The sequence below is a fragment of the Nyctereutes procyonoides genome, unplaced genomic scaffold (assembly GCF_905146905.1).
Source record: "Nyctereutes procyonoides isolate TBG_1078 unplaced genomic scaffold, NYPRO_anot_genome, whole genome shotgun sequence".
Lineage (NCBI taxonomy): Eukaryota > Metazoa > Chordata > Mammalia > Carnivora > Canidae > Nyctereutes > Nyctereutes procyonoides.
This window is the reverse complement of record NW_026575117.1, coordinates 22,922,746-23,490,145: the sequence shown is the minus strand read 5'-3', so window position 1 is coordinate 23,490,145 and position 567,400 is coordinate 22,922,746. Positions and strand designations below refer to the sequence as shown.

General features: G+C 49.7%; 10 protein-coding genes, 3 long non-coding RNA genes, 2 other non-coding genes and 2 pseudogenes across 43 annotated transcripts; 7 read left to right on the top strand and 10 right to left on the bottom strand.

Moving 5' to 3' along the window:
- Positions 1-42,735: 42,735 nt before the first annotated feature.
- LOC129515114 (uncharacterized) lies at positions 42,736-62,625 on the bottom strand. The gene is made up of 3 exons (XR_008665526.1): positions 62,395-62,625; positions 57,939-58,112; positions 42,736-42,982 (listed from the first exon to the last, which is right to left on the bottom strand). It is a non-coding gene; the product is annotated as an uncharacterized LOC129515114 (long non-coding RNA).
- A 20,679-nt stretch (positions 62,626-83,304) lies between these two features.
- On the top strand, positions 83,305-132,871 carry SOX13 (SRY-box transcription factor 13). Of its 4 annotated transcripts, none has more exons than XM_055333838.1 (14): positions 83,305-83,505; positions 118,944-119,142; positions 120,262-120,373; positions 120,663-120,749; positions 121,947-122,119; positions 122,438-122,506; positions 122,850-122,964; positions 125,530-125,615; positions 125,829-125,991; positions 126,388-126,497; positions 126,654-126,750; positions 127,003-127,146; positions 128,163-128,379; positions 129,112-132,871. In XM_055333838.1, the coding sequence occupies exons 2-14, from the start codon at positions 118,945-118,947 to the stop codon at positions 129,386-129,388; spliced, it is 1,848 nt and encodes a 615-aa protein (XP_055189813.1). In that variant the 5' UTR covers positions 83,305-83,505; position 118,944; the 3' UTR covers positions 129,389-132,871. The 4 variants fall into 4 exon arrangements, with proteins under 4 accessions (XP_055189813.1, XP_055189815.1, XP_055189814.1 ...); XM_055333840.1 differs by lacking the exon at positions 83,305-83,505 and adding an exon at positions 84,883-85,197; XM_055333839.1 differs by lacking the exon at positions 83,305-83,505 and adding an exon at positions 89,177-89,195.
- Positions 132,872-133,686: 815 nt separating this feature from the next.
- On the bottom strand, positions 133,687-151,793 carry ETNK2 (ethanolamine kinase 2). 2 transcript variants are annotated; one of them, XM_055333842.1, is made up of 8 exons: positions 151,379-151,793; positions 149,568-149,827; positions 146,269-146,391; positions 141,740-141,882; positions 141,063-141,146; positions 138,048-138,193; positions 136,458-136,531; positions 133,687-134,907 (listed from the first exon to the last, which is right to left on the bottom strand). In XM_055333842.1, the coding sequence occupies exons 1-8, from the start codon at positions 151,634-151,636 to the stop codon at positions 134,835-134,837; spliced, it is 1,161 nt and encodes a 386-aa protein (XP_055189817.1). In that variant the 5' UTR covers positions 151,637-151,793; the 3' UTR covers positions 133,687-134,834. The 2 variants fall into 2 exon arrangements, with proteins under 2 accessions (XP_055189817.1, XP_055189818.1); XM_055333843.1 differs by having other exon boundaries at positions 151,391-151,793.
- Positions 151,794-155,747: 3,954 nt separating this feature from the next.
- Positions 155,748-166,177, bottom strand: REN (renin). 4 transcript variants are annotated; one of them, XM_055334207.1, is made up of 9 exons: positions 166,076-166,177; positions 162,596-162,746; positions 161,907-162,030; positions 161,201-161,319; positions 160,056-160,252; positions 157,770-157,889; positions 157,202-157,406; positions 156,941-157,039; positions 155,748-155,926 (listed from the first exon to the last, which is right to left on the bottom strand). In XM_055334207.1, the coding sequence occupies exons 1-9, from the start codon at positions 166,168-166,170 to the stop codon at positions 155,765-155,767; spliced, it is 1,272 nt and encodes a 423-aa protein (XP_055190182.1). In that variant the 5' UTR covers positions 166,171-166,177; the 3' UTR covers positions 155,748-155,764. The 4 variants fall into 4 exon arrangements, with proteins under 4 accessions (XP_055190182.1, XP_055190183.1, XP_055190181.1 ...); XM_055334208.1 differs by having other exon boundaries at positions 157,262-157,406; XM_055334209.1 differs by lacking the exon at positions 155,748-155,926 and adding an exon at positions 156,217-156,294 and having other exon boundaries at positions 157,262-157,406.
- On the top strand, positions 156,196-157,706 carry LOC129515343 (uncharacterized). The gene is made up of 4 exons (XR_008665571.1): positions 156,196-156,325; positions 156,420-156,605; positions 156,707-156,962; positions 157,604-157,706. It is a non-coding gene; the product is annotated as an uncharacterized LOC129515343 (long non-coding RNA).
- Positions 158,206-164,563, top strand: LOC129515342 (uncharacterized). The gene is made up of 4 exons (XR_008665570.1): positions 158,206-158,839; positions 161,242-161,342; positions 161,567-161,652; positions 163,731-164,563. It is a non-coding gene; the product is annotated as an uncharacterized LOC129515342 (long non-coding RNA).
- Positions 166,178-179,879: 13,702 nt separating the features above from the next.
- Positions 179,880-183,889, bottom strand: KISS1 (KiSS-1 metastasis suppressor). Its single transcript, XM_055333967.1, is given in 4 exon segments — positions 179,880-179,997; positions 180,000-180,159; positions 181,882-182,022; positions 182,289-183,889. Coding segments are annotated over 3 exon segments (381 nt in total). The 5' UTR covers positions 181,985-182,022; positions 182,289-183,889.
- A 268-nt stretch (positions 183,890-184,157) lies between these two features.
- On the bottom strand, positions 184,158-209,918 carry GOLT1A (golgi transport 1A). The gene is made up of 7 exons (XM_055333966.1): positions 209,789-209,918; positions 201,432-201,742; positions 201,130-201,247; positions 190,001-190,092; positions 188,596-188,774; positions 186,592-186,655; positions 184,158-185,942 (listed from the first exon to the last, which is right to left on the bottom strand). The coding sequence occupies exons 1-7, from the start codon at positions 209,916-209,918 to the stop codon at positions 185,904-185,906; spliced, it is 933 nt and encodes a 310-aa protein (XP_055189941.1). The 3' UTR covers positions 184,158-185,903.
- PLEKHA6 (pleckstrin homology domain containing A6) lies at positions 207,562-348,020 on the bottom strand. Of its 16 annotated transcripts, XM_055334198.1 has the most exons (29): positions 347,913-348,014; positions 346,939-347,158; positions 341,895-341,971; positions 335,169-335,226; positions 250,593-250,673; positions 249,763-249,877; positions 244,453-244,557; positions 243,700-243,772; positions 241,283-241,383; positions 237,753-237,955; positions 235,730-236,212; positions 233,854-234,376; positions 233,295-233,381; positions 228,036-228,116; positions 227,079-227,147; positions 225,707-225,787; positions 225,277-225,426; positions 224,277-224,372; positions 222,637-222,748; positions 221,899-222,038; positions 220,776-220,925; positions 219,422-219,551; positions 219,104-219,210; positions 217,849-218,025; positions 216,645-216,812; positions 216,422-216,555; positions 215,759-215,904; positions 210,772-210,895; positions 207,562-210,098 (listed from the first exon to the last, which is right to left on the bottom strand). In XM_055334198.1, the coding sequence occupies exons 4-28, from the start codon at positions 335,204-335,206 to the stop codon at positions 210,780-210,782; spliced, it is 3,666 nt and encodes a 1,221-aa protein (XP_055190173.1). In that variant the 5' UTR covers positions 335,207-335,226; positions 341,895-341,971; positions 346,939-347,158; positions 347,913-348,014; the 3' UTR covers positions 207,562-210,098; positions 210,772-210,779. The 16 variants fall into 16 exon arrangements, with proteins under 16 accessions (XP_055190173.1, XP_055190164.1, XP_055190165.1 ...); XM_055334189.1 differs by lacking the exon at positions 346,939-347,158 and having other exon boundaries at positions 347,913-348,020; XM_055334190.1 differs by lacking the exon at positions 346,939-347,158 and having other exon boundaries at positions 217,849-218,022; positions 347,913-348,020.
- A 24,610-nt stretch (positions 348,021-372,630) lies between these two features.
- PPP1R15B (protein phosphatase 1 regulatory subunit 15B) lies at positions 372,631-381,532 on the bottom strand. The gene is made up of 2 exons (XM_055334226.1): positions 378,975-381,532; positions 372,631-375,263 (listed from the first exon to the last, which is right to left on the bottom strand). Exons 1-2 carry the CDS (start codon positions 380,979-380,981, stop codon positions 375,042-375,044), a joined length of 2,229 nt encoding a protein of 742 aa, XP_055190201.1. The 5' UTR covers positions 380,982-381,532; the 3' UTR covers positions 372,631-375,041.
- A 9,816-nt stretch (positions 381,533-391,348) lies between these two features.
- PIK3C2B (phosphatidylinositol-4-phosphate 3-kinase catalytic subunit type 2 beta) lies at positions 391,349-458,128 on the bottom strand. Of its 4 annotated transcripts, none has more exons than XM_055334115.1 (33): positions 457,776-458,128; positions 432,755-433,884; positions 429,405-429,505; positions 428,636-428,790; positions 428,218-428,338; positions 425,118-425,229; positions 424,884-424,963; positions 424,468-424,531; positions 423,486-423,632; positions 422,831-422,864; positions 421,749-421,944; positions 420,582-420,704; positions 417,058-417,225; positions 416,361-416,472; positions 414,548-414,690; positions 412,864-413,052; positions 410,946-411,039; positions 410,698-410,792; positions 410,133-410,313; positions 409,234-409,341; positions 408,520-408,612; positions 407,612-407,741; positions 406,021-406,157; positions 401,783-401,952; positions 401,166-401,322; positions 400,725-400,834; positions 399,614-399,815; positions 399,051-399,175; positions 397,959-398,076; positions 395,778-395,859; positions 395,243-395,349; positions 393,883-394,011; positions 391,349-393,417 (listed from the first exon to the last, which is right to left on the bottom strand). In XM_055334115.1, the coding sequence occupies exons 2-33, from the start codon at positions 433,688-433,690 to the stop codon at positions 393,229-393,231; spliced, it is 4,908 nt and encodes a 1,635-aa protein (XP_055190090.1). In that variant the 5' UTR covers positions 433,691-433,884; positions 457,776-458,128; the 3' UTR covers positions 391,349-393,228. The 4 variants fall into 4 exon arrangements, with proteins under 4 accessions (XP_055190090.1, XP_055190089.1, XP_055190092.1 ...); XM_055334114.1 differs by having other exon boundaries at positions 432,755-433,778; XM_055334117.1 differs by lacking the exon at positions 457,776-458,128 and having other exon boundaries at positions 428,636-428,827; positions 432,755-432,794.
- Positions 458,129-467,294: 9,166 nt separating this feature from the next.
- TRNAK-UUU (transfer RNA lysine (anticodon UUU)) lies at positions 467,295-467,367 on the top strand. The gene has a single exon. It is a non-coding gene; the product is annotated as a tRNA-Lys (tRNA).
- Positions 467,368-467,653: 286 nt separating this feature from the next.
- On the bottom strand, positions 467,654-467,726 carry TRNAK-UUU (transfer RNA lysine (anticodon UUU)). The gene has a single exon. It is a non-coding gene; the product is annotated as a tRNA-Lys (tRNA).
- A 6,799-nt stretch (positions 467,727-474,525) lies between these two features.
- MDM4 (MDM4 regulator of p53) lies at positions 474,526-522,460 on the top strand. 4 transcript variants are annotated; one of them, XM_055334143.1, is made up of 12 exons: positions 474,526-474,639; positions 491,411-491,523; positions 492,957-493,031; positions 498,729-498,862; positions 500,202-500,257; positions 505,001-505,068; positions 505,807-505,906; positions 508,082-508,242; positions 509,699-509,848; positions 512,214-512,294; positions 514,857-514,906; positions 520,052-522,460. In XM_055334143.1, exons 2-12 carry the CDS (start codon positions 491,446-491,448, stop codon positions 520,059-520,061), a joined length of 963 nt encoding a protein of 320 aa, XP_055190118.1. In that variant the 5' UTR covers positions 474,526-474,639; positions 491,411-491,445; the 3' UTR covers positions 520,062-522,460. The 4 variants fall into 4 exon arrangements, with proteins under 4 accessions (XP_055190118.1, XP_055190115.1, XP_055190119.1 ...); XM_055334140.1 differs by having other exon boundaries at positions 514,857-522,460; XM_055334144.1 differs by lacking the exons at positions 505,001-505,068; positions 509,699-509,848; positions 512,214-512,294; positions 514,857-514,906; positions 520,052-522,460 and having other exon boundaries at positions 508,082-508,215.
- Positions 494,959-495,076, top strand: LOC129515455 (U4 spliceosomal RNA; annotated as a pseudogene).
- LOC129515444 (U6 spliceosomal RNA) lies at positions 502,004-502,101 on the bottom strand (annotated as a pseudogene).
- Positions 522,461-554,069: 31,609 nt separating the features above from the next.
- Positions 554,070-554,494, top strand: LOC129515301 (60S ribosomal protein L31-like). The gene has a single exon (XM_055334145.1). It carries the CDS (start codon positions 554,088-554,090, stop codon positions 554,463-554,465), a length of 378 nt encoding a protein of 125 aa, XP_055190120.1. The 5' UTR covers positions 554,070-554,087; the 3' UTR covers positions 554,466-554,494.
- The last annotated feature ends 12,906 nt before the right edge of the window (positions 554,495-567,400 follow it).

Sequence of the window (567,400 nt, the reverse complement as noted above, 5' to 3'; positions counted from 1 at the left end):
TATTCATGTATAGGTGAAAATTTATGAAATATCTAAAGAAACTGAAGTGTGTCTCACCAAACGGACTAAAGAGTAGATTTCATCAGGCAGAAGAAAGAATCAGAGAACATAGAGAAAGGTCAATTGAGATTACCCATTTTGAAGAATTGAAACTTTAAAAAAAAAAATAAGAAAAAAATAGTAAAAAAAAATGAAGAAAATGAACTGAGCCTGGAGTCATATGGAACACCATCAAGTGAACCAACAGAAGCATAACTGAAGTCTCAGAAAGAGAGGAGGGGGGAAATGGGCAAAAGGAATATTCAAAAGAATAACAGTCAGAAAGTGATGAAAAGTATTAGTTGACAAATCCAAGAAGCTCAATGGACTCTCAGGAAACTAAATCGCATCCACACCTTGGTATGTCAGAAAAACTATCAAAAGACCAAGAATTTTGAAAGCAGAAAGAGAAACATGATTCATCACATACAAGAGGTCCTCAGTGAGAAACAGCTGGTTTCTCATCAGAAACAATGGAAGCCAAAATGCTATTGTCACCCAAAAGTTCTATATCCAGCACAATTATCCTTCAAAAGATGACCAAGAAATTAAGACATTTCCATATAAAAAAAAAAACCGATATAATTCAGGGATGCCGGGCAGCCCTGGTGGCACAGCAGTTTAGCCGCGCCTACAGCCCGGGGTGTGATCCTGGAGACCCAGGATCAAGTCCCACATCGGGTCCCCTGCATGGAGCCTGCTTGCCTGCTTCTCCCTCTGCCTGTGTCTCTGTCTCTGTCTCCCTCTCTCTCTCTGTATCTCTATGAATAAATAAATAAAATCTTTAAAAAAAAATAAAAATTCAGGGATGCCTGGTGGCTCACTCAGTTAAACATCTGACTTCAGATCAGGTCATGATCTTAGCTCATGGTCCAAAGATCAAGCCCCATGTCTGGCTCCCTACTCAGCAGGGAATCTGCTTGTCCCTCTCCCTCAGCTTCTCTCCCTGCTCATACTCTTTCTACCTCTCAAATATCTAAAATCTAAAAATCTTGAAAGAAAGAAAGAAAGAGAACAAATGAACCACGGAATGTGAGAAAATATTTGCAACTCATTTATCTGATAAAAGACTTATATCAAGAATACATAAAGAATTCTTACACAACACCAATAAAAGACAATCCAATTTTAAAATGGCAAAGGATTGGGGCACCTGGCTGGCTCAGTTGGTAGACCATGTGACTCTTTTGTTTTTGTTTTTGTTTTTGTTTTTGAGCATGTGACTCTTACTCTCAGAGTCATGAACTCAAACTCTACATTGAGCATAGAGCTTACTTTAAAAATGGCAAAGGAAAAATAAAATAAAATAAAATAAAATAAAATAAAATAAAATAAAAATGGCAAAGGATGGGAATAGACATTTCTCCAAAGAAGATATATGAATGGCTATTAAACACAGGAAAAGATGCTTAACATCACTATAGTCATTGAGGAAATAGAAATTAAAACCACAATAAGATAACACTACATAGCCATTAGGATGGCTATAACCAAAATGAGGACAATAACAAGTGTTGCTGGGGGTGTGTGGAAATTAGAACCCTCATATATGGCTGTTGAAAATGTAAAATGATACAATTGCTTTGGATAACAGCCAGGTAAAGGGTTAAGCATCTGCCTTCAGCTCGGGTCATGATCTCAGGGTCGTGGTCCCTGCTCAGTGGGGAGTCTGCTTCAACCTCTCCCTCTGCCCCTCTCCTCCCATCTCCCTGCTTGTGATCTCTGCTTGCTCTCTGTCATACTCTTTCTCTCAAATAAATAACAAAATCTTTAAAGAAAGAAAGAAAAAAAAAGAAAACAGCCAGGCAAATCTTTAAAAATTTAAAAATAGAGGAGCCATATACCTTCACCAAGGTATATGCCAAGAAATTTGAAAACATATGTCCACACAAACACTTATACATGAATGTTTATAGCATCACTCTTTATAATATCCAAAAAATAGATGTAACCCAAATGTCTATGATAAATGGTGTATCTGTACAGTGGAATATTATTCTGCTATAAAAAGTTATAAAGTCCTGATACATATTACCAAGGAAAGGGTCATTCCATAATGATAAAGATGTCAATTTAGTGAGAGGACATAATAATCTTAAATGTTTAAGCACATTATTGCAGAGCATTTTTTTTAAGTTTTTTTTTAATTAATTTATTTATTTATGATAGTCACACAGAGAGAGAGAGAGAGAGGCAGAGACACAGGCAGAGGGAGAAGCAGGTTCCATGCACCGGGAGCCCGATGTGGGACTCGATCCCAGGTCTCCAGGATCGTGCCCTGGGCCAAAGGCAGGCGCCGAACCGCTGCGCCCCCCAGGGATCCCCTATTGCAGAGCATTTTTTAACGAAAAAAAACAAGAGAACTATAAGTGTAAATAGACAAAGCCACAGTTACAACTGAAGATTTTAATACCTGTCTCACAATGATTGATATAAATAGACAGAAAATAAGTAAATATATAGAAAACTTGGCCCACACTATTAACCAATTTCACCTAGTTGACACTTATAGAATGCCCATAACAATGACAGAATTGTGTAGTAAAGAATTTGGTCTTGTTCAAAGAGAACTCTGGCCTTTGTCCTTGGCTTCTGGGAGGTAATCAGACACACCTGATAGGAGTATTAGGAACTGGCCACATTAGATCTTATGATGGGTACAGAAACATACAATAATCTTAGTGTAGGGGCTTTGGGTCATTCACTATCAATCAGCCTACAGACTGAATTCAACCATGTGGGCAGTCATTCATTCCCACGCAATGATGCCCCAACAAAAACCCTGGACACTGAAGCTCAGGTGAACGTCTGTGGTTGGCAGTACTTCTTTGTGGACTGTCACACACTAACGTCAGAAAAACAATGCATTCTGATTCTACAGGGAGAGGAAAATTGGAGCTCCGAATTTGGTACATACAGATTCTGCCCATTGCGTTTCATTTGGCTGAGTTTAGTCTGTATAATTTTCCTGTGATAAACTATAACTATGAATATACTTTCAATGAGTTCTAACAAATTATCAAAACTCAGGGTCATTTTGGGAACACCATGAACTTACAGTTGGTGTCAGAGGTGAGATGTTGAGTACTGTGACTTATATGTAGTTGACCCAAACTCTTGCAAGAATATTCTTTTTTAATACACATGGAACCGGGAATCCCTGGGTGGCTCAGCGGTTTAGCACCTGCCTTTGGCCCAGGGCGTGATCCTGGAGTCCCGGGATCAAGTCCCACATCAGGCTCCCTGCATGGAGCCTGCTTCTCCCTCTGCCTGTGTCTCTGCCTCTCTCTCTGTGTGTCTTTCATGAATAAATAAATAAAGTCTTTAAAATAATAAAATAATAATAATAATACACATGGAACCATATACCACAGACCATATTCTGGACAATAAAACAAATCTCAGTAAACAAGGAGTGTGGGCTTTTGCTGTAGGGTCAAGTGTGAAGTGAAAATAAGCAGTAGGACTATATGGTACAATGTCCATTGAGCTTTTGATTTAGAACCCCCAAACCGGTTCTGATCTTTCATGCTTACATAGAAAGATTTATAATTATTGAGGAGTTCAAAGATAGAAAGATTTTGAACAGAGTTCTTTAAGTTACAGAAAGCAGTCCCTACAGACTATTCAGGGTAAGAACTCCGGTATTTCTGCCCTTATCAGAACATATAAAGGAAAAGCCAATCCTGAAACATTAGAAATCCAGTGTCTATAGTATATTGTGAGACTGAGAAATCCTTGACATTATCATTTGGTAATTAGGTGGAGGCAAGTTCTGAATAGCTTCAAATATGTGAGGAGAAAGAGACTTTCCACTTTGTATTATGTCATGGCCTAAATATGCACTTATTATTTTTTAAAGATTTTATTTATTTATTCATGAGAGATACAGAGAGAGAGGCAGAGACACAGGCAGAGGGAGAAGCAGGCTCCATGCAGGGAGCCCGATGTGGGACTTGATCCCGGGACTCCAGAATCATGCCCTGGGCTGAAGGTAGGCACTAAACTGCTTGAGCCACCCAGGGATCCCTAAATATGCACTTAGATCTGAAAAAATTGGAGTTTATTCTTAGATATGTTGTGTCCCTTGTACATCAACACTGTCTGCAAATGGAGGGAATCAATTTTGCAAGGCTCTCCACTGGGAGAATATTATCATATTGTGTAAGAATGGATTCCTGAGGAAATTGGATATGTCTAAGATTATGGTTGAATATTTGGAAAAAATATGCTCTTGGGGCATAATTGTTCTTGTGTATTGTTAGTTTCCCCAATGAATACAAATAAATACATTGTTTGGTTGCAAGTGTTCTAAAGAATATGAAGTATAGATCTACCACTGGAGTAAGAAGCTGTCTCAGGGATAAAGGATAAAATGGAACTGGGGTTGGGGGTTCCAGGGAAGTGAAGAAACACAACTAAGTTAGTGGCGTACTAACTTACATAGCGGCATACGTATCTTGTACAAATTGGCTACTGAGCCTGTTGGCCTTTTTGATGGGCTAGTACAAGGAATAATGTGTCTTTCTGGTGGTATACAGAATATTATGGTCTTAAGACCTTCAATATCCTTATTTTTGTAGTAGGTTATGGGTCAATTTTGGAAGAACATAGTTGGATGGATTGAAACCTTTCAGAATTCAGCCTCCTCTATGTGTCCCACATCTGAATTATCTTTGGCCTAGATGCTATCAGGGTTTGGTTCAAGGTCTGACATGTTAGTGGAGGAGGCATTAGGCGGTGGAAAATTATCTGTGCCATCATAGAATTATTGGCCAAATTATGGTATTCTAATTTCAGCAAATTCACTGGAGTGAAATTACTAAGCAGAAAAGCATGTTGACTAATGAGAAGGCCCAAAGACACAGTAAGTGACAGACAAAGGCAGAGTCAAAGGTGTATTTGAGTCTCCTACCACTGAAAGCTTTCTGTTACTCCAGGAAGGGAATTATAGAAAGATTATAGGGTTTATGGTAGAAATAAAACATCCTGGGGATCCCTGGGTGGCTCAGTGGTTTAGTGCCTGCCTTCAGCCCACAGTGTGGTCCTGGAGGCCTGCCTCTCTCTCTCTCTCTCTCTCTCTCTCTCAATCTCTGTATGTCTTTCATGAATAAATAAATAAAATCTTAAAAAAAAAAAAAAGAAAAGAAAAGAAAACATCCTGTTTTTGCAACTACTTGGAAATCTCTCTTTTGCATTAAGGGCAATTGGGGGCAGACCAGAGCAGCTACTTCAACAGAGAGGTGTCATTTTGTCAGCCAAACTTTGTCCTTTGTCTGTTAGACCTTATCTTCCAAGCTAAAGCAGAGCAGTTGTCCTTCCGATGACCTCTTTTCTTACAGTACTGACAAGTGTCTTTGTCTAGACTAGACATAGAGGTGTCCTTGTTCTAGCTCTATCTAGTTACCTAATCTAAAGAGTTATGTATATATAACTTTTCCCCCACCTCAAGTCAAAGTATCTTCATGGGGGCCTGAAAAATTTTGTCATTTAGAGTGGGGGCATGCTATCTTCTGTTTTTTTTCTTTTTTCTTTTAATTTTTATTTATTTATGATAGTCACACAGAATGAGAGAGGGAGGCAGAGACATAGGCAGAGGGAGAAGCAGGCTCCATGCACTGGGAGCCCGACGTGGGATTCGATCCCGGGTCTCCAGGATCGCACCCTGGGCCAAAGGCAGGTGCCAAACCACTGCGCCACCCAGGGATCCCTTCTGTTTCTTTTCTTTTCTTTTCTTTTTTCTTTTTTCTTTTTTCTTTCTTTCTTTCGTTCTTTCGTTCTTTCTTTTTCTTTTCTTTCTTTTTTCTTTTTCTTCTTCTTCTTCTTCTTCTTCTTCTTTTTAAGTAAACTCTAACCCTAATATGGGGCTGAAACTCATCACTTTGAGATCAAGAGCCACATACTCTACCAACTAAGCCAGCGAGGCTCCTCCTCCTCCTCCTCCACCACCACTTCCTTCTCCTCCTCCTTCTTCTTCTTCTCCTCCTCCTCCAACTTCTCCTTTTTTTTTCTCCTTTTTTTTAAAGATTTTATTTCCTTCCTTCCTTCCTTCCTTCCTTCCTTCCTTCCTTCCTTCCATGCTACCTTCCTTCCTTTCTTTAGAGGAACATACATGTCAGTGAGAAAAGGGGCAGAGGGAGAGTGAGAGAGAGAGAATCTCAAGCAGACTCTGCACTGAGCATGGAGCCTGACTTGGGATTCAATCACATGACCCCAAGATCATGACCTGAGCCAAAATCAAAAGTCTATCCAGACACCCTTCTGTCTTCGATTTTTTTTTAAAGATTTTTATTTATTTATTCATGAAAGATACAGAGACAGGGAGAGGCAGAGACACAGGCAGATGGCGAAGCAGGCTCCATGCAGGGAGCCTGATGTGGGACTCGATCCCAGGACTCCAGGTCACGCCCTGGGCCGAAGGCAGGCGCTAAACCACTGAGCCACCCAGGGATCCCCCATCTTCGATTTTTTAACTAAATCTGCCACCTTATCTAAAGCCATCAACAAAATGATTTCATAAGGCAGCTGTGATATCATTAACCTTAACAGGACTAGAGCATTCCTGGAAAGTGATGGTTAAATGGTGTCTGAAATTAGGATGGATTTATTCTTTTTCCAGTTACAAACTTGATTTTTTAGCACCTTTTTTTACTTTACCCTTTTACAGGAAAGACTTCATGGAAAACTACTAGGATAGGGGTACTGGCTGGCTTAGTTGGTAGGGCATGCAACTCTTGATGTTGGGGTTGTGAGTTCAAGCCCTACATTGGGTGTAGAGAGAGATTACTTGGAAATAAAAATCTTAAAAAAAAGAAAGAAAGAAAGGAAAAGAGAGGCACCTGGGTGGCTTAGTCTATTGGGCTTCTGACTCTTCAGCTCAGGTCGTGGTCTGGGGTTGTGAGTTAAGCTTCATATTGAGTTCTGCACTCAACATAGAATCTGCTTGTCCCTCTCCCCTCTCTCTTTCTCCTTCAAATAAATAAAATCTTTTTTTAAAGAAAACTAAGATATTTTGTCTTATTTTTATACTTTTAAATAACCATCTTTGCTTAAATTTTGGTGTATATAGTATTCAACATAATTTAATTTGGTGGTACATCCCACCTGCATTTTCTATACAAGTTTTGCATCTCTAGGTCCCAGAAAGATATGAATTAACCAAGCTATAAATTTTTAGAACAGCCCTAACATCTTTGGTGAATTTTAATCTTTTGTGTGTGTGTGTGTGTGTGTGTGTGTGTGTGTGTGTGAAAATTACTCAAGTCTTTGACTATGTTATGGAAATTTGATTTTGGTGGAGGTTTAAATGTATAAGTCTATTGATATAGAAGGTAATTTTTATTCACCCTTTATTATAAGCCATCAAGAGGAGATATTGTCAGTGATAGGAATGTGTTTAGAAAAGAGCAGTGAGGGGATCCCTGGGTGGTGCAGCGGTTTGGCCCAGGGCGTGATCCTGGAGATCCAGGATCAAATCCCACGTCAGGCTCCGGTGCATGGAGCCTGCTTCTCCCTCTGCCTGTGTCTCTGCCTCTCTCTCTCTCTCTCTCTCTCTCTCTCTCTCTGTATGACTATCATAAATAAAAATTAAAAAAAGAAAAGAAAAGAAAAGAAAAGAAAAGAGCAGTGAGGGCAGCCCAGGTGGCTCAGCAGTTTAGCGCCGCCTTCAGCCCAGGGCCTGATCCTGGAGACCCAGGATCGAGTCCCATGTCAGGCTCCCTGCATGGGGCCTGCTTCTCCCTCTGCCTGTGTCTCTGCCTCTCTCTCTCTCTCTCTCTCTCTGTGTGTGTCTCTCATGAATAAATAAATTTAAAAATCTTAAAAAAAAAAAAAGAACAGTGAAGGGAAGAGAAGAGGTCTCAGTGATGGTACAAAAGGAGGGCCAGGAAGGCAGAGCAAAGAGGTAAAGGTACAAGGAGATCAGAGGAAAGGCCCATTCATAGTGGGTGAGAGCAGTTTGGATTAAGTCTCTATAACTTAATAATTTTAAAAGCAATTTAAAACTTTTTCTGCTTTTCAGAGGCCTTTTTACAACAATCAAAGAATATAGATCATCAAATCATTTGGAATTTTTGAATCCTTTGATTCTGAAGCACTAGGTAAAATAAGTTTCTTTACATATCAAATCCCCAGAGTGGTCACTGAAATTTTAAAGTGTGATTGAATCCTGTCAGAGCTTCATAGATTTGGTGCTATTGGCACTATAATATAGGTACATATAAGAATTAGGATAATGAAAAAATAAATAAATAAATAAATAAATAAATAAATAAATAAATAAATAAATAGAATTAGGACAATGACCTGGAAGTTCATTGAATAACTTATTGCCCATATTCAGATGATGAGCACAGACAGGAGACAGTAATCAGCCCAGAGAATCTCAGTAGTATACCAACTTCGTCTGCAAGAGCCCTGAATGATGGCAGAACAATTCAAATCAAGAAGCTTATACCAAGGACAATAAAGACTTAGGTGATGCTCAAGAGAAGAGAGTGGTGCAGGTATCAGGCACAGGACGTACTCAGCTGTGCAGTCACTGAGACTCCCAGGAGGAGAGACAGCAGAAGTTACTTCTTTACTGACTAGGCTGAGCAGCAGACGGTTCAGGTCACAGCTCCAGAAACTGGAAGACCAGCCGGAACACTGTACAACCCCAGACTTCATTCATGATGCTGCAGCCCGAGGACCATTCCAAAAAGGATGTTCTGTCTTGAGAAAGAAACTTGGGGATTTTGTAAAGATTTAGCCTTAAGAAGTGAGCCTGAAGTTCAACTAGTTTTGAGAATAGTTGGTCAAAAGTACTTCTTGGAAGGGGGAGGTATTGCTTTTGCATTTTTGTAGCCATTGGCTGACACTACCAGCCAAAAGATACTAACATGTTTAGATAGCAGGCCACCAACTATGATCTGAAGAGAATGGGACAACGTATAGCCTCTCAGAGGACGGAATTTTTGGCAATTTAATTGTTGACCAGGAAACTCAAAACCAATCTCTAATTAAGGAAACAAATACTTGACCTAAGACTATTCCTGTTACCTTTAACCTAAATATCCCCGTCCAGCAGGACCTGCCATATGCTTGACTGGTGACCCATGTCTGAAACTCTCCTGGAAGTTTCCTTCATTCTCCTTTTCTTAGAGGAGCTCTTTATTGTCACTGTGCTGTTTTTCTCCAATTCTATAAAGCAGGACTGGTTAATGCAAGTGGTTAATTTGACCACTTAATCCATTGGGAGTCCTGGTTCTACAGTGTTCTAACTGTGTGACCCACTTTCATGGTTATGCTTGACCCACAGATGAAATTTTAAACTTTGTGTTTCAGTGTATATGTATGTTTATGTCTATAATTCAGGAAACTCTTTACCTCCCTGTGTGAATGTGTAATATTTTCCTGCCTTCAGATGGCATTACCAAATTAGATTATAAAAATCTGTTAGAGTGCTATTTTGATTGGCTTAGAGATAAATAAGCACTTATATAAATTAAACATTCTTAAAATTCCCAGAAATTAAGAAAATTGAACTTCTAATACTTTTAATGTGAAAAAAAGGCATTTTGGGATACCTAGGTGGCTAGGAGTTGAATGCCTGCCTTTGGCTCAGGGTGTGCTTCTGGAGTTCTGGGACTGAGTCCCACAATGGGCTCCCTGCATGGAGCCTGCTTCTCACCCTGCCTGTGTCTCTGCCTCTCTCTCTCTGTGTCTCTCATGACTAAAGAAGTAAAATCTTAAAAAAAAAAAAAATTACAAAGAGGGGAGAGTTTTTATAGAAAACCAACTCAAACATTGTAACATTTAAAGTTAACATAGTTTAGGGTGGCTAAACTTGGGTGGCTCAGGTTTAGCGCTGCCTTCAGCCCAGGGCCTGATCCTGGAGACCCGGGATCAAGTCCCACATCAGGCTCCCTGCATGGAGCCTGCTTCTCCCTCTGCCTGTGTCTCTGCCTCTGTTTCTCTCTCTCTGTGTCTCATTTGAATAAATAAATAAAATCTTTAAAAATTTTTAAAAAATAAATAAAGTTAGCATAATTTAGATAAATCTCTGACAAACAAAACTAGTTTAATAATTTTGGTTTGAGGGCAGCCCAGGTGGCTCGGTGGTTTAGTGCTGACTTCAGCCCAGGGAGTAATCCTGGAGACCCAGGATCGAGTCCCGTGTCGGGCTCCCTGTGTGGAGCCTGCTTCTCCCTCTGCCTGTGCTTCTGCCTCTCTCTTTGTGTGTGTCTCTCATGAATCAACGAATAAAATCTTTAAAAAAATTTTTTTGGTTTGATAAGAATAGCTTTTTTCTCTGAATTATAGATATTAAGTAAAATATTAGTATAAATTTTTATTCTACTTAGATATGTTCTTAAACTTAATTGGTTTACTGACTGAATAAGCTAGCGTTACTTCTACTTAATGTTTAGAATTACAAAAAGTGTAAATTTGTGTTTAACCAAATAGAATAATTACTCAAAAAATGTTTATTTTAACAATAATTAATTTGAAGTTAGTTTCTTTTTTTTTTTAATTTTTTTTTATTTATTTATGATAGTCATACAGAGAGAGAGAGGCAGAGACACAGGCAGAGGGAGAAGCAGGCTCCATGCACCGGGAGCCTGACGTGGGATTCGATCCCGGGTCTCCAGGATCACGCCCTGGGCCAAAGGCAGGCGCCAAACCGCTGCACCACCCAGGGATCCCAGTTAGTTTCTTTTTTTTAATCCAATTTGAAGTTAGTTTTCAAGATCTTCGGGTAATTAAAACCCTGAACAGTAAATTGAGTTATTTAATAGATATTCATTAGACATCTAGATCATTTCCAAGATAAAACACTAAAATGCTGATTGGTATAATTTAAGTTCTTTTTTTAAATATTTTATTTATTTATTCATGAGAGAGAGAGAGAGAAAGGCAGAGACACAAGCAAAGGGAGAAGCAGGCTCCATGCAGGGAGCCCAACGTGGCACTCGAACCTGGGACCCCAGGATCACACCCTGGGCTGCAGGCAGCGCTAAACCGCTGAGCCATCCAGGCTGCCCAGTATAATTTAAGTTCTTATGCTTCTTATTTTTATATGCTACAGAAAGACTCTATCTTTGGGTTTGGTTTTTAAAATTTTTTATTTATTTATTTATTTTAGAGAGAGTGTGTGTGTGTGTGTGTGCACACACGCATGGGGGAATGGGACAGAGGAAGAGAATCCTAGGCAGACTCCCACTGCAGAACATGGAGTCTGAGAGGAGCCCATGGGCTGAGATTAGGGCCTGAGCCAAAATCAGGAGTCAGCTACTTAACCTGCTAAGCCACTGAGGCCCCCCATGTATCTTTGGGTTTCGTGTTTTTTTTTTTTTTTTAATCTTTGGGTTTCATGTATGCACTTTAAAAATGTGTAAATGCTGCTGTGTGACTGACAGTACGTAATTATCCACCTCTTATGTTTCTCTGTGAAATAGAAATTACCTTGGTTAATTGTCCTGTGGAGGCTGAGAAAATTAAGGCCATTCCACCTTAAGTTCAGCATTAGCTCAAGTACAGCCATCTCAGGCCCCTGTGAATAAGAGCTGAACTTTACCTTACTTCAGCTAAGCTCCATAGTAGAATGAGAACAGAGCTCAAGCCAGTGGCAGGAAGCCCCATACTAGAATGAGAACAGAGCTCAATGCCCTTGGCAGAAAGTCCTAAATCAGAATGAGAACAGAGCTTAATGCCCTTGAAGCTCCCATATCAGAATGTAAACAGAACTTGAGAAATTCCTCCACCCCTTCTGGAGGTCCCCTAGACCAGCCCATACAAGTAAGCTGGAACCCACCTTGGGGTCCAAGTCCCTGCTCTGCTGTGTCGGGTGTACTTGGACTCAAGCTTGAGCTTATAAATAAACCCTCGTGTACTTGCATCGGTGTTTGTGCTCCTTGGTGGTTTCTCGGATTCGCAATCTTGGGCACAAAAGTCCAGGGTATTTTATTCTTCACACTCCAAAATATCTAATATCTCCTTTTTTTTTTTTAAAGATTTTATTTATTTATTCATGAGAGACACACAGAGAGAATGAGAGAGAGGCAGAGACACAGACAGAGGGAGAAGCAGGCTCCACGCAGGAAGCCTGACGTGGGACTCGATCCTGGGTCTCCAGGATCATGCCCTGGGCTGCAGGCGGCGCTAAACCCTGAGCCACCAGGGCTGCCCTATCTAATATCTCCTGAATCCATTCATGTGTTTTCATTTCTATCATCACACTTGCTTAAGCTGTGATAATTTTTCACCTGGACCATTGAGCTGGTTTTTAAATTATCCCTATAATTCATGGTACTATTTATAAAATTGAAATCAGAATATAATATTCACTGCTCTATAACCGTTAGTGCCTGTTCATTGTATGGTCTGACCTCATCCTGTCTTTTCAGCTTCCTCTTCCATTCATTTTCTACTCATTCTCACTACTCCAGCCACATAGGCTTCCTGTGGTCATCCTTCCCAATCCAGCACCTTGGTGCTTGCTGTTGTGTCTACCTGAATGTTCTTTGCATGACTGGCTCCCTTGCATCATCTAGCTCTAATGAAATCTTACCTTCTCCCAGAAGTCTTTCCTGCCTATCCCCAGCCCCAGCACATTTCCACTTTTATTTTCTCCTTAGTGCCTACTAAGTACCTTGATCTGAAATTATCTTAGATATTTTTCACTTGATTATTTTGTTGCCCCAACCAGAACATAAAGCTCCATGAAAAGAGAGACCTTACATCAATCACCATTGTTTCCTCAAGGCCAAGAATTGTCTGATACAGAAAAGGAGCTCAATAAATATTTGTTTATGGATGAAGGAATGTCTGTAACATTGCTGGGTCTTGCCACGTGAACTTCCATCCCTACTGTGCTGAAAAATCAGGCCTCAGCCAGGACTGCTGGTCTTCTATTTCTTAGCATCTCCAATTGTTTTCTCCTTAATGGCCTTAGCCTCCAGGCATTGACCCAAAACAAAGAGGTAGAAAGGAGTTTGCAATGAACCTATCTTCTCTAATCGCCCAAGGAATGTTGCCCATGCTCCCCAACTGCATTCCATTTTTAGCCTTGGAATGAGAGCCCTCTTTCAGCGAAGGCATGCAGGAGAAGCGGCTATTTGGGGGCCAGGGTCAGGGTTCCAGGAATGCCTGATGCTTTCCCCATATTCCCAGGGATTTCAGGATTCCACACTTTCCCAAGCAAGTGTATCCTCCTGTCCCAGAGAAAAAGGAGCAGCAAATCGGAGAGCATTTGGTTGGGTGCATTTGCACCTGGTGAGTAATTGATGTATTGATTTGAATTTCAGAATCTGATTTGTGGTTCTGCTTTTCATTTCTGCTTCCAGCTTGGCCACCCACAACTGGAATTTGTCTTATTGCATCCATCTACTCTGATTAGCCTAACATTCATTCAACAGATACCTACTGAGTGTCCACTATGTGCCACTGTTGTAAGCACTTGGAATGCACTAGGACACATAACAGACGCAAGTTCCTTGCCCTAGAGGAGTTTCCACCCCCGTGGTAAGGATGGTGGATGGGCTCACAATATAAATAATTAAATCGTATAGGATATTGGAACATGATAAGTAAGTACTTTGAAGAAAAAAGGTAAAAGTCAATGGGAGTACAGAGAAGGGGAGGTGTAGGTTTCAGTTTTAAACAGAGAAACCTCCTTTAGCTTGTGACATTGGAACAAAAGTTGAAGGAGGGAAATTAGATATTCAGTCATGTGAATATCTAGAAGCAGGGAATTCCTGGCAAAGGAAGCAAAATTCTTCTAAGGTCTTAAGGCAGGAACCTGCATGGCATCTTATGAAAAGCTGTGTGGCTGGAGCAGGGTGACTGGGAGTGGTAGGAGATAAAGCCATGTTGTGCCCAAGATTGCGAATCCGAGAAACCACCAAGGAGCCGACACCAGTGCAAGTGCACGAGGGTTTATTTGCAAGCTCGAGCTTGGGTCCAAGTACACTCCACACAGTAGAGCAGGGGCTTGCACCCCGAAGTGGGTTACAGCTGGTTTTTTATGGGCTGGTCTAGGGGATTTTCAGAACGGGTGGAGGAAAAATTTTTTTTTTCTTTCCAATATGGGGAAAGGGTGGGGGAGTTTCTTAAGATCTGATATGGGATTCTCTGCCGAGGGCATTCTAGGCTTTATTGGCTTTCCGATATGGGATTCCCTGCCTAGGACATTCTGCAGTTTTTCCTGTAAAGTTCAGCTCTTATTCCCAGGGACCTAAGATGGCTGTACTTGTGCTGATGCTAAACTTGAGGTGGGATGGCCTTGATTTTTCTCGGCCTCCACAGCCAGAGGTGTGATAGGGGTCAGAATATGCAGAGCCTTTCTAAACCATTGTAAGGACTTTGGTTTTTACTCTGAGTGACATAAGGAGTCATGCCTGTATTTGTTTTTAAAGATTCATTCATTCATTCATTCATTCATGAGAGACACAGAGAGAGGCAGAGACACAGGCAGAGGGAGAAGCAGGCTTCCCACAGGGAGTCCAATGTGGGACTCGATCCTGGATCCTGTGAACCGAAGGCAGTCGCTCAACCGCTGAGCCACCCAGGTGTCCCATAAATAAAATCTTAAAAAAAAAAAAAAAAGTTGCCAAGTCAGGAAGCAGGCAGCAGGCAGAAACCAATCTGAGGGCACTCTGTGTGTCTGCCTCCTCCTCATCAACCAGCGTGCCTCCTCTCCCAGGACTCCATCCACAATCCTACAAAAGACAGGGTCCCGCTACAGGTAATCTGACAGGTTAAGTTTGGGCTAAACAAGATGTGAGTCAAGGAAAAAAACATGAGGGAAAAATCATGAGTTAATAATTCAAAATAGTGTCTTACAACTTATATTATACCCAAAAGTGTTCCAGTGACGTTTTATGGAATATTCAGTGCGAAAGTGTAAGATAAAATCTTGATGCCCATACAAATATAAAGTGAGCACATCAAAGATTTTATTTAACTCATTAATTAATGAAGGGATAAATAAGATGTTTCAACCACTTCAAAAGAGAATTCAAAGACTGTGCAAATATGTAGTCATAAAATGAATCTACATATAGATGTAAAACTAGTTGTTGTTGTTTGGCGGAGGGTGGGAGGGCAGAGAAAGAAGTTATCCCTTTACGGACTACATAGGATTCATTTTCACTTGTATAAAACTGAATTATTTGTATTGCTATATTCTCTACAATTTACCGTGTTGTAAAATAGCTCAAAAAGATGAAAAGTGAAACTCCCATAGAACTAGGGAATTTAGAATGGTGTGCTCTAGATAATGCATAGATTTCCATTACAAACATCCGATAATTTTTTGACCCATTTCAAAATCTTTCACAATTTTTCCTGATAACGGAAAAAACCTGAGTTGTTGGTAAGCATATTTCTTTATGATTCTCTCACTATCCAATATTTTTATGTGCTCAGTGTTTTGTCCCTTTTCATTTTTTAAAATGAGGTTTCATATTTAATTATTTAAAGTTATATGGCACTCAGTCATAATCATGCATAATAAAGCACCAGATATCTGGGTTCCTTGGTAAATGTGTGTAAGTTTTATTTCTTTTTTTTTTTTAAGATTTATTTATTTATTTATTTATTTATTTATTTATTTATTTATTTATTTGAGAGAGGGAGAGAGCATGTGTGCATGTCCTGGAGTGGCAGAGCAGAGGGAGAAGGAGAGAGAGAATCCCAAGCAGATTCCTCACTGAGTGTAGAGTCCAATGTGGGGCTTGATCTCAAGACCCATGAGATCACAATCTGAGCTAAAATCAAGTCAGATTTTTAACTCACTGAACCACTCATGTGCCCCTGCATAAGTTTTATTTCTTTGAGCCCCAAAGTCTATCATCTCAACCATTTTGGTTTTTAAGTAGGCTTCATGCTGAGCATGGAGCAGAACACAGGGCTTGAACTCACGACCTTGAGATCAAGAGTCAAATGCTTAACCAACTGAGCCACCCAGGCACCCCAACCATCTTGCTTTTCCTAAACCATGTTAGTTCTCTACTTCTTATAAAAGAAAACAAGGAGGACTATTAATGGTCTGAGCAAATGTTCCTGTAAAAGATCAAAATATGCCACCTCCCAACATACCACTTTGAATTTTTTTTTTAATTTTTATTTATTTATGATAGTCACACAGAGAGAGAGAGAGAGAGAGGCAGAGACACAGGCAGAGGGAGAAGCAGGCTCCATGCACCGGGAGCCCGACGTGGGATTCGATCCCGGGTCTCCAGGATCGCGCCCTGGGCCAAAGGCAGGCGCCAAACCGCTGCGCCACCCAGGGATCCCCCAACATACCACTTTGGCAGTAGAATGATTTTGAGCTACAGTAAATGAGAATCAGCAGTTGTAGAAAGAAGCCTCCTCAGAGCCTTCCCTGTCGAACCGAAAGCGGAAACTTCTGGGAAATGAGGACTGTCATAAATCTCCTGGGGACATTTTATGACAACGAAGAAGAGGGAAAGTCAACACTGCTGCAAATAAACCTTACTGAAATAACCCTTTTCTTCTTCTTCTTCTTCTTCTTCTTCTTCTTCTTCTTCTTCTTCTTCTTCTTCTTCTTCTTCTTTTTAGATTTTATTTACTTATTCATGAAAGACACAGAGAAAGAGGGAGAGAGAGAAGCAGGCTCCATGCAAGGAGCCTGATGTGGGACTCGATCCTGGACCCTGTGAGCCGAAGGCAGACGCTCAACTGCTGAGCTACCCAAGCATCCCTAACCCTTATCTTCTATTAGTTTACTTCCTCTATATTCACCTTCCCTGTTTGCCACCCCTAAAAGCTTAAACTCATTTTATCTTGTCACTTCTCTGCAATTTTATTATTCTCTGTTAAGATGCTATATAAGCTCTGGATACCTGGGTTGCTCCATCAGTTAAGTGTCTAACTCTTGTTTTTGGCATAGATCATGATCTTGGGGTTGTGAGACTGAGCCCCCATTGGGCCCCGTGTTGGGCGTGGAGGCTGCTTAGGATTCTCTTTCTCCCTCTTCCTCTGCTCCTTCCCCTACTCTTAAATTTAAAAAGATGCTATATAAGCTCCAAATTCTAACCATCCCTTTGAGTTACTCATCCTTGGGTGCCCTCCCCGTGTGTGTATGCATTCTATCTTTTGCCAGTTTAATTCCGCCCCAGCCAGAGAATTTTTTTTTCGCTTCTCTACATTCACAATATTAATATTCGACTTAAAAAAGCAGGATACAAATGAGTTTGTTCTGTTTGGTAGATTGTATTACTTTTCCCAAATTGTTCATGCCCTTTTCTGAAAAAAATTCTACATATGCCTTCCCATTGCCATTGTGATTTTCAGGACACATCCCATTGATGGCAGGCCTAGCCACCTGACATGTTTTGTGAGTCAAAAACTATTTGCCACTTCCTAACTGATGCTTTAAGAGCCATGGTGTTCTTTGGTTCTTCTTTGGTTCTTCTCATGGTTTTCTTTTCCCTCTGCCAGGAAAAGACCTTCTTCCTAAGAGAAGCTTTTGCTTCCACTTAAATCCCAGAATAAAGAAGACATATAGAGCAGAATCTTAGTCAACCTGCAGCTGAGCTGACATAAGCAAGAAATATAACCCCTTTGGGATTATAAACTTTTGGGATTTGAGGATGTTATTTGTCACGGTAGCATCACCTACCTATGTACTTCCTTTTTACAAAATTTTACCTGTGCTGTATGTAAAACCTGCTGAACTCTGCATCCCACATTTCTTCTTTCCAGGATTCACTTTTCTTCTTTTGAAACAGTTCTCTTGGTGAAAGTCTATGATTACTAAAACTTTTGAGTTCTTGCATACCTGAATATGTCTTTATTTTACCCTTACTCTGGAATAATAGTCTCACCAGGCATAGAAATTTACCATTATTTTATTTCATTATATTGAAGATTTTATCCCGCTGTCTTTTAGCATCTGCTGTTACATAAGAGAAAGTTTGGTATCAATCGGATTCTTGTTTCTTGGTACATAATCCATCTTCCTTCTTTGATAGCTTTTAATATTTCCCTTTATTGTTTTCAAGTGTGGCTATGAGTTTTTAAATCTATTTTCTCCCTCATTTCATGTATTCAGAGATGGAGGAGGAGGTTTTAGCATCTGTTCCACCTGCTGTCTTGATGCAGAACGTGGCTTCTGTATTACTAGGAGAGGACTTGCTTTAATGACATGTACTCATCATTTTGAATTGTCCATTTTTGTATAATGCTGCAAAAGCCTGATGCCCCTCAGGCATCTGATGAAGCTTACAGAACTATTTGGATTTACCTTAAGCATTATTATTATTTTTTAAATATTTTATTTAAAAAATAGACACACACACACACAGAGGCGGAGACACAGGCAGAGGGAGAAGCAGGCTCCATGCAGGGAGCCTGACATGGGACTCGATCCTGGGTCTCCAGAATCACACCCGGGGCTGCAGGCGGTGCCAAACCTCTGTGCCACTGGAGCTGCCCTATCTTAAGTAATATTAATAAACTATGTTTTTGTAGTTCTGTGTCTTTTTTTAGGGTTTCCCCCTCCCGCTTCTTTTCTTTCAGGCTATCAGCTGCCATTTCATCCTAATGCCCATATGCCCATCCATAGCAATCTACTGCATGTTGCTTGGCCTCGTCCCTGCTCCCCAGCTACCTCAGATTTATTCCTTCTGCTTTGTTGTGCAGAGCATTGTGTTCTCTCCAGCTCCTGCCTCCAAACTCAGCTTGCAGCTCCACTTTGAAAACCCATAGGATTATTCATGTGCTCTAGTACACAGTGGGGGATATCTTCTGACTCCTTTTCTTTTTTCTACCAGTTCAGCAAACAGAAAGAAATGGTATAGAAATTTATTTATTGATATAAATCATGCTACTGTATTAGTGAACATTGTGTCTGACTCCTAGTAATAAAGACCCAAGTAAAAGGGCTTAATCTAATAAAGCTTTTTTTACTCCACAGTAAATAAACTTGAGGGGTTAAGCTTCATAGGAAGTTTGAGGCTAGTATTGTGGCTCCTTAGTCTTCAAGGATCCAAGCACTTTCTATTTTTCTGTTTGGCCTTCCTTAACATAAAGCTTTCAAACTCCTTGTCCTTTCATGTTCACAAAATTGTTGCTAGATTGCCAGCCATCACAACCACATTCCAGCCAAGACCAAGAAAAAGATGAGAAGGGCCAAAAGGTATGCTCCCTACCTGAGTCAACCCCCTCTTAGAAGTTCCTAGACAGGGGATGCCTGGGTGGCTCAGCGGTTGAGCATCTGCCTTCAGCCCAGGGCGTGATCCTGGAGACCCAGGATCGAGTCCCACATCAGGCTCCCTGCATGGAGCCTGCTTCTCCCTCTGCCTATGTCTCTGCCTGCCTCTTTCTGTGTCTCTCATAAATAAATAAATAAAATCTTTAAAAAAAAAAAAAAAGAAGTTCCTAGACACCCTACATCTTCTATTTGTATTTCATTGGCCATCCCTAGCTATAATCTAAATAGAATATATTGCCTTTGTGCCATCCCCTTTGGTTGCTCTATGGTGTACATTAGCTTTCTTCCTCATTGTCAATTATATTCTAGTTAGATGGACTATGATTCAATATTTAAAATAAATATTTATCGGGGATCCCTGGGTGGCTCAGCGGTTTGGCGCCTGCCTTTGGCCCAGGGCATGATCCTGGAGTCCTGGGATCAAGTCCCACGTCGGGCTCCCTGCATGGAGCCTGCTTCTCCCTCTGCCTATGTCTCTGCCTCTCTGTCTATCATGAATGAATAAATATATATATATATATCTTTTGACTTTCATGGCCCTTGGCTATTTTCAAAGATCAAATCAATAGCTATACAATAGATAAAACATTAAGTGTCAAAATCGATGACTGTACCAACCTTGAAATACCACCCAGAGAGCACTGTAAAACTGGCAAAATTAGCTCACACAATTGCTGGTTAATTCAGTTCCATGTTTACTGAGTGGCTTTAGAGCTGACTAGGTGCCAGTTACCTGTGGTGGGTACAGGGACATTCAACATGGCCCTGTCTTTGGGGAGTTCCAATTTCACTGACTCACAGGTGCCTGAAGGCCCCTAAGGGGAAGCCACCAAATCATTTTACACAGAGGAGAGATGTGATCACATCTGTATTTCTGAAAGATAGCCCAGGCTAGGTAGGAAGAATAGGAAAAGACAAGACGCTTGAGGCAGGGGATTTCACTCTGGAGGCCAAATATTATTTTGTATTGCTGTGCCTGTTTTCTTTTTTTCTTAAGATTTTTATTTTTTTGAAGTAATCTCTACTCCCAACATAGGGTTCAAACCCACAACCTTGAGATCAAATGTTGCATGCTCAACTGACTGAGCCAGACAGGCACCACTACATTGCTGTGCATTTTCTCCTCTAATAATCACACCTCGCCTTCTCCACCATATGTCTGGTCTATCCCAAAATCCTCACTATCCCCCATCTTTAGTTTTTTCTCATCTTAAACTTTCAATTCCAGGCCTACTGTCCTGGAAGTCCAGGGATAGTCAATGTGATTTTCTGGGATCAAGAGTCAACACTGCCTTCCTTCATTTATTCCTCACACATTTCCGGAGCTTGTGCTACGCTCTGGCCTTGGGACTAGGGTTGTAAAGGTGGATCAGACTCAATTGTTGCTTCCAAGGCAGGGACAAATTATTTCAGCTTCTCTTTATTCTTAAGAGCATTAGGAATCTAGAGCTAATTTTAGCTGGAAAAGGGGGTTAGGTGAGAAGGGCAGAGCAAGAATCAGAACAAAAATGAGTAGTCTGAGACAGAGAGCAGTGAAATCAGGAGGACAAATTTGCCCTCGGGGCCTAGTGGTAGTTTCTCCTAACCCCAGACTGCCTCCTCCCCATCCTTTTCCCCTTCCTCCTCCTCTTCCTCCTCCTCCTGTCTCCTCACAGCCAAGCTTGGCTTCCATTCAAACTTTCCGGAAATCCCCTACCCAATTTCCAGCTTTTGAAACAATGAGTCTCTGGAGACTATTCCCATTGTCCTTGGAACTAGAACAATGAGAGAGTAGAGCCTCCTCCTTGGCTTCAGGCTACATCCCAGCTCCCAGCCTTCCCCACCAAAGTAAAAGCTTCCTCAACTCTCCAATCACTGTTTCCATCTGTCTAAAGGCAGGAAGTTGGGGGAGGAAGGCGGAAAAAGCACTTTCTATTAACTGCTTCTGAAACCCAAAATGAGGCCCAGCTTCTAAGTACTACTTGTGGTCTGCCCTCTAGAGCTGGCACTAAGAAGGAACCTCTCCACAGGACTGCAGTAGGACACCTGAATGTGCTGGAGGTGGGCAGTAAAGCCCAGGGCTTGGTTCCTGTATTTTGCAAATCTCTTTTGATGCCTTGGTTTCCCCCCTGCCATTGAGGTGAGGGGACCAGAGGACATTCTAACAGGACTGGCGGTCTGCTTTTTGGTCACTGCATGGCTCCTCTTCCACTCCCAACTCTGACCCTAGGAGACCCCTGTCCCCTTCCTTGCCCAATTCTGCCAAAAGGGCTGTTAAATGGGGGAGGGTGTGCAGGCGGGCTTTTTCTTGCACCACCCTGGCGCCTGACTGGATCGGGTTACTGGAGGCAGTCTGGATTTGAATGTGCAAATAAACAGAAGTGGCTTTGATCCGCCAGGCTGAGAGGGAGGGAGAAGAAAATGGAGTGCCCTGGTCAGAGAGGTGCATGCTGGGCACTTGCAAGAGGGTTTGGGGGATGTGGAGTGTGAGTTGTCCTTATTCTTTTGACTGGAGAAACCCTATTTTAAAGAAAAAAAAGGAGATCTAGAAAGAGGCAGGAACGTACTTCAGGCATCTCAGACTTCCTCTGCGGTCCAAATATTCCATTGGCCCTTTCTTGCTGTGCTGGAAGGGGAGTCGTGGCTCGGACCCCACCCTCCCTTAGGGCTGTCCTGCCTCTGGGACATGTTGGGTGCTCTTGGGAGAAGGAGAGAAGGAATGAATGGCACTGTGGTTGTGGAGGTTCAGGGTGGGACCGTAGGTTGAGAGGGGGTAGGGCCTATTGTCTCCCTGGGCACTAATCCACAGCCACAGGCAGGCTTCAAGAGGGAGAGACAAAGGAGGGAATGGGAGAGCACAAAGGGAGCGAGGAATGAAATGGTAAGTAAAGGCAAACAAAAGTGAACCGGGGGAGACAAAAGCTGGGAACAATATTCCCCAGGCAATAGGCTCAGGAACAATAGGGACACTGACAGCCCCACAAAGACACCAGTGTCTCCAAGTAGACGTTATCTCAGGCAGTGGTTGGCAGCCCCGCTCTGGCTGTAGCTATTTTCAGTGCTGCTTTTGTGCCATGCTGAACAATATTCCTTGCATGGCTGCTGATAGAAAGATGAGGAGGTTTCTGTTTGATTCTCCTCTTCCTTCCCTCCCCCTTCCCCCCTTTCCAACCCCCACCAGCTCCAGCCATTCTGAGCTCAAGTCACTGGCCTGTTAGGGTTGTGTGTGTGTGTGTGTGTGTGTGCATTTTGGAAGGGGACCAAGGGACCAAGCAGGGAGGGTCTCTATCAGGCCTTCCAGAGGCCCCCAATCTTACTAGGACCTCCATGGAGGGAAGAAAGACGAGGTTAGGACTGGGGAAGTAGGGATTAGAAAACTAGGTGTTGAGGAGGATTGTTTAAGGGAAGTGGAGTCGGCCTTCACCAAGAGTCACAAGACTAGCCTGAGCTATTCATTGTAAAAAGGCTCAGAAGTGTTCTGCCTGTTGTGGGTGGCTCTTCGTTTAATAGCCAAGGCCATAAGGGATCCTACCCAGCCTTCTGTCCCCCTCCTTCAAGAGCCATTGCTTTCTTCCATTTAGATACATAGTTTTAGCAGGTTCTTGACTAGCCCCCACCCCCCACCTCCGGGCCACCTCTGCCACTCCAAGTTGAACCTAAAGATCAGAATAACTAGTCTTAGCTTGGGAAAAGACGGGTAGCACAGGCCTTTTTTATAAACCCAATGGCCATTCCCATCAGGGCACCCTTGACCCCAGTGGTAGCCATTCCCCACTAAGCATCTCCACTATTTTCCTTCCTAGAAGGACTCTGACCTTAAAACTATTGGGTCAGAGCTGTCCTTTCTCAGGGCCACTTTGTGTATGACACTGTTGCGCGCTTGGTTTTCTCAGGGTTGTAACCCACTACAGCTGTCCCCATGCGCTTAGGAAGAACAAACCCTACACTTTCTGAATTAACTGATCTTTTTGTTATTGTTCATATTCTTCTATTTAGATTTTTTTTTTTTTTAAGGTGGCTGAACTACTACATTTCAGGTCTCTGGCTTCTACAAAAAAATGGAGACCAAACTTCTTGGTAAGGTATTGATATTAAAACTTCAGGGAGGGGATCCCTGGATAGCTCAGTGGTTTAGCGCCTGCCTTCAGCCCAGAGAGTGGTGCTGGAGTCCCGGCATCAAGTCCCACATCAGGCTCCCTGCATGGAGCCTGCTTCTCTCTCTGCCTATGTCTCTGCGACTCTCTCTGTGTGTCTCTCATGAATAAATAAATAAAATCTTTTAAAAAAACAAAAAACAAAACTTCAGTGAGAATGCCTTCTTAAGAAACTAGACACAAAGAGGTTGACCCAGGAGGTTGAGCCATCGCTTAACTTGTGGGACTTGTGGCTGTTTGTCCATCGTTCTCAATGTAAGTTGGCTCATTAAAGGATGGAAACACATTTCATACGTCTATGGGCTACCTTATGGCATCATGGCATATAATTGGTTTTCAATGAACACTCGCTGAATTGGACCAAATTTAGAGACTCAGAAGGGACATTAAAGCTCATCTAGGGGATGCCTGGGGGCTTAGCAGTTGAGCATCTGCCTTCACATCGGGGTGTAATCCTGGAATTCTGGGATCGAGTCCCACATCGGGCTCCTTGTGAGGAGCCTGCTTCTCCCTCTGCCTATGTCTCTGCCTGCTCTCTGTGTCTCTCATGAATAAATAAATAAAATCTTTTAAAAATAAAAATAAAATACAATAAAGCTCATCTAGTTACTACCTTGCTACTCAAAGTGTAGTCCCTGGACCAACAGCATTCGCATCACCTGGGAGTTTGTTAGAAATGCAAAATCTCAGGCTCTGCCTCAAGTTACTGAATCAGAATCTGCATTTTAACAAGTTCCCAAATAATTCATATACTCCTTGAGAAGCTTGGACCTACTATAGCTTCTCCCTCTCTGCCTCCCCATACTCCTGCCCATACTCCTGCCATTCATAGCCTAGATTCTGGGAGCTAGACCAGGCCATTCAGTGGGCATCTACAATAAAATCTCTGTAGAGATGAGCTCACCACATGTGGTACCAATCTCAGGGGCAGCCTGGGTGGCTCAGAGGTTTAGCGCTTTTATTTTTTAAAGATTTCTATTTATTCATGAGAGACACAGAGAGAGGCAGAGACACAGGCAGAGGGAGAAGCAGGCTCCATGCAGGGAAGCCTGACCTGGGACTAGATCCTGGGTCTCCTGGATCAGGCCCTGGGCTGAAGGCGGTGCTAAACCACTGAGCCACTGGGGCTGCCCCAGGAAAAAGGCTTAAATCACTTGCTGTAACCTCCCTGGATGATCGCTGTGATGCGTAATTGTATGGGTTGACTGGGCCAAGGATACCCAGACATTTGTTCAGGCATTCTTCTGGATGTGTCTGTGAGAGTATTTCTGAATGAGATTAACATTTGAATTGTAGACTCAGTAAAGCCGCAAGCTGCTGGGTCTAATGTTGGGCGAGCCTCATCCAATCAGCTGAAGACCTGAATGAAACAAAAAAGGCTGGCTAGGAGGGAGTTTTGCCTGCCTGATTGATGAGCTGAGACATTGGTCTTCTGTCTTTGGAGGCAAACTGAAACATCAGTTCTTCTCGGGTCTAAGGACTTTTGGACTGAGATTTACATCATTGGCTGCCACAGTTCTCAGTCCTTCGGACATGGATTGGTTCTATGTCATCAGCTCTCTGGGTCTCCAGCTTGCTGACTGTGGATCTTGGGACTTGTAATCATATGTACCAATGCCTTGCGATGAATCTCTTTGTATTTGTGATTCTGTTTCTCTAGAGAATGCTAATACAGATTTTGGTACCAAGAAGTGGGAATGCTGCTCTAACAAATACCCAAATATGTGGAAGTGGCTTTAAAACCGGGCACTGGGCAGAGGCTGGCAGATTTTTGACATGCATGCGAGAAATATGGATGTTAAGGGTCATTCTGATGAGGTTTCAGATAGAAATGAGGAACATGTTATTAGAAACTGGAGGAGGGACACCTGGATGGCTCAGTCACTTGGGCATTCAACTCTTGGTTTCAGCTCAGGTCATGATCTCAGTGTCCTGAGATGGATCCTAGCAATGGGCTCCTCACTCAGCAGGGAACGTGTTTCAGAATCTCTCCTTCCCACACTTGTGCTCTCTCTCTTTCTCTCAAATAAATAAAAGTCTTGAAAAAAAAAAAAACTGGAGGGAAAGTGATCCTCATTATAAAGTCGAAAGAATTTGGCTAAACTATGTTCTAGTGTTTTGTGGAAGGTAGAACTTTTAAGCAATGAAACTGGATATTTAGCTGAGATTTCCAAGCAAAGTAGCAAAGGAATGACTTGGTTCTTCCTGACTCTTATAGAGATGGATTGAAGAAGGAATTATTTTTTATTTTATTTTTATTTATGAGAGTCACAGAGAGAGAGAGAGAGAGGCAGAGACACAGGCAGAGGGAGAAGCAGGCTCCATGCACCGAGAGCCCGACGTGGGACTCGATCCCGGGTCTCCAGGATCGCACCCCCGGCCAAAGGCAGGCACCAAACCGCTGCGCCACCCAGGGATCCCTGAAGAAGGGATTATTAAGCAAAAAGGGACCAGAGCGGGACGCCTGAGTGGCTCAGAGGTTGAACGCCTGCCTTTGGCTCAGAGCATGATCCTGGATTCCCGGGTTCGAATCCCACATCAGGCTCCTTGCATGGAGCCTGCTTCTTCCTCGCCTATGTCTCTGTCTTTCTCTCTGTGTCTCTCGTGAATAAATAAATAAAATCTTTTTAAAAAATAAAATAAATGAAATAAATTTTTAAAAAAGGAACCAGAGCTTAAAGGATTGGGAAAATTATCAGCCTACCCAGACTGTAAAAAATGAGAAAGTTTGTTCTGCAGAGAACAGTAAGAGTGTGGCTAAACAACAATTTGATGAAGAGATTCTGGGTGTAACTCATGGATATAATCAGCCACCTCAGCAGCAGCCAGGCATAGAGATGTGATTATATAAGCAAAGACACTGCCAGTGTTTGAACTAAAACAAGACAAAATGAAGGAAGAGTGTTGGGCTTTTTTAGATCCTATAGAATAGGACCATAGGGCTATTTATCAGATGTGTGATATTCTTTTTTTTTTAAGATTTTATTTATTTATTCATGAGACACACACACACAGAGAGAGAGAGAGAGAGAGAGAGAGAGAGAGAGAGAGGCAGAGACACAGGCAGAGGGAGAAGCAGGCCCCATGCAGGAAGCCCGACGTGGGACTTGATCCCGGGTCTCCAGGATCAAGTCCTGGGCTGAAGGCAGCGCTAAACTGCTGAGCCACCCGGGCTGCCCTATTCTTTTTTTTTTTTTTTTAAGATTTTATTTATTTATTCATGAGAGACACAGAGAAAGGCAGAGACATAGACAGAGGGAGAAGCAGTCTCCATGCAGGGAACCCGATGTGGGACTTGATCCCAGAACTCCAGGATCATACCCTGAGCCAAAGACAGATGCCAACCGCGGAGCCACCCAGTCCCAAATGTGTGATATTCTTAAAGAAAAGGAAAAAATTGGGACATCTCACTGGCTCAGTCTGTAGAACACAGGACTCTTGATCTGGGGGTCATAAGTTTGAGCCCCATGATGGTGGAGCCTAATTACAAAATCAATTTTTTAAAAGAGAAAAAGATATAATGGGAATGTCTATCCTATGCTTGTCCACCATTGTATTTTGGAAGTACATAATTTGTCTGATTTACAGATTAACAGCTGAAGAGGCATTTTCTTTCAGAAGGAATACCTTGGGACGCCTGGGTGGCTCAGTGGTTTAGCGCCTGCCTTTGACCTAGGGCGTGATCCTGGAGTCCCGAAATCGAGTCCCACATCAGGTTCTCTGCAGGGGGCCTGCTTCTCCCTCTAACTATGTCTCTGCCTCTGTGTGTGTGTGTGTGTGTCTTTCATGAATAAATAAAGAAAATCTTTAAAAAATAAATAAACTTATTTTAAAAAAAAGAAGAAAAAAAAAGGAATGTACCTCGAGTCATGCATACCTGATTTGATGTTTATTTTTTTCTGATTTAAATATTTAAATGAGACTTTAGGCTTTAGGTTTTTGGGTGGTTTTTTTTTTAAGATTTTATTTATTTATTTATTTATTTATTTATTTATTTATTTATTTATTTATGAGAGACACAGAGAGAGAGAGGCAGAGACACAGGCGGAGGGAGAAGCAGGCTCCATGCAGGGAGCCTGATACAGGACTTGATCCCGGGTCTCCAGGATCTCACCCTGGGCTGAAGGCGGGCGCTAAACTGCTGAGCCACCTGGGCTGCCCTAGACTTTAGGTTTAATATTAGAATGAGTTAAGACTTTGGGGGCCGTTGAGATGGAAACAATGTGTTTTGCATGCAATAAGTCATGAATTTGGGTGGGGGACAAGGGTGGAATGCTATGGACCAAATTGTATCCACTCCCCAAATTAATATGCTGAAGCCCTAACTCCCAACGTGACAGTTTTTGGAGTAGGGACGTAATCAAGGTTAAATAAAGTCATAGTAGTGAGGCCCTGATAGGTTAAGGGTCCTCTAAGAGGAGGTACCAGAGAGCTCTCTTTGTCCCCACCACATGAGGAAAGAGAGCGGGAAGGCAGCCATCTATAAGGTAGGAAGAGAGCTCTTACTGGAAACTGACCCTGCTGGACCTTGATCTGGGACATCTCAGCTTCTAGAACTGTGAAAAATAAATTTCTACCATTGAAGCCACCCAGTCTATGGTATTTTGTTATGGCAGCCTGAGGCTGGCTAACACATTCTATAATGATAGGAGAGAAGGAGAGGTCTCTAGGCCTGTACAGGGTGGAATGAAGGGTTCCGGAAGGGCCTCAGAGCACAGGACATAGAATTTCATTATTTTTTCAAAGTATAGATGGTAACATCTCCTCCTCCTTCCTGATGTCCTTGGTGCAAATGGGGTTTCGGGGGGTGGGGGGCTGCTGCTGCCTGCCCTACAACTCTAAGTCATTCCCAGGTAGGGATGGGCATTCAAGGCTATTACGGTTATACCAATTCAAAACTCTTTTCTTGGACTGAAAGATTTTGCTGCTGTTGTTTATTTTATTTTTTTAAAAAAGATTTTATTTATTTATTCATGAGAGACACAGAGAGAGAGAGAGAGAGGCAGAGACAGACTCAGGCTCCATGCAGAGAGCCCGATGTGGGACCCGATCCCAGGTCTCCAGGATCACGCCCTGGGCTGAAGGCAGGTGCTAAACCGCTGAGCCACTCGGGCTGCCCTGCTGCTGTTGTTTAGACAATGGTGCTATCTTCCCAATTGTAGGGGGGAAAGTGATAAATGAATAGAATCAAAATTTTACAATTACAATGAAATATTTCTTTCTCCAGAGGTTAAAAAAAAAAAGTACATTTGTTGGTGCTAACTTCTAAAAAGCTTTCTTCGTGTGGTTGTTTTAATCATAATATGTTCAATTTCATCATCTTCTATAAAGACCATCATGACTCCCAAGTACTCAACCAATGTATACAAATTTATAAACCAGGGACGCCTGGGTGGCTCAGTGGTTGAGTGTCTGCCTTTGGCTCAGGGCATGATCCTGGGGTCCCAGGATCAAGTTCAGCATCAGGCCCCCGCAGGGAGCCTGCTTCTCCCTCTGCCTGTGTCTGTGCCTCTCTCTGTGTCTCTCATGAATAAATAAATAAAATCTTTAAAAAAATGTATAAACCATTGCAGGGTTTATTTGACCCCTCCCTTGTCAGACCAGTCCATTTCCTCCGGTGAAATGAATAGCAGTGTAATTTCTGATCTGTGGGCAATGTCTTGGATGAGGGGAGAGTATCTGGGGCTGGCAACCTACTGGCCAGCCGATCTGGAAAATCAGCTTTTCAAAAGTTTCTTTCCAACTCCTCCCAGACCCATTTATCTCAGATTATCCTCCACCTCCACCCCCCAGATTAGGGGAGAGCAGAGGAGAGAAAAAATATTAAGGTTTGGGACGGCATACCGTTGAGCATATTTGTAATTAGTTCTGAGTTCTCAGCAACAGAGCACAACACTCAGCAAGCAGCCGCCGCCACAACAGCAGCTGTGCTCTTAGCTCTCCTAAGACGGGGATAACAAGAGCCTTACATGATCTTCCACCACTTCCGCACGTTCCTGGGTCTCCTGACATGACCTGATCATCCTCCACCAGCTGCCTCTCTGGCCAGTACATAGCAGGGTGTGGGCAGAAAGGATGACGCCATTTTCCAAAGTCAAAGGATAAGCTATAGGGTCCAGGCAGCCAGTATTGGGCAATGGCTCAGAGTTCCCAAGGAAGTTCAACAAAGTAGAAATTAGGTTACTTCAGACATATCCTGGGATGGAGAATTGAAGAGCCTACTCACAGGGTGTTAATGAAGGGCAGCAAAATACGCAAGCCCAGAATATGCCACTATCTCGACCTGAAGGCAATTGAGAAGAAGCAGATACAAGAATAGCTCTCTGACTTCCTGCCTAAAAGCAGGACATAAATTTGTAAAGGTGTCCCCCCTCCCTGCTCTACCAGGAAGAACAAAGATCAATCATTGGAGACAACTCTAGACCCTTATCAGCCCAGAGATGGCAACAGAGAAATCTCCTTAACAAACTTTACTGAAGTAACCATATCAGCCATTAGTTCTCATATATTTACCTTCCCATCAATTGCTTCCATAGAAACTCAAAGTCCGGGCAGCCCGGTGGGGCAGCGGTTTAACACTACCTTCAGCCCAGGGCATGATCCTAGAGACCCGGGATCGAGTCCCAAGTCCAGCTCCCTGCATGGAGCCTGCTTCTCCCTCTGCCCGTGTCTCTGCCCACCCCACCCCCTACCCCGTGTCTCTCATGAATAAATAAATAAAATCTTAAAAAAAACAAAACAAAACCAAAAACTCAAAGTCCTTTCTCCTGTCACTTCTCTAAAAATTTATTGTTAAGATGCTATATAAGTCCAAGTTCTAACCACCTGTGAGTTACTCATCACTGGGTACACCTATGTGTATGCACAACATACATGTTAGTGAACTTCTATTTTTCTCTTGCTAATCTGTCTTTTATCAGTCTAATTTACAGAGGCAACTAGTGAACCTATATGTGGAGAGAAAACAGTTTTTCTTCCTCTATTTGGGGAAATGCAAGGGCCTCTGGACTTCTTGGAAAGATGAGAGGAGGGAGGGTGACCCTCTGAAAAAGAGCCTTCTGGGTTGTGGAAGTTGAAGAAGGGATTTCAGCTTTTGCTGATGAATATGAAAGGCACATGTAAAATAAAATAACTGTAAACTTGAGCTCTTCTTTTAGAGTCAATAATGCAGGGTTTTGATTGTTTGTCCTACCATAGACCCTAATTAGCATTGTGCATTATCTGCACCACTCCCTGCCCTCATCTACTTCCCCTCCCTGAGGCATACTTGGAAGCGAGTAGATTGTCAATCTCTCTTTTAAAGACTCAATTCCAGGTGGCAGACAGAAAGTTCACAGAGGGGTACCTGGCTGGCTCGGTCAGAAGAGCATGTGACTCTTGATCTCAGGGTTGTGAGTGTGAGCCCCACGTTGGGTGTAGAGAATACTTAAATAGACTTGAAAGAAAGAAAGTTAGTTCACTGAGACTGCATCTGAATGATGCCTCTGGAATGAGCAAGGATGTGGCCCCACCCATTTATTTTGTTTTTTTTATTTTTATTTTTTTTGGCCCCACCCATTTTTGCCTATTAAGTCTGTGCCCCATCAGTGAGGCACCAAAGTCATCCCACTTCCTTTCCCATTGCCTAACCTTCGGTACCTAGATCACTGTCATCACCCGCTCTGTGTCTCTGCCTGCTATCTTTGGAGGGAAAAATGTAATTTCAACCTATCCTTTACCTTTCAGGAGGCATTAATTTATGCTGTGCTAGTGGACTAGGTGTCCAAAATCAAGGACTACTTTCCTTCTAGCTTAGACATTTTAAGTTCTGAGTCAAGAGACACCTGGATGGCTCAGTGGTTAGTGTCTGCCTCTGGCTCAGGGCATGATCCCGGAGTCCTGGGATCGAGTCCCACATTGGGGTCCCTGCATGGAGCCTCCTTTTCCTTCTGCCTGTGTCTCTCATGAATAAATAAATAAAATCTTAAAAAAAAAATTCTGAGTCAAAATCACCCTTTGTTTTTTCAAAATTCTGTTGAAAAGTCAGGCATTCTAGGATTAAGTTCCTGATCATCCAGCTAGGCTGTGGTCATTGAACACTGCCCCTTTCTTGGGATTCATTACCTACTTAGCATATTCATCTTTGCTCTCAGGCTTTGGTTTCCCTTACTCATTCTTGGTCTGAGTTTTCTCCATAAGCGACCCTCCTGCTTTCATTAGGCATCAAGCTATAAGACGAAAAAGGCCTCATGCCGCCCCTGCCCGGGGATCAAGTCAGCAAGGGTTTTTCAATATCCATTGTATGCAAGACACAGTTCTAGGATGAGAACTGGAAGATGAGCAAGAAGATGCAGTGAGTTGGAGGCTACACCTGCCCTCCAGTAGTTAACAGCTAGCTGGAGAAAAAGACATAATCATAGGTAGAGTGACTTGTTAGGAGATTTCAAGATGACGTTAAAATAAAATTGAGAAGGAAGCACAAGTTAAAAGAAGATAAAGTCAATACCGGTAATAAAAGAGTCAAGGAAAATAATCCTTGAAGTAAAGGTGGAATTGGTCAGGCAGGGATCCCTGGGTGGCGCAGCGGTTTGGCGCCTGCCTTTGGCCCAGGGCACGATCCTGGAGACCCGGGATCGAATCCCACGTCGGGCTCCCGGTGCATGGAGCCTGCTTCTCCCTCTGCCTGTGTCTCTGTGCCTCTCTCTCTCTCTGTGACTATCATAAATAAAAAAATAAAAATAAAAAAAAAAAAAAAGGAATTGGTCAGGCAAAAAAGGAGAAGGAATGACCTCAGAAAATGATATAAACAAAGATACAGTTGGTTATGCTGTGAGGCTTGTTTTGAAAACATGAATTTGTTCCAATTTGATTCATATATTAGGGAGCAATTTGAACATAATGTGATTTTTGCATTTTCGTATTGCTTGATTTTGCCCTGGAAAACATTAGGTGGAGGAAATGCACCCGGCAGAACTATGCAGGGTAGGAATACACAAAATGTACGTAAAGCACACGGCTCAAATGTTTACCCCCACCTGAGTTCACAGTGTTATATTTTAGTCTATGTTCTGCTGAAGTGAGCACAGTTCACAGTGTTGGAAACCATACCCATTTATATCTGGTGTTATAATTTTCTTTCCAGTCCCAGATAAACCCCCCACCACCACCGCCACTTCACAGTAACTCAAAAGTTGTGCCCCTTCCAACATCCACTTCCATATGCAAAGTTCAAGTCTGTTCTGGGGTATGGTGCTATGTTTATTATAGTACTTACATATTTCTCAACTATTTAAAGTGAATAAACTGTGCTACTATTTTATTAGGCTCCTGTCTTTTGTTGTTAACTAACAAGGTGTTTGAGTATTGTGATCTCTGACCCCATTTTCCCCATAAGCCCCTGGTTTTCATCATAAGGCTTTTGCATAGTGTGGTTATTTTTAGTAGCATATGTTACTTTATAGCAGAACTGACTGTATAGGTTTTGGTAATAAAAGTACTACTTGGGGGTAGCCCGGGCGGCTCAGTGGTTTAGTGCCACCTTCAGTCCAGGGTGTGATCCCGGAGACCCAGGATCGAGTCCCATGTCCGGCTTCCTGCATGGAGCCTGCTGTCCCTCTGCCTGTGTCTCTGCATCTCTCTCTGTCTCTATCTCTCATAAATAAATAAATAAATAAAATATTAATAAATAAATAAATAGATAAATAGATAAATAAATAAATAAATAAATAAATAAATAAATAAATAGGGACGCCTGGGTGGCTCATCAGTTGAGCATCTGCCTTTGGCTCAGGGCATGATCCCTGGATTCCAGGATCAAGTCCCACATCGGGCTTCCTGCATGGAGCCTGCTTCTCCCTCTGCCTGTGTCTCTGCTTCTCTCTCTGTGTCTCTCATGAATAAATAAATAAAATCTTAAAAAAATAAATAAATAAAATAAAATAAAAATACCACTTGGAAAACTGTGAACAAATGATTAGGATTATGGCTGCATTTATGTAGGAGAATTTCAGACATAAAGTTGATGTCAGATTAATTTATTCTTTATGCATTCAGTTGACAAATATTTGTTCCGTGCATATTGTATACCAGGCTCTGTTCTAAGTGTTGAAGTTACAGCAGTGAAGAAAAGGGACAAAAATCCCTGCCTGCCAGGAGATTATATCCTAGTTGAGGAGAGATACAAACACAAGATAAATAAATAAAATATATAGTATGTTAGATAGCAATCAATGCTAAAAAGAAAAAAATAAAACAAGAAAGTTGATATAATATCTCAGGGGCTGGGTTTGGATATGGTGTCAATATTATTTACTGCTGTATAACAAACTATCTTCAACTTTAACATCTGAAGGCAACAAATATTTCCTATCTCGGGCAACCCTGTCAGGACCCCTCTCACTTCTGAGAGCTTTCTCTGTATCTTTAGTCAATACACTTCTATCCCTTTACTCAAAACAAAAACAAAACAAAAATATTTACTATCTCACACAGATTCTGAGGTTAAGAAAGACAAGAGTAGATTAACTAGAGTGGTTCTGGCTCAGGATCTTTCATGAAATCACAGCTAAGGTATGGGTTACCAGCTTCCATGCTCAAGTCATACCTTGAAGCCTCAGTTCCTTGCCCTTTTCCATACAACAGCTTGTGACATGGTAACTTGCTTTACCTAGAGAGAATGATTCAAGAGAGAGATTGCATGCCCAAGGTGGAAGTCATAGGCTTTTATAACCTAACCTCAGAAGTGACCCATCATCACTTCAGCTGCCACGCAAACTAACCCTAGTACAATGTGGGAGGGGACAACAGAAAAACACAAGAGTATGAGTATCAAGATACAATTGGTCATGAGGGGCTATTTTTGTTTTGTTGTTGTTGTTGTTGTTAGATTTATTTATTTATTTATTTATTTATTTATTTATTTATTTATGGGGAGGAGGAGTGCAGAGACACAGGCAGAGGGAGAAGCAGGCTCCATGCAGGGAGCCTGAGGTGGGACTTGATCCCAGGACCCCAGGTTCACGCTCTGAGCCAAGGCAGACACTCAACCACTGAGCCCCCAGGTGCCCCCCCTCCTTTTTTAAGATTCATTAGGGGCTATTTTGGAGGCTGACTATCATAGTGACCAAGAAAGTCCTCATTAAGGGCAGCCCGGGTGGCTCAGCGGTTTAGTGCCGCCTACAGCCCAGGGCGTGATCCTGGAGACCTGGAATTGAGTCCCACCTCGGGCTCCCTGCATGGAGCCTGCTTCTCCCTCTGCCTGTGCCTCATGTCTCTCTCTCTCTCTCTCTCTGAGTATGTGTCTCTCATGAATAAATAAATTTAAAAATCTTTTTTTAAAAAAACTATAAAAAAAAGAAAGTCTTCATTAAGAAAATGACCTTTGGATTAAGCCTTGAAGGAAATAAGGGAGGTAGCCATTAGAATATCTGGGGGAAAGTCATTCTATGTAGGTGAAACAGCATGAACAAATGCACATGCCTTGTGTGTTGGAAGTACATCATGCAGCAGCAGAATGGATGAGAGGGAGAGGAAGAGAAGATATCAAAGAGGTGACAGGAAAGGGGAATGCTTCCTTCTTTACCCTAAGTGAAATACGAGTTTTAGTAGGAGTGATATGATCTGACTCAGGATTTAACAGAGTTTATCTGGTTGCCGTTTTGAGAATAGGCCAAAGGGGATGCCTGGGTGGCTCAGTGGTTGAGCATCTGCCTTAGGCTTAGGGCATGATCCTGGGGTCCTGGGATTGAGTCCTGGATCAGACTCCCCAAGGGAGCCCACTTCTCCCTCTGCCTCTCTCTCTGTGTGTCTCATGAATAAATAAATAAAATATTTAAAAAGAAACAGAAGGAATAGACCAAAGGGAAGCAAGAGCAGGAGCAAGAAGTTAAGTTAGGAGGTGAGAGATGGTGGTAAGAGGTGATGGTTAGGAGGTGAGAGGTGATGATGGTCTAATTTTGGTTGAATACTCAGGATTTGCTAATGGGTAGGCTGTGGGATGTCAGGAGGAAGAGGAGGAAGGAAAGGAAGGGAAAAAAAGGAAGACTTAGAAGATGCTCTTTAGGGCAGCCCCAGTAGCTCAGCAGTTTAGCGCTGCCTTCAGCCCAGGGCCTGATCCTGGAGACCAGGGATCAAGCCCCACGTCCGGCTCCCTGCATGGAGCCTGCTTCTCTCTCTCTCTCTCTCTCTCTCTCTCTCTCTGTGTGTCTCTCATAAATAAATAAATAAATAAATAAATAAATAAATAAATAAATAAATAAACTTAAAAAAAGAAGAAGAAGAAGAAGAAGATGCTCTTTATCAAAAGCTACTGAGAGGATGAGAAATGTCCCCTGGATATGGCCTGTAGAGTTCTTCTGCTCCCATGACGGAGCAGTTCTGGTGGAGTGGTGGAGGCAAAACCCTCACTGGAGTGCGTTGAAGATAGTTTGAAAGGAGATAAATGAGAGGCTGAGTTTTCTTTCTTTCCTTCTTTCTTTTTCTTTCTTTCTTTCTTTCTTTCTTTCTTTCTTTCTTTCTTTCTTCTTTCTTCTTTCTTTCTAGATTTTATTTATTTATACATGAGAGATGCAGAGAGAGAAAGGCAGAGACATCGTCAGAGAGAGAAGCAGGTTCCTGCAGGAAGCCCGATGCAGGACTCGATCCCGACACCCTGGGATCACGCCCTGAGCCAAAGGCAGACGCCCAACCACTGAGCCCCCCAGGTGTCCCGAGACTGAGTATTCTTTCAAATAATTTTGTGTGTAGGGAGGAAGTAAGTTGGAGTCTTAACTGAAGGGGAAAATGGAGTCAAGAGATGTTTTTTTTAAGATTTGTTTATTTGAGAGAGAGAGAGCAAGGGGAGAGGCAGAGGGAGAGAATCTTCAAATGGACTCCCTACTGATGGGAGAACCTGATGCAGGGCTTCATGTCAGCACCCTGAGATCCTAACCTGAGCTGAAACCAAGAGTTGGGTGCTTAACCGACTGAGCCACCCAGGCACCTCAAGAGAGGGTTTTTATTTATTTGTTTGTTTGTTTATTTATTTATTTATTATTTTTCAAAGATTTATTTATTTATTTATGATAGACATAGAGAGAGAGAGAGGCAGAGACAAAAGAGGAGGGAGAAGCAGGCTCCATGCCGGGAGCCCGACGTGGGACTCCCGGGACTCCAGGATCGCGCCCTGGGCCAAAGGCAGGCGCCACTGAGCCGCCCAGGGATCCCCAAGAGAGGGTTTTTAGAAGATGGGAGATACAGCCCCATGTTTGTGTGCCGACAAGTGATGAGAAGGGAGACCTGAATGAAAGAGGTAGGACAGTAGAACTGCTGGGGCAGAATCCTGAGGGGGTGAGAGTTGCTGAGAGCTGGTGTAGGAGCAGGTTGTCCTCATCAAAGAGCACAGACACTGTACCCACGAGCAGGGCCAGTGGCAGAGGGCCTGGGCCCAGGAGCAGGGGAGTGGGTGGGTGGAGTAAAACCTTCGACTCAGTGTGAGGATGTGTTGGAGTTTGAGAGGGAGAAGGCAGGAGAGTAGGAAATAGGGCATGTCTGCTACGCAGCCTAAGAGTCCTGCGTGACAAATGCCCATGGATGTTCAGTTAACCAGTCAGCATCGCTGTGTATTGTTCTCAGCCATGTTCAGCTGCGTAGGAGCAGGTGCAGTGCGGAAGGAGAGACTGGGTTTAAACGAAGTTGAGGTTAGACAAAGAGAAAGAGCTGCTATGGCTCCCCTGGCTTATGTTCTTGTGGTTCTGAGGAACACAAGCGCTGGTCTGCCCAGGGTGCTGCTACCTTATGCCGGTTTCCCAAGGTGATTAGTAATAGTGCTCCCTTTCACTTTCAAAACTGTTTTCATTTGGGTAACAAATGAAATGATCATTCTACACAGAGTAACATGGAGCCACTGGGGCTTTCTCAAGAGCATGCATCATTGTTTGACTTTTTTTTTTTTTTTTAAGATTGTATTTATTCATGAGAGACAGAGAGGCAAAGACACAGGCAGAGAGAGAAGGCTCCCTGTGGGGAGCCCCGTGCAGGATTCAATCCCTGGACCCTGGGAAGACCTGAACCAAAGGCAGACACTCAACTGCTGAGCCACCCAGGTGCCCCGTTGTTAAAAAAAAACAGTAAATAGGGACGCCTGAGTGGCTCAGGGGTTGAGCGCCTGTCTTTGGCCCAAGGCGTGATCCCGGAGTCCCAGGATAGAGTCCTGCATCGGGCTCCCCGCGTGGAGCCTGCTTTTCCCTCTGCCTATGTCTCTGCCCCCCACCCCTCTCTCTGTGTGTCTCTCATGGATAAATAAATAAAATCTTAAAAAAGAAAACCAAACCACCAAATAGATTGTAAATTCCTCGAGGTCACCGTCATGTTTCATGCCTTGTGTCCCTCACAGCTAGCATAACTTTCATCTGTCTCTCAGTTAACCCAGCAAAAACATAGATGACTCAGGACTGGAAGAGCCACTGAGGATGATTCCAATTTTAGGCAAATTCTCCTTGCTCTCAAAACAAAAGAAAGGGTTGGAGGCAATTGATACACCTTTCATAATCCTGCTCATGAAGATTATGGGGGCAAAGTAGGTAAGAGTAGAAAGGAGACCAGTCAAGACTAAGAACAAGGCAAGAGGTAGGCTGACCTAAGGAAGAATTTCAAGCTCAAATGAGGTTATCTGTTGCTGCATAATGAATCACCCTAAAATTTAACGACTTAAGACATCAGCAATAGTTTCACTATCTCTCACTGTTTCCGTGGGGCAGGAATTTGCAAGGGATTGGTTGCGCGGTTGTGGTTTGGGATCTCTTATATGATTGTAGTCAACCAGCTGGAGCTGGAACAGTGCGGGATCTGAAGAGGTTGGGGGCTGGTGAGATGTTTTACTCTTCATATTGTCACAGGGCCTTTCCTTGTGGTCTGCTGCCTGGCTGATTTCATTTAGCTCCAAGGATTGTGTCCTCAGGGTAATCAGACTTCTTCCAAGGTGGCTGAAAACTTCTAGGATGAATGTCCTGGTGATTTAGCTTAGAAGTCAAAGTGTTGGGGCACCTGGGTAGCTCAGTGGTTGAGCATCTGCCTTTAGCTTGTGGTCCCAGGTCCAGGGATCGAGTCCCGCATGGGGCACCCAGCAGGGAGCCTGCTTCTCCCCCTGCCTGTATCTCTGCCTCTCTCTGTGTCTCTAATGAATAGATAAATAAAATCTTTAGATTAAAAAGAGAAGAAGTCACAGTGTTACTTCTGTCCTAAATCTGCTCGGTGTCAAAGGAAGAGGACATAGAAATTACTTCTTAACAGGAGGAGTGTCAAAGTCACTTTATTTTTTTTTTTAAGATTTATTTACTTATTTATTTATTCAGAGACAGAGAGAGGCAGAGACACAGGCAGAGGGAGAAGCAGGCTCCATGCAGGGAGCCCGATGTGGGACTCGATCCCAGGTCTCCAGGATCACACCGGGGCTGCAGGCGGGGCTAAACCGCTGCGTCACCGGGGCTGCCCTCAAAGTCACTTTATACGATCACATGGAATGGGCAATATTGTTTTGCTTTGGGAACTATAATTGTGACACTAAGGTTGGTTTCTTCTACCTTACTTCCTTCCAAGGGGTCTTGTTGGGTTTTTTTTTTGTTGTTGTTACCTTTAACCATTTTTATGTTGATTTTAGGTAAATTTAGGTAAATCACCCTAAATTTAGGTAAATTTTAGGGTGATTCATCCCCAGGGGCTCCATGGTGGCTCAGTGGGTTAAGCGTCTGCCTTTGGCTCACGTTGTCATCTGGTGATCCTGGGATCTAGCCCCATGTCGAGCTCACTGCTCAGCGGCGAGTCTGCTTTTCCCTCTCCCTCTCTCCTTTCCTCTGCCCCCTCCTTATTTGTGCTCTCTCCCTCTCAAATAAATAAAATTAAAAATTGAAAAAATAAATATCCTTCCCCAAATGGAACTTCTTGCCTAGCTTCCCTTCCTGATGCGTGGTGATGTGCGTAAAGGATTTGCTCAATGTCCAAAGTGTTTAGAGGAGGATGGAGATCGTAGGAAAGAAGCTTGACATTATGATGTGAATTGCCCCATTTCAGCAGTTCAAAAAAATTATCAATATGACTTCACATGACACCTTAGGTTTTATTGATGCAGAACAAGTTTAGTGGCTTAAAATAACACACAGTTGTTAGCCCACAGTTTCCCTGGGTCAGGAGTCCGGCATGTTTTAGATGGCCCTCTGCTCCTGGTGTCACAGGGCAGAAACCGAAGTGTCAGCTGGTTTGTTTTCATCTGGAGGCTCATCTACAGAAAGGTCCATTTGCAAGCTCACTCAGGTTGTTGGCAGAGTTCATTTCCTTGCATTTGTATGCCTGGAGTCGTCATTGTCCTTGCTAGCTGTTAGCTGGGGGCTCCTGTCAGCAAGTAGATCTAAGGCCCTTGGCCTTATAGCCTTCACAGGCCATTTAAACCTAGTAGCCTAACCCAGGAACACAGAGCTGCAAACTGGTGATTGCCAGAGGGGAGAGGGTGGGGGAAGGAAGGATAAATTAGAGGAAGGGGAGGGACCCCTGGGTAGATCAGCAGTTGAGCGTCTGCCTTTGGCTCAGGTCGTGATCCTGGGGTCCTGGGATCGAGTGCCACATCGGGCTCCCCACATGGAGCCTGCTTCTCCCTCTGCCTATGCCTCTTCCTCTCTCTCTGTGTCTCTTATGAATAAATAAATAAATAAAATCTAAAAAAAAAAATTAGAGGAAGGGGAGTAGGAGGTACAGGCTTCGGTTTATGGCATTTTTAAGTCCACAAGGGATGAAAGGCACGGCACGGGGGATCTAGTTGATGGGACCGTCCTACATTGTGTGGTAACAGATGGTAGCTGCACTTGTGGTGAGCACAGCAAGAGGTATAGAGTCGTGGAATCAGCATGTTGTACACCTGAAACTAATGTAATACTGTGTGCCAACTATACTCCTATATATGCCAATAAAAAATATTTAGGTTAATGGTGGCACACTCTAAAAGTCCAATAAATGTCAGGTATCATTAAAAAAGGGGAAAAAAGAAAACAGAGCCACAATCAGCAAACAAACACAGCACCTACCTCTCCAAGGCCAGCAGCAGAATCTGTCACACATCCCATCTCTGACTTCAGGGCAGACCCTGTCTCTTTTAAGGGCTCACTTAATTAGGTTGGCCCCATCCAGAATAATCTCCATTTCAAGGAACTCAGAGTCAACTAATCTGGAACCTTAAATATATCTGCAGAATCCCTCACATTGTCAGATAACATAACCTAATCTTGGGAGTGAAATCCATCTGATGCAGGATCCCACCACACTCAAGCACAGAGAACAGATTATATGGTCCTGTACTCTGGGGGATGGGACTCTCAGAGGCCATCACACTTGGTCTGGGCGGAACTCCTGATGGTGGGTTTCCTATGTTAATCAGGTTAAACTTTTTGGAACCAGGAAGGGACATCCCCACATGGTATCCTTAACGGGACCTGGAAAGCTGAAGGAGAGGGAAGCCTCCTTAACTTCTGACATGGGTCACATATAGTGGAGCTCACCCCAGAAACTGTGTTTATGAATCCCAGTTAATAAACTAACAGAAAAGAAGTTATTTTTTAAAACACAATATAAAGAAAAAAATAAAAATAAATGGAAAATTGAAACTGTAATAAACCCAAGATCTAAAAAAGGGCAACCGTAAAGTTAAAAGTGATAAAGAGAAACAAAAAATATCATTGAGAACAAGCACTTTAAATGAAATTAAAGAGGGGATCCCTGGGTGGCTCAGTGGTTTAGTGCTGCCTTCAGCCCAGGGTGTGATCCTGGGGTCCTGGGATCGAGTCCCACGTCAGGCTCCCTGCATGGAGCCTGCTTCTCCCTCCTTCTGTCTCTGCCTCTCTCTCTCTCTCTCTCTCTCTCTGTGTCAATCATGGATAAATAAATAAAATCTTTTTTTAAGAAATGAAATAAAAGAAAATGTATAAAATACTAAGAAAAGGCAAAACACATTAAGAACAATTAAACTGGGGGTGCCTGGGTGGCTCAGTCTGCTAAGCATCTGCCTTAGGCTCAGGTTGTGATCTCGGAGCCCTGGGATCAAGCCCTGCATCTGGCTCTTTGCTCTCTGCTCAACAGTGAGTTTGCTTCTCCCTCTCCGTCTGTGATCTCTCTTGCTCTTGGTTTCTCTCAAATAAATAAATAAATAAATAAATAAATAAATAAATAAATAAATAATAGTTTTTTAAAAGAACGATTAAACTGTGCCACATCAGTTCAAATTGAAGATCGAATGATTAAAAGGGCCAAGTGACTTTTAAAAGCTAAAATAATAAGATTAAATAAAATGTAAGAACCAAGGAAGTAAGGAGCCATAGTAAATGTGTTTAAATATGGAGCAACAAATTCAAAAGCTTAGCAACCTCACATTCAGTTGGCCAGAATTCCTCAAGCTGAAGAAACCCCAAAATCCAACACACATATGTGAGTGTCTTTCTCAACCAGGGTTCCCCATCCAAACGACAGAACACTGAAAATTATTTGAGTGAATATTTTCTCAATGCTCCCCCCAAGTGCTACAGAGCTAGTACCATTTACATTTAAACGCACAGAAAAGTCAATTCATGGTACACATGCGATGCCTGGAGCATTAGGGCTTCATTCTCTCACCAAACTAGCTGATCTATGTCAAAAAGTATGCAATTGAGAAAGGATTGGTCAATTTGGCGCACAGTTCTCTGATGTTTCTGAGAGACAAATTTTAGGTAAGAAGTAGAAACTGAAGGAAGATTCCCGGGACACTGTCCTCTTCAATAGTTGCATGGTCAGGTGATAACTGACTGAAACACATAAGTCACTTTGGATCATTTACAGAAAATAATAAGGTCATCAACAGTTGTCAGCTTCACCCAGATGAATTCAGAGAGGTAGCAGAGAACATTTATGTATTTGATTTTACTCATAAGCCTCCTGGCCAAAGGCCCAGGGAGGACTTGTGATTGGTGCCTTCTTAAAAAAAATAAGACTTTTCCAAATTCACATTGGGATGGGCCAAAACTATCTTATAAGGGAGAACTGATGCCAGAGCAGCTCCCAGATGCTCCTTTCTTTTCTTCCCCTCCAGCATTACATAAGTGAAAAAGACAAATGACTGCCAGCTTCACACAGCTGTACTCCTCCTGGCCAAGGGACTCCTACAATCCCATAGGACTCAGCACACTCTAGAAGGTAACTATGGGCACCGCCTGCTAAATTCTGCGGGACTTCTGAGCTGCATTGACATGGATTATGCTTTCCTTAAAACATTTATTTCCTTGTTGTATTAGTTATCCATTGCGTAACAAATTACACCAAAATTTTAGTCACCTAAAACAAATATTTATTTCAAGGTTTCTGCAGGTCAAGAATTCCAAAAGCATCTCAGCTGGGTGGTTTTGTTCAGAGTCTTTCGCGTAGTTAGAGTTGGGATGTTGGCTGAGGCTCTTGTCATCTGAAGGCTTGCATAGTGCTGGGCATTTACCAGGATGGCTCGTTCACATGGCTTTTGGCAGGTAGCCCCAGTTCCTCTCTGGTTCTCAGCTGGAAGCCTCAGCCACTCCTCATGTGGATGTCTCCATAGGCAGCTTGTGTGTCCTCACAAATGGCATAACTTCCTCTGGAAAGAAAGGGGAAGAATGTGTAGTCCTTTGATGACCTAGTCTCCAAATTCACACATTGCCAATTTTTGTTTGAATCTATTTCTGGGGCAGCCCCGGTGGCACAGCGGTTTAGCGCCGCCTGCAGCCCGGGGTGTGATCCTGGAGTCCCGGGATCGAGTCCCACGTCAGGCTCCCTGCATGGAGCCTGCTTCTCCCTCTGCCTCTCTCTCTCTCTCTCTCTCTCTCTCTCTCTCTCTGCATCTCTATGAATAAATAAATAAAATCTTAAAAAAATTTTTAATCTATTTCTGATAAGTGAGTCGTTAAGTCTATCCCACCATCAAAGGTAGGAGAATTAGACTTCATCTTTTATTTTTTTTAAAGATTATTTATTTTAGAGAAAGAGAGAGCACAAACAGAAGGAGAGGAGCAGAGGGAGAGAATCTCAAGCAGATTCCCTGCTGAGCTGAGAATCTTGATGCAGGGCCCCATACCAAGACCCTGAGGTCATAACCAAAGCCGGAATCAAGAGTTGGACACCCAACCCCCTGAGCCACTGAAGCATCCTTAGACTCTACCTTTTAAAGGGAGAAATATTGGAGAGGACGTAAAAAAAAATAAAAAAATAAAAAAATAAAAAGACAACTTTCCCCTCTCCCCTCTTAGGTTCATTTCCTGGGGCCCTGCAAATTAGACTGACAAAAGGCAGATTAACAGGAGAAAAACAGTTTATTTACCCACATAGAGCTCATAAATGAGGGAGAAACAGTGAAAAGTGATGAATCATTCAAAGGACTGGTTACAATTTAGGCTTCTAGCATCTTAACAAAACCCAGTACTTTGTAGAGAAATGGCAAGCCAAAGGAAAGGGTTTTAGGCTTCGAAGAGTGGCAAACTGTGAGAAGGAAAATATATGGGGAAAGCTAAGGGAAGATAAGGGTTATTTCAGTGAGTTTTGTCATGCAGATTCCTCTCTGGGCTGTCTCTGGGCTGATAAGAGTCTCTGGTTATTAAGAGCCTAAGCCTGCTTCTAGGTAAATAGTGGGGGAGGGCAGAGTCCTTTCTTTTCCTTCTTTCCTTCTTTCCTTCTTTCCTTCTTTCCTTCCTTCCTTCCTTCCTTCCTTCCTTCCTTCCTTCCTTCCTTCCTTTTTTCCTTCTGATGTTTGCTGTTTTTCAGTTGTCTTCAACTCAAAATAACCCTTATGCCAAAGTGGCTTGTTTTGGGGTGGCATATTCTGACCCCCCACAGAAGCAAATAACCTGTGGACATATTTTAAAGCTGCCACACTTGTCTTCTATAGCAAGAAGAACAACACAGCTCTCCTGGTTGTCTCCCTATGTCTCTAGCCACTCACTCTCGATGTCCATCTATGGCTCTCTGCATTACTCCTGTTTCTTGAATCCTGGCTTTCTTGGGCCTCTGTTCTTCTCCTTCCACATGTTTGCTCTGGGCCACCCTACGCTTTCTATGTACCACCTTTGGGCTGCTGATTCTCCAACCCAGGGATTGGCATATGCCTTATGATAGGGCCAAAGGGCTTACTAGACCAAACCTTCTCTATTGCAAATATCCAAGTTGGTTGCTGTAGTGCAAAAGCACCCATGAACAGTGCATGAATGAATGGGCCTGACTGTGTTCCAATAATACTTTATTTGTACAACTGGCTGCCAGTCTGTCGTTCATAATTTGCTGATCCCTTTTCTAACTTCTATGGTCCTTGCAGACCCTTCTCCTGGGCTCCAGATAAAAGCTCACCTGCCCTCACTCAGGGAATTTCTTCTTAGATGCCTGAGAGGTAGCTCAAACTCCTCTCCTCCTGTACCGTACTTCCTGTAGTGAACACAGTTTTCTTTTGTGTTCTCTGTCCGTAAATGATATTGCCATTTGGTTAGTTGCTGGAGCCTGAGAGCTAGAAGCAATTCCTGCTTATCTCACCTTCCTCATCTCCTGCATCCAGTCAGTCGACATTTAGTGTACTTCCTAAAGTTTCCCTTGGCTCTGTTTCCGCTGCTAGTATCCAGCTTAAGCTATCACTGTGTCCTTCCCCGAGTACCATAATAGCCTAGGTGCTAGACAGAACAATATCCCGCAAAGATGTCCACATCCCAATCCTCAGACCCTGTGACTATTCCACCTTACATGGTATAAGGGACTTTGCACGTGTGATTAAATTAAGGCTCTTGAGATGGGAAGGTTATCCTGGATTATTCAAATTGGCCTGATATAATCACAGGGCTCCTTATAAGAGAAGGGCCAGATATGGGAGGGAATGTGCCAATGGAAGCAGAGATTTGCAAGGTGCCCTTTGAAGGTGGAAGGGGCTATGACTCCAAGAATGCAGGTGGCTTCTGGAAGCTGGAAAAGACAAGGAAATGGTTTTTCCACTCCAACCTCCAGAAGGTACAAGTGTGGCCAGCATTTTAGTTTTAGTCTGACTTTGGTCTTCTGGCCTCCAGAACTAGAAGATAATATAATTGTGTTGTTTAGGCCATTAAACGTGTGATCATTTGTTATGGCAGCAATAGAAAATGAATACACCTCTTAACCCTTCCTCTAATCTTGCTCTATTCTCCACCCCACCCCAAACACAAATATGATCTGTGACATCTCCATTCAAAACACTTTCATGACTTCCCTGTATCCTTAGGATAAATTCCAAGCTCCTTGCAAGACTCTATCATCGGTCTCCAGCAGCTTATGTGCCATAAATTCATACAATGAATTTCACTTCATGTTGTCGTGTCATTAGACTAAATATTTTGTCTGTTTAGGACCTGTTTATCTTCTCACTCCCGGCTGACTAACTCCTGCAAGTCATTTAGACATCACTTCCTCAGTGATGGTCCCTGCCGCCATTCTGAGTTCAGGTCCCCGGTAGAGACATTAAAGCAAGTTCCCTATCGCACCCCTGACTCACTTTATTGCTATGATTTGTGAGCTCAGAGACTGCACAGCTGCCTCGTTCACCACCCTGCACCGAGCACCTTCCATGATGGCTGGCACACACCAGCGTTCAGCGACGACATAAATGGATGAGAGGTGGGTCTAGGGAGACTTGGTGGAGGTAGTGCGAGGGGCTCCAGCACTGGGTCATCTCCCCTTGAGAAAACTGGGGAAGAGGAGCCCACCGGGGAGAGAGACCCGGAGCCGACTCCGGAGCAGGTGGGAGTCTGAATTGCCCTCATTTCCCTTCCTGTTCGGCCTGGTGGGGAAGATGCCGGGAAGGGGAATGGGGCGTCACTGCCCTCCTGCTACAATTAGCTGAGCCTTTTATTCTTCTTCTACAAAGAGGAGAGAGCAAATCAAAGGGAGATAAAAGTGCATGTCCCACAAAAGACATCGAGATGAGGGGGAAGGAAGGGAGGGTGGTGGGACAGGGAGGCAGAGTCAGAGAGAAAGCCCTACGGCCCAAACAAAAGCCCAAAGCCAGCTGATCCCAAGGATCAGACGGTGGAGACACAAGGACAGGAAGAGAGCAGACTGCGTGGGGATCAGCAGCCCTGTTAGCCAAGGAGGAGAGGGAATGAAGGAAGATAAAACACTGATGTGAATGGCCAGGGAAGAGGGTGGAGAGGGACCCCAAATGGAGTTGGGACAAAGGCATGAAAAGACAAGATTGCCACCATCCCATGAGTACTCCACCCAGGGAAAGCAAAGAGGGGCTGGAGACAAAGGCTGAGAGAGGAAGGCAGGAAGGGAGGGAGCACAGCAAACTGGTCCTGTGCTGGTGACAGGGCCGTGAGCACGGGGGTGCTCAGCAGTACATTCTCCACGGGGCTCAGCCGAGGCTCCAAGGCGGAAGAGGTAACCAGAGTACTGGCCTATATTTGAGGAGAGAATCCTACCTGAGCAGCTTTCTTGTATTTGAACTTCCTATAAATAGAATTTAAGAGATGAACACACAGAAATAATGTGGTCATGAGCCTTCCAACACATATGCTTTTGTGTCAGGCTTCTTTCTGTCAACATGATGCTGCATATAGTGTAGATAAGTCATTGTCATTGCTGTATAATATTCCATGACGTAAATAGATACTTACATATATAGCCATTCTTATACCTAGTGGAGAATCTTCATCAGGTCTACAAACTCTTATCTGAAATCTTGGGGCCAGACGTGTTTCAGGATTTTAGAAAGATGGTAAACAGAGATGTGACGCGCACGTGCTGTTATTACACAACTCCGTAGGCTGGGTGTGCAGAAGGCCCCTGTAACCAGATGCATGCGTGTTTCTGCAAGGAAATGTATGAATGCTCATCCTAGAAATAGCTTCCCTTCAGGTCAGGTTTTTCCACCAAATGAGTTCAGGCCAGATTGGGTCATGCCTCCAAATAAAAGATGACTTGTTTGGTCTTCAGGGCTTTTGTTGTTTCAGAATTCAGAACTTGGCATTGTAGACCTATAGTATGCTAGTTCCCAATCAGATTTGCTTCGGAAAACCCTGGCAGAAAGAGGGGGTGACTATCATGGTATGGGCATCAGCAAAAATCAGAAACAAAGGTCCAGCACTGTTTGAGCAATGAGATCCAGTCCGGAAGGGGTGTTGGAGTTGGCTAAGTCAGACTCAAAAGGGTTTGAGTCTTAGGTTTGAGTCATAGGTTTGATCCTATGTGAGAAGAGAAGACTCCTGTGTGCAGCTGGTTGCTTAGCTCCCTGATTGCCCTGTCCCATCTGACCATTATAAACCTTCTTTGTTTTTATAACCTCAGCTCCTGGACTTATAAATTGTTGATTAAATTTTTTATATAATTTTAAAGCTCATTTCTTTCTCTTATCCTTTTAATCTGTTGGTCCTTGAGTTCTGTTTTACTTCTCTTGATTATTCCTTATTTCTATTTTGTCCCTTGTAATTTTATATTACATTCTTTTATCTTGTCTTATCTTTCTGTTTTTATTGTTATTGTGCTATTTTGTAGTAGCCGAGAAAAGACCCTGTGGTTTGGAGGAGCAAGCAGTGATCATTTACCCCCACCCCTCCCTCAGAGCCGGATTGCTCTGTACTTGGGAGAGTTTCTCTCCCTGAGGAGATTTCTGGGTGGTGGGGAGCCCTCACAATTTAAGCTCAAGACTTTTTTTTTTTTTTTTTTACTTGAGAGAAGAGAGAGAGAGAGAGAGAGCACACATGAGTGAGGGGGAGGGCCAGAGGGAGCAGGAGAAGCAGGCTCTGCTGAGCACGAAGTCTGCAGACCAGCTGCTGTGGGGCTCGATCCCAGGACCCTGATCATGACCTGAGCTGAAGGCAGACGCTCAACACTTAACCACCTGAGCCACCCAGGTGCCCCTTCAGCTCAAGGCTTGACCAAGAATTAATTGGTCCTCAGGTTTTTGAAGCCTTTGGAAACACCCAGTCTCAAACAGGACTAAGTGTTCCCTAAGTGGCAGGGATTTATTTCTGGTTAAATATTTCTTTGCCCTCAGGGTCCTTAACCCGGCATAGATGCCCTTCCCTGTCCCCACTTGCAGGTAGGTGCTCTTCATCCTTTTATGTGCTCAGGAATACTCCAGGGTGAGGATGCAGTGGCGCGTGTTTCAGCTTTCCACCAGGTGCAGAGATGTCCTTTCCTGGGGATGGAGAAGGCCTTGTTCCCTCAGGTCCAAGAGGAGTGAGGATGTGGCTCTATGCTAGTGTTGCTCCATGGCGCACAGAGCATGCAGCCAGAGATAAGGCCAGGTAGTCTACTCTCCCCGGCCTGGCAGAGAGGCCTGTAGCAGCCAGACCGCATAACCTTAGACCCAGAGCGGGGAGCGCATTTCTCCAGGGGGAAGAACCCTGACTTTGGGAAATGCACCGATGGGGAGAGGGGCTGGTTAAACACCCTCCTCAGAGCGAGGCTGAGTCCTAGACTTGTGTCCTAAGGGTGGTTGCACATTCTGTCAATTGTCCTAGGAAGGGGCAGACCCCCAGAGAGAATGGAGGCCTGGGAGAAGTAGGCTTGAGAGTGCTTCTTGGGGCCCTGGAGACTCCCTGGAAACAGGCTTCTTTGAGGAAGAGAAAGGCAGGCCTGGGAAGCAGGAAGCAGGTGAGAATGAGGCCGTGGGGGACTCAAAGGTTGGAGTTCGTTCCAAGTTCGGTGTTTCCACATCCCAGTGCCCGCCCCCCCCCCAAGGGTCTCAAGCCTTCCCACAGGTTTTGTCGGAACAGGGCCACCGGATGAGCAGGGAGGTAGCACAAAGCACAAATGCAGGGCCCGCCTCCCCGGCTTGGCTGGCCTCTCAGGTCAGTGGAGCAGGGACACCAGGGTCCCCTCTGCCCCTTCAGGGACCAGTGTCTGTGCTTGGCAACCTCAGGGCTGTGTGGCTGCAGGAGAGCTGTGGGCTGAGCTGAGGCTTATTTTAGTCCTTTTCATCAGTTAGCTGCACACTGCTTTTTATATCATTTTAATTATCTTTTTATTTCTTTTAATTTACTTTATCTTTTTTTATGGGCGGCTATATATATATTCTTCTCTTCCCATTTGCTATTTCTTCACCTTAATAAACTGGGTCCTGGGGGCCCGGGCTCAGGGGAGAGCCCTGAGGCAGCCCAAGCAGAAAAGGCTGGACCCTGCCCTCTCTGACTGGACTCTGACATCCCCTTGCCAGTCATGTCTCGTCCCCAGTGACCCTCTGGACTCTTAAAAACTCCTGTCTGTGGAACAGGAGCCTCCAGGCCAGAATTCTCCCCCAGGGTCATGATGCATTTACCTCTACTGATAATACATCTGAACTAGGAGATGGTGGTAACGCTATTTTCATAATTAGAAAGGTAATATATGGGATCCCTGGGTGGCTCAGCGGTTTGGCGCCTGCCTTTGGCCCAGGGCGCGATCCTGGAGTCCTGGGATCGAGTCCCGTGTCAGGGCTCCCGGCATGGAGCCTGCTTCTCCCTCTGCCTGTCTCTCTCTCTCTCTGTGTCTATCATAAATAAATAAATAAATCTTTAAAAAAAAAAAGAAAGGTAATGTACGCTCATCAACAAGAAAGGCAAACACAGAGGTGCGTGAAGTAAGAAGCACCGATCCCTCTATTGCCCCAGTTCCTGCTCCAGCCTCGGAGTAGCCTTGTTAACATAATAAGTGTGTGGAAATATTATATGTAGCATCTCACACGCACATTTGAAGTCTGGTAGGTAGGACCAAATTGTCTACCGGCACACTAAGCCAATTCGCACCCCTACCAACGGCTCCTAAGAGGGCCCTCTCCCCCTTTGCCTACACTCTCACCAGCACAGCAGACGGTCTAAGCCTTTCGAAACTCTTCCTGTATCAGCCTGCCCCTGCCCTGCACCCCTCCCCTGTTCCAGGCCTGTGTGGATTCAGGAAATGGGGTTGATGCGAGTGACCTCTGTCCGTTAATCACTAGGAGATGCAATGTTCTTGCGGGACCAAGCCCTGCTCTAGCTCTGCCTCCAGACCTGCTGGGTGATGTCACTGTGAGGGCCCAGCTTCTGCAGCTTGTGCCGAGGAGCTCCCGTTGGTAGCTCAGCAGGAGCAGCCGGAGACCCCCGGGCGCTCTTGGCAATGGGCAGGTGCCTATCTTCCTATTCATGTGGGCAGACACCCACTGAGCACCAAGTGTGAGTCACGCCTGAAGGTCCGTCTGGATTTTTCCCCAATCCTGGTCCTCTCCCAGAGGCAGTAGGGAGAGCCTTGCCTTCCACACACTCCCACCACATCTAATAGCTTCCATCGCTCTGGGGAGTCCTGCCAGGATCATGTGTGTGCCCGGCAAGAGGCTGCGGTTAGGAAGGCGAGTCTCCCTGCCAGCCTGCAGCAGTGGGGTGGGCAGTCTGTGGGTGGGCAGGGAGGAGGTGGGTGTCAACATAGCTTCAGAGATAGTCCATCAGCAGGTGAGAGAGATGAATGGGGGAAGGCCCTAACTCCGAGTAAACAACCCAGACCAGGTGTAAACGAGTCTGGGGTGCAGGCAGCAGGAAAGAGGCAGAGCTGACTGCGAGGCGTGTACTCCCTCATGTCCTCCCGGCCTGGGTGCCAACTGTCTTACCAAGGCCTAGCAGCTGGTTAGATGGTGGGAACTAGTCACCATCCCAGACAGTTGGTTTGACTTCTTCCTCTCTGAGTCAACTGAAGTCAACTTTGACCTAAAAAATAACAGCCCTAAGTTTTAGGACTTGGAGGTCAAGACAGACATCTCCTCCTTCTCTTTCAGTGGTGGTTCTAGAAGATAGGAACCCCACCTCCACCCTGAGAAGGAGGCATGAGTGGGATGCATCATCTGGTGTCGAGTGCCTGGCCGCATGATGCCTGGCTAGTGGTGGGTATGGGGTCCCTTATACTCTAGCTGCCCTCAAATGGAACAAAACATCTCCTTTAGGAGAAGCAAGTTGAGTCAACAAGCATTCCGTTCTTATAGAACAGCTCACCCCACACCCATCCCAAACCTCTCTTCCTCCCTGGAAAAACTAAAACCACACTCTTTGTCTTCTGTAGCTGTAGGTGACTTTTGACAATGTCCTGGCTAATTAGACATAAGCAAAAACCTGTTTGGCTTTTTTTTTTTAAGATTTTATTTATTTATTCATGATAGACATGGGACGGGGGGCAGAGACACAGGCAGAGGGAGAAGCAGGCTCCATGCAGGGAGCCCGACGCGAAACTCGATCCCGGAACTCCAGGATCACGCCCAGGGCCAAAGGCAGGCGCCAAACCGCTGAGCTACCCAGGGATCCCCTGTTTGGCTTTCGAGAGACCCTTGTTTCTTTAATGGCTGGGAGAGATGTATCTGGCACCATCCCGCCTCCTGTTGCCCACCTGGAATGGGGATATGATACCTGGAGCTGTGGCATCCATAGTGTGACTCTGGGAGAAAGGTCAAGGAAAATATAAGATGCTATCGCTAATATTACAGTGCCCTAAACCAACTCCAGCTACGGACAACCTCCAGGCTTCTTGTTTTTTCTTTTCTTTTCTTTTCTTTTTTTTCTCCAGGCTTCTTGTTATGGAAGAAGAATAAATCCCAATTCGTGTAAGCCCTTGTTAGTTGGCTTTTCTGTTTCTTATCATTGGAAAGCATTCCTAAGTGATAAACTTGTTTGTGGATGTTTTCAAAGCCAGAAAGCTTAAAGGGGCCCCTTTAGCCTTTCCAGTTGAACAGTGAGATGCATCACTAAGGCCCTCTGTTTAGGGATGGAAGTATCTGGAATGACCTCTCCCCTTCTCCAGCATGGCCTGGACTTCCCATCTCTGTGTGCATTGCCCCACTTTGGCCTCATCTGGTCCCCAAAAGAAGCGCAAAGCATTGTTCACTCAGCTCAGGATAAATCTAGGCCCCTGGGCAGAGTGCCAAAGAAGTAAAAAAGACAGCTGTGCTTTGATGTCCCTCTGCTCCTCTATTCTCTAAGGATCCCAAAGGGTGCTCCTGAGACACAAGCCCGGCCTTGGGCCTCACTCCCAGGATGATGGTACAGCAGCTGCCGAGGCATGCTTTGTCTGCTCTTCCCCCATCCTTCTTCCCTGGGATCCTGGGAGCTGTAACACCCCATCTCCTGAGGTTTTCCAGACGAACTCTCCTGATTCAAACAACACAGAAAATAAAGAGCAGACCCCAGGGAATAAGCAAAAGGGAACTAGAGTCTTCACTATGTTATCACTTTACCACCTCGTAAGGGGATGCTAATCCCCTTGCTAATCCTTGCTAAGTGCTCCTTCTCTCTCCTTCAAGGGCTCCTCTCTTTTCCTCCTTGGCCTGACCTCCAGGCATCCTCTATCCCCCACCTCTTCTCCGTCTCATTCTTCATTCATTTTTATAACTTCCCTATCCCCTGAAACCCTGTTCTCTTTCCCCTGCCCAGACCTCTCCCTCCTGGTCTCCAGCCTCAAATACCCAGCTATTCATTCCTTGCACATCTGCACCTGGGCTCTAAAAGATTAACATGTCTCTAGCATAAATCATTTCCCCCCAATCTTTTCCTACTCCTTCATACCTTCATGGTGGCAATTGGAAGGTGGCACTAATACCCACTCTGGTAGTTTCCCATTGCTGCTAAAACAAATTACCACCCAGTGGCTTATAACATCACAAATTTATTATCTTACAGTTCTGGAGACCAGAAATCCAAAACAGCTCTTATTAGGCTAAACTCAAGATGTTGGCAGAGCTGTATTCCATCTGGAAGCTCTAGGGAAAATCCATTTACTTGTCTTTTCCCACCTCCCAAGGCCACCTGCATGCCTTGGCTCATGGCCCCTTGTGGCCAGCAATCACTTCCCCCAAACTTTGTAGTTTGTAGTCCTCACATCTCCTTCTTTTTTTAAAAAAATATTTTATTTATTTATTCATGAGAGACGCAGAGAGGCAGAGACACAGGCAGAGGGAGAAGCAGGCGCCATGCAGGGAGCCCAACGTGGGACTCAATCCTGGGACTCCGGGGTCACGCCCTTAGCTGAAGGCAGACGCTTAACCATTGAGCCACCCAGGCGTCCCCTCACATCTCCTTCTCTAAACATCCTGCCCCCTTCTTTCTTTTCTCTCTTTTAAATGTATTTATTTACTTAAGTGATTCTATGCCCAATGTGGGGCTTGAAAACATGACCCTGAGATCAAGAGTCACATGCTCTTCTGATTGAGCCAGCCAGGCACCCTCCTCCTTCTTTCACTTATAAGAATTCTTATGATTTACATTGGGCCTACCTGGATACTCCAAGATTCTCTTCCCATCTCAAGATCCTTACTTTAGTCACATCTGCAAAGTCCCTTTTGCCATGTTGGAAACCTGTCCATAGTTTCCAGGGAGTAGGACGTGAACATCCTTAGGGGCCATTGTTCTACATACCACACCTCCCTTTAGTAATAATTGCTACCGTTACTGAACATGTTTTATAAACTTTTTTTTAAATTTATTTATTTATTTATGATAGTCACAGAGAGAGAGAGAGAGAGAGAGAGAGAGAGAGAGGCAGAGACACAGGCAGAGGGAGAAGCAGGCTCCATGCACCGGGAGCCCGATGTGGGATTCGATCCAGGGTCTCCAGGATCGCGCCCTGGGTCAAAGGCAGGCGCCAAACCGCTGCGCCACCCAGGGATCCCCTGAACATGTTTTATTGTCTAGGCTCTGGGCTGATGTTTTTTTCCCTAAGTGTTTTCGTGCACTATTGAGACAATACAAAATTGAAAAGAACCCTCTGGACTCTCAAAATTCTATTGGCAGGAGGCAAGCTGAGAAAACACAGGCTAACTTTCATGGAAACAGAGGGATGACACAGAGGTCAGAACCAAGAGTTCAGAGGGGAGAGCCGAGAGCTATGGAGAGTTATTCCATCTGCCTGGTTAGATTTCAGAACTGTTATGGACCACCTTCCCCCTTTAGAACAAGAATGTATTTAGCAGCTATATCATGCCTCTCCTACATTGTATAGAGGGTGTGGTGGGAGCAGATAACTCATCTCTTTGTTTAGCTGGTCAAGAGGAGCCTTTCATGGGAGTCCTTTTAAGAAACTACACCTGTTGGTGCCGGGGTGGTGCAGTCTGTCAAGCGTCTGACTCTTGGTTTTGGCTCAAGTCATAATCTCAGGGTCATGGGATCAAGCCCCAAGCTGGGCCCATGCTCCCTGCCTAATTTGCTTGAGATTCCCTCTCTTTCTCTCTCTCTCTCTCTGTTCTTCCTGCTTTTGCACTCTCTCTCTCTAAAATGAATAAATCGGGATCCCTGGGTGGTGCAGCGCTTTAGCACCTGCCTTTGGCCCAGGGCACGATCCTGGAGACCCGGGATCGAGTCCCACATCGGGCTCCCGGTGCATGGAGCCTGCTTCTCCCTCTGCCTGTGTCTCTGCCTCTCTCTCTCTCTCTCTCTCTGACTATCATAAATAAATAAAAATTAAAAAAAATAAAATGAATAAATCTTAAAAAAAAAAGAGAAAAAATAAAGAAACTACACCCAAGGAGCCTTATCTGCACCTGCAGCTGATTTAGATGATGAGTTATAGCTGGTGCTGCCATGAAGCGAGACTTTTGAGGGTTTTTTGGGGTGGGGGACGGAGCATATTTTTGTCTGCCAGAGGGATGTAAACATTAGGGGTCAGAGGGCAGAACTAGCCAGCTTCCAGTTTGGCCCCCACAGCTCACGACTTCTGAGAATCACACCTCTGCATAGTCCCTTGCATGCCGCACCGGGAGCACACAGCAACAGTGATGCTGCACCACTTCTGAGGCAGCTCATCAAAGACTATGGCCACTTGTTGGGGTATGTTGTCTCTCTGTCTCTTCCTGTGGGAGAAGCAAGCAGTGGTGCTGTGAGTGACCCTGTGGAGAAGCCCACGTGGTAGAGAAACACCCTGTGGAGCCGCTTCCAGAATCCTGATCCTCAGAAACTTTGTAGGTATGTTTGTTGTTGGAAGTGACTGACTTTTGGGGTCATTTGTTATGCAGCAATATCTATTACAAGAGGGTGGAAAGAATGACTGATGACATCTCTTAAAGCAATCTCACACGTCCTTAAACAGCCCTGCCGCCTGGAGCCTTTTCTGTAGCTGTTCTCTCTGCCTGACTTCCTTACCCAGCTCTCCAGCAGGTTTCTTCTGGCTGCCCAACCCAAAGTAGTGCCTCTGTCACTTATTTTCACATCTTCCTGCAGTAATTCTCTGCTCAGCATCTCTCGCTCTGATATGTTGGTTGGGTTTTTGTTATCTGTCTCCCCACTAGAATAGGAGCTCCAAGAAAGAGGGAGCTTGGCATAAATAAAGGAGCCCAGAGAGCTCTTATGTCCTGCTGGTACTTCTTTATAGCTGTCGTTCCTGTCTTCCCAAACTTCTTGAAGTTGTTTTTCAGGCATCCTGTTTCACATATTGTTCTTTCTCCTAGAATGCTCTTTCCCCTTCTTCTTTTGGTGAAGACCAATACATTCTTTTTTTTTTTAAGATTGATTTATTGATTTAAAGATGTTATTTATTTCTTCATGAAAGACACACAGATAGAGGCAGAGACAAAGGCAGAGGGGGGAAGCAGGCTCCCTGCAGGGAGCCCAATGAAGGACCTGATCCCAGGACCCTGGAATCATGACCTGAGCCAAGGCAGATGCTCAACCACTAAGCCACCCAGGCGCCCCAAGACTTATTTATTTGAGAAAGAGAGAGAGGTCACATGGGTGAGTTCATGATGGGGGGCCATGGCAGAGGAAGAGAGAGAATCCCAAGCAGACTCCCCACTGGGCCTGGAGCCCGATGTGGGGTTCCATCTCACAACCCTGACATCATGACCTGAGCTGAAATCCAGATGCTCAACCAACTGAGCCATCCAGATGCTCCAAGACTTATATATCTTTTTTTTTTAAGATTTTATTTATTTATTCATGAGGGACACAGAGAGAGGAAGAGACACAGGCAGAGGGAGAAGCAGGCTCCCTGCAGGGGGCCCAACGTGGGACCTGATCCCAGGTCTCCAGGATCAGGCCCTGGGCTGAAGGCAGACACTTAACCGCTGAGCCACCCGGGCGTCCCTACTTATTTATCTTTTAAGAGCTTCTCCCACCATAACATTTGCCATCCATTGGTGTGATCGATCATCTAAGTGTCATTCCCTGCCAGCTGCTGGACTCTGGAGGTCCCGGGCTATGATTCCTTCACTGTTGCATCTCCAAAGACCTGACAGAGCTCTGGCCCTGTGGCCTCAATAAGATGAGTCACAAGACAGGGAAAGGCCCTGTGACAGGTGCCTGGGATTGGCCTGGAGCCACACTGCATCCTTAGCCCTAGGGCCCGGCTCCCTGCTAGCTGAGGAAGGGGTGGGATTCATTCTGTACCCCATGTACATTAGTTTGCACCTAAGTAAAACCCAATGTGTGAACTGATTCCTGAGAGAGGCTGGTGAATTGTTGGCACCTGGAAATTGTCTTTTTACTTTTATTATTATTTTTTAAGATTTTATTTATTTATTCATGAGAGACACAGGGAGAGGGAGAGAGAGAGGCAGAGACACAGGCAGAGAGAGAAGCAGGCTCCATGCAGGGAGCCCGACGTGGGACTCAATCCCGGGACTCCAGGATCAGGCCCTGAGCCAAAGGCAGGCACTAAACCACTGAGCCATTCAGGGATCCCCTGGAAATTGTCTTGAGGGTGGAAGGAGGGACCTCAGCTGTCAAGCACTTAAACCCTAGAACAACTTTCTGTTCATCTCAAGGGGGAACACTGAAGCAGATGAGTTCTGTAGAGCTTCCCGTGGTCCTGGGACCTCTGGTCCCCTTTGTCATGTAACGCAGGCTGACAAACTACATCACCGTCTGCCTTTTTTTTTTTTTTAAAGATTTATTTATTTTTATTTATGATAGACACAGAGAGAAAGAGAGAGGCAGAGACACAGGAGGAGGGAGAAGCAGGCTCCATGCCGAGAGCCTGACGCGGGACTCGATCCCGGGACTCGATCCCGGGACTCCAGGATCACGCCCTGGGCCAAAGGCAGGCGCCAAACCGCTGCGCCCCCCAGGGATCCCCATCACCGTCTGCCTTATTCTCCTACCACATAGTGGCTGGAAGGCCAGGTTGCTGGGGTAGGAGGATGGCATCGGTGACAGGGGCGGAATATGTGAATTAGGAGGCAGAAACAAAGTGGAGGAGAAGAGAAGGAAGAGAGGCGACTGCTGGCTTGTATGATGTAAGACTCTCCTACTTTGAAACTCCCAACACAGCCCCCTCGATGCACAACGTCCCTCTACCCCTAACATAAAAAGCCCTTTCTCAGAACAAAAGCCCTGTCACCGAAAGCACGCATTTAACAACAATAACAGCAAAATACACTAGGTACAAAATCATTTTTCTCAAAAATTTTTCTACTTCAACAAATATTTATTTTCCTGAAAAAGCAGGGATATATAAAGAAATAGAAACGTGGATTTTTTTGTTTGTTTTTGATTGAAAAGACTCTCGGCACAACCGGGAGAACGGCATTGCCCCAGTGAGCCGAAGCACAATGGGAAAGCATTTTTAAAATAGAAAAGAACACGAATATATAAATATACCAAGGTGGCTTTAAAACACGGTAGTACCTCAGTGCCGGAGAGGGGGTGGGCCTCATGCTCACTGGCACCTCGCGTTCTGTCCTCCCCTCCCGGTGGGCTGCTCTGGGCACGTGGTTGATCCAGGCTGAGCCCCATCATCATGTTATGAGCCATATGACCCCGGGGCACACGGTGAACTATCATCGATGAAGGTAGGCCCAGCTGGCGAAAGAGAATGTGAAAATTCATTTAGAAGGCGGGGATCCCTGGGTGGCGCAGCGGTTTGGCGCCTGCCTCTGGCCCAGGGCGCGATCCTGGAGACCCGGGATCGAATCCCACGTCGGGCTCCCGGTGCGTGGAGCCTGCTTCTCCCTCTGCCTGTGTCTCTGCCTCTCTCTGTTTCTCTCTCTCTCTGTGACTATCATAAATAAATAAAAATTAAAAAAAAAAAAAGGCGGCGAATGGGCGTCCGGAGAGCCAGAGCCAGCCTTGCACGGAGAAGGAGCCCTCACTTTCCCCGTCTGTAAAACAGGTTGGATGGCTTCTGCTGCTCTCTCGGGCGCTAATAAGCTGGGATTCCAAAGGGCCAGTCAGGATCGGGGGACAAACATGGTGGAAGAGAAGTGCGGGTCACATGAGGGTCCTTACGGGTACCTGGGGGGCTTGGGGGGTGGGCATCTGCCTTCAGCTCCGTGGTGGTCCTGGGGTCCCTGGGCTCCCCGCAGGGGGCCTGCTCTCCCTCGGCCTGTGTCTCTGCCTCTCTCTGTGTCTCTCCTGAAGAAATAAATAAAATCTTAAACAAAGAAACCAAGAACCAGGCCAGAGGAGTCGCAACCCCAGAGCCCCTCCAGGGAACGCCAGCGGGCCCGCCCGTCCCAGCACAGCAGAGCTGCAGCCGGGGCCACGACTGTGCCCGTGTCCGTCCTGGGCGAGACGGGGCCTTGGCGCCGCTGCAGGTGTGCACGCGTGTCGGGGTGCGACATGGCACCAACAGGGGACAGCCTGTTGCCAGGCAGAACTTTGTCAGGCTGGTGTCAGAGAGAGACAGCCGAGCCCTGAGGGCGACGTGGCAGGGCGAGCGGGAAACAAGGGCAGGTGCTTTCCGGACTCTGCAGCCTCCAGTGCCACAGTCACGCTGGCCTGCTTAGGGTGGTTTTGCGTTTAGGCCTTCAAAGATACTGCACGTGACTCCAGTGTGTGCGAGGGTGCCACGGGCACGGGAGGGAACCCCTGGGCGAGAACGGCCCTCGGGGGCAGCTTCCTCCTGTGTCCGCCTTCGGGGGCCCAGGATGCGTCTCGGGGCACACTCCGGCTTCCTTCCTCCTCGACCACCGAGCTCTTGCGGCCTCCCTTCCTCTGCCCCGGTTCTCGGTCCCCACCCCGTGCCCAACCCACACAGATGCGCCCAGGGGGGACCTGCCACGTCCCCTGCCCCCTGCCCCACGCCCATAGACGCTTCCTTGGTGAAGGCCATTCCCTGGCTTAATTATTTGCAGATCTTCCTTCCCTTTTGGGTTTCCCAAAGTCCAAAGACTCTTCAGATAATTAAACCTGGAGCGACGAGGGACGGGCAGAAAGAGACCCACCCCCTGGGCCTTTGGAATCGGGCTGGGCGATTGGGTCATAATTGATCTTTATTGTTGCAGCTGAAGATTATTTATCCCGTTCCCAGGGGAGCCCGGGTCAGCGCCTGCCCCACCCCCAGCTTGCTGAAGCTTTGGCTGGCCTGCCCTGGAGCCCGGAGTCCAGCCTTCAGCCTCATCCAAGGTGGACCTGGGGACCCTGACTGAGCAGGTGACTCCCTTTTCTTTTTGGGGGCCTTGACAGTTGTGTCTCCCCTCCCCATCCAACCAACGGCTTTATTGCATTTCTCACCCTCCTTGTCACTGCCACACCTTTTGTCTCTCTGGGCCATCTCAGTCCCTGGGCCTCCCTAGACTGGGAACAGCTTTCCTGAGGACCAAAGCCCAGGGTCAGAGAAGAGAAGTGCTCAGGCACGTCCCCACAGCAGCCCTCACTCCCAGGTTCTGGGAGCTTTCCCAGGCATGCCCTGGAAAGGAAACCGGAGCGGGAGGAATGAGGTTCCCTAAAAATATATTTAGATTTCCCAGTGGAGGGACGAGTGGGAGGGTGGAAGGCAGGACTGTGACTACACTGGACATTCAGCCCCACTCTGTCCCCAAGGCACAGAGGCTCCTGCTGGAAAAACAAAACAAAACAAAAAACAACCCCCCTGGAAAAGAATGGGAAAAAGAAAATTCTTCAACCCACACATAAATCTCCCAGGGCTGTCCTAGGCCATGGAGATTAATTATATTATTATTTGTGATAATAATACATTTTATAGCAATACTCTAAAACATTTTTTACCGATTTCATTTTGCTCATCAGCATGACCTCATTTGTCCAGAGCGATGAGGGAGGGCAGAGATGAGCAACATGTCATAAAAAAGAGCTGAGGACAAGTCAAAACCAGACCCCGAGTGCTCTGCCTTTCCACCTCAGATCAATTACGCATTTCCTTGTGACAATATGGGGTCTCCTCGGGGAGGCTGTGATTTTCGCTTGCTGAGTTGAAATCCCCTAGTGAGACTGTGGGGTGATGCCCGGCTACCCCAAACCCCAACAGGGGATTCAAGGTCTCCTACGTCTTTTAAGTGGCAGGTCCCTCCTGGGCCCTCCAGTGTCCTGTTTTAGGGAGCAGTACCCCGTGGAGTGAAGGGCCGAGCACAGCTACCACTATTCCACGCCTGCTGTGTGCCACGGTCTGTGCTGAGAGTTTACACCAACTCCCCCATTTCATTCCCTCAAGTCTGAGCTGAGGGCTCTCTAATCAGTCTGCTCTCTTGGAGGAGGTGGCAGGATTGGAGAAGAACCTGCCCTAAGGTCACACACCTAGTGAGAGGCCAGAGCCAAGATTTAAGCCCCGGACCTCCTGGACTCTGAAACAAATGCCTTAACTCGAAAGACACCCTAGGGCACAAGTCGCTATTCACTGAAAGGAAAAGTCTGTGCTTACATGCCACCCACTTAGAGACAGAGAGAGAAAAAAAAAAAATAAGGGCAGGGCAGCCCTGGTGGCTCAGAGGTTTAGCGCCACCTTCACCCAGGGGCGTGATCCTGGAGACCCGGGATCGAGTCCCACGTTGGGCTCCCTGCATGGAGCCTGCTTCTCCCTCGCCTGCTCTGCCTCTTTCTCTCTCTCTCTGTGTCTCCAATCAATCAATAGATAAAATCTTTAAAAAAAAAAAAAAAGAAGAGAAAAGAAACGAAAGGGCAGCAGAGATGGATTCAGGATCAGAGGATGTGAGTAGGATCAGGATGCGGGTAGTCAGAGCCCCTCCTGGTGGCCTGCAGGCAAGGAAAGGGAGCCCCCAGGGACTGGGTGATGTGCCCTGGACCAAATGGCAGAGCCAGAACCGGAGCCCGGGTATCTTGGCTTGCAGGCCCTGAGCTGTCCCCTCGACCTGCCCCAGGCCATCGGCAGCTTCCTTCCCCCACTTCATAGCTTTACTCTGCACTGCCTGCCGTGGTCAGAGGCCGTGGGCAGAGTCCATGGTCGTCTATTTTCAGCCACTAAAGAAACTTCTTGGGTTAAAATTAGGCCCCCAAACACAAGGGAACAAACAAGTTCCTAAATAATTAAGGAGATCTCAGTCATGCTCCTGTAAGTTCCTCATAGATGCCTGAGATGTCCAGCTCCTGTGGTCTCCATCCCCACCTCTGTTGTGTCTGAACTAGGGCACAGAAACACCGGAGCAGCAGCAGGCCTCATCACCCAGCTGGAGCTTTGGTTTGGCTTCCAGACCCTGAGATCTCGGTACATGGGACAGGAGAGACGGCTGTCCTAGCTGTGGCACTGGAGTCCAGAACCCTCCATCTCACTAGTCGCCCCTGCCCCACGGCTGCCTGCCCTGGCCCGCTTTTCTTACCCTCTCAGGCCCCCAGGCTCTGGGGCCGGGTGTGTGGGTGTGAAAGGGGGGTAGTCTGTGTCCCAGAGCAAACGAGCTGCATCTGCTTGGTGAGATCGGGGTGGGGAGTTGAGCAGGGTCACAGCAGCACCGAGTGAGCCTTCCACACACTCGGGCTAGAAAACTAGCTCTTAAGAAAGAAATAAAGGCCCTGGCTTGTAGAGACTGCTAATTTTTATGGTGTAAAGACTCCTACCGTGGCTGATTGCAGCTACCAATGGATTTGACATTCCTGAACATTTAGTGTTTGGCTCTCGTGAGCTGGCCTGAGCTGGCTCCAGCGTAGCATCGCCCCTCCTATGCTGCCCAGTTTTGGCTCCCAGACGTCCTTGACGCAGGGGCAGTTTTTAATTTTGTCTCAGCCCCTGGCAGGTGTCTGACAAACAGTCTAGGAAAACCAAGCCTCAGACAGTACATCTCCCCAAGCTCCCAGGTTCTAGCCACAAGGGAAAGAAGCAAACAGTGTAAAGCCTTGATGTCTAAAAGGGTTTCTCTTCCAAGAAGTTCAAAGCAGTTGCTGTGTCTGATCTTACCTTAGCCTCTCAACACCCCGGGAAAGTGGGAAGACGGCAGGAATGATTTGGGTGTCCCTTCCTGAAAGATGGGGATGCTGAGGCCCAGAAAGCTTTGACAGTTTGGTCAAGGTCACCAGCAGTTTGGAGCCGAAGCTGCCATAGGAAGCTCAATCGTGCCTTCCATTCTCAATGTCTTGGCCCCTTCCCCCACTCTGCCCTGTCATGACCCAGAAGAGGCAGATCAGGATGGAGAAGCATCAGATCTCGCTGTGGTTTTCCCAGACAGATCCCAGGCCTTATTACTTCCCAGCTCTCCCAGTCTCAGACCACACACCCTTAGCGCCTCCAGGGGAGCTGGCCCGACAGGCTTCCCTTGGGGCTGTGCCAGCTCTGTCTCCGCTCATTAGCAGGTCTGTTTCCAGGTGGATCCACCGTGGGGTCATTAAAGCAATAAACAAGTTCCCGATTGCCGGTGGGCTGGACCTGGCACCCACCGTTCCCTGCATTGTGCAGAGTTCCAGCGGGCCCACACAACCCCCGAAACAATGCCTCACTTCCTCCCAGGAAGCCGCAAACCCGAGCCAGTCTCCTGGGCTCGCCCACGTGCTCTGGCCAAGCCATTGTGTCCAAGACGGCCGGGTCCAGCCATTCCCATGACCAGGGAAATTGCATCCTCTCCGCCCTCCAAGAGTAGGAGGGTAGGGGGCCGAGGGCCAGAGAACCATAGTTCCCCATAGCTCCCAACCTTCATCATTCCTGGCCAGAGGGCCCGAGGTCGCCTATGACCATTTGGATCCCATACCTCAGCCTCTCTCTGGGTCAGGGGTACAAAGAGGACCCTAGAAACAAATGCAGGCTGGAGCCCTAACCAAACTTCTCAGGCCTCCTGGCACCCCTTTCTCTTTATGTTAGGGGTGGAGTGGTGGCGCCAAACAGGGCCCATCAATAATGTGAACAGCAAGGTCACCCAGCATTGCAAAGAGTCATTGGCCTGCTGGGGAGGAACACTGGCCACCCAGGGTGCCCTTTCTCAAGGGGGTTTGGTGGGGCCTCAGGGGGCCTCTGCCACAATTACTGCCAATTCAGATTTCTTCCTTTTAAATGACTCTGTTTGGGAATGAAGGCTTAGGATATCACTTGGAATGATGTCCTAGGGACAGCAAAGGACCTGGGACAGAGGGAACTAGGAGATATCTGAAAGGAAGATGAGACCTGGGGACAACATATCAAGAAGGTCAGGTCTTCTGGAATTTCAGGTGCAGACCAGAGAGCCTGGCTCTGGGGGAAGAAGTGTGGAGGTCTGATGGCCAAGGTACCAGAGGCTCTGTGTGCAGTCACTCGCCCTTGCCAAGACCCGGCAAGAGCTGGTGAGGCCGATGTGTTGAGTTGAGGGCCAACTCCACATCAGCTGAACACAATCTGCTCAGGCTGCTCGGCTTTGGCCCAAAGCCCCTCCCTGGGGAAGCACTGACAGCTCATTCTTAGACCCAGCTGGTCTCTGGTCCAGGAGGCTCTGGATGGTGAAGGCTGATGAAGAAAGGTCTTGGCTGGGGGTGGCAGGTGGGAAGGACATGCTGGGAAAGAAACATGTCACAGAGAAAGGAGGCCCTGCTGGAGGGTGGCTCTGGGGTAGAGATGTTGGAAATATGTTAAAGGGGTGGGAAGATGAAGACACTGTAGCACACAGCAATGTAGCCTTTTTGTTTTCTTTTTTAAATTTATTGAGATATGACTTACTTAAAATACACCACTTTTAAGGGTAGATTTCAATGGAGGTTTAACAAATATTTAAACCTATGTAACCACCACCACCATCAAGATCTAGAACATTTTCATCACCCCCAAAAAGCTCCCCTGTGGCCCTTCGTAGCCAGTCTCCCGCCAGCCGTTGGTTCCCGGCAACCATTGCCCTGGTTTCTGTCACTGTAGGATAGCTTTGCACATTCAAGATTTTCATATAAACAGAACTGTAGAGTATGGATTCTTCACCCAGTTGTTCCCTGCATGTCGTCACTGCATGGTATTCCACTGGGGGAGCTTTACCACACTTTTTTGATCCATTCTTTTTTTTTTTTTTTTTTTTAAGATTTTATTTATTTATTCATGAGAGACACAGAGAGAGGCAGAGACACAGGCAAAGGGAGAAGCAGGCTCCCCCTGGGGAGCCTGATATGGGACTGGATCCCATGACCCTGGGATCACGCCCTGAGCCAAAGGCAGACAGACGCTCAACCACTGAGCCACCCAGGCACCCCAATCCATTCACTTATTAATGACATTTGGATTATTTCCATTTGGGGGCTGTTAGGAGTAAGACTTTGGTTAACATAAAAGTCTTTATTGATATATTTTTTCATTTCTCTTGAGTGTTTTATTTAGTAGGGGTATTGTTGGGTTATATACAGGTGTCTATGTTAACCAGCAATACAGAATTCTGGTTGTTTTGCATCCTTGTTCACACTTGTACTGTCCATCTTTGTTCCTTTTAGCTATTCTGATAGGAGCGTGGTAATATCTCCTTGTGGTTTTAATTTGCATTTCCTTGATAACTAACGAAGTCAAACATGTCTATTGGCCATTTATATGTTCTTTTTTTTTTTTTAAGATTTTATTTATTTATTCATGAGAGACTTAGAAGCAGAGACACAGGCAGAGAGAGAAGCAGGCTCCATGCAGGGAGCCCGACATGGGACTTGATCCCAGGCTGCCCTATATGTTCTTTTGGTGAAGTGATTGTTCAAATCTTTTGTCCATTAAAAAAAATATATTGGTTTGTCTTCTTATTATTGAATTATAAGAATATATCGATTATATTTTAATTATATATTCCTGAATGACTCAGTCAGTGGAGCATGTGACTCTTGATCTCAAGGTTGCGGGTTCAAGCCCCACATTGGGTGTGGAGATTACTTAGAAATCAAATATTTTAAAAATTATATATTCTGAATATAAGTCCTTTGTCAGGTGTATGTCTGCAAATACCTTCTCTTAGGCCATAACTTGTGACTTCCTGTTTTGTTTTCCAAAAGTGTCCTTTGAAGAGAAGTTTGCAGGCAGCCCAGGTGGCTCAGTGGTTTGGCACTGCCTTCAGCCCAGGGCGTGATCCTGGAGTCCCGGGATCGAGTCCCACGTCAGGGTCCCTGCACGGAGCTTGCTTCTTCCTCTGCCTTGTCTCTGCCTCTGAGTGTTTGTGTGTGTGTCTGTCATGAATAAATAAAATCTATTAAAAATAGTTTTAAAAAAATGAAGGGAAGGTTGTAATTACAGTGGAGTGAAATGTATTGTTTCTTTTTTTGTTTTTTTTTTAAAGTTTTTTTTTAATTTTTTTTTAATCTTTATTTTATTTACGATAGTCACACACAGAGAGAGAGAGGCAGAGACACAGGCAGAGGGAGAAGCAGGCTCCATGCACCGGGAGCCCGATGTGGGATTCGATCCCGGGTCTCCAGGATCGCGCCCTGGGCCAAAGGCAGGCGCCAAACCGCTGCGCCACCCAGGGATCCCTATTGTTTCTTTTTTGGTGTTTTTAGAAATCTTTCTTATCCCGGATTTTCTCCTATGTTTTCTTTTAGAATTTTATCATTTAGCTGTTATGTTTAGGTCTATGATCCATTTCCAGTTTATTTTTGTATGTATTATGAGGTTGGGGTCAAGGTATATTTTTTTCTACAAGACTGTACAGTGGTTCTAGCACCATTTGTTGAAAAGATACCTCTCCTCTTTAAATTACTGTTGCACCCTTGTCAACAGTCAATTGACAAAACACTTGTAGGTCTATTTCTGGACTCCCTATTTTGTTTCTCTGATGTATATGTTCATCCTAACACCAAGGCCACACAGACTCAATTACTATAGCTTTATAGTAGGTTTTGAAGTCAAATAATATAAATCCTACCTTGCTCTTTTTTTTTTTTCAAGATTGCTTTGGATAGTCTAGGTCCTTTAAATTTCCATATATTAGAGCAATTTTGTCAAATTTTGCAAAAACTATCGGATGATTGTCTTAATATGTTTGGGCTGCTATTACAGAATTCCATAGACTTACTGTTGGCTTAAACAACAGAAATTTATTTCTCATAGTTCTGGAGGCTGGGAAGTCCAAGATTAGGGGTCTGGCAAATTTGGAGACTGGTAAGAGCCCACTTCCTGGTTCATAGATGGCTATCTTCTTGCTGTGTCCTCACAAGGCAGAAGATGTAAGGAATCTTTCCGGGGAATTTTTTTTTATAAGGATACTAATCCCATTTGTGAGGGCTCTGTCTCCATGACCTAATCACCCTCTAAAAGCCTCATTTCATTTTTCTTTTTCTTTCCTTTTTTTTTTTTTTTTTTTTTTTTGGGAGAGAGAGAGCATGCAAGTGGGTGGTGGGGTGGGGTTAGGGTTAGGGTGGGGAGTAGAGTGGGCTGGTGGTAGGGGAAGAGAGAAAGAATCTTTTTTTAATTTTTTTTTAATTTATTTATGAGAGAGAGAGAGAGAGAGAGAGAGAGAGAGGCAGAGACACAGGCAGAGGGAGAAGCAGGCTCCATGCACCGGGAGCCCGATGTGGGACTCGATCCCGGGACTCCAGGATCACACCCTGGGCCGGAGGCAGGTGCCAAACCGTTGCGCCACCCAGGGATCCCAGAGAGAAAGAATCTTAAAGCAGGCTCCCAGCACAGAGCATGATACGGGGTTCTATACAGGGGTTGATCTTGCAACCCTGAGATCATGACCTGAGCTGAAATCAAGTGTTGGGCTCTTAACTGACTGAGCCATCCAGGTGCCCCAAAGGCCCCATTTCCTAATATAATCACACTGGGATTAGGGTTTCAGCATATGAATTTGGAGGTGGGGGGTGGGACACAAATATTCGGTGTAGAGTAGAGATTATGATTTGGATTACATTGAATCTGTAGATCAATTTGGGGAAAACTAACATTTTAACAATATTGAGAATTCTCATCCATGAACATGGCATATCTCTTCATTCATTTAGGTCTTTAATTTCTCTCAGCAATATTTTACACTTTTCCATGTAAATGTCTTACATATCTTTCATTAAACTGATCTCTAAGTGTTTCATGTTTGTTGATGCAACTGTAAATGACACCTTTTCATTCCATTTTCCAATAGTTTGTTACAAGGTTATACAGATACTGGTGATTTTGTTTTTGTTTTTGTTTTGTAAATTGCTTAGAGCTTTCTACATATATATATCATTATAACTGTGAATAAAGACCATTTAATTTCTTCCTTTACTATCTGTATGCACTGCATTCCTGAATTACCCCACTTTGCATATTATTGAGTTCTATTAGCAAAGATTTTGTTAAGGCTTTGTGTCTACTGCTCAGGAGGGATATTAACCTGTAGGGTTGTTTTTTTTTTTTAAGATTTTATTTATTTTTATTTATTCATGAGAGACACAGAGAGAGAGGCAGAGACACAGGAAGAGGGAGAAGCAGGCTCCATGCGGGGAACCTCATGCAGGACTCAACCCTGGGACCACGCCCCGAGCCACAGACAGACGCTCAACCTCTGAGCCACCCAGAAATCCCTAATCTGTAGGTTTTTTTTTTTCCTTATAACATCTTTGGCTGTGGCATCTGGACAAAGCTGGACTCAAAAGGAGTTGGGAAATATCCCTTCTGTGTTCTGAAACAATTAATGTATGGTTAGTATTATTTCATCCTTAAATGATAGAATCTCATCAATTTGTTAAAAAAATGAATTCATGTCTTAATAGAGAGCTATTCAGATTTTCTATTTCTTCTTGAGCTCGTTTTTCTAATATGTTTTTTAATTAATTTGTCCATTTCATGTAAGTTGCCAAATTTATTCTATAAAGTTGTAAATAATACTCCCTTCTTATCCTTTTAATGTGTAGGATCTGAAATAATCCTCCCTCCCTTTTATTCTCAATATTGGTAATTTGTGTCTTTTCTCTTTCGTTGTTGATCAATCTAGCTAGAGGTTTATCAATTTTATTGATCTTTACAAAGAACCAGTCTTTGCTTTCATTGATTTTCTTCATTGTTGGTCTGTTTCCTATTTCACTGATTTCTAGTCTTTTCTTTATTATTTTCTTCCTAACATTGCTTTTTGAGGTTGTAGAAGGGCATAGGTTCCCACTCCCACCTTCAATCATAAAGCTTGGAAGGTCTGAGTGGAAAGGGGTCTTAGAAGTAATCTTGTCTAACCCCTTCATTTTATAAGTGAACAGAAATCCAAGGGAGAGTATCTTTTCCTCAGGCTGCTTAGTTTTCTTTCTTTTTCTTTCTTTCTTCTTTCTTTCTTTCTTTCTTCTTTCTTTCTTTCTTTCTTTCTTTCTCTTTTTTTTCTTAGTTTTCTTTTAAAGCCAACTCATTTATTAACTTATTTATTCCTTCCTCCATTAATACAGTCTTATTCATTTATGTAAGGCATATTTGTTGAATTTATATTATGAGCCAGAGACTGTGTTCTGTTCTAAGAACCAAGTCATAGTCTCTGCCTTTAAAAATTTCCCAGCCTAATAAGGGAGATAACAAGTAATCAGATCATTACAATGCAGTGCCAAATGTCATGACAGAGGTGTCCTCCGGGTGCCATGAATGCACTGAGGAAAGAATGACAAACTCTAGTCACTGGTATGAGGATGGGAGTGGAGGCTGGTCATGGAAGACATCAGAAAAAAACTTTTAAAATGGATTCAGCAGACAAAAAAAACTCTTCACTCCAGAAAGAGCTTTGTGAATCTACTAAATATTTGTTTAAATAAGGCAAATAGAAAGCAATGCAAGTTTCAATAAGAAGATATCAATTAATCAATTAGCTAATTTTGTGTCCAGCATCATGCTAAGAGGTTTGGGAGAATACAGATTATGCAGATGATTCAATCATGCTTTCTAGAGAATAAATATTCTCTCAGGTTCCCACTTACTAATTTTCTTTTTTGCAGATGGCTGATCCTATCCATAAAAGGCAAATATATTTAGAAGCTGTAGAGTTATCTAATTGATATTGACATCCTAATCTATTATCTGCTTACCTATTGATGCATAACAAATTACCTCCAAATGTAGCCAACTTAAACAATAAGCATTATCATCTCACACAGTTTCTGAGGGTTGAGGATCCAAGAGTAGCTTAGCTGAGTGTTTCTGGCTTAGGGTCTCTTAGGTCTCTCAGGAAGTCAGTGGCTGGGCTACTGAAGACTTGACCAGGGCTGGAGGGTCTGCTTCTAAGCTCACTTACCAGGCTGTGGGCAGGAGGCCTCACCATGTGGGCCCTTCCACAGACATTGCCTGAAATGCAAGGGTCATCCCCAAGAGCAAATTATCCAAATGCCACTCTGCCTTTTATGAACTGGTCTCCAAATCACACAGTGTCACAGTGTCACTTGGGGTGCCTGGCTGGCTCAGTCGGTAAGAGTATGCAACTGTTGATCTTGGGGTCATAAGTTTGACCCCATGTTGGGTGTAGAGATTACTTAAAATCCTTTTTTTTTTTTTTGTAAATATTATTTATTTATTTATTTGAGAGAGAGAGAACGTGAGTGAGGGGAGGAGCAGAAGGAGAGGGAGAAGCAGACTCCCCACTAAGCAGGGAGTCCAATGCAGGGCTTGATTCTAGGACACTAGGATCACTGCCTAAGCTGAAGGCAGACACTTTTTTTGTTTGTTTTAATTTTTTTAAAAAATATTTTATTTATTCATGAGAGACACAGAGAGAGAGGGGCAGAGACATAGGCAGAGGGAGAAGCAGGCTCCATGCAGGGAGCACGATGTGGGACTGGATCCTGGGACTCCAGGATTACGCCCTGGGCCAAAGGCAGATGCTTAATTGCTGAGCCACCGAGGCTTCCCCCGAAGGCAAACACTTAACCAACTGAACCATCCAGGTGCCCCAAAATAAAATCTTAAAAAAAAGTGTCACTAAGTCTGGGGGTGCCTAGCTCATTCAGCCAGAAGAACATGCAACACCTGATCTTGGGGTCATGAGTTTAAGCTCCATATTGGGTGTAGAGATTACTTTAAGAAATAATTTTATTTTTTATTTTTGAAAGATTTTATTTTATTTTTTTTTAAAGATTTATTTATTAGAGACACACAGAGAGAGAGAGATAGAGAGAGGCAGAGACACAGGCAGAGGGAGAAGCAGGCTCCATGCAGGAAGCCTGACGTGGGACTTGATCCCGGGTCTCCAGGATCAGGCCCTGGGCTGAAGTTGGCGCCAAACCACTGAACCACCCAGGCTGCCCTAAAAAGTAATTTAAAAAAAAAAAGAAATGTCACTAAGTCTTGCCCATACTCAGTGGGAAGAGATTACATCAAGGCAAGGGCATGCACACCAAAAAGTGGGGATCATTTGGGGCCATCTTGGAGACTTACTCCTACAGATATGCTTATACACTGACTACAATATTAACAATCTGGAAGCTTAATGGCACTGAAATTGAGATGGCCAATTTACCTGTGCCTCATTTTCCACGTGGAACTTTAAAGATTTACTTATTTATCTGAGAGAGGGAGAAAAAGCTCATGTTCATGGAGAGAGGGGCAGAAGGAGAGAATCTCAAGAAGACTCAATCATGGAGCTTGATCCCACAACCCTGAAATCATGACCTGAGCCGAAACCAGGAGTCAAGTGCTCAACTGATGGAGCCACTCAGGTGCCCTCCACATGGAACGTTAAAGAAAAGGTCCTAATTCTTAGACATGAAATTATTTTGTAGAATCTAGTCCTCTTTCTATAGATATTATACTATTATATTCCCAAATTAAATGTTATAGTTTTCCTGAGAAATGTATCTAGCCCCATGCTGAGAGAAATACTTTCGATATCAGGAGGCAACTTCTAGAAATCTTCTAGGATATAGTCATTATCCTTTGGCAGTTTAGAATTACACAGATTATGAATTTATTTATTCTAGGTGCTGAGGATGCAGCAGTTAATAAGACCGAAGGGAGTGGGGATGATGTTACAGATTGAATGTTTGTGTACCTCCAAAATTCATGTTTAAGCCTAAATCCCCAGTGTGATGGTTTTTGGAGATGGGGCTATTGGTAGTTGATTGGATGAAGTTATAAGGGTGGGGACCTCATGATTGAGATCAGTTTTTTACAAGAAGAGGAAGAGGGATGTGAGCTCTCTTTTTTCACCAAGTGAGGACACAGGGAGAAGGTGGCCTAAAGCTATGAGAGTTGCTATAAGGTAAGCTATAAAGAATTGTCATCAGGAACCCAAATGGCTGGCACTTTGGTCTTGGACTTCCAGCCTCTATAGCTGTGGGAAATGAATTCCTGTTGTGTAAGATACCCAATATGTGGCTGATTTGTGATAGCAGCTTGAGCAGACTAACATAAGGAGCTACTGTGACTCGACTGAGTAGAAGCAAGGCTAAATTCACAGTGTTTGGCTACTACCGGGTGTTCAGTGGTAGGGGAATCTAGAGGTTTCACCACAGTATCTGTCTGCAGTGGGGCAGGGCTGATGGAAGGGAACTCAGCTGAAGAAGTTACTGAAAATGTGACCAGGGACCATGGAAACAAACATTTAGAGGGTGGACTTGGAGAGATAAGCCAATAGTAGACTATCTGGAGAGGAATCGCACCATTGGAGGGAGGGTAGAATCACTGGTCATTGTATAGATTGCACTGATGAAATAATTGTTTTTAACAGAATGTTCTTCTGTTTACATATAATTTGTCATGAAAGATATTTAAAGTGGGAACAAACAAAAAAATAATAATAAAGTGGGAACAAGTGCTAAGACCTAGTTTACTTTTCTGAGACTCAAGAGAGTTTTGTATAGAGGCTTGAATAGAATCAGAGTCCAGCCACAAAATACAACAGATTGCTCACCTTCGTGTACCCTGGTGACAAGAAAGGGCTTTCTCTCTCTTGCGTACAAGAGTAACCCTGCTGGGATATATCTAATTCTTTTCTAAAAGTGCTTGGAAAGAGATGATTCTAGGCTTGAGTCAAAATCAGGGAAAGTTTGGGAGAGACCTACATGCTAAAGAGAACTGGTTCAGCTGCCATAACAACGGCCAATGTCACCATGGCTTATACCAGATAGACTTTGCTAGTGTCTCCTGTAATTGTCCAAGAATAGGCAGTACATTTTGTTTTCCTTAAAGGAGTTGATGTGGTGTTGGAAAAATGGAAAATGTATCCTAACACCTGTGCCTGTTGGTCATCTTCCATAGTTTCTGTCGGTTGCAAAAGCTTTCGAGGGCCTCTGTGTGTTGTATGTTGTCCATAAAGTGGGAGACTTGAGATGTTGGTCTCTTGTCCTTCTAAGATAAGGGCTCAGACTGGAGTGGATGTTGTAAAAGTTGAAATGTATATTTGTAGAGCAAATAACAAAATTGTTTTAAAATTAAAAAAAAAAAAGAATAGGCAGTACAGAACTTTATGGGGGCTCCATGGTATCAGAGACCCATAATCCTTTTTCAATGCCCTTCATTCATCTCATGGCCTTCCAGGCCACCCCATAACTATAAGAACTCCTGCCACCATACCCACATTCCAGCCAGCAGAAGGGAGAAAGGGAGAATAGAAAGAATATGCACTCTTCATTGTTAAGGATATGACCAGGAAGTGGCGTATACCCAGGAAGGTCCTGTGGGGGCAGAACCAGGAAGTTGTACGTTTCACTTTTGCTTAGATTGTCTCTGGCAGAACCTAGGCGCATGGCTATATTTCACGGCAAGGGAGCCTGGGAAATGCAGTCTTTGGAGTGGCAGTCATTTTCTCAGCTCAGATGTGGATTAGGGGGACACCTGGGTGGCTCAGCAGTTGAGGGTCTGCCTCTGGCTCAGGGCATGATCCCAGGGTCTCAGGATCAAATACCATATTGGACTCCCTGCAGGGAACCTGCTTCTCCTTCTGCCTGTGTCTCTGCCTCTCTCTCTCTCTCTGTGTCTCTCATGAATAAATAAAAATCCTTAAAAACATGTAAAAAAAACCCAAAATGTGTATTACTCTAGAAGGGAGAAACATACTGGGGCAGTCTCAGATGTTACCTCCCACAGTCTTGTCTGCAAGGGAGGCAAATCAGATCAGTCATTGCCGGGTAATATATCTTTTTACAGGATTATAAACCGTACAACAGCAAGGATGCTCGCTCTTTTTGCTCTTCACTTTATCCTCATTTCCTAGCGTAATTCCTGGTACATAGTAACTTCTTAATACAACTTTATCAAATGAGGGACACCTGGGTGGCTCAGCGGGTGAGCGTCCGCCTTTGGCTCAGGTCGTGATCTCAAGGGTCCTGGGATTGAGTCCCACATCGGGCTTCCTGCAGGGAGCCTGCTTCTCCCTCTGCCTGTGTCTGTTTCTCTCTGTGTGTCTCTCATGAATAAACAAATAAAATCTTTTAAAAAAATTGTCGAATGAATGAACAAGAGGCAGCTAGATGTAAGAATTCTAGAAGACCCTTCACTGTGCCTTTTCCCAAGGACTTCTGTGGCAAAGATCAAGACCACTTGGTTTCTTGTTAAAATTAAACCTGAGGAGGTCTGTTGAGAGTCTTTCACAAAGTAAAATTTCCTACTCACCATACCTGCCCTGCCAAGTGGTGTGGTTTCCTTTACCCTTGGTCTGATGTCTACCGATGGTGAATCTGAAACGATACAGTGCTCGGAGAGCAGTGGGGTGGCATATAATATGAGAAGGCTGGGCTCTGCCAAGCTCTGATGTGTTATTACTATAAGCAAACCTGGTATCTTCCTGAGAGAATTTTATCCCAAGGTCTCCTATATTACACAGATTAATTATTACAGATAGGAGGGGCCCACTTTGGAGCAAATGGGGCATCTGTTGGGAGTTGCTGGGTGGGCCGGATCCAGGAGGCAGAGCATCCAGCCTCCTCAGCTTAGGGCCTGGGTTAGCCTTGCAGCTCTCCCCTGAGGGCTGTGTTTCCAGCCTCCGCATTTAATAAGCTGAGAGAATTGAAAACAGTAAAATATGGAAGATAATACACCAGTCAATAAAAAGATAAAGTAAACTAAGAAGAAATAAAAAGATGGTAAAAACAGTAAAAAAAAAAAAAAAAAGCAGCCGGCAAAGTGATAATATGAACTAAAAATAAACCAAATAAACTAAAAAGAAATGAAAGGATAGAACAAAGACACGATAAGGCAAAGGTTAGAAATAAAAGATGGAGAATAAAAAGATAATACAATAACAATAAATTGAGAAGATAAGATGAGATAAAAGCAAATCGTACAAAATAGCTGGAACAAAGACGAAACAGAGATTAAAAATGACAGAGATAAGTAAAATCATTAAAACCAGAAAAATAAAAGACTAAAGGGATTAAAACAATAAAATGTGTTAGACCAATACAAGAAGAAATAAAAAATTTAAAAGACCAGGCAATGGGGGAAGAGAGTAATAGATCAATTTTGTTTCAAATTAAAATAATACAGCACCACTAGTACAAAAGCCTACCCCCTTATGCAGCCCCAGGGTTGTACAGACCTCCCAACCTCTAAGCATCCCTATTCATTTTCTAGAGCACAAATGTAACTTCTCACAGGTCTGGAGGCTCTAAGCCCAGGAAGGGAGGCTTCTTTCGGGGGCCCTGAGGGCAGGATCTGTCCCAGGCCTCTTTCCTTGGCTTGCAGACGGCCATCTCCTCCCTGTGGGTCTTTGCATCATCTTTCCTCCGTGTCTGTGTAAAAATGTCTTTTTCTGATAAGGACCCCGGTCATGGTGGATGATGGCCCATCCTGATGACTTCATTTTAATGAAATTACCTTTGTAAAGACCTTGTCTCCATGTATAGTCAACTTCTGAATTACTGGGGGTTAGGACATATGAACTTGGAGACACAGTTCAGCCCATAACAGCATCCCAGCAAGGAGTCCCTAGCAGGATACCCTCCAGGCAGAGAGCAGGATTTTTGACCTCTTGCCTGGTTTAGGGCCTCTGACAAATTATTTTTTTCCTCCTTGATTTCAGTTTCTTTTTTTATTTTTTATTTTTTATTTTTTTTATTTCAGTTTCTTTTCTTCTTTCTTTCTTTTCTTTCTTTCTTCTTTTTTTCTTTTTTAAAGATTTTATTTATTCATGAGAAACACAGAGAGAGGCAGAGACACAGGCAGAGGGAGAAGCAGGCTCCATGCAGGGAGCCCAACGTGGGACTCAATCCCAGGACTCCAGGATCACTTCCTGGACCTAAGGGAGGTGCTCAACCACTGCACCACCTAGGCCTCCCCTGATTTCAGTTTCTGAGTAATAGTCTTCCTTTCACTGGGCCCCACAGGGTGATAAGGCTGAGTCCTAGAAAGATAAAGTTCTGGAGTCCCTAGCCCAGATTCCCTCAGGATGTTAGGGTCACTGGGAGCAAGAAATGTCCTGGCAGACCGTCTCCTATGGCTAATGGAGAGGCCCACCGACCGGCGAGGTGGGGCCGGGGTTCCTGGCCTCTCATGCCAAGAAACTTCTGCTCTGGCTAAAAGCACTCGTGAGGTGGCAGGTACCCTCCAATTTCCCTCAAACCAGCAGCACGGTCTCAAGCAGGGTTTGAGAGCTTATATTTCTTTGCCTTCTGCCTTTTCCCAACATGGAAGCCTGGGAGAGCTGGACCAGAGCACTTGGGAACAGGTTTTCTGTACTTGGTTTCTCCTTTGCTCAGAGGTAGAAGTCAAGAACTGTGAGCAGTAGAGAGAAGCCTTGAAGATCCTTCTCCTCTTCTCCTGGAGAAGAGGAAACACAAACCCATAGAAGAGACCACGGTCATCTAGTTCAATATCCTTGGTAATAGTTGAGGAAATAGAAATCCAAGTAAAGATTTGCCCAGAAGTGTTCTCTCTCTCTCCCTCTCTCTCTCTCATACACATGCACAGGCATGCCTGTTGGCCTGCACGCTGACCAGGCAAACAGAGCCCAGGCTCCCAGCTGCCTTCTGTCTGTGCTGGCTTCACGGGCTCTCAGCCTGTGCAGTGGCATAGGCCACTGTGCTCAGAAGGGCCCTGTGCTTGATTTAATGCTCTGCTACCACCATCTTGAATTCTTAATAACATTGCAACAAGGGGTGCTGCGTACCATTTTGCAGTGGGCCCTGCAAGTTGTGGAGGCCATCCTACCCCCTGACTCTGATCAGGAAGGAAACACCAGGCACTCAAGCTCTTTTTGACCACAAGCTGTCCAGAGCAGAGGCTTGCTTACAGTTCTTGGCACAAGATAAGCCCTTCAGAAAAGAAGAAGGAAGGGGAGGATGTCTTCGCTTCAGGCCCTGAGGCACTCTCTCTAGCCTTGATTCCCCAGTGAGTTCTCGGCTAGGGCGTGAACCTTACAGTCACCCACCTTGAATCTCCAGCCTGCAGACTGGGCCTGTCCCAGTCCTGTGTTCTTCAAGATCCCCTGTCTCCCTGGCAGAAACCCAAGGGGGCGGTACAGGGGAGGGATGAAAGGAAAGTGAAAGTATGGGCCTCTCTGGATGGCCTCTCCTCCTCCTCCTCCTCCTCCTCCTCCTCCTCCTCCTCCTCCTCCTCCCTCCCCCCTGTTGCCATGGAGACCAGAACAAAGCCTCTCTTTCCCCTCTTTTCTGGATTGTTAATTGTCTTTACTCCATAGCGTCTTTGTTAATTGTTGCCAGTCCCTCCCAGGATGAGGATCTAGGTCTCCTCAAGACAGGAAAGAGGGTTAAAAAAAGTTAGGTGGTGGGGGTGGGGCAGTATAAATCAGGTGGGGGGTGGTGGAGGGGAATGAGGAGGCCACCTCAGGATTTCCTAAATTCCTGGGGCTGCTGGGAAGGGAACAACCCCCTTCACTTCTTTCTCTCCCTCCCATCATCAGCTGCCAGTTCAGGTGGGGCCCAAGGCCCCCCTCTGTGGGAAGGACGGGAGAGAAGGAAGGAGGAGAGAAGAAAACACCTATTGTGCAAGGCCAGTACTGTGTGTGGGCGCCCTCAGAGAAAGGTAACACTGCCTTTGCACCCATTCCAAATTGATCAGTAAGACATGGAGCCTGATTTTTGTCCCCAGGGCTTCGGACTACAAATAGTTAAATTTGTAGGGCGAGAATGTTTGCTAGCTCTGGAGGTGAGAAGTGATACTGGAGCCCTCTTCCCCACTTGGGAAGAATGGAGAAGAAGTCTTGGAAGATTGTACATGTGTCTGTGTAGAAAGGACTCACGTCACTGGCATTAGGGGAATATGCACACTGAGTGAGGTCCCTGTGTGTGCATGCAAGTGTGTTGGGGGTGGGATATGGGTTGAGTGAGTGTCTCCTTGAGAGACAGTCCTGAAGAAGTTGGGGGACAGGAGGCCAATTGTCACATAAGAAGCAGAGAACTGGGGACCCCTGGATGGCTCAGCGGTTAAGCTCTGTCTTTGGCTCAGGGTGTGATCCTGGAGTTCAGGGATTGAGTCCCACATCTGGCTCCCTGCGTGGAGCCTGCTTCTCCCTCTCCCTTTGCCTCTGTCTCTGTGTCTCTCATGAATAAATAAATAAAATCTTAAAAAAAAGAGCAGAGAACTGGTTCTTTCTTTCTTTTCTTTCTCTTTTTCTTTCTTTCTCTTTTTCTTTCTTTCTTTCTTTCTTTCTTTCTTTCTTTCTTTCTTTCTTTCTTTCTTCTTTCTTTCCTTCCTTCCTTCCTTCCTTCCTTCCTTCCTTCCTTCCTTCCTTCCTTCCTTCCTTCCTTCCTTCCTTTCTTTCTAGTGGGCTCCATGCTGGGCGTGATGTATGACCCTGAGATCAAGACCCAAGTGGAGACCAAGAGTCAGACGCCCAACCAACTGAGCCACCAAGGCGCCCCTGAGCTGATTCTAGTTCTAGGGCCTAGGCTAGAATTGAGGCTGTTGAATAATATTCCAGTGCTAATTTATACGGTTCGGAGTCTAAGGACCATAAAACCCCCTAAGAAACGAGACAAGATGGCATAGCAGAAAAAGTATGGATTTGAAGGCCAGAAAACCTGGTTCAAATGCCAGCCTTTACCCCTTCACCATGTCGTCTTGGTCTTGGAAACTTTTCTTCCCACCTTGGAGTGTGGTTATCCTCCACTGTAAAATGGAACAGTCCTCATCCTCACATAACTGTTGATAGATAAAAAGAGATCATGTGTGTTAAGAGTCAGTCTTGGGCAAGATCCCTCTCCTTTCTGTGCACAAAGAGAGGAGATGGAGATGGAGGAGATGGTTCTGGAAGGCTGATTCCTTCCAGATTTTATATTTTCAGATTCTTTTTTTTTTCTTTTAATATTTTATTTATTCATGAGAGACACAGGCAGATGGGAGAAGCAGGCTCCATGCGAGGAGCTTGATGTGGGACTCGATTCTGGAACTCTGGGATCGTGCCCTGAGTCAAAGGCAGTTGCTCAACTGCGGAGCCACCCAGGCATCCCATATTTTCAGATTCTGATAGGCAAATGAAAAACATTCTGTGAATTAACCTGTTATTTTCTTGATTTGCTTCCATACCCAAGTGGGACTCTCTCGGGAGAAATTCAAATAGAACTGAGTAGAGGCCCACGAGCTCAGCCCAAAGGGAATGTCCGACTCTGAAAGGTGGATCCTGTGGCATCCACGCGGTGTAAGGCCATCTGAGCTCAGCAGTTCTAACTGGAGAGTCTGGCTGTAGATATGTAAAAAAAGCACTTGCTCAGTCCTGAGGATGAAGAGTTAGTACCCAGAGAAGCTCCACTAGGTTAGGCCTACCCGGACCTGACCCAACCAAGTACCCTTCTCTTGGTCTCATAGGGAAAATGGTCCTTTGTTAGGTCCCTCAGGAAAAGCAGGAAAGGCAAAGCACAGCAGGGATTTCACTGCTCTTTCCTTCTCCCAGTTCCTCAGCTCACTTTCTGGAGATTTCTTCCTCTCACCTGCTCCTATAACACTGAGGAAAGCAATTCACACCGTTCTGTGAATTTAATCCTTGTGCTACTTCTCCCACTTGCCCCTTTGCCTCTAACCTTGGAGGTTAAAGGGAGAGTGGGGAACTCCAGCAGCCCTGGGCTCCGCAGTCCCCACCGGGATCTCAGAAACAGGCAGCCAGCTTGGGTGTGTTGGAGATCACACTCACCAGAGCCAAAGTCATTCTTTCAGCAGATATTTTTTGAGCATCTACAAGGGGCTCTGGAAATTAAATGGCAAATAGAGCAGACAAGGTTCTTTCCTCACAGAGCTCATAGTCTAAAGGGGAAGCAGGAAAAAAAAAAAAACAAAAACACAAGAAAACAGAAGACAGATAAAGTAAGTACCAATGGTGGCGAGTGCTATGAAGCAAGAGAGTAAGGTGTGGAGGATGATCTCAGGGAGGAGAAGATAAAGAAAGGAACATTTATGTTGAGACCAGAGGATGAAAGGGAGCCTGCCCCAGGGAAGAGCAGAGTTTGGGGAAGTGCTTTCCAGGTAAAGAGGTATTTATAGGCTTTGAAGTCTGGTTAAAGGCAGATCTTTCAATATGGAGATAGTTGGGATTGAGCAGTCTGTAAGATAACAGTTCAGGATTGGAGAATATAGCAAAGGAAGGGTCTTGAAAAAGAAACAATTGTTTGATAGACTAGGGGTTTGCCAGGTTAAGCAAACTATTGTCCCAAGAAGGGGGCTGTTTGAGTAGTCTATTGTTCAGATAAATTGATTTTCAGTTAGTTCCTGGAGCAAAATAATGAAATTATTTACTAGTTTATGGGCCTATCCTCCTGGGCAATAAATTTCTGGAACAAATATTAAAGTCACGTTGATGTAAGCAGCCCTAGTGAAATTCAGGTGGTCTCAGTTCTCCGAAGCAGTAAGGCTGTGGTGGTCCAGCTGACAGATGATGATGACCTGGGCCAGGGTGGGGACAGTGGGGATAGAGAAGAAGAGGACTGGGACTTACTTGTGGAGATAGAAAGGAAGATAGGAAGAATCAAGGATGACTTCTAGGTTTTAGGCTCCAGCCTCCAGGTAGTACCATTTTCTGTGACGGGAAAGATGGTACAAGCTGTACATGGGCATGGGGAGGGAGGAGTGTTTACAATTTTTTTTTTTTTTTAATGATAGTCACACACAGAGAGAGAGAGAGGCAGAGACATAGGCAGAGCGAGAAGCAGGCTCCATGCACGGGGAGCCCGACGTGGGATTCGATCCCGGGTCTCCAGGATCGCGCCCTGGGCCAAAGGCAGGCGCCAAACCACTGCGCCACCCAGGGATCCCAAGGGAGGAGTGTTTAAAGATCCATCTCAGAACACGTTAAATTTAGGATGTCTGTGTATATGATCGGATACATGACTCTGAGGTGCACTAAGTAGTTTGGGAGATTTACATTAAAAACTGGGAGAATCAGGGCGTCTGGGTGGCTCAGTTGGTTAAGTATCTGTCTTCAGCTCAGGGTCCTGGGATCGAGCCCCGCATAGGGCTCCCTGCTCAGCGGGGAGCTTGCTTCTCCTTCTCCCTCTGCCAGCCCCCGCCCCCACCTCCACTAGTGCTCTCTGGTTCTCTCTGTCAAATAAATAAATCTTAAAAAAAAAAAACAACCCAACAAAAACAACAAATAACTGGGAGAATCATTAGCACATAGTTGGTATTTATTTATTTGAGATAGCCGGCTGGCTGGGGAGGGGCAGAGGGAGAGAGTCTTAAGTAGACTCCCCATGGAGCCTAATGGGTGGGGGCTGGATCTCGCAACTCTGAGATCATGACCTGAGCCAAAATCAAGTGTCAGACAATTAACCGACTGTGTCATCCCGGGGCCCCAATAGTTGGTATTTAAAGCTATGGAAACATAAAATTTAATCTACAGAGAGAAGGGAGAGAGATAGGAAAATGGGATGCAGAAGGGAATCCACTGGAAACACCGACCTGCAGACAAGGTGGAGGAAGGAGGAAGGAATATAAATAAGGGAGGCTAAGAAAGGATGACCACTGAAGTCAGAAGAAACCCGGGGCTGGGGGTGGGGGGATATGGGGCCATGAAGTGAGCATTTTGACGAGGGAGTGGCCCACTAGGTTAAATAGTGTCATTCTGCTGGGTGTTCCCAGGAAATGGTGTGGTGGTACAGAAAGAATCTTCCTAGATTCTTCCTAGGAATCTTCCAACAAACAGCTTCCTCTCTCTCTGTGTGTGTCTCTCATGAATAAATAAATAAAATCTTAAAAAAAAAAAAAGGCAGTTGGTTAAGAGTTAATATTGACTTGTCCCTCCTCAATCCCCCTGCTCCCTTTTCATCCTCCCTGTCCCTAGCTTACTTAGCTGAGGTCTGTATCATTTCTTTCTTTCTTTCTTTTTTTTTTTTTAAGATTTTATTTCTTTATTCATGAAAGACACACACAGAGAGGGAGAGAGAGAGAGAGAGGCAGAGACACGGGCAGAGGGAGAAGCAGGCTCCATGCTGGGAGCCCAATGTGGGACTTGATCCAGGGACTCCAGGATCATGCCCTGAGCCGAAGGCGGGCGCTAAACTGCTGAGCCACCCAGGGATCCCCTATCTGTATCATTTCTACCTGGTGACTGCCATTGTCTGGTCACTGGCCTCCCTGCCTCGGCTAGCCTGATCTCACCAGAAGCCCTCTTTAGAATCCCCTCAGTGACTTCCCATTCCTTTCAACTAACAAATACTTATTAAGGGCCTGCTCTTTGCCAAGCCCTCACTAGGCACAAGGGATGTAACAGTGAGCCAGAGCGATGTCCCTGCTCTCCAGGAGCTTGAAGTCCAGTGAGGGGAGCCACACAGATAAGTACAAGGTGTGGGACAGGGTGGCGTGTGTGTGTGTGTGTGTGTGTGTGTGTGTGTGTGCGCGCGCGTGTGTGTGTGTAGGGAGCCCCTACATAGATGGGGCACCTGACCCAGATTGGGCTGCTGAAACATGTTTCTGGAAGAACTGATATCTAGGCTGAGACCTAAAAGATGAATGAGAGGAGTCGGGTAAGGAAGGCCTTGAGGAATGATGAACTCCAAAGCCCTCAGAAGGTTTTAGGAGCCTGGCTGGCCGTCCCCTGCTGAGGAGACACTGGCCACCTGCCCTGTGGGCACATTATTCGCAGTTTCACGGCTGCCACTCCCTTGACCTGCTCTACTTTCTGAGACCCAGTTCAGATCCCACCTCCCCCAAGAAGACTGATCCCTGCCCCCAGGCCCGAGCGCCCTTGGCAGCCCCAGCCCCCTATATGGGTCTGGTCTCGGCACTCCCCCAGCTCCCTGTAAGGACACGATCGCTCATCTGTCTCCTTCCCAAAGTGGGACTCTAGGAAGGGCAGGGCACCGTCTCATTCATCCTGGTGCCCCCGGCGCCCTGTTGGGCCAGGCGTACTATAGGCGTTTCGTAAATACCCTGAATTCAAGGAATCCAGCCCTTTAAACAGAAGCGGCTCAGGAAAGCAGAAGCAAGCACTGGAGGGAGCGCCAACTGCCAGGGCTGGAGCGTGGTCGCCGGCACCCGGGGCGCCCGGGGCGGCTGCAGGTGGGTGAGGCTCCCCAGGGAGGTTCTGGGCCAGGGGCTGCACCTCGGCATCGCGGCCGCGCGGACGGCCAGCGGGCCGGGGGCTGCACGGGCAACTTCTGGGGTCTTGCCCTAAGCCGGGGGGGGGGGGTCTGGGAGCGACCCTCGCACCTGCGCAACGCGAGCGGCCAGACCCGCGTCCTCCGCGGCAGCGCAGTTCCCGGCGGCGGAGGCCGGGGTGGGCCCGGCTGCGGGGAGGAGGAGGGAGCTCTGCGTCCCTCCCTCCTCGGCGTCTCCCCACCCTCCCCCCTCCCCCTCCCCCTCCCCCCTCCCTCCTCCCCTGCCCGCTCTCCGTCTCTCCCTCCCTCTTTCTCCTCCGAGGCCGTGGAGTCGCCTGGCGGCTGCGGGCTGCGGGCTGCGGGCTGCGGGCTGCGCGCGCCCTGCCCCGGGTCCCGGCTGCGACGGGCTGCGCGAGTGGCGGGCCCTGGAGCCCCGGCCCGGCGGCGGCGAGCCCAGGTCTGAGCCGCGGCCCCGCGGGGAGCGGGGGGCGCGGGGCGCGGGGCGCGGGCGCAGCGCGGGAGCGGCCCGGCTCGGCGGAGGGCGCCGCCCGGCGGGGAGCAGCTCGCTGCGGGGACGGCGAGGACCCAGGGCGGCCCCGGGCCCCGCCAGCCCCGGGCGCCGCCAGCCCCGGGCGCCGCCAGCCCCGCCGCCGGGCATGTGAGCGGGGAGCCCGGGCTGGCAGCGCGAGGACCGAGCGGAGCGGCCGGAGCGCGGAGCCGCGGGCGCCGACTAGTAAGTGTCCCCGGGACCCCCCCCCCCGCCCCGCCAAGTTTGACACTCGCGCCCCCGCGGCCCTGGGCGCGCGCCGCTCTCCGTTTCCGCGAGTTTCCGTCCTTTGCAAAGTTTCTCGAGGCGCCGCGGAGCGGACCCCCACGGCCCCCACCCCCCGCGCCGGCCCCGGACGCTCCCCGCGGGCCGACCCGGGCTCCTGTGCCGGGGGGCGGCGGCCTGGCGCGGGGGGTGGGGGTGGGGGTGGGGCTCGGGTGTCCGCGCGCCCCCCCCCCCGCCGGGCGTCCGGGGCTCGAGGGGGCTCGAGGGGGCTCGAGGGCCGCCGCCCCGCCGCCCCGCCGCCCCGCCGCCCCGCCGCCCCGCTCCGGGGGTTCCCAGCGGGAAGCCGCTGCGACCTGTGCGCGCCCCGCGCGGGGCTCGGGTCTGGGCGCCCAGAAGCGGACCGACCCGGGGACCCGCCACGCAGCCGCTCCCGCCCCTCCAGGGTCGCACCGCGGCGGACCCGCCGGGCGCAGCATCCTGTTTGCTTTCTGCTCCAGCCGCTCCGGCCTCGCCCCCTCTCGCCTCCCCCCTCCCCCTCCCCCTCCCCCTCCCCCTCCCGCCTTCGCAGTCGGGGGTGAATCTCTGCAGCATCTCGATTGCGCCGCGAAGCAAGTCTTGCCCCGGGGTGGGGGGGCGGGGGGCGGGGGGGCGGGGAGGGGAGGGGAGGGGAGGGGGCCCGCCGCTGCGCTCCCAGCCGCTCGCCATTGTTTTCCCACCCGCGCGCTCCGAGCGTGAACACACACACGCGCGGACACACACACGCGCGCCCACGCCCACGCCCACGCCGGCTGCCGCGGGTCCCCGGACGCGCAGGGGTCGCCCGCGGGATGGGACGGGGCGGCCGGCGCCGCGGGGAGCCCCGGGCGGGACGTGGGTGTCGGGCTCGGGCCCCGGACCTTTCCGGGCGGGCCCGGAGCGCGCGAGCGGCGCCCGCCCCCGAGGGCCCACGGCAGCTGCGAGGACTCCAGCGGCGACTTGGCAGCGGCCCCGGCGGCGGGGCACGGAGGAAGCGAAGGACTTTTCCCGGGAAGTTCGCCGCGACTCTGCGGGAATGGCCCGGCCCAGGCCTGGGGCGATGCTGTACTGTAGCTCGGGGCGGAGTTTGGGGATCCGGGCCGGGAGCAGCGCCCCACATTCCGGGGTGCGGGGTGCGACACACTTCGGTTCTTTTTTTATTTGTTTTATTTGTTTGTTTATGAGAGAGACAGAGAGAGAGAGAGAGAGAGAGAGAGAGAGAGGCAGAGACACAGGCAGAGGGAGAAGCAGGCTCCACGCACCGGGAGCCCGACGTGGGACTCGATCCCGGGTCTCCAGGACCATCGCGCCCTGGGCCAAAGGCAGGCGCCCGACCGCTGCGCCCCCCAGGGGTCCCCCACACCTTGGTTCCAGTTCCCCTCCAGTGGGCACCGTGAGCTCCGGCTAACCCTGGACTCTTCCAGATTTCCCCCCTATGCACAGGGGGCAGAAGAATGACGCACACATCTCTGAGACCGGAATCGAAACATCAGTCGAGGGATAATGGTCTGGGGAAGGCATGAACTCCAGGAGGATGGGGCCCCCCGAGTGGGACCCCGGAAAGCCTCTGGTGCTGAAGAGTCAGGGCAACGGAAGTAGGTGCTAGATCCTGCCCCCGGGGACATGATCTTGAGCAAGGTAACCTCATTGCCGTGTGCCACGGTTGGCTCATCTGGTTCACAGAACAGTGCCTGGCACATAGTAAGTGCTGGAGAAATGCTCGCTGGTTTTGCCCTTATTACTCGGCTGACCTTGACTTTCTCAGAACCGAGAAGGGCACTTTGGGATCGTGCTCCTTTAATCGGTTATAACAACTGTCCACTTCTGGGAAGGAAAGAAACCTCACACTTCCTACCCTTTCCTGATTTGGGCTCCTCAGATTCCCACTACTCCTTGTCCAGGTCCACCTTGTGAAGTCTTTCATCATCCCCCCCTTTTGCCCCCCCCCCCCTTTATTTCACAGTTTTTGTGAGAGGCACTTCATTCCTTCCTTTCCCTCATTCTTAAAAAAATCGATCTTGGCCCAGGCCCACCTGCAGTCTTTTCTCAGTGGAAATCAGGCCCCAGGAAGGAAGTGTCTCCACGAGGGTGTCCCCTGAGTATCCTGGCTTGGGCTGCTGGCTCAGGATTGGATGTGGTTTGTGTCTCTGGGGCTGGATGAATTTCCAGAGAGAGGAGCCCAGGTGTCTGGGGCCCTGGGGGGGGGGGTGGGGGCTGGGGAGGGGTGTCTGGTGGGATGAGCTGAGGCTGCTCCTCAGGGTAAGCTCTGCTCCCTGTGTAGCATCAGTGTCACCTGCTGTTGGAGCTCACTTGGGAACCTGGAATATCCCAGCTGCCTGGGTAGGCTGGATGCCTGGTAGACCTTCAACTTTCCACATACACTTAGAGTATTTTATAGGAAATCAGGTTTTTCACAAGCTCCTTGTCTGATTCTGGACTCTGCACATGCACAGCACCAGTAAGGGATGAGCTGGATGATAAGGAGGGAGGAGCAGGTGGATGCTGCCCGGACAATGGGCTGCTCTTTCCTCTCTCTGATTCTCTAGGCCCCAGCCCGGGGCATGGAGGGGGGGGGGCAGCCAGGAGATTGGTGCTTGGTGCTCAGAGATCCTGCTGGTGGGCTGTGGGTTGTTTTCAGTGATGAGAACCAACATCACGCTCCTCCTATTCGTGCCTTTAACAGAAATGTATCAAATGCTTACGTGCAGGCAGTGCGGCTTCAGGGGTGAACCGGACAGGCAGCGTGCCCGCCCTCATAGAGCATCCTTTCTAGTGGACTAAATAACTTGAAATAAGTAACCAAGGCAACATTAGACTCTACGTGGTGGGGAAGAGCTACGGCAGGCATGGTGATGTGGTACAGATTGCGTGCATGCAGGCCGGCAGGGGTGGCCGTACGTGGAGGCCAGTGAACGCTGCTGTCGGGGGGAGGATGGCTGAGCCGAGGCCTGAAGGATGAGAAGGAGCCAGCTGCACAAAGACTGAAGAAAGGATTCCAGGCCGAGGGAATGAAAAATCCCTGAGGCCAGATCAGGGTTTGCAAACAGCAGTGTGGCTGGAGGAAATCAGGGGAGGGCGAGAGCCTGGTCCCACGGGACCTGGTAGGACGGGTTAGGAGCTTGGATTTTATGGCCATTGTGATGGGAAGCCGTGGGAGAGTTTTAAGGAGGGGAATGACGTGATCTGATAGATGATTTTAAAAGATTATGGAGTATATAAGAAACAGGTAATCAGAGTTGCCCCCTGGGGAGGGAAACCGCGGGTGAGGGATAGGACGGGATGGAGGAAAGATGGTATTTTTACTCTGGGACCCTTTCGTCCTGCCTGAATGTAGTGCCATGTACCTAGATCAACTATGCCAAAAAATTCAAACCCCAAAAAGCGTAGGTAAAGAAAGAATAGCTTATAATCTGGAAAATGTATATAATAAAATGGGTTTTAAAAAAAAGCCCTATATGAAACTATCTGGTATAGTACTAATTTTGTGCAGATAATTGTATCTATGGGCACACCCATCCTGCATAAGGCTGCCTCGAAATGTTTATAGAGCTAATTCCAGGTGCTGGACAATGGGTGACAATGGTCATGAATTACTTTAGTAAGTGGGGAAAATGTGAAAAAGAGAGGTCACTTTGGCTGCTAATAGAGTGGAGTTTGAAGGAGAGCGCAACAGAGGAGTCTAGCTAGGAGGCCGATTCGATTCGGAATGGAGGGCAAATTGTTCTGGAGATGGAGCCAGTGGGTTTCATTAGCCACTCTTTGCTCTTGCCTAGAGAAGGCATTCTTTTTTTTTTTTTTTTAGATTTTATTTATTCATTCATGAGAGACACAGGCAGAGAGAAAGTTAGAGACACAGGCAGAGGGAGCAGCAGGCTCCATGCAGGGAGCCTGACATGGGACTCGATCCTGGATCCCCAGGATCATACTCTGGGCTGAAGGCGGCGTTAAACCGCTGAGCCACCTGGGCTGCCCTAGAGAAGGCAACTCAGATCCCCAACTCAGATTTTGTGATCAAGAGTGTTGGGGTCAGTACCGGTGAAGGCGATTTCCAATACTGCCTGGACTCTGAAAGCATCTCCCTGGCCAGCTTCCTCCTTAGCCCCTCTTTCCTTAGTGGGGGAGATCCCCACCCTGAACATTTTGCTGCTCTGATAATTAGCAGATTCAGGACAACATGATGTATCCAGTAAGAATTTAGAGCTGGGAGAGATGTCCATCACTTAACAGCTCTGAGACTCTGTTTTCCCGTCACGTCCCAGGAAATGGGACAGTAACAGCAACAGTACTTAAACTCTTACAGCTCTGGAGGCTCATATCCATTAAGGCTGCAGTGGTGCCCCATGTCAGACAAGTGTTGGCTTGAGAGGCCTGCGCCCGTAGAGGATCTAATGTTCCTCCCTTGGGGATGATCCCTGGGTGGCTCAGCGGTGTAGCGCCTGCCTTCGGGGCAGGGCGTGATCCTGGAGTCCCCGGATCGAGTCCCACGTCCGGCTCCCTGCATGGAGCCTGCTTCTCCCTCTGCCTGTGTCTCTGCCTCTCTCTCTCTCTCTCATGAATAAATAAATAAAATCTTAAAAAAAAAAATAATGTTCCTGCCCTTGAGGAGCTGACACTCTACACTAGTTTACTCCTCCCTCAGGGGCGCTTTGAGATTGTCCTTTATTGGGTAGTTCCCAATAGGTTGCCAGGAAGCCTCTGGAAAAAGTGGAATTCAAATCACTGGGCCTGCCTGCCCCTCCCCCGGCCACATTCAGAGGTGAAGGGGGAGCCTTTGAATAAGACTCTGTGCCGAGAAGGCCCAGCCAGGCCCACAGTAAATCGTGCTTTGAATGGGAATTATTTTTGTGCTCGGTGTTTGCTTAAGAGGGTTCGCTCCTGTCCAAACGCGCTGCAGTCCTCACCCTTTGCTAGTCTCCTTTCTGGAACCTGGATACGTTAGCCAGGAAGGCTGTCACAGTGCCCTTCGCCAGGCAAGGAACCAGGACCCATGGGAGATCGCTTTTACCTCTCCTGTCCTCTCTCTGTCTCCCTGCTCCCAAGCAGGAGGGCATGCCCTAGACGGGGTCTTTGCTTGGGTCACCTTCATTTTGGCTGCCTCTTCCTTGGAGTCCTCCTTCCAGCTCCTTGGGAAGCCTTGATCAGGAAATCTGTTGCAGGCCAGCTCAGCAGGACCATCTTCGACCTCTGCTTGCTTCTCAGGTCAGTCAGGTGTGACTCTGTTCCTTTACAAAATCCAAATACTCTCTGAACAGCAGTAACATGGTGGTCTCCTCCTAAGAGTGGGTGGAGTGGGAGAGGGGGTCTAGTTGGGCCTGAGTGCTTGTTCTATCCCATGGACCTAGCCAGAGACCCCCGAGGCCTTTCCTGCTCAGGCCTCAAGGTGAAGGCCCCCCAGGACTCTGGCCCGGCCCGCAGCATAGAACCTGGCAGTTGCCACCTGCTGCTCCGGGCATGTTCTTGGCTCTTCCGCCCTGCTTCTGTGGCCTGCCTCATCTGGGAGCAGCCAAGGGGCCCTGTGGCCCTGGCCTTGCCCAGTCTTCCCCCCGCCCCCCACTAGGTGCTGTCTTGAAGGATCTGGATGGACCCAGACCCAGACCCAGACAGGACAGTGGTCAGACCTCCAAGAGGCTGTGAAGGTGAGGAGGAAGTGGCTGGGGTTTCCCCACCTCCTCCCAAGGTCATCTGCAGGCGAGTCCAAGGCCTGGGCCTGGCCCAGGATGCCCTGTGTCTGTGTGTGGCCTGGCATGTCAGCACCAAGAGCACATGGGGACGGGCCGGGGGAGCCAGCAGCTGCTGAGATGTGTACTCAAAGGTTGAGGTGCCCGGGAATGTGTTTTTGAGGGTAGAGGTGTGTATGGGGTGATAGAGGAAGAAGTGGGAACAGTAGCTCCAGCTTCCACCTTTTCTCCTAAATAGACCCTTTACCCTGCCCTTTCTGTCACTCTGGGAAGCCTGACACAGGCCTTCAAACCTGAACTCCGTTCCAACATTCAGACTTCCCGGCCCACCCCCCCACCCCCCGCCCACTGCAGAACCTTAGCATTTATTTTAAATATTTATTTTTTTGTAAGATTTTATTCATCCATTCATGAAAGACACACACACACACACACACACACACACAGGCAGAGGGAGAAGCAGGCTCCATGCAGGGACTCGATCTGGGGCCTCCAAGATCAGGCCCCGGGCTGAAGGCAGCGCTAAACCGCTGAGCCACCTGGGCTGCCCAGAACCTTAGCATTTAAGTGGCCTTGACCCAAAGCCCCATAAAGCATCCCTGGGGATTGTGGCCAGGTTGGAAGTGGGGGGAGGTTTAGCGTTACCCCCACATTGTCCCCTGTCTTCCAGGGACATGTCCAAGATAGGGTTTTGGTGTTTTGGTCTGTGGAGAGGAGGAAGGGAAGGGGCCACAGACTGGGCCGGACTCCTGGGGCTCCCTCCCGGCCTGGTGGTTTAGGGCTGATCCCTTCAGGGCCTCGAGCTCTCTGGGGGATCCGCCCCCAGGAGACCAGACTGTTACCTCCCCCAGTCCCCGCCCCCTGCTTGACTCAGAATGGAATGTGCAGCCTGTGGAACTGGGTAGGGTGAGAACTAGTTCCCAGAGGGCCTTGGTCCAGGCCTTCTCCCTTACCCCCACAAAGGGAGTGGGGCACCTTGGGGCTGGGTGCTGCTCCTTGGCACTCTGGACACACCCCGCTGCCAATTCCTGGGGGTCTGTGTCCCCCCATTAGCCTTAATTGTAAGTCCAAGATGAGGGCAGGTGGCCACTTGGAGGCCAGCCGGGTAGCAGGCCAGACAGACCCATCCCCAGCTCTAGTAGCTGGCGGGGTTGGGGAGCCACCGTAGACCACCCTTTGGTGACTTCTTTTTTTAAAATTATGGCTCGTATTTCTGTTATTTCTGCGTTTCCCTAGTTCCCAAAGGTAGTACCATGATTCGCATTACTCTTGTAATCAGAATGGGAAGGGTTTAAAATGTTATCTAGAACCGACACACACAGAGATGCAGAAAAGTGGTGTTTCTTCTTTGGAAGACAGAAAGTTGGGACCCACACTCGATTATTCTCCAGAAAGAGGGGTGGGAAAAGGACGGAAAAGAGTGGGAATAAGAGAAGAATCCTATAACCCTTTCAGCATGACAGTTGATTGGGCCCATGCCCCCTGGCTCACACCCTCCTGGTGGCCCTGGCACCTGGCAGGAGGCAGCTAAGGGAGTAAATCCTGCCTTCAGGTGCCCTCGCCCTGACTCAAAAGAGTTAATTCTTGCCTGGCTGCACTGGCTAAGCAAGGCAGGCCCTGTACACTCCTCGGTGTGGAGGGAGCAGAGGTCTCTGCCCGTGGGGTGTGAAGCTCTTGAAACCACCTCCAGCCCTATTGGAAGAGCTGAAGTCCTTCCTTCATCCCTGTGAGGCTTTGGTTCCTGCCAGTCTCTGGAGGGGTGGGTTGGGTAAGGAAGGAAGGGCAGAGAGGGCCAAGTGAAAGGTTATTGGGGAGGGGCTGGAAGGAGGCCTGGGTACTGGTACGGCGGCTTGCAGAGGCAGGTGGGGTGGGAGGAGTAGAGAATTAATAGGGAGGTATTGCAAGCAGAGGGAGTGGCCTTGCCAGCCCCTGCACTTTCTCTGGACGGCCTGGCTCCCCTCTTGCTGGCTGGTTGGCAAAGGCATGCCGGGGTGCTTACGTGTATGTGTGTGTGTGCGCGTGCGCACACGCGCGCTGGGGGGGGCTGCATTCTAGAGACCTTGGTCAGCCCCTCTGGCCTCTGAGAGCCCCACGGAGACTGGGGACATTCACCCAACGTCTTGAAGGAAAGGAAAGTGGACTAGGAGGCCCAGGAGAGCCAGACAGAGGCCTTCCTCTCATCCCTCCTCCATAGCCTTCAATTCTCCAGACCAAGTGCCTGACGAGATTGGGCTTTCAAGTCCATTCTACCCAGGGAGGGGCAGGGCAGCGGGCGGTGACCCTCCCTCCCTCCTTTTCCTGCGGTGTCACCCGGAGCATGGATCTGCAGCCATACCCTTTCACCAGGAGTGATTGGTGTTGGGGAGTCTGGCCAGGGTAGGGGGCTGGAGAGAGCAGAGTGGTGGAGTGGTGGAGTCATGGGCATGGCATCCCCAAGTGGGGCTAGTGGGGAAGGGGGAGGGAGGCCTCTCGTCATTGTTGGGGTAAAGGGCTGAGCCATCACTCAAGGTACCAGGAGGAGTCCAGGAAATGGGTCAAAGGACGGAGGAGGGGGAATCTGTGTCACTTCCTGCCTAGAATAGAGGTGAGTAGCAGGAAAACCTCCTTGGTGTGTGAGGAAGTCATGGGATGAACTTCGCAGCCATCTAAGTTGTGATGAGTATACAGGTCTGGATGGATGAGGCTCTTAGTGTTGTGCAGTGCAGTCTGCACAGCTGTACATCCTGACCCTGTTGGAACTGGCTCAGAACGTTACGGACCTAAGGTTTCTTTTTCTTTCTTTCCTTCTTTTTTTTTTTTTTTTTTAAAGATTTTATTTATTCATGAGGGACACACAGAGAGAGAGGCAGAGACCTAGGCAGAGGGAGAAAGAAGCAGGCTCCACGCAAGGAGCCCGACGTGGGACTTGATCCCGAGTCTCCAGGATCAGGCACTGGGCCGAAGGCAGGCGCTAAACCGCTGCGCCACTGGGCTGCCCATGACCTGTGGTTTCTATAATGTAAATTCCCTTCTCTCTAGCAGCTCTGCCTAGCCTTAGGTCCGTTCTCCTCAAAATGACGCCCCAAATTTGGAGGTGATTGGGGTGGAAGCTGTCTGTTACCCCTTTTTGGGCATCGATGGACTTGGGAGACTGGGGAAACAGAATTGAGGGGAGGCCCTGCGGGTGAGCGTGTCTGTGCATGTGGTGGGCAGTTTAGTGAGGGTCTGTGGAGCTGGACTAACACCACCTGAGTCCTATTGGGACAGTTGGCCCTAGGAGCCAGGTGGCCGCAGGAGTGAGGGACCTCCTGATGGGTATAGCACCTTGGGAAGACTGACAGGTGTGTGGGGGTGCATAGGGGGAAGATTCGAGTTCCTTCCCGGCCTGACGGCAGCCTCTGCCTCAGACCCTTTTGCCGGCCTCCAACCCACAAGGTCTTCCTTGCGCCCCTGCCTTCCTTTCTCCCTCCTTCATGCACAAAATTCACCCATTGTTGTCCTTCAAGGTCCTGTACTTTGATCTTGGAGGAGAGGACCGGCTAAGTGGATTTACCAATCTAGGTTCATGTGCTGGTGGGTCGTTCTCGAAGCCTTTCCACCAGCCATGGGGCCCTATTCATTCAGGAGGTGACTGTCAGAGTGGGAACTCGGGGTGGAGGTGGAGGGGACGTTTGTTCAGGCCACTCACGCAGCCTGTGGATCTGCAGGGAGCGCTGCCTCGCAGCGGTGCCTCGCTGTGCTGGGGCTAAGAGACCAGCACAGCCTCACGTGGTAGTGAGGAGAAGGTAAAGAGAAGTAAGTCATGAGTTTCTGACAAGTGGAGTGGGGAAGTGCAGGCCGCAGTGCTTCAGGAGGACAGAGGAGTTGGGCAGTCAGGGAAGGCTCCCTGGAAGAGGAAACCCAAAGACCCGGAGGCTGAGGAGGAGATCGCTCGGCAAGAACAAGCCAGAAAGGAGAGAAGATTGTAAGGACAGATCCCTCCGGGTCTCCCAGGAGCCCTGCCTGGGTCTCCAAGGGCATGTCAGTCAGGTGGCCCTAACCCACCCCAAGGCCCGAGAGGACATCATGATGCTGGAGGGAGGGGGTGTGGTAGGCCCTTGAAGACAGGGTAGCTCGGGGCTCCCAGCAACCTGGGGCCTTGTTTGGCCCTGAGTCGGGTGTGCTAGCACCCGGGCAAGCCGGGAGGTGGGGGGTGGCGCCAACACGCCCGGGGTGTGTGCAGGGCTGCCTGTGGTATGTGGCCCGGGTGGCCCAGGTCAGGAGCCCCAGCCTCTCCAGGCAGCTGGGGCTGGAGGCCTGCGGGATTGCTAGGACCAACTGCAAATTAGCCAGGCTGGTGTCAGATGCCTTTGCTGCTTCTCCTCCTCTCCCCTTCCTCCCTGCCCTCCTGAAAATCAACAACTGTGTCAACAGCAGGGTGATTGTGCTTGGCCTCTGGCCCCCGGGGCTGCCAGGACCGGGCAGGTGCTGGCAGGGGCTGCTGGAGCCCCACACTGGGAGCAGGCTGGGCCTGGCTGCCAGGGCTGCAGGGTAAACAAGGCTGCACACAGGCCCGCCAGGAGGGAGGGAGGCCACAGGCAGGCAGGAGGGAGAACAGGTGTCTCAGGAGCTCTGCAGACACAAAGGGCCTCTTGTCTCCTCCTCTCTGGCCCCGGGGAGCAGCCCCCCTCTCCTTGGCTCTCAGGCCTAGCCGGAGACCAGTGACCAGGTCAGCCAGCGGGTGCTGGCATCGAGGAGAGGGCAGGTGCTGACCTCCCAACAGCACCCCTCCCCCCAACTTGGTGCTTGTTTTTTCTTGCTTGAGGCAGAGGTAAGACCAGTTTGGGTGAGGCACCTTAGGCAGGAGACCCGCCCCATAGGCAGAAGACCTGCCTCTGAGCAGATCCATGGGCCAGGAGGCCACTGTGGTCTCAGGTTCCCACTGGAAAGACAGCAAGACCCCCTGCCTCTGCTAGTGGTGCTCAGGGAAGAATTAGAAAAAGCCCTGGGACGTTTTTGGAAGAAAGAAGCACTGAATGTCAGGAGTGATGGCCCAGAAGCAGGGAGACCCGGACCAAAGAATTCTGGATAGGGGCGTGCCTGGGGGGGCTCAGTTGGTTGGGCTTGGGAGTCTTTTTTTTTTTTTTTAATTTTTATTTATTTATGAGAGAGAGAGAGAGAGAGAGAGAGGCAGAGACACAGGCAGAGGGAGAAGCAGGCTCCATGCACCGGGAGCCTGATGTGGGATTCAATCCCGGGTCTCCAGGATCGCGCCCTGGGCCAAAGGCAGGTGCCAAACCGCTGCGCCACCCAGGGATCCCATGGGCTTGGGAGTCTTGATTTCAGCTCAGCTCATGATCTCGGGGTTGTAGGATTGAGCCCTACGTCGGGCTCCTCGCTGGGGGCAGAGCCTGGTTGGGCCTCTCTCCCTCTGCCCCTCGCCTCCCATCCCGCATGCTCACGCTGTCTCAAAAAAAAAAAAAAAAAAAATTCCAGGTGAGATTGGGGGCTGGAGGTGGGTGAGGTGAGACAACACCCTCCTCCGTCCATACCTTTTTATAAAACAAACCTTTACTGAGTGCCAGGCCCCACACTAGGGATGGGGAGGCGAGCAAGAGTAATTCAGGAGCAGCATGGGCAGGCCAACTCAAGAGCCGGACTGCCTGTGTGGTCTGGTGCCGTACACGTAACCTAGCCTGTCTGAGGCTCAGTTTCCTGATCTGTAAGGTGGGGGTGATAATTGTCACTGCCTCATGGGGCTGTGTGATGGTCAAGTGTGTGAGGAAATGTCTGGTGTGCTATCTGTTGTCTAGCAAGGGCTGTATTAGAGAAGGCTCTTACTGTCCATGTCCCTGGGGCCCAAATCTAGCCGGAGCCTGAGGAATACACAGGAAAACGAATACTTGGTTGGAGTCTAGTCAAGTACCAGAGACCAGGGATGTCAAAAGCCTCTGGCATGTCCTGGAGGAGCAATCAGCTCTTTGAGGATTATCAGGGAGTGATTTTTAATTTTGTTTTACTTTTAATTTTTTTAAGATTTTATTTATTTATTTGAGAGAGAGTGAGCACAGAATGATAAGGAGAAGCAGACTCCCCAATGAGCAGGGAGCCCAACTTGGGGCTTGATCTTAGGGCTTGGGACCATGATGACCTGAGCCAAAGGCAGACACTTAACTCACTGAGCCACCCAGGTGCCCCAGGGAGTGATTTTTTTTTTTAAATAATATCTTTTTTTAAAATTTTTTTATTTATTTATGATAGTCACACACACAGAGAGAGAGAGAGAGAGGCAGAGACACAGGCAGAGGGAGAAGCAGGCTCCATGCACCGGGGCACCAGGAGCCCAACGTGGGATTTGATCCCGGGTCTCCAGGATCGCGCCCTGGGCCAAAGGCAGGCACTAAACCGCTGCGCCACCCAGGGATCCCCAGGGAGTGATTTTTAAAGAAAGGGCCATATTGGCACTGGGCTTTGAGTGAGATGTAGGAGTTTTCCGGTCAAGGATGTAGGAAGGGTCTTCTAGCCAGAGCCCAGCAGTGTGAAAGTGCATGTCTGCCTGCCTTGCAGGCATTTGAGGATGACAGCTGGGGGTGGGGGGTGGAGTGGGGTGGACAGACTGAGAAGGGCCAGCATGGCGGTGAGGGAGTTCAGGCTCATCCCTAGCTTATGCCAGGATCAGGTGCCAATTTTGGTTATCATTTTGGTTTTTTCTTCCACCTCCTCCCCACACCAAGACATTGTGAATAACTCAGTCTCCTTCTGGAATATTCTTCAATTTATTATTTATTAATTTATTTTTTTAAAAAAATTATTTATTTATTCATGAGAGACACACACAGAGAGAGGCAGAGACACAGGCAGAGGGAGAAGCAGGCTCCATGCAGGGAGCCGGATGCAAGACTCGATTCCGGAACTTGGGATCACCCCCTGACCTGAAGGCAGACGCTCAGCCGCTGAGTCACCCAGGCGTCCCAGTATTCTTAAGTTTAGAAGCAGGATAGTTCAGTGAAAATGCCATGGTGTTGTATAGTCAGAAAGTTCCAGATTGGAAGCGTTGGGATTTTGTCACGATATATTGGGCCATTTGCCTGATTTCTTTGAGTTGCATTTTTCTTATCTGTAAAATGAGGTAGTGGCATCTCCCCTATGGCAACATACTGTGAAGATTCTAGGAGAAGTTGTGCCGTGTCCTGATGCACAGCAATTGCACAACAAAGGGAACTGTTGGGATTACCCTCTGTCTTGTCCAAGTCATAAACCTTTTTGGACTTTGGTTTCTGTATCTGTGATGTGGAAATGGCAGTCTGTCTTCCTTCCATGATCGTCAGGTTGGAAATGGGCCAGGCTGTCCATTCACAGGCATATCAGTGACCCCTGGAGGCTCGGGAGGCCTGGGTCCCAAAGGACTGGTGGTAGGTCGCCCTCCCTGGGGCACCATCCAGGCCTGTCCGACTGTAGGGGGACCTGGCGGCACAGGCTGTGGCTCCCAGTCTTTCAGGCAGTGGGGGCCCTGTCCTGCCTTTGCCATGGGGACAAGCCCCCCAGGGGCCCGCTCACCTCTTCCTCTGGATGCCATGCTGGTGTTTGAGGGTTGGTGGGCAGCCGGGGCCAAGGCCCTGCTCCAGCTCCTGTGCCCTCAGGCCTATCTCTTCATCTCTTGGAAGCTCACTCCTCCCGTCTGCAACATGGGAAGGACTGTTTTGACTTGACTCCTCCTAGGAGAAGGCGAGAAGGAGTCAGATGAGGACAATGACAGCCACCCGGGTGATGTTTGTTGCAGTTTTGAAATCCAGATGTGGAGTCAGACACTTTGTCACGGCCGGTCGTCTGCACACTGCTCTCTCCACGGTGCCTCTCCTTCCGGGTGGCTTACCTTCGGGTGCCTGAGAAAACCCAGGGAAGTGGGGAGGCCAGAGAGTGTCTAACTCTTTTTGTGGATGAGAAATTTGAACTTTAGGGATGCAAGTTGTGGGGCTTCCTAATCTTACGCTGACTGTGGATCTGCAGGGATGAGGCTGGTCTCCTCTGACAGTCACAGGGAGCCCGTCCCAAGACCAGATCTGGAAGGATGTTCACCTCGGTGGAGGCTACTATTCTCCACCTCTCCTCTCTCACCTGCCACCTTGGCTGTGCCCAGTGGGGGCTTTTGCCCCATTGTCTCTCCTCCTTCTCTACATTCCAGTTTCTCAGGTGGCTGCAAGGTTCGAGGGAAGTGCTGGGAGATGGGGCTGGGGACCAAGGCCTGGGATTCCCTGGTGAGGTGGTCAGGTAGCTTGGTCAGGGAGCCTGGAGGCTGCCTGAGTCTGAGCAGGGCAGAAGGAGCAGCAGTGACATGTGGATTTGTCCAAGGGCCATGTACATATTTACATGCAATTTGCATATAACCTATATCCTGAACACAGTTTTGTAATCTTTTTTTTTTTAATTTTTATTTATTTATGATAGTCACAGAGAGCGAGAGGAGAGAGAGAGAGAGAGAGGCAGAGACACAGGCAGAGGGAGAAGCAGGCTCCATGCACCGGGAGCCCGACGTGGGATTTGATCCCGGGTCTCCAGGATCGCGCCCTGGGCCAAAGGCAGGCGCCAAACCGCTGTGCCACCCAGGGATCCCCCAGTTTTGTAATCTGTCCCTGCGAACTTTCAGATTTGTCTTTTACTATTGTTCTTTCCAAAGATGGTAGTTTCTGGCTTTTGCTCATTTTTGCCTCCCCACTCCTGTCCCCTTCCCCGCAGATGGCTCTCATGCAGGGCAGGTGATTGTGAACAGAGTCAGCCTCCAGTCAGGCTCCGTAGTCTGGCTATGGGCCCTCCCTGGGGTGAGCCCAGAGGGCTGGGTCAGCCTCAAAACCACTGCCCAGCTTCCTCTGCCCCCCACTGCTCCCCAGCGGGCCCCCCCTCATCTGTGAATGGGGGTTGGGGCACCTTCCTACCTGTGCTGGGCACTTAGCAGGTATTCACCTAATCCGGGGATAAAGTGAAGTTAGAAAGGAGAGAGGACTTTGGGAAACAAAGACATTCCCAGAACAGGCTCCTGTAGGCCTGGCTTTTGTGCTCGTGATGGCCGAGGCTGGTGAGGAGACTGATCTCCTGGGGGTCCTGGGGACGGGAGGAATTGATTCCCACTCTGTGGCCAAAGGAGACATTTCTTTCTCTTCTTGGCCTTGCAGGAAACTGTGTTGAGGATGAGAGGAGCAGAAAGGAAGGGTCAGGCTTTCTATTATTTTGTTTTTCAGATTGAGAATCTGTTATTAGCAATTTATGACACCAGCTCTCCAGCCAAGCACATTCTGTTCTCCAGTGTTAGGGAAGACTCTTATGGCTACAGCAAGAGTCTGGACAGGAAGGGGGAGCAGGTCAGCAATTTACGATGGACTGTGTGGTGTCCTGGCCTGCACTTGGGGATAACTTTACATCGGGCCGACCTGAGCCCCATCCTGTGTGGGGAGGAGCCCTTCCGGACGGCGTGGAGCCACATGGCTGAGCCCACATGGGTGGGTGAGCCCACATGGCTCATATGAGCTGGGTGAGTGGGCTCCCCTCCCACACGCATGCTCACTGGGCCCCTGGCTCCAGATTTCTCTATGAAGTGGGGTCAGGGCCGTGATGCTCAGAACAGAGCCACCGTAGAGTTTCTCAAGAGAGGAGGTCTGAGGGATCCCTGGGTGGCGCAGCGGTTTGGCGCCTGCCTTTGGCCCAGGGCGCGATCCTGGAGACCCGGGATCGAGTCCCACGTCGGGCCCCCGGTGCATGGAGCCTGCTTCTCCCTCTGCCTGTGTCTCTGCCTCTCTCTCTCTCTCTCTCTCTCTGCGACTATCATAAATTAAAAAAAAAAAATAAAAAAAAAAAAAAAAAAAGAGAGGAGGTCTGAGAAGACACCAACAAGGAAAGGGAAATAGAACAGTGTGCAAGAGGACCCCGGAAGAGGGGGCGTGGGCAAGATGACCCGTGGAAAGAGTGGTATGCAAGCAAAACAACCCACCCTTTCTGCAAAAGTGCTGAGCTGATGGAATTGAGCTTGGTGGCCATGAGATTGGGCCATAGATAGAGCTCTGTGGGTGCCTGGGCTTTGTGGTACAGGGGTCCCGGAAGATGATGCAAAGGGTAGGAGTGGCACCTGTAGCGCCATCTCCCCCAGTCTGTCCTCCACGCCGCTCTGGACTCATCGCTGGGCCCCATTCCTGGAAGCAGGTTCCCTTCCTCCACCCAAGCACGTAAGTTGGTCCTAGTCTTCCATTGAGTTCGTCTTATTCTTCCCCCAACTATTGGGCTTGGATGAGAAGTAGCTTCATTAGCTGTTCTTCAGAGAGTTGGTGTCCCCCAAGGGTCCCTCATGCCAAAGGGCAGGGAACTGGGCGGTGGCAGGGGAGCTTCTCAGCATTAGGGACTGTGGTGCCCCATCTCCTGGCCTCTGCCTCATGACTGGGAGGGGCCCAGGCCACTTTGGGGAGAGCGAACCACTCACAAGGGATTACTTGGCATCCTGGCCAGGTGCTTGATTAGTGGTGCTTGATTAGTGCCGTTGGATGGTTGGTAAAGGGCAGATTTGTTGGAAGGATAGAAGCTTCTGTGGCATCCTGGGAAGAGCCCAGGCTAGGACCATGTGCACTGGGCATTGAGAGAACGGGCCTGGTTTCCAGCTGTGAGGTTTGGACTATTATCTGATTATTTTCCACAGCTGACGGCCAGACCATTGGTCCCAAGACAGGTTACTTGTCCTCTGTTTTCTGAGCTGCTATCCTCCTGTCCAGCCAGCTCAAGGCTCTTTCCAGGGGTTCATCAAAGGATGAGCTGCAGGATTGGATTTTGCACAGTTAAGTTCAGTAACTGTGTAGGGAGCATATAGTCTGGGCCCAGCACCAGACCTGGGGTCCAGGGCCACCGCCGTGTCCTGCTAAGATGACTTTTGGATTGTAAAGAACAGCGGTGGCTGAGCCACCCACCAGGAGCCTTGCAGGGTGGAAAAGACTTAGATGGCAGTCAGGCAGGGCCCGCCACGGTCGGAGCAGGTCAAGGAGCTAGGACTGTGTTGACAATGAGGACCCAGAGGATGTTTCAGAGACTTTTCCAATGGCTAGCTCATTCATTCAGACTGGGACTTCTGTTTCATTGTTCTGTGAAAAATTCTAACAGAACCCTGTTCTTTTTCTTCCCATTCAAAGACATTTTTGCTGCCTCAAATCATGCTGAATCATCTGGTAATCGAGACAACGTTCCTTTCCATGCGAGGAGGCTAGTGGGCTCCCAGGGTGTGGGGCTAAGGCTGGCGGCTCTGGGGGGTGCCTTTTCCCTGCCTGCTTCTTCGGTCCTGCCCCGGGCCCAAGTAAATAAGTGTGGCCAGCTTTCTTGGGAAAGACAGCATGTGCCATTTCTTAACAAATGGGGCAAATTTACATGGTTCAGGATTGAGAATTGTTTTTTTAAAGATTTTATCTATTTATTTGAGAGAATGGGAGATTAGGAGAGAGAGAGGGAAAGAGAAAAAGAGAGAGGAGTGCCCAAGCGGGTGGGTGGAGAGGGAGAGGGAGTATAGACTCCCCACTGAGCAGGGAGCCCAATGCTAGACTTGATCCCAGGATCTTGGGACCATGACCTGAGCCGAAGGCAGATGCTTAACTGACTGAGCCACCCAGGCGCCCCAGGGTTGAGAATCATTAATCTCTAGACGTCATTTTAAAAGGCAGTGGTCTGATACAATTTTTTGAGTAAATGTGATCCTCAGGGAATGGATAAGCATTACCAAGCCGTCCCGTGTGAAGGAATTGGGTGAGCTGGGGGAAGAGGAGACTAGACCCTGCCCACAGGGAAGCTGAAATGTGTTTGGGGAGGTGACGCAGAGAATCCTAGGAAACCGAGTGGCACTGTGGGAATAATGCATTTCAGCCGAGTTAGCCAGAGTGCCAGGACTGATGGAGCCGTTTCCACCTCCACAGCCTTGGGTTGGAAGGCTGCAAGGTGGAGTCAGATAGACCCAGGGTTTGTTTGTTTGTTTGTTTATTTATTTATTCATTTATTTATTTTTATTTAAAGATTTTATTTGTTCATGAGAGACCCAGGGAGAGAGGCAGAGACACAGGCAGAAGGAGGAGCAGGCTCCCTCTGGGGAGCCCGATGCGGGACTCGATCCCGGGACCCCAGGATCACGCCCTGAGCCAAAGGCAGAGACGCTCAGCCACTGAGCCCCTTGGGTGCCCCTGGAGAAACCGAGGTTTGAGTGCCGACTCTTTCTTCTGAGCTGTGTGATTTCCAGCAAATATTAGAACTTTCTTAGAGCCTAGTTTTCTCATCTACAAAGCAAGACGAGAATAAAATACCTATTTCACAAGGTTAAAAGGATTCAGTCACGTAATGTACCCATTACAGGGCTTGGTACAGGGGTGGGAGTGCAGAAGCCTCCAGTAAGTGAGAGCCAGTACTAGGATCTTGGCCATTGTGGCTTTTGGGGGCTCAGTGCTGGGGTGGCCAAGATGTGCAGCTGGATGTGCCGACAGCCCTCCCTTGGGTCTTGAGCGTGGGATCTGGGATCTGGGAGATGGGGAGAGCAGCTCTTCGCAGTGTGGTGGGGACACCTCCCTCCACCTCCCGGTTTTCCTTCTTTACTTGCCACCCGACCCGCAGATGCGCCTTCCGTACAGCCGTGGCCAAGTCACTTAGCCTCTCTGTGCTTCGGCTTCCGCAGCTGTAACCGGCTGCTTGCGGTCCTGCCCTGCGTGTTGGAAGGACCCGGTGGAAGGGAGCAGCACCCGGCCCCTGCGGGAGTCTTACCCTGGTGCTGGCTGCTCTCGTGGCTGTGGTTATTCTGCTGCTAGCGGGACCCGTTCACTCGGAGAAGTAAGGGTGACAACCGCTGCCCCAGGTGTTCCAGAAGCTTGGGGCAGGGGTGGGGGCGTGGGGCGGTGGCGGGCTGGGGTGTGGACCCCACCGTGCCGGTGCGGAGGAGCAGCCCTGGGAAGGGTATGGACTGTCCCGCACTGGCTCAGGAGGGGCGGCGCCAGGGGTCACAGAAGTGACCACCCGGCTCAGAGCAAACCGCTCTTTGTCCTTTGCACGGGGTCACCCCTTAGACTGGTCACTACAGGGGGAACAATTCTGCGCCAAGTAGGATAGATTTTTGTTCGATCTCTGAAATGCGCCTGCAGTTGGGATCGCCTCGAGGCATGAGACCCGCACGTCCACAAAACCCAGCTGCCAGGGAAGGTGTGATGATTCACAGTAATAAAGAGCCTTTGACTAACCTTTGGACTCTGGGCAGCCCAGGCGCTGCCTAGAAGGACCGGCCGGAAGTGGAGCTGCCCCCTCGGCGCCCAGCCCTCCTGCTGGGGACGGTCGGCTGGCCCAGCCTGCCTCTGCGCCGCCGCCTCCTCTCCAGGTTTCCGTGGTTTGGGACTTGGGAGTCCAGCGGATTTTTTTTTTAAGGTTTTTATTTATTCATTAGAGACACAGAGAGAAGCAGAGACACAGGCAGAGGGAGAAGCAGGCCCCCTGCGGGGAGGCCGATGCAGGACGCGGGACTCAATCCCGGGTCCCCAGGATCACGCCCCGGGCTGACGGCAGGCGCCCCGCCGCTGAGCCACCCTGGCGCCCCTCCAGCGGATCTAAGAAGGATTCTGCCTCCACCCCTTGGCTTCAGGTGCCTCGTCTATAAAATGGGGCTTGCTGCCGCTGAAGATATCTGAAGTGCTGAGCTTGTTGTGATCACTCTGTGATTATCTTTCTGCTGATCTGGGCTGCAGCCGGCAAGTGGAAACCAGGCACTTAGCCGCACCAAAGACCTTGGAGCCCTCCCCCACTTAAAATTTATCTCTGGGAGAAGTAATAATTGACCCCATGTGCAAATGGAAGAACTGAGACCTTGGGAAGTTGGATGGTGGGTCCAGGCCCCACGGTGAATTAAAAGCATCAGGCTCCTTTGCCCTAGTTCGATGAGGCTTCGTGAACCATCGTTTTTAGAAAGTCGCTGTGCTGAGGTCCCCAGCAATCTGGTGGTGGGAATTTTGCCTCCCAATTTCCAGCTAGGCAAACAGACTTAGACAATTAGGACTTGCCCAGGATTGCATTTTCTGAGTTTGCATCAGAGCTAGTGCTCTACCTCAGACCCTCAGCCTCCAAATTCAGTGCTGTTTGCACTGTGCACTCAGAAGTCTCACCTGGGCCTGTCTGGAGCCCGTCTACGATTATATTTCCCTCCATACAATTAGGTCTGTGTGTGTGGATAGTCATGAGCCTGGAAGGAGAGGGTTAAATTCTTCTTAAGCACCAGAGCTGGTGCCTCCAGTGATCCCATCATTGACCCCGCCTCCTGGGTCAGGGCAGTGACTGTGGGGATGGAAAACAATGGCTCTGATGGTCCAATGGGGGCAGAGGGAGGGCCTGGGGACACAAGGGCCAGGAGGGGAACTCCTCCCTCTTTCCCCTTTGGACAAAGATGCTGGGTGGCCTTTTGGTTTCCATAGGAAGTCCCCAAGGGTCCCTTGTGGTGGATTGCCCTCAGCGTGGCCACAGAGCACAGGCAGCTCTTAGAGACACTGGGACCCTGTGATGTGTACTTGGTTAAGTGGGAACTGAAATATTTTTACCAGGAAAGGCACCAGTAACAGAAAATGGAAATAGCAGATCAGTCTTAGGGCTGGATGGGACTTTGGTCCCAGTCTGTCACTCATCCAGCAGGAAAGGGTGATGCGGGTGGCCCTCAAACCAGTGTCTGTGGGATAAGGAGATGAGACCCTGCTCGTTTCCCTTTCCCATGTCTGTCTGTGCCATCCGTCCCCCATCCTCTGCCTCTGTCAGCTCAGACCTCCTGGTATAGAGCTTCTGTTGGGACCAGTGTCTCTGTGTCCTCTCCATATGATGCTGCGAGAGGCCCATTGCAAGGAGGATGACTGGCCCAGGTGTGTAGGGCAAGTGGAGCCAGATCTGTTCCAGAAACCAGTTGTCGGCCCAGTGCTTTCCTTGAAACTGCCACCCTGAGAGGGACACTGGAGGAAAGGATTTCTGGGAAGGCCAGGGACCCAACTTGAAGGGAACCTAATCTCTTCCTCTCCCCCTCTTCCTGCCCCCAGATCCTTTCCCTCCCTGCTGAGGAAGGGCCCTCAATACACCTGTCTCTGCCTGGCAGGTGGAAATCTCTGAAGGTTCCTGGAGGCACGGAAGGCATGGAGTGGAAGGCCATCTAGCTGGCGGGGCAGGTCTGGCACTGTCTGGCTCTGGCCTTTTCTAGACACTTGAATTAGTGATGTTAATTATGGCTTTGTGAGCATGGGGTTCTCCGAAGGCAGCCGGTCTCCAGCCCCGCTGCTCCCCCGACACCCAGTCTGACATGAGTCCCCAGTCTCTAAAGCTGTGTTTATGCTCTTCCCTCTGCCCATCTGCAAGATTAAAGGTTCCGTGAAAGTGTAAATTATTAGCACCTTCATCTTCTCCATCTTTTTTTTTTTTCGTGGCAAAATATGCAATAACAAAATTGATCATTTTAACCATTTCTAATCGTACAGGGGTGGGAAGGACATTCACGTTGTACGGCCATCCTCCTGTCCCTCTCCAGAATTTTGCATCATCCCAAACCGAAATTCTGTCCTCATTAAACAACTCCCCCTACCCACCTCTCCCTGCCCCTGCTAACCTCTGTTCTACTTTCCGTCTCTGTGAATTTAACTATTCCAAGTACCTCATATAAGCAGAATCAAATATTAGTCCTTTCGTGTCCCGCTTATTTCTCTTACCATCATGTTTTCCAGGTTCATCCTCATTGTAGCATGTGTCAGAATTCGCTTCCTTTCAAGGCTGATAACAGCCCTACGTATACGTACCTCTACGTACAATATATATTCTCTATACACACGCGCCACATTTTTTCTGTTTGTGCTTCCATAGACACTTGGATTATTTCTATCCTTCGGCTGTTGTGAATCATGCTTATGATGTCCAGTATTTCCTCAAGATCCTGCTTTCAAATCTTTTGGGTATATTCCAGAAGTGGAATAGCTGGATGATACAGTTATTTTATATCTAATTCTGGGGGGACCTGCTATATTGTTTCCTGTGGTGGTTACATCATTTTATTTTATTTTTTTAATTTTTTTTAAAAAAATTTTTATTTATTTACGATAGTCACAGAGAGACAGAGAGAGAGAGAGGCAGAGACACAGGCAGAGGGAGAAGCAGGCTCCATGCACCGGGAGCCCGACGTGGAATTCGATCCCGGGTCTCCAGGATCGCGCCCTGGGCCAAAGGCAGGCGCCAAACCGCTGCGCCACCCAGGGATCCCGGTTACATCATTTTATATCCCCACCAGCAACTGTCCACATCCTTGCCAATTCTTCTTTAAAAAAAAAAAAAAATCCGTCATATAGTGGATGTGAAGAGGTATCTCATTGTAGTTCTCCCGTCTTTTTTAAGGGGAAGTCAAAGCCCTGAGAAATGCTGAGACAGGCCCTCCCTGTAGTAGAAGCGGTCGGGCCCTGGTCCCAAACTTCCGGGCACCCCGTCTTGGCCTCTGCTTCCATATTGCACTTCCTTTGCTGCTCTATCCCCTGCCCATCAAAGAGGAGGCAGATGAGGTCCTTCTGTTGCCTTGCTCTGTCTGCTGTCAGGGGACTTTCCTTCCCATCTGTGGCAGGAGCAGAATGGCTGTGACCCACCAGAGGTGTCTGGAGGGTAAATGTATGACCTTGTGGATGAAGGGAAGGTTTCAGTAATGACATTTTCTCAAGAGTTGAACCATTTCAACCCTGGGCATTGGGTACAAAGATGGTGCTGCCATAGAGGGGAAGATGTGCAAGCATGACAGCTGATCTTATAGTTTCCAATAATTTCAGGTGTTTAGAAACCTGAAAACTCCCTCTAATAAACATTTTTTTAAAAGATTTATTTGAGAAAGAGGGTGAGCAAGCGACTGAGCACAAGCAAGGGGGAAGGGCAGAGGGAGAGGGAGAAATAGGCTCCCCACTGAGCAGGGAGCCTGATGCGATGTGGGATCATGACCTGAGCTGAAGGCAGACTTAGTGGACTGAGCCACCCAAGTGCCCACCCCCTTCTGATAGACTATCAAATGGGGAGAAAAGTAATATAAAACTTGCTTATGAGCTCGATAGTGGAAAAGGAAACTATGTCTAGAAAAAAGATTTGATGGAGATGTGCCACATTCTGATCAGTGGCCTCACCGCCAGGTTGATGGGAAATGGGTGACTCTCACGTTTCTCTATTTTATCCTAAGTTTTGCAGATTTCCTACAATGAGCATACATCCCTTTTACATTCAGGGCAAAAAAAATGATAAGAAAATAAGAATGAGTACAACCATTCATTAGGTGCATGTGTTACAAGGGACCACGGAGCACAAGGTTCAGCTCGATGCCATGGAGGTCAGGCATGAATGGAAAGCAAAGGGAGCAGGCTTGGAGGCCCGGGGGGGGGGTAGGTGGCATGGAAAGAGGCCCAGCAAACAAAGAAGCGGTACCTATAAGGGAGCTCAGGCGCTGGAGCAGCCGTGCGCCTTCCAGAGTGCCGCCGCTCGTTCCCTCAGAAGAAACTGTGGTAGGATGCTGGCTTTGAATCGTTTTATCTCTGCAAGTGGTGTGGGCAGGCTACGTTAGCGTCCCCTGTGCTTTGACCTGGTCTCCTGCTGCAGCTGGCAGGAGTGAGTGAGGCCTGCAAACCCGTGAAACCAGGGCTTTGTCAGCCCAAGTTTGCCTGTGACTTCTCACATGTGGGTCCCTTGACCCCCATCATGGAAACAGTGGAAGTTGGGGGGTGGAAGACAGACATTTCTGCCTCCAGGAGTTGACTTTCAGTGGCTCTTGAAACCTCAGATCTGTAGCAGAGAAGACCCTAAAATCCGGTCCCTAGAGGAAGGGCTCTGGGTTCAGTGTCTTGGTCACCACTCATTGGCTGTGACCTTGGGCAGGTGCTTAGACCTCCTCAAGCCTCCATCCCCTCATCAGTAAAACAGATGATAATAGTAACTAATTCACGGACTGTTGAAAGAATTAAAAAGGCTCATTCCCAAGGCTGACACTTACACATTGTGTGCTCGGTTCCTGTTGTCTGATTGAGAGCTGGGTTCCAACACTGGGCTGCTGGGCTCAAATCACCTCTGTGCCTTGGTTTCTCCATGTGTAAAATGGGTGTACCTCAGGTGGTTATTATGAAAACTGAATAAATTAATGTAAGTGACAGTGACTCTGGCAGTGCTGGCACATAGCAAAGGCTCATTAAATGTTAGCTCTGATCAAGGGGGATGCCTAGTTGATCCATACCAGAGTGTCAGCCAGTGATTGTGGCTGGCATCTACCGACTCATTGTCCGTGGAGTCCCATCTGGTGGTCAGTGCTCATCACTGATCAGATATTTTGAATATTCTCCTTGTTATTTTATTATTAGCATTGTGGGCTCCAGCTGCCAGGATCCTTCCCAGAATCATACCTCATTCCACCACTCTGCCAGATAGGATTCTTTGGTTGAAGTGGTCCTGCGTCCATTTCCAGGAAGGAAGGGTGCTGGTGCTGCCAGGTGGGGTCCCGGGCAGACTGGGGTGCAGGCTACCATGTGGGGGATCGCTTGATGAGCATTTTGGATGAAATCAGACACTATCATACTTCACTCCTCCCCTTTCTTCCCTGCCCTTTTGAAAAGGAGCCAAAGCCAAGAAGGAACAGCCACCCATAAATAAAGGGGACCACGAAAATAACAAAAAGAAAGAAAAAAATCTTGCTTTTGTGGCAGGCTTGGCTGCCGATGGGGTAGATAATGGGAGAGGAAACACGGTCTTTGCAGAGAAAAAGAACGGAACACTTTGTTCGCCTGCAGAATGAATGCTGTTTAAGCAGGAGCTGCTGAATTGGGGTTTCCGATGAGTGAGCTCGTCTTGGGGGAGATGGTGGTGATTAGATTTATACCAGGCACAGGTGGTGTCCCACCCAAAGCCCTGGGGTGGGGGCAGGGGAGGCGATGGGGGAAGCCGCAGACCTGAGCCAGTGCCCAGAGGTGAGGCTGGTGTATCCAGGTCCAGCCCGCAGGCCCACACCCCCACCCCTGCAGTGCTGCGGGCACCTTGCTTCCTCATCATCTGCTCAAGCTGGAAGCTAGATTCTTTTTTTTTTTTTTTTAATGATAGACATAGGGAGAGACGGAGAGAGGCAGAGACACAGGCAGAGGGATAAACGGGCTCCACACCCGGAGCCTGATGTGGGACTCGATCCCGGGACTCCAGTATCGCACCCTGGGCCAAAGGCAGGCGCTAAACCACTGAGCCACCCAGGGATCCCCCTGGAAGCTAGATTCTTGAACTGCTCAGAAAGCCCCCAGACCTTCTCTCAAGGTGTATCTTGTGTGGAGCCTTTGGAGGAACACACATCCCCATTGGGGGAGGGGGGAGCATGAGGCCAAAGTGGATTTGCTGATTATTTGCTTGCCAGCCTTCTGGGTTCAAGGCTCTCTTCCTGTCAACGCTGCATGGTGGCCTTCTTGGTGACCGGCGTTTATGTAATCTTCAGTCTTGTACCAACTACCCATCTCATTCAATGGGCCCATTTCCCTGACCCTGCAGTGAGTGGCCAAGGCAGGAAGAGGGAAGAGAATTATACCTTTCCGGAGCCCCGAGGGCTCCCAGGAGGCAGTGTGCAGGTGCCCGCTCTGAGAGGGGGCTGTGGGCTTATAGATGGTGAAGGCTGATGTTTGAGATGACTTTAAGAAGGGCGTTTGAGACCTATCCTGGTTTGGGCTGAGCAGAGGTTCCCTGGAGGCTCACTGGTTCATTCGTTCATTCAACCGCAACAAGAGGAAGCTCCCGTCTACCAGGCATCCTGCTGAGTGTTCCATATATGCTACTTATTTTTTAAGATTTTACTTTTTAAGTCATCTCTACACCCAACGTGGGGCTCAAACTCACGACCCCAAGATCAAAAGTTGCACGCTCTTCAATTGAGCCAGCCAGATGCCGCTCATGTACACTACTTAGTAATTCTCCAACAACCATGAGAGTTGGGTCTTCTTGACACCCTTTACAGAGGAAGAATCTGAGATGTAAAGAGGTTAAATTAAGCCTCAGGCACTTGCTGGGTCCCTTCGTGGAGCGATGTGGAACTGGGTGGCTCCCCAGTCATCTGCCTCTCACCCCCCAGCTGCAGCTTCTGCTGAGGACACCCATGGCCGTGGTTCGACTCAGTACTTGCAGGCACCGGGCCTGTCCTCTGTCGCCTCCTCACTCCCTGCCAGCGCGCTATTGGCTGTAAGTAAGCAAAGTTGTGGGCTTCGAGAGTGCAGGGATTGGCCTGTCCGTGCCACTAGCCAGAGGGATGCTAGGGTTTGGACCAACTGCATGAATCTCCAGAGCCTCCGTGTCACCGAATGCCATGAGGGCTTCGACCACATGGCTTAAACTTGACCTTAGGGTAGAGCTGAGTGCTGTCCAGCCTGGTGGGTAAACACGGGTGTGTTCGGGCTGTTCCCGCTTGCTCCTGTCCCCTCCTGGAGCTGGCAGGGGACTGCAGGAGTTGATAGGAACAACACTTCACTTGCCCTGGGCTCCAGAGGAAATGAGGGAGCTCCTCAATGCTGCAGAGCTTTGTGTCACGGGCTGGGGAAGGGAGGGCATGGTGGCTTGGCCAGATAAGCAGTGGCTCTGAGTACATGGGGTTTCCTTGGCAAATTCGGGGTTCTTTTCGGCCTGTCCGCACCGTGTGGGGCCTGAGTGTCTGATTTGGTGTGGGCGGGCCCTGACCAGGTGAGATTCCAGGGGGGGGCCAGGGACAGCGCAGAAGACTGGGACAGCCTACGTGGGGTGGTGACACATGACCCAAGGGACGAGGCCTATAAGTAGATGACAGAAGGAAGAGGGTGACCTGCCTCATTGTGGGTCTTCTGTGTGTTCAGCCCCGCAGGGGTTGGGGGAGGCTTCCTCAAAGGGTGTTGGGGAGTATTCAGGGAGCAAACTTTTTCTGCTTTTTACAAACATCACATTGGGTCTTCTGAATAATTCTATGAGACAGTTATTATTTGTTCCAGTTTAGAGATGGAGAAATGGAAACCTGCCTGTGGCCCCACAGCTAGTAGCATGTGGTTGGAGCCAGGCTTCAAACACAGGGCCGGTGGCCGCAGAGACAACCTTTTGGCTTCGCCAGGACACTTCCCAGCAATGCTGGAGGGTCACCCCTGGCCTCCTGTCTCCATGGAGAGCTGGGCACCCGGGAGCCTGGGACCTGCCAGGTGTGCTCGGGAGGAGGGGCATCCCCCTCCTGCCTTTGCTGAGCTGCTCTTCTGGGCCAGGTCCTCTGAGTTTTTGCTACCTTCTAATCACAAAGTAGATGCTGGGATCTCCATTTACACATAAAGAAATGGAGTTTTTGAGAGGTCAGGTCTTTTTTCCAAGCTCTCAAAGCAGCCTAGGTTTCTTTTTTTTTTTTTTTTTTAATTTTTATTTATTTATGATAGTCACACACACAGAGAGAGAGGCAGAGACATAGGCAGAGGGAGAAGCAGGCTCCATGCACCGGGAGCCCGATGTGGGATTCGATCCTGGGTCCCCAGGATCACGCCCTGGGCCAAAGGCAGGCGCCAAACCACTGCGCCACCCAGGGATCCCGCAGCCTAGGTTTCTTTTGACTGATTCTTCCTTGGCTGTGACTCAAGTCAAAAACAACCAGAATTAAAAAAAAAAAAACAACAACAACCAGAATTTGGGCGCCTGGGTGGCTCAGTGGCTCAACCTGCCTTGGTTCAGGTCCTGGGATCGAGTCCCACATCGGGCTCCCCACAGGGAGCCTGCTTCTTCCTCTGCCTGTGTCTCTGCCTTTCTCTGTGTCTCTCATGAATAAATAAATAAAAATCTTAAAAAAAAGAAAAAAAAAAAAAAGCTCCAAACCAGAATCCTGTGAACAGTGAAGACTGTGGCAGACCTCTCTGTCTGTGCTGGACCGGATCCTACTACTGGATCCTACTATGGGATGGTGTAGAGGGGAAGTGATGGTGTATCAGCCCACGGGAAAAGACCTGGCTTCAGGTGCCCTTGCCTTGGGGCCTCGGGGAAGATGCAGAAACATGTGGCCAGGCCAGCCCCTTGCCTGTTTTGCCTGCCAGCCAAGCGAGTACTCTGCCTGCAGTGCTCTTTTGGCCTCCCCTTGGCCTTCGTTCACATTCGAGGCTGTCCCCACAGGGAGGCCTTTGACAAGCCCATCAGCCCTGGATGCACCATCTGCTGTGTGCTGGCCCTGGGCAGGCATGGCTGGCGAGAAGACCAGACACACTCCCCTGCCCAGGACGTGGGCTTAGACCTGGTCACTGAGAGACCAGAAGAGAACTGCAAGGGCCCCCTAGCATTCTGGGGGGCTGGAGACAGCATCCAGTCCTATAGGCAGGAGGGGCCCCAGAGAAGGGGCTCCAGGAAACACCTGGTCAGCTCTCAGTTTTCCCCAGAACGGTGGGGCAGGTGTGCATCCCACTGGGAACCGCAATAGCACTTGCAAGCTATGGGCCCCATCTTTTCCTGGACTCTCCTCCCGGCCCGGGAGAAGACTCGGGTGCCTTCGAGAGCTAGGACAGCCAGATGGGGCCAGGGATGGGACCATCACAAGTACGGTCTCTCCCTGGCTCCTTCGATCGGGCTGTGCCCTTGGGTGAGGGTTCAGCTCAAACCGGTAGTTCGTGAAGCTTAGGCTGGAACTGGGCTTCTGGGCCAGAGGTTCCAGGGGAGGCTTGCTGGCTCTTGGAGGCTGGAGGCAGGAGCTCAGGAGCTCATGGGGTTTCCACTGGCCGATATCAGCTGCTTTGTCCTGCGAATGCCACCTTGGCCTGCCCTGAACAGCCCCCGGACTGGGGGTATTGGCTGTAGCCCTCTCCTGAGCTGGGCTAGACTAGACCAGCACACGCCCTGGATCTGGTACCCTTGGGGTCCTCGGAGGCTGGAGAGGGTGAGCGGGGCCTCTCAGGAAAGTTTTTCCCCAAGCCTGCAGCCAGCTCAGCTCCCAGCTCTGAATAAACATCAGAGATAGGATCGGGCGTAGCCAGGAAGGGTGGCAGGGTGCGGCCTGGGAGAAGAATGGCAGGATGTGGCACCGGGGCACAGTTCTGGGCACCCACGCCTTGGGCTATTGTTCAGGGCTGCCTGAGGCTCTCGGCTCTCTGGGGCTTTGAGAGGAAGTGATATTCCCCTGGGACTCAGGCCCTGCCCCACCCCTGCCGTGTGGATCTCTCCTTGGCAGTGCCCTTTGGCACCACCCACCCGGTGAGCTTGGGAGTGGGAGCCCACAGTAGAGTCTGTAGGTCTGGTGTGTGCCCAGTGGGAAGTGTGGTCATGGCCCTCCTCGGGGGGTCTGCCTGTTTGCTCAGGCTGTCTTCCTGTACCCCTGGGTCTGAGTCACCCGTCATGCTCCGATGACTGGAAGTTATCTCTATCTTTATCTGCATCTAGATATTTGGGGGGGAGGGGGCTGCCGTTATAGAGGGAGGAAGGGCTAAGGGTGAAACTCCTTTGATTCCAATCCAGCTGGGCCAAGTCGGGGCTGATTGGGAGAGGAAGCGGCTGGTGATTTGTTTTGGGTAGAAAAGGGCTCTCCTGCGCGTGCGCCTGTGGGTGGGGGTCGGAGGGCCCAGGAGAGGGTTGGTGTGGGGAGAGAAGGGAGAGGACCAGCGCCTGCTAGCAGCTTTGTCCTATAAGAGCTGCGTTCTGAGCCACTGGCCCCTTGGAGCGCAGGTGCTTCTCTATGCCTTGTGCTGGGCCCTGGGTTCAGGGGCCCAGGGTCTCTCCGCCACCATCAGCTCCCAGACTCAAGACTGCCCCATCAGGGATGAGGATGGCCTGAACCGCCTCCCCGCAGAGGCCTTCGCCTCTTTCGGATGCTCAGGTGAGATAAGGCCAAGAAGGAAGGCAGCGGAGGGCCTGGGGAGTGGGTGGGCAGAGCAGGGGTGCTGATCTGTATCCCAGCTGGTTCTGTGTCCCTGTTCTCTGCCTCTAGCCCGGAAACAGTCTTGCTGAAACAAGCCACGTGACTTGGTCCTCGCTGGGCCTCAGTTCTCCATTTATAAAATAGGAGTAAGGCTGGGCAAGAGGGAGGAGACCAGGTTCCCAGGAGCAGTGCCACCCAGCTGGGAGGCTGGCCGTAGTGTCCCCTGGGCTTGCGGCTTCTAACCAGGAGGGGGGGGAGCCCGGTAATTCAACAGCTCCTGTGCATCGAGGGTCCTCTGGCTTCTAGACCTCTGGAGAGAGGAGCAGGTGTGGCTGCTGACCTCAAAACCTCCTGAGAAATCTTGTGGGTAATGGAAGCATGGAGTGTGTTTTTTGAGAAAGTTAGGATAAAGGAATTGGAGGGGTTGTTTTGGTTTCTGGAAAAGAAGAGACTTCAGGGAAGACTCCAATAGGGTCCAAAAGGTGTGGGAAGTGTTTACCTGTCGCAAGGTAAACGCAAAGGGACGCGGGGGAGAGGGGGGTAGGGGCAGGGGGGAGGCTGGTGAGCCCTGTACTGCAGAGCGCAGCTTCTGCATAATAACACGGTGGGTCTGACTGATGATGGTTCAACTTACGGTTTTTTTTTCAAGATTATGATGGTCAGAAAGCGATATGCTCTCAGTGGAAACCATACTTCTGAGTTTTGATCTTTTCCCAGGCTGGCCGTTAAGCCGTCTGATGCTTCTTCGTGATGCTGGGTGGCAGCGGCAGCGCTCCCGGGCCTCCAGGAGACACCCTTACAACGACTCTGTGCCTGTTGCTTTTCATTTTCAGTACAGTTTTCAGTAAATTACGTGAGATATTCAAGACTTGATGACACAATAGGCTTTGTTCAGGTGGTTTTTGCCCAACGGCAGGCTCGTGTAAGTGTTCACATTTAAGGTGGGCTAGGTTAAGCCCACGATGTTGGTCGTGATTAGCTGGAGTAAATGCATGTTTGATATTTAATGATATTTTCAACTCACAGTGGGTTTATTGGGACATATCCCCATCATAAGTTGGAAAATTTGTGGTAGCTGCTGCTCATTATGTGTCCAGGTCTGCCTTGTGCTGTTTTGCCGAGCTGTGTTACACTCTGTGATTTTTGTATGACTATTTGTTGAGCACCTACTCTGCTCCAGGCACTCTGCTAGACTCTAGGGCTATGATGATGAGCAAAACCAGCTTTGCTTCCACAGTGCCCTGGGGTGGGGGTGTTGGGTGGGTTCTCAGGCTGCTGAGCTAGGCAGAAATTAAGGGTCTAAAGGGATATTTAACAACTGTGATAAGTCCCCCAATGGCCAAGTTTAGAGTGTCCTAAGAATGCAAAACAGGCACATATTATAAAGTCTGGAGTGTTAATGGAATGCTCACCCCTTCACATTGGGTCTTATTTTACTGAGGACGAAATTAGTTCAGATAGGTTAAGTCACTTGCTCAAGATTGCACAGCAATTGTTTGGGCAGGGTTGGCTTTCAAACGTACCCAGGTCTGTCTGACGCCTGGCAACTTTTCTCTCAACCACCTGGCTCTAGGAGCATCCTGGGCTATATGACAACTTAGATGGGTACCTTCTATTACTTGATCTTCGCGGGCCCTGTAAGACAGGGATTCTTTTTTTAAGATTTATTTATTTAGGGGATCCCTGGGTGGCGCAGCGGTCTGGCGCCTGCCTTTGGCCCAGGGCACGATCCTGGAGACCCGGGATCGAATCCCACGTCGGGCTCCCGGTGCGTGGAGCCTGCTTCTCCCTCTGCCTGTGTCTCTGCCTCTCTCTCTCTCTGTGTGTGACTATCATAAATAAATAAAAATTTTTAAAAAAGATTTATTTATTTATTTATGGTAGACATAGAGAGAGAGAGAGGCAGAGACACAGGAGGAGGGAGAAGCAGGCTCCAGGCCGGGAGCCCGAGGCGGGACTCGATCCCGGGACTCCAGGATCGCGCCCTGGGCCAAGGGCAGGCGCCAGACCGCTGAGCCACCCAGGGATCCCCAAGGCAGGGATTCTTATACCCATTGTACAAATGAGGAGTAAGCTGAGTTAACTAACTCGCCTAAGGCCACAAGAGTCAGCTGGTGGCAGAGCAGGAATTTGAAACCTGGTTGAGGAACCCGAAAGCCTGTACTGTTGACCACCCCCCATCCCCCAGGTACCCTTGTCTTACAGACAAGAGCCTGCAGAGGCGAAGCTGCCTGTGCAGGGACCACCTGTCAGCTCCATACTCACCACCTGGTTCTCCTTTCTGTCCTCATTTAGATTATCACATGCAGCTTTTGCTCTTCACTCTGAGAAAAAAGAGCGGACGCTTAGGGTCCAGAGCTTGGCACTGGACCCTCTTCAGAGGACTCTCCTCTCTGTGGGCAGGGGAATGGCCTGCTCTTTGAGCAGGCTGTGCTCCCAGAACTCGAGAGGGAAGGAAGGAGGTGCCCAAGGGCCCTCTCCCCGCAAACTGCGTGGTACCTGAGAGGAACCCACCAGGTCCGGGCCGTTGCTTCTCCATCAACAAGGGGGTCCTAAGGGACCAACCAAGAGCCAGTGCCCACAGTAGAGGCAGACGCCTGCGGAAATGGAAGGGGCAAGATCTGGCAGGGTTGTCCGGTGGGCAGCACGCCCTGGTGAAGCCACAGACACCTCCAGGCCAGCTTGGCTGGCCACTAGGAGTCCTTTGCTTTGTCGGGGGTGGGGGTGCGCGGGGGCTGTGCCAGGGGCTGGGAGGAATGATTGGGAGCCCCAGGAGGCAAGCTTCCCGATATACACAGGTAATTCCCAGTGCCCGGCTGGAGGCACTCTTGGGGCGTCAAGTGTGGGTAAAGGCCGTCGGAGCTCCAAGGGAGATAGATGCCCTAGCGCGGCCCTTTCCGACAGAAACACAACGTGAGCCTCATGCGTGACGCTAAATTCTCCCGTAACCAGATTAAGAGGCGCAAAAAGAGACCAGTGAAAACAGCATTTTATTTAACTCCTTGCATCCGAAACATCATTTCAGCATCTAATCCATAAGCACTTATCAACGAGCTAGGTCACGTTCTGGTGCTCACCCTCAGCCTTGGAACCCGGCGCCGTGGATACTTGCATTTGCGGGGGACCTGGCGAGGTCGCGGGCGGAGTGGGCCGTGAGCTCCCAGAGTGACTTAGGCTGTGCATCGCCCCTGCCTTCACCCTTAGCCCCGGGGTAGGGGTGCAGGTGCCGAGCTGGTCAGCCTGGCCCTTGGGGAGGCCCTTCCGCCAACCCAGGAGAAAGGCTCGGCGGTCGGAGCCGGGGCCGGGGTGGAGGTGAGAAGCCCCTCGACCCGAGTGGGCAGCGCAGAGGCGACCTGGTGGCCTGGCCGGGCCCGCGGAGCTGTGGGTGTGGGACGAGGTGGCGCAGAGCGGTGGGGATCCCGAGCCGCAGGCCCGCATTGTTCGCCTGTCACACTTCCTTTGGCTTTATTGCCTTTGTCCAACACCCTATTGTCTGGTTTCCTTTTGTCCCCTTTTCAGCCGAGCCGCCTTTTATTTTCCAGCCAGCCTGGTTGTTTTCATTTCTTTTGTCTGAAGTTCCTGAGAGGAAGGTTTTATTTTCAGCGGTTTGATTAATTCACAGCTTGAGCCCCGGGTTTGTTTGTTATGTAATTGCTGCCCTCAGCTTCGGGATAATACCCCCTCCCCGCCCCTCGCCCCCTGCGCCCCTCCTGCCCCTCCTGCCCCTCCTGCCCCTCCTGCCCGGGGCCTGCGTGGCCGCGCCTCCCCGTGCCGGATGGGCCCAGCCGCTGGCTTCCTGGACACGGTCCAGGCCCCCTGCACGGTGATGGGGGACCCGGGGGCTGGACCCCGAGCCCTGGGGCCAGCCCATCCAGGGTCGCGTCTGTCCTGCCATGCGCGGTCCCGGGTCCCCTGCCAGCTCCCCCCCACCCCTGGGTCCCCCGCCCTTTGAGAGTGGCAGGAGAAGTCTGCTCTGGTCTAGGTGGCATCGAATCCAATGCACCTTATTCAACTGTAATGTCCGTTCAGTTCGACATGAACACGTCGCCTCACTCCTAGGTCATGAGAAACATTTTGTTGTACAGAGTTGACACAATATTATACCTGCAGTTCAGTTTTTCTTTTTAAGATTTTATTTATTCATGAGAGAGAGAGAGAGAGAGAGAGAGAGAGAGAGGCAGAGACACAGGCAGAGGGAGAAGCAGGCTCCATGCAGGGAGCCCGACGTGGGACTCGATCCAGGGTCTCCAGGATCATGCCCTGGGCTGCAGGCGGCGCCAAACCGCTGCGCCACCGGGGCTGCCCTGCAATTCAGTTTTAAGGGATGTTTTACTCTATATCTGATTTTTGGGCCTTACATTTCCCTCTTAAAAATGTAATGCCCGTGCAGATATATCAAAATGTTTACTCATCAGTGCTTCTCAAACTAGTGTGTGTCAGAATTACCTATGGGGTTTGTTAAAATAGATTCCTGCCCCACCCACAGAGTATCTGAGGTGAGGGTGACGCGTGACTGACTCCCATGCTTAGACTGTGGGTCCCTTTTAGGGAATGCATTTTAGCCAGCAGTGCTTTACCTTTAACTAGTGCGTACTAGTGCCGCACACTGTGGAAAACCCATTTTAGCAATCCCTAGACCTCACGAATGCCCATTTTACAGATGAGGAAACAGGTGTGGAGAGGCTCAGTAACTCACCCAAGGTTACGTAGCGGGTGCAGGACCTTATAGATACCAGAAAACCACTGCTGGGTGTCCCCACTGGTCTTGTCACAGTGGCTTTGGATGGGGAGCAGGTGAGCTCTGGGCCTTTGCTGCTTTGGCTTTGAGCCTGCCTGGCATGACCATCAGCACTCGGTCTCCAGGATCCTTCAATCGCTCAGCTCCTCCAGCTGTCCCGGGCAGTGGTGACGGGGGAGTGATGGGAACAGTGGGTGCAGAGTCTGCATCCCCTAGGGATTGCAGATGCCTACAGGGGCCAATGAGAGAGAGAGTCTAAATGAGAGATTCTAGCTACCTAGAGGAAAATATTTTTCTTCAAGCCCTACATCTCTCAGCCTGTTATTTATTTTCCCACTTCTGGTAGATAAGGGGATATAAATAACAATTTGCTTTTATCTTGTCTCTAGGAGAAAAACAAGAGAATAAATGTCTATTCAGGGTCGTTGACCCTTGATTCCCCCTCTGGGGGGCAGCAGGAAGTGGTAGGGACTAAGGAAAACTGGCCTGTCCATAAGGAGTCCCGGCTCCTTAATTCCAGCCAGTTGTCCCAGATCAACCTCAAGAGAAGTTCAAATCCAGATTAGATTATGAGATGTCTCATGATTTTAAAATTTTGTTAGCTAATTACAAATATATATAATTTTGACTTTACTGGGCTCAGAAACTGCCAGTTGACCATCTCTGCCCTCCTTGGGTGGACCATTCAGCCAACCAGCCCTAACATTGCAATAGGAAGGGCCTGCTGAAGGTCGGGCCCAGTTGGCTGTGGACCTTCCTCTTTATTTAAGATTTTATTTATTAGAGAGAGAGAGACGGGGAGAGAGAGAGAGAGAGAGAGAGAGAATGAGCAGTGGGGAGGGGCAAAGGGAGAAGCAAACCCCCTGCTGAGCAAGGAGCTGGACCCTGGGCTGGATCCCAGGACTCTAGGACCCTGGGATCATGACCTGAGCTGAAGGCAGATGCTTAACTGCCTGAGCCACCCAGGAGCCCCTAGACCTTCCTACTTAAGAAAAAAAAAAAAAAAAGAATGCAGGACAGAAGAATCTTTTCTGATTTTTTTTTTTCACTGTGGGTTCCCAATGGAAGTTTGCATTGTTGTGAGGGTGGAGATGCTGTGTCCATCATCGGTTTCACTCTACTCGTCCTCCTCCCCCAGGATGTCCATGAGGAGCCCTGGCTCTGCCCTGCTGGCCCCAGATGGCGTTGGCACCATGGTGAACTGCACTGTCAAGTCAGAAGGGAAGAAGGAGCCCTGCCATGAGGCCCTCCAGGGCTCAGCCGCTGGAGCTGAATCCCAGCTCGGAGACCCAGCCCGGGCTCCCCAGGATGGCGCTGACCCCCAAGCTCCAGCCCAGGTGCCCAGCACTTTCCCCGGGGCTCCTGGGTCAGTGTCCCCACTTTGCCTCCATAGCCTACACCCACATGCCATCCCCCAGCCTCTCCTTGAGGATCCTAGCTGGGCAGACAGACAGGAGGCAGAAACCTTGGTTTCTAGGGCAAGACTTGGGGGCGGGGCTGCCGACCTTAGGCCGACTATCTGAGCACTGTATGGTCTCACTCCCGCGCTTGCTCGCCTGATAACTGCTCACCCATGTGTGACCGGGCCTACTTCAGAGGACTAGCTGGAGAGGCAGGACACATCTGCTCAAAGTTGAACTCCTGTAGGATTGGAGAAAATCAGCCTTGTTACCTGAGGCTGAGATCAATTGATGCTAAAGATCATGCAGTCCCTCACCCTTAAAGTGAAGGAGTTCTGAATGAACGACACAAGCCATAAGGATTCTTGTAGTTCTTAAAAACCCTGATTCCATGCAGGAGATGTTAAAAGGGGACTATGTAATTAAAAGCCAAGTGAATGAAAATGAGACCTGGAAGGGTCTGTGGGAGGTGTTAGGGGTTTGGGGTAGTGATGGGGAAGACTTCCTGGAGGATAAGGCCTCAAGGTAGGTCTTAAAGAATGGAGAGGACTCAGGTGAGGAGGGGTGGGTGTTGTCCTAAAGAGCAGTGAGGTGGGGGGGGGGTCCTAGGTGTCATACCCACTTGCTGCCCGTGTGGCTGTGTGCATGGGAGTAATTGTTAATAGCTCACATGCCGCCTGACCCTACAGCAGTGAACCTCATTCACGTGCATTCACTTCTTTGGTCCCAGCAACAATCCTGACAGGAGAGGCATTGATATTTCCATTTTTCAGAAGAGGGAAGTAAGTCAGGTTCAGAGAAGTTCAGAGTCTTTTAGGTGATCAAGGGCCTCATGAGTCACTGAGCCAGGCCTGAAATCCAGGTTTCTTGTCTGCAAACCTTTTGTGCTTTTGCTATATCCAGCAAAGTCAGAACAAAAGTTGGGAAGGTGGGGAGGGAGGGCCCTACCCTGGAGGGTGTGGGGGGCGCCTGGTGCACATCCCCAGGCTACTCGTTTTCCTCTGTGGTCTGCTCTCTTCTCTTGAGGGTGACAATGACATCCGGTGTGTGTTATAGGACTGCAGCTCCCCAGAGAGCAATGGGTCCCCAGAACCCAAGAGACCAGGAGGTTCTGAGGCTGCTTCTGGAAGCCAGGAGAAGCTAGACTTCAACCAAAATTTAAAAGAAGGTAAGATGTCTTGGGGTGTCTGGGTGGCTCAGTCAGTTAAGCGCCTGCCTTCAGCTCAGGTCATAATCTTGGGGGTCGTGGGATCAGGCCCCACATCGGGTTCCTTGCTCAGTGGGGAGCCTGCTTCTCCCTCTCCCTCTGCCCCTCACCCTGCTTGTGCTTGTTCTCTCCCCCACTCCTTCTCAAATCTTGGGGAAAAAATTAAAAATAACGTAAGATGTCTGCCCTGGTGGGTGTAGGGCGGGAGGTGCTGGGACTGCTGCTCCTTCATCGCTTTGGTATCTTCCAGTTGTGCCTGCCATCGAGAAGCTGCTGTCCGGTGACTGGAAGGAGAGGTTTCTGGGAAGGAGCTCTGTGGAAGCCAAAGATGTCAAAGGTGAAGGCCCATGTGGGTAGGCAGGGGAGGATAGGATGTCTGAACCCCATTCCCTTCTCCCAGCCTGGCCATGCAGTCTGGGTCTCTAGGGCAATTTTGGAGGCTGTTGGTCCCCTTCTACCTGGCCTGTGCCCCTCTGGCTCCACCCGGCCCTGGGGGTCGGTACCACCCCTCACCTGGCAACTGAGCATTCTGTGTGGCTCATTCTCATGCAGGGGAGACCTGGTAGAATCATGTTCCATGAGTATGGATTTGGACTCTTCCCAGGGACCCTTGAGACCTCAGGCTTGTCACTGCCACTTCCCAGATCTAACTGGATCTAACTATATCAAATGAGCTGGATGTGCTCTTTTGGTGCTGAAAATTAATTCTAGGCCACCAGGACCCCACTAATGAATTTAAGGGCTGCTGTCTGGTTCCTGAGAGTGCCCATTTTTCCATTGTGGTTGGTCGCACCCACAAGGGGAGCTTTAAAACTGTGCCAGTGCCCAGGTTCCCCTCCAGCTGCTGAGTGAGAACTCCGGGGTAGGGGGGGGTGGGGTGGCCTATGTGTGGGTATTTTTTGAAGGCTCCTGGAGGGATTGAGGCAAGTGGTCTGCAGCCTGGCCCAGTTGCATCCAACATGAGCTCAGCTAGAGGGCAGGGAAGTGCTGGCCCTTGCTGGGTGAGGACCATGTGCCAGATCCTGGACTCCACTTTACCATTATCTTACCCTCACAGCACCCCTGTGAACCGACCGTTCTTAGGCTCATCTATAGAGTAAAAAAAACCCGAAGTGCAGAGCAGTCGGTTACTTATCTGACAGCTCCCGGAGAGGATGGGCTGAAGTGGGAATTTGAACCCAGATCTGTCTCGCTCCTGGTCCCTTCTATGGGATGGTTATCCATGCTGACCCTGCAGCTCGGGGCGGCGCTTGAGGACACCCGAGACTGAGCTGTTACACGGTTGGCATTTCCAGGGGCTGGAAGCGGTGGCTGCTGGGGCAGAGCTTCTAGGGCAGCTACTTGTCAGACAGCAAGCCGGCCCCCTCCAGGGCAAGGATCATGTCTCCACCCTCCCTGTTCCCTCTGCCTCTAACGGGGTGAGGGGGTGGGTGTCTGGGAAGTAGCAGTTCAGCAAACACCTGATGGGTGGGTGGGTAGGTGGAGGGGCAGAAACCCAACAATTCTCACCAGTGGCTGTTTCACCATGGAGCAGGGACCCAGGAGAGCCTGGCAGAGAAGGAGCTCCAGCTCCTGGTCATGATCCACCAACTGTCCACGCTGCGGGATCAGCTCCTGACCGCGCACTCAGAGCAGAAGAACATGGCCGCCATGCTGTTTGAGAAGCAGCAGCAGCAGATGGAGCTGGCCCGCCAGCAGCAGGAGCAGGTAGGCCCAGCGTCCTGGGAGGAGGGACTCGTCGGCGCTTAGGGGGCAGGCCTGGCTATGTGGGCCGAGGCTGGGGCCAGGTCATGGAGGGGCTGCTGGGCTCTGCGTGAGAGCAGCGGGCGGCTTCCTGCACTAACTCCAGCCATGGCCTCTGACGGAGGACGGAGCCCCCTGCAAAGAAAGGGAGGGAGCGTTCTGAGGGTGGACGGTCCCGCTGCTCCCCGCGCCCAGGCCGGCGTTCGCTGATGGGAGGGCAGGGTGTGGCGGGGGCTGCGCACAGGCTAATGCCCATGCCCCCCTGCTTTTTCCTGCGGCCAGATCGCCAAACAGCAACAGCAGCTGATTCAGCAGCAACATAAGATCAACCTCCTCCAGCAGCAGATCCAGGTACAAAGGAGGGTGGCCAGGGGCCGAGGAGGTGATGCCAGCCTGGACATGCCAGGGAAAGGGAGGGATGGATGCAGATTAAGCAGAATCACTTGGCCGTGGCCCTGAGGTGGGGGGTGGGGGGAGGGGGGTGGGGGGGATGACTCATTCCTGCTTGACCCTTGTACCTCCATCTTCCAGAGTATCTTCACCCCCAGCTGGGGCTGAGAGCAAGGAGAGGCAGGTGATGTGGGGTCAGATGGAGCCTCTCAAAGAGTAGCCTCACGCCGGTGTCTGTTCCTTCGTGTCTGGGTCCGTGCTGTGTGGGTCCCCAGGGACTCACACAGGGTTTCTCTGCTCTTAGCAGGTCAACATGCCTTATGTCATGATCCCAGCCTTCCCTCCGAGCCACCAGCCTCTGCCTGTCACCCCTGATTCCCAGCTGGCCTTGCCTATCCAGCCCATCCCCTGTAAACCAGGTGAGTGTGGGTTGGGGGCGCAGCCACAAGCTGAGGCTGTTCTGAGGCCCAGGAAGGAGCCTGGGACACGCTCACGCAGTCTTTTGCCATGTGGCCTTTCTGGCCCTTGCTTTTGGATCTGTCCAGTGGAAGAAGGAACCCTTTTTTCTGAACTTCACTGGGAGAATGAAAAGCAAAGGCACTTGAAAACCATCAAGTACTCTTTCCAGATGTAAGTGGATATGGCCGATCCGGATCCAGTGTCCCAGCTCTGGTACCTTTGCTGGACCAGAAAAGTCAGATCTTGGACATTAGCTGAGGTTTGATGCATTTCCCAAACTCACACTCTGTCCTACCCCAGCCGTGCCCATTCTGCCCTGCCACTGAAATTCAGTGAACACAGACTGAGCACCAGCCACCTTTCAGAGGCTGTGTTGTCAGGTGGCCACGGGGGTGGGGAGCGGGGAGCGGGGAGCAGGGGGAGATAAACATGAACTTTGAGCTCCAAGGAATTTACGGTCTGGGGAGGGAGACAGGATGACATTAACTAGGGAACCTGGGAAGGCTTTCTGAGGAGGTCAGAAATGAGTCGGGTCCCAGAAAGTGGACTGCAGGAGTGAAGCTGGGAGCTGGGGGTTGGGGGGCAATGGAGTCAGAGGCCCGGAAGCCTGAGGCCAGAAGCTGTAGGGTTTTGGAATTGAGGGGAGAGCTTGATGGGGGGGTGATGGGACAGGGTGGCGAAGGAATTTGTTTTGTAGGACGCAGGCATGCTCGCATGAATGAACGGAGGGTGTGTTGTCATAACGACTGGGTGGTTGGGAACAGAGAGGGTCGGTGGGGAGGGTACTGGCCAGCGCGTGGGCAGAGGTGATGGGACAGAGGCAGAGATGGGATTCGCAGGCCACAATCATGGGTTCCTTGTGAAAGGTCATGGGACAGGGCAGGGATATTGCCCATGGTTGCCCCAGGGACTGGAGCTGCTTTTAGGTGGGGCCCCTCTGGTCTGCCCCTCCTGTGTGGTGCGCGGGAGCAGGCAGATGAGCTCCTGTGGGCCTGGCGCCAAGGCCTGTGGGCTCCGGGCACAGTTCCGGGGGTCAGCAGCACCGACTCTCTCCCTGCCTGTGTCTACGCCGGGCGCTCTGGGGTGGGGACTCCACGAGGAGTCCACAAAGGACTGACACAGTGAGGCTCTACCCTCGAGGAAGTTTCCAACGGAGGAGGTAGGGCGAGCAGGCCAGCAGCACAAACCCATCGCAACTCCAGGTGACTAGAGCTGCCAGAGTGAGGAGGGCAGGGCCTGGGGGGGTTGGAGTACATCTGACCCCATGCTTTCTGGACAAGGGAGGCAGGAAGTGAACTGTGGGAAGCCCTGAACTGGCCAGACTGCCACCTGGTTTGTGGGCTCCAGAATCCTAATAAGCAGGGTGCCCGTGGGCTTCCAGGTGACCCTTCCCCAAGCTGAGTGCATGATGCCTTTCCTTAGTTCATGAGCCCCGGACGTGCCCTGTTGCCTACAGCGTGAAGTCCACAAGATCCCAGGGTTGCCCATCACAGGCTGGGCTCCCTTCCCACACCTCGGCTCTCACCTGCTGCTTCCCCTCCACCTTCCCGCCTGCAGCCACTAGCCCACCTCTCACCGCTCCCCCCAAGAACCCTGCTCCAGCCATGCCACCTGGAACAGAGTTCTCTGGTGTGCTACCCATGCGGCCTGTGTCACTACCGGCCACGTGGTCAGTGATTTGTATCTACGGCTTATCTCTCCACCTGAACTGCCCACTCTTTGATGCTGGGCTGGGTTGCAGGTGAGTGGGCTAGGCCAGGTAGAATGGAAAGGGTGCCAGGTAAAGAGGAAAGGATGGACTATGGAGTCTAGAGACTTGGGTTCACATGTCCGTGTTCCCATTTCTGAGCTATGTGGGCAACCCATTTTTCATCTCCCGGTCTCAGTTTCTCTGTAAAATGGGATGCTGTACTGAGCACCTGGTCTGTGCCACACACTAGGGAGATACTGCATGAGACAGGCCAATACATGGGGAGCAGCTTTTTTTTTTTTTAAATTTTACTTTATTTACGATAGTCACACAGAGAGAGAGAGAGAGAGAGAGAGGCAGAGACACAGGCAGAGGGAGAAGCAGGCTCCATGCACCGGGAGCCCGACGTGGGATTCGATCCCGGGTCTCCAGGATCGCGCCCTGGGCCAAAGGCAGGCGCCAAACCGCTGCGCCACCCAGGGATCCCCATGGGGAGCAGCTTTTGTACCCCGCACGTGGTAGGTACGACACATAAGTCTGAGTAGAGTGAGCAGATGGTAACAGTCTCATTTCACCGTTTGGTCGGAACCTGTGTGTGGCTCAGTGGGTTGGGAAGGGCAGTGAAGGGAGGAGAAGCTGCGGATCGCTGGGCAGGGCAGCAGGGGATGAGGCCACTGGAGGCCTTCAGCACTCTAGGGCCAGGGAAAGCCTTGGCTGGAAGCAAACCTGGCCAGCTGGGAGCCCCTGTCCCCTGGTGCTGCTGGGACGTCATCAAGCAGGCTGTCTGCTGTTCTGTGCTCATCCAGGACTTTTCTCCTTGCTGCCTTTTCCATAGTGGAGTACCCCCTGCCGCTGCTGCACAGCCCCCCTGCCCCTGTGGTGAAGAGGCCCGGGGCCATGGCTGCACACCCCCCTCTGCAGGTACTGCCCCGCCTGCCGGCCTGGGGCTGCCAGTCCAGGGGGTGGTGGGACCCCTGTTCTGGTCCACCTGTCCCTGCTGTCTCCTCATCTGTTCCCAGTAGGTTTGTCTTCCTCTCTGTTACCACGGGTCCCCTCTGTCCCTCCGTGGGGGGGGGGGGGAGGCGTCACCTTTGGTGTCTGTCTCTTGGCCTCTGATCTCTGGGTCTCCCTCAGGAGCCCTCCCAGCCTCTGAACCTCACGGCCAAGCCCAAGGCCCCGGAGCTGCCCAATGCCTCCAGCTCCCCCAGCCTGAAGATGAATAACTGTGGAACCCGCCCCCCCAGCCACGGGGCCCCCACGCGGGACCTGCAGGCCAGCCCGCCCAGCCTGCCCCTAGGTAAGCTTTCTGCCACGAGGGCATCCTAGGATGTTCAGCATGTCTTTCCCTTCCGTGGGTTTACGGTTCTGTAAGACAAGGGCTGAGACCCGCTGTCTCTGGCCTCTTTGAGTTTCCACACTTAGAGTCTCAGGATATTCCCCTCCCTCCTCTCCCCTGACCAGACCTGACGGCACCCCACATCAGGGACCCTGCCGCTTCAGGGAGCCCATCCTCCATTCTAGTCTGTTGGCCACTGAGTGACGCCAAGGCGAACAGCGGCCCCTTGGGGATGTGCCACGCAGCCGCCGGGAGCGGCGGGAGGGGAAGCCAACCCAGGTGAAGGACTCTCAGGGGGTGGCTTGGTGTGAACCGGATTGACCCCCTCTGCTACCCCTGCCCCCCCTTCTCCCATAGGCTTCCTTGGTGAAGGGGATGCTGTCACCAAAGCAATTCAAGATGCTCGGCAGCTGCTGCATGGCCACGGCGGCGCCTTAGAGAGCTCCCCCAACGCCCCCTTCCGCAAGGTACGGCCCCCACTCCCCTGCACCGGGGCACAGGGAACCGCTGGGGCAGCTGGGGTGGAAGACTCCGTCTGAGGCCAGCAGAGGGAGGGGCGAGGGAGGGGAATGGGGCGTTGCAGAGCAGAGGAGCCGACTACAGATTTCCTCCCTCAACCCCAGGACCTCATCAGCCTGGACACGTCCCCGGCCAAGGAGCGGCTGGAGGAGGGTTGTGTGCATCCCCTCGAAGAAGCCATGTTGGGCTGCGACATGGATGGTGAGCGCCCTGGGTGCTGGGCTGGTGGGCAGAGGGGCCCGCCTCTGCCTCCCACAGGGGGCCAGGGTGGGTCAGCTTGTGTCTCTCCCAGATGTGTCTGTCTCTGGGTCCTGGGCTGGGCCTCTGCTGAGGGCTCCTGATGGTGTCCATGCGGCTGTGGGTGCCTCTCGCCATCGCACCCTCGTGGTCAAGTAGGGGATGAACTGTCAGCCCTGGAGGCCTCTCCTTCCTGACCCCACCCTTGTCCCCCAGGCTCCCGCCACTTTCCTGAGTCCCGCAACAGCAGCCACATCAAGAGGCCCATGAATGCCTTCATGGTGTGGGCCAAGGACGAGCGAAGGAAGATCCTCCAGGCTTTCCCAGACATGCACAACTCTAGCATCAGCAAGATCCTTGGTAAGGGCCAGTGGGTGGGGTCTCCGGGGGGCTTTCAGGGCTCCAGGAGCCATGCTAGGAGGACCTGGTTGCAGGAGATAGCTGCCTCCTTGCTGGGTGACAGCCCCCAGCATCCCGAGCTTCAGAGGAGTCTGGTAGGGTGCGGGTCAGGTAGGATGTGTGCAGGCGAGGTTCTGGGGTCTTGGATTGTTGTAGGGCTCTTCACACCTGCACCCGAGAACTCAGGGATGTGGGTGTGTGCATGTGTACAGGTGTGAGCACACATTCTTTAGTCCCTGACCTATTCCACTGTTTGCCCAGATCCTTGGAACTCTGGCTCTGGCAGGAAACAGGAAAAATTGTTCTTCAGCTATCATTGGAAAGTTTATATAAATTTTATTTAATCTCTATACCCGACATAGGGCTCAGACTCCCAACCAAGAGTCAGATGCTCTTCTGACTGCGCCAGCCATTGCCCCAGTAGAAAGGTTTTTTGTTTTGTTTTTTTAGAAAGTTTTTTTTTTTGTTTTTGTTTTTTGTTTTTGTTTTTGTTTTTTTTTTTAAATAAATCATAGGTCCTGATTGAAGGCCAAGGAGGGACATAGGGCAGCCCGGTGTGGCTAGAAGTTGGCAGTTGTCCTTAGACTGAGGACCCTCTGTGTCTTGTCAATGGTCTCAGTTGACAAGGTATTTTGCCCCAAGTAGGGGGACCTGTCTGTTGTTGGGGGCCTGGGGTTGACTGTTCTTTTGTTTATGCAAATCATGCTGACCAGAGGCCTTTCAGAAGTTGCTGGGTAGTTTGGGATTTGGTTGCTCTTTGTATAGACGCCCAGATACGTGCCAGCTTCATTCATCCATTTGCTTAGCTGACATCCAAAGGGCACCCAGTTTGGGTCAGGTCCTCACTACATCTTGCGCATGTACCACCTTGTTGACTCACCTGGGGATCAAAATCTTGGGGCCTGCAGGGGGCTGGGGGCTGGGGGCGGGGTTGGCAGAGCCTGGCACTGAATGCCTGCCCCTGGGGGTTGGGCCAGGCTCCCGCTGGAAGTCCATGACCAACCAGGAGAAGCAGCCCTACTACGAGGAGCAGGCGAGGCTGAGCCGGCAGCATCTGGAGAAGTATCCCGACTATAAGTACAAGCCGAGGCCCAAGCGCACCTGCATTGTGGAAGGCAAGCGGCTGCGGGTGGGCGAGTACAAAGCCCTGATGAGGACCCGGCGCCAGGATGCCCGCCAGAGCTATGTGACCCCGTGAGTAGGGCCTCCTGAGGCGGCTGAGACCGTGTGTGTGAACTGTGCTGCTCACGTAGCTCTTGGGGGGGGGGAGGCTGCTGTGCATGGTGAACCTGTGTGTGCGCCTCGGGGGTGCCGTCTGTTGGCTGGGAGCACGTACGCGTGTGGGCGTTCAGGGCCACCTAAAAATGAAGGTGCCTATTATAGGGGGGGGATTCCTGGCTTGACCTGGTGGGTTCTTTTATTTTTTTTTTTTTTTTAAGATTTTATTTATTTATTCATGAGAGACAGAGAGAGAGAAGCAGAGACACAGGCACAGGGAGAAGCAGGCCCCATATAGGGAGCCTGACGCGGGACTCAATCCCGGGATCACGTCCTGGGCCAAAGGCAGGGGCCAAACCGCGGAGCCACCCAGGCATCCCCTGGTGGATTCTTTTAAACAGGAAAGCCCCTGGGCCATTTAAATCAATCAGGTAACTTCCAAACTCTGGACTCACACATGATCCTCCAGGAATATCTGTTGAACACACACATGGCCCACGTGTTGTGCAGAGCCAGCGGACAAGGAATGTGGCCATCAGCAGGCAGGCCAGGGAGGGGACAGTGTTTGTGCCCCAGAGCCAAAAGTGTTGTGGTGGCACGGGGGAGCACGCCCGAAAGTGGCTTGGAGGTGGGGTGGGCAGAGGAAGCTATACTGGGGTGCAGAGTGACGGTCCATCTGTAACTCTGTGCCTCTTCTCTGCCCCATAGCCCACAGGCTGGCCAGCTGCAAATGAGCTCCTCTGACGTCCTGTACCCTCGGGTGGCAGGCATGCCCCTGGCCCAGCCCCTGGTGGAGCACTACGTGCCCCGGAGCCTGGACCCCAACATGCCTGTCATCGTCAACACTTGTAGCCTCAGGGAGGAGGGGGAGGCCACAGAAGATAGGCACTCGGTGGCGGAGGGCGAGCTGTACCGCTACAGCGAGGACGAGGACTCAGAGGGCGAGGAGAAGAGCGACGGGGAGCTGGTGGTGCTCACAGACTGAGCCTAGCTGGGTGGGCCCAGCCTCCTTCCCGGGAAGACCCGGCCCTGAGCCGATGGGCGCAGCCAGCCGGCCTGGACTATGTTGGTACTTGGACTTGGGCATGCCCGGGAGAGGGGCACAGCTGTGTACTTGTAGATACCCTCCTGAGGGGAGATGCCCCCCAGCCCTGTGGCCACCCCCAGGGAGCTGCGGGCCTAGCTGGGCAGGACTTGCAGAGCGGTCGGGGCTGAGCGCCTTGGCCCTTGGGCCTCATGGCCAGCAGACACTGTGTGACCTTCCCCTCCTGCAGGTCTGCTCACCCCAGGGATGTGGCAGCTCCAGACCTGCCCCCCTGGGGCTACACGCTTTGTTTTCATTCTTGTCCTGGCTGGACCAGCCTCTGTAGGACCAACGCCCACCCCCCTCCCAGGTCGCTCCTCTATCACAGGATCACCTTGTACTTTGTGCAGAACGGTCTGGCTGTCCCTCGCTGTCCTCATCTTCTGCCAAGCCTGCTGTGCCTCTGGCTGCTGTGTGTAGGTGTGTGCACGTGTACAGGTATGTGTACGCACATGCACACGTGTGTTCCCATCTGTTCATTCGTTGCACAAGATATTTATTGAGCGCCTGCTGTGTGCCAGGCACTGTTGCTACGTTCCCATGGGTGTGTCTCTTGAGGCCACTCTTGCTTCTCTGGGGGCCTCGTTCAGTGCTTCATTGTCCCAAATTGCTACCTCTGTCAGTCTGGGTGTCTCAGGTTCCGTGTGTCCTCGTGTGTTTCTGTCCTTGTTTCTCTGTGGGGGTGTTCTTCTATCGCCCTTTTTCGGTGTCTGCCTCTGCCCTTTGGACACCGCTGGACCATCTGAGTTTCTAGAAGGCCCCTGCGCCCACCAGCTGCCCTGACCTCCCCTGCCCATTCCTTTACTCCCTCCCTGATGCTCTCTCCCCTGTCGGTCTGTTCCCATAGAGCCACTTTTAGCTCTGAGCAATATGGAATGTGCTCAGCTTCCTAGGGGCTCTGTCTTGGGCCCCAGGCCCTGGGCCCAACCTGTGTGCCAGGAGCTGGGGACAGGAGGATTGATGGTGCCTGCCTTCCGGGCAGTGACAGAAGCCCTGGAGAGCCAGGGCTTCCCCCCACCTCCACCCCACACTCACCCCGGGGAATCTGTCTCAGCTCCTGCTCCCATGGACAAGTTATTTCCCTAAGAAATCCCACTGGCACCTGACTCCAAAGATCCAGAACAGCCCTTGCAAACCCCACAGGGGCAGATGTGGCATCCGTGCCTACCCCCCCCCAAATCTTCTCTCCTTCCTCTGTCCCCCCCCCCCCATTCCCTCAACCCCAACTTCTCTCCAGGCTGTTTTTTTTTATGACTGTAAACATAGATAGTGCTTTATTTTGTTAATAATAAGATAATGATGAGTAACTTAACCAGCACCTTTCTCCTGTTTACACTTGGGGAATTTTTTTGTTTCCTGTTGGCATAATAAAGACAGACCATTTCAGAATCTGGTCCTCGAGGGGAGGGGGGGGGGAGGCAGCACGAAGCAAGGAGGCTGGCCTAAGGCCAGAATTTCAAAATGTGTCGCCAGCGCAGGCACCACTGACCTCTTGTGGCAACTCTGGGGAGCTTCGGGCAGGGGATCTGGGAGGCAATCTCTGCGGCTAGAGGGGCGCAGGCCCCAGGCCCCAGGCCGAGCCTTTGGGGAGACAGGTGCCACCCAGAGAGCCTTCCCCCTGAAGACGACACTGCCCCTGCCTCCAGGAGATAAGCTTGACCTCACCACACATTGTCTACCCAAGTCCTAAGGAAGAGGGCAGCAGTGAGAGCAGTAAGCAGTCAGGATGCCAGAACTAGCCCCGTGGCCTTGGCTGGGGCTGAGTCAGAGCCCCCCTCTGGGCTTCATCATCTGAAAACACCGAGCTTAAGTCTTATCCATAGTCCTCATCTGCTTTAGGAGAAGGAGCCCAGTGAAAATCTAATGAGAACTGTGGGCCTCTTCCCAGGATGCCCAGAGCCCGTTTAGGAGCCCTCCGGGATGAGTGAGGAAGCAAGGTCGCTAAGGATGTGCTTCAGGGCTCTGTGACCTTTGGTTTGAATGGGGATTTCCAACACCTAACACACACTTAGAGAAGTAACACCCCGTTAGACTTAAAAGGGCTGATGACAAACTAAAACTCTCAAAGTGCTTGTTAACAGTGATCAATAAAAAGACCAACTCTTATAAAAAAAAAAAAAATCCCATTGTATGGAATGGGGCAGCAAAGCTGAAGGGTAATTCTAGTGGAAGGCTGAGCCTTGGATCGGATTAATAGAGGTCCTGTGTCCACAGCCAAGGAGGTGGGAGAAAGGTGGTGGTAAGAGAAGGGAGTTAGGTGTGGTTCGTGGCAGGGCCTCTAACTTGGGTGAAGACTCCCCCAGGAATTAGGTCCTGGCCTTTTGAGCTGGGGAGCATCCTGGCTGCTGGCCTTTGCTGGTTTTTCCCAGCCTGCCCTCCCAGAGCTTTGGGCCTCCTCATCTTGTCCTCCCCACCCCATTTCCAGTGGGTACAAACACATCCCAGGGAAAGACACAGGTGGTCCTTGGGAAGAGCAGCGAGGCTGCCTGTGGCGCCCACCGTCTAGTGGTCGGGGGCGAATTGCTGTCTTAACCTGCCCTGTCCGTCTCCCCGACGGTGGGGACTCCCCACCTCCTGCACTGCGTTCCTAACCAAATCAGGCCAGGCCGTCAGGACCCTTCCAGCCATCCTCCTCCGCTCCTGCCAGTCCTGAGTTCCTCTTACTTCCTTGTGCCCCAGTCCTCTGTGGCCTCAGGGGAGCGAGCCTGAGGCCAGTACTGTCCTCCTCCTAATCCAGGAGCCCTTGGCCTGCCCTGCCCTGGGAGAGGCAGGATAGGGTCACGTGGGCAGTGAGGCCAGGAACACAAGGTCCTGGTCATTACCAGGAAGGCTGGGGCATTCTCTGCCCTCTCTGTGCCTCCTGCAAAGGCCGAGGGTCAGAGCCCAGCAGAGATGAACCTCTGCCCTGGTGTGCTTTGCCCGGAGCTCCTGTTACGTGTCCAGCGAAGGTCTGAGAAAGAGGAGCCTGGGCCCGCCCCACCCCCAGGAGTCCCCAAGCCCTGGTGCTGGAAGCCAGGGGGCAGGGGTGCTGGCTAGTCTGGGGTGGCAGTGAAAGGACAGACGGGACTCCAGGCTTCGAGGGGGAGGGGTGGCCTAAGCTATCCTCCCCCCATGCTCCCCTCACTACCCCACCCCCCACCCAGAGCACTGGAGGAACGAGTGTGTTTTCTCAAAGGCAGTGGGATGGTGCCTGCAGGTTCACTCCCTTGGTGCAGGTGGTGGCTGGGGCCGTAGGGGCACAGGATGGTACCTGGGGGGCCCTGTCCCAGCCATTCCCTGCTCACCACTGCAACACCGTCTCCAACGCTGTGACATCAAGGCCCCAGGAGGCTGGAAACGAAGTTGCCTTCACAGTGGTTATTTCTGCCCTCAGCTCCAGAGGTGGATCTGAGAGGAACAAGGAGGGTGGGCACTGCCCTTTAGTTGACGAGCACCTGACCCCACGGTACCCCTCGGGGGCCCTACCTGCCCGGCCCCAGGTAGGCCAGGGCCCACCTTTCCCGCACGTCCTCCCCACCTACTCTTCCTGGGCCTGGTGCTGCTACCCCTGGGGGCCTGGCCACACTGGATCACTGTGACCTTGAAGGCCCCAGCGGCTGCTCCAGCGGTTGCCATGGCAGCCGGTACTTTTGCCGGCAAAAGCCAAACAGCCGGAGTCTACCTGGCAGGCAGCCACTGCTCTCCCCGCTCTGCCGGGCACTGGGTCCCTCCCGGGGGGCCCTGGAGGCAGCGGAGCTATACTGCCCGGGCTGCTGAGGGGGTACCCCTGGCTCTCCCTTCCCTCTGACCTTCTGAGAAAGACGGGCTGCAGAAGTCCTCCTTGACTGCTCCCCAGCGGAGCAGCACCCCGTCCCCCTCAACAGCTAGTAGCCAGAGCCGGCCCAGGAGGAAGTCCTGAGTGCTTCCCACCCGGCCAGGCCACAGCCTAGCTCCCTTCCCTGGTAGCACACGCTCTTGGGCTCATCTTCTGGGAAGATGGTCAAAGGCAGAGAGGCTGAAAGCGCTAGCCCTGCCCAAGCCTATCCCAAACCAGAAGCCGCAGGCCCCGTGAGGCAGGTGCACAGAGGGCGTGGGAGGAAGTGTGCAGCCCCCGGAGCCTAGAGAAGAGTTGTAGCGCCCCTCCCCCCACCCCACGGGAAAACTAATCAATCATATCTGCTATGTCAAGTCCTCACCATAGGCACTCACACACAGAGTGGTCCAGAAATGGCCATTTTAATGCAGAAAACCATGATAATTTACAAATGGATCACTTTTTGGGCCAGAGCCAGGAGGCTGTAAGGGCAGAAAGGAGGTGGAGGCCGTTGAGTCTGGGGCCGTGAGCTCAGCACCTTCACGACCAATCCTACCCAGGCTCTCGTAGGCCGGGCAAGCCCCAGAGGACCCTAGTCCCTGCCCCTGGACTCCCACTACGCATTTCCTAGTGGGAAGTTCTTGGGTCAGCTTCAGGACAGAAGGTGGAGAGGGAGAGACGAATCCTTGGAATGAGGGCCTGGAGGGCACAGGAGGGAACAAGGCAGGAAGCTGCTGGTAGCTGTTGGCCACCTCGCTCTTGGCTACATCGCCCTCTGGCCGAGCATGAAGCAGAGCTTCCCCCTCCGGAGGCCCAGGACATCACCATTCCCTTGCCTTCCCTCCCAGCAAGTGGCAGAAAGACTGAACACAAGCACAGAGCAAAAAGGGCATGGATGGGAGGGGAGGGCAGAGGTCTTTGGGCTGAGGTTTGGGAAGGGGTTGTTGGACTGGATCTGGCTTGGAGAAAGGGAGGGATCTCAGATGAGGTGGCTTTGGGGGGGAGCCGTTGAACCCAGTTCTAGACCATCCCCCCAAGATATGTACATCCATCTGTCAGTTGGTATGATGCTGGTTTGGGTTCATCAGCACCTCCCACGTGGGGCATGCAGGGGGAGATGGGCTGGAGGCTCAGGGCACTGGAGGTAGAAAGGAGCCCTCCCACCTCCCCCTTTCCCCAAAGCCAGGAAGGTCAAAGACACATCTAAGGCCGCCCAGATTCCAGCATGGCCTGAGGCCAGGAATACTGGGCTTCCCAGGGGTGGTGTGGTCCAGGCTCTGGCTGACTACAGGCACTTCCCCATCCCCACCCCCTACCACCCCCCCTCAAGTCTGGCAAGGTGAGGGGCACCCCCAGAGCTGGGTCCCTCCAAACAAAAGAATGTGGTCTCCAGCAGCATCTGCTCGGGGCTGGTGGCAGGGGTAGAGCCTTCTCCTTGGACACCCACCTGTCCCCTCTCCCACCTTGTCCAAGAGTGTGGACCCCAGAGCAGAACCGAGCCCTGGAGAACAGGTCTGGCCAGGCAGATGGGTAAGGGAGAGATGGGGAAGCTGGTCACTTTGGCATCTCCAAGGCGGACACCTGAGGCTTCACCTTGAAGTACTGGTGGAATCGGATCACTGCATACCTGCCAGAAGACCAGAAAGGTGGGAGCCCAGGTGAGAAGGAAAGCCAGGTGGGTCCTACTGGGGGAACTCGCACCATGAGGAAGACTCACCAGCTCAACCCCAGGGCAGGTGGATGTTTGTTTTTTTACTTCAGTTATTTTATTTTTCTTCTTAGACTGGAGCAGCCCTCCCCCCCCCCCATTTTTTTTTTTTTTAACAGTTCAGCAGTGTTAAGTACATTTATATTGTTATACAACAGATCTCTAAGATTTTTTTTCAATTCGCAAAACAAACTGTACCCATTAAAGAGCAACTTTCCCTATCTCCCTCCCCCCAGTGCTTGGCAAAAACTACTGTTTATTTTTTTAAGTAAACACCCAAACGTGGGGCTCGAACTCATGATCCTGAGGTCAACAGGTCCGTGCTCCACTGACTGGGCCAGCCAGGTCACCCCCCTCCCCTGTTTCTACGAACTTGACTAATTCAGTTATGTAAGTAGGATCCTAAGCATTGGTCTTTTTGTGACTGGCTTATCTCACCCCGCATGTCGGCAGAGTTCACGTGCTGTAATGGGACAGGATCTTCTCCCTTTAAAAGGCTAATATTCCATCGTATGTGTAGACCACATTCTGTTTGCCCATTCAGCCGTCCATAGACATTGGATTGTCTTCACTCCTTGGCTGTTGTAAAAGATGCTACCAACATGGGCGTGCAAATCTCTCTCTACACCCTGCTTTCGATTCTGGCGACACCCAGCAGTAAGAATGCTGGATCGCCCAGGAATTCTATTTTTGACTTTCGGGAGGGAGCACAGTATTGTTTTCCCCCAGGAGCTACGACCATTTTATGTTCCCACCGGCAGTGCCCAAGGGTTCCAATTTTCTACATCCTCCCCAAAGCTTGTTTTCTGTTTATTTGATAATAGCCATCCTGGGTGTGAGGTGAGATCTCACTGTGCCTTTGACTTGCCTTTCTCCAATCACTGTGAACACTTGGAAGCCAGAGTACTGATTCCTTTCCAGCCGAGAGTGGGTGGGGAGGAAAAGGCAAGACTAGACCAGAGTGGAGGACAAAACTATCCCTAGTTCTTAAGGACACACATGATGGAGCCAGCAGCCGATACTCAAGCATGGTCTCGGTATAGGCCCTGGTACCTCACCGAAGGAGGAGCTGGGTCCAATACCCCCACACAGTAAGTGCTAAGCCGCCTGAGTGACCTCAGTGAGTCACTTCCACTCTCTGGGACTCTGTCCCCTCTGCTATAAAATGAGCATTTCCATTCGCCACCAGGCCCCATGGCTAAGAGCATTGGCAGCAGAGCAGGGGCAGTGGAGTAGGTCATCGGTGCAGTATGGAAAACACATCTACTCAAGAACTTCTGAGTACCATCCAGAGCCTCGCCGGTGCTTCCCCCCCAGAAGCATGTGCTTCCCCTAGAGTGGTGACCCCACTGGATATGGGGTGGCTGGAATGGGGACAAGTCAGCAGAGCAGAAGAAGGGACTTTGGATATTCTCTCTGAGCTGAGCTTTGCCCACTTCCCACCACCCCAACTTGTCCCCTGCACTCACCTGAGGAAATCAAACTCGATGGTGGAGAACTGGTTCTGGATGAGGGCCCACAGTGCCCAGAAAAAGTGAGATGCCTGGAAAGAGGCCAGAGTGAGTCAGCAAGGCAACCACTCGTGCCTGTCATGAACCCCATGGAGCCAGGGAAAACGGTCCCTCTGGAAGACACAACTAGGATGCTGGCAGGCATGACAGGGTCTCCCCAGCACAAGTTGTGGAAATGGTGGATGTCAAGTCACTGGACAGCATTTGGGGGCTTTACTCCCTTAAGAAAAAAGTAGAGTTCTACTTGCCTCAGGTGGGGAATCTGCAGGGTGGTGCTTCCAGGGCTTTCAGCTTATTCTGCAGCCTAAGCACAGGCCCTTCCCTGGTTTCTCCCTCACCCAGGGGAGTCTCCCGGGGCTTTCAAGGCCAACATACCAGGATGAAATGAATCACTGCACTAGACCCGGTCCTGCGGTCATCAGGGACACCCCCTCAACTAACCTCCGCCCCTTTCCCTCTTCTGTCAGGAGGTGGGTTGGGTTGGGAGAGGAGGATAGATGTGGGTGAGCAAGAAGCCCTGAGCGAGGGCTCTAACTAAGCATTCAACTGCTCTCCCCTCTGGCCAGAGGTGCCCTCAGGGCCAGGCCACCCCAGGCTCAGGAAGGCAGCACCTGCTCCCCGTTGCCCCTGGCTGAACCGCAGTGACATCATTACTATCCCAGGTCGGGCCCCCCCTCATGTCCTGCTCGCTCTGGGGTTGGCTGCATAGCACCTTCCTCTACTTTTCAGGACTTCATAGGGGAATAGATCAATTAGCCAAGTATAAAGGGTTGCATCAAAAGATTTAGCAAGAGGAAGGCATAGATGGAACAGTTAAGAGGAAGAAACCTGACGGAGAAGCAGTTTTGTGCCAATGAGGAAAATAGGAGAGGTGATCCAGAATGACGGGTACGTACGGATTCTACTTAAGCTCCATGATGTATTGTGAGATTCAGGGCACTGGACTTGTCTTCGTGCTTCTACACGGCTGACATTAATAAGACTAGTTAGCAATCCCCTGGGCACACCCCAGCGGAGACCTGGCACAAACAAGGTGCCCCGGATAAACGGCAAAGTCCAGAACTGACGGCTCAGTAATTTGAGGAGGAAGAGCCTGATGGGAGAAGCTTACGTGGAGTTCTGAGTCCGTGGAGGTAGCTAACAGGGAGGCACAGAGCTGACATTCTGTGTCCTCCAAAGGCTTAAAAAAATAAGACCACTACGTTTAACTGCAGCATGAAAGGCTAAAGTCAGACACTAAGAGAACTACTTGTCCAAATGGGAGAATTGCTAAGATACGAAACTGGGATCTTTCTTGGAAGTCTTTCCCTAGGAAGAGGGAAGAGACTTGATGAGGTAGGGAAAAACAGGGAACAGGGCACCTCGGTATTACGGGGATGCCCACGAGGGCTCTTCCCAGAACGCACCCTAGGTTTGGCTTCAGGAGCAGAGGCCGCGGTCCCAGGACCTCACACCTAACCCTGGGCTCTGCCTCTTCCGGGAGGAGCCGGGGTGGGCCCCTCCTCCCGCCCCTCTGGCCCCTGCCCTCTGCCAGGCGCGGGCACTTACCAGGGCAAACTTGTTGACTTGCACGTAGAGCCTCTCCACCTCCCTGGGGGTCACGGCCATCCCCTTTTGTGCCTGCAGGTAGTAGCGCAGCCACTGCAGCTGGGTCTCCCGCCCGGGGTACCAGCAGTAGTCCACCTCGTTCACACCTGATGGGGAAGCGGCCATGCGGCAGATGCTGAGAGGTGGACCCATGGGGGGGGGGGCACTTCTCCAGCTCAGCAGGTGTTCCCTGACCCCCTCAAAATCTTCGGGTCCTTTGCCCTGTGGGGCTGTGCCTGGAATACAACCTCTTGACCACCAAACCTACCCCACGTGTGGTGCGGCGGGGCGCTGCTTTCCATGGGCTGGAGGAAAGCACAGAGGCAGACTGGTTGAAGGGGAAGGCACAGTCTTGGGTGTGACAGGGACACCTCCCCCCCGCCAGCCAGATAGCATCACCGTCCCCTCCGTGCCCTGTATCAGGGAACTCCTCTCTGCTTGGCTGCTAACTGGTTAACACTGCACAAAGCCTTCCCTCCCACTTCGGGAGTCTCTCACTTAGAAGTGTGGGTCTCCAACCTTGTCTCCCCGGCCAGTGCTGAGCTGGCTACTTAAAAACATCACCTGGAGGGCTTAGTGAAAACACAGGTTCCCAGGCACCTCTACCCCACCAACCAATTCTCCAGATGATTCAGAAATGCAGCCAGGTTCAGAGGCCCGGGACCAATGGCTTCAATTCCCTCCGGTCCTGCCCTCCCTTGAGTCCTCAAGCTGCCAGCCCAGTACGACCCAGACACATCCCTAGCACAGTGGCAGAGGCTTGGCTTAGAGTGCGGATGGCAAGCAGCCATTCGTTGAGGACAAGACCGGGACCAGGCCACCTTGCCCACTGTCTCTTCCTCCCTACCCTTCCCAGGCTTCCCTCAGACTCCTGAAGAAAGACACTCAAGTCTCCTGGGGCCCCCAGAGGAGGGTTGGAAAACAATCTCTTTGTGCAGTTGTTGAAACCAAGGCCCAGAGAGAAGAAACTTGCCCAAGGTCAGCCCGCTGGAGGTGAGTCTGGGGTTGGAACTCTTATCTCCTGCCTCCCAGTACTGGGCCTTCCTGCTCCCAAGAACCCAGGAGTGTTACTTCCCCAGCTCCCAGTCTCCTTCCCTGCGCCCTCCTTCATTCTCAGCCTGGGGGCAGGATGCAATCTGCCCCTTTGGAGAAATTCTAACTGGACTTGGCTGTGTGTGAAGAGGGTTTAAGATGCCTATGAATTACTCCTTCTGGAAAGGCCAGTGGGTCCGGCAGCCTCTGCTCCGCGCCACACCCCACAGCAAAGCTGCCCTGCCCAGCTGTGGCCCCATCGTCCCTCGGGTTCTTAGATGCAGCTGGTAGCCACCCTGGGGAGTCGTACCCTCAGGTACAGTGAGTGCTTGACAGACCTGGTCACCTGGGGTTCTGGAAGGGACACGATTGGCCTGGAGGGGCTGAGGAGTGGTTGGGGCTGGGCCAGGCAGCAGCCTCACAGCTGCCCCCCTGTGCCTCCCCAATCCTAAGCCGCCGAGGCTGGCGAGGTCACACTGAGCACCTGCACCACCTGCCGATGTCCCTCCAGCCTGTGCCCAGCTCCTCCATGAGCTGCCTCTCCAGTCCCATCAAATTGTCTAACATTTAAGCCCTCAAGCTGGAAAAACCTGCCCCGCTTCTCTTATACAAATGATTCTATTGTACAGACTGGCTTTACTGAACAACTGGCTGCCCCTACAAAGCACCCCTCATCTAGCCTTCTCCATTCCTCCGCCAGTCTCCTTTGGTTACAGAAGGCTTCCCTGCCTAGTACTGGCAAACACCAACACGATGCTTAGTACACTTGAGTATCTCATGCTGATACTATGACGTGTAGGCACTATTGATATCTCCACTTTACAGAGGCCCAGAGAAGGTAAGTAACCTGCCTGAGGGTCACACAGCCAGTAAGCAACAAAGCCAGGATTTGAACTTGGACAGCCAAGGTGCAAAGTATACTTTTAACTAGTTCTACCTAGATTATTCTCATCAGGCCACCGGCTCGCTCTGCCCCTTCTCTGCACGGAGGACCCTTATTCATAATCATGCAGGTTATGCTGGGCAGAAAGCAGCCTGCGCCAAGGGGCACACAGAGGCTATGCCTGTCCTGCTGTGTTGGCCTGCCTGCTAGGGGCTGTGTCTGCCCCTCTAGAGAAAGGGGCTTTTTCCATTTTTTTAGATTTTTAAAAGATTTTATTTATTTATTCATGAGACACAGAAAGAGAGGCAGAGACACAGGCAGAGGGAGAAGCAGGCTCCATGCAAAGAGCCCAATGTCGGACTCAATCCCAGGACTCCAGGATCACGCCCTGGGCCGGAGGCAATCGCTGAGCCACCCAAGCGTCCCAGGTTTTTTAGTTTTCTAAAGCAAGCTCCACCTGATGTGGGGCTTGAACTCCCCACTCCGAGATCAAGAGCTCCATGCTCCACCAACTGAACCAGCCAGGCACCCCAGGGTCTTTTTCCACAACTCACATACCAACCCGAGTATCCTTAGGGATCCCATAGACGGCACATTCTCCTGATTTGTACCAAACTGCCATATGGGCTGGCAGGGGTCTGCTCTGTGTATGTGGGTCCAGCCTCCCCCATGAGACTTGGAGCTCCCTCAAGGCAGGCTATACCTCCCCTCCATGAGTTGTGAGATTTTATTTTATTTTTTTAAGATTTTATTTATTCATTCACGAGAGACACAGAGAGAAAGAGAGGCAGACACACAGGCAGAGGGAGAAGCAGGCTCCATGCCGGGACCCCGACGTGGGACTCGATCCCGGGCCTCCAGGATCACGCCCTGGGCTGGAGGCAGGCGCTAAACCGCTGAGCCACCCAGGGATCCCCGAGTTGTGAGATTTTAGAGGACAGGGGCTCTCAAGCCCCCAACCCAGCGAGGACAGAACCCCCTCTTAATCCTCACCCTGGACCTGGCCATCCATTGTAAGGGAAACATCTTAGGCAAAGACCAAATAGTAATTTCCTTCTCACCTGCAAACTCATTGAAATGGTTGCCAATGTCAAAAGCTTGGTAGTTGTAGCCGGCATATTCATAGTCAATGAACCGTACGTGGCCTGTGAGGTAGAAGACAGGCAGTGAGGGTCGGTCCCAGCAGATCTGGACAAGGCCTGGTCAAGTTTGCTTGGACCTCTGGAGTGTACCCGCTGACCCTGGGTGGCTTCTGGGGCGACCCAGCCCAAACCACCCTCCTCAGTGGCCACCTTCGAAGCTGTTTGTCCATCTGCCCTCCAGCTGTCCTCCTGGAGGGACTCTGCTCACAGAAAGGCATCTGTCCTCAGCATGGCTAAGGACCAAAGATAAAGGTCTGTGCTCCCTGGGGGTGGAGCTCTCATTAGGCACACAGAACAGTTCTGTCTCTGTGAGGGCCTGGGCCACCCAAGATGTCCTCAGAAGCCCACAGTAGCGTCAGGGAAAATGGTCCTAACATCGAGGACCCCCACAAACCACGATTGTGAGTTCTTTTCTCAGGGTAGATTTTTTTTTTTTAAGTGGAAATTTCTTTTTCCCTTTCTCTCTTAAATTAACTTGAGATCCAAACTACAAGGTCTCCTTTGGCTTGGCCAAGTACCAGTTTGAGGGATGGAGCCCCGGAGGCAGCTGATCACTCGGGCCCAGCCCTACTGCTGCCCAGCCAGAGAAGCCGTACCTTTGGTGCTGTCGTAGATGATATTCTTGCAGAGCAGATCATTGTGACAGAACACCACAGGGGAGTCCAACTGGGACAGGTGCTCCTTGAGCCAGGCCAGCTCCTGTTCCAATACTTCCACCTTGGGGACATCTGCAGAGAGGCTGGGCAGTGGCAAGAATGGCAGCCGGTGAGGGGAGGCTGACAGTAGACAGGTGGATGCTTGGCCTCTAGAGCCCTGAGCTCCGGGCCTGTTGTCACCTGCTCCTGCAAAGGGCCTCTGGACAAACGGCCCGCCCTGCAGACCCTACTTTGCATCATTTGGTACTAAGGCTTCCTGATGTCCTGGCTTCCTGCCGTCACTCAAAGCAGCTTTATTAAAACAGGGGCACAAAAGCACTTTGCAAAGTAGTATGTCCCTGATCCCATGGCATCCCTGATACTTCGGGAAAGGGACAGGAAGGTAAGGGAGGAGGCACCGAGAAAGAATGGGAGGTGAAAATGCGTGTCCACGCTCAGTTATTCCAGACTAAGAACAAGGGCAGAGGGGAGAGTCGCAAACAGACCCACTCTTGGGGCACTGGTGAAGACTCCTAGGGGAGGGTGTGCTCTCAAATAAAACCAGAGTCTCTGGGGAGGCATCACAGTGTCCCGTGGAGCAGCTGCAGCACCAACAGTCCTGAGGAGGCAGAGGTATGTCGCTTCTCTGCTTTAGCAGCTTGTGTCACAGGTGGAAAGGACCAGAAAGCTCATAAAGCCTCACATCTCATCTCACGGAGAAACCACTCAATCCCACTTAACAAATGGCTTCTTGGGCTCACTCCTACAAGACCAAGGGAACAGGAGCTTGTGTGTGTGTGTGTCCTTGTCCCAGATCCAGGTCAGACCAGGCACGCATGGACAACTTTAGGGCAGGAACAAAGATAACAGAGGCCACCCCTCTTTCTGCCCTGCCCCATCCCGCAGCACATCCCCCATCAGCAGCATCGCTGCCGGAGAATGGATAGATGGGTCAGTCGGTGCTGGTCGCAGAGGCCATGTGGAAGGCGGTGACGGCACACTGTGCTGGGATGCCCTGAACTTTGGTCTCCAGGAAGCACACAGGTCTGTGTACACTGAAGAGCCAAATAGTTAGCACAGCCCTTAAAACCCCAGAGCTACCAATGGGTGGAGGGGAGGAGGCTGGGGTTTGATCTCCTATTCTGCTCCGAGTATCTCCTGTTTGCTCTCTTATCCAGGGCAGCCAGAGTACGTAAGAATGAGATATGTCCTCCCAATCTTCCCAGAGGATGCCCCTGTCACCCCCTCACCTGGCCCAGTGGCCAAAACACAGCAACCCCCTTGTCCCGCTGGGAAAGGACGAGCGGGCTCCCTCCCAGGCTTTGAGAAGATCAAAGCTGAAGAGGATCTTTGGCCTCTAGTCCAACTCTTTGAGGAAATGGAAGCTCAAGGAAGGGCAGAGGCCTTCCTGCTTTCAGAAATTTCTTGTACAGCTGGACCCTCTTCCCCCTCACTCAAGGGAAACAGTCCTCAGACTGTCCACGGACCCACAGTCAAGCCGAACCCCTAACCACGAGAGCCTCGGGCAGCCTCCGGGGCTCTGCACAGTGGACTCTGAGTTGGGGAGAGTCTATCGGGGGGTGACCTGGGGGAGGCCTTTATCCTCACTGGCGTTCATCTGTGCCAGCCAGTCTGCATAAACGCATCTCGGTCTTGGCTCTGTAAGAAGATACCTTTCAAGATTCTTTTTTTCCCCTTGGCCCGAGACCATCTAAAGATAAGAATTAGGAGGCCTCCTTTGGTTTGCCCAGGTCTCAGCCTGAAAAACATGACGTTGACATCTGAGATACCTACTGCTCAGGCCCTGACCTCCGCCTGACCCCCACCTTACCCCCGCCCACCAAGGCCACGCAGATAGTTACTGTGGGAGCCATCCAGGCCTTCTATCTCCCTGGGCAGCCTCCCTCGGCTGCCCTGCTTCCCTCCCCTGAGCGCTTGAAACGCCGCCAGCTTTGCTACCTTCAGCCCTGACGCCACTAGACTTTCTCAAGGTTGTGGCGTTGAGAGAACAGTAACCACCACCGCACTGCAGCAATGGTCACACCCCAGGCACCTGCTCCTCCTACTTCTCTATCCCTTAGAGGCAGCAGGAGGGGGATGCAGGGGCTGGGCCCCCCTCCCAAGGAAGCCTGGGGGTTCCTCCTGATGAAAAGACTGTTGCCTGCCAAGTGCTCACTCAGCTGTCCAGAGCTGAGCCGGGGAAAGCACCTTCTCCCACAGTGGACTTGGTGTTGGATTTTCCTGGCTCACGACCTTTGCCCTTCTACCACTCAACCCACCCGCATCTCCTCCTAATGCCTCCGAAGCAGCGATCACCCCTCACTCTCCCAACCACCTTGGACATTTCTCTGCACAACCAAACAACAAGGCCACCAAATCTATTTCCACAGGGTCCCTGACTCTTCCCCTACTCTCCATCCTCTCCCCCACCAAAAGCTGCCCATGGATCCTGCCCGTTCAGTTACTGACTGATCCGCCCTACCTCCAATCCCTACCCCCACCTCCCCAAATCCCACCTGACTCTGTCCTTTACAATGGCAGAGAGCTTTCTTCCTCAATCACAGTCGTGGTCCCTGGCTCGGATGCCTCCACAATGACTTCCCACTGTCGGCTAAATGAAATTTTGGCTCCTTAACCTGGCAGGGAAGGGTCCTCCCAGTCTAGCTCCCACCCACCTCTGCAGCTCTATCTCCCAGAGCCCTTCTCAATCCCTCTTGAAGGCCGGGTCCAGCCACCCTTATCCACTCACCACCCATGAGCCAAGCGTTCCCACCATCTCTGCCAGCCTGAGTGCCAGAGCTCTGCCCCACTACCTCGGCCAGGAGGACCTGCCCTGCTTCTCCCACCTCCGCACGCATGATACACCGTCTTCCTTTGTCACTATGCACGGGCACGTCCTATTTATTCAGGTGGTTCCTAAGCTCCTTGAGGGCAGGGCCAATGTCCTATCCATATTTTTTATGGTTTTAAATCCCAGTCAATGTTTGTGACATACAGATTGACTAAACCAGGATTATTAGGCTGTGACCAGAGCTCAAGAGTTTTATCTCATCTAGGTGACTGCTCATCACTGCCACTGCCTGGGGCAGGTTATGCAGTTTGGGACAGGCCTCTACCTCTGAAGAGGCTCCAAGAAGTTAAACAGCTTGACTTGCCCAAGGTCAAAGGTATGACAAGAGCCAAGGTAGTTTGGTCAGCTCTTCTCTGGGGACCATTCTGCTCCCAACAAGGTCACCCTGAAGGTTACACAGTGATAGTACAGTCAAAGGAGGCTAAAGTGGCAAGGGTCATGCCTGAGCATCAGGGCTTGACTCTAGCCCTTGAGCTGCCACTGACCTTGGAAAGTCCCACCCCCTCTCTGGACCAGTTTTTCCATCTGCCAAATGAAAGTGGTAAGCTGCACGATCCGAGGCTCCGCTGATTCAGACACCCCAGGATCCTGCTCACCGTGTGCTGCCTTAGCCCTCAGGGGATAGGCAGTCCTTGTCCCAGAGATAACATTTGGCATCGAAGGTCTGAATGTGGGCCATCCTGGACAAACAGTCCTAAAGCAGTGCTTGATAATCATTAAGTGGGAGGATCCAGATAAAGTCATGCTTGTGTGTGTGTGACAGAGACACATGATTGGAACAGAGTTAATTATTGTCTCGTCATCCTAGAGGGAAGGAGATACCCTCCGCCTCCCAAACCTCTTCTGTACCCTACTCCCATGAACCTTTGGAACAAGGGTGATGTTCAACCCAGCAGGGAACATGGAGGGATCAGAGACTCACTACTGCCTTTTCCTGGAGGAGGCAGGGGTCACGCAGCCTTCTCTCCAACTCTGCAAGCCTCCTCTAGCACTCAAGGTTTTGCTTTGCTGGGGAGCCAGGTGGCAGATGGCTACAAGGACTTACGGGTTGCCGGCCAGAGAGCCTAGCTGCCTGGTACCCCCGAAGGGCAATGTCAGGATGAGTGGAGTACCCCCCTTCCTTGGAAAGAGCAGTGAGGAAATAGTAAGCTGTCAGTCTGGACAAGGTGGGGAGCGGGGTCCCCAGGAGCACGTGGGGGCATGAGAGGTATCCAGGCAAATATCAGGAGTCTTGACGTCCCAAGGGCTTGTCAGCTGACCATGAACTCCTAGCCCATTCTCAGGGGTCAGGCTCTCCCTTCTGGTTGCTCAGAAGGCAGCTTAGGAAGAAATGGCCCTGGGCTAGGACACAGACCCCTGCCTCTGACGAGCCTTCCCGACACTGGGAAAAGCTTACTCTCCGAGCCTCAGTCTCCTTTAAGTAAGGGATGAGATGCAGTCCCCAACCCTAGCCTCCACCACAACCAGAAGACTCCATGAGAAATCAACACATAGGCATAAAGCTGTGGATCTGACTTCCTGAGACTTAGTCAATCGGAGACAGAGGCTCAGAAGTCAGGACTGACGCCCCTCAACCTCTGTGTGGGATGGGACAGGGCGTCACATTAAGGTGGCATCAAACCCTCCCAGATCTTTGTACCTGGGGTTGATCTCATTCTTCACAAGGGTGAAATAATTGTGCATCTTGTGCCAGAGGGTAGGCTTGGGCAGGCTGCCATTGGCATGGATGGTGTGAATCTTTGCCATTTCTAAGGCGATTAGCCTACAACAGAAAACATGAAGGACAGAGTATCAATGTGCGGCAGGCCCATCCCAGCTCAGCCCCTCCTACCCAGAAAGGGGTCCTACAGGGTTAGGACTGGGGGCTAGCCAGAGGGCCGAGTGTGGGACTATTCCAGATACTTTAGGAGCTCTAGCTCCTGCAGGAGGAAGGTCTCGGCAGGGGACACCTGGGTGGCTCAGTGGTTGGTCGTCCGCCTTTGGCTCAGGTTGTGATCCCAGAGTCCTGAGATCGAGTCCCACATCGGGCTCCCTGCATGGAGCCTGCTCCTCCCTCTGCCTATGTCTCTGCCCCCCTCTCTCTCTCTCTCTGTGTCTCTCAGGAATAAATAAATAAATCTTAAAAAAAAAGGGGGGGGAGGGTCTCGGCAGAAGGCATGAAAATGACGTAAGGCTTTTAGCCCAGCAGCGACCTTTGCAGAACCGGAGCTGGGGCTGCTTCGGGGAGCAGGAAGGTGAAGCAGCAGGCCACTGGCCACAGGTCAATGACCCTGCCCCACCCCAAGGTTGTGTGCCCACAGCAACCGCTGAGGACAGAGGGGTCACCTGGAGATGGGGGCAGGGCCCCCCTCCCTCCAGGACTCTGATCCATGCCCTAGGTGGTGAATGCAGGGTACCAAGGGACCAGGGGGTGATGAAGCCAGACTGCAGAGAAATGCCGGCCCCTTATCAGCCTGGCCAAGGTGGGGAGGGAAACAGGCAGGCCCAGGGCAGCCCCTTCCTCTGCAGCAGGGAGTTGATGCTGGCGGCTGGGTGCCAAGGACGCAAAACAAACCGGCGTTCTATTTTCAAGTTCTCCTGTGGCCATTATCCAAGGTCCCGAGAGAGGAGGAGGGGGCGGTGGGGAAGGGGGCTGGGACAGGGCGGGGGCGGATGGAGGACTGACCGGTCAGAGCGGGAGGGCCTTGATAAGGACTGAGGCCCTAGTCCCAGCCAGGCTCCCCCAGTGCTCCGCCAGCTCTCCCTTCTGGAGCCCCACCCCCAACCCGGCTGCCAAGCCTCCAACATTCAAGCTTCCTTCGCCTCTGCCTCTGCCTGTTGCTCGAATAATAATCACTGGGAAAGACAACAAAGGCACTGGCTGTTTGAAACCTTGTTACTGAGCTGTTCGAGGGACACCCCTCCCCTTGCCAGGTCCTGGGAAGGGGCAGGCCATCACCCTGTAGGATCACAGGGCAGTCTAGGGGCTCTTCTGGAAGCCCTTAAGGCTCCCACCGCCGGAGGGTGGAGGGGGCAGGGGGCGTGACAGCCACCGAGCGAGCGGGTGAGAGATGAAGTCTGTGCTTTCAGAGGCTAGAGGCCCCAGGGCAGGAGGAAGCCTGGCAGGGCTCAGGAGAGGCAGGGAAACAGACCTGAGACCCAGGCCTTCCCTTCCCAAAAGAAGATTCCGACTAGCATGAACAGAGCGTCTCCTTGAACATCAATAGGGCTGTTGTCTGGAAAAGCAATGGAAGTAACCTCAACACTCAGCATTTTTATGCTGCAAAGCCTCAGCAGGCAGAGGTTGGGAGGTGGGGTTCAGGGGGGCACAGGACGTGGCTCCCCAGGGCTTCCTCTGTGCCTTTGCCTCAGAGACCCATCTTCACCCGAGAAACATGATGGTCTATCCTTGGAGAATCATCAGGGAAGAGCCTACCTCCTACGCCTATCCGTTTCGGGCTCTACCCCAGATGTAAAATCATTATCGAACCTGCATCCATCTTCAACCTTCCTGACAGTGGTAACAACTGTTTCCCCTAGAGAACGAGGGACAGTGCCACATTCACAGAGGTGGCTGGAGACTGGGAATGACCTGGTGAGGACCTGCCAATATTTGAGCTTATTTACACAAGACTGAAGGGGAGCTGGGAGCACAGCATGGGAGAAGCCTGGCCAGGGTTCCTGTGGCCCCCACCCTGTTCTGACCTCCGATCTCCAGGCTACGTGCCCAGCGGGCGCCTGAGAAGACCCCTGAACAGGTTTGTATGTCCCCCGCCGACAGACAGACACACAGATACAACACTGGACTCAACGTAAATATCCTAGGGCCTAAGGACCAGCCCCAGAGGCAATGCTCTGGTTTACTCTTCCACTAGAGTGGAAGGCATCCGACTGCCTTCTAAATCCCTCAAGGACCTGCCAGGGGTGCCTCTGCAAATAGGGCCAGGTGCACTTACTTGGGGTTAACTGGGTAGCAGGTGAGGAAGCAAAGAAACTTCTTGGTCTGTTCCCTAGATGGGCTTTTACTGTTTCTTCTCGGTATCTGGAAAGCTTCTTCCCCGTGGGTGGGATGGGACTGATCCCAAGGATCCCAGGCCAACCCTTGTGCTGGTGTCCTCAGCCTGCCTGGGACCTCGCTATAGTCTGAGCGCTCTGCATGCAGGTGTGGCACACGAGGAAGGAAGGTGGATACTATCTGACATCCGGCCCAGAATGGTTAGAAGAGAGAAAAGGCACTCTGGGCCTCTCTCTAGCTCCCCCCACTTCCAGACCCCACAGAGGCATCCACGGTGCTTAAATGTTATGTCTACTTCCTGGGTCCTTCACATCCAGGCATTTAAAGGGAGAGGCTCCCAGGGGATCATGGGTTCTTGTGAACCTCTGGAAGGAAGCCTTGGCAGCTTCCCAAACCTGGGCTGCCACTTTGTCAGGGAACCTGGAAGGAGCTCAGACTGGGGGAGGGATGATGTCTCTCTGGGTTGCTAAAACCAGGCTCACCCTGGTTGGGCCCATTCTAGCATGTCTGAGCTCCTGGCGGGAGGGGAGGGGCAGGAAATCCTGGGCACTCTGGGATTGGCTCAGATTTCATTTCCAAGGCTCTATGATGTTTCCAGGTCAAACATGGGGTGGGCAAAGGGCTGAGGCGTGAGGCCAGGAGGCAGAGACCCTGCTGCATTTAGGGAACCAGGACCTTTGGTCCCCGGTTTACCAGAATCTCACCTGCCTCCCAAGAGGCAGCTCACCCTTCTAGCAGACACACTGAAAATCCATACAAAGCTATGGCCCCTCTCTGCAGAGCAATGCACAAACACGCACCTTTTTTTTACACACACTTTTCTCATGCAATTTCAGAAGTTCATAGACCTTATGACTCACTCATGGACTCCATTCTACACCAAGGAAGCTGGCCAAGACTTGAGGAATAGTAGAAATGAATGGTACCCTGGGCAACCTTCTTACCTGAAGAGCCGGGGCTCCCGGATGTGCTCAGGTCCCAGGGCCATGCCCCTCATGTACTCATAGCACAGCCCATTCTGGAAGGTGCAGTAGAGTTTCGGGGCGCAGCCATGTGCTCGCAGCAGCTGGAAGTTCCTGACCTCATTCTCCCGGTCCACCAGCAGTTCCGTCCGCTCCCCGTACACCCGGACCAGCACGCAGTCCTGCATGTCCTCCTCCACGTAGCAGGCCACCAGCTTGTTGGTGATGCCATCAGTGAAGCGCTAGCATGGGAAGAGGGGAGCACAAGAGTGCGTGGGGCGGGGTCTCTGCTCTTGCCCACCCCGTGGCTCCCCAGCTCCAGCATGAGGTGCTCATTTGAATGCACAGCACGACCACCCAGAACCCCCCCATCCTTTGGCCCTCTAGCTTAAGCAAGAGCTCTGCCTTGTTCCTAATGCTTTAGCCTCCTCAGTGCTTGGGACAGCCTGAGAGTTGGAGAAGAAAACCTCAGCCCAGGCACCCTCATCTCTCCTGGGTCTGCCTCCAGAAGATGGGATTTGGCAATGGAGGAATCTCCACTCTCTGGTGGGAGAAGCCCCCTCCCCTGGTCACTCCGCCATCCCTGCAAGAAACCTCCAGGGCCAGAACGTGGCCAGGGAGGGTTGGAGTTGCCTAGGACGAGTCCATTCGACCCAGCTGCCTCTCACCATCTGCCCGGCTGTGGACTCTGCTGCACCTCCTGCCCCATCCAGCAGCAGAGGTGTGGGAAATACCGATGTTGGCACCCAGCAGAGGGCTTTGGGGGTCAGAGCTCCTTAGGGAAACCAGAAGAGACAGTAGCCCATGGGCTGGGGTGGGGTGGGGTGGGGTGGGGGGGGGGGCGGACAGACTCTGGGTGCTGTGACCAGGAGGAACGAACCATGGAATTTATGGGGTACCGTGTGACAGAGCCGGCAGGGGCTTTAGAGGACACCTGAACCAGTTCTAGATGGGGAAACTGAGGCCCAGGGGAGAGACTGGCGCGTAGCATGTTCAATCAGCGCTGGAATTAACCGCAGCCCTGCTTGATGCCTTTGGGTCTTACAACCAAAGTGAGTCTTTTATTTTGAAAATGCTGCTCATCCATCCTTCCCCCAGGAAGCCTCTTCCCTCTGCCAGCCTCTGCACTAGGCGGAGGGCCTTGGCCTTTCCCCGCCCAGGAGGCCCAGCAGCGGCTGCACGTGCCCAGCTCGGTCTCCTGCCTCCACAGGCGGCTCCCAGAGGGGGACTGGGAGAGGGTGGGCAGGTGAGGACTCTTAGGAGGATGCAGACCCGCTGGGGAGCCTGCCCGAGGCCCCTGGCGGGAGGCTCTGCCCACATCTGTGTCCCTGAGAAGGCGCGCGGCTGGGGGTTGGAGGCCCCTCGTGGCGGGGGGGGGGGGGGGGCCGGGCCTGGGCCTGGGGCGACGGGGACCCGCAGGAATCGCTCAGAGCCCGGGTGGCGAAGGGGCAGGGCGGTGTGTGTGTGTAGGGGGCCCCCTTCGAAGTTCCTGCCTCCTTAGGTTCCAGCGCCGGCTGCGCGCGCGCCTCCGGGCGGCCACGGGCAGCGGCGCGCGGCGACAGGGGGTGGGGCCCGGGACCGTGGGCAGGTGGACCTCCGGCGGCCCGGGAGCCCCGGGGGCCTGCGAGCCTGGCTGCGCTCCGGGGCCAGGGCGGACGCGGCGGAACACACCCACGGCACCGCGCCGGCCCTGCCCCGCGCCCCTGGGGCCGCCCCGGGGGACCCGGAGACCCGCGCGCGCGTCGCGGCTGCAGCCCCGGCAGGGCCCACCCGGCCCCGCGTCCGCCGGCTACCTTGGTCCGAACCTGCTCGGGCTTCCAGTGCGGCCGCAGCTCCCGGATGAGGCGCAGGGCGCCCGGGAGGATGTCGTCCTGGTCCACCGAAAGGCCGAAGCAAGGGACGGCGGCGGCCCTCGCGGCGCCCGGCGGCTCCCGGCAGCCCGCGCCGGCCGCCGCCTTCTCCTCCATGCCCCATGAGCACTGCGGGCACCGCGCCTGCCGCCGCAGGTAAAAGGGCGAGCGCGGCACGGGAGCCGAAGGGGGCACGGCCATGCCCGGCAGCCCCACCCCCTCGGAGCCGCCGCGCGAGCGCTAGTCCCTGCGGGGGGGCCCGGCGCGGCGGGGGGCGTGCGGGAGGGGCCCGCGGGAGCCCATGACTCCGGAGCCCGCCGCGCGCTCCGACCCGCGCCCGAGGCCGACCCGGGGACGCCGGGGCCCGCCGCGATTGTGACATCATCGCGGGCGGCGCGGCGCGGCGCGGCGGGCGCCCGGGAACGCCCCCGCCCCGCCTCCGTCCCGGCCCGCGGGCCGCCGCCGACTCCGCGGCCGCCGCTACCTGGAGCGCGGGGCGGGGGTGACGCCCCCGGGGAGGCCGTGACGCGGGGGGGGGCGGGGCCTGAGCTCGCCCCGCCCTACCTGGAGCGCGGGGCGGGGGGTGACGCCCCTGGGAGGCCGTGACGCGGGGGGGGCGGGGCCTGAGCTCGCCCCGCCCTACCTGGAGCGCGGGGCGGGGTGACGCCCCCGGGGAGGCCCTGACGCGGGGGGGGGGCGGGGCCTGAGCTCGCCCCGCCCTACCTGGAGCGCGGGGCGGGGGTGACGCCCCTGGGAGGCCGTGACGCGGGGGGGGCGGGGCCTGAGCTCGCCCCGCCCTACCTGGAGCGCGGGGCGGGGGTGACGCCCCCGGGGAGGCCGTGACGCGGGGGGGGCGGGGCCTGAGCTCGCCCCGCCCTACCTGGAGCGCGGGGCGGGGGTGACGCCCCTGGGAGGCCGTGACGCGAGGGGCGGGGCCTGAGCTCGCCCCGCCCCCCTCCCTCACCGCCCTACCTGGAGCGCGGGGCGGGGGTGACGCCCCCGGGGAGGCCGTGACGCGGGGGGGCGGGGCCTGAGCTCGCCCCGCCCTACCTGGAGCGCGGGGCGGGGTGACGCCCTGGAGGCCGTGACGCGAGGGCGGGGCCTGAGCTCGCCCGCCCCCTCCTCACGCCCTACCTGGAGCGCGGGGCGGGGGTGACGCCCCCGGGGAGGCCGTGACGCGGGGGGGCGGGGCCTGAGCTCGCCCCGCCCTACCTGGAGCGCGGGGCGGGGGTGACGCCCCTGGGAGGCCGTGACGCGAGGGGCGGGGCCTGAGCTCGCCCCGCCCCTCCCTCACCGCCCTACCTGGAGCGCGGGGCGGGGTGACGCCCCCGGGGAGGCCGTGACGCGGGGGGGCGGGGCCTGAGCTCGCCCCGCCCCCCGCCCTCCCCGCCCTACCTGGAGCGCGGGGCGGGGGTGACGCCCCTGGGAGGCCGTGACGCGAGGGGCGGGGCCTGAGCTCGCCCCGCCCCCCTCCCTCACCGCCCTACCTGGAGCGCGGGGCGGGGGTGACGCCCCCGGGGAGGCCGTGACGCGGGGGGGGGCGGGGCCTGAGCTCGTCCCGCCCTACCTGGAGCGCGGGGCGGGGGTGACGCCCCCGGGGAGGCCGTGACGCGGGGGGGGGCGGGGCCTGAGCTCGCCCCGCCCTACCTGGAGCGCGGGGCGGGGGGTGACGCCCCTGGGAGGCCGTGACGCGGGGGGGCGGGGCCTGAGCTCGCCCCGCCCTACCTGGAGCGCGGGGCGGGGTGACGCCCCTGGGAGGCCGTGACGCGAGGGGCGGGGCCTGAGCTCGCCCCGCCCCTCCCTCACCGCCCTACCTGGAGCGCGGGGCGGGGGTGACGCCCCGGGGAGGCCGTGACGCGGGGGGGCGGGGCCTGAGCTCGCCCGCCCTACCTGGAGCGCGGGGCGGGGGTGACGCCCCTGGGAGGCCGTGACGCGAGGGCGGGGCCTGAGCTCGCCCGCCCCTCCCTCCCGCCCTACCTGGAGCGCGGGGCGGGGTGACGCCCCGGGGAGGCCGTGACGCGGGGGGGCGGGGCCTGAGCTCGCCCCGCCCTACCTGGAGCGCGGGGCGGGGGTGACGCCCCTGGGAGGCCGTGACGCGAGGGGCGGGGCCTGAGCTCGCCCCGCCCCCCGCCCTCCCCGCCCTACCTGGAGCGCGGGGTGACGCCCCAGGGCGGGGCCTGAGATCGCCCCGCTCCCCGGTCCCCCCAGCCCCCCCCCCACCCTCCCCGCCCTCCCGGCCCCCGCAGCCCGGGGCTTGCTCCCCGGCCTCTGAGACTGCGAGGCGGCTGGTCTTCCTTCCTCTCGCCGCAGAGGGGCCGCTCTCCCCGGGCAGCTCGGGGCAGGGCCGGGGGAGGCCTCTTCCTGCGCCCCTGCTCCAGCCCGGAGGTCGGAGGTCCGCCTGCCGTCGAGAGGTCGGCTTGGGCTCGCCACCTGTGCCCCTGGTCTCTGCGCCCGTCCCTGGGCTCCTGCGGGAGTCCCCTGCTGCATCTCGAAGGCTCTTCCCTCCAGGGGGGCTCTGTCCTTCCTCCCCCGCCCACACGTATCCTCATGGGGAGGCGACACCGGGTGATGCCTGCGCACGGTGGATGTGCCAAGGGGAACTGAGCTCTCTTGCCTTCAGGCCGGTGGGAGAGCTCTCGCTGCCCCATCCAGAACAGTGCCTGCGGAGAAGGGGCCTTTTCCTGTTCCTGCAAGTTATCCTTTGCCTCTTCCGGAACCTCTAAGCACAAGGCCGCTATCACTATTGCTGTCCAGGATCCAGCTTTGCCCAGCGGCACTTCCGCGATAGTGGAGACGTTCTACATCCGAGCCGTCCAGGGCAGTGGCCTCCAGCTACATGTGACTGTCCAGCCCTGGAAGTGTGGCTACTGTGACACTTGATTCTACTGTTAGAAGCTCTATGTGGCTATCACATTGGACAGCTCAGGGAGATGATGGAGAAACCTGCCTATTTCAGATCATGCAGCCCCAGGATGTCAAGCTGGAAGGGACACTCACTGACCCCAACCCTGTCTTTTCTGCAGTGAGGAAATGAAGCCAGGCTGACAAGAGAACTTACAGAATAAGGGCAGGTGATCTGAGGCTGGGCTCCATGGTCCTGAACACAAGGCTCATGCTCTTGGCTCTGCACCGGGGACCCTGCAGACAGCGCCTGCCTTCAGGAATCTGCCCTGGGGAGCCCCAGGGTCCCGCACAATCCCAAGAGGTCGCAATTCTAGAGGTATGAGGTTTACCGGGAGGCCTGGTCGGGCCACTCAGTGCTTCACCTCTTTTTGGTCAAAAAGTAGGGGTGAACCACTACTGTGAAGAGGGACAGCGTCTATGGCTTGAGGGCGGTGCTGCGTCTCATTCCCCAACGTATACACTCCATGCCATAGTAGGTGGAGCAAGAGTGGGAGAAGACTTCAACCTGTCCCATGTGAGCGCCCCAGGTCTGTTGGAGGGGGGCAGCAGTGTGCATGGCTGTGCGCTTGTGTGCGTGTCCCCTTGCGAGGTGTGTGCAGCTCTGTACCTGTGAAAGTGTGCCTGCACCAGGTAAGGTGGAAAGCCCCTAGCATCTGAGTCATCTGGGCTGAGTTCTAATCTCAACTTTTCACATTTTAACGAGTCGTCTTGGTCAAATGCCTTCCATTCCCTGAGCCTTAGTTTTCCCACATGCAAAAAGGGAGTATCAGTCATATCTCTGACGTGCTACATGTTCAGGTGATGATGTCTTGGGCTGCATGTGTAAATGGTGACGTGGACCAGGGGGTGAGAGGGTTTGCAGTGCACGAGAGGCAGAATGGGACCTGAGCTTGAGGCAGGCTTCTGCCAGCTAGGAGCATCTTTCTGACCCACAGCACACTATCACAGCATTAGCCCCGGTCCTGCAGGGACTGGAGGGAGCGTGGATCTGGCTGTGTGTGTAAACAACTAACTCCAGCTGAGCGGGGATCAATGGCATCATCCGTGTATGTAGGAACCTGTGTGTGCAGGTGAGTGTGTAGTTTGTCATTCTGTGTCACAGTCTTATCTGCATATGATACATGGCTGCACCTCTTGCTTCAGACCCCAGTGAACCCAGGTGCAACGGGTTTCGAACATGAAGTCTTTATTCTGTTTGTTCTCAAAGCAGGGAAGAGCTGGCGCTGGAGGCAAGGCGAGCGCCTGGGAGGAGCTCCACACCCCATGCCCCTGCGTGAGGGCACAGGCAGGGCAGTGTCCCAGGGGCTGCTCTAGCTCTAACAGAGGGCTGAAGGCAAGGCCCACCTGGGCAGCAGAGGGCTGAAGGCAAGGCCCACCTGGGCAGCAGAGGGCTGAAGGCAAGGCCCACCTGGGCAGCAGAGGGCCTCAGCGGGCCAAGGCAAAGCCAATGCGATTGTTATGCCGATCAAACTCCGTGTAGAACTTGCGGATGAAGCTGGCGCCCAGGACCCAGACAGGCCCAGTGGGCGGTGGGACATCCAGACCGTGGAGGGCCAGGGTGCACAGGTCTTCATTACCATAGGGATCCTGGTGGGAAGCAAGAGAATTTCCCCACTGCCTGGCCCATGGGCTTTCTCCTTGCCTTTTGACCCCCGCAGCTGTCCTCAGCAACATCCCTCCTTCCTCCCCCATCCACTTCCTCCGCCCTGGCCCTCTCAAGCCATCATGCGCCCTCCCGGATGCCAGTACTGAGCTAGACACTGGGCCAACGATGCATCAGGCCAAGTGCCGCCTTCCCGAGCTTACAGTCTGGCAGACCTTCTGAGCCGAGGAAAGGTATTGAGCTACGCTAAGTCTGTCGAGTAAGGAGCAGAGCCTTACTGGGGCATTTGCCCGGAAGATGCAGACAAGGGGATGCGCAGTGATTTCCAAACATTGCTGCACGTTGGAATCACCTGAGGAGTTTTGAAAAACACCGATGGCCAGGTGCCACCCCCAGAGGTTCTGACTTAATAAGTATGGGATGTGGCTTGTTACTGGGTTTTTTAAAAAAGATTTATTTCCTTGTTTATTATTTTAGAGAGAGGGAGAGAGCACGAGCCGGAGGAGCAGAAGAAGAGGGGGGAGAGAATCTCAAGTAGATTCTGCGCTCAGCGTGGAGCCCAACGTGGGGCTCAATCTCATGACCAGAGCCAAAACCAAGTCAGAAGTTAACAGGCTGTGCCACCCAGGCACCCCTTATTGCTGGGATTTTTAAAGCACCCAGGTGACCCTAACATATAGCTAAAGTTAGAGAACCACTGATGTGGCAGGTGATCCATGCATAAGGCCTTGTCCTTTTTCTTTTTTTTTTTAATTTTATGATAGTCACAGACAGAGAGAGAGAGAGAGGCAGAGACACAGGCAGAGGGAGAAGCAGGCTCCATGCACCGGGAGCCCGACGTGGGATTCGATCCCGGGTCTCCAGGATCGCGCCCTGGGCCAAAGGCAGACGCCAAACCGCTGCGCCACCCAGGGATCCCGGCCTTGTCCTTTTTAAAGGGTCCCTGCCCACCCTCCCACGCTCCTACCCTGTCGTGGAGGGACGGCTCAGAGCCTCACCTGTAACACATAGTCCACGCTGGTAAGTGTGTAGGCTCTCCCTCCGAGGTGGAAGGAGATGTCGGGGAGTGTAGGCACCTGGTTACAGTTCACAACGTACTGAGGGGAAGGCAAAGGGAGCCCCGTTGAGTGTGGGAAGTCTACCAGCAGACACAACCCGGTAGGGCTGGGTGCACGGCCCACCCCCTCCCTGGGGGACCAAGCCACACGTGGGAAGAGCGAGGAGAGGAGGGGAAGGCCCAGAATGGCCCTGTTTGGGACCTGATGCTTCCTGGGGTAATTCTGGGTCCTGGGCCAGGTGGTGCTTCCCCAGCTTCTGACCTCATTTGTGCTCAGCTCCTGGGCCCCCAGGGTGTCCATGAGCAGCCTCAGGGAGCTGGTGGGGCCCGAGATGTACGATGCACCGGTATCGACCACTACCATGCAGCCCTCCTCACAGACCAAGGTGGCCGACCTCACAGACACCCTGGGGGAGGCCAGTCAGAGGATCAGTCAGCAGGCTGATGTGACGCCAGCCGGTATGGTGAGGCCCTGCTGGTGGTCCCGAGATGTGCTAGAGGATGCAAGGCGTGTGTGGGAGAAGGAAGGGTGCTGGCCCTTCCCTCAGGTGACCCCCCACCTCCTCTCAGTGGCCCCCCTCCCCCTCCCCTCTGCTCCTCGTAGCTCCGCGTTTCCCAGCCCTGGACAGAGCACTCAGGGAGCCAGTGTTGGCAGCGCCTGGAGAAGTGACTGAGGAGAGAGGACAAGATAGTAGCACTGCTCCTTCCCAGCCCCACACCCTAGCAGCAGCAGCATTTGCAGAGGGCACGAAGGGTCCAAGGCTCCTGACCCTTTCATTTTGATCTGCCAGGAACCAGTCTTGCTGACGCTCACGTAGTGGAAATTCCCTTGGTAATACTGGGGGTCGCTGCCTCCCAAGACGACCTCTCCTCCGAGCAAGTGAGAATTCCTAAAGGAAAGATCAGAGCTCCTGAAGACCCATAACCTCTAACTTCGAGACCTAGCAACAGAGGAAGCTGCGCCAGGGTACAGGGGAGACGGGAAGGATGGCAAGACTGGGAAGCTGCGAGAACACCACTTGTCCACCTTTCTTGCCCCTCCCCAAGACAGAGCAGAGGAGGTTCCAGGATAGTTCAGCTGCACCCAATAAAGCATCCCCACAGAGAAGGAACCGGCACAAGCAGAAAGCAAGATGAGAGTTGGCCCCGCCCTCACTTGGGTGTGGGGAGCTGCAGGTTGAGCAGGTGCTTGGGTGGAGTGGGGGTGGGTAAGGGGTGGGAGGCGAACTAGAGGGAGGAATGGACAACTTTAGCATCCAGCAGAGGCTGGGCCTGCCAAGGCGGGTTGGGGTTGGTGGCGTATAGAATCTGGACCAGGTGTTCAGGAGGGTCAAGGCCAATTCTCAGCTCCTTACTTGGAATTTCTGCAGAGAAAGAAACACAGCAGAAAGGAGGCCTGTGTTTCAGCTGAGCCTCATAGGCCTCTCGCTGGAGGTGCTGGTGGTGGGTATGATGCACTTTTTTTACCCTTTAGGTGAAGGCACTTGCCTGAAGCCGCTCAAGTGGTGGGTGGGGTTAGTGGAGCCAGGCTCCTGGTGCCCGGTCCACAGCTGACCCCCTTGCCTTCCTCTCCTCCCTGCTGCACGATGCCTTCCACAGCTCAGGACCTGCCCCCGGTGTGTGAGTGTGGGCTGCTTTCCAGTGTGCATGTGTGGGACGGTTTTCCAGCATACGTGTGCTTGACAGTGTGGGTGTACGCATGTTATGCCAGCGAGTGCGCTCGACTGCCCTTTTACAAATTCCATACCCAGGTGCAGTGTGCTATCACCAGCCCCCTCTGCGACTCTCCTGACATTTCAAGATCCCTCTCATGGTCCCTCCTTCTTGTCTCAGGGTCAAGGTAAAGGCAAGGCCTCTTCTCAACAAGGCCATTCTTTCTGCCTGCTGGATTCTCCTCCTTCCCATGGCCTCCAGGCTCCTGTGCCCTCAGTGATCTCCTTCTTCCCACAGTTTGTCTCTTGCTTTCCACTGGCTTCTCCCTCTACCTGCAAGCGCGCTCCAGCCTCCCCCAGCATTTCCAAATACCCACCCACCCTTCTCTCTACTTCTCCCTGCATCTCCGCCAGCACCCTCTTCTGATGTCCCCTTCCCTACCGAATCTCTCCGTCTTCCTCTCAACTGCTGGCCATCTGGCCATGCTCCATCTCCAAAACAGCCCTTCCTGAGACTCCTCCTGGCTGCCGGGCCCATTGGTGGTCTTTTCTCAATACCTCGCATTTTCTTTTCTCCCTTTTGCTCGTCTCCATTTTACCTGTGTGATTTCCCTGGACCCTGACCCTCCCTTCCACTAGCCTTGTGTTCCTACTCTTATGATGCCTTGTGTCCAGCTCTTATTATCTTTCCAAACCCAACAGCTTGGTGTGGGTTACAGCCCTGCTCAACAGTGGACAGTGGCTTCCCCAAGGCTAGCTGAACTGTGCATGTAAGCTCAGTCCAGAGGTGAAAGGCACCTACGGGTTTCAGCCTCATGCTCCCCATTGTCGCCCATCATGTTGTGATGTTTCTTGTCTTCCTTCCAGACTGTGGGCTCTGTGAGGGCAGGGACTGTGTCTTGTACACCTGTTTGTGGCTGCACCCCAGAACCTCCCACAGTGCTTGGCACATAAGCATCCAATATTTGTTGAATCAATGAGTGAGCGAATGAATGAATGAATGAAGTCCGCTTTCTGTGTGAGAGGGGTCATGGGCTACTCGTAGTAATGCTTGACTTTCCGTCAGCCCGACCCTGCATTTTCCTCTTGCTCTGGAACACTTCCATCATTGTAGAAAGTTGTATTAGTACTGCTCTAGATCTGTGCTACCGCTGTGGCTGCTGAGCAATTGAAATATGGATAGTGTAAAAAAGATATTGAATTCTTAAAAAATTTTACTTAATTTAAGTGGTGGCTTCCATATTGGGAGTGGAGCTCTGCATATGGATTGAATACCACCTAATCATGAACACGTAAAAATTCCAGCCCCAGCTCTCTTCCTGCTCTCCCAGCTCTCCTGCCTCCTACCCTCCCCCCACCCCACACCCCACACCCCCGACTCAGCCCCTGGAGCCCCAGGCTCACCTGCTGTAGTAGACTGAGAAAACATCCTCCTTTAGCACCCCTTGGGAGAGGATGTGGTCAAAGACGGGGGTGACCCCACCAACAGCCTGTGCAGGGAAGCCCATGCCCAGAACCCCATCAAACTTGGCCAGCATGAAGGGTATCAGGGGCAGCTCTGTGACCTCTCCAAACGTCTGTGTCACTGTGATTCCGCCCACCTGTGGGAGGAAGGACCAGAGGAGACCAAGCCTCCTGCCCCGCCCCAGGCCAGGGTCTAGTCTAGGGCCCACACGCCCTGGGGTGGAGGAATTTGGGATGAGAGCCTTTCCTCAATCCCCCCACCCGCACATATCCTCTCCTCTAATACTCGCGCAAGCTGTGGGGGTCCAGAGAGAACCGAGGTTACCCCGGGACTGGGAGGGGCAGAGGCTGAGGAGGCACTACTGCCAGGCAGTAACAGAAGAGGTGCCGGGAGCTCTCACACCCCCTCCCCAGGGCCCCAGCTTCCACACTGGCCGCACTGGGCCTAAGTTCCCTACTCCCACCACGGGTAAGGATTTCTTCAAAAAGCCAGGCTTTGTCCCCTGTTTCACAGACGAGGGGAGGGTGAGGGCTCCTACTGATTTGTTCCACATTCTACGCGTACCCCTCCCATAACTCTGACAGAGCAGGAGCCGGAGGAACCCCAGAACAGAGAGGGTCAGATGCAAACCAAAAGGAAAAGAAAACCAAGCCCTGGCCTTAATCCCATACTCTAATCTCAGCTGTGACCTTAAAACCTATGCCTGACCCTAAGACCGCTGACACTGACCTGACCCTGATATTTCAGTCCAGGGTCTGGTTAAAAGCCCAGCCAGAGCCAGGTGACCTCAGGAGGTCAGCTGATTGAAGGCTGTAGGGCTTAGGATAAGTGCTCACGGGAGTTAGAGGTAAAGGCCCCCATCAATCACCCAGTGCCCAGCCAGGAGCTTGGGCTTGCTCTGTCCTGGGCGCTGCCGTTTTGAGTCACCAGCCCCTGGCAGGCAGCAAGGGGGGGTGCTCCCCAAATCCCCAGGCTCCAAGGTGTGCTGAACTGTACCCTACCCAAGTATGGGCCCTGGAGTGGCAGGAGAGGTCTGGGAACGAGAAGGGCAGGGGTCAGATGAGCTAGGGGCAGTCCCACTTACAGTCACCAAGTCCTGGCTCAGGAAGCCTTTGACCTTCCCAGATCCGTAGCGGATGGTGAAAGTCGTCCCGTTCTCCATGTAGCTGGAGGATTCCGAGGAGTCATAGAGGCAGTGAATCTCTGGCAGAGGGACATAGGTTCAGGTATGTCCAAGGGAGCCCTGGGCAGGGGGCCTTGCAGGCAGGTGCGTTGGGTGTATGGCCCGTGTGGTGGAGGACTTAGGTGCAGGGGTGGGGAGGCCCCGAGCCTGGAGGCTTGAATGAAAATGTGTTTCATCGACCAAGGACTGTTCCTTGGGCCCCTGTCATGCGCCCATATCTGTGAGAATTGTCTCGAATGGAGCATTTCACAGAAGTTTCGAATGCAGGGATGAGGAAAAGATTCTGGTCCCAGCAAGCACTCACCAAGGGGTCACTGACTAAGGAAAGGGGTAGAAGACGCCCAGTGCCTGTGGTGAGTCTGAGAATTCAGTCCTCTCCCAATCTCGGGAAAGGGGAGCGAAGGCCTTGTGGGTGAGCTGGGGACTCCCAATGCTTTTGCCATTTTACCTTGGTGGTCGTACAAGGAGGATGGGGGACATTTCCGCCTGTCCTCTCGGGGGCGGGGGTAGCGGGGGCAGCGGGAGTGAGGCAGGACTGGCTCGGCGCCGAGGGGGCTTGGGGACAGGGACCGCTGGCCGTGCAGGGAAGGTGGCGGAGGGGGCTCACCACACGCTGTGTAGAGAGGGCTGCACTTGGTGGAGGGCACCCAGAGGTTGGCCGAGCCCGTGTCGAAGATGACTTTGAAGGTCTGGGGTGGGCTGCCGATGCCGATCTCGCCGTAGTATTGGGTCTGTGAACGAGGGAGCGGAAGAGGCAGCTGGAAGAGCTCGGGCGCCTTGGGCCTTGGGGTTTGGCCTGATGCCCCCCTGGCACTCGGGGTGAGATGCGAGGACCACGCCGCCTTCTCTGGGTCTCCAGGTTCCGGCAGGGCCTGGGTGGGAGGCTTGGCACCGTCTTACGACTTCTCAGGAGGTGAGACAGGAGGGCAAAGTACACCTGCTGAAGATGAGGCAGGAGGCGCCCCACCTCTCGAGGGGCTGCTGACGCCGTCGGCTGTCATGCCGTGCGGAGCGCAGCCCGGTCACGGAAGCCAGCCCCTGCGGTCACGTTCCGGTCCTGCCCGCCAGGTCACCTGCACTCGAGGCCCAGAGCCTAGATTCCGGGGCTCCCAGCCTAACTGCCTCTGGGCTCCAGGCTGCCCTCCATGCCTCAGCCTTCCTAGCTCTGAAATGGGCATTTTATGGGCTGCCAGATAGCTCAGCAACCCCGTCAGAGGCAGCACGGAGAGAGCAAAGCAAGCCTTGGGCCCGAGAGAGAAAGGAGATGGAGGAGCAAGGCCCCAGCCCGGCACTCACGTCCAGGTAGTTGGTGAGGACCACGGGGGAGGTGCTGTTGCCAGAGGAGAGTCTCTTGGTGAACTGGTTCCACTCAGCCCCAAGCCTGGCCACATCCACGCCTCGCTCCTTCAGGCTTTCCCGGATGGAGGGCATTTTCTTGAGGAAGATCCTGGCCCAGGGTGAAGGAGGAAAACCCAGAAGAGCTCTGTACTCCCCCACAATAATGGTGGAGGCCCCGAAGCTTCCAGTGCGACTCTCTCTGCCCTAGCCCAGACACCTGCGAATTGCTCCTTGTGCTTTTGGGCCTCTCAGAGAGAATTTGCAAGTCCCCTTGAGTAAATAATCCTCAACACTGTGTAATTGGGATCACCGTCTGCACAGCCATCTGCGCTCTCATTCCCTCGTTCCATAGTTACAGGTTGGCCGCCCACTCCAGGCCTGCCCTGCACCAGGTACTAGAGACGGGAGAGAGATTCCCGCTGCTTCTGCTTCGGGGAGCACCAGCAGGCGAGGAGCCTGAGGGGGAAGGGGAGAAAACTGCAGTGACCTCCCCTGGGAGAGGACGGCTGGCGGGCTCCCCCCCAGGGGGGCCGGGGAGGCAGTGCTGTGGGTGTGGGAGGCCTGTAGGTGGCAGCAGGCACCCACTGCAGCCTGCAGGGGCTTCTGCGCTGGGTTCAAGGTAGACCCTGGCCAGGGGGGGGGGGCTGGACCAGATCTGCTTGTCCAGGGGTGGGGTGGTGAGTGGAGGGGGTGGAGGGGTGGGGGGATGGTGCAAGGGAGGGAAGCAGCCAGCGTCTCCAGAGTCCCTGTGCCCCCCGCCCTTGGAAAGATGTCCTTGAGCTGGAGCTGGAGTCCCAGGCTTTATGCTTCTTCCCCTGACTCCTGCCGCTCACCTTTGGGAGGCAGAATCGAAGACGCCGGGGGGGGGGGGGTGGGGGGGGGGGGTGGGGGGGGGTGGTGGGGGGGGGGTGGGTAAAACACACCGAGAGCGGCCACCTGGCGAGTGCCAAGCACTATGCACGCCCTGACGCAGCCCTCGTGAGGCCATCCTTGTCCTCACTGTATGGTGAGGAATTGGAGGCTCATGGGGATGAGGTGACTCGGAAATGGTGGAGCAGGGATTCGAAGCAGCGTGTCTGGTTCTGTTTCCCAGAGAGCATCCCCAGGGCTCCCCTGTGAAGGCTCTTTGTGGAAGCCTGGAGGGAGGTGTCCCTAGCTGTCGGCCAGGAGGCCCCAGGATTGCGGCCCGGTTGATGGAGAACCAGTCTTCCGTTCCAGATGCGGGTCCACCTCTACTGTCCTTTCCCGCTCACACCCGGCACTCCCGGACCCCATGATGCCCACGGGCCAAAATGCAGCTTTCCTGCCAGCCAGCGCCACCACATCTCAATGGAAATGACTTGTCACAGTCATGTCACCATTTACTGTTCACAAAGCAGTTCCACAGTTATGATCTTGTTCTCAGCCATCCCACAGGGTGGGTGATTCTTCCCATTTTACAGATGGGAAACATGGAGGAACAGAGAAGGCCTGATCCCAAGGAGGGTGCATTCTCTACCATCTACCCTGAACAGCCTCCGCTCTGGACCTTTACTTTTCCCATTCTCCTTTCAAAAGTCCCTTCCCCTCCACACCCCACCTTTGCTTGGGCTCCTGCTTCATTTTTCCTGGGGCACTCACAGCCAGCGCTGCACAGCCTAACGTTTATGGTTCATGGCGGTGGTGGTGTCTGGTGGTGAGGACAGTAGTTGTGAGCGCACGCTAAGACCCCTTATTACTGTGTGATTCTGGTCAGCTTACCTACCCCTCTGGGCCTTTCGCGAGCCCCCCCCCCATTAACTCCTCTATAAAAAGGGATGAAACATGGGCACCTGGGGGGCTCAGTGGTTGAGCATCTGCCTTCAGCTCAGGGCATGACCCCGGGGTCCCCCGGATTGGGCTCCCCGCAGGGAGCCTGCTTCTCCCTCTGCCTGTGTCTCTGCCTCTTTCATGAATAAATAAAGTCTTTTAAAAAAAGGAATGACACCGTAGTCCTGCCTCACTGCAGATCAGATGAGCAGCCCACTGCTCAGTAAACGGAAAGTGTGTGTACGAGAGGCTAGGAAAGCGTCTGGAGAATGGGATCCCGTGTTCGGAGCTTGCAGGACCCTGCCCACATAGCAGGTGGCGACCTTCTGTGTTTCAAAAGCCTCTTTCTGCTCCCCTGGCCCCCAACCCCTTCTTCTCTTTTTAAAGAGAACAAGGGAGAATGTTTTTACCTTGCTCTGTCTTTACCCTGGGGGTGGGGGCTGCGCTCAGGCACAGGCTCTCACCCCACACCCCTACCCTAGCAGTGACCCCTCTGGGAGCCTCAGAGCAGGGCAAGAAGATTTGGAAACAAAAGGCCCAATGTGTGCTGAGGCTCAGCGTCTCATAGGGGACCTACCTCCCGGAGCCTCTGTGTCCTCACTTAAAGTGGGACTGCTGGGTTGTCGGGAGGACAGTTTGGGTCATGTGCAAAGATCCTGTGCAATCCTAGGTGCTAAGCCTGTGAAACGCCTATGGCTGTTAAAGCCTGCCCTCTTAGGGGCACCCAGCTGGCTCAGTCACTAAAACATGTGACTCTTGATCTTGGAATTGTGAGTCCGAGACCCACATGGGGTATAGAGAGGACTCAAAAATGAAATCTTTAAAAAAGATCCTTGCCCTCTTGCCTTGAGGTCTTCAGGTTCCACCAGTCTCCCCACACTGAGACCTTCTCCTCTTGAGGTCCCTTGTCATCCTCCCCACACCCCAGCCTTAATGAACGTAATGAGCCCAGTTCCCATAGGGCCTGGCCCTGGATTTGGGTGTTAAGTTACGCCTCCCTCCTCCTGGCTGCCTTAAGCCTCTTCTTTTAACATTGGTGACAATCCACCCTATAGGACGATGGCAGCTGGGTTTTTGCAGCGTTGTCGGCATCACGCTGAAGGCTCTACATCCGTTACCTCATTAAATCTTCAAAGCCAATCTGCGAAGTAGGCGCTGTCACTATCTCTGTTTTCAAAATGGTAAACTGAGACCTCCAGAGGTTAAGTAACCTGCTCATGCTTCCAGAGCTAGTGAGGGGTGCTGGTGAGGCAGGATTTAAGCCAAGACAATTTAGCTCTAGAAGGCTCGTCTTCAACCACTATACGGTTTCTCCTTGATAGGCTTGCCCAGGCCACCCCCTTCTTAATAATTAGGCTGTGAGAGGCTTGAGAACAAGAGAAAGGTCTTAATCATCCGGGTCCCCACAGCACCCCTGGTGATCCGTGCAAGGAACAAAAGCTTTGGGCAGAGATCAAATGACCTGGCTCTTCAGTCTGAGAAATGTGCCACCACTGGCCGTGTGACCTTGGGCGAGTCATCTCTCTCCACGGGACCGCATCTCCCTGCCCTGCTGATGGTGAGGATGGATGACACCCCCTATCTGGAAGCCAGGGAGTTAGGAAGGTGGGAACTCCTGTCCCCACCCCCCCCCCACCCCCCCCCAGTTACCGTCTGAAGGCTCCGGTGTCTGCAGGGAGCCCGAAGGTGCAGGAGCCCCAGAGCACCAGCAGGAGTCCCCAGCGAGGCATTCTGCGTCTGGCCATGGTGCTTGGCCTGGGTGCTCTGCTGAAGCCTTGTGGCTTCCCCTTCTCCTTTTATGTGCTCTGTGCGTGGACTGGTTGCGGTTTTGCTCTGCCCTGATTTATTGTCCTGGGGTAGATACAAGGCAGCCAGGAATAAATCCCCCCCATGGGACGGGGCTAGGTGGGTGAAGGGTGACCAGATTAGGACCTAGTCAAGGAACCAGGGGAGGAAGGGCTGTGGGAAAGTGATTCTGTGCCCTGTGACGCCAGCAGCCCCATGGCGGCCTCGCCCTATAACCCCCTGACGGGGGCAGCGGCCGACGGGGAACAGCAGCGGTCAGGGGTGGGTCAGGGGTGAGACGGCCCCAAACCTCAGCTTCCCACCTCCCAGCCAGACACCGCCGTGCATACCCTTCAGCTCCATCCTCTGCATTAACCCTAGCTGTGTCCCTGACTGCCTCAATTTCCTTCTGGAACATGGGGGACTCTTGCTGGCTTGTTTGGGACAAAGCCAGGCCCCGGGAACTTGGGGCCCTGGTCAGCAGCAGCCGTTGGTGGGGAAGGACACCACAGCACCCTGTAGGGCAGCGCCCTGTGGGGCTCTCTGGAGGCAGGGAGCTGGGGGAAGGGCTGCATGCCTGCCTCCCTTGGACCTAGCGTTGGTGCGAGGGAAGGGCCGCCCTCCGGGGTTTGGGGCACCTGCTGCAGAAGGTGAGGTGGCCTTCCTGCACAGCCTTCTGGGCACAGTCTCTGCTCCCTTCTCTTGTCCCCTAGCCCCTGCTCACAGCCTGGGACTGCTCTCCATACGCACACTGGCCCCTAAGTCCCGGGTGGGTGCTATTTATTCAGCCTACGGTGCCCTCTCCTGGCTTCTCCTGCTCATCCTTCTGGGCACATTTCAAATATCACCGCTTGTCCTTCAAGCAGGCCCCGATTCAGCCTGGCACTGGCTGTCCTTCTGCTATGGGCTTCTACCTAGCGAGGCGAGCCCTTCCGGGAGAGCACACACCTCAGCTGTCCCAGATCAGATGAACCTGTGTATGGGCGTCTATTTCCTGCCCAAAGTGGTGTTTAGCACTTATCAAATGAGTGAACTGGGGAACTAGCTCTGGGCTGGCTGTCTGGGACCTGGGTTCTGGTTTTGACTGTACCACGAATTTGCTGTGTGACGTTGGGCCCCTCCCTTCCCCTCTCTGGGCCTCAGTCCCTAAATCTGTAGCATGAAGGAGATGCTGGGTGGCTCCTAGGGTGCCAGACACTTTAGTTTTTGTTCTTGGCCTCCAGGGTGGTGCTCTCTGCACCAGCTGGGAGCAGTAAAAACTTAGTAGAAATGGGGTGTCTGTGTGGCTCGGTCAATAGAGCATCTGACTCTCTGTTCTCAGGGTGGTGAGCTCAAGCCCCACCTCAGTCTACTTTTTTAAAAAAAAAAGACTTAGAGGAGCTAATCTCTGTTACTAATGTGTTGGCCAATAAACATGTTTGGTCCTCTGAGATCGTAACACCCTTACTGAATGACAGAAGGATCTGGTGTAAATTCTTTTTTTTTTTAAAAAAGATTTTATTTATTTATTTGTCAGAGACAGAGGATGTACAAGCAGGGGGAGCAGCAGAGGGAGAGGGAGAAGCAGGCTCCTAGCTGAGCAGGGAGCCCACCAATGCAGGGCTGTATCCCAGAACTCTGGGATCATGACCTGAGCTGAAGGCAGATGCTTAACCTACTTAGCCACCAAGGCGCCCCCCCACCCCCCATGTAAACTCTTATTGGAGAATTTTCAGGCACTGAGGTCGGCAGTGAAGGAAGTATCTGATGACAGGGGAAAATTTTTTAAAATCCCTCAACGTGGGGTATCTGTCTTGTCAGATTGAAAAAATATTTATCAAGCATTTGAATAGGCCTTGGTGCTCTTTACTCATTAGACAATATTCATTAAGCATTTGTTATTTGTCAGACACTTTTCTAGATGCGAGGACTACAAAGGTGACAAAAATAAGTACCATTTCTGCCCTTCGTGGATCTCACAGTCTGTAGGAGAGATAGATTATCATCACAACATAAATATAAAATAATAATGATGACCAGTACAGTCAGGGGGCTCTGGGAAGGCATCTCCAAACAAATGACACTTGAGTTGTCATTTAGGAAATAAAATTGGGTGGTAGATGGGATATGGGGAGCAAGGCTACACTGGCAGGCAATGAATAGCCCGAAGAGGGAAAGAAATAGAGTCCCAATGGGAGCAGCATGTGCAAAGGCCCTGTGGAGAGAGAGGAAACATGATGAGAATAAGGCCCAAATAAAGCCAAGTGTGGCTAGACAAGAAGTGGGGTGACACATGAGATGGAGAGGCAGAAGATGGTAAGAGCAAATGCTTGCTCTATGCTTATTATGTGCCAGATGCCGTTTTAAGTGCCTAATGCATTCTGCTCTCCTGATAACTACATGACGCGGTTCCTTTATTATTCCACTTTATAGATGAGGAAACAGGTACGGGAGGATTCAGGAAGGAACTTGCCTAGGATCACACTGACAATAACTGATGCAGTTGGCCTGTAAGCTTAGGCAGTATGTTATGTCCCAGAGCTCATTACGCAGCTGACTTGAGTGTCAAATTATGAAAGTTCTTTTCTTTTTCTTAAAGCTATTTACTTATTTATTTATTTATTTATTTATTTATTTATTTATTTATTTATTTGAGAGAGAGAGCATGAGCAAGGGACGGGTTGGGAGGGCGAGAAGCAGACCCTGGCTGAGTACAGAGCCCGTCATGGGTATCCCAGGACCCTGAGATCATGACCTGAGCCAAAGTCAGACACTTAACTATTTGAGCTATGCAGGTGCCTCAACCATGAAAGCTCTTGAGTTCTATGCTGTGTTTACCTTAGAACCAGGTTGGACTAGGAGAGGTGGGCATGCTGGAGAGAGAAAAGATTGGATAGACATGAGAAACATTTAGGAAATAAAACTGGGTGGTAGATGAGATATGGGGAGCAAGGGGGAGGAAGGTTTCTTGGTGCCTGGTGATGCTGAGGCTGTAGTGGAGGAAATCCTCCCAATCACCACAGCAAGGTTCCTGAGCAGGTAGGAGTGAGAAGATGAGAGGGCAGGGCGCATGCCCACAGTCGTTTACCTGCCAGGTACTGGAAGCCGAGGGTCCGTCTGTGCCGTGACTGTTATCTTCTCAGGCAAGTAGAGAGTAAGGACCTCCGCTGGGGCTTGGGGATCGGAGGGGCTTGGAGGCATCAGGGACACAGGGAAGGCTTGAGATGGTTATGGAAAGTGAGAAGGAGCTGACCAGGGAAACTAAGAGGTTTTCTGGGAGGAATTAAGACATTTAATGTCTGGAGATCGCCCCTTTGTAGGAAGCCAGTCTCCCCTGTTCTCTGCCTCCGTGCAGCCACCACAGCGCTTGACTGCTCAGGTACGGACATCAGGACAGCGTGTGGCTGGCCTCATCCGGGGCTGGGTGGTGCCAGGTGTGATCAAAGAGGAGGGACAGAGGGATTTGGGGTCCTAGCAAAAATGTTACTGAACGATAGACTGTGGACTACAAGCGGAGTGTGGGAAAGAAGTCAGGACATCACGGGATAGGATGAATGAAGGGGAAGGAAGTGGAGGGCCGTGGGCAAAGAAAGGACAAGAGGGTGGAACAGTTGAAGCCTAAAGCTGACAGACGAAGAGCTGGTCGAGAGTGGGATGGTTGAGAGTCTTGTCTAAGGTAGAACAGTGACAAGTGGTGGCAAAGCCAGAGCAGGATGTAGGGGTGAGGTCATTGGCAGGAGGACACTCAAGGAGCAGCGAGGCCAGCCAGGGTGCTGGCCAGGTCACCGTCTGCGTGAATCGTGATGTCATCCAGAAGGACTGCAGAGGGCATAGGGTAGAGGAAGGCTGTAAGTCAGAAGCCAAAGTCTTTGATAAATGAACGGGTAAGACCTGCACGTCCAGCAATGACAACTGGGAGGGAGGAGGGTCTCCTCCCAACGTCCACGTCAGCCCTGGGAGGCGAGCAGACCAGTATTCCTCTAACACAAGAGGAAACCAAGACCTAGGAGGTAATTTATCGCTGGTGCGTGGCACAGCGGGGCCCTGCATCTCCCCTGGGCCGTATCCTGTGTTACATGGTGGGGGGCACCCCAGAATCTCACTTCTCCCCACCTCGAGGTGCTCTGCTGACGGAGGATCAGTCGGGAATCTCAGGACAGCGACTGCAGAATGAGATTGTCTCCTGCAGAGACTGACAAGACGGGGACCTGTCCTGGCCAGGCAGGCGACTGGCCACCCTCTCCCTGTGCCCCTCCCCTAACCCCAGAGCAGGAGGAGCTGGAGCGAGTGGGGAGACAGGTCAGCCCCGAGGCTGCCTCTGAATGCCAGTGACCCCAGGCCTCTTTACGGGGCACCTACCCTGCATGGTGAGGACATGGTGAGGTGTTTTCTATTCTCTTGGCAGCCCTGGAAAGGGGGTGCTCTGGTACCCACCATTCAGAGGAGGCAGCTGGAGCTTCAGAGAGCTCCAACTGGGCGGGTGAGGGACAAGTTGAGCACCCAGCCTGTGACTCCTGGCCCAGCCCGTGTGGCTACAGGGGTCGGATGTGCTTGGCAGAGCCATGGGATTCAAAAGAGGAGGTGCTGAGCTGCAGCCTCACAGGAGGGAGCGTGCTTTCCCGTGGGGGGGCGGGCGGGAGCTCCTTGAAGCCCAGGGCCCAGCTGCGGCTTAGACAGCCGGCAGCGGGGCAGGGCAGCAGGGGCCTCAAGTACATTCTAGATTGACAGGGCTCTCCTGTGGCAAGGGCAGGGCCAGGGGGTCCAGCTCAAGGGTCGGGGTGCCCCCTGGCCCTAGGCACTCTCTAACCAGGTGACACCAGCAGTGGAGCATAGGTGTAAATAAGTGTGGATAACCCCGCAGGAGAGGGACGCATGTGGACAGGAGGGCAGCCAGGAGGGAAGCCCCAGGGATCGTGGGCCCTTGAAGGCTTCTCCCAGGGAAGCAGGGTCAGCTCTGTTGGTGCAGCCCCACAGGACAGAACTGAGGCCCTGGGGGCAGTGGCAAGGAGAGAGTCCAGGTGCAGGCGGCTTCCAAGGAAGAGCCGTCTATGCAGTCTGCCCTACCCGATGAGAGTGAGTGCCCTGAGGCAGGTATGCTCCAACCCTGGGCGGTCAGCTCCGGGATGTAGGGTTTGCTGTGTCCAGACTCCTTCTCAGGGGCCCGACCTGGACTCATCCATTTCCACGGTGGTGGGGATAACCCGGGGGGGGGTGGCGTTCCCACGGGAGTCTCTCCTCTCTGCCCCGTGGCTATGCAGGGCTCCGGGCTGCGGTGTGGAAAGGAGGGGCGGGCAGGACCCCATCCGGTTATCTCCCAAGCTCTGTCAGCCCAGGGTCCACTTTTTCTCACGGAGGCTCCCCAGGATCCCACATGTAGACCCCGGGCCGTGTCACCCCAGGGTCAGGGTTGTGATGTTGGCGGAGGCTGGAGGCTGCAGGGAAGGGCTGTATGGCACCTGCCCTTTCCCAGAGGGGCAGAGCCCAGACGTGAGAACCAGTCAGGGGAGGCATAAATCCAGGCGCAGCCTGGCCCTCTGGTCAGATCCCACGGCTGGGTGTGTGCAGGGGGGTCGGGCCTTCCGGAGGCCAGGCCTCTCTCAGGAGACAAGGGGTACCCAGGATTTCTCTAAAAATGGCCCCAAATCCCACTTTGCTCCGTGATATCAAATCCAAGGAGATTCGGGCGTGGGGACCAGGGCTGGGTGTGCTGAGCAGAGGGAGACGCTGGAGGGAGACAAGGCTGACAGCTCCTAGAGCCCGACAGGCTGCTGTTGGTGTAGTGGGAGACTCTTGCCATGGCCACTGCCCTGAGGAAGGTGTAAGGGGTGGAAACGGACCTTACCGAGCCTTCAAGTCAGGAGATAAACACCTTCGGGCCGGTCCTGCTTTTGCCCATATAGAGCGAACAGGGAGGCAGGGGAAAAGATAAAAACAAAAAACAAAGAGCCAGACATGTCTTTCTTTCTCCTGACCCCCTGCCCACATCACGCTCGACTCCCCGGTCCGGAGAGCCCAGCTGGCTCCTTGGAGGAATTTTCAATCAGATGGGGGCACTGAGCTCAGCAGCGATGAGCAGCTGGGGCCTTTCAAGGGAAAGAAAGGCCCAGAATGGAGTTTAATCACCAGCCTGGGCCGCCGTGTGTGGGTGGGCCCTCCAGGAGTAATTACTCGGAGAGCCCTTGGGAGGCACCGGGGCTGGGGCCAGAACGTTGGAGCTGTGGGACCGACCGGGGTGGGAAGAACCAAGCATCCCTATCGCTGGCTCTGGGGACCTTGGAGGAGCAGGAATTCAGCCACAGGGTTGGGGTGATCCCAACCTGAAGCCTGCTCAAGGGCTTACCCAGGAGAATGGAAGGCGGGTCACACAGGTCTTGGGAGCTGTGGGGGCCTGAGGGGAAGAGAGGATTGGTGGGGGCTCGTGGGAGAGCCTGGTTAGAGGGGAGCTCCTGAGATGAGACACACCCAGTGTTGTGGGACCAGGCACCGATCCCTGAGGCACGAAAGCAAGAAACAGGATAAACTGCTTTCCCCCAAGTGGCAGCGGAGGTATGTTTCATTGTCCAAAAAAGCTTAAACTGGAAGATCCCTTTGCCAGAGGAGGGCATGCCAGCGAAGCAGCTCAGAGGAGAGAGAGAGAGAGAGAGAGTGTGTGTGTGTGTGTGTTGTGGGGATGTGGTGGTGGTGGTGGTGGTGGTGATGCAGGCCGTGGGCCTGATGGTTTCGTGCACTGATGTGTCACCAGCAGGAGGATGGCTGGGGTGGGGCAGGGCTGCTAGGGAAATGCTACCCAGGAACACACCTCCTAGAAAATAGGCCTCCTCCTACCTTCCCGCTTCCTCCCTTCCATCTACTCCTTTTTTAAAAGATTTTATTTATTTATTCATGAGAGACACAGAAAGAGAGAGAAAGGCAGAGACACAGGCAGAGGTAGAAGCAGGCTCCCTGCGGGGAGCCCGATGTGGGACTTGATCTCAGGTCTCTGGGATCATGCCCTGAGTCAAAGGCAGACGCTCAACTGCTGAGCAACCAGGTGTCCCTCCATCTATTCTTTTAAGTAAGCTCTACGCCCAACGTGGGGCTTGAATTCACAACCTCAAGATCAAGAGTCACATGCTGAGCCAGCCATTTCTTACTTTTTATCAGAAAAATAAATACTTGGGTGGTTTAGCGCCGCCTGCAGCCTGGGGTGTGAGCCTGGGGACCCAGGATGGAGTCCCACGTTGGGCTCCCTGCGTGGAGCCTGCTTCTCCCTCTGCCTGTGTCTCTGCCTGTCTCTCTCTCTCTGTGTCTATGAATAAATAAATAAAATCTTACAAAAAAGAAAAAGAAATACTCTAGTTTTAAAAAAGCAATAGCTCCAAAAGGCTGATAATGAAACCTAGCAGTCACCAGTCCGGCCCCAGCTCCCAGCTCTCCTGCCTCCAGCCCCCTACCCCAGGTCCCCCCACCCCACTCCTCGGCCCCTAGTCTGGCTGCACAGAGGCAAGGCCTTTTGACTCTCTGGGCTATTTGCTATATTTGGTGGCCGTCTATACTCCTTAAGGTTATCCGCCCATGTCTTCATTTTCCCATTTCATACATTATTTACTGATGATCTTTCATGGCAGATGGAGACTTCTCTTATACTCCATCCCTCCAATTTTGGCAAAATCAAAAGCCAGTATTCACATCATTGTAATTCAATTACTGTTCACAGTGTCCAATGTAATTCTTCCGTATGTAATTTTTTGCTTTTCATGAAGTTCATCACAGAATACCCCTTCATCTTTTCCCGCTCCTTGTTTTCCTAGGAGCCTGTGGACTCTGCCCGGATGCTCCCGACCCCTTCCCTGCCTGCTGCCGTGTTCACATACGGTCAGTGGGACTTTCTCCCCGAAGCCTCGTGCTCCCAGGCTGGCTGCACACTATTTTTTGGGGGGCGGGGGGCGGGCAGGGAGGGGGCAGAGGGAGAGAAAATCTCAAGCAGATTCTGCCATGAGTGGAGAGCCCCACTCGGGGCTTTATCGCATGACGCTGAGCTCATGACCTGAGCTGAAACCAAGAGTCGGACACTCAGATGACTGAGCCGCCCGGGCTCCCCGTGGCTGCACACTACTGTCTGGGGACCTCTTTGCTGCTCCCTACCGACCTGGCTTTTTGTGTCCAGGCTCTGGGGGTTCCTTTCTCTCAGGCTGCACTTCTGTTGAAGCAGAGCATGTGCTCCCGGAGCTTGCTGAGAAAGCGAGCCTGACAGGCAAACACTTCCAGGCCTGGCATGTCCACAAATGTTTCCGTTCCGCTCTTACTCTTTATAGTTTGGGTGTGAATAGAATTCTAGGTTGAAATTTATTTTCCCTCTGAAATTGGAAGTTGTTTTTCAGATTATACCAAGTCTGGAGCCTCTCCAAGTCCCAACCCCGCTCCTGTGGTTTTATCTCTGGGAGCTTGCGCCCCCTTCCCTTTGTCCCTGGTGTGGGTCTGTTCTGTTCATGCGGTGAGCCCCTGGTGGATGCCCTCAGTCTGGAAATTCGTGTCCTTCCATTCTGGAAAATCGTCCTGCATTGATTTCTTGATCATTTCTTCCCTCCTGTTTTCTCTTCTCTCTTCTGGAACTCACATTAGTAGCATATTGCAAGCTCTGTTTGTTTTCTAAGTATTGTATATTTAATCTCCTGAGCTCTCTCTTTTTTTTAGACATTTATTTTTAAGTCATCTCTACACCCATCGTGGGGCTCGAATTTACAGCTCCAGGATCGATCAAGAGTTGCATGCTCTTCCTCCCAAGCCGGCCAGGTGCCCCTCCCCTGAGTTCTTTTTGTTCTACCTTCTAGGACATTTCCTTAACTTTACGTTCCTGCTCTTCAATTTCCCTACACATTTTTTTCTCCCATATTTTTTACTTCCAAGGGCCTTTTCTGATCCTTGACTATTCCTTTGTTAATTGCATCCACGACTTGTTTCATGGATACAGATTTCTCTTATGCCCCCTGAGGATATTAATTACAGACTAGGTGGTTTGGGGTTTTTTAAAAAAATTTTTTTCCTCTGTTTTGCTTTTGGTTTGGCCTCCATCCAGATTGGAGTGCCCTAGAAATTCAGTATGCACAGTAGGCTCATACTGGTGTACCCCACTTTATTTTATTTTTAAAGATTTTGTTTATTTGACAGAGAGCACAAGTAAGGGGAGCAGGAGGCAGAGGGAGAGGGAGAAGCAGGCTCCCTGCTGAGCAGGAAGCCCAATGCAAGGGTTTGATCCAGGACCCCGGGATGGTGACCTGAGCCAAAAGCTGCCGCTTAACTGACTGAGCCACCCATGCGCCCCAAATTTCTCTTGTTTATAAGCCAAGCCACCCAGTCTCTAGCATTTTGTTAGAGCAGCCCAGGTGGACAAAGACAGGCATGTCCAATATCAGTATCTGAGGCCTTCTCTATGGGGAGGGGACTCCTGTTACCTACATCTGGGGAAAGAGATTTGGGATGGGGCTGGATAGACAAACTTATGAAGACTGTCACACAGACCCTCTCTTCATAGCTACTCTCTTCAACTCCATCCTCATTGTGCCTGTGTCACCGTGACTCGAGGTCTCCACTGTGTCCTTAAGAGATGAAACTCTAGTCCCTTCCCAGGGTGTAGGTAGCCTGGCTGCGTGGGCTGCGGAGAGGGGACGTGGGAAGTCTTGGACGTGGGAAGTCTTGGACGTGGGAAGTCTTGGTTTTCCATGTGCTGATTTCCAGCCAGCACCCCCCTCCCCCTGCCATTCTAGTCCAGGATTCACCCCAGGACCTCCCAGGCCTGAGACTGCCCTGGCGTGCATCAGGAACCCCCTTTGCTGGCTTTGAGGCTATAGTCTCCCTCATTCTGCCAAGCCCTTTGCCTAATTTTTGTCTTCAAAATCTGCTTGTCCTTTCTCATCTGTTGTGGCTTCCTCTCCCTTCTCTTTGTCCTTGAGAATTCATGTTTCTCTGCTCCTTTGGTGTTTTTCAGGGGCTTTGGGAGTAAGCAGCCAGCCATTATCAAAAGCGATCCTTTCTAACATTTTGTAAAGGTAACACACTGAAAGGACAGTTGTTAAGACAATATCGGACAGCTCTGGAGAAAACAGGATCAAACAAAACCTGAGAAGGTGGGATCCCTGGGTGGCGCAGCGGTTTGGCGCCTGCCTTGGCCCAGGGCGCGATCCTGGAGACCCGGGATCGAATCCCACGTCGGGCTCCCGGTGCATGGAGCCTGCTTCTCCCTCTGCCTGTGTCTCTGCCTCTCTCTCTCTGTGTGTGACTGTCATAAATAAATAAAAATAATTAAAAAAAAAACAAAAACCTGAGAAGGTGGTGAACCTGGGGCTGTATGTCCTGACCCCAGCCCCCATCCCTGCTGGAGACACTCTGGGCTCTGGCGCGGCTCTAAAATGGAAGTGGCCACAGAAGATGAGGAAGGCCGGGCCACCCTTTACTCCCTGTGACCAAGTCTGGACTGGGGAGGCTGCTTCCAGAGAGAGCAAATGGGCAAGATTCAGATGGTCGGCCCTTGACAGGAGTTTGGAGGTGGGGAGGCCTGCTTGGGCACCGGCAACCTCGCCTGTGTGCCTATCGAAGCAGACTGGAGAAGGATTGGCCTGGAACTACCCTGGCTGCCAGATGTACTTCCTAGGATAAATCCTTCAGGAAAAGGGGTAGGGTAGCCTGACACACGGTAGGGCCAGAGAGAAGGGAAAAAAGACCGTGCGGGGGGGGGGGGGGGAGGGTAGGAAGACTGTGGTGTTTGGAGTGAAACTGGAGGGGGCCGGCCTTGGCTCTGGAACTTTTTTGCTGTGTGACCTTGGACATGCCACTCATCCTCCCCCAGCCTCAATTTTCCTCTTGCCCAATGGGGATGATATTGCTCACCTCCTGCAGCTGCTGTGAGGATGAAGTGGGGCAGTTTAGCACACTGCGGATACTCCTGTACTTCACGTCAGTATATTAAGAGTAGTCCTAGAGGCAAGAATGTCCCTGCCCCCCTATTCTGTTCCACCAGGGTGTGAGACCAACTGCCTGCTATTCTAACAGACTCCCCCAAAGGGGTGGGGTTTGGGAAGAGACCCTCCTGCATTCCCTTCCTCAAGTGAGGGATACCCAGGCCTTCCAGATTAGGATTATTCATCCCCTGGGGACTGTCCAGAGATTGCAGGAAGGAGTGGGTCTGAGTGTCCCTAGGCAGCCTTACCTCTGTGTCTCTGGACTCCCGTGTCCTAGGTACCTGAGCTCACCCAGAAAGTCTGGATAGGCAAATAGGAGCCCCCCGGGTCCAGGAATGTTTCTAGCCCCTCACAGCCTCCAGCCTGCCCTGAACCTTCTCTCCAATCTAGGGGGCAGTCAGGCTGGGAACCCCATGAAACCAAAGATCCTTTTTCCCAAGATATAGAGCCAAGAGCTGTAAAGCCTGGCATCTTCCTGGGGCGGCAAGAAGCATGGGACCCAGCCTCCCTCCTGCTGCCTGCTGAAGCAGGTCCTCTAGATCAACTAGAACAGACATCCTGGAGGGCACTTGGGTAGCAGTGGGGGCTGATAAATCCTGAAATGTAGTTAGAGGGACCCGTGCACACACAGGGTCACACAGACACATGGGTGTGACCATCCCACAGTGTCTCATACTTCCTCCTCCTACACATGCCCTCTCTCACACAGACAGGCTTGCTTTTTAGAAGAACCCTGTCCTCATGTGCACGCACACACACGCACGCACGTACTCCTATCTTCCATCTGCCTAAACTCAAGGCTGTGAGGAAGGATTTGGAGGGAATTTCGCAGGGAATTTTGTAAAACTGGGCTGCCTAAGAGCACATTTCAGAGACCCCTCATCCTCTTCCCAGCCACAGTCTTCATCAGGGAAAGGATTGGGTTCGGGGAGTAGAATAACTCACTTATCAAATAGGTATGGAGTTTGACTCCTCTCTCAGAGGCACAGAGCCGAACCCTAGGCTGTTTGGGAGAGGAAGTACCTTCCAAATACCAACAGCAGCCCCCGGTCATGCCATGCTTTGACATGAGCTCACAGTAGTAGCGATAATTGGAAAGATCCTGGAAGACGGCTTCAGGGTAGAGATGGGGGTGGGGCACGTTGTCCGGTTCCCATGGCAGCCCATCTCGTTGCCATAGCAACACGTCTGGCCTCCATTCAGCCGAGTCTTGGTTTCTGTAATGGGTGGAATGCTGTGGCACTTCACGGGATGGCGGTGGCCCCATAATCCTTCTGGGAAAGAACATTTCCATCCTAGACCAAGCAGGGTAGGAGTAGCTGCAGGCTGCCAAATAGGGCTGGCTTTTCCTGTGGGCAGAGGGGTGGATTTACTCTGCTTCCCTACCGACAAGCCTCTACTTGCTACAGCAATCAACTCCCCAGCTATTGGGGGTCTCCAAGAACGCCCCACAAGGCAGACTGATCTTTCCTGACTTCCAGCATGGCTGACTCAGATGGAACCCTTCCCTCTCAGGGGTGACAGTGAAGTGGGGGAGCCAGGTGCTGGTGTCACTCATTAGGCTTACGATTCGTGGCTGTGTGTCTTCAGGGAGTTATGGATCGCTCAGGGCTCTCACCTGTGAAAATGGGGCCTCGACATGCCCAGCCCTCTGGGTGATTTCAAGGATGCAGATAAGTAAGGAATTGGACCCATTCAGGGCTTTCCCTGGGACAGGGGGATGGATGACCCGGCCACTGCTGACACCCCTTGCATGCATCAGGGCCTTGGGTCTGAGCGCCCTAGCAGAAGTCTGACTGTGGGGCTTCCGTGATCCTTAAACTTCAGTGGACAGGGCAGAGGTTGGCATTGAATTCTAGATCAAGCTGTCCAACTGGCCGTAAGCTTCCCGAGGAAAGGGAAGGGTACTGAAGCTGTCTCCCCCGGGCCTAGATCAGCGCTACTCAGAGCATGCGCCGCGGCTCATGCCCGTCTGCAAAATGTTGTAGGCTGTGGGCAATGAGAGAAGCCTAGGAATTAAGAGAACAGCTTCAGAAATTTTAATAGAGGGCGCCTGGGTGGCTCAGTCCTAGGCATCCCCTCGGATTAGGATCCTGGGTTCCTGGGATGGAATGCCTTTAGGTTCCCTGCTGGGCGGGGAGTCTGCTTCTCCCTCTGCCCTTCCCCCCTGCTCATGATTTCTCTCGTTCTCTCGGATAAATAAATGCAATCCTTTTTTAAAAATGAAATTTTAATAGAAATTCGACATTGCTGAGACACCAGAGCAGCATCCAGTTTGGGTTTCACTTTAGTCATTTTAAAAATTTTCAATGTTTTAGTGATTGTATGTGCGTTTGTAAGAATTGATTTGCCCCAGACTGGGGGAAAAACAACCGGGTCCTTCACATCTCTAGTTTGAGACTGTATTTATTTGAGAGTGCGTGAGTGGCAGAGGGAGGCCCACGCAGGGCTGGATGCTAGGACCCTGGGATCACAACCTGGGCGGAGTGCAGAGGCCCACGGGCTGAGCCACGCAGGCATCCCAGCACAGGGCTAGTTCGAGAAGCGCTGTTACCTCTGCTTGATGACACTAAAAGCCATTTTAAAGCCATGGAAAGATCCAAAAGAGGGTAGAATGAAAGCGATCTCATCTGTGCTGCTTGCAAAAATCAGCCACAAATCGCACCCAGGGTGTGTCGCAGCATCACCTTTATTTCTCTTCAGGACCGCAGCCCCAGGCCCCTGCCCACCGGGATCCCGAGCCTGGGGTCTGGGGTTCACCCGCGCAGCCCCGGGGTCGTGGCCCGCCGCCTGCCGTAGCGCAGGCCGAAGACGTTCCAGTTGTAGGTGGGCAGGTCCCCCCGCCCTGGCACCGCGCCCCGGGGGGCGGGCATCAGGCAGCGCTGGGGGGCGCGCAGGCCTGGGTGCTGGGGCCCTGCGGGGTTCCCGGGAGGCGGGCACAGCGAGGTCCCCCGTGGGCTCCCCGTGGGAGCGGAGCCCGGGGCCTGGGCCTGGCCGGGGCCGGGGCCGGGAGGGCCTGGGGTCCGAGCCGCTGGCCTAGGGGAGAGCCACACAGAGAGGCTGCGGTGAGGCGGCACCCGGGGAAGGCTCAGGAACGTCTGCTCACATCCTTCTCCGTCCTGCCTTGACCCGGAGGGCACAGGGCCCCAGGCCCCGCACCACCCGCGGGAGCATCCTGGCCCAGGTGGTGAGGTCATTGGCTCCTCTCTCTTTCAACATAGCTTTGGTTTCAAAGCTTCTCCAGGATGATCTGAAATATCTTTTCTGTGGAATGACTTCCCTTTTGGAAGCGAGCAGGGCAGAGGTTGGAGATAAGCCTGCAGTATTTGCGGGACACTCGGCTTTACTGCTCTTCCTGGCTCCTTGCCTGTCCCGTCCTCTCTGCATCAGGCTCCCCCACGGGCCTGCGCTCCTTGGGGCGGGTGAGAGCCACGTTCACGCAGCTCTATCTCGGAGTTCTTGAAACAGTGACCTGGATGTAGTAGGGCCTCGAGTGCTTATTAAATACATCAAACCAGATGAAAAGCTTGTAGCTACAGAAACGAGAATAGAACTAGGAACACTGTGCCCCACACCCGGCCACAATGACTGTGGCCCCTAACAAGCTACAAAAGGACTCGGTGAAGAATAGGAAATGACCTGGGTCACCCTAACCTGCTCACCTCCCCACTGTAGGTATAATCTCTTCCCTTCCCGCTGGGGGCTAACAAGACTAATTTGGAAGGCACTTCGTATGCAAAAGGCTTGTTAAATTCACTATAATTTTTGGCAGTAAAATAGTGCAACTAGCTCTGAGTAGACAAGAACCCCAGCCAATTGTGGCACGAGATTAGTGGAAATGAGGCCTGGTGTGTGAGTGGGTGTGTGTTGGGGGGGTAGTTGGCTTTGAGCCTGCCCCTTAGGGCCTTGGCATACTTTGGAGGAGTGTGGGCATGGTTCAGAATTATTGCTAATCTCCTAGAATGTCCCTCCAGCCTGCTTAGGGCCAGGGAGGGATGACGAGGGGGGTGTGTGTATTCTCTTTGCTCTGGGATAGCTTATGGGCTTGACGATTCCTATGTGTAGAGGGTATGCTCCGAGTTGCATACCTAGAGGAACTGTGGGCCAGAGAGGCTAAGCTACAAGCTAGTTTGCCTAGGATCTGCCCTTTTGTTTAGGTCTTTTTTTTTTTTTTTTTCAATTTCCCCAGAAAGGGTCTGAGATTACTGATAAAAGAAACGTGCATAGTAAATTCCTTCCCGGGATCCCTGGGTGGCGCAGCGGTTTGGCGCCTGCCTTTGGTCCAGGGCGCGATCCTGGAGACCCGGGATCGAATCCCACGTCGGGCTCCCGGTGCATGGAGCCTGCTTCTCCCTCTGCCTGTGTCTCTGCCTCTCTCTCTCTCTCTCTCTCTCTGTGACTATCATAAAGAAATAAAAAAAATAATTATAAATTCCTTCCCAAGGGGTCTGCTCAGACAGGTGGTTGGCGTAGAGCAGAGAAAACACAGTGTGAGAAGACCACGAAGGAGCCACGAAGGTTTAGGTTAACAAGCACCTAAACCTAGGTGGGCTCACTGATGTCCATAAGGAGCAGTAAGTAAACCATCCCTTACCTGCAAGATTAATGGGGCCCCTAAATAAGTTGCATGTGCTAGCCTTAAATGCAGTCAGTGTTAAACTCACATCAACAGACTAGCCTCACTTTGAAAAATACGGTAACCCTCATTTTCTAACAACTCACGTGCTCCCTCCCATCCTCTCCCCAGACAATGCATACCTGCAGGTCCTGGAGTCTCCATGGGTGCCACCTTTTCTAATGTCTCCCTGAAGGAAGTGGCACAGAGGAGAAGCATTAGCTGCCAAGAAACCAGTGAGTTCATCCTGGTGAGATGATGCAGGTGCTGGCGGTGTCCTGAGGCTGAGACGGAGGGAGAGAGAATTAAGTCAGGTGCATGGTGTGGGCTGGGGCAGAGCCCAGCATGGAGAGGAAAGCGCCCGAGTGGGGGGCAGTGTGTGGCAGTGAGGAGGAGGGAGTGAAGGCAAGCAGGGCAAGGCGTTCCACTGGGCAAGTGCCCTGAGGTCCGGATATTTTCGGGGCGGGGGCGGGGGGGGGGGAGGCGGCGCTGGGAGCTCCATGCTGGGCCCTGTACATATCCTGGACTTCAGTGACCTGTTAGACCGCACCTTCCTGAACCTGGCCCAGCTCCCTCCTGCTGCAACAGACACTTCAATCCTTTCCTATTTCAAGAAAAAAGGAAAAAAGAGGCAATCATCGTGTTCTTTTTCATAACCCTTGAGGACTGTCGTTAAATTCTCTTATTGTCTGTAATACAAGGAAGAGAAAAAACTTTCCCTGATTTATCCGGTCAGTTGTCTCCTTGTTCTATTCAGCGTGGGCTCCAAGAAGATTGGATCGACCTCCTGCTTTGGGCTGCTGCCATGGGAGCTGCTTACCCTGACTCCCACTACATCCCCTTTGCCTTCCCTCTTGGGCCCCGCCCCCACCCCAGCTGCCTCCCAAGTTGAATTTCTCTTCGAAAAAAGTCATCAGGCACTTTGAGATTGTCCAACAAACATGAGTAAAGACCAACTGATGGGGAGGCAGGTCCAACGGCTGGACAAAAAGGATGCGGGCCAGAGCCACTGTGGTCCAGGGGGGCAAGCGGGGGAGGGGGGGGTGGGGCTCTCATGGATGCCCATCAGCTGCTAATGATTGCTCAGCCCTGTCCATATCTTTGTTCTTGCCCCTACCACCATTCCTCTCCAGGACCTGGGCACGGGGCAGAGAAGGAGACTGCCAAAATAGGATCAAGAACACTCAAATCTGGCCCCAGCTCTGGTCCCCTCCCTGTGGGATGTGAGAAAGTCACCCCCATCTCTGGATCATATTGCTCCTCTGTGAAACCAGAGCGTTGTGTCAGACTGGCCACCGACTATGCCCTCAGATAGTCTCTTTTCCTTACAGACTTTGATTCTGTGACACTGAAACCCAGACAAGGCTTTCTGCACTTAAAGAGGAAAGGCAGGCTCAGTCTGTTGGAGCAGTGTGAAACCATTTGTTTTGTGGCTTCAAACCGTGGGAGCGCAGGCTCCAGGTTAGTTCGGAGATCATTCCTGATCCCAGCGCCAGCTAGGAGCTGTGCTAGGCGCTAGGGGGCACGGGCTACTAGGACACAGCGTTGCTTGTTCCCAGCCCCTCCCCAAGATGTAGCTCAAGAAATCGAGTCGTCTTAGCTGAGCATTTCAAGGTAACACGGTCAATGATCGGCTGGAGGTGTGCGGGTACCCAGGGAGCTCATCCTGGAGCGGGGACAGGTGGGTTTGAGCTGAGTTTCTGAGCACTGGTCAGCCGCAGGAACACAAGGGTTAGGAAGGCGTTTCCAACAGGGGCTGGGCGTGGAGGGGACCCACGGGCCCCGCAGGCTGCCGGGAGGGCAGAGCTTGGCTGGAGAGAGAGAGAGCAGTGAGGCCGGAGGAGTCCTTCACGCCAGAGTAGGCCGAGCCCAGGGGGGATTGTATGTTGTATGGCAGATGGAGCATCGCGGCTGCTCTGCGGGAGCAGGTGGTGGGGGCGAGGGTGGGGTGGGCAGGCTGTGCGGTTCAAGGTTAGGGTCCTTCCAAGCTCCTCCCACCCATAGCACCTCCTCCTCAGAGGTAGCACTTCACCACCGTGCCAGGTGAGAACCCACACACACACCCATCCCCCCAAGTCTTAGTTTACTTTCTAGCACAGAAGCATCTAGCACACGTGATAGAGTTGAACTGTTTGGGAAAGAACCATCAACTTTCAGAGAGGCTGGTCTGCTGTGGCCAATTCTTGGGCTCCCGGCCCAGGCTTTATACCTAGCGAGTAATAGATTCCAGGTGTGGCGGGAAAGGTTTGAAGGGAGGCGGCTTCCTTCCTGGGGCACCTCCCAGTCTTTGGGGGGGGGGGGCTAGTGTGTAGAGGCTCTTCTGTTAGGTTTGTACTTGCCGTCTAGAAGTTGGGGGAACTCCTCAGAGGAGTCCTGTGGAGCCCCTGAGCCCTGAGGGCTCCCCAGCTCCCTCCAGAAGCTCCCGTGCCTCTAATCCCAGCCAGAGCTCACTCACTGCCTTTATTCCTTCCACAGTAAGGGATCCCCAAGGTCCTGGTTTGATAGATGCCAGTCAGGCTATCCACTGAGACATCCCAGATTAATCTGGCCAACCCAATAATCAGGAAGGATCAGCACCCCCTTTGCCTACCCAGGATGTGTCTGTCAGTCTTAGAACTAAATTCCAGCTCCCGTGCAGGGAGCCTCCCTGGGGCTGGGCAGACCCCCCTCCATGTGTGGGTGCCCCCATGCACCTACCTTGGCTCTGTCCAGCGGGGTCAGAGCTCCGTGGGGTCTCCAGGTGCTCCTGGGGTCGGTGAACACCCACAGACAGGGGAGCTGGGCTCGCCAGTGGTCTGATGGCGTCCCTCTTATAGAGCCCAAGGGTGACGCCTCCAGGCACAGGCCCACCCCTCCTCCTCCTCCCCCTCAGGCCCCTCGGAGAGCACAGCCTTGCCTGCCTCCCACCGCCTGGCTCTCAGGACTGAAATAAGCCTCTTTCTCTCCCTCCAGAACCCCCTCAGGGCTGGTTTTCTGATTCCCACCTGTCGTCTTTCCATCCTCCTCACCCCCTCACCGCAGACCCACTTAGCTGGAGACCCCTCCTGCCCCACAGGACAGGACAATGGACTATTGGGGGGGGGAGGGAGCTGTTGCTCTCCCCACAAGAGGCCCAAGTACCCCGGTGGGAAGGGAGGGAAAGGCGGGTCTGACCTGGGGGGGAGGGGCCAGGGAACCAAAATAAAGTGGCGGCTCCAGAAGGTGCGTGTACCTGGGAAATGCAGAGAGAACCCAGAACTGACTTTCAGGTACGGCACCACCTGACACTGGGGCTCCTGGGCCCCCGCCACGTCTCGTGGTCACACCGCTCTGCGATCTCTGCAGACCTTGCTTGGAAGGCAGCCGCGGGGCTTTCCTTTGTGCCTCTGGCACCCACTGCTGTGCTTTGTGTAGACACAGAAGTTTACTAAATGTGTACACTGCAAGGCACTCTCGTCTCCTTCCTGGGCCTGCAAGAACACTCTTTACCCTGGGCCGAGGGGTTCCCCAGGAGTGAGAATGTCCCCTCCATCAGCCTTGGGCTCTTTGAAGGCAGGGGCTGTGTCTCCACCTTCAGACAGGGAGCTCTCTCACATGGGTGCTACCTGGGGGCGGGGTGTTATGCAGACAGCCGGTTAATTAATGGTTGAGTAGTGTTTCCCACCAGCACGCAGGCTTGATGCCCATCACTTGTCTGATGCCCGTGGCTTAACAGGGTTTACACACATATTATCTCGCTCATTAAGACCGTTAACCACCAGGATAAAAATGCTAGCCTGCGAGAGCGGGCCTGCCCCTCACTCCGTGGGATGCTGTGTCCACCCGCCCCGAGCCAGGGACCAGACTCAAGAGGCTAGAGACAGTGACTTTGAGTGTCAGACACACAGCTTGGGGATTTAATCTTTGCTTTCCTCCCATAAATACAGGGCAGGGTATGATACCAGCCCCAGTCTGGTCTTGGTGTCCACACCTGCCCCCCACCTCATCTCTGCTGTCAAACATGCCCACAGCCTTTTGAGGTGACCTGGGGATCTGAGGTCAGTCATTTAACTCTGTCCTTCCGTCTGGACTTGGAGAGGTCTGAGTATGATGGGGGAGATGAGTCAATGCACGGTGGGGGCGGCCCCCATTTCCTTTCCAGCCCCCTCGACCAATGATCCAAGTTCAAGGAGCTCATCCCTGCTGTTCAGACCATTGAGCTGGTGCCCTGAAGCCTCCGGAACAGCTGTGGGAGCCAAGAATCATTACTTTAGACAAAGAGTGAGGAGCACACTCCATATCTATCTGGGTTGTTGGGGAGCGGGCCCTCAGAGCTGGGGGCGGTGCAGACAGAGAGAGGGGGCCAGGGGATGAGCCAGCTGGCTGCAGGGCCTCCCCGAGCTTCTCGAGCTTCTCCAAGTGCTCTATTCTGTCAGAAAATATGCTTTAGGGAAAGGGAGGGGTAAGGGCTGGGGACGGCTGCCCCACGCCTGCCCCAAGGACAGCAAAGCACCTGCTTCTGCTGTCACTGGCTGTCAGACATCCTCTCTGTGCGTGGGGCACAGACTCAGCCAGCTCCCCCGAAACCTCTAGCACTTTCTGGCTGGGCCACCTAGGCTCTCTGACTCTGTTTCTTTGGCTCTAATAAGGAGCTATGAATAGCCACTTCCCTCTACACCCACGCCTCAGCCACAAGGCTCCCACATCCCCTCTCCTCATCTGCTCTTGTCAAGTGGAGGAGAGGGTGTGGGGGAGGGGAAGGGGAGCCCAAGCTGGTCAGCCTGGGGAAAGGAGCTTGAGGGGAGATGGGGAAGGGTCCGCAGCACAGGGGCAGCCGTCTCAGCGGGGCCCCCCACCCCAAGGCCACCACCAAGCCACATGCAAAATCCACTTACCGCACTCAGGAAGGGGATGTCAGAGGCATTGCCCAGGAAGCCGAAGACGACAGGGAAAAAGCCCCTAAGAGCAGAGGGTGGGGAGAGGGGTCAGCGATGGCCTCGGGGGAGAGGGGAGAGGGCATTTGGGCTGAGGTGCACCCAAAGGCTCCAGCTTTGGTTCCCAAGAAGGCGGGCCCCTGGGGCACACCAGGAGCAGGCTTGGTTCTGCACCCCTGGTTTTGGGGAGGCAATCATGTGAAGTGGTTAAGAATAAAGGGACTGGGGCCAGGCTCGCCAGGCTCCTTGGGTTTAAATCTTGGCTCTACCACGTACTGGTGTCATATAAACTTGGGCAAATGCCTTAGCTTCTCTGCATCTCAGCTTCCAGCTGTAAATGACGCTAATAATAATAATAGTGTCTACATCATAGGGCCTTATGTAAAGAAATCTGGGGGAGCTGTTGCTTGTGTTGCTCTGACGGAGTCTGCCTCCCTGGACTGGGTGTGTACCACCTGCTGCAGGTCTCAGGGGCTGTGCTCCCCACACGCCTCGGCATCCCCGTGCACGCAGCCACCCTGTGCTCTTGGCACCCCCACGCTTATCAGACACACCCTGGCAAGGCCTGCCAGGCACATACGTGGGATCCTTCAAAGGGCTTGGAGCCACTGAGGTCGGCACGCGGAGGGAGCCCCGTGTGTGGAGAGGCGACAGGCGACAGGGTTAGAAATTTGGATTCTGGCTGAGAATCCTTTCCTTGGGCTTCATTTCCTGAGGTTCGCCGGCATCTCTGACCTCCCTTACAACTCCGATTTTGGCGATTTTTGACAACGGTGCTGTTGTCAGGGTTGTCTAGGTTTGCTGTTGGTTTGAACAACTGAATCTACAGTGGCCGCACTCATGCATCTAATCTCTTGATATATGGTCACTATTGCCAGAATTTGTCTTCTCAGCTAGGTTTCAAGTTCCTCAGGAAGTTTCTCCCTATTTAGCGCCACATTCCTACACCTAGCTCTGCATTTGGCATATGCAGTAGGTACTTTTTATGTTTTTGACTATCTGAATAAATGACTGAATGATGACAGTTTTAAGTATTAAATAAGTGGATGGCAGAGCTTGTGTGAGAAGATTTAGTTTCTTGAAGCCACATTGCATGATGTCTAGGAGGTCTGGGGCATTCAGGCTAATCAAGGTCTTTTCAAGGCTGCACTGAACAAATGGAGGGTCCTGACCCCAGCTCCTTCCCATGATTCCACAAGCCATGCTACTTCTAGCTCCCCATCATCCCCGTCCCCAGAGACACTGGGAGTCTTGCCTCCCTCGCCCCTCCTTCCCCAGCATCCTTTCTTTTCCTTAAACACCCTCCAGTCTCCTCTGAAAGCCTGCCTGTCCCCAGGGCCTGTCTTGGGTCCTGCTTCCTCTAAGATCCCTCCTGGCCCTGGCAGTGGCCATACATCTTCACTGACTTCTGATTAGCTTTTCAGCAGGCCAGGCTGCAACCGGCCAGGCCGAGGCATGTGGGGCCAGCAGCCAGGCATGCCTGCATCCATCCCAGATCCTCTGCTTACTATTTGTGAGACCCTGGGCAGGGGACAGCCCCTCTGAGCTGGTGTCCTTATCTATAGAGAGCAGTCAAGCAGTAGGTTGTAGAGACGGCCTTGGGGCATGAGTGGCCAGGGGAGTGCTAGTTCACTGTCCTTCCTCTCTGCTGGTCAACTTGAAGGCAGGCCCTGTGTCCCCTCTTTGGGGGCTGCCACAGTGCCAGGTAACCCCACAGGTGCTCAATGTTTGCTGATGGATGGGCCGAGTCCCCTGATTTGTCCTTCATCCTGCTCTTGGAAGGGTCTTTCTAAGGGTCTGCCTGATGTCCCACTTGCCTTTTCAATCCTTCCATGGCTCCCATCTGCAGGATAAAGTCCCAGCTTCTGCACACCCTGCGGGTTGTGCTGCCCAAACCTAGTGGGGTGATCTCAGCTACTCAGGGGCCCTGATGGGCTCATCCAGGGAAAGGAGACCTGCACTCACTTGAAGAGGCTTAGAAATCCATAGGTTTCCAGTAACATGCCCAGGAGGGGCCAGCGGAGAAGCACGATGACCACACCCCCCAAGAAGAAACTGGTCCCTTTGAGCTTGTGCCTCTGGAAGAAGAAGGAAAAGGTCTTCCTCAGGCCGATGATGAGCAAGAGGCCGGTCAGGAACAGTAGCTGCGGGGAGGGAGGGAGAGAAGCATGAGAGCAAAGCCAGCACCTGCCGTGGGGTTGGGGGGCCAGGCCTGGCGCCCCACATCAGGCGTGGGGCAGGACTTTCTAACTCTTCAAGGAGAGACACACTAGAAAGGGTGACCCCACAGTGTGGCAAAGTCCCAGAGCCTTGGGTAATTTCTGCTTGTTAGGAGCAGAGCTTCCCAGAGATAGGGGTGGACAAGGAGAACTCTGCTCCCCAGCTGCTCACCCAATTCAACCTAACGTCTTGGATCCCAAGCACTTTTTCATAACATGATTTCATTTCTCATCACGCCTCACAAGGAAGGCGGGATGGATGGATTCTCTCCATTTTACAGAGGTGAACCCTGGGGTGTATACAGGTTAGGCAGCCATACCCGGAGTCACACGGAACCATCGGGGCTCCACTGTCTGGCCCAGGCTCTGTCTTCAGCTTGGCTCCTAAGGGTCCCTCAGGAGTGCGTAGGTGGAACACTCTGGTTTCCTTCCAGCATGTTCCATGCCTTCTCTCCCTTTCTCTATACCTTTTCTCCTGCTGTTCCATCTGCCTGGAAAGGCTTCATCCCCCTTCACACCCGTTTATTTTCTAAATTCCTTTTCATCCTTCTCCAACTGGGCATGCTTTCTCTCCTTCAGGCAGCTTGTTTTTTTTTTTTAATTTTTATTTATATTATGATATTCACAGAGAGAGAGAGAGAGAGAGAGAGAGGCAGAGACACAGGCAGAGGGAGAAGCAGGCTCCATGCACCGGGAGCCCGACGTGGGACTCGATCCCGGGTCTCCAGGATCGCGCCCTGGGCCAAAGGCAGGCGCCAAACCGCTGCGCCGCCCAGGGATCCCAGGCAGCTTGTTTTATGTGAGATGTGTTTATCTTACTGTGACTTTATAGCTGCCCCTGCCTTCTTTCCGGTCATGTCTGTTCATGTTATGTCCCTGTCCCTAGATAAGGGTATTCCATTGGCAGGGATGGCAGCCGATTCATCTTGATACCTGTGGGGCCTCACCCAGAGCTTCCCAGAGAATCCACATCCTCAGATTCTCTGTGCCCAGCACACCTCACTGTCCGTCCCCAGCCACCCTCACCTGCCTGGACTTGATGTTGTTGACCCCTGGATGGGCACAATCTGAATGAACTTGGGACTGGCCTCCCAGGCAGTAGAGACCTCAGGTAGGTTGGTGAGGGGAGGTATGCAGGCTGGGGGACTCACGTTTCCGAAGGCCAGGAGCACCGAATCAAAGTACAGGAATATTCCAAAGAGGATGAAGAAGATGCCGAAGCCAGTGGTACCCACACCAATCTCTGCAATGGGCAAGAAGGTTGGGGTGGGGTGGACTTTGAGGAGCAGGTTGGGATGCTGGAAACTTCCCCCACTGCCACTGGACAGCTGCCCTCCGGGGGGTGGGGGATGAGGTGGTCCCATTTCCACCCAGGATTCTCAGCTTCCATGCTGGAGGAGGGTAATGGGATGGGAAGGGAAAGGAAGGGCAGACACAGATTTAGGTTTCGCACCGGCACACTGCTGGCCAGTTCTGTGGCATCCTGTCCTCACCGTGGCTCTGTGAGGTTGCTAGTGCTTCCCTTACTGCTTTTTATTTGCAGCTGCCTCTTGTTTGCAAATGCTACATTGTCCAGATAATGGCCGGGGTTGGGTCTCTGTGGTCTTCTCTGGTCCAACTCATGCCCAGGCAGGTGGGCGCCACTCACAGCTCAGGACTATCAGCCCCGAAAAGGCTTAGAACTGCCCAGCTGTCCTGCTCAATTTCTTTCTCTTCTCTTCTTTCTTTCTTTCTTTCTTTCTTTCTTTCTTTCTTTCTTTCTTTCTTTCTTTCTTTCTTCTCTCTCTCTCTCTCTCTCTCTCTCTTTTTATTAATTCATGAGAGACACACACACACACACACACAGAGAGAAAGAGAGGCAGAGGGAGAAGGAGGCTCCATGAAAGGAGCCCGATGTGGGACTGGATCCTGGGACCGTGGGATCATGCCCTGGGCTGAAGGCAGATCCTCCACCACTGAGCCACCCAGGGATCCCCTTCTCAGTTTCTGAACAGGTTTGCCCTCCTAGACAACTCTTCACACTGTGTGCTTCCTTCTCTAAATGCCCCGGTTCCCAGCTTTCAGCTGATGACATTTCACACTTGGTTGGAAAAATGGAATGTGCTCACCTGGGAGTGTGAACCCCAGCGTCACATTCTGTACCTCCCCTCCCGCCGTGGCCCACTCCCCCCGCCCCCCATCCTTATGCCCCTGGGGTTCCTCTGATGTCAGTCCCATGACTGGGCACTTCTGCACCAGGTTGGACCCACAGCGACAGCGCCCCATCCCACTTTGTAGCATGTGGTTTTGCTTTATGTCTCAGGGCAAGTTCAGAAGCTGCAGGAGTTTGCTGAGAGCTAGCAAGCACAGCTTACAAGGGCAGGATATTAGGGATCCCTTTTTTGTTCAAGGGCTACATCTTTGACATATTGATACATATTTCAGATTGCTTCCCCCAGGGAGAGTAGTAACAATAACAGGATATGGAGTTGCTTTCTTCTGAAACCCTCTCCATCACACAAAACGGTCAATTCTTATTTATCTTTGCTACTCTGAGGGTCGACAGGTGACCATTCATTGGGCTGCTTCATTTTTAAATTGAATTACACTCCCGCTTTAAATGGTGATAAAACACACATCAAATTTAGCATCTCAACCATGTTCAAGTGCACACCCAGTAGTGTGAAGTACGTTCACATTGTTGGGCAACCGTCACCACCGTCCGTCTCCAGGACGCATCATGCAGAACTGAAACTCTGTCTCCATAAACACTGACACCCCCCCCCCCCCCGTTCTCTCCTGCCAGCCCCTGGCAGCCACCACTCTGCTTTCTCCTTCTATGATCTGACTTCTCTAGGTAGCTCCTCTGGGAATGAGACAGTGTTTTCACGTGACTGGTTAACATTACTTAGCATAACGGCCTCAAGGTTCATTCACGCCACAGCATGGATCATAATTTCCCTCCTTTTTAAGGCTGAGTAATAATTCATTGTATGTTTATAGTGCATTTTGTTTTCCTGCTCATCTGGGGGTGGAACTTGGATGGCTTCTACCTTTTGGCTGCTGTGAATAATGCTGCTGTGAACATGGGGAAATGAAGATCTCTTCAAGGTTCGGCCTTCACTTCTCTTGGGTATATACCCAGAAGTGGAATTGCTGGATGATACAGTAGTTCTATTTTTTTTTTCTTATTTATGATAGTCACAGAGAGAGAGGCGGAGAGGCAGAGACACAGGCAGAGGGAGAAGCAGGCTCCATGCACCGGGAGCCCGACGTGGGATTCAATCCCGGGTCTCCAGGATCGCGCCCTGGGCCAAAGGCAGGAGCCAAACCGCCGCGCCACCCAGGGATCCCCCAGTAGTTCTATTTTTAAGTTTCTGAGGGGCCTCCATGCTGTTTTCCAGAGCAGCCACACCAGTTTACATTCCCACTAGCAGGGCACAATGATTCCAATTTCTCCACATCCTCACCAACACTGGTTTTTTGTTTTGTTTTTGATAGCATCCATCTTAATGGGCACGAGGTGGCATCTCATTGTGGTTTTGATTTGCATTTCCCTGATGATGAGCGATGTCGAGCTTCCTTTCATGTGCCTGTTGGCCATCTGTGTATCTGTAGAGGACTCTCCATTCAAGTCCTTTGCCCATTTTAACCAGTCATTTGGGGCTTTTTTTTTTTTGTTGTGTTGTTGAATTAGTTCTTTATATACTTTTCACTGTTGGTCATGTCCTTGGATGCAGCAAAATTTTGACTTTTGTTATACTCCAATTTAACTACTTTTCCCCCAGTTGCCTATATTTTTGGTTTCCAATCTAAGAAATCATTGTCAATTCCAGCGTCATGAAGCTTTCCTCCTAAGTTTTCTTTAAGAGCTTTATAGTTTTAGCTTTTACTTGGAATTAAGATAAACTTTGAGTTAATTTTTGCAGATGGTATAAAGTACAGGTTCAACCTCATTCTTTTGCATGTGGATGTCCAGTTTGCCCAACATCATTTGTTGAAAAGACTGCCATTTCCCCACTGAATGGTCTTGGTACCCTTGTTTAAGATCATTTGGCCATTTTTACCTGAGTCTATTTCTGGGCTCTCTACTCTGTCACCTTGGTCTATGTGTCTATCTCTATGATAATCCCACACTATTCTGATTACTGTAGTTTTGTAATAAGTTTTGAAATCAGGAAGTGTGAGACCTCCAACTTTGTTCTTCTCTTTCAAGATTGTTTTCACTATTTGAGATCTCTTGTGGTTCCATATGCATTTTGCGATGGATTTTTCTATTTCCACAAAAAATGCCTTTGGGATTTTGATAGAAATCACACTGAATCCATAGATTGCTTTGGGTGGTACTGACATTTTAACAATATTAAATCTTACAATCCATAAACAAGGGATGACTTTCTATTTATTTGTGTCTTTTAAATTTTTCTTCAGCAACATTTAGTAGTTTTCAGTAAGTCTTTTGCCTCCCTGGTTAAATTTGTTCCTAAGTATTTTATTCTTTTTGATGATTTTTTATTTTTATTTTTTAATTTTTATTTATTTATGATAGTCACACACACACACAGAGAGAGAGAGGCAGAGACACAGGCAGAGGGAGAAGCAGGCTCCATGCACCGGGAGCCCGACATGGGATTCGATCCCGGGTCTCCAGGATCGCGCCCTGGGCCAAAGGCAGGCGCCAAACCGCTGCGCCACCCAGGGATCCCCTCTTTTTGATGATTTTTTAAAATATTTCTATTTGAGAGAGAGAGAGAGAGAGAGAGTGAGAGAGACAGACTGAGCAGTGAGTCAGAGTGAGAGGGAGAAGTAGACTCCCCACTGAGCAGGGAGCCCACGCAAGGCTCAATCCCAGGACCTGGGATCATGACCTGAGCTGAAGGCAGATGCTTAATCAACTGAGCCACTGAGGTGCCCCTCTTTTTGATGGTACCTTTTTTTTTTTAAAGATTTTTCTTTATTTATTTATTCATAGAGACAGAGAGAGAGAGGCAGAGACACAGGCAGAGGGAGAAGCAGGCTCCATGCAGGAAGCCCGACGTGGGACTCGATCCAGGGTCTCCAGGATCACACCCTAGGCTGTAGGCGGCACTAAACCGCTGCGCCACCAGGGCTGCCCTTGATGGTACTTTTAAAAAAGATTTTATTTATTCACAAAAGACACAGAGAGAGAGACAGAGACATAGGCAGAGGGAGAAGCAGGCTCCCTGTAGGGAGCCTGATGCGGGACTCAATCCCAGCAACCCTGGGATCACTCCCTGAGCCAAAGGTAGATGCTCAACCACGGAGCCACCCAGGTGCCCCATCTTTTGGATGGCATTATAAATGGAATTCTGTTGCCTTCTTTGAAAGAATTACTGATGATATTGTATCACTTCAAGTTTACATTGTACAGTTTTGCAACTTTATCTACTTCATATAGCTAGAATGCTTTATTTTCTTTTTATTATAAATGATATGGTAGATGGGGATATGTTAAGAGTCTCTTTTTAGAATACAACATGTATAACTTCATTTTTTTTAAAGATTTTATTTATTTATTCATGAGAGACACAAAAGGAGAAAGGGGCAGAGACACAGGCAGAGGGAGAAGCAGGCTCCATGCAGGGAGCCCGATGGGGGACTGGATCCTGAGACTCCAGGATCAGCCCTGGGCCAAAGGCAGGCGCTAAACTGCTGAGCCACCCAGGGATCCCCATGTATAACTTTATTAAAAATGACTTAACTTTTAGGAGCATCCAGCTGGCTCAGTCAGTGGAGCACGCGACACTTGATCTTGGGGTCGTGAGCTTGAGCCCCACGTTGGGTGTAGAGATTACTAAAACATAAACTCTAAAAAATGGCTTACATTTTAGAAATTAAAGTTGGCTTAATTTTTTTAAAGGGAACATATAGGTAATTTTTATTTTTTAATTTATTTTATTTAAAAAATTTTAAGAATATTTTATTTATTTATTTGACAGGGAGAGAGAGAGAGAGAGAGAGCACAAGCAGGGAGAGCTGCAGAAGGAGAGGGAGAAGCAGGCTCCCCACTGAGCAGGGAACCCAAGAGGGGCTCGATCCCAAGACTTGGGGATTGCAATCTGAGCCAAAGGCAGACACTTAACCAATGAGCCACCAGCCACCCCATATAAGTAATTTTTAAAGAAAAAACTTTTACTGGACTCATTAACTAACATCTTAGAATTGGTCCTCACAATACCTACGGAATTGGTATTGTTGCCATGCTTTTATAGACAGTTGTAAAAGGTTGTTAAAAGTCTGGTTGTTCAGAGGCAGAATGTAAAAATATAACAAAAACAAAATCTTTGAGACTAGACTTAACTGGCAAAGTTCTGTTTATAATGGAAGGAAAATGAAACAACACTATTCCCTTCATTTTTTTATAATCTGTTGCTGTACAGATTTTAAGAGTATTAGGATCAGTTTCAGTACAGAAATAAGGCCAAAGGATTTCTTTAAAAGAATCACTAAAAATATAGAGATGAGATTAGGGGCGCCTGGCTGGTTCAGTCAGTAGAGCATGTGACTCTTGACTTCGGGATCATGAGTTTGAACCCCACGTTGGGTGTAGAGGTTAGTTAAAAATAAAATCTTAAAAAAAAATAGGGATGAGATTTATCATTCAAATTACAGACCAAAACCTCATTTAACTCATAGTACAGAAAAATGTGCCAGTCTCACTGGGTCTCCCTTTTGGCAGAACTGGATTTTGTTAGGACCCGAGGCAACATCCTCTCTCTCATCACATCATCCAGCTGCCCAGACTCCATCTTCTATGGCTGATTCCTCTTTTTTTCTGACAAACCTCTGTGATCTATAAAGATTTGTTTCCTACGTTTACTTCCCAGTAACACCTGCTTGAATTACAGGCCCTGGAACCCAGGACACGGAGCAGAGTATAGACTTTTTGGTCATTACAAAGGTTGCATTATCTTTCCATATTGCATGATTTTTTTTTTTAAATCCTCAGACACAGTAAGTTGAGGATCTCAGAGCCCAACTACTTTATCACGATAATTTTACATAGGCTAGGATATAGTGGAGGAAGACTGCAACCCTGCTTCTTTAATCTGAATCGCAAAATTTTAAGTTTTTATGCCTGTTTTAAAAATACTTGTTGGGACACCTGGGTGGCTCAGTGGTTGGGCATCTGCCTTTGGGATCGAGTCCTGCATCGGGCTCTCTGCATGGAGCCTGCTTCGCCCTCTGCCTGTGTCTCTGCCTCTGCCTCTCTCTGTGTATCTCTCATGAATAAATAAAATCTTAAAAAAAAATAAATAGAAATACCTGTTACTAGCTTGCACCTGCCATAAAAATACAGCATCGATTCTCATTCTGATGATATGACCTTCCCTTCTATCTCCTTTTGTAAATGTTTTAGTGTGGAAACACAACGTGAATATCTTATTGGATTTTCTTTCTTTCTTTTTTTTTAAGATTTTATTTATTTATTCATAGACACAGAGAGAGAGGCAGAGACACAGGCAGAGGGAGAAGCAGGCTCCATGCAGGGAGCCCGACGTGGGATTCGATCCCGGGTCTCCAGGATCGCGCCCTGGGCCAAAGGCAGGCGCCAAACCGCTGCGCCACCCAGGGATCCCCCCACATTCTTTTCTAAGGGCTGGTTCAATTCCAGAATTTCCCTGTGATGGGAGCAGCCTACTGCTTTCCAGCGTTCAGTGGGAAAATTATACTGTGGACAGGAAACCTCACAGAAGAGTCACAAACTGTGTTTCTCGTACCCCAGCCTCAGACTTTCCTCTGCCTCTCAATGGCAGGAGCTCTGTAGTTTCGGTTGTTACCTACTGGGGTTGCTCCTGAAGTTCTCCTTGGGGCAGCAAGAGTGGCAGAGAGGGCGGGAGAGTCCATGTCCCCACGAGTGTCACAAGTGCCTGCAGCCACCTTGCCCCGGAGCCGGCCAGATGGGCAGCACACCCTCTGCTGGAGGTGAGCTGGAGCTGATGTGGCCTCCGTCGCTCCACCCGGTGGCATCTGCTGGGCCCCCACCAGAGAGTCACTCTCCAGCCCCCATCCCCACCCTGCCAGGATGCCCTCCTCACCCTGCCTGGTAGACAGTCGCCTTCAGTGTGAACACCCTTGTCACCCGGTGGGGGCTCTGACTCCTGCTCTGGGCACCACCCTCCCCCTTCCACCTTCATGGCTTTAGGACCAAATCTGGAATGAGAAGAGGAAGGACAGGAATGGGAAGAGAAAGAGCCTTCCTTCACTTTCAAAATTAACAACAGTGAAGGGGCACCTGGGGGCTCAGGGGTTGAGCACCTCCCTTAGGCCCAGGTCATGATCCCGGGGTCCTGGGATCGAGTCCCACACCGGGCTCCCCACAGGGAGCCTGCTTCTCCGTCTGCCTGTGTCTCTGCCTCTCTCTCTGTGTCTCTCATGAATAAAATAAAATCTTTAAAAAAAACTAACAACAGTGATCAACAGTGGTAACTGCTAATGCAAATGAGCACCCTGTGCCAGGCACAGTCTAAGCACGTTGCATATACTTACTTGCATTTCGTCTTCATAATGGCCTTCGAGGTTCGTTAGGTAGGAAGCCCTCCTGCACATTAGGCCCATTTCACCGAGAGGTTAAGTCACTTGCCCAGGGCTACACAGCCAGTAGCTGGCAGAACCAGGGTTTGAACCCAGTTCTCTGGCTCTGGAAAATGTGCTTTTCGGGACGCCTGGGTGGTTCAGTCGGTTAAGCGCTGACTTCCACTCAGGTCATGGTCTCAGGGTCCTGAGATCTGGCCCCACATCAGGCTCCCTGCTCAGTGAGGAGTCACTTTGTTCCTCTGCGCCTCCCCCTGCTCGTTCTCTCTCTCTCTTCCTCAAATAAATAAAATTAAAATAAAAAAAAAGCCTTAACCAATCCCTTGCACCCCAGGCCCGTCCACAGGAATGGCCCTGGCTTTGGCCACCGACCATGTCTGCGTTCCCACATCCAATGGAAGGATGTCGGCTCCCACCTGTCAGCGGCTGGCCGCTCCCTTCTTAAAATATCCTCCCTGGGCTCCCAGGACACCGTATCCCTGACTTCCATCCTGCTGCCCAGGCCACGCTTCCCGCGGCTCCTTCTTCTTTCTCTTGTCTTGGGGTTTAATCGCTCAGGGCTTCGGCCTAAGCTCGCTTCTGTCTCACTCTATTTCCCACGAATTCCCGCGTCTTTAGCTGTCACTCAGGCGCTGACAACGTCGATGTTTCCCTTTCTAGCCCGTGCCTGTCTTTGAGCTGCCAAACTCATACCCGGCTGCTAACTTGGCATTTCTGCTTGGTTTTCTCTCTCCGAGGCATCTTGAACTTAGCAGGTCCAAACCCAGCTGCTGGGCTTTTGTCCTTAGCCCTGCGCCCTTCTTGGTTTTCCCCAGATGAATAAAAATGTCACTGGCCGCCCTCCCCCAGCCAGCTGCTTGAGGCAGAAGCCCCAGGACCATCCTTGAGTCTGGCTCCCTGCTCCTGCCATCCCTCTTCTGTTCAGCCCACAGCTAAGTTTTGCTGCCCCTTCTTCCCTAAGGTAGCTTGAAAGTGGTGCGTTTCTCTGCACTCTTACTGCTCAATTCCAAGCCCATCAGCTCTTTCCTGCACTCCTACAACACTCCCCAGGGAGTCCTTCCTGTCCCTTCCCCACACTGCAATCAAGGGTCTTGGAAAGCATACAATGCAGTTGTGCTGGTACACGGCTTAGGATCCTTCCCGGCTGCCCACCGGGCTTCGACTCGGCGTCCTTCCAGCCACACCGTGGCTCACAGGCCCTGCATGATGGGGCCGAGACCTGCTGGTTCACCTTCCTCTCTTGCCGTCACCCCCCTTGCTTACCATACCCTAACCACATCTCCCTTCCTCCTTTCCTTCCCCCCTTCCCCCTTTCCTCTCCCTCCCTCCCCGGCTCCTTTCCATTCCTTTATCACGGTTTCTATGATGAGCCTTCCTGCCCCAGGGCCTTTGTAGACGCGGTTTCCTGCCATCTGTTATCTGCCTAAGGCACACTCATCCTTTAGGTCTTAAAGTTCCTTGGGGAAACTGGGTCCCCTCACCATTACCTGACCTAAATCTGGTTTCCTCATCTCTCCCTCTCACAGGATTTAGCGCACTTTGGCTTAAGAAAATGTCGGCTTGCCACCAGACTCAAGGTCACAGCTCCCCTCTCTCTGTACTTTTATTCCGTAAGTCAATAGTTCCCAACTGGAGGGATGGGCAGGGTGATTCTATTCCCCAGAGGACATTTGGCAATGTCTGCAGATATTTTTCATTGTCACAACTGGGAGTGGCATCTAGGACACACCCTGCAACAAAGAATCATTCTGCTAAAAAATGTCAGTAGTAGAGAAGCTGAGAAACCATGCCCTAGGTGACCTCATGGACTCTTGTGGTTTTAAATACCATCTATATGTTGGCAATTCCCAAATTTGTCTAACTCAGGGCTCAACCTTGAGCTCCAGACTCATACCTGACTGCCTGCTTGACATGTCACCTGGATGTCTGCCAGCACATCAAACTCAGTATGCCTAAAACCTAACTTGACCCTTCTAATTGCTCAGGCTAAAAATACTGCAGATTCTCTGCTTCTTTCTCTCCCACTCACGTCCATCAGCAAATCCTTCCAGCAATTTTCTCAAAGGTGATCCAGCCTTGACCACTGCCGCCACTTCATTGCCACTATCCTGGTGTTCTCCATCATGTCTCCTCCCCTCAGAACTGTCCTCCCTGCTGCTGACCTCACACCTCTGCAGCCTATTTTCAACCTGGCACCCAGAGTGGTATTTTATTTTATTTTATTTTATTTTATTTTTTAAAGCTTTTTTTTAAAATTTTTATTTATTTATGATAGTCACAGAGAGAGAGAGAGAGAGAGAGAGAGAGAGGCAGAGACACAGGCAGAGGGAGAAGCAGGCTCCATGCACCGGGAGCCCGACGTGGGATTCGATCCCGGGTCTCCAGGATCGCGCCCTGGGCCAAAGACAGGCGCCAAACCGCTGCGCCACTCAGGGATCCCCAGAGTGGTCTTTTAAAAATATGCATAAACCATATCACTCACTCACTTCTCTGCACAAAACCTTCCAGTTGTTTCCCATATTGTGGAGATAAAACCAAAGTTCTTACACAGCCTCATCTTTCCGTGACCTCCTGGACCTAAATTCCTACCACTCTTGCCTTTACTCATTTTGCTGCAGCCATACCACACAATAAGTATACCAAGGCCTCAGGGCCTTTGCACTGGCTGTTCCCTCTCCTGGAACACCCCCCCCCCCCAACAGCTGCGTAGCTTTGTTTCCTTGCTTCATGTCAGTCTCTGGATAAAAGGTACCTTCTCAGCGAAGCCTTTCCTAACCACTCTATACACCCCAGTAACCCTCCTGCCTCACTCTCCCTAGCTTCCATACCCTATTTCATGTTTGTCTGAAGGACACATCACCATCTAACGTACTATACACTAATTTCTTTATCTGTTAATTACGTGTTCCCCCACCCTGGCATGTAAGCAGGAACATACCTGTTCCCTTTCAGTGTACTGTTGTATGCTCTACACCCAACACAGTGCTCGGCGCATAGTGGAGACGAATTTGTTCAGTGAATGGATATTATCACCAGTTCACGGATGAGACCCTGGGCCTCAGATGCTTTAAATCACAGTTCTCCAGGCCCCTGCCAGATCTGCGGACTACCTCCCTGCCATCTCCCCTCAGAGGAAGGGGAAGGATAAGGATATTTAGCGGTGAGGGTATGGTAATTTGGGGACAGGAGTGGAGTTTAGTTTCTGGTAAGAAGGAGTGACTGGCGGGCTCAGTCGGCAGAGCACGCAACTCTTGATCTTGGGTGATGAGTTCAAGCCCCACGTTTGGGGCAGAGTTTACTTAAAAGAAGAAGAAGGAGAGGGAGGGGGAGGGGGAGGAGGAGGAGAGGAGGAGGAGGAGAAGAAGAAGAAGACGACGACAGCCCAAGGCCACAGTAGATCCTGAGAGTTGGTGGGGAAAATGTCTCAATGGGCAGAGCCTCCTGAGTCCACCTTTGCAGCATCCCAGATCTAAGAAGCATGATGGGGAAGGGACCAGCTTGGGGGGGGGGTGAACCTGCTGTTCCACTCCCCCAGGCTCTGGCTACCCAGGGGTCCTGAGCACCCCCACCCAGCGGAAGGTGGAAGAGCCACACCCTGTCCTGGCCCTGCTGCCCGGAGGATGCCAGCACAGCAGCTCCGAGCCTCAGGCTCCAGAGGTCGCCTTGCAGGTGTCTCCGCCCCCGCCCCCGGCCGGGAGCCTCCCATCCAGCCTGCGCCCTCCGTGGCCCCGGGCCCTCCACTCACTCTGCCACTCGCTGATGGAGATCATGCCGCAGGCTGCCTGGGGGGCCTTCCGGTCGCAGCTGCCACGGGGCGAGGAGCGGAGAGGGCCTGGCCTGTGCCTGCTCCAGGGAAGCTGACCCTTGGTAAATTGTGAAATGAGCCTCTGGTAAATCATTAACTCCCTCCCGCTCCAAACCCCACCTCTCCCCTCCTCACTCAAACGGCTGCTTCAAGTCCTAGGCTCTCTTCGGCCCACTGGTGGCCCAGGGCACCGAGGGCACCGAGGGCACCGAGGGCAGCGGCCCGTTGCGCGCTCCGCCTACCTGGAGGAGGCAAGGCCCACCCGCCCCCCAGCGCCCCGCTCCGCGGGGTGGTACAGAGGAGGGGGCCTCGGGCTCCCGGGCTCCTATTCTGGACCGATGGCGGCTGTGGGAAGACTTGGAATCCGTGTTTCTCTTTGGAAAACTCCGCAATTCATCCTGCAGGTGCAGCCGCGGGCTTTGCGCTAGTACCCGGGCTGGACGCCAGGGGCCGCGAGCCACCAGGTGAACCTGTTGCGGGCAGGCCCGACGGCGGGACTCCGGGGAGTTGGACACAAAGGGCTTCGACCTCCTTTCCCCCGGCGGAGTTCGGCCTAGGATAGTGAGGTTGAGCGAGGGAGGATGAAAGAGGAGTTTGGGCTTGGGGTAAGGCTGGATGCTTCCAGAAGTCTGGTTCTAGTTCATCCCCCAGCTGTGTAGACATGGGTGCATCGTTTCCTTCCTCTGCAGACCTGCAAAAAGAGGGGTGGACAGTTTCTGACATCCCCTCCACCCCTGCAGAGCAGTGGTTCTCAAACTCTGTGAGCCAGCATCCCCTTTGTAACGTCCCCTCTGTCCTGAAATGAAATTTGTAGAGATGACCAGTCTCTGCACGTCATTTAAAAAACAAAACACTGGGGATCCCTGGGTGGCTCAGCGGTTCGGCGCCTGCCTTTGGCCCAGGGCGCGATCCTGGAGTCTCGGGATCGAATCCCACATCGGGGTCCCGGCATGGAGCCTGCTTCTCCCTCTGCCTGTGTCTCTGCCTCTCTCTCTCTCTCTCTCTGTGTCTATCATAAATAAATAAATCTTTAAAAAAACAAAACAAAACACTAATTATAAGAAGGAAAAAAAGAATTTATAATAAAGCACGATGTCTTTCATATATAAATGTTAAGTAAGACTTACCCAGAAGACATAAATGAAACAGGCAGATTTCTTGCACCTACTTATTAAGAATAAACATGCTTAAAATTTAAGAGGAATAGAGAACCACAGTCCTTACGTACAAAACAAAGAACCTTTCCCTGCGCAGCCCAAGAGAATGAGAGAGCAGTGGGAAAGGAACACAAGGATAAAAGCTGTTCGGTAAGAGGTAACAGACCAGAGTACTTGCCTATGAAAAGAGAAAGAGGGAAACGGCCTTAATCAAAAGAGGCACAGCAGGGCGAGGCGAAGTGGAGACAAGGAGGAGGCGCCCTGAATGCAGATGAAGCAGGTCCTCTGTGGGGTTGCTAAGGTGGCTCTCCGTGCTCCCGGCGGCGCAGCGGCGTCATCAGACACAGACATCACTGTCTTGAAATGCCGCCGTGTTGATGCGCCTGGAGGTGGGGTATGCCCAGCAGGCAATGGGGAGTGGAGGTGGGTTGGACAAGAAAATGGGATGCGAGCCCCCAGGGCCAGTGGCTGCGGTGGGGGGGGCGGGGGGGCGGCCCTGGTCCAGTGGTGGAGAAAGCTAGCAAGTCCCCCAAACATTTACACCTTCAGTCTTTAAAACAAAGGTGTTTGTCCTTGGGCTGCAAAAACTCGAAAAATGTAAGGAATGGCAATCCTATGAAATAAATTTCTCTAATGAAATCTCGTGCATTTCAAGTATCTTTGTTTTAATGACTGGTTCTCTCAGAACTCCCCCCCCCCACCTTTACCTATTTACAGGAGCCTGTGCTTGCTGAGACCAGACTGTCTTGGAATCCTCCTCATAAACCATAGTTGAGGGTAACACTACCTCGTGCAGACAATCCGTGCAGTAGTTTATGCAACGACTTTGAGACAATCCCACTTCAGCTTCTTCTCCGTTGTGACCGACCATCTTGGCATTTGCAGAGCCATTCATGAAACTGATTTATTTATTTATTTTTAAAGATTTTATTTATTTATTCATGATAGTCACACAGAGAGAGACAGAGATGCAGAGACACAGGCAGAGGGAGAAGCAGGCTCCATGCACCGGGAGCCCGACGTGGGATTCGATCCCGGGTCTCCAGGATCGCGCCCTGGGCCAAAGGCAGGCGCCAAACCGCTGCGCCACCCAGGGATCCCTGAAACTGATTTAAAAGCCACCAATTTAGGGGCGCCTTGGCACCTCAGTTCGTTGAGTGTGGGACTGTTGATTTGGCTCAAGGCATGACCTCAGGGTCCTGAGATTAAGTTCCATGTGGGGCTTTGCACTAAGCAGGGAGTCTGCTTGAGATGCTCTCCTTCTCCCCCATTCACTCTCTCTCTAGTGAATATTTTTTAAAATAAGTTTTTACGTATTTATTCATGAGACATACACACACACACACACACACACACAGACACGGGCAGAGGGAGAAGCAGGCTCCCTGCAGGGAGCTCAATGTGGGGTTTGATGTGGGACTCGATCCCAGGACCCCAGGACCCCAACCTGAGCCAAAGGTAGACGCTCAACCATTGAGCCACCCAGGTGCCTCTTCTTAGTACTATCATGAATTGCAAGATGACTAACGTCCTGAAAGGGGGTTTGGTCCATTTATACATTTTAAAGTCATACAGGATAGAGGATGGTTATTATTTTGGAAACCTACCCTGTGCATTGCAGCCACTAAATCTTGTCTCTCGTCGAGAGAGAGGTATTACCTCTTGTCTGAGGTAGCCTCAGCTCCCCAGATTTCCACACTTTGCCCTAGGGGACGCTACCACCCCCATTGAAGGCACTGGCTGGTTAGGAGTTTGGGCTCTGAAGTCAGAGTGCTCTGGACTTCACTGTAGCTTGGTGAGACCTGACACATTTTATTTACCTTTCTGCACCTCAGCGTCTTGGATGATGATAGCACCTGTCACACGGAGCTAGAGCAAGGCCTGGGAAGTAGCTGGCCAGGTCTCCGCAGCAGCGGGATCTGAAGCCTGGTTGCCTGCCCCAGCCCGTGGTGTGTGCATCTCTCCAAGAACAACACATGACTGCGCTGTTACACAGCCCCTCCTCCTCCTCCTCCTCCTCTTTCTTCTTTCTTCTTCTTCTTCTTCTTCTTCTTCTTCTTCTTCTTCTTCTTCTTTCTTCTTCTTCTTCTTCTTCTTCTTCTTCTTCTTCTTTCTTCTTCTTCTTCTTCTTCTTCTTCTTTCTTCTTCTCTTCTTCTTCTTCTTCTTCTTCTCTTCTTCCTTCCTTCTTCTTCTTCTTCTTTCTTCTTCTTCTTTTTTAGATTTTATTTATTCATGAAAGACACACACAGAGAGAGAGAGAGAGGCAGAGATACAGAGAGAGAGAGAGAAGCAGGCTCCTCACAGGGAGCTGGATGCGGGACTTGATCCCGGGACTCCAGGATCAGGCCCCGGGCTGAAGGCAGGCGCTAAACGGCTGAGCCACCCAGGCACCCCCACAGCCCCACTTCTTAAGGGCCTTCTGCAAGGCGCTTTTTCATTTACATTTCCTGACTAGCCCCCCTTTACCACCGCAGCCCCGCGTGCTCAGAGGGCTGATGGGGGGCCTGCTGCTGCGGCAGGCAGAGACCCAAGAGCAACGTTCTCGAGGAGGAGCCAGCCCTTGTTTGTGGGGAGAGTGACACCCAGCGGTGCCCTGTGCTCTCACGTCCCCCCTCCTCTCCAAGCCATGGGCTCTGGCCCAGAGGGCGCTGCAGGTAGAGACACAGGTTGTCCAGGGCACCTCCTCCAGCTCTAGAGGCCACTGTTGTGAGTCTGTGTCAGGTCCCAATTCTGTCTGATTCACAAAGGACATCAGAGCTTATAGCTCTCCTGGGGGTGGTAAAAAACCCAAAATATACTCACATGATTTGTTAAACACACTCACACACACTCCTAGCTCTTTAGGAATGAGAACAGATGTCCAGAATTTGAAATCGGCCCTTAGAACCAGGGCAAGGTAAAATCAGGAATTACAAGAGGCTTGCCTTCCCATCCCATGTCTCAATTTTCTTCTCTTCTCTGAACCATTAATGCCTCCAGCTCTCCTCCCCAGACATCCTGCAGGGGCCTGGCTGAGGACTTCCACTATCCTCGGCTCGCTTTCTCGCTCTACTCTCCACTGAATAGAATTCACAGGGCTTCTTCACTCTTACACTGAAAGATTTTCAAATCAGCAGCTCTGGTAAAGTCCTTCACACCGAGGATCAATAACTGAAAACAGGGGCACCTGGGTGGCTCAGTGGTTGAGTGTTTGCCTTTAGCTCAGGACATGATCTCCGGGTTCTGGGATCAAGTCCCGCATCAGGCTCCTTGCTCAGTGGAGAGCCTGCTTCTCCCTCTGCCTATGTCTCTGCCTCTCTCTGTGTCTCTCATGAATAAATAAAATCTTAATAAAAATACTCTGGTCTTAAAAACAACAACAAACCCCCCCCCCAGTAACCACTTAAAAAAAAAAACACTAATAAAAAAACTAGTAGCACCTGCCAAAGGACATAAACCAAAGGCATTGAGGCTGGATGAGAATGATTTGGGTGGCTTTTCTGATACTGCTCACCAAAACACCTTCTTGTACCCCAAAGCAGAAATATAGGGCATTGTGTAGTGATCGAGAAAGCCTAAGAATTAATTTTCTTCTACAGTTCTACCCTCAGTCTCAGAGACAAATCAACGAGAAGTTTCCAGGATCTGAACACTGTTCTGGTAACTCTCATTACACAGGACCTTGGGACAAGGCTTGATTTGGGCTTACTGGGACAGAAAAGAGGACTGTGGTGGGGAACATACCATGGGCCCAGCTTTGCTTTTAGTCAGGTAAGGCCCAACCCCAGACCCTCTACCTTTTTCTGCCAAGCTCCTAAGTTACCATGAGCCACCAAGGCCAGCCACAGGCAGTCACGGACAGAGTGCGAGACACAGGCCACTTGTACAAACCATTCATTTTATTCCTTGTATTGAGTTTATACAAACTTGCAAGGTACAAATGCAGAGCTCACTGGGATTCTTCAGTACCTAGATCTAAAAAGAATGCTGGGGAGCAGGGAAGCAGACGCTCACCTAGCAGTCAGGATGCCCTTTCCTGGGGAGGGGGCTTGTTGGCGAGAAAGATGCTAAGGGGTGGCTACAGATGTTTGGTCCCCCAACAGAGATGCCCTCTGTTTAGCTAACTTTAATGTTTCTTCTAAGGTCACTTTTATACTAAATAAAGACACTGAGATCATACATTTCCTCGTATGGTTTATTGTCTAATACTAGCAGATCAAATTGGCCCCAGTATGTGCATAAATAGATATATGTATATATATTTATATGTATATTTCATATTTTCCTTAGTTTTAAGAGCTGCCAGGTAAGGGGGTGCCTAAAGGGGAAAGGGATTGATTCCGTCTTGCTATAGTCAGCCCTGCCCCAAGAACATGCCTCTCACCAAGGCAGGAGAGCAAGTGCGCACAGCTTGCGACCTCAGAAAAATCTTTAAAGTGACAGTAGCATTATTTGATTACAGCCTCTTGGTTATTGATCAGGGAGGTAATGTGCTAATTGGGAAGGCAAGGCCCTAGAATAGCAACCAGGGCTGTCCCCCGGTGGGTTACTTAGCCCTGGGCCTCCATCTGGGCCCCATTCTTTCATAAGGAGATGCTGTAGGCTGGGAACAGGGAGCCAGTAAATGTCAAAGTTGGGAAGTCAGGCTTCAAAAGCCGGCTAGGAGCTCTGTGACAGTCCCAAACCCTTGGATTCCATTCTGCCCAAATGCTTGCAAGGCAAGAGCCCCTTACCTACTTTGTCAGCTGATAAGCAGTTTGGAAGGCTGAGCCGGCGGAGGTCAGCACCCCGGTGGCAGCCTGCAGAGGAGAGTCCTGGGGGCTTCTTGGGCAAGGCTGAGATGTTACCTTGCCCATGGGACCCACTTCAGCCCAGAAGCCGACTTTGCAGTCTGGATGCCAGACTGAGGTACCGTTTCCCTTAACTGGAGCCCCCAGAGGAAAGGTCACAAAGGGAGACCGATGTCATTGATGTGACCCAGACCAGAAAGGGATCAAGGAGTGTGAGAAGTCCAAGGAACTTGAACGTGTCTGTGCTGAAGGACCTGTGGTCCTGAAATATTTCCTTTGGCCTTTGTCCTGTATCTCCTACTCCATTGGGGAGTAGAGTTCTTGGTGCCATTTGGCATAGGCTGCCATTGACTGCCCTCTCCAGTAGACTGATGACAGGAGGTGGTCCAGGAGAACACTGGAGGTGTGTGTGTGTGTGTGTGTGTGTGGTGTGTGTGCGGCCCGCACGGGTGTACTTCTGTGCACACAGCTGTAAACATTTCCTCTGAGAGGATTCACATCCCGTAACCCGAGGGGCTCATCAAGAGTTGACAGTGTAATCAAATCCTTGGACCAGGACTTCCAAGAGAACGTCCTGCCCTGGTAAAATGCTCTCTGGGCGAGCTCTGGGGACCAGCCCTTTGCAGACTGGGGGATGGGAGAAGGAAGCTGCCAGGGAAGAGGGAGGGACGTAGGGCTGGACCGAGAGGCAGCCACCCAGTCTCTTCGTATCATTTGCTGATTCCATTCAGACATTGCACATTTCGAAAATAGATTTGCTTTTATAACAAAAGCGTAAAATAGATCTGTCTTAAAATAAGTCTGTCCTCTCCCCTTCTTTGGATCAAAAGGCATGGGGTGTGGCCATAACATGCTAGGAATGGTGTGGAAAATCAAGGAGGGAAGTGGCCTGGGCAGGAGTTCTGGGAAAGGATCAGACGTCCAAACAAATATATATATTAGGTATATATCTATAATATGTATAATCTTCATAAAACATATATTAAGGCATGTAAAGCAACATAAAGAGCCAGCTTTATGAAATAAGAGGTGAGAGAGAAGTGTAGAGGTGCAGACATTAACCCTTGGTATTTTGCACGTATTTCTAAAAATATCACTTAAAAAAAAAAAAAGGAGACAGACAAAGAAAGGGGAAGGCATGGAGGCCCTGAAACAGCTGCTTCTTGTGGAGGGAGGAGGGTGTTGGAAAGAGGGAGAGGGCCAATCCCACCTGCCAGTCTGTGGGGGGAGGGAAAAACAGGTTTGGGGTGCTTCATGTGCGTTAAAGATGGGAAATGTAGCCAAAGGTCATGTTCAAAAAAATCTGCTAAAAAGTGAAATTCCCCAGCCTGCAACCCCTCAGAAGCACGAGAATACCCGAAGTACCTAGAACAGTGCCTGGTACATAAAAGGTGCTCGGTAAATATTTGTTGAATGAATTGCCATCTTTACTTGCATATGAACCAGTAACCGTCCCGGCTGTGAAGGCGTGGAGGAGAACTGGTGGCAGATAAAGCAGTTGTTCTTGCGACCACTGGAGGTTGAAGTCTCCCGGCAGCAACTCTGGCAAAGAGCTGGCCTTGGGGCCCAGGTTTTTCCAGTCTCACTCTCCCCTCCCTCCTCTCTGGCTACAGTCCTCCCATGATGAGCGGCGAGAAGGAAAAACAATCTTTGCTTCTGTGTCTCCTCCACCGGCCTCCCCGGGTAGGCAGATGGTGAGAAAGCCAGGCCAGAAGGGAGTCCTTCCGTACAGCCTCACCTGGTCCTCCGAGGGGTTGCTCACGATGCAGGATGGGGCCCTGCAAGGCCCTAGCCTTGCAGACTGAGGTTGCATTTCCTTTCAAGGGCACCCTCTCAGCTGGCCCACGGCACATTCCAGGGGCAAGGCGGACAAGAAAATGTCCCAAACAGGGTTAGGAAAGGCCCCAAGGCTGACTACACCCTACATGACACAGGTCCTTCTCTCTGCCCCCGAGCCTAGGAGGGGAAGGCAGACACACCAGGCCCAGACCCAGGAAGGGCCATCTCCGACCCACTCAGCCACACCAGCCTCCCCACAACTGTCCCCACGGCTGCTGCTGCAGGCCACCATGTGCTCACTGGTGGGCCCTCTCAGAGCCAGTGTGGGCAGGCCGGTGGATCCGGGAGAGCAGGTGGGGGAGCAGAGCTGGCATCCGGCACGTACTTGGCACTTAAGCTAACGCTCCATCCTGGGGAAACCAATCCCACGGCCCCTTTCCACCTCTGTCTCATCCTCTCACTTGCAAACGAGTCCCACTGCTTCCCTGTCCTCCCACTTGCCTCCATCTCTTTCTCTCTTCTCCCCCTTCTCAACCTGTCCTCAGACGCTGCACAGACCTGCGTGCCGCTCTCCACCTACAGCCAGCACTGTCCCCTCTGGGAGCCGAGGAGCCTCTCCTCGTCACTGGTCATCTTGTCTTTGGCTCAAGCAGGGTGGTCGGTCTCCACCAGACCCCAAAGGAGCACCCACGAGCAGAGATGTGTCAAAGCCCCCGGTACAGCTGGGGTGGCAGGATGGGAATGACGGGGGAAGGACCTGCTGGCACGTGCTGTCCTCGATGTCAGGAGTGTCCGTCTTCTCTTCACTCTAGACCTAACCCAAGACAGCCCAGAGCATCTTTCCCACCGGGGCATCCTCTTCCTCAGGAAATGTTCTAGTAGGGCCAGCGCACCACCAGCTGGGGCCAGGCCTAGCCCCCGGGAGGCGCCCGCTGGGAGGGTGCTCTCTGCCCACCATCTCAAGCCCTGGCCTGGTGCTGCCATCTGAGTAGCAAGGGCTTCAGGGCCAGGCGTGGTGGGCATGTGGACACTGAGGTAAGTCTCGGCAGCAACCCTGGCCCCAGCCTGGCTCCCTGCAGCATTCCCACAGGAGCGCAGGGGCGGGGGGGCCAGGCTGGGGAGTCAGGACCTCAGTAGGCAGAGGGGACCTTCAGAACGTGGCTCTGTGGAGCTTCATGGCGTTGGCCTCGGCCAGGGCTTGCACTAAAGAAAAGAGAAACGGGTGAGAAAGGTGCTTCCTGGAGGAGCAACAGCTCCAGTCAAGCTTCCCCAGGAGACAGAAGTCTCTTCTTGCAGAACCCTATGGAACACCGCCCACCTGCCACCCCCAGCCCTGAGAGGGGAGCAAATGAATGGAAGTCCGTGCTCTTTTCCACTTGCCTGACACTGAGCGACTGTGCGCCAGGGGAAACGAAGGCACCTGGCCTGTGGCCAGAATTTCCAATGTTATTTTCATTTACAGTAAAATCTAGGGGCCGTGTGGGAGAAATAAAATCTGGGGGCTTCTGAGGCAGGACTGCTGTGTATCTCAGCAGGTGGGAGGCTTGTTGGCCCAGGACGGGGTAGGGGAGGCCTCAGCTCTGTCCCTGTCTGCTTCTGGAGAAGCAAAGCCCACGGGCACTGCGGCATCCAGGAGGCGGCCCTCCCAGCTGGTGCTGGTCCAACACTGCACGGGGACAAGGGGATGTGGGGGGGAAGGGGGGGACAGGGGGACGGGGATGCTGCGGGCTCAAGCAGATGGATGGAGGGGAGAGAGCGACGCTGGGGGCGAGGGCAAAGCGATGCTGGAATGAGGGGGGTGGTAGATGGCTCCCGGGGGTGAGGGGTGGGGGTCCCACTCACCGTGGTGGAGGAAATACAGTAGAAAAGTTCTTACGTCAGAGCTCAGACCCGCATGGTATGGCTGCTGTCGGCGCCCCGTGGGGAGTCAGACGATAGGGGGTTGGCTGGTGGAGTCAGGGAAGCAGGGGAGGTGGGAGGGCTTGGGGTGGCACATTGCACTGGAAACAGAAATGAACAGGGAGGTGAATAGGGGTAGGGGGCGGGGGGGAGGCCGGGCACCCAGAGCGAGTGGGCCCTTCCCCCAGCGGGGAGCCAGGCAGGAGGCAAGCAGAGAGGAGAGCTGAGGCAGAGTGGGCCTGGGAAGGAGGGTGGGTCCCCCGCCCCCCAGGAGACAGGGCCCCGCAGGCTCAGCCGAGGACCAGTGGTGACTGTGGGCGAGGCCGGCCTCTCTGGGCCCAGGCTCCACTCCCATCCGTACAACGTGGGACGGAGCAGCTGGAACAAGCGACGCACCTCACACACACTGGTACAGGGACGATGATGATGACGAGGGCAGTAAACCACACTAGCCCAGATCATCAGGCCCCTGGTAACGACTACATCCAAGCAATCACCATGTGAATCATCTCCACGGAAGCGGAGATGATTCCAGGGACGGTGGAAGCAAGTTCTGCGAACTTAGACCAGCTCGGGGTCTCAGAAACACACCCCCGGCCTCCCACTATCCCTGGGGACCCCCTTTCCTTCAATCCAGAAAGGGCGAACTTTGGTCCACCCCTGAACAAAAAGCACTGCAGACCTCCAAGCGGTGACACTGGAATGAATGGATTTTACTCTATTATGGCCATGGCTCTATGCTGGGAAGAGCCAGGTGGAAGGACAATGACAGGGGGCGGGGGGCCATATTAGGAGGCATGAGTTCTGTGCAGTCTGCAGACCCTTCGGCACCCTCAGTGCCACTGTGAGGCAGCAGACTGGGGGAGAGAACGTCCTCACTTGGCCTCAGAGGAGAACCAGACCTTGGCCAGGGTCACACAGTGTCCTCCAAGAGAAGGATCCTGGCATCCCACTTCCTAAGCGCTTGCTCCCCATCCTGCCCTGCTCCGGACCTCATCAGTTCCCTGCCATCGGAGTAGGGGAAAGGGCCAGTGCAGCTCCCATTGCCTACACACACACACACACACACACACACACACACACACACACACACACACAGTTGTACGTAAGACTTGGGACTTTCTCGTGAGCAGGAGAGTCTGCTCAGAATACACAGTGTGTGCACGGGATCCAACAGTATTCTACGTCCACTGCACACAACTCAGATGCGTGTGTTTGTGCACTTCCAAACCCATACGCTTCCATGTGATCCAACACACGTGTAACATCACACACAAGCACATTCGCGAACGCTTTCAAAACACATATTTGTGTGTATGTCTGTATGGCGAGCCCAGCGGTTAGTTATCCGGCAACTTCAACTTCTAAGACAATCAAAAAAGTCAAAAAACCAAGCAAGGGCTATTTCAGGAAAGCCAAATATCTATTGCAACGTGCACGTGGTGAAGCTCGTACAATTATTGGCAGACAAGCTCCTTGGAGTCCAGTTACTCTTATTTCTACACACTTCTGATAGGAGTCGACCTGCTGGATGTCTACCCCGCGGAAGATAAGAAACAGGGAAATTTAGGGGAGAGAGAGGACTCCAGGAGGCCCACTGAAGATAGAAAAAAGTACAACTGAGGAGAAAAAGCCTTTTGTGAAATGTAGCTTATAATACCCTTAAAAATACAACAGTTTGGGAGCACGTAGCATAGTTATGATCTGTACCAACTCTGGCTGCAGAGGGCATCCCTTCAACGGCTCAGCAAAAACATGGATTTTTATAATGATACTAAATGAACAAGAGCAAGAAAGATGAATTATGTTAAATATAACTCCTTTATAAAGGCAGAGAAGTTTTAAGTGTATATTAGGGTATATTAGGAACGTATCTATTGAAATAGTGAAAATTCACGGGGCTCCTGGGTGGTTGTCGGTTATGTGGCTACCTCCGGCTCAGGTCATGATCTCCGGGTCCTGGGATGGAGCCCTGCATCAGGCTCCATGCTGGTGGTGGTGGTGGGGGGGGGGTTGTTCTCTGCCCCCCCCCCCCGCCGCTCATGCTCTATCTCTCTCTCTCTCCCCCCTCTCTCAACAACAAACAAACAACAAACAAATAAAATCTTTATATAAAAAAAAGAAAGAAACAGGGGCACCTGGGTAGCTCAGTTGGGTAAGCATCTGCCTTTGGCTCAGGTCACGATCCTGGGGTTCTGCGATCAAGCCCTGCATTGGGGTCCCTGCTCACCCTCTCCCTTTGCACCTCTCCCCCTGCTCATGTTCTCACTCACTTTGCTCTCTCTCAAATAAATGAAAAAAAAAATCTTAAAAAAAAATAGACAACCTTTAAAAAAAAAAAAAGAAAGTTAAAATTCACACAGATAGTAGCTGTGTATGGGATAGATGTGATATTATGATTGTGTGTTCACAAGTAATACCACATCTGCTTGCATTGGTAATTGGTCACATCCTTCACCTTCATGAGACACGCTCTCTCCCATCCTGCACACGCAGATACACATTTACGAATATTGCAATGTATACGCTGTGCACAACATACACACAAATGTGTTTTATCACTCCTCATACTGCAAAAAAGCCAATTATACTTAAATACATTCATACATATTATACTTAAGTACATTCATAAACACTACCTCCATCCGTATATTGTACACTCACATACACGTATACAAACTCCAGGAGTTTACTAAATGCCGCCCGTACTCATAAATAATGGTCTCTGAACAATATTCATAGACATTCTGCACACATATACACACATAGTTCTATGTTTGCACTCAAATATTCCCTTCACCCACGCACTTGAGTATACACAAGTACATGTGTGTCTACACACATCACCCCCTACGGACACCGCACATGATATCCTGCCACGCGTACAAATGTGAAATTGTTGCGCCTTCCCATATGCCTCATGCCTGAGTCTGTACATTCTGGGTATACTGACAAGCATTACACCATCCACGCCACATACCCACACTGGGGCACCTCCTCTCCACTCTGAGCTCGCTGCACCGTCATTATGGCCCGACACCAGCACTCCCATACACACAGTCCCAGGCTTGAACCTATGCCCACAAACAGCCCTCCCTGTCCCTGGCAAGGCTGCAGCTCTGGGAATCTGGGCCAGAGGCCAAGGGACAGTGGGCACAGTAGGCTAAGTCTGAGGTCTGGCCCTGCTATGCCATTTTTTAAATAGTTGGGGTTTTGGCAAAAGCAGAGTGACGGTTTGCTTTCAGCGCACAGATCCTGAAATGTAAGCTGGTGTGTATCGAGAAGGAAATCTGATAGGCTAGGGTGGGTTTTGTTTTCATGGAACCTTTGGCTGAGAAACTATAGTAGGGAGAGAGCCAGGGACTGGGGCGAGGGCAGAGGGAAGTTTTAAAAACAGTGTTGTGCGCTCTGACCCTTGAAACAGGAAGTTGCCTTTTGCCTAGAGCATGAGGAATTTGATCTTTGGAAGATTCGAGTTCATTTTACAGCTGAACTACAGAGAGGTAGGATGGAGGCCTCTGTGCAGCCAAACTGGTTCTGCTTCCTTTGGCTGCAAGATGGGACTATCTGAAGCCCATCCCTTCTCTTGTCCTCAATCCAGCCCAACCGACCTCCTCTCTCTGAAATACCTCCAAGGGTGTTCCCTGCCCGCCCACTTAATGTCCATTAGACCCTAACTGCCAGTAGGTTCTTCCTTAAGGCATAAATTTCCTTTGTTGCAGCCTGAAACCCTCTGGTCCCTAAAACTATCCATATTTAAAAGAGTGAGAAAAACCATACACAGATCCTATTTCTACTCCAGCTATTGCTACGTCAACGAATCCAATCACAGTCACCAACACCACCATGACCACATCTGGCTACCATTTATCGAGCACTTACTAAGTGCCAGGCACTGTGCTAGGTGCTTCGCATTTATCATCACCATTCCTCACGCCACCAGGCAGCTGTTCTGATTTGAATTTTACATGTGAGCGAACGGAGTCTCAGAAAGCCAGAATTCAAATCCCCCTTGGTCACCAACATGAAACGCTGTAGCTGTTCTACTGGGCTCCTGGCTACGGCCTTGATCGCCGGCCCCTCACCCAGGCGACTGTCACTGTGGGCTAACATACCTGTCTCTCGGCCTCCTCCTTCTACTCAAGTCCTTGCAGACCTGGCATCCTTCCCGGGCGTCCCTCTGGACTAGCTTCAAAGCTCTCCCTGTCTGTCCTAACCACCTTTTGGTCTGAGGAGGAGGACATATCCTGTTGTCTTCCCTCCAACCTGGCTTCATGACGGCAACTAACCACTGCACTTCCTCCATCCGGCCCCCTCCCATGAAGAGTCTCTTCCATTCTTCCTGATCCCATTCTCACTTTCTCTGGGGTGGTATCTCGGGCTGACTTTCACCCCACTGTGTCTACTCGGAACCCTCTTACTTTTGAATCAGTGTATGAGTCCGTTCCTCAGGCTCGTCTTTTCTTAGAAAAGTGGGTTTGGGTCAGTAGCCAGGGCCTGACTATTGCTCTCATCTCTGGCTACCAGCCCCATTTTCACCTTCCTATTTGCACGCAGCAAGAACGGGAAGTGAGAGGGTAGCCTGCGATGCCTGTCCCTCACTTCACAACTGGTAATACTTTGATCCTTCCCAGCCAAGCTCAGGTATTGCCTCTTAGCTGTGCCCTTCCTTGAGCTGCCCAGGTAGAGTGGTGCCCTTGCTCCCTGCATGGCCTCTGGCCATTCCTCCACAGAGCGGCGAGAAGGGTCATCACAGTTCTGAGCTCCTGGATGCAACTCTGGCCCCTTGGTACCCCACTGAGCCTAGCACAGTATCTGGTGCTCAATAAATGCTCATCTTGACCTTGAGGAAAGTCTCACTGGCCCTGGACCTCTCTAGCCCTGGCCCCCTCACAGCACTGAGCTTCCTCCCCTGCACCTGGTCAGCCGGTCTCCCTGGAGGAGTGAGGCCCGGCCCCTCTCACCAGACAGCATGCGGCCCCTGCGGGAGGCCTCGGTCGCCAGGGCACAGGAGATTTCAATCCGCTTCTCCTGCTCCTGCAGCTGGCTCTCTGAGTCCTGGGGCACGTCCACAAGGTCCCCCTCGCCGATGGGCACCACGTTCTGCATACTGAAGAGGCACAGACACACAGACATGGAGTGGGGGGACAGGATGGTCCAATTGGCTTGGGGGGGGGCCTGTGAACTGAGGTTGGCAAGGTGGCCAGAGGCCTGTGAGTGGGCAGGCTCTGGTTCCCAGCAAGGCTGTCCCCAGGGGTGAGTGGGACCCAGGCAAAACACATTTCGGGACCCCCCACCGCAATGTTTTAAAATGAATTAGAAGATTCAAGTGAACATTTAGGGCAGCCTTGATGAGGAAGAGAAGTCACCAGTGGGCAACCCATCAGTTTGTCTTGACAACAGCACATGCCCGTGTCCAGCAGGTTGTTTTGGAACTCGACGGCAGCGTCACTGCCCTGCCACAGGGCTGGGCCTGGTCTGCTGCCTTGAGCCGCTGCCTCCATTCGCTCTCCGCCTGGGAGACTCAGGGCTCCCACTGGCATGGGTTGGGGGGCTGGATTCGGTGGCACTAGTGCCCCTGGTGCTAGGGTGGGCAGAGAATGTTGAGGTTCACTCAGACACGTTACCTGGACTTGGCAATGAGTGTCTTGATCCTCTCCACCTTCTTCTGCTTTTCCTTCAACTCCTCGGGACTCAGGGGAGTATCAGGCTCCAGGTCAATATACCGTTCAGGGATGAGGACTTTGTCTGGCGTGGAGAGCTGTGAAGGGATCCAGGTCAGCACCTCCATTCCACCTGCCAACCCCCCAGGCTTTCTTCTCCCGCTCTGCCCTCCTGGACTTCACTCACCTCCTTATTGATGTCCACATCATAGTGCTGGGGTTCCAGCTCCATTTTGCGAAGCCGGGCAATTTCCTCTCTCGGTGTCTCATAGGCCTGCCCACCAGGCTCCTCTGCCCGCAGGGCTGCTTCCAAGTTGGAGATGTCCACCTCATGGATGCTACGGTGACGGCGCACCTGGGGGACAGAACCATCATGACCACAGAGGGACTTTGTCCCGCTGCCGGCAGCTTGTCCTCTGCTACCCATGCCTCCAGACAGCCCTAAACCAGGCCTGTGTTCCCGCTGTCCCCGCTCATCACACCCGATCTGGCTGTCACCCCATCGCTCTCACTGCAGGGCAACTATCCTCTTTCTACACTGTTTGTCCAAGGCCTGCCCACCTGCAAAGGCCCAGAGGCAAAAATCTCATCAGTGCATCTCATCCATACTTGTTACTTCTCATCCGGTGCTGCTCTGTGTTCATATTATGTGTCACATATTTTAGGCAGTTGGATTAGTGTGTCCTACGTTCGTCTTTAGTGGTTTCCTATTATAGGATCTCCAAACCACCAAGGAGAATGTAAGCTGTTTGAAGGTAGGACTTTTAATCATTATTTTCCTGTATTGCTGAGTGCTAGAAAGAAAAAGTAGGCAGATGCCTGGGGCTACTCCCAGCTCCACACTCAGCAGCCAAGTGGTCCAGGAATCCCTAATTTTTCCTGTGTTTCCCTATCTCTAAAACAGGGGGGATCGTTCCTAACCTGGCACTGCTGAAAGATCTAAACAAAATAACACGAGATTCGAGAATTGTGCAGGGCCATGCACCAGCACACTATTAGCATTATCCTCAGTAGATCCAGCCCAGTGGTAAATATCCAGAAAATGTTCTAGAAATATGTTTAAGTGATGGCTCCTCCTGGGGAGTGAATTTTGCACTATTCTCTATCGACTGAATTTTGTGTAATTCATTTCAACTAAAATAATCAGCGCATTCCTTTCTGTAAGTTATTTTTCTTTGAATATATACAAGGAATGCTTGTTGCAATGTATCTTCTGCCCAGTGGGGAGAAGCCTCGGCCAGTTCTCCCAAGTGCCCAGCATGGGTCCTTCCCAGCCCCTCTCTCTCTCTGTGCCCCTCACCCAACCGCTGTGGCCAGGCCGGTCACGAGCTGGGAGTGGGCAGCGTTGGCAGATGTTGAGCCATGGCCGCGGGTGGCTGGGGGGACGTTACCACTTTGTAGGTGGGCCGGCTGGCAGGGTCAGGGGCTGGACTGGCTGGGAGCTGCAGGCTCCTCCGCTTCTCCTTCATGGAGCCACTTTGATGCCTCCGCATGCGATCCATCTGCTCCTCCACGCTCATCTTGACCTTGCCCTCGCCGGGGAACACTGCACTTTTGGGGCGCTCCTGCTGCAGCAGGGAGAACAGGGCTCTGACAGGTGCTCATCCCCCACTCCCAGCTTATTCACCTGCCCTAATGCCTTAAATGTCCCTTCTCTGGGAAGCCTGTCTGTAGTGGGTTTAAATAATGGCCCCTAAATCATATATGCAGGTCCTAATCCCCCAGGACCTGTGAATATGACCTTATTTGGAAATAGGATCTTCGTGGATGTAGTTAAGGGAAGGATCTTGAGAAGAGATCATCTGGAATTAGAGTGAACCCTGAATCCAATCTTAGAGGTCCTCATAAGAGACAAAAGGAGACACAGAGTAGAAGGCAATGTGAAGGTGGACGCAGATACTGGAGTGTTGTGTCTACGAGCCAGGGAACCCTGCAGATGGCCGGTCACACCAGAAGCCAGGAGGCGGGCATGGGATGGATGGGACCAGCCCTGCTGATACCCTGATTTTGGGCTTCTGGCCTCCACAGCTGTGAGAGAATAGACTTCTGTCGTTTTAAGCCCCCGAGCTTGGGGGGGCTATCTCAACTTCCCACAGCCCTGGGAAATGAACTTACTGCCTGTGGTCAGCACATTTGACTCTGGCTGCTGATTTTTGTTGGATTTGTCTCCCATCACTGGCACATTACAATAATTTTGTTAGGGGGCACCTGGGTGGCTCAGTCAGTTAAGCGTCTGCCTTTGGGTCAGATCATGATCTCAGGGTCCTGGGTTCAAGCCCTGAGTTGGGGGGTCCCCTGCTCAGCGGGGAGTCTGGTTCTCCTTCTCCCTCTTCCTCTCCCCCACACTCATGCATGCTCGCTCTCTCTCTCTCTCTCTCTCAAATAAATTAAATCTTAAATAATAATAATGATTTTGTTAACTATTCTTCTTTCTTATGTGTATCTGTCTTGTCCCTTGATAGGACAAGATTCCACAGAGGTCTTCTTCTATGGAGAAGGAAGACTTCTCCAGTGGGGCTATTGCCCTCTCCCACTTGTCCCTGCCTTCGCCTCCTGCCTTGGGTTTCTTGAGTGGTGGACAGATGGGTGGATACACAGATGACCCTGGGCTCCCGCCGGGCTTCAGGGCCCATAGGCCATACTCACCCGGGAGGACAGTCCGTTGGTAAGTCCATTAGCACTCCTCCTCACCACCCTTGATGGAGTCACCTCTTCATCAGTGGGTGACTTTGTCCGAGGAGGCACAATGCCAACTGTAGGGAGACAGAACAGCCAGTGGGCCTTCTGGAGAGCGGCAGAGCAGGGGGACAGGGAAGCCTGCTTCCCTGAGGAGGCTGAGTCCCACCTGTGGCAGAGAGGAAAGGCCCAGGATGGGTGGGCATTCGCTCTCTTTGGTTGTGAGAGCCCCTGTCTGGGCTCCTGACACTTGGCCTTCCTTCTAGGGGAGGATGGGACAGGAAGTACCTTTGTTGAGAGCTGCCTGCTTCTCTGCCTCCACCTCTTGCCTGGTGGGCACAAGGCTGATGTCTCTAGTGGTGTCCAGGGGTGATGTCTGGTAGGGGTCTTTCTTGCTCTGCTCATAGCTTGCCTTGGGCTGGGGGTAGAAACGAGAAGATGGTCAATGCTATAGGGACTGCTGGGAATTTGGCACTCAGGGATGTTTCTTTGCTTTGCAATGGTTGGAGCATAAACACAGGACGAGAAAACTCTAAGTGTGCCAGCTGGGAAGTGGGTAGGGACGCAATGGAGCCTCCCACCCATGCCACCTTAAGGCTGGCCAATGCTGGGTCATCTTGGGAAGTGAGCGCTCAGGGCTTCCAGGAGGCTCTCAGCTGAGGCCCAGCAGAGAGGCCCCTCAACCTGACCAGTCCTCTTGGCAAGTGCCAAGCAGCACAGACTTGCTGTAAGCCGGAGAGGAGGAACGCTGGAGAAGGCTACAAGGCCAAGGATCTCTGAGGATTCTGTTGGGAACTCACCCAAAACTTGAGCAAAAGAGCCAGCTGGGCTTTGGTACCGAGATTCTGGGGGACAGAGAAGTACATTTAGCTTGAGGGCTTGCAGAATCATGAGGTTAGAGGGGGCCTCCGACACCACTGGCAGCCCCCTGTGCTCCCATAGTGCAGCTAAAGAGTCTGGCCTCAGCGAGGGACAGTTGAAAAGCCTGGGCCAGAGGCTGGAAACACCAGCCAGAGTCCAGTGAGAGAGCGTGGGTAAGCCCCACCGCCTCCCCTCGCCTGGAAAGCCTGCTCTGCCCTGCTCTCTCGGCAGCGCCTCGGGGGCTGTGCGGATCCCAGCAGCTGAGATGGATGAGAATCTTCCCAGTTTTAGACACAGGACTACTCACCAAGCAACCTCTTCCCTAACCACCTGCCTCCCGGGGAGGCAGATCAGGGCCTGTATCCTTACACGCCAGGGCCGAGAACACCCAGGAGGACACAGGCAAGGCAGAGAGAGAGAGAGACAGCGTGGAAGGACCGGGGTCTGAGGTGGACAGGAAGGGATCGGAATGGCACCAGTAGCCGCGGGGACCTCAATTTTCCTTGCCGGCGCGTGCTGGTGGGCAGTGGGGCACACCGCCACTCGAGTCGGGGGCTGCCCTGGACCCTGGGCGTGGTGACACTCATTTCCCCTCCGTCCCCAGAGAGCCAGATGGGGACTCCGCCACCCCGGTCCTCACCCCGGAGTCCGACTGGATGGCTGCAGGGAAGTTCATAGTGCAACAGGGACAAAGTGGCTCTGTGTCCTGCCCTGCCCCTTGCCGGGCCCTTTGCCCCACTCCCTCCGCCCCTGCCCTCCAGGACCCAAGGGTGCTGGGTACCTGACCCCTGGCTGGCTCGCCACTGCGGTGCCAGGAAGGGGAGCTGGGGGGTGGCCAGAAGCGGCTCTCGCTAGGGAGTGGCGGCACATTTGGAGGAGACTCCAGGGGGACGTAGGCTTTGGGGAGGGGGGGCCGTGGCGGGCCAGGCTCCTGAGGCAGAGAGAAGCCAGAGCATTAGGAGGAAGGACAGCAGCCACTGTGAGAGCAGGAGAGAAGAGCATTAGCAAGGGACAGACGACATCATGGGGACCTGCGGGGGCCCTAGACCCCCCCAACTCCCACCTGCAGCCTGGGGGTGGGGAGCTGTAGCTCTGGAGGGGGCTCAGCCTGGCCGCGAAGGCCCTCCTTGGCTCAGCCCCACCTGGCACTGTGCTCCATGTTCCCCAAAATTCTCCTCCAGGCTCCCTGCTCCTTGCCTCACCATCCCCCAGGGCATATTCGTACCCTGTGTCTGTGCTTCTGCTACCTCTCCCGTCTGTGATGCAACCCCCTGTCCCCCTCACTCCCCTCCCATCTGTGATGTGTCCCCCCTCACTCCTCTCCTGCCCCAAAGCTTAATAGTCCAGTGAAAGCTCCACCGTCTCTTTGGAACATCAGGGCTTTTACAGTCAGTCCTGAGACACACACCGCCGAGTTCCAGAGGCCGGCCGTAGCCTACAAGTCAGTCCTGGTACCCAGTGGACGCTGGGATCCCCAAGAGAAGGGCCCTGGGCACGCACATGTACGTTTCTGAGAGGGCCTCAGCTCATCCGTCACTCCCTGTAGACACCTGTTGATTGCCCAGCTCGGAAGCTGCTCCTCACGCCCACTCTCAACCCTCTCACACGCTGGAACAACCCTGGATTGACATTCCCACTAAGCGTTGACTGTATATTTGTTAACCGAGACAGACCTCCCTGGAAGGGAGCTAAAGATGACAAATGCAGATGAGAGCAAGTAAAGGAAGAATCTGGAAGGAAGTTCACCACGCTGGGTGCAAGAACGCCCCTGTTGCGGACAGGAAGCTGAAGCAGTAGGACAGGAGGCCTCCGGGGCAGAGCTGGGTGCAGTCTGTGTCCTTCGGGCTGATGAGGACTGAATCCTCCCTCCCCCACCTACCTTCTACTTCATTTCCTCAGCTTACCTCACTGGACCCAGGCTTGGTGGGGGACCCCTGTGAGCCGGACACCAGAGAAAAGGGGCTCAGGGGGCTGGTGAGACTGGCGGAGCTGAGAGGGCTGGCGGGGCTGTTGGAGTTGTAGGTGGCCGTGGGGCCGAGTCCTCCTGGGGGCAAGCAGAGAGGAGAGATGAGGGATGGGCAGGGTAGGGGTGTGGCCTGGCATGTGGGTGGGCTCCAGAGGTGGAGGAGGCAGGGGAGGATCCAGGGACGTGCGTGCGAGGGAGGCCTCAGGGCCACGGGCCTGCCCAAGGCTGGGGCCGGGATGCAGGCTGGAGGTGGGGAAGCAGGCTGGGCAGGGGTTAGATAACAGATGGAAAGGACACTGTTGCCCCTGAGATGTCGAAGAAAGCCAACACCAAGTCCTAGGGCCTCAGGAGGACACTAAGGTAGTGGCTTCAGATCCCCACCTGGCCCATGGGCTTGGGGAGCCGGTGGGGCACAGGTGCTCTTTGACCTTTTCTGGGGTGGAATCGAGACCATCAGGGTCAAGTGTCTCTGAGTGGCATGTCCGGTGTGTCCTGGGAGGAGGGGGAGGAATAAGGGAGTCCTACCTACCATCCCGGGGGAACATTCTGGAGGCCCTGACTAGCTCTGGGGACAGTGTGAGGGCCTGAAGAGGTTTGAGCTGACAGATGTGGGAGGGAAGCCAGAGACAGCAGAGAGTTTCTGGTGAGCCCTTCAGGCGGCGAAGGCAGCACCCACCTCTGTGTTTGGCTGTGTCTGTGCCCCGGGATGGGTTATTCTTCCTCAGCCCCTCCATCACGTCCTGGATCCTCCAGATCTCCTTCTGGATTTGCCGGTTGAGCACCTCATTCTGGAACCGCACAAGAGCAGGTCAAGGAAAGTGGCTTCGGGGACTGCCCCAGCCTTCTCCCTGCGTCCCTTTGGGCCAGCAGTAGGCAGGAGCCTTGTGTGCGTGCACGTGCAAGCGCGCAGCTGCATCCTTAGCGTCCCCGGAAGATCAGGGTGCTCCTGCAGCCAATGCCCCCCTTGGGGGACTCTTTTTTTTTTAATTTTTATTTATTTATGATAGTCACACACAGAGAGAGAGAGAGAGAGAGAGGCAGAGACACAGGCAGAGGGAGAAGCAGGCTCCATGCACCGGGAGCCCGACGTGGGATTCGATCCCGGGTCTCCAGGATCGCGCCCTGGGCCAAAGGCAGGCGCCAAACCGCTGCGCCACCCAGGGATCCCTCTTGGGGGACTCTTAATGGTCTCCTGTTGTCATGGGCAAGGGTTTCCAATTTACTAATGTTCTTTCTATCCAAACGGCCCTTTTGAAATACTGACACCCAATGTATGAATGCCTGAGTAGTCATGGATTATGTTGGGTTAGAGTTTTCATTCTTTGAAAAATCACTGCTGCTGCTTATTGAGCACCCGCACCCCACTCTCACCCCACCTGCCGGGCAGCACGCGGAGGGCTCTGCATACACTAACTCCTTTCAGCTGTACAAGGACTCTGTGTGGCTCAGGCAGCAAGTGTCCCGACTTGGGAGATGAAGAGACTTGTGCCCAAGACCCTGTGTGAGTAAGCAGCGCGACCACCATCTGTGTCTGGAGGTTTGTCTCAAGAGCTGGTGCCCTTGACCACGGTGCTTTCCTATCTCCTGAAATGTGCATGTTGGAAGTCAGGCTTGCCCACAGCTCATGGAGGCTTCGGTGCTCAGGACCTGGAGCCCCTCCCCTCCCCCTCCCCAAACCAGCTACGAGGCTGGGGGGCGGGGGGGCGGGGAGTTTCGTCACCCGGAGGAAACCAGGGGAACGGGGGCATGACCTGCATCAGATGGACAGGGCTCGCAAAGCTGGCCAGCTAGAGAAGACGCAGAGTCGGGACAACAGGAATGTCCTAGGGTCAGTATGTGCCTTGCCTCGGAGCAGAGTGTTTTTAACCTGGCCCTGGAAGGAAAGCGCTTTCCTATCATAAAGGTCCTGAGCCGCTGGCTCCCGTAGGGCCTACTGCTTCTGGGGTCACGAGAGATAGCTGCACCTATATACTCACACCTACACCTGCATGTGATCTAAACCCGCATCCAGACCTACATCTGTATCTGTATGGACGTGTTAAATCCTTGCGGTCATCAGGTATGTCTAACCTAGCTCTCTCATGTTTCCCTTTACTCCGTCCTCATGATTTGATGCAACTAAAGAAAGATCCACATCATCTCCATCCTGAAAGCATCTGTTTTACGTGGCTCTGAACCTTGTCTTTTGTCTCAGGACTGACTCCCTGTCTCAAGTCTCTGAGATCTCTGAAGCAAGAAAGGAAGCCACTTGGGTCTCTTTTGGCCCAAGGAGAAGGGAAGGCACACTCACCCCTCCTGCCCCAGGGCCCTCTTTACCTGAACGTCCAAATTGAGCTGTTCCCAGAGGTCATCGTGCAGAGCAGAGACCTCTGACTCCAGGCTCTCATACTCTATGGTACTGTTCGTCAGGGCCTGCAGCGGGAAGTGGGCTTACTGAGAGGATGGCCGTTCCCAAGGCCTTCCTTCCTGCCCCGCGCTGGGGCCCAGGGACCTGGGGTCTGGCAGGGCTGAGGAAGAGGGCACACAGGGACAGGAGGAAGGCCCAGGGCTGAGACATTCTGATGAGAGCCCAACACTGGCCTTACAAGAGATGCAGTGGCCCATCCAACTGCAGGCCGAAGCAGAGAAACCAGAATCCTCTCCAGATGTGGGCGTAGGCCCAAAGGGGATCAGACCATGTCCCCCCCCGCCCCTCCTGTTCTCTCCAGACTGGGTGACACAAAGCGGAGAGCACAAAGAGAGAAAACCCAGAGAGGTTTGCTCCCTGGGTTTTAGAGACTTTCCTCCCTTCTGGGCCATGTCTTCCTGGGCCTTTTGCTGCTGCACCCCAGAACTACCGTCCAAGCAGCCTGTCCTGCAGGGTCTGCCCTGTGTCCACAGCACATGACCGGGCCAGCAGCACTACCGTCGGCGTCCTCGTTCTCCAGGGGAGAGGACAGAGGGAGGCAGCAAAGCTGTGAAAGCAGCCGAGGAGATAAGGAGCCCTGGACCTCACACTGCCCTGAACGAATCCCAGTGCAGGCACCGTTTGTGGAAAATAAGCCCGTTTCCTTGGCAGAGACTCTGTGGAGCGAGCGGGCTGGCACACCTGCTGCCTATCCGCAAGACAGTGGTAAGGCCTTTTGTTCTGCCCCTTCTTGGCCAAGAGCACTGTGCTCTTGGCCCGCAGAGGAGAGTCGGAAGCAAAAACACGCGGCCCGGGAAGGGTGGTTCTGTCCAGGCGTGACCTCGCTGATCTGGCAGGGGGATGGAGGGGTGGGGGGGTAGGGCGTGAGGGTGGGGGGGGGGTGCAGGGAGCCTGCTCCCAGTTACCTACCGTGGTGGCCTGGGACAGCTCCACCCGAATGTTGATGAGCTGGTTCTGCAGGGACTCCTTCTTGTGCAGCAACTTCTCCGGGTAGGCAGGCTGGTTTCCAAACATCTCCAGTTCCTGGTGGGTCCCCATCAAGGCACTTTCCAGGCTCTCCTGGAGAAAGGCAGGGGAAATGGCTGTAAGCCGCCCTGCTGACTCCTCTCTGGGACTCTAAGCAGCAGAGGCCTGAGTCCCCACAATTCAACTGGCAACCTCGGCAACCTCATGGAGTCGGCCCTCACTGGCAAGGGCCCACGGAAGAGCTTCAGCACTTCAGGTTCAGGGCAAGGCAGAAGACAAGGTTTTCTCAGCCTAGGGTGGAGACGGCACCCCCACACCTCTCCATGCCAGCCTACCCACGTGCCCCCAAGCCCAGGCGACCCCCGGCTCTCACCTTCTCAGCTCGGAGCTGCTGCACCAGCCGGTCCTGTTCCCTCACCACCTTGTTCTGCTCACACAATTTGCCCAGCAGCTTCTGGGGGCCCGAGGGGGTGGGGAGGAAGGGAGGGAGAGAGAAGGGGGTAAAGGACATGGTTTGATGGGGGCCTGGGACTTGGGTTAGACGGGCCTGGCCTCTGGATACCACCTCCTTTCCCTCCTGCTGAGGAACCCTAGACCTTCTTCGCCTTGGCCTTGCAGGCTCCTGGGAACAGGAATATGGTCTTCACCTTGGGAGACTCCCGTCTCCCAAGGACCTACTGGGAGGGGAGATATGCTTATTCTCTGAGAAAGTGAGTCAGCCTGAGAGGGGAGTTAAATGTTGAGCTCCTGCATTACCTTCCTCCTGGGGGTTCCAGTCCCCAGGGTTGAGGAGATAATGCGGCCTCACTGCCTAGGCCTCCCAGGTGGGCATGGATTAGAGGAGTACACGGGGTGTCTGTCTGAACAAGCAGTCTTAGGAAAATCAGTGGACAACAGAGACTGGTTCCCCAGGCTCCCAGGACTCTGTTCTCCCTTCCTTCCAGGGTCTCAGGATGGCTGACGCTTGGGACCCTCCTGAGGTCTGGCCCTGGATGGAAACCCTCCCAGACCCACTGGGCAGGTCCACCACTCAGGCAAGACCAGTTGTGATGGGGAGGAGGCATGTGAGGCCTAACTTCTCTTCTGGAAAGACTTAATGTTTTCCAACATCCACACAGGTATTTATGTCATTCCTCAAATACCCCCGTGGCTCCTTTCTACTGAGCCACATCTCGTCTTCTGGGCCTTTTAACTTCAAGGTGCAGCTCAGATGCTACCTGCTTTGTCTCTGAGCTACCAGCCCGCATGGTCGCACTGCCCTGCACTCCTGCAGAACCCACTGTCAATCCCTTTAGTACATGGATCATATGTTGCCACCTGCTGCCACCTGGCATTTCCTGCTACCCTGATGCTCCCTGAGGCCAGGGGCAGGGCTGTGCTCTTCCCTCCAGCTGCCGAGGGACTACTGCCACGCTGGGCGGAGAGCAGCCTGGCTGGCACACCTCCTAACACAGTCCGTGTTCCTGTAATAAGCAGATCCCACTACTGTCGACAACGTGGCCCAGGGCTCAGTAGGGCAACACACGCAGCCAGCATGGGAGGCAGGGTTAAGGATGAGAAGAGAAGGGACATGAGGACGTGGCAGGCAGAATGTTGTCTTCATGAGACAGGACATGGGTCAGAGGGATTGAAGAGCCACCGGAAGGACAGAGATGAAGGCAGGAAAAGCCCCAGCGGAGGAGAGCAAGGATGAGACCACAGCGGGAGGGCTGGGGAGGAGGGAGGAGCAGGAGAGCTGCTCTTACATCTGTATCTTGCTCGTTTAACTTGTAAGTGTGGAGGCCGTCCCGGAACACTTCTGGGTATGGAGGGACCTGCGGGAACATGAGGCCGGTTACAGCAGTAGGGGGACAGTTAGGGCACGTGAGGACAGGAAACCAGACAGCCCTTGCTCCGTCAGAGACTGTAGTCCCTCTGCTCTGGTAGCTTCCATTCCCAGCACCTACGCTCATTCTTTGTCCCTAGCTGGGAAGCCTGCCGTGGCCCCGGCTAGGTTCTTCCCCAACACTTATGCTGCTGGAGAGAGATGCTTCTCAGCAAATACTCAGGATCTCCTCTCTCTTCCCAAAGCTCTAGACCTATGTCGAGAGGGAGTCCGGGGGTATAGTTATCCCAGATGGCTTACTGGGAGCAACCATGAGAACACCAGTTACCCCTTGGCTGGTTTTGAGGATGAGACACAGGGAAATGGGATGAACACCAGGAACATCTGAGAATGATTATTCGGGTGGACTGCACACCAGTCGCAGGACTCGTTCTTAAACCAGAAGTACTTCTGGGTCCAGCAAATGCTGCCCACCCTTGGTGATACGTCTGCTAACCACAGGACATTCTATACAACTGGGGCACTGGATGGTTCCCTGTGCCCTTGACCCCAAAGACGTCTGTTAAGAAGATACCAAATATGAAACAAATCCTGGACATCAGAAAGCAGATTTGCGATCCCTGGCATGGTGTGGCATGTCGGTACTGGCTGTTTTGATGGTTTGAGAAATGGGCCTTGGGTTTACCCATGAACATGAAGAATGGAGGAGACACAGTGGGACTGGATAGAGGAGGGGACCAGGCGGGGCCTGGGAGATGAGGCCTGGTGGATGAGCAGGTTGGGCAGAGCAAGCCCCAACCCAAATGGCTTGACTTGACCATGCACAAGCAGCTGAAATGGTGCTGACAGGGACCATGCTGCCAGGCAGAGGTCTTACTTGCATGAAGATCTGGGCCCTGGGGGAGGAGTTCTCCACCATTCGGTTCACCATACTGATGAGAGTCTCGCTCTCACTCATCTGCAGCAGAGGAAGGAATGGACGATTCAAACTCGGACCCCCACGGATCTATCTCCCCATCTCCCGCCTGGGCTCACTTCCCGGAAATAGGAAAGGGCAGCTCTTCCTGGGGTCTCCAGCTCCCTCTGCTCAGCCTTACCCATTGCTCACCCCTTGTGAACCCAGTCCCAGGACCAGCACCAATGGTGTCCTGAGGAAAGGCCACAGAAGGGGCCTAGGGGCTGCTGTGCCCTCTCTCGTGGCTCTGAAGAGACCCTTGCCCAGTGACACTTCCGCTGAATGCCCTAGAGGTGTGGGTCTCATCCCCACCGACCAAGGTCAACTCCCTGCCCCAGCTCTCTTTCCTCGCACTGCTTCGGTTAAAGACCACACCGGCAGTTGGGAAACCCATCTCCCCAAATTTGGACTAAATGAAACAGCTGAGAAAGAAAACCTGGGGCTGCTCTTTGGATGGGCCTTCGCAGAGAGGTAGGCACAGCTCTCTCTCCCCAACCCCTGCCCACCTCTTGGCTCTAGAGTAGAAAGGATTGCTAAACACGGTTTCCAGAGCTGGGCTGGTAGCATCCATGCCGATCTTGGATGACGCTAGGGAGCAAATAAGGAGGCCAAAACAAGCAAGCCATGTTAAAGGGACACCAGATACCGGAGCACTGCTCTCCAACATGTTATCTTTGTGTTTCAAGGATCGTTAGGAACATGGGAAGGGGAAAGACTATTTGCCAAACGAAATAGAAAGAGAGATGGGGGGAAAAAAAAAAGAAAGAGAGAGAGAGAGATGGGGAAGGGCAGGATGGGGGCGGGGGAGGAAGGGAGGGAGGACAAGTCAAACAAATCAACTAGAGATGCCATCACTGGTTCCACCGTGACAGCATCAAAAAGTGAATAGATTAGGGAGTGTCCTTGGCTATGTCCCTTTAACTCAACTGACCTGCAGGAGAGGGTAGCAGAAGACAAGAGGGAAGTTGTATGGAAAAAGCTTTTTAGGAAGAGGAAGTGAGTGGGGGAAGAGATAGAGCCACCTTAGGGCAGAGCCTCTGGGGTCCTAGTTCAGGGGGCCCTCAGTTTTTGGCTCTTATCTCCCCAATGTTTGTTGGGCCCACGCATACTTTCCTCTTACTGCTTTAGGGGGCAACCCAAAGGCGGCCTTGCCTCTGTGTGTTGTGGACAGGCCAGGGGCACTCAGCCACCCCCATGTGCACGGTCCACTGCATTTTGAAAGGCTTTCCTCAGATCTGATCTCTTTGTTGCCTCTTTAGCCCATTTGGAATGTTCTTCCTATGACATAAGTGTCATTTACAAGGCTTCCCAAAGAACAGTTGTGGTAGGAGGCTGAGTGCATGTAAAAGAGCTAAGTCAACAGGACGTCAGCCACATTTTCTGTAAGGATCTGAACTCGGGTGAGTCCCTATCTTCTTGGAGCCCCACATACATGAGATCATGTTCATTGTATATGGGGTGTGTATGCGTGGGGTACGTGTGACTGTAGACGGTGTGTGTATATGTGTTTGCTGCCTGTGTGCCACGCCTGTATCCTGTGTGTGTGTGTGTGTGTGTGTGGTGTCTGTGGAGGACAGGGCACACCTGCTAATACATCAGGCTTTGAGTGGGCACAGAAGGTCCAGGCTTTTCCCGGACACCCACGGGTCTCACTTCTCGCTCAACCAGTGGATGTGAAGCAATAAAGGAGGAAAGCAAGACTGTTCTCACCCTGGCCTGCTCCCATTCACACTGTGCCTTGGGGATCTTTCAGCCCAGGTGGGCTTTGCCCCTAGGATTCCTGTGTGTCACCTCTGTCTGCCCAAAATCTCAGATCTTATGAGAAAGCACCTAGCACGGTGCCTTATACATCACAAAGGTGCCCAATTAATATTTTAAATTGAGTTTCAGAAGAAGAGGAATCAAATAGTCACAGCAGCGCTAGCACTCCTCACCACTGCCTGCCACAGTGCTCTGACGCACCCTCCCTCTTACTTGATCCTCTAGCCACTCTGGGAGGCAAGAAAGGCAGGTTCTACAATGTCCATTTTATGATTGAGAAAACAAAGGCCCAGAGAGATGAAGCAACATTTTGAAGTTAAAACACACACACACACACACACACACACACACACACACACACCAAAAAAAAAAACCAACAAAAACCATTGTAAATGGCAGAGCTCAGACTAGTCCACATTCTGGACTTTTTTTTTTTTTTTTCTTTTTTAAAGTAGGCTCCAGGGCCATCATAGAGCCCAACATGGGGTTTGAACTCATGACCCTGAGATCAAGACCTGAGCTGAGATCAAGAGTCAGACACTTCACCAACTGAGCCACCCAGATGCCCCTGGACTATTACCATATAAAACTCCCTTTTAAGATTATTGCCCTTTATCTAGAGAAGGTCCTCTGAAGAGATTTCTGAAGCTTGCAGCCTAAGGTCCTAGCCTCTTCATGAGGGCAGAGGCTCCAGGACGGGCTCTGCCGTGGCACTGAACGCTGGCACCGCCAGGCACTATAGGGGCTACATAAAGGAAAGCCTGCCCAGGAGCCAAGTCCACTCAGCCCTGCTCCTGACTACTCCGGGCACTGCAGACTCTGCTTCCTGTAGGGCCGAGCTGGTGCTTCCCAGCACTGGTCTGAGACGGCATCCTGAGACTCCTCGCCACGTGGAGTGTTCCAGTCCAGTGGTGCGGATACCGCATGATGCCTCTAGAACTAAAGTCAAGGTCCACGAGGGCTGGAAGCTGTCCCTGCTGATTAAACTGTGGATATCAGCGCTTTCCAGGGCCCAAGGCCTTCTATGAGGATGATCCCACCAAAGCCTGGAGGCCTGTTACGTGACATATGACTTGGGTCTAGAACCACCAGCAGTTCTAGCAATAGCCTCAGATTTCAACTTGAAATCCTTCTGCAGCTTTAAGAGTATAAATTGGTCCTGATGAGGTGTGACTCCTGCGTCTTCATATATTAGACAGCTCAGCTCGCAGTCACAGTCCAAGCTCCGTTACTCAGTGGCTGTGTGTCCTTGGCATGTCACTTAACCTCTCTGTTTCTTTCGTCTTATCAGCTCTAAAAGGGGGATAACAACAGTTCCCACCCTGCAGGGTTGTGATAAAAGATCAAATGCTTTAGGATCCATAAGGAGCTCAGCAACAGTATGAGGCACAGGGAAAGCAGCCCGTTGCGGTGGCTGCTGCCATTACTACTTCCACGGCTGTAATTTTCGCCACCTTGGGTCACCTCCACTGGGCCACGCTGGTGATGCCCAGTTCCCGTGTGATTTGTAGCACGGATCTGGACACGGGAGTCTGCGTTTTTACAGCTGCGCAGCATCCTGACCTCCCAGTGTTTCTCGACACAGTGGCAGAACCCCCCATTTCAAAAGACAAGGAAACCAATGCTTAGAGCCTGGAGCCAGGTCTCCGCAGCCAGTTTCTTATCTTTGGAACATCTTCCAGAAGAAATGAGGTTGCTAACACTCTCCCTGTCTACCAGGCGTTATTCTCGAGAACGCACGCCCCGGATGCCAAAGAGCTTGGCAGAGGAGCTAACAAATGTATGGAACTCATGTAATTAAAACCAAACAAAACCCAAACCATCCTAGGGCAAGTCTGTAGTCCTCAGTTTACAAACTGCGGAGTTGAACAACCAGTGAACGAGGACAGATCATCTCCCAGCTTTAGGCAGCACTGAATCCCTAGCATTTTAGGACCAGACTGGCTGCTCACCCCCCCCCCCCTTCCACAGCCTCTGCCACTCTCTCCAGCAGAAATGCAAATTCCCGCCTGCCATCCCTTCCCCCAGCTCCATCTGGCCTGAACAAATAGGAGGTGGCATTCATTATTCATGGGGTCATTTCCTATTCTCCTTTTCCCCAGGAAAATCCCAGCTGCCCTAAAGGGTTTTGAGGAGAAAGCGTGTGAAGGCGCAAACCAAAATATAAGCCACTTTGTTGTGTCCTGGTGGTGCCAACAAAGGCTGTCAAACGGATGGAAGGTGAGGACGTGAGGAGGAGCAGGGAGACACGACAGGAGGGCAGGGGGATGGCGAGGGCGCACCAGCTCTGCCTACCTGCTGATCCAAATACTCTAGGTTTCTTTGCAACTGAAGGTCTAAAAGTTCATCCTACCCGGAGCCAGAGACCCAACGGCAACACAAACAAACAGGAACAAGACAACAACAGAAAACAATAAAAAGGAAGCAAAGCAGTTAAGAGTTAGCTGGGGGGGCAAGGTCAAAGAGGGGCCTCAGTCTGCCCTCAAGGAGTTCTGGGGAGGGACAGGGGTGAAGCTGGGGGCATGTCTCAAGATGTCTCAGCTCCGGGGCTCCTGGGGCTCCTGGTCCGTCTGGCCCTCTGCTGGGAAAGGGAAGCACCACGGAAACAAACTGGTTGGCCCACCCTAGCAGCTCCCGAGTTTTCGGGAAGAATCCATCGTTTCTAGATGGGTGCATGTGCTGCATGTCAGGGCTAGAGACTGGACAGAGAAGGATCAAAGGGAAGAAAGAAAGGGAAGGGCCCCTGCCATGCCTGCAGAGGCTCCTCCGTCCTGGCCTCCTGGGGCTAGATGGGGACAGGGGTCTGCAACAGGCCTTCAGGGACAGGGACTCTGCCTGTCAGTTCCAGTGGCCCTCACCAACCTCCCAGGTGGAGCATCTGCATCTGGTTCTCCAGGTGGAGACAAAAGTCCTCTGGAGAACCAATTCCAGGGAGAGACAAGTAGAAAGCAGGGAGAAAAGAAGGGACAGACATAATAATATGGAAAATTTTTTCTTCCTTAATCACACCGTCACTTGTCTCTTTCCCCAAAAGCAACACTCCAGGCAAGGACAGACTTGGAGAGAATGCCTGTTATTGGACACTCAGGCCTGATTTTTCTTCCCAGTGCATAATCCAAACCCTCGACCAGGCCCCTCTGCATGCCTGGCAGGAAGGTTTTCTGGGGTCTGGAGGGTCAGGACATCAGATGCCTCCAGATCTCGTCCCTGCTCCTCTATCTCATATCACAGGGATGGGGTACCTGGCATCAAACTCTGCATTGGTGTCACAGTCCTGGCCAGGAGGGAGGAGGTATCCAGAGGCTGCTAAAAACCAGGAGGGGCAGGCATGAGGCACAGAGTATCCCTGCGGCTGCCCTACTTTGGCCCCACCAGGGGAGGAGAGGTTCTGCGGGGGGTGGGTGGGAGGAGAGGACGTACCATCTTATCGTGGACCGTAGGGGATGGTGGGTAGTTGTAGGGGAACAGTCCTGCAGGGACTGGCCGCCTGTCTCCCAGGTAATCATACTGGAAGAGAAAGGGAATTGGAGAGGTGAGGGGGTCCAGCTGGGACACAGACTTCCCCACCAACTGAAGTTCAAGGTTAGGGACGTTTGTATCCTGTCCCAGAGCAGATGCCAAATTAAAATGGACAGCATTTATCCACTGCAGTATCCTTGCACTGACCTGTCCGGTCCTCAAGATTTGAAAAGACAGAACCCTCTCTGCCGTCTTACACAGAATTAGGGTTCCTGGCATGACCTGGGATGGGCACCAGCAGCAGTGTTCCTACTCGGGGGTCAGAGCAGATTCCCCCAAGCAGCTCTCCCACCGACAGAACTGCCAGTGGCTCCCCTGGGCATCACTGTGGCTCCTGCCACATACAGTGTGTGTCCCCAAGTCCCAGATGCCCCCACACCTCCACCTCCTCTCTGCAGATGGTAGTCGGCTTCTGGGGGATCTCAGGAGATGAGGAAGGAGGGGCAGGCTGGTGGCTCACCTTGGGGGAGCTGATGGATCGCCTCATCACATAGGCAGCAGGGTCAGCATAGATGTCCTCACTGCGAGGTGGCAGGCGCTCAAAGCGGGCACTGGGTGAGCGGACGGGGGAGTAAATGCGGGCACGGCCGTAGGAGCCCTGGCTGGGCGAGCGGGGCACTGAGTGGGAGCGGGGCTGCAGGGTCAGGCGGCGCAGGGAGCCGGAGGTGGCATCCAGCTCCTCGTAGTAGACTGGCTGCCGGGAGGGGGAGGGCCCGGGGAGCCAGACTGGGCCGTCCTGCCGCCCGTAGCCCGGGGGCTCCTTCCAGTCCCGCAGCTGGAAGGCAGGGCCGCCTCCGTTGCGGAACGAGTGTCGCTTGTCCTCCAGGGCCCAGGGTGGGCTGACCCGATCGTAGGCCGGCATGGAGCAGATGCTGTCCGGCCGCACCCCTGGGGGGTAGTACTGGTAATCATCTGGATACTGGGACGAGTAGGGGCCGTAATATTCAGGGACCCTGCGGGACACAGGGTAGAACCTAGAGGGACTGAGAGGGAAGGCAGACAAAATGAGCGCAACCCCTGCCCCTCCCTGTGCCCCAGCCCCACCTTCAGGTTCTCAGCCTAAAGAGGGCATGACCAGGTGATGGTGCCCCACGCTGACCCTGGGAGCCCCCAAAGCCGCCCCCCCCCCACTGCCTGAGCACTGAGCCCAGCTGCCAGGGGCACAGGGGAAGCTCCCTTGAAGCTTCCTCCCTCAACCAGCAACCTGAGGCTAGAAATGGAAATTTCACATTCAAAGCTTCCATCTCTGTCTTTATAAAATGAAATATCCCTGGGGAAGAGCTTTAAGCCTTATTAGCTATCTCTATCCCAGCATGAACCAATGCATCAGATCCTTTCCAGAGAGGTGAGCAGCAGAAAGAACGCGGGTGTATGAGGCACCTGGGGAGGGCGAGAGAGGAGGGACAAGAGGGCAGTTCCCTGGTTTGAGGTTCTTGTCATGGACAGGACCAGGTTGTTTCTGGGACTCATCCCAAGTGAGGTGCTCTCCCCAGGGCAGGCCACAGGCACCAGGGCCCCAAGCGGTGAGCAGCCTTCCTGTGTCCATCAGGTGTGGTCCGGGGAGCTGCCTACACCCACAGGGAAGGAGCAGCAGCCCCGCTTGCCCTGATGAATGCCATCGGGCCCAAAGAAGGCTTTGCAATATTTGAAAGCCCATCACTGGACAAGGAGCAAATCGGTCTAAAAGGCAGAACCAGGATTGGTGAGTGGCAACATTTTGTGTCTCCCCCCCCATTTTTTTTTTAAGATTTTATTTATTTATTCATGAGAGACCCAGATTGAGAGAGGCAGAGACACAGGCAGAGGGAGAAGCAGGCTCCACGCAGGGAGCCCGACGTGGGACTCGATCCCGGGTCTCCAGGATCAGGCCCTGGACTGAAGGCGGCGCTAAACCGCCGAGCCACCGGGGCTGCCCCTCTTTTCCCTTTTTGAACTGCATATAAAGGCTCTTGAGCAATTAGAGCTGTTCAAAAATGGGGTGAGTTGGCTTGGGGGTCAGTGAGGCTTGTGGTGGTAGAAACAATGAAACAGAAGATGTGGGGGTGGGAAGCATGGATGCCTATCTGGCTGGAAGAACTCGAAAGCCCCTCCCAGCGAGTGCCTGCATGTCTCCTGGGCACTCAGTGCCCTCTCCCTGTCTCTGAGGAGAGCACACAGGGCAGGAATCGAGAAGGCGTCAAACTCCACAGATGGAGCTGCGGGGCAGTAGAGGATCTGGACAAGCTGGGAACCCTGGGTTTGGGGGTCTTCCTGGTATCTCAACTCAGCCTGGCTTCCAGAAGGCTTCTAGCATGGGGCTGCTGCACATGTTACTACCTGCACCCCATCAGACTCACCTCCGGAGGTCTTCGGGTGGGGGCACCCCGCGGCGCAGGTTCACCCACTGCTGAAGCTGGTTCATGGAGCTCTTGCGCTGGGCAATTTTGTCGGGGTTGGCACGTGGGGGGAAGCTCCGCTGGTGCCCCCCACTCTCTGAGTCCTGAGGCAGAAAAGCCGTGCTCCCTGGTCGGCTCGGGGAGCTATACTGCCAGCCATTGGGCTGGGCAGGCCGATCCCCTCCCCCTGGGACACTCGGGCCCTCAGGGTAAGGGCTGCCAGGCTCTGAGGCTGGTTCTGGTCCGGCTTGGATGCCGTTGGCTTTCACCAGAGGCTCACTCTTGACTTCAGGCCTTTCAGGCTTCCTCTCGGCCTTCTCGCAGCCCCGGCCGTCACCCTCCCCTCGAGTCTTGGCCTCTGGCTCGGGCTTGGGGACACTATTGTGGGACGGCTGGTGGTGGTGTTTGCTAGGTGGGATGTTCTCAGAGTCTGGCTTCTCGTGGCTGCAGGATGCCAAGGGAGATGTTAAAGGGACTCCAGCCCAGCACGGAGCTGGGTAGGGGGTTGTAGACTGGGAAAGAAGGAGCGGAGAAGGGTGGGCAGGAAGGTAGCGACGGACATGGGATTCAGTGAATTCCAATTCGTTTCCTAAATCCCCCCATTTCGCCTTCTTGCTCCAGCCTGGGCGATCACTAGAACACCCGTTCCGATCTTGCCTATGCTCAGTGGGCTAGTTTTACCCTCCACGTCTTCTCCAAGGTCTCTCTCTGCTTCCTTTTGCTGACTGCATTGGATCCAGCTTTCCAAAGCCACGGCCAACCCTAAGCTCCCCCAGCCCTGCCTCCTCTACAGCCTGCCTCCGCTCCAGCCCCCTGAGCTCCATATACACTACACAAAAGTTTCATAGCGGCCACATGACATTTCAGCTATGAGGCTTGTTACAGGTCAGCCCTCTGTCCTATGCAAGTTCTTTCAATTCAGTGAGTCCTGGGCTCCCTGCTGGCAGAATGGGTGGGTGTAGGAGTCCCTCCCATGGCAGGACTGTGGGATCAAACAGAGCAGGCGCCAGGTGTTGCCTCAAACAACCTCGGCATAGAGATGTGCTGGTTCCCTTCTCCAGAATAAGCTTCTTCCAGGACTGACTCCATCAGAACATAAGCTCCACGAGGTGGGAGCATGTCGACTTGTCTTCCCTTGTTTGCCTAGCGCCCGACACAGTGCCTTACACATATCTATTTACAGTAAATGTTTATGAATGAAATGAGCGAACTTCTGGAAGTGCGCCCCTCCACTGAAGCGAAGATGGAATCTCGTGACCGCGTTTTCCCTGCGGCTGCCCAAATCCAACATCTTCAGGCATCCTTGTTGCAACACTGCCTGGTAAACACTTCTAAGACACTAAAATAGACTTGGAGTCTACACCATAAAACCTCCTTCTTCTGGATGCTTGTTTACATCTACCTTGAGGTAGGTGTATGTTAACATACAAACTCCGTAAAGACAGGCCCCGAGGCTACAGGGGCGGCCGGTGGGGAAGGGGACTGGGCACCATGGGCTAAGCGTTGGCCACTCATCCACCCCGTGAGGGAGGATTCTAACTGCTGTCTTCGAGGAGGGGAAATTCAGGTTGGGAGAGGTGAAGCAGCTTACACTGCTCTCAGAGTGGGCAAGGGGCTAAGTGGGGATTTGAACCCACCCCCACCCTCTTCCAGAGGTCATGGGCTTAACGTGCACAGACAAGAATAAGCGAGTGAATGACCCTGGCCCTTGGCTCCTGGCCAGGCCCCAATGAAACCTGACTTCTCTCTTGGCCTCCAGCAGCCCAGAGAGGAGAGGAAGAGCCAGTCAGAGGAGGAGAGGCTCCAGGCTCGGAAATCACTTAGCCAGGTACCTGCTGAGAGGCAAGGAGCAGTTCATGTGTTCTCAGGTGTTCCCAGAGGTGCAAGCCAGCATGCTGGGCTCAGGAGGTCATAGAGTGGGGTGCTTCCTCACTCGTCTTTCTCTGGCACTCCTCACACCCATGCCCGGTGCCCTGTTACTTACTTGTGATGCACAGCTTGGGGCACCGACTTCTGGGCTGGGGGGATCTGTACTCGGGCAGCCTCCCCCATGGCCTGGATCCAGGCCTCCTGCTCCTCGGGGCTCTCGGCACTGAAGAAGTAGGTGCGGACCCCAGCATGCTCGGCCTGTGGGGAGAGGCAGTGCGTGGAACTGGCCCTGGCCTCATCCACCCAGCATGTAGACACCTGTAGGGAGAAGACACACACATCCACAGAACAGGTGGTCAGGCAGGCTGTTCCCTTGACCTGTAGCTCTTTCCCCACATGGAGCTCAGGAGCACAGTGAGGAGGACAGCCTCCAGCTATGCTAAGTGCTCCAGCTGGCATATGGGCTAGCTCTCTGGACACCCCCAAATGGTCCAGTAGCCAGGTAAGCTTACCTGCCCCACCTGCGGTGATTATAAACAGGAAGGACAATTACCATGCCCACTTTCCCATCAAATTCCATCTTTGATTTGAAGGGCAATTACCCAATGTCTGGGAGAGATGCCCCCCACCCCGCCCCCGGGGCACATGCCAGTCATGGCCCAGCTCGGCTTCTGAGGATCTCGTACTGTCTCTTCTGTGCAGAGAGACAGCCAGGCCTCCGTCTCCCTGCGCATGCACCGGACATGCACACTGTTAGAGCACGCTACCTAGTTGGCGGCCGCAAGCGGGTGCGGCAGGCGGGAACCCAGAAGAGAGCTCCTGTCCAGAGGAGGGGTCCTCATGCAGTCAGAAGGAGGAGAAGCAGAGAACAGGTCAACCAGACACCAGAGAGAGAGACAGAAGATGACGTGGCAGGAACGTTGAGCAGAGGGAAGTGGGGAGCCATTCAGATCACCCCTTCTACTCGCTGTCGCCATGGGGCCGCAGCACACAGCAATGTCCCACATAGCCCTCCAAGAGCGAGGAGTGGAGAGCTTGCCCCAAGGCAATGGGGGCTGTGGGCGGGAGGATTCAGGGCATCCCTGTGCTGATCTGAGCCCCGTTCCCAACCAGCTCTGCAGTTGCAAACGACCTCGGTTTTTGTTCTGGCCTGAAGTGACGTGCCTGTCTAACGGGGAGGGAAGCTCAAAGTTCTCCGGCTACAGGGAAGAGATGCTCCAGAGCTGAATTCTTTCTGGGACCTCAGTACACTCCCCCAGTGAGACTTTCGATCTCCCAGAAAAAGCAGATAGCCTGGTTTCTTCCCACTCAACATGAGAAATCCAAGGGATTAATAGTCTCAGATGTGAACCTCACTTCGGTCCCTGACCCCTCAGGTGTGAAGTCCTCAGTCTCTTAGGGTTGGAAGGAGAGAAGACGGGGCTCTCCTGACCAAGCCCCAGGGCTCTCCTAAGCAGCAGGGTCAAACCAACACCCTCCAAGTGCTTTCTCGGCTGGACCTTCACTCCACTGGACCACCGTCCCCCAGCACGTGATTCCTTTCCAACAGGCGTCGTGACCCAATGACATCCTACTTCCCCCTAAGACTTTCCTCTGGATCCTGCCAATGTCTACCCTCCAGCAGGGGGCCCAGACTGTGGGCAGCTGCAGGGAGGTGCTAACAGCTGGTGGAGCTATAAGGAGGCCTCTCAGGATTGAAACTGCACAGTGATACTGAGAGCAGGGGTCCGGGCAAGCTCTCTGGCATGGAGGCCACGGGGTGGTAGCTAAGAGAGAGACACAGGCGGGACTTGTGGGTATGACCTGGGGCTGGTGGGAGTGGGCAGCAAGTGAATCGGTTTGCTGGTGAGTGCCCTGTGTGTGAAGAACTGTCCTTTGGGCACCCGTCACGGGGACACGGATGCTCTCTTTGCACTCGAAGGGCTCGTGGTCAAGCTGGAGGACAAAACATGTCCACAAGGAAATGAGGAGAAAACAGAGGCATGAGAACAATGGTTTGCAGCAGGAGAAGACGGAGGGCCTGGGGAAGGACAGGGCAGCTGATGGGCAGCCAGAGGCGACATCAGCCTGGCACCGTGAGAGGGGGCCACAGAACTACCCCAGGGGGTGAAGTCTCCCCAGAGGCCTCATGGGGCTGGGTTAGGAAGAGGGTAAGGCGTTCAGCAGTAGGCCGGGCAGGAATAGTGCCCAAGCTCATTATTAGCCAGCCAAGGGTCTTGCTTGGTGGCCACAACAGGACAAGCCTCCCATCTTTCTCGGCTCCTCTCCTTTCCTTGGGAAAGGGCCACGGAAAAACCCACAATTGTAATCCTTTGTGTGCCACCGAGCACCACCCTCAGAGCTGGGTTTTAAAGAGGCAGTGCCCTCCTGGCGGGGGGGGGGGCAGGGGAAGGAGGAGGGGGCGGCTGGGCACATGTGGCTCAGCCACTTGGGACGCTGACAGAGTGCTGAGCCCGGCTGTGGATGTTGTCTGTGCCCAGGTCTGGAGGGGAAGGTGAGACAGGCTGTTTGGCTGTGTGGGTGCGAATGTGCATAGTTGTTGGTTAAACAACCTGTTTCTACTTCCCCAGCTAGGACCTGGCTCCCAGGAGCCAGAGTTTTATTAATTGTTCATTCTGTTCACACCTCGGGCAGACAGGACCCTAGGAGGCTAATTATGTGCCAGAGACATCCCTCCTTGTCCCCTGGAGCAGCACCTGTGTGGGCTGCCGCCTTTTTTTCCAGAACCAGGTGACTAGGTGTGAAGGACAGGAAGGGCAGAGTCTCTGAGGTCCTAGAGGCTCTGATGCTGACCTGGTGTTACCGGCAATTCCTTTCATCTCACACCATAGCTTTAGGTTTTCAGGGACGCGGATAGTGATTCTCAACTAGGGGAGGGAGGGCTGTGCACTAAGAAAATGCATAGTTGGTATCATAATTTTATATTTGGAAATGAAAAGGAGCCTATGGCCTTTGCATCATAAAATACAAAAGGGGCACGGGTATTTTTAATTGTTTTTAATGGGTCATGAATTTTTAAATGTGGAAAAACACTGGCCTGTGATGAGCCAGCTGCAAGCACATCTTTGAGGGCTGGATCCCCCGGGGGTTCCCGGGGAGTGACACTGAGCAGGCGCACGAGGGCCGTCTCCCCGCGCTCATCGTTCTCGTCAACTACAGTCTGCATGAGGTTCACATTTCTTGATTGTAATCAAACTCAACTCCTAATTTTCTCTAGAGGATGAAATCTGAGTGAGTTTGACAGGGGGTCTAGTTCCCTGGGCCCAATGTAGGGAGGATTCCTTTCTAGAAGGGATGTTAGAACCCCAGCAGCCCCCGGCCCCTGCCTCTGCTGCCAGGCCTTTGGGCAGAGGGTTCACGGGCTCAGGATGTAGTACCTCGCTCCTAGGAAAACCCGTGGTACCGCTGAAGCCCATACCTACCGGCCTAACCCGAGGGGAGCCACCCAGCTGACTCCTGAGAGAAGAGCCTCGTCTCAGCCCCACGACAGCCCGCACCAAGTCCAGGGACCGCCGCCTACTCCCTCCTTCCACTGCCACTTGGGCCTCCTTGAGGAGGCAGCTCAGGATCCTTCTCCATGCCCCACCTGCTCTAGGAGAGCGGCCCTCCCTTCCCCCCTGGCCCAGGAGAAGAAGGCCAGCTGACCTTAAAGGTGTATTTTCGGCTGATGTTGTCTGAAGGCTGCACCGCAGCCACCCGGAAGCTCAGGAGGGGGATGCTGCCCAGGATGCTCTCCTCCTTCTCATCTGCCGGGTAAAAAGGCACAGGTGAGATGCATGTGCCTGGTGAGCACGTGGGCAGAGAGGGGAGGAGTATATCGGCCCTATGATGATGAACAGCAATAGGTACTTGCTGCTCACGTACCCCATTTAAAGGGTAAGAAGGCTGAGATACAGAGAGGGTAAGTAATTCGTCCAACGTTACTTCAGCAGAGAGTGGTGGATCGGTCTTTGGACCCAAGAAGTCTGACTCCCAAGCAAGCGTTTTTTTGTTTTTTTGTTTTTGTTTTTGTTTTTTTAAGTCAACTTCACCCCTCTGTGGGGCTCAATCTTACCACCTCAAGATCAAGAGTCTCATGCTCTGCCAACTTAGCCAGGCAGGCACCTCTCCCTGGTAAACATTCTGAGCCACTCTCCTATCTATGCAGCTTCCCCCAGCAAGAAATTCCAACAGGGACACACGTAAGAGGACAATAACAGGATCGGGCATGGCAGTGTGGATAGTCCCCCTTCGGCTCTGGTGTCTCTGGGGGGCTGTGTCTGAGGTTCTCCCAGGCACCCGACAGCTTGCTCTGTCTTCTCCTGACAGGGCTCTGCCTTCCCCTATATGGCCCCTGCAGAACCTCTGAGCCCTCCAGTTCCCGCATCAGGTGAACAAGCAGGCTGCTGCATCATTCATCCTGGATCTCCAAAGGAACCTCAGGGGTGAGCTGGTCAGGACCCCAGCTGTCAGTCAGAGCCACAGAAGGTGGGAGGCGCTCTGTGGAACAGGTGGGGGGCAACTCCCCACCTCCCTGGAATAGCTCTTTCTTCCTGAGCTTGGAAACCCTGTGAGACCCTCAGTTAGGGCTCAGAAGGCTCAGGGGTTATGAACTCATGGGTTCCCCTTCTCCTCTTCATCATCACGGATACAAGATCCTTGGCTTAAGGTCCAGCTTCCTGTGCAGAGTCAGCATGGCGCCCAGAGGAAGGCTACGCTAGAGGATCAAGAGGAACCCGGGGCCAGGGACCCAGGGCTGCTTCAGGACACCTCCGATGTCCTCTGGAGGTGATGGCCTCCTGCCTGGTAGTGTCCAGGCCCATGTTTCGGGGGTCTTCTGAGGGCATCTCTCAGCAGATGGTGGCCCCCACCACAATGCCCTTCAAGCTCACAACCTTTAAGCTCCTACCCTCACGCCAGTCCCTGAGTTTCTCTTCTGCAGAGAGCCTGGCTTCCCTTCAGCTTCGGGCATACTCTGGCTCCAGCCAGCCCTGGGTCCCAGAGGCCTGGCACCAGGGCCCAGGCCTGGGCAGGTGCTTCTCCCCTAGTCTTAGGCTTTTTTATGTGACTGGACTCTGTCTCTGCAGCCCCTTCCTGGTTTCTGTTCTTGGGGTTCAGGTGGCCTACAGGTACAGCAGCATTCTGGAAGGTCACTGGTACAACCTTTGTTTGTGAAAGTTAATGATTCACAGAATGGCTCCCAGGAGGCCCAGAGAGGTCAGGGCTCTGCCATTCCCGGGGCATGGAGGAACAGAAACAGCCTCTCCTGCTACAAGACCATTTTACCCTTCTCTCCCTGTGGCCCCGCACTGGTGTGGCAGGGCTGTGGCTGTCCTCCTCCCTCACTACGTCCCTCAGCACCTCCTTGACCCAACATTGCTGTACATATTTTAAAAATAACTTCCTAGAGTCTGCGTCACCAATGTTATTAGGTCTCTCTCTCTCTCTCTCTCTCTCTCTCTCTCTCTCTCTGAGAGGCTTGGGAGAGTGAGTGTTGGGGTGCACACAGAGCGTAGAGGCTAGAGGGTTATTCATGGACTCAACACTAATTGAGCACCTACTACATGCCAGGCGCTGTTTTAGCTGTGGCTATAGCGTGAACAAAACGGAGATTTCTGCCCCCATAGGTCAGCTCAGACGGTCCAGGGGGACGGGAGGAAGAACGACACACAGGCTGGTCGGTAGGTCACCTGCTAGTAGTGACCAGGGACCTTCCACTTTTCCTTTCCTACCCCACAGCCCAGCCCAGGACTTCACCATCTATCACATGACTGTCCTGTTTGCCCGCTGTGCCCACTGTGTCCCCCATCAGGACCTAGAACTCCGCCTGAAACCTCGAGGGCTCCTGGTAAATATGGTTGAAGGTGAAGCAAGAGAGTGAGCACGTGAGTGAGCAGGCTCTGTCTTTATCCCGCCGTCATGCCCCACAGGTGCCGGAGGCTGTGGGGCATATTTGTACCCTCACCCCCCACCCCCACCCATGTCCACTCGAAGCAGACTCTGGTGATCCTGCAGAATGAGGAAGAGCAGTGGGCCCTGCCTCCCTGTGGCCCCGGCAAGCCCCAGTAGAGGAGCAGGCTCACCTTTATAGTAGAAGAGGCAGCGATCCACCAGGACAAACCAGCGCTTGTTCCACTGCTTCACCCCAGAGCTGGCCTACGGGACACATGGAGACAGGTGGAGGGGCTGTGAGCTGGGCGTGGGAGAGGGGGTGCAGGGAAAGGGGGGCGGCACTAACTATAAGGCCATCCTGCCTCTGGCTGCAGCTCTGTCCCTGACAAGTGGCAGCCAACCCCCCCGAGACCTCAGATACAGGAAAGTGACATTAGATTATTGTCTGCAACCTTCCAGGGCTGTCATCCCGGGCCTGTTTCTCTCCTGGAGAAGATAAAAGGGATGAGAGGTGAGCCAGGATGAGTGGGCAGAGGGTGGACGGGGAGGGCAGTGAAGTCAAGCTGGGAAGAATTAGTGGGCCCCAGGACTAAGGACGCGCCCCCTTCCTTCACAGCAAGAGGGGCCTACTGAGAATGAGCCAGTGGGATGCTCTGGTGGGGTTGGCGACCCAGCATGTTTCTGTCATTCCATCTGCCCAGTAGGAGACCTGGCTGGATTCCCAAATCCGACACTAATTTTCCTGTGTGATTTTGGGAATATACTCAACCTCTCTCGGTCTTTATAAAAGTAGGAGATGCATTCGCAGAGATATGACCTCCCAAAGATAGTCCATAGGAGGTCACCACCTTTTTCTCCAGCTTCTAGCAAAACACGGAGGCATTACTGTAACTACGGAGGCATCAGAGTGATGAGGAGAAACTGGACAGCAGAGGAAGTCTCACCTGTTTGAAGAGCCAGCCCGCCTTGGTGACAGGTGCATTAAGATTACGCTTCATGGAGTGTGAGCGCTTCCCAAAGGCGATGGCCTTGCGGGACGTTCGGGTTGCCTGGGGAGGAGGCAGACAGAGAAACCTGCCTGACTTTCCTCATCGTTCCCTCTCTGCTCTCCCTGAAGGGGGTTCACCATAGCTCTCTCCGCACCTGGGGCGTCCTGGATCTGTTCCTAACTCAAGGGTACAGATTTCCAATTCCTTGACTCTCTTTCTTATCTCTAAAATGGGGCTCAAAATAGTAGCCGGACCTGCCTCCCGGCGGCACGGATTTCAGCGTTGTTGTTGTTGTTGTTGTTGTTGTTTTAAGGAGAAAGTAAGAATTCGCATTTCACTCCTGGGCTGTCTTTCTTCTATTGCCCGACTCCCCACCTCTTTCATAATGCTTTCTGGGATCCATCCAAATGCCAGTAAATTCCCTGCATCATCAGCCTCTTGGAGTCCTACTCTCTCTCGAATGTCTGACATTGCAGGGAGCAGGGAGGACACACAGGGGTCCTCCTAAGCTCCTTATTGCCACATGGACACTGTCATCCTTCCACATTCTGGCAATAATCTCTCTGGAAGCATCCCTAATATTCCACTGTTCAGCTCTTCTCATCGCTGTCAGCTTCTAGATCATTCCTTCAGAGCCTTAGGACTCTGGTACCAATCATCCTCTTCATTCTAAGTCTTGCTATCACTGGGCATTGTCCTTGATGGTGGCCGATCCGATACCCTAACATTAGTACTGTGACAGCATCAATTCCAAAAGCATTTGCTGCTACCCTGACACTCACTCCCACAGCTGCCCATGCCCCTTCGCCACTAACATCTTCAGTTCTGGTATTCCCATGTCCCGACGCCATCCAATCCTTTGGGCTTTCTCACTCCATTACTCAACACCACCACCTTTTTCTACTCCACAGGAATCTCCAGCTCCTCGGTCCTTCCTTTTTTTTTTTTCTGGATCTATCAGCCATTGTCCTGGTTGCAGTTATTTCCCTATGAAGCCCAGGCTCCACATTGGGAGAAGTCCGCTGTACTCTCCAACACACCATCCATTGCCATTGCTGGAGCTTCTCAAAAACTCAAGATCCCTGAGCAACCATATCAATCATCCCCTTCCTGTACTCACAGCCAGATTATGGTCCATGATGATGGTTCTGCCAGATGAGTAGCACACTGCAGTACAGATGGGGTCAGCGCAGAGCCCCAGTCCCCAACCTCAGCCCCGCCAGCCCTCTCATTTCACTCCCTGCCCTGCCTGACCCCAAGCCCTGCACCTGACACCCTCCCCACAGTGGACCCAGCTCCACTCCACGGAGTCAGCCAGGCCATCAGACATGCACTTCCTCGATTTCACACCCTTTTACCTAGAAAATTACCGTCCTTACCACTGTTGCCTCTTTCTCTCCAATGTCAGAAGAAGAGCTGTCGCCCTCCTTTTCAAGGCTAACATGTTCCACCCACCATTTCCTGAGACTTTGCTCCATTGATACTCTCTTCTCAGATATGTCTTCAACTTTTCCTTCTCCTCTGGCTGCTTCTCCTGGGCAAACACACTCAGTTCTCTCCATCCTAAAGCCTCAGTCTGTCGGTCTGTCTGTCCCCCTCTCACAAAGCCACACTCACCAGAACTCACCCTCAATCCTACGTCCCCTTCCAGTCCTCAGGTAACACCTTCCCTGCTTCCCGTCTCTTCCTCCACAGTAACAGGCTCCTGGGAAGGGTCCTCACATCCTCTCCTCACATTTACTCCTAAATCCCCTCTCCACCTCTTTCCTGAAGTGGCAATTGCAATGTCATTGGATTAAAGCTGCTCAGTCCTTGGCCATTCAAAAACACCGGACAGCGTGACTTTTCTGTCCTTCCTGAAACTCTTCTTTTGGTTTCTGTGACAGTATTCCTTCCTCCATCTGTGGCTGCTCCTTCTCAATCTCTGCTTTTACTCTGTCGGTGGACATCAGCCAGACTTCAAATTCTCGTTTTTCTTGTTCTACATTGTCTATGTATCTCATCTATACCCGGTGCTTCGCCTACCGGCAATATGCTGAAAATCCTCTAATCCATATCTCAGACCTGTCTCCTAGCACCCACCCACTTTGTAACTGGTCATCCAACCAAGACTAAAGCACAAAACCAAACTCATCCTCTTCCTTTTCTTTTTTTTTTTTTTTTAAGATTTTGAGAGACATACAGACAGAGGCAGAGACACAGGTAGAGGGAGAAGCAGGCTCCATGCAGGGAGTCAGACGTGGGACTCAATCCCGGGTCTCCAGGATCAGGCCCTGGGCTGGAGGCAGCGCCAAACCGCTGAGCCACCTGGGCTGCCCCCTCATCCTCTTTCTATCCAAGCCTGTTCTGTATTTCTCACCTGGCAGATGGTACTCCAATCCACCCAGGTGGCCAAACCTGAACTCAGAACCCTCCTGGATTGTGACTTGACCTGATGACCTTACACAGTTCCCTCCTTCATCACTCTTTATACAACATTTGCACAGGGTGGATGAGTATATGTTCCTAATGGTTCTTGGATCTGTTCTTTCCTCTCAGGCCATCATCTCTTCCCGGTGTACACCTTCTATCACAAAGTAAGGTTACTCTCTAAAACACCGTATCATCATGACACTCTCTTAACATTTCTTACTACCTCTCATCCTTAGAAGGGAATTCAATTCCTCAGCACAGCACATGAGGACAGATCCATGGGATTTGCCAGGCCCACGACTTGCCTTCTGCTCCTCTAGCTGACGGATCCCTCGTCATCAGGCCAAATGCCTGGTGGTTCTCTCCCATGCCTCCTAACTTTGCTTACCTTGCTTTCCCATAGGGGATATGGGGAGCCCCATCTCCCTTGTCTCCTGACAAATCCCACTCATCCTTTAAGCCCGGAGTAGGTCCTCTGGCTCCACAAAACTTCCCAGACCCCCTCACTGCCATTCCTGCAGTCTAGAGCTTGTCAGACTGCAATGGAGCTGCTGGCTTCCCAGCTCCTTCTCTACTCTGAGCTCTTTGTAGGGAGGAAGTTGGGTCTTGTGCATCTCTCCATCACCATAGCCTAGCAAGGTATCTGGGTACCACAAGCACTTAGTACATACTTACAGGAAGAAGGAAAGAAGAAATTGGGCTTTATTATAAAGCGCACCCTAAACTGGGGCTAAAATTATTTTTTAAACTTTACTAGCAAAATTCCACATAAAAGGCCGGGATGAGGCACCTGAGGAAGTTATTCACCACCCGAAGAGTAAGCAAATCCTCAAATCCTTCCCTTCCTTCTCAGTGTGTCATCTGCCATCGCTTCACCTCTGCCCTGTGGCCTGGGAGCTGCTCCCAGAGTTCACCACTTCAGCCTTTCTCCTGCCAAGCGCTCCATACCCTCCTTATCTTTCCATCACAGCCTCCCAGCAACGCTCCACCTCAGGCTAATCCAACCAACTGCCTTTCCTGCTTTCATAGCCAGGCTGGGAGCGGCGCTGGCAGAAAACCATACACATCTGTAGTCTGTAGCCCCCCAGAGTCAAGTCTATGACCTCAGATGATCCTTTGACATTATCACACAATATTTCATACGCCCCTTGTCGACCTCTGTTCCTGTTCTCCAAACCTCGGGCATATTCTCAAGCTCCAGTGCCTCTCCATCCATCCCGCTCCTCTCTGCAGAAAACCCTACCTCCTACTTCCCTGTAGCAGTTGAGGATATCAGATGGGAATGTCTTTAACTTCCTAGCCCCGCACCTCCTAGCTTCACGTACCTTTTTTATGCAGCTCAGAAGTGCCTCTTCCCTATGCAGGCTAATAGCCCCTCTGCATCTGACTTCTGTCTCCATGGAAATGAGACTCACGGCTGTCCCCTTCCTCCTGAACCTATCTGCTGGGCCATTCCCCTTCCTAATCGCACATCTTGAGACAAAACAAAATGGGCCAAGAAGACTTCCTGCCATCCTGTGTATCTTCTAGCTTTTAACTCCTGCCCCTCATTCCCCCTAACCATCAAGTTTTGTTTTTTTTTTTTTTTACAAATATAGATTTTTCAATATTTCAAATATTTCAGAAAAGTAGAGAATAAATTAACACTACATGTTGGGTTTCCTCCCCTTAATAAAACATGACAAATAGAGCTGAAACTCCCTCTGAGCCACTCCTCAATCTCATTACCTTTCTTCCTTCCTAGAGGCTACTGGTGACCCAGAACTAGTCTGCCTTGTCCATGGTTACATGCTTGTACTGCAAGCATGTGCATCTGTCATATTGCTTTCATGTAGGACATTTCACATAAATGATACCACGTTTTTCATATTCTGCAACCTGCTTCTTACTCAACATTACATTTTCAAGATTTATCCTCCAGTCCAATTTAATTTTGGGAGAGCACTTCGTTGTATGACTATACCACCACTTACCGTCTGGTTCCTTAGAAGACTAGTTCTTCCTACTCCTCATCGGCTCTCCATCTCCCCTCCCATCTCTCCTTTAGCTCTCTCCAGCTTGCCTTCTGCCCTCATCCTACCGCTTGTCATGGTCTCCATTGTTTTGTTTTGTTTTTAAAGATTTTATTTATTTATTTGTGAGAGACACAGAGAGAGAGAGGCAGAGACACAGGCAGAAGGAGAAGCAGGCTCCATGCAGGGAGCCCGACGAGAGACTCGATCTCAGATCTCCAGGATCACACCCCTGGCTGAAGGCGGCGCTAAACTGCTGGGCCACTGGCGCTGCCCATAGTTTCCATTGTTAAACTCCATGGACAGAGTCAGCCCTTATCTTATTCTACATCTGTGCCACATTCTTCTTCTGGATTACACATTCTTCTGGATTACTTCTTCCTCCTGAGGCTCTCCTTCCTTTCTGAGTTCTTGATTGTCATATCCTTCATGAATTATTCCTCTTTTGCTGTTCCCCTAAATCGGTGGTTCTCAATGGGCAGGGGACAGGGCAATTTTGTCGCACAAGAGGCATTTAACAACGTCGAGAGACGTTGGTTGTCACGGGGCAGGTGCTACTGGCATGTATAGGCCAAGGACACTGCTCGACATCCTACAGTGAAAGGACAGTCCCACACCACAAAGAACCATCTGGCCCCAAATGCTAACAGTGCTGAGGTTGAGAAACTCTGGTCTAGAGATTGGTGTCCTACAAAGTTCTGGTATGAGTCATCTTCCCTTCCCACTCTCCACTCCTTTAGTATCACCTCACCTGCTCTTTAGAGCCTATGGGAACAGCTGGACAGGTTCATAGGTTTCCTAGAATTCCTGCCTGCCAGCTTGCCTTGGGGGCCAGACTCACCCGGACACCGGGTCGCTCTGAGGGGACCTCGGACACCATGTTGAGGTTGGATACGTCACTGTTGGTGATAGCCGGGCGTTTTCCACCTGCCTTATTGGACATGTCCAAGGCCGATCTGATTTCAGGTTGACCAAAAGAGAAGAAAGAGACTAGTCAAAATCCAGAAAGAACAGAAGGGCCCCATCCGTATTCCCCACCCTGCCACCCACTGTTCCAGCATCAGCACAAAATTAGATCCCCTAAGTGCTATCAAGACATCACCTCAGCTGGAAGTTCCCACCACTCTTCTGTGACCACATGCCAGTAATCTTGGACATTTTCCTTTCTTTCTTGTAAATTAAAAAAAACAAAACCAAAAACAAAAACTAGACCTCAGGACTCTGGAACTCCTTTTCCTTCTAACTGAAAAGCTACAATGGCTCAGTGGACTATGGGAGTCATTTAATTATCTTTTCTCCCCCCTTTCATTCACTGAGCCAAAATACACAGTGAGAGGAATTCTCATTTGGCTCTCAGGCTTCTATCAGCTTCCCTGAGCACTTCCTTCAAAGGCCCCTGGGTGATAGGCCCATCTCAGACCTGTCTCAGTCTTCCCAGCGCAACCTGTGGGAGGCACCAGCCTGAGATGTGGGAGATACTAGGAAAAGTAGGTGAGGCGATGGAGCTAGATGACCCTCAGAAGCTTCCATTTCTCAGGACTGGGGTTAGAGACCCTAAGTCCCTCTGCTCCCCATCAGGTCCCTTCCTTTCCCAGCTGCAAAGTGGGCGGAGGGGGGTGGAGTAGGCAGTGAAGGGTGGAAAGGTCAAGCAGCTCACAGGGGCAGACATACGTTTTTAGGTTAAATTTTTTGTTTTCTTCTGGGACCTGGCCAGTCACTGGGTGTAGAAATGTGTTCCGTCTTTCATTGTGGCTGTGGAGGCAAAGAACAGACAGAAGTTGTGATAAAGATCCTCTTCCTTCTCCAAGAGGTACAAGGCAAAGGGTCGGCAGGCCCTGGGCAGTGGCAGGGAGGGGTGACCCCGTGGAACATGGTCCCTCGGCTCCTCTGCCATCCAGGAGAGGCAGGCTGGAGGGCTGGGCTGTAAAAAAGCTGCTGCGGTTGGTGGGGGGTTGGGAAGACACGATTCACTAGTCAGTGCTAACTGCAGATAGAGAATGGAAATAAGCCCCACTTAACCCCTTCAGGGGTGACAGTGCGCATGAGTGGGTGGGGGTGGGTGCCTCCAGCAGCCAAGACTTCCTGTGTGGCAGGTTCTCTCCCAGGGACAGCTCCTGCCAGTGCTCCACATAAAAACTGCTCACTCATTATTTGCTGAAAGAATTCTCTTGTGACCTTGGACTCCTTCTATTTTATGTAGCATCTCTTTCTTTAAGGAAAACCAGAGATCCAGAAACTCCAACCCTGAGCCTGGGCTGGGGCCCCGTTCTTATTCCGAGTCCAGGCTTTCTGCGTCTAAGGGGCTGGAATGCAGCTGAGACCTCGGGGCCTGTTGGGCACTGAGGTTGGTGCCGGCTCAACAGTCAGATCTAGTTAAGGGATGCTGTGGCCTGGGAGTGGGGTGGGGTGCCGGGAGGACAGCCTGCCAGGAAGCAGGGTCTGTGCAGAGGCAGATGCGGAGCAGAGTCATGGATGTGCCTTTGGGAAGTCCTGCTGTGGCTCTCTGGCTGGCTGAATGTCAGGCTAGTTTCCTGGTGGCTTTGGGGGGGAGATAGGGGAGGAAGGGTAGCAGATAGGACTAGGAGGGGGGCTGGTGCCGTGGGTCTAAGCCACAAATGGCAGCCATTTGAGATGGATTCTGCAAGCAGGTGACCACTTGGCAAGTGTGTTGTAGGATTCCAGCATCCAGCCAGTGGAGGGGCTGGATGGGTTTTAAGGTCCTCTTTACACATGTCTCTCCAGAGACAGGGAGAGCCCACAACAGGCTGAATCCACCCTTAGAGGCAGGCACCTGGACAGAGCCTGCTGAGGCCACACCAAGCTCGGGGGTCCTAACACCAGGCCACTTGAGCTCTCCTACAACGAACAGCCAGGGTTGCTTGGCAGGTGGCACACCAGCCGCCACCAAGGAAAGCGAGCCTCCAGGCCTGGGCTCTACCTCCAGCACGTTGCTAACCTACTCCCCGCTTCCCAAACTTTATTCCCTCCTCCCTCTGACAGGGATGCTCTCTTTAACTTAAGTGCAGGGCATCTTTGCAAGAAACGGTAGCTGTTTCCAGTCCTCCCCACCCCTGGCTCTCCCCCTTCCTGGGGGTGAGCAGTCTGTGAAAATAAGGTGCTCAAGGTGCCAACATCTCTGCTTTTCCCGGTGGCACAGAGCGCCTGCTCCCCACCTCCCACGTCCACCCCCCCCCCCAGTCCCCTTCTGCTCTACATGTTCCTGTGATAACTGCTGGAACCTTCCCCACAGGCACTGGTATAGACAGACAGACAGACACACACACACAGAGGCACACACACAATCTGCTGTCAGCCGGCACAGGTCTCTCAAGGTACAGCGAATTCTTCCCTGCCCCAGACTCTCCTACCCAGCAACCCCTACAAATGACGTCCTCTCTCCATCCCGGCGCTACCAATTTCAAAATAGCTTCCCCTTCACAAGCACTGCAATGCAGCAGCCATTGACCTAACTCTTCTCCCTTCTCCAGGTCAGGCCCGGCAGGGCCCTCACTCCGAAGCCCCCAGCCCAACGAGCTGCCCCCCACCTGCTCGCTGAATGCCGCTCACAGTCCACTGAAGGAATCCCTACCTGACCCGTCGATCAGCCCGAAACTTCAACATCCTTTTGGCAGCTCTGTTCCCTGTTCGGCAGCCTCAGAGGACCTGCCAGCCACCCTGCTCCTACCATCCCTCCGAGAAGTAAGTCCTCCTCCGGTCTGGGTGCCCCAGCTCAGGGCGTGAGGCGGGCACTGCTGGGTCCCCCTCCTCCTGGCTCTGGTGCTGGTGGGGGGAGGGGATCTCCCCAGGTGGTGGTGGGGGGTGCCCAGGTGTCCTGGGGAGGGCCTGTGGCTTCCTAGCATCCGGCGCCAGTGCTGCCGTCTGAGTGCTGGAGGCAGAATAAGTGAGCAAGGATGAAATCCTCCCGGTTCAGGTCCCCGAGGAGAAAAGGCTGAAATAGAGGCGGGCGTGCGCGGAGCAGGTGCACAACTTCCAGGTAGCCCGACCTCACTGAGCTGAGGACGCAGAGTGGCTGGGCGGGCAGAGCAGGCTGGGGCTGCATTCCCATCTGCACGGCAGACGCTCAGCCAGCCCGACCTGCAGGAAGGCAGCCTCCCTGCCTCCTGGCCCCCCAGCCCAGAACACGGGCCCCTGGGCTGAAGGCAACGTGCCTCTCAGAGCCCCTTCTGCTCCTGTGGGCACAGGGGTTAGAGGAGGCTCGGATGCATGCCGCTGTCGTCGCTGCTGCCGCCGCTGCCTGGCAGCTGAGATGAACTTTCTACACTCCTCTCAGCTTGCCCAGACTTCTGCGCAGACAGGGCGCAGCGAGCGGGGCCTGTGCGGCGTCCCCCGGCGCGCTGCTCCCTTAAGACACAGGCCTGGGGTCCCGCTGCGGGGCAGGTGGTGCACACGGAGCTGGTGGCAAGGACCCGGCTTCTTGGCTCTGGTGGACGGAAAGGAAAGCTTCCCCCCGAAGCTTGTGATGAAGAGGGCATCAAACAGGGCTCAGAGGGGGTCACCGTGTGTCTACTTCTGAAAATCTCCCCAGATGCCATATGGGAAGTCCCAGCTGCCTGCCATCAGATCCGCTCAGGGCCCAGGAGGTCTGCATCGCGGCGACAGTCCCTGAACCCCCAGTGGCGGAAGACAGTCAGATCTCCCCCTTTCCCAGTGCCCCTGGGTCTTAGGGCCCGTGGACTGCGAGGGCCTTCTGCGGGTCGTCGTGTCTTCCAGCCGCCTGCCTCCAGGCAGGTTCAGTTGCAGTCAGTCTCTTAAGTGTCCTGGCTGTTCACAAAGGCTTCTAGCAAAGGAGGCTCCGGACCCACCGTCACCTTCCGCTGCCAGGATGTGCTGTTTTGAAATCAAATGTCAGCCCCTCTGGCTTCCTGCATCGTTCCGTTTCTGTCTCCAGGTGACAGGATCCTTTCTGGCCGACATGGTTCTTTACAGCAGCACCAGGCAGCCTGTTGTCATCACAGCCTGTCATGATGTCACAACAGACACTGAAAGGGAAGGGCTAATCTAATTTCTTGGACTGAGGTCAGAGCTCAGAGAACAGTGCAACCCGCGAATGGAGAAGCGAATGGACAACATTGCCACTGAGCCCCCGAGGAGACCAGCTGGTTGCGTGTAGCTGGCGTCAACAGCTGCTGCTCCTTAAGTAGCGAATCCTAAACCCAGACGGTCAGTGCGTCCAACCTTTCTGTGGTGTTTTTGCACATGGTGACAAGAGGCTTCAGTTGCCAGATCCTACCTCTCCCGTTCTCCGTCCGACTACCCAAGCCCTGCTATGGTTATGGGCATCTGGGCTCGCTCCTGATGCCACCCTGAGGTCTCCGCCTGGGCACAATAGGTGCCTAACAAATATTCGTTGAATCAAGGAGTGAATGGACAAACAAAGAGACTCGCCAGGCTCCGACTTCATTTTAGCCACCTGCATTGGGAGTTCGACGCTCTATTACCAAGAGCTTCTCTATCTGTGCCTTCTCTTAAAATTAATTACTTCCTCTCCGCGAGAGAGAAGCTCTGCTTCTGCCCCCTCGCCCCCTCACTCAGCTCCCCTGCCTGGCTCCCTCTTGAATATATAGCTTGGCTTTGATCCATCTTCATTAGGAGAGGAAGAAAATTAAGCTCATATGCACAGGAGGAGGGGGTGGGGGTGCATTGGGAAAATGAGTTTTCTTCCTCTAGAAGGCAAAAATACCCCCTTTCTTTTCAAGCTGAGCTCAGGGGCCTCCCGCAGGCTTTGCTTAAGGTGTAAGTTAAATTACGTCTCCCAAGCTCAGTGAAATCAGTGCACGGCAGGAGGGCAGGAGGGACGAAGGCTCAGGGGCTCCCCCTGCTTGGTGAGCGCTCAGAAACCCTCAGGGGTCAGGCAGGCAGGACGCCTAGCTGGGGTTCTTTTCTTTGAGCACTAAACTGCACAGAATTGACAGGCTTTCGTTTTAGGTGAGACGTCAGGAAGAATTTACCAGTTAAAGAGGAAAACAAGGCTAGGTAACAAGTTTTCTTCACTCTTCCTTCCTTTTCCGGGGGTGGGGGGTGGAATGTCAAGGTCTCCATTTCCCAGGGACAAATGGTTACAAACTCATCTCCAGATGGACCTCCTGAATTCACCCGTAAAGGGGGAGCATCTCAAGTAGTAGAGGAGATTTTGTGCGGAAGCAGGGACAACCTGCTGGGTCACCCACTAGGTGGTCACCGTATCTGCTGTATCTAAGAAGGTGGCCTCAATGGCAGTGCCATCAGTGAAGGGACAATTCGGCAAAACCAGGCTTTCAGTCGAAGACCCAGCATGAATTAGCAGTGTGACGTGACTTCTTTGGTTCTTCATTTTCTCAAAGATTGAGGTACCTTCTAATTCTATGAAATAATAGCTGTGAACTTTCAAAATGTGAAATATTTTATGCATAAGAGATAATGGCTATGACTATTTTGCTTTAAAAAAAAAAAATCAAGACATATGCCAGGTGCCGGAGCTAGAAAGCGAAAAACACACCTAAGAAGGCCACATATGGGGCAGGGGTTGTGCATGCGGGGCGGAAGGGGGCCGGCACTCCAGAAGTGCCAATGCCAATAAATTACGAAGAACAACGGAGGCCAATCCTACCCACTTTGCAAGCGTCCCTCCCTCTCTCTATCTAGCCAAGGCTTTCCTACTTCCAGATACAGTGGCCTTTAGGTCCTAGTGACAGCCTCACCACAGAGATAACCAAGTAGTGATTTGTCTCCAAACATCCTCCCCAAGAATCAGCATGTACCTGGAGGGCTACCTGGCACTACGCAGTCAAAAGCAGCAAATGTGAAACAAGACAAGACACAAAAGCAGCAAATTCAGCCCGAGTCTTCATGACCCCTTGCAGGGCACGCGTGTTTGCACACCCAGGCTGGACACCTGGAGCTCCACCGTGATAGACACTGAACAACTAGGCAAATACACTCCACTCCTCCTGCCCTCTGGGCGCCTCCTGATTATCTGCCCTCCACCAAGCTGCTTCATTTCCATGGCTCCTGAGAATCTGCTGACAGAGAACTAGCCCTGGCAAGGCTTCCCTATCCTGAGAGCACTTTGGCTTCTGGCATCACAGCTCATTTGGTGGGGAAAGGACACGGGGCCAGTGGGAAGGAGGGCTGCCTGTGGCTCATCCCTCCCACTTCCTTCTTTTCCCCAGCTAGCAAATTCCAAGCAAGACTATCTGTGCTCCAGAGAGGACTGCTGCTGCGGACAGAGGTGGGGAGAGTAGGGAGAGGTTTGGCTCCTGCTCCCCACCTCCCCCTTCAAGGAGCTTTATCTGCTGCAGCATTCTGTTCCAATTAAAACCAGCTCGGTCGACGTTTCCAACAGTGCTGGTGCGCCTGAATCCTGAAGCAATCCCGGTCATTCCTAGAGAAAAATACACCACCCCAGCCGGCTTCTCCCCCCCAAAGGCCCTCTGTGCTCCTGCCAATTGCTGCCACAGAGAAGAGGCCAAAAGCGGTCAGGCCCTGGTGGCACTTCTGGGTGTCTGCAGGAGAGGAGGAGCCCCTCTGCACGGCACGGTCGCTTCCACGTGCTGCCCACAGAGCAAAAAGTCCAGTTATGGCGGCTCTGGAGACCCAGCTGCCAGCCGTACATTCGTACTGCTTCTCTCCTCTCCGCTCTGCCCTTGCACCCTCCCCCCTCCCATGCCACAGTGATTTCCAAACTGTCAAGAACAGGGTGTTCTCCCCCAGGCAAGCTTGGGATGCCCTACAATGCTAGGCCATGGGGCTGAGTGTCCAGGAGGGAAGACTTGTGCTACCCTCTTTCCTGCTTGACTCTGCCCATCCTCACAACCCCCATCCCCACCCCCAAAGAGCCCAAAGTCATTTTCCTTACCTAGTATGGCCAGTTACAGGGTGCGGGGGGGACATCTACCAGAGCTTGGCCCCTACCTCACTCGGAAAGCAGATGAGCTGGCTCAGTAGCCAAGGGGTGGAGATGGCAAATCAGGGCACCAGAGCCCAGTTTCCTCCCTTCCCCACTGTGTCCTTCTCTGGTCTCTCTTCGTATCACCTGCCAGTCCTTGCCCTGGGCCTGGAAAGTAGCCTCGAACAGCAGGGTCAGGGTAGTACTCGCGTGTACTCTTAGTCTGGGTCACAGTTCCCCGTGTGTGTGTGTGTGTGTGTGTGTGCGCGCGCCCGTGCGCGGGCCTGTGTATGTGTGTGGAGCCGAGCGGGCGGTGGTGAACATCACTTGGGAACCTCACGGGGACTCTCTGTGCCGATCTTGTACCCCAGCTTGGATAATCTTATCTTCACACTATTTCAATTTGTGGGATTCCATTTGCCTTCTGAAAATTGAAGATAAGCAGGTCGGATACTCGGCATAACCATGCCCGTTATTAACATGTTGAGATTCTTCCTTTTTGTTGGTAAAGAGCTGCTCTGTCAAGCCTCTCAAGCGCCCTCCTGCCCACCCTCTCCCCCATGGAGATCGGGGTACCACTGGGCCCTCTGGGAGGCCAGGCTTGTCTCCTTTCTGGTGGATGAAGAATTGCTGAAATACCTTCCCTGGGAGGGCCGTGCATTAACTGCCAGAGCACCGATAGCTCTTCCAAGTGTGCAGGACTGTGATTCTGGGAAGGAAATGAAGGAAGCACTAATGTTCTGACTCCATCTTTACTTCCTCTCTACTTCCTCTGAGTGGCCCCAGCTAAGCTAGATGGGAGCAGGGGGAAGGCACCAAGCTCTTCTCTCGGCCTCCAAGTGGCCTGCTCCCAGCGGTCAGCAAGGATCCCAAGAGGTAAAGGGACAGGGCAATAATTAATTACCCCTTCCCCCAGCTCTGAGCTGAATCCCACACCCCTACCCTTCAGAAGCTGAGGCAGCCCAGCTGTCTGCTTCCAGGCCTCTGCAAGGTCACTGGAACCAGCTCTCTTCATTCCTAGCTCAGCAGATTTGGTTCTGGTGTCCCACAGAGAGCAGTCCCAGCCCAGCCCAGCCCAGCCCAGCCCACCCCAAGGGAAAGAATTCTACAAAGTAAGTGCTCAGACAGCAATGCAACCAGGCTTACGGCCCTCCTTCCACACCCTCAAAAGCTACAAATGCCTTCTCGGCTACCAATGCAGCAATTTGCAAGGGTCAAGTTGTTTGGCACCTCAGCTTCCTTGTTTTAACAATGAAACAATGGTCCTAAGTATGCCTCACGTAGTGAACAACACAGGTGAACAAAGGGGAATGGAACAAAGGGAAAAAATTAAGCTCACGTAGTCTGGTCCTCACACTGGGAGGAAGGCAAGACCCATTTTCGAGTCAGGGTAACTGAGGTGCATTGCCCCAACTATAGCGACAGGAGAGAGAAGACAAAGTTCCTGCTATTTGTCCCACCTGAGTTCCTGGTGGCTAAGAAGGAAGAGGGAGAGAACTTCATGCTTCAGAAGGTAGACGGCCAGCTCCACCTGGCTGGCTGCAAAAACACAGGGATGAAAACCACAGACTCTCTCACCCATAACCCTGTGGGGACTGTGTGTGACGTGGAGCGGGGGCACCATACACGTTAGTCTGACAGCACCTGCCTAGGCACAGAGCTCTGGAAGGGCAGCCACATACACACTGTGCACCGCCTGGGCCTTCCCTGTGGCCCCACCCCGGCCAGCGCCTCGTGCACCACTAAGAGCAGGAGGGCCGTGTGGGGAAGCACCAGCAGAGGCAGGCCCAGGGTCCTGCCACAGTGGTGGGGGTGCGGGGGGGGGGGCGCACAGGTGCCGTCCTGCTTTGGGATATTGAATTGCGAGCGAGAGGCAGGAGGGCTCAGCTTCAAATCTCTCTTGCTGGGGGATGTGAGGTTCCATCTGCTCTGCGGCCCGCCCAACTGGCCAGCCGACTCTGATAAGAGTCTATGAAGCAGGGGCTTTGTCTGGGGAAGAGGAGAGCGATAAATCAATGGGAACAGAAGAGCAGGAGCCGGGACAACCGCTTCTGGGGGAAGGAGCGCCCCACCTCAGGAAGTCACATGAGCAAGGGGGCAAAGGCAGGTGGGATGAGAGCAAAACTCTAGTGTTAGTATTGCCCCTCACCTGCTCTGGGGTGTGGGGGGAACCGTGTCTGTCCCTGCCCTCCAGGGAGGCCTCAGCTGCTCATCTCGCCTAGAAGACTGGGAGTAATGGGCATGTGAGACACAGAGGGATTATGGGAAATTCTCAACACCTCCTTCAACCAGGAGCGAGGAGTCTGGAACTTGCCATGTACTTGGGGAGTTTGCCAAGGCTCTGAGGGCAGAGGAATGGCCTCAGATTGCTGGCCGCTGTAGGGAGGAGCCAAAGGGAGTTGGGAACACAGGCCACCCGTGGAACCAGCCAGAAAACGGCTGTCCCTGGGGAAAGCCATCGCTGTCTTCCCCATCCCACCCTCCCCCAACTCTGTGGATCGACGACAACTGTAGCCAACTGCCCTGCCATCCCAGGGAAGGAAAGTGAGGAGACAAAGAATGGACGGAGTGTGCAATAGCCTTAAGGAAAAGGCTGAGAGCAGTGGTGTCAGAGTTCAGAGTCTCTGTGGCTGGCCAGTACTGATCACTTTACCTTTCTGGGTCTTAGTTTCGCCATCTGGAACATGGAGTGATACTAGAGTGGTTCGGTTAAACAGGATCACAGACATAAGGCACAGAGGAAAATGCTCAGCACATAATAATCGCTCAGCAAATAGCTGATGTTATGATTATTAATAAAATAAAGGAAATCACGTAAGAGCGTTATTCCAAAGCCATGCCGTCTAACTCAGGAGCCGTGAGTCCTAGGTGGCTATCTACATTTTAGGTCATGAAAATGAAATAAAATTAAAATTTCAGTTCCTCAGTCATGCTAGCCCCATCTCACTGTGTGGCCGGACAGTCCAGTCGCTGGGACAACCACATTGGGCAGGACAGTGACAGTGCACTCTGCCACCGTGTGACAGTCCACTGGACAGTGTGGGGCTATTTTTTGACTGCCTGAAACATTTACTTCCAAACCAGTTTGTCCATCTACCCACTGATACGTGCTCAGGGTCCTCAGGGGATACAGACACCCTTCTAGTCCTCAGCTAAACCAAAGATAAAGGGACATCAGTGGCCGCCAACAACAAAGTCAAACATTTTAAATCAAATGATACATTTCAAAGTCCCACCAAAATTAATTTGGATAACCCATCAATTTTATTTTTTTTAATTTTTTTTTTATTTATTTATGATAGTCACAGAGACAGAGAGAGAGAGAGAGAGAGAGAGAGAGGCAGAGACACAGGCAGAGGGAGAAGCAGGCTCCATGCGCCGGGAGCCCGACGTGGGATTCGATCCCGGGTCTCCAGGATCACGCCCTGGGCCAAAGGCAGGCGCCAAAACGCTGCGCCACCCAGGGATCCCAACCCATCAATTTTAAACCATAAGCATCAAGACTCCACTTCAAGGTTTGACAATGTTCTTACTGACAGCCCTGTTGGGGGCAGGCTTGTGGAGCCTCGGGAGAAGGTCACACAGCAGCACCAGCTGATGGGGAGAAGAGAGGTGGCAAACTGTTCCTCCCCTGCCTTCCTTTTCCTTCGTGGATTGGCAGAGGCCAGAGGGAAGATGAGGAAAGAGGTTGTCTGCAGGGTCTGCAGGGTCCTCTAGTCTAGAGCAAGGAAGAGCAGTCACGTGGAGAAAAGCTGGAGGGGCTGCCACCAAGGACTGCGGGTGGGCGTGGGAGTCTGCCTTCCCCTCTGCCTGCACCTCCTCGCCCCCACCCCAGCACCCAGACCTGGAGCCTGTGGCGATCGCAGGGCAACAATCTGTTCCTAAGCAAACAGCACACGAAGCAGGTGCCAGAGTGCCTTCATCAATCACCCAGGCTGAGAGAAGGGAGGAAGATCGCAGAGGCACTCCTAGGCCGAGACCCCAGCCCAGGGCCCAGGTAAGGCCTGCAGAGGAAAGGGAAGAGGGACACAGGAAGGAAGGATTCAGGTCAGGGACACTGCTGTCCCCACCCTTGTTCCCCTGCCAGGCAATAGCCCTGAAGGAAGACTAGGCAGGAAGCTGCAACAAGGGAAAACAGGATGGTTTGGAGAGGGGAGTGGAGAGAAGGGGAGCGAGAAGGATGCTGCGCTGGTCCTGGCCAGGACAGGAGCCGTCTTGGTAAGTGACACCTGAGTAACAGGTGAGTCTGCCTACACCTGTTGGAGCATGTGAGCAACCATGCTGCTGTTGCAACTTCTGGCTGGGCCTGGGGATAGCACAGCCTACATAATTCACCTGGCCTGGAACAAAATAAGAATGCACAGCCCCTTGTTCAAAAATTATGAATGTCAGGATGGCAACAGCAGAGCATTAAACCAAGCTCTTCTGAGCTTGTGGGGTGCCTGTGCAGGTTGCATGCCCAGGAAGCCCTCCTTGCCTGGGAATGCCAGTTCCTCCGTGTGTCTCCCCTTGGGAACAAGAGCATGGAGGGTGGCCCAGACCCATGTATGGCTTACTCTTTCAGTACAGGACAGAACACAAGTGGCCCCACTCCTCCCATTTCTACTTCCCCCCTTTCTTGGCTCACATGCCCAGAAACTTGGCTGCTTTTGCTCTCGCCCTTCTGGGTCCCAGGCCTGGCCCCTCCCCCTTATTGTGCCTGGTTTCTGTTTGCCTGTAGGCAGCCCAGCCGGAGGCAGAGGCAGTGACCAGCAGAAAGCCAAGCCGCCAGGGGGTTGGGTTAGCCTTATCTCTCAAATCTGCCTTCAAGACGGGCACAGGGAGTGCTCTGTTCCTGCCCAGCAAACCCCTCCAGGGCCACCTAACATCATCATTATGTCCGCAAAGCTTTTTCATCCCAAGAAAGAGGCCGGGGACAGAAAGCGCTCCTGGCTAAGTGGGGGTAAGGTCAACATTTCTGCACTGGAGACAGATCAGGCTTTCATTTTTTTGTCATACGTGCATGTGTGAGTATATATACACGTGTGCGCGCGCACACACACACACACACACACACACACCCCACCCTCAGCTGAAAAAAGTCCATCCACCCCTCCAGCGAAACCCAGGAGCTCTGGTCCACACTCCCTGTACCCTTGTCAGGAGGAGGTGCCTGGGTCAAAGAACACACGTTTTGGAAACTGAGAGAAGGATCGACCTGAATAGGAAGTTGAGAGAAAGGCAACAAGAGACACCTGAGCCCGAAAGACTGGCTCCCAAATGACAAACTCTGTCTTCTTAATGACTTAAGAGCCACCCACCCCGCCCCACCCCCATTGCCAACTCTCTGCGCCACCTCCCATCCCTGCCTTCCACCTCTCCACACCTGATTCTGAGCCACGACTATCCCAGCCTCTGTGGCCGGGCCCCCTCCGCCTCCCCTCCCGCCGGTGCCCAGAAATCAGCCTGCCAGAAGCCCACGGCGCTTCTGCCCAGGGCTCCTGGGCCCCTCTCCGGAGACAATGGCTCAGAGAGGGAGGAGAGCAGCCGCTCCAGCTTGCTCCAGCTTCGCGCGCAGGGTGGCCACAGGAAACCATTGTCTCGGCACCAGGACAGACAACGGTTTGTATCTCCAGCTTCTGTGCCAAGTGGCTCACCCTCCTGGACTACAACGGCCCTCAGCGCTTCCTTCTAACAGCGCGATGCGCAACCTGGCCCCTAGCTGAGAGTCTGTGTCCAGGTGGAGCCAAAGCCTGCTTTACCTGGCCGAGTGGGTGCACCTCGTGCGCCCTTACGGGTTCCAGAGCCTCCCAGACAGTCAGCGGACAGACAACCGGCGCTCACTGGCTCTTCGCCTTAGCCGTCCCCTCTGCTTGCTCCTGCCCTGACTCCTGTCACACTCAGGAATAGGGAAAAGGTTCCCTTTAATACTTACCAGGTCCCCGGTGGGTAGCAATCATTAACAGCCACACAGGCTGACTGGCCTTAACCCCTTCAGTGCTGGCTTGGCTCAAGCTGGCTGATGGACAGCGCTGTCCCCTCTTCCCAGCCCCAGGCAAGTGGCGACTCCCACCTTGAGGCATCCACCTGAGTAAGCCGCCGCCGGCCTCCCAGGCCTCCCACGTGGACAGCCAGAGCCCTAGTCCCACCCAGGCTTGCCCCGCCTGATTGGAGCACACTGGCAACCTGAGGCGCTGGGCTCTGGCATGGTGCCCAACTGGATGAGCCCACATTATGAAATATTTGCCTGGCAGGCCAATCGAGGAGCCAGGATTGGGGGAAGGGACGATATTTTTATTTATTCCTGGAGGGAGGAGAACAGACAAAGGTAGTCCAAGGCATCCCTCGCCCTGGGACGGGAAGCGGTGGGAAGGTGGTTTCAGGTGCATGCACGCACCTCCAGCTTCTCTGCCGGGTACAGCGAACAATCCTTGAAGGCTTCTAGGCATTTCAGCTCCTGGCTGTCCAGCCACAGGGTTTCTTTGCCTTCGTAATTCCCGGCCTCACTCAGGAGTTTGGAGAGTGGAACCAGGAGTTGAATAGAAACCAAGAAATGAAACACCTTGACAGGCACAGGGTTGTTTGTATCTGCATAAACAATGCCAGCCACAGGTGGTCGTCTTTATATGTCTGAGTTGCAGACGCTGTGTTCTGTTGTGTGTTTTGTTTTTGTTTTTTTTTTTGCATCTTTAGAGGATGCAGATGAAAGGTGGGCAGGAATAAGTCGAGATAAATCTCCTCTTTATTCCTTTAAAAATAGGCTTCTGATTTGGGGAAATCTAAATCCAGCATAAAAGTATCTACATGTAGGACACATGCAAATCTATGCAGATATGCGCAAATGAGCAGCTCCAGGCTCTTCAGAATAAGTCCTTGCCAGGGTTTTTTCTAGTTTGAGCAAGAAACCAGGTAATCTCAAAACGTTATGATGCTTATCAGAGCATCTTACTAGAGCATAAAGGTATCAGTAGAGAGGACATCAAGAACCCAACAAACAAATTTATTGAACATTGACTACATGTCAGTCCTTTGAATACGGCCTATTAGGGTTTTAAAAACATGATCGTAAATATATAGGATACAGGAGAATGCAAGTGCCCGCCCCCTGCACGCCCACCATTAATATCCCCTTCGCCTTTTAGGTCCCAGTGGGTAAGCTGGCTGCTCCACCCCTTGCCAGCCTAGGTCTAGTAGCTGGCACCTCCTCCTTATCGCCCCTGGTTCCTGTTTGTCTATCAGTAGCCCAGCCACTGTGGCTCTGGACCCTGGCTTACACCAGCCCTACGGCCTTATCTTATCTCCCAGGCTGCCTTCCCCAGCAGCCTGATGGCGAGTTGGCCCTAGTCTCTTAAAGGGGCTGCGCTGCATTCCCACTTCCTCTGACCTTAAGAATACCCCCAGCAATCTAGGAGAGCACTGCGGAAGGTCAGATTCACTACACTGCCCCCTCCTCGCACACCCTTTTAAGGCCAGGTCTGGCTGTAACGGAATGACTAATTGACCTAAAATAGGGAAGGATGCTGATGTTGTTACATGCTTCTTAAGTGCTTATCATATGTAAATGGCTAGCACCTCAGTGTTTCCAGGCTCCTGTTCTGTTACACTGAGTTTTTACAAGTGGGGAGGGGCTCCATATACGAAGTCAATTTATTATTATTATTACTTTTTAAAGATTTATTTATTTATTTATTTATTTATTTATTTATTTATTTATTTATTCATTCAGAGAGAGCGAGAGAGAGGCAGAGACACAGGCAGAGGGAGAAGCAGGCTCCATGCAGGGAGCCGGACGCGGGACGCGGGACTCGATCCCGGGTCTCCAGGATCACACCCCGGGCTGCAGGCGGTGCTAAACCTGGGGCTGCCCTACGAAGTCAATTTAGAAAGATCAGTTGTACCTCTATACAGTAGCCGCAAACAATGAAGATCGAAATTTTAAAAACATTAGTTACAATAGCATTAAAAATATGAACTATTAATACATTCGACAAAAGATGTGCAAGATCTATATACAAAAAGTTATAAAAACAGTGCTGAGAGAAATTAAATAAAATATAAGTAACAGGAGATATATAATGTTTGCATGGATCAGAAGACTCCATATTGCTAGGATATTGATTCTCCCTATATTTTTGTATTTTTCTATTGTGTTGAATCTACATAATCTTATAAGTTCTTTGTAAACATTGACAAGCTGATTCTGAAATTCATATAGAAATGCAAGGGACCTATAATAACTATAAAACTTTCAAAAAGAAATACAAAGTTAGGGGCGCCTGGCTAGCTCAGTTGCTAAGTATGCGACTCTTGATCTTAGGGTTGTGAGTTTGAGCCCTATGTTGGCTGTAGAGATTATTTAAAAGTAAAATATTTTTTTAAAAGTACAAAGTTAGAAGTCTTAGACTCTCTGGCTTCAAGACTTATTATAGGAGCATCTGGGTGGCTCAGCGGTTGAGTGCCTGCCTTCAACGCAGGGTGTGATCCTGGAGATCCAGGATCGAGTCCCACATCGGGCTCCCTGCATGGAGCCTGCTTCTCCCTCTGCCTGTGTCTCTGCCTCTCTCTCTCATGAATGAATAAATAAAATATTAAAAAAGATTTTTATCTAGACTATATAAAGAACTTTTACAACTAAATATTAGGATGGCGAACAACACAATAAAAAAAAAATACGGGCAAGAGATTTAAACACACATCCCACCATGTGGTCCATGAAAAGTCCACGAAAAGACACTCAACATCATTAGTCATTAGGGAAATGCAAATTGAATCCACAATGAAATAACACTACACACACCCACTAGAATAGCTAAAGTTAAGACAAATCATACCAAGTGTTTGATAAGAATTTAGGTAAACTGAAACACATTCACTGCTGATGAGAATGTTAATGGTACATGCACTTTGGAAAAGTCTGGCAGTTTCTTAAAAAAATTAAACGTATAGTTATCACACAATCCATTGATTCCTAGGTATTTACTCGAAAGAAATGAAAGTGTATGTCCACACAAAGATTGTTCACAAATGTTCATGGCAGCTTGTTTGTAAGAGCCCTAAACTGCAAAAAGCCCTGAATATCCATGAACAGGGGAATACAACATATGTGTTACATCCATACGACGGGATAGGACTTGGCCTTAGAAAGAAATGAATTACTGATATACACAACAGCATAGATGCATCTCAGAATAATTCTGTTGAGTGAAAGAAGCCAGACCCCTCAAATAAAACAATGTATACTGTATGATTCCATTATATGAAGTTTAAAAATGGGAATGAATCTAAAGTGACAGCAGATCAGAGGTTTGCGGAGGTGGGGTAGATGGAAGGATTTCAAAGAGGCAGGAAGAAATCAGCGAGTGATGCACACAAGCGTATTATCTTTATTGTGCTTGTCGTTTCATGAGACACATCAAATTTCATCTTTTAAATGTATGATGCAGCTTATTTTAAGCTAATTATACCTCAACAAGCGGAGAAACTTTCATTTGAAATATTAGAACAAAACAAAACAACCCATCACTACTCCTGGGTCCTACGCACTCTGTTTTACGTTGTGATGGAATGTGGGCAAGTGTGTGTGGGGGTAGGCGGGGGTTCCAGCTTTGCTAGTGATCTGCTTTAGTCTCACAGAAATGCTGGTTCAAGATTAGGAGGGGCGTGAACCCTCAATCAGCCTGCACACCTCTCACGGAGTTAGGTCAAATAACGTGGAAAAGATAAAAAGAATGAAAAGAAAGAAAAGAAAGAAAGAAAGGGCAGATTTGAATACGGTCTCTATAAAAATAAGGATTATTTATTTTATGACAGAGGGAAAATATTAAGTATAACCCTTTACGATTCTCATTGTTATCTCATTTAGTTCTTTTATGGTTTCATGAGGTAGACAGAAAAATACTACCACCTGCCATTTTAACAAAAACCCTAAAGTTCAAGGAGGTAAAGAGTCCTGGCTAAGTTAACCCGCCTGTCATATGGCAGGGAAGGCTAGACGCTGGTGGGGTCTTTTAACCCTGGTCCGCAGCTCTTTCCTGTTGCCACAAGACCTGTCCGCAGTGGGGCTGACACCACGCCTGAGTCCCTCCACCCTGGCTCAGCTCCCAGAGGGTGGAACATGGACCAATGTCCCAGTACTCACCCTGGCCCAGGTGCATGCTCTTGGACAGTGTTGAGTTACAGACCCGTAATGGGCTCCCAGGATGGATGAAAATAGGGACAGATATAGGGTCAGAAGAGGAACCACTAAGGGGCACCATGCAGTGTTAAGAGAGAAGAGACTGTCAGAGATGAGAGGATCCAAGGATCTACTTAGATCACACATTTGATGAGAAGGGGGAGGAGGACAACCAAATACCACTCCCAAGGCAGGAAGTCTGGTGGGTGTGGAAGCAGCTGGAAGCTGTTAGAGGGCTCCAGGCCAGCGACCCGGCTGGGCTCCAGGCTTCTGTACCCCTCCTCTCCCTCCTCTTCTCTCTGTGCCCCACCCTCCCTCCCCCGCCCACTCTGGCCAGGACGTGAGAACAGTGGCTGGCTGGGAGACCCACCTCTCTCTCTTTCCCCCTTGTTCTGAGGACAGGGTGATTGATGGGAAGGGAAAACGTACTCTGAAGGGCAAGGAGGGCACAAAATGCAAGGGGCAGCCAAAAACTCAGTAATCAAGACTGATAATATTTTATTCATGGACTATGCAAGAGAAAAAGCCATGATAAATGACGTATTTTCAGTAAAAAACAGATCCGTATTACTGAATTTCCCTGTTGTCTGAGGCTCCGCTATGGCTTAGAGTGGCACTGCTATTGATCTTGTCTTTAAACTGCTGATATTTTGTTCTTTATGAAATTGTGGCACTAATTTTGATTTTTTTAAAAAAATATTGCTCTTGATAATTATTTTGGGCACCGTTAAATGTTGGACCTACAAGGATACTCCCATCCCTGTCCTTTTTTTTTTTTTTTAAAGATTCATTTTTTATTTATGACACATACAGAGAGAGAGAGAGAGAGAGAGAGAGAGAGAGAGAGGCAGAGACACAGGCAGAGGAAGAAGCAGGCCCCATGCACCGGGAGCCCGACGCGGGACAGGATCGCACCCTGGGCCAAAGGCAGGCGCTAAACCACTGAGCCACCCAGAGATCCCCTCCCATCCCTGTCCTTAGTCAGCCCTGCTCCAGGTGAGGCTAGAGGGCATGGGAGGTTGCTGGGAAGACAGGATGAGGCCCAGACAGGGCTAGGAGGGATCTTGCGCACTTCAAAAAACCTCAAGGCATGAATAACAAACAAACAAATAAAAAGCTGAGGAACTGTAGGTTAGAGTGGAGTAGAGAGACATGGTCCTAGATCGGATTCTAATGACCTTCTTAGGACAACTGGTAACATTTAAATACGGACGGTATATTAGGTACTAGTACTGCACCAATGTTAAGGTCTTTAAATTTGTTTATTCGCACTGGGGTTATGCGAGAGAATATCCTTGTTTTTAAAAAGAAGAAGAAAGAAGATGTTGCAGAAGGAAGGGCCAGAGGATAACAGCTGCCTGAGAGCTGCATGAAGCCCACGCCCCTCTCTCTCTAACCTCTCTGGCTCGGATTCCAGGCAGTCCCAGGAGGGAACAGTAGGAAACGGGGTTGGCAGAAAGTCTCGTCCGAAAGACTGGGTATTGGAGAATGGGCTGGACACTTTCCTCCCGAAACAAGGATTAATTTTGAGTTCCCGAATCCACTCCTCGCCCTCCCCAGGAAGACTTGACAACTGGCACAGAAAAGAAAAGGAAATGGTGACACCTACCCAAGCAGATTCTCTGCTTCCCTTCCCCGAGGTAGGTACTGTGGTCCCGCCTGCAGAGGAGGACCTGAGAGGTCAGGTAAAGTGGCCTGGAGCTATGGGTTGAGGAAGCAGGAGAGCAGGGATTACAGCTCAGGACGCCATCCAAAGCTGGCTCCCTTCCCACTTCATGTCAATTGTGCAACTTGAAATTCCCTTCTCATGCATCATCCTACAAACTAATCCTTCAGTTTATTTTTACTGAGTTGAATCTGCATTGGTCCTGAGATTTTTGGCTCTGGAGTCAGACTGCCCCAGTTCCAATCCCGGCTCTACCAGTTACTAAGAGGCTCTGGGCTCAATCTCTCAACCTCCAAGGAGGGGCTCAACCTCTCTGTGCTTTCATTCCCCCATCCGTGAAAAAGGGGATGACATACGCATCTACCTCATAGGCTCATCATAGGATTACACGAGATTATACAAGTAGAGAGTTAAGAGAGGCACTGGCACCTAGTAAAATGTTCAGTAAATGTTCGGTAATCAGGGATCCCTGGGTGGCGCAGCGGTTTGGCGCCTGCCTTTGGCCCAGGGCGCGATCCTGGAGACCCAGGATCGAATCCCACGTCGGGCTCCCGGTGCCTGGAGCCTGCTTCTCCCTCTGCCTGTGTCTCTGCCTCTCTCTCTCTCTCTCTCTCTCTGTGACTATCATAAATAAATAAAAAAAATTTAAAAAAATGTTCGGTAATCATTCTTATCTGTGCCTCTGTCTTGGACTGTTCATTCATGGGAAGCAATGGCCTAATTTTGACTGTAAAGCCCCTTAGCACTTGGATACATAAGAATGGAAGCCAAATAATTGCTCTTAGAGAAATGATTCATCAGGATGGCATTTAGCAATTCCCAAATCTAGTTTGTAATGCCTGTAAGTCACTAGGCACCTCAAACCAAGCGATCATCTGCAGGGGTCCCCTGTCCTCCTATCCTTAAAGTCAACACCTGAGAATCTCAAATGGGAGGGGAAAAATCAACACCTGAGAATCTCAAATGGGAGGGAGATCTGCTCCTGGCATACTCTGAACTGGGAGATGGATATTTCTTTTTTCCCTGTGTCATATCATACTTGGAAGTTGAAAAGCAAGTCAATTCCAGGGATAATGTCACTGGGCAGGAGTTAATTGAGAGGACCCAAGTTCTAGAGCTTGCACTGCACCCACTCAGTCGTACAATGTGGGCAAGTACTTGCCCCTTGGGGCCCACTGGACAGGAGGCAGGGAATTGCCTCGCCCTGAAAGTGAATGAGAGGGACAACAGAGGCCACAGAGACATGAGGATTTCAGGTTCTTTGACAGAGCATATCTCTTGGACTACTTTCCCATCAGGAGCCCTATCCCCATCACAGAGGTTTGGGTTCAGCTAGGGAAGCCCCACAGCACTGGAAGGAACATAGACCAAGAGATCATTCATTGAAGGTGCAAAAAAGAGGCAGGCCAACAGCAGGGTGGTCAAAGCTCAAGCAGTAGCTAGGTTTGGTCAAGGATGGTCCTTCTGTCACAAATGCAGAGCTGGAACAGGGCAATTTCCTAACTATAAACAGATACTCGAGAAGCCCCAGAGCACAGACAGGCTTGCGTGGAAATGAGGGTGAGGCACGGGAGACACCAGGAGGAGTACGTCTAGGGGCGTGCGGGGCTGCACGAAGTGGCAGCAAGGGAATGAGAGCAGGTGAGTGTTTCAATGCATGGGGATGCTGGGGTACAGCCAGCTCTTGTGGGGCCTAAAGCTTATACAATTTGAGGGGGGTCTTCATTTTTTCTAAAGATTTATTCATGTATTTATTTATTTGAGAGAGAGAACACAGAGGGAGAGGGAGAACAGACTCTTTGCTGAGCAGGGGCTTGATCCCAGGACCCCAGAATCATGACCTGAGCCAAAGGCAGACACTTAACTGACCTAGCCACCCAGGTACCCCTGAGGGGTCCTCATTAAGAAAAAGACTACAAATACAAATTATCTTGGCAGGGGCCTGGGACTGAACTGCACAGCTCACAGTAAACTCACCCCCACACCTGTCCCCATCTCTGAGCACTGCACACACTCACTCACCTGTGCTTGCCTGAGCCTTACTGCCTTTGCCTCAGCGCTATTTCACTTTCCCTTCACACCATGCTTTGCCTGACCTGAGTTTTTTCACGGCAGAGAGCGTGAACTAGTGCCCCCACACCTTGGAGTTAAATTCCTCCCCACCTCTGTGCAATAGGTATCTGGGTTTTGCACCATGCCCCAACCCCCCTCCAATGCGTCACACCATCAGCACCAAGGACCAAGTCCCTCCCTGCCCCACCAGCCCCACCTTCCCCAAAGGGCTTTGCAGGGGCCCTCCAAGCTGCCAGAAGGGGTGAAACCACAGCTCTCCCCACCGCCTGGCCCCTTGCATTCCAGCCCTGCGCCCAGAGTTTGACCTTCTCTGTGGCTGGCTGCAGATGTGTTCTGTGTTACAGAAATAGCCCAGCTCCTGGGCCCCTGCAGGCCCTCCCTCTGCTGCACGAGGAGACACCCCCACCTCCCAGGCTCCAGGGGAGTCAGGCAAGATCAGAGGGAAGTACTCAGTTTTCCCCCTCCCCTCCCACATGCCCCTCACAGAGCACAGCCAAGTGGGGCCTGCCTCCCCCCTGTGCCTTCCAACCCCAGGACTTCTGCTCCAGGTCTGTCATTACAGCAGATGGAAGGGAGAGGTTTAGCAGAGGAAGCCATGAAGGAAAAGGGGTGTAGCGACATGAAAAGAGTATATAATTTGACCCCCGTACAATCTGTCACTTCTCTGAGGTTCATTTGGATAAAAGGCAGCAGCCAGCCAGAAATGGTTCCAAATCCCCTATACCCTGGCCCAAATTCCCGTTGTCTCATGCAAGAGGATGATTTCATAGGCACTGATTCAATCCTAACCTAAACAAGATGGTGGGCATTGGTCTTCCTCATGAGCCCAACATGGAATGAAGGACAATGGATTCAATTACATCATGAATAACTGAATTTAGACACAGTCATGGGCTTTCCAGCTGTGAGGCTTTTAGATGTTGACATCCTAGTGTCTGATGGAAAAATAAAATCTTTTATAAAGGACTTTACTAAAAGGATAGAATTCTACCTATGGGTAAGGTGGGGGCCTGAATGGCCTTCGAGGTTCAGGTTCTATGCCTTTTCCACTTACGGGGAATGGTAGTGACACCACAGCTATGCCCTGGGTTCCTTCAGTCGTGGTGCTAGCTACCGACTAGGTACCTACCAGTCTCCATGATCAGGCAGGAAAAGAGCTGAACAAGGGAGGTCAGGGGTGTGTAAAGTCTTCAAGCGAAACTCTTCGAGGCTTGGAGACCCAAGAAGGGTTAACGTGTACCAGAAAGTACACATCCTTTCTAGAAATTGCCCCCACCCCAATACCCACATGGTTACAGTGCTAACAGCGGTGTGCCTAAACTTAACACTACTCTTCATTACACAGGTAGCTACCTGGTCTCAACGCATTCCTCCCCAGGAATGGGAACTGGGACTGAGAGAGAAAAGAGATCAGTCCTTCTCCAGGGGACCTGTACACCAGGGGGGTGCTGGAGGCCATCTTTTGCACCCTGTAGACGGACCATGAAACTGAGCAGCCTCTCTGCAGTGAGAGGAGAGACTGAAGTCTGCATGGGGAGGGGAGCAAAACAACATTGTACTTGTGGCACTCATCTTCTTGGTTCTAGTTTGTTCATGTGACTCAGCCATTTCTCTGACCCTTACAATAAAATCCTCTTTGGGGGGTTAAGCTTCTTTGAGTAGCTTCAGTAGCATGTACTCTGAAGTCCTAATTAATAGCAGAAAGAGGGACAAGATGACTTCTGGAGGACCCAACGTCTCATTAAGTCTGTGCATTTGGTTGGTGTGAGGAGGAAAGGAAGGTGAGCAAAGAAGAAGGAAGAAGGAAAGAGATTGGGAACCTTGCCCAAGGGTAGCAGAAAACCAGGCCAGCCTGGAGATCAGGTCATCAGAGAGGGCAAGGATGAGAGTAAGGGTCAGAGAAAACAGGAAGGCTTACTACTCCTCAGCTTAGAAAAGCTCCTAAGATATTTAGGAGGGAGCCAGTAACCACAGTGGGGAGTTAAGATCCCTAAGGAAGATGGCAGGTGACCACTGCTGACAAAGGGAGTCAGGGAGCTCTGGGCCAACAAGCTGACTCAGCTTTGAGACATGTTCTCAGAGGACAGCCATTATTCGGGGGAGAAAAAAAAAATTTTGTCTTCTTTTTCCTACACTTCCCAAAGCACATGTGGGTCCTTTGCTGCCTAAGAGCCTCACAGTGCTCTCAGGCCAAGGGGTCTGATCTGCCCCTCAGGTCTTCTTCAGATAAACTACTTCCCGGCACCAATTCCATGAGCTAAAGGTCCCTTTAAGAATAATTATTTCCCATCTGTTCTCTAGTTGGCTGGAGCAGATGTTCTTTGGTTCTATGGCAACGAACCTACCACCCTTCCTAATGGGTATCTTCCTTGTGAAGGGCACAGCACAGCACAGCCACTCCCTTACCAGAGCAGAGTCCACTGGCAGCAGGCTCCTCACCGCACAGGAGTACCATGGACACCCGTGGACTTAGATTTCAGGAGTTCAGATCTTATCCGACCTAGGGATGGCCCAGGAAAGGCAGCTGTCCTCTGACAGCCCACAGAAGGCAGAAGGAGGGAGGTTATTTATGCCATTGGCTTCACAATAGACCAATGCCTATGTTTCCAATGAAGGGTTAAAAGCACACGGTGTATCTTCGGCAGATTAAATTACCATTTCCTTTGACCTTTTTTTCACATCACTAATGAAGATCACTGAGACCCTCTAATTGAATTCTTATTTCATGCTGCACATCACTCTCACCCTTATCTGGCTTTTGTGATCCTTCCAGACAGTCCTTCTCATAAGAGCAGTCTCTACTCAAGGCAAGACTTCCACAGCCAGGCAATGGGTGGGGAAGCGGGAAGCACTGTGCATTCCACTGGTTCTGCACGGGGGTTGTTTCCACTGTAGATGATGCTTCTCTCACTAAACCCAATTTGACCTCATTTGTTCTTGGCTCTCTCAGCCCCCATGAAGCCAGCTGGATTCTTCTTGTAAGCCACAAAGTTGACTGAACTTTAGTTTCCTCTCTTTTGAGCTTTTAGCCTACTGGGATCCCACAAGTCAATGTTTAAATAATAACAAGCCAATAAATGATCCTGATCAGATGTGCAGAAAGCACCTCCCTCACTGGGGATGATGCCAAAGTCAGAGCTCCCCACCCCTAGCCTCAACTCTCTTTCACTCACTGCTAGAGAGGTAAAGTGTGTCATACCTTGGAGGAAGAAGCCTGGGTCTGGAAGCAGAGAGCTCTGGACCGGAATCACCCAAACTGGCTGAAGTTATTGATCCTCTCTGAGCCCCAGCTTCCTCCTCTGTAAAATGGGAACGCTAGTTCTACCCAAAAGGATTCTACGAGGCAGGACAGAACCACAATGCCTCGACAGCACCCTCAAATCCACAAACCATCTGAAAACTGAATGTTTTTCCTAACCCAGTGGATGGCAGACCCCAACCTGACTTGAACCTAATTAGCAACAATGTGACCTGCACAGCATGAGGCTCTTTATAGCCTTTATTTATCCTAGTTATGTGACTCTTTAGATAAGCCTTGCTGCAGAAACATTAACATGTTTGATCTTGACGCTGCTCCAGACCTGGCTGGAGGCTTGACGTAGTACACAGTATGTGCATCACGTTACCATTCTGATCCACAGGCCTCAAGGTTTCAGACGACCAGTTGTAGAGCTGTCTATACTGCTCCTCCAGCCCCTGAAGACACAGGTTTCAGGAGAGCCACCAGAGTAATTTAGGCTACAGATGTTGACAGTCATTCAAAGCACTTGCTCATCGCAATCTGGATCTTTCCTGGGTCCCTGGATTCCCGCAGCCTCGAGCCAGGTCCTTGGCAAGTTGGCATGGCACAAAAGAGAGGATCCAAAGACCAGCCCAACAGCCCCATAAGAATGCGGGGTCTTTCCACCTGAACAGAACTGGCAGAGGCCATGTGTTGTTGTCTGGCTGGACTTCAGGTATAGACATGCCCGAATATTCCAAGCATGCCTCCTGACTGCCCACCTCATTGGTCTTCCAGGTCTCTCTCTACCATATCACCACCCCACAGCTTCATCTGTGCTACCCACTCCTTGGAGGCCTTCCCAGGGGAACAAGCATCCAAGCCACTGGGAACACTCAGGGGTGGAGAGCTGGGCTGAAGGAAGAAGAAGACACTGAGTGTGAGAAAGATGATGGAGAGGGGCCACTCTGGGTGAGAAGCAACACAGCCAGCACACAGAGGAACAGGTTTGGCATGTTTCTCCTGATGCCCGTTTCATGGCCTCAGGAGGCTTTTAAATGGGAAACTAACCCTGGCCTATAACTGTGAGCACTATTGGGCAACTGCTGCTCTCAGATCTCTTGGCTCTAGCTGTACATTTTAGGGGCTTACTGGTGATTGTTAAGGACTTCGCCATTCCGAGGCACGTCATCCCAGGTAGGCTGCTCAGTTCTGACCCTGGATCTTCTGTCTTAAGGACACCTGTCTCATCCCACCACCTCAAGCCAACAGACACTTTTCCAACAAGTTACTGGGCACAGACCTGCAGACTTCACTTCTTGGGGCAGTAAGTTTACCTGAAGTTCTGGGAAAGGCCCTATCATCAATCAAATGGAGAGCTGAGGTGTGCAGAGTTAAGCAGGATGACGATAATCCAATTCACTGCCCTCATTTTACACACCTGGGCTTGGTCCCCCAGGTCAGAACCTAAGCCTCCTGTTTTTTTTTGTTTTTTTTTTTTTTTCACCCGTTTGTTTTACTTCTCCTCTGCCCCACGCAAGCCTGAGGTGAGGGTGTTACTCACTCCCTCAGATTTAACAACCCGAGTCAAACCCCAGCTGCTTTCCTAGGCCAGGAGAGCTCCTGATTCAGGACACGAAAATGGGGAAAGTCAGAAAATTCTCTCCTACAAAGAGACTCCTTGGCGTCTACTTTCAGAAAAAGGGTCCTAGAATAAATCTCATAGAGAGCATCTAGTTTAATGTCTAGGGCGATTTCAAACCGATTTTCCCTTTCATGCTCTCTCCCCTACAGGTCTGCACACATGTACACACCCAACCACGTGCCTTAGTCTGGCAGCTGGGCTGCCTGGAGATCCCCACATATTTCTTGCGATTCCAGGCCTGAGTCCTCAGAAGGTTGAACACCTCAGACATTCTAATGCCTCCAGGAGCCTGCAGGTTTAAGGAGAGTTACCGTTTATATTCTTGAGAGTTCAGGAAGATCCACCCTTTGAAAAATCGATCGCAAGATTTTTAAACGCCCTTAACTCTTGACCATCTAAGTGACCAACACTGGACACCAAATACAAAATATACCTCACGCTGCTCCCATAATCTGATCCACAAATTCCCTCTCTCTTCCAAGGATAGAAGATGACTTCCATCCCTTCCAAGAGATAACTACAGGAATAGGAACCGGCAAAGCCTGATCTTGGAGCCCCTCACAGAAGGGAGAGTCTCTGGCTCTCTGATAAAGAGGAAGTGAGAGCACATTCCTTTTCCAGTGAGTGGCCTTGTCTGGGAGGTAAGAACCTCCCACAACTTTTAAAAATGAGAAACCCGAGACTCATTATGAGTTTATCATGACCCAAGGACCCACCGGGAAAGAACAGTGGGGACAAGACCCAAATCCAGGTTTTCAGGAATCTGCCCCAAAGAGCTGTTATCAGAGAGATTCTCATCTGTTTGGAGAAGGTCCTGCCTGGAGGCAAGATTTTTGGATTTCGTATACCAGTTACATTTCAGAAAATGAAATTTAAGGAACCACTATAAGGCTGCCAGCTTTTTATTTTGCCAAATAAGGACATTTTAAAAGCCCAACTGCCATCTACTCTCACCACCAGCTCATGAAAAGAATAAAAAAGCCATAATCCCAGAATAAAAATTGGAGCATATCTCCAGCCCTTGAAAGAAAACCTTTGAACTGAATATAGTTTGCTTTTTGGGGGAAAAAAAAATCAGTATGTTTTCCCTATTTCTCTCATTTCACCTCAGATTGGTGAAAACTCTGTCACTGACCAAAAATCGATAATCATTAGGCCAGATGACTGGAAATTAAGAGAAAAACCCTAAGCTTTAGAGATTTGGACCTTTCCAGGAGACCTGAGCTGGACAAATGTGGGAGATGGAGCCAATCAACAAACATGCTGTTTTGCTTACGTGAACGTGCTTTGTCTGCTACAAAGACCTGAGCAAGTGTTGGTTGCTGTGTTAATAAATCCAGTGTTCAGTGAGCATCTACCTCCACGTGGAGCCTCCCAAGTTTCGGTGAGCCCCTGGATGGCACAGTCCCCTTGCCTGTCAGGGATAAGACAGGGAGAAGAGGGAAGAAGACAGCCCCACCAAGTCAAAGATTATCTGAGAGATAAAGGCAGCCTCTGGTGAGTGGTCGAGGGCAGCAAATCAGCAGCATGACACAGACACAGACCCACGGACGTCATTTCAGACATACAGTTAGGAGCCCAGTGAGAACTGACTTCCTTCCAGGGAGCAGCTGCTCCACTCTGGCAGTCACAGATTATTGCTTTCTTGCTCATCGTTCCAATGGGGAGGGCATGGAGGATGAAGAGGACAGGGAAGCTGACGCAGTACTGTGGTGTAGAGGGAATACACAACAAAGGCCCTGGATCTTGATCCTCATCCTTGACCATCTGCTGACTACCCATGTGTCCTTTGGTACCTCTCAGTTGTGGTTTCCTCATCTTTGTGGAAGGAATGATATTCTCTCTGTCTTCCTTATGGGACTGCAGTTAGACTGTAAGGAGACCCTTGAGGACAGAACCAGGTTTTTTTTTTGTTTTTGTTTTTTTTGAGAGAGAGAATGCATGCAAGCGCAAGCTGGGGGAGAGGGAGAGCGAGAAGGAGGGGGGGTTTGAGAGAGAGAGAATATCAAGCAGACTTCCTGTTGAGTGCAGAGCATCACACGGGGCTCAGTCTCACAACCCATGAGATCATGATCTGAGTCAAAACCAAAGCTGGACGCTTAACCCACTGAGCCACCCGTGTGTTCCAATACCAGGTATTTCCGTGTCTGTTAGATATTGAGCCACCCATGTGCTCAATATCTAACACAATACTCAGGAAAGGAAAGCGATTGGTAAACATCTGCTGAACTGAGCCAGAATGGGACAGCGTCTGTGAAAGCGCACTCTGTGCTGGGAAGCTCTGCACAATCGAATAAAAGGGAGGGTTATTGTTATCTGTTGGCCAAAATTATGCATCACACCATCTGTCAAATAAAAAAAAGACACTGGAAATCTCTCTGGGAGTAGATGGTGATATAAATAAAAAATAATTTAAAAAAAGATTTTATCTATTTATTTGACAGAGAGAGAGAGAGAGAGAGAGAGCATAAGCAGGGGGAGCTGCAGCAGGAGAGAGAGAAACAGGCTCCCCACCAAGCAGGGAACCTGATATGGGGCTCAATCCCAGGACTCTGGGATCATGACCGGAGTCAAAGGCAGACACCCAACCGACTGAGCCACCTAGGTGCCCCCCCCCAAAATAATTTTTTTAATACCCACAGTTTCAAAAATAACTATAATATACAACCCATTAATTATATTGCCTAATAAATAGCTGTGTGATTACATCCCAGATTTAACTGCACTATACAATTTCCTTGCTGAGAATGTGTCTTTACTGCCCTTTGCCCTGCCCACATCGACTCTCACCCACTTATCTCACTGTATCCAGAAGTCAGTAGACAAACCCTGGTTCTCTCACCTATTTGAGGTTACATCTATATTGAGAGTTGAGGTTCCTTGGCTGGCCGCAGCTTTGGAACGTACCAGAGCTTGGGACTCCCTGATCCCCTCTCTTTATTCCTTTCCATCCACTCCATGTTCTGCCTCCAGCTCGCTTTGCCGCAGTCCACTCCCAAAGCTTATCTCATCACTCTAAATCTGCTTTTCAAAAGCCACCTCCAGTCTCTTGCCTAGTCTCATTGGTCTGGCCCACACACCATCCCTGCTGGACCCCACCACACAGCATGTGCTGCCCATGGTCATGACAGTACAAATGGGTCTCAGCAGCTACGGCAGGCTGCCTGCCCACCAACCCCAAAGGAGGTAGGGCTCTGGTCTCTGCTCCTGGCCACTGAGAAACATGACGCCAATTCGGAAAGGCAGCCCCACATGCAGCCAGCCTTACCCACCACCCACCAATCACCTCCCCACCCAAATTTAGGCTTTCAGGAGGAATGCCAAGCCCCCTCTTGCCCTCTCACCCACCCACCTCCTGCCCCAGGCATTGGCCTACATCCTGCCCAATTCTGAGAAACCAAGAAGAAAATGCTCCTGGCACTTGTCTCTCAGAGCTTTGATCTCTCTAGCTTGGTTTAAGCTAATTCCACATGGAGACCATGCTAGAACCCAGACCGGTTACACCTTCCCACAACACAGGCAACGACAGGACTTACAGTTAGCTTTTAGGGAGAGTGTTTCCAAGCACCTGCAAAAACCAAGGCTGGCTCTAGGGGCATTAGTCCTCCAGAAGCGTTACCTCCAGTACAGAACCAAGTCCCTAAGCTCCCTCTGTAGCCCCCTACCTCCACGGGAGGAAATACACGTCCTAAAAGTCAGAAGGTTTTTCTAACTTTTTGATAGGAGACTCTCAAGGAAGATGGACATTCATGGGATATTCTTATTTGTTAGTAGAGAAAGGAATTAAATGAAAGAAGGAAGAAAAGGAAATTTGCTTTCCAAATATAACAGAAGTGCCAATACACACGCCCACACACACATATTTTCTCTCTCTGTCTCTCTCTCTCTCTCTCCCTCCCTCCCTCCTGCCTCCCTCCTCCTTCTCTCTCTCTCTCATTGTGAACCACTCCCCTTTGCCCAACATGTGGGTCTCCCTGCCCCCCTCCTTGCCACGGGAAGTTCTTCCTAGCTTAGGTCCCCCAGACCCCAGATTTTACCTCCCTTGCTGGAATTCAGGAACCAACAGGAAGACGCAGACAGCTGATTGGGAAGGAAGCAGACAACACTCCAGATCACAGAAAATTGCCAAGGGTGGCCGATGCAGCTCCCATGAGAAGGAAGGAGACAGGGAGAGAGCCGGGGAATCCAGAATTTCCCTAGCCTTCCAGGAAGGCTCTGGTGTCAGCTCTCTCCCGGCACCAGCATTGACTGAAAACAAGGGGCAAGTCTCCTGATAAAGCGGGGGTCTGAAATCTGAAACTGCAGGTTGGCTGAGTCCTATATAAACACACTCACACCCCCGGCTCCTGGGGTCTGACGGCTCACCCGCTCTCCTTCCCCTCCCTCCCCACCCTGCTTGCAACTTGGTAACAGCAGACAGCCCTCTAGCTGCAGCTCCTCCGAAACCCGAAACCCTGAGCGCCGAGCCAAGCAGAGCCTGCAGACGCAGGAAGGACCTGCCGGGCGCTGTCCACATCTCCCCCAGCCCCAGGCGCAACCCCTTCCAGCAGGGCACGCCCAGGTGCTGAAGCGGAGCTCAGGTACCAGGCACCGAGGGTGATGGGCAAGTTCTCAGTTTAGGAGGAGAGGTTTCTAGACTCCTCCTTCACATCAAAGAATAGCACTTTCTTACGGATCAGATTCCAGATGACTGGCCTGCCCTATGGTGTTTGCTAAACTCACCTTCCTCTCCTCTTCCGATTTTCTGCATCTGCCTCTTACGGAGACACCCCCTTTCCCTTACGGTTCACCCGCAATAGAATTAGGCCACGTGAGAGTGGGAAGGAAAAGAATGGAGACAACTGCCCCATTCTGCAGATGAGGGAGCTGAGGGCAGGAGGAAGAGTGGCTTGTCAAAGCTGGGGAGTGACTCTCCATCTGATTTGGCATCTTGGATGGTAGAACTGAAAGAGAAGTCTTTAAAGTCACACAGAAAAAAAAAAGTCAGATGGACTCACATTTTAACACAACTAGACATTCACCTGAAGCACTGATTGTGAGAAAAATCATTTAGCGTCTCTGGGCCTCAATTTCCTAGGTTGTAAAGTGAGGCAAATGATACTACCCGAGAGAGTAACAATTTAAATAAGGTGACAGGTATGAAGTGGTGAATGAGTAGGAGGCACTCAGATCCACTACCCTCTTGCTCTGTTCACTACTGCACAGCACCTGTTACTAGCTCCTCATTCAAGAAGGTGACTCTAAGTTGCCTGTAGTATTCACTATTCTTCCAGGTGTTGGTTTAATGTTCCTTGTCCATGGTCTTTATGTTCATCTGACTATTAACATCCATAGTTGACCTGTGCGGTGCTCAGAATGCAACGCTTCACCTGTATAAAGTGAAATCTTTCATCTATAGGCTGAGGTCACAGATCCTCACTGGAGACCTCCCCGTAGACGTTTCTCACATCTCCACTTCCATGCTCCAAGCTTCATTCCCCCTGGAGCCCAACCACTTGTTGGGCATTTTCCTTGAGGGTAACTAAACTTTGCCTTAAAGTTAGCATGCCTAAAATCAAATTAAGATTTACCATGCCATGGGGATCCCTGGGTGGCGCAGCGGTTTGGCGCCTGCCTTTGGCCCAGGGCGCGATCCTGGAGACCCGGGATCGAATCCCACGTCGGGCTCCCGGTGCATGGAGCCTGCTTCTCCCTCTGCCTGTGTCTCTGCCTCTCTCTCTCTCTGTGTGTCTATCATAAATAAATAAAAATTTAAAAAAATTGTTTAAAAAAAAAAAAGATTTACCATGCCATGACAAGCCATATTATAGTACTGATGGGAAATAGTCTCCAAGATACAGTAAATGAAGACAGTGAGTGGCAGAGCAATGAACTTAGTATGCTACCATTTGGGTTAAGAAATAATTTGTGACTACCTATATGATTCTACAGAGCAGGGGTCATCAAACTTTTTATGTAAAGGATTAGAGAGTATATATTTTCAGGGCCATATATTTCAGGACCAATAAATATCTCGTGGGCCATATAGTCTCTGATGCAAATATTCAATTCTGCCTTTGTTGTACAAAAGCAGCTATGGACAACGTGTAGACGAGTAGCATAAACACATGAGCACGAATCGATCAGTATAAACAAATAAGCATAAATGAATAAGCGTGGCTGTAAACAAGACTCTCCTTGTAGATACTAAGACCCAGACTTCATATAATGTTAATGAATCAAAAAATCTTATTTTTTTCCAGCCATTTAAAATATAAACACCACTTTTGGCTCATGGCTCATAAAACATGAGGTAGGTGGTGGGCTGGGTTTAGCTCATGGGTCTTGGCTTAGGCTGGCCTAGAGCATCTCAGGAAGGACACACCAGACACTGGTAACAGGGGTCACCTCCGAGGAGGGAGCTGGGAGCGGATCCATGACAGAGTAAGAGGGAAACTTTTCACTGGAAATTATTCTGTACCATTTGAATAATGCAACCTACACACGTTAAATATGGTCAATTATTAACGAGCTCACCATCCAAGTTCTCTTCTATCAACATTGATATTAACTGCCCCAAACAGGCTTGTAACCGCCAGGTGGACTTTGGGTCTCTCCCACCCAAGTCAGTAATCTGGTGCCCAAAATCCACTGGCCCAGCTCACTGCACTGCCTCAGCCCATGACAGTTATCTATTCTCTCCGGAGCACGCCTACTATGGCCCTTTACCACTCCATTGTCCTGTCCTGCAGCCTTCTACCCTCTGTTGACTTTCTACTTGTGCCAAGCTTGTTTCCAAAAGAGAGACTGAAGCCTCTTAAGGACTGGGCCTATTAATTTCTTGCCTTCCCTCTCTGCTCTTACACCAGCGCCTCGTACCTAGAGGGAATGCCATGAATAGTTGCTTGACTGTTAATCCCTCATCCGGCTAGGGACGGTTTAGAACACAGGGAAAAGATCCACCCAGAATAGAAGCTGGTTCTGAGACACGTAGCAGGGCAAGAGTGTGCATAGACACAGAGTCTTTGATCGTAGTAAAGAATAGTTAGGGAAGAAGAGAGCTGTTAGAGTCAATCTGGTCCAGATAAAAGGGGCTGTGCTCCGGAGAGGGAGTCAGGAAGGCCTGTGGGGAATATTCCCCTAATCCGCAGCTGGGGAATCTGGGTGATCTCAGAATTCGCTCCCATGTTCAGGAGGGACCCCGGTACCGAACAACCTTCCCTTCCACCCTGCAATGCAGGAAACGCTTTCTCCAGCCCCTACGAAAGATGAAGCTGCTGCCTGGACTTGCACAGGGACGAGGTGCCCACTACTTTTGAAGGTAGCCGGTTCCACTATCGAAGAGTGTGGTTAAGCATGCTTTCTGCTTCCACCCATTGTTTTGAGTTCTGGAACTACACAGATAAAGACTTTCTGAGCGGGTAACAAAAAAGACTAATGATAACTGCCAAATATAATAGAGTTTCCAAATATTCCTTCCTTCCAAGATGTTTAAAGGGTTTTTAAAGACACAAAATCATTGACTCTTTGAAACTGCAAATACCTTTGCTCAAAAATGTTTACTGAATGAAACTGAATGCAGTCCCTTTTCCTGCTTTTCAACATGAAAGCATTCAGGTTATGCAGTAAAAGGAATGGTTTTATTTCCTTAGAGGAAGAAACTTCACAATCACCCATGGTGATGAGGGTCCCAATGTCCCATTTTATGCCACTGGGAACCCATGAGTAGAGGAGTTAGCTAGTTTGCCCCAAGTCACACTGCTAGTATATCTTAAAGCCAAATTTCAAATCTAGGCCTGCCTCGCTTCAAAATACAGTCTTTCCCCTAAAGTCCAAAGTTTCCATGACAGTTGATTATCTTTGTCAACCTCATTCCACCTCTGAAATGGGCAGAAATGAATATTTCCATCAAAAGCACAAGGGGAAATTACCACTTCTAACAGTCTGCAGCCCCTTGCCAGATCCATCCTCATAAGGCGTTCAGGCCTTCCCAGGATGGCAGGAATGAGGTCAAAGACAGGTCAAAGCCAGGATTCCGGCACCCCAGAGACACCCTTAGGGGCAGGGTGACATCAGTATAGCTCCCCCATGGTGCACAACCCTGTGGTTCCCATCAGTCAAGCTTCTCAGGGGCCCAGCTCCAGGCCTCCCAACAGGGCTGTGGTGCTCGGGAGCCCATGGAGCATGGCATTGTTTGGGCAGCACAAAAACAACATTGACCTGGGTCTTGCCACCTTCCCTATGTAAGCTGTTTTTGGCAAACATTTGTCTGGCTTGCCCAACAGAGGGCTGGGGGCCACTATGACCCCCAGCCTGACAACCCCAGTTCTGGGAAGGATGGGCTACGGAGTGCTGGGACTAGGCGCTGAGGAACCACACACAGTTTGATCCAGCCACTCCTCCACCCCTCAGCAGAGAACTGCCTATATTGCTTGGCCTCTCCCATACCCTCTGAGCAGCTCTGAAATGTTTGCAGCCTGGTCCTTAGCCCATTATTGAAGCTCTGCTTCAGATCCCCGAGTGGCTCCAGATTGTCCGGTTGGAGTTCATGGTGCTCAGTGATGCCCTTCTCCGCCCTACCTGGCTCCCTTTCCAACCTACCCTGTAGGGGCCTGGAAACACACCTGGTTGCTCTCCACCTCGGAGCGCCAACCACCGGAGATGCGCACATGTCTGGGCTCATCTGGCCTCAGTGACTACAGAGGCACAGGAGATGACCTTCCCCATTTCTCAAGAGGGCAAACCACAGCCAGGAGTTGAAAGCTCACACAGGATGTTAATGTTGGAGGCAGAAACAGGCCCTGAGCCCACTGCTTCTTTTCTCCGTTGCTGCGGAAAAGACACTCCCTCTTCTCCATAGTATTTAGTCTGCACTGGCCCAAGGAAATTCCACAATGCTCTACCTCTCCTGCTCCCATTCTCAGGTAGCTGTCTTTGAGACCTTCACCTGACACTCTCAAGCTACCCACCCTTTTATCTGCCACCTCCCTGGGAGACGTGGTCATTAGCCGAGAGCACTATGTAGGTGTCTAATTAAGCAATCCGCAGAAAATGCAGAAACCTGTTCAAGCCACCCCATGAGCATCCACCCAGGGATCCTCTTACAGCCAACTCCCTCCCCCGAGCTTCCTGGAAAGGTCCCTATTGTTTGCCTGGAACATAGAAAAGTGTCCAATTCTGCCCTCCTACTTATCTGCTGGCACTGACTTCCTGGACTTGGCATACCCCCAGGGGGTGCTATTCACATAGAGCACAGTGTGAATGGTAGCCCCAGGTGGATGGGAAAGTGAAGGTCCTCAGAGAGGGGGGACAGGGTATTCTGAGAAGATGTCTGCCTACCTGGCTTTTTTAGGTGTCCCAGAGCTATTTGCTGCTGTGCTGGAATTTTTGGGGTCAGGACACAGGAAGGAAGGAGCCCTTGAGTGGTCGGTAGGAAGGTGGCAGGGGTGGAGGCGGGCAGCAGAGGTGGCTCAGTGCTCCTCCCACCTGTGTCTCTGAGTCCTCTCTCTTTTCTGCACTGTCTACTCACCTGTTCCTGCTTCACCTTTTAAATGGAATGTCCCACTTGCCCTGGGAGCCCAGGGGTGGGTGAGAAATTCTGTGCTCAAGAAGACTTCCTCCTTTAGAGACTGGAGTCCTGGGACTCCCACAGAGGCTGCTGCGGATGACAGGGGCAGGAAATGGGACAAGGGCAACAGCAGAGGAGGATCCTTGGAGGACAAGACAGACTTGAACTCATGCCCGCTCCCCCCAGCCTGGGGATGGTCAAAGTGGGGGACTAGAAACTACAGACACCTGCCCCCTCCCTTGATCCTGGCAGATCCCCCTCTCAGGTGTCAGATGGGCACCCCAACAAGCTGAATGAGACCCTCCTCCTCATCTCTTCTCCTCTGCCCTTCCCTGAATCATACTTGTCTTTCCTCTTTGAAGCCCTTAGTGCCAGGCCCAGAGACCTCTTTCAGTCTCATCTCTTCTGCCCTCACAATGGAGCAGAGGAGGGTAGGCACGCCTGTACTGATGCCTGCAAGCTTTTCAAAGGGACAGTGTGTACGCCTGTGTCGGGGGGGGGGTGGGTGGAAGGGGGTGGACAGCACCTCAGGACCAGTCCAGGGCTTCTAATCCCATGGGGGCTCCAATTGCTCCAACACCACACCCCTGTATCAATGCAGGCCCCAGTGCCCTTCCGTGCCCCAGGACTCTGCCAGCTTGGCCCAGAACCCTGGCGCACACTCTTGTTCCACCAGGATATGCGGGTTCTCTCTGACAGAAATGGGAGAATAACTTTTCTTTCCAGCTGCTGGGCCCTGTCCAGCTGTTTTCCAACTCCGATGAGACAACTTGGACTTTGATTATAGCAGGAAACATTAAGTTAGACACCAAGAAGCACTTGGAACAAGTGATAAGAGGAAATTTAGGGCTCTGCCTTGTGCTTTAGAAATACCACCAGTTTCCCTCTGTAGAGCAGGACTTAATGCCTGTTTCCATCATGTTACCCTCTTGCTCAGAAATTCCCAGTGGCTGTCCCCTCCCCTACTGGATACAGAAAGGCCTAACTCCGGGGCACCCAAAGCTCGCTGCAGCACATGCCCATTGATCTTTTATTCAATATATTTTAAAAGATTTTATTTATTTATTTATTTATTTGAGAGAGAGAGAGAGAAAGAGCACGTGTGCACGTGCATATAAGCAGGGGAAGGGCAGAGGCAGAGGAAGAGACTCACCACTGAGCAGGGAGCCCGACTCAGAGCTCCATCCCAGGACCCCAGGATCATGACCTGAGCCAAAGGCAGACACTTAACCAACTGAGCCACCCAGGGACCTCCCACCCCATTCATCTTTTAAATGGCATATTCCACCGCCCTGTATGTCAATTTTCTAACGAGGCCAAAGCTTCTCAATATTTCCCCAAAGGCTGTAAGCAACTCTGTGTGTGGCCATGACACCTCCTCCCTCTCACGAGGAGGTCCCACTCCTCTTCAGCCACCACAACCAGCCAACCTTTAAGGTTAAGCTCAGCCAAACTAATTATCTGATAAACCACGAACTCCTCTATAAACCCATTCCGCAGGGCACCTGGGTGGCTCAGTCCGTTAAGTATCTGCCTTCCGCTCAGGTCATGACCCTGGAGTCCTAGGATGAAGCTCTAGAATGGGCTCCTTGCTCAGTGGGGGGCCTACTTCTCCCTCTCACTCTTTGGGCTGCTCCCCCTGAACGCCCCCTCTCTCTAATAAAGAAATAAACTTTAAAAAAATTCCCCAATTCCATCCTAGATGCCTGTTGAATGTAAATCTCCCAGGAGAGGCAGGTGGACATTGCTGTAAGGCTGAGCTCAAAGGTCATCTCTTCCAGAAAGCCCCGGTTAAATACCCCAGGCCACAGAAAGTACCCCACCCCCACCATGAAGATATGCGTAGGTATCGGTCAAGCATTTCCTAGACATGTCTTAAGTATCCACAGTGTTAGGATCTAAGAGAAGATGAGGTCCCTGCACACCAAGAACCCCCAATCTAGTGACTGGACAAAGACCAAAACCCACAAAACCATCCTCAAAGCAGCCCATGATGGGGGCGGTTTGAAGGAAGAGTCAGGAGGTGTCCAGGGAGGTGGCAGCATGGGGACAAGAGCTTCTGAGTGACAGAAGGGGGCATTCTAGAAGGGAGTCGCTGTGAAGAGCTAGAGAAAGTTCAGGCCCCTTGGCTAGGTCAGGGGCTACACTGGGAGGTAAGAGTAACACTAGGAAGGAACAGCGAGTGTGTGCTCACTGTGTACACTACTGAAGCTGCTGTGTACTTATGGCCTCCTTCATCCTCATCACTAAATGAAGCTGGAAGAGTACTGGGGGCGAGCTGTGGAGTCCCACCATGCAAAGTAGCTCCTGCTCAATTACTAGTTTCTCAGTGATCAACAGATGAAATGATCTCTGAAGGCTCACTTCCAGAGGCAGAAAGGCAGGGTCCTTCAGGAGCAACCATGGCTTGGAAAAATATTCTCCTAACTTTTTAAACTATTAAAAGCAACGCCAGGGCTGATGAGTGGAGGAGAGGTGCTGGCTGAGGGAGAGCCTGGCTTTCCTGATGCAGGATGTCAGAGTGGGTGTTAGAGCACTCCCGGTCCCCACAAGAACCCAAGCAAGGCTTGGGGAGACAGCTGCCTGAAGGACAGCTGTGGGTGGCTCAGAACAGGGACCCGGGAGAAATGCTCTCAATGGGCTGGCCTAGGAGTACTTGACCTCCACAGAGGTCCCTTGTCCCAAATGCCAGGGCATGACGTGTGCAGGCAAGGGTCCCTCAGCACACCACAGAGTGGGCAGGGCCTCCTGAACTGATCTTATCCTTCCTCCTGCTCCACAGGTGTAGTAGCATCTTAGCGGACCCATTCCAGAGAGATGGAGGGGCCTTCTAGAAGGTCTACAAGTTTCCCTGGTTTCCACCTTTTCCAGCCTGCTGGTCTTTGGGTTAACCTTTAAACCCATCCGCCACTGGGGAAGTCAAAACAGATGTCAGATTTACTCAGATAGAAAGGACACCATGGGGATCCCTGGGTGGCGCAGCGGTTTAGCGCCTGCCTTTGGCCCAGGGCGCGATCCTGGAGACCCGGGATCGAATCCCACGTCGGGCTCCCGGTGCATGGAGCCTGCTTCTCCCTCTGCCTGTGTCTCTGCTCTGCCTCTCTCTCTCTCTCTCTCACTGTGTGCCTATCATAAATAAATTTAAAAAAATTTAAAAAAAAAAAAAAGAAAGGACACCATGGTGCACCTGGGTGGCTCAGTTGGTTAACCCAGGGTCCTGGGATTGAGCCCCACATCGGGCTCCCTGCTCAGCGGGAAGTCTGCTTCTCCCTCTGCCTCTGCCTTCCACTCCCCCTGCTTGTTCGTCCCCCCTCCCCCCATGTCAAATAAATAAAAAAATAAAATATTTTTTTAAAAAAGGACACTATGGACAGGTGGAGGCTGCAATGCATTCTTCACTTCTCCGAGTTCTGCATTCGAAGAGGATAGGGTGGGAATGACTCTACCGTAACTCCCCAGTGGGAATTCAGAGCTGAAGAACAGAAGAACCAAATGATGAACCCGGGTGTGTGAAGAGGCCTCTCTGTATCCACTTCACGGTTAACACAGAATCACATCATCTACCATGTAACCTGCAGCCGAAGTGCCCAGAACTGGAGGCCCGGAGCCCTGTGCTCTAGTCTGCCCTGCGCCTTGGCCAAATCACAGAGTATCTGTGCTTCTCTTCCTTTACTTATGGAATAGAATGGGAACCTATGTTTGTCTAACTCAGCCCCTTGTGAGTGTAAAGTAACTCAATACACATAAAAATATTTCAAAAGTCAAACCTAAAAGCAAAACATAGTGGATGTTGATAGAATATCAATCAGTTCATGAAGAGACCCCCAGGTATTTCAAGCCCTCAGCAATGAGCCAGCCCCACACTCTGGGCTCCAGGCAGGGGCTCCAGCTTGCAATGCCTTTCCCTGGTTTGAGTCTGGGAAGTGATAAGAATAACCCTGAGCAAAACCCCCACAGCCAGGGCTCCAGGAACACCTGACCCCAGCTGCAGCCATCTCCTGGGCTCTAAGCACATTCTCTTCAGAGCCCCACGTCTGGGAACCACGAGGTACCTTCCCACTGCCATAGAGCCCCAGCGCTCCCAGCTAGAGCTACACCTGTTTCTGAAAAGAGGCCACCCCAGCCTGTCATGTTCCATCCTCCTTCCTCTCAGGAGTGTCCTCCTCACTACCCTCCTTGCTTTCTGAGTAGATTCCAAAGGACAGTGACATTCACACTGTATTTTTTGTTTGTTTGTTTGTTTAGATAGAGCACACATGCACAAGGTCAGGGAAGGACAGAGGGAAAGAAAGAATCTCAAGCAGACTCCACACCCACTGCAGAGCCTAGATGCGGGGCTTGATCCCACAACCCTGACGTCATGACTTGAGTTGAAACCAAGAGTTGGACGCTCAACCAACTGAGCCACCCAGGTGCCCCCACACTGTAATTTCTGAATTACAATTTAAATCAAGATTGGTGGGATGCCTGGGTGGCCCAATGGTTGTGAGCATTTGCCTTTGGCTCAGGGTGTGATCCTGGTCCCAGGATCGAGTCCCACATCGGGCTCCCTGCGTGGAGCCTGCTTCTCCCTCTGCCTGTGTCTCTGCCTTTCTCTCTGCCTCTCTCATGAATAAATAAATAAAATATTTTAAGTAAAAATAAATAAATAAAATTAAAAAATAAATCAAGATTGGCATTTTAAAAATTTAATGGCACAGAAAATATCAGAACACACAGCAGTCCGTAAAAGTATTAAAAGCTGTAACCCACATGTGCACGTGCACACAGAGCATTAGAATCTTGACTCAGCTGCTTAAGCTTTCTATGCTTCAGTTTCTTCATCTTTAAAATGGGTACAGGGATCTCTGGGTGGCGCAGCGGTTTGGCGCTTGCCTTTGACCCAGGGCGCAATCCTGGAGACCCGGGATCGAATCCCACATCGGGCTCCCGGTGCATGGAGCCTGCTTCTCCCTCTGCCTGTGTCTCTGCCTCTCTCTCTTCTCTCTCTGGACTATCATAAATAAATAAAAATTTAAAAAAAAATAAAATGGGTACAGCAACAGTGTCCACTCCGTAAGGTTATTGTGAGGATTATGTTAGTTAATATACATAAAGCATTTGGAAAAACACTTGGCACAAGTGCTATGTAAAAGTTTAATTTCATATATTTCTTTTTTTTTTTAAATTTATTTATTTATGATAGTCACACAGAGAGAGAGAGAGAGGCAGAGACACAGGCAGAGGGAGAAGCAGGCTCCATGCACCGGGAGCCCGATATGGGATTCGATCCCGGGTCTCCAGGATCGCGCCCTGAGCCAAAGGCAGGCGCCAAACCGCTGCGCCACTCAGGGATCCCAATTTCATATATTTCTATGCACGTATAAGGGTGTGTGTGTGTGCACAGGTGTGTGCATTTCTTTGCACACAAGGTAAACATCTTTCTGTAGCATGGTGAAAAAAACCTGAAAACCACTGCTCTGGGAGAAGCTAAGAGGTGTCTCTCCAAGGACAACATTAGAGACCAGTTCCCAAGTCTCAAAGGCTTCACAGGTGTTTGCACACCTCGTCTTAGGGAGAGAGGCAAAGACGATGTGAGGAACACACGGCCGGGCAGCACAGATGCTGAGAGCATCATGCTAAGTCCTTCCCAAATTGAATCATTTAATCCACCATCTTATGAGCTGGGTATTATTCCCATTTTTTTTAATGATAGTCACACACACAGAGAGAGAGAGAGAGAGAGAGAGAGAGAGAGAGAGGCAGAGACACAGGCAGAGGGAGAAGCAGGCTCCATGCACCGGGAGCCTGACGTGGGACTCGATCCCGGGTCTCCAGGATCGCGCCCTGGGCCAAAGGCAGGCGCCAAACCGCTGCGCCACCCAGGGATCCCTCATTATTCCCATTTTACAAGAGGAGGAACAGAAGCACGGAGAGATTAGGTTGCCACACAGCTAGTAAGTAGTAGAGTCAGGATTTGAATTCTACCTCCCAAATCTCGACTTTTAACAGTCATACTACACTGTCTGCTTCACTTTGATGCCACCTTCTTGCAAAGGAGAGGGAAAGCCAGACCTAAGAAGGTTCTGAGGCGGCAGCCTGCCGTAAGACAGGTTGCCCTCTCCTCAAAAGCAAGCAATTTAATTTTCCAATGGCTTGATTTGGGGGTACAGCACTGCCAGGCTCCCACCAGAGAGTCCAGAGAGTTCTACTACAATAGTTGGAAGTAACAGACTCAGGTAACAAGGCTCATAACCATAAGATGTGCTAAGTAGTTGCTTAATTTCTCCAGGATGAACTTGCATAGAGACATCAGACTTTCCCACACTCTTTTTTCTAGAAGACCCAGGTTCATTCTGATCATGTCCAGTTTTACCTTCTGCACAGCCCCGAGATGCCAGGACGGGCACCGCTGTCCTGTTTCCCAGCCCTGAGATGCCCAGCCTTGCCAGCGGTTACCCTGTGAGTGAGTGAGCACCCTGTGAAGACTGGGAAGGTGTCCGGTGCTGGGCAGCTGGGAAGTTAGGTCCCCTCTATCCCAAAGAGCCTGGTGGCACTGGTTCTCCCGCCAGCTCCTGTTTCCCTCCTCCCTTGCCATCGACGAGAACTCCTCCCGCACACAGGGCACTCTCTTTACCTTTGGGACCGCGGGTTTCATCACACCCAGCTACTCCTTCCAACAGGGAGAAAGAGGAGAAAGAAGGCAACATGGGCTGTGATCAGGGACGAGGCCCCTCTCCCTCTGGCTGCCTGCTGTCTGTCACTTGGCTCAGGGAACCCCAGAGCTTGAGCAGGAGGAGGAGCTGAAGCCTCTGTCCCATCAGCTCTCTGGACCATCTCCTCTGAAATCCCCAGCGTCCCCATTTACTGTCCTCTCCAAGGAGAGCTGGCCAATACCCCCTCCTCCTAGGTGAAATCCAGGACTTTTGTTTGGATCTTTTCCTTCTGTGTTAAACTTCGAACACTGATGACGAAACAAAACCAGCCAACAAACGGAGAAACTGAGGTCCAGAGAGGCTGGGGGGATTGCTCCTGGTCACAGGTGGATATAAGTGACAGCAGGTCCCAGGAAGGCCGGGCTCCTCCCAGAGCTGATGGAAACTTCCCCTCCCCAGTAAATCCTCCTCCCCCGCTCTGACAGAAGTGACCTATTCCGCGCAAGGCACAAGGCACGCTGGCCCTGGGGGTAAACCCTTGGAACTAGATCTCTGGAGCAGGTGAAGGGAGGATGGGGGGGACAGAGAGTGTTCTTGGCCTTCTCCAAAAAATCCAGAATAAGGCCCCTACAGTCTGTAAATGCTGCCCCATCTCTTTTGAAAAACAAGTCCTCGAGCCAAATCTGGCACATGCCAGGCAGCCAGGTACCTGGAAATGAAACAGGCAGCTATTCCGGGGATCTTGTGGCTTCTTCTTCATGCCAAGGAACTGGGTAGGATAAAGGGGAGGGTCTGAGCTCTATCACACTGCGCTCTCTGAATGGGAAAGGCTGTTGTTGAAAGGTAGAATGCGTGACAGTGTTAGCCAGAGGCCAAGGCTGGCCTGATGACCCTTGGGAGCATCCTCAAGGGCAGTAGAAGGAGTCAAGTCAACCAACGGGACATAAAACACCACTAAGTGGGAGCGGAGGGCGCTGAGCTCCCTTTCTGCCCCTGGAGCTAATCCGCTGTGCACCCTCAGGCAAGCCACAAGCCTCTCTGAGCCTCATCTGCATCGGGCCGTGAGGACGGAGGCAAGGGAAGAGGAGAAACACACTGTGCCCTGTGCCTGCTTCCACCCCTGAAAGATTAAATCCACCCTCTTGAGCTGGGCGTCAAGGCTCTTCACAAGCCAGCCTACCTTCTGGCCTCTTCTCCTGAGACCCTGCAAGTGTTCTCTGTGCTTCAGCCACTTGCAGTGCTGCTGTGTTTCCAGATCCAGGGGGCCCCCTGCATCTCAGTGTCGGGGCTCGCTGTTCCTTCTTCACCAGCTACACCCTTCCTACCCCCTCACCCCGACCTCAAGGATCAGCCCAAACCCACCCACTCCCACACCAGCAGCCTCCCTGCATCTGTGTGCAAAGCTCTCTATGCATCTGAGCTTCTTTTTCTTAATTCTTTGTTAGTGGATCTACCCACAAGACTGTTAAAGGACCCATCAGGGGTACCTGGGGGGCTGAGTCAGTAGGGCATCTGCTCTTGGTTTCCACTCAGGTCATGATCTCGGGATCCTGAGATCGAGTCCCATGTGGGTCTCTGTGCTGGGTGTGGAGCCTGCTTACTTCCCTCTCCCTCTGCCTTTGCAACCCACCATCCCTACTCATGCTTTTTCTCTCTCTCTCTAAAGAAAAAAATAAAAAGGACCATGTCAAAACCATCATTCACCTAACAAGCAACTAGTAAATGTCTGCTCTGAGCCAAGCACCGTTGGGTGCCAGGGTACAGAGGTGAGGAAGCCAGTCCCACAGTGTGGCGTGCCCTGTGCTCAGGACAGTGTGGGTGCAGAGGGGCTGCCTGCTGCAGTCGGGAAAGGCAGGTGCCAGGAGCTGCCCCTGGGGCCTGCAGTGCACGCTCTACCTCCTCTCCTTTAGGGAGGGCTAAGGGATATTGGGAAGAAGAGTGCAAGAGCAGAAACCATGACCCCTTCCTGAGCCCTTCACTGTAATCTCTTGCAGTGCTTCCGACACACCATTTTTCTTAGTCCTCGAATGAACTCTCTGACAAAGGCCTTGGTAGATGAGAAAAGTGGTGCCCACAAAGGCTGAGAAACTTGCTCAAGGTCACATGGTAAGTGGCAGAGCTTAGGTGGGACCTCAGTCCATGGGATCCTCCCTTGCCCTTAGTCTCAGGCTGTCCAACTTAAATACACTAACGAAGCAGCACCTGTGTGTGCCAAGACTTCTTTTTTAAACAAGGAAATAATGATTATCAACATCCAGGCTCTAAACTGTGTGACTTTAGTCCTTGCTGCCTAGGTGGCCTTCTGGAAATTCTCTATTCCCTTCTCCTTCCATTGCAACAGCAGGTTCCCAGAACGCCAATAAGCCAGCCAGCTTCCCACCCTGCCTGGGGAAGCCAGTGGGATCGCATGCCAGAGTGCTGCCAGCCAGCGCTTGCCACCTTCAAGGTGTCATTAGTGGCTGTTTGGCAGGTGGTCCCAGGCTCCTGTGGCTACAACCATGGCCCCTATCACCCAGAGCTATCCACCACTGGATTCTGCCCTTAAGGGGGGGGGCAGCAGAGAATGGGCCTCCTGCGGTCGGCTCACCACCAACCACCACCACACTTTTCCCACACTCCTGCACATTCCCCCACCACACAATTTCCTCTCAGAACCCAGTGGTGGCTCTTGCCCATGCAAACTCCTCTGCCTGAGCTCCAAGGGCTTTTTCCCAACATCCTCTACTCCTTTATTCCTTCCTTCTGTGAGACCACCCCCACCCCAAACCAAACCAAGCTTGCTGGCCCTGAGGAGTTTGCAAATGCCCTTCCTGTCCCATGGAATGTCCTCTTACCCATACACGTTCTTTCCCTTCTTCCCATCCTGAATCTACACCATCTCTTCCAGGAAGCCTTCCCTAACAGACCACACCCAATCTTGACCTTGCCTTTGATTTGCATTTTCTCAGAACTTGACACCTTCCCTGCATTTATGTTGGTTACATCCATTTGTCACATTCAATAACTTGACAAACATTTACTAAGGGTTGACAATGATGGGCCAAGCATTTATTGACTGTCTACTATGTGCCAGGCACTTCCTTCAATGAGTTTGTACTCAAGCCCTCTGCTGAGGGAGGCTCACATCTGCACATAAGTTGGGAGCTGTCTCAGGGATGGTCTCCTCTTTGTTCCATCCCTGCCCCAACATTTACAAAGCACTTTCACTTGGGGCACCTGGCTGGCTCAGTTGGAACAGCATGCGACTCTTGGTCTCGGGTTTGTGAGTTCCAGCCCCACATGGGGTATAGAGATTATTTAAATAAATGAAAACTTAAAAAACAAACCAAAGCACTTTTTCTTGTGCTTCCATTATCTTATTATATCTGCATGGCAGCCCTACAAGGTAGGACAGAAGGGGTTATTATTCCATTTGAAAGATGGGGATGCAGAGGCCCAGAAAGATGAGGCAACCTGTCCAAGGGCCCCTAGCTGGTTACCAGCCAGGTCATCAATAGAATTTGGGTCCCCTGACTCCCAAGGAGAGTGGCCTCCACCCCCACCATGCAGATGAAGATCCTTAAGAGCTGGATGGGACCTACTTTACCACCCATTTCTCAACCTCTGTCACTGCCCCTGGACCTTAGGGAAGAAAGAAGGCTGAGACAAAAGTGGAGGGCGTTAGGAAGTGCTGGTGTAACTAGAAAATTTGAACAAGCTTATCCTTGTATTCCTGGCACATCGCAGGCACTCAATACATATTTGTCGAATGGAATGAATGACTCACTGGCGAGGCCAGGGGCACAGGGTATGGGTGAGTTAGCAGTAACAGCCATGAACATGTACTGTGCATCAGGCATAGTCCTAAATGCAACTCCTTTCATCTTCACAGCCCTTGTGAGATGGCTGTCATCGCGTCCCTTTCACGGAGGAGACAAAATGAGGTTAAACATCTAGAGCACTGGGAAGGAACCGGAGCAGCCTGGCTCCAGAGCTATGTCCTCCACCACCTTGGCCAAGTCCAGGTCATAGGCTCCCGCATCCACAGTAATCACTCACTTCTCATTACATGCGTACCGAGGGAGTGTTCCAACAAATGCTGAGTGATGACTAAAGTCACACTTCTGCCCCGGGCCCTGAGGTTCTGCATGAGCCTGCATGAGTTACCCCGACTGTAATGAGGGTGGCGGGCGGGGGTCTGTGTTTCAGCTGCCCCGGGTCCTATCCAGTGCCCACACCCCAGAGTCCTGCCACTACCCGTGGGCCTGACCCCCAAACAGCAGCTCTTGTCTCTGACCTGATGGCCAGACAGGCCTGATAAGCACCAGGGCTATGGGTTGCCAAGGGCAGAGGATGGAAGGAAACTTCTGGTATCTTAACCAAAGCCAAAGGAGAGGGCGGGGTTAAGGAGGGTAGAGCTGTGTTTGTCACTGGAACAAAAACATGCTGAGAAGACTTATAAATAGAATCAAGAGAGGGGCCTCCGTGAATAACCCCTTTATGGGACAGGATGGGAAGGACCGGGCTGGGCTGCTCCAGCTCTGGCTAACTTTTGTGCTCTGTCAGAAAGGAGGCTGACACTGAGACAGGAAAGTCCCAGGACCACCTAGACAGGGCCAGGGGCCAAAGAAAGAAGAGTGGAGAAATAATCATCTCTAAGGCCCAGGTTCTCTGACAAAATCTGAGCTGGGAGGGATAGGAGGCAGAAGAAGGCATTTGGGGCAGGGGAGACTCTCCTGGAAGTCACGAAAGCTGGAAGGTGCTGGATTGGAAGTTGGTTCCAGTCTTTTGTGCTTCTACGTGACCTTGGCTTGGGGGCTTACTAAACTTTCCATAACAGACTTCAGCTTTTTCATTTATTAAAAAAGGGTTGTGTGCCACCTGTACATATCTTTGTCCTCTGGCAGAGGGGACTTGTGAGGGTAAAGGAGACCAGGAACCAGAGGTCGCTGGGAGTTATCCGGAGGACAGGAGATGTGGACAGGCAGGCTCTGACCAGAGGTCTCAGCCACGGACAGGCCAGAGCCGGGCCGGCTGGGTTTCAGCTGCCCCAGTTGCAGGCGGAGAGAACAGCTAGTGTGATTGTCTCAGGACTCCTGAGAGACAAGGAAGACATGCCTTGTGCATGTCTAGTAGGTCACACCTCCGCCCGATTATCTGTCAGTCCCTGTCTTTAGGATCATCACACAGAAGCTGAACAGTGGGAAGAAATGTTCCCTGTGATTTAAATAACACAGAGAAGTGCGAACCGGGTCTAAGGGGCTGGCAGAGAAAGCACCCCCTGGCACCGGGTGGCCGACTGTCCCAGTTTGCCCAGCACCGAGTGGTTCTCAAAGGCGGGACTCCTGGCACTAAGACTGAGACATGTTGGTCGCCTTGCCGAAACACGCGCACATGAACTAAGCCTCTGGTTTGGCAAAGCAGCCATGGGCACCACATGAAATCTTCATGCTCAGGAATATCGAAGGCTCAGGTTGCAGGGCTGGTTGGGAGGCTGAGTGCCCAGATGCGCATCCCGGTGAGCCCTCGGCATGCCATGGTACTGCAGGCATACTCGCTGGGCCTTGCTTCCTCCAGAAGAACTGGATTTACCTCCTAGCTACAAGACACAACACTATGAGCGATGAACGAAAGTTGCTTTTGGGACCCGGAACCCTGAGAAAGGTCCTTCTTGGGGATTTCTTGGAGGAGCCTGTGAGCAAACCCAGGAAGAGGCCACAGAGCAGAACTCTGGTTCCTGGCTGTCCCCAGAGGTCACTCTGTCCTACAATGATCTCAGTGGCCGGGGTGAGCAAGGGATGGGCATGGGGAGAAGCAATGAGGGCCATTTCCAGGCTACCAATGCCAAGCACAGCTGAGCTGTGATTGACTTATAGACAGAAATGAGCAGAAAAAGGGACAGTGCCCCCCCAGTCCTTGCCCTACCCAGCCCCCTCCCTAACCAGTCCAGCACACTGAGCTGAACTTCCCCTGGCTGAATCCACTTAATTTTCTCCTAAGCTGCTTTGTGGGGCAGGATGCTGAGCACACGACGTGTCCAGTCCTGCTGTAGCTGAATTTCTCTACGACCGAGGGAAGGCTCCAGTTCCATGCCCCTTCTGCCAGCTGAAACAGAGCCCAGCCTCACACTGGGCCCCTGGGTTCATGGAAACCAGGGGCCGGAGTGGATACTCATCTCCTCCATCCCTTAAAGGCAGTCTGCCTCCATCGAGGGCCAGAGATAAGAGAAGTGTCAGGATGGAGAAAGTTTCTCCCTCCTGCCTCCACCAAGTCAGTCATTTCTTAGTTCAGCAGATGTTTTATCAGAACCCACCATGTGCAGAGCACAGGGAAAGAAACTGAGGTGGCTGAGACCCGGCCTCAGAACCCAAGGAGGGACAGGACGGCACAGGGAGTGGAGATCCACGGACAGGCCCCAGCTCACACTCTGAGCCCTCCGGGTACGGTTGCCCTGCTCTGTGTCCCCACACACCCCACCCAAGTGGGCGCACGCAGAGAGATAGACATAAGGAGAAGAGAAGCCAAAATCCCAGTTAATTCACAAAGCACGGCTCTGTGGGACGGATAATCAAGCTTTACTTCCATCTACAACACATTTCTGGCAAATAACTTCTACTGAGCCCTAAGCCCAACCCCTAAGGATTGAGATAGATAATTAAAGAGTCGTCTAAGGAGAAATGTAATCAAACCCCCTTTCCTTTTCCTTCACTGGTTTGTTCGTTCATTCATTCATCCACATTTCACGAGTGTCCTCTATCTGCCGGCACAGAGCTAGGCACCGGGACTCGGGGGGCAAGTTCAATCTGACCTCACTCCGCGTCCACTGCCCCCATTCTGGCTGTAGGATCTGAGCGAGTCATGACTGTGCACCCTTGGACTCCGCTCACTGCCCAGACCCTGGGGCCTACGCTGAGGCGGAGGAGTACACGTAGAAGGCTGTTCTGCACGGCTGCCTCCGTAGTGTGGGATTACAGGCAAAGCAGACACTTAGGCTTCTGCCTCTCCTTGGCCTGTCCCCTCCCCTTCGCCTCTGCCCGGGATGGAAACTCTGCCACTCTGGGCTCACATGCTTGAGTCACAAGGCTGAGTGCCTTGCAAAAGAAGTAGTTCAAGGATATAACAGGCAGGAGGCCAGTGGAACAAAAATATAGCATTTCATCTTGTTCATTATGTACCAGTCTTCTTTTTTTGATGCCTGAGAGAGTAGCGCCAGTGCTTACTGTCTGCCCAGCCCTCCTACCTCTCCTTCCCACCTGGTGTTGAGGCCTTGATCACTACTTATCTTCCCCAGTATTCCTTTCTTCATTTCTCTCAAGGCCCACAAAATGGTGCCTTACTGTCTATATTGCCCAGCACAGAGAGTTACTGGACCTGGCCAGTGATAAGCAGCTAATGCAGAGCAAACGAGCTTGGTGTCTACCAGTCTCCCTCCCCCGTTCCTTTCCTCCCCTCTAGGAGTCCCACCTCTGGAGCCCTTCCTGGCCTGGAGTCTCTGGCCCACTTAGGCCAATGACAGCACTGGGAGCCCCCGTGGTTGATTGACACCTTGTAAGTAGGCTTCCTCCTCTGCCCAGGCAGGTTGTTGGGTCTAATTGTCTAACTGCAGATTTCCATCTCTGATCTGCATGGGAAGATGGGCAAGCAGCTATGCCAGGCCCCAGGGGACCACAAGCTCCTGGGGCGCAGGCCCGTCCACCTGGCTCTCTAGACCTGAGGCCTCAGGGGGCCTTCTCAAGGGTTAGACACAGCCCAGTTGTCTAAAAGGGAAAAATACAAGAGGGAGTGTAAGCCAAACCCTGTGTCCTCCTGCTCCCCACTCCCTCCCGCGTGCTCCCATTCCTGGGGAAAGGACAGAGCAGGTATCAGACAGCCAGGGTGGCCAGGTTTCCTTTCCCATTCTGGGTACAGTCTTCTGACTCTGTTTCCGAGAGCAAGTTCCCTGACTTCTCCCGACACCACCTCATCATCGTTAAAATTCAAGCTGGAGGGCAGCCCCGGGTGGCACCGCCTGCAGCCCAGGGTGTGATCCTGGAGACCGTGGATCGAGTCCCACATCAGGCTCTCTGCATGGTGCCTGCTTCTTCCTCTGCCTGTGTCTCTGCCTCTCTCTCTCTGTCTCTATGAATAAATAAATAGGGACCCCTGGGTGGCACAGCGGTTTGGCGCCTGCCTTTGGCCCAGGGCGCGATCCTGGAGACCCGGGATCGAATCCCACGTCGGGCTCCCGGTGCATGGAGCCTGCTTCTCCCTCTCCCTGTGTCTCTGCCTCTCTCTCTCTCTCTGTGACTATCATAAATAATAAAGAAAAAAAAATAAAATTTGAATAAATAAATAAATAATCTTAAAAAAATAAAAAATAAAATTCAAGCTGGAGCCCTGGCTACTTTGAGATGATAGAGGCTGGGGTGAACAAGAAAGAAACTGCCATTAGATGCTGCTTGGATTTCCTTCTTGATGGGTCCTAGAAGCAGCGCACGAACCCACATCTGTGATAACCAGTCAACTTTGCTCTGCCACTACTCTGTCCTGGGCAGCATCTGCAGATCCTCTCAGTTACAGATACAGACCAGGTCACTACAAACAGGTGTGCCAAATAGCAACCACTAACAATTACTGAGCACCTACTGTGTGTCAGGCACTGTGCTAAGCTCTTTGTTTGTACGATCTCACTTAACATTCATAAGAACCCTGTGAAACAGGTAGAGACAGTGATGCAGATAGAAGTTAGCTAACTTGTCCACGGCCAAGCAACTAGAAAGTGGTAGATTGAAATCCACACTCAAGCAAGCTGACCTCAAGTGTTTCCTTCTTATCTTCTCGTGTGTGTGTTTGTGCGCATGCATGCACATGCTTAGCAAACTATAAACTATTACACAAATATGAAGAGTTATTATTAGGTCACTGATAGTAGCATGAGCCAGGGGCGGGTGCAGGGGATAGTCAGAGAAGATTTACGCCTGACCATTAATCTGATTAAATATGGCTGAACTGTATGTATTTCAGAGCTAATTGGAAATGTTATTTAGAGTGTCTTGTTCTGACTCTCTCCATCAGCACAGACTTGAGATTTGACTGAGTGGAAATGCAAAGGACTCTTTCCAGGACTCCCAAGCTGGTATTTATGGGGTGCTGGTCTTAGTGATCCATAGAGAGGCCACAACGGGGAAGAGTGAGCCACCATGTTGCCATGTGGTCTCAGCTTTCACAGCAATAGGGAGAAGGAGGCCTCTTCCCAAAGTAAGGGTTCACTTATTGTGGGAGGCTGGAGCAACATCTAATTAGAGAGAGTCATTAATAGGCAATTAGCCTGTAATGAATAAATGGATCTAGGCAGTGATCATCAAGGCTGGTAGCATCACAAAAGAAGAGACACTCGGACATTGTATGTCTCCTGATACATGCACACCCTGCAACCAAGAGGTATTTGCATATTTCCCCCAGAAAGTAAATTAAAGGAACCTGAATTCGATTCAGCCCTAAATGTATCTACACACACAGGATATATAGGGACAGTGTCACACATTAAATGACATGGAGACAATGCAATCAGCCAAATTCCGGATGTGAAACGCTCTTACAAGACAAACTGCCCAGTTTCTTTAGCAAAACGTTGCAAAAGAGAAGGAAAGAATAGAGATTAAGAATGAGTTAAAAATCTATGATAATCAATCACAACATACGGACTTATTTGAATCCAAATTAAAGAGAAAATAGGAAAAAAATGTATACAATGATGAGAGAAATATGCATGCTAACCGGAAATTGTATTATATTAAGGAATTGTTAATTCCATTTAGATGTGATAATTACACTTATTTTTTAAGAGTCCCTTTCTTTACAGATGAAATGATAAGCTATCTAGGATTTACTTCAAAATAATCAGAAGGTGGAAAAAACTGGAAGTATAACTAATATAACATAGGCCATAAGCCGACTTCAGAATTACTGAAGTTTGGGAACATGGAGATTATTACCCTATCTTCTCTACTTCTGTATATGTTTGCAATGTTCTATGATACAAAAGAGGTCTTTTTTTTTTTTGTTAGGGTTTTTTGTTGTTGTTTATTCTTTTAGATGGAGAGAGTGCACGCATGAGCAATGGAAGGGCAGGGGGTAAGGGAGGGGAGAGGGGCAAAGCGAGAGAGACAGTCTTTTTTTTTTTTTTTTTTTTTTTTTTTTTTTTTTTTTTATGATAGTCACACACACAGAGAGAGAGGCAGAGACACAGGCAGAGGGAGAAGCAGGCTCCATGCACCAGGAGCCCGACGTGGGATTCGATCCCGGGTCTCCAGGATCGCGCCCTGGGCCAAAGGCAGGCGCCAAACCGCTGCGCCACCCAGGGATCCCCCGAGAGACACAGTCTTAAGCAGGCCCCATGCTCAGCATGGAGCCCGATGCTGGGCTTGATCTCACTACCCGGAGATCCTGACCTGACCCCAAATCAAGGGCTGGGCCCATGTGGGGCGATCGTAAGATGACTGAGCCACCCAGGGATCCCTGGTTGTTTGTGTGTTTTTTTTTTTTAAGATTTATTTATTTATTTATGATAGTCACAGAGAGAGAGAGAGAGAGAGAGAGAGAGAGAGAGGCAGAGACACAGGCAGAGGGAGAAGCAGGCTCCATGCAGGCAGGGAGCCTGACGTGGGATTCGATCCCGGGTCTCCAGGATCGCGCCCTGGGCCAAAGGCAGGCGCCAAACCGCTGAGCCACCCAGGGATCCCTGGTTGTTTGTTTTTAATAAAAATCTGACCCTTTGTAATGATCACTGTGGTAATAATATAAGCACAGTGCAATAAAATCCTGTGAGCTGGCCAGGCCACTGGCTCTGGCCCCTGGGGCTCCCCACTTGAGAACATGCTGGGAGGCCCCCCCCCCTCATCCCCATAGGCTGCTTTTCCCTTTCCTGCAGAAACAGTGAAGACGTTACACCTCACCTTCTACAGCCAGATCCTTGGACAGAGGTAGGGCCATTTTTGCATAAAAGAAAGCAAGCCTCTTAAGGTCCCACTACAAGACAATGGAGGGGCCGCACTCAATCTTCGGATGCAAAATTCAACATTCCCCCTTCTGCCCAGACCACCTTGGCTCAGGGCTGAAAACAGAGTTTTTCCAGCCCCCCATTGAATTTGGCCTCTCACTACCCTGGGGTCTCAAAAAGAAAAGAACTCGCATCTCCACAAAGCAGCATCTGTGCTGGCTGGGGCAAATGCCTTCTTGCCTTTCTGCTTCTATTAGATGCCAGAGTAGGGCAGGGGAGAGGGGGAGAAGGAAGAAGGTATGGGAAGAAGAGGCCCCAGAAGAGCCAAGCACCTAAACCCACGCTCGAGCCCAGCCCAGCCCTGTAGAAGGGCCCAGACTACAGTCAACCCCACCTCGGGTAAACACTGGGTGGCTCCTACGCTGCTCCTTCCCTTAGTACTTCCTGGTGCTGCTGATCACAGGGTTCACGGGAGAGGAGAGAAGACGGAGGGAGATAGGGAGGGAGAATTAGGAAAAGAGAGGGAAAGAAGGTACGGGGTGTCAGAGAAGACCTTGGGAAGGTAAGAAATACAAGGGGAAAGCACCAGACCCAGCACATTCCAGAGCTCAGATCTGCTAAGGAAAGAATTGAGTGAAAGAAGCAAAGAGAAAAGGAGAGGGAGGGGGAGAAAGCTCAGTAGGGATTGAGGGAGCGGGGAGGGTCCCAGAGACCCCCAGGAACTGGTCACCCAACTGCCCACACCACACTGGAGCCCCACGCTTCTGGTGGCCCCAGGGGCCATGCCCAGCCCAATTTTCTCAGGGGGAGTTCCCAGCCCTTACCAGCCCAGGAGGGGTGTGTGGGAGCCAGCTTGCAGACACACCACATGGCCTGGAAGGTCCCTTCCCTACCTCCTAGCAGCCTGCTCCTGGAAGAGAGACAAGTGGACTGATCCACCTGCCTCCTGAGGGCAGAGTGCCAGGAGGGAGGCTCCACCTCAGACCAGTGGCCAATCAAGGGAGCCAGAGGAGTCTGCCCAGAGCTGCCCATTGGGGGGACACAGGGTTCACTTAAGATTCATCCAAGGTGCCTGTTCCATATTGATGCCCCTGTTGGGCGATCGTAAGATGACTGCCTCCCACCTCCTCACATTCACTGACCTTCAGGGACCACGGAGCCCAAGGTTACCTCGGAGTCAGGGCAAGCAGGCATCAAGCGGGTGGTGAACACTGACCCTTTAGGCAGCGAGGAAGTGGGCCAGCAGGACCCCTGCTGACTCTCTAGGGACCCCCCCTCAACTAATTGGGGGGCAGTCCTGACTCTGAAACTCAAATCCTGGCTCTGCCACTTGCTGGCTGCACAACCCAAGGTGGGCCACCGAACAGCTCCAAGCCTCAGTTTTCAAGCCTCAATGATCTTTTCCTCAGCCTGCACATCCAGAGTGATGGGAGCATGCGTGAAGGAAAAGCGCTCCGGGCCCCCAGAGGAAACAGCTGCACTCTACACACAAGGTATCATTACGGTAAATGAGAGTTCCTGCCACACCTAGGAAGGAGGAGGCAGGTTTCTGGCCGGCTCTGCAAGCCAGCCCAAGTAAGGATAAGGCAAATGACAGATCAAGCCAGAGAACACAGAGGCTGGGGCCTGCAGGCAGGCACCCTGCCCAGGAGAGCCAGAGGCGCCCCCAGCTTCATCAGAGGGAAATGGAACATGCTGGCAAGGAGAAGTGAGAAAGAAGAGGGAAGACAGGACAGGGCAGGTGGCATGATCTGCCCCTACGGTTCGTATTTGTGGGGTGACAGGGGTTTCTCTACCCATCCAGGGCCTGGCCCAAAGGGGGCTGGCTCAGAGGAGCAGGCAATCCCACCACATGGCTCCTTCTTCCTGCCGCAGGGAGGAAGCTTCCACAAGGAGTAAGATCTCAAACCCATGACTCCAAGAGTTCCCTGCGTCTCCTACAAATCATAAGGTTAATAACAATCTCTGATGTTGCAAAGCTTTTCATACATGTTGACTGTTTATCATGCAGCCTCACGGAACCCAGAGGAGGAAAGCCTTACATTATTATCTCTGGTCCTTAGCCGATCAAACAGTTGGCGCTCAGAGGGGCGAGTGCATGATCTGAAGTTACACATCTTACAGGAAGTGCCAATGCCAGGACAGAAGCCCTGTTTCTGAGGCTTGGGAACCAACTCTGTTCCCGCTGGGCAGCCCAGGCCTTGGCCCTCACGGGTGTTGGTGAACAGACAGGAGGGCTGGTCCTCTTGGGAGGAGCCTCCTTGGCCCCATTCTCCTGCCACTCTTGGGACCAAGCGTTTGCAACCCACTTCTGGACTGGGCAAGTTCAAGGACCTCCGGGGGTTAGAGGCAGACTGTATGAAGGCAAGCCCAAGGTTTCCCTGGCAATGAACTCCTTAAAAACTTAAGCAATGTCCACTCCTTTGCTCTTGCTAGACAACGACTTCTCAGTCAGCCTATTAAAAACTGTAGGGTCACTCTGAGGTTGTGAGTTCTGATGAGGTCCAGCCTTGAGCCATTTCTCTCTGGGTCTGAGACACAAAAGGCCAAAAGTAACAGGACGCTGACTGGCAGGGGTGGGGAAGGAAGAGAATCCCATCTCCTGAACCTTCCCTGGAAGCAGGTCTGGGCTGGGGTGAAGCAGGCATATGGGCTATATATACTGCAGCTCAGAGGCCCTGAAAACCTCCCCCAAGCAAACCCACTCATGGGCAGGGGGACAAGATGAACAGTGTAGCTAATACTCCTCCCTCCATCTCAGAGGGAGGACCTGGGTGGGGCAGGCACAGAGAGGGTTGGGAGCAGAACTCCCTTCATCCTGCTCAGTGAAATGTGGGATCTCTGTGCTGAGAGCAGTAACTGAAAGGCCCTGACCACTGAAGTAACCTCTCTATCCATAAAACACAGCTTCACTCCTAGTAAGATCACCAGCAGAGGTGGGCTCCAGACTCGGTCTTGATGAGACCATCTATCTAGGAATCAGAGACCCTTCCCGCAGGACTCCTTCCTTCCATTTGGCCTGTCAAGGGTTAACCTACAGCCGACCCTCAACTCCCATTTTCAGCCCAGCCAGGAAAACAGGATGGCTGGGGCAGCTGGTGGAGGGTGGGGGGTGTTTAGCTTGGCCTCTGCCCAGCATGCAGACAACTCCCTTCGATGTATAGACACCCAGGCTGGGCCCCTTCATCTACGTCCTTCCCTTCTTCCCCCCACCAGAGGAAGGCTCTAGAGAAGGCCCTCTTGGCAAGGGAGGTAGGGGGGAGGCTTTTTTTCAGGATTAGAGAACAGTCTGAAGGAGGAGCCCATTTCTCAAATGCATCTTTGAAGCTTCAGTAGACAGCTACGCCCTTCTCCACTCTCTGCCAGAGCTACTGGGGATGGCAGCTCCAGGGACAGCGGTGCCAGGAAGATAGTGCCAGTTTCCACAAGTAGAGACAAAAGTGACCTCAGGAGAAAGCCGACAGACAAGGAGCCATGTCATTCCCTTTTCTATCTGGGCAGCAAGGGCTGAGCCCCCCACCCCCACCCACCCCAGGGTGGGTGGCAGAAAGGCCAGCTATTCTGAGCCAGGCATCTGAGCCTGGGGATGACAGGGCATATGTGACATGGGCGTCTCTGTACCTTCTTTCCCCCTTGAGCCATGGCCACTCTTCTACCATAGTCCTCTGTCACTTTGCCTCAACTACTTTGATGGCCAGGAAATCATTCTGTTGGGTCACCTTTAAGAGGCATCTCTATGGTGTTCCAGGGCAAAAGCCTCTACATATGGGAGTGACCCAATGTAAACCTCTCTAGTGCCAAAAAGGGCTTCCTAAGGGGTCTTGTACCTACCTAATCCCCCCTCTATGCTGTAACCGTAACCCTCCTGCCTTCAGTCACCAGTTCAACCTTCTCCCCTGAGGGTTTACCCTAAGTCTGGGATTCCCAACCTCCCCTCCTGAGCCCCTGAAATAGCTCTGAGTATGTCATCAGAAACCCTCATTATTAACTGACCTTCCCTGCCCATAATGTAGTCTTTAGAGTATAAATTAAACATGATGGGGATCCCTGGGTGGCTCAGCGGTTTAGCGCCTGCCTTTGGCCCAGGGCGCTATCCTGGAGTCCCAGGATCGAGTCCCGCGTCCGGCGCCCATGTTGTCTCACTCCTCCTGTGTCTCTGCCTCTCTCTCTATGTCTATCATAAATAAATAAATAAATCTTTAAAAAAATAAAATAAAGTAAAACAAAATAAACATGACCCGGCAACCTGCCTGAACCGCGTCATCCCAAGCCCCCGTGCCCTGAAGATGAAAGTGTACCTCTGAATTGGTCTCCCTGCTCACTCTAAATGACAGTTCTGTCCTACCCTGGCTTAAAAGGCTTCAGTGTATCTCTATGCCTACAGGATAGAGGCTAAATTTCTTAGCTCAAAATATAAGGCCTTTTATAGTCCAGCCCCATTTATTTATCCAATATGATCTTCTACTACCACCCTAAAATTAAAAGCATAGATTTCCTGTAAGTGCTACAAGCCATCGGTGCCAGAGGAATTCAGTGGAAAGAGAGGTCATTTTTGGCTAGGGTCATCAGGCCAGATGCCCTGGAAGGGTCTCGTGTGTGTGTGTGTGGGGGGGGGGAGTAGAAGGTGTTATGCAGAATCATCAAAGGACCAGCTTGCATGCGGTTCTGCTCTCTTCCTCCTGACTTGACCCCACTGTGGGCTTGTAAGCATAAAGGACATGCATTTGCAAAGCCTCATGGATATAGGAAATGCTTTTCTGCACTTGAAGATTTGTTAAACTCCAGGCATCCAGGAACAGAATCAGACTGGAACAGAATCACAATAGCTATCAACCGCCTGTGAGGAGCCCCCTGCTCATGCTGGACTAGAGAGGTAAAGAGAGTGGGGTCTGGAGAGGCCTCCTCCGTGGCTCCGGGTGGGCAGTCTCCTGGGATGGATTCCATTTCACTTCCCCTGAGCGCACTGCTCCACCAAATGCACTGGGAGGAAAGAATTCCAAGAAACTCGTGTCTTTCTGGACTCCCAGACTTTTCAGTTTGGATCTTTGGAGGGAAGGGTGTGAGAAGAGTTAAGGGAAAAAAAAAAATCCAACCTCCTCTGCCTTCTGTGATTCTGGCAACTCCATGCTATATATCAGTGGCCAGGCAGGGGAGTGGGAGAGAGAACTGAGCTTGGAATGAAGGGACAGAAGACCAGACCAGACTAGTGGACGCCTAGCCTAGTCAGCTCTCCCTTCCCAGGCAGCATCTCGAGCCAGAGAATGATGAGGCCAGAGCCAAAGCAATAAGAGGGAAGGGCATCAGGGAAGGAAAGACATAAATTATTGCTGTCCCCAGCCTTACCATGAAATCCCCTTCCTAGGGCTGCAACCTCCTCGTGGAACACCCCCACTGTACTTTCATCTTGAGCAGGGTCCTCATATGCGATGAGACTGAGAGAGACCCAAAAATGGAGTCAGAGAGGAGAGGTGAAGGGAGCACATGAGCATGAGGATGAGGAAAAAGGAAAAGAATTAATGAGCTTTTGTTGGAATTAATTTTCAAAGAGCAAACAAAAGCAATTAATGTGGGAGGGTGGGATCTCCAGGCCCAGCTGCTACAAGGAAGCTGCCTGGGTGGCTGAGACCTGGCTGTCTGCACTGTGATTAGAAAGAAGGTAGGAGGTTGCTCAGTGGAGGAGAATCCAGGGGAAATGACTCTCTGTATGTTCCAGAGGGAGGGAAGGAGTAACTGGGAAGCGTGTACCAGAATAATAATGTGTGCGTTGGTGAACAATGCACAAACCTGAAGATGTTAGCAGGGCAGGTCCATCAACCACCTCTAGCCATAAAGCTATCCCACATGTACAGTGTTTGCCAAACCCTTGAGAATGGGCAGTCATGTCATGATAGGCCACATGAAGTGAATGGCTAGTCTGTCTTAAACACAGGATGCTTAGCGGGTCTTACTCCCCTTCATCCAGACAACAAACCAGTATTATCCTCCCCATTTTACAGATGATGAAACTGAGGTTCTAAGAGGTTAAGGATACAGGAAAGAAGGTTTGCCCTAAGTTCCCAGGGACATAGGTCTGAATTGCAGCTCTACAACTTCTTAACTCTGTGACCCAACAACGTCACCTCGGACCATTAACATCTTGGAACCATGGCTTCATCATCTGTAAAACAGAGATACTACTATGTACTTTCTGGCCGGCTATAAAAATTAAATAGGATAATTTATATGTATAAAGCTCCTACATGGTGCGGGTAAATGTTTGTTCGCTTCCCTGTCCCACCTTTCGATAAGATAATGTAGTCATTCATTCAACAGACAGTGGAGTGTCCAATGTACAAAAAAGGGAATTTATGGGAGCCCTTTTCATGCTAGGCAATTCACTAGGTCATGAGGGTAGGGTGTGAAGGTTGACAAGAATAGGACAGAGTGCCTGCCTTCAAGCAGGAGGTTACAATCTAGAAAGCCAAGCCCATAAGCCATGAGTAAGTGAATGCCATGAGGTGTGTCAGAGTTGTGTAGGACACGGCAGCCAAAGATCCAGAGCCTTGGGAGTTTAGACAGTGGAGGGGAGCGGGCTGCAGGAAGCGAGATATGACCCTCATAGGGCTATGGGGATAGTTCTGAGAAGAGCTCACATGACTTTGGAGCATTGGGAAAGGCTAGATTTGGAAAGGACCTGAAGGGGCGAGGTTTCTTCTGGCCTCTCCTGAGGCAGCTGCTCAGGGGATTCATGGGATACTAATCAATATGTGTTTTTGGTTTCTGGGTGGGAGGAGCAAAGGTGACAGCAGATTTTTTTCTACTCCTCTCCTGAGAAGTGGAGTCCTTTCCCTCCCAGGGCATTGGGGGCAAGCTTGTGACTTGGTTGGACCAACAGAATATAATAGAAGTGATGCTGTGTGACTCTGAGGCTTGGGCATAAGAAGCCTTAAGGGGGCAGCCCTGGTGGCGCAGCGGTTTAGGGCCGCCTGCAGCCCAGGGCGTGATCCTGGAGACCCGGGATCGGGTCCCTCGTCAGGTTCTCTGCATGGAGCCTGCTTCTCCTTCTGCCTGTGTCTCTGCCTTCCCCCCACCCCATCCCATCTCTGTCTCTGTGAATAAATAAATAATTAAAAAAAAAAAAGACTCAAGGGGGGCCTGATTGGCTCAGTGGGGGGAGTGTGCGACTCTTGGTCTCGGGATTGTGAGTTCAAGCCCCACGCTGGACATAGAGTTCAAGCCCCACATTGGACACTAGGAACCAATTGCCACACCACAGAAGGAAGTCCAGGTCACGTGGAAAGGGTATATGTAGGTGCTCAGGTTAACAGCCCTAGATACACGCACGCACACACACGCACGCACACCTTCCATGGGGTCTGGCCTGATGGCCTCAGCCAGAAGTGACTTCTACTGAATTTCCTTGGCACCAAAGATAGCTATATGAGGAGCCACCCTGCCCGCCTGGCCCAGTCCAGCCTTCAGATGACTCCAAGGGCAGGAGACACCCAAGTAAGCACCAGCGGAGCCCAGGTAACCCGGAGAACCCGAGAGGTCACAACAATTACTGTTCTAAGCCACCACACCTCGAGGCAGTCAATACATAAGCAGAGGACCAGGTGTCTACTAAGTTGGGTTGTTACTAGGGAAGCCAGGGCAGGGGAGAAATGGATGGGGAGAAGGTGAAAAGTTGCTGTGTGCTGGCACAGTGTGGGGAGGGAACAGCCCGGCTCCCCCAGCAGGTCCAGCTCCCATCTCCCGTCCATCCGCTCTTCCCGACATGGTGCCAGGTCAATATAACTCATAACTCACTTTACTCCCTTGGGAAATAACTCAGGAGAGGGGATGAAAATCAGGAACATAGAAAAATGTTCATACCAGAGCTATTCATGATAGCAATAAATTGGAAACAACCCAAATTCCCAGTAATAAGAGAAAAGCAATACAGTAATGAAGTAATACGACAGAGTTATTTATAGCCATTTAAAATGACAAGTCTATGTGCTGTTGGCATATCTGGAAGTATTTCTGTGAAATAACATTACACTGAAAAAAGAAATGCATGACCCAGGACAATGGCCACACACTAACTACAGCTGTAAAAATATTCACAAAGATAAGAAGAGCCCATGGAATAAGGCAGAGAGTCTGGCATTCACATAGACCATTTTCAAAATAAATAAATAAATAAATAAATAAATAAATAAATAAATAAATAAATAAATGAATGAATAAATAAATAAGTAAATAAGTAAGTGTACTACTTTCCAAAAAGGCACCGATCAACCTCACAAATCCTAAAACTGGAGTCACAATGGCCTAGGAATTAGGAGCTGAGATTTTGGAAGACGGGACCTTCTCTCTGTCAGCCAGGAACAAAACCACAGGCTGGGGGGCGGGTGGGGGGGGAGTGGCGCTGGATGACTGGATGACAGGATGGAGGGAGCAGGGACAGAGTGGCAGGGCTGTGGCATCCCCTCGGCAGGGTAGCTGAATGTTAGAAAACAAACCCTCATGTTTGCTGACACAGTGCAAGGAGAAGGACTCACACAAAAGCCACCCATTATCCCATAATTATTATCTCTCTCGTGCCTGCAATTAACGGCTGTCTGAGAGGCGGCTGCTGGGGTAAATAAATGTTCACCCCCATTAGACTCAATCAACCAGCTGAAGCACCAATTAACAAGCCCACTGCAGAGACACTCGGGTCCCCAGCAGCAACCATGGGGAGGAAGGGGACAGGACAAGATAGCACAGCTCTTGGACGAACTCCTACCGCAGGAGCAGGGAAGGGATGCTTATGGTGACACACTGAGCCCTGGGACAGGAGTCAGTCTTGCCCCCAGAAGAGCCAAGCTGGGCCAGCAGGTGCTCTGACCCCTGCAGTGTCAAGTCAGAGGGGTCTGAGTGCATTCATGGGTTTGCCAGCAAGGTTCCTGGGGGCTGCCGCTGCTCCTACACAGGGCAGCCCTTGGCCTCTGGGGGTCTGTGAAGGGAAAGAGATGCACGATTGAAGCCTCAGAGGTGCTGTCACCTCCCGAGTCACAGAGGAGGACAGAAACATAGGGTAAAGAGAGGAAGCAGGCAGGGAGCCATCTTGACTGGCTTAGCCTGGAACGGACTCACACCGGCCTTTGGCTTCTTTTCTTAAGCAGCAAACTCAGAAACACAGGAAAGAAGCTAACATCAGACAAGTCAGAGATGATCCTTTTGTCCAGAGCAGAAGGGCAGGAAAGCATGTGGCTGATAGCAGCTATCCCAAGGATTTGGGGAAGACAAGGGTGTCCTGTAGTCCCACACGGCATGCCCAGTGCCTGGCCACTGTTCTACACCATCCAGCCAGGCCTTCACTCGATGGACCACAGCCAGCAGAGCTCAGACTGTGGGGCCAGAGCCCCCAGAAAATGTCTACCAGGCACCAGGGAGCCTCTGAGATCAGAGAGGCAGAGCATGCATGTCAGAGATGATCTAGCTCAATGGTTCTGGGTCCTGGCTTCACACTGGAATGACCCAGAGAGCGTTTATGGAGGGTTGTTTTTTTTTTTTTTTTTTTTTTTGGTTTTTAATTTTTATTTTATTTTTCCTAGAGAGCTTTTATTTTTTATTTTTATTTATTTTTATTTTTTATTTCTTTCCTAGAGAGCTTTTAAAATACTAATGCCTCAGTGCTACCACAGATCATCTGGATGGGGCTCTTGGGGGAAGGGGGAGGCCCAGGCACATGCATTTCTTTAATGCACCCTAGGGGATGCAGATGACTACCTCAATTTCCTCAGTTACAGAAGAAGACACGGGCATCTAGGGCGGTCACACCTTGCCAAAGGTGACAAAGGCAGCAGAGAGCAGAGCTGGAACTGAAACCAGCTCATCCGATTGTGGGGATACAGCCATTGCACTCAATAATGCTGCCTGAACGGAGGCATGAATCTCTGACAGCGCGGGTGCGCCACAGGCTCTGCTGTGATCCTGCTATGTTCCACGGTTTCATCCATGATTTGCATAAAGGCTCAGAAGGCAAGGCTACTGGATTTCCTAGTGACAAAGCCTGGCTGCACAGCTAACACGCTTATGGCAGAATCAGGATTCCATATACTAGAATAATGGCCTAACAGCAACAGAACGAAATAGCTCATAACTGCAAAGCCCCACTGAACCTTTAAACGATTCCAACTGTACTTACAATCCAAAGGTTCTGAAGTATGCTCAAGAGCATGTTACTAATAAAATGGGGAAAACACACATACAGTCTGTATTTTCTTAAAGTGCATGGGTGTTTTAGAAAAACCATATTGTTAGCATTCCAAGAGGCAGACAGAGAATGTGGACAGTTTGTGATCAAATATCCTAGAAATAGTTTTATGTCTGTCCTTAAGAGGCTGGTCAGTAGGACAAATCTCAAGATCTTGGAAGACAGGATTCTTCCCTCCCTCGTCCTCATTCCTACCCCAAGCTGAGTAACAATGCAGGGCAGTACTTCTCAAATTTTATTTTATTTGGTTTCTTTAAAAATTTGATTATGTATTTGAGAGAGAGCAGGTACGAGCACGCAAGCAGAAGGAGGAAGAGGGACAAGCAGACTCTGCACTGAGCACGGAGCCTGACGTGGGGCTCCAACTCACACCCCTGAGATCATGATAAGAATTGGTGGCTTACCTGACTGAGCCACCCAGGCATCCCTCAAGTTTTAATGTACATATGAGTCACCTGGGAGATCTTGCCAAACACAGATTCTGATTTGGTAGGTCGGGAGTAAGGCCTGAGATTCTGCATTTCTAACAAGCTGTCAGGTGATGTAGATGCTGCTGGTCCACGGAGAGGAAGGGTTTAGAGGCTCTCGGAGGTTTACCCTGAATCCAGGCCTTCTGGATATGCTTGGGTGCCTGTGTCCTTTCCCTGGTAAGCCTGGGAAGTAGAGGAGCTGGATTCAGAGGTAAGGAAGGTCCTGACTGTACATGCTCAGCTCACTCGGTAACCAAGTGCATCAGAGGACCAGAGAAGAGTGAAAGAGACCCACTGAGAGAAAAGACCCACGGGGAGCGGACTTTCATTTCAGGCCAGTGTGGGTCAAGAGACTTTCCAAATAGAACACGCGATGCAGAATGGCATTACAAAAAGGATCCAGCTGCATCAGTGAGGGTTTGTGTGCGCTTGGAACCAACGTGGAGGGATGCTCTGGGCTCCCCCTGATGCTGACCTTCCCGCTGACTCACATAACACCTTTTATGTAGGAGAGAGGAGGTCTAAACAGCTGTCCACGGGAAAGGAACCTGAGGATTTCAATACAGTGAGCTCAACTTAAACACCATGATTTGCAAACGTAGTCTGAGGTAATAGAAATAGAGTGTCAATCAAGTAGAGGGCATCAGGGTCCTGTTGAATAGGCCACATCTGGAGTATTGTATTCAATTCTAGACAGTTTAAAAGAACGATAGCTAACATGAGCCAAGTGTCTTGTAGTTGCCAGGCCCTGTTCTCAGCTTTTTAATTTTTTTTTAATTTTTATTTATTTATGATAGTCACAGAGAGAGAAAGAGAGAGAGGCAGAGACACAGGCAGATGGAGAAGCAGGCTCCATGCACCGGGAGCCCGACGTGGGATTCGATCCCGGGTCTCCAGGATCGCGCCCTGGGCCAAAGGCAGGCGCCAAACCGCTGTGCCACCCAGGGATCCCAGCTTTTTGATTTTTTAAAAAAAGATTTTTATTTATTTTAGGGAGAGAAAAACAGCATGTGGGGGGTGGGGAGGAGCAGAGGAAGAAGGAGAGAGAGAATTTCAAGCAGACTGCCTGCTGAGCGCAGTGCCCAGTGTGGGGCTCGATCTTGCAACCCTGAGGTCATTACCCGAGCTGAAATCAAGAGTTGGACACTTATAACCGACTAAGCCACCCAGGCGCTCCCTGTTCCAAGCTTTTTACATGTATTCATTGGCTTAATCCTCTCAACAACCCTATGAGGTAAGTACCATTACCCCTCACATTGTACAGATGCATAAACTGAGGATCAGAGAGGTTAAGAATCACACAGTTGGCAAGTGTGAAGTCAAGTGCAGGCCGAGGCAGACGGCCTGAGAGCCTATATTTTTCCTACTGTTGTCAGATTGTCTCTCGACACTTTTCTGACTCTTAAAACCAAAGAATCAAGACAAATCTAACAAAGGGTAGAAGATCAATTTAAGTTCAGTGTTAAGGAAGGTCATGAGCTAAAGCTGTCCAACAGGGAGCGAGGGTGCCTCCCCGAGCAGTGCCGCTAGTCCCTGGGGAAATCCAGTGGTGCGGGCTGACCACGCGTCAAGGACCCTGGAAAGGTGACTCCTATCTTGGGAAGCATTGAACCAAATGCAAGGCTGCTTCCAAGGCTGAGATTCCAGGTCACTCTCCTGTCCTGGTCTCTCTGTCTAGAGAAAAAGACTCTGACACCCGAGCACAGTGTTTAAAATGAGCTACATTTAGCCTGGACTTGGCCACAGAATCTTCTGTGTGTGAAGGAGAGAAAGTGACAGCAATGCCCGGACGACAACCTGCCCAGGATGGTTAAGAAATTGAGCAGGAGGAAGGACTGTGGGAAATATGCAAATGAGATTCTGCTCACATCTCCTTCCCCTGACCTGTTTTATCAGGTTCTTGTGGGAGTGATGAACTCCTCTAAGCTGGCCAAAGATACCTCGCTCCTTCCCAAAGAAATATTAAAAATATACAATCATCATAAATAGAATGAAAGAGGTTTGGCGTTTCCTAACCCAAACTCTACTGTGGGCCAGCATCTTATTCACATTATCTGAGTACCCCCAGGGTGAGGGACAAAGCCGAGTCTCCAAGGAGAAAAGCAGAGAAGGATGTAGAAGATATCCTCAAACTCTACCCTGTAAACCCTTCAGCCAATGACTGACTGGGAGACAGGGATCCTGGCTCTGAGCCAGAAAGTAGAGAAAGCTAAAATCTCAGCCCACAGAAAGATCTGGGCTGAGAGCGGCTTCCTATCTGATTCCTCTTGCACGTTGCTCCACCCGCAAGCGCAAGCGTAATGCCCAGGGAAGGTGGGGGAAGGTGTGGTCAAGCACCAGCTCTGTCCAGACATTATGCTAATCACCGTGGAAAGACAGACGTTTATCAGAGAGAGGAACATATGTGAATGAAAATATTTCAGAACAACTTCTATTTCCAACTGGATGTTTCAACCAATAAGAGAATACTTTTAAAAATATAACTTAGCAAGTGTAAGTGTTCCTGACTAGGCCTTGGTTCTGACAACACCAGATTTGGGAGGTGCTGGGACCAACCAGGCTTTCCGCTTAGATTCAACAGTCTTTGGAGGCCTAGACACTGTCTCTGTCGCCGTGGCCCTGCCGCTCTGCCTCCAGAACAGCTGGCCAGAGGGAGCCCACCCAATGGTGCACGCTCTCCATCTGCTCTTCCAGAGGTCTTGATTTTTCCTATGCTTTCCTGCTTCCCTCATGGGCGCGATCTGCCACCATGAGGCAGGTCTATAGGGTCTCCACGTCCGTTCCCTCAGAACCCATGTGTACCTGCCTGTGGTACAGCCCCACCCACAGCATCAGCCCTGTACAGCTCGTAGTCGCACAAAGTGACCCCAGTGATAAAGCCTCTCAGAGCAGAGCCAAAACATTTCGGAGCGGCAGACAGGGAAAAGAAGGGAATGAGTCAGGCCCACTCTGCAGGCTGCCCCTGGAGGGTTAAGTTGGGTTTAAATGAGGACGTAGGGTTTCTGGGTTCCGAGAAGGCCAGCACTCCAGGAGGAGGCTATAGCTCCTAGAGGAGTTTCCTCTGTTAGATAACCGCCTCCTTCCGTTGGGTGTGGCAGGAGGAGCTGTAGGGAGCCACACTGGATATGCTCTCTGACTTTCCCTCCAAGACACCCTCCAGCTCTGCCTCCAAGCCTCTGCTTCAGCAATGCCCAGGTGACTTTCTTCATGCATGGTCTGAAGGGCCCCTGTTCAGACCAAGAACAGCTGATGGGTGTCCCTATATGCACATGAACATACCAGGAACACAGGTACACACTCCTGCTGCTGCAGGTGGCAGCAGCTACCCTCGGCGTCTCCCAGGACACAGGGCCTGAGCACCTGGGGGAGAGGTGGCCAGCTGGGCACCCCTGAGCAGCCAGAAATGAGCCATGACTATTGGGGGCTGTCACAATAAATGGAGCCAAACGAATGGTCCCATGCTACCTGTCCCCACCCATCTCCATGATCCCCACACAAACTAATATGCTTGCATTCACGCTTGGGTCACACCAGGGGCGAGGAGGGAGTTTGAGCAGGAAATACAGACACATCCACAAATTCTAGTTCCAGGAGCACCTGGGTGGCTCAGTTATTGAGCATCTGCTTTTGGCTCAGGTTGTGATCCCAGAGTCCTGGGGTCAAGTCCTACATCAGGCTGCCTGCAGGGAGCCCGCTTCTCCCTCTGCCTGTGTCTCTACTTCTGTCTCTGTGTGTCTCTCTTGAATAAATAGATAAAATCTTTTTGAAAAATTCTAATTCTGATTCTTCCCCCACCTTTCAGTGTGGTCTGAAGTGGCCCATTGTCTAAGAAATACAAGTTCTTCACAGATAAAGAGTTAAGTCCCCCTCGACAAGCTGGGGGGAATATAGTTTACAGTATATTGGGTCCATGCAGAGTATACAGGTGCAGGGATAAGGGGCCCTTTAAGATACTCATCCAACTTCAGAGCGTGAATTAGTTTACCCTCAAGGTAAGGCGCAGCCTCCTTGTGTGACCCTAAGCCACTGATTCTTCCGATTGGAAACCTACCTCCCCAGCCTCGGTTCAGCCAGCCTCAGACGGACACTCCCACCCACCCGAGTTCGGGCAGAATTCCTGGTCACGTACCCATCACCCTGGCCTGATACGTTACAAAGGCAGCAAGAGCCTGAGATCAGGAGCCCGGACCAGATACCCCCAACTGCTCTCATTTTCACCTTTGGAAATGTTGACGTTCGATTCAGCGGGTGCTGAATAATTGGACAATAATCCCAGAGAGCCAAGAATAAAGCCAGAGTTGAAGCGTGCCCTGCCCCATGGCTTCCCCGGGGCCACAGCCCCTGTGCCGCACGCCTGCAGCCCCAGCACGCGACTCCTCGTTCCCCTCTTCTAGCACCCGGCAGGTTGGGCAGCTTTTTGTGCTGTGGGCGACATGTGGGGCGGGAAAGGGAATACGCGCAAACGGAAAGGAAATGCCTCTCTGCTGTAAATGCCTTGCCCCCTCCGATCGCGGGGGGCAAAGTCTGCGGAGGGAGAGGACTGAAGAGCAGCAACCGCTGAGCCCCTACGAACGAACGAACGAACGAACGGGACAACTGAGTCCGGAGAGCTTGAGAGAAGGCTGCGTTCTCACAGCAGCGTGGAGGAAAACAGAACCCGGCGTAGGGAGCCCGCCACGTGCGCGCAGTTCCTACTCCGGGTTTGTCTTGAATCCGTCACAGTGAATATTGGTGGGGTGAGCGCTCTGCCTGGGCTTTCCAGAGCCGCCCAAGCCGAGCTCTGCCCCAGCAGGAGCCACTCTGTGCTCAAGTCCACCCTTGGCGGGCCTCCTGCCAACGTCCTCGCCCTTGCGGTTCAGGAGGTAGACGATGAAAAGCTCCGCTTCGCAGGGGCCCGGCGCAAGTCTTCCCGGTCAGAAAACCTTCCAGAAGCCCGAGGCCTTTAGGCATGGCTTCAGGACCCCGACACGGAATCTTTCCTCACAGCCGTACCCAGCCCGGCTCAGACGTGGGCTTCAGTGCCGCCAGGCTCACCCCCTCCCTCTGGACTCACTACGTCACAGCCACCGAGGGGAGCGCACAAGTCGCTCCACACTCAGCCTCATCTTCCGACAGCTCTCCTCGGCACCGGCCGCTCCTCTCCCTACAACAGTAGGTAAGAGGCTCCGGGTTCTGGTCTCAGCTCCAGACCCTTGACTTCGAGAGGGCTGGGACACATCCCTTTGGGTCTTCAGAGCCCAGTATCCCCCCCCCCCAAGAAGAACCCTTCGGCTCCCCTCACAGCATCAGATCCAGCACGCTCAGGGATGCCCCACGAACTTGAGCCACAGAGACCTCGGTCCAAGGGGTGGCTCTCCAACCCTGGGCGAGTCATAGACCTCTGAGCCTCACTTACCTCTCAGACTAGAGTCGCAAGGATCCGAACAGATGACATTACTCACGGAAGGTGAGAGAAGCCTGAGGTCCTACACACGCCCGCGGGGAGCCTTGGCTTCTACTCTCTCTCTTAGGGCCTCTCCCACTGAAGGCAGTGACCCACTGGTGCATGTGAAATCGAACTCGAGAGTTAAGACTTTTTTTTTTTTTTAATACAAAACAGGCCAGACTAGACTAAAATAGAACAGGAAGCTAGCAGGCACCACACGCAGTAAGGGTAACACACGTGGTTACGGGGTTCACAGAAGAGGTATCTCTACGGGTTGCAGGAAAAGTTTCAATTAGGTCTTACTTTGAAAACTTCCTTGTGGACGTTCCCACTCGTAAGACCTTGCTCCCGGGATCCCCGGGGGGCGCAGAGGTTTGGCGCCTGCCTTTGGCCCAGGGCGCGATCCTGGAGACCCGGGATCGAGTCCCGCGTCGGGCTCCCGGCGCATGGAGCCTGCTTCTCCCTCTGCCAGTGTCTCTGCCTCTGTGTGTGTGTGTGTGTGTGACTCTCATAAATAAATAAAAGAAAATTAAAAAAAAAAAAAAACCTTGCTCCCTGCCCTCAAGCAGGACACGGTGGTAAACTCCTTGAGGGTGAGAGCCGCGTCTCTGGGCTCACAAGAACTGCGACCCTCCCTGCCACAGGGACCAGGGTGGGCCCCACATGTGAGCCCTTGGCGGCTGGAAAGCATCCACAGAATAGAAAGCCAGAATAGAAGGAGAGCAGGAAACCACCACTGACAGTGCCAGCCACTGTCCCAAGCAATGTCCCTGGAGGTCCGTTAGCACCCCCATTCTACAGATGAGGAAATCAGAGCTCAAAGAGGGTGAAGCTGCCCAGGGGGTAGAGGGGCCAGGATTGAGATCTGAGTTTGGATGGTCCACGGCCTCCCCTCTGGACCCTACTGCCTTTATCACTGCCTAGGAAATCCTGCCAGACCCTGTCAAATTTTCCAAGCATCCTGCACTGGCCAAGACAATTCACCCCACAAAACACACACACACACACACACGCACACGCACACGCACATGCACACGCACGGCAGGAAACACCACCACATCCTTTCCTAACCTGCCTTTCTCCGGCTTTCCCAATCCCATGAGGGAGAGAGGAGAGGGCTGTGCTGGGGGCATCTGGGATTTGTCTTGTCTTGGTCCCGCCCTTGTCCTTCTCTGCCTCTTGGAGGCTCACCCCCCCACACACCTCCCTCCCCCTCCCCCAATACCAGCTAACTGGTTACCCGGGCAACCCAGCTGGGAGGCTGCCAGTTACCATGGCAACCCAGCAAGGCCCGCCAGGCTGCCTCGCTGAGGAAGGTCAGGGACCAGTCAGGTGACAGGACCCTGGGATGCGGCGGCTGGCAGGACTGGCCTGGGCTGGGGCCTACGTGCCTGAGGGAATTAAGTTCCTGCCGTCAGGGGACCACATCTTAGCTTCCCCGAGGCCAGCCCCGCTCTCCGGAGCAGCAGCCACAGGCCTCTTTCCCCGACCCCCAGCAGAGTTCTGGGGGCGGCTCTCAGACCAAGCTCAGCTTGAGCCGGGCGCCCCCCACCCGCCTTCCGTTCTGAGCAGATCTGGGAGTCAACGTGCCCGCAGCATATGTGCGTCTGCAGGCAGATGTAGTCTCTCCACGAAATACCCTGGTGATAATCCGAGACCTAATATTCTCTAGCACTTACTGTATGCCAAGCCTGTTCTAGGGGCCTTATGTAGGGTCTCCCCACTGATTCGGACAACAAATGCCCTGTCCCCACTTTGCAAACACAGCAGCTGAGACTTGCAGCAGTCAGGGAACTTGTCCCCCCGTCACACAGCTCTTAACTGGCAGAGCTAAGCAGTGCAGCTCTGTGGGTCAGCTTCTGAAATTCCTGGACTCCTTGCTCCAGTCCTTCCCCCACCAACCAACCCCCCTCCTCCTTCAAGGAAACAATTTTAACATTTATTAAAAGATTCCAAAAAAAAAAAAAAAAAAAAGATTCCTCAGTGGGGATCCTCGGGTGGCTCAGTGGTTTATCGCCTGCCTTTGGCCCAGAGCACGATCCTGGAGTCCAGGGATCAAGTCCCATGTCGGGCTCCCTGCATGGAGCCTGCTTCTCCCTCCTCCTGTGTCTCTGCCTCTCTCTCTCTGCCATAAATAAATAATATCATAATATATAATAATATCATTAATATAATATAATATCATAATATCATAAATAAATCTTCAAAAAAAAGATTCCCCAGTGTCAGATGTTTGGTTCATATTATTTTATTTCATTTCGTCCTTACCCCTGCAAAGGAGGGGTTTAGTTCTAGTGAGAAACTCACGAGCTCCAGCTTCAGGCCACTTCCTCAGGAATCCTTTCTTTTCCAGGAAACTCTCTCACTTTCTTTTTTGCTCCCCAACATAGGTAGCATATGTCTCTATCACATACAGGACAATCAATTGCTCACATGGCTGCTCTCTTACTAGGCTGGGAATTTAAAACTTCATTTTTGTAACCTCGTACCTGCTTGGTACATAATGAACACACAGTGAATATCTGCCAGAAGAAAGTGGTGAGGCCTGGATTCCAAGCCCTATTCATCAGACTGTCAATGCCACGCTCTCTCTACCACAGCACCCTGCCTCACTCATTCACTCAACCATTCAATTCATTCATTCGAAAAGCGGTTACCAAACAACTGCTATGTGCCTGGCTCTGTAGGAAACGTCACAAAGGCAGACAAGTTAAGACCATCTCTCCCCTTGAAGCAACTCACTTTTGTGGAATGAGGGGCAAGGCTGAGGACACAGGGAATGAAAGCCCTCCCAAACACACACCATCAAAGGCTTTCTCATGACTGTTTCCTTGAGCCAAATTCCCCCCCACCCAAAGCTCCATATAACCAGCCAACATTTATTGAGAACCTGCTCTGTGCCAATGCCCTCGAATCAGCCATGGTTTGGAGGAGAGAGGGCAGGACAGGACGAGAAGACAGTGGAACCAGGGATTACCAGGCAGGGGTCCAAGGACGCTGAGACTTTGTATAACTCCACAGGGCTCTCACATCTGATGTGATAAAGCCGTTTCTCAGCATGGTTTTACACACATACCCACTGCCTACATTAGCTCATTTGGACCTCAGTGTTGCTGACAGGGCAGGAATTGTTACTCCCATTTTTGAGATGAGGAAATCGAAGCTCAGAAAGGGAAGAGCGCTGGATTAGAAGGAGGGAACCTGGCTCTGGACCTCACCTGTGATGCTAACAAATCCACACCTCTGTTGGCATGCTCCCACCTCCCCCTATGACCTCTTCAATTCTTCAGCCTGGCAGCCACAGGTGTAGGTAGAGGCAAGCGGGCTTGGATGTCTCTGGATGGCCCACTGATGCTAAAGAGGACCCAAGAACCAAGCAAAATCAGAAAAATGACCCTACTACCAGAGGCTGGGGTGAATTGAACAGGCTAATTGCAAGCATTAGGTTAATTAAAAGCAAACTGGCCCTTGTAATTACAGACTCAGGTTTTCAGGTAATGATGAGCCAGATGGGGTAGACACGGCAATGTCAGAGCTAAGGAGGGACCTCACCTCCACCATGGAGAGAGACCCTAGGCCCTGAAGGAGTAAAGCCTGAACATCCATGAATGTTGATCGGATTAGCATTGATGTGCCCCACCTTATTTCCTGAATTCACACAGTCAGGATCAACCCTTAAGAGGGACTATGTAAACCGGGGAGGAGGATTTGACAGTCACCATGAATACCGTCAGCCCTAAACACAGTTCCCAGCAACCCACCTTGGTTCTGGTCTGATCTTCGAGTTAAAGTACTACCTTCTGATATACATTGTTCAAACACACACGTCTAATAGTAACTGACGTTGGTATAATAATCTGTAGTTTCCAAAACACCTCCGTAAGTATCACCCTCCTAGCGGTCAACTAGTTAAATGGGTAGTGATACTACATTTTTCGGAACAGGAAACAAAAGCTCGAGAGAGATTAAGTGGTTTATTACAGATCACACAGCTGCTAATTTGGACCAGAATTTGAGTCTATCTATGTCTTCAAGTTCCAGAAGGGCATTCCTTCTACAACCCGGACAGGACGTGTACCCACTCTCTCTTATTAACACACAGACCAGAATTAGTTTATCAGATCGCCTACTGCTACTTTGGGAAGTGCAAAGAGGGCTCACAGGAATGGGGCACACTCTGGATAGATGTGACAAGGAGAGGTCAGGAAGGATATACACAGGGGAGAGGCCTCCAGCACAGTGTCCTATTCACAGAAGACACTGGAGGAGCCAAATACCCTTCATCCAGGCACCTGCCAGAAGTGCCTAGAAGTATGACATTCCAGGGGATCCTCCTGGAAATGGGGCATGGTTGCCTCCCCATGTTTTGTGCTGGTGAGACCACACCTCCTGTGAGGCTCCAGGGAAGCCTAAGAAAGGAAGTGGGGTCATTGGAGGAATAGGGCCTAGGACAAGGAGACCTGGGGGGCCTGGAGGGAGAGAGATCTTGATACTGTCTTCAGATCTCTGTGTTTTTCACACAAACCAACAATAGTTAGGTAATAATGACAAACATGTGTGTCGGTCTGCTCGGGATGATTCCAACTGCTCCACAAATGTGACCTCACCTATCTCCACAAGAAGTCCATGAAATAGGGGTGCCTGGGTGGCTCAGCGGTTGAGCATCTGCCTTTGGCTCAGGGCGTGATCCCAGGGTCGTGGGATCAAGTCCTGAACCAGTCTCCCCACAGGGAGTCTGCTTCTCCCTCTGCCTGTATCTCTGCTTCTCTCTCTGTCTCTCTCATGAATAAACAAATAAAATCTTTTTTTTTTTTTTTAAGTGTATGAAAGGGCAGCCCCAGTGGCGCAGCGGTTTAGCGCCACCTGCAGCCCGGGGTGTGATCCTGGAGACCCAGGATCGAGTCCCACGTCGGGCTCCCTGCATGGAGCCTGCTTCTCCCTCTGCCTGTGTCTCTGCCTCTCTCTCGCTCTCTCTGAATAAATAAGTAAATAAATAAATAAATCTTTTAAAAAATAATAATAAAAAAAATAAAGTATGAAAGGGCGGCCCAGGTGGCTCAGCAGTTTAGCACTGCCTTTGGCCCAGGGCCTAATCCTGGAGACCCGGGATCGAGTCCCATGTCAGGCTTCCTGCGTGGAGCCTGCTTCTCCCTCTGCCTGTGTCTCTGTCTCTGTCTGTGTGTGTGTCTCTCATTAATACATAAATAAAATCTTAAAAAAAAATAAGGTCTATAAAATAGGTAACATTGTTACCTACATTTTACAGATGGAGAAACTGAGGCATAAAGAGATTAAGTCACTGTCAAGGTTGTACCGCACAGTAAGTGACAGAGCCCAGATTCAACCCCAATTCCCTTGGCCACTGTCACTGCCATCTTGACAACTGCACTAAACTGCCTTTTAGGAAAAACCAAAGATTCAACAAACAAATGACAACAGATGGATTATTCATACTTTAAAAATTTCTTTTTAAAACTGTAAATCTGGGAACCCCCAGTGGCTCAGAGGTTTAGCGCCGCCTTCAGCCCGGGGCGTGATCCTGGAGACCCGGGATCAGGTCCCACATGGGGCTCCCTGCATGGAGCCTGCTTCTCCCTCTGCCTGTGTCTGTACCTCTCACTCTCTGTGTCTCTCATGAATAAATAAATAAAATCTTTAAAAATAAATAAATAAAACTGTAAATCTCACTACTAATCAAATAGGTTAAAACAATGAAGAAGCGATGGATGAAAGCAATGAAAATGTTGTAATGCTCAATGCTAGTGCTCGTGTAACAAAACACGTTCTCAAGTGCAACTGCCGGGAATGTAAATTAGTAATTTCCAACAAAGAATTTGGCAAAATATGTCAAAATATTTTAAAATACAGCAATTCCCTGTTGGTGGGAATGCAAACTAAGGCAGTCACTCTGGTAAACAGTTTGGAGGTTGGAAGTCCCTCACAAAGTTACAAATAGAACTACCCTACGATCCAGCAATTGCACTACTGGGTATTTACCCGAAGAATACACAAATACTAATTCAAAGGTATTGTTTGAATGCACCCTTATGTTTATAGCAGCATTATCTGCAAGAGGCAAGATATGGAAGCAGCTCCAGTGCCCATCCATAGATGAATGAATGGTTCCATTTTATGTATATTATACACAATGGAATATTACTCGGCCATTACTCAGAAAGAATGAAATCTTGCCATTTGCAATGACACGGATGGAGCTAGAGAGAATTATGCTAAGTTAAGGAAGTCAGACAAAGAGAAATACCATATGAACTGAGTCATACGTGGAATTTAAGAAACAAAACAAACTAGCAAAGGGAGGTGGAGAGAGAGAAACAAACCAAGAAACACTCTTAACTATGGAGAGCAAACTGCTGGATCCCAAAGAGGAGGTGGTTGGGGGTTGGGTGAAACAGGTGATGGGGATTAAGGGGGGCACTTGTGATGACCAGCACCAGGAAATTAAACTAAAAACCTTAAAAAAATAAAAATAAAAAAACACAGCGATTCCATTTTTAGAAATGTAACCTAAGGGAGAAAATCATTGATATGTGCAAAGATTCAGATATTTCTATGTTTACTGCATTGCTGCTTATAAAACCAAAAACTGGAAACACCTACTTTAACGAAGGGGTTAATTAAACAGAACAGATACATAATAAAACATTAGGAAACCACTTATATAAATGACAAAAATATATATACTTGGTCCGAAATTTTAATAGTATAGATGCATATTTTGATACTATAGTTACATGTCTGCATATGAATTCATAAAAACATATATGTATCAAAATGGTAAAATCCTATACCAAATCTCTGAGACAGACAATTATGGGTAATTTTTATCTTTTCTCTATATGTTTTTCTATTTTTTTTAATGACTATGTATTATTACTTTTCAACTCAGAATCATATTTTTTTATTTTTATTTATTTATTTTTTATTTTTTTAATGTATATACTTTATCGCATTAATTCTGTGTCTTGGGATTTATCCTAAGGAAAGAATCCAAAACACAGAGAAAGCCTGACATGCACAAATGTTCATGTTATTTGGAAAAGAAAAATAAGGGTAACAACCTAAATGTCCAATACAAAACTGGTTACATAAACTATATTACATCCCCACATTATTATAGGCTATTTTAATACGAAGAAAACCATCTTTATCACCGCGGGAAAAAGAGCTGACTTGCTTTGTGCTGCTTCAAAGAATCAGAACCATAGGGCAGAGCTTAGAAGTGGGTGGATTTTGATTCTGCATAGAGGAATGTTCTAACCATGGAGGAGGCTGCCTGGTGAGGTAATGAACTCCCCGTCGCTGGAGGCTGGTGCTCCCACCAGGGAGGGAACAGAGGGCTCATCTGGGATCCGAGGGAGGCCAGACCGAATGGTCTCTGGCAGGCATCGGGAGGTGCGGGTGCTGAGCAGGAGCCCACCTGGATGAATGACTGCCAAGGGGAGGGCCCCACTCAGCCTGCCTCAGGTCCCCTTCGTCTCTGTTCCACATTTATTTCTAAATGTTCCCCAACCAAAGCCTTCCTTCCTCTCTAAATGTGTTTTTAATAGGTGGGAGGCGGGCCTGGCTAGTCCTCTCACTCCTACAGCACTGGCTCCCAGACCAGGTCAGCCCAGGGCTCCAGCCACTGCGCCAAAGCTCTGACAAGCAGCACCCGCGGCCCCTGGCGGCCAGCCTGGGCTCTCCCCGACGGCCGCCCGTGCTAGTCCTCTTCCTCCTGACCCTCCCCCGGGGCACCCACGGGGGCTGGGTCCCCACCAGGCGCCCAGCTCGGTGCCAGTGGCTTTGGGGAACCTTGCTCTGGCCAGCGAGGAAGACAGCGGCTGAGGGGGCGCCCCTTCGCCCTGGTCCAGACCCCCTCTGGGCTCAGCAGCCCCTGCCCACTGCCCCGAGGTCACAGGCCCGGCCTGGGCGCCAGGGCTGGCTGCCCCGCTTGCTCACTTCCTCCGTAATTATTTCATCTACACGGAGCGGCCAGAATCCGACTCAATAATCTAGGCAGACACGTTAAAAGTAATTATCAGTGAAATGCGTCCTGCACTGTCACCTTCCTGTGAAGACAGAAAAAAAAAAGCTGAACCCGGCAAAAAAAAAAACAAAAAAAAAAAGCCCACCCCATTGTCTGGAGGCCGTGCAGCCGCCCGCCAGGATTAATTACACAGCAGCACTAACACAGTTACCACCTCGCCACTGACTGGAAAACCAAGGACTTGAATAATTCCCCTCTGCAGCCCAGCACTCGCGCCCTTGGGAGCCCTGTGGGGAAACCCAGGGGCTGCCCTGGCCCCTCCTGCGGATGGCCGCACCTGGAGATGGCTCCCAGCCTCAGGCCACCACCCCTCCCACTGTGTGGCAGAGCCTCCCTCCTGCCTCCTCTCCACCACCAGAATCTGCTCATCTCCAGCCCAAGCTGAAATGCAGCTGCTCTGAGGTGGAAGGCCACAGAAATCCTCCCCAGCTCCACACGCCCCCAGAGGGGCCTGGAAGCCAGGATTTGGAGGATTTGGAGGGCGGGTGCTGAGGATCTGGACAAGACCATCTGGGCAGCAAGCTCAGGCAGAGACATGACCACAGGGCTCCCACCCTGGGCATTCAGGGATCCCCAACAGAGCAAGCCACTCAAATGACCAGATGGAGGGCAAGGGGTTTATAGGGATAGGGGAAGAACTGCAAGCTCAGAAGACCTCCACCTTCTCTGGCTCAGACTCTAACCCCACCCCCTCGCACCGCACAGTGGTCCCCTTTCTGCAGCCCTCCCCACCCCTGTGCCCTGGGGCTGGCTCTCCCGTCTCTGGCCTTCCCAGGCTCCAGCCCCCTCTCTTCCCTCCTCTGGCTCGACTCTGGTCATAGATATCATCTCTAGCCTCTTCTCTCCTCTCCTGCCGCCTTCCTACCTGACTCCCTCCCTACCCCCCACCTGATCTCTCACCACCCCTCTCTGCCAGCTCCACCACCTTGTTCCTTTGCCCAGAGCCTCACACAATGAGACTGAGGCTCTGCTAGCTGCAGCTTGATCCCACATGATAAACCCATCCCCTCGGGCCTACGTACCAGGCCTCGGCTCCTCTGGTGCTCCCCACTAATTCTGGGATCCCAGAGATCAGATGCTCCTAGCAATCCAAGAGCCTCAGTGGCCCCCCGAACCCCTCACCACACTGTGGGAGGTGAGTCTCTGGGGCTGACCCGAGCCTGACCCCTGGAACCCTTCCATCTCTCCTTCCCGCTGGCTCTCAACTCACTTCTGGCAAGATTAGAGGCAGGGTGGGGCTGGCCTCTTTGCTCTCGCCAGGCTGGGGTGGGGGGGTGCCCAGTTAGACCCTAGGAAGCTGGCAGCCCCAAAGCTGGCCTCACCCAAGAGATGCAATTCAAATGCAATAAATTCCAACATCAGCCCTTACTGGGGATTCTGGAGGTGGGGGTGAGGGCACAGAGAGGGTTATAATTAGCATTCTCAGCATCCATGATCCCCAAGTAAGGCTGCCAAGAATGAGGGATGGGGAAGGCAGTGGCACCGCAGTGCCAGCAGCCCAGACTCACACGGCGGGCGGCTGCCAGCCTGACCAGAGCACAGCCTTCCTCCTCCCGCCTCATCTATATGATGCATCAGAACAGACTCACCGGCTTCAGAGGTGTGAGCCCCGCGTTGAAAAGCTAGAACTCTCCGCGCCCCAAGGCACCCCTCCCCCAGCTCCAGCTGGGGTCCTCCTCCCCCGCCCCTCAGGGCCCCCTTCTGAAGAGCGGGGCTCTGGATCTGAATCGTTCTAATCAGTCATCTCTCTGGCTGGCAGGTCCCTGGCGCGGGGAGAGGATGCTGTTGTGGTGACTGCAGGATCCAGCATCTTTCCCAGGCAGAAGCAGCTGGGCATGCTCCATCGGCTCCCGCGGGGATTTCAGGGCCACGTGACTCTCCCTCCCCAAGCTGTCACTTAGGATCAGGAGTAAATAGTCCCTGGAAAGGTTTAACTCCATCCACACCAGCGACAAGCTGCTAACCACCCATACATCCTGCCCAGGGGAGGATGGAGTAGATCAGCACAGCCTTCCTAGCCTCCCATCACCAAGAAGAGTTGCCCCCCTTAAAGGGGATCCAGGGCCACCCTCCTCCACGTAAGCCGCAGTTTGCTGTTCTCCCACTAGAGCGCAGGGAACCAGAAGGTGCCCGGGGGTCTGGCATCATGAGGACTCACCAGACCTGCCGTGGTTCCCTTTCTTCTCTGTGGCTCTCTACCCTAGAGATGGGCACGCTTCTGGGTGTCAAGAGGGCTTGGGAGGGGCCCTGGTGCCTTCACATCCGCTCTCCCCCAGCACATGTAATTTCATGAAATAACGTCTGGAGCTGGTTGGAGCCCATTACAAGGTTCCAGGATGTCCTAGGTCTCCAGCCCAAACGGGTCTCCAGTGATCTTAGGCAGGGATGCCCACCAAGCCAGGGGGTGCCTGTGTCTGTTCAGAGGCGGAGGGAGGGCTTCAGACAATAGGACTGCAGCCCCATTTCTGCAAGCCCGTGCCATTAAAAGATCTCTCTTGCAACCTCTCTCTTTCTCTGGCTCGGTTTCCTTCTCTTCACATTTCTGCGCATGCTGGAACAATAACAGATTCTCTGTGAACATGGGTAAGTGCAAGGGGAAGACTGAGTTTCATAACCAGGATGAGAAAGATGGAACGAAGATGGGATATTTCCACCTGAACCTCCAGGCAGGGTCGCTGGCTGTCAGTCCCAGGGCTTCTGAGGCCCCGGAGCTGTAGACCAAACCAGATAAGCTCCTGGGGCCACTTCTGAACACAGAAAGATTTCAAGAAGCAGGAGCTGGATGAAGGGCATCTGCAAGGGCTCACCCACCTGACTATTGTATCTTTTTCAAATATTCATCATTGCAACAACTTGATTTAAAAAATTAAGCTTCTCTTCACTAAAATGCACTATTTCTCTTTCTCTGTGGGTCTCTTTTAATAGGATTTGAGTATAAGCATCATTTAACCAACTGACGTCTTTATCTTTAAAGAGACTCTGCTATGGAAGGAGCAGGAGCACAAGCTTCCCTCCCCCGGTCCAGGAAGAACCCTGTTAGCAGGGAGGGGGGTCATTACAGGGGGTCTGATCCACACCCCACTCCCACACACCCTCAGAGAGAGCTCCTGCAAGGCCTGTGCTTCCAACCCCAGAGTAGGCCGAGCTAGAGCTGAGATCTCAGGTTAGAGCAGTACGCACCTGCCTGCAGCTCTGGTGGGGAGGGGGATCCCTAAGTCACCCCCTTTCCTTCCCCCAGCCTGGCTGAGATGCTGAGTTCACTGGCTATGAGAAAGGCATCCAGTTGAAGGGGCAGAGAAATCCTAGGTGCAGGCCTCGTGCCAGGCAGTACCGACTAAGTCCAGCCCACCTGCCCTGGCTCTCCAGGATTTGGCAGGTCGGCCCACTGCAGGCAGGGGGAGAGCCGGCTTCAAGCCAAACAAAGACCAGGGGTTCTGGGGGCTTCTCTGGCCTTGAGGAGCCAATGGAGCAAAGCAGGGTTGGGATCAGAGATTACAGCATCCCGGGGTGGGAGACAGGCAGGGTGGGGAAGGGGACAAGGACCCCATGCTCCATCCCACACAATCCTCGGGCAGCTCAGAAAGGCAGGAGATGGACAGAAGGGCCTGCTGGGAGGCTTTCCTCTCTGGCAGACAGAGGGCAAGGGCTGCAGACAGATCCTCCGAGAGGTCTGAGCTGGACCTGTGGATGCCTCTGGGCAATCTGGAGGCACAAGAGACCAAAGGGAGGACTCCTGTTGGGGCAGGTCTTGGTTTTAGGGGAGCAGGGTCACAGAGACATTACAGCAGGGGGCCTTAGAGTCCCGGCAGGAACGGGTAAAGAGGAGGACAGAAAAGAAACTCGCTTCACCCAACCCACCTTCTGTCTCTTGCCAGCCCAGCAGTGGAGAAGGAAGATTTCTGTGACACTCAGGTGGGGAGAGTGTGGGGAGCAGGCGTGAGAGAGGGAGGCTCCTGAAGAAAGAGCCCCTGGAATCCATGTCCCTGGGGCTCCAAGGGGAAAGTCCAAAACCTACTGAGGTTTCAAGCCCAGTTCTACCCCTTACCAACTCAGCGACTTGGAACAAGTGACTTGGCTGTTGGGCCTCAGTTTACTTCATCTGCAAATGGGGTTTGTCTTCCCCAAGCCAAATACCCTCCGGGACCTGTTCTCATCTGTCTCTTTCTCTGCTGCTCTGGGAGGTTATGGGCCTCTGGGGACACTAAGTGTCAGATCTGTTCCCCTGTGACTTCTCTCCTTTGTCCTGCCTGACCTCTGGAGACAACACAGCAGAAGTTCCCAGGGAGCCGCGCCCTCTGGGGTCCCACGGGCTTGAGTCTCTCTGATGACTCCCATGAGCACCGGGTCGGGGGCCAGAGAGGGGCAGGGGTGGTGGGCAGAGGCCTGGGTGTCTGCAGCCCCTGGCACAGCACAGAGCAGCCCATGGGGGCAGGGGTGTGCGGAGGGGGCGGCAGGGGCCCAGACTGGAACCAGTGTTTTCGGGCTCTGCAGAAAGCATCACTGCCATGTCTCCCTCCCTGCCAACTTCGGAGAAAGAGAGAGGCCCCCTTAGAGACGGAATTGGCAAGCTCCACAGGGCGCTGCTGTAGCGGGAAGCAAAGGGGAGGGGCCTGGGGCCAGAGAAAAGTCGGGATGGGGTGTAACACATCCGGGTCTCTGAGCCACCAGATCCATCCTGGCTGAGATGTGGCGAGGGAGGGTGGAGATGGTCCTGGAGTGACCAGCCGGCGAGGCCTTCCTGGGGCTGATCAGGCATGCTCTGGTGCCCTCCTCTGGACCGCAGCAGTACCCGCACACAGGCCAGCCAGGGGTTCACCCACATCTTGACCCTTGGCTTTTTTTCTCTCTGCACCACCGCCTGTCAGGGGCACCCTCAGAACGTCAGGCACACTTGAGCAATGACATCATAGATACCATGAGAGTCACCTCTCAAACACCACGAAGGGAAGGGCTTATCGACACACAATTATCATAGTCATCTGATCCTGGGCAAATGTCAATGTTTGCTCATTGAAATTTGACTCGTCCACACCAGAAGGAAAAAGAAGTGGCTTTTCAAGCTGTCTGTATACGTGACTTTCATTGCTACCTCTTGGGATCCATGTCTGGGGTCCTCAGAGTTTCTAACTGACCCACCAACCAAATGTCACAAACCTTTGTAGAGAAAGAATCGTACAGGAAACCATGAAAATGAGCAAGTCAGAGCCTTCCTTCCCTCTTCCTTCCCTCCTTCCTTCCCTCCCTCCCTCACGCAGTCAGGGTTTCTGGAACACTCCCCACCAACACCACTGTGTGAGCATGGCACCAAAGATGTTGGAGGCAGCTGTGGCGTGATGCTAGGTGCACAGACTGCGAAATCAGGCAGACAGGGGCTGAATCCCAGCTTCACTTCCTAGAAGCTTCGTGACACTGAACATATTTTTTTACTCAGTTTTAAATCGCAGTTGTAAGTCTCAGTTTTCTCCTTCCTTGCTAAAACAGCTAGGGATGATAGCACCTCCCTCATGATGCTCTCCTGAGGCCTGATGTAGTGAAGCTCAGCTCTTGCCACTCTTGATGCAAGGGGTGGCCACCTCCTCTGGGAAAAGACATGAACCACTAATCGCTCGTTGAGATTTCATGACAATACATGATGAGATGACAGTGTCTATGTTTCCAGATTTTATGGCCACCCTACGCCTCCCCGGCTCTTGATGAGTTTTCCATCTAGACAGAGTGCCGGGCCAGGACCAGCGGATCAGTATCACCAGGGAACCTCTGCTAGAGATGCAAATTCTCAGACTTTCAGAAACAGAAACTTTATGGGTGGGGCCAAACAATGTGTTTTAACAAGCCCTTCGGGTGATTTCAATGCACACTCAACACTGTGAACCACCGATCCAGGGAAAATAGCACACATGGGAACAATTATAACACAGGTGGGCTTCCCTAAAGGAGTGATGCCATGGGCAGGATTTTCAAGGAAAAGCAAGTGTGCACAGGTGGATACAAGCCCTGGAAGAGGAGAGATGAGCACTTGGAAAAGGCCAGGAAGCCTGGAAGAGAGGGGTGTGTTGAGGGAACCACAAATGATCTGGTCTGGAAGAGTGGGGAGTATGGGAGGTGAAGCTAGAGAAAGAAGGCAGGCAGCCAGATTTACGAAGCCCTTTCAAGTGCTCGAGTAAGGAATTCAGATCTTTTCCTACAACTGATGGGAAGCATGAAAGGTGTTAAATGTAGAATGACGTGACCAAATTTGCATTGTCGAAAACAAGCACTCTGGCAGCAGTACGGCCTGGAGGCAAGAAGATCCTTCTGGAAGCTGCTAGAATGATCCAGGGGAGGGTCCATGTGGGCATGAACTCAGGCTGTGGCCATGGGGTGAGAGAGATTTCGGAGAATTGACCGGCGTGGGGTTTGAGCCTGCCTCTGAGGGTTCTCCTCCCGTGGTGCTTCTGAGATGGAACTGGTGTTGGCGAGGAAAAGGTGGTGAGTTCATGACTGGGCATGCTAAGCCAGGGGAGCCCAGGATGCCCTGGGCTGGTGACTGGAGCAGGAGTCAACTATGCTTGTTGATCCCCCAACGCTGCCCATTCATTTATTTCAGCAAACATCTTAGATTCCTATCATGCACCAGCAAGGTTCTAGGACACAGTGGAACACGAAGGAGCCAGAATCCGCTCTCAGGACTGACATGGCAGTAGGGGAACAGCAGCAGTAGGTAAGTCAAGAAATACAGAAACAGCAAACTTCCTGGCAGGTCGTAGGAAGAACAGAAAGAGGGTCTTGAAGCACCCGGCTGGCTCAGTTGGTAGCGCATGAGACTCTTGATCTCAGAATTGTGAGTTTGAGCCCCATGTCGGGCATGGAGTTTACTTTTCAAAAGGGGAGGTGGGAAGAGGGTCTAAGAAAGAGCAGAGTGAGGCCGGGGATGGAGTAGTCAGGAGAAGTCACTCTGATAACACTTGAGCTAAATGATATGTAGGTGCCAGATACACAAAAACAGGAGGAAAGAGCTCCCACGCAGAGGAAGCAGCAAATGCAAAGGTCCTGAGGTAAGAATGAATTTGTCACAATGCAGGGAAGGATGAGAATCGCCATAGTTGTGGGGGATGAGATCACAGAGGTGGAGGGCCAGGCCACAGCTGGTGGTAAGTGCTCAGGGCCAGAGAAGATGAGCCAATACAGGTGAGAGTACCCAGAAGGTGGTCTCAAGCACCAGATTCACATAAGGAATATGCAGGTGGTATCACCAAGGAGAAAAGAGGAAATAAATCTTAACCACAGCGAGGATTTCAGTTCAGTTTCAGGGAAAGCTCAGGCCACAGGAGCCATGTCGTATCCGAACAACCTCCAAAGCAGAGAATTTGTTCATTCTGTTTCATTTTTGTTTCAAGAATATGGTCACCAGCCAAGCTGGTGTACATGCTGGTTGGCCTCGAGGCAGGGGATGGACGGATGAGCTCTCCTGAAGGATGAATGAAGATGTGGAAGGAGCGCAGGAGGGGGAAGGGCTGAGCAGGGCCCTCCCTCCCCTGGCTGGGCCCGGGGTTCCTCTGGCGTTGCCCACGCCCCACTGTCTTCTGTCTTCGCAGCCACTCTCCCAGCCCTGGAGACTCAAAGGCCAGACCAAGCACAGGTCTGTGCCCGCCCAGCCCCGCCTGGGGGACCAAAGCCAGGACCCAGCCCGCCTGGGAGATGGAGAGACCCCAGCCGAGGGACAGGACCATCTGTCACCATACATGAGAGCACCAGCCACCCCAGCCCATGGAAGGGCGTGACCAACCCCCAGAGAAAAACAGCACTACACACACCCCTGCCACCTCGGGAGCACACGTGCCCGACCGGGAGCAAGAGAGACTGAGTCGGCCTTGCCACCCCCCGCCCACCTGTCTGTGCACCCTCGCTCACACCTTCCCGCCGCCTGGCTCCACTTCCTGCCTGTTTGGGCATCAAGGTGCTCCGTCTCCTTCCTTTGAGCCTTTGTCCTGGGTGTGTCTAAAGTAGTCTCTTTGCTTTACTTTGTGGAGCTGTTTCCCTCCCCGCCATCCCGCCCCGCACAACACTCCCTCCACCCTCCTGGACCAGGAAAACTTCCCATGACCGACACTGGCTCTCTCAGACCAAGAGAAAGACCCCCCACACCCCCAGCTCTCTCTGCCATGATTGCTCAGAAGCCTTGAGGCCTCCTGGCCATTCACAGACCCTCACCACCCCAAAGCCTCCTGTGTTCAAGCACCTCTCCTCCCAAGCCGGCGTCAGTGACAAGGACAACTGCAGGCCCAGCCACCAGACCAGAAGGAAAGCCCATGTTACTCACTTGATGAAATACACAGCTCCTTCCTGGGTAGAATCCATCTCCCAGCCCTTGGGCAATCCTGCGTGGAAACAAAATCATGACCTGACTCTCTCTTCTCAACCACGCAAACCCGACCTGCACTCAGCAGGGATGAGGCAGGGAGAGCTAGGAAAATTCACAGACAAGCCAATAGGGCTCAAACCAACCCTTTCACCCTTTTTGGTCCATTATTCCTATCAGTCTGTTTCCAGGAAATAATAAGAGGGATGGCAGTGAATGGGACATTCCCTACCTACGAGCGGTGAAGTTACCAAATGGATCATTGCCTTCCACGGTTGGCTCATTCATTGCACAAGCTTTCCTTGAGCGTCTCGTCTGGGCCAGGCCTCTGCGCCAGCCCCAGGGGTACAGCAGTGAACTCACAGATGGTTGCCCTGGAAGGATCATCCCACAGCTCCCTCATATCACAGAAGCACAAGCCAGAGCCAAGGGCGGGTCGCTTGCCCCAAGCCTCACAGGTTTTCAGCACCCAAGATCAGACCGGGACTCAAGCCTGCAAACAAACCCCAGCCCAAATGATCACCTATGGCTCCTGCTGCTTCTGGACAGGATGCTGAGGACTTAGGAAATCAGTCCCAGGACAATGGAGAGACTTAAAAAAACTTTTTTAATTGACATATAATCGACATTACAGTAAATCAGTCTCCGGTGTACCGGGTAATGATCTGTGATTTGGATACACTGAGAAATGATCAGCGTAAGACTAGTCACCATCTGTCACCATACATAGTGATGACTTTTTTCCTCATGACGAGAACTTTTAGGATTTACTCTCTTGGCAACTTTCAAGTCTGTGCCAACTTCAATATTATTGACTACAGCCGCCATCCTGAATACCACATATTTATTTATTTTATAATTAGGAGTTTGTACCTCTTGACCTCCTCTATCTATCTGGCCCCCAACCAGCTCCCCTTCCCTCTATAACCACCATTCTCTTCCATGATCGGTGGGTTTTGCTGGGTTTGTTCATTTATTTGCTGTTCAGATCCCACATAAAAGTGAAGTCATATGATATTTGTCTTTCTCATTTCACTTAGTACAATTTTCTCAAGGTCCATCCTTGCTGTCACAAATGGCAAGATTTTATTCTTTTTTTTTATTTTATTCTTTTTTATGGCTGGGTAGTATTCTATCAGATGCATCTACCATATTTTTACCCATTCACCCAAAAATGGACACTTAGGTTTTTTCCGTATCATGACTATGTCAATAATGCTGCAGTGAACATGGGGGTGCATATCTCTTTAAATTGGTGTTTTTGTTTCCTTTGATCCAGTGGAATTGCTGGATCATAGGGCAATTATTTTATTTTCTGAGGAACCTCCACACTATCTTCCACAATGGCTGGACCAGTTTGCATTCCCACCAACAGTGCAAGACAGTTCCTCTTTCTCTACACCCTCGCCAATGCTTGTTATTTCCAGTCTTTTCGATAAGAGCCATTCTAAGAGCTGTGCTATATCATTGTAGTTTTGACTGCGCTTTCCTGATGATTAGTGATGTTAAGCATCTTTTTTAGGTGCCTGTTTTACGTGCCATCTATATGTCTTCTTTGGAAAGATGTCTTCTGGGCAGCCTAGGTGGCTCAGTGGTTTAGCGCCACGTTCAGCTCAGGGCATGAACCTGGGAATCTGGGATCGAGTCCCACGTTGGGCTCCCTGCATGGAGCCTGCTTCTCTCTCTGCCTGTGTCTCTGCTTCTGTCTCTCATGAATAAATAAATAAAATCTTAAAAAAATAAAAAAAGGAAAGATGTCTTCTGCCCATTTTTGATCAGATAGGGTTTTTTTTGTTTGGGTTTTTTGTTTGTTTTTTGGTTTTGGGGGGGTTGTTTTGCTATTGAGTTGTAAGAGTTCTTTACATATTTTAGATATTAACCCCTTGTCAGGTATGTGATTTGCACCTATTTTCTCCCATTCTGTAGATTGCCTTTCCATTTTGTTGATGGTTTCTTTTGCTGCGCAGAAACTTTTTAGTTTGATGCAGTCCCATTTGTTTATTTTTGCTTTTGCTGCCCTTGCTTTTAGAGTCAGCTCCAAAAAATCATCTCTGAGACCAATGTCAAGGATTTTACTGCCTATGTTTTCTTCTAGAAATTTTATGGTTTCAGGTCTTACATTCAAATCTTTAATCCATTTTGAGTTAATTTTTGTGTCTGATGCAAAATAGTTGTCCAGTTCCATTCTTTTGCCTGTAGCTGTCCAATTTGCAGGTAGCTGTCCAAACATCATTTAAAGAGACTGTCCTTTCTCCACTGTATTTCTTGCCTCATTTGTCGTAAATTAATTGACCATATATATGCTTAGGTTTATTTCTGGGAATCTTTGAAATAAATACCACTTGATCATGGTAAATGATCCCATTAATGCATTGTCGAATTCAGTTTGCTAATACTTTGTTGAGAATTTTAATTTTTGCATCTATATTCATCAGGAATATATCAGCCTGTCATTTTGCTTTTTTTTTTCTTTTTTCAAAGATTTTATTTATCTATTCATGAGAGACACAGAGAGAAAGAGGCAGAGACACAGGCAGAGGGAGAAGTAGGCTCCACGCAGAGAGCCCGATGCAGGACTTGTTCCCAGAACCCCGGGATCACATCCCAAGCCAAAGGCAGCCGCTCAACCGCTGAGCCACCCAGGTGTCCCTCATTTTCTTTTTTCATGGTGTCTTTGCCTGGATTTGGTATCAGGGTAATGCTGGCCTTGTAAAATGAATTTGGAAGCAAGCTTTCCTCTTCAATTTCTTGGAAGAGTTTGAGAAACATAGGTATTAAATCTTCTTTGAATGTTTGAATCTTCATTTACCAGTGAAGCCATCTGGTCCTGCGTTTTTGTTTGTTGGGAGGTTTTTGATTACTGATTCAATCTCCTTACTAGTAATCACTGTATTCACATTTACTATCTCTTCGTGATTCAGTCTTAGAAGATGGCACATTTCTAGGAATTTTTCCATTCCTTCTGGGTTGTGTAATTTGTTGGCATATAATTGTTCACAGTAGTGTCTTATGACCCTTTGTATTTCTCTGGTGTCAGTTGTCAGCTTCTCTTTCATTTCTGATTTTATTTATTTGAACCCTTTCTCTCTTTTTCTTGGTAAGTCTAGCTAAAGATTTTTCAATTTTGTTTATCTTTTTGAAGAACCAGCTCTGTTCATCTTTTCTTTTCTTTTTTTTTATTCATCTTTTCTATTGTCTTTCCAGTCTCCATTTATTTCCACTCTGAGCTTTGTTATTTCCTTCCTTCATTAACTTTGGGCTTCGTTTGTTATTCTTTTTTTTTAGTTCCTTTAGATGGATTGGTTATTTGAGATTTTCTTGTTTTTTAGGGTAGGTCCATATTGCTATGAACTTTCCTCTTGGATCTGTTTTTGCTGCATCCCATAGATTTCGGTATGTCATATTTCTGTTTTCATTTGCCTCAAGGTATTTTGTCATTTCTCCTTTGATTTATTTGTCGACCCATTGGTTGGTCAGTAGCACATTGTTTAGTCTCCATATATTGTGACTTTTCCAGTGTTCTTCTTGTAATTATTTTTAGTTTCATACCACTGTAGCCAGAAAAGATGCTTGATACCTCAATCTTCTTAAGTGTACTGAGACTTGTTTTGTGTTTTACCATATGATCTACTCTGGAAATTATTCCATGTGCACTTGAGAAGAGTGTGGATCCTACTGGTTTAAGGTGGAATATCTTTATCTACCAAGTTTGTTTGGTCTAATGTGTCATTTAAGGTCAATGTTTCTGTACTGATTTTCTGTCTGATTGATCTATAAAAATATTTTTAATAGCACCTCTGGAAAAAAAAATCCATGGAAATGCTCAGAGCGAAGAATTGCAGGCTCACAGAGTGAGCAAGAACTAAACAGCTGAGGAAGCTGACCGCAGCTCAGAGGTGCCCTGGAAATCCTTGCAGGTGGTGGTAGCCCCTGCTGAGCAGCTCCAGAGAGGCTGAGCACCTCTATCTCCTAAGAGTGCTCTATTAGGTACCATTTTGTACCTACCCATCCTTCCTGCACAAAAAACATCCTGCTTCCTTGGCAAACAGGATTTCTCCACCCCAAAGCAGAAGGGGAGTCTTCTGATAAACTCAAGGGAACCCACTGTCAGAAGTGGGGACAGGCAGGGCACTGTAGAGATCATTCCTTCTGAGCATGCAAGAGCCCTGTGGCTGATACATTACAAAACAGGTATGGATTCTCTTGACAGTCACTGTTACTTTTCTGGTCAGGCCAAACACTTGCCCCGTGTACGAGGTTTTATAAAACATGGCTATTCATTTTTGGTCTGAATCTTTCCCACCATGTTATCAGCTGCCTCAGAGCACAAGCTGCTGGAGAGCAGAGCCTGGATTCTATAGAGTGGTGGGCCCAGTTTTTATCATTCATTTTACTTTATGTTTATTAAGGGTCTATATTTCATGGTTACTATTTTTTTAAGATTTTATTTATTTATGAAAGACACAGACACACAGGCAGAGGGAGAAGCAGGCTCCATGCAGGGAGCCTGACATGGGACTCGATCCCGAGTCTCCAGGATCACGCCCTGGGCTGAATGAAGTTGGCGCTAAACCGCTGAGCCACCCGGGGGCCCTCCATGGTTACTATTGATGGTGATGCTGCTGCTTCAGTGGAGCAGGGAAGCCAGTGAGTCCAGCTCCCCTCTCAAGACTTAGTCTATAGAAGTAACACCAGCTCCCACTTAGTGCTTCCTTCCTCTACACAACACATTTTACCACCGTTAGCACATCTAATTTGCACAATAACAGTACGTAACAGTATGTAATAGGCATCAGCTTGAACATTTTCATAGATGAGGAAACGGAGACCCAGAGAGGTTAATCAACTTGCTTAAGGTCACACAGGAAGTGTCTGGGCCAGGATGTGAGTCTGGTCTACTGCTTCCAAAGCTGACATTCTTTCCTCTGTGCTGCTCCATAAATGCTACTTGTTCCCTCTCTCCCTGTGGGAGGACATTCCCATTCAGAAGGGCGTGGGTTGGCAGTCTCCCCAAGTAGAGGGATCCCCATTGGGTCAGAATCATAAATAATCCTGCCACTGTGATGTGCCTGGGAAAGAGGCCAGCGTGGATTATGTCCCCTGCCTTTTCCAGCAACTTCCCTCCACACTGCCCTCTGTGCCTGGGCAACACCAAGAGAGCTTATATTCCTGTCCAGGCGGAGTGCCCGCTGAGGCAGCTGCCCTCCCAGCAAGCTTCAGGGGCATCTTAACTCCTTCCCAGCCTCAAACAACCAGCTGGCTGCAGCCCCAAATGAAATCATTGGCTTGGAGGCTTGGATTTCTCTTCCAATCCCACCTGGAGTCATCATGATATAGATGAGATCAGATTTGAAACACTGACAGCAGCAAAAACACCCAGCCAGGAACAGAATGCAGCCTGGCCTTGGGGTCCAGAGGCCCCGCTTTGCATCAAAAATAACAACAATGACAATAACAACAGCAGTCACCTCCATTGATGGTGATTCTCTCGGGGAGCCTTTGCTGCTATCTTCGGAGGTTCCATAATCCTATCCCTGTTTTACAAACGAAGAAGCCAAGTCCTGGAAGATTTCAACCGCTTGCTCAGGATCACACTAATAGCAAGTAGAGCCCAGGTGTGAGCTCTGGTCTCTCTGCCTCTAGAACTTAGGCGTTTAACCCCAACACGGCTTTGCTTAGTAGCTGAGTGGCCTTGGGCCATGTACACTTCCTCTCTGCTCCTCCATTTTCCTACCTTTGAAAGGAGTTGAACTCCAGGATCCCTGAAGTCCCTTCCAGCTTGAACAACACAATGATTCCAGCCCATAATCTAAAAGAAAGGAGGCTCTGGGCGGGCCAATGCCTTAACCCAACGTGTCCGGCAGTGCCAGCCATGCCCCATGAATGGCCAAAGCTCCTAGAGCCACATGACTGGTGTGCAGTCAAGGAATGGGCTGGAAAGCCAGTGAGGGTAGGGCCGTGGTGGCATTCTGAAGAGGATGATTGCTTGTCTGCTTGAAGTACCCCAGCCCTTCTCCTTCTTGGTGTCTCTGCCTCCCCAGTGTAGACTGAAATCTTGCCTGTAATGTCCCCACTTTGCCACCAGCCTTGGAGTTTCTTCAAGACTAGCAATGGGGCCTTCTCCATAGTAAGCAATCAATGTGGGCCCTGGCTCCCTTTCTTTCGAGTTCTCCTCAAAGTGAAGGAATTCCTCCTAGCCATCTGGAGCTTTTTAAGTTTAAATTAATTAAAATTTAAATTCAGTTCCTCAGCCACACTAATCACATGTCAATTGCTCAGCAGCTACATGTGGTTAATGGTGACTACACTGGGCAGCACAGAGAGAGAACACTGCCATCATGGCATACGGTTCTATGGTATAGCACCAGGAGCAGGGGTTCGGCCTAGGTCAGGAGCTCTGAAGATGGAGGGGATTTTCTCACTGGGCAGAGGGATGGAAGAGAAGTCAAATCGGTGTACTCCAAAGTCTGTCCCACATATAACTGTAGAGCTGGAAACTTGGAAAGACTGTCAGGTGAACATCAACCCTCCTTCCTGCACCTTCCCCTAGGTGGTGGTCCAAATGCTAAGCTGAATCCATCCATGGAGAAAAGAAAAAGTGAAAAGCAAAGTCAGGTCAAGGGATTTGTAAGGCTGCCTCAAGCCACTGCTTCTTCCTGGATTGCAAAGGACAGCCGGGCTCCTTACCTGGGCTGGAGGAGTGTCCACTCTGGATGGGGGATTCCGTGCCAGGGTGCGTCCAGCTGGTTGACTTTTCCTCATCACTATGGAACACAAATAAGAAAGTGTCAGATACAAGAGAGGCCTCGCTGGGTAGATCACCCCTCTCCAAATTCACATCGACCCTGACTGTCTCATCCCAGACACGTGAGATGGGCGAATCCACACTGCCATTCATTCATTCATTCATTCATTCATTCAGATTCACAAAGCATTTACTGAGCAGACGCCGAGGATCCAGAAATGAATAATAGTTGACCCTGACCTCAAAGAAGTTCTAACCCACTGGGGAAACAGACATATAAAAAGATAGTTGCAGTCTGATGTGAAAATAAGTAGATCCTCGTAGAGCCACACATAGAGAGCATTATCCCATCATAGAGGAGTGAGGGCTAACCAGGATGAAATTAAGGAAGGGGAACAGCATGAAGGCTTCCTCAGTAAAGAGGTGACGTTTGAGGTGACGGGTGAAGTCTCTGGGGAGACCATGGGAGGTCCTTACCTGGCAGCTCCTCAACGGATATGAAAGAAGGAGGCTGCGTAAACCCAGTCTTTGGGTGTCTACAATGCTAAATATTTTCATTGACAAAAGTCCTTCACATTAGGAACTTTACAGATGATGAATCTGAGGTTCAGAGAAGTTAAATGACTTGCCCCAAATCACACAATCAATAAGTGATGAAGCCAGGATTCTAATATCTTACTCCCAGCAAAGTAGGCTCCCCAACACTTCAGATCCTCTGGGTTTAAGTCAGAAAGCATATAAATCTATCGACACTTCTCACCCCCCAACCAAGTGACACTGATTTTTCCAGAGCCATGAGTGACCCAGCATGAAGCACCTGACATCTGCGGCCAATCCAGGTATGCGGAGGAGAGGATGCTCAGATCACTTGTATCATCCAGGCGTTAGGGTGGGGCTGTGAGGCCCAGGACAGGACTCCACTCACTGCTTTCAAAGTATCATTAATACTTTAATTAATATAATAAACCCCATTAAGAAGGGTTCCATTAAATTTGTATTGAAGTAAGATATATAATACTACAGGTACTTAAAGTACACAATTTATTTTTTTTAAGATTTTATTTATTTATTCATGAGTGACAGAGAGAGAGAGAGAGAGAGAGAGAGAGAGAGAGAGAGGAGAGAAGCAGGCTCCACGCAGAGAGCCCGACGCGGGACCCGATCCCGGGACTCCAGGATCACACCCCGGGCCGAAGGTGGCACTAAACCGCTGAGCCACCCGAGCTGCCCTAAAGTATACAATTTAAAGTTCTGGCATGTGTATGTACTTGTGAAACTATCACCAAAATCAAGACCTAAACCCCCCAGATTTTCTTTGTGCCCCTTGTAATTCCTCCTTCCCACCCTGCCAGCTCTTGCACCCGCACCCTCCCCCCAGCAACCACTGATCTGCTTCCTGTCACTATAGATTAGTCTGTGTGTTCTCAAGTTTCTAGAACTTTATATAAATGGAATCATGCAAGCTAGACTTCTGTGTGACTTCTTTCTCTCTTCTTCTTTTTTCCTCCTTCTTTCCTTCCTTCCCTTTCTTTTCTCCTTCTCTCTTCCCTCCCTGCGGCAGCACGTGTTCATGGTTGATTCTGTTTCCCAGCTGACTAGGATTTCGTCACAGGCTAGACCACAGTGAGGGACATTCGGGTTGTTTTCACTTTGGGCCATCATAAATAAAACTGCTGTCAACATCTATGTCTAGGTCTTCGTGTGGACACATGCTTTCTTTTCACTTGACCCCATGACTGTTCCTCCTGGTTGGACGCCTGCCACTTATAGGAGGGGATTGCCTAGCTGACCCACCCCTCTGACAAGGAGAGAAGAAACAGAGTCACTATTCTAGTGCTCCCCGCCCCCCACCAGGGCCCTGGAGCCATGTGCACCCCAGGCCCTGTGATGTGGGCTTTGGTCCTGGGCCGCAGTGGGAGAGGAAGCCCAGGGAGGAGAGAGCCAGCACTACAGTGTACGTGTGTGGAAACCCACGCTCTTACACCTCCTCTTCAGCCACCCTGAGACCTTCCGGCCTGAGTTCTCTTCTCCTCTCACAGTTGCTCCCTCAGACTACACAACTACCTCGAGCCCTCCTGAATATCATGGACAGTCCCAGGGTCACAGAGGTGGCCACAACCCCAACACACCATCAACCACTTCGTCCTGTTGTGCTACTCTCTCATCAGCTCTCAGCCCAGAAAGACGCAGTCACAGGCTGTCTACACCCTGGCTTTGGGCTGACAGGGGCCTGCAAACCTGGGAAGACCAATGTCACTACAAATCCACAATCCCCATGCTCCGCTGGGCCCTAAGTACCACCTGGAATCTTCTTCTGGGGCCCCCACCAGCTGCCATTTGCAGAGTGTTCTAAAGCTTCCCCACCAGCCTCAAGTCCCTCCCTGGCCTCCCTTTCCCTCCCCCGTCCCCATCCTCAATGGACAATCTTATTGCTTACTTCAAGGAAAAATAGAGACCATCAAGCAGGAGCTTCTTCAATACACCCAACCAGCACCCCCACAAAGAACCCATATCCCCACCTGAATACTTGCGTCTACACTGGGGAGGAACTGGCCTTCCCCCAGTTAAGGGTTATCCCTCTGCCTGTGTTATACTCCCCGTCTTCTCCTGTCTTTTCTAGAACCTTATTCTATTGGGCATCACAGGCTCATATCTTCAACTGCTCTCTCTCTCTCTCTCTCTCTCTCTCTCTCTCTCTCTCGTCATCATCCCTTTAGCCCCACTCTGGTCTGTGTCTTTCAGTCTGAACCCCGACTTCCCTCTCAATGCCACCTCCCCTTACAGCTTCCTGCCTCATGCTCCTCTTGTTACTAGCCCAGCATCCTTCTTGGAAACTGGTGCCTTCCAGCTGCCTCCACTTTCTGGCCTCCCTGTCATCCATCCTTTGCAATCTGCTTTATGTCCTCAGCCTTCCCCTGAAACCATTTTTCCTAGAGGTCAATAACGAGCTCCCTATTTCCTAAATCCAGTAGGTGCTTTACAGCTTCAGCTCATTTGGCCTTTCCATACTGACCACTCCTTCCTCCTAACACCCCTCTCCCTCGCCTTCTAGGGCAGCGCCCTTCCCTGGCCCTGATGCCATTCACCCTGAGATCCCTGGTCTCTCCTCCTCTATCCTCTCCTTCAACACTGGTGCTGCCTGGGTACCCCGTCTTCTTGATCACACACTTCTGGATGGTTCCATCCCTACGCAATGATTTCCCGAGCTGGGGAATCCCCTCCTGTGAGAGACAGAGAGAGAGACAGAGAGAGAGAGAGAGAGGCAGAGGACACAGGCAGAGGGAGAAGCAGGCTCCACGCAGAGAGCCCGACGCGGGACCCGATCCCGGGACTCCAGGATCACACCCTGGGCCGAAGGTGGCACTAAACCGCTGAGCCACCCGAGCTGCCCTAAAGTATACAATTTAAAGTTTTGGCATGTGTACGTACTTGTGAAACTATCACCAAAATCAAGACGTGAACCCCCAGATTTTCTTTGTGCCCCTTGTAGTTCCTCCTTCCCACCCTGCCAGCTCTTGCCACCCACACCCTCCCCCCAGGACTCCCCTTCTCGCCCAGATGCTCTCTTGAACTTCAATCCTGTACAGCCCCTTGTCTGTCAGATATCACCTCCCAGAGGTCCCATAGGAACTTCAAACTCAATACCTCCCCCTGAACATTTGCTCCACCTCGTCCCATACTCCTGATCTCTGTCAAACTCAAGTTAAAAAATTTCTGAGATTGGTCTTCGATTTTTCCTTTTCTCTGTCTTCTCCAACATTCAGGCAGTAAATGAACACCCTCGGTTCTACTCCTAAAGACTTCTCCTATCTCCCCTCCCCTATCCTCACTGCCAAAACCCAGGCCCCATCAGGCATCTCCTGGACTTGGGCAGTTGCCGCTGACTGCTCTCCATATGCCAAGTCTCTCCCTCTGCCTCCCTATCTTCAAGTCATCATCTGCCCCCCACCCCCAGCTGCTGGGTGGGGGGATCCTGCCAAGCCCAGGTCTAAGTGTGTCAATCTCATGCCCTGGCGCCCACCGGCACCCTTCTTCCCACACGCCTCTGCTAAGGGGCCCTTTCCCCCAGGTCCTCTGCTCCAGAGTCAGCTCAAACGTCTCCTCCTCTGGAAGGTCCTCCCTCCACTCCCCAGAGAACGCTACTTCTTTCTTCCTTGTGTTCCTAGACCATCATGCAAAATACCTCTACAATATATCCTATTATTTCCTAGGTATTTTTTAAAAGATTTTATTTATTCATGAGAGACATTGGCAGAGGGAGAAGCAGGCTTCTCATGGGGAGCCTGATGCGGAACTTGATCCCAGGACCCTGGGATCATGACCTGAGCTAAAGGCAGATGCTCAACTACTGAGCCACTGAGCCACCCAGGCACCCCCCCCCCCACCTAAGTATCTGCATTTTCTTCCCACAACCTTCAAGGAAAAAAACCTGTCTCTTCTTGGGACTTTTATCTCTAATGCCAAGTGGGGTGGCACACAAATAGTGGTCACTCAAATGTTCCCAGAGTAAGAGACTAAGAAAAGCTGGAAGGCAAGCAAGAGTTTGGGAAGAAAGATGAGAAGAGGTGAATTAACCACCTGGACTGGGGAGCTTGCGGAAACACACCTGGAAGGCCGCACCCCAGGTGGCAATCGCAATCTCAGGGGGTGGGGCCCAGGAATCAGCCCTCTCTCATAAATTCCTTGGGTGATTTTTATGGACTCCAAAGTCCCAAACCATTGACCAAAGGGACTGCAGTTTTAATACCAGTGAAGTTGTTATTTAAGAATCTGACCCAAGGTCAAGAACTTCCATGGAGTTAATTTCTAAGATAATCTAATTGCACCATCAATTATGATCACGGTGATGATAATTACAGAAGGGCCTAAAGCAAGTGTGGAAGCTGAGAAGCACCGGAGAGAAACCGCTGGCCGCCCCGGGGCTGCTACACAGGCCGGGGTGCAGGGGGGAGGCGGTGCACCCCAGTCAGCGGGTACTGGGCTCACCTGAGCTCCGGTTAGCAAGCGGTTTTATCACACTCTCCACCTCTGCAGCCTCGGCTTCCCCATCTGGGCAGTGAGGGGGCCAGTGAGGGGGTCCCAGCCGGGGTCCGGGTCAGCTCTAACGTTCTGTGAGTGGCTGCCTTGAGGGAGGAAGGCGCCACGTGCGGTGCCAGTTCCCAAGGCTGTGCTGCTAGACTTGCCGTGTTACCGGGAGATTTCTGTCCTGGCAAAGGAGGACTACGGTAGGAGCGGGCCAAAGTAGCACCAGCGGGGCCACTCTGTTATAATGAGATTGTGCCAGAGCCATTTTGGTCTATGAAATCAATATAAGGGCACTAATATATTAACCGGGAGCAGCAGAGGCTTCCTCCCTGTAAAGAATGCCAAATGCACCCTGGGCATCTTCTCCCTCCCCTTGACCGCAGCCCCATAAGGAAGCAGGAGGGGAGGGGGGGGGCTGCCGGGGGTGGAGTCCTGGGATGAGGAAGGCCTGCGGGACCCGTGGCCCAGGCAGGGTCTGCAGGTGTGATGCCACTTTGCCCAAGTGTTCTTGTTGGAAAATCTGCGGTGGGGGCCAGAGAAAGAACGTCCCCCTGGCCCTCTCGGTGGATGGAGCTGAAAGGAAGGGGGCCCGCTGGGCGCCGGGTCGGGCCGCCCTCCTCTGGGCAGCTGCTGGCCTCTGGGGCCTGGAGGTGGGGGGGGGGGAGCCGGGGAGGCCCGCACCTGCCCGCCCGCACCTGCCCGCCCGCACCTGCCCGCCTTCCGGGGGGGGGGGGGCAGGCCCGCCGAGGCCGGACTTTGACCCATTGAGGAAGAGGCGGGAGACACCCTCCAACAGGCGGGGCCGTAAAGTTCTGAGTCCTGCGTGTGCCCTCCCCGCCGCCGCGCCCGGCCGCTCCCCTGCCCCCCGCCGCGCCACCTCCCGAGCCGGACAAGTCCGGGGAAAGAAGAAAACGGCGGGACTAGAGACCACGTACTTGATGAAGAAGACCCGGCCGCCGCCGTCGACTCCGTAGGTCCAGCGGCCGGGCAAGTCCAGCCAGGTGATGTCCTCGGCCATCTCGCGTCCTGGAGCCGGCCCCGGGGCGCGGGGGCGGGGGCGCGGGGGATGCGGGGGGCGTGGGGGATGCAGGAGATGCGGGGGATGCGGGGGATGCAGGAGGTGCGGGGGGTGCGGGGGGTGCGGGGGCCCTTCCTGCCCGGCAGCCCCGCCGGCGCCCTCCGTCCCTCCCTCCCTCCCGCCCGCGGGCCGGGGCTGGAGCTGGGGCCGGGGCTGGGGCGCAGCGGGAGACTCAGCCCGGGCCGGGCCCCGCGGCACCGCCTCCGCCTCCGCCCCCGCCCCCGCCCCCGCCGCCCCGAGAGCAGGTCGCTGCGCGCGAGCCCCGGGCGCCGCCTCCGCCCCGCCGCCACCTGCCCTGCAGCCGGGGCCGCGCGGGAGGGAAGCGCCCGGCGGGTCCCCGAGCCCCAGCCCGGCCGGAGGGGCCGTGTCCGGGCGCCGCGCGGAAGAGGCCGAGCGGTCAGACCTGGCCCCGCGGCGGGAGGTCGGGGCCGAGCAAAGGTCGGCAGCGGGCGGCGGCGGGGGGGGGGGGGGGCGCGCTCGGGGCTGGGTCTGCAGGGCCCCGCGCGCCCGGCCCCGCCAGCCCTGACCTGGCCGCTGGCGCTTCCTCCGAGAAGCCCGCCGTGACTAAGGACGCTCAGGCTGAGACCGCGGGACGCACTCAAAGACCAGCAGCTTTGGTGCCTCTTGCCCCCGAACTTGCACCAGAAGACGGAAAGGGAAGGAGAAAAGAAAAAAAAAAAAAAAAGAAAGAAAAGAAAAGGAGGGAATGTGTTGTGTTCTGTGCGCAGAGTGCAGGAGTGCAGGTTGCAAGCGTTCAAAACTGGCATCTCCAAAGTGGAATTGCAAGAGCCCACGGTCCTTTGATCTCTGCATCAAAGCGGGAGTTCAGGGAGCTTTTTCCCCAAACTGGGGTTCCCATTAGGTGCACACGGTTCCGATCCACGTGTTACACCCAATCCATGTGTTAGACCAACGAGACAGACACCTGCCTTTGGAGGAAGTGGCATGTTCCATGGCAGCTGGCAAGCATCGGTTCAGTGAGCGCTCTCACTGTGAGCACTCTAGGGGATTTGATCCCTGTTCCACCTAAATTGTGTCTGCCCCTATGTCACCTCCTCCAGGAAGCCAGGCTTGCTTGACTCCACCCCAGCCAGATTTGTATATCCACCCTCTATGTGTCATGCTGCCTTAGTAACAATCCTGTAGTGGAACTTAGCACCCTGTAGTGCAATCCTTGATTTGCTCATCTGTCTCCTTCATTGGGCTGTGTGCCCCTCAAAACAGGGGCTCATCTTATGCATCTTTGTAGCCCTAGCACCAGCCTCGGGCACCTACTTAATGTTTGATGAATGACTGATACTGTCGTGGCTGGGAAAACTCTTTTTTTTTTTTATCATTTTCTAAAAAGATAGATTTATTTATTTATTTATTTATTTATTTATTTATTTATTTATTTATTTATTTATTTATTTATTTAGAGAAAGGGAGGGAGGAGGAGGAGCAGAGGAGGAGGAGAGAGATGGGAGGGGGAAAGAATCCCGAGTAGGCTCCCCCCTGAGCACACAGCTGATCATGATTCATGACCCTGAGATCACCACCTGAGTCAAAAGCAAGAGTCAGTTACTAAACACTGACTGAGCCACCCAGATGCCCAGAGCCTGGGAACAACTCTTTTTTTTTTTTTAACTTTTATTTATTTATGATAGTCACACAGAGAGAGAGAGAGAGAGAGAGAGAGAGAGAGAGGCAGAGACACAGGCAGAGGGAGAAGCAGGCTCTATGCACCAGGAGCCCGACGTGGGACTCGATCCCGGGACTCCAGGATCACACCGCGGGCCAGAGGCAGTCGCCAAACCGCTGCGCCACCCAGGGATCCCCTGGGAACAACTCTTAACTCTAACCACAGTCCTGTACTTGGGGGCTTACTTACGGGTCTGCTGAACATAACCATCAGCCCTATCAAGGTACGTGTAGGAAGTGTTTTCTGTTGAATGAAACACACAGGGAGCCTTCCTAGGTATCTCAGTGCTCAAGCCGGGGGACATAATATGTGTACCGCTGCTGGACAGTGAAGCTAGAAGATGCCTCAGGGAACATCTAGTCCAATCCTTGTGTTAAATATGGGAAACTGAGAAGCTAAGATGAGAAGAGGCTGATTAAGGTCACTGAGCCAAGTGGAAGCAGAGAAGGATCTGCCCACCCATGTCCAGGCCAGAACTCTTGCGATTACATCATTTTGCCTCCAACTCTGGGAATTCACTTATGCAAGTAGACTCCTGGATGCCAGGTGGAAGCTGAGCCCATTCTACAGACACAGAAGAGTTGCAGAAACCCCTAACACCCAACTTTTTCCTCCCCTCTCAGAGCCTATGGGCTTCTAGGTGAGAAAGCTGCATTGGACAACAAAGTAGAGCTGCACCTGGGAAGCAGGGGTGAGGATCTGTGCCCCTTAGTTCCTGAGCTGGGGAGCCTGGGAACCTCAGGGATCAGACGCCCCTCCAACTGCAGTCCCTTGTCTTGTGAAACACCTGTTAGACTTGTCCTGCCAATAAAGTGCAGAGCCACCTACCAGCCCCTGTGATAGCGAAGGATCTGAACCACTAAAATTATTGCCAAGATGCCCCCAGGAAAAATACCAACAGCCAGTGCACTCCCAGTCCAACCTGAGCAACCTGTAAGGGCAGCTGCTTGGGCCGAATGTGGGTGGAAACAGGGATGAACTGACATATATTTGAAAACATGTATTCTGCTGCTGTCTTCTCTGAGATGTAGGGTTCCTGTTGATTTCTTCACAAGATTTTTACACTATTTGTCTCTAATCCTGCCTAGGGTTCCCTGGAACCTTTACCTGGACAAGAAAAGGCTGATGGTTGAGATTTTGAATTTTTTTTTACTCATTTAAAAGAACTCAGTTTTGAAAATACTTTTCCAATTGTGGTGTATTCTCACCAGTGACTTTTTACATTTTAGATCATGTTTCTCAGTTATGATCAGTATTAATACTGCCAAGAAAGACAGTTTAGGGGGACCTAGGTGGCTCAGGTGGTTAAGCGTCTGCCTTTGGCTCAGGGCGTGATCCTGGGGTCCTGGCAGATGCTCAACCACTGAGCCACCCAGGAGACCCGAGATTCACTTTTTAAGAAGGTCCCAGGGTTCTTAGATAGAAGCCCTTTTTCCTCTTGGCTTTGAAGCTGGCAGTTGTCATTTTGGTGCTCTTGGGATCCTCGTGTGGAAAGGGCTGCTGAAAGCAAAATCAGTACAAGAGAAAGTAGAGCCAGACATGAAGAGAGCCCAGAGCCTCCTTCCATCCCATGAGCCTTTGGGTTGGCTCCCCAGAGGAGGCTCCACCCTTGGGATTTCAGTTCGTAGGCGCCGTAGTTGCTTCAGCCCATTTGAATTGGGCTTCTTCCCCTAAAAACTAAAAAGTCCTGACCAACACAAAGGTCACAGTGTCTTGTGCTTCTGCTTCTTTGGCATAAACAATGTTTCTTTGGGAAAGCCAATGAGATAACCCCTGCCTTTTTAGTGATGCAAGAATGAGAATGCTCTTCTTTCAAGAAAACCACAATTTTAGATCAAGAAAAGATCTTAATGATCATCTCATCCAAAGCCCACTCCCCCCCCCCCCGGAAGACACTGGAAAACTCAGGTAGAACCCAGAGTTATGGCAATTCCACAGTAGAATTGGCATCCCAACTCCAGTCTCCTGAAAACCTGATTAGCAGAAAGTTACAGATTTCAAGACAGTGACTTACCATGTCAACATATTTGGCTAAGAGACTTACATAGTTACAAGGTTACAGCAGATTCCTCTGCTCTATGAAGAATAACAACAATAGTAATTTTTATGAGTGCTGATGTTTCAGAGTTAATGTTCACCTGCAGGCTCCGTCATCTGCCCCTGGTGACTTTCTTACAGGGACTAAGATGCAAGGGAAAACACAAGGGCCATCTTGGCTGGGATTTGATACGTGGGTGTAAATACGTAAAAGCCTAGATAAACCAGTTGCTCAATTTGTGCTTCTAGCAGGGTTTGAGAGAAAAGGTTTTGATTATGAAAACCGCAGAACTAGTGCTGGTACCAAGATTGTAGGATCCTGCAGTTTCCCTACAGCCAACTGAATTCAATTACAGTTACTCCGCAGATATTTGGTACCTTCTATGGGCCACGTACTGTTCTAGCTACAGAGGACTCAGGAATTAAAACAAACAAAAAAAAAAAAAAAGAAAAAAAAGCCAGAAAGTCCCTGCTCTCCTAGAATTTGTGTTTAATAGATATATAGTCTCAGGCGATGATGAGTGCATGGAGGACAGATGAGAGAGTAAAGGAGACAGGACTGCAGTAGATGCTGCCCTCTGACATTCCATATATTCCATATATAGGGTGCACAGAAAGGCCTTACTGAGAAGAATGACATTTTTTAAAATTTATTCAGTCATGAGAGACACACAGAGAGAGGCAGAGACAGGCAGAAGGAGAAGCAGGCTCCAAGCAGGGAGCCTGACGTGGGACTTGATCCCAGGTCTCCAGGATCACACCCTGGGCTGAAGGCGGCGCTAAACCACTGAGCCACCCGGGCTGCCCAAGAATGACATTCGAACAAGGACTTGGAGGAATTGAGAGAACCAGCCATGTGGCTATTGGGGGAACACGTTCTACGCAGAGGAAATAAGTGCAATGAAATGTCTGAGCTTGAAATGTCTGAGAGGGGGATCCCTGGGTGGCCCAGCGGTTTAGCGCCTGCCTTTGGCCCAGGGCGCAATGCTGGAGTCCTGGGATCGAGTCCCGCGTTGGGCTCCCAGCGTGGAGCCTGATTCTCCCTCCTCCTGTGTCTCTGCCTCTCTCTCTCTCTCTATGTCTATCATAAATACATAAATCTTAAAAAAAAAAAAAGAAATGTCTGAGAAACAAGGAGGCCAGTGTCGCTGAAGCAGAGTAAATGAGGAATAGGAGATGAGGGAGGCCACATCATTCAAGGAACTTTGTAAGGAACTTTTCCATTATTCCACATGAGATGGAGAACCAGTGCAGGGTTGCCTAGATGGGTGCCATGATCTTCATGATTTAACACTTTTTTTCTTTTAGGATTTTATTTATTTATTCATGAGAGACACAGAGAGAGAGAGAGGCAGGGACACAGGCAGAGGGAGAAGCAGGCTCCACGCAGGGAGCCCGATGTGGGACTCGATCCCGGGTCTCCAGGATCACGCCCTGGGCTGCAGGCGGCGCTGAACCGCTGAGCCACCCGGGTTACCCGGTTTAACACTTTTTAGAGGCTCATTCTGGCTGCTGTTTGGAACAGGGTTGAAGCAGATTCCAGGTAGGAGGCTACCTCAGTAATCCAAGCAAGACATGGGGTGGCTCAGTTCGTGGTGTTTTGGGGGTAGAAGCAGTGAGAAAGGGTGAGATTCAGGGTAATCTGTTGGAGGTCGAACTGAAGGATTTGCCGGTAGATGAGACTTGAAGTGGACTGTGAGGGCAAGGGAGGGGTCACAATGACTTGGAGATATTTGGTCTGAGCTGTTGGAGGATCAGGATCCAGTTGCCATTAACTGATCCGGGAGTCGGTTGCAGGACGGGGCGGGGCGGGCGGGGGGGACCCTAATTCAGTTCCAAGCATGTTAAGCTGGAGATGCCTCGAGACACCCAAGTGGAGATGCCAGGGAGGATGTCCAAGACGAGAATGTGTCCGGGGGCAGCGGTCCCCATGTGGTATTTTTCAGCCGTTGGCTGACAGTGAGAGGCATGAGGCCCGTGCAGGCGACGAAGGAAGTGCACGTAGAGCGGGAGGAGGCCGAGATTAAGGGCTGAGAGCCGCGGCGCTCCAGCTCTGAAAGGTCAAGTTAAAGAGAAGGAATCTGCAAAGGAAACCGAGGAAGGTGAAGCTGCTGAGGGCGGAGGAGGAGCGACGTGGTGCCCTGGAAGTGGCCTTGAGCGTCTCGCCCCCCTCACTGGGAGGCGCGTGCGGTGGTGGTGGTGGTGGTGGTGGTGGTGGTGGTGGTGGTGGTGGTGCGGGTGGTGCAGCGTCCAGAGGGCCGGGCCGGGTGGGGCCGTCGGAGCAGGAGGCGACTTGCACCGTGTGGTGTGAGCGGGTGGGGAGGCGGCTCAGGTCGTTTTGAAGTCGGTCCGCCGATGCGTGTGGGAAGATGATCGTTTGGCTAATGAGCCCTTGCTCACAGGCAGGCGAGAAGTGCACCTGAATGTGCCCCTTCGGCTCCAGAGGGCCTGCTCTGGCTTCTCCTGGGAAGGACGCCAGCCCGGGCCGCCGATGCTTCCTGCCAGGACGGCGTCGGCCCGGGGCCCTGGCACCGCGGCTCCTGGGCGGGGAGACGTGCGCCGGCTGCAGCCAGGAGGATGGCCCGTGGCCCACCGCCCGCGGCTCTTCTCCGGGTCCCTCCTGGCACCCACGGCTCAGGCAGTGGCCTTGCTGCGCTGACTTCCGCGTGTGACCCCGGGTGTTTCTCGCACATGGCAGCCAGGGCTGACTTGGGCATTCCTGGAACACTCACAGCGCTTTGGCTCCGTTTATTTAGTTCAATAGATGCATAAGGGACCATTATGCTTCTATCTCCATGTAAAAATGGCTCCAGCCTTCAGGCAGCCCCTTCCCTCCCCTCTTGTCTCTGCCACCACCAACCCGTTGGTCACCGGCTCCTGGTTCTGTGTCCTCCTCCCCATGCCATGTCTGCCTCCCATTCAGGGTGATTTCAGTGCCAATGTGAAGTAACTCTCCCGTGTCCTAACCCCACAACACCTTCATATCCTCCCCTCCAGGGGCGCCCCCCCCCAGCTCCATTAAGGTAGCACACCCAAGGCCACGCCTTAACCTTTCTGACCACTCAAATTTACTTCAACTTGGAAAACATAAACTTGAATACTCTACTTTCTAATAATAATCGTTGGGTCCTTCTAACACTCTCATTCCTCTCCTCCCTTCCCATCTGTTCTTTGCTTTCGTACAGTACCTGTGGCCTCCCAGATCTGCTAATCTATCAATGGAAGCCTTGCTCACTTCCAGTGCAATTAAGCCCCAACTCAAGGCCTGTCACAGGGTCCACCACTTGTCCTCAACCGCATCCGCACTGCAAAGCTACCCCCTGGACTAATCTGTCCACCTTTGCTGCTCTCGGGCCCAGAAAAGCATCGCCCCAAGCCACTAGAGGAAGTAAACGTGTCTCTTGCTGGGTCTGCAGCCAGTCTCACCACCACTGTTATTATAACACAGGCCCCCTCATCATTCCAGGGGAAGGTACTGGCAGTCAGAAGCACACGGCCTTGACTGGAACACACTAGTTCAGTCTCCCTATGCCCTCTGTTCTGACCCCGTCTGTGTTTCCACCTGTCTGGCTGTCTTTCCTCCTATCCAAAGCTCCACTTTCCACAAGTTCCAATCTTACAACCACCCATCCCTCAGCAGCTCCTCAGACATCTTCCTCAATTATCTCCTCTCCCCTGTATTTTCAAGCTTTCCCTCTCTTCTAGTTTTTCCCCTCAAGCATGTACACATGCCACATGCATGCACTCAGTAAGCCCCAGGCCCAGCTACCATGTCCCCACCCTCCTTCCTTCCACTTCTCTTAGGGCCCAATGCCTGCCTCCCAGTGACTCATAGTCTGGTCTCCGTCCCCACAGCTCCTTGAAAATGGCTAAAACTAGTTTGGCAAAATAAGCACTTACTTCCAGGTTGCTAAGTCCAATAGACACTTCTTGGCTCTCATCTTGGGTGACGCATCCGACAGCTCTGGCCCTGCCTCCTCCCGGCCCTGGGCGCCACTGTCTGTTCCTGCACTCTGTGCCCCCCCCCATCCTGAAACCCCCTACAACCACCTGTACCGTTGTGCCTGTGGACCTCCGCCACCTGCAGAACCCTTCTGTGTCTGTTCTTGTTTTCCAGACTCCTCCCAGAGAGGAGCTCCCTGCACTTGCCTGGTGTCCTGTGCTGTATGGCAGTGACTTTCCTGTCGCCCAACAACACTGGAACTCCTCAGGTGCCTGGGTGGCTCAGTGATTGGGTGTCTGCCATTGTCTCTGGTCATGATCCTGGGGTCCTGGGATTGAGTCCCACATCAGGCTCCCTACTCAGTGGGAAGCCTGCTTCTCTCTCTGCTTATGTCTCTGCCTCTCTCTCTGGGTGTCTCTTAAATAAATAAAATCTTTAAAAAAATAAAAGAGAGAACTCCTTGGGAGCACTTCCTTCCTTCCCTATTTTTATTTTAATCACCCTGTGCTCATTAGTGCCCTCCTTAAGCCCCATCACCTATTTCACCCAACCCCTCCCCACCTCCCTTCTTGTAACCATCAGTTAGTTCTCTATAGTTAAAGAGCTGCTTGTTTTTTTTTTCTTTCTTTCTTTCTCGCTCTCTTTTCAGGGACTGTCTTTTTTTTTAATTTTTATTTATTTATGATAGTCACACACAGAGAGAGACAGAGAGAGAAGCAGAGGGAGAAGCAGGCTCCATGCACTGGGAGCCCCACGTGGGATTCGATACCCGGATCTCCAGGATCGCGCGCCCTGGGCCAGAGGCAGACGCTAAACTGCTGCGCCACCCAGGGATCCCCTCAGGGACTGTCTTTTAAATCTACTTTTTGTCTTTATTTAACTTGGTGGTATTTGGCCACTCCCACCTTCATGAAGCTCTTTTTTTTCTTTTCTTTTCTTTTCTTTTTTTTTTTAAGCTCTTTTTCTCTTTAGGCCTTCATGACACCACATTTTCCTGGTTTACCTCCCACTTCACTAGCTACTCCTCTTGGATAACTGCTTCTCCTCTGTTTAACCTCAAAACGTTGGAAAATCCAAATTTCACCCTCAATCTGGTTCTATACTCTACCTAACACACTCTCTCTAGGCCATCTCCCCCATTGTGTTAAATTCCATCTATATGCTGCTGGCTCCCAGATTTCTATTTGAATCTGGCCTCTCCCTTGGGCTTCAGATGCATAGATCCAGTTGTCTACTCCTCCACATGGATATTTAATAAGGATCTCAAACAATGTGGTCAAAATAGAACTCGTGATTCACAGCTCTAAACCTGTTCTCCTGGAGTGCTCTTTATTTCAGTATATGGCACAATCAATAATCACCTCATTGCTTGGCCCAAATACCTAGGAGTAGTGTGACCACCTGTCCTGGTTTGCCTGGGACTTGGTCCTGTTTCAACCCTGAAAACCCTATTCCAGGAAACTCCTCAGTCTCAGGCAAGCCAAGATGGTTGGTCATCTCCCCCAGGAGTCATCCAAGATTTCCTCCATTTCCTAACATTCTACATCCAGTCAACAAGATCTCCATCCAGACAAACCCTCTTTCCACTTCCACTGCCACCTGGTCCAAGCCTCCATCATGTCCCACCTAGACTATCCCAATACCCTCTTCATCTGGTCTTCCTCCTTCCTTATTTAGCTCACCCATTTTCCATGCAAAAGCCAGAGCACCTTTACAAAGAGAAAATAGAATTATAGCACCACACACACCACCAATTGGTGCTATCAGTTATAGCACCACACAATTGGAGTGCTTGAACTCTTAGAATAAATCCAAATTTCCTTCCTCTGTAGGCTCTACATGATGTGGCCCTTGCTTCCTACCTACTGTCATCTCCTACTTCTCTCCCCCTTCTTCCCATCCCTCGCCTCCCTCCATCATCTTATGACTCACTCCTTCCTACCATTCAGGTATGAGGTCAAAGTTACCCTCATGACTGTCTCCAGAGTCATTCCCCATGTTTTTCCCTATCAGATCTCTCTCTTCCATTATCTTCATGGCTTATATCATCACCTGATGTGATCTTGTTCCATTTTTGTGTGTGTGTATATCAACTCCCCCATCTAAGACGTAAGCTTGAGAGCAGAGACCTTGCCAGTCTTGTTCACATCTATGTTCTCGGCTCTTGGCTTGGCACATAGTAAGTACTCAGTAAAACTTTACTGAATAAATGAATATTCAACCAAGTACGGGGTCTTTCACTGTGCTCATAAAGGATATTGAATGAACAAATTAATGAGAGTCAACCAAGCTCTGGCTAGGCACTGGGCCCACCTTCTTAAGTAAGCTATGGTTCTTTAGGAGTTTATGGTTTACTGAGAGACAGACACATAAATCAAACTTTTAAACTAGTTATAAGAGTTATAAACATGCTGGGAAGTAAGAAATGTCATCATCTTTTCTTTTCCTTTTATTTTGTATAACTAAGCTTTATACCCAGCATGGGGCTTGAACTTACTGACCCTGAGGTCCAGAGTTGTGTGTTCTACTGACTGAACCAAACAGACACCCCATAATTGCTTATTTTCTTAAATAAAAGGTGATCTGCTCTGAGTCCTCATCCCACTAGGGGACAGGAGATTTGATCTCAATCACTATTTAGCCACTCCCCCAACCTCTAGAGTCATAAGAGCTCCCAGGAGTCCAAAAGACTCACAAGTCCAAAAGACCCTTTAATCTTCTGTCCATTCGGTCCACCCCCATCCTGGTGCAAGCCTTCACAGTTCTTTGAAGGGTCATCTGATTCTCTACCAAGCTTGGACCTGGGGGAAAGTTTGGATAGGATAGCTGAGTGGGAGTTTTGTGGGAACAAAGTGCCAATCAGGCAATTCATAAGACCTCTTCCAAGCCCCTATGCCATTTTCAACTTAGGGAAATTGTTCCAAATCTGCTTTTAGTCTGTGAATTCCATCTCTCAGCCCTTCCTTTCTTTTCCTCCCCCACTAGAACTACCCTACAAAATCTCCCTTGAATGGCTCCTGTGGCTGCTTCCTGCAGATAGAGAAGATGCTAAAAATGGTCAGTTATCCATGTAAAGCAGAGTTCTAATATCTCCCTCCACCAGCCTCTTTCAGAATTCTCTAGCTCAATTAATAACATCACCCTCCACTTTGTCACCAAAGATAATAAAGCTGACGCATCTATAATTTCTCCTTCCCCTCTGATCGGCCACCGAGTCCTGCCAACTCTGATACCTCTAACAACTCCTCCCTTCTGGTCTAACCATACCTCTGGTTGAACTCATTACTTCATACCTAACTTGTTCAAGAACATTGTGCCTGATCTATTCTAGTTTCTCCTCAGTTCAATCCAGCTACCAAATGACCCAGGACATAATCCAGAAGAACCAGTCTGACCATGTCACTGCCTTGCTGGCTTGTCACTTCATGTAGAACGAAACAGACTAAATTCTAGCATGACCTTCAAAGTACTCCATCATTTATAGTAACTTTATTGTCCACTACATTTCTCCATCCCATACAACCCATATTCTGCTTGACTTGCCTATTAGCCATTCCTCCAACATGCTTTCTATATTATTCCATTGTTACATTTTCTCTAAAGCTTTTTTTTTTACTTAAAATATCCTTTGCCTCTCTACCTTTTAACTGCTCCCTTCCCCCAACATTTACCCAATTAAGAGTACTCATTTTTTTTTTTTTTGGAAGTCTAACCCTATTTCCACCTCATCTATGAAGATTTCCTAAAAGGAGTGAAGCAGGGACTCTAGAGCCAGGCTGGATTTAACTGCCTGTTCTTTGTCTTCTTCCTAGTTACATAGCCTTGGGTAGGTGATATATATATATATATATATATATATATATATATATATATCACCTAATTCATAACAGAAAGAGGGAAATAAACTGCAAATCAGAAATCAGGGAACTAGAACACAAACACAGCAAAATAATAGAGAAAAATCATGAAACCAAAAGCTAGTTATTTGTAAAGATCAATAAAATTTATAAACCTCCAGCCAGATGGATAAGGAAAAAAAAAAAAGAGAGAAGACATAAATTACAAACACTAGGAATGAAATAAAAGGAATCACCAATCCTACTGGCAAGACAAGGGTTTTGCTCTCACCATTTTCTTTCTTCTTTCTTTCTTTCTTTCTTTCTTTCTTTCTTTCTTTCTTCTTTCTTTCTTTCTTTCTTTCTTTTTTCACTATTTTACTTATCTATTTGACAGAGAGAGAGAGAGAGAGAGAGAGAGAGAGCATGAACAGGGGGAGGGGCAGGCAGAGGAAGAAGGACAGGGAGAAGCAGGCTCTCGATTTCAGGATCCCGGGACTCTGGGATCATGACCTGGGATGAAGGCAACATCTTAACCAACTGAGCCACCCAGTTGCCCTGCTCTCACCATTTTTATTCAACAATGTACTAACTATCCTAGCCAGTACAGTAATGCAAGAAAAAGGAAATAAAAGGGATACAGATTGGAAAGAGAGGCAAGCCTTTTGTTTTAAGGTATGATTATCAATGTAAAAAATACAAGGAAACAAGATCAATATACAAAACTAAATTATATCTCCATATATTAACTGCAGCAAAGAACTGGACATTGAATTTTTTAAAAAAGTATAATCTATAATAGCATCCAAAAAGGGGAAATATTTAGGGATAAAAGTAACAAAAAATGTACAAGATCAGTATTTTGAAAAGTACACAATGCTGCTGAGAAAAATTTCTAAAGATCCAAATAAATGGAAGGATATACTATGTTTATGGGTCAGAAGATTCAGTATTACAAGTTGTCAATTCTACCTAAATCAATCTCTAAAGTCTGTGTAATCCCATTCAATAATTCAGCAGACTTTTTTGGGTAGAGTTAATATTAATACGTGGCTCTAAAATTTGAATACAAATGCAAAGAGAGCTGAAACAATTTTTGAAAAGGACAAAGTGATTTCAAGATTTACTATAAAAAAAAAAAGATTTACTATAAAAGGGACTCCTGGATGGCTCAGTGGTTGAGCATCTGCCCCGGGCTCAGGGCGTGATCCTGGAGTGCTGGGATCAAGTCCCACATCAGGCTTCCTGCATGGAGCCTGCTTCTCTCTATGTCAATGTCTCTGCCTCTCTCTCTATGTGTCTCATGAATAAATAAATAAAATCTTAAAAAAATATTTACTATAAAGTTATAGTAACCAAGACAGTGTGGGGACCCCTGGGTGGCTCAGCAGTTGAGTGTCTGCTTTTGGCTCAGGGCATGGTCCTGGGGTCTGGGGATTGAGTCCTGCATCGGGCTCCCTGCGAGAGGCCTGCTTCTTCCTCTGCTTGTGTATCTGCTTCCTTTCTTTCTGTGTGTCTCTCATGAATAAATAAAATCTTAAAAGAAAAAAAGGCAGTGTGGTGTTTATGTAAGCACAGAGATACAAACCAATGAAATAGAGGGTCTAGACATGAACCCAAATATATAGTCAATTGATTTTTTTTAAAAGATGCCAAGATTGGGATCCCTGGGTGGCGCAGCAGTTTGGTGCCTGCCTTTGGCCCAGGGCGTGATCCTGGAGACCCGGGATCGAATCCCACGTCGGGCTCCCGGTGCATGGAGCCTGCTTCTCCCTCTGCCTGTGTCTCTGCCTCTCTCTCTCTCTCTCTGTGACTATCATAAATAAATAAAAAAATTAAAAAAAATATGCCAAGATTATTCAATGGAGAAGGGATAGTGTTTTCAACAATTATCTATGTGCAGAAGCATGAATTTTAACCGTTACTTCATATCATATATAAAAGTTAACTCAAAATGGATTATAGGGGCACATAGGTGGCTCAGTCAGTTAAGCATCTGACTCTTGGTTTCAGCTCAGGTCATGATCTCAGGATCATGGGACCAAGCCCTGCATTGAGCTTCAAGCTCAGTGTGGAGTCAGCTTGAGATTCTCTCTCTCCCTCTCCCTTTGCATTTCCCCAAACTTGTGCTCTCTCTCACCCTCTCTAAAACTAAATAAATAAAGCTTTTTTAAAAAAAATGGACTTAGTACACTTAATAGACTCATAGACTTAAATGTCAGAGTTAAACCTATAAAACTTCCAGAAGAAGAGCAAAAATATTTGTAACCTCACATTAGGAAAAGAGTTTTGACAAATGGCACAAAAAGCAGGGACCATGAAAGAAAAAATTGATAAACTGGACTTCTACAGAATTTCAAAATTTTACTCTGAAATAACATTATTAAGAAAATGAGCCACACAGACTGGGAGAAAATACTGGCAAAGTATATACATGGGAAGGACTTTTTAAGCCTCAAACACACACACACACACACACACACACACACACACACACACACACACACAATCTTAGTTTAAAAAATAGACCAAAGAAAGGGGTACCTGGGGGGCTCAGTCAGTTAAGTGTCTGCCTTCAGGGCAGCCCGGGTGGCTCAGCGGTTTAGTGCCGGCTTCAGCCCAGGGCATGATCCTGGAGACCTGGAATGGAGTCCCATGTTGGGCTCCCTGCATGGAGCCTGTTTCTCCCTCTGCCTGTGTCTCTGCCTCTCTCTCTCTCCTCTCTGTGTTTCTCATGAATAAATAAATAAAATCTTTAAAAAAAAATAAAAATAAAAAATAAATAAAATCTTAAAAAAAAAAAAGAGTCTACCCTCTAAAAAAAAAGAAAAAATAGTGTCTGCCTTCAGCTCGGGTCATGACCCTAAGGTCCTGGGATCCAGCCCCACATTGGGCTTACTGCTCAGTGGGGAGCCTACTTCTCCCTCTCCCCCTCCCCCTGCCTCGCCTGCTCATGCTTTCTCTGTCTCATAAATAAATAAATAAATAAATAAATAAATAAATAAATAAATAAATAAAATCTTTAAAAAAGAAAAAAAAAATAGACCAAAGATCTGAACATGTACATCACCAAGGAGGATATTTGCTATTACAAGTAAACATATGAAAAGATGCTCGCTAACATTAAGTATCAAGGAAATGCAAATTTATACCAGAGTAAGATTACCACTATAAATTCACTAGGATAGCTAGACTTAAAAAGACTTACGATATCAAAAGGACGTGGAACAACTAGATCTCTCATACATTGCTGCCAAGTGGTACAGCCTGTGGAAAACTGGAAGTTGTTTCCTTATAAAGTCAAACATATACTTACCATATGATCCAGCAATCTCACTCCCAAATTTATCCAGAAGGAGTGAAAATGTGTGTCTAATGTTCATAGCAGCTTTAGTCATGATAGCCACAAATTGTAAACAAACCAACTGTCCACCTACTAGTGAATGAATAAAGAAATTGTGGTGCAGTCATACGATGTGATACTACCCAGCAGTTAAAAGGGTGGACTACCCAAAAACAAGGACTAAATAGATATCATGATGACACTAAACTCATATCTTTCAGTAGTAACTCTAAACGTGAACAGGCTTAATGACCCCATCAAAAGGCGCAGGGTTTCAGACTGGATAAAAAAGCAGGACCCATCTATTTGCTGTCTACAAAAGACTCATTTTAGACAGAAGGACACCTACAACCTGAAAATAAAAGGTTGGAGAACCATTTACCATTCAAATGGTTCTCAAAATATACCCTAAAAACTACAGAACACTTCTGAAAGAAATTGAAAAAATTTCCATGCTCATGGATTGGCAGAATTAATATTGTAAAAATGTCAATGTTACCCAGGGCAATTTACACGTTTAATGCAATCCCTATCAAAATACCATGGACTTTCTTCAGAGAGTTAGAACAATTTATTTTAAGACGTTTGTGGAATCAGAAAAGACCCCGAATAGCCAGGGGAATTTTTAAAAAGAAAACCATAGCTGGGGGCATCACAATGCCAGATTTCAGGTTGTACTGCAAAGCTGTGGTCATCAAGACAGGGTGGTACTGGCACAAAAACAGACACATAGATCAATGGAACAGAATAGAGAACCCAGAAGTGGACCCTGAACTTTATGGCCAACTAATATTCAATAAAGGAGGAAAGACGATCCACTGGAAGAAAGACAGTCTCTTCAATAAATGGTGCTGGGAAAATTGGACATCCACATGCAGAAGAATGAAACTGGACCACTCTCTTGCACCATACACAAAGATAAACTCAAAATGGATGAAAGATCTAAATGTGAGACAAGATTCCATCAAAATCCTAGAGGAGAACTCAGGCAACACCCTTTTTGAACTTGGCCACAGTAACCGGAGAAGGACAAACAGTGTATGTTCTCATTCATTTGGGGAATATGAATAATAGCGAAAGGGAATATAAGGGAAGGGAGAAGAAATGTGTGAGAAATATCAGAAAGGGAGACAGAACATAAAGACTTCTAACTCTGGGAAATGAACTAGGGGTGGTGGAGGGGGAGGAGGGCGGGGGGTGGGGGTGAATGGGTGATGGGCACTGAGGGGTACACTTGACGGGATGAGCACTGGGTGTTATTCTGTATGTTGGTAAATTGAACACCAATAAAAATTAATTTAAAAAAAAAGGGTGGACTACCAATATACCCTACACCATAAATGAATTTCAAACATATTACACTACATTAAACAAGCCAGACACAAAAGGGTACAAACTCTATGTCAAATGCCATTTTTATGAAACTCTAGAAAAGGTAAAATACTGATAAAAACCAGATCATTGGCTGCCAAAAGCTGCAGGTTAGTTGAATACGAGGGAGGGGCACCTGGCTGGCTCAGTTGGTAGAGCATGCAGCTCTTGATCTCAGGGTCCTGAGTTCAAGCCTCACATTGTGCATAGACCTTACTTTAAAAAAAAAAAAAAAAAGGATCCCTGGGTGGCGCAGCGGTTTGGCACCTGCCTTTGGCCCGGGGCGCGATCCTGGAGACCCGGGATCGAATCCCACGTCGGGCTCCCCGTGCATGGAGCCTGCTTCTCCCTCTGCCTGTGCCTCTGCCTCTCTCTCTCTCTCTGTATGACTATCATAAATAAATTTTAAAAAATTAAAAAAAAAGAAACGCACTTTAAAAAAAAAAAAAGGCATGTGGGAACTTTTCTTGGGTAATGGAAATGCTCTGTGTTTACCCAGTGAGGAAATGCTTTTCATAACACTGATCAAGTTCCAGTGAACCTCATGCTGTCACTTGAAATATCAGTAATGAAGACATGACATCAACTGATTTAAAGCCATTAAGTTTGGGGCACCTGTGTGACTCAGTGGTGGAGTGTGCCACCCCACAGGGAGCCTGCTTCTCCCTCTGCCTGCATCTCTGCCTCTCTCTATGTGTCTCTCATGAATAAATAAACAAAATCTTAAAAAAAAATTTAAAGTCACCACTAGTAATACTAGCTTCTCAAAAACATCCTAAGTACTATAAATAAGCATAATGCGTACAGTGAAGATAGAGCTTTCTACACATTTCATTGCTTTTTTGAAACACATGAATCAATACATCACTTAATTGTGTGTGTTGGGAGGGAGCCTATCCACTGGGAGGAGGCGGCTATGGAAATTCTCACTTGAGTTAAAGCAAAATATGTTGTACACTTAGGACATTCTGGTTACTATGCTAAGGACCCTTCCAGCAAAGAGGTGACAGTCTGCAGGAAGAAGCGCAAGTGCAAAGTTACAACTCAGTGCGACATGAACAGTAAGAGAAAGGGGCCTGCAGGCTGTAACACTGAAAACAGCGTAATAAACTCCATGAGGATACAGAGATGGAGTCATCATCAGGGAAGCCTTTAGGGGGAAGATAAAACCTGATCGAGGAAAGTAAATACTCCCAAAGGACCCTGAAGGGGTCTATGCTGAATGGGAGGCATAAAAGGGGACACTGGCTTAACTTAACATAACTTGTCATCCTGCTTGAAGTGACCTGGGAAATTAATTGCAAGAACATGCACCTGCTTCAACCCTTTGACTTCCCAGCAGGACTTTTCTTCTGTAAATCACTATTCCTCTAAAAAAACTGCCATCTCTCAGGCAGTATTGGACTACACCTGCCAAGCCAATCAAGCCGTGACTGTCTGCGGGCCGTCTCGGGGAGGTTGTAGCCGTTCAGAGGTGGGTGTCAAACAAAATGGGGCAATTAGAAGTCAACAAAACAAAGCAAAACAAGTCCTCTGTAAATTTCTGAAGGTAAAACCCCCAAACCCCCCCCCAAAAAAAATCTCCAAGGCTCCCTACTCGGTCAAATCAAGCAGAAACAAAAAGAAAGGAAAAGCACCACTATAATACAGTTGAAAGGTGGCTCCAGGGGCACCCGGGTGGCTCAGCGGTTGAGTGTCCGCCTTCAGCCCTGGAGACCCGGGATCCAGTCCCACATCCGGCTCCCTGCACGGAGCCTGCTTCTCCCTCTGCCTGTGTCTCTGTGTCTCTCATGAACAAATTAAAAAAAAAAAGTGGCTCTGTCACTGCAGGCAGAGGACAAATGGATGCAAACACACAGTGGCCTGCGTTCTGCACACCTGGAAGTGAGCAGCCGGTTGGAGCCAACGCCGGCTCACCGGAGGGCAGGCCTGGGTATGCACCTGGCCGTGGCTCCCAGCTCTAAGAGGGCAACAGGGAACAGCATGAAACCCTCGCCCAGTAGTTCCCGAGGATCTTTTCCTCCTTCCAAGCCAGTCACATGCACAACTCTGCAATCAGACGGAGCGACTCTCCCTGTCTCGGGGGCCGTGCCATCCTCTCTGCCCACTGAGAGCCACTGCCCTGGTTCACAGGAATGCAATAGGAAGCAGAATGCTGGGCAGGTAGTTATGGGAGAGGAGGCCCTAACTGGAAAAACCCTGATCCAGAAAACTCAGCAAATATGCGTGCATCAGCCTCTTAGATGCCACCCCCAGCCTCCTATCATCCTCCCTCTGTGGAGATCACCAACAATCAGCTCATTTGTGTTCCGATACAAATCTTTGTTCTCAAGGAACAGTTGCCACAGAAAGGTGGAGCCGCAGCGGGCAGGCCTGGCAGGGCAGCAGGGCCGTCCCCAGCCTGCTCCCAGGCCCGGGAACCACCTGCGAGGGAGCCAGGGCCTCGCGGTGGCAGCAGCGCGTCCCGCCGGGCGCCCCAGGTCGGCTTCGCCCTCTACCGGCATCCGCGGCGCATCTCCGGGAACCCGCAGCCAATCCTGGGCCCCGAGTGAGTGCGCGGACAGTGCCTGTGCTGGGGGCCGAACACTGGGCTACCCGGCCTGGGCGGCCCAGCGGTTGAGCATCTGCCTTCTGCTCTGATTCTGTATCAGTACCAAAATATACATTTTTAAAGATTTTATTTATTCATTCACAAGAGACCCAGGCAGAGGGAGAAGCAGGCTCCCTGCGGGGAGGGGGATCTCAGGGTCCCGGGATCGAGTCCCGCGTCGGGCTCCCCGCAGGGAGCCTGCTTCTCCCTCTGCCTGGGTCTCTTGTGAATGAATAAATAAAATCTTTAAAAATGTATATTTTGGTACTGATACAGAATACAGAATACTAATTCTGGAAAAGAAAGGTCTCAGCTGATTGGCTCACGTATGAAATTCATAAGTTAACATGCACCTTATTAGTGACACCTGAGTTCATCGATGTGGTACCCTTCCTCACACTGGGAAGATGTAATTACATTCTGCACATTTAGAGCCTACTGCAGCTCCTCTCTAAGGATCTTCCAGTTTTGTGATTTGACATCAGCTAGGATCATGGCACACTTGTTCCTAATCAGGTATGACCGTGTTGGTGTCATCTCAGTAAAGGCTGCATGGGAGGTGACTTCAGGAAAGTGATTAACTCAGGGCACCTGACTGGCTCAGTCGGAAGAGCATACATGCAGCGCTTGATCTTGGGGTTGAGTTTGAGCCCCATGCTGAGTACAGAGAGTATTTTTTTTTTTTGTAAATTTTTATTTATTTACGATAGTCACACACAGAGAGAGAGAGAGAGAGAGAGAGGCAGAGACACAGGCAGAGGGGGAAGCAGGCTCCATGCACCAGGAGCCCGACGTGGGATTCGATCCCGGGTCTCCAGGATCACGCCCTGAGCCAAAGGCAGGCGCTAAACCGCTGCGCCACCCAGGGATCCCCAGATAGTATTTTTTTAAAAAACTTGAAAAGAAAAGAAAGTGATTAACTCATTCAAAAAAAAATTTTTTTAAGATTTTTATTCATTTATTTGAGAGAGAGAGAGAGAGAGAGAGAGAGAGCACATGAGCAGGGGGAGAGGGAGAAGCAGACTCCCCACTGAACTGGGAGCCTGATGCAGGCCTGGCTCCAGCCCAGGACCCTGAGATCGTGACCTGAGCCAAAGGCAGATGTTTAACTGACTGAAGCACCCAGGTGCTCCAACACATTCAAATCTACACACTAGGCACAGTTCTAGGCTCTGGACTCATTAACAAGACACACAGAGACAAACCCTGCTCTCACAGAGTTTACAGGTTAGTGGAGCTGCAGCACCCACAAAACAGGTGAAAATGTTAGCAAGATGTCAGAATGAACATAATTTAAAAGGGTAAACTGAAAGGGAAAGGAAGGGTTGTGGGTAGGTCCCTGAGAGGTCTCCTAGAGGTGTTTTGAGATCCAAAGAAGAGCTCTTCTGGTGATGAGAATGTTTTGAAGATTTTATTTACTTATTTAAGAGAGAGCATGAGCAGAGGTGGGGGAGGCAGAGGTTGAGGGAGACGCAAACCCCCTGCTGAGCAGGGAGCCCAATGCAGGGTTTGACCCTGGGACCCCAGGATCATGTCCTGAGACAAAGGCAGATGCCTAACCAACTGAGCTACCAAGGGCCACCTCATGATGAAATGTTTTTAAAGAGCATCATTCCTGGGGCACCTGGATAGCTCAGATGGTTATGCATTCAACTCAAGCTCAGCTCAGGTCTTGATCTCAGGGTCATGAGTTCAAGCCCTGTGCTGGACCCCACGGTGGGCGTGGAGCCTACTTAAAAAAAAATAGGGGTGCCTGGCTCAGTCCATTAAGCGTCTGCCTTCGGTTCAGGTCATGATCTCCAGGTCCTGTGGTGCAGCCCCGAATGGGGCTCCCTGCTCAGCGGGAGTCTGCTTCTCCCTCTCCCTCTGCCCCTCCCCCTACTCATGCTCTCTCTCGTTGTCTTTCATTTTTTTAAAAACAGCTTTTTTTAAAGATTTTATTTATTTATTTATTCAGAGAGAGAGAGAGAGAGAGGCAGAGTCACAGGCAGAGGGAGAAGCAGGCTCCATGCAGGGAGCAGGGAGCAGGGAGCCCGATGCGGGACTCGATCTCGAGTCTCCAGGATCACATCCCGGGCTGCAGGTGGTGCTAAACCGCTGCGCCACCCGGGCTGACCTCGTTGTCTCTTTCAAATGGATAAAATCTTTTAAGAAATAAAGATAAGGGGGAATATAAAAAATAGTGAAAGGGAATAAAGGGGAAAGGAGAAAAAAAATGAGTGGGAAATATCAGAAAGGGAGACAGAAGATGAGAGACTCCTAACTCTGGGAAATGAACAAGGGGTGGTAGAAAGGGAGGTGGGCGGGGGGTGGGGGTGACTGGGTGGCACTGAGGGGGGCACTTGATGGGATGAGCACTGGGTGTTATGCTGTATGTTGGCAAATTGAACTCCAATAAAAAAAATAAATATAAAAAATTGTTTAAAAATGTAAAAAAAGAAAGAGAAAGAGAGAGAAAGAGAAAGAAAGAAAGAAAGAAAGAAAGAAAGAAAGAAAGAAAGAAAGAAAGAAAGAAAGGACAACCATTCCCAAATATATATCCATATGAGTTTTCTTTGGTTTTTGCCTTCTGAGACAATGTATGAACTCCATCAAAAAAAAAAAAAAAAAAAAAAAAAAAAAAAAAAAAAAGCAGGCTTGAGAGCACCTGGCTGGTTCAGTCTGAGAGCATATGGCTCTTCATCTCAGAGTTATGAAGTCCCATGTCGGGTGTAGAGATTACTTAAAAATAAGGTCTTAAAAAAAAAAAAAAAGAAAGCCACCAAATATCAGAAAGAAAGGCAGATTTAACTCAAAGCAGCCTACTGCATGCAGCTTTACCATCACCTCTTTCTCTGACCCTGAACGTCTTTGGGATATTTCTGAAAATTAATCCAGTCCCAAGCCACATATATGGTAACCTAACATTCTGATGGGAAAGTATGTAGCAAGCTCTGGAGAGAGTTAAGAACCCTGAGGTCCTTTCTTCTCTCTTGGTGGATAGTATCTCTAATGAATGCACACCTCTGGCAATTGTACTGTTCTGTTCTTTTGCTGTGGAGGTCCTCATCCTTCATCTCCTAGGGAAGGATCTATAAAATAATAGTAAACATATATATGTTATATATAGGTATGTATATATATGCAAATAAAAGGGGGAGGAGACGGAGACAAGGATAGCCTTAAGACGAAGGGAAGAGTAAAAGATTAAAAGAACAAAACCCTGGGTTGAGGAGCCCCAAAGGTGGAGAGGTGAAAAAAATATATTTTTTAAGATTTTATTTTTTCCTGAGAGACACACAGAGAGAGGCAGACACACAGGCAGAGGGAGCAGCAGTCTCCCTGTGGGGAGCCCGACGAGGAACCCCATCCCAGGACTCTGGGATCACAGACCTGAGCCAAAGGCAGATGCTCAACCACTGAGCCACCCAGGTGCCCCTCAAAAATATTTTTTCAATGAAAATAAAATAAAATAATAAAAGAAGCAAACCTGATAAATCACTCCCAAGTCGTCCCGTGTAGTCCAGCTTTCTTAACCTGTCCTCATCAGATCCCGAGGGTATCTTCCCGATGGGTCAGGCAACCCACTTTTCATAAACCTGGTTTCCCTTATCTTCCCTGGTGAGATTAAGAAGTCTGCCCATGCTGATACTGTGATGCAACTCAAATGATTATAAAGTGACACATACTCCCACCTCCCCCTGTATTCTCCATTCCATGTGTACAATGGTTTCTTCTTTAAAATCCCTGATTGGCAAACTTGTCACTAAAACATATTAAAAACAATATTAAGTCTTACTTGATGAATCCTCAAAGTGAGCCAGGTTAGATCTATTTATCCTATTGATTACCCCTATTGCTATTGGTCTTGATACCACGCTACCTTTGTATCTTAAAATCAAAACTGACCCACACAAACTTAGCCTCCCTGGAGCAAATCAGGGAGAAAAAGACTGATGCTTTGTATTGATCACAAAGCATTCAAACTGTGTCAGTAAGGAAAAGATCCCAATTACCAAAAGAAGGATTCCAAACAACTCACATTTGTGTTAAAGTCCGTAAAATGAAGAAATAGCAAAACCTCTTAATACATAAAAAAAAAAAAATTAAGTCCCTCACCTCAGAAAGGTGAACTGGGCAGCATACTTATTTTTTTTTTTTACAACATAAGAATGCTTTTATAGGTTTCTATATTAGATACTTTCATAAATAACATTTTTGTGTGAGAAAAAAAACTGAAGATAATTCCATTATTTTTAAAAGGTACATAAAGGAGCTAAAGGAAGTCTCCAAATTCCTAAATTTTTAACTGTCAAATTTTGAGGTCAGCAATTAACATTTGCTTTAAAGTATTAGAATGGGGGGGGGGGAAGCACAATTTCTATGATATCAAGAGTCATAGCAACAAATCTGGCTTGATATGAATATGGCTATTTTCATAAACGTTCCTGGAAATAACCAAAAATGCTTAAATTAACTCCAACTTGATAATAAAGGTATAACCTGGGGCCATCAATTCAATTTGTACTAAATACTGATTATTTGCAACTGTGTTTCTTTCCTTCCAGTTCAGAAATAGATCTGTAATAAATTTTCTTCATTAACTAGGAAGATCTAAGTACCTAAACGAAGAATGCTATTATGCCTTAATCCACGAACAGGCTTGCTATGACCCAAATGTTTCTTCAGGGTACGAAGTTTGATTTTCCTGATGCAACACTGTAAATGGGAGTGCGCCATGATTTATAATACTATGGTTATCATTATTAGTAACTCACCAATTAGAGAAAAGTTGATTTCCCTACTACTTCAGAGAAACGCTGCATGAAGCCCAGCATGTGAATTTATTTTACTGCTTCTGTGCCTACTCTATTTTACAGTTTTCTCTATAGCAGAAGTGGATGACTGGGGCCAATTTTTGAATCAAATCCCCAGTCTCTAAGAAGGGCATTTCATACTCTAAGAACCAAAATTTCCTATTAAAATGTAGTTTGTGGGGCACCTGGGTGGCTCAGTGGTTGACCATCTGCCTTTGGCTCAGGTTGTAATCCCAAGGTCCTGGGATCGAGTCCTGCATTGGTCTCCCCACGGGGAGCCTGCTTCTCCCTCTGCCTGTGTCTCTGCTTCTGTCTCTCATGAATAAATACACAAAATCTTAAAAAATAAATTAAAAAAAATTTAAATGTAGTTTGCAATTCTATTTATCCCTTTAAAACTCCTCCCCTTCGGGATCCCTGGGTAGCTCAGTGGTTTGGCACCTGCCTTTGGCCCGGGGCGTGATCCTGGAGTCCCGGGATCGAGTCCTGCATTGGGCTCCCAGCATGGAGCCTGCTTCTCCCTCTGCCTGTCTCTCTCCCTCTCTCTCTAGGTCTATCAGGAATAAATAAATAAAACCTTAAAAATAAATAATAAAAAAATAAAACTCCTCCCCTTCAATAAGCTGAGGTGCAATTTCCACGTCACAGAACCTTTTTATACCACAGCAATTTGTTCAGTACCTCTTAAATTTATAGTGCTTCTATGGAAATACTTGATTTAATCTCTGCTCAGTTAAGTCCAAAACTAATGTAAAATACTAGTACATATAAACTTGAGGGGCACCTGGGTGGCTCAGCGGTTGAGCATCTGCCTTTGGCTCAGGTCATGATACCGGGGTCCTGGGATCAAGTCCTGAATCAGGCTCCCTGCAGGGAAGCCTGCTTCTCCCTCTCCCTCTCTCTGTGTCTCTCATGAATAATTAAATAAATAAATAAATAAATAAATAAATAAATAAATAATCTTTAAAAAGAATAAACTTGAACCAAAATATCATGTAACATTTAATAATTGCAAATATATTTATTACAATTTACAGATTAGTTAAAGTTATATACACAAATATAATTTTAGCTATAAAATCCCAACAAACTGGTTACATTTAAGTCACTGGATCTGTAGAAGCCAATTTAGAGTCTTCTAGTCAGTCCCCTAAATTCACCTTCCTTAAATTATACAAAAATAAAATCTGATAGTTTTGATTTCAAGTTAAAGATGAAGAGGTGCTGTTATCACATTGGACACTCAGAAAAGGAAATTTTACCTGTCTATACAACGCCTTTCACATGCTACATTGATACTTAAAGCACCATTGCAAGACTTAAAATGTGTACAATGTTCAATCACAACTTCCAAGTTTAACTGTGTTCTAACAACTAGGATTGGGATGAAAGGACAAGAATTTTTTTCTCCTTCAGTCCAACTTAAAAAACAGCCCTGTCTCTATCACTTCTTTTAAAGGAGGGTAGTAAATGGGAGAATCCTTCACCAAGCTTCTACTCATTTGGTGGTGAGGCTGGAATCCCAAGGGAACAAGTCTCTAAAATCCAGTCGATGTCAAACTATCCCATTATTTTCAAATATGCGGAGGTGCTAGATTTCAGACTAAGCCTGTGAAGTAAAACAGTATATACTTCAGTCTGGTTTTAAAAGGATGAATATACATTTTCAGAAAGCGCTTTTTAAGGCAGAGGATGCCTTCTTTCCAGCTGACACAGCTGGTGCCAGAAACCAGCCTGTCCTCACGGTGTTAGAGCAGGACTCTGCAAGGGTGTCCCCTGTGACCACCTACCCTGGAGGTGCACAACACGCGCTGAATGAGGGCTCTGCAAAAATCTGAGTGCTCTGGGCGTGGCTGTTTACGGATATACCTATTACCGCTGGAGGCAGTTCTTAGAGCAAACCAGATAGAAAAGAACGACCGGGTAGATTGTAAACTGAGGTAGTTAACTCTGCAAGCACTTCTGACAAAAAAATCTGTTCCCACACCGAGATAAGCTCAAACTCGAGAGGTCACCTGTTCTACTCGTGTTTTCTATTACCTACAACAAGGGGCACGTGGGGGTAAAAACAGACCACCAAGGAGCTGCTAACACTGCCTCAGCCTAACCGAGGCAGACCAGGGAGAGCCAAGGACATAAACCAAGGACAACCAGCCCCCGCAAAGCCCTCCATTCAAAAGGAAGCTTTGGGCTAAAATTAGGAAGACTTGCCATTATTAAGTCTACAGTACTGTCCTTTCCTGAAAGTAGAGACAAATTACTTCTCTCACTACGTAGAACACAACAGGTGTGGACGCTGACGGAGTCTGTATTTTACACTGCAAACTGGGAAATTCATAACTACCCATTTCCAAGTTTCTAGTGTCACCCTGACAGGTTTGAAAAGTGACGGTGCTGAAGCATGGGATTAATAACACTGGTCTTCTGTCGAGAGCATGTACAACAAAACCAAATTGCCCCGAGAAGTCTCCTAGCTTCCTTCCTAAGAAAATTCTTGACTTTTAAATTTAAAGAAGAAATGTCTACGATGCAATTATTCCTTTCTGGAGTCTTACAACGTGAAACATACAAAGAACCATGGAACTGGGACGACAGTGACACACACAGCACCCACTCCAAGAAACAGGTTGCACAGAAGTGAAACGTGTGAGATGGTTAAAATTTGGCAGAAAGATGCAGCTTTTCCCAAGCAGCAGAGAGTACCACGCATGTTAAATTCTGTGGCAGTCCTTGGAAATATCTCAGGTAGAACTTAACCTTGAAATAAAAACCCACCACATACGTTCACCCCAAGTCATTTTGAGAACAAATGTCATTTTAACAAACTTGACACAAAATAATTTAAGTTGGTAGCATATACAAGATTATTTTCTTAACCTCAAAGTTAGAAGGACCACATCACTGAAATAAAAATACAGAGAGAAAACATAAAAGCCCATTAACTTTAGAATGTTGGATGGGGAGAGCCCAAGGTTTTCAGGTAGGTACACATAATTTAAAATTAGAATGGAAAAAATGGGCTTTGTGAACCCTATATATATTGTCTCCCAAGGAAATAAATTTTGAACTACAAAATCCCACCTTCAAAGGTCCCCTTTTGGCCTCAGCAAGCATAGTACACTCAAAATACATCCAACTAAATCAAAAAAGGGAGGATTACAAATCACACCATCTCATCCTTCATTTACCAGGACTTGTCTTCAAACCTGGACATTTCTGAGTGGGATCAGTTACAAAAAAAAAAAAAAAAAATTAAACTAGGTCACTGGATCCAAGTTGCATATCCTCTAAAAAAAAAAAAAAAAAGGACAGCTGCCAATTTTTGTAAAAGAAACCTCTCAAGTAAGAGGTAGCTAGCGTATGCTTGAGTTAGAGGCCGTCAAATCATCTTAACATTGCTTGAAAGCATTAAGTCCTTTGAAGCAGGTTTCTTGGAGTCTATGAAACATTCTTTCTCTGTGCTCAAATGTCAAGCAATATCCAATAGCATCTTCTGTTTCTTGAATTCGTTTCTGGAATCTGCACGCATCCCGTGCAAATTGTTCCCATGGTCCTCTGCGGTCCTCATCTTCACTTATATAATACTCAGTAACTTCTTCAAGGAAGGTTACCTATAAACACAAAGACTAATTTTAATCATGCTCTAGGATCTTAAAATCATCATTGAAGTAATTCACCCTTCTTGCTACTAATACTTTCAGAATATCAAATATCTTACAGGAATATTTGGTTTGAACCATTAACAGAAGAAAAAAAGAAGTTCTGATTGATTAGATGGCAACTTAGTAAAAAAAAAAAAAAAAAAAAAAAAAAAAAAAAGAGAGAGAGAGAGAGAGCAGGGCAGCCTGGATGGCTGCCTCAGGGGTTTAGTGCCACCTTCGGCCCACAGTGTTATCCTGGAGACCCAGGATCCAGTCCCGTGTCGGGCTCTCTGCATGGAGCCTGCTTCTCCCTCTGCCTGTGTCTCGGTCTCTCTCTCTCTCATGAATAAATAAATAAAATCTTAAAAAAAAAAAAAAAAGTGAGCAAATGCCATCTTAATTTCCTTCACACATATACACACATTCCTGCCCCCCCATCTGTCATCGTGTCATCCCGCCTCCCTCCTCTTGGCTTTTGGTGTTAATAAAATGAATCCAGATGGGGAACTGAAAATTTCCTTAAGTCATCAGTTTCTGGGTTTTTTTTTTTCTTAATACTCAGGGAAATACAGTTCTGTGGCACTCTTCTTCCGAAATGACAAACGTTTCCCAATTTTTCAGAAATATCTGGAATAGTTATTAGTCAATGTTAGTCAATGCTTTTATTACAGCACAAAAGCTTTAAAAAGATCTTCACCGATTTCTAGTCTTTGTTTAAATTTTTATTTATTTTTCTTAAAGATTTTTATTTATTTATTCATGAGAGACACAGAGAGAGAGAGAGAGAGAGAGAGAGAGAGAGAGAGAGAGAGAGAGAGAGGTAGAGACTTAGGCAGAGAGAGAAGCAGGCTCCATGCAGGGAGCCCGATGTGGGACTCAATCCGGGGACCCCAGGATCACGCCCTGGGCCGAAGGCAGGCGCTTAACCGCTAGCCACCCAGGCATCCCCCTTTTTCCTTTTAAATACAATTTCACTTTTCAGTGCTTTGCAATTTTTACATCATGAACATGTAGTATTACTCTTATATCATTACTGTTGTAATCAGACTATAAGAAAAGTTACTTAGTAAACAAAATGCAGCCAAATTAACCTATCTTTATGGCTATGTTACTAAAAGAGACTTTGTAGTTGAGATAAAAAAAAACCCTCTTTATATTCCTCCTCAATATGCTATCACTATATACATATGAAATTGTAAATACTATAAACACATGATTTCATGTAATGAATGACTATCCTTTTTAATCCTACTTAATTTCTTTTTTCAATCCTACTTAATTTCTAATATTGAAGTTTCTTTACAACACAGCAAACTAAGAAAGTAAATACATGCTTTAAAATATGTTCAATAGTTACATCAGCTAATCCCACTGTGGCCTACTCCTTTCATTCCCTTTACAACAGGCCAAGGAATGCCCTCGAGGACAATTAGCAGGAATGTAACTATCTTACTAGATATTGCATTCTAGAGTTACTAACTCATTGTGTCACTAAAAATAAATAATAACGACAGCATTTATATAGTGTTTACCACATGCTAGGCTTATTTCGGGGCACTTTACAGTTTTTATCTCATTTCATCCTCATATAAACCCTATACGGTACTTACTATAAGCACTTCCATTGTATGGATACCTGCCTGGTTTCCAATCACACAGCTTCCCTACGGTGTAGTAATAAGGATTTAAACCTTGAGTGTGCCTCCACAATGGGCACCATGTTGTCGCTACACACGGGCGTTTTAAACTCCCCTATCTGAAAGTCTCACTCTAAGAATCAAGCACTACCCATCATTCCCATATACCTAAAGAAAGGCAAGTAGTCAAAGACTGCCAAGTAATTTTACCATATTTTAGACATAATCTTTTGACAAATGTTGCTTCTAGTTCATAGTCAATAGTTTCACATCTACTTGACTCAGCTCATTTTTGCTCAATGAGTAAGCTAAAATGAGACATGAGACTGGCTTGAGGCCTCGGAACTGTAACAGCTACAATTAAGGCGGTGATTTAGGAGTTTTATACAGTCATCCCATTTAAATCATGCGATAATTCACACAACATTTATAATTGTCACTCTCAGCAGATAAACGCGTGAATCAAAGCCACGAGAAGTCAAGTTACCTTGCAGATCCGCTGTATTCCCAAATTTCTTTTTCTTTTTTTTTAATTTTTTATTTATTTATGATAGTCACAGAGAGAGAGAGAGAGGCAGAGACACAGGCAGAGGGAGAAGCAGGCTCCATGCACCGGGAGCCCGACGTGGGACTCGATCCCGGGTCTCCAGGATCGCGCCCTGGGCCAAAGGCAGGCGCCGAACCGCTGCGCCCCCCGGGGATCCCTATTCCCAAATTTCTTGGCCCTAACCACTCAGCAGGAGGGAACACAGGCCTCCAGATACCAAATGCTCATTCCGTTGTTCCTTTGTTCTTTAACCTATTCACTAAATAGGTCACTGTCAGGGTCCCCTTAAAAACAAAAAAAAAAGATCTTTTATCACAGCATTAAAAAGTGTGAACCAAATATTCAATGTGCCTTATTCTGCTTCTACAGGCAAGACATAAGGTAATCACCACGCAGAGATATTTTCTACCCAGGAAGAGTTTCAAAGGATGAAGCTAGCCATCTGGAACCAACAGATTAGGGCACTGTCCACACGAAACTTTCTCATGCGGCAGAATCTGAGGTCAATAATAATTCACTCTCCTTTCTCTTTCCAAGTAAGTGTATAGTAAACTACAGAAACTTTCCCTCTACAATAAAAGATACCCTGTGTATTTGGGGGAATTTCTCTCCAATTAATTAACTTCCGCTGAAAAAACAGTAGAGAAAAAAAAAATAAAGCAATTCAAAGGACTTCCCCTGTTCAAAGGACACTGACAATGTCTTCAAAGAGTAAAATGTTCCACGAAGTTTTAAGAGCAGCTTCAAGACTAGCTTCAAGATTAGCTTCGGAACAGGAGGCAACTACTCAAGATAAACCAAGTAACCATCACTGTTACAAATGATCAGTGACCTGTAAGTGGCCAATGAGAACTAGTACTGCATTCTCAAGAATCAGCAATACTATTTCCCCGTACTTTTTTTTTTTTTTTACTGTCAATCAAAATCATGTACATGTCACAAAGTTGTGATTTATTGTAATTTAGTCTCTTCTTTCATGGTGAACTTGTTACTCGGTATCACCATCCCTCTGGGCTCTAAGAGGAATGAAGACACTCATTCTGTAGATGAAATATTAAGTGTCTGCAAATGACATACAATCAATACCATTTGAAAACTCTATGGCTATAACAGGACCAGACCAATCTCCAGAAGAATCAAATCGTGTACACACAAGGTGTCATTTTTCTGTTCCATAAAAGTCGAAGACTGCATGGAAACAGCCCAGAGCTACAAACACGAACGAAAAAGGAGCTTTCCCGCTAACATCTATTGCACCCCAGCATCTTCTATTTGGATAGGAACAACATTCCACACGAGGGGAGAAGGCGGTGGTGCGAAGTCCGGTGGGGGTGGGGGTGGGGAGCTGTCATTTCTTAATCCAAGTATAGAGTCCTTCCTCGAAATATACACTCTTATGCCTTCGGGAGTCATGCTACTGTATTTAACCGCGTCAGAACAGTAGAAGTCACCAGGCATGTTAAAAGAAAAAGAAAAAAAAAAACAACAGCAACAAACCTTTTTTCTCTGGACACGCGTGTGTCTCCTTCCAGGAAGAACTCCGCCCTGTACCGAGTCTGGACCTTCACTTTCTCGGCCCCCTGACAGTCGCAGCTCACAAGACAGGAAGGTGTGACCATCAGAAATGGCCACAGCGGGCTCAGACGGCTTCTCGGGGTCGCGACAGCCCTTCCAATCTCTCCCTGATGTCTGAAAAGGGGCCTTAAAATTTAAAAGGTTGTAGGGGTCTTGGGAATCACAGAAGGAGTTCCACAGCTGGAGACTCTCTGCCTCGTCCGCACTAGACTCCCAGTCGTCTTCCTCCCCGGGATCGAGGTCAGGAGACCCAGGGAGGCTTCCGGTCTGGGGAGAATTCTCTAGATCAGACTTGTCAGGCAAATTCTTCTCCGAGTCCGAAGAGTCTCCCGGGACAGCTGTGGCAGCGGACCGAATCGTCGCCGTGAAGTTCTGGGGGTCGTAAGGATCCACGCTGCGGAAAGAGTTGCAGAGGCGAAGCCCTTCAGGGCCTTGCTCGAGGTCTGATTCTGACAGTGAGCCATCACCACCAAAACCGGCGTCGTCCTCGTCCTCGTCGTCGTCCTCGTCCTCGTCGTCGTCCTCGTCGTCGTCTCCGGCTTCCTCGACCCGGTCCCGGTCCTCACCTCCGGAGTCAGAGCCTGTCTCCGGGTCACTGGGCGCACCCCCCCCCAAAATGTAGTCTATCAGTCTGTTGCTACAGGCCGGTCTGGTGGAAGCGGGGATGTGGCCTTGTAGGTCCGAGCAGTCCCCGACCCCGAGGGGGTCCTGGCCGCGCAGACAGCCCTCCCAAGGGCCCCGTTTCTCCCAAGCAAGTGGAGCCTCTTCAGCCAATGACACAAGGTCTTCCTCGCCGGGTCCCCGGGCCGTTGCGGGAACGAGTGCAGCAGAGGGAACACACTGCGCGGGGCTGTCCCCGCAGGGCTTCAGGTCCGTCCGGGACAAGTTCTGCTCCTCCTCCAGGCTGTGGTAGCCATTATCTTGCTCCGGGGTGGGCACCGCTTGCCCCTTGCAGGCCTGCCGGAGGAAGTCCAGCCGTTTCAAGCGAGGCTGGTGGGTTTCTGGCCGGCCCTCTGCAGACGCGGGCGGGCATCCCTGCCAGGAGGCGCAAGCGCTCTCGGCCTCGGGCCGCTCGGGAGCCTCAGCGTCCTCGGGCAGACGGCGGCGCTCGCGGCCGGGGCCGGGGCCGGGGCCGGGGCCGAGGCTCTGGAACTCGGCTACATCGCCGCTCCCGACGCCGTTCCGACAGCCGAGCCGCCCCCGCGGCGAGCAGCGCACATCGGTGGGGCCCGACCGACAGGAGACGGCGCTGAAACTGCTTAGACGCCGAGCGCTTAGGCGGCCCGGAGGCGCGGGGCCGAGCTCGCGGGCAGCGCACAGCTGGGCCTGGAGGCCGCTCGGCAACAGCTCCACCGCCCACAGCCGCTGCCCCGGCACGAGAGCGCCCGCCGCCCGGTCCGGAGCTCTGGCCTCGGCTCCGAGTTCGAGTTCCAGCCCCAGCCCCAGCCCCGGATCTGGGCGCGGGCGCTGCCAGTGCATCCCCTCCGGCAGCCAGTCGAGGGGCCGGGCCGCGGGGCTGCCCAGCGGGGCGGGCCGCGGCGGACACACGGGCCTCCGCGCCGCGGGCCCGGCCGCGTCCTCCCGAGCCCTCAGCGCTCGGACGGCGCCGCAGCCCCCGGCAGGATCCAGCCACCGCGGATCCTGGCCCCACAGGAGCAGCTTCCGAAGCACGCAGGGGAGCGGCGCCAGGAGCTGGGCGAGCAGCTTCGCCCAGGGGTCGGCCCGCGCCTGCGCCTGCGCCTGCGCCTGCGCCTGCGCCTGCGCCTGCGCCTGCGGCTGCGGGGAAGCAGCCGGTCTGCGGGCCCCGGACTGCCCCGCCGCGGGGGGTGCGGGCAGCTCGCCAGGGCCGGGCCGCGGGCGCCGCGGGGGGAAGGGCAGGCGGGGCCGAGAGCCCGGCCGTGGCCGCGAGGCGTCTGCTGCCGGCTCCATCCCCCGGCGCGCGGCGCTCTCCCCGGGACGCAGGTCGGACGCGGGCCCGAGGGGCCTAAGCAGTCTCGGCCTCGCCGCGCGGCCGCGTCGGGGCCCCAGGCCGCTCCCCGGGCCAGCGGAGGAGCCACGCGGGGGAGCGGCTTCCGCCGCGGGCGGCAGAGCACGGTCCGGGGCGGCAGGCGCTGGGCGCAGTGGCCGAGGGGACGCTCATCCTGGCGGAGCGGGGGCGCCCGGTGCGCGCGAGGCCCCCCCCTGCGGCGACCGCGGCGCCCGCCCCCGACGGACGAGCCCTTATAGCCCCTGGCGGCGCGACCCCGGAAGGGCTGCGCAGGCGGGGCAGGGGTCGACGCGAAGCCCAAAATGGCCGCGGGGCCGGCGCGGAGCGGGGCAGCCGCAGGCTAGAGGACGGGACGCAGCATGGCGGCCGCCTACGCCACCAGCCCCGCGTCACCTCACGTCACTCCCAGGACCCCCCGGGCGGGCCTTTCCGGACTCCTCCGAGCTGCCGCAGGTCGGCCTCGCGCGGTCCCCTGTCGGCTTCCTTACTCTCGGCCGGCCCCGCGCCCCCCCCCCGCGCACGCGCGCGCGCGCGCGCGCCGGAGGTTGCATCAGCCGGGCCGGGGCTCTGCGCGTGCGCACTCGGTCCTCGGTGGTCTCCTAGGAGACGGCCCCGCGCGGTCGTCCCCCGCCCCCCGCCCCGCGGTCCGGGCGAAAGGGGAACGTTTCCAGATAACGCGAGAATTCCCGGAAGCCCTTTTAAGGTCCCAATACACCCCCGAGGGTGCACACTTACCTACGCTTTAGCGTGTCGGGGTTCCTGTATCGTGAGTGCGAAGCAGATCGCCTGCAGGAGGCCCCAGCGCGATAGGACTTGGAGGACCGCGGAACTCGGCGTCTGCTGTTAGCACAACTAACAGTTTGCGGTGACGGGTGCGAGGGCGACTCAGTGAAGCACGTTCCTTGGGCGCAGGTCGCGATCCCAGGGTCCTGCGGGGGAGGCTCAGGTCACGCTCCCTGCGGGGCCGGGAGTCTGCTTCTCCCTCTGCCTCTGCCCCTTCGCCTTCCCCCTGCTCCTTCCCTCTCTCTCTGGCTCAGCCTCTCCCCCTCTTTCAAAGAAATAAGTAAAAACGTGACAAAAAACAATTTGGAGTGAATCATAAGAGTGCAAACCCTTAAGTGAAAAATGAGTCACTCCTATGCATCCTGCATCCTCCCCCCCCTCCCCCCAGTGTTTTCAGTTTCTGAATCGCTATTTAGCTTTGTCTAGGACCCAGCTTTCAGGATCTAACCCACATACATCCCCCATGAAAATGTGAGCTCTTGTTTCTCAGGTTCTGTCCCCTTTCCGTGGGACAAATCCAAGTCTCAGAGGAGTTAAGAAACGTGGCCCTCAGAACTGTCACCCCATAGGCTTCCCGGCAGGCAACACATTCGAGTCCTATTGACATCCTGAGCCCCCAGAGCGTGGGATGCAACAGGTGGAGAGGGACGTGGGATGCAACAGGTGGAGAGCGACGTGGGATGCAACAGGTGGAGAGCGACGTGGGATGCAACAGGTGGAGAGGGCGTGGGATGCAACAGGTGGAGAGGGCGTGGGATGCAACAGGTGGAGAGGGCGTGGATGCAGCAGGTGGAGAGGACGTGGGATGCAGCAGGTGGAGAGCGACGTGGGATGCAGCAGGTGGAGAGCGACGTGGGATGCAACAGGTGGAGAGGGACGTGGGATGCAGCAGGTGGAGAGGGACGTGGGATGCAGCAGGTGGAGAGGGACGTGGGATGCAACAGGTGGAGAGCGACGTGGGATGCAGCAGGTGGAGAGCGACGTGGGATGCAACAGGTGGAGAGGGACGTGGGATGCAACAGGTGGAGAGGGACGTGGGATGCAGCAGGTGGAGAGCGACGTGGGATGCAGCAGGTGGAGAGGGACGTGGGATGCAACAGGTGGAGAGCGACGTGGGATGCAACAGGTGGAGAGGGACGTGGGATGCAACAGGTGGAGAGGGACGTGGGATGCAACAGGTGGAGAGGGACGTGGGATGCAACAGGTGGAGAGCGACGTGGGATGCAGCAGGTGGAGAGCGACGTGGGATGCAACAGGTGGAGAGGGTCGTGGGATGCAACAGGTGGAGAGGGCGTGGGATGCAGCAGGTGGAGAGGGTCGTGGGATGCAACAGGTGGAGAGGGCGTGGGATGCAACAGGTGGAGAGGGCGTGGGATGCAACAGGTGGAGAGGGCGTGGGATGCAACAGGTGGAGAGGGACGTGGGATGCAACAGGTGGAGAGGGGCGTGGGATGCAACAGGTGGAGAGGGCGTGGGATGCAACAGGTGGAGAGGCGTGGGATGCAACAGGTGGAGAGGGCGTGGGATGCAACAGGTGGAGAGGGACTGGGATGCAACAGGTGGAGAGGGCGTGGGATGCAACAGGTGGAGAGGGGCGTGGGATGCAACAGGTGGAGAGGGGCGTGGGATGCAACAGGTGGAGAGGGGCGTGGGATGCAACAGGTGGAGAGGGCGTGGGATGCAGCAGGTGGAGAGGGACGTGGGATGCAACAGGTGGAGAGCGACGTGGGATGCAACAGGTGGAGACGGACGCACAGGCCATTATCCTTTGAAAGAATTTTGTCTGGTAATTTTAATTACTATATTTGATCCTCTGTTGTGAGTTGGTCTTCGTCCGTTTCTTTATTTCTGCCAAAAGTCTCTCATCGACTCCTCTGAAGTCGAATGTCTATTCCAGGGAGAGTGTGGCAGGATCGAGCAGGTAGGGAGGGCACAAAGACCATTTGGGGAGCCAGGAGGAAGCGGACTGCTCTTCCCACTTGGATGGGACTATTCAAACAACAGCCAACTTCCTTCTAGGAAACTGAGAGGTCCTCAGTCTCTGGTTTACCCCCTTAGGATCGTATCCATATCTCTGGAAATACCTCATTTTCAATTCTAAGAACTTTAGAAAAATATATTAGTGATAAAAGTCAGCTTAATAATAGAAAAGAGAAAAAAATAATAGAAAAGAGATCCAGGCATGCAAAGTAAATCCTTGACGCCTCAGTTTCTTGGTTGTCCAGTGAAGCTAATAATTCTTCTTTCAACAGGTTGGTGAGAGAACTAATTCTAACACCCAGATGGAGTAGGAGTATAAACGTCAGCTAGAATCTGTTATTTATTGGCTAACATTTGTTTCCTGTTGTCTACACACTAAAGGCTCTGTACGGCCTGTCCACCCACTACACTTCACTTCAAGTTACTTCTCTTGAGTAACTTCCCTTCATGTATGCTAATACTCTGGAACATTGGACTGGTTTCCTGCTTTTACTCGCGCTGTTTCTCAGCCAAGAAAGCCCTCTTGCTCCCTGTTATACAAGTCATGCTTCAAGGTCCGACTCAAATGTCACCTCCTTCTTTTTTTTTTTTTTAATTTTTTATTTTATTTATTTTTTGATAGTCACAGAGAGAGAGAGAGAGAGGCAGAGACACAGGCAGAGGGAGAAGCAGGCTCCATGCACCGGGAGCCCGACGTGGGATTCGATCCCGGGTCTCCAGGATCGCGCCCGGGCCAAAGGCAGGCACCAAACCGCTGCGCCACCCAGGGATCCCAATGTCACCTCCTTCTTGAAGTCTTTGCTGACCTTCCCAGTCAGAAGTCTGTTATTATATACTGTTTGAGCACTCGGCATGCTACACTATGTGTACCTGTAAATGTTCTTTCCTGCTGGCTTCAGTTCCTCGAGGGCTGTATCCCAATACCTAGACCAATGGGTCCCAAAATATGATCTGGGGGTCCCATTTTAAGACCCTTTCAGGAAGCCCTCAAGGCCAAAAAATGTTTCTACATTTTCTACAAAGCTGTTATTTTCCTTTTCTTAAAAGTTTTTTTTTTTTTTTAAGATTTTATTTATTTATTCATGAGAGACACAGAAACATAGGCAGAGGGAGAAGCAGGCCAATGTGGGACTTGATCCCGGGACCCCAGAATCATGCCCTGAGCCGAAGGGAGAGGCTCAACCTCTGAGCCACCCAGGCATCCCTGTTATTCTCCTTTTTTACTCTCATCTTCTCATGAGTGTACAGTGGACATGCATCTTCTACAGGATACGTGATAAGTGATCTGGCAACAGGTGGAATGCAAAAACAGATAGGAGACTTGAGTTGTCTTCTATTAAAAGCCAGATATTAAAGACACTTGGGGGGAAAATGTAAAACAAGGTCACTCTTCTCCAGTTTTTTGTTTTGAAAAATAATTTTTCATTAAGTGTTTTTTTTTTTTAAAAGATTTTATTCATTCATTCATGAGAGACACAGAGAGAGGCAGAGGCAGAGACACAGGCAGAGGGAGAAGTGGGCTCCCTGCAGGGAGCCCGATGCAGCACTTGATCCCAGGACCCGGGGATCGTGACCTGAGCCGAAGGCACAACCACTGAACCAGCCAGACACCCCTAAAAGTGCTGTGTTAACATGTAGTGGGTTTATGAATTTTTAAAAGATTATTCATTTATTAATTTATTTATTTGAGAGAGAGAGAGAACAAGTGGGGTAGGGACAGAAGGAGAGGGAGAAGCAGGCTTCCCATTGAGTAGGAAGCCGAACATGGGGCTCAATCCCCATACCCTGGGAACATCACCTGAGCCAAAGGCAGACGCTTAATCAAATGAGCCACCCAGTCTCCCCCGGTTTATTATTTTTAACAAATATTTAAAAATTCCTCAGTTTTGAGTTCTTAAACAGTAACTCTTGGCAGATAGAATACAAATAAAAGTTCCACGGAGTCTTCAATAACTTTTAACAGTACAAAAGTGAACCCGAGACCAAAAAGTTTAGGAACCCCTTACCTAGCATGTTGACTGGCACATAACAGGTGACCAATAATGTTCGTTGAATGAATGGAAAAGTATTAATAACAACATCTTCCTTATGGCTAAGCTTTTTCTTTCTTCTTCTTTTTTTTTTTTAAGATTTTACTTATTCATAAGCGACACACAGAGAGGCAGAGACACAGGCAGAGGAGAAGCAGGCTCCTTGTGGGGAGCCTGATGTGGGACTCGATCCCAGGACCCCAGTATCATGACCTGAGCCGAAGGCAGATGCTCAACCACTGAGCCACCCAGTTGCCCCAGCCTTTTGCTCTCCATTCTCAACTTTGTCTCTAACACTGCATGCCCCCAAAGAACATGTCCTAAAGCTTTCTTGAATGAGCCTCTTCTTCCCCATCTAGTAATTGATACATGACTTTATTTTCCTTACCTTGGAAGTTGTTATAAAGGGGGGAAAAAAAACCCCACAATCATTAAGTATCAAAAACTATAGGAATATGTGACTTTGTCCTGTCAGTCCCAACAGGAAAATAAAGTGTAAACCAGCCTCCTCAAGCCTGCTCTCAGCTAGCAGGCAGACAGGGGGTAGCTCTGGACACGGAGATAACAAGGTGTTGCCATAGCTGCATGTGTGCTGGTGAAGACAAGAAGTCCTTGGACTGGCAAGCCGACTGGCACTTTGGCGAAAGATAACATTTAAACCTCAGTTAATTATGTTTATTTTTGAATATTTTGTGGGCCTGGTGTAAAGGGTGTGTAGCTTCTGACTTCATTTTTCTGAGTCAGTACCACCTCCAAAATCTCGTTTCTAAGTGTCCCACACTTTGGCTGGTTGCCACCTCCCATCTTTCCAACACACTGCCCTCGGATTCAGCAGCTTATCAGCCCCCCAGAAACCCTCCTTCCCCTCCCTCCTTCCCCGTCATGAATTCCGTGAGCCCCTTGCAAAGACCCCTCATTCTCTTACCCTTCTCTGGCAAAATTCCAACCCTAGTTAAACCCAACTACTGACTTACTCTGAGTCTACACACTTGAAGCTAATCATTGCTGAAGGAAAGTGCTCAGCCATGCCAACTGACTTGCTTCATATTTGTGATCACAAATTTCGTCGGTGCCAGGCACGGCAACAAGAGTTGATGGTTCCAGGGTCGTTTTGTTTCTCGCACACTCTGAGACGGTTTCACAATGCTTGTTCTTCCAATTTCCAGCATTCCGATAAACACGCGTTCTCAGCTTAGGATCACACCTCATACTTCATTGAGAAACCAGATACAATTGTACATAAACAACTTTGTCTTTCCACCATTAAATCCACCCAACCTACCTGCATTTGGAGCCACTACTCTGCCTTCACTCCCGTGACAAGAAAAGGAGCCTCGGGGATCCTATCCCTTCATGTCTACCAAAGGAATTCTGGCCTCCCTTAGCCCTTTTCCTGTCACATATAATTTTCTCCCTCAAGCTTCTGGAGTACTCACATGCAGAGTCAGTATCACCTATCTTAAAAATTAAAAAAAAAAAAAAACAAACAAACTTGGAGCACTTGGTTGGCACAGTCAGTAAAGTGTCCAACTCTTGGTTTTGGCTCAGGTCATGATCTCAGGGTCTTGAGATCAAGCCCCATTGTTGGGTTCCAAACTCAGTGTAGCACCTGCCTGAGACTATCCCCCTCCCTTTGCCCTTCCTTGTGTGCCCACATGTGCATGCACCGTCTCTCTCAAATAAATAAATCTTTTTAAAAAATTTAGAGTTAAAAAATTCTCCCAGATTCGTGCCCCTCCAAGTTTCTGTACCACCACAGCAAAGTTTCTCAAGAGTCACTTATGGTTACTAGTCTCTACTTTCTTATGACCTGTTCTTTCTTCAGCCTCCTCTGGTATGGCCTTTGTCCACACCGCTCCATCAAACAGCCCTTATCAGGGCACCTGGCTGGCCCAGTGGGTGGAGCATCAGACTTGATCTCAGGGTCACCAGTTCAACCCCCACCATGGGCATGGAGCCTACTTAAGAAAACAACAACAACGAACAACCTTTATCAAGATCGCCAAGAACATTTTACCAAGTCCAATCTTCCTACTGTTGTGGGTTGAACTGTGTCCCCCTAAAAGATGGTGAAGTCCTAATCCCCCAGTACTTGTGAACATGACCTTATTTGGAAATAGTCTTCACAGGTCAGGATGAGGTCATTAGGGTGGGTCTAATTTGGTACGATTGTGTCCCTATACAAAGGGTAAATTTGGACACACACGTGCAGGATACACCTTCACGTGCAGGGAGAACGCCATGTGAACACGAAAGCAGAGATTGAGGTGATGTACCTACAAGTCAAGAAACGTGACCATTTCCAGCAAACTACCTTCTGGTAGAGGAGGCATGGAACAGAGTCTCCCTCTCCACCCTCGGAAGGCACCAACTCTGCCAACTGCTCGATCCTGGCCCTTCTAGCCTCTGGACCTATGAGCAAATTAATCTTGTGTAAGCCCCAGTCTATGGGGCTTTGCTCCAGCAGCCCTGGGATACTGACAGTACTTTTCTTTAGGCTCCCATGACAGCTCTGCATGGTTTTCCCTACAATTCCAGGGGCTTTTCCTCCACTGAATCTTGGCCTGTATCAGAGTGTGATCCACCTACATCTTTTTTTTCTAGCCTAATCTAGGTGATCTCAATCTAATACTGATAATGTCCAAATCTAAACTCCAGGCTGAAGGCTCACTCCCGTGAGCTTCACATTCCATTCTCCGGCTTCTCCACATGGGTAGCCACACATCTCAAACTTACCATGATCAAAACAAAATTCCTTTTAAAAAAAAAAAATTTACCTATTAAGTAGGCTCCATGGCCAACGTGGGGCTTGAACTCACGACCCCGAGGTCAAGCATGCAGTCTTTACCAACTGAGCCAGCCAGGGGCCAGAAACAAAACTCTTAACTCAGCTCCACCAAGCCCATCTTCCCCATGCTCCTAAATGCCTGCCCCCAGTCTTCCTCATCCAGTTGCCAAGGCCCTACATGTAGGGTCACCCTCACTTCCCCTTTCCCTCAACTCCACATTTCATCCATCAGCAAATCCATCAGCTCTACCTTGAAATTCACTAATTCCAGAATTTACTTCTCCCCATCCTCCCCACCCCATCATTTCCCTCCTAGACCACTGCAAGAGCCTTCTCTGCTGCTTCCATTCTTGGTTCAAGCAGCAGCCAGCATGACCTTTTGAAACATAAACTGGGGGGGCAGCCCCGGTGGAGCAGCGGTTTGGCACTGCCTGCAGCCCAGGGTGTGATCCTGGAGACCCGGGGATCGAGTCCCGCATCGGGCTCCTTGCATGGAGCCTGCTTCTCCCTCCGCCTGTGTCTCTGCCTCTGTCTCTCTCATGAATAAATAAATAAAATCTTAAAAAAAAAAAAAACATAAACTGGACCACTATAGTCCCTTTCTCAAAACCTTCCAATGGTAGCACCATCGCACTAAAAATAAAAATCTGGAGTTCTGATTGACTTTGAAACTGTTCAAATATCTCCTTGGAAAGCCCCCCTCTGCCTGCCCGGCCCTTCCCCCTTCCTACCTCGTCCTGAGACCCTGAATCTGCCTCTCTAGCTGGACAGTGACTTCCAGGCGGATAGGATCTACATCTTTGTCATTTTAGTGACCACACTGCTGGGTTGCCTTGCCTGACCCCAAAAAGGCCCTTACTGTGGTTTGTTGAACAGACATGTTCCAGCCACCAAAATTACCCAACTTAAGAATGCTGCCTCATTTTTTACCTTTCAAGTCCAGTCTAATCTTTGCCCCCAAAAACCAGCCAGTCAGGTTACTTCATTTTTGGCACCTCTCTCTGTATTCAGAAAACCCAGCCTCTTGGGCTTCTTGTTTCTCTTTTCCCTGAGCACAAACTTTCTTCCTCTACTCCCAGATCCTGTCCCCACCCCCCACTCCCCAGGCTGGTTCAGATTTCTGCCCCATTTGGCCAAGAAATTTCCTTAACTAAGACTCTTGCCAGATTTAAGTTCTAACTTTTAAAAGGTCCCCCGGGATTTGTCCAGAACTGCAGTGACATCTCAAAACCACTTAGAAACACAGCAGATAGCTAAAACTTCCTACTGTTTACTACTAAAAGTCCCTTGGAAGCCCCACAGAATTTCCCAGTGTGAAACAGGACACCCCACTGGAGGGTTTTGAAAACTTCTGGGTGAAATGCTTGAATGAGGGTCACATTGCCTCCTTCTTCCACCTGGACTACGGCTCTGCTCTAATGACTCATAGTTGTAAGCCATCTCAGAGGTTCAGTCTCCTCTGTTATAAAATGTGCTTGGTCGAATGTCACTCGGCAGTAGACATCTTGAGATCATAACCCGAGCTGAAACCAAGAATCAGACGCTTCGCCAACTGAGCAACCCTAGGCGGTAGACTCCTTAAACGCATTGTCTTCATTTATCTTTGTTTTTTTTTTTTAAATTTTTATTTATTTATGATAGTCACAGAGAGAGAGAGAGAGGCAGAGACACAGGCAGAGGCAGAAGCAGGCTCCATGCACCGGGAGCCCAACGTGGGATTCGATCCCGGGTCTCCAGGATCACGGGCGCCAAACCGCTGCACCACCCAGGGATCCCTTCATTTATCTTTGTAATACTCAGTCTGGTATGTGGTCCGCGGCCCAATGCACAACTCTAGGACCCATATCCTTTGTGAATCGAGGCATGCCACTGGGTAGCACTGGTAAACATGGTAAATGTTTGTTGACAGAATGAACTGTATTGACTTTCCACAATAGTCGTAATGAAAAATGACATTATATATAAAACACTCTGAAAACTAACAAATAATATACCAACTCAAGGGACTGTGTTAAACATTACCCATGAGGTTGCCCAAGGTTTGGAGTCAATCCTAGATTCAAATTCCAGACCCCAGGCTGACTGGCTGTGTCCTTAGGCAAATTACTTAATCTCTCTGAGCTTCTGTTTCTTCATCTGTGAAATGGGGATACTGCTACTCACCTGATCGAGTTGGCTAGATTTGGCTGACAAATGTTAAATGCCCAGTGCAGTGAGTGGACAAGGGCATCTCAAAGTCACCATTTGTAAGTCCATCTGCTATTATTATTTTCATCATGTAAAGCAGGTGTTGTTTTTTTTTTTTTTTAAGATTTTATTTATTTATGAGAGATACAGAGAAAGAGGCAGAGACACAGGCAGAGAGAGAGAAGCAGGCTCCAGGCAGGGAGCCTGATGTGGGACTTGATCCCGGGTCTCCAGGATCACGCCCTGGGCCGAAGGCAGGCGCCACCCAGGTGTCCCTAAAGCAGGTGTTTTATTTTTATTTTTTATTTTTATTTTTTAAAGATTTATTTATTTATGATAGACATAGAGAGAGAGAGAGAGGCAGAGACACAGGCAGAGGGAGAAGCAGGCTCCATGCACCGGGAGCCCGACGTGGGATTCGATCCCGGGTCTCCAGGATCACGCCCTGGGCCAAAGGCAGGCGCCAAACCGCTGCGCCACCCTGGGATCCCCTAAAGCAGGTGTTTTAATCTAAATATTGACAGATCTCGAAAATGAATAGTTTCGTTTTTCTCAAATGTCATTTATTGGAAAATACAATTCCAGAGAAAGTAGCAGATATAAGGATGTCTGGGAAGTGGGTACAGTACACAGACCTCTTTAAATCAGGGGCACAGAAGGTCAAAATAAAATGAGCTACAGGCAAAAAGCCAGTAACACAACTATGGTCCATTCATCTGGAGAAGTTCCACCCCTGTTCCCCACTTCCCCCAGCCCTTCCCCGCAGTGGTCACTTTACCCTTGACATTTTTAAACTAAAAGAAAAGTGAAATTTCCTCACTACCCTGTGGCTTCAGTGAATGAAACTTCTTTCTCCAGTTATGGAATGAGTCAGTAAATGGGGGAATTTCTGACCTTGGAGCTGAGAGGGAGGCTGGGGAGGGATAGTTGAGAGGATCCTCGATTACCTTCGTGCCCCAATCATGGGGTACATTCCGCCGATTGCGGTTTAAAAAGTCACCATCAAATTCAAAGTCTCTCCCTCTTTTTCTAAGGATTACAACCCTCTGGAGTAAAGCACGGTGTGAATCCGAAGTCCGTCTGGTTGGGAATAGAGTGTAAGAGCTAAGAGACCCAGTCTCTCCCTCCCAGCTCAGCTCCAGGGGACCATCACGCCCTCCCATCCAGCCTCCTCACAACCAAAGAACATCACTGGAATCCCGCACCCCAATGCCCCTTTACTCCACTTAGGGCCTCCCTTTGGCTCCAGACTAAACAGGTTTATGGCCCCACAGAATGAGGGAAATTCGTATTTTAAAAATGTGACAGAAATGGAGTTTGGGGAAAGCAGCACATGAAAAAGGAGTGGTGTGACGGGTGACAAGACACCCTGGCATCTGCAGCCGAGGCCCCTTCCCAGGGCCAGGATGCCCTTGGGCGGACGCAAATCTGAGAGCTGAGGCAGCACTTTATCCCACCAGAGAAAAAGGAAGGGATTCAGACCTATGGAGGAGCACCCCCAGCGTATTCGCAGGGACCATATGGTCCCCAGAGGGCCCGTGAGAATGGAGGGGTAGAAGACAGTATTTCAGGGCGAGTCCTAGCAAAGCAGGGGAAGATGAGAGGAAAAATCTTCCCTGAAAGAGCCTAGGTCCCTGAATTACAGGTCCTCTGCAGAGCCCCATTCGGAAGGCCCTTCCGTACAGACGTAGGTATCACATCGCTCTCCTTTGGAGGCAAAATCAGAAAGGCCCCATGTGGGCCTCTGTCCAGCACACCAGCCCTCCCTGCCCCTCCCCGACCTGCCCTCAGAGAGGGAGGGCTCTCACCGAGGACCCACCGGGCCCCTCCCCAAGTTAGGTCCTAGAGATAGAAAAACAAACAAACAAAAAAAACCAAAAACAAATAAGCAAACAAACACAAACCTAACAAAAAGTCCAATAAGAACCTTAATCATACAAAAATCCAAACAGTCTTCCTCTTTTGCCTGCCGAGGCATATGTTAAGTCCCTTCTCACAAGGCTTCCTGTCCAGTCAGGACAACATTACTATTTCATTTTTTAAAAATAAAAATAAAGATATCCGCCCACCCTCCCCCAAAATGCTACTTCCTACAGCCCACCCCACTCACCCCTAAACCAGGCATTGCTCCCTTGACACAAGGTAAACTTAAAACTTTGCTGCCACCTCACAGCCTCCAAGGGGCTGCTTATCACAACCAACCCAAATTTGTTCGGCAGAGGAGGGGATGCAGAGAGCATCTTACTCTCCCTACCTCCTGTCACGGAGGCCTGACCCACCTGGGCAGAGGGGAGGCCTGCCAAGGGCCCGCCCCTTTGCAAGGAAAGGGCACATCAAGCAGGGGAAGAGTCTACTCCCCTGGCTTTCCCAGCAGCAGGTGGTCCCCAGGCAGGGCGGGGAGGGGGGTTTGCTCGGCTGGGCTCACAAGGTCTCATGACTTCGAGATCCTAGCGCAAACCAGCCAGTCTTCTCCTGGGCCAGGTCCAGCTCTCGCAGACGGATGTGCACCTCCCCGAGGAGGACATTCTCCCAGAATCCTTGCTCGCTCAGCACACTCAGCTGCAGCTCCCTCTGCTGCAGGTCTCCCCTGGGGATCCCGTCATACACCAGCTGCCAGCACACAGAAAAGGGAGACGCTTAGGTCTGTGGGGGTTTGGTCTGGCTGAGCCCCCAACCGGAGTTCAGGCCCTCGGAACCCAAGACGAGCTTTAAAGAACTTTGCTCTTTGCTGAGAGGTCAGGCAGGTGAGGGCTTTTGACTGGGCTGCCACTCATTATGGACAAAGGACCAGCAGTCTGCTCTTCCCGAGGGAACAGGACAGGGCTGAGGCCACGTTCCAGCTGTGGGATCCTGACCCCCAGGGTCACAGCAAACTTGTTTACGGAAGGGGCCAGATAGGAAACATCTTAGGCTTTTTAGGCCAAAGAGCATGGTCTGTGTCACAGGTATGCAATCCTGCTGGCTGCAACGGGAGAGCAGCACAATTGAAGGGATAGGGGATAGGTGTGGCCTCATTCCAATACAACAGGCATGGTCCCCCGGCCCCAGCCCTACCCTAGCACACGCCCCACACACCATCTCATTGTAGGTAGGGTTGCAGGTTTTCCGGGCCACCTTGGTTTTCTTCTTAGTCGTTTTCTGAGGATCAGGGAGGAGGTAAATCTTCACGTAGGGGTCCGGGTCATTCCCATCCTGGAGCACTTGCTACAAAGGAAATGACAATTTAAAAAAAAAATTTTTTTTAAAAGAAGAAGATTCCTATGTCTGCGTCTTTATCCCCACTTCTGCGAACATACCCTGATCCCGACTCTGACCCCCCACGACTGGCTTCTTGTGAGGCACAGTAACATGCTTCCCAGCTCACTCACTCTGAGAGAAATATCTCCCATGACAGTATTAGATGTCCTCCTACCTAAAACATCGATCTGATTTGCCTATTATACACAGTCTATTCTTTTCATACAAATGCTCGGGGCATGCCATAACTTGGTCTGTTTTGACGGAGCCATCATGTCCCTAGAGATCTTCCTGCCTTACCCAATGCCTTTGTCTATTTTGTCATTTGATCCAAGCAACCCCCAAGAGATGGAAGATGAGTCAGAGAGATGAAGGTGCTTGAGGAAGGCCAGCCAATTAGTGCTTCATCCAACCTGATCCTTTTATTTTTTATTTTTATTTTTTTTTCAACCTGATCCTTTTAAAACATAAATTTGATCTTGTCCTGCCTCTGCTCAAAAAGCCTCTAATAGTTCCCATCTCACTCAGGGTAAAAGCACAGTCTTGACTCTGGGACCTGGGCTTCTGTGTGCTGTGCCCTCTCCAACCCTATTGTCCATCCACTATTCTCCCCTTTGCTCTGTAGCCTTCAGCCACCACGGGCCCCCCTGCACTTCCCAGCACACCCCAGGCAGGCTCCTGACTCAGGGCTTTTGGGTTTAACTGCTCCCTCTGCTTGGAACAATCCTCACCTCCTTCCATCTTTACTTAAATACCTCCTCATCAATGAGGGCTTCCCTGACCACTGTTTATAAAACTGCCACTACTTCGCTCCACCCCAATATTCCTTCTTTGCTTTATTTCTTGCCAGAACACTTACCACTATCTGTTATATGCTCTGTATGCACCCTCCCAACCCTACCAGGTAGATAATAACATTATCTTCATTTTAATAAGGCTCAGGGTAGGAGCGGCTGGTTGGCTCAATGGGTTAAGCATCTGCCTTCGGCTCAGGTCATGATCCTGGGGTCCTGGGATGGAGCCCCAAATCAGGGAGAATTCCCTCTGCCCCTTTCCCATGCCCTTCATCACCCATGCTCTCAATCTCTCTAAATAAAATCCTTGAAAAAAAAAAAGCTCAAAGTAATTAGGCTACTTGCCAAAGTAAGAAAAAGTACAAGAAGATAAAGAACCAAATGAAGACCATGTGTGTACTTACCAAGCCCCGAATATGCATCACCATAATGAAGAGCTTATTGTTTTTGTACGAGATGGACAGCTTCACTTCCCCTCCCACTTTCCCAACGGGCCGGGCCCATGAGCCATCTAGAGGGACAAAGAAACTCAAGAAAGGTCATGAACCCAGTTCTGTCCCCATTTGGTGCCGTGCAGATGTTTCTGTTTTCTTTTCCCCATCCCAGTATCTTCATGTTGGGTTCCTGATACCCCCATGGGGGAACTACCAAGTAAGGTTCGTGAACATGATTTAGAATCAGGTTAAGTTGTGATCACCAACTGAATATCGGGTCCCTGGGAAACCTGTGCGAGGAGTTACAGGGTTACAGGTTACAGGAAACCTGTGCGAGGAGTTACAGGACCCACAGCCTCAGTGGGAAGCCAGAACCTTGAGCTAGTAAGCAAAGGAACAGAGACACATCAAGGGAAGAGAACTAGGAACGGGTGGGGTCAAGAGGAACTACCCCTGGGAATGGTTCAGAGAGGTTGGCAGGGACATGACAGAGAAGACAGTATACCTGAGGACTTGGGAGCTGGGCTGGTGCCTGCAGCCTTCTCATCTCGGGACAGGGGATGGAAGAAGGTATACACTAAATCACACTGAAATGAAATCAGAGACAGAGTCATTCTTCAATAAGACAACAGCCCCAGGGCAGCCCCAGGGGCTCAGCGGTTCACTGCTGCCTTCAGCCCAGGTCGTGATCCTGGAGACCAGGGATTGAGTCCCACGTCAGGATCCTGCATGGAGCCTGCTTCTCCCTCTGCCTGTGTCTCTGCCTCTTGGTCTCTGTCTCTCTCATGAATAAATAAACAAAATCTTAAAAAAAAAAAAAAAGGCAACAGCCCCATAAAAAAAAGGAAAGGGACTATTCCAGATTAAAAGAGGCCTATGGTGGGGATCCCTGGGTGGCTCAGCGGTTTAGTGCCTGCCTTCGGCCCAGGACTTGATCCTAGAGTCCCGGGATCGAGTCCCATATCGGGCTCTCTGCGTGGAGCCTGCTTCTCCCTCTGCCTGTGTCTTTACCTCTCTCTGTCTCTCATGAATAAATAAATAAAATCTTTAAAAAAGAAAAAAGAGACCTATGGGGTGCCTGGGTGACTCAGTTGGTTAAGCGTCTGCCTTTGGCTTGGGTCATGATCCCAGGACCTGTGTCAGGCTCCCTGCTCAGCAGGGAGTCTGCTCCTCCTTCCGATCCTCCCCCTACTCATCTCTCTTTCTCTTTCTTGCTATAAAAATGGAACAACCAAATGTAATATGTACTTCTTGTTTGGATCATGGCTCAATCCAACCAACTGTAAAAAGAATTTTGGGGATGACAGAGAAACTTTGAATATGGACTGTGTACTGGATGATATAATGATACTGCAGTTATATAAGAATATGTCTTTATTTTTCAGAGATGCATACTGAGTATTTAGGAATAGAATGTCATGATGTCTGTGAATGACTTTAAAATTACTTCATACAAAAACAGATGAAGCAGGGGGACCTGGGTGGCTCAGTCAGTTAAGCATCTGCCTTCAGCTCAGGTCATGATCCCAAGGTCCTGGGATGGAGCCCTGCTCAGTGGAGAGGCTGCTTGTCTCCCTCCCTCTGCCCCTCCCCCTATCTCATGTGCTCTCTCTCTCTCTCAAATAAATAAATAAAATCTTTTTACAAAATAGATGAAATAAATATGGCAAAATATTAACTGTTTAGGTGGTGGACATATAGACACACATTATTATTTCTCCGCTTTTCTGTATGTTTGAAAGTTCTCATAATAAGTTTTTTAAAAGGAAAGAAAACCTAAAAAGGAAAGAAAACCAAAAACACTTGGTCACTACAGGTCAAAAGCAGTCTGTTCTCTGCCACACCCTCCCCATGGACACACATACCTTTCAAGCAGAGAAATATTTAAGCCAGCCCCGGACAGAGACCATGAATTCTACTTTTGAGAAAGTTTTTAACTATGTTAGGGAAAACAAAAACTAAAATGTATGAAAATACCTACTCTAGCATTAATAGTGGGGGGAAAAATGGACATAATGTAAATATTTCTTAAGCGAATGGTTAAGGAGATTTTGGTATTGCAAGTCAAAAATATTAACTTGGTACAGATAATTAAAGTTATACTAAGTGAGAAATACATTACAGAGTGATCTTGAAGCTATGATCATAAATGGTTGAGTCACATTTGCATATAGACAACTAAGAAGGAAACATGGAAATGGGGTTAGATGATTTGTCATGGGGATTGGGCTCCTGGTGGCTCCATTTGTTTTTATGCTCATTATAACACCAAATTGTAATAGCATCTGTTTAAAAAAAAAAATCTAGGTAAATACACTCAACCAGCTCAAAAAAACTCCTTTTCCTCAAGAACCCCTTCCTTCCTAAGGTTCTGATCACTCCCAGCACTCTGGAAGCTTCTGATACGTCAATGTCTCATAATGTCTCTCTGTGCTTGAGGCTGCACATTGCCTGTATGGGCACGACCCTCCGTCCCTCCCTCCCTCTCCCTCCTCCCGCTAGTCTCCCCTTCCTCCCCCTTCCTTGCCTCTCTCATGCCCCCTCCTCCTTCTCCTGCAGTCAGACAGACCCCAAGAGTCAAGTCCATCCTTGACGGCCAGCGGGCTCGCCCCCTCCCCACTTCCCCCCCACCCCCACCCCCACCCCAGCGCCCCCAACTGCAGGGAGCAGAGGAGAGCCCACCCACCTCGGCCACCTCGGGGGCTTCGTGGGTCAGGTGCCAGACGTAGCGGTTTAACTCCTCCCTCCTCCGCTCAGCCACTGCCTCTCCCCGCGAGCGGCCGATCACGAAGCGACTGGGGAAGCTGTCGAGGCAGGTGGGCAGTGGGAAGGCAGGAGGGGCCGGCAGGGGCAGAGGAGGAAGCAGCGACAGGCTTTTGTCACATTGCATTTGCATGTTCAGCGACCTGCCCCACACTTCTCAGCAGCCGGCCCCATTCCTGCCGCGGCTCCCCCGGTGGACACACTCGGGCCCATCTCACGTGGCAGTTCCAGGGAACCCAGGCAAGAAAACCAAGCTATTGGACAGAGTCCTAGGGCTCCCGGGAGGAGCTCACGGTTTTCCTCAACAAGGTAAAAATTCATTTGAAAACTCATTTTTTAAGGATTGTGGTGACATACACAGAATAGAAAATTTACCATCTGAACCAGTACAGTCCAGTGGCCTTAGATACACATTGGTGTGCAACCATCACCGACCATCTTGCACAACTAACACTCTGGACCCGTTAAACAGCTCCCTATTCCTCCCTCCTTCCCTCCAAGCCCTGGAGACCACCCTTCTACTTTTGGTCTCAAGGCATTTTGACTACTCTAGGGACTCGTATAAATGGAATACTACACAGTATTCGTCTTTTTGTGACTGGCCTATTTCACTGAGCATCATGTCCTCAAGGTCCATCCATGTTGTAGCATGTGCCAGAATCTCCTTCCTTCTAAGACTTAATATTCCATCATATGTATACACCACGTTTTATCTATTTACCTTTTACTCTTTAAAAGCTAAGAAACTTAGAAACATCTTCAGATCCACTCAGTCCTCTGCCTTTTTAGCTCTAGTTTTCTCTCCTGGCAGGTGGACCCAAGCTCATTTTCAAGACTGAACAGAGACCGGAAACCCAGCCAGCAGGGGGCACACCCGTTACCACACTCATTACTAGGCCAAGAATACCAAGCAGATCTTGGTAAGGGTAGTTTCCAGATCCGGCGGTCCTGCCCACCCTCTATCCGATCTCCTTCCCCAGGATCCCCCTGTGCAGAGAGGAAAGGGGGCAGGTACCTGGGCAGGAGGGAAGAAGGGAAGAGCAGCCGCAGCTTATTGTGTAATTCCTGGAACTCCTCAAATGTCCGTTGGATGTAAGTGGCCTCATGAGAGTTCTCTCGCATCACCTTTACCACATATACCTGCAAAGGTCCAAGTCTTAGAAAATACCTGCCAAATGCTGTACACCCAACGAAGGGAGTAGGTAAGGAAATAGAAAAGGGAAGGGGGGGGTGCGTGGGTGTGCACGCGCGTATGTTGGGGAAGCCCACTTTCCAAAAGGAAAAAGGCAAAAGTGTCTCCAAAGAAAAAGATGATAGTACATTTGCAGGAATCTGAAAACAAACATTTTCTGCACATGTTTCATAGGACCCTTGACCCAGAAGGAACACACATCCAATTCAGCTCCCTGATTCTAGCACCCCATTGGGGCAGGGGAGAAGCTTGATCTGTGACTGCACTGCATCCAGCATGGGATGCTCACAACTGCATTGTCCACTATGTGGCTGTGAAGAGACAGAACCCCAACGTGATGGGGGTGGTGGGGAACAAGATGGGGCCACATTGGAGAAAACACTTACGTAGCCCTTGTTGGGGTGGAAAATCTTCTCATGGCGGCAGAGAAAAACATCAGTGATGCGGCCAGAGCTCTTGAGCGTGTGTGTTCGGGGGGCAAAGGAAAGGGTCAGCCGGTCGTCTGAGCCTGTGAACTTCATCTGAGCCAGGTTATGGATGAAAAAATTGAGCTTTGTGGCTACACTGCCCAGGCTGGACTCAATCAACCTGTTGGTGTAGGAGGATGGGAAGAAAAGGATGTCACCATGGACCCAAGTCCCCACTGCTGGGACAGAGCAATGTCAACAAACATGCTCTGACACCTGAGGCTAACACTCAACTCAGAATCATTTTCCTTGTGTAATATCCTCACAGAGTATTTGACTGGCACACAATCTTCTATATGCAATTTATTTATGTGAATCCTGGGGTCTTATCTCCCCTCGCTGCCCTCCTGAGCCAAAGATGGTTAAACCAAGGTAGGAAGGAATTAGGGATTCCACCACAGGGTCAGTATGAAAACGTCTACATACAGTAGACCTCCAGTACGCTGGAACCTCACCATGCACTGTTCAATCTAGAGATTTCAGACCAAAAGGAGAGGTTCTATGTGAGACATACAGAGAAAACGTAGTTTGCCAAGTTCCGAAGAGTGCCTGACAAAACGGAGGCATCGCCTACAGGGACAGGACTATAGACATGAGTACAGAGACACTTCCTTGCTTCCATGCAGAGTACCTAGAAACACTGTCAAGTATGGGAAAATGGGATCATGGAATTCCATGTTTTGATAAGGGCAAAGGTTCTGATCCAGAGAGCTAAGAACTAAGAAAAATCCACTGACGTCCCATAAGCAAAGTCTTTGACCAAGACCTGGCAAGAATGTGAGTTAAGGGGTTGCAGTAGCTCTATACACAAGAGTAAGCACCAAAGCGCAGACAGGCAACGGAGTCAGAGAAGTCAAGCGATTTACCTAAGTCGGAGGCTGAGGTAGGAGAGCAGACACATGTTGTCAACTCTAGGCTCTGCCATCTGAGCTACACCTGTTTTCCTAGCCTTCCTCCTCCCCATCAGGCAGCCTGGAGATGAATGGCAGTGGGGGCAGGGGGCAGAACTGTTCCGTGCACAGGGTGTTACCTGGTGAAGTAGGTAGTAGCATTGGCTTCTGTGTCCTGAGGTCTCAGAGCATCATATACATATTTGAGGTCCTCTAGGTCTGAGAGCTCAGGGATCCCACAGGACAACATCTAGAAGGAAAACAAAAATGGAGAATGGGCCACCAGAAATTTTTGCTCCTTCCTCCCATATGCAAGATTTTCTATAGCTAGGCTCCCTAGCCCTCCTAGAGGGTGGTGGACGGATGCTGTGGGCAGTGGCTGGAAGGCCACAGGAATTGAGGGGCTGGGGTGGGAAGTCGGACACTGCGCAGACACCACTGTTCCCGGCTGTCTGGGCCCTGCCTTATCTAGACCTCAGAGAAGTAGATCTCCAGAAATCCTTTGAATCAAGACAGTAAAGTCTTAAAGATGGCACCAGATGATAAGAAGGAGGTGTTCAGAAAGAGATGGAGCTCCTCACCAGGCCCAGGAGGTTGAGGAAGAGGTGGGTGTGCTTGCGGATGAGGTTGTAGGCTTGGCAGCAAAGGTCAACAAAATCATGGAAGCGGCTGGAAGGCTTGTCACCCCCGTTGATGACATATGCCATATCCGATGTGAAGACAAAGGGGGCGCGGTCCCTGGGCCAAAGGGAACATACAGGTAGAAGGTCAACATGGAGGAAGAAGCCCCCCTACCTTGTGGGGTGCATCAGGGAATGGTTCCCCTCACTACCTGTGGGAACCGGGATAGAGGGGGCTCTCTCTAACTTTTTCTTTTCCTACCTTAGTCTTAAAAAATCCCCAGAGATGTCCTTCATTGGTTCCTTCCTTGTCCGTGAGCTACCAATATTTTTCCTGGATATCTAACTTAATTCCCTTTTGCTGCAGTTTGGGCTCATTTCCCTTCGCTCAGTCCTCAGCAGGGAGAGAGAAGAGCTGGTCCCCACCTCCTGCAAGGCCCTGCAAGGACTTCACTAAAAGCTGCTCAGCCCGGGGGCTCCAGTGCCGCCCCTTCCATGATGCGCTTGTGGTCAGCTTGGAACCGTTTCTTTTGACCTCCTTGCCCTCCACACATGCTGGGCTTCAGGAGATCACTTACCGCTTGATGTTGCCGAACATCTGAGCATGGCCCAGGAAGCGGCCAAAATCTATGTGGAACATGTGGCCGGTGGTCTTCAGCATGATATTATCATTGTGGCGGTCACAGATGCCCAAGACATATGTGGCCACGCAGCAGCCAGCACAGGAATAGATGAAGTTCTCCACAGCCTGGGGGGAAGGCAGGCAGATGGGAGGAGAGGACAGAAAGGGACCCCAAGGGCCACGGCCAGACTGAATTCGGCCAGGCCCGCTCTCTCCCTCCTGAGCCCCAACAGCACCTCATGCCTGCCAGTTCAGCCGTCATCACCCACGCACACAGAAACCTCTCTCCTGTCTTACGGGCTCTAAGGAGATGGAAGCCTTCGTGTGTATCTCCACCACTTTATCTGCAATTCAGCTTCCTCTGCACCTTTCTTTCTCCCAGAGAAATTGGTGGGAAAGACAGTGAACCTATCTGGGAGCCCAGATTTGCCCAGCCCAGACTGAAGAGACCCTAACAGACAAGAAGACTGGCGCTTTCAGTGTTCCCAAATGCCTGTGACCATCTCAACTGAAGCACAGCACCGAGGCAGCTGACCCTGCTCAGAATTCTTCTAGACTTCTCTCTGCCCCATATACACCTCTCACTCCCAGGGTTCTTGGTAGCAGCTACGTGCTAATCTAATTAAAGTCACTTCACTCCAAAGAAGAGCTGAGACAGTTTAACACTCCTAGGGGCGTTTTACACTTGAAAAATCAGACATCTCTAGTTGGTAAACTGTGTGAGAGATTTTTTAGTTTATATTGGGGTAGGAGTGCGGGGTGGATGGCTAAGGGGTTAGATCCACCTTTTCCATATGGTAATTTGTCCCCTTATCTGTCTCTCCAAGAAGTACAAATAATGAAATTAGCAAATGGATATATTTCACCCTCTGAATCATCTTTGTGAGGTTCATGGAATTTCTAAGGATTCAAGAAAAGACTCCTCAGCAGAGTGCAAAAACTGGCATAGCCAATAAGGAATGTACAGGCTTGAGAATCAGAGAAAGCTTCCAGATATAGAATGTGCGTCCTCCCTGCTCTCTGTGCAAATTTCCCTCCATCCTTCAGGGCCTGGAGTTCCAGGCCTTCCCAGCTCCTGCAGACTCCTCTCTTATTGAGCCCCAACAGCCCTACGGCCACCCCCATTCACCCAGCCCTCATTCTTTTCTTTCTCCTGGGTCTAAGGGTCTTATCTCCCAGCAGCTTCTTGGCTTTCCACAAGGCCGGTTTCAAAACTAGCCACACAGAACTGCCCCCCTCCCCAGCGACTTGTCTATTTAAACCAGATGGCGAATCCACAGGAATCTAAGAACAGAAAGTCTATAAAGAAATCACAGAATGCACCTTCTGGAAGAAAAAGACTACTTCCAAGGCAGAGAAATAGATGAATGAAAAGAAACCACACAGTAAGGAGTACAACCCATCACCTCCCAGTCTTGACCTTCATCTCCATCAACTTGTCTTCCTGCCACAGATATTCTTTCTACCTGGAATGCATCCTTTTTATTTTCCTTTTTAAGATTTTATTTTTATTTTTTTTAGATTTTTTTTATTTTTATTTTTTAATTTTATGATAGTCATACAGAGAGAGAGAGAGGCAGAGACACAGGCAGAGGGAGAAGCAGGCTCCATGCACCGGGAGCCCGACGTGGGATTCGATCCCGGGTCTCCAGGATTGCGCCCTGGGCCAAAGGCAGGCGCCAAACCGCTGCGCCACCCAGGGATCCCTAAGATTTTATTTTTAAGTATAAAATACCCTATACCCACTGTGGGGCTTAAATTCACAACCCTGAGCGAGGATCAAGAGTTGCATGCTCTACCAATGAGCCAGCCAGGCGCCCCTACCTGGAATGCATCCTATCTTGACTCACAGAATAGCTATGTGGCCATGGGTAAATGACTCAGGTCTCATCACCTGAGTTATGTGGCATGTTTGGCTGCAGGAAGTCTCACCAGACCAAGGCAGCTCTCCTGATTTAAGGGATTTTCATTTGAAGGATGTGGGCAACTCTCTTTGTTCAGGAAGTGGCCAGGAGACAAATAGCTCTAGCTCTTTCCTACTGGAAGTCATCGGAAGAAACTACCAGCACTATTCTAGTAGAAAGCCTAGAAGAGCTGACAGGCTGCCTTTGGAGGACTGATAGTAAACACAAAAGACACAGAGTGAGTTTCTCCGTGCATTCTTGTCATACATCCTTCTATCACATTTGTTATGACTTCTTATTACATTGGCCAGAAGACATTATAAGTCCGGCACCAAGCACAGCACCTCTGCATGGTCGCCACTTAATACCTGTTAAGAATAACATGTTAGTTATTACATGTTAGTGTAATATGAATACATGTTAGTGGTAAGTAGTATATGGGGTAGAGGAGTGGGAGGAAAGAATTCACACTATTCTTCTCCAAGGGTAGAGGGCCTGGTGATTGGCAACGCAGAGAGGGTGGGTTTTGAGGAATGGGGAAGGGAACACTTGACTTTCCAGGCAGAAGGAACAGAATCATCTAAATTTGATTCATCTAAATCATCTATTTTCTCCTCCTGGGGAAATAGGAGACTCCTAGGTTGGGGCATAAATTATCCTAAGAGGGGAGGTGCGATAGATGGGACTGCAGGGGTAAGCAGGCCTGGATTACAACAGGATCTGTGTGCAATGCCATAGATTGTATCTAACAATGTATAGATTGGATCTATCTTTTAGGATATACGGAGCCTTTGAAGAACTTAGAGCAAAGGAGTGACGTGAGCAGTTTATACTTTATTGAAAAAACAACCTCTGACATCAAGCAGAGGATGATGACAGGAGAGCATTCCAGTGGTTCAGGGACAGATAGCACATAGCTGAGAGAAATGGAAAAGAAGAGGACAGATGTGGAAAGATGCTGGGGGAAGAATTAACAGGGCTTGGTATAGCCGAGGTGAGCCAGAAGGAAGCATCAAGACCCATGGCTCTGTCTTGGGTGACTTCACAGAGACTCATACCATTTACTGATAGGAAACACACAAAAAGCAGGTTTTTCTTGAGAAAAGGAGACAGGGAAAGCTTGGGTTTGCCTATACGGAGTTTGAGGTTATGGGTAAAGTACAAGGGGAGATATCCAGCAAGCAGGTGGCTTAGGGCATACAGCTCAAGGGAGAGAGGAGGGAATGGCTTTGGAAGACGTCAGCAGGAGGGTGGTACTTAAAGTAATAAGAGATGATGAGCTGGCACAAGAATACAAAGAGAGTCCAGCAGGCCAGGAATTAAATCCTGAGGACACTTGATGGGATGAGCACTGGATACTATACTATATGTTGGCAAATTAAATTTAAAAAAAATTTAAATAAATAAATAAAAATAAAATTTAAAAAATCCTGGGATATGCAAACATTTAAGGCCGTCTACAATCGTCTAGTTCAATGTTCACTGAACCTTCTGACTATAATTTGGCTGTCTATATGGGTTTTCCCTTAGGAATAAAACGCATAATAAATAAAATGCATTGATCCATATATATTAGTATCAGGGTCCCCTTGGAAGTTAAGTTATATAAATTAGCATTCTGGCTTATAGTCAATCTCTTATGAGGTGGTTATTATGACTTGTTCCCTCCCCTAAACTCAGTTGACCCAGATTGGCGCCACGACAAGCCCTGGACCACGGCAGGCCACCAAAGCCCTACCAACTAGGAATGCTCCACCTAAGGAACAGGCCAGCCTCCTTTCCTATTACTTCTGTCTCCTATCTAACCTTAATCCTGGCTCCTGCTTCTAGCCTGGCCTCAAACCAGCTCCGCATCTAGGAACAACTGAGTGAATATTAATTCACATTCGTGAAAAGAGGATTTGGATTAAAATAATCTCTAAAGTCTATTCCAACTAACTTTTGCTCTATAAAGGGCACAGGAGGGCACAGGAGGAACGGAACAGGATGCACGAATAGGAGAGATCCAGGCAGTTTCTTGAAAGTTGGCCCCCTCCTCCTCCCAAAACTCAATCTGCCGGGAGGACTCAACAAAGGTTTTCCAGCTGGATGCCAGGGGATTTTCTCTTGGCTTATGACAGTCATTTGACCCAAGCCCTCCAGATGTGGAGGCACCCATCAGCTGTGTCTTTCTCCTCTTGACACAGCTGAGCTGTCTCCTCAGTGCACATGCAGACCTTGTAATAACAGAGCAATGTGCCAGAGTCAGGCACCACCCCACCCCCAGCCTCACCCCCACCCCCAATCTTACCTTCTCATACTCGTCTTCCCCGGGGTTGTGTTTCTGCAGCCAGTCCGCCAGGGGCCTGTCCTTGAAGGAACCAGTCACCCCATGCTCCACCTGGATCTTGCGCAGCGTCTCGGCATTGGGGATCATCTCCACCATCCCTGTGAGAGGAGGCATAGGTGTAGCACTCCCCGGAAGAGCAAAGGGGACTATGGGGACAGAACTACAGGAGCTTTGCTGCAAGCTTCCCTAGAAATTAGGCTCTAGAATATTTGGATAAAGTCTGATGATAAGGAGAAAAGGACAGCGGTAGAAGGAATACTGTTCCCACGCTTCATATTCCACACTGGGATATCAGGGCTCTTTGGTCTCCCAAACTCATAGCTGCTCTTCTTTTTTTGTTTCTAACTTTTACTATTGGAATTTCCAGATACATATATGTATATGTGTATGCCATATCCGAACAATGTTCATATACGAACAATGTTCATATGTTCATCAATAATTATTCATATATATGTGTGAATTTTATTCATATACACACACATATATGAACAAAGAGAATGAGATCATGAATTCACACATAATGATCACCTAATTTCAAAAATTATCAACATTTTGCTAATCTTGTTTTACCTATTTCACTCAGCCAACCGTGCTTCTTCCCACCTTACTGGAGTATATTTTATTTTATTTATTTTATTTTATTTATTTTATTTTATTTATTTTATTTATTTATTTTATTTTATTTATTTATTTTATTATTTTATTTTATATTTTATTTTATATTTTATTTTATTTATTTTATTTTATTCTATTCTATTCTATTCTATTCTATTCTATTCTATTCTATTCTATTTTATTTTATTTTTTAAGTAAACTCCAGGAGCACCTGAGTGGCTCAGCTGGTTAAGCATCTGCCTTCAGCTCAGGTGGTGATCCCAGGGTCCTGGGATCAAGCCTTGCCTTAGGCTCCCTGCTCAGTGGTGAGTCTGCTTCTCCCTCTCTCTCTCTGGGTCCCTCCCTCTGTGTGCGCTCGCTCTCACGCGCGTGCTCTCTCTCTCTCTCTCTCTCAAATAAAATCTAAAAAAAATAAAATAAACTCTGAGCCCAATGTGGGGCTTGAAGTCACAATCCTGAGATCAAGAGTCACACAGCTCTATGGACTAAGCCAGCCGAGTTCCCCTTTACAAATCCCAGACATGTCTTTTCACTCATAAATGTTTCAAGTACAACTAACAAGGGCATGAGCACCATGCCATTAGCACACCCAAAAAATTAACAATCGGCCTTCAACCCAGTCTTTATTTACATTTCCCCCTATTGTCTCAAAAAATACCTTTTCACACTTGATTAGTTTGAGTTAGCACCCAAAGTCTACGCAACATGTCTGGTTGTTACGTCACATCGTTTTATTCCGGTTTCTTTGTCTCTGCTCTGCCTTCCTTTTCTTAATGCCCTTCCATAGCTTCTATTGAAATCATCTTGTCCATTTTCACTTTTCGGGAGAAGCACACAACCCATGTTGGGGAATGGGCAAAAGAGCAGTAAAGCAAAGGGGTGCCCTTCATGCCAGCTGCCTGGGCACAGCCCCCTCCCCCTATTCCCAACTGACCTCTCCCCCGGCCAGTGGAGAAGCAGCGGAAAATGACCATGCGCATGTCCAGCCCCTCCTGAACCCAGATCTTGTTCATGATGCGAATCATCTGCAAGGTTAGCATGTCCTGGCGAAGGTCATCCCCGCACTGGAGAAAGAAAGTGAGCAGAGCTCATCTCCACCGCCTCCCCAGGCTCCCAGATCCTCCAAGAGAGCCACGCTGGTCCAAACAGTGACAGAGGACCGCCCAGTTTTCCCACCTCCCATCTCCCATCTCCACTCACACCAGGTCAAAGGAGCAGAGATGTGCCAGTAATTGCATTCGCCCATGCGGTGTTCTGGCTCTTGCTTCAACCCCGCAGCCCCATTTGAGCCGAATTTAGATTCCTGATTAAGACCTTTTAAAATCTGAGCATTTATCGCTGGGATTTGGGACTCACACACAGCCAACATATAAATTACACAGTCACATACACGCGTCTCCTCTCCCCCCAGATGACATGCTCTCAGAATCATGAATGTATGAATGTATCAGGAAGGACCTGAGGGTTCATCTAGTCCAAACTGCACCTGTTCTCTTAATTTCCTCTTCAACACTGCTGCCAGGCAGCCATCCAGCCTCCACTTGACTACCCTCAGGTACAAGCAGATCGCCCCTGTATCCATTCATTCTCGGGATGGCTCTGCCTCCCAGCACACCTCTGTATACTGAGCTGCCAGTAGCTTTGCTACACCTGCCAACATCCTATTCCTAGCCTGTGGGGCCATGCAGAATTCCTTTTTGATTTGACAGTCTCTCACACGTGAAGATGGTAGCTCGGAATGAGAGGAAAAGAAGTGCCTGAGGCCGCTCCTGCCACCCTTTGACTCCCTTCTCTACTCTCCTCTATCACTAAGATCCCACCAGGCTTTCGAGGTGTCCTCACCTTGAAGATGATGCGGATGTTCTCACCCAGAGGATCCACATTTTGGAAAGACAGCTTGAGGGGGACAGCATTGGAGTTGAAGTAGGAACAGTCCTGCCACAGGAGAGACGGTAGTGACGAGGGTCAGGAAAGACAACGCCCTCAGGACTACGCACCATGGGTCAAGCTGCCGCCGGCCCACCAGCTTGTAGCTTCTGCCAGATTCCTCAGGAGCCCGCACTCCTTCCACACACACCGCCACCCCCACTGGCCCTGGGCAGTTTGTTACAGCCTCAGCTTCGGCACCTGCTCTCTCATCCCTTCAGTGTATTCGGCATACGACCTCCTAGGACATGACTCCCGTCTATACCTCAGTGTACCCCTCTGCAAAATGGGTCTCACGACACGACCAACTTTGTAAGAAATGTGAGCATGAGACACCACGCCCAGTGTAAAGCACTCAGAAGAGTACAGGCACAGAGATGGTGCTCGGCAAGAACAGATGCCAGCTGCGGTCAGGATCACCAGCCTGGACTTACACCCAGTGGCATCAGGGAGACACCCAACTCCCAACCTAAGCCCTCCCTCCCGCGCAGCTGTCAGGTCAAAGTCCATACACTGGAAAGAGGCCCCAAAGATGCCTTTCTTCTTCATACCTCTCAATAACCAGGGTGTGGGTGCCTCACCTCCATTGAGCCCTCCCTGCCCCGGGAGCCCCAACCCCCCGTCACTCACCCTGGGCACAATGCCCTTGACCAGCAGACTAGGGCTGAGTGGCAAGCGGCAGGAGCCATTCAGGGCAAAGAACTGCCTCACCTCCTCCAGGCCCGTGCGGAGGATCCCCTGAGAGGGAGAGGGAAGCACAGTAGGGGTGAGTGGGTTGCCCATAAGCTCTACTCAGAACCAAGCCTCTCCCGGGGCTGGGCACCCAGTAGTAGCTGGTGTGAAAACCACCATCTGAGAAGTGTGGACAACTCGCAGGAGACCGTGAAGAAGGAAAACCACGCAGCCTGGGGTATGGCGCCTGGGGCAGTGCACAGGCAGCAAGCCCAAACAGCTTACAGAGCCGAGGCAGATGACATCACGGTGAGAGGCAGGTGCATCTCAGAGGGGTGACGCTGCTCAGGCTGTTGCCAAGAAAGGCCAACAATCTGCACTTTAAATTCTCCCAATTTTTAAATGTTAGCAAACAGGAATACTGTTGGCTTAATACAGCCTCGTTATACAAACAGATAAAGGTCCCGCTCTGGGTAGCAGCAGCACTGAGCTATGACTCATGGCACAGTGAACAAGGTCAGACTGGATTTCAGCCCTCGTTTGCCCTCTCCAGCTGGGTGCTCTCATGCAGTGAACAACTTATAAACTTCTACAAATGTGCTTAGCCTTCAAAGCAAACAGTTAAATAAAAACTGTAATACTTTGCAGGCTAACCAAAACCCATCCGTGGGCTGTATCCAGCCTGCAGACTGTCAATTTGTGGCTTGCGGGTTAGAGACAGAGGCACCTCCTTCCAGTCCCTAAATCGGAGACGGTCAAGTGCCATCCTGCTGGTGAGGACGTTGAACAAATTAATGACTTACTGGTCAAAAAAGCCCAAGACCAGAAGTGGGTGGAGGTGGCCCCGCCCCCCTCACCTGCCGTGTGGATGGGGTGGCCTCTCGGACTTGCTGCGCCAGCTTGGCCAGGGTATTGACAAGCCAGCACTGGCGGTTAAACTCCTCTCTCAGCCCCTTGCCACAGCAGCACAGCAAGGCTGCCAGCAGGTACTGGTAGCGGATGCTGAACTGGGAGTCTTTGAGGCCATCCTTTAGCAGCCTGCAAAGCAAAGGGAGCGGGGTGGGTCGGGACGCTTGGGATCACAGGCAAGGGTGTGTGGATTGGGGGATAGGAGGGGTCAGACCCAGCTCCAGCTCCCTGGAAAACCCACCCCAAGCCTGGGAGGGAAAGCCCCTCTGCAGCTCCTTTGTCCTTTCTGTTTCTGCCATGTGTGGATGGAAAGGAGGGCCAGGGATGATCCACATGGTCCTCTTGGGACCGAGACCACAGGAGGAAAAGGTGCTAGCCTGTGGCCACATGGCAAGTCAGCAACATACTAGAGCCCAGGCGGCTCAGCTCCCCACCCTCGCACACCCAGGATTACAATATTCCTGAGCGAAGGCAGGCAGGTGTCTGCCTCCCACCTCTCCCCACACGGTTTACCAGAAGAAGTAGTGAGTCACTCTCAAGTCAGAGACCGCTCGTTTCAGGAGAAAGCGCACCAAAGGGCTGTCCAGGTAACACTCATACTTCAGAGCCTTAGGGGAAAGGAAATGTGAGGCTGTATTGACCGCCTGCAATCTACACCTGCCACTATCCTGCCAGGGACCCTGGGTTCCACAAGGAGGATGCAGAGCAACTTGGGCCTGCAGAAGGGTCATCAGAACCAGAGGGAAGGCCGGTCTGCCTACCTGCACGAGCTGAGGCAAGTAGTCAAGGAGCTCAGCATCTGACAGCGAGCCGATCCACTGGACAGCCATACGACGCACCTCCTGGTCCGGGAAGCTGCAAAACAGAGCCCAGCCCCCTGACAACCGAGCTGCAGACTCTGTAGCAGAGGAGTGAGCACCCTCATGCCCGGCTTTGGAGATATAGGTGGAGACGAGCCAGTGACCCTCAGAATCTGCCAAAGCCACTTAGAAGAATCCTTAGCACCTTGTCTGGAGAGCAACTTTTTTTTTTTTAAAGATTTTATTTATTTATTCACGAGAGACACACAGAGAGAGGCAGAGACACAGGCCGAGGGAGAAGCAAGCTCCCTGCAGGGAGGTGGATGTGGGACTCAAGCCCAGGACACTGGGATCACGCCCTGAACCAAAGGCAGGCATCCCTGGAGAGCAACTTTTGAGAATGGCCCTGTCCCCTGGTCAGAGTGGGCACGGGGCCACGAAGGACCAGGAGAGTGGCCATTTTCATTCCTTGTATTTTTTTTTTACTTTATTAAAAAAATTTTTTCCTTGTATGATTTATTTTTTTTAAAATAACAAACTCCTTTTTAAAAAAATTTTTAATTTATTTATTCATAGAGGCAGAGAGAGAGAGAGAGAGAGAGGCAGAGACACAGGCAGAGGGAGAAGCAGGCTCCATGCACGGGAGCCCGACGTGGGACTCGATCCCAGGTCTCCAGAATCACACCCCAGGCTGCAGGCGGCGCTAAACCGCTGCACCACGGGGGCTGCCCTCCTTGTATGATTTAAAGAAAACTAGACAGTCTTCCACCCCATTCCTGAAAATATTTTCCTTAACTCCCACCATGCTCAAAATTCCTGTCGTCGAAGAGCCCTTACGTGGATTAAAGCATGGTGGTATCTTGGGACCATCCCTTAACGTAAAGCCACCCAGGCAAAGGACAGAAAATCACGGGGTTTTATGTAAGCGGGTGCCCCAGAGCAGAATTGAGTTGAGCAGAGATTAGCAAAAACGTTGTTTCCAAAAGTCCTGAGGGCAAGCCACATGGATTGGGTACATTTTAATTACCAAGAGCGGTAAGAAAGAAGCCAAGAATACTGGGTACCATCTGGAAAAGGCAGCCCAGGGGTCTGAATCTGGGAGGCGCATGTCCCCAGAGAACCCTTCTGAGGGAAAAGAAGCCTGTTAGAGCCGAACTAAGTGGTAGGGTCTGTGTTACACGGGGTGTGCAGGCATCAAGAACCAGCCCACATATAGGTAAGGCCTAGGCATCTCCTTACATGTAAATTTTGCCTCAAAAGAAAAAACAGACGTTGAGTTCTAGTTAACGATATACATACGCCTAAGTATTTAGAGGGGGGCCTGATGTCTGCAACTTACACGGAAATGTATTTAAAAAGTAAGATGGGGATCCCTGGGTGGCGCAGCGGTTTGGCGCCTGCCTTTGGCCCAGGGCGCGATCCTGGAGACCCGGGATCGAATCCCACGTCGGGCTCCCGGTGCATGGAGCCTGCTTCTCCCTCTGCCTGTGTCTCTGCCTCTCTCTCTTCTCTCTATCATACATAAATAAAAAAAATTAAAAAAAATTTTAAAAAAAAGTAAGATGGATTGACGGTGGGATAGAGGGATACACACACAAGAAAGCAAAGAGAGCAAACCGAACAGTTAGAATCTAGGTAGTGGGCACATGAACGTTCACTGTAAAGCTTTCTGTTTCGTAGCATCCCTGGGCAATGTTCGCAATGTAACACTGCGGGGCAATGAGACAAGGAAAAAGCCAAAAAGGAGAAGTGAAAACCCCCTGGATTTCCTAGCCCACTGTACCACTTTCTCCAGGACTGGCTCAGGCTAGTGACAGGCAGTGCCAACCCTTAGTTCTGGAAGGACACGTAGTCAGGGGGAGGTGGTGTTAGGACTCACGTGGCATGCAGGAGCCCCAGGGCATCCTGGTGGTTCATGTGGGTCCACTGCTTCAGGAGAGCATAGATGTCGGGCAGGCAAGCCCACTCCCAGCTGGGCGCGCTGGCAAGCACCAGGGGGAGGGAGCTCACCTCCGAATGGCAGTAGTATCGCTTCTCCCACAGGCGCTTCTTGTCAGCATCAGTGAGCCTGCGGGTGGGGGTTGCAGGGGAGGTGAGAGAGCGCCCTGAAGCCACAGGGTAGGGTACTCACTCTCCAAGAGAACGCTACGCGTTCTCCAATTTGGTGGTTCCCAAACTTTGCGGCACATGACAATCGCCTGCGGAGGTTTGTAAAGTTCCCACGCCTGGGCCACACTGACACCAAAGGAGTCAGAACATCTGGGGAAAGCAGGACATCAGTATCTTTTTTTTTTTTTTTAAGATCTTATTTATTCAAAAGAGACACACAGAGGCAGAGACATAGGGGCAGAGACGCAGGCAGCAGGAGAAGCAGGCTCCCTCCAGGGAGCCTGATGCAGGACTCAATCCCAGGACCAGGGTCACACCTTGAGCCGGAGGCCGATGCTCAATCACTGAGCCCCCTAGGGGCCCAGGGACATCGGTATTTTTTAAAAGATCCCTAGGTGATTGCAATCAAACTTTGTGAAGCAAGGCCCACCTCTCATCTCTGGTCCTGGCATCTGAGGACATCTCAGGCTGAGGGAGAATACACAGGTCAAGGGCACCCAACCAGCTACCCTTCCTGTGGATTTCCCTAAGAGCACCACTCCCAAGATGAGCCACCAGAGGGCAGGAGCCCTCACAGGTCAGGGTCTGGATGCTGAGAAGCCTCTGGGGCTTCTCCCGCCAGCCCGAGGTTTTATAGAAGCCACAGCTAACTAAGCCTTGCCTGAGATCAGGTGTCTAATGGGAGAAGGGAGCTGAGGGGCTCGTGAAGCAAGGGGTCAGCAGAGGGGTGGGAGCGGGGGATCTGGAGTCACTCAGCTACTCTGGCTCCCTGGGTGGGACATGAGGGACAGATGAGCCTCATCTCCGTTCCCCCACCCCCGGGCCCCCCAGCATGGCCTAGGATCATGCAATGCAGAAGCGAGAGGTATTCGGGAAGATCAGGCAGGGGAGGAGCCCCATCCCACCAGCTCCTCCTTCTCTGGGTTCTTCACCCCACCCCCTCCAATCCTGGTAAGAGAAGCAGCCCCAAGGATGACGTCAGCCTGGACTCCCTTACCCTTGAGGGCTGCCAGCTTGCCCCGACACCTGATCCTTTTTGGAAAGTGACAGGGCCAGAGAAATGCAAAGGATGTGGGTGTGGAACGGGCAGGAGGTGGGGGCAGGTTGGTGACGACAGGAGCCAGCTGTCCCCATGGATGGCAAGTAGTAGACGGCATATCTGGGGAGTGGGGCAAAGCTCTGGTCCTCTGGCAAGCTGAGGGGGCCAGGTCCCCATTGTGGCGATGGGCATTCCTAGATCTAATCTCCTGACCCTGGCCTCTCCACTTTGCCTAGCGTCAGCTCACGAAAAAAAGCCTGGAGGCTGCCTTCGCCACTGGTCCTGCCTCAGTGGCAATGCCCACCCCATCCCACCTCTACTCCCAAAGCAAGAGGGCGGGAACTTGGAGCTGGCAGGTGAGACATCAGACAGGATGGGGGCCTGAGCAGCACGTGGGAAAGGCCCCGGTTCTCACCAGTACAAGGACTCCTTCTGCATGATGTTTTTAAGCACACGTTGGTCTTCCTCCCGGAGGCTACTAAACACATAGCGGGGGCTGAACTTGTCTCTAGGGGGGCTGGTGAACTTGATGTCGAAGGCTGAGGTGGGGAAGTCGATCTGGAGGATGGCGTCAGTGAAGCAGGGAGAAGAGAACAGGCAGGTGAGTGAGGGCCACCGCCTTCCCAGGTCTCCAGCACCCTGTCACATGCTGGCAGTCCTGCTTTCCCCCCTCCCTCCCTTCCTTCCCTGCAGGTGGTTTGTAAAATAACCCTGTTGGACTTGGTGGGAACTTGGACTTTAGGGAAAGTCCCTTCCAGCTGTCACTTCCAGCAAAAAATGAGAAGGAAACAGAGAGAGCGAGAGGAGAAAGGGCAAGTGAGAGGTTGGGTGGAGATGCAGTGGGGGTGAGGGGTGGCCCCAGGCCAGAACTTTTTTTTCCTAAGACTTTATTTATTTATTTATTTATTCATTCATTCATTCATTCATTCATTCATTCATTCATTCATGAGAGACACAGAGAAAGAGGCAGAGAGGGGATCCCTGGGTGGCACAGTGGTTTGGCGCCTGCCTTTGGCCCAGGGCGCGATCCTGGAGACCCGGGATCGAATCCCACGTCGGGCTCCCGGTGCATGGAGCCTGCTTCTCCCTCTGCCTGTGTCTCTGCCTCTCTCTCTGTGTGTGTGACTATCATAAATAAATAAAAACTAAAAAAAAAAAAAAAAAAAGGAAAGAAAGAAAGAGGCAGAGACACAGGCAGAGGGAGAAGCAGGCTCCATGCAGGGAGCTCGATGTGGGACTCGATCCTGGGACTCCAGGATCACACTCCGAGCTGAAGGCAGACACTCAACCGCTGAGCCACCCAGGAGTCCCGAGGCCAGAACTTTGAACAGAAGAGTCACCAAGCTGAGCTACTGAGAGCCTCCAAGCCAAGGCTAGGAAGCCTGTGGGGTGGCCCTGGAAGGGACTCCTGCCTGATGGGAAGTGGGACCACATGCCAAGTGAGGGCCCCACCAACTCTAAACCCTGTGTCTCTGGGTCCCCTTGCTCTATGCCACCAGATGTTCATCCTCCTAAACTGGATCTCAGAGCTGAGTGGGTCCTACATTCCCTCAATCAACAAATGTTTATTGAACCCTTATATGTGCCAAGTGTTATTCTAGGTCCTAGGCACTGAGTATAGTCAATTAAAATAGACAAAAATGCCTGCCTCTGGAGCTTTTGTTCTATATCATTATGTTTCATGCTATATCCACTTTGATACTCCACATTCCATACCAAAGCATCTCATTGATCGGACGACAGGGGAGCCAGAAAACGGTAACAAGACCTGGGATATGATCAGCTCCAGCTCCTCCTCCTCTCCCCAGAGAATGGACCCACTCCACAGGAGCACTGAGTGACTGGCTGCACGGGGAGGCAGGGGTGGGGGGCTTCCCCTCAGGCCCCCAGGCAGATGGCTCAGATTTCATCAGGCTCTTAATATAAAAGCTCAATACAAAGGACTCCAAGGAGCTGAGCCCTGAATGGGGGTGCTCAGGCCCTGCCTTCAGCCTCTTTAAAATCAAAGTTAGCCTCCAGGGGATGGCACACAGATTCCACAGAACTCCTCCGCACACTGGCCGTTCAACCAAATTCACCCAGTTCCTTCCAATGCACTAGCATCCTATGCCCAACATCCCAGCACTTTCTCTTACTGCCCAAGCCCAAACCTCAAGGCGGAAAACTTGGAGCGGACCCTTGAGTAGTCTGGAGCAATGGGTAGGAGGGAGCTGAAGCTGGGGTCTCACCTGCAGGATGACACTATCTGGCTGGTGGAAATTAGGTGCGCTCCAACGGGCACTGGGGTTTTCCTGTGTTGCTGGCCATAAGCCCAGAAGCTTCCGCCCACAGGTCAGGACTCTAAGGATGATGGGGGCGGGGAGGAGAATCAACAAACTCAGTAGCTAAGGAGATGGTTTTCCTCCCCCTCCCCAACCAAAAATCTGCCTTTGAAGCCACTACCCAACTCTGTCATTCTCCCCATAGACTATAGGCTCTCCCTTCTTCCAGGTCCTATACAAGCACACTGACTTCAGGAAGCCTCTGGATGACCTCGGTTGCCATGGAGGCAGGATGCAGTGGAGAAGGGGGCTCTGCTGGGGGCAGCAGTGGGGATGCCCCCAGAGGCAGAGAGGTGAACTAGATGACCTCTAAGGCCCTTTCAATGACAGGGCCAGATGACACGTTACCCAAGCACTACTTTTCCACACCCCTCTCACCCTTCCTGCGCCACCAGTCCTGCCCAGAAGCTCTTGGTTATGTCAGCTGTCCTGGTGTCTACTCCTGTGCCTTGGTCCCCTGGCTAGGGCCCTGTGGACTCTGTTGGTGAGCCCCACATGGCCAACCCTCCCAAGGGGCACTGGCCAGGGCAGCAGCCAGGCCCCTCTCTCTATCCCTCTCCTTCCCTCCCGAGGCCAAGAAGCCGCTGCCCTGGGAACCACATACTGCCTGAAGTTGAAGAGTGGAGTAGTGACCCAACCCAGGGCTTCTGGCAGACGCCTCTGCTTGTTGGCCTCTGAGGAGCTCCCAGGCAGGGGGATGGGCAGAGCATAGAGCGTGGCACACAGCAGGGTCTCCCGAGGCAGCCGGTTCACCTGCACAGGGAAGCAGATCCTAGGGAGGAGAGGAAACCAAATCAGGAGGGGCCACTTTCGTGGCTTCAAGGCCCAGGTGGCCCAGGAAGTTAAGTGGAGGCTGAGAACTCGGCCTGCCTCTTGGGATATCAGATGTGCTCCCTGGGGAAGCCTTGAACCAGGACAGGTCCCAAACTGTAGGCGAAACCTCCCCTGATGCTCCCAGAAGTACATCATGCTGTTTTTGCAATTGCAGACCCTCAGTAGTGTGCGGCTAACATCCCGATTTTGAGGCCACCCCCAGTGACCGGACAGAACTTGGATAGCCAGAGCCATCCTGGAGTTGAGGTGACTGTAGTTCCCACAGTGAAGCCATATGCCCCTTGTCCCGGGGTTTCTGCAGAGGGTCACCAAGAAGCTGCCCCTCTGACAATCCTTCTGCACTGAACCACCCTCGTCCCTCCCCCACTTCCCATGCTGAAACAAAACAAGGAAGAAGCAGGGTGTCCTTTGCCCTCAGGTCACCCTCCTCCTGACAGTCCTCCCACCTGTCTGTCCTCTCCCATCCCCTTCTTCTCCCAGCCCTCAGGGCACAAGATGGTTTGTTCTCCCCACCCCCACCTCACCCCACCCCACCAAAAAAAAAAAAAAAGATTTTCAAAGCTAGAGGGATAAAGAGAAGGGGTTTCCCAAAGCCCCTGCAGGGAGAGAACACAAACTGGCCAGTGAAGCCTTGCCACTACCCAGTCCAGATGTGCTCTTCCGGGGCTCCTCGGCCCCAGGCGCACCCAGCCACTCCCTCCAAGTTCAGGATGAGGCACTGGGGTGGGGTGAGGGAGAGAGAGGAGGGGAGCTGTGAGGGAGGGAGGACCCACATTACCTTTTGGGGAAGCTGCCCCTGGGCCAAAGTCCACACTGTCACGCCCTCCTGGCCAGCCCAGGGCAGGTTCTACACCAGAAGGCACAGAGGCAGGGTGGCCACCCTCAAGGTGCTGAGTTGCCTGATTAAGCAGCCTCCCTACACTGCTGCCCCTCACTCCTGCAGGAAAATCTGCACCTAAGTGAGACTCCCTCCCTCCCACCCGCCAGAGACTGGCAGAGCCCTGCTGTCCCAGCTGCCTGTCCCCCGGGGGCCCACGGCTATAATTAGGGCCCCTGCAGAAGCCAGCAGACATGCCAGGCCCAGGCTTGGCTAGGTGGTGGAGCGAGGCTGCTGGGCCTATTTTGAGAGTTAGCTGATCCCTGTACTGAGGCGGCAGGACAGTCAGCTGATCCCACAGCAGAGTGGAGGGGGGCTGGTGCTGACCCCCATCCTGTCAGCCCAGAAGAGGCTTCCCACTGTGTATCTGGAGGCAGAGAGGAAACCACGACCCCGAGAACCAGCCAGAAACCCCTTCTCCCCAGTCCTCGAGTGCATCTAGCATTCCAAAGCCTCTTCCACGGATCATTGCCTGGGGTCAGTCAGGATAACCATATGTTGGCTGCGGCCTGAACCTCCTCCCTGCCTGCGAAACCCCTCTTCTTCCCTCTGCAGCCATTCCTCAACATCACATGGCAAGGGCTGCCTCCTCCAGAAAGGACTCCTGGGATGTGCCGGTTCCAGTCCTGGTTTTGCCGCTCACAACCTCAGAACTACTCATGCCTCTGCACTGTTTCCTCATCAGCGGAGAGGGGAAAACAGCTTGTGTGATGTGTGTATACACTGTGAACCTTTTGCTGCGAAACACTGAGGGTTCTGCACCGGAACAGGGCTATGCAAATAGGATTTACATGTACAAATATGTCCATGTATCAGTCACTGCGTCAGTCACTTGGAACGGGGAAACCGGAACTGAGCAGGCTCCCCCAGCTAAAAAGATGACAAGAATGAAGAAGAAAGCATCCATCTATCGTGTGCTAGGTACCGTGCAATGCCCTTTACTGGCAATGTCCCAGAAGTCCTCAAATAGCCCTGTAAGTTAGGCCCATCACTTCCCAAGGTTCCACCTATAGTAAGAAAGGGAGTGTGCCCAGGCCTGTGCTTTGAACCCTACAGGGTAGCATCTTCTCCCAGAAGCCTTGATCTTGACCATGAAGGCAGGGACCAGCCCTTTAGGATTCGAGGCCAAACCTAAGACAGGGAGTGGAAGGAGACGCACAGAACAGGCAGGCTGAGGTAGACCAGGCCTACCAGGAATCTGATACTCCACGGCAAGAGGGTCTCGGGCTAATTTTGTGGGGTCTGCCTGGGGTGGAGCACTGTATGGCATGATCCCCCTGGCACCGGTAGTCACTGAAGCCAGAGGATCGGAAGGTGATGGTGAAATTCCAAAGCCATCTGAGGCAGCCATCCCTGATGGGCCTCCGAAGAGCCTCTCCTGCCCTGGCAGTTATTTGATTAGTTTTATTTACAGCTTTATTGCTCTATAACTTACATAAGTGTGAAGACAGAAGAAAGGGTCTGCCTCCCCGGCTGCCCCTCTGTAAAATAACCCACCTCTCCTGTTGTTTGCACAGACTCTGCATTGGCCTATTTTGGCAATCTTGGCCTCCCCAAGCACCCTGTTCAGTCTCTCATCTGCACTCCAGATACTGAAGTTCCAGTTCTGCTCTGCAAATAAGGACTCAGATACAGTCAGTCTAGGGAAGTGAAGCTGGGGGCAGCCAACAAGGGGCTTTCTGACAGTCTGGAGGGAGGGCAGGGTGCAGCACAGAGAGGGCCCGGGGCGGGTGCACACCTGCAGTGCCACCACTTGGTTCACCTCCATTTCCCTCCTACTCTGCTCGGCTGATGCCTTTCTTCCCGACAGCAACACTTGCTAATAAATGCTGATTAATACTACCTTGTGCTCGTGGTTTCATATTCATATTTATAATTTATCTCATTTCAATGCCACAACTGCCTCTGAATTAAACAACTGTCCCCACTTTACAGTGTGAGGCACAGACAGGCCAAAGAGAACATGGGACTAGACACAGAGCTAGAAATAGAGGCTTCTTCCTGCAGCTCCCAGCCCATTATTCTTCTGTCTAGACAACCTGTTTTTTCCCTTCTAGAAGGAAGAAAGCACAGGCCCCTCTCCCTAGTCTATATGAAACTTTGGGAAGAAGGGAGAGGGTGAGAATCCCTCAGACTAGTTAAACCTTTTAAGGAAGACAAGATCAAGACGATGGATTATTATGAAAGCTAACCACTAACTTTTTTTTTTTATGATCTTTTATGTTTTACAGAGAATCTTTGTGGATTAGAAATGGTACTTGTCCCCATCTAAGGGTTAGGGAAGTGGAGACTCCAGGCGCTGAGGGCTCTTGTGGGGGTAGGGTTAGTGGTAGAGACTGGTTTAATGCAGGGGTGGGCTCCTCCGCGGGGTCTGCAGGGGCCGGGGCCAGGGCTTGGGCGGGGGCGGGGGGCCTTACTGCTGGTCCCAGATGATGAGGTGGAAGAGGTACTTGGAAAAGTGAGCCCTTCGGGTGTACAGGGGGTTGCATAGTTCCTTTCCACCATGGCTGAGGGAGCAGGAGAGGTAGAAATCTTCATAGCTGCAACAGAAAGAGAGGAAGGACGCTCAGCTCCCAAACCCCATCACAGTCACCCAGCGTGTGCCAAGCTCCATTTCTCCTGCTAAGACTCCTCCCTGGTCTCTGGGAGCGAGAGCATGGGGTCATGGGGCATTTGTGAATAGGAGCTCCAGGAGAAGCAACTGGATCTGGATCCCTCCGCCCAGCTTCAGGCTCTTCCTCCCTCTTGATTGGGGACCAGCCCACGCAGCCGCCTTCTTACAGTTGGTGGCGGCAGCCCATGGGGGTGTCTGTGTGAGCATGCGCAGGTGACAAGGGGAGGGGGATGAAATCGACATATGCCGACGAGAATGCCAACACATGGGGGTCCCTGTGGCTGGTGACAGGTGCCTGACAGAAGAGGTCAGAGAAGGCCCTGGTTTCCCAGGCTGGCTCCTTTGTTCTCTGCCAATCTCCCAGAGGAATACATTAAGTGAGGAACAAAGAGAGAGGGGGAAGGGAGAGGGAGGGGGGTCTGGAAAGGGCGGGGGGGGGGGGTGCGGGGGTGGGACCAACCCCCCCCCCAATGCCAAGGCACTAGGCAGAGGAGCTGAGGATTACCAAATGAAGGTCCCCCTTCACTCACCCCTGCAGGCCTAGGGAACACCCAACAAAGGGTCATCTCCCCCCTCCCCGCCCCCTCCCATTGTGCATCTGCAGGGTAGTGCAGTCATGGGCCTTGGGGCATGCACTGGATCTGGGAAGCCGCCATCTGTCGCAGTGTCTCCATCAGCGGGTCTGGGATGGGTGGGGGGCAGGGATGCCGATGCAACCAGCACTGAGAGGGCCCCGCAGGATCTGACTGCTGTGGCTGCCTCTCCATCTCCCAGGGGACCTTCTGGCTCTCCTTGGGATGTCCCTGCCCGCAATCCCCCTCAGGCACTCGGCTCATCCGTCCAGCTAAGGTGCACTGCAATGCCACAGACCACCATCAACTCAGGACAGGGGGTTGCACCCAGACAGGGAGAAGCCATCTGAGAGTCAAACTCAGCTCGCTCCCTACAGGACAATCAGCCCTGGGCTCACCTGGTAGCCCAGGTAATGGGGATGCGGTGGGTGGCATAGACAGTGAAGGCCAAGGGCCCGGAGAAATGGCAGGCCTCCTGGACCAGATCGTGCTTGCGGCTCCCGTGCACAGCCGTCTGGAAGTCCGCATCGAATGTGCTGCAGTATAGCTCCACCAGATCCAAGATGGAAGCTGTCAGAGCTTCCACAACCTTCTCTGTGAAAGGAAGAGGTCACAAGGAAAGGTCACAAGGTCTCAGCAAGTGCCATCCTGTTGCCATGGCATTGGCTAGGATGGTACACACCAGGACAGTAGTCCCCAAATGCCAGTTGGTTTCCAATAGCCATGACAAAGTTCACCCATCTGTAGTGAAATGAGGGGGAAAAAAAAAAAAGCAGGATTGCATCATGAGCTTCTCATAAGATGATACTCAACTTTAAACATTCTCCTTATTTTTACTTATTGCTACTTATTTTGTGTTAAATGTCCTTTCTTTTGGGAAATACTGGGAATGATAATTGTCAGTAACTTTAAAAGTCATTCCTTGGCAAAAGCAAAGCAGTCAGTTTCTATGTTGGTCCCTAAAATACTGTTTTGTGGGACAACAGGTTGTTAATTCATGAAATCTAAAAGACTGGGAATCACCAACCAAGAATCCCAGAGGTGTGGGCTTCATAGAGCAAAGTTCTGTTTAAAAGACTCACTCCCAGTGACAGATTCTTTATCACCTTCTCCCCAGGCCCATTGTGAGTTGGAAACCTAGGCATTATGAGCCTCCTGGAGAATAATGACAACCCTACACAAGCGAGAGCTTTCTCTCGTCTGGAGCCCAGGGCTAACTCTGCCTCGCCACCCCCACCCTCACATGGACACCACCTCATCGCCATCTCCCAGGGACACCACAGGAATAACTAGCAAAAATAATGAGATAACATTTTGTGGAAAGAAATGTGCTCTCCAGCTGGAAAACACACAGATACACACACACATGCAGAGGCGGACCTAGGCCCATAAATCAAGGGGCCAGGGACAAAAAGAAATCTGGACAGAGAGCTGCTTCCAGCTGCCCCTGCTGAACAACGATGGAGACTAGTTTCCTTACCTCGGTTTTCCCTCACAGCCAAGACAGTGGGATCCTATTGGGGAAAAGCAGAGGGAGGGGAGCTTCAGGGCTGTGGCCTTTTCCAGCACAGCTGGAAGAAGGCCTTTTCACAGCTGTGCTCATCTGGATCAGACAAGCCTGAAATTTGAGGAGCAGAGACTCCTCAGGGAAGACCGCATCATGGTTTGTACCAGAGCCATGTGATGGATAGAGTGAGTGAGCCAGGCCAAGGTTAAAGTTGTGTCCACCCAAATGAGACACTCCCCCTACTCAGGCCACTCCGGCCCAGTCATGGTGCCTATCCTGCTGGCCCTGTGTATGGCCCACGGCCGCCACTGGGGAGCCACAGAGCCCCCGGCTCAGGAAAGGGTTTGCTTTTGCACCCTGATGGGGAGGCAAAGTGCCAGGCAATGCCTTGGTGATTATGAATAAAGTCTTTGGCCAGCCCAGGCTCCTGGCGATCAGTGCCAGGGCAGACCCTAGCCTACCCGCATCCTCAGGAAGAAGGGACGCAAGAATTCTTGTGGTTAAACTCCAAACTTGCAGGAAGGAGGTGGAGAGAAGATCTTTTTAGTAAGTGGACACCCAGTTACCCAGTGTCCCTGCAAATACTGTTCTCTTCCCTCCCCATACTAGCGCTCTGAGCCCCTGTTACCTTCTGAATCTTAGGCTGCATGCGGGAGGGGCAGGGGGGCAGCTGGTTGAGGGCGTTGGTGATCTCAGGGGTTTCCACGGCGGCGAGGGCATTGCAGATGGCCTTGACAGACTGGACCACCCTGTCAGCCTTCAGTGGGAAGTCCCCCTGTGGGAGGCGGCACAGCAAGGCTGGCAGGTGAGCACTCTTAGCCTCCAGCACCCGCGCTGTTGAAGGAATGGGTTGGGGGGAGTAGGGGTTCCTGACCCTCGGGAGGAATGGTGGAATCTCACGCTTGACTGTCAAACATCTGGCATTAGCCCCCAACGGTCACTCCTTCTGAATTAGATGAGCCATGCCCACGCTCCCGGGTCTTTCAGCCATCTCCCCTGAGCCTCTTCCTATTCCCAGACTCCCTCTGGCAGCTACTGTACAAACACATAATACAAACACATCCCCCGGAGACACAGCTTTAATAAAATCGATCCACAGGGAACAGCAAAGAAGCCAGAGACCCTGTTCAGGCCCCTTTGCCCAGGTAGCCTTATTTCTCGTCCTGTCATCTAGAATTTCCAGGATGATTTCATCTCAGTACCACAGACAGGCTGCACTGCCACATCCTCCTCTGCCCTTGGGCCCCTGAAGTTTTCTCACTTGGAATTCCCTCACCTATCCTGTCCTGAACACCTGTCTAAGTGCAAATCAAGGACCAGTGAAAATCTGGCCTCCTTCTCAGAGTGCCCCCCTCCTGCACTCTACTCTGTCTTCCTGTCACTCTCCGAGAACCCTTGATGAACTCATAGCTCTATGTTACTGTCCCATCTTTCTAGTGGGAACATGGGCTCCCCAAGACTAAGACAATGTTTATGCTTCTCTACCCATAGCAGCCATTAACGTAGGGCCAGACTAGCGCACCGAAGGTACTCAGAGACCCTCCGGCTCATCACAGTAAAGGAGGGGAGGAGCTTTGGGCAGCTGGGCCAGCCCTATGATTTATACTCACATCAGCCAGCAGGAAAGCATCCACTTCATTGTGGTATGTGTCGAACAGAAGACCCAGGGCCTGCCTGGGGAGTTGGGGACAGGGAAAAGTCACAGGAGAGGTCAAGACAGACCCAGGGTACTGAGAGACCTAGTCTCTTCCTCCCTCCCCACAGCTTAGGATTCAGATTCTAGTTTAAAGGGGTCCCCACTCTTTCCATAGGTTCACCACCCCTCATCTGGAGAACGAAGGCAAAGTACTAGAGGGAAGAAATGCAACACGCCCTAGAGTGAGGCTCTTCTCCTGTAATACTCTTGGGTCTCATCCCAGACACCTGTAAGAACCCCTGGCCCTGGCAGAAAGGTAAGTGGGGTTATGGGCTGGGGCACCCTCACAGTTCCTGTCTGGCCAACATCCAAGATGGGACCCGCTCGCACCTGCTGATGGTCTGTTTGACTGGCCTCTCTTGTAGATGGACGAGGTAGTTCAAGGTGGAGGGGCTCTGGTCATCATTCACCTGTGTAAGAAGTGTCCTATTCAGAGAGGAGCAGTACCTTTACGGCAACCCCACGCTCCTACCCTACTCCCACTGAAGGTGTTCCATATCACCTCTGCCCACTCCACGTCCCCATCCCTGTGCAGCCTCCCGAAAACCCAACCCCCGCACGAACCGTCCGGGCCAGGTCACTGCGTACAGCTTTCTGCTCCATCAGCTGTAGCCGGATGTCGATGTCAAACTTGCGACAATACTGAATGTACTCGTGGCTGCCCAGGGCATGCTTGCTGGTGGAGTGGGGGGACAAGACCATTAGCGCCCTGGGGACTCAGTGGGAAGGGGGACGTATACCTTAATCCCAGGAAGAGAGAAATAGGGAGAAGGGGGCAATGAGGAGGTACGATCTGAGCTCCTGGAAATCTATCATTACAGAGCTCAGGGAAAGAGGTGGAAGTCTGTCTAAAAAAAGCCATCTAATAACTTGTAACCTTAGTCTACACAAACACAGACTTTCCCAGGCATTTATTACCCATATCATCATCATCACAACAATCGTCCCAGGGCTGGGCCTTCTGGAGTGAGTGGGGAACAGAGACTTCTCAGGGGGACAGCGATGGAACCTCATTCTCTTGGCTCGGTATGCAGGACACTCTGGAATGCACCTGTGCTCTGGCTGGGGTGTGGTGCTCCCTGAGAGACACTCTCCCCACACCGTGGCCCTCATCTCCTGCCCCCCACCATCAGCGACTGGCGTGCTGAGGCCAACCAAACAAACCCACCAAGATTCTAAGTCTGTTATTCCCAAGCCCAAAAGAGTCTGCTTCTCCCCTCCCTCTGTGGGTCCTGTCGACTGTGGTTAACACAAATCTCTACAGACGTCCTTACCCGCATCCACCTGCAAGCCATTCACTGCTCCAGCAACAACATATGAGACCCTGTCTACCCACATTTCAGAGGAGGCCACAGGAGTCCCTCCGTAAGCCAGACTTTTCCTCCCTCCCAAATCACACCATAGTCAGAAAGGAAACCCAGGATAAGGGGTAGAGTGAGTCTGTCCTGCAGGCCAGCATTGCAGGCCTGGGCTGGGTCCCAGCAGCTGGGTAACAGAAGCCGGAAAGGGACTTCCTTCCTCAGTAGAGCTGGGAATCTAGGCCAGAAATGGAGGGGAGAGGAGGGGAGTATGTGCAGAAGCCCAAGAGGTACTGGCCTGAGACCAGTCTGGGTCCAGCTAGGACCAAGCCTTGGATCCAGGCTCCAACCTACCAAGGCTGAGCAGTAGCTAAACCCTGGGGGCGAAGCGGCTGGGCTGGTGTGTCTGGTGGGAGTGCCCCAGGAGGAAGGAAGAGTGAAGTGGGGGTGGAGGAGGCAGCAGGAAACTCAGCCCTCCCCTGGGACTGTCTCAAGGTTCTTATCTGAGAGCAGCTTGCATCCTGGACCCACCACGCCCCTTCAGCATCAGCCCCTGCTAGGCATGAGTAGGAAACCACAGGGTTTCCTTGGGAGCTAACAGCCTTCTGGAATCCCCAGGGAGTCTGTCCATCCCTACCCAAGACAGCTGTCTTGTGCTCAGAGGTCTAAGCTTTTCTGTTGGGTGGGAGGGAAGGGAAGAGCCTTGGTGGAAGAGGGGGGGGGCTTCTGAGCCAAGAGTCACGGACACCGGGGTCCCCTGGGGACTTAACTGACCTTCTCTATGGAAGGCTTTCCTCTGTGTGTATTCGACTTAAAGGGTAGGAGGGGCATGACCCCAGGACCACTGATCCAGTTGCACCTCACACTAAACACTCCAGCTAGGTCTTGGCAGGACATCAGAATCTGGCAGCTTATCTACCACCTTCAGCCCTGGAGGCTCAAAGACTTTGAGTGTCCAGCTGATCTGGATCCGTATGCTTTCTTCCGTGTGGGCTGGTCCTTCTCTGCTCACTGGGTCATTCTCACATTCAGTCCTTACTACATTTCAGGGAAGAAACCGAGGATTGGGTTTTACAAGCCAGAACCCAAACCAGCCCTATTGCTGGGACCCATTATGCCCCTTATTCCCTTATAAGAGTGCCTGGGGCGCTCTCTACCCGGGGACCCTGAATCTAGCCCCTCTTATTCCTCCAGGGAAAATGAGTACACATGGAACACACTTGAATGGTGGTCCTGGAGTGGCACCACAAAAGCCCTGCCCTTCCTTTCCCCAGAGTGAAAGAAACCAGTCAAGAACTGCTCTAGCAGGGGCACCTGGGTTGGTCAGTGGTTAGGCGTCTGCCTTTGGCTCAGGTTGTGATCCTCGGGTCCTGAGATCAAGTTCCGCATCAGGCTCCCCCTAGGGAGCCTGCTTCTCCCTCTGCCTATTTCTCTGCCTCTCTCTGTGTCTCTCGTGAATAAATAAAATCTTAAAAAAACAAAACTGCTCTAGCCATTGGCCAATCATCCTTGCATCTAGAGAAAGTGCTGGCACTCCTGAGGCACTCCTAAGGATGGAGATCCAGGTCCCTCCTTTCCCCACTGCCAAGGCTGCTTTCTCTGAGTGGCCAGAGGAAGCAGGCAGTAGGCAGCCAGAAGCTTAGGGAGGAAAGCACATCTTTGTTTTTTTCTCTTATCTGCTGCCTTCTGGCTGATTCTAGGGCCTGCCACACAGCCCAGGTGGTGTACACTCTCTGCAGCCCTGCCCCGGCACCCAGAGCCCCAGGGCAGCGGATCGGGTTTAGCTGTAGCTGGTCCACCTCAGACTTTCCAGGAGGCTGCCCACTGGCAAGGCACTGGATGGAGAGGAGCTGGAGGCAAGCCCTTGCTGAGGAGGATAACCAGCTGCACATGCCAGTAGGGGAAAGGCTTAGGGGCAGGGAAAGGGGGAGGAGGGAACCATTGTGATTTCTCCGCTAAGTTCCATAAGGGCATTTCTGCCCAGCCCTCCATCTGTCCCTGGCCACAGAGACACACAGTCTAGGAGAAGTAGCCCCTGACAGTCCCCTCCACTCCCACCCCCCGGCCCCACACACGCATCTCTCCACATGCAGACGTCTGCAAGCAGATAGGACTTCATCTTTGCCTGGTCCCAGCTCCAAGCTCTTTCCACAGCAGACTTGGCTCAGAAGCCGACCAGCCCTGCTGGAAGACACAGTGCCTGGGGAAAGTGCGACGTGGCTGTGCAAGGGCCCAGAAAGTGTGATCAGGGAGGAGCTGCCGGCCCCAGGCCACAGCCCAGCACCACCCTGAGGGAGCCCCCTCCCAATGCTACCACCCAGAAGGTAGGTGCCACCTCCTATCCGCTTTCCTGACAGTTCACTTACTTCTGCAGGAACTCCTCGAGCCCACAGGGCTTCAGCACGAAGTCCCCCACGTCCACATCCCTCAGTTCATCATGGGTATAGCACAGGGTCTGGTGGATGAGCAGGTCTACAGTGGAAGAACCTGTAAGGGGCGGCAGGGGAGCAATGATGAGGAGTGCCAGGGCAGGCAGGGCTCAGGGTCCCCATGCTGATCCCCCTGCTCCTGACTAAGCACTCTTCAGCACAACTGCTATCCAGAGAAAGCAGGCAAACACACACAGTTTGGGCTTGGGGAAAATGACTGTGGGGCCCACAAAACTGGCCCTGGAGCCAGTCCCCTGGAGGAGCTTCCCCATTGCCCCTCATCAGGGGGCCTGAGGTCACACCACTGTCCTCCGTGGCCCCCCTCAAGGGTTACTCATCCACCCTCCCCACTTACAGTTGCAGGTAAAAGTGAGTGGCTCCTGTAGGCTGTCACACAACACAGTCACCTTCAGGTTGACCTCATCCCCAAGGTGCTCTGGGCTCGGGGTGACAGCACTCCAGACATAACCGGTGAGGGAGTAGTCTTGGATGTCAGAGCCAGATCGAAGGCTGTGCAGGAAGAGAGGGAGAAGGGCCCTCGCTGTGCCTTCAGAAGAGAGCAGTCGAGAAGACACCTGCTGGGACCCTCCCACCCTGAGGCCAAGGGCTCCTCTGTGGCTGCTCAGCCTGGCTCTCCAGGCCTGCAGGCCAGGATGGGGGCAGTGGGGAAGCTGCTCCTGGAAACCTTGCTCTTGACATATTGGCTACAGTTACAAAATGTTTCCCAAGCCCCACTGCATGGTAGGGACAGCTCTACAGTGACAAAGCTTTCTTTCCCTGCTAAATTCAAAGGGAAATTCTCCTGGCTCCATTTCCTTTCTCTTTTAGCTCCAGGTAAAATACTCTTAGCTCTATCAGTGGTGCATTTGCTCCTGAGGGAAACCAAGCCTGAAGCCACTAGGATAATGTGACTGTTGGATGGAGGGTTCATAAATGTCCCAAAATGTGAAACTTCTAAGATTTCAAAAAGTCCGCCGACACCTGTTGTCGGAAGCGCCTCGTAGCTGTGAATTGAGATTTATTCAATGTGACCCTCCTTCCCTCCTAGAGAAAGCTCTGAATGGGCTGGCCCTCCCCCCCAGCCCCTGAGAGCCCTCCCAGGCACCCCATTCATGAACTCTTACATATCCAGCATGTGGCAAAATGCAGCAACTTCCTCATCTCTTTCCTCTGAGACCTCAAATAATTCGTGGCCGTTGGCAATAGTATGGGGCCGTGAGTCCACCTTTAAGAGAAGAACAGGCGACTCAGCACCCTGTTCCCACAGGTCGCTCCCAGCTCTAAACCCTGAAACTCTGGATGTAAAAGGCTTTTCAAGCATTGAACATTCAGGGGCACAGGAAAACGTGGGAAATTTAGGAATAATGCATCTGCTGTCCTAGGACACCAGGAACCAAGCAGGCAGAGAGAGCTTGAAGCCTTGGCCGACGCTGTAAGCTTGGGTGGGATGGACAGGAATGCGGCCAAACCTCCTCTCCCGGAGTTGGAGGCAGAGGCGCAGCAGCTCAGAAGCCAACCCAGGGTAGCAGCACACAGCATTGCTGGGTCCCTGGGCTGGCTTCCTGGGGGAGCTCCCAGGGGTGTGGAGGCCAGGGCAAGTGGGCTGCGCAAACCGTGCCCTGGAGGAGGCCGGGCGCTGGGCAGAGGCCTCGGCACCCACAGCACAGAGAGGCCGAGGGCCCTCGGGTGGAGGCGCTGACTCGGACTCACAGGCCTTCTGGGCCGACGCTAGTCCAGGAAGGAAGGATTCACGCAGCTTTCTGGGCAGGAGGGAACCCGGAGGAGGCTTTTGGTCCTGCCCAGCTGGCATGTCGGGGAGCCCGTCCGGCCCCGTTGCCCATCGAAGAACACGAGTGCGGTGCGGGGGTTCCCTCGTCCCCCAGCGCAGCAGCTGTGCCGGCGAGCGCCTGCCAGGCCCGCGGCGGGGGCCCAGCGAGGAGGAAGGGCGCGGGGAGCGGGGGAGCCGCACGGCAGGTCTCTGCCAGACAGGCCTGCCCAGGGGCGCCGGGGGAGGCCAGCCCATGGGAAGGAAGCCGCCCCCCCCTGCTCAGATGGAGCGGGGGGGGGGGGGGGGGGGGGCATCGGGGGCGGCAGCGCCTCACCTCTCACCCGCCGCCCGCCCGCCCGCAGGCTATTCTCTTGCCCTGCCCACCCCCGGGGCAGATGGCAGCGACTGGGCTCCTCATTTGAATATCCAAATTGTTTCCTCTGAGTGACCCCTCTCATTAGCCCTGCTCCCGGGGAGCGTGTGGGGGCGCCGGGCATGTGAGGCCCTTGCTCTGCCAAGTCCCAGCCTGGGTCCCGCTCACAACAACGGCCCCACTGTCCGCGCTTAACGCCCAGAAGTGAGGCTGCGAGGCTGACAGAGACAGAGACACCGAGACACAGAGGAGGGGAAGGCCGGGGAGAGAGGAACAGAGTGGCCCCGAAGGCCATTCTCATGCCCCCAGTACCACTCCCTGGCTCCATAAGAAAACAAAAGCCACTTACGTTTGCCCTGCTGGCAGGCCCTGGGGGCAGCGCCCGATGCTGGCTGGGGGAGTCTGCCAGGCGGAGGCTGGCACTGGGGGTGCCAGGCTGGCACGTGGAGCCCACCATTTCCAGGGCTGGCCCTGCAGGCCTGGGATAAGGGGGGTCCCTCCGTCTGAAAGCCCGGTGGAGGCGGGGCGGCGGGATAGGCCGAGGGCCCGGGAGGTACCCCCTCCGGGTGGGATGCGCCCCTGCCCCGAGCTGAGGTGGGGGAGACCAAGGCCGCATTCCCCCCCTTAGAACTGGCACGAGCTCTTTGCTCTGCCCTAGCTTCTTCCAGGACACGCTGGACCAGGGCCCCCTCAGAACCCTGGTGACACACAGGGGTGACGGGGAAGGGTGAGGCCGTGGGAGGAGGCAAGAGAGATAGGGAGCAACAGAGGCGACCACCTACCCGGGTGGCCTGCCTCCGAGCAGGCCCAGCTCTGGGTGAGGAACTCGGAGCTCGGAACAGGAATCTCCCTGTCCCTAAAAATAGCGGGAGCAGCCCCACCTCTCAGAGCAGGGCCTTTAAAAAGCCCTGAGCTCCAGAGTCGTGCCTTCTCCCAGAAGCTGATTCTGCTCTGGGGGACTCTCTTAGCAGCAGCACAGGAAGGAAGGACCATGTGGCTCTTCCAGAGTTGTGAAGGATCCCAATTGCTGGGACACTCGGTGGGAAAGCCCCTGTGTCCCTTAGACAATGGATAAGGAGGAAACAGGGATGGAATGAAGTGGCATGCTACTCCTACGGAAACCTCCAGCCACAAGGGTACCTCTTGACTCCTTTTGGGGTCAGCGCTTCCAGACCCAAGGGTGAAACTCCAAGTGTCCTCAGGTCCCACCCAAGGAGATGCTACTGATACTTTTTAAACCAGAAAAAAAAAAAAAAAAAAAGATCAAAGCTGCCCTGGAACCTACCCTGTGCTTCTATGTAGATACTATGCCATTTTACACTATCCACTCATGAAAATAAAATCATTATCGTCATACTGTATTTCTTTTAAATATTTTTAAAAAGATTTTATTTATTTATTTGTGTGTGTGTGTGTGAGAGAGAGACAGAGACAGAGACAGAGGGAGAAGCAGGCTCCATGCAGGGAGCCCAATGTGGGACTCGATCCCGGGACTCCAGGATCACGCCCTGGGCCAAAGGCAGGTGCTAAACCGCTGAGCCACCCAGGGATCCCCTCTTTTAAATATTTTTACTGTGAAAGGAGGTAGACGGTGGCCACGGCAGCACAACAACGTGAACGTCGCTCATGTCACCAACCATATGTTGCAGATTGGCCAAGATGGTAAATCTTGTTATGTATATTTTAGTGCAGTAAGAGAGAGAGAGAGAGAGAGAGAGAGAGAAATAGAAGCAGAGAGGAGAGGGAGAGAGAGAGAGAGAGAGAGGCAGAGACGGGGGTGGGGGGGAAGGGAGAGATGGAGAGACAGAGGGAGACAGAGCAAGGACCAAACTCTGGGACAGGAAAGACCAGAGCTGTGTGCCTATAGGACTATCAGGCAGACTTCTTGAGCACTAAACGCTGGTTAATACTGTGACTGGGCCTCAGCACTACAGCACTTTGGGCAAAGCAGGTCAGAAAGCAGAAGCAACCTGCTCCAGCCCACAGGGTCATTCAGCCACAGAGTCGCAGAGAATCCCCTGAGCCCGGTGCGGTCCTTACCCTGTGAAGCGAGCACATGCTAGGAACCAACATCACAAACACCTGCCCTGGCAAGGGCTGTTTTGGTACAAAGCTCAGCCCTGAAAAGGAGCCACATCTCTAGTGGTGTCCCTCTTCCTCTCCCCAGCCAGGGCCCCAGGGGCCAGAAGACGGGGGAGAGAGGAGGAGAGGTTGACAGGGTGAGCCGGTAGCAGATTCGAATTTGGAACAACAAAGATTCAGAAAGAAGGCCCACTCTCTGTGTCCGAGTGGCACTAGGAGAGGAGGCAGAAGGGACACACTGAGGTCCTCACCGGGGCAGCGGAAATCCGGCGGTTCTTGCCTGGTGTCGTATTCTTTCCGTTGGCATAGCGGGAGGCATAGGTACGGGGAGGCACCTGAGGGGGCATGGTCTTGCTCCGGGCCACGGGTTTTCCGGGAGTGTCCTTGCCGCTGAAGTCCAGGGGCCCCCGGCCCTCCTTCCAGCCCCTGGTGGTGTCACGCAACATCTCTGTATCATAGGTGGACTTGAGGTTGAGCCGTGTGATCGCATCATTGATACCGTCATAGTCCACAGGCCCGAGCAGGCGCCCCGGAGCCCCACCCCCCAGCTCCTCTTCCTCTTCCAGGATGCGACGCCCCAGCAGCTTGCCTGGAGGCTGCTCTGCCAAAGAAAAGGTGTTGACGTCATTGGGCTGGGAGGTCTTGGAGGACGAGGGAGACCCCTTTCTGGGAGGTAGGGGAGGGGTGTCCCAGATAGAGACTCGGGGCGGCAGAGGAGGTGGGGACAGCTTCTTGGAAGAGCCATCTATGTCCCCGGGTCCTGGGGACAAAGAGAGTCCCTCATCTGAACCATCGAAAATGTAGAGATAGTCTCCAGCCAGAGAGCCTTTGGGCCAGGGATCTGGGCCAGGCTGGGAGCCCTGGGAGGTAGAGTGGTTGGGTAACCCCTCCTGCGGGGAGAGTGAGTTGTAATTGAGGGTAGGATCAGAGCCAGAAAGACCACGTAAGAGCTTGAGGTCCTTCTGCCTTCCTGCCGGCTTGCTGTAGAAGTCTAGGACAGGCTCGTCCCAGCTGATGAGAGAGGAGTCTGTGTTCTGCTTGGCTCTGCTTTCCTCCTTGTCGTGCCGCAGCCGGGACAGTGCATCATACTCCATCTGCAGGGCTTCGGCCATGGCCAGCTCTTTGCGGCTGATGCCCACTGACTCCAGGGACTTCCAGTGTTCCCCACTGCCCTGAGTCGAAGACATGGTGAGGACGGGGGATGGAGGAGACAAGGAAGTCTTTTACTTTCTCTCAGTGTCAGGTGTGCAGGATTCCAGCATGGTGTCTGGGCACCTGCAGGTGAGGGGTTGAAAACATCAATCACTCAGTCCCAAAAAGGCTTGAATTAATAATGTGACTTAGGTGACATCATCTGGGTCACTGCCTGCTCCTCGAGTGTCTACAGCAGATGGGAAGAAACAAAAAAAAAAAAATGGAGAGAAGAAATGGAGACAACTCTATCCGTTTAACACATCCATTCACCTTTCCATTTATCTATAGATGTCTGGTCCCTCACTCCCACATACCCTGGGAATGGCAGAGGAGGTCTGGTCCTGTCTCTCCCATGTACCCTGAGGGAAGAAGGAGGCACCTTGCATCAGGCGAGAGAAGACAGAAAAGGGGCTCTTCAACCCGTTTAAAGAGGACCGCTCTCATACCCTGCTGGTGGGGAGTATAAAATGGGGCAACCACTTTGGAAAACAGGCAGCCTGGTGAAAGGTAAACATCCACCTACCATATGACTCAACTGACCCACTCCTAGTCACTTACCCAAGAAAACTGAAAGCACGTATCTTCACAAAGACTCATACGCATATTCGCGGCAGCCTTATTTGTCACATCCCCAAACTGGAAACAACCCAAGTCTGTCCATCAACGGGGGAATGGATTAAACAATGTGATTCTGTCCACGTAATGCTACTAACTCAGCCACAAAAAATGAGTTACCGACACATGTCCTAACACGGATGCATCTCAAAATAACTGTTCTGCGTAAAAGAAGCTAGACAAAAAAGTACGAATACGTAGGATTCCGTTTATATAAAATCCTGGAAAACGAAAACTCTACAGTGATAGCAGATCAGTGGTTAACTGGGGAAAGGTAAGGTGGGAAAAGAGGCATGGATGACAAAGAAGCCTTAAAGGACACTTTTGGGGATGATAAGTATGTTCATTATCTCGATTGTGGCAAAGGTTTCTCGGGTATATAAATACGTCCCAATTTACCAGGTTGCACATCTTAAATATGTGCAGTTTACTGTATGTCCATTATACCTCAGTAAAGCTGTAAAGTGAAATAGAGTCCAATGAAACAGACTTTGTAATTACTCAGACTGCACTAAGTTCCTCCCCAAATAAACCAATATGAGTCATAAAACAAAGCCTGGCAACGGGTGAGACCCAGATACCTGACGGATTACGGGTGTGCCATATTGATTCCCCTTGGCCCTCAGGACACCAGACAGGAAGGCAGGACCTCCAGGCCGGCTGCCACTGGCTGAAAGCAGCCCCCTTCATGTACTCCAGCGTCCGCATCCTTTTCTTTAGAAGCCATGACATGAAGATAGCCCTGAATGAAGAGTTATCAGGACAAGGCTAGCCCGGCCCAGCAGTTCTCAACCCTGATCACGCATTAAAAACACCAGGGGTCCTTTTTAAAAGTACTGACACCTGGGTACTCTTAAGAGAGTCTAATTTAATTGGTCTGCCGTAGAGCAGTGGTATTTTTCTAAAACGCCAAGAGATTCTGGTCTATAGCTGGAGCTAAGAACCACACACTTCTGTGTATAAATGTTTCGGTTAGGTTGTGAGGTGAGTGTGAAGTAGCCACTTCAGATCCTTTTTGCCAGCAGCTAAGAAGTTCATGATTTCATAAAATTATCTAAAATGATTCATTCTTGGACAGCCTGGGTGGCTCAGCAGTTTAGCGCCGCCTTCAGCCGAGGGCCTGATCCTGGAGACCCGGGATCGAGTCCCACGTCGGGCTCCCTGCATGGAGCCTGCTTCTCCCTCTGCCTGTGTCTCTGCCTCTCTCTCTCTCTCTCTCTCTCTCTCTCTCTCTCTCCCCGTGTCTCTCATGAATAAATAAATAAAATCTTTTAAAAAAATTATTCATTGTTGTACTGCTTTATCCGGCAGGTAATTAACATGAAGCATGTTGTTTTTCTTTTTCTTTCTTTCTTTTTTTTTTTAAGCACGTTGTTTCTTATGATTCGAAAGTTGAAAACATCAAAAGGACAAAAGGTTCAGATAGATACTGGGTGGCAAGTTCCATCAGCTCCCAAATGAGTTAGGATGAAGGTATCACTTGACCTGAGGTGCCCGCCCTGATGGTCTCTCCATTAGGCCCAGGCACAGAACCCTGTCCCCAGAGGGCTGTGGCTGGCTGGCTTAGTGAATCTTTTTTTTTGTTTGTTTAAGATTTTATTTATGTATTCATGAGAGACACACACACACACAGAGGCAGAGACACAGGCAGAGGGAGAAGCAGGCTCCATGCAGGGAGCCCGACGTGGGACTTGATCCCGGGACTCCAGGATCACGCTCTGAGCCAAAGGCAGACGCTCAACCACTGAGCCATCCAGGCATCCCTGGCTTAGTGAATCTCAGCAAGTAGTTCGCCGAAGACTGAATAGCCCAAGCCCAGCTTTGGGGCATATGAAGTGACTCTCTGCCTGTTGAGATCTACATCCTTCAACAACTTCTTACAGATTACTTCTTACCAACAGAGGGTACGAGGGAGTCTTACTATTTGAAATTCAAAGGAATTGGATGAGCAGATGGAGGTACCCAGAACACAGTTGCTGGGAGTTAGGAAACTGGCCCCAGGAAAACGTTCTTGTACCTTAGATAGGAGACACCAAATAAATGCTCCAGCTGGACCAAGCATTTCATTCCAGAGAATACTGAGACTTAGGGGTGCCTACATGGCCTCATTTTCAGACAGACAGACAGACAGACACACACACACACACACACACACCCAGCTGTCTCTTCTCTGGCTGTATAATTTCCTGGACTCTGAAGTTTCTGGGCCTCTCTGTCCCTCTAGAGAAGTCAGGTCAACCTGTGCTCACCCTGCTGTCCTTGGGGTCACAACCTCCAAAAGGCAGAGTCTCCATCAGCAGTAAACACCAGGAACATCAAGTGTGAAGTCACCATGACAGCTGGGATGAGCCCTGAACACCTGCTGTCCTGGGATGAGGCTGATGCTCAGGACTCCCAGGAGTCTCTGTCCCCGTGGGCAGCTCAGCCCCTGACCGTCTCTGGGCTCCAATCAGTGCCGAGGCTGATCAGTACATTGATTCTGGGACCCCAGCGTCAGTGCTGCTCCCCTGGAGCTCAAGTCCCACAAGGATGTGAGACACACCCTCCCTGTGCTCTCAGGGCTGGGCTGCCACTCTCTGTCACCCCCTTAACCACCCCAAAGAGGCTAGACCTCTGCTGAGATTCAGAGAGGGCCACAGAGCCGATGACCTCAGAGACATAGTCCCTCTTATCTCCCCCTCTTCTCCACTCAGATGTGGGGCCTTCAACAAAAACTTCCAGGTCTGATTGGCCTTGGGTAATAGAGATTCCTTCTTCTAGTCATGGATGGCTGAATGAATGATTGCTCTGTCCTGAATATGCTGAACACCAGGCATAGGGAGTACAGCTCTGCCTACCCTGAGTCCAGCTTGATCCCAAATCTTTCCTGCCTGGAGGCTCTGTGTTTGGTAATTCATCGCTGAGATGGCTCTGAAGCTCAGAGGAACAGCCTCTCCTTGCGTTTCACTGGGCCCCACATCAGGTTATTTTACCTGCAGGACAAGACCCATGAAACAAAACTCCTGACTACAATAATAATAATAAATCAAATGGTTTTAGAAAAAAGTTTATAGACCCCTATTCAACTGGAAACAGGAAGCATGTCTTTTCCACTGTTTTTCCAATCATGCTTTTTACCATAAATTCCATCCATTTTCTCTCCACAATAAAAAAGGCTTAGGGACACCTAGGTGGCTTAGTTAGTTAAGGTGTCATCTCCTGATTTTGGCTCAGGTGGTGATCTCACGGTCGTCGAGCCCCACAGCAGGCTCTGCGCTGGGCATGGAGCCTGCTTGAGATTCTCTCTCCCCCTCTGTGCCCCACGACCCCCTGTGTGCATGTATAATTTCTCTCACTCTCTTGAAAGAAAAGAAAAAAGAAGGATTTGCCTTTGCCAGGCACCACTATGAAGAGGAAAACTGAAGCTATTGGAAATAATCTCTCTCAACTTCCTGCAGCTCTCATGCATGAATTTATCCACACTTGCATGCAGTCTCCCTTTCTTCCTTTTGGTCTCGGGGAGAGTGGGTTCCTGCCTCCTGCTGAGGCACAACCTTCTTGTCCTCTTGCCCCATTCACTGGATCTCCTCCGGGATCATATCCCTTCCCCCACTGTACCTCTGCCCCTTCTCCTTAATGAGGTCTCTCTTCAGCACATACACATGTTCAGGCTGCTTCTAGCCTTAAAAAGAAAGTATGAGAAGACAACAACAACAAAAACCCCACACCCTACACCCTAAGCACCTTCTCTTGCCTTTTTGTCCTCCAGCCAGTATCTTTTCTGTTCCTCCTTCCCAGTAAGCTCTCCAAGAGCACAAGACACATGTACTTTCCCAATTCCCATTTACCCTTCGATTCACTGTAATCTGGCTTCTGTCCCCATCCTTCCAACAAAAACCACCCCAGGAACAATACCCAGGCCATCCAATTCCATAGGCCTTTTTTTTTTTTTTTTAAGATTGTATTTATTTGTGAGTGAGCAAGCACAAGTGGAGGTAGGGGAGGGGCAGAGAGGGAGAGGCAAACCCCCTGCTGGGCAGGGAGCCTGCGCTTGTGGGCCTCAATCTCAGGACCCTGAGATCATGACCTGAGCTGAAGGCAGATGCTTAACTGACTGAGCCACCCAGGTGCCCTTCCACAGGCATTTCTACTGACCCAGACATGGCTGCTGCATTTAGCTTTCCAGACCCTTCCCTTCTTCCCTAAACTCTTTACCCCTTGGCTTCCATGACACTTTTTTCTTCTTGTTCTCTACCTCCTTGTTTGTCCCCCCCCGAAATGCTGGTGTCAGGACTCCGTTCTCAGCCACCGTTAATACCCTCTGCTCAGGCAACCTTGCGTCTCATCTCTGATGCGTCCCACTCATGCGTTGGAGTGTATCCAATGGTGTATCTTGCCCTCAAGTTTATGTGCCCGCCCATATCTCAAGCCCCAAATGCCCAAAAACTGAACTACCACCTTGTCCTTTCCTTCCCACAACCTCTCCACCCTCCTGGTTCCCCACCTCAGCAAGGGCACAAGCCAGTCCTCCAAATTAGAAACCCTACAGCCTCCCTGGATTGTCCTTTGCCTTGTCCCCAAAGCCAGTCAACAAAGTCTTCGCCTCTTCCTCATTAAGTGACTTTGCCTCTTTAGTATTCCTGAATCTAGTCCTTCCTGCTAGATGCCCTAAGGAAGCCCTTATCTTCTCCCTTTTGGGTTATTACAATAGGCTCCTCACAGTTCTTCCTCCTCATCTGCCCCTCTCCTAAGGCATTCTCCCCAGAACAGCCAGAGGGCTCTTTCTAAAAGGTAAACCTGATCATCTCACTCCCTGCTTCCACACCTTCAAAGGCCCTCTATTTGCTTCCTTTATCACCACCCCCCATCTTCCTTTCAGCTGTAGTCATTCACTGCCAGGGACTCGATACCTTGCTGACTTGTTCAACATCCTCCTTCCCCTGGGCCTGCCCTTCCCAATTCCCTTTTGCTTTCTGCCTGTGGGACTCTAACTCACTCCTTAGCCTTTGCTCAGACATCACGTTCTCCAGGAAGCTTTCTCTTAGTCCCAGATGGGATTAAGGGCCGCTTCTTTATGCTCTCAATAGTGACTTGTGCATACCTCAAATATACTCTTAAAATAGTTTATTCAAAATTAAATAAGCATCAGTTGCACTACTGGGTATTTACCCCAAAGATACAGATGCAGTGAAATGCTGGGACCTGCACCCCAATGTTTACAGCACCAATATCCACAATAGCCAAACTGGGGAAGGAGCCTCGATGTCCATCGACAGATGAATGGATAAAGATGTGGTTTACATATACACAATGGAATATTACTCAGTCATCAGAAAGGACAAACACTCACCATTTGCTTCAACGTGGATGGAACTGGAGGGTATTCTGCTGAGTGAAATAAGTCAATTGAAGAAGGACAGTCATCACATGGTTTCACTCATATATGGAATACAAGAAATAGTGAAAAGGATTATAAGGGAAGGAGGGAAAGTGAGTGGGGGAAAATTAGAGAGGGAGACAAACCATGAGAGACTCCTAACTCTGGGACGTGAACAAGGAGTAGAGGAAGGGGAGGTGGGTGGGGGGATGGGGTGACCGGGTGATGGGCACTGAGGAGGGCACTTGATGAGACGAGCACTAGGTGTTATACTATATGTTGGCAAATCGAACTTCAATTAAAAAAAATTAAATAGGCATGGACCTGTCACCTCCACCACCATCAAGCTCCTTAACTTCCAAATTCACCTCATTTCCATTGAGAAACATACTTGAACTGGGATGTAAGAATAGCGCTTTCTGGTAGTAAAAGTTTTTAGGCATAAGATCGGTAATCAGGATGCAGCTGGTGCCCTTCCTTGGGGTCCTACCAACACAGGACTGGGTATCACCTCACTGGGCTGGGTCTGGCTTCTGTAAAGGCAGGTGGGCGGACACACAGCACCACCTCACAAAGTACCTTCCAACTTTGGGCCCTTGATTCTAACCAATTGGTTTCCTCAAGTCAAATTTCTCAGAGGACTCCAACGTCACCTCCTAGAGCAGCCTTAGCCCTGGGAGGAAAGAGAAGAAAGGCCCACGGCTGGGCCAGCCAGTGGGCCTGGCTCCTGAGGTTCTTCCAAAACTGGAATTCAGATGAAGAAAGCCAAGCTACCCCTCTCTAACCACCGTCCCCTGGTGCCTGGCCAGGACTCCACCAGACTGCCTGTCAGCCATGCAGAGGAGGCCCAGCCTGCAGACAGATCCTGCGCCCAGGGCCACACTGGCAGCTGCTCCTTCAGAAAGGCTCAGTGCTCTGCTCACTCTGAAGGTGAGGAGGTAGACAAGCAGCACACCCTGACCCCCACCCTGCAGGACCAGGAGAGCCACCCCCTAAGGTGGAGTGAAAGTACAGAGTGGCAGCCAGGCACAAGGGGAATCCAGAGGGGGAAAGAGGGAAGGCAGGGGCAACGTTCCCAACAACCTAGAGCTAGAGCGAGTTGGCTTCCTCTAAGAACTCCAGCCCCAAATTTCATTTTCTGGGACGGGTGGGGATACACAAAGTATTTTAGGAATCAGAATCTCATGTTTCCTGCCTCCGCCTCCCCTTCCCCAATTCAGCTCCCTCTCCGCCAGCTTCTGCAGGGTTGACAAATTAGAAACTGCTCTATTCCCTTCGTCCTCAAGGGCTCCTAGGGATGCTGTAAAAAATTCATGTAAATCCCAGGAAAGAAAAAAAAAAATCCCAGGAAAGAGGTGGGGTGGTGAGGGCCTGGGTCTTTGCAGCCCATGCAGGAAGCAGCAGCTGGGCCCAGTACTACAGTGTCACACAACTCCAAGGCACACCCACACATTGGATTCTATGTGAATGCCACCCTCTGACCACAACAAAGAGAACCGTGTGAATGGTGCCCCCTGGAGTCGCACACCTAAGTGGCCCAGGCTGGGGTCTCTTCTCGTCCGTCTTTCAGAGAGCAAATACAAACTGTCCACAAGACCACCTTCAGCTGGGTTCCACTCACCACCCCAGGCACTCTTTGTCTACCCTTCCCCGTAGGCAGGCTCTCTTTCTCTGCTTAACCACTTGATAGTAAGATGCAAATGTGTCCCCTCTAAACACTTCAGCCTGAATCTCTAAAGAACTAGGACCCTCCCCTATATAAACACACTGCCATCAGGCCGCTCACAAAATTTAAGGTCGACAGGATAATAGTATCTAATACAAAGTCCGCACCTGAATGCTCCCAGTGAGCATCTTGGAAGTTTTTCCAAATGTACAGATTCCTGGCCCCTCTTCTGGAGGGTCTGACTCAGGGTGAATCCCTGGATTCTGATCATTACAAACCCTCCCCAACCCCCCAGGCAATTCAGATATGTCGCCAGATTTGACCCTACAGACCACAGTTTTGGAACTGCCAGAAAGACAGGTGGGAAGTGGGGAAAGGGACTCCACCAAGCCCCATGCAGTCAGCTGGTAGAGGAAGAGGGTATGCTTCTGGGTGAGCAGGTCAGTGCCAGGATCTGAGCAGCACCAGGCACCAAATAGTCCACATGGCTGCCAAAGGATGGCTGGAGGCTGGCCACGGAGGAAACAGGGTCAGAGCAGAGCCACACAATGGTCTGGAGTCAAAGGGTGGAGAGAAAGGAGAGGAAACTCCCTAGAATGAGCTGGCTCTGCTCAGTCCCTGTGCCAGAGAGGGTGGAGCCCCAGGGGCCAGCTGTGGGCGGAGAGGGCTTCCTGCTGCCTGGCTGTAGGGTGCCTTTTCAGAACTGCTCTGCTCAGCCTGAGGGGTCTGGGTCATTTCCCACCCGGACCCACAGAGTTGAATCCCAATGGCCACCGAGTACCAGCTACACGCCAGGTGCCACACTCCTCGAAGTATTCAGATAACTGTGGCACAGTCACCCAGGGAGCTCACCATCTAGCAAAAGTGACAGGCATCCCCATAAATAATTCAAGCCCCTCCCATCTTGGGGCACAAAGCAGGAAAACACTGCATGTCTTGGCCCATCATCATGGGGCAGGGAACATGGAGAGCTGTCAAGCAAGATGGTTAAAAAATAAATAAATAAATAAATAAATAAATATATATATATATATATATATATATATATATATATATATATATATATGAAGGGTCTCAAGCCCCCAGCCTTGGGCATCCCACCTTTGAGCAGTTTTTATTTTAAAAAATATTTATTTATTTATTTATTTATTTATTTATTTATTTATTTGAGAGAGAGAGAGAATGAGTGGTGGGGAGGGACAGAAGGAGAGGGAGAAGCCGACCTCCTGCTGAGTAGGAAGTTTGATGTGGCACTCTATCCCAGGATCCCAAGATCATGACCTGAGCCAAAGGCAGACACTTCACAGACTGAGTTACCCAGGTGCCCCTGAGCAGTTTTTAATAAGGGAAGAGGACTCAGTTCTAGGACTACCTTGGAAGGGACCTTCAGCACCTCCTCTTAGAACAACATGGGTCAAGGAGACCATGCGGACTTAAACCCTTTGGCTTCCAGAGTCTTATCTTCAGAAGACCCCTGCCACTTTCCACCCCCCAACACCCACACCCACCCATATCCCAAATCCCACTGGTTTTGCAGCCAGGGATCCAACCCCCACCCCACCTCTCCCTCCATACACTTGCCACCCTGTTAACCCACCCACCCCAGCCCCAAGAGGCTCGGCTCTAGGAGGGAAGGTCAGTGTGCCCTGCATCACGAATCCAACAGGAAGGTGTATCTGAAAGGTCAACTCCCTGTCTCAGACAAATACCCATCTGATCCTGGCTTCCTCACGGAAAACCTATAGGTTGTACACAGCTCTGTCTGCAAGCCTCTTTGGTGTAGGCCCATCACTGAATCACATGGACCAACAAGGTCTTTCTCTTATCTATGTTCCCTCTCTGTGGGTATCACTTATTTCCAAGTGTGAAGACACAGAAAACAACCGTCTTGCTTTCCTCCTGCCCACCCATCCACTCTCTAGCATCCTCTTGGCCAAATTAAAGCAGGTCCACATGGTTCAGTCTTTGTTCTTGGAACTTAACTTTCCATCCCTGGATTCCCTGGGCCTACCCGAGACATTCCACTTATCTGAAGCCCAAGTTGATACCAGGGTTAGTAGAGGGCTCTTCGAGTCCTAGAAGAACTGAGACAGGTGCTAGGGGCCTGTGAGACAGGCTGGATGGAGCTGGGTTTGCCTTCAGAGCCCTGGAGTCCTCAATCCCACCTCAGAAACCATGTGTGCAGCTGGTCCTGTGCACGCACACACAGAAGCCCTGAAAATCACAGATCCTACCACAAACCCTGCAAATTCAGGACTTGAGTAAGAAGAAAGTCAGGGGGATCCCTGGGTGGCGCAGCGGTTTAGCGCCTGCCTTTGGCCCAGGGCGCGATCCTGGAGACCCGGGATCGAATCCCACGTCGGGCTCCCGGTGCATGGAGCCTGCTTCTCCCTCTGCCTGTGTCTCTGCCTCTCTCTCTCTCTCTCTCTCTCTCTCTCTCTATCATAAATAAATAAAAATTTAAAAAAAAAAAAGAAGAAAGTCAGGGATGGAAGAGTTGAGGCAGCTTGTGGCTCCTTCCAAAACTTTCCTTCCTAGAGCTGGCAATGTAGATCAGAGACGGGGAGCTGGCACTCAGCTCAATGGAACCCCTGGCCAAGAGGGAAGAAAGGTCTTGGCAGCGTGTGGATCTCTAATCCAGGAACCATCCCGGGAGCCAGAGCAGCCACATCTCTCTTGTCTGGTCTGGTCTGCACTTCCTGCACTCCCTCCTCTCCCCACCCCAAGCCACCCCAGCCCATAGAACCAGCCCTTCTAGTTCTGATCAGCTGGGCTCCCTGTAAACAGCTTGGTGATTAAGAATTACTCTTCCAGCTTCCTTGGCCCTCCAGAGAAAGGCAGTAGGATGGGGGTGGGGGGAAGGAGCTCCCAGGATGACCTTCCCTTGCCAATCTTGGTCTCCAGCTGAGGGGATTCCTAAGGAAAGTTCTTTACAAACAAGATTCACACCAGCCCATCCCACGTCAGAAAAACCACCCCAACATTTCTAAACATCAACGTCTAAGAAACTTTAATCTCTCTGAGGGTACTGGAGACCCCATGAAGTATAAAGGAAGCCCCTCTCGGAGGAGGATGTAAGAAAGTGGGTGGAGTGGGGGATGGGGACACAGCCGCCCTCCTGGTCTTTTGCCTCCCCTCCTCTTCTTTGGGACACAGCGCCATTTGCTAGGAAGCAAACCAAGGCCTCCGGCAAGGCCTGTGCTACCACCTGTCACCTCCAGCTCCATCTCCAGTCCAGCTTCCCCAGCTCATGTCCTTTGGAATCCAGTTCTCCAGGATTCCTGTGTGGGCTGGGGAAACTCCCTGGAGGAGGCCAGCCCATTAAACAGAATCCAGAAAGCGGGTCACAGCTGTTCCCAAGCAGCTCTGGCGCCAAAAAGAGAACAGAACACACCAACGAGTCTCTGCTCTGCCTGGAGGACTCACCAGAGGGAAGGGATGGGAGCCACATAGATGCTTGTGTCCCAAGTCCTCATGAGCCTTAAGGCCTCATGGGTTGGGCACGCTGGGTGCACCTAACCCATCAGAGTCTGCAAGAATGAAGGAGCAGCACTTCAGATTATGGCCCAAGCCCATGGCTAGGGGAGGGGGATGTATCTTGGGATAACTACAGAGGCACCGAACTAACCAGTGTGCACTGAGTAATGCCAAGTGGGACCTCCTCCTGAAGGACACCTTTGCTGGGGATCAGAGCTTAGATTTTTAGGGAGCATTTCCAATTAATTCAATTCAAACAATGCTTTGGTTGTTTTCTGGTAGCAACCTCCCAGACATCTGAGAGGCTCCCTCTCTCCTCCATGACAGCGTCCTCCTGTCTGTTAGAGATAAGCAGATGGAGGCCTAGCAAGTGTCAGTGACTTTGCCCTGAGTCTCACACCGGATCTGTGGCAGAGTGGAGAGGGGTCCACAGACCAAATATGGGGAAGCTACATGGCACTGACACTCAAGAACAATCTGAACCCGAACCCTGTGCTGTCCCCCAACAAGTACACACCTGGCCCAGATGTGCCGGAACCCCAGGATGAGGAGGAGAAGGACCCGGAAGACTGGTCCCCAGAATGATCCTACACACAGCAGAAAGTAAGGCCCACAGCCCCCCCCCGCCCCCCACATGCTGCCTGAGGGAAGGCTGGAGGCGAAAGCCTGTAAGCCTGCAAGAAGGAGCCAGCGGGCAGTCACAGGCTGTGTGGGCGGTGGGATGCCAGCAGCTGAGAGCCACCTGCGTGGCTTGGAGGAGGGCAAAGGGAAGTCAAGCAGAAAAAGGCTGAGCCAGTCTTCTATAGAACCTGAGGAGCTGAGGCCCGGGCCCCACACCATGCCCAGGGCAAGCTCCCTGCCCCCTCCCAGGAGGAAGGCTCTGCATAGGTTCACAAACCCTGCCCACTGTCCCTAGACCAGCAATCTAGACATGTGGCCTGATAGTAAGAGTATCTTCAGTAGTGCTAACTCCCCGATGAAGAAAATCCCTGATAGACTAGAGTCATTCTCAGGGACCTAAGCCATGGTAATCACATAAACTGCACATACACCCCCACACACTCACACTTTGCCCACACTACTCACTCCCTTCCCTGTGCACACTCCACATCCCCCAAGGCCTACCTCTCCCACCCCCTCCCTCTCCACCCTACACACACTCATACCTTCCCCACACGCCCACAAGCACCCCACACTCTCCAGGCATGCTCCATGCCGCAACCCCCACACCTCCATACCCTGCACGCCTCGCACAACCCCCATACCCTACACAATTACCCACATCTGCCCCTGCACATCTCCCATACCTTCCCATCCCTCCAGCCCCCTCCCACATCCCCTCCACCTTGCTCTCTCCCTCATCAGCCCCCTGAGGAGAGGAGATGACTAGAGAGGAAACTGGCTTGAACACCACAAGATCACAATCTCAGATCTTTGTGTTATTGGCACACAAGTCGGAGAAAAGCAGACAGGAGGTCGAACCCGGAAGTAAAAGGGAAATAGGACCTTTCAGCTCCAGGGAGCAGCTCTGGGCTTTCAGAGTTCACATTCCAATACACTGGGGGCAGGCCCTGCCAGCCAGGAGGCCACCGGGGAGCCAGAATGCCAGGCAAGGGGACTCCAGGCAGCCGAGCCCAGCAGAGCCTTTGCCCAAAGGCCACGTAGCTTCCAGCAGACCTCAGGAGTGGTTGGTTATTTCCTAAGTCAGGGCACATTGGAGAGGCCCTGGTGTCTTCACAGACCAGGGTGCTCCCCTCTCGAGCAGCCCCCATTTTACAGCCCAGAAAACACACACACATACACACACACACAGACGCACACACACAAAACACCACCAAACATCTGACACTACTTTACAGGGGGGTGCTAGAGGCTAAGGCGTTAGTCCCCATCCAGGGACATTTGCATTTAAAAAGCAAATGTCGGGGATCCCTGGGTGGCTCAGAGGTTTAGGGCCTGCCTTTGGCAGGGGGCTTGATCCTGGAGTCCGGGGATCAAGTCCCCGCATCAGGCTCCTTGCATGGAGCCTGCTTCTCCCTCTGCCTGTGTCTCTGCCTCTCTCTCTCTATCATGAATAAATAAAAAATTTCAAAAAATAAAAAGCAATGTCTCTCTCCTCTGAGGAGAGAGCGCCCAACCTAATCCATTCTGGAAGAGGTAAGGGAAACTTCGAGAGGGTGGGAGGAATGATCCATTAAAAGGTAGGCAGGGGTGGGTCTCTGGTGCCAGCTGTGCCTCTTCAAGGCTTCCCTGGTCTCAGGGCCTGAGGCTTAGGCATGTCTTGCCCCCGTTCAGAACACATGTCCCCCTCAGTGTGGCCCAGCAGGCAGCCTGTCACCAAGTCACTGACCCCTGCCAATCCCTGGCCTTGGCTATTGTCAGCCAAAACTGACCCACGTGGCCACCAGACCTTCCCCCATCCCCCACCCCCGCTGTGAAGTTCCCCTTCACTTTTCCTGGTAACAGACAGAAGGACCCTTCTGCTCAGGGTCAGCCAAGGACACTGAACCTCGAAAGAGACCAAGGATTCCATTTTACCCAGGTCAACAGAGAACCCCCCCCCCCCGTTGCCCTCCTGTGCCTCTGTCCCGATGGTAGGTTCCAGTGTCCTCAGCAGGACCCCTGACAGCATTGTAGAGACTCCCTACACTCTATTTTGCTCTATTTTCTTGCCCAGCTGAGTCTTAGGGCCTCAAAAGCCCTTGGTGCAGCAGGAGGTTCCTTCTCCCCAGTTTTCTGTCTCTCCTCTCCCCGCGCAGACTCAAGAGCTTCAGAAGCCTTCCCTGGACAATTCTTCCAATTTCTCCTGACTCCTACTCTTTGTGTCTGCTTAACACTTATGCTGTGTGTGTGTGTGTGTGTGTGTGTGTGTGACACAACAGATTGAAATGGTGGCCCTGGGGTCTGGGGCACAAGAACACCACATATGCCTTAGATGGCATTAAAACAGCAATTTTCATCTGTGCAGAGGGGTCAAGAAGACTTATTTTCTAAGCAGGAAGTGACCTAGGGGGTGGGGGAGCAGAGCAAGGAACCATGGCGATTTCTTTGGGTGTTGCTCTGTGCATGCTCTGATGTCCAAGGTCCCAAGGGAGACAGAGGTCTCCATAAGACACGGTCCCAGTCTACATCCAGCAAAGGGGACACGCGACAGAGGGGTAGACCAGCTGCCCACCCGGCACAGTGGCGCATGCTCCCTTTCCACCAGTCCCATTTTCATGAGGCTTTGTCCATGTGACTCTCCCTCGAGATGCACAAGGGCAGCAACAGTCACAGGCCATTCTCAGTAGGGATTAGTTGAAACTGCTTTCAGCTGAGTAAGTGTAGCCAAGGTGTGACCGTGAGTACAGACATCTTAGAGCCGATGTTCCACAGGCCACCTTACAGAAATACCACTCCAATGTATGGAAACACCATTACAGTCTGCCAAGTTAGTACCCCCAGGGATATGCCCGCTGTCGTGACTGGAGTGGAGGAGTCATACTTTATTCTGGGGAAAGGGAAAGAGGAGGAGGGCAGGGCTGGGCAAGAGGCTAAGCGAATATGAGTATGGCAGAAATATAAGGAAAGAAGGAGGGCAGCCCCGGTGGCACAGTGGTTTAGCGCCGCCTGCAGCCTGGGGTGTGATCCTAGAGACCCGGGATCGAGTCCCACATCCCGGGATCAAGTCCCACATCGGGCTCCCTGCATGGAGCCTGCTTCTCCCTCTGCCTGTGTCTCTGCCTCTGAATAAATAAAAAATAAAAATAAAAAGGAAAGAAGGAGACCTGGTTTTCCCCTCTGCGATTTTGTCCCAGGTATCTTGTTTAATCCTCACAACAATCCTACTACATGGGTGTTAATATCCTTATTTATTTATTTTTTTTAAATTTTTTAAGATTTTTATTTATTTATGATAGGCACACAGTGAGAGAGAGAGAGGCAGAGACACAGGCAGAGGGAGAAGCAGGCTCCATGCACCGGGAGCCCGACGTGGGATTCGATCCCGGGTCTCCAGGATCGCGCCCTGGGCCAAAGGCAGGCGCTAAACCGCTGCGCCACCCAGGGATCCCAATATCCTTATTTAATGGATGAGGTAAGTAGTAAGCAGAAAGGGGACTCATTAATTTACCCAAGGTCACAAAACTAGTAGGCAGTAGAATCAAGAATCAAATTGAAACCTGTTTGAGGCCAAAATCCATAGTGTTTTTCCCATCCCATAGAATGCGCCCCAGGCACCTCCCATTTTGCTGAAAGCGCAAGCTGACGTTGTGATTATCCCAATACAACTCTGTACCCTCCCTCCTTACCCCAAAACACTCTTTTACCTCCCAAGCCACTCAAAAGCAAGCAAATAATAAACAAGCAAAAACCGAAAGACAAGCCACCATCATACAGATGAGAGGACCAATGGCCAACTGTCAAAATGGGTGAAGAGGAGTGAGAGATCCAGGCCTCCACTCATGGAATGAATAAGTCATGGGAATAAAGGGCACAGCACAGGGATCTAGTCAGTGATACTGTACTAGTGTTGTGTGGTGCCGGATTGTAGCTAAGCTGGAGGTGAGCACAGTGTAACATACGGAGAAGTTGAATCCCTGTTGTACACCTGCAGCTAATGTAACGCTGTGTGTCACTGCGATGGAGGGAGGGAGGGAGGGAGGGAGGGAGACAGAGAGAGAAAACCAATGACCAGAGGGGAGAAATGACTTGTCTGGAGTCACACAGCTAGCCAGTGGCAGAAGCAGGACTAGAAGCTAGAGGCATGTCCTTGACTCCCACTCCAGTGCTCTTTCCAGACTGAGCCACAACCAATCCACCTCCAGGGAAGGAAATACCCCCTGCCTTCCTAATCCAATCTCTCTCAAATTGGCCCATTCTTTTCCAAGCTTTGGATTACTTTTCTTAATGAAACAACCTATCGAAAGCACATATCAGGGGGATCCCTGGGTGGCTCAGCGGTTTGGCGCCTGCCTTTGGCCCAGGGCCTAATCCTGGAGTCCTGGGATCGAGTCCCGCGTCGGGCTCCCAGGGCATGGAGCCTGCTTCTCCCTCTGCCTGTGTCTCTGCGCCTCTCTCTCTCTCTCTCACTCTGTGACTATCATAAATAAATAAAAATTAAAAAAAATTTAGTTATTCAGGTAAGAGAAAGAATAATCATTTTGGGTGCCTGATATGTGCTTTTTTTTAAAGATTTTATTTATTCATGATAGACATAGAGAGAGAGCCCTATGCTCCTAAAGCCCTATGCTCCTCTGGCAAGAACACCCTGCAGCAATGGCTCTATTCACATCATCCTTCTGAGGAAAAGGTTTCTAGCTCTCCTGCTCATTATCAGACATTCAAGACTCCCCACACCGAATCCCAGCCCTGTGCCCCACACATTCCCTAAATGCTGAGGGTTTCCCACAAATCTTCATCACGCTAGCGCCTTCTGGAATACTCTGGCTTGCCTTCTTCAAGTGCCTGCTCTTATATTTGAGCCTTCTCTCACCTCCTGTGACCTAAAGTGACTTTCGCTCCCTTTCGAACATCTTTAAACACATACAGCATTTACACTGTTTGGCATTATACCTACTAGTGATGGGAATTAAGATAGTTTTTATTCGTGTAGGTGATTCATAGATACAAAGCACTTTCACAGGGGCGCCTGGGTGGCTCAGTCGGCTAAGTACCTGCCTTCGGCTGAGGTCATGATCTCAGGGTCCTGGGACCGAGTCCTATGCTGGACTCCCTGTTCAGTGGGGAGCCTGCTTCTCCCCACTCCCTCTATCGCTCCTGCTTGTGAGAGTGCTCTCCTCTCTCTCTCTCTCTCTGTCAAATAAATAAATACAATCTTTAAACAAACAAACACAAAGTACTTTCACAGACATAAGCCCATTCATCTTAAGAATAGGAACTATCTCTTATTTACCTTTGTCTTCCCCACGATGCTCAGCACAGTGTTTTACACCAGGGACACAGCCCTTACACACTGTGTTCTGAGCATGGTCAGACCAACTCAGAGGAGAACATTTGACATCTCCCTGCTGCAGGGTTAGAGATTCTGAATGAGGAAGGCAAGTTGTAATTTATTTTTCCAGGCTCATACCCCATAGCATTTATTCAACTCTCAAGTTTAGAGGCCCCGAAATAGGAAGCACTATGGTCCCAGCTTCTATACTTCTCTGAAATGCTGCCTCAGATCACTCCAGCTCTTGAGGCAGCTGTGTGACAGCTGCCTCGTTGTGAGTTTATAGGATTGCCTCCCGTCATAAAGCAACTCATCCATTCACTTGCAGTTTTTGGAGTACAATGTGGTTACCTCAAGGTCATGGACCATATTGAAGTTTATATCCCTCTGACATCACTGTAACTACCGTCATTTACTAGGCCCTTACTACGTAGCAGGGGCTGTGCTAGAGTACACTGAAATGAACTCATTTCATTTTTACCAGAGCCTTCTTCCCCCCTGGTATTATTATTTTCCCCCATCTTACAAATGAGGAAACAGAAGCACAGAGAAATTAAGTAACTTTCCCAAGATCAAATGACTAGTATGTGGGAGAGCCAGGTTTTGAACCATCCTCTTAACCTATATACTGAATGTATACTGCCCTTCAGTTGATGAGTCAGTAAAATATAAGAATGAAGGAACAGAGGCACTGAAGATATTTTTGTCGGAGGAAGAATTAACCAACCATTGATCAACCCACCTTCTGCCTCTACGCTACGTTACCTGTAGGACTATCAGAAGAGGCTCTTTCAAACTCCCCCCAAGTTCAGGTGGATCTACACGTATAGAATCCCAGTCGGCAAAATAAAGATGCTCGGTTTAATTCTTAAAGAACTAAGTTCTCGGGGATCCCTGGGTGGCGCAGCGGTTTGGCGCCTGCCTTTGGCCCAGGGCGCGATCCTGGAGACCCGGGATCGAATCCCACGTCGGGCTCCCAGTGCATGGAGCCTGCTTCTCCCTCTGCCTGTGTCTCTGCCTCTCTCTCTTTCTCTCTATCATAAATAAATAAAAATAAAAAAAAAAGAACTAAGTTCTCCCAGAACACAAACTCCAGAAGGTCAGGGAATGTGTCTGTCTTCTTTACTCCCATGCACTGAGGAGAGTGTCAGATACATTGTGAATAAAAGATAAAATACAAGCTCCTTCAATGGCTCTAGCCAGGTTAAACTACTTTTACTTCACCTGCTTTGCCTTTCACTTCATCCCCCACCCCAATTTCTACTCATTGTTCTGATCTTGGCTGACATCGAACTTCTTCCAGGAAGTCTGACTACCCTCAATGCCCCACTTAGGGGTTTTCAAAGCACCCCATACTCACCCACTCACCCACTCCACAGCCTATATGTACTTGTCTGTAGTCCCCACTCAACTGAAAGTTCTGGAAGGCTCTCTGCCCTCATCACTTTGAAAGCCCTGAAAGATGTGTGGGAGATATCAGAAAGGGAGACAGAACATGAAGACTCCTAACCCTGGGAAATGAACTAGGGGTGTTGGAAGGGGAGGAGGGCGGGGGGTGGGGGTGAATGGGTGACGGGCACAGAGGGGGACACTTGACGGGATGAGCACTGGGTGTTATTCTGTATGTTGGTAAATTGAACACCAATAAAAATTAATTTATTAAAAAAAAAATAAAGACCTATATGTTTAAAAAAAAAATAAAGTCTGGTGCTGCTTCTGCAACTAAAAAAAAAAAAAAAAAAAAAAGAAAGCCCTGAAAGTCATCAGCAAGCCTTCAAAAAAACACCTGTTGAATGAATGAGTTCTTTTTAAACATTATCTTGAGAGACTTATGTCCCTTTGTGACCGTAGCTTCTTCCACAGACAACTTTGAGAACAACCCTTTCTGTTGTCAACTGACTCTTGGGGAAACCCCATCTCATTCAGAACTTGGGCCTCACCGACACTTTTTTTTCTCAGAGGTCCCTTACAGGGGAGCACCGAAGGAAGACACAACAGGTGTTGGAGGTATCCTGACCTGGATTCAAACTTTGGTTCTGCTCTAATTACCTTTGGCATGTTTCTTAATCTTCATTTCAATCAAGCCTAATTGGAATCTCAGCTATCCCATTGGTAAAAAAGGGGAAGACACAATTTCATCCTCATGGTTTTCCCAACATTAGGGGAAGGGGAAAGTAAAGATAATGTCTGAAAGGTTACAGGAGGACAACACCTGAAACTAATATAACACTGTGTGTTAACTGGAATTAAAATTAAAACTTAGGGGGGAAAATAAAGAAGAAAAGCTTAAAAAGTAAACACGCAAGCAAGCAAGCTACCAGTGGACAGACACTCAATGCTGCTGGCTATTCTTCAGCACACGCTCTTGACTTCCTTGGTACTTGAACTTTTGCTCAGGTGGCTCCTTTTTGCCTCCTGTGCCAGAACCATTTGCAACAGTGTCGTCAAAATTGCACTTCAGAGAATTTGCCAACCCCTTGGAACCACTCTATCTTTCAAAGTCTCCTATCAGGGAAATATAGCTATCTTTTCTCTTAATCAAAAAAAAAAAAAAATCTGCCTTCTTGAAGTCTAGAGTGGAAATGTGAAACCCTGGCCATAATATTTTTGGGGGTAAAATAAAGATGTCTTCTCCCAGGTTCCCATTAATACCCAATTTGCAAACAATCTCTCCTTTTTGGATCAGAATTAAATGCACTCTAATGGTGCTCCTTATCAGCTTAACTTCCTCTATTTACCCGTAGGAAAACATAACAGCATGGTGAATCAAGAAAGTGGTAGATGCTCTGCTTCCAGCAGAGCAGGGCTCTCAAGAGATGTCTCAACTGTGGAAGAGCCCCATCATTACACTTACCTGTCTTCTGGGTTAGTTTGGGCCCTAAGACAAGAAAGGCTCATATCCATTTCTTCTCCCTAGCAAGGCAAAATGTAGCATTTCCTCAAAATGGAATCTCCTTAGTTCTTTCCTCTTTTTCCCCTCACCCTATGTCTTCGGGCCTGCTGCCAAGGGTACCAACTACATGAAGATAGAATAACTTGGCTGGAGAGAATGCCTCCATACAAACTTACTCCTGGTGGGCCTGGCCTTAGCCAGGCACCAGACATGGGCAATTGGCCATGTTGAGTAAAGCAGCTCTCATTCCTGACACTCACCTCCATTTGGGGAGGATACAGGGAGAGGAGATGAAGAAGAAGCTAACTTCTAGGACAGGACCCTCAGGAGCACAGACTTAGGACACACAGAGCATAGTAGGAAGAACTGCCAAGAAGAAAAGAAAGCACTGCCTCCGAGGAGATTAATCTCATGGTGTCTAGGGTTGGTTGGCTGGAGAGAGGGAAAGGTCTAGGAAGGAGGGAATTGAACAGTGTTTTCAGGAAGGAATGAAGGCAGGAGTAATAAAGCATTGGGGAAAGGAAAACATTCTCTAAAGAGGCAGATGATCTCTGGTTCCTCTTGGAAGTACTACTGAGCCTTTGCTGGAGGAGCCAGCCATCCTGTGGGAAGTATCCCAAAAGAGGAAGGAGCGAATTGTTAGAGTCCCTCAATCGTAGGTTCTGTACTCTGCCAGAGGATTATTGAGAACCTCTTTCCTCTTCCTTCTCCAGACTTTGAGGGCCTCTGCCCTGAAGTACGTTGTCTTCTGTGTCCTTAATGTCCTTAACCAACACAGAAATTCAGGGTGAGTGAATCCCATCACCAGTGCCCTAAGAGAATTCCCCAAAAATAAAGTCACCGGCAGGGTCTACGTAAGACTCTGAAGTGCTGCAAGACAGGTCCTGTCATTGGTCATATGTGGCCTATGGGGCAAGCATAAAGTTCTAGCACCACTAGTACCTGTGACCTTGGGAGAGTGACTTCTTCTCAGGGAAATGAGAAGTCCTTTCCAGTTCTGAAGCCTTAGGTGGTCATAGGATGTGCAAGAATAACAGTCTCCTAAGTTTCATTTTATAAGACAGATGCAAAATAAAACAGATATAGAAATACAAAAACAAAAGATTTGCCTCAATTTTCTGGAGTAGTCCCCAAGTCCCAAATCTCTTATTAATGTTGCCCAGAGGTAGCAAAAGTACTTGACTTGGTCATCCCCTGTCTTCTCCTTACACTGAAGGTAGGGATACGAATGAGAAAGCAGAGAAAAGCCGGCAAGGAATTCGCATACATGTGCCTCGACCCCCAGAACACCTGGGAATTCAGAAGGAGCTATGCTGGGCCCCTGCCCTTGAGAAGCTTGATATCTAAGGAGTGTCCCAGCCTGGTGACATGTCATGAGCGTTCAAGTCAGGGAATCCAGTAAAAATGAATTCCATGACTCTGCTGCCCCTTCTCGTTCTCCGAAGACCCAAGATGTCTCTATTAGTGGTATCGAAGTTATGAGCACAGGGTCTGGAGTGAAACAGCCTGCTTCAAATCCCTCCTCTGTCATTTATGAACTGATTGACATCAGTAAGTGTTAGCTATTATGTTATTTGCCAGCTCAGCACTACCCTGTCAATGAATAGTAGCCAGAGTTTGAGGGCTGCTTCCCCCTTTCCTATAAATATTGTTAAGCGGTGTTTCCTTCCCTCTTGGCTCCCATCCTGCCAAAGCTTTTTTAAAGTACACCCCCCACCACCACCACCACCACCCAAAAAAGAGAAGTAACCCAAGAAATAGGTACCTTGGTATTGGCACACTAGTCTTCCCTTGCCCCACGTCCCAGAACATTCTCTATTCCATCCCTTTCTCCCATCCCTGTCCCAACTCTCACCAGTTCTCCCTCCCTTGTTACCAAGGTTAAAACTCAGGGCGAATGACACGCGTTGATACGGTACTCTGCAGTTTCCAGAATGCTTTCGTACACATGATTTTATTCAGTTCATGGTAAGCAGGGTATTCCACCCTTAAAACAGTCTTATGAGCCAAGGGTATTCTTCTCTCCCATTTTACAGATATGCAAACTAAGTCTTAGGTTCACAGGTTGTGCATGCTCACACAGCGAGGAAGTAAGTCACACCTGGACTCAAAGCCAAGCCCCCTGGCCTCAAAAGCACCCACTGTTTTCTCTACACCTCAGCATTATCATGTCCAAGTTCACATTCTGGGAGCGTGGGGAGCATGAGCAGCTTGAAGTTTATGGCCAGTCACAGGCCCCTCACAGGAAACGAAGTTCTCTCATTTTTCTCCCTGCTGCCTGTGGCAGGGCTGTCCAAACTGAAGGACTATACAGATGAGGCACCTGCAAAGCACCAGGCCAGATGTGGTGAGGAAACCAGAGAGGGGACCAAAGGCCCACAAGGCTGTGGGGTGTCTGCTAGAGGGCCATTGCGTCATGGCGAAGACCAAGAGCATTCCAGGTCATCGGGCAATCCCAAAGGGGCACCCCAGAGAAAATTGTGAGGCCTCAGATCCCCGGAGCCTTCCTCGGCCCGGCACACCTCCCTGACGGATGCTTCCAGGGAGAAGAAAATGCACAGGCTCCCTTCTGGCCGGGGCTGGGAGCTTGATCAAATTCAGACACACACACCCATGCACACTCAGCAGTAAATTCAGAGCCATGGAAATCAAACCTTCCGCTCACCGAAAGGCCAGCGGAGAAGCAGCCGCAGCCTCAGTCCCGGGCTCCGGCTCGCAGCCACCGTCTCCTCACATGCTAGCTGCCAGGCAGAGCTATAAAATGTGCCTCTACTTAATTTTTCCATGGACACAACCCCAGATGGGAGGAGAGGCAGTTCTGAAGTCTCATAACGTCTCCGCTGTGGCCCACAGCTGGACTTGGGGGAGGAGGAGTATCTGGGCATCCAGCTTGCCACCTCCTGTAATGTCGCTCCGCCAACACCTTTCCAAGGCCCGGTGTGGTGGCGGAGTAAGTTCTCATTCAAACTGACACGGGCTTGGAGTTCCGTGCAAATCGCTTACATCTGCTTGGCCACATCTCAGACAGGTAGTTTAGAGAGAGAAGGAGGGCAGTGTTGGCCCACTTCTGGAGGGCCCGGAGCTGTGTGCTCAGGAGTCGGGTGCCATGCTGGGAGCAGCCAGCGGGGTACGAAATTCCCCAACGGAATTGAGGGGGGAAAAACAAAACAAGACAAAACAAAACAAAACAACACATCAGGGCAAGAGGGGACGGTAGAGATTCCATCCCAGGCCTGGCTGGTGGAACTGGGGCACCCGAAAGGGGGTGGGGATGGAGGGGGGAGAAGGTTGGCCTGGAGGAACCAGGGCAGTGGCAGAGTCTGGGGGCACACACACACACGCGCACACCCCAGCCAAGCAGGGTGCGGGCACTAACCAACCTCATGCATTCGGTAATCTCTTCTCACAGCTAGGAGCTGGCCAAGCCCCTTGGCTCCCCACCCCACCCACCCCACCCCACCCCACCCCACCCTACCCCACCCCGGCTTGGCAGCGTCCCCCGGGCTTCCTGCGGCTGCGAGCGCTCCCCGACATCAAAGCCGCCGCCGTCGGGAGCCGAGCAGGGCGCAGGCACCAGCCAGGGGAGCGGCGGCTCCGGGCAGGGCCCGGGAACCCAGGCCTGAGGGTGCCCCCCTCCCCCTGAGCTTCCCCTGCGGCCGCGGCGCCCTTACGAGGCAGAAGCCACGTCTGCCCTCCGGCGGGCCGAAGCCTGAGCATCCCCCCGGGCTAGATGCGGACTTTTCGCCCGCTGCGGGGGAGAGAGCAGCCCCGCCGCCCCCACTCCGGGGCACGTCTTGCTCTTCGTTTCTTATCTTAAACGAACCCCCGAACCATTGGTTGGCTCAGGTCGCCCCGCAGCTGGGAGCCGGGAAGTGTGTTCAGAGAAAAGGGGTGGGAAGGGGGTGCCCGGGCCGAGGCGCCCCGAAACCCGCGGGGCGGGGCGGGGCGGGGCGGGGCGGCGGATGCAGTCGGCAACCTGTGCGGCGCCGCGGGCAGGGTCTGTGGTCGCCCCCGCCGGCCCGGGCTGGGTCGCGCCTCGGCTGCTGCCGCGAGGGAGGGAGGGAGGGAGGGAGGGAGGGAGGGAGCGGCCCCCGCGCCCCCCGCGCCCCCCGCGCCCCCGCCGGCCCCGCGCGTCCTACCTGACTCGCCGCGGGCTTCCCTGCGAGCCCCGCTCCGGGCTGCCCGGCCCCCGCCCGCCGCCGGGCCGCTCCCCTCTGCGCGCCGCACGCCGCGAGCGCCGGCCCTGGGGGCCCCGGGGGGGGAGGAGGCGGCCCCGGGCGCGGGAGCCGCTCGGGGGGCGCGGGGGGGGGAGGCGGGGAGCGCTCCGGGCCACGAGCGCGCGCGACCCGCAGACTCAGGCCACCCCCGGTGAGACAATAGCGGGAGCCGCGGGCGGGAGCGGGGAAGCCATGTCCCGGGGGCCCGGCGCACTGCTCGGCGGCGGAGGCGCGGCCCGCCCGGCCCGACAGGCACCCGACAGGCACCCGCCCGCCGCCCGCTCCGCCCGCTCCGCCCGCTCCGCCCGCTGCACCCGCAGCGCCCACTCGGCTGCGAGCGCGGGCGCGGGCGGGGCGGGGCGGGCCCCGGAACCCGGGCCGCCTCCCCCTCCCTCCTCCCTCCTCCCCCTCCCTCCTCCCCCTCCCTCTCCTCCTCCCCTCCCCTACCTCCTCCCCCTCCCCCTTCCTTCCCCCTCCCCCTCCCCTCCCCTCCCCCTCCTCCCTTCCCCCTTCCTTCCCCCTCTCCCTTCCCTCCCCTCCCTCCTCCCCCTCCCCTCCCCCTCCCCTTCCCTCCTCCCCTTCCTCCTCCCTCCTCCCCCTTCCTTCCCCCTCCCCTCCCCTCCCTCCTCCCCCCCTTCCCCTCCCCCTCCCCCGCGGCCGCCCCAGCGTGCTCGGGAGCCGGCGGCCGCGCTGCGCTTCCCACTGGAGCGAGGCTCCTGCCGGCGGCCGCGACTCTCCCCTGCGGCCACCCCTCCGCTCGCGGTCAGACGACGCCCGGTGGTCCCGCTGGAAACGAACGGCCCGTCGGTGCCAGGACTTTCCCGCCGGGGTCATCCGGGTCGCGGCGCCCGCGAAGGCCCCCACCTGGAGGGCGGAGGCGGGGGGCGCTGTCCCGGCGCGGAGCGCTCAGCCGTGCGGGGCCTTCTCGGCCCAAGCGCCCCGGCGCGACCTGAACCCCGGAGGGCCGCGACCCCAGGGGGAGGACGGTGCTGCAGGGCCCTCCGACCCGACCGTGGCAGGGGGAGAACCCACTTCGTCCATCACTAGGCTGCAGGTTTAGAATTTGGACCCTTGGGGCTGTCTCTGAGCAGTGGTCTCTGGAAGAATTTTCCTAAAGACTCCACCCGAACACACCCGAACACTCACACACACACACGCATCGAGGATGGCCAGCTCCTCATTTGCGTTTGCTTTGCATAGTAACCGTGAGCTTTGATCTCAAAGTACAGTTTCCTCAAAACTTGAGTTAGTTCTTCCCCCCTCCTCCCCCCTCCCCCACCTGCGGGGCCCTCCTTCCTTACTGAGGATCAACACCTGCTTCCCAAGCCTCCCTCCCCTACAGTTCCCCTTCAGCTATCAGGGTCTCCAGGCTCCCAAACTCCTTTGGAAGCCGGAGACTCCCCAGCCAGGGCTTCCATGGAAACGCCTGCCGACCTACCCCTTTCCTGGTCTCAAGGAAATATTTGTTAAAATGCTACTGTTTCCGTCTGTTTAGGGTTTACTAGGGTTAAAAAAAAAAAAAATGTCAGGAAGACCTCTGAAATTTCCTCATTAATACAGAATTGCACAAAAACCCAACACGATTCTTAGATTCATAGAGTTATAGAAACTGAAGAGACTCCAGAGCTCAGTAAGAGGATATTTATTAGGAAGGGAGTTTGATTAGCCAGAAGTCCTACAGGGGGAGGAAGTGTAAAAAGTGAGTTCACACGTCAGGACTTCTTGGGATATTGTTTTGTTCTCATGAAAGATGAAATCTAAGCGAATGCAAAGGACCCTTAATTGTAGGTGACCCTGAGCAAGACAGGAGGAGGAGAGGCCCATGAAAGGGGAGACTCAAGCCTGTGTTTCTTCTCTCTGCCCTCCGCCGTGTGACCGGGTAGTCCACTCCACCCTCGAGCATCAGTAATAATATCAGCTTCGCTTAAACCACTCGGGGCTTTTGTGAAGAGCAAATGAGAGAATGTATGTGAACCATTCCGATGACTATAGACAGAATGCTCTGCACGGACATCAATCATAATGGAAATGTGATCCCATTCCTAATCCTCAAGAGCCACAGGGGATAAAAACACTCACTCACTCACTCACTCACTCATTCATTCATTCATTCATTCACTCATTCACCACTTGTCCACAGTATAAATATCTGTGACCCTGTCATCAGGCTAAGCTCAGAGGCCTGAGAGAACAGAGTGACCTAGTGGCTGGAGTGAAAATTTCCCAAATGGAGAGCTAACAGGAAATAGGGTCGAGCATTTTATCAGAGACTTTATAATGCACTTTGGAACGGAGAAAAATATTTCCTTATAAGAGAAACCAGGGCATGCCAAAAAATTTAGGTTTGTTTTTTTTTTTTTTCCCCCTGCAGGTGACAGAGAACCCAGGGTATAGACAAGTGGAGCTGGGAGTGATATGATCAGAAAAACCTTCTGGCATATTGCATAAGAGGATTTGGAAGATGCTCTGTGTATCTTCCCTTTGCTGCTGCAGACTCAATATTGGCTCTCTGGCTTCTAGTAGGGGATGGCCCCTGGGAACCCTGGCAGGAGTTTGGAAGGAAGGAGGTCGAATAGGTCTGAATATTTGTTTCTCAGGATTTCCCTCTCTTTGGAGTCACTGTGGGCCGGCTGCCACCCTCAACCAAAGTTCACAGCTCCCTCTGGGTGGTTCCCTCTCCCTCCCCTCTTTTCTCAATTCAGATATCTCAATTGCCTTCTCTGGCCTGGGGGTGAAAATTTGCTTTCCTGCTGGCCCTAAAGTACTGCACGCTATTCCTGTGGCTTTCCTTTACCCTGCTGACCCTTTGTAAATAGTATCTTCAAAGTGGAGAGTGCCATTTGCTTCCTGCCACGTTAGGAGTACAGGATGACAGCTCAAGGAAGCTATGGCTACATTCAGAGTTGCAAGATCAGAGAATCTCAAAAACTGGGCCAGGGCTGTGACAGTGAGGACGGAAAGGAAAGGACAGACATACAAGATGGTTAGGAGGTCAAATCAATCATATTTGATTATAGATGTAATGTCGGTAGTGGGCAGAGGGATCTAGAATCACTCTCCACTTGATGCCATGGGAATTAGTGGCAGATGGTGCCGTGGACCAAGTGGGGGACTGGAGTAAGACAGGGCCCAGGTGTTGGGGGAGCGAACATAAGTTTGATTTTGGACATGTTGGGTTTGAAGCATCTGTGGAATGTTTAGTTGAGGATGTCTAGCAGAATGGATTTATGAAACCAAAATCAGAGCAGAGGTATAGACAGGTGATGGCAATTTTGGATTCTTTGGATAATAGATGGTTGTGAAGCTGTGGGCATGTGTGAGATTACCTAGGTGGGCGCAACAGAGAAAGGGCCCTGCCAAAGAAACTGAGAAGAAACAACCAGGTTGATAGGGAACATCTGAGACCACAGGGTATCAGAAAGGAGGGTGGGAGGAAACGTCAGTGAAGTGACCAGAACACAAGTTTGGCAGAAGGGCAGGGCTAGAAAATGCCCTTTGCATTAACAGGAAAGTCACTGGGATGCTGGTATGAGAACAGTCACAGTTAAACCAGGCTCCAGTGGGTTAAGGAATAAAAGAGACACATGAGGACATTGAAGCTTCTTTCTAGAAGCTTGTCAATTAATGGAAACTATAAAGCAGTGGATAGGGGGTGAGGAGTGCAGGATCAAAGGGAAGATTTTTGTGATGGCTTTTTCAGATCGGAAGAGCTTAAACATACTCAGATGTTGAAGGGAAAGACCGAGGAGGTAGAGGATTAATAAAAACTGTGACAGAGCAGATGGACACACAGGGGGTGGATGGGAGGAATGGGGTTGCTTGGGATATCTGAGAGGAAGGGTGCACAAGCAGGTACTTGCATAGGTTGGTAAGCCTAGAGGTGAGGAGTTAACTGGTAGCCACCTGATGGTCTGTAAGCAATCTCCTGAAAGAGAAGGGGTCAAGCTGGGCTTGAGGACTTGATGAATGTAGATATGGTTAAAATAGCCACCAAAAGGGATGAGAATGGTGGCTTCTTAGAGAAATGGAATTGTCGGCAGAAGCAAGGATGTGGCTGGAATCAGGTATTCTGATACATAGTGGAAGTGATATTTACATTTTCATCCTTTTCTTCTGCCGCCCTGGGAAGACCAGGTGTAGAATGTTAAGTTGGGGCTGGGGTAGGATGTTGCAGAATTGGTACAGTTGGAGGATAGAGGGGAAAGGAGGTTCCTGACGAAAAAGGAGGTGTCCAAGGAGTGACACAAAGCTGGAGAAAGACTGTGAATCTTGAGGAAGGGAGCTTAGGGGCCTGGCTACCTCTAGTTTTGCTTCCCTCCAATTTCTTCTTCAATACCTCAGCCAGAATGATCTTTCTAAAGCAGACACCTGCTTCCCTTGCTTAATTTTTATTTATTTATGATAGTCACAGAGAGAGAGAGAGAGAGAGAGAGAGCAGAGACACAGGCAGAGGGAGAAGCAGGCTCCATGCACCGGGAGCCCGACGTGGGATTCGATCCCGGGTCTCCAGGATCGCGCTCCGGGCCAAAGGCAGGCGCCAAACCGCTGAGCCACCCAGGGATCCCCTTCCCTTGCTTAATTAACATCAAGTAGCACAGAAGCTCTGTGAGGGCAGGGGTTCTTTAGTTTTTTTTTTTTTTTTCTCTCTCTCTCTCTCTCTTTAGTTCTTAAACTTCTGTATTCCCAGAGTCTGGAACAGTGCCTGGCACATAGAATGTGCTCAATAAAATTTGTCAAATGAATGAATGGATGACTCCACATAACTCTTGGATAAAGCTCAAACTCTTTAAGAAGGTCAACAAGGCCTCTCATAATCTGGCCCTTGCCTTTCACTGTAGCCTCAGAGGACCGAGACTTTGTCTTGTTCATCCTTGTATCCTCAAAATAGCACCTACCATATAGTGGGCACTTAATAAACGTGCGTTGAGGGGAACCTGGGTGGCTCTGTAGGTTAAGTATCTACCTTCAGCTCAGGTCATGATCCTAGGTCCTGGTCCCAGGGTTCTGGGATCAAGTCTCACCTACTCATCCAGGAGCTTGTCCTCCCTCTCCCTGCCACTCCCCCTGCTCATTCTCTCTCTCTCTCTCTGCAAATAAATAAAGAAAATCTTAAAAAATAATAATAAATGTGGGTTGAGTGAATAACTCCCTCCCTCATTCCAATGAAAACTCCATGTTGTTTCTGGAATACATGTGATTCCCACCTACCGGTCATTCTACAAGCTCTTCCAACTGCTTGGAAAGGGCCTCCTACCCCAAACCCCACCTCTGTTGCCCTTCCCCTTGTGTGGCTGTCTTTCTACATGGTAAGCAGAATAATGGCCCCTGCAAAAGGAATAAATGTCTGCTTCCCAATTCCTGGAAAGTGCAAATATGTTATCTTACATGACAAGAGGATTGTGCAGATGGGATTTCATTAAAGACTGAGATGAAGAGATTAGCCTAGATTACCCAGGTGAGCCCAATCTAATCACATTAGTCCGTGAAAAGCAGAGCACCTTCCCCCGGGTGAAGTCAGAGGGAGATGTGGTGATGGAAGAATGGTAAGAGGGATACAACACTGCTGGCTTTTAAGTCGAAGGATTGAGGTCCTGAGCCAAGAAATGTGAATAGCTTCTGGAAACTGGAAAAATGCAAGGAAACAGATTCTTCCCCGGAGCCTTCAGAAAGGAACACAGCCCTGTTGACACAGTGATTTCTGCCTCGTGGGCCCCGTGGTAGAATTGTGATCTACAGAATTGTGTTAATCCACTAAATGTATGGTAATTTGTTACAGCGGCAATAGCAGACTAATACACCCTACAATTAACTTTCCAGAAAGCTACCCTAGAGTGCCTCCTGAGCAGGTCTAAATACACCCAAGAGCTGCCTGGATTGTAACACTAATCACAGAGTGTCAAAACTACTTGTTTGCTTTTTCTCTGAATTGGGGAGGGGACAGAAGAGGGTAATTCGACTATAAGCTACTTAAGGACCCGGCGCTCTCTGTTGGGTTTACCTTTGAATTTCTAGAACTGATTTATTGCCTGATCCACAGCTGGTTTCAATAAATACTTGGTGAATGTGTGAATGAATGAGGACCTGGTTATTAGTCCGGGAGCAAGTGGTTGAAATGAATGAAAGGAAAGGGTGTGTGAATCTGTGCTGTGTTCTCTCAGGGCTCTGTTCTGGGCTAGGGTTTATCTGTAAAACAATTTTAAGCTAAAATCGCAAAAGGCAATGTTGGCACCATTTCCACTTAAAAATCCTGCAGTAGACTCCTCAAAAAGATCCAAATATTTTTGAAAGGTGAACAGATGTTGTAGATGGGGTAGGGGAGCTCTGTAAATATTCGGTGGTCAGATTGACTTCTTCACTTCCATTGAATCCCACTGGCCTTGACATCAGTCCTGTTTTTCTCTTACATCTTTTCACTGATCCAGGACATTTGAGGGCTGTCTGGTCCAGGGAGTATTTATCCTGGTGTCTGAGCTGTTGGTGCTGTTCAGGATTGTTGGGCTGCTAGCTTCCCTGTATGCTCAGAGAGAAGAGGGGTGGGAGGGCTCACTGGAACCCCAGGCTGCTCTCACTTGGTTTGGGGTCTCCAAACAACCTCTCTGTACCATGCATCTCCCTGGCACCTTGTAATGGTCTTAACTCCAGAGACTCTATACAATGATGGTGGTAGACTGGGCTTTGTGTAGGCAGCGACACTGGGCATTGGTTTGGGAAACCCTGGGAGAGCCTCCCCAAATTAAACCTTTCCTCCTGACTTAAATCCCGCCGCCGTTAGAGATGTGCCGTCTGGCTCTTCAATACAATTGTATTCAATGCACAACTATCCATGTGCTTTCCCTGCCTTGTGCCACTGTGGGACTCTCAGGATGAGGAAGACACAAAAGACCTCACCGTGTAAGGCGGCTGCCCCCAAGTCCCTGTGAAAACACTTTCCACTCCAAGGTGTAACTCCTGAGGGCAGCTGCAGGGAGAGGACTGTGGTGTCAGGATTCAGGATGATGTCACTGAGAGGGCAAGAAGTGGGAGAATCGCGAGACCTCCCTTGCTCTACAACTTTTTCCTGCTCTGATGCGGAGCCAGTGGTGATTTTCCAAGACAGAGGAGTCTGGTGAATGGGGAGAGGGGTGGGGGTGGAGGTGGGGGGAGTGGAGGGGTTGTGGCAGGTAAAAATGATCCGTCTACAAATCAGTGGGAAAACACCTGAGACTAACTTAACACCATATATGAGCTGTACTAAATTAAAATAAAAACTCATTTTAAAAAGGACAAATTAGTGGGGGAAAGAATGCTTAAGAAACGTGGGGCGGGGTCCCCAATATAGAATCTGTGGGTTTGGACTGCCCTCTACCGGGGGGATTAAGTTAGTTCGTGGGGAGTGAGAAGCTTGAAGAAACTCCAGGAAGGGTCAACTAAATAGTGCAAGGTGGCACTCCTGCCCATGTGTGTGGAAAGGCAACGTGGGGATAAGCAGATTCAGTTCCTGCTCCCTCAGGTGGGACATTGCAATGTTAACAAACCAGACTTTTTGATTCAACTTTCCAACTTTGCTGTTGCCTATATGATGTAGTTTTTTTTTCTCAGGCCTGAAATAAACCTGGTCAGCTGTCTCCCGCCCATCTCTACCTCCCTCCATTTCAGCCACAGTAACCCGTTCACCATCCTTCGGACCCAATTTACACTCCCCACTTTCCTTCAGGGCCTACTGTTTTTCTTCCCACTGTGCCTGGTTCACTGCTGTGGAAATAGCAGGTACTCCATAAGCAAATTGACGGGTCAATCTCATTCCATCTGTTCAACTTTTAACAGCGGGTTTATTATCCTGAAGGAAAGGGAATAAAGCCACTGGAGGAAAAAAAAAAAACAAAAAACAAAAAAACTTCAAGGCCCTCTGTTCCTTCCCTATTAGGGATCCTGGACAGATACTGTTTCCCTTCCTTAAAAAGAAATGGTGTAATGCATTTCCGTATCTCATTCATAAAAACAGAGCAAGAAGTTTTTGCATTTAACAAAGTGGGTGCTCAAGAAATGTCTGAATAAGTGAAAGACAAATGTCTGCTGGCTCATTACAATTGACTCTGTGGACCTCTGACAGTTACTTGCTTGAATCGAACTCTGACCATGTGCTTTTCTTGCTGAAAACTCGAGGGCCACCATCCTTGTTGTATAGTCCAGGCCTTTCTATCCATGCTCATCTCCTGCCATGCTGTACTTGATCCTTATTACTGCATTTGTCACTTTGTTAAAGTGGTTTGCTTAAGGGTCTGCCTTCTTTCCCAGGCTGTGAGCAAGATCTGTGCCCTGTTTATCTTCTACTCTAGAGCTAGCGCAGGACCTAAGGCGTAATAGGGTGATCAATAAATGCCTGTTCAGTCATATCATTTCTTCCTGTTGCATTTTGAGTCCATTCCTTCTAATTTTATTTACAATGGGAAAAGCAATAGCATGGTAAAACTTTAGAGGGTATCCTACAGGTCAACCAATCAATTCCCTCATTTCATAGATATGGAAACTCAGGCCTGCTCAGGCTCACATAATTTGTGGGTCTTTGTTCTAAAAGAATCAGACAATTGTAGGAAAGAAATCCCTCCAAGCGAGGCTGAGCTATTTTATTATTCATTGTGTTCAGAAGCCTCAAGTTCCCAGAAATAAAAATGAATTCCCTTATCAAGTCTTCAAAATTTCATGATCCTGTGTTCCACACCCTATGTGTCAGGGCTGATGAAACTGATCTTAGGGAAAACTAGGCTGATCTGGAGGTTTTTATTCCTAATACTCCATGTTGCTCCCACTGCGCCACACTAATACTGGTTGAGGATGGCTCATTTTGTGAGTCTGACTTGAAAACTGCCACTTGCCTGGGAGGTGGGGAGAGGCAAAGCTTCAACCGAAGCCTGAACTGAAAGTCTAAGTTCCTTCTCTCTCAATCTAAATTTGGACTCACCTTCCCACCGTTACTTCTATTTTCTCATATTAGCTCCTGTATTCATGAATCAAATTCCTTCTTTTGTGCTGAGGAATGCTCATCTAACAGCTACATCGTCTGGCGAAGGGCAATGTATTTTTCATTAAGGGGAAAGATACTGTAATCTGGTTCTGCGGAATAACGAAAATTAAGAGGTCCTATCTGCAAAGTGATAGATGGAAGACAGAAGAATTGTAGTAAAAAGAAGTTGCGGTTCTGTCTGAAAGTTTTCATGTTGGTTGCCTTGTCTTGTAAGTTATTACCATTTCGTTTCAGTTTTGTAGATTTTGGCAATTAATCAAACATGAAATATGAAAGAACTCGAAGGACACATGTCTTAAGTAAACGGAGAAAAAGGATAGAAAAAGTACATGTTTGTTTCTCTTTACCTTGCTGATAAAAGCACTTTAGGTGTGTTTCGCCAGAGAAGTAATTTATTAGAATTATATCAAGTGAACAGAAGAGCAAGCCTCCCTCGGAGCGCCCGGATAGCTCAGTCGGTAGAGCATCAGACTTTTAATCTGAGGGTCCAGGGTTCAAGTCCCTGTTCGGGCGTTCGTGGCTTTTTGCCCCTTGCTGGCATTACCAGATTACTACCAAATGAGATTCTCCTGATGAAGCACATTTCCACTTCAAGTTGAACTCATTTTTTCATTGCTTTTAGAAAATGCAAGGTCAATGTGTTCTCAGGGAAAGAAAAACTAACTATATAAAAAAATCACTTAATTTTTTGGCAAATATGGAGGTTTTTGCACAGTTGTTTCCCGTTGAGATGGAATTTGTGTTTCTCAGCTTGTTAATAAGTGAAGGAAAAAAAATAAAGGCGAAAGTTAAAGCAAAGCGCCCGAACAGGGACTTGAACCCTGGACCCTCAGATTAAAAGTCTGATGCTCTACCGACTGAGCTATCCGGGCTCTCACGAGAAAGGGCTCCTACTACAATGCCTTACATAAGAATAAAGAACCTTGTGTAATCGATTTCCACTACCTATATTTCGTGAAATTGTTTTCAACCCAAGAAAGCTCAGGATTCACACAACAAAGAGAAACAGAAGACTTAAATCATGTACTTTTCACCAGCGTAAGCAGGTACCTCAGAATTATGAGGTATTCATAGGCCCCCAAACCATTATTACATAGGTTTCTTTGATTTGCAGTCTCTCTAAATAGGTCCAGGATTGAGAGGACGCAAGCTGTATCACTTTTGAAGCATTGCGGTAGCATCAGATCTATTTTTGCTATTAGTAATAGGGCGGATATTCGTTCTAAAACTGATCGGAAAGCAGAAAAGAAAGAGTCTAAGAGAGAATACAAATATACTGCTCGGAAGCTACTGGGTTAAACTGCGTAGTGTGGAGTGGTAGAAAGGACTCTGCAGAGGGATAGGACAGTGTGATTGTCCTGTATGTCGCTTGAAGACGTCCAAGTAAGTTTTAAGTGACGCAAAACCCTGGAGGAAGTCACCAGCCATGACTCTGGGGGCAGGAGCCTCGCAAGCTAGAAAGACAGGAAGCTGAACGTACCGGCAGAGAGATTTTATTGATCAGAGATAGCATCGGGGGCTCTTCTCTTCCACAGCCGTCAGTAATCTGAGCTCTGCCTTCTGCTACAGGGCTGGCCTTGAGAATTACTCACCAGGGGGTTGAGCGTGGGACTCTATAAAGAATCTCCCTTAATCCCATCTGCTTAATTCCAACACTCGAGGAGTGATTGTTCTGGACCAGAAATTTCACTTTTAGGAATTTGTTAAAAATATGTTAAGTGTTGAAGTATAGATCGTGTCAGAATGCTAGAAAGAGCAGAATCTGTAGTCTGTTCTTGTTACATCTTTGCCATTAAGTCTTTGTGACTTCATAATTGCTTATTTTGCCATTTTTCCAATAAGTTGTTTTCCTCTATAACATGACTATTAATAGCTACACAATAATCCATGTATTAAGGCTGTACCATAATTCATATAGCCGTTATGTCATTTGCAGTATTTTCCAATTAAAATGCCATGATGATCCCCCCCCTACGTGTAATTCTTTTTATGCAGCTCTGATTATTTCTTTAGGACAAATTCAACACTTAACATATTTTTAACAATTTTTAAATCAAGGTATACTTGACATATAACATTAGTATCAGGTGTACAACACAACAATGCCGTATTTGTATATATTGCAAAATGGTCACCACAATAAATCTAGTTAACGTGTTACCATACAGAGTAACAAGTTTTTTTTTCTTATAATGAGAACTTTCAAGATCTACTCTCTTAGCAACTTTCAAATAAGCACTATAGCATTATTAATGATAGTGAATGTGCTGTATATAAGGCTTAACATATTTGACTGGATTGGAGGGAGATGTAGAGAATACTGAAAACTAACAATGCTTAATTCCAGACAAAAAGAATCACTTCATCCCCTAAGTAATGGGGAATTATTAAAAGTTTGGCTCATTTATGTTCCACTTAGTCAAAGGAGCACACTAAAAACAATGACAAGGACTATCACATCAAATGTTCTCTATAAGAATCACATTGCCAGAATTAATCATCTGTCCAGAGCTGAGCTAATGGGCAGATTTCTAAAATTGGCTGTGTGCAGACAGGATGCTTAGCCATTAAATTAGGTATATTAGACTGCCTTTCTTTTGCTCAACACTCTTTGATTTTCCCCTACTACTTTATGGAGAGACACATGGAACTTTTTACATGCAAACCACAATTATTATCTACAATTCTCTAGTAGCCACATTAAAAAAGGTAAAAAGAAACATATGAAATTAATTTTGATTATATGTTTTACTTAACCCAATATATCCAAAATATTATTTTCATATGTAATCAATATAAGACATTATTAATGAGATACTTTACAGTATTTTTTTCCTACTGAGCCTTTGAAAGCTGATGTGTATTTTACACTTATAACACATCTCTATATGGAGTAGCCACATTTCAAGCCATGTGTACCTGGTGGATATTGCACTGGGTACTGTGATTCAGTACCATGCCAATCATTTGACTCTATAACCAAGTTTGATCAAAGTAGATTATTTTCAGTTTTAAGACCGTCTCTTCTAAATTCCTTGTGTTTTTCCTTTCTTCATTATTTGTGCCATGTTTCTTCAAATGACTTCTCCCATTTCTGCCTCTTTAAATCCCATGCATTTTTTTAAGATCCTACTCAAATGATTCCTCTTCTACAAAACCTTCAATGATTGTGTTAAATAGGCAGGAAAGATTAATTCGAGACACTAGAGATAGGCTCACATTTATATTCAGTAGAGCCACACATTTATTTTTCAAATTGAAAAAATAAAATTGCATCTCCATGTTACAACATGCACAAAAATCGATTTCAGATGAGTCAAAGGCCTAAATGTGAAAAGTGAATCTTTAGAACGTCTAGGAGAAAATATATGAGAGTATCTTTATGACCTCCAAATAGGGAAGAATTTCTTAAATAAAAAAAAAAAAAAGGAAGTGAAACTAAAGAAAATAATAAATCTGACTCCATTAAAAAACTTCTGTTCATCAAGTCATTAAGAGTGAAAACAAGTTATAGATTTAAAGATTTATTCATAATACATATAATCAAGAAGGATTAATAACCAGATTTGGCAGAGAACTCCAAAAATCAGTAAAGACAAACCAATAGAAAAATGGGCAAAAGACACGGACGGGCAATTCATAGGTGAGTAACCATGGTTGATAAATAGGAGAAAACACTCAGTCGTACTAATAATCATGGAACCGCCATGTAAATCAAACCACCATGAGAAATTCTCACATCTATTGGATTGTTTTTTAGTAATCTGACAATACCAAGGATTGGATGTGGAGCAACAGAATCTTTTATTTTTCTTATTTAAATTTATTAGTTAACATATAGCTTGATATTGGTTTCAGGAGTAGAATTCAGTGGTCCATCACTTACATACAACACCTAATGTTCATCACATCAAGTGCCCTCTTTAGCCCATCCCCCACCTGGCCCATCTGCCACCCACCTCTCCCCATCAACCCTCAGTTTTGTTCTCTATCATTTATCTCTCTTTTGGCTTGTTTCCCTTTCCTTTTTTTTTCTTTTCTCCCTTCCCATATTTTATCTGTTTTCTTTCTTAAATTCCACATGAGTGAGATCATACGGTATTTGTCTTTCTCTGACAGATTTATTTCACGTAGGATAATACACGTTTCATCCACGTTGCTGCAAATGGCAGGATTTCATTCTTTTTGATGGCTGAGTGTGTAAGTGTTTGATTTCCGTGTGTATGTATCACATCTTTTTTTTTTTTTTAAGATTTTATTTATTTACTCATGAGAGACACAGAGAAAAAGAGGCAGAGACACAGGCAGAGGGAGAAGCAGACTCCATGCGGGGAGCCCGATGCGGGACCCCGGGATCACGACCTGAGCCAAAGGCAGAGGCTCAACCACCGAGCCACCCGGGTGCCCCATATCGCATCTTCTTTATCCATTCATCAGTTGATGGACATACAGACTTTTTCCAAAGTTTGGCTATTGTTGACAATGTGAGCAATTGAATCGTATACACACCCATCAGGAGCGTGTACTTCTACAACCACTTTGGAGAGCACTGTACTATGATCTGGTAGTGCTGATGACGTGTTTGTGACACAGTGATTCTACTCCCTAGAAGGCACAACTACAAGAAATGTCCATGGCAGCATTGTTTGTAACAGCAAACAACTGGAAACACCTATTTATGAACGGAGGCGATGAATAAAAATTGTGATGCAGTCATTACTATTATGGGGTGGATTGTGTCCCCCCCTACCTCCAGATTACTATGTTGAAGTCCTAACCCCGAGCATCTTAGAATGAGACTCCATTTGGAGGCAAGCCTTTCTTTTACAGGAGTGATTAAGATAAAATGAAGTCATATGGGTGGGCCCTAATCCATTATGGCCGGTGTCCTTATAAGAAGAGGTTAGGACGCTGACAATTTACAGACCAAGGAGTGAAGACAAAATAAGAAGGCAGCCATGTGCAAGCGAAGGAGATGTATCAGAAGAAACCAAATTTGCCACACCTTGATCTTGTACTTTTTAACACCCAGTACCGTGAGAAAACAAATTTCTATTAAGTCACCCAGTCTATGGTATTTTGTGATGGTAGCCCTAGAAAAGGACAGTTGCTATACAACAGTTGATTATACAATTCAGTCTATTACTATACAGCATTACTAGACAATATTGAAAATTAATTATGCAGGATTTAACATTGTGGAATTTCACAATGATCGGCAAAAAATCCAAGTTGCAGTAGAATACATACAGTTTGGTGCCATTTATAAAAATCTTTAAATATTTTTAAGGAATATATACATATATAAATCCTAAAAATCTAAAGAAGCGCGTGGCCGGGGTAAATACCAAATTCAGGATAGTTTCCTTTGGAGTTGAAGTGAACTAGATGTCATAAGAGAAGGGCCTATTGGAAACTTTTTCGTAATAAGTAGAGTATATCGTTCTTTAGGGGGGAGAGTGGTGAGGAAAAGATTATATATTCTTCTTTATACCTTTTTGTGTATGTGAAGTAGTTCATTATGATTTTTAAAGAAAGGCTAAGATCAAGAACACTGACTTCTAGTTCCTTTAGAGCTCCGAGGGGCTCGAGAAAAATCTGATTTAGCCATTTTATTTAGACTGGGGAAACTGAAGAACTGTGTAACTTTCTGGTTTCTAGAAATAACTAAACCCAGATTTCCTGTCTCTTTATTAAATAAATGGTTTTTGAATATAGTTCTTAGAGAAGGAAGTGGTGATCGCTGAGTCAGTTATGAGCTTGTGGAGCTTAATTTCATTTTCTTTCCTCATCGAGTTTACTTGATAAGGAGAAGAAATGCTCAAGTTATAGTTTATTTTCATTAGAGCAAGTCACTTGATGAAGTTTTATGGGCTCCTTGGGAAAGGATAGCGAATGTTGCCAGGTATTGACTATCATTAGGTGGGATAACTCGTGGTTTAAGAACAACAATGGAAGATGAATAATCAATCATGAATCAGTGTCAACCATGAGGGGGAAAAGCTCTATTTTAAACCATGTTCTATTCAACATATTTATCAAGACTTTTTTTTTAATTTTTTTTTTATTTATTTATGATAGTCACAGAGAGAGAGAGAGAGAGAGAGAGAGAGAGAGAGAGAGAGAGAGAGAGAGGCAGAGGGAGAAGCAGGCTCCATGCACCGGGAGCCCGACGTGGGATTCGATCCCGGGTCTCCAGGATCGCGCCCTGGGCCAAAGGCAGGGGCTAAACCACTGCGCCACCCAGGGTTCCCTATCAAGACTTTTGATAAAGACAAGTTAAATACGTTGATTTCAAAGGGCTGATCTCCTGACCTTTCAGGCGACGTTAACTGCACTGACCACATTCTTTTTATCTGGACTATTTATTTATTTATTCATTTATTTTTTAAATTTATTTTTATTTATTTTATTTTTTTATATTTAAAAGTATTTACTTATTTAATTTATTTTTTATATTCAAAATATTTATTCTATTTTTTATATCTAAAAAAATATTTGTTTTATTTATTTATCATTATTTTTTTATTTATTTACCTGGACTATTCATTTACTCTTCCACTAGACAGATTCCAGGGGTCATTTATTTGCTCTGGAATCTTCTAGGTTGCTACTTGGCACCCAGTGGGTCTTTAACACATGCTTGTCCGCCTTAAACAAAAAATGAGTTGCCAGACAGGATCATAATTCCAAGAGTCCAGGAGACAGGAGAAGAGACTTAAGCTAACTGGATACTATTTAAAAGACACAAATCATTGCTTGGGAACCTAAAAAAAGAAAAAAAAAAAAAGAAAAACAACAACACGAATGTTAATTGCACGAGAAAGAGAGAAGCAGCTGAAGAGTGGTCCAGCTAAAAAAGCCCCTCCCCTCCCCCTCTATCATTATTCTCCTCCCCCCCCCCTCTATTTTTTGAGAGGTGGGAGCAACCGTGAAAAGGGAATCAATCCTTCAGTTCATTTGCAAGAGATTCAGGTCTCCGAGCTACGCGCAAGGTGATGCCAGAAACGGAGCAGAAGGCGCAATGCGCACGTTAAGGGAGGTCGCTGCCCCATTTTTTTTTTTTGATTTTTTTTTTAAATTTTTTTTTTCGCTGCCCCATTTTATTTAGGGGGGGGGGGGAAGTCTGTACCCAGTCCTGGGGGCCGCATTTTAAAGCAGCACAAACAAGGACTTGTTCAGACCACGGCGACCTCTTGTCCTCTGCACCTCCGCGCACCATCCCGCATCCTGATGCTCGCGTGTGCCCTGGTCCTCCGCCCCCCACCGCGACTGCGCGGGCGACCTCTTCGCCCCCTCAAGCCCCCTCAAGCCTCCGGGGACTCGACGACGTCAACTCGGCGGCGCACAGGGAACGCGGCGTTTTTCGGAACCGCGGGAGGCTACCTCTGACTGTGCTCTCGGGGGCTCTCCCCTCCTCCGTCCCTGGTCTCCTACAGGACACGTCGGCGGGCCCCACCAGGCTCCGCGGGCTCCCGAGACGCCTTCCGCCGCCGCCTCCCAACTCAGTCGTCCAAAACCTGCGACTCTCCTCCCGGCTCGGGCTCCCCTCTATGGTGGGGAGAGGCGAGCTCCTCCTGCCCCTCTAGCCCTCCAGCGGAGCCTCTATGGTTCCCGCGGGCCTCACCGGAAGCGCTCGGGAGGAGACGGCTTCCGGAGACCGGAAGTGGCGTCCTCACCGCTCGCCGTTTCAAAATGCCGCTGAGGCCTTGGGGCCTGTGACTGGCGCGCCCTGCCCCCGCGCCCCGGGCCCGGCGGGGGAGCGACTCATGGAGCGGCCGTGAGGTGTGGCTCTAGGGCCTCGGCGGCCTGGTCCCGGGCGGCCGCGGGGGAGGGGGGGCGAGGGAGGAGGGGGCGGGCGGCGGGCGCGGCGGGCTCCGCGGCCTCGGGGCCGGGGCAGCGGGCGGGGCTTGCGGCCCGGGTGGCGGCGTTGGGGCGGTGGCGCGGGGCGGAAGGAGGCCCCGTGGCGGGGGAGCCGGGGGCGGACGCTTGGTTGCGCGATGGGGCCCCGCGGAAGGCAAAAATGGAGGTGGAGTGACGCGCTGCTGCCGTCCCGCCGTCCCGCCGTCCCGCCGTCCCGCCGTCCCGCCGCGGGGCTACAGCCTAGGGTCGGAGTCGGCGGCGGCGGCGGATGTTCAACGGGACGCAGCGAGGGGGGAAGGGCGGACATGGATGTCTCCCGAGATGCGAATGGAGGGACCGCAGACGGTCGGGGCTGGGCCGCGGGCCCTGTTTGGGGCCCCAGCCGGGCCCGCCCAGACCGAGCCTGGGCCGACGGGGCTCGGGCGTCTGTATTCCCACCCGCACGCCTTCCCGCTGGCTCTGCGCCCTCCGAACTTTGAGGCCCACCCTGCTAAAGCGGCACCCACCCCCCCCCTCCCCGCCCTCGCCAAGGCGCTCGTGTCGGCCAGGCAGCTCCCAGGCAGCTCCCAGCGGGTGTCAAAGCTACTTGGTGTCGTTGGTGCCCAGGGTCCCGCCTCTCAGCCTCGGTTCTGGCTCCTCCCCGCTCCCTGCCTCCCTGACACCAGAAGGTGATTTAGAAATATTTATGTCACAGGTTATTTCGTCTCTCACAGTGCTTGCAGGTCGGGATCACACACGTTTGTAGTTTATTTAAAAAAAAAAAAAAAAAGGGGGGGGGGATCCCTGGGTGGCGCAGCGGTTTGGCGCCTGCCTTTGGCCCGGGGCGCGATCCTGGAGACCCGGGATCGAATCCCACGTCGGGCTCCCGGTGCATGGAGCCTGCTTCTCCCTCTGCCTGTGTCTCTGCCTATTGATGCAGTTTTAGGTTGTTCCTGGCGTTAATGTTCTGCACACTGTGCTGGAGTATACTCTTGCTACATACACATTTTACCTTGTAGATGTGTAGCCGACTTGGTAAGAACTAAAACAACGTCTGAATAGTACAGTTTTCTTTTTTTTAAAGTTGTTTTTATTGCCCTCAAGTATATAGTTGAAGGAATCAGACAGTAGTGTTTAGTAGAGGTCCTTAGGGCTTTAAAGAATTAAGAATGGTTAATTCTGCCACCTTCTGACAAGTTTTTGATCTGTCTTAAAATCACACTTGTTTTCAAAGGTAGAAATTTGGAGATGAAGCATAGGAGTCTTTTGGACTAAATGATGGTAAAACCAGTCTTCCATTATCACTGAGAGATGAATAAACTGTTGTCTGATTTCAGTCCAGTAGAGGACACAGAAAACACAAATATAATGTGGTAAGTGGTAATAGAGGGGCTCTAGTGACATCAGCTTCCCTTGGAGTGTCAGCCTTGACCAAGGAAGTGACTTTTGACCTAGGCAGAAGAATAAGAATAATGGAAAGTAGATCACAGAAGAGGAGAAAGGACAGGTGCCTGATATTATCTGAGTCCATTGGCAGTGGATTTCAAACTTTTTAAACCATGACTCCCAGTAAAAATAAGTTTTATATTGTGACCTAGACACATAAGAGGGGGAATGGTTAAGAACTCTGGTTCTGCAGCCAGGGTGCTTGGACTCTAAGACCGTGATTTTGAGGAAATTATCTTCCTCTCTACCTCAGTTTCCCCCTTGAAAATGGGGACAATAATATATCTACCTAATAGGATCTTTATAAAGATTAAATGAGTCATTGCAAAAAAGTGCTTTAAAGAGTGCCTGATACCAGGGTGCTTAACTGTGTTGTGTTGGTTATTTTCAATAACAGAAACAGGTTTCACAGAACAAAGCTTTGTTACTTTTATTTTCTGTACTATTTCATTAGTGGAGGGGATCAGTAATGACTCACTGGGGTGCAACTTGTAGTTTGAGAAATTCAGTACAAGAAATGCCTAGGAGGTGAGTAGTAAAAGGGCTTGACACATTCAAGAAACTGAGTCATCATTCATCACAGTGGGGATTGTAAGTTGGAGACAGGTCCAGATGTATAAGCTCATGCACACATACCCAGGGAGGGGAGTGAGAGTATGGAAATGGAAGTGCTCCCTGAGTCAGCTCTACTGGCCCATGTGCAATAATAGTTCTTCAGTCTTCAAATGCACTGAAAAACCAGAGTACTTTGGCCTGCCCTGGGATACCCTTAGTTCTGTTGTGTTGTGGAATGAAGTGGTGGAATTGACTTCTCTCTCTCTCTCTCGCTTGCTTGCTTGCTTTCCTTTCTTTTCTTTCTTTTTTCCTGCATTTTATTTATTAGAGCAAGAGGGAGGGGCAGAGGGAAAGGGAGAAGCCGACTCCCCGCTAAGCAGGGAGCCCTCTGTAGGGCTCACTGTGAGGACCCTGAGATCATGACTTGAGCCAAAGACAGATGCTTAACCGACTGAGCCATGCAGGCACCCCGTGGCTTCTCTGTCGATAAACCTATCTCTCTTGAGGAAGTCCTTTTGGGGTTTTTTTTTTGTTTGTTTGTTTTTTAAGTTGAAGTATAAACACACGATGTCGCATTCATTTTAGGTGTATACAGTGTAGTGATTTGACAGCTCTATACATTATGCTGTGCTCACCACAAGTGCAGCTACTACCATCTATCACTCTACAACGCTAGTACAATACCATTGACCAATACCCTGTGTTGTACCTTTTATCCTTGTGACTTACTCGTTCCATAACCAGAAGCCTGTATCTCCCATTCCTTCACCCATTTTGCCTGTTCTTCTATCTCCTCCTTTCTGGCAACCATCAGTTTGTTCCAGGGAGAGTTTTTTTGAAAGCAAGAAAACTGCAAAAAGAACTTTCTTCCCGGGATCCCTGGGTGGCTCAGCGGTTTAGCCCCTGCCCTCAGCCCAGGGCGTGATCCTGGAGTCCCGGGATCGAGTCCCACGTCGGGCTCCCTGCATAGAGCCTGCTTCTCCCTCTGCCTGAGTCTCTCCCCCTCCCCCACTGTGTTTCTCATGAATGAATAGATAAAATCTTTTTTTTTTTAAAAGAACTTTCTTCCCTCATTTACTTATTTTTAAAGATTTTATTTATTCATGAGAGACACCGAGAGAGAGAGGCAGAGACACAGGCAGAGGGAGAAGCAGGCTCCATGCAGGGAGCCTGACACGGGACTCGATCCCGGGATTTCAGGATCACAACCTGGATTGAAGGAGGCACTAAACTGCTGAGCCACCTGAGCTGCCCTACCTTCATTTATTTAAAAGTAGGCAAATTCTCTTCAGCTTTTTATGCTCATCTCTGAGGTTTATTATTAGCTGGAAAGAAACCTTTCCGGAGAGCCAAAGCAGTTCCAATTAATAATGTAGATTCTTTTTTGTAACTGAAGTATTTTCTAAGAGTACCAGTTTTTTCAAGATGCAGTAGATAAATGGAATTTTTGTGATTTCTTTCTATTTGGTGTATACCATTCAATAAAGTAAAGACTATTTTAATTCAGTATTTTTTCTATTTTTTCTGACTTTTTAATGGAAATATTTTTTTTAAAGATTTTATTTGTTTATTCATGAGAGACCCACAGAGAGAAGCAGAGACACAGGCAGAGGGAGAAGCAGGCTCTATGCAGGGAGCCCGACGTGGGACTCGATCCCGGGACTCCAGGATCACGCCCTGGGCTGAGGGCAGGGGCTAAACCGCTGAGCCACCCAGCTGTCCCTTAGGTCAGGATTTAAAAAAAAATTACCACCGTGCCTTTTTACTACAATTAACGCTTTCTTTATATCTACAATCTAGTATATAATTTAAAATTTTAGGATTGTTTAGAGAAAAATGGAATTTATAGATGGTTTCTTTGAATCAGGACTTGAATGAACAAGGTCCAAATGCTCTGTTGAGTTTGTTTTTTAGCCTAAGTACGTCTCCCTACGTAGCCATACCCCTCCCCCCATCTGAAATCCCTACGTTCTGAGATTTCCTACATTCTGGGTTTGGCTAATTGTTTGCTTTTGGTATTATTTATTCCTTTACCCTCCATTTTTTCTACAAACAAGTAATTAGATGTAGAAGCTTGGTTAGTTGTTTTATTGTCAAGAATACTTCATAGGAGGTTCTGGGTGCTTCCTGTTGGTTCATATCAGGAAGTGCATGATGTGTGAATGACTGTCTCTTTTAGAGAGTTTTGTTAGTGGTCAGGTATACTCAGTCGTCTTTGTGTTTTAAGGTCCCCCCATCCCCCAGTCTTTTAAAAGGTTTATCATCGGGATCCCTGGGTGGCGCAGCGGTTTGGCGCCTGCCTTTGGCCCAGGGCGTGATCCTGGAGACCCCGGATCAAATCCCACGTCGGGCTCCCTGTGCATGGAGCCTGCTTCTCCCTCTGCCTCTCTCTCCCTATGTGACTATCATAAATAAAAATTAAAAAAAAAAAGGTTTATCATCTATTAATGGTTGTTGAGGTGATATTTAATCTGAGACTAGAAGGTCTCAGATGAGTCAGTCTTGCATGGAATTCACAGTGCTACAAATGAAGGAGCAGTATGTGCAAAGGCCCTGAAACAGGAAGTAAATGCTCTGAGAAACTAAAAGATCAGTTGGTGAGGTGCAGGGAACATGGAGAAGAACATGAGGTACGAGAGGAAAGACTGGCAAGAATAGGGCTAGATTCTGTGTTTAGAGCAGTAGCAAGCTTTAGAGCAGGGCCTGGCACTGTAGGATTAGGTGTTTGCTTTTTTTTTTTTTTAATATTTTATATATTTATTCATGAAAGACACACACACACACACACACAGGCAGAGGCAGAGGGAGAAGCAGGCTCCACGCAGGGAGCCCAACGACGTGGGACTCAATCCTGGGTCTCCAGGATCACGCCCTGGACTGAAGGTGGCGCTAAACCGCTGAGCCACCGGGGCTGCCGATTTGTTTGCTTTTTTATTTTATTTTTTTAATCCTTTTAACTCTAGTGTGGAATTTTGTTTGAAGCAGTTTAGAGAGACCGGTTAAAAGTCTATTTCAGTGATGCGTGCTGGAAGTAACACTTTCTGGTTTGGGGAAATAGTCATGGAGGTGAAAAGTGGTGGTTTTGAAAGATTTAGAGATTAAAATTGATAAGGTTCAATGATGTGATAATGGTAAGAAGGAGAGAGAAGACTCAACTTTCTGGATTGATTGATTGATTGATTGATTGATTGATTTAGAGTGCAATGGGGCTGTGGGGGGAGGAGCAGAGAGAGCGAGAGAGAATCCCAATTGAGTGAGAATCCCAATGGAGAAAGAATCCTTGGACTCCCTGCCCAGCAGGGAGCCTGACTTGGGTCTCCATCTTACAACCCTGGGATCATGACTGGAGCTGAAATTAAGAGTCAGTTGCTTAACGGACTGAGCCACACAGGTGCCCCTTAGCTTTCTGGTATGAGTTACCGAATGTGACTGCTCATTGGTAGCATAGAAAGAATAATAAGCTCTAGACTCTGGCAAGTTATTTGACTTCTTTTAGGCTCAGGTTCCTCTTTTAAGGAGCAAGTAACAGGCCTAACCCTGCTGTAATCAGAAGAGACTCCCAAGTGGGAAAGTGACAAGATCTTGCTTTGGATTCAGAGTTTGTCAACTGACCTCATGTCTCACATACGTTCTTGAACAGTGCTTTTGCTCTTGTTTTCTCTCCCATTCTTTCTACTCTTCTTTCATTTTAAAATCCTTCCACTCCTGTCTCTATTCCCTCTCATTCCTCCTCTGCTTTGCAATCAAAAGTAATGTGTCCTACTCTTAACTTTCATGGCCCTTAAAGCAGTGTCTTTTTAATGGCACAACACTTTCTACCAGGTGTTAAGGCAAAGTAGGAAAACCTTGTTGACGTTAAATTCTTCAGATCTGCCAAGCAGTCAGTTCCTGTTCCTGGTAAGATGCTGCACTCCCTCTCAAAATCATCCCTGCAAGAGTAAGAATAAGAGAATGCTGTGAGAAAGAGATGGGTGACATGGGCTGTTTTGAACTTGTGCATGTGTGCATGGGGAGGAGGCAGTGTTTGGTCTGGGACAGGAGTCAGTCAGTCATGGCTGTAGGAGACTAAAACCATCAGGGAGGGAACTGTTGGAATACTGGTCTAGTTTCTCCCCTGCCTCATTACCTTAGAATTAACCTTTTTTTAATCCTTGTGACCCAGAGTCCTACTCCATCTCTCCTCAAGAGTGAATCATGGCATTACAGAAGCGTATACTTGTGAGAAGCTGACAAAAAAATAGGTGATGACTGACTTTAGTCACTTCTCTCTTACATTCTAAATCCTTAGGTCTCCCTAAATCCTATCATGGTGCTGCTTCTCCTTGGGGAACAAAGGATGAATCTTTGGTCTGGGTAATGATTGTGTGGGGTGGAGAGTGTGCTTTTCTGGTGCTTGGGGCTTTCTGCTTTTGTACTTGTTCTTTATTTATTTTTTTTCTTTAAGATTTTATTTTTGAGTAATTTCCATACTTACTGTGGGGCTTCAATTTATAATCCTGAGATTGAGTCACACACTGTTCTGGCTGAGCCAGCCAGGTGCCCCTAGTACTTATTTTCTGCCTTACTCCACCTTACTGTAGTTAATATGGGCTGGAATCTGGTCTTGCCTCATATTCTTTGCCTGTCAGAGTATCTGCTATCCTCTAGGGAAAAATAGCAAAGACAGCTGAAGAGCACAGGTATTTTAAGAGAAGAAGAAGAATGTGTACATTATTGGAACAGAAATAATAGGACAGATGGATCTAGAGTTTAAAGTTAGACTGATAATTATCGTAAAAGAAACAGAACATCTTAACAACTTGAAATAAGAATAAGCTGTGACTGAGAGAACCGAGCTGAAATCTTAGGGTTGAAAAATGCAATGATTGAAATACAGTATTTCCACTGAGGCCAAGCCTCAGTATGGATACAATTGAAGAATGGATTAGAACTCCAGATTGAGAAAATCTAGAATTAAAAAAAAGAAAAGGATAAAAAAAAGGATAAAAAGGAAAAGCTGAAAGGTAAGGAAAATAGATGGGAAGTACTCACATCTAAATAATAGGAATCTTTTTGTTAAATTTCATTTTTTAATTTTTAACTCTATTTTTTAAAGATTTCATTTTTAAGTAATCTCTACACCCAACATGGGGCACAGACTTGCAACTCCCAAGATCAGATCTCGTGCTCCACTGACTGAGTCAGCCCAGCACCTCTAAATAATAGGAATCTCAAAAATGAAAAAGGAGGGGCACCTGACTGGCTCAGCTGTTGGAGCATGTGACTCTTGATCTCTTGATTATGAGTTCAAGCCCCACATTGGTTGTGGAGCCTAGATTTTAAAAATATTAAAAAATATATATTTAATAAATATTTTATTTAAATAAAGGAGAACATGCTTGAAGAAATAATGTGAAAAACAGTTCTCTTTTAGAGCTAAAAAAAGAGGGGGGTGCCTGGGTGGCTGGATTGGTTAAACATCTGAGCCTTGATTTCAGGTTATGATCTCAAAGTTGTAAGATGGAGCCCCTGCTGGACAGGGAGTCTGCTTGAGATTCTCTCTCTCCGTTGGCCCCTCCCCATGTGTTTTTGTGCATTTTCTCTCTAAAATAAATCTTAAAGAAAAAAAAAAAAGAATAAGAAAAATAAATGTCCTCAGGAAGTTCCTTGAAAGACTAAAGATGAGAGATCAGGGAAAATTTGCTTCCAGGAACATTATACTGAAATTTAAGAGTAACAAAGCAAAACAAGCCTCAGAGAGAGAACAGATTACTACAAGAAATAAAAATTGACGCCAGAGTTTTGAACAGCATCATTAAATGCAAGAAAACAAGTGTTTACAGAATTTTGAAGGGAAACTTAGAATTTTATATCCAACTGCATTCATTTAAGATGATAAAAATATTCTCAGGTGTATGAAGTCTTGGAAGCCCTGCCATACAGAGACCCATATTGAACCCAGTTCTGGATGAAGTACTAAGAGATTCAAATCTAGAAAATGTTACAAGAGATCTAGGAAGTAAGGGGGATTATAATTCCTTGATATTTATTGTGAAGGCTGAGACCAAAAAAAAAAAAAAAAAAAAAAGAAAAGAAAAATATATCTAAGAGTTTGAAGTCCAAATGTCATGCTAAGTTCTTATTAGCAAGGAGACAGAAATAGAATTTTTCAGAAAGGTAATAACATATTAAGCATAGGAAGAGTAGAACAAACAAGAATGCTGAATCAAGATGGTAAAAACGATCCTTATGTATTAATTAGAGTGGACTAAATTTACTAGTTAAAGGTAAAAACTGACAAATTGGATGAAAAAATCCAAAGTCCAGATACATGTATGTATGTATGTATGTATTTATTCATGAGAGACACACAGAGAGAGGCAGAGACACAGGCAGAGGGAGAAGCAGGCTCCATGCAGGGAGCCTGACGTGGGACTTGATCCCGGGTCTCCAGGATCACACCCTGGGCTGCAGGCGGCGCCAAATCGCTGCGCCACCAGGTCTGCCCCAGATACATGTATTTTACAAGGGACACACCAAAAGTTTAAGGGCATGTAAAAATAGAAAGTAAAAGTTGAGAAAATACATACCTGGATACTAAAAGAAGGCTGGCATGACCTTACTAATATTAGCGAAAATGTGTTTTAGGACTGAACATCTTGGGATGGAAAGAATCACTATATAATGATAGTATAATAATAATAATAATAAGATGTCAATTCACCAAGAAGATACAGCAATCAATTTCAAGCACGTATGTCTCTGATTAAAAGTCCTTAAAATAGATGATGCAAAATTGGTAGAGAACTACACTGGGATAAATGGACAAATCCACCATTATAGTGGAAGATTTCATTGTATCTCTCTTAATTATTTGTAGGTCACATTAAATTAGTAGATATAGAAGATTGTAAAAAGCCAACAGGCTTAACTTAACGAACATAGAGTTTTGCAAGCATACATTATAGGATTGATCACCACTTAGGCCAAGTGAAAGCCTTGAAAATTTCAAAGAACAGGTGTTACAGAGAATGGTATCTCCCCACAGTGCTGTTAAATTAGGAGTTAATCACAAAAACATTTAGAAAACACAGTATGCATACGCACAGCTATCCAGCTCATGGATTTAAAAAAATTAAGGAAATTGAAAAATACCTACAGCTGAATAATAAGTTTATATAGCAAAACCTGTCGATTGTATTAAAAAATATTGCTGGGATGGAAGGGGGAAGAAATTTATAGAGTTAAATATTTAAATTAGGGTAAGCTAGATGTCCAACTTAAGAAATTAGCAAATGATCAACAAAATAACTTTTGTATCATAATAAGATATGAATGGAAAGGAAGATGCATCTGTACACAGATTAAAAGAATAGCATCAACTATAAGCCAGTAATTTTGAAAACTTAGACAAATGGAAGAAAAAATAAAAACCTTGAATAGCCTTAAATTTATTAAATTAAAAGTAATTAAAAATCATTCCATGTGGCACTTGGGTGGCTCAGTAGGTTAAGTGTCTGCCTTCAGCTCAGGTCATGAGGTCCTGGGATCAAGTTCAGCATTGGTTTCCCTGCTCAGCAGGGAGTCTGCTTCTCCTTCTGTCCCTCCCTGCTGCTTGTGCACTCTCACACTCTCAAAATCTTAAAGAAAGGGATGCCTGGGTGGCTCAGTGGTTGAGCATCTGCCTTTGGCTCAGCGTGTGATCCTGGGATCTGGGGGATCGAGTCCGCATTAGGCTCCCCGAGGAGAGATTCTTCTCCCTCTGCCTATGTTTCTGCTTCTTTCTCTGTGTGTCTGATGAATAAATAAATCTTTATGAAAAAGAAATATTTTTTAAGGTTTTATTTATTCATGAGAGACACAGAGAGAGAGAGGCAGAGGGAGAAGCAGGCTCCATGCAGGGAGCTTGACATGGGACTCGATCCTGGGACTCCAGGATCATGCCCTGCGCTGAAGGCAGGTACTAAACCACTGAACCACCCAGACTGCCCTAAAAAAAAAAAAAAAAATCTTAAGACAAAAATCTTCCCACAAAGAAAACACTGAGTTTTATGTTTCAGAGGTGAAGTCAGTCTACCAATGTAAGGATCAAAACATCTCAGTTTTTTAGAATTTTTTCCGTGCCAGTAGAAAAAATAGGGATTATTCAAAAGTTAATTCTATTAGGTCGGCCAGCCCTCATACTCAAACTAGACAAAAACTTGACCATGGAAAATTGTAGGCCCATTTCACTCTCTAATAATAGACTTTATAACCTAAAAATAGCAAGTCAGAACCAGCCGTGTACAAAAAAGAATAATACCCCCAACCAAGTTCGGTTTATCTCAGGTGTATAAGGATTTAATATTAGAAAATTCATAACTGAAAATCAAAAGTCGGGATGCCTGGGTAACTCAGTAGTTGAGTGTCTGTCTTCCGCTCAGGGCCTGATCCCAGAGTGCTGGGATCAAGTCCCATATCGGGCTCCCCGAGGAGCCTGCTTCTCCCTCTGCCTATGTCTCTGCTTCTCTCTCTGTTTCTCTCACGAATAAATAAGTATTATTTATAATAATTAAATTTATAAATTTATTAAAAATTTATAATTTTTTTTAAAGATTCAAAAGTCACCGTATTAATAGATTAAAAGAAAAAAATCATTTCAAAACATGATTCACTGATAAGAAAAATCATAATCATTTCAATAGATTCAGAAAGAATATTTTATAAATTACTTATTCATGATATATTTTTAGTTAATGAGGATGAAAAGAAACCCTTCTAAACTGGTAAAGAGTAACTGTTAAAGAACAATAAACATTAAAAAAAAACAGTAAACATAGGGAAACATTAGAATCATTTCCTTTAAAATTAGAGACAAAGATACCCACTAATACTGTGTGTGTTTGACATTGTGTTGATAGTCCTAAGCAGTAAAGAAGACATTAGAGGAGGGCAAGGATTGGAAAGGAAGGAATAAGATTTTATCTGCATATGATAGAATCCTTTACATAGAAAACTGAAGCATCTACAAATTATTAGAAATAATTATGTAAATTTAGGTGACTGGATAGATGATTAATGAGTCATATGTATTTCTGTATATATGCAAAAATGACTAAAATCATAATGAAAAGAGAAGGCATCACAGTAGTAGCAGAATATGAACTTTAGAAAATTTTATTTATTTGAGAGAGAGAGCACAAGCAGGGGGCGGGGGGGGGGGGGGCAGAGGGAGAGGGAGAAGCAGGCTTCCGGCTGAGCAGGGAGGCCAGCTTGGGGCTCCATCCCAGGACCCTGGGATCACAATCTGAACTGAAGGCAGATGCTTAATTGACTGAGCTACCCAGGGGCCCCTCAACTTTAGAAATTATTCTGACACAAGTGTGTTAGCTTTCTAAAGGGAAAATTGTAAAATTTTACTAAAAAATTAAATAAGTCTTTAATAAGTAGAGAAATATATGTTGTTAGTGATTAGAAAACCATTTGATCTGTATATAAAGGTAATTTCATCCAAAATCCCAACAGGGGTTTTTATGGAACTTGATAAAGATGATACTAACATTTATATGGAAGAGATAAAGGACCAGGAATGTAACTGGTGCAGCCATTTGGCAAACGGTGTAGAGGGTCCTCAAAAAGTTATAAATAGAATTATCCTATGATCCAGTAATTGCACTACAGGGTATTTACCCCCAAAATACAAAATACTAATTCAAAGGGCTACATGCCCCCTATGTTCATTGCAACATTATTTACAATAGCCAAATTATGGAAGCAGCCCAAGTGTCTATTGATAGATATATGGATAAAAAAGATTGGCATATAAGCACAGTATGTTGGAATGTTATTCAGCTATAAAAGAGAAGGGAAATCTTGCCATTTGCAACAGCGTGGATGGATCCAGAGCTTAATGGTAAGCAAAATAAGAGGAAAGACAAATGCCATATGATTTCACTCATGTGGTATTAAAGAAACAATATAAAGAGCAAAGGATAAAAAGACAAACTAAGAAAACAGATTGTTAAAGAGAACAAATTGATGGTTACCAGAGGAAAAGTGGGTGGGGGATGGGTGAAATATGTGATCGGCATTAAAGAGTACACTTACATGATGAGCCTTAATACATTACTGATTAATGTAAAGAATTGTTGAATCATTATATTGTATACCTGAAACTAAAAGAACACTGTGTTAACTATATTGGAATTAAAATTGAAACTTAAAAAAGTTAGGGGGCCAAGAATAGCTGGTCACTTCTTAAAAAGAACAGGGAAGAGAAAACTTGCTTTGCTGGTTAGTAAGACTCATAAGATAGGAATGAAGACTTTTAAATTGAATAAACATAGAAAGATCAATGGGAATGTGAAGGGGGCGAGATCAGTGGAATAGAACAGGGAACTCATAAACACTCATGTATTTAAGGAAAATTTGATACACAACAGAGATGGCTGGCAATCAGGAAAGAGGCATGTTCAATAAATTGAGCTGGAAAAAAATGGCTCCCTATAGGGAAGAAGAGTAAAATAGATTTCTAAAAAGAAAAAAGTCCACTCCAGATGGATTAAGAATTTAAATGTCGGGCAGCCCCGGTTGCGCAGCGGTTTAGCGCCGCCTGCAGCCCAGTGATCAAGTCCCATGTTGGGCTCCATCACTGGAGTCCCGTGATCAAGTCCCATGTCGGGCTCCTTGCATGGAGCCTGCTTCTCCCTCTGCCTGTGTTTCTTTCTTTTTTTTTTTTTTTTCCTGCCTGTGTTTCTGCCTCTCTCTCTGTGTCTCTCATGAATAAATAAATAAAATCTTAAAAAAAAAAGAATTTAAATGTCATTTTAAAAATGTCATCCTTTTACCATACACACTCACAAATTTTAGTATGTGAGGTGAATATGAGACCTTGAGGAATGAAAGATTGCTTAAATCAGAGAGGTCATTGGCTGAAAAAGAGATGATAAATATAAATTTGATTTTATTAAGTTTTCATAAAAGTATCTTCTAGGAAATGGAAAAAATGTTACAAGTTAGAAGACAATATTTGCAGGACACCCAATTTACATAGAGGTAATATTAAAAAATATAAAGAACTATTATGAATTAATGAATATAACAAAATCCATTAGAAAAATGTCCAGAAGACATGAGCTGGTATTTCATAGAAGAGGAAACACAAGGCTGATGAGCATATGAAGAGATTTAGCATCATTGTCATTAGTGAACAGAGAAAAAGTCAATTCCTATTTGGCAAAAATTGAAAAAGTATTAGAGGAAATAAATTCATAGAATATTTTATACATTCCTGATGGGACTGTGGATTGGTACAAACACTTTGAAAATAGTTTGGTGTCAGTTCCTAAAGTTGAGTATTCATACGTGCTATGATCTAGCAATTTCTCTTGTAGATATATTCGAGACACTTTTTTTTGCACATGTACAAGAATATTATTAGTAGCATTGTTCATAATAGTGAAAACCTAGAAACAACCCAAATGTTCATCACACTGGAATATTATATAGCAGTCAAAATAAATGAAAAATAAAGTATGAATCTTAAAAACATGCTAAGTGAAATAAGCCAGACACAAAAGGACAAATACTGTGATTTCACTTAGATGAGGTGTCTAGAATTGGCATATTCTTAAAGGTAGAAAGGATTGTGGTTATCACAGCCTGGGGAGAGGAGGTCATCATGAGAGTTTGCTGTTTAATGGGTGCAGAATTTCAATTTAGTTGATTAAAAAGTTCTGGAGATGGATAGTGTTGATGGAGTACAGTACTGTGAATGTACTTAATGTCACTGAATTGTACATTTAGAAATGGTAGATTTTACGTTATATTTAGCTTACAATAAATTTTAACTAACGTGACACAAGTAGGAATTTTAGTGAAATAAAAATCTAAAATTACTCTACCTGCTTTTTTTTTTTCCTAAGTTAAAAGCGACTGAACTAAAAATATTTACTCCTGAGCATTCCATTTTGATGCAGTAAAATGCATAAAGAGGAAGGGAAGAAAATCAAAACAGGATTCGGGATGATTGTTGGGGAGAGATAGGGGTATTACAGTTAAATATAGGTTGTTGTCAAGCGTACTGCTTTGTGGATACTTATTGCATTAGGAAGAATCAAGGAAAAATGGGCCATGTGTGGGTAAACAAAGTATGTTGAAGGAAAGGATTATGAGTAATTCTGTACATTGAGGTCTAATGGGCAAAAAATATTACTAAGTGGAGATTTCAGAACTCTTGAGTTTGAAATCTTGACTCTAGCAGTTCATAGAATTCTATTATCTTGGGCAGATAACATCTCTGCTTCTCTTGCCTTAGATGTAAAAGAAAGCTGATAACATTACCAATGTCATCGGTTTATTTAAGTGTTAAATGGGTTAATCTCTGTGCCTGTACAGAGTAAGCTCTATGAAAGTCTGTGCCATTTGTTTTGGTTATCTAATGCGATGTAGTAAACCACCTCAACAACTTAGTGAGTTAAAACAGTGGCCATTTTATTTATTTCTTATGATTCTGTGGGCTGAGTTGGATGGTTCTTGTCTGGCATGTAGCTGTAGTCAGGTGTCAGCTGCTTTTGGAATGTCCTGTAATATGTGGTGCTTTGGAGGGAATGGCTGGAAGAAGGCTGGGCTCAACTGAACCTTTTCTCCACATGGCCCTTTTATGGGATCTCCAGTAGAGTAGTCAGATTTTAGGGGCCTCAAAAAGCACAAAAAATGAAACTGCCAGGCTTGGAATTGACGCATTATCACTTCCACTGTATTCTACTAATGAATGTTGCAGAGCCACTTGGAAGATGTGGTTCAATGGGGACCATTTTTGGAAACCATCCACACTGCTTATTTTTATTTTTAAGTAAGTGTAGATCTAATGTGGGGCTTGAACTTACAACCCTGCTCCACAGACTGAGCCAGCCAGGTACCCCTCCCCCCCAATCCACACTGTTAGTGATATTTATATCTATCGTGTTTCTCTACAGTGTGTAATAATTGTCAATTTAGGCAGCAGGTATTTATTAACAAATAAATACAAATCCCTGCTACTTACTGCTTATGTTTTACATGATAAATAAAATGTATAGTGTGTTGGTTGGTAACGAGGATAGTAAAGAAAACTAAGGCAGAGAAGGAGATAGGGAATACTGGGGGTTGGGAGTTGCAGTTTTAAAAACGAGTGGTCATGGATGGCCCCCTTGGTAAACTTGACATTTGAACAGACAAAAGGGGGAGGTTAGGAGCTAGAAAGGCAAGGGTGGGAGCAAGAAGACCTTAAGTAGTGCAGTTGGGAGGTAGGTGGTTTGGATTCATGCAGTAATAATGGAAGTGGTGAGAAATGGTTAGAGTTTGGATATATTTTAAGATACAGCTTTAGAATTTATTAACTGGATGTGGAGTGTGAAAGAAAAAGAAATCAAGGATGGCTTCAAGGTCATTGACCTGATCTACTGGAAGGATGGAGTTGTCATTTGCTGAGATGGGGAAGACTGCAGGACTGGCAGGTTTGGGGAGATCAGGATTAGTGTTTTATGTATAAGGTTTGGAATGCTAATTAAAAGCTAGCTGCTTTAAAATGGTAAATTATGCTTATATCTTATTTGACTTCCCATTTTGTAGCAAGGGAAGCAGTGGGGGGGAGAGGAATTTCTATTTTGTTAGAGTTAGTAAGTACTCTCAGAAGACTGAGGAATTTTTTTAGTTTTAGCCAGTGTATTTGTCAGTTTTTCCAGGCCCCTTTCACCGTTTGCCCGATGTGTTTATTTCATAAATCTCACTGATCATTTATTACCTTTTTTGTTAGAAAAAGGCCTGAAGATAAACTTAAGCTTATTTTAAAATTTGTTTTTCCTCTTACACCTTTTTTTTTTTTAAGGAGAGATGGTAGAATGTGATTCAATTCATGCTACATCTTTCCTTGATGCTATATGTCCACTTTGTTTTATTTATTTTTTATTTTTTAAAGATTTTATTTATTCATGATAGAGAGAGAGAGAGAGAGAGAGAGAGAGAGGCAGAGACACACACAGGCAGAGGAAGAAGCAGGCTTCATGCAAAGAGTCCGATGCAGGACTTCATCTTGTGACCCTGGTATCACGACCTGAACTGAAGGCAGATGCTCAACCTCTGAGCCACCCAGGCATCCCTCCACTTTGTTTTAACCCATTTTGTAAATATTTAGTTGCTGTACTCTTTGGGGTGGGCAGGTATTAAAAGTTGCTTTAGTTGATACTGAGCATTTTGACTATCATTTTCTTGTGGTTCCTTGCCAAGACATGTTTCAACATGTTGCAAAGGTTTTTCTTGATGTGCTCACAGAATCTTAACTTTATTACTTGGTGATTCCCCCAGCTCTTACACCTGTTGTCTTCCAGGGGGTGCTCTTGAGCACTACCCAAGAGAGGAGGAGTTCCTGAAACTCTGATAATTCATTGGGTAGATAATGGTTGTAAATTTGACTTCCCCCCTAAAACAGTTTACTCATTATCATCACTGTGGAGGTTGGAGCATGCCTGAACCTGTTTCTGCTTCAGGCTTCACCTGAGGGAAGCATGGACGGTTCTTACCCTTAATTAAGCCTTTGAGTTTTTTGTAGGATCTGAACTTAGAAAGGGATCAGAAGAGTATCAAGAACTTCATATGAATATATTGCATTTGTGTAGGGCGCTCTGATACGTGTCATTTTTTCTTCTTATGCTATTTTGTACATCTTGAGAGAATTTTCTGCTTTAGAAGAGATTTCATAATGCTTTTTTCCTTTCAGATTTATCAACAGACTGCAATTTCTTCACTGCCAAAATGACATCATTTGCCACCTCTGCCCAGTGTTCAACTTCTGACAGTGCTTGCAGGATCTCCCCAGAACAAACCAATCAGGTAAATCGTTTTTAGGCGTTCCTAGTATTCTGTATTCTGACTGTAGGATTTATGTAGAGCAAAAAGGATTATTTTTTAAAATGGCATATTAGGGAAACCAGGAAAAGGTGTCAGTGCTCAAAATTTGAATTGATTATTGATTAAAGATGTAGAGTTTACAGATTGCTCAAAATATGGGACATTCTGAAAACTATTGCATTTTAGGGTATAAGTGGCTAGTGGAGAATTTGGGGCCAAATTATATGTTTGTTTTCTCTCTCATTTCGTTTTAACAAGCATGTTTTCTTTAAAAATTAATTTTGAATATAGCAAATGTATTCTTATTAAAAATTCAGTTTTATAATGTGTTTATGATGTATTTATCATAGAGACTCCTTGACCATCTATCTCTTCCCTTCTTCCCCCAAAGTCCCTTCCTCCTAAGACAACACTGTGTCTTATTCCAGATCTTTTCCTCTAACATATAAAAATACATAATTTTGTTTTGTGTTTTCATAAACATTGCACAATATTTAATATTATATACCTTAGTATATGATAAAGGTGGAATTTAGATTTGTTGGGGGAAAATGTGGCGTATATAATAGATAGTTTTGATGTAATTGTCCATCTCTGGAAGGAAACAAATGAAGTCCTCAAACTTTGTATAAAAACAAATTCCAGATAGGTGAAAATTTAAATGTAAAAAGCGAAATAATATTAGAAGAAAACTTAGGGGATGCTTATGAAAAGAGGGGCCTTAAATAAGACAAAACCAAAGAGGCTGTAAGAGGAAGAGAGACAAGTTTGACCATAAAAATTTTAAAGATTGTGTGGCTAACGACAGACACAGTAAGAGTCAAGATAACGTCAAAGTTACTATCCCTGGTGTGTTTATGCCACATTTGGCTTATCTGCTCATCTGTCGGTGCTATTTGGGTTGTTTCCATTGTTTGGCTAGTGTGAATAATGCTTCTGTGAACACTGGTGCACAAACACTTATTTGAGTCCTGCTTTCAGTTCTTTCGAGTATATAGCAAGGAGTCGAACTGCTGGGTCATTTGGTAATTCTGTCTTTAACTTTTTGGGGAACTGCCAAACTATTTTCCATAGCAGCTGAACCATTTTATCTTCCCACCAGCAGTGCACAAGGGTTCCAGTTTCTCCATATCCTTGCCAATACTTATTTTTTTCCCCTTTTTTTCTTTTTATTATGGCCATCCTAGTAGGTGTGAATGTGCTGTCTTTTGGAAATGTGATTTTTCAGGAAGGTAACAAATAGTAGTCTGATTATCTGCCAGTATATTGTGTATTAGAAGATTGTATGTTATTAGATTATAAGTATCCAACAGGGTTTGTTAAAAAAAATTTAAGGAGGTTTTCTTGTTCCTTAGGGTTTCAGAAACCAATTTAGTTGAAATGTAAATAATGGGTTTATTTTATGTTTATATCAGGTACGACCAAAACTTCCACTTTTGAAGATTTTGCAGGCAGCAGGTGCACAAGGTGAAATGTTCACTGTTAAAGAGGTAAGCCATTAAAGAGAATTCTCCATTTTAAGAACAGCTGAGAAGTAGAAGCCGATGAGAGAGAAGAAAAAAAAAAAAAAAGAAGCTAATGAATGTATGGTTCTGAAAATCAGGCCTAAGAAAGAAAATTCTACTCCTGAGGTACTAGAGAGGCAACTTTTGCTTTATTTTAAAGACCATTGAGGGCAGCCAGGGTGGCTCAGCAGTTTAGCGCCCGCCTTCAGCTCAGGGTGTGATCCTGGAGACCCGGGATCGAGTCCTGTATCAGGCTCCCTGCATGGAGCCTGCTTCTCCCTCTGCCTGTGTCTCTGCCTCTCTCTCTCTCATGAATGAATAAATAAAATCTTAAAAAAAAAAAAATAAAGACCATTGAGCTAAGTTGAACTCCATATTTCCTTTAAATTTCCTTTTGAAGTATTTGTCAGCCAAACAGAAGACTAACCATGAAATCATTGATCTCACAGTTAAAATGCAAAGCCTCTACAAGATTTAAAAAATGACACGGTCTGTGATTTATAGGATGTACTGCCAGGCAGGAATTAAATGCAGTAGTTTTTCATTATAAATATGTCAGATACTTTTCTGAGCACTGTGAGAGTTATTTTAAACACACCTTTAACTTATTTAGACCTGAAGGTTTGTTTTGTTTATTTATTTTATTTATTTATTTTTAAAAGATTTTATTTATTTATTCATTAGAGACACACACAGAGAGAGGCAGAGACACAGGCAGAGGGAGAAGGAGGCTCCATGCTGGAAACTCGATTTGGGACTCATCCCATCTCCAGGATCACGCCCTGGGCCGAAGGCGGCGCTAAACCTCTGAGCCACCCAGGCTGCCCTGTTTTGTTTTTTAATAAAAACAAGTTGAATTCCTTTAAGTAGAGAAGACTCAATATTAAAATGTTAATCTCTTTGAATTGCTTACATTTAGTTGGATAAAATCTAACCTTTCCTAATTGAAAGAAACAAAATTATCAAGCTTTTAAAAAACTTTTCTGAAAACCGTAAGCAACACTGTATTCCCGAGCCATTGTATCTCTCAAGGAAACAAATTGGAAGCATTTTAGATTTTTTAGAATAGTCATAATTTCCTTTATAGTTTTATATTAAGCACATCATTTTGAACTATATCTCTAGAATTCTTTTTAAATATTTATTTATTTTTATTTATGATAGACACACAGAGAGAGAGAGAAAGAGGCAGAGACACAGGAGGAGGGAGAAGCAGGCTCCATGCCGGGAGCCTGATGTGGGACTCGATCCTGGGACTCCAGGATCGCGCCCTGGGCCAAGGCAGGCGCCAAACCGCTGAGCCACCCAGGGATCCCCTATCTCTAGAATTCTGAAACTATTACTGAAGTATGGATTTTAAAAAAAAATATTTGAGAGAGAGAGAAAGAGTGCATGGACAAGTGTGTCAGGAGGGGTAGAGGGAGAGAATCTTCAAGCAGACTCCATGCTGAGTGAGGAGCCTGGCACGGGACTATCTCCAACGACCCATGAGATCATGACCTGAGCAGAAATGGAGAGTCAGACACCTAGAACGACTGAACTACCCAGGCACCCCAAAGTACGGATTTTTATATCAGTAAAGTTGTTATAACGAATTGTGCTATCTCCTTCAATAACATGGTAGAATTTTCCTGGGTTAAGAAGAAATTAAGTACATATTGGTCAGAATGTTTTACTGTGGAAAAAGTTGGACAGAGTTTACATGAAGCTCTCTATTATGAATTTTGACCCTACCTGGTGCATAGAGAAGAATTTTCTAATTTTTAATTTTTTTTAAATACTGGTTCTTAGTTTGTGTGCATTGGGGCAGTATGGTATAATGAGAGTGGAATTATGTACATGTTATTTTTTTTAGTTTAATATATTTACTTTTGTCTTATTATTTTAAGATTTTTATTTTGAAATAATCTCTCGCTTTGTGCAGTGGCAGTATTGTAGCCAATGAGGTTTATCCGAGGCGTGATTATTGCTAATTGAAAACTGTAAATAATCTCTACACCCAGCGTGGGGCTTGAACACACAACCCTGTGATCAAGGGTTGCACTTATGGACTGAGCCAGCCAGGAATCCCTAGTTTAATGCCTTTTATTTTTATTTGTTTGTTTATTAAGATTTATTTATTAGAGCATGCAAGTGAGCACACAGGTAGGTGAGGGAGCAGACGGAGGAGAAGAGAGTGTTAAGCAGAGTCCAATGTGGGGCTCGATTCTCACAACCCTGAGATCACAATCTGAGCTGAAACCAAGAGTTGGATGCTTAACTGACTGTGCCAGCCAGGCACTCCATGTAAGGCATTTTAAAAAAAAGATTTTATTTATTTATTAGAGCATGAGCTGGGGGAGGAGCAGAGGGAGAGGGACAAGCAGACTCCCTGCTTAGCAGGGAGCTCAACACAGGGCTCCATCCCAAGACCCTGAGATCATGACCTGAGCTGAAAGCAGATGCTTAACCGACTGAGCCACCAGGCACCCCCTATTTGTTTTTATTTTTTATTTATTTGTAAAGATTTTATTTATGTATTTATGAGAGAGAGAGAGAGAGAGAGAGAGAGAGAGAGAGAGGTAGAGACATAAGCAGAGGGAGAAACAGGCTCCTTGCAGGGAAACCTGTTGCAGGACTTGATCCCCAGACCCCAGGATCATGCTCTGAGCTGAAGGCAGGTGATCAACTGCTGAGCCATCCAGGCGTCCCCAGGCACCCCCTATTTAATACATTTCATTTTATTATTATTATTTTTAAAGGTTTTATTTATTTATTCATGAGAGGCAGAGACACAGGCAGAGGGAGAAGCAGGCTCCATGCAGGGAGCCCGACATGGGACTTGATCCCAGGTCTCCAGGATCACACCCTGGACTGAAGGTGGCACTAAACCGCTGAGGCACCCGGGCTGCCCTATTTTTATTATTTTTTAAAGATTTTATTTATTTGACAGAGCACAAGCAGCGGGAGCGGCAGGCAGAAGAAGAGGGAGAAGCAGGCTCTCTGCTGAGCAAGGAGCCTGTTGTGGTGCTCTATCCCAGGACCCTGGGATCATGACCTGAGCTGAAGGCAGACGCTTAACGGACTGAGCCACCCAGGTGCCCCTGCCTAATCAATTTTAATAGCAATCTTACAGGAGTAGCACAGAAGACGGACGACATTAAAAACATGTATTTGCATATAGGACAACTGTTAGGAAAGTATAGTGAATGAATGGATCTACTGTATGATAAATATGCTACCAATCCCATATAGTTACTGTTAGTAAGAAATTTGCTTGTTTAAAGTAAATCCAGGTGTGCCTGGGTGGCTCAGTCAGTTAAGCATCTACCTTTGGCTCAGGTCATGATCTCAGGGTCCTGGGATTGAGCTCCACGCCTGGCTCTGTGTTCCGTGGGGAGTCTCTCTCCGTCTCCCTTTGCCTGTCCTCTGCTTGTGCTCTCTTGTGTGCATTCTCGTTCTTTCTCTCTCTCAAATGAATGAATAACATCTTTAAAAAAAATCTAAAAATCCAAATTGTCCCGAAAAATATAACAGGTTTGTTTATAATTGTTATGAAGTTGAACTGCTGAAACATGTTTACTGAAACATGAATGTCTTAGGTCCCCACATTTATTTTTTTATTTTTTTAGGCCCCCACATTTATATTAAAAAATTCACACATGGGGATCCCTGGGTGGCTCAGCGGTTTGGTGCCTGCCTTTGGCCCAGGGCGCGATCCTGGAGTCCTGGGATTGAGTCCCACGTCAGGTTCCTGGCATGGAGCCTGCTTCTCCCTCTGCCTGTATCTCTGCCTCTCTCTCTCTGTCTATCGTGAATAAATAAATAAAATCTTAAAAAAAAAATTTGCACATGTAAAAATGGAAAAAATGCCAATACCTGATTTCTGTTCCCTATTTTTCCACTTGTAGTTGTATACTTAGGTACCTTTTGACCCCATGGGAAAAAAATCTAAAGTTCAGAACTGCGAAGAAAAAAAATTTTTTTTTAAAGAATGAAATGTTTTCCATCAGAGTTGATTCTTAGGCACATTCTCTGTGTGTGACATGCTAGCTGTATGTCTTTTGGTGTAATCGTCACATGTTTGGTATGGATAGCACACAGATTGGTGTCTTCAAAAAGGCCCACCAGATAGACCTCACTTGCCTCCTGCAAAGCAGCAATAGCTGCACTCTAGAAGCATAGATTTCTTTTAAAGTCCTGAGCAATTTTTTGCAGCAGATGCTAGGAAGGAAGTTTGTGAATCAGGAGTTCAGGGGACTCTTAATAATGTCCAATTTCATGGAGTGCCACAGTACCAAGGCTGTAACCATGAGGTTTCTTCACCCCGCCAGAAGAGGACATACTCTTCCAAGTTTCTTTTTGTAGTCAATTGCTTCCTCAGCGCTTACCACCAGTCAGTTTATGAGTGGTCTGCTTTGTACAAGCCATGGTATAGAGACCTTATTTACCTGCCTCCTCTCCCACTGGCGCTTGAGGAGCCTAGAGATGATGATGGTGTGGCATGGCTGCAGGCACTTAATTGCGTACCCATTTATAGATAACAGTCTCTATTGTATTAGAAGACCTTATTACTTTGAATACTTAGAGTGGATTTATTTCTTCTGAAAGTCTGACAGACATAAATTAAATCTTTCTTCTTTTCCTTCCAGTAAATACTCTTCCCCATCTTATTTCTCCCTAGATACTTGATTATCTGGGCAAAATGTTGCTTGGTATAGAGGGGAGCCTAGGAGCTTTATTGTACCAATATAATGGGAACAGTATTCGGAAAATCTGTGCAGATATCTAATAATTCCTGAGAAGTTGGGGCCTAAAGTTAAAGATAGCTGCTTTGATTTGCCTGTATTCTGTGGCAACAGAGTTTTTACTGTCATTAAGTGAACTTAAATATTAAGCAGTTTAAAAAAATCTGCATAGGGAAAACATTAGGAAAAAATAAATAATTCAAACTTTTTTTAAGATTTTATTTATTTGAGAGAGAGACAGAGATAGTGACAGAGATAGCAAGAGAGAGCACCAGCAAGGTGGAGAGGGAGAAGCAAGCCTGATCCTAGGACCCCAGGATCATGATCTGAGCTGGAGGGAGATGCTTAACCAACTGAGCCACCCAAGCATCCCTAAAACTTACGAATCATGAACTTGTCTGAGTTTCTTCCATTTTTGTGAACTCTGTGGAAAAAATCCAGATATATTAAATTTTTATTTGATAAACACTGTTTTATGTAGTTATAGTGCTGATGGCTTATTAAACATTGTAGTTCATTTGTGAAAAAGAATGAAATGAATATGCATCAAAAGTGTCTTGTAGTTAGTTGTGTGTCCCTGGATTTGGAAAATGTTTTTATGACCCAGGCACATTTAAAGTTTATTACTTCTAGTTTTAGAACAGACCTCTTTATTTGAACTGGTGAGATTTTTTAACGGGATAGTAGGTAAATTCAATACTTTTCTCACTGTCAGACCACTACGTTTCTATTCTAAAAAGTAAGAATCTCTTGATGTCTAGCATGGTAATAAGTGGATGAACCTAGTGATTGGGGACAACTGTCTTGTTGTAGGACTCCTTACACAAGCACTGACAGTCACGCTCATATATGTTTTGTCTTTCTTTAGCAAACTAACTGACCTATCTTCTCATAATAATTTTGTGATTTTTGGAGCAGCTGGACAGACCTCTCATGCTGCTTTATTGCCATGCAGGTCATGCACTATCTAGGCCAGTATATAATGGTGAAGCAGCTTTATGATCAGCAGGAACAGCATATGGTGTATTGTGGTGGAGATCTTTTGGGAGAACTGCTAGGACGTCAGAGTTTCTCCGTGAAAGATCCAAGGTAAGAAGAGTGAGGGTTTGTTTATCTTTTTGGGTGCTTATAACCACTCAATCTTTATAGGATATTAATGGTTATTTATTCCTTTAGTCCGTCAATATTTAAGGGCCTACACATGTCAGGTAGCCTGTGATTCCCTAAGACCATGTTAGTGAGCAATACTCTCAGATTCTATGGAGCTTAAAGAACAGTGAGACTGTAGATGCTTTTCTCCATCTTCATGAGATTATCACACCAGCACATGGTAAAATTATACTGTGGATGTTACAGAAAAGAGGTACATGAAGCTGTGTAGGGGGTGGGATTTAGGATCTTAGGGGTTGAGATAAGGTTCCTTTAGGAAGTGATATTTGAGCTGAGAGCTTCAGGAAAAGTGAGGAGTGAGAGGTGCTGCAGGAGAGGGTTGGAGGAGAGCTTCTGGCAGAGTAAACATTGTGTGCAAAGGCCTGAGTAGGATGAGCTTGATGTGGCTGGGTTAGAATTTTGTGCAGCAGCTGTTCTAGAGAGGAAGAGTGAGCTGATTGATGAGAGAGATGTAGCATTGCTGGTCGATGATGGGCTTCATAAGCTCTACTGTAGAGCTTCTCTGACCTGTTTGACTTTCTCCAGCTGCATAGAGTTACAGAGTTATAGAGTCAAAAGGTAATTAGTAATGAACCAATGTTTTCTTTCTCAGCTTTGTGATGACAGAGATAGCGAGAGAGAGCACCAGCAAGGTGCAAAGGGACAAGCAGGCTTGATCCTAGGACCCCAGGATTATGACCTGAGCTGGAGGGAGATGCTTAACCAACTGAGCCACCCAAGCGCCCCTAAAACTTACGAATCATGAACTTCCACCCTTTCCCCAATTAAAATTGTAAAACTTAATTCTTTGTAGGTAGGAAGGAAGGAAGGAATGCTCTCCAAAGGAAATCTTGTGTTACTGTTAGCTAATTAAATAAAATGTAAATTAATCAGTTTCTTTTTTTTTTAAAGATTTTTTATTTATCATAGAGAGAGGCAGAGACACAGGCAGAGGGAGAAGCAGGCATCATACAGAGAGCCTGACGTGGGACTCGATCCAGGGTCTCCAGGATCACGCCCTGGGCTGCAGGCGGCACTAAACTGCTGCACCACCGGGGCTGCCCTAATCAGTTTCTTAATAGGGGCAAAGTAACACAAGTGCTTGGACATTATCATCTTGACATTTAAATAATTACTAACCTATTGTGGGGAAAACATTCTCTTCTCCATGTGTTATAGAGAAAGTTAGAAGATCACGTATCTGATAGACATGTAATATTTTAATGGAAAACCATGGGGTTATTAATTTTTTTTTTTTTTTTTTTTTTGTCTCTGACAGCCCTCTCTATGATATGCTAAGAAGGAATCTTGTCACTTTAGCCACTGCTACTACAGGTATGTCACATCCTATTTCTTCAGTCTGTATCACAGCTTTGAGCTCAAAAGGGGCAAATGATGGGAAAACAAGGAGGATCAAGATGGAAATGAATTGCTATGTTGGCATGACTGGGAGGGATACTGTAATACAGAATGTTATTAGTATGTTAATTTTTCATTGTGAAAAATTTCCAATAGACTGAAAATAGATTAGTATAATACCCACCTCTTAGTAGTTAACATTTTCCTACATTTGCTTCATCTGGATATACTTTCTTTTTCCTTAATTTTACTTCTTTTTTTCATCTAGACATACCTTTAAAATCTCTAACAATTAAGGACCTTTTTCCTTTAAACGTAACTATAAATGTCATTCTTACATCCAACAAAATTAATAATAATAAGATGAATAACAACTTCATAATGCTATCCAATAGCCAGTGTATGTATAGTTACCCCCAATTATCTCAGAAGTATCTTTTTTGTTTGGCTTGTTGAAATCAAGAGCCAGACAAAGTCCACACATTGCATTTGGTTGGTATGCCTCTAAGTATCTTTATAAAACAATCCTCCTTTTATTTTTATGTCATTTATTTGTTGAAGAAATGGATCATTTGTCCTGTAGAATTTCCCACATTCTAGTTGAGGTTGCAGATTTTGTCCTTGTGATGTTAACATGTTTCTCTGTTTCTTTTATTTTTGGCAAACTAGTGTAATGCTGAATAGTTTCAAGTATAGATTTTTTGCTGAGAAGGTGTCATAGGTGGTGCTTTGTACATCTGTTGCATCTCATCTGAGTCATATAAGGTCTGCTTGTCCCTTTTTCAGCGATATTGATTCCGTGGGCTCATGGTGTTAACCCAATCCATCTGTTAGAAAGGTCCCTGAAGAACTTTCATCTAGCTAATGATTTTAGCTTTCTGTTATATGAATGCCGATTTGTCTAAAACCCTTTGTTTAATTCCATATCTTTTAAATATTGTCCTTTGAGTTTAATTTATTAGGTATGTGAGGAAACGGGCTGCTTTGGGGTCTGAAGTATGGTGTATTAGAGATCAGTGGATCAACTGGATATAACTGAAATGTAACACTATCTCTTAATCATTTCCAAATAATGAAACTTTTCCCTTCCATTCCTAAGTGAAGTGCTTTTGTGAGCTTCAAATTAGATTTTAGGTAACCTTATCCTTTGAAGAAAGCCCAAGTTTGTAATTCTTTTAGATTGGTTATCTTTCCAGTTTACTGAAACAAATAATTGAAAAGAATCCATTCTTAATAAAGGTTTATTTAACGTGAGAACAGAGAAACTGTTTTCATATTGAAACGTGATTTTTAACTTATATTGAATTTTGGAGCCTGTTGACTTCATTGAGCCATTTGCTCATTTTACCCACTTCACCCAGCTGTAAATTTCTGTTCAGATGGAAGGCCTTGCAAATAATATAGTATCTTTATTGAAATTCAGTCACTTGTAAAATAGTAGGGCTTCCCTGGGATACTCACTGCAGGCCCAAAATACACAGAGGAGTGATTGATTGATTGATTTAAAATCAGTTTGGCAACATATAGTGTAACACCCCATGCCCATCCCATCAAGTGCCCTCCTTAGTGCCTGTCACCTAGTCACCTCATTGCCCCCATCCCTCTCCCCTTCTGCAACCCTTTGCTTCCCAGAGTTAGGAGTCTTTCATGGTTTGTCTTCCTCTCTGATTTTTCTCCACTCGATTTCCCTCCTTTCCCTTATAGTTCCTTTCACTATTTCTTAAAAATATGGAATGCTTCACGAATATGCTGTCATCCTTTCACAGGGGCCATGCTAATCTTCTCTTTTATTTTATTATTTTTTAAAAGATTTTCTTTATTTATTCATGAGAGAGAGAGAGAGAGAGAGGCAGAGACATAGGCAGAGGGAGAAGCAGGCTCCCCATAGGGAGCCCGATGCAGAACTCCATCCTGAACTAAGATCATTCCCTGAGCCAAAGGTAGATGCTCAACCACTAAGCCACTCAGGCGTCCCTCGTTCCAATTTTAGTATATGTGCTGCTGAAGTGAGCACTACACAGGATTTTGTATTTGTTGATCTACTCTATTAGAATTTGTTTTCTGATCTTTTCTCTGAATATCTGGAGTGGGTGTAATTCTCACTTTTTCTTCTTGCACTACAGTATTTAACATGCCATATATATATACACATATAAAATATATATATATTTTAGATTTTATTTATTTATTGACACACAGAGAAAGGCAGAGACACAGGCAGAGGGAGAAGCAGGCTCCATGCAGGGAACCCGATGTGGGACTCGATCCCGGGTCTCTAGGATCACACCCCAGTCCGCAGGCGGCGCCAAACCGCTGCGCCACTGGGGCTGCCCTAACATGCCATATATTAAAGTGAACATTTCTATAACATTTTATTTTTAAGCTATTTATTTGAGAGAGAGCGCACACAAGAGGAGGGAAGAGTCAAAGTGTGAAGCAGACTCCGTGCAGGGCTTGATCCTTGGACTCCTGGATCATGACTTGAACCGAAGGCACATGCTTAGCTATAAGACTGAGCCTCCCAGGCACCGCTTGATAACATTTCAATTGAATTATCACAACCACCCCATGAGGAAGGTTCTAGAGATGATGAAACTGAAGGGTTTTAAAATATTGTTTTATTTGTGTTTTTGTTTTTTGCTTTTTTTAATAGAATGAGTGATTTGTCCAAGATTGGTTGCCACTTAAAATTGGTAGAACAGATATTTCTGACTGACCATTTCTTGCTCTTTTCATTGTGCCACACACTTGATATTATAACAGAATTTGCTCCAGTTAATTTTTCTTAACACAAATTTCTCTCTGAACTTTAAATCTTCAAAACATTTTATTCTTAAATTTGTCACTTTGAAATAATTTCAGTTACAAAAAAGCAGTAGACGTATTATAAGGAGTTCCAAATGGTACTTTACCCAGATTCCCCAAATGGTAACATCTTATTTAACCCTAGTACAATGCTCAAAACCAGACATTTGCCACACAGTAATTTTGATAATTGTCTGCTCTGACTTGAACTTACATTGGTGCTTGTGGTTGGTCATCTCTGTTCTAAATAAATTGGGTTGCGTGTATTTTATTTAAAAGGACAAATGAGAAAAAAAATTTTTTTCTTTTTTTTTTTTTTAAGATTTTATTTATTTATTCATGAGAGATAAACACACAGAGAGAGAGGCAGAGACATAGGCAGAGCGAGAATCAGGCTCTCTGCAGGGAGCCCGATGTGGGACTTGATCCTGGGACTCTAGGATCATGCCCTGGGCCAAAGGCAGGCACTAAACCACTGAGCCACCCAGGGATCCCCCAAGAAAAATGTTTTCTATATCATCTATTGTACACCTTTGCAAGTGAGTTAAACCTTTATTTTGATGGTTGAGAAAATGCCATTGTTTAAAGTAAAGTGGTCTTTATGAATCATTTGTCCAGATCTCCATATGTATATGAACAAAATGAAATATATGACAAACTTTGTTGTTATTTTAAAGTTCCTTTGTACATTATAGTTTTCCCAGATAATTTCTTTTTGCTTCTTAATATTTTAATCTAAGGAAGGTAATAAGGCGTTAGAACTATAAATGACAGTAATCAAGTTGCTTTATTAAAGAAATGCTTAATCTGTGTTTTCTTGTTTATCTTTGAAGACCACTGTGGTCAGAAAATGCTTTCTCTTGAACTCCTCAGTATTCTCTGTTTACCTATAAAAATGCTCGTATAAAATCATGCTCTTTATAATTACAGTTTTGAAATTGTTTTGTGCAGAACAACTGAATTAATCAGACCAGTTGTAGGATCAGTATTCTTTTCTCTGGCAGTCTTTTATTACACAAGGATGAGGTTTTCTTTAAGTGTCTTATCTCTGGACTTGAATAGTAGCTAGTGAATCCAGCCCTTGGTAGACTTATTTGGGAACATTTCAATTACATATAACCTCATATAATGAGCGGTCTAGATTATTAAATTTTCTACAGCTTATTGTTTTCCTGTAGTTTTTTTCATTTTCCATTTTGCTTGGAAAATTTCCAAGTCCTCGAAATACTATCAGACAATCTAAGAATTTCACTCAGGTTACTGTTTTCTTTGCTTTTCATTGACTTTGGGAAAAACTTTATTTGCTTTCGCTTCCCTCTTAGGAAATGTTTATAATAACTGAAATATAAAACTTGTTAATTACAAAATTACTCTATATTCAGGTAATGGGAATTTAAATCAGGAAATCTTCATTGACACTGTAGAATGTAAGTTTACATGAGGTGCTATTGTGTTATGAAGCAAATGGGGAAAATTCTAGATTTTCAGATTTCATAAGCCTGTATAACTTTTAATAGTTGAAAATAAAAATTAAGGGCCAAACTTTTTTTGCTGTTGTTTACAAGTTAGGTGGATTGCCTGTGGGAAGAAATGATAAAAAATATTCCATTATTTCTTGGTTGGAATCACTTTCATATTAAAATTTGAAATTTTGCTCTGAACATTTTTAGTTATTTTTTGTTTTCTTCCAGATTACATTTTGGTAATGCATTTTGAATATAGCCTGTCTTGGTCTTTACCATTTTTATCAGTTTTGATTTTTCCCTTTTGGATGAGAGCTTTGTCCAACCAACATGGAGAAGTACAGCTTTAGGGAGCAAACCTGGCTCCAGGGTTGTTTGCTGAGGTCCTTTTTATGTGGAAAGAATGGTTATTACCAGGGAAGGTTTTCCTTTTGTTTTACTTGCTATCCAGATGCTGCTCAGACTCTCGCTCTCGCACAGGATCACAGTATGGATATTCCAAGTCAAGACCAACTGAAGGTAAAATCACCACACGGTGACTTCTTTTGTTGTACAGAGTGGCCCCTTCTCTGTACCTATGGATCTTGGACTCCCAAGACCTTTCTCTAAATGTGGTAAGAATTTAATAAGAAAGGTTCTTGGGAGTTCACAGACCAGGGACAGAGTGAAACTTCTCTGTTCTGCCCATAACAGAGTTCCAGTCTCTGAATCTTTCTTTGGGATGTAGCACTTCTGATCTTCAGTTCCTCCAGTTGCATTTTCTTTGGGGTTTGTGTGTGCCTGTGTGTGTGATGGTATATGTGTATAGGCGTTTGAAGAAAACTGCTTTATTAGACTTTAACAGGCTTGTTGCAGTTAAGTTCATGTCAGACCATTCTGAAAGCTTTCCCAAACCAGACCTGGGAAAACTTTATGATCGTTTTGGTATGTGCTGAGGGTTTCACATGTTTTCTGAATTATGCCTAATTTTATAGTCTAGAGGTTTTATATTGATTGATAGCCTGTTTTTAACAGTAGATTTTGGCCTTTTGTGCAGAGATTATTTTCCCCCCAGGTTTGGGATTCTCTTAGCTCTGCTCACAGTGGGTCGAGGAGAGGTGTTGCCTTTATCTGATGACTGTTGTGAACTCCAGAGATCTCTTTCTCGTGCGTAACCCATTGTGCCGCACAGTAACTGGTGAGCCAGAATGGAACTGCTACATCCCCTGGTCTCAGTCATTTTTACTGCACTAATAGACGTCTTTCCCTTTTTTTCAGCAAAGTGCAGAAGAAAGCTCCAGTTCCAGGAAAAGAATGGAAGAAGGCAATATTCCTACACTGCCTACCTCACAACATAAATGCAGAAATTCTAGAGAAGGTAAATTTTGGATTAAAGTTATACAGACTTTTTCTTTCTTTTTTTTCCCCTTTTGTTGATGACATCTAGAAAGGGGATTTATTCACATTAAGTACTATCTATAATTGAGACCATTCTATAGATAGACCACTCAAAAAATAATAATGCACTTTCTTTGCATATGAAGTTGGAGGGAGCATATGTCATACTTACTCATTCTTTTCAGAATACTTTTTCTTAAGCTTAGTGACCATTGTTAACTTTGAAGAGATGGTAGTGCACTTTTAGCAACTTGTGTTTACTGAGATGGAGCAAGACTAAGATGGTTAACATACTAATAGAAGATTGCTGCAGATTTATCGGTTTGCCACCTGGTAAATCAGCTGCCTTGGCCTTTTCAATCTTGACATACTTGTATGTATTCAGTCTGGTTAGGATTTTTATTTGGTTTGTTTGCTTGAGGCAAAGGCTAATTTTTGTAGAGTTTTGAAGTTTGCAAAGATGATATATACTTGGTATGTCTGAGCCAAGAATGAGATCTTAGAAGCCAAGTAGTTCCTCTGCCCTTGGATGGTAGTCCTCAGATCTTTAATATCCACCCTCGATATGCTATGGTCAGGTTAAGTGAGTTAACCAGTATTTTAGTTTTTCCCAAGCTCTGCTTTAGAAAATACCTCCTAAACTTTTTCCTACAAAGGTATATAAAATCATATATTACTCAGAGGTTTTAGATGGCATGATAGTTTCTAGTTTAGGTACCTGGCTCACACTTGGAGCAATGACAGGTTAGACTTCTAACAACATCCCAGAAAGTGATGCTGCTGAAATTGTTTTATATGTTTAAAATTGGATCCATTTATCATCCAACTGAATTTTGAACTACCTAGTTGCCTTGGAGCTTATTCCAGTCTGTATGGTATTAAATGTGTAAATTTTTCCTTAAATGCAGGTTCTTGCTTATTTGCTACTCAGAAGGCTATTTGAAACATAAGAATCACCAATTCAAGAGACTATTACGTAGTTTGTGCTATACATTTTGAGAGTAAAGAGCTTAGTAGTTTGAGGAATGTGTGTAGGTAGAAAGGACAGGCTTTGTATACATGGAAGAGATGTTTCTGTTCCTTTTACAAGATGTTAGCTTGACTAGACGAGGATAACTTTAATATGGCATCATCTCAGGAATTTAGGTTTTGATAATTTTAGTAATGAGTAAGTAAAAAGCTGAACTGTCCCCTGAATTTAATGGGAGAGTTCACCATAATTTGTAAGTAGGTAAGGTCATCTTTTGTTCTGACAGGGACAGGGGCATTGCAAATGTTTTCAAGCACATGTACCTCAGCACATTAAAACACCTGTGGTTGCCATTGGCATGGCTGGTGCATTTGGAAGAGGTAGAGGAGAGGGAGAAAGTAGGAAAGGAGGGAAGCACAACAAAAAAAGATTGGATGATGGGATGTGTGGTAGCAACAAACTTATGTTTGTAACCACCTTGAATGTCATTTGGGTGTATAACACGAGATCTTTTAGTTGGAATATGTGGTGCCTTATGTTTCGAGTTTGCAATATTTCTAGATTTTTAGATAACTCCAAAAGAGCCCATTGATCCAGAAAGGACATAGGTATATATTTACTTAGACAACCTAGAGTTCAGTGTTCTGTAATGGTTGTTACCTATCCAAACATGAATTTGTGAGGAACATCCATAAATATGTGGTAGCAGTGAGACTGCCTTGACAACCTTGTGAAGGCCCATTTGGTCTGGACTGCCTTGCTTTTATCTCAGGTTGGGCATTCTGCCACCACCATTCGCAGTTCAGTGAATTAAGCTATTATCAGGCATCATGTACTAGAGCAAGTCTTTCTTTAGTTATTGCCGTGGTATGAATGCTTAAATGGCAGTAAATGACCATTTTGAAATCCTCTTAGAACAATGTCATTGTTTGAATGCCTTCAGAGTTTAGATTTTTTTGATAAGTAATGATACTAGAAGCAGATGATCATTTGCTCATGAACAAGGCCTAAATTCGAGAGGTGGTCTGGGCTCTGTGACTGAGATACTTGATTTTGGTTTCTTTCATACTGGCCATAGAAATTTCTCTTTGCCTGTCTTATAAAGAGATTGTAAGTGTTGCAAAGTGAGTTTTAATTCTTAGTGTTGTGTACGTAGTTACTTTCCTTTCCATTTGACTGCTGTAGATGAAGACTTCATAAAAAACTTAACCCAAGATGAGACATCTAAGCTGGACCTTGGGTTTGAGGAGTGGGATGTAGCTGGGCTGCCTTGGTGGTTTTTAGGAAACCTGAGGAGCAACTATACACCTAGAAGTAATGGCTCGACTGATTTACAGACAAATCAGGTAAATGTCACATTTGAAGAGGAACTTTTTGTTTTTTTTTTATGGAAGAGTAACATTCTTGGTTACTCTTGACCACACATTGCATTCTGTAAGAATTCTCATTCAGTGCTATGACTTTAAGTACCATCTGTGTGCATCTGATGCTCAAATCTGTATCTGCAGCCCTGACCTCTTCTCTAAATGCCCAACTTCTAAATTCAGCTGCCTACTTAACACCTCCAGTTAGATGATCTGACATTTAACATGTTCAAACCAGAGCTCTTGATTTTTTTTCTAAATTTTTTCCCATACATTCCTATTTAGCCTTTCCTTTTTCACAAATCTACCTTCTCCCCAGTTATTCCAGCCAAATCTAAGGGATATTATTGATTTCTTTCTCTGTCTCACATCACACTCAGGTTATCAGTTCTTTATCCAAAGCAAATCCAAAATCTAACCACTTTTATTACTTCTGGTGTTAACACCCTAACTTAAACCATAATCATTCTATTCCTTTATCTTATTTTATATTCTCTCTTACACTTCTCACTTTGAAAAACTGTTATTCTATTTTGTTTATGTATTTGCTCCCACTGAAATGTAAGTCCAGGGCACTCTATTCTGTTACCTTGTACCTAGGAAAGTATCTGACACGCAATAGGAGTTCAGTGAGTTTTTGCTCAGGAAATGAATGGATATAGAATAGTGGCAAAATAATAAGTTCTTTCCTAGGAATATTGGAGAAAAGCATGTCATGGAATATCCATAGGTGAATGCACAAAGAAGGTTATATTTAAAGTTGTTCAGGAATCCAGGAAAGAGGATAGAAGATACGAGTTACCATCAGTATTTCTCGTATTCCAGTAAACATTTTTAAAAAGATGTTAATTAAGTAATTATTTTAGAGAGAATGAGCGAACAGAGGGATGGAGAACCTCAGACTCCTTGCTGAGCACAGAGCCCAACATGGGGCTCGATCTCATAACCCTGAGATCATGACCTGAGGCCAAGTCAAGAGTTGGATGCTTAACTGGCTGAGCCACCCAGTCACCCCTCAATAAACATTACTGAACATAAAGGAAGTAATATGTCACAGTTAATGGAATGTTTTCTAGATTCTTCGAGTACTATCTTTGGAAAGGAATTTAGGGAACCGATTTTTTTTTTTTTTTTTTTTACACTTGAGCAATTACAGAGTCTTTAGCTTTTGAGCTCTTTGGTACAGTTTCTTAGATGTTATACCTTATTTACTGTTAAAATAGAAAATTCCTTGCCAGGCTCCCCTATATCCATTCATTAGTTTATACATAGTGGGTGCTAGGTAGGTACCTGTTGAATAAATAGATGTTTGCTGAAGAAAGGCTATAGGTATTCTTTGGAGATGTGTGAAGATACTGACTTTTGGGTCATTTCTGTTGGTTCAGTGTCATCGATAAGCCTCTGACTACAGAAACTCACATTTGTTTTTTTCTTTTAGGATATAGGTACTGCTATTGTTTCAGACACCACAGATGACTTGTGGTTTTTGAATGAATCTGTATCAGAGCAGTTTGGTGTGGGAATAAAAGTTGAAGCTGCAGACACTGAACAAACAAGTGAAGAAGTAGGGAAAGTAAGAGACAAAAAGGTATGTTTGGAAAAATTCCATGTTCTATTTATGGGCACATAGTATAATCTGTTCAGATCTGGTATGTGACTCTGTACCACAGAAGACTCACATAATACCACTCTTTTACTTTTTTTTTTTTTTAAAGATTTTATTTATTTATTCATGAAAGACACACACAGAGAGACACAGGTAGAGGGAGAAGCAGGCTCCATGCAAGGAGCCCGACGTGGGACTCGATCCCGGGTCTCCAGGATCACACCTTGGGCTGCAGGCAGCGCTAAACCGCTGTGCCACCGGGGCTGCCCACTCTTTTACTTTTTAATGTTTTCCTGTATCCAGCTTTAAGATTCACTTTGTCTTAAAAATACACTGTCTTAAAAATAGGATAGGACTGTATTGGTATAACTCCTTCTTCCTTAAAACCAAGAAGCTGCCCTTTCCTACTTGTCTAATCTCTCAGAAGTGGAGTTTTTTATTCTGGAGACTTTACTTTGCTAACAAGGGGCAGAGTTGTTGTTGTTGTTATTTTGTTTTAAAGATTTTGTTTATTTATTAGAGCATGCATAAATGGTGGGTGAGGAGGGTCAGAGGGAGAAGGAGAAGCAGACTTCCTGCTGAGCAGGGAGCCTGATGTGGGGCTTGATTCTAGGACTTTGGGATCACCACCTGAGCCAAAGGCAGATGCTTTAATAGACTGAGCCAGGTGCCCCTCCAAAGCAAAGTTCTAAATGGCTACAGCAGTCTGTAGGAAAAACACTTCCTGGTTCTTGGACATCTCAGTATCTTCCATAGTCATTCATATCTAAATGGAAATAGACAAGTGAGTTCTCCTTACATAATTTAGAGTTTAAGTAAGAGGAAAGAAGAGAGTTAGAACTCTGAATACACATGATGTGAGTACACCAAGGTAAAGAGTCATAGAAACATGTGCTCAAGTCTCAAAAGAAATTGGACAGCAGATCTAATGTTGACATTGACAAGATTCTTAGTAAACATCTATTGAGTAAATATAGCAAAACACAGACCTAAATAGGTTCATCTTTTTAGGAGATCTTCATAGTGATTTGGGTTCCTGAAGGATATCCTGGTATGTCTGTAGGCAGATTGATGCGTGGGTCCTGCTAGAATAATTGTATAAGTAGCATTAGAAGAGACTGCAAGTGGCTTGAAAGAAGACAAAGGTGACATTTGGAAACTTCCACTGAGAGAGATGGGACTGGGGGATCCCTGGGTGGCTCAGCTGTTTAGCACCTGCCTTTGGCCTAGGGCTTGGTCCTGGAGTCTTGGGATCGAGTCCCACATCAGGCTCCTGGCATGGAGCCTGCTTCTCTCTCTGCCTCTCTCTCTCTCTCTCTCTCTCTCCCTCTCTCTCTCTATCTCTCTATGTCTATCATGAATAAATAAATAAAATCAAGAGATGGGACTTAAAATACTTGAACTTGTATGAGAAACTTGTGTGCCATACTGAGGTTCCTAGTTGTGCCATAATTGTTTTTACTCCATTTACTAGATCACAAAACAGGGTCTTAATTTTTAGAATTTTAAATTCTAAATTTGAAAATTTAGAAGATACTTCCCATATTTCTTGACTTTGTTTCCTGGTCCATGGCACATTTTTATAGGAAAACCAGAGTATCACATAACTAGTTTTACTTTTTTGTTTTTATTTTTTTTTAGGTTTACTTTTTATTTTATTTTATTTTATTTTTTTATTTATTTATTTTATTTATTTATTTATGATAGTCACACACACAGAGAGAGAGAGAGAGAGAGAGAGAGAGAGAGAGAGAGGCAGAGACACAGGCAGGAGAGACACAGAGGGAGAAGCAGGCTCCATGCACCGGGAGCCCGACGTGGGATTCGATCCTGGGTCTCCAGGATCGCTTGAGCCAAAGGCAGGCGCTAAACCGCTGCGCCACCCAGGGATCCCCTTTAGGTTTACTTTTGAATACGAAATTCACTTTTCATAAAATACTTTGTTTTCATTCTTCACATCTCAGGTCCTTATTTTATGTAGTGTCTTTGACTTCATTTTTTTCATGCAGTCCTTATTCTTGTGTCTGCCTGCCTAGATTCCCAAAATAAAAAATTTCCACATTTAACGATTTGTAGCTTTCCTATTCTGATACTGTTTATTTTCATTCAGATCATACATTTGGGTACCCTCTTGTATTTGGTGACCCTTTTGCACACTTTTCAATCATTTCTTCTACTGAGCTGCCAGCCGGGCATGCACAGTCATTTATGCCATTTTCTTTTTAAGTGCTAGTGATAGAGGCAGAATGTGAGCTTTAAATTGAAGCTCTTCTGTCTCTTTTGCTCTCAGGTTATAGCCTCATCTTAACTAGGTGAACCTTACTAATGAAATGTCTTTGCCTTGCAGGTGATTGAAGTGGGAAAAAATGACGACTTTGAGGACTCTAAGTCCATAAGTGACGATACTGATGTAGAAGTTACCTCTGAGGTATGAGGAGCTGTTTTGCACCACACATGTCTTCACTGTGACATGTGCATTTGTGTTGCAGAAGGCCATTTCCCCCATTTCTATCTCCCTTTCCTTGATGTTAAGACATGTTGGCTTCTCTATATCTTGTTAGAGGGATTGGAATTTGGAGAAGAGGAGAATAAGTTGATCTAATCCTCTCCCCAACTTGAAAGGGTTGACTTAAATGCCTGTATGCCCTTCTCCGTGCTAACAAAATTCTTTGGATGTGATGCAGTGGATACACAGAGTTATTTAAAATAGTCCTGTACTACTTTGCCCACTAAACAACTCTCCATAGGTAGACCTATAAGCTATCTAAAATTCTTTGTCAAGGATAAAGATCATATTTTCACTGCTTTCTTAAAAACAAATTAATGGAAAATGACTTAATTTCTACAGAAGTTTACACTAATGGAGGGCTAGTAAATGAAGATGTAACATTAAGCTATTAGGTATTAGGTGTGGATTTGTCACCAAATGTGACAACTGATGTTTAGACTCAGACCTTACCTTGCTTTTCTTTTTTCATTCTAGTTCTCCACTTTCAATGCTTCCCTCAGCTAACTTGCTGGAAAAGAGGGTGGTGGGGAAGGAGAAGGGAGGGGATTTTACAGTTTGCTGCTAGAAAAGTTGTAGGTTGTCTCTGGTGTTGATCCTCCCCCAACTCCCAGCCTGCCACTGTTGACCATTATGATAATGCATTGCAAATTAATCTGTGCATAGCTAAGTAATAAGGTGGAATATATTGGTCCATTAAGTGTTCTTGACCATAATACAAATAGCAGAGATAAGTGTTTCCATCCTAATCAGACTTCTATGTCTACTTGGGCCCAGAAAACCTATTTAAGCAAATAGACTGTATTTCATCAAATCAAAGATGCCATTGAATTTAATAAGCCCTATTATTTTATGTACTACTAAAGAAGAAAAAGTGATGCCAATTAGACTGTGACACACCATTAATTATGAGTTCTAAGTCTTTATGAAGTCCTTTTGAGTATCCGTATAGCATTTCATTTTTTTCTTTAAGATTTTGTTTATTTGTTCATGAGAGACACAGAGAGGTAGAGACATAGGCAGAGGGTGAAGCAGGCTCTTTGTGGGGAGCCTGATGTGGGACTCGATCCCAGGACCCCGGGATCATGACCTGAGCAGATGCAGATACTCAACCTCTGAGCCACCCAGGCATCCCTCTAGCATTTCACATGAGATCCGAGGATCTTTTTTTTTTTTTTTTGGATCTAAGGATCTTAAACTGGTAAGAATGTTTTGAGGGTCTCTGAGGAGGACCATACGGTTTATTTATTTATTTTATTATAGTTTTTTAAGATTTTCTTTATTTATTCATGAGACACAGGCAGAGACACAGGCAGAGGAAGAAGCAGGCTCGCTGTGGGGAGCCTGATGCAGGACTTGATCCCAGGACCACGGGATCATGACCTGAGCAGATGCAGATACTCAACCACTGAGCCACCCAGCTGCCCCTAGGACCATCCAGTTTAATAGATTATTGTGTCCCCTGTCTCTTGGCCTAGGCAGTTGAGTTATGCCTTCTAAACTTGAAGTGTGCAGCCTTCATTCCGAAAATTACCAAGTCTGCCTGTGTCAAATCATTGGTCCTGTCAAAAAAACAGGCATTTATCCACATTAAATACTCTTGTTCTAGGTAGCTACCTTTGCATTAAGCAAGGCATTTAAAATTTGTTGAGCTCTAGTATCTCCTAATTTGAATATGGAGAAGTAGGCAAGAAGTTACTGGCATCCAAGGATGGAACATTCATTTTTCAGAGGGTAGGGCTTAGGCATAGAGTTTGTAACCTCTGATCCTGAGAGCAGTGTGAGAACTTGAGTAATGTAATTTTCAAACCTCATTTTACTTTTAGGTCCCTTTTTGCCAAATTTTATAACATTTCTTAATGGGAAGGAATGAGAATGTTAGCTTTTCTTCATTCTTTAGTGTCTTGCTCAATAAAAGAGTAAGTTGTACACTGAGAAATGAACTAAAAAGAAGGCAGCAGGGAAAAGCAAGCAATGTAAATTCCATCCAGACTAGCTAGATCTCCAGAATAATGAGTTTAACTTTCTTTTTTTTTTTTTTTTATTTTTTATTTTTTATTTATTTATGATAGTCACACACACACAGAGAGAGAGAGAGGGGCAGAGACACAGGCAGAGGGAGAAACAGGCTCCATGCACCGGGAGCCCGACGTGGGATTCGATCCCCGGTCTCCAGGATCGCGCCCTGGGCCAAAGGCAGGCGCCAAACCGCTGCGCCACCCAGGGATCCCTGAGTTTAACTTTCTTAAAGATAGCTGTTTCATATTTTGACTTGAAATGGCTATTGTGTCACTGTCCTTGTAAAACTTCTCAAGACTTTCTTACATGTGGCTGTGGGATTTGTTCACATGCAAGGCTAGACCACTGATGTGGAATGTCTGGATTCTGACTAGCTTGGTGAGATGTTGAGATTTGGTCTACTCTCCCTTTTTCTCAGTTTCATGTTCACCACTGAATATTAATTGGCTGCACTTGTTGTTTTAGGATGAGTGGCAGTGTACTGAGTGCAAGAAATTTAACTCTCCAAGCAAGAGGTACTGTTTTCGTTGCTGGGCATTGAGGAAGGATTGGTATTCAGATTGCTCTAAGTTAACCCATTCTCTCTCCACGTCTGATATCACTGCCATACCTGAGAAGAAGGAAAATGAAGGCATTGATGTCCCCGATTGCCGAAGAACCATATCAGCTCCAGTTGTTAGGCCTAAAGATGTATGTAAAAAGGAAGAAAAAAGCCCCAAGCTTTTTGATCCCTGCAACTCAGTGGAATTCTTGGATTTGGCCCACAGTTCTGAAAGCCAAGAAACCATATCAAGCATGGGAGAACCATCAGATAATCTTTTTGAACAGAGAACAGATACAGAAAACATGGAGGATTGCCAGAATCTCTTGAAGCCGTGTAGTCTGTGTGAGAAAAGACCACGAGACGGGAACATTATTCATGGGAGGACAGGCCATCTTGTCACTTGTTTTCACTGTGCCAGAAGATTGAAGAAGGCTGGGGCTTCATGCCCTATATGCAAGAAAGAGATTCAGTTGGTGATTAAGGTTTTTATAGCGTAGCTGACTCAGTGAATTGTAGAGAAATACTAACAGAGCTAGGGCATGTATCAAAATGTCAGTATTCAGCATCTCTACTCAGCATAACCCACTGCATCTGTTTATTTATTTATGTAAACATCTGTGTTTCACGACATTTTTGCTTCTATATGTAGAGGAATTTTGAGAATGAGTTCTTTAGAACTAGAGTGTCAATTTGGGGGACTCCCGTTAACATGAAAAAATTCGTTCATTACTTTTACTCTCTTTAAAGATGAGGATCTGGGAGAAAGCAACTGCCAGTACAAACAAAAGTAATTTGGCCCTAATTCATTCACTTACAAAGTTACTTGAAGATTTATTATTTCTTCAGTTAATTTTATTCCCTGTTCTTTTTTTTTTTTCGGTTATGGAATGTTCTTAGGCATCAATATAGGGTGGCTGTTAGAAAAATATTAGAGCTAACAATGAAAAAAACATAAGTAATTTGATTAGTGAAGTTATGTAGTGCTGTAGATCACTTTATAGTTGGAGTCAGGCTGCACAATTTGGATAAGCCAAAAGAAAAGTCTTGAAAACGAGATTTCTTCCATGTGTGCCTAGAACACTTGTTATTGAACTTTTTTTTTTTTTTTTAAGATTTATTTATTCATGAGAGACACACAGAGAGAGGCAGAAACACAGGCAGAGGGAGAAGCAGGCTCTTTGCAGGGAGCCCGATGTGGGACTCAATCTCAGAATCACGCCCTGAGTTGAAGACAGATGCTCAACCTCTGAGCCACCAAGGCGTCCCAAGTATTGAGCATTTTTGCTAACAAATCTCTGAAAGAATTTTGAAAAAAAAAAATATAATCTTTTGCACATTTTACACCTTGGGGTATGATTAGCAAACAATATTCTTTTCTGGTGAGTTGTAGACATCTGAGCAACCAATCTAAAACAAGCCCTGGACCGTTTCTGTCCCCTTAGAGTGTTCACCTGTGCCCCTTTCTAAGCAGTTCCTCCTCCCATTTCCTGGCTGTCATTCTAGGTTAGTTTTCCTTTTGCACGTGTTTAATGTGACCTCTAAATTTTTAAAATTAAGTACTTACAAAGGATACTCTATCCAATATATTGTATATGTGCCTTAAAAATATTTTTCTCAAAGCCTTGGAGCTAGCTGTAGGTTTAGCTGATGGAATTTATAGGAAAAGTCCTATCATTTAAAGTAGCAAAGCCTGTTCTCATTTTAAAATTCACCAGCCAGATCAGATTTCATTTTCATGCAGAAGATGTTTGACTTTATTTTTAATTCAAATAAATGCATTAACACATTTCTGGCACAACCTTCTCAATTATAGTCCTAAGATCGATGTGGTACAGAGTTTTAAACTAAGCTCTCTGCTTTACTCTGTCCTCATTGTCCCTTGAGAATTTTCTGGTTTTGTTGTTGTTGTTCTTTTGTTTGATTGTCTCCAGAGTGTTTTTTACATTCTGAGGCAATGCCCCATAGTAAGATTCTAGATGGGCGAGAGTCAGCCTTTCTTTTGGAAATTCAGAACATGGCAGTTGTGAAAATGAAAATAAAGAAAAATGTTAGATCTGAAGAATCCTTATCTCAGCACGTAGTCTTAGAGCAATACATATGGAAATTGAAGATCTTTAAGCTGATGTGCTTATCCATATCCTTGTCTGCTGTCCCCATGGAAAAAAAACCTTTAAAAAAAAGAAAGATTTTATTTATTTGAGAGAGAGCAAGTACATGTGAGAGAGCGCAAGTGGCGGAGAGGGAGAGGCAGGCTGCCCATTGATCAGGGAGCCCAATGTGGGGCTCGATCCTAGGACCCTGGGATCACAAACTGAACCAAAGGCAGCTGCTTAACTGAGCCACCCAAGTGCCCCTCCCCATGGAAGAAATCTTGATATATACCCATGGGTATGCATATGAGATTTTGAAGACCATGGCCCTAGAATTAACAAATTTATGGATTGAAAAATCACCTGGATTGCTTGTTAAGAAAAGCACAAGTTAAAAAAACAAAACAAAAAAACAAACTCAAACAATGCCTCCCCGTCTCTCCGTCTCTCCCTGCCCCCTACCAGGGGTATCCTTCCATTAGAACATGTATTCCTGGTAACTGATCAAGTGGTCCACAGACCACACTTTGGGAAGCCCTACCCTAGGAGGAAGGGTTTTCCCAGTTACAAGAAGTACAATGAACAGGATCACTTTTAGCATCATACCTAATTTCTTGACAGGGAGTTTTGTTAAAAGTTCTAGAAGTTTAAAACTAGAATGCACTCTTCTACTCAACCCCTGTTACTTTGCACTTGAGGCTAAAAGATTAAATGATAGCCAAGAGTCACAGCTAGTGATGCAACTGTTACTAGAACCCGAGTCACTTGTAAATCCTGAAACCATACTCACTTCCTTCTCATTATTTGCTAAATATTTAAAAGGTGTTTGTTGAATTTGGATTCAAGATGCTCATCGTCTTAAAATCTGACAAAATGTGACTTCCAGCCAAAGTAGGACTTTAGGAAGAATAATGACTTTTAACACCTTTTCCCCAAAGAGAAAAGGCCCACTAAATGTCATCTTTTCTTATATAATCAGATAAGGGAGAGGACAGATGAAGGTGCAGAGGAACCTGAACCATTTTGTACCAGTATTCTTCCTTCTTAGGGAAGGAAACCCAGCTCTTGCTCTCTTTAGGTATCAGGGACAGGAGTTTTCCCCCCTCAAAGTAGAGCAAGTCGTCGGACTTCAGTGCTCCATTCGACCTTGCTGAATGCTCTGCCACTGCAGCAAGCTAAAGGTCTCTCTTCCCTATTTTGTCCTTAGTGCTTCTCTCTTCATAATAGTTTGATAGCCCTAAATTTTGTCTGATTTTTGCCAGTTAGGGGCTTTTGCAGGTGATGACTTAAAGGACGGAAAGGAAGAGCTGGGGATCTGCATTTGTACCCTCTGATTCCTCTTATGTAAAGCTGCAGTTTTTTAGAGAACTTAAGGAAAAATTTAAAAATTGTATTTATTTGTAGATATTTGATGCTAATTTTCATACATCCTTGCCTAGCACAGGATCTTCTTTATGCTACTCAGCTTTCCTTTACCCCTTGCTCACTTGGGATTTTATACAGTTCCTGTTACCACTAAATACTTTGCTTAGAAGATCCCAAGCTGCATGTTTGAGCTGTGAATATTAGAATAAACCTACATGTGGGTTTACTGTCCCTCTAGCAGGAACCTCGTGAGTGACTGCAATTTATAGGGCAAGAGCTGATATTCCTCAATTGCTTATCTGAAGTCTAGGATGCTGCTTCTCCGCTTCACCCTGAATCTATATTTAATGTCTTGTGGGAGCATAGGACAGCAAGGAGGAGTCCTCATTTCTAGGGGTAGAATGGGCCAAGGATCCTACAAAGAGCCAAATAGTATTGTCAGAGCAGTTCTTTACTTGCAAGAGATTTTAAACCATCTTGATTTCATTTTTGATTTTGTTTTTTTTTTTTTTTCAATGCCACTGCGGTACAGTTTTATTTTACTCACTGCCATGAAAGCGAAACATGGTTTGTATGTGAAGTCTTTGTAGTTTTACTTCTTTGAGATAAACTCTTAATTTCTACACACTACCATTTATCTTTTAGTTGTGGTTAGAATAAGCTGCCAGTTTATCCCTCTTTTCCAGCGGCCCATCTGACTTGTCTCCTCCCTCTAACTCTCAGGTGCTTGAGTTGAAATCTTGATTGTGAGGAAAGGATCTGCTAAACTAGGTGCAGTGGAGTTGATTGTTTCTGCTGCATCACATCATAGACTTGTGATCTTGTGATTAATGAAATCATCCTGCATTAGCGCCTGCATTAGCATTTCTTTCCTTTTTTTTTTTTTTTTTTTTGTTAAGTAATCTCTATGCCCAGCGTGGAGCTTGAGATCAAGAGACTCATACTCTACTGACTGAGCCAGCCAGGTGCTGTAGCAACAAATTTCTTATTTTAATTACCATTTAATATGTATGACCATGTTATCCTGGACAGAAAGCTCAGAGCAAAAATGACAAATCTTTAGAAAAACCATGAATTTCTAGGTTATACCAAAAATGTCTCCTGTCTCATTGAGTTAATGAATGAGTTACTGTACTTGCACCATACGTATAATATTTGCTATGCTTTTGTGTTAAATACTTAAATCAGACTTTATGAAAATCTTAAGACGAAGCCTTCAGCTGCATATTGCCATCTCCCCACAGTCCACCTATGAAATAGCAAAGATTCACAATCCTAGGCTTGAACCAATGGGTCTCTGTCTGCCGAGCCAGCCTACAAACTGCCATGAACTTTTCTAATATAAGATGAAATCACTGCCAAGCATTTGAAATATGTAGTTGTGTTTTAATAATAATTTATGTATACTTAGGTGTATATAATGCTTTGTGGAACATTGTGTTGTTTGTAAGAATTTATTTTTAAAGGTCAGGATCATTTGTAACATTTTTTTGTAAATGTTAATTCAGTGCATTGTTGGCTCCTTTGAACAGTCATTGATGAGAAATCGATGAATGTTAGATCTTGGATTCTACGAAACTATCATCGTAGCGTTATCTCTTGGTTCTCTTTAGAAAGGAGGAAACTTCTTAACCAGATATTTGTTTTTTTTTTTCCCACAGAGTCATGTGAACTTCTGAAAGTACATGCCTTTAGATACTGTGAAGCCATTGTTTTCCTTTTAGCCAAGTATCCATTTAAATTGTTGATTGGCATCCTAAAGAAAAACTTATTTTGATGGTTCTCTTCATTCATGGGTATATATTATGCACATATAGTATCAAGACTGCTAATGCCTTTGCTGAAAGTGGCTATGGAATAGGAACTAGCTATGTTTTGAGCTTTCACTTCAAAGATAAAGAACCTATAAGCTCTTCCCTGTGCCAAAAGCAAGAAGTAAAATGTTTACAAATGTGTGGAATTTTGCACTGCCATAGGGTATGTTGAGGTTACTTTGCTGGAAACTCCCAGATGGTGATTAGTAGAGTTGCCGTTTAGCATATGAGGAGAGACACTGAGCATCTAAAGCTAAACTGAAAGTGTCTGAGATAGTGGTTCAGGTGATTCCCTGATCTTATTTGAGGACACTTTTTCCAGATTGCTCTGATCAGTGGACAGTGCTTTCCTTGGTCACCATTGCTACAGTTTTCCTTTAAAGGAGCCACCAGATCTCTTCTCTCCTATGGGAGCGGGTCCCCCTAGCATTCTGAGATCTTTCGATAGAAGGAATGTGCAATCCCAAGTAACGTCATTATTGGCAAATGTGGCATTGTTAAAGAAAATAGAATATTAAGAACCCGTTGGGTTTACTGTGCCTGTATCAGAGCTTTTCAAATGACTGAAAATGTTGATTTGTGTGTCTGCAGACATAGGTAGCTGATACTTCTTGGTAGCTTATCTGAAGTCCTCCATGCTGCTTCTCCTGCAGATTGTTTTTCTTCACCCTGGATCCATATTCAGTGTCATCTGGGAGCATAGGGCAACAAGGCATAGTCCTCATTTCTTGGGGTAGAATGGGTCAGGGATCTTAAAAAGGGTTAAATAGTGCTGTCAGAGCAATTCCTTTCTCAGAGTAGTTGCTATAATTTGGCAAATGCTTTCTTGAAAATTGACATCCCTGTGACACTGACAATTTATTAGAGCACCTAATGTCTTATCCCAAGGCATTTTTTTTTTTTTAACAGTAACTAATGTCATAGATTTCTCCTTTTTTCCTTCTTCCTTTTTTGTTGCTCTTTTTTTCTCAGAGTTCAAAGTGATCTACTTCTGGATATTACTTTTATATCAGAGGCCTTCTGTATCATCCCCTGGGTTGCTGCAACCATAGTATCTTTGGATAAGATTCCTCTGTTCCAGTCAGTTCTGGGGAATTTTTTTCTTTAGCGGAGGTAGGTGGTGGATAAGGAAGAGAAGCTGTGACATCAGAGCTACTATCTAATAAAAAACAGCTTGTAGTTGAGGCTTCCTTTGTGTCCATGATGAGAAACGGGAATGAGCACCCCTATTGTCTCAGCACTAAGAAACTGAGGGCAGCCTTCCCTCTTCCTACAGGAGGCTCTTCATCCCCTCCCCCCCATAATTTGCCTTGTTTTTCACTTCCTTATAAAATGTCTCCTCTCATATTTTTCTTTCCTCCTTTGAAAAATAATAGAAAATGTTTTAAAAGGGGAATGAAATGTTTCTGGGCTCCTTGGCACTTTGGCAAGGTAGAAATTCTAAGCAGCCTCTGCCTAGGACTCTGTCCATAGTCTGTAGCGAGGCACTGTTAAGTCCCTTGGATAGAGATAAAGGGGTAAGGCCCTTCCACCGTCTGTCCCACTCTTGACATTTTTCTTACCTTTTAACAGAACAGGCATAACTACGCTTTCTACCTCATAGTTTGTTATGGAAACTAAGGATGCTGGAGCAGCTTAACCTATATACACTGCCTTGAATGACATGTTAAAAAAGTGGCTCTACCAAGCTCTGGGGTATATATTCAGAATACCTCATGTCCTGGAAACTGAGCACAAGCTCCCCTCAAGTGCCTGCCTAGCAGAGCCTATGTTGCTTCCTTGTACCTGCGCCTCTGACTCACACAGCCTTTCCTTGCTCTGAAGCTCTTGACTAGAAAAGAATTCTGTTTCTAGGTTCTGAGAGAAGTGTGTGTAAATTTGGATAGTAGAAGTGCTCTGTTGTGGTCTGGATGGACAAAAATTTTCTGCATGCACTTGAGTAGGTTGCCTAAAATGCACTGTCACTATACAGAAAACATGCAGTTTCCCAAATAACATATCTGATCAGGTAAGCATAATCAACAGGAGTGCAGCAAATATGGTTTCATAAAGTGGGCAGGAAAAAAGCAATGTAAATAACTTTTTGAATAGTCCCCAACTCACTAAGGAAAGGAGACATTTTCACATGTTTTTGCCTAGTTTTAAGCACCAATAAGTTAATGACTCTGTATCTTTCTGGTTTTTGCACTATGAAATGCCCTTAATACCAGTTGGTTCTGTTTGCTTTTTTTGTGTATTAAATATTTTTCAATTTGCCATTTTGTGGTGTCATCATTGGGGAAATCTGTATATAGCACAATCTCACTTTGTTTTTATATGTAATCTTTAGTCTGATTTGGGGACAAAGAATAGATTTTGCAGTAGAAGTTACTGTACTTAAAATTGATGGGGACTTTTGGTACTCCAATTACCTATGAGAGTATTGTGTTTCATTTTTAGCTTCCCATTCCTGAAGGGAACCTCAAGATTTTGCAGAGTATTTTTTTAACCTTGAGCTAGTTAGGCCTAGTGGAATTTCCCCAAATAGAGCCCTTGAGAATTAGACTGTATCAAACCTGCATGCCTAAAAACAAAACAAAACAAAAAAAAAACCCTGCATGCATAGAGTGATTTAAGGCAAGCCTTCTCTCTAGGCACAAGTCTGTACCTAACTCTTCTGAGCCCACAGGTATATCATCTTGTCTACCTTCTTTGCTGCTGGAGAGAAAATTCAAATGGTGAGATGACAGATTTGCCTCTGTTGACGGAGGTGCTAGGTGCGGGGGTTCTATTTTGTGTTTTGAATTGGGGTTAGTTTAAGAGTTACTGAGGGTTTGTCACAAAGTATATATTCATCACTTATCTGCCTAACATCTGCTGAGGTCTCTAGCAGTGGTTTTTGTTGTTGTTGTTGTTTTCTTTTTTAGATTTTATGTATGTATTCATGAGAGACACAGAGAGGCAGAGACATAGGCAGAGGGAGAAGCAGGCTCCATGCAGGGAGCCTGATGTGGGACTCATCCCAGGACTCCAGGATCACTCCCTGGGCCAAAGACAGGTGCTAAACTGCTGAGCCACCCAGGGATCCCCATCTAGCAGTGGTTCTTAAATTGGGGGGTGGATTATATAGCCCTCTTTGAAAAGCTAATGAAACTTACTACTCTCTTATTTAAAAAAGCAGAACATTTTACATTCACTTTGAGCAGTTTCATTGATGCCAATGGTCTGTGGCCCTCAGGTTCTGTTCTGTGGAGGATATTGAAGAAAACCTGCCCACAAAGAGCTTGCTAGCCCACATTTTTCAAAAGCTCATGTCCTTACAGCTAAGACCGTTAAGGTGAGTGAAACATCTGGTCATTTGTCCTGAGCTCATGGCCACTGCAGAGCAGGTGCAGATTGGTGCACACTGCACAACTTTTAGGGGCATACTTCATAGGCCATTTTATCTAGAGATATGTAGTATACACCTGTATGAGGAGCACCTGGGTGGGTGGGTGGGTGGGGGGTGACACTGGAAGTAACCAGGGATAGTATTTTAAAAATGAAAGAAGCAAGAGGAGCATTAGAGCCAGGATTAAGGATTAAGCCAGTTTCTGTGTCCATGCAACCCTTTCCATGTTGTGTGAATTCTTTAAGGTACTTTGTAATGATTTCCAACTGCATAACATTTTGTTTTCTGGATTTTGTGTCTTACTCATCTTTTTTTTTTTTTAAGATTTTATTATTTATTTATTCATAGAGATGCAGAGAGAGAGAGAGAGAGAGGGGCAGAGACACAGAGACACAGGCAGAGGTAGAAGCAGGCTCCATGCAGAGAGCCCGACGTGGGACTCCATCCAGGGGCTCCAGATCACGCCCTAGGCTGCAGGCGGCGCTAAACCACTGCGCCACCGGGGCTGCCCGTATCTTACTCATCTTGAGTCCTGGTGCTGCAGGTTAACCGTTGTTGAATGTAGTCTTGAGGCCAGAGGAAGACAGGCTGAAACTAGTAATTGATTTAAATTGTCATTAGCAGATAAATGCCAACTTGGTGTTTGTCTTCTGGAATTCGCACAAATCCATCCTCCAATGGTATTTCTAAAATTAGTGTTACTAGAAAGATTTCAGGTCATTACAGGTTTGGGGACGCAGGGATAATCTCATGTACCTCCTCAACCCTAAACTCATTTGTTTGCTTTCCTCTTCAGAATAAAGTATGGGAGGGAGTTAAATTCAGTATCGATTATTACTTACTTGGTATTAATATGAGCCAGATCATGCTTGGTACTGGGAGCAGCACAGTGAACTAGGAAGCTCCCTAAAGTTGCCTACAGCCTAGTGATGGACTTAGGGACATCTGGCAGTTTCCACGTGGGCCTGGAACACGGCAGTGAAAGAAGTGCCTTGTGAGAGCAGGGCTTGTTTTTGGATGTTCAGTTCCGTATGACTGGAGCAAGGTGTGTGGTTGGAGGAGTGACAAGAAAAGGCACTGGAGTGTTGGAGGGGCTGGATGATAACCGTGTGCCAAGCCAGGAAGTTGGAGTCTTATCCTGAAGGTAATGGAGAGCCATTAAAGGATTTTAAGCAGGTGTGTGACATGATCTCATTTACATTATTGGAAGATTCTGGCTTCATTGTTGAGAATGGACTGGAGTGCTGGCCAGACTAGAAGCAAGGATAATAGGTTGTGGCAGCAATTTGGCTGGAAACGATGATATTCCTGATAAAATGCAGTGGGCCTGGAAAGAAGAATAGTAGATAACATTTACTAAACACATAGTAGGTGCTGACTTGGCATTTCTTACCCCATGGGTGTATTTAAGGTTTAGAGGAACTAAATGACCTGTTCAAGGGAATTAAGAGTTACAGAATCAGTCACTGCTTAAAACCATTGTGTCTCAGACAAAAGTCCAAAAGAAGTGCATGGATTTCAGGGAAACCCAGGTGGAAGGGACACACTTCCGGAATGAATGCCTAGAGGTGTGAGGGAAGGAGAGGAGTCATTAATGGCTTGGGCAGTTGGTAGATGGCTGTGCCATTCACTGAGGGTAAAAAAAAAAAAAAAAAGGGCAGCCTGGGTAGCTCACCAGCTTAGCTCCGCCTTTGTCAGGCTCCCGGTGCATGGAGCCTGCTTCTCCCTCTGCCTGTGTCTCTGCCTCTCTCTCTCTCTCCCTCTCTCTCTCTGTGTCTGTCATGAATAAATAAATAAAATCTTAAAAAAAAAGGGGGGGGTAGGTTTGTGGTGATGGTGGTGAGGTACGGAAAAAATAATGAGTTTTGTTTTAGATGTGTTGATCTTGTGCATATGAGAAGATCCAAATGGAAATAGACTTGAGCTGTAAATATTCTTAGGTCCTAGGGACACTGTGGTGAAGATGACGAATGTGGCTTCACTCTTGTGGGTTAGGAAAACTAGCTAACACACATAGTATAGGGTGCCTGGGTGGCTCAGTGGTTGAGCGTCTACCTTTGGCTCAGGTCGTGATCCCCGGGTCCTGGGATGGATCCCACATAGGGCTGGCTTCCTGCTACAGGGAGCCTGCTTCCCTCTCTGCCTCTCTCTGTGTCTCTCATGAATAAATAAATAAAAATCTTGACAAAAAAGGTATGGCTTTAAACACAGTGTGGCTTGTGTAGGAGCACACATGCTGCTATGGAAAATAGAGAAGAGGGGCCCCATCTAGTCAAGGGTTGAGGAACGGCCTCCTTGAAGAGATGACGAGCTGAGAGCTCAAGGAAGGATGGGAGTTGGGAGGGGGGGAACATTGAGATAAGAGCAGATGTACAAGGGCCTTTAGGTGAGGAGCTCATGGTGTCTGGAAGACCAGAAAGTCCAGTTAGTTCAGTGAAAGCAGGGACGGTGGGGCAGCCCCGGTGGCTCAGCGGTTTAGCCCCTGCCTTCAGCCCAGGGTGTGATCCTGGAGACCCGGGATCGAGTCCCACGTCAGGGTCCCTGCATGGAGCCTGCTTCTCCCTCTGCCTGTGTCTCTGCCTCTCTGTGTGTGTGTCTCTCATGAATAAATAAATAAAATCTATTTTTAAAAAAAAAAGGAAGGAGAGAGTGGAATCTGATGGAGGAGGCAGTTGGGGGAAGTTTGAAGAGAATGGAGAATGTGTGAAGTGGAACTCTGGGAAATGGGAGTGAAAAGACCAGGGAAACCTGTGAGGCCATTGCCTGACATCCTGTCTCTGGCCTGAGGCTCCTCAGCTTCAGCACTATTGATTTTGGGGGGCTGGGAAATTTTCTTTGTGTGTGGGTGGGGGTGGGGGGCGGGTGTTCTGTGCACTGTGGCATCCCTGGCCTCTGCTCACGATGATAGGTCACTTAAGTTGAGAATCCTCTGTGGCTGAGAACCAATAGGCCCAGCCACTGAGGGCTTCAGGAGAAAAATCATACAAGGTGCAGATGGCTGTTACTGTGCATTCATGCCCTCAGCCTGGGCTCTCAATTCTTCCTGGTTCTCCTGTCGTTTCCCTAATAGTTGAAGTGATGGTTCTCACCTGGAGGATAGGAAGAAGAAAGTGAAGACAGGTTATTTGACTTCTCTAAGCCTCAGATCATGGGGCAATAGATGTCAAGTCAGCACCTATGGAGTGTTCAATGAAGGTTGACTATCATCATCATTTCTGGGGCGGGGCTGATAGGAAATGGAAAGCCTGAATGAAATTGAAGGGGCGCTATGGTAGGAGTGGACTGAGCAGGGAGGACAGGCTGCGGCGTTCAGAGACGGACTGGTGTTCTAACAAAGACTTCAAAGATTGTGGTAGATTGGGTTATCAAAACATCTTCTCTCTACCACACTTTGGAGAGGATTATGCTCTCTGCCCCAATGGCACCAGGCTTGTCAATCAAATGTGAGTGGGAATGAAGTATACTACTACTTTTCTTTTGTCTTCTCTTGTGATCTCTTTTTTTTTTTTTTTTTTTTTTTTTTTTTGAGAGGGAGGCAGAGGGAGAGGGAGTGAAAAGCTTAAGCAGGCTTCATGCCCAGCGTGGATCCCAAAGCAGGGCTCAGTCTCACAACTCTGAGATCATAACCTGAACTGAAATAAGAGTCAGATGCTTAACCTAACCGACTGAGCCCTCTGGGCGCCCCAAGTATACGGCTTCTGAGCAGAGGTTTAGGGACCATTGTGGGAGTCAGTTGATAGTCCTTTCCCTTAGCATGGAGCTACTGTACCCCAGAATGGGGGCTGCTTCTTCAGTCTGGCTCCAAGGATGACGAGAACAGGAAGCAGAGCTGTGGCTGTCCTGCAGTGGGCAGCGAAACAAACATTTTATAGGAAGCCACTGAGATCTGGGGGTGTGTGTTACCACACTGAATTTGGGCTGACTGGTACAAAGGAGGAACGATCCTAGGTGAGGGTAAGTCCCAGCATGGCATAGAGTGAGGGTTCAAGTGTCATGGGAAGTTTTTGATGTTGAGGTAGCCAATGAGGGAGGGTCCTGTGAGGCTGGGGTGTCGGATGAGTCATTCATACAACACTGATATTACCCAGGATGGTCACAGGATTGTAGGAACCCAAAGTATATAGTGAATGAATGGAATATCTGGAAGATGAGCAGATGACACAATAAAGGGGGGCCCCAAGTGTCAAAAGAGCAGAGATGTCTTTGTGGAGGGGTAATGGCCTGGGTGCAGCCTAGGGGAAACTGACCACAAGATTCTCTGGGGGAAAGCCAGATATCTTAAGGCAAAGCAACAGGAAAGCGAAGAGTTTGTGAATGTAGACGGGAATGTTTACTATGAAACAATTCATATAGAGTAGTAGTTCAAAACTTGTTTGACGTCAAGAGGTGGCTGCTCTGGATCCAGTTCCCCAGAGAACTGATATAGATGTGAAATTTTATATGCAAACCTGAGGAAGTCTAGACTCCCTAAAACTTCCCCTGGACCCTAGATTAAGAACCCTGTTCTAGAACGGTAGCTCTCAAACCTTATAGCAAGGACACAGAACCACTTGGAAGGCTTTGCCAGCAGATTGCCAGGCCCCATATCCAGAGGTCCCACTCGGTAGGTCCAAGTCTCTGTCAGGTTCCCAGGCAGTGAGGAACCACAATCTGAGAATCACTGCTATAGTTTAAAACTATAATTGAGATTTGGGGGAGGGAGAGGAAGAGTATGGAATGGTTAAGGACAAGGTCATGGGATTAAGGATGGGTTTTTGTTCCACTGGACATGTAGCTCTCAGGCAGATCCTCAAATGTTTCTGCCATGCACACAAAACATCTTGCTCAGATGGAGAAGAGAAGGGAGAAAGGAGCAAGGACTCATTTCAGGTTTAGGCCAGGTGTGCAAAAAAAAAAAAAAAAAAAAAATCTCTTTTAGGTTAACATGTCTTTTTTTTTTTTTTAATTTATTTTATTTATGATAGTCACAGAGAGAGAGAGAGGCAGAGACACAGGCAGAGGGAGAAGCAGGCTCCATGCACCGGGAGCCCGATGTGGGATTCGATCCAGGGTCTCCAGGATCACGCCCTGGGCCAGAGGCAGGCGCCGAACTGCTGCGCCACCCAGGGATCAGGTTAACATGTCTTTAAAGACAATTTTCTTCAACACACAGAAGGGAAGTGATATCCAGCACCACTTAACTGATGAACACATTTAGTCCAGGTAATCCCATCTTGCCTCCTCACAATCTGGGCCTCTTTCCCCTTCATCATTAACCTTGGCAAGAGTCACTGGTGGGAAATAAAACCATGTATTTGAGTCAAATGAAAGAAATGTGAAACTTCTAGTGCCCTAAATTGGGACATTTTAACTCAAAAACTCTAGCTATATGCTGCTTGAAACTGGGTAAAGTTGCTAAGGGACACATTTTGGTGAAAACTCTGCTGTCTTCTTTCTCCGTGTGTGTGTGTGTGTGTGTGTGTGTGTGTGTGTGAGAGAGAGAGAGAGAGAGAGAGAGAGAGAGAGAGAGACACGGAGATGGAGATGGAGACAGATACTTCTTACCATTAGGAGTTCAGGGATACTTGGCCCTGAATCAGAATTACCCCTTAGCGGGATCCCTGGGTGGCGCAGCGGTTAGCGCCTGCCTTTGGCCCAGGGCGTGATCCTGGAGACCCGGGATCGAATCCCACGTCGGGCTCCCGGTGCATGGAGCCTGCTTCTCCCTCTGCCTCTCTCTCTCTCTCTCTCTCTCTCTCTCTCTTGGTGTGTGGTGTGACTATCATAAATAAATAAAAATTAAAAAAAAAAAAAAAAGAATTACCCCTTAGCTACTCGCTGGGTGACCTCAGGCAGTTCACATACTGTCTCTAAGCTTCAGCTCACTGATCTGGAAAGCAGAGTGTGGTGGACAGATGAGCTCATGCATGTGAGGTGCACAGCTGCTGAAATTTCCTCCTCTTCTTGCTGGCATCAGAGCTGGGGCGGCAGTTTCCCCAGGTAGGAGCGCCCCATCAGAGCTCTGGCCTCTTACCCACACCTGTAACCATATCATCCACCAGAGGGCACCAGGAACCTGCAAATCTAAGAGGAAGGGCCTTTGCCCTTAAAATAGTTGGTTGGGCCTGAGGATAAGCCCTTAGGTTCAAGTCTTTAAATATTCTTGCTCCTGGTGCTTGAGGGAATCATTTGTAAAATTCCTCTAAAATCCAGGAGGGAAAAAATTTAAAATAAAAATAAAAAATAAAATAAAATCCAGGAGGGAGGGCACCTGGATGGCTCAGTGGTTGAGTGTCTGCCTTTGGCTCAGGTCATGATCCCCAGGGTCCTGGGATCGAGTCCTGCATCAGGCTCCCCGCAGACAGCCTGCTTCTCCCTCTGCCTGTGTCTCTGCCTCTCTCTGTGTGTCTCTCATGAATAAATAAATAAAATCTTAAAAAAAAAAAATCCTGGAGGGAAACCTGGAGTAAGAAGTTGAGAGTAAACGGTGCTCTTACTCCGCACGAGCCATCAGAAGATCATATTTCCATTTTTAAATTTTGTCCATTTCCACCATCCATTCTCTGCCGCTTCAGACTGTCTATAAGCCCGTTACAAATTATTCTCTCAGTGAAAGCATTGGAGTTCCCTTCTCCCTGGTTTATTCCTATTAACTGGACTGCTGTTCTTCCTTTGCTGAGCAGCCTCTCCCCTGTTCCCCAGCAGTGGGGGATGGTGGCGGGGAGCTATTTCTGAGCCTCCGCCTTACTGCCAAGCCTCGGCTCTTTCCCTGAATCTCTTTGGGGCGGGAGTCTAGTGATGGACAGGTATCCATCACAAGAGGCTGTGTTCTGTGGAAAAAAGCTCTTTCTTTATCCGAGGAAGGGGAACAGTCAGGAGAAGTTAAGGCCACCAGTCTCTAGAGCCTCCCTTAAAACATCACAGATTTTATTTATATTTTTAAAGACTTATTTATTTATGAGAGACAGAGAGAGAGAGAGAGAGAGAGAGGCAGAGACACAGGCAGAGGGAGAAGCAGGCTCCTCGCAGGGGTCCTGGACCCCAGAATCACAACCTGAGCCGTAGGCAGATGCTCAACCCCTGAGCCACCCAGGCATCCCCGTCACAGATTTTAGGGGGAGCAGTGATATCCAGTGTACACACTGCTTACTCTTTACCTGTCAAGTTTATTCTTTAATTTGGGGGTAGGGGCGGAAATCCAGCCTCAGGTCAACTTCCAACTTGGTACCTAGGAACGCTGGCCCAGACCAGAAAAGCCTGAAAGAAAACCAAAAGGGTATGTCATGCATCATTTTAGGAACACAGAAGTATAGAAAATTTAGGGTGGGTGGAGAGGACTCCCAAGAATCTAGTGCAGCCCCTCCTTGCTGGGAGAGGAGAAACAGCAGGACCAGGGTCACAGGGTTGGCTCCCAGAAGACTTGCTCTTGTCTCAGGGCCAGAACTTAGCTCTATGGGCAGACATGCTAGTTCCTACCTCACCATCCCCTTTACTCAATCAGTGGTTGTCGCTGACATTTACTGTATGCTTAGTATGGGGCGAGTATGTGTTTGGTTTTATCTCCTGTAATCTCCACAACAACCCTATGAAAGTAGTGTAGGGTTATGTGAGGGGCACCTGGGTGGCTCAGTCGGTTGGACGTCTGCCTTCAGCTTGGGTCACGGTCCTGGGGTCAAGCCCCACGTCCGGCTCCTGGCTCAGTGGAGAGCCTGCCTCTCCCTTCTCCTCTGCTGCTCCTGCTGCTTGTTTCTCTCTCTCTCTGTCTCTCTGTCAAGTAAATACAAATCTTGAAAAAGAAGAATTGTAATGTTATGTGAATGCAGTATACTATCCTCGTTTTACAGAAGCATAGAGAAGCCAAATGAGAGATAGGGCAAAATCAGCCATCATTCCATTTCAGTATTTCACAAGGACAAGTTTTGTTTTGTTTTGCTTTAGGGACTGTCCCTTGCACAGTAAGGATATTTAGCATCTCTGGCCCCCAAGCACCAAGTGCCCCAGCCGTTAAGGTACCAATTATACCTTCCAGAAACCCCAGAAGGTACAGTAGAGGGGGTCCTGCTGCTTGTGGGAACCGCTGACTTAAATGCGTGGCCACAGGAAAGGGAGGATTAAACAAAATTGCTCTGCTGCTCTGGTTATTTTTATATTAATGAAAGTCACTAGATGAAGATAACGGGACAAGAGGAAGGAAATCCCGGGAGGCGAGCAGAACTCTGTAAGGGAAGAGGCTAAATTATAAAGGAAGGGAATGAGCACTAGACAAGGGGATCTTCATTTATGCTCCCTGCTAACACCTGGAGTGTGCACAAAGTCTGGCCTCACAAGCTCATACCTGTAGAGACCAGGCAGACCGGAAAGGCTGCTGTGTCCGGGACAGTCGGGAGGGCTGGGGCTACAGAAGAGTCTGGAGAGTCATGCCTACATAAAGGGTGTTTTCATGTGGTAATGTGGGCTCATTGCTCCCAGCCTTTCCAGAGAATCCCCCAGACCAGATTTTTTATAGGAAATCTCTCTATTGTTTTTGTTTCAAGGATCTTATTTATTTATTTGAGAGACAGCGAGAGAGAGAGAGAGAGAGAGAGAGAGAGAGAGAGAGAGCACAAGTGGAGGCGGGAGGGGCAGAGGAGAGGGACAAGCAGACTCCCTGCTGAGCAGGGAACCTGATGCGGGACTCCCTCCCAGGACCCTGAGATCACGACCTGAGCTGAAGGCAGATGCTTAACAGAGAAGCCCCTAAAAACCAGTTTTTAACATTAGTTAGGCCAAGAAAAAGATTTCCCGCAGGTGAATTTGGGGAGTCTGTGACCTGCGGGTCAGGTCATCTCTGAGGGGCCATTCCCATGTAAAGCGCCACAGTGTACACCCACGGTGCTGGGTGACAGCAGGGATGCAGGCACTCTCCTCCCCCGTCCTCTCTGCAGACAGCAGGGCAGTCTGGGCGGAGGACTGTGAGCGTTCCCTGAGGACACAGGGCAGCGGAAGCGGGACTGCTGTGCAATATTTGGTCCCTCTGGATCTGAGATTCTGGGACTCTAGGCTGTTGCCTTGAAGGCAGAGCCGGGACCCCTCAGGGTCTCTGCTCCCTAGAGGCCCGTCGTCTAGGTCCGGGTACCTGCACTTTACAGATGGAGCTGCCCTTCTTCCCTCTCAGTCGGTGGGACCGTGACACCAACGGCAAGAGCTAAACAACCAGTTTTCCAACTCAGCTGTTCTGCTACACTGAGTTTAAGTTCAAACGCACTTTTCTTTAAAAACCACCGGGAGCTGTCTCTGCTGTCCCCTTCTCTCTGCTCATCTTCTTTCCCGTTAATCCAGCAGAAAGCAGGTGCTCAGGGCAGCAGTCTCCAACACACTGAGTGCTGGTGCCCAGAGATCCTGTGTCGGACCCGCAGGTGCCTTCCTCTTAGGGTCACGGCGGGGGTCCCGTGGGTCAGAAGGCAACTCCGGCCTCCAGCGCCCCGCTCTCCCTGCTCTTTGGCGAGGGTCTTGCTCTCTGGTGGCAGTGCTGTGCCTTTCAAAGCAGCGCCTTGGCAGCACTGGGGTAGTCAGGGTGGGGAGGCTGCAGGGCCTTGCCAACCACGCTCCTCCTGTGCAGGAGGCAAAAAGCCAGGCTGCACATGGTAGTACCGAACACGCTAGAAGTGTCTGTTCCAGTTCCCCAGAGCTAATCAGCCTGTGGCTTCTCACGTCCGTCCGTCCGCAAGCCGTCTCCTTCAGGGCTTTGCCTGCATCCCTCCCCCAGGGGCCGGGGGCAGCTCTCAGGAAGGGAGGGGGTGGTCCCGAGCCCCCATGCCAGCCTAGACCAGGTTTTAATGAGCCCCAGAATCTTCGGTGCTACAGCCGGGGAGGATGCTGGAGGTGAAGGCTGCCGACAAGCCATGCAGCGTAATGTGCAGAATGCATCTGGGAGCCTGCCCCAGCGGAGGGAATTTCTGCCTCAGCCTCCCTCTGGCATCCCCAGGAGTCCATCCCTTAGTCTCCTTTACTTCTCCCTTCTCACTGCAGCCTCATATGGGGAAGCCCTGTCCAGGTTGGCTGCCTGTCCTCCACCAGGACCAGGAGAACTCAGCTTGGCCGGGGGTGGTGGGGGATGGCGGTGCCAGTGGGGGGGGGCCTGGGCCGTGGTGTGCAGGACTTCCCCTCTAGCCGCTTTACCTGTAACAAAATTTCAGAATTGTCAACGGGATCGGTGTTTCTAGACATTTGGCTATCACAGATGAATAAAATAAAAAATTTAAAGACACAGAACAACAAAAGCCACATTTATGTTTATAAGATGGGGGCTTACCCATAGGGTTGCTAACCTTTATCTCCTCAAACGAGTATATTTTAAAAACAACTAGTAATAGTACCAGTTACTAGTGTGTGACCACCACGTTTTCAGAGAGGAAAGGACATGTGAATGCCGTGTATGTATGAAGGATGTGATCTGCAATAAGGACGGTCTTTTGAAAGGCATCCTAGAACTTCATGGGGAGAGGATGCCTTATTCTTGTTTTTCTAACGTCATCCCGGATGCGTCGTCATTGTCACAGACTTCGTCCACCTCACAGAGGACTGGCGCTGCTGGGTAGCGCTCCCCGCCCGCTGTCTGCACCCATTTCTGTCTTTTGTGCTTTGTTGTGAAAGGAAGATAATCGTCAGGTTAGGAAAAGTTGTGAGAGACTTTGAAATGGGCAGAGAAGATTATTATTGGCTGTCTGGTCTCCCTCTGGATTATCTTTGTCTCCTTTGTCTTTGAGCAAAACTGTAGAAAACCGCTAAGAATGCAAATGATTTTGCCCATAGAGATACAAATAGGATCCAGCGGAAATGCAGCTGATCATCGCCCTGCAGACACTGACCAGTTCGGGTCTATTCAGTGAATTAAGTGCAGCCGCCTTCTTCTTCTTCTTTTATTTTTTTTTAACATTTTTTATTTATTTATTCATAGAGACAGAGAGAGAGAGAGAGAGAGAGAGAGAGGCAGAGACACAGGCAGAGGGAGAAGCAGGCTCCATGCAGGGAGCCCGAGGCGGGACTCGATCCCGGGTCTCCAGGATCGGGCCCTGGGCTGAAGGCAGGCCCCAACCGCTGAGCCCCCCCGGGCTGCCCAAGTGCAGCCTTCCTGATGGCTTGTCTGGATTCCCTGAGCACTTGTGACATCTCACTAGGTCCCCCATGAATTGCCGGATGGAATGGAATCATTGACATGCGTTATTTCTACATTCGCACAAGGGTCTTGATTTGATCTTTAAAACAGTTGTCCATGGCTGGCGGCTACCTCGGCTGGTGGGTTGGAATGGGGTCACGGGCAGCATGCACCTTGCCTTCTTCTGGGTTTCTGAGCCCCAGGGCACCCTGTGTTTTCACAAATAAAATAAACAAAATCTTCTGATTAAACTTCTCATGTTACAGTATTAGTGACCTTGACTCCCCAAGGATTTTCATGTGTCCAAAGAGGGCCCTGGGGGGAGAAAATAATGCTTTACCCGGAGGAATGGCTATAATGGTGGGATTCCAGAGGGATGCGGTACCCAGGTACAACTGTGGATATTCAGGGCCAGGTGCCTTTAAAATCACCTGGGGGGCTCAGTCATTCACATGTCTGCCTTTAGCTCAGGTCAAGGTTGCAGGGTCCTGGGATTGAGCCCCACGTTGGGCTTCTTGTTCAGTGGAGAGTCTGCTTCTCCCTCTTCCATTGCCTGCTGCTTCTCCTCTTCCCCCTCTTGTTCTCTCTCACGCGCTGTCAAATAAATGAACAAAAAAATCTTTTTAAAAAACCCACCTGCCCTGCTGGGGTTCTGCTGCTGAGGACAGCTTGATTTTCCTCCCCCTCTTCCTCTTTCCAATGCTGGAAGCACCACCTTCCCATGCTAGGGCAGGTGGTTTGAACCTTGTAACCAGGATCTTAAAATATATATGTATAGAATCCTCTCCTCACATCCGTGAAGTGGATGCGTTTATTCCTGCTCTTGATGAAGAGCTAGGAGAGGTTGAATGATTTGCCCAAGGTTGTGTTAGGATTTAAATCTAGGGTCTGGGATCCCTGGGTGGCGCAGCGGTTTGGCGCCTGCCTTTGGCCCAGGGCGCGATCCTGGAGACCCGGGATCGAATCCCACGTCGGGCTCCCGGTGCATGGAGCCTGCTTCTCCCTCTGCCTGTGTCTCTGCCTCTCTCTCTTTCTCTCTCTGTGACTATCATAAATAAATAAAAATTTTAAAAAATTAAAAAAAAAATAAATAAATCTAGGGTCTGAATCCAGAGCTATGGATTTGGGCCATGGAGTGGTCCATCTGGTCAAGACACTTTTCCCTCCCCCACACCCATCGCCACTGCTGAAATCCACTGCTGAGTGGCACACGTGGGTCAAAACATTGTTCCCATTAAAATGGAAATGACCTGGAAGACACAGCACACTTGCAATGAAAATAATGTCAGAAACAAATTGATCCAAGGGTTAGAGCGCAGCCAGAGAAGAGTAGGGGCAGGTGACCTGGGAGCTCCTTCCAGCAGGGGCCTCTGTGTTCAGTGGGGATTGAGGCGGGTGGAGGGAGGTGGATAGATTTGACAGGAGAAGGAAGAAGCCAGGGAGGGTCAGACAAGTAGGTTGGTGGGAGAGTGGCGAGCACTTAATCTCTCTCTCCTTGGACCTTGAAAACTGGGGAAGACAGAGAAATGTGCAGGCCTCAGGAGCTGGCCAACCCAGTAAATAGTTTTCTGAAGGTTAACCAGACAAAGCTCCTCCTTTGCAGTGTGCTGGGCCGAGGAGACACCATGGCCCCTGCCAGGCGTGGCCGGGCATGAGGATGCTGGGATGGCCCTTGATGCTATGGATCAAGGACACTGAGTCAGGCCAGGACAGCGTCTGTGCCAAGCTGGAATACAGGAGGCGTGGACACACGGAAGTCAGGTAAGTGGGTGTCTTGGTGATAGATGGGAGTTCCCTGGCAAGTGTGACCGTTCCCTCCACTGAGTCTGGCTGGGCTGACCCAGGGGCTCCAGGGCCCCCCGTCATCCACTGATTACTTTGTGATTAATGCACTTATTCCCACCTCCTGTCCCTGCTCCATGTGCACCCAGCTCCCATGGTGGACCCTTCTGCACTTGGGTAATTTACTCAGAAATTATCATCCCTAGAATCTCTCAGCATGCTTGGTGTGCAGGCAGTGACCAGGGTCTACATGGGGTTCCCCTGCAGAATTCAAAACCCACGACAGACAGACCAATCACAGCAGTAGGGAGAGACTTAACGTGTCTGTGCTGAGTAAAGTGGGGCCTCGCTGAAGCCAGAATCTATCCTGCAGGCATCTCAGCTCCCTCCCTGCACATTTCTGGGCTCAGCAGGAAAGGCACGAATTCCCACACGGCAGTCAGTCATTCACCGGGGCTGCCTGTGGGGACACAGGAAAGCAGCCTAACCCCGATTTGTGTGGGAACCGGAGAACTGCAGACAGAGAAGGGGGAGCCGACCCTCCAGCCCCAGCACCACACCAAGTAGACCCTCCCCTACCAGAGAAAGCAGATGGTCCCAAATGGACAATCTCACTGCTTCCCAAACACTATTTTCACCTTGGCCGGGGGTTCTGAAACAAAGACTCCATGTCAACTAGCTCGAATGCTGATTTGGCTGCATGGACGTTATGACCTATCAGAGTCGGAAAGACAGATCACGTGCTGTTCACAGTCATCCATTCAGCAAATATTTACTGAGTACCAGACAGGAGAGAGGGGTTGTTTGGGTAAGTTTACTGGAAAAGCAGCACACTGTAAGGCTGTATACCGTTCACTCTCTGATGCTGTAGCAGCACGTCTGTCCCTATGCCCCCCGCGGCCCCCCTCCCTTCCTCAACAGGGCAGATCAAAAATGCTTTTTGCTCCAGTCAAGGAGGCTTTATAAGGTAAAGGATGGGAGACGAATGCTCTGTTTTCAAAATAAGGGCAGGATTCTGAGTTCTTGAAAGAATAATTTTTTTTTAAAGTATTTATTTATTTATTCATAGAGAGGCAGAGACACAGGCAGAGGGAGAAGCAGGCTCCATGCAGGGAGCCCCACGTGGGACTCGATCCCGGGTCTCCAGGATCACACCCCAGGCTGCAGGCGGTGCCAAACCTCTGCACCACCAGTGCTGCCCTTGAAAGAAGAATTTATTAATTGCCCACGAGGCCAAACAGGAGCTTTGGGAAGAAATCGATCTTCTAGTGGCAAGGGAAATTTGGCTTCAGACCTTACTGGAGGAAGCCAGGTGCTGTGAGTGTGGGAAGCCCACATTCAGAGGCTAGCGGTGGTCTCCTGCAAGGAGTGCTGGGCCCAGAGCTCAGCCCTGCCCTCTGCAGAGCCCGCAGGCCTCCCTTCCTGGGTACCGCACTGAGGACACAAGGGCATCCAAGGGTTCCGAAGTGCTTGCTCCCTCATTCCCTGACTCTTCTCGCTTGCTCCCTCCAAACTCCTCTCCCAGTGAACTCCTCCCCCAGCATGGTTCCCCATGCCCCGACTCAGACATAGCCTGGAGGTCCGTGCACAAGGGAATGCTCCCAGGTTGGGGAACCAGGCGCGGCCTGGCTGAATGAGAGCACATACCACCACTTTGGAAGGGAGCCCCGGCCAGCTGGTCCAGTGGGATGCGGTCATGGCAGTGATAATGGCCCGTGCTTACACAGTGTGCTCTTCTAATCGGATATTTACTCATAGTAGCTCATTAGCAACAACCCCATGAAATAGGCATCGTTACGATACAATTTGACAAGTGAATAAACTGAGGCACAGAGAAAAATGATTTGCCGGGTGTCACACAGCATATGGTGCCGGGGATTTGAATCTGGGCAATTTGCCTCGAAAGCCCACATACTTAGCTATCTATTCTGCCCTCTTAGATGAGCATTCTCTTCTGTTAGACCGTTTTGAATGCAAGTGACAGAAGCACAGTCCAAGGACACTCCAGGTGGAGCGTGCAGCAGTTGCAGAGGTGGGGAGGCCCAAAGGAGAAGGTGAGTGACAGGTGAGGGCTGTAAGTTACTGGGAGCAGAGCTGGAGGGAAGTCACAGCAGGGATTTTCGGTTGAGTCAGGTGCATGGAGGCAGGGGCCTTGCTGCAATGACCCAGAGCTGAGGACACAGGTCATCTTGTCCCTGAGGCCAGGGATGAGGAGAGACACCAAGTATGGCCTGAAACCTGGGCTCTCCTTGGCCTGTGCTCCCCATCCGCTCTCCTACTCCCAACTCTCCTCTTTCCTCATCTACTTTCTATGGTTTTCCAAACCCTTTTCTGCTTCCAGCTCCCCTGGAGAGCCAGTGCTCCAGGGAGGGAGCTTTGATTTGTCTCAGCTCTCTGGGAAGGGTGGTCTCTTGTACAGATTAAGCGTGTAGCTGGACACCCATCCGCACGTATGTACCGTTCTTTTAGATAAGATTCAGGGGTGTCTGGCTGGCTCAGTCCATAGAGCTTGTGACTCTAATGTTGGGGTCATGAGTCCCACATTGGGCATAGAGACTATGTAAAAAAAACACCCCAGAGATTCAGTAGGATGAGTGCTGTGCCAGGTACTAGGAGCTGTAGTAGGCCAAGGAAGTGGATCTGTGGATCAAAGCCTCTTTTCTTTAGGGCAGGGGTCTTTGATTCATCATTTTCCCCTTTTTTTTTTATTTTAAACTTTTTATTTATTTATGATAGTCACACACAGAGAGAGAGAGAGAGGCAGAGACGTAGGCGGAGGGAGAAGCAGGCTCCATGCACCGGGAGCCCAACGTGGGATTCGATCCCGGGTCTCCAGGATCGCGCCCTGGGCCAAAGGCAGGAGCTAAACCGCTGCACCACCCAGAGATCCCGTCATTTTCCCCTTTGTACTCCCACCTCTGCCAGTTTTACAATTGGAGTTTTCTCTGAGTCTCCACAGTGAGCTGACATAGAAGACAGAGCACCTCTCCTGCACATCTATCTATTCAACCACCATATTGGATGCAGCTATGGGGTGGGGAGACAAGGTGGCCTGGGGGCCTGGCCAAGCATCTATCAGACAGTGAGAGTGGCTTCCGCCCTCTGCTCCTGCATGTCAACTTGAGCAAGCCAGGCAACCTTCCAGGGCTTCTAGAGTTCTAATGTGTGAGGCAAGGTGGTCTCTAACTGCCCCTTCCAACCTCGCACACAGGGAGCAGCCCCAGGACAGGTGGCACTGAGAGGAGACCCAATGAGCAGAGGCCCAACTCTTCTTCCCCTGAGATGCTCATCAGGTCAGAGGGCTCTCCTGTCCCCCCAGCAGAGTCCAGCTACAAGTACTTCTGGCTGTTCACCGTGGCATCTGTTAGGCTCCTGCAGTTGGGGCACGGGTGCAGGGAGGAGAGAGGGGACAGGAGGGGATACAGTGTCAGAGCGAGTAGGGCAGGGGTGGCAGCTCTGAGTCAACACACTTGGTAGATATGGGCAAAGCAGCTATGAATACAGCCTTTTCCCTTCTCTCCAGCTGGCTGCTGTGCTGACAACTGCAGGCAGATGGACAGGGGGCAGATCTGTTCAGGAAGCAGGAGACAGGGGCACGGGGCGGGCGGAGGGGTCAGAGAACAGTGCTGTCAGCCCATATCTGGGAGGCCCGTGTCCTGTGAAAGACAAGGAGGCCCTGGCTTGAGATTTGGTCTTAACCCCCTCTGCGAATGCCTAGGAGCCCCTGAGAACCGGAAGAAGGGATCTTGGAGATCTCAAGGACAACCGCTTCATTCCACCAGGAGGAAGGCAGAACAGGGAGGGAGAAGGCCAGGCTCAAGGTCTCAGGGCTCCTGGACTGCAGAGCTGAGAGCTAATTACTCACCGAGGGTTTCAGACATTGCTGATCATCTCCCGGCAGTGTCTCCCCTAGTCATAACCAGTGCATGAATACGGTAGGGTGGCTCTGGGTGTGACTTGTGATGGCAGGAGCCCCCAGCCCTTGACTTCAAGCCTGTTAGATAGTAACTCTATGTGGTCTGGGCTCTGCCCCTAGTTCCCGTGTGACCTTGGCCATGTCTTTTGCCTTCTCTGGGCCTGGTTTCCTCATGTGGAGTAATGATGCCTGCCCTTGTGTGCTTCACAGGGTCAGAGGCTAAAATGGGACCATTATCTCATTTCAGACATCTGCAACTTGATTCCAGACTAACTCTTCACCCCACTTGCTGGGAGAGATTTAGAAGTTCTGGGCTTCATTAACCTGCATCATTTTTCTGGGAATGCAGGCAGGACGGGAAGACCACAGGCAGGGGCTAGCTGAGTGACGCAGCCACGAGTCTGGGAGTCCCCACCCCTGCCTGAGTAGCACGGCTGTTTGTTGGATCCCAGAGGCAAAAAGAGCTTACATTTATGGAGAGGTTTCTTCTTTTATGTTCCAGGTTTTCCGTATGTGTTATTCCGTTTGAGTGTCACCACCCACGCAATCATTGCCGACGTTCTCATTTGATACTGAGGCTTGGAAGTATGTCAAGTCACACAGCCTTGTGTCACACAGTGACAGTGGCAGAGCCAGGTCTGTCCACCCAGGGTCTGCCGGGGCCCATGCAGCTTCTCTGCCCTCTGCTTCTGCTGGCCTTGTGGGCCTGGCCAGGGAGGGTGCTGCGGAGGCACTGGAGCCAGGGCTTCCAACGGTAGGGTTGGTGGGGGAGCCCGGGGGTGTGTGTGGGGGGTGCTGCGGCTGCCACAGCCTTTGCCAGGGCCCCTTGCCAAGGTAGCTTTCAAGCCAGCCCCTCCTTTAGGAAGCCTTCTGGAAGCCCCCAGGGGAGCAGTTCCTGACTATGCTTCCACAACACCTCGCCTGGGCCTCTTCGACAGCATCTCCTTGTGTTAATATGTTAATGTTCTCGTGTGTTGTAGGAAATAGAATTACACCAGGGCTTCTACCTCATTACCCTGCAAACTCCTTCGGGACGGGGACTTCATTAGGCACTGCCCAGGGCAGCCTGTAGAGGCCCTGCAGAGAGTGGTAGGTGATCAGTGAATATTTGTGGAACGAACTCTTAACCGTGATCGCTCTGCAGACTGTCCAAAGTGACTCCATGTACATCATCTTATTTCCCCATTCGTTCAAGTCATATGTGCCTATTGGGCCTCCAATAACATGCCCAGACTTCACTAGAATCCGGGATGCGGAGACAGACTCGACACCTTGCAGGAGGAGCTCATGGGGGGAGGGCCGCGCTGTGGGCAAAGGCAGGAGGCTAAGAGACAAAACAAAATAAAACCTGGAAACACAGACAATTGTAGGATGTGCAGCTAAGGGGGCGAGCACGGGTGTTGGTCAAGGCCAGAGGAGGCCCCCAGACTGGGGATGGGAGGGGGAGGCAGCCAGGAGGGTGGGGGAGGGGAGCCTCTGGGGAGCCTGTCTGGGGGGACTGTGCGCACTCAGTAGCTTGGTATGGCAGCCTGGTGTGACGGAGGAATGTTGAGAACCTAGGGGGGAAGGGGGGAGGGCGGAAGTTACACCTTTTATTTGAGCCTGAGGTTGGTTTCTATTTGTCAGATCACTTCCACATCTGTGGTCTCAGATCAGCCTGTTACAACTGAGCCCGTCGTCCACTCAGCGTGCGTTCCCTGCTTCCGTGGGGGGCACACGTGTGTTGCCTCTTCCCCGGGGGGCAGTGTGTGTTAGGTGCTTCCACACCCAGCGCGCGCGTTACCTGCTTCAGCCCCCACCACAGCCCGGAAAGCACGCGCTGCCGTCACCGCCCGCGAGTGGAAGGGCCTTTGGGGCCTGGAGAACTGGCTTCTCTGGGAGGGGAGGACGGGGTGCTGTCATCGCTCTGCTGTGGAGAACATGGACTCTCGGGGCTTACTGGACATACGTCTGCTCCTGTGACATAGGGTAGACTTGGGACTTGAACTCAGGCCTCTGGACTCCCAGCCCAGTGCTCTCCCCTGGAAGCTTCTCTGTCCCTTCAGGCCAAGGTGTCTGAACTAAAGCCAAGAGCCAGACTGTGAGCGAAGACCAGCTCAGGCTGCCTGGGCGTTTCTCACCGATGAGCTTGTGCCTCTGACCCGGAAAGGGCCAGGCGGTCACTGCCAACTGCAGCGACCAACGGGGCTGCAAGTGCCCTTCAGTCGGCCAGCTGCTGAAGTGCAGGAGCTAGCCCCTCCCTCCGGGCACCTGTGCCCCAGCCTCCCCTCAAAGCCTCCTGTCTTGCTGCTCAGTTCAGTCTGCAAAGTTCGTCCGTCCGGTGATCCTAATAGTCTCTGGCTTCCCTCCTGGTGCTTCCTGTCCCCTTGCACCCACCTGTGCTGGGGTTTGCAGTCACCAATGAAGCAGAGGCCTCTCTGTTGGTTTCCTCGGGCAGGGTGCAAACTCAGGAGCCCTGCACCACCCATGAAGTCCTTCGTTTTCCTTCCATCCTCAAAATTCCCTCGACTACGGTCGGCTGTAGAAACACAGTCCCCTCCGTCTTCTTGCCTCAAATGGACTTACTTCTGGGGAAGCAATGTTCTTTGTGGCCACACCTGCTATTTCAGCCTGCATCAAAGTCCTCTTCTTTTGAATCCCAGTTTCTGAAATATTTTTTGCTTTTCCTTCTCTTCCTCTCTTTACTACCTGTCTTGTTCTCCCTTCCCAGAGGTTGCTCAGAGCACCACCGTGACAGTGACCCTGGCACTGACCCCACCACCCTACCCTCCCTGTAACTACAAACAACTAACCCTCGGTCCTCCAGCTGGATGCCCAGTCTGTGGCCTACTTTGCCCCCTGCCTGTCCCTTCCTACCATCTGGCTCTGTCAATCCTAAAATCTTGCCTGGTGACCCCCATTTGTCACCTCAGATGATTCTGGGACGAATCCTACATCTACCTGTTCCTTGTACTCACGAATCCTCAGCCACTGGGGCAGGGAGCAGAGTAGATAGGTAATTGGTTCTCAGGGTGATCTGGCTTGGATTTTGGCCACTGCCCACAGCCACGTGACCTTGACCGAGACTTAACCATATTTCTTGGAGGTGTTGTGCAGAGATCATGAGATGCAAATTGTAAGGCATCTAGTATAGTACAACAACCTTTCAATGAATGGTGGCTTTTAACTACTAATAGTAAAGGCTTTTCAAAGGATTTCTATGATTGTGAATTTGAAAGTGGTTGGAAATTCCAAAGTGCTTTCTCTTCTCACCTGGAAACTCCATGAGGTCAAGGGCCTTATCTTTTGTCCATGAGGTCTGGTGTTTGGTAGACTCTTAATGTACATGCGGTAGTTCCCCGCGCACCCATGGTTTTACTTTCCATGGTTTGGTTGCCTGTGCTCAGCTGTGGTCTGGAAGCAGGTGATCCTCCTTCTGACCTACCCTCAGAAGATCAGTAGTAGCCTAATGCTGCGTCACTGTGTCTACATCATTCCTCTCACTTCATCTCATCATGAAGGCGTTTTATCATCTCAAGAAGAGTGAGTACAGTACAGTAAGAGATTTCAAGAAAGAGACTGCATTCACATAAGTTATTACAGTGAATTATCATAATTGTTCTATTTTGTTACTAATTATTGTAAATCACTGTGACCAGTTTATAAGTTGAACTTTATCAAGGTATGTATTTATAGGAAAAAACATAGGCTACATAGGGTTTGGTACTATCTGTGGTTTCAGGCATCCACTGGGGGTCCTGGAACATATTTCCCACAGGTAAGGGGGGAGACTACTGTATTTATTTTTGGATGAATGAATAAATCTATGCTATCTTTAATTCTGATTCTAGGATTCCTTTTTTCATATTAATTTTTTCCTGATTATAGAAGTAACACATGTTCATTACAGAAAAATCAGAAAATAATTCCAAAAACTGGGAAACAGAAACTAGCTATGGGCTTGCTCCCTCGAGATGGCCACAGTTGATGTTTTGGTAAATTTCCCTGCAGCCTTTTTCCTGTGCTTATACATATTTAAAATTTTTTATATATATTTTTTCAGCTGACCAAATGAGCATTTCCCTGTGCTATTAAATAATCTTCACAAGCATAATTTCAAGTGCTACGTATATTATTCTGTGATATGAATGATCACAATTTATGTAACCATTATGCAGTGGTTGGATATTCAAGTTGTTCCAATTTTTCACCATTATAAATAAAGCTTCAATGAACATCCTCCTGCATAAATCTTTGTATATATCCCTGAATTAAGATTTTTCTACCACAAATAAATTCTAAAAAGTCAATTACTGGATTTAAGATTTTAAGGCCCCTGATACTGTTTGTTTGTTTTTTTTAATTTTTATTTATTTATGATAGTCACACACAGAGAGAGAGAGAGGCAGAGGCACAGGCAGAGGGAGAAGCAGGCTCCACGCACCGGGAGCCCGACGTGGGATTCGATCCCGGGCCTCCAGGATCGCGCCCTGGGCCAAAGGCAGGCGCCAAACCGCTGCGCCACCCAGGGATCCCCCGGCCCCTGATACTGTTAAATGATTCTTCATAGAGTTTGCACTAGTTGATTTTCCTCCCACTATCAACATAGGAGAATTCTCACCACTCAATGTTGTCATTTAATATAAAATAATTTTTGCTAAATGGAGAAGTGATAATAGAATCTACCTTTATCTGGTGATGTTCCCACCTTAGACATACATGGTGTATTCAGTTATACCAGAGCTTTTCCATGGCAGCACTATTGATGGTTGGATTGTATGATTCTTTGTTGTGGGGGGCTGTCCTGAGCATTGCAGGGTGTGTAACAGCACCCACGAGCTCTACCCACTCTTGGCTGCCTAGTTCCGATGACCAAAAATGTCTTCAGATATTACCAAATGTCCCCTGGGGAACAAAGTCACCCCAGTTTGAGAATGACTGAGTTATACCCCACTAACTATTTATTGGTGGCAAGTAACAGAAACTAACTCTAAGCAAAAATCGAGACTTTATAAGAAGAATCGTAGGGTATCAGGGACCCCAAGGGCATAGATATAACTGGGTCTTCTCTTTCTAGGTCTGGCTCATTCTTTTCTTTTGCTCCAGGCCAGCTTCTTCCGTATTTTTGCCTGTGTAGAGGAGAATGGCCATCATCAACATTTCTGGAGCTTATAGCCCTCTCATTTATGAGAAAGCCAGACCTCACTGGAATCTCTCAATTCCAAATTCTCAAGGAAGAATTGGCTCAGCTCAGGTGGTCTTCTACTGCTGGTCTAACTGCATGGCTGTAGCAGGAGCAGAAAGCGGGACTCTTGCTGTGACCACGTGGATGTGCAGTTTCTAGAAAAGGGGCTGCTGGGCTGCTGATCCTCTGAGAATCTCCTGTATGTCCGTGTATCTGGAGGCAGTTTATCAGGTGTGCCCAGGCATTACTGTACAGACATCCAGACTGCACACTTTCCTGGGAGGCCAGGGACTATATGTCTCAACTGGTGTCCCCCTCCCAGCTCTTCCTAGACGTGCAGGCATTGGTTTAGGGCACTTGCAAGATGGAGGGGCCCATTTCTCTGTGGCTGATTGGCAGGGCACACTCAAGCAGGTCCAACTGAGCGAGCCACCTTTGGAGCTCGGTATTTGCAAGTCCATAAAGGTGTTTTATGTGGAAAATAATGGCTGGTCCTCCTTCATAAAGCTGGCTTTGGGGTGTGCAGCCGCTGAGGCAGAGGAGCCCTGTGCCGTCCCCACACCATGCTAAGCTCCAAAGCAGTGTCAGACAAGAGCAGATTGGTGCATGGGCAGCATGCTCCTGAACCACGGAGTGGAGACATTTCCACCCACAGATGGCCTTGGACCACTGGAAAGTGGCAGAAGGGAAGGCTGTTCCCAAACACATAGGAAAGACAAGCTCGCTTCATCCTATCCTGAAAGTCCTTCAATCTCACGGATGCCATCCCCACCCTTGCCGTCCTGTGACCGTGGATGAGTCACTTCTCTCAAGGTTTCAGTTTCCTTATCAGAAATAGGAGGATCTCTGCTTCTTCATAGCACCTAAAAAAGATCTTTGGTAGGAAAGTGCTGTCAGAGTATGTGCAAAAGCAGCACAAATCTTACTGTAGTAAAGGCATTTGTGATCATTAGTTTACCTCCTTTGAGGCCTCCTGTTGCTCAGCAGAGGCCCCGCAGGAGCCATTGTTTCCTCCAAGGCAACCCTCTTAGACCTGGAGCTGACTCCAGGTTTCTGCTGCAATATGACTATTTCTTTTTTTTTTTAATTTTTTATTTATTTATGATAGTCACACACAGAGAGAGAGAGAGAGAGAGAGAGAGAGAGAGAGAGAGGCAGAGACACAGGCAGAGGGAGAAGCAGGCTCCATGCACCGGGAGCCCGACGTGGGATTCGATCCCCGGTCTCCAGGATCGCACCCTGGGCCAAAGGCAGGCGCCAAACCGCTGCGCCACCCAGGGATTCCCAATATGATTATTTCAAGGGAGTTTCATCTAGAAATCTATGAGGTTCTATGTGAGTTGGGTCTCACCCGTGTGACCATGGGCATGTTAATTAACCTCTCCAGGCTTCGGGCTCAGCCTCTGTAAATGGGCACGGTAGTGGCGTTTACCTCTTAGATTAATACGTGTAGAGGACTTGGCGGAGAGCAAGTGCTCACTCAGTGTATTCATATCACAATGTGCCAGTCTCCATGCCAAGTGCTGAGAAAGAGAGACGAAGAGAACGTGACCTGGCCCTTAATGATCCTCGTGGGGTAGCAGAGGAGGTAGGTACTAAGGCATGGTATAAAGCAAAATGGGAAAGCCAATGACAGTGATCCATCTGCCCCCGGGGTGGGCCCCTCTCCAATTCCCTGTTCAAGCCCAGGCCCTGGGGCTCCAGAGAGGCCAGGTAAGGCAAGACACAGAGAAACACCATTTTACCAGGCTCTCTACAGAGCACATATTCTAGGACTTAACTGCTCCAAGATTCGGGAGGAACGTACTCCTCATCTCTTGGGCTCATAGGGAACACTTTGGTAGGGGGAAACCCTCTCTTTAAAAATTAAAAAAAAGAATAATTGCCCAACATTTCCTTTTTTTTTTAAATTTTTTATTGGTATTCAATTTACCAACATACAGAATAACACCCAGTGCTCATCCCATCAAGTGCCCCCCTCAGTGCCCGTCACCCATTCACCCCCACCCCCGCCCTCCTCCCCTTCCACCACCCCTAGTTCGTTTCCCAGAGTTACGAGTCTTCATGTTCTATCTCCCTTTCTGATATTTCCCACACATTTCTTCTCCCTTCCCTTCTATTCCCTTTCACTATTATTTATATTCCCCAAATGAATGAGAACATATAATGTTTGTCCTTCTCCGATTGACTTACTTCACTCAGCATAATACCCTCCAGGTCCATCCATGTTGAGGCAAATGGTGGGTATTTGTCGTTTCTAATGGCTGAGGAATATTCCATTGTATACATAGACCACATCTTCTTTATCCATCATCTTTCGATGGACACCGAGGCTCCTTCCACAGTTTGGCTATTGTGGACATTGCTGCTATGAACATCGGGTGCAGGTGTCCCGGGGTTTCATTGCATCTGTATCCTTGGGGTAAATCCCCAGCAGTGCAATTGCTGGGTCGTAGGGCAGGTCTATTTTGAACTCTTTGAGGAACCTCCACATAGTTTTCCAGAGTGGCTGCACCAGTTCACATTCCCACCAACAGTGCAGAGGGTTCCCCTTTCTCCACATCCTCTCCAACATTTGCTGTTTCCTGCCTTGTTAATTTTCCCCATTCTCACTGGTGTGAGGTGGTATCTCATTGTGGTTTTGTATTTCCCTGATGGCAAGTGATGGGGAACATTTTCTCATGTGCATGTTGGCCATGTCTATGTCTTCCTCTGGGAGATTTTTGTTCATGTCTTTTGCCCATTTCACGATGGGATTGTTTGTTTCTTTGGTGTTGAGTTTAATAAGTTCTTTATAGATCTTGGAAACTAGCCCTTTATCTGATATGTCATTTGCAAGTATCTTCTCCCATTCTGTAGGTTGTCTTTGAGTTTTGTTGACTGTATCCTTTGCTGTGCAAAAGCTTCTTATCTTGATGAAGTCCCAATAGGTCATTTTTGCTTTTGTTTCTTTTGCCTTCGTGGATGTGTCTTGCAAGAAGTTACTGTTTGCCCAACATTTCCAACTGTAGGCAGTGGTTAGGTTGAGGGCATCTTGCAGATGGGCTAGAATGCATCAGCGAAGCTGATAGCACACGGATTGTGTAAGTGGAAAAGCACTTACGTAGTATGTTGTAGAGTTGGTGGTCCCTGATGGCCCAACCCCTCTGGTCAGGAAGGAATCGCAGGGATCACACAACTGTTAGTTGTGTGAAAACCTGCCAGCCACCTCAGACCAAGGAAAGGAGGAGTCAGGGGGCTCTATTGAGAGAAGGCAGAGAGGGATACCTGAGGGGCTCAGCGGGTGAGCGTCTGCCTTCGGCCCAGGGCATGATCCTGGAGATCAGGGATGGAGTCCCACGTTGGGCTCCCTGCATGGATCCTGCTTCTCCCTCTGCCTGTGTCTCTGCCTCTCTCTCTGTGTCTCTCATGAATAAATAAATAAAATATTAAAAAGAGAGAGAGAGAAGGTGGAGGTGCCTCAGTGCTGGGGGAGTGGCTACTCCACAGCCAAGGAGTCAGTGACTCGAACCACAGAGGGACAGTGATGCACTCAGAGGGAGAAGGATCTGGACACTGACAGCAGATGCAAGGACAGTGCATAGAGCTGGACCCCAGTCGGGTGGGAGGAGGGCCGCGGGGAGGGGATGACCAGGAGGAGGTGACTAGTAAGGAGTTTGCTGTCTGTGATGGAGGACTTTGCTGGATGGGGCATGGCTTTGCTGTCCTCAGCTGGCGATCAACCCTAATAACCTAGAGCCTAAAGCCTTGGCCTCCCTCATCTCCCAAGGCAGACATGACAGAGGGCCTTGCCTCTCAAGTGTGTGTGTGTGTGTGTGTGTGTGTGAGAGAGAGAGAGAGAGAGAGAGAGAGAGAGAGAGAGTCAGGAAGCAGAATACAGAATTCCGGCGTCATTATGATTATAGTGAGGTGAAATCACACACGCACATGTGTGCAGACAGGAAATGTAAACAGCTTCTTTAGGGCAGTAGAGGGGCAGTTTGCCTCTCTTTAGAGCCATTCCCCATTTCTCTTCGTCTTGTTGAGCTGTGTTCTGCATCCACACATCTCCATCTGCACTTGTTCACACCCGTGTCTGTCCCCATCCATGTCCATATCCATACCTACGCTTACACAGACCTGTATCCGCCTACCTGGTAAGAAGCAACCTTCTCACTGCAGGTAAATGTCAGCTTCCAGAAGTTAAAAAAAAAAAAGTCCAGCAGTAGTCCTGCTGGATTGGCTGCCCCAGGCCTGGCTCTCCTTCCTTCTCACCTTACCCTTCCTTTCCTTTCCCTCCTGTACCTCTTTACTCTCCTGTGTGTCCCCTCTCCCCCTCGGGTGCCCCCAGAGCTCCCCATTCGTACTCTCAGTCTGCCAAACCCACCCCCACCTGAGTGGGGGTCCTGAAGTTTCTGACCAGGTTCCTTTTCCCAAGAGGAGGAACCCCAGCTGCCTGCATTTTGATGAGGATTGGAAAGAAGACCCAACTTTGGGGTTCAGAGGGAGGCGGAGGGGGCAGCTGTGGCACACAGGAGGTACCATGCACGACCCTTGCAGAGACTAGGCCTACTTTGCCATCCCTTCACGTTGTCCGGGGCAGTTTCTCCATCTCTTGGCTTCAACAGCAGCCTAAACGTACCAGCGCCTCCCAGAGCTACTCCTCATCTCTGAACTTTAGAGCCATAAATTTAAATGCCCACTGGCCACCCGACTGTCCCTTGGCTGTTTCACATGCTTCCCGAAGCCAGTGTGTCTAAGACCAGAGTCCCATCCCACATGCAGGCCAGGTCTCCTCCAGCAGACCCTCCATGGGGCCCCTTACCCAACCCCCAGGGCCTGGGGCCAAACAGAGAATCCCTCCCAACCCTCCTCTGTCCCTCACCCCAGTTCATCATCACCGATTTCACTTGTCTCTGTCTCCTTCCCCATTGAGTTGCCTTGGTTGACTTCTCTTTCTTTTTTTAAAAATAGGATTTATTTGTGTTTTTGTTTTTTTGTTTTTTTAGAGCTGTTTTAGATTCACAGCAGAACCAAAAAGAAAGTATTAAGGTTTCCCACATCTCCCAGCCCCACACATGCAGCCTCACTCATTATCACCATCCCCACCAGAGGGGTGCCCATGAACCGACACTGACACGTCATCATCACCCACAGTCCGTGGTTGACATGAGGGCTCACTCCTGGTGGTGTCCATTCTGTGGGTTTGGACAAACGGTAATGACAAGGGTCCATCACTGTAGTCTCATACAGAGTTTCGCTGCCCCCCAAATTCTCTGTACCTCACCTGTTCATCCCTCCCACCCCCCACCCCATGGCAAACACTGCTGTTTTTACCATCTCCAGAGTTTTGTCCTTTCCAGAATCTCCTGTAGTTGGAATCACACAATACGTAGTGTTTTCAGATCAGCTTCCTTCACTTAGTCACATGCATTTAAGCTTCTTCTATGTCCTTTCGTGATTTGAGAGCCCACTTTTTAGTGCTCAATAATATTCCATTGTCTGAATGTACTATAGTTTACTTATGCAACTACTGAAGGACATCTTTGCTTCTAATTTCTGGCAATGATGAATAAAGCAGCTGTAAACATCCCTGTGCAGGTTTTTGTGTAAACGTAAATTTTTAACTCCTTTGGGTAAATACTAAGTAGGGTGATTTCTGGATCATATGCCAAGAGTTTTGATAAGAAACTGCCAAACTGTCTTCCAAAGTGACTATACCTTTTCACATTCCCACCAGAAACGAACGAGAGTTCTTGTTGCTCCACGTCCCCAGCAGCGTCTGGTGCTGTCAATGTTCTGGACTTTGGTCATTCTGATAGGTTGTGTGGTGTTTTAATTTGCATTTTCCTGATGCCATATGATGTGGGGCCTCTTCTGTGCTCATTTGCCATCTGCGTATCTTCTTCAGTGAGGTGCCTGTTCAGATCTTCTGCCCATCTTTTTAAAAAATTATCTTATTTATTTATTCATGAGAGACAGAGAGAGAGAGAGGCAGAGACACAGGCAGAGGGAGAAGCAGGCTCCATGCAGGGAGCCCGATGCGGGACTCAATGCCAGAATTCTGGGATCACGTCTGAGCCAAAGGCAGATGCTCAACCACTGAGCTCCCAGGCGTCCCTCCCGCCCATCTTTTAATCAGATTGTCTGTTTTGTGACTCTTGAAAGTTAAAAGTTTTTTGTACACTTCAGATAGCTGTCCTCTATCAGATGTGTCTTTTGCAGGCATTCCCTCCCAGTCTGTGGCTTGTCCTCTTATTCTTTTGACAGTGTCTTTCACACAGCAGAGGTTTGTAATGTTAATGAGTCCAGCTCATCCATTTTTTCCCTCCTGGGCCATGCCTTTGGTGCTGTACCTACTTTTACGGGGACCACACCAACAGTCTCCTGACTGCTGGCTCCTCCAGGTCCTTCATCTCCACCCCACCCCCCTGCCCTGCGCTTTGAGGATCTCTGTGAACTCCACTAACACAGGCCTTTCATGTCCTCAGATGGTTTCACTTGCTGCTACCTTTGCCCAGCCACCTCAGGCCCATCCTGTGAAATTCAGCTCATGAATTTCCTTAGGGGCATCTTCCCTGAGGTCCTTGTCCAGCTGGGCATCCCTCCTAGCCCCTGGCTTCTACTTCCTCCCACGGGTCACAATTGTAAGATTCAGCTTCCTGCTAAGATGTAAGGTCCTTAAGGGCAGGTGTAATTTCTTTATTGATCCACTGTTTATCTCTGCCTCGGACTGTGTTTTGATCATGGCACTAATGATTATTTTTTAAAAAGATTTTATTTTTAAGTAATCTCTATACCCAATGTGGGACTTGAACTCACAATCTCAAGAGTCACAGGCTCCACTGACTAAGCCAGTCAGGCACCCTAGTAATGCTTATTTAATAGCAAATACATCGACAGTGGTATGTGCCAGAAACCCTCCAAAGCAGGTTGCATATTTGACTTAACTCTGCAATAACTCTGTGAGTCAGTATTCGATTACTTCTAGCTCATAGACAAGGTATCTGAAGTATAGTTTGCCCAAGATCGCAGGGCGAGTAAGTGAAAGAGCTGGGGTTCAAACCCAGAAAATCTGGCTCCTGAGCTGGTGTTCTTTGTTGCTTCTCAAGTTCATTATACCTTTGCTGGAAAAATGACTGTATCAGAAAGAGAGACAGAGACAGAGATGATGAGGAAATAGTACAAGAGAGCAGGTGGCTCAAGATCAGAGTGAATGAAAGAGGCGTTTGCCTCTGAAAAGCTCCTTAAGGTCGTTGATTGACTGATGGGATGGCTTCTGGAACAGGGACGCTAGCCTGCCCCAGCCCCTCCTCCCTTCTGGGATGAGCAGCACGAGCACGAGGCAGATAATTGATGAGACAGAGCCCGAGTCTTCTGTGAGGGGTGCGTGTGTTGGGAGGGTGCCACGGGGCGCGTTAGGCCTGAGCCTCAGAAAATGACTGCGGAGATGTTTGGGACGGCAATTAAAGACATTCCGTCAGTCATTCCCAGCAGCTCTGGCTCAGCCACAGCCTTTTAAGGGGAAGACACTGGAGCATCCAGGGGGCCCTGAGGTCACGGCCCCACTCCTGTGTCTGACCCAGTTCGGGTCACATCAGGGGTCTCCATTGCAGCGGGTCCTCCTCCCCTTCCCAGTCACCCTGTGCCAGGAGATTTTGCTCTCCAGTTGTGTCATGTATAAAAGTGATTTTCCCAGGCAGTGAAAATATAATTGAGCAGCCTTGGGGAATGTTCTGCTCCTCCCTGGGGAACACCTGGATGTCATGCCCTCAATCGACAAGGCTGGTTCCTTGAGCTAACTCGTTCATTCTGTGAGTCAAGGCATTCCTGTTGTTCCTGCTCTTTGAAGGAGAAAGGTGGCACTTTTTACACGGGGAACAGAGACTTGGTGGGCCTCTGGAAAGGCAAGCCCACTTTGACCTAGCTAAGGGGCGTGGGGCAGGTGCTGGCTCCCAGAGAAGCTGGTGTGAAGGCCGAAGCCCCAGCAGAGATTGCGTCCACTGTAGAGGCTGCCAAGCTCCTAGAAAGCCAGAACCAAGATGGTGGCCCGGGGCCTTCAAGGAGATGGTGGACCTCCCTGAACGAGACTAGATTCCTGCCTCCTGGAAACATGAGGAAGGTGTGGCCAGGCAAGTACAGGACAGCCTAAAATGCTGGCAAGGAATCTGGAGGCTGGATAGAAATGAGCCTTTCTTACTCAGGAGGCTAGAGTAACTCCTGAGGTCCAGGGCAATAGAAGAGCAGATGACAGGCATACTCAAGTATGCTCCCAGGACTCGCCCCTTGAGAAGACATAAGGGAAGAGTCCTGGAAGGGTCAGAGCTTCCCCAGACCCAGAAAGTTGGGGTCCCTGAGCTTCTCTGGCTAACACCCACCTCCGAGAGGGTTGAAGCAAATACATGGAAGTAGGGATTTGGGAAGCTTGAGCGGTGCCATCCCGCCTCACCCTTTCTCTGGCTGGGGAGATGTCATATCATTGTGTTGGACATTCCTGAGGGATTGCCCTTAATTTCTTACAAAAATCCCCCTTTAGCTTTCCAACTAGGGCCCGGCAGAATGGCTCCCGCAAAGAAGGGTGGCGAGAAGAAGAAGGGCCGTTCTGCCATCAACGAGGTAGTGACCAGAGAATACACCATCAACATTCACAAACGTATCCATGGAGTGGGTTTCAAGAAGCGTGCCCCTCGGGCACTCAAAGAGATCCGGAAATTTGCCATGAAGGAGATGGGAACTCCAGATGTGCGCATTGACACCAGGCTCAACAAAGCTGTCTGGGCCAAAGGAATAAGGAATGTTCCATATTGTATCCGTGTGCGGTTGTCCAGAAAACGTAACGAGGATGAAGATTCACCAAACAAGCTCTACACGCTGGTTACCTACGTACCTGTCACCACCTTCAAAAATCTACAGACTGTTAATGTGGATGAGAACTAATCGCTGATTGTCAAATAAAGGTATAAAACTGCAAAAAAAAAAAAAAAACAAAAAAAAAAAACAAAAATCCCCCTTTATTATTTTTATTTTATTTTTAAGTAATCACTACACCTAATGTGGGGCTCAAACTCACAACCCCAAGATCAAGGCGTCCCACAAAAGTCTATTTTTAAAACTTTCCCTTATTATGTTAAGAGGAAGAAACCCAGGTGCCTGGTTGGCTCAGTTGGTGGAGGTAGAGCATGCAACTCTTTTTTTTTTTAAGATTTTATTTATTTATTCATGAGAGACACAGAGAGAGAGAGGCAGAGACACAGGCATAGGAAGAAGCAGGCTCCCTGTGGGGAGCCCGATGCAGGACTGGATCCCAGGACCCCAGGATCACGCCCTGGGCCGAAGGCAGATGCTCAACCGCTGAGCCACCCAGACGTCCCTAGAGATGACTTTTAAAAAAAGTTAAAAAGAAAGGGAAGAAACCCTTTTTATACCTTTAGATTCATTTATGTGAAGCTCAAGAACTGGCAAAATCAATCTATGGCAAGAAAAATTAGAATAGTGGTAGCCTCTGCTGGGAACTTCCTGGTGTGATGGGAATGTTCTATGTCTTTTTTTTTTTTTAATTTTTTATTTGTGGAATGTTCTATGTCTTGATTTAGGTGTTTGTTACATGGTGTATACAGTTGTCTATGTACTGAACTGTAGACTCAGGATGTCAAATAAATACACAAAATAACCCTATCTCACTGTTTTTAGGGAAGAGATTTTCCCACTCTTCTAGACTGTAGATAGGTGGCTGGCTCGGCCCCCTGGGAAGTCGTCGAGTGTAGCAGAAAGCACACTGGCTTGCAGTCAGTCTCTGGTTCTAATTCTATTCTCTCACTACCATTGTGACCTTGAATAAGCTGCTCTCTGATTTCCTAATCTTTAAAATGAGCTGGGAGGGGCGCCTGGGTGGCTCAGTTAAGCATCTGCCTTTAGCTCAGGTCATGATCTCAGGGTCCTGGGACTGAGCCCCCCCCCCACACACACACCGTGACAGGCTTCCTGCTCAGAGTGGAGTCTGCTTCTCCCTCTCCTTCCCCCTCCCTCATCCCTCCCCTCCCTCCTCCTCCCCTGCTCATACATGCACATGCACATGTGCTCTCTGTCTCTCAAATAAATAAAATCTTTAAAGAAAAGTAAAATGAGCTGGAAAATTGTTATAAGTAATAAGCTATACAGCAAATTGCCTGGCATGGAGATGGTACCCAGACATCACCTCCTACAAGAAGCCTTCCCTGCCTTCTCCAGCCTGTGTCAGATATATATTCCTCATTTCCACATAACCAGCCTCAGTGTGTGTGTAGTTCGAATCTGTGTCTCAACAACAGTGCCCAGGGATCCCTGGGTGGCGCAGTGGTTTAGCGCCTGCCTTTGGCCCAGGGCGCGATCCTGGAGACCCGGGATCGAATCCCACGTCGGGCTTCCGGTGCATGGAGCCTGCTTCTCCCTCTGCCTGTGTCTCTGCCTCTCTCTCTCTGTGTGTGACTATCATAAATAAATAAAAATTAAAAAAAAAAAACAGTGCCCATCTCTGACAGTCACAGACCTCTGTGGTTGCTTATTAAATAGTCACACAGCAAATATGGAATCTACAAATACCAAGAGTCACCTTTATTGTAATATATTTTTAAAGATTTTATTTGTTTATATGGCAGAGACAGAGATTGTGACCAAGAGTGCATGAGGCATAGGGAGAAGCAGACACTCCACTGAGCAGGGAGCCTGATGTGGGGCCCGATCCCAGGACCCGAGCTGAAGGCAGACACTTAACTGACTGAGCCACCCGGGTGCCCCTACTGTAATATTTTTATCTTTCTGGTCCCCACCCCTCCCCCAAGCCTCTCAGATCTTGAGGGCAAGTGCTGGGTGTTGCTCAGCTTTTTATCTCCTCTGCTATAACAAGTGCTCAATACATGTTTGACCAGTGAGTGAGCAAATAACATATAAATTAGTACAAACGTGAGTCATTGAATTGATGCATGGAAGAATGCACGCACTCGTGAATGCATGAATAAATGAATGAGTCCAGCAGGGCATAAGTGAGGTGAATGGTGAATCAGAGAAAGAGGAGAAAGCTGAACGAAGGAAGAAATGAAGGCTGTTTGAGGGACAGATCTGAGGGCTCAGCCATTGGAACTCTCCAAATACAACTATTCCAGAGACTTCCCTCCCCTTCCTTCCATCCACCATCCACCACTGCTTTGTGGACATAGCTGAGCTGAGGGACTGTGAGGCAGGGCAAGCCTCCAGGAGGCAGGGAGCGAAGTCCATGGCTCCCCCCTGGGACGCCGTGTCCCCAGCAGATCACCCCTGTCTTGTCGGCAGCAGCACAGAGCGGCTGTCAGGAGTTTGCATTATTTATCTGCTCCGTAACATTTACTGGGATGTGGTGTTTAATAACTGTCACTCCAATATATCTTTTCTTAATCCCTTCAGATCTGCTGCTGTAGCAATTTTAAATATTTATAAACACTCTTCTTGTATTCGGTGGTTGGGTTGCAATTTTCTTGTAATTAAAGATTTACAAGACACTGCTTGAGATTTACAAAGGATTGGTATAGATCAGAGGGGGAGCAGGGGAGAGATCCAGTCCTGGAATCTGTCCTGGAATCTGATCCAGTCCTGGAATCCAGCAAATCTGGAGTTTGCTCTTCCCCTGGGAAAGGTGGAGGCTCCTTCACTGGCTCCCACTGTCACCTCCTTTCCCCTCTTTTCCCACAGCTCAGCCTTCTAGTAAGCAGACCCTTCAGTGAGATCTAGGCCTCGGTGTGGTCCTGCCTCCCTCTGGAGCCCCCATCACCACATGCCAGCCTGGGGTTGGGTGCTGGGGGGCAGCAGGGAGCTAGGCAGGAAGCGTCCCTGCTGACATGGGGCTTACACTCGAGTGGCAGAGGCAGACAATAAACGTCAACAAATGTTTTTTAAAAGAAGTTTATTTTATTTTATTTTATTCATTATTATTATTATTATTATTATTATTATTATTATTATTTTGAGAGAGAGAGTGAGTGTGCATGAGCTTGCAAGCAGGGAGGGGCAGAGGGAAAAGGAGAGAGAATCCTAAGCAGGCTGGATCTCACGACTCAGAGATCCTGACCTAAGCCAAAATCAAGAGTCGAGCACTTAACTGACTGAGCCACCCAGGCACCCCAGAGATTGACAAATTTTTGAAAAATCATTTTGGATTTTGAAAACTGCTATGGAAGGAGTAAGCAGAGAGAGACTGAGGATGGGAAACCAGTAACTGAGTTCTTTCCCTTGAGCAATAGAGATTGACTCAGCAAAAAGAAATTTCTGGAAGGATAAGGGGAGTTCATAAGGGATCAAAGCAAAGGATGGAAGAGAAAAAGGATGGGGGAAGCATAGGAACCAGGGTTGTTTTGTGGCAGACACCAAAAGACATTCTCTTCAGAGGGTGGCCTTTGGGAAAAATGTCTCCTGACAGTGTTCTTTTTCTGTCACATGCTGCTCAGGAGTCACAGTCCGGAGATGGGGGTGTTCCCTCTTGGGCAGGGGAGAGAGGGACTCCCTGCTCACAGTTTCACCAGGACTGGTTCTGTTGGGGGAGAGGTAGTTACCCAAAACATAGTCTGAGTGATGAAACTCAAAGAAGGGGTCACCGGTGATGGCATGCTGAAACATCAGGTGCACAGTCATTTATTTATTTAAAATTTTTTATTTAAATTCAATTAGTTAACATGTAATGTATTATTGGTTTCAGAGGGAGAGGCCAGTGATTCATCAGTCTTTTATTTTTTTTTTGTTTTTATTTTTTAAAAGATTTTATTTATTTGAGAGAGAGAGAGAGAGAAGGATGGCATGACCTGGGGTAGGAGCAGAGGGAGAGGGAGAAGCAGGGAGCCAGACACGGGCTCCATCCCAGGACCCTGATCATGACCTGAGCCAAAGGCAAACGCCCAACCAACTGAGCCACCCAGGTGCCCTGTCATGAGACTTATATACCACTCAGTGCTCATTACATCACGTGTCCTCCCCGGCGTTCATCCCTTAGTTACCCCATCCCCCCACCTACCTGGCCTCCAGCGACCCTCAGTTTGTTTCCTGTGATTAAGAGTTTCTGGGATCCCTGGGTGGCGCAGCGGTTTGGCGCCTGCCTTTGGCCCAGGGCGCGATCCTGGAGACCCCGGATCAAATCCCACGTCAGGCTCCCGGTGCATGGAGCCTGCTTCTCCCTCTGCCTGTGTCTCTGCCTCTCTCTCTCTCTGTGACTATCATAAATAAATAAAAATTAAAAAAAAAGAGTTTCTTATGGTTTGTCTTGCATTTTTCCTGTTTGTTTTTTATTTTTTGATTTTTTTTTGTCTTGCTCTTTGATTTCATCTTGTTTTATTTTTCCTCCTCTTCCCCTATTTTTGTTTGTTTGTTTGTTTCAGGTGAACCTTTATCTCAGAAGGCTTCCCAGGGGATATCTGAGCTGACATAAAATGATGAGAAGGGGCCGGACCCATGAAGAACCGAGGGGAGGATGAGCTAGAAAGGGCCTATGGTAGGAAGGCGATGGATTTTCAAGGGTCTGGGTGGCTGGTTCCGTCTCCCCTCACAGACTGGGCTTGGGACTGGGCCCATCTCTAGGTCCACACAGGCATACCTGGGCCATATTATAGAGCCAAAATTTTGTTTATTCTAGATGGAATGGAGTGAAAGTCTCAGGCCCAGGAGGCATTCTCTAGCTCCTAAAACAGGGAAACTAGTGAGGGTAGAATCTGGGTCGTGTCAAGTCATGTTTCTGGAGGCCTGTGGGGGACCAGGCATTGTATTCAGTTCTGTAGATTAAGGATGGATAAGATATGTGCACAGTCCTCAGGGTCCTTACACCCTTGTAGGGGAGATGCACACAGATCACAACAGCAGGACAGTGATAGCAGTAAGCCTGGAGAGGTGATTTGAGAGCTTCTTCTTTTCTATACCATGTGTTTAGTGCCATAAATTCTCTGCAAGGACCTCTTTGATTTTTGTTTTTTTCTCTAAGTCTCTCTTTATCAAGTACAAGATGAGAATAATATTAATACCTTATTCACATGAAATTTTTCTGGGGATTAAATGAGATAATATATGTAAAGTGCTTACATATACGTGGCACATAGAAATAAGTGCATGATAAATGTTAGCTATTACGATTAATAATAAAAGTCCTGTGAATACTACTATCCTGACACCAACAATTTTGATATGTTGTATTTTTATTTTCCTTCAATTCAAAGCACTTCCTGATTTCCCTTTGCTTTGGCCCATGAATTGTTTAGAGGGGTGTTACTTAGTTCTCAGATATTTAGGGATTTTCTAGTTAACTGTTTGCATTGATTTCCGATTTATTTCTCTTGTGGTCAGAGAGCATACTTGGTATGACTTCAATCCTTTAAAATTTATTGAGTGTTATTTATTGCCTAGAAGATGATCTTTCTTGATCAAAGTTTCGTGTTTACTTGAAAGAATATGTGCTCCTGGAATTGTTGGGTAGAGTGTTCTGCAGAGGTAACTAGGTCCAGTCAGGTGAGAATGTTGTTCAAATCGTCGATAGCCTTACTCACGTTCTGACTGCTTGTTTTACCAATTATTGAGAGTGGGGGATGGAATTCTCTGATAGTAATTATGAGTTTGTTTTTTCTTGAGGTTCTATCAATTTTCCCCTTGCATTTTGAGACCAATTTCATGACTTTGGAGCTCTGTTATATGGTATATAAATGTTTACAATTGTTTTTTTTTTTTTAATTTTTTTTTTTTTTTTTTATTTACGATAGTCATACAGAGAGAGAGAGAGGCAGAGACACAGGCAGAGGGAGAAGCAGGCCCCATGCACCGGGAGCCCGACGTGGGATTCGATCCCGGATCTCCAGGATCGCGCCCTGGGCCAAAGGCAGGCGCCAGACCGCTGCGCCACCCAGGGATCCCTACAATTGTTATACAATAAAGAAAACTATCTGGCCCAAAAATGTCAATTGGGAGAGTTGAGAAGTCATAATCTAGAGCTACTGAGATAAGACTCTCTGATGTGCCCTCTTCAGTGCCCCACATGTCAGGGCACCATTTCCGGCTTATATGAGTGGTGAGCACTGTTAACCTTAAACCTTAACCCTTTTGGTTTCCTCCCCTTTCCCCCTCCACACAGATTCCTCACATGCACCTGCTGACGAGCACTCAGCTGAGTAATGGAGGGAGATTCTCTTTGTGCATCTCCAGAGTTCAGCCTCTGTGCAACTCTTTCTCTCCAGTTTCTTTCCTGCAAATTCTACTTGCCCTGCACCCTCAGCATTGTCTCCTAACTCCAGGAGACCACCAGATGCCACCTGGGAGTCTCGCCCTCCTGTGGCCTGGACATCCTCTGAAGTTAGGGAGCCTGAACAATCATAGAGATGATCTTATTTATTTCCCATCTCAAAAGGATCACTGTGCTGCATCGCTGGCATGCCATGTCCTGTAGAGGGTTGTTTCATATAGTTTGTCTGGTTTTTGGTTGTTTTAGGGTGGGAGGGTAAGTCCTATCCCTGTTGCTTCATCTTGGCTGGAAGCTGGTCCCCTTGCATTTTGAGACCAATTTTATGATGCTGATGCCACATGTGGCAAACTCAGTAGGAGCATCCCAGTGGAGGTCCTGAGGCATGAGAAGCAAGCATACACTCAGTTTGTCAGGTCACTCTTCTTTTCAGCATTAGTTTTGGCTTTGTCCTGGCCCTGATGGATAAGACCCCTGACCCTTGGATAACACATGAACTTGCAGCCAAAGCTACTCATCATATGGACCAAGCCATAAATTCAGACATGCACAGTAGCACCTCCTCACTGAGCACAAATGATATCAGTAGAACTTGGCCAAGCAGATACCAATGGCTCATGTAAGTTCTAGTAGCAAGTGACTCACACTCTTGAGTGTGCCCACTCTTGTGGCTCTGCCTCCTCTTTCTCAATCTACACCCATAGATTCATGGAAAGTTCACCAAGGAGAGAATGATCAAGATTGCTTTGCAAGACTCTTCATGATATGCTATTATTCACCCAAAGTAAGCCACCTTAGCATTATAGCTCTTCAGAAATGTCCCTGAAATAGAGAAAAGATATCCTCCTGGTGGGAGACTTTGAGTAGTACAACTTGTTGACTACTTTGCTTAGAAGGAAAGATGGCCTGAGGTCAGGTTCTCACTAATTCATGTGCTTTACTAATGGTTTGGCCAGATGGTCAAGAACTTGAAAGGGAGGGATGCCTGGGTGGTTCAGTGGTTGAGCATCTGCCTTTGGCTCAGGGTGTGATCCCGGGGGTCCAGGATGGAGACCTGCATCAGGCTCTCTGCAGGGGGATTGCTCCTCACTCTGCCTGTGTCTCTGTCTCTCTCTCTGTTTCTCATGAAAAAACAAAAAAAGAAAAGAAAATCTTAAAAAAAAAAAAAAAAAAAAGATGGGGCAGCCGGGGTGGCTCAGCGGTTTAGTGCCGCCTTCAGCCCAGGGCGTGATCCTGGAGTCCCGTGATCGAGTCCCACGTCGGGCTCCCTGCATGGAACCTGCTTCTCCCTCTGCCTGTGTGTCTGCCTCTCTCTCTGTTAGAGTTTTCCCTTAGCAACCCCAGGTTTTACTCTGGGCTTTTGAACCGAGTGTCCACGGTGTCAAGTTGAGGGCTTGGCAAAGGCCTAACTACAGAGTCTCACTTAAGACTAACTTACCAGGGGATCCCTGGGTGGCTCAGCAGTTGGGCATCTGCCTTCGGCCCAGGGCGTGATCCTGGAGTCCCGTGATCAAGTCCCACGTCGGGCTCCCTGCATGGAGCCTGCTTCTCCCTCTGCCTGTGTCTCTGCCTCTCTCTCTCTGTGTCTCTCATGAATGAATAAAAATAAATAAAATCTTAAAAAAAAAAAAAAGACTAACTTACCATTGTTAAATGCCCACCATCCCGTAAGCAAAAATCTGCCCTGAGCTCCTGACTTGGTTCAATAACCTATGGGGGCCAGTCCGCTGCTTTAGGCCAGGTTGGTTACCTCAGACCCCATCCATGGAGAGGTTATGATTTGTTCTCCTGAAACAGACAATTTTTCCTAGTAGAATGAGGGTCCTTGCTATCCAGGGTCACTTTTGTCATGATGGGGGTCTGCAGAGCTTTGTTTTCCCAAGGAATAGATTCCTGGAATAGAAGCAGGCTGTGGCAGACAGATTTGGCTGCCATGGGTGGATCATCAAGAGGGTTAAGAGACAGACTGGGGGGGGGGGGGTGGTACATGAGCCAGAGCTGGTTATAGGAATGAATGAAGAGCCAAGTCCTGAAACATTTATGTTTTGCACAGAGTTCAGTGATTGTTGTGGTGTCTGTGTCAGTGTGTGTGTGTGTGTGTGTGTGTGTGTGTGTTGCATGCCAATACCTCATTGTTCTGATTAGCCAGGGAGGGCTTTCAGGCAAGGGATGATTAAAGAGTTCTCAGAGGGAAGGGAAGAGTGAGGTGATCTCTTTATTCAGGGGCTAGCATAGGGTCTATCACTGAGTAGTCTCGTTTGTTGAATGAGAAAAAAAGAACAGGGGGGAAGTGAGTAAATCTGTGTAGCTTCAGCTTAGAAGGGATCTCAGCGATGATCCAGCATCATCCCTAATCGTATGGAGACTGTCTTTGTTGCCCTCCCCCAACTGGTAGCCCTCTCATGTTCTATGTAAGGATTGTTCTAGCTGCAATTTTATCAAGCACTTTCTTACCCTTGGAGGGGAGGGTTAACCTCATCTAAGCCTCAAGACTCGAGGAGGTGATTCTGTGTATGTCCCAGTGAAGAAAGAGTTTCAAGTAACTTCATCAAAGTCAGCAAGTGAGAGAGAGTCAGGAATCGAAGCCAGACGTATCTGACTTGGTGGCTTCCGTTCGCAAACACCCGGCTGTGCTCGTCGGAATATGTACTGTGACAGGGCTCTACGTCCTCGCCGGATACCGCAGGCCCTCGACACAGACACGGATAGAGACGGTAGCTCATGGACCGGGTATATATAACTTAGCCAGCTTCGGCTGTTAGAAAACCCCCTTACGTCAAGTTGAGGCCTACCTCCCTGTAACCCGTGCAGCCTGCTCGGAGTGTCCCCCGAGGACTTCCAAGCGCCACCGTCCGCTCTCTCCCCGCGACGGCTGGCCGGCCCCACGCTGTGGATTCTTTTAGCATATGGTGCTAAGGCCGGGCAAGGTGAGGCCTGCCCAGCACAGAGACTTTCCAGACCATTGCCTCCTGTCTAGACACTGCTCTATTATTAATGCCGCTTCACCCCGCGTCTGCTTTTTTGGCAAGAGAAATTCTTCCACTGCTCTGGCCTGTTTGGCCAATTGACTGTGGAACTTAGCTCAGAGCAGGAAGTAATATGAGAGGGCAGGAACGACAAGCTCCTGGGTCTGGTCTGAGTCACCTGTGATTCTGGTCTCTGGGTCTAAGTGCTGGGCTGGGAGGGCAGGAGGGGAACTTGCACATGAGCTGGAGCACTGGTCCTGATTTGTGGGGTGAGGCTTGGCAACAGTCTCTTCCGGAGCAGAGTTGTGCTCTGTGTGTGTGTGTGTGTGTGTGTGTGTGTGTGATGTACCCGAGTAATCTAGAAAACAATTGTTGAGCACTTCTCTCAGCCTCATCTATCTGGGCCTTTCCATTCTTACTTTGGGTGTGATTGAATCTCATTTCCCTGGAAAAAGCATCTTCTAGACCGAGCTGAGCTCTGCACATGAGATAACCTCCAGACCACCCCCATACCTCCAGCCCTCAGTGCAAAAGATAAGTCAGGAGGCTATAGCCATAGGCAGTATACTGGGCAGGGGGGAGCCAAGAGGTCCAGAAGCCAAGTTCTGGCAGCCTGTCCAAGGCTGCAAGGAGTTGGCGTGCTACTGCTCCCCCTGTGCCTGGGCAGAGTCCTCTGGGGCCTGTGCATGTGGGGTTCTCCACAGATGTGTTCCTTGCACACGACCTCTGCTAATTGCCTTGGATTTCCTCCTAATGAAGATGTAACGTGGTTCCTGATGCATAGAAGGGGATGAGCACAAGAGATCCCGGACACTATCTGACTCATTTCCTGGAATGGGTAAGAATGGGGAGCCAAATGCACCCAGGGGCAAAGAGAAAGGGCGGCGTGGGGCTCTGCCCTCCCCTACCCGCCACATCACGGCTGTTGAGAGAGGGCAGGCACCTTGGGCTACCATCCCAACATTGCCGTCAAGTGGTGGGGTGTCAAAGGGCTACATTTCACCCACCTGCCACATGAGGGATGGCTCTGGGACCAGACAGACTCTGGTTTGAATCCTGGACCTGATCCTGGGTAAATCACATAAACTTTCTGGCCCTTTGTCTATAAAATGAGGTTAAAACTCTTCACCTCCTGGGATTTCTGGGAGGATCGGAGATAATGTATGCAAAACACCTGTTCTCACAAGGATGCTTGAAGAATAGTAGCTATCATTGTAAGGAGCCCTTGCCTGCCACTTCCACCCTCTCAGTGAGAGCATAGGAGTAACAGGCTGATGGAAGTAAAAGCTCTTTGGGGTCCTGCATGCTGTTACTATTTAGCATAATAACAACAGAGTATTTACATAAAATTCCTTAGTACTCCGCGTTCCTAGAATGTACGGTTCTGGGGGCCCCAGGAGAGTACCAGCACTTTGGGATGGATCCCCTTCTGTATGCCTCTCCCCTAGATCATTGCTCTTTCCTTCCAAATGTTCCCAGTTTGGAGATTCACTGTTTATCAGTTGCAGGAAAAAGATTCAGGATGCTGTAGGGGAGATTTTTCTTGTGCTAAGTCTCTCCACTCTGCAGGGAATGGCCAATTATAGCCCAGCTCGGAGAGATGCATCACTGTCACACCTGGCCCCCAGGGCCCCCTGGTCAGGCCGGCTCCCTGGGCCATAGGCCGTAGATCATAACTGTCTCCTAGCAATAAGCAGGAGGGCTGAAGGGGGAAGGACATGATCACTGGGCAAAAGCTGGGAAGCCAGGGAGGCCTTGAAGAAACCATAAACTTTTCATTCTTCAGTGTCACAGGACAGTGGACAGCTAAATAAATTCAAATACACCAATAATCCAGAGCCTTGGATCAGATTCCGAAGGAACTTCAGTGTTTGTGTTTCATTTGCTTGGTCCTCGCCCTGTTTTGCCTACCCTCATTTCCCATAACTCTGGGGAGCACTGAAGGCCAGAAGACAAGGAAGAAGTCAAAAGACCTGGCTAATTTTAAACTTGACATTAGTGGCTACATGTTAGAACGCTTTATGTGGGTGGAAGGAGGCTGGAAGTTGGCCAGCTCTTCACTCCTCCCGTGTCTCATTAGTCTCATGGTTCAGGCCTCCGTGCACTTATTCACACATTCATTCACTCATCAAAAACTTATAATGAACAATAGCCAAACTGTGGAAGGAGCCTCGGTACCCATCGAAAGATGATGGATCAAGAAGCTGTGGTCTATGTACACGATGGAATATTCCTCAGCCATTAGAAACGACAAATACCCACCATTTGCCTCAACGTGGATGGAACTGGAGGGTATTATGCTGAGTGAAGTGAGTCAATCGGAGAAGGACAAACATTATATGGTCTCATTCATTTGGGGAATATAAATAATAGTGAAAGGGAATAGAGGGAAGGGAGAAGAAATGTGTGGGAAATATCAGAAAGGGAGACAGAACATGAAGACTCCTAACTCTGGGAAATGAACTAGGGGTGGTGGAAGGGGGAGGAGGGCGGGGGGTGGGGGTGAATGGGTGACGGGCACTAAGGGGTACACTTGACGGGATGAGCACTGGGTGTTATTCTGTATGTTGGTAAATTGAACACCAATAAAAAATAAATTTATTAAACAAACAAAAAAACTTATAATGAACACCTACACCGAACCGGGCTGTGTTCTGGATGCCAGGGATAAAATGTGAACAAGACTCTGTTCCTTTCCCAAGACCTAGTGCTTTAGGAACACAAGCAGGTCACCCCGGAATGCACCCAGTGTGAGAAGCCTCTCATGGTCCCCATGGTGATGCCTGGCAAGAGGCTCCAACTCAGAATCGGGGAGGCCAAGGAAGGCTTCCTGGAGGAAGTGACATCTAAGCTAAGACTATTCATCTCTTCTAAGGATGAATAGAACCAGCTAGATGAAGAGAGGAAGGATGGTGTTATGGGGAGAATGTTCCAAGTTGAGAGAACACTGTAAGCAATGTCCCAAGATCGATGGCTTATAGGATGGTATGTTCTAGCAATTGAAACTCATGCATGTGGCTGGATCTCACACAGCAAATGTACTGAGAGGTAGGCAGGGCAGGGTGGTGAAGTGCTATGATGATAGTGTCCAGGAGTTTAGTTTGAGGGCTGTGGGGAGCCATGACACATTTTAAGCAGGAAGGTAATAGGATTGGATTTGAGTTTTGGAAGGAGCCTTTTGGCTGCTGATTTCCTGCCACATGTAAGAAGGGAGGCCAGGAGGCCAGGTTGGAGACTGTCACAATGGTTGGGGGGAGAGTGGACGGTGGCCTGCACTTCCGCACCTGTCTCCTCAGCCAGCCTCTCCCCCTTTCATCCCCTTGCCCTGAGCTATGACCACCTCCCCACCCCTGCCCCCCGCAGCCAGCTCAGGAGGGGGTGGCAGCCCTGCTCTCTTTACCCCAAATCTTTCTCATTGCTGAGTGCTCCTGAGCTGGAGCTATTACGTGAGCACCATTGTTCTTGGGCATTTGCTTTACTCACTGCCTTGGAAGTTCTTGGTTTTTTGTTCCTCTCAGGCCTGCTGGAGGACAGGGCTCAGCGGGGCCCAGGAGATGGCCACGGAGCCGCCCTGGACACAGAGTTGGGGGCTCTGAGGAGAAGGCAGTGGGGGACAGGGCCACACTCGTTCAGACTGGACCGAGGTTCTCATTTCAAGTCTGGAGGTGCCGGGGAGCCCCTTGTTCTCAACGACC

What these genes read in the sequence shown, in the direction of transcription:
- SOX13 (XM_055333838.1), top strand. Translation starts at nt 118,945, where the DNA reads ATGTCCATGAGGAGCCCTGGCTCTGCCCTGCTGGCCCCAGATGGCGTT. An exon ending in CTGCACACCCCCCTCTGCAG is followed by an intron (nt 125,616 to 125,828) that starts GTACTGCCCCGC and finishes GGTCTCCCTCAG; the next exon opens with GAGCCCTCCCAGCCTCTGAA. An exon ending in CCAACGCCCCCTTCCGCAAG is followed by an intron (nt 126,498 to 126,653) that starts GTACGGCCCCCA and finishes CCTCAACCCCAG; the next exon opens with GACCTCATCAGCCTGGACAC.
- ETNK2 (XM_055333842.1), bottom strand. Translation starts at nt 151,636, where the DNA reads ATGGCCGTGCCCCCTTCGGCTCCCGTGCCGCGCTCGCCCTTTTACCTG. An exon ending in AAGAATGAGATCAACCCCAG is followed by an intron (nt 141,883 to 146,268) that starts GTACAAAGATCT and finishes GCCACTGCCCAG; the next exon opens with CCTCTCTGCAGATGTCCCCA. An exon ending in CCATTTCAATGAGTTTGCAG is followed by an intron (nt 138,194 to 141,062) that starts GTGAGAAGGAAA and finishes CTTCCCCATCAG; the next exon opens with GTGTGAACGAGGTGGACTAC.
- REN (XM_055334206.1), bottom strand. Translation starts at nt 166,170, where the DNA reads ATGGCCAGACGCAGAATGCCTCGCTGGGGACTCCTGCTGGTGCTCTGG. An exon ending in TCCTCACCAACTACCTGGAC is followed by an intron (nt 162,031 to 162,595) that starts GTGAGTGCCGGG and finishes CCTCGTTCACAG; the next exon opens with ACCCAATACTACGGCGAGAT. An exon ending in TGAGCCAGGACTTGGTGACT is followed by an intron (nt 160,253 to 161,200) that starts GTAAGTGGGACT and finishes TTCCTCCCACAG; the next exon opens with GTGGGCGGAATCACAGTGAC.
- GOLT1A (XM_055333966.1), bottom strand. Translation starts at nt 209,918, where the DNA reads ATGCCCACCACGCCTGGCCCTGAAGCCCTTGCTACTCAGATGGCAGCA. An exon ending in CTCCATCAGCGAGTGGCAGA is followed by an intron (nt 190,093 to 201,129) that starts GTGAGTGGAGGG and finishes TGCCCATTGCAG; the next exon opens with AGATTGGTGTGGGTACCACT. An exon ending in ACATCCCCTTCCTGAGTGCG is followed by an intron (nt 185,943 to 186,591) that starts GTAAGTGGATTT and finishes TGGCTCCCACAG; the next exon opens with CTGTTCCGGAGGCTTCAGGG.
- PLEKHA6 (XM_055334189.1), bottom strand. Translation starts at nt 347,995, where the DNA reads ATGGCCGAGGACATCACCTGGCTGGACTTGCCCGGCCGCTGGACCTAC. An exon ending in GCCGAAAATACACCTTTAAG is followed by an intron (nt 237,956 to 241,282) that starts GTCAGCTGGCCT and finishes TTCTCCCTACAG; the next exon opens with GTGTCTACATGCTGGGTGGA. An exon ending in GATCCATCAGCTCCCCCAAG is followed by an intron (nt 233,382 to 233,853) that starts GTGAGCCACCAG and finishes TTTCTCTTCCAG; the next exon opens with TATGATTACCTGGGAGACAG.
- PPP1R15B (XM_055334226.1), bottom strand. Translation starts at nt 380,981, where the DNA reads ATGGAGCCGGCAGCAGACGCCTCGCGGCCACGGCCGGGCTCTCGGCCC. An exon ending in CGCGTGTCCAGAGAAAAAAG is followed by an intron (nt 375,264 to 378,974) that starts GTTTGTTGCTGT and finishes TTGTGTTTATAG; the next exon opens with GTAACCTTCCTTGAAGAAGT.
- PIK3C2B (XM_055334115.1), bottom strand. Translation starts at nt 433,690, where the DNA reads ATGTCTTCGACTCAGGGCAGTGGGGAACACTGGAAGTCCCTGGAGTCA. An exon ending in ACTTGCCTCAGCTCGTGCAG is followed by an intron (nt 410,793 to 410,945) that starts GTAGGCAGACCG and finishes CTTTCCCCTAAG; the next exon opens with GCTCTGAAGTATGAGTGTTA. An exon ending in GCTACTACCTACTTCACCAG is followed by an intron (nt 399,816 to 400,724) that starts GTAACACCCTGT and finishes CTACACCAACAG; the next exon opens with GTTGATTGAGTCCAGCCTGG.
- MDM4 (XM_055334140.1), top strand. Translation starts at nt 491,446, where the DNA reads ATGACATCATTTGCCACCTCTGCCCAGTGTTCAACTTCTGACAGTGCT. An exon ending in CTGATTTACAGACAAATCAG is followed by an intron (nt 508,243 to 509,698) that starts GTAAATGTCACA and finishes TTTTTCTTTTAG; the next exon opens with GATATAGGTACTGCTATTGT. An exon ending in GGAAAGTAAGAGACAAAAAG is followed by an intron (nt 509,849 to 512,213) that starts GTATGTTTGGAA and finishes TTTGCCTTGCAG; the next exon opens with GTGATTGAAGTGGGAAAAAA.
- LOC129515301 (XM_055334145.1), top strand. Translation starts at nt 554,088, where the DNA reads ATGGCTCCCGCAAAGAAGGGTGGCGAGAAGAAGAAGGGCCGTTCTGCC.